Source organism: Catharus ustulatus, chromosome 2 (assembly GCF_009819885.2).
Source record: "Catharus ustulatus isolate bCatUst1 chromosome 2, bCatUst1.pri.v2, whole genome shotgun sequence".
NCBI classification, from domain to species: Eukaryota; Metazoa; Chordata; class Aves; order Passeriformes; family Turdidae; genus Catharus; species Catharus ustulatus.
The window spans coordinates 20,427,632-21,004,347 of NC_046222.1; the positions used below are offsets into that span (position 1 = coordinate 20,427,632).

General features: G+C 40.3%; 11 protein-coding genes across 21 annotated transcripts; 3 read left to right on the forward strand and 8 right to left on the reverse strand.

Annotated features, from left to right (window-relative positions):
• Nucleotides 1–410: 410 nt before the first annotated feature.
• Nucleotides 411–23,571, reverse strand: TFG (trafficking from ER to golgi regulator). 2 transcript variants are annotated; one of them, XM_033051402.1, is made up of 9 exons: nt 23,428–23,571; nt 21,015–21,119; nt 19,197–19,405; nt 12,676–12,759; nt 11,665–11,811; nt 10,046–10,213; nt 7,641–7,781; nt 3,642–3,731; nt 411–1,195 (listed from the first exon to the last, which is right to left on the reverse strand). In XM_033051402.1, exons 3-9 carry the CDS (start codon nt 19,378–19,380, stop codon nt 834–836), a joined length of 1,176 nt encoding a protein of 391 aa, XP_032907293.1. In that variant the 5' UTR covers nt 19,381–19,405; nt 21,015–21,119; nt 23,428–23,571; the 3' UTR covers nt 411–833. The 2 variants fall into 2 exon arrangements, with proteins under 2 accessions (XP_032907293.1, XP_032907294.1); XM_033051403.2 differs by having other exon boundaries at nt 411–1,192; nt 23,428–23,541.
• Nucleotides 23,572–26,020: 2,449 nt separating this feature from the next.
• Nucleotides 26,021–55,276, reverse strand: ADGRG7 (adhesion G protein-coupled receptor G7). Its single transcript, XM_033086841.1, is given in 16 exon segments — nt 26,021–26,149; nt 27,365–27,516; nt 28,476–28,642; nt 30,371–30,452; nt 31,903–32,267; nt 33,522–33,624; nt 36,693–36,773; nt 37,824–37,907; nt 39,926–40,082; nt 40,147–40,249; nt 40,552–40,643; nt 43,234–43,343; nt 44,123–44,206; nt 44,209–44,258; nt 49,735–49,798; nt 55,171–55,276. Coding segments are annotated over 16 exon segments (1,929 nt in total).
• Nucleotides 55,277–59,076: 3,800 nt separating this feature from the next.
• On the reverse strand, nt 59,077–80,555 carry TMEM45A (transmembrane protein 45A). Of its 2 annotated transcripts, XM_033053493.2 has the most exons (7): nt 80,192–80,555; nt 68,374–68,471; nt 68,047–68,256; nt 65,918–66,130; nt 65,267–65,451; nt 62,987–63,132; nt 59,077–62,396 (listed from the first exon to the last, which is right to left on the reverse strand). In XM_033053493.2, exons 3-7 carry the CDS (start codon nt 68,234–68,236, stop codon nt 62,303–62,305), a joined length of 828 nt encoding a protein of 275 aa, XP_032909384.1. In that variant the 5' UTR covers nt 68,237–68,256; nt 68,374–68,471; nt 80,192–80,555; the 3' UTR covers nt 59,077–62,302. The 2 variants fall into 2 exon arrangements, with proteins under 2 accessions (XP_032909384.1, XP_032909382.1); XM_033053491.2 differs by lacking the exon at nt 68,374–68,471.
• A 14,539-nt stretch (nt 80,556–95,094) lies between these two features.
• Nucleotides 95,095–103,968, reverse strand: LNP1 (leukemia NUP98 fusion partner 1). The gene is made up of 3 exons (XM_033086349.1): nt 103,813–103,968; nt 97,323–97,568; nt 95,095–95,295 (listed from the first exon to the last, which is right to left on the reverse strand). The coding sequence occupies exons 1-3, from the start codon at nt 103,957–103,959 to the stop codon at nt 95,095–95,097; spliced, it is 594 nt and encodes a 197-aa protein (XP_032942240.1). The 5' UTR covers nt 103,960–103,968.
• A 3,149-nt stretch (nt 103,969–107,117) lies between these two features.
• Nucleotides 107,118–129,728, forward strand: TOMM70 (translocase of outer mitochondrial membrane 70). Its single transcript, XM_033087060.2, has 12 exons — nt 107,118–107,389; nt 115,354–115,527; nt 116,624–116,750; nt 119,202–119,311; nt 120,479–120,627; nt 121,749–121,956; nt 122,518–122,652; nt 123,774–123,881; nt 124,974–125,090; nt 125,916–126,013; nt 126,557–126,679; nt 127,602–129,728. The coding sequence occupies exons 1-12, from the start codon at nt 107,138–107,140 to the stop codon at nt 127,753–127,755; spliced, it is 1,755 nt and encodes a 584-aa protein (XP_032942951.1). The 5' UTR covers nt 107,118–107,137; the 3' UTR covers nt 127,756–129,728.
• A 1,460-nt stretch (nt 129,729–131,188) lies between these two features.
• On the reverse strand, nt 131,189–144,086 carry NIT2 (nitrilase family member 2). The gene is made up of 10 exons (XM_033087061.1): nt 144,025–144,086; nt 142,084–142,202; nt 138,871–138,991; nt 138,666–138,754; nt 136,579–136,672; nt 135,562–135,636; nt 135,067–135,145; nt 134,329–134,427; nt 133,249–133,304; nt 131,189–132,855 (listed from the first exon to the last, which is right to left on the reverse strand). The coding sequence occupies exons 1-10, from the start codon at nt 144,050–144,052 to the stop codon at nt 132,767–132,769; spliced, it is 849 nt and encodes a 282-aa protein (XP_032942952.1). The 5' UTR covers nt 144,053–144,086; the 3' UTR covers nt 131,189–132,766.
• A 2,882-nt stretch (nt 144,087–146,968) lies between these two features.
• On the reverse strand, nt 146,969–179,686 carry TBC1D23 (TBC1 domain family member 23). Of its 4 annotated transcripts, none has more exons than XM_042779020.1 (19): nt 179,568–179,685; nt 173,246–173,357; nt 172,901–173,006; nt 170,763–170,967; nt 169,348–169,471; nt 167,224–167,348; nt 167,067–167,110; nt 166,084–166,187; nt 165,186–165,308; nt 164,195–164,287; nt 161,528–161,698; nt 161,263–161,305; nt 160,415–160,521; nt 159,600–159,742; nt 158,120–158,164; nt 154,083–154,171; nt 151,315–151,450; nt 149,954–150,148; nt 146,969–148,799 (listed from the first exon to the last, which is right to left on the reverse strand). In XM_042779020.1, the coding sequence occupies exons 1-19, from the start codon at nt 179,606–179,608 to the stop codon at nt 148,718–148,720; spliced, it is 2,088 nt and encodes a 695-aa protein (XP_042634954.1). In that variant the 5' UTR covers nt 179,609–179,685; the 3' UTR covers nt 146,969–148,717. The 4 variants fall into 4 exon arrangements, with proteins under 4 accessions (XP_042634954.1, XP_032908241.1, XP_032908243.1 ...); XM_033052350.2 differs by lacking the exon at nt 179,568–179,685 and adding an exon at nt 174,044–174,136; XM_033052352.2 differs by lacking the exon at nt 158,120–158,164 and having other exon boundaries at nt 179,568–179,686.
• A 1,018-nt stretch (nt 179,687–180,704) lies between these two features.
• CMSS1 (cms1 ribosomal small subunit homolog) lies at nt 180,705–413,217 on the forward strand. Of its 4 annotated transcripts, none has more exons than XM_033051870.1 (10): nt 180,705–180,770; nt 384,779–384,879; nt 389,502–389,573; nt 392,549–392,678; nt 395,289–395,348; nt 396,037–396,139; nt 397,578–397,638; nt 398,478–398,565; nt 406,732–406,820; nt 412,559–413,217. In XM_033051870.1, the coding sequence occupies exons 1-10, from the start codon at nt 180,710–180,712 to the stop codon at nt 412,640–412,642; spliced, it is 849 nt and encodes a 282-aa protein (XP_032907761.1). In that variant the 5' UTR covers nt 180,705–180,709; the 3' UTR covers nt 412,643–413,217. The 4 variants fall into 4 exon arrangements, with proteins under 4 accessions (XP_032907761.1, XP_032907763.1, XP_032907762.1 ...); XM_033051872.1 differs by lacking the exon at nt 180,705–180,770 and adding an exon at nt 269,230–269,287; XM_033051871.1 differs by lacking the exon at nt 180,705–180,770 and adding an exon at nt 340,438–340,490.
• Nucleotides 182,526–372,249, reverse strand: FILIP1L (filamin A interacting protein 1 like). Of its 3 annotated transcripts, XM_033051867.2 has the most exons (10): nt 371,881–372,249; nt 330,225–330,367; nt 285,660–285,749; nt 267,761–267,892; nt 262,358–262,644; nt 260,067–260,240; nt 252,876–253,054; nt 198,843–201,576; nt 186,130–186,314; nt 182,526–184,860 (listed from the first exon to the last, which is right to left on the reverse strand). In XM_033051867.2, exons 5-10 carry the CDS (start codon nt 262,625–262,627, stop codon nt 184,770–184,772), a joined length of 3,633 nt encoding a protein of 1,210 aa, XP_032907758.1. In that variant the 5' UTR covers nt 262,628–262,644; nt 267,761–267,892; nt 285,660–285,749; nt 330,225–330,367; nt 371,881–372,249; the 3' UTR covers nt 182,526–184,769. The 3 variants fall into 3 exon arrangements, with proteins under 3 accessions (XP_032907758.1, XP_032907757.1, XP_032907759.1); XM_033051866.2 differs by lacking the exon at nt 267,761–267,892; XM_033051868.1 differs by lacking the exons at nt 252,876–253,054; nt 260,067–260,240; nt 262,358–262,644; ... (2 more) ...; nt 330,225–330,367; nt 371,881–372,249 and adding an exon at nt 217,657–217,753.
• A 100-nt stretch (nt 413,218–413,317) lies between the features above and the next one.
• On the forward strand, nt 413,318–423,436 carry LOC116992351 (cell cycle control protein 50C-like). The gene is made up of 7 exons (XM_033051869.1): nt 413,318–414,021; nt 414,810–414,920; nt 416,058–416,159; nt 417,535–417,625; nt 420,268–420,405; nt 421,381–421,590; nt 422,384–423,436. Exons 1-7 carry the CDS (start codon nt 413,812–413,814, stop codon nt 422,572–422,574), a joined length of 1,053 nt encoding a protein of 350 aa, XP_032907760.1. The 5' UTR covers nt 413,318–413,811; the 3' UTR covers nt 422,575–423,436.
• Nucleotides 423,437–438,223: 14,787 nt separating this feature from the next.
• DCBLD2 (discoidin, CUB and LCCL domain containing 2) lies at nt 438,224–482,140 on the reverse strand. Its single transcript, XM_033051843.2, has 15 exons — nt 482,026–482,140; nt 464,364–464,591; nt 461,903–462,040; nt 459,777–459,828; nt 458,375–458,447; nt 456,006–456,139; nt 455,313–455,353; nt 452,991–453,206; nt 451,349–451,473; nt 446,113–446,260; nt 445,537–445,707; nt 444,469–444,562; nt 444,053–444,102; nt 443,062–443,199; nt 438,224–442,210 (listed from the first exon to the last, which is right to left on the reverse strand). The coding sequence occupies exons 1-15, from the start codon at nt 482,135–482,137 to the stop codon at nt 441,768–441,770; spliced, it is 2,163 nt and encodes a 720-aa protein (XP_032907734.1). The 5' UTR covers nt 482,138–482,140; the 3' UTR covers nt 438,224–441,767.
• Between the last annotated feature and the right edge of the window lie 94,576 nt (nt 482,141–576,716).

The following is a 576,716-nucleotide window of genomic DNA, read 5'->3' on the forward strand; positions in this document are numbered from 1 at the left end:
TTGAGTCACTAGGATTGCACGCCCAAATTCTTCTGGGTGGTAAAGAACCTGTGGAAAGGAGGGGGTTTTTAACAGTTCTTTTCTAAAGGTACACATTTGGTTTAAATTTTCAAGTAATAAATTAATTCTCTCCCACACCTTGTTAAAGCAAAATTGGTAACAGGCTTTAAGAAGTTAGGGAGTGGTCCTAACTATTCGGTAAAAGGGTCACTTGACAATCAATGACAGAAGACACCACACAACCACCCCCTGCTGTGGAACCTCAGTGAAAGCCATCTGCAGTCCCATTTACACACCCAGAACCAGCATCGCTGCTCTTAACCATGCAGTCTTTGCACCCAACATGCACACTAGTCTTAGTACAGTTGTCTTGCTCAGTATTACCTAACTTCCAAAATCAAGATCAGGCATTTAATAGATTCGGGGTTTTTATTAGTTATTCCATGTGAACATTACAATTTATAATACATCATATCTAGTTTGACTTCCAGAATGAATCTAATTTAGTACATCATCGTATTAGTAAAAACAAGCCTGATAAGTGGGCTAAATTTCCAACTAGTATCTTCATATCCTTCAGACAAGGCAAACTAGAATGTCAATCACTTTACAGACATTTAAGTAGTGTTTTCCAAAAACCACCCAGCCCCAAATTAAACTAGGAAGCGAATACAATTTAAAGCAGGAAAGATTTGGTCATTTCCCTCCCCCCAGCAGAATTTAATTAACAGCTATAGTTTTGCTTCATTACAGTTTTGGAATCTCAATTAAAAATCCTGGAGTCTGTTGGGATGGAATCGCACGTGTCAGTCACCGTCTTCAGGGGCACCTCCCTAGCGGTAGCCGGGCCCAGGCTGGGTGTAGCCCTGTGGCCCGAAGGGGGGACGGCTGCGGGCGTAGGGGTTGGGCCCGCTGGGCGGGGGGGTCATGGTGCTGCCAGGCGGGGGGGTGAAGCCGGGCCGCGGCTGGAAGGTGCCCGGTGCCGCCTGGGTGCCGCTGTAGGCGGCGGGCTGGGAGGCCTGCGTGGTGTAGGGCTGCGGGGGAAAGCTGCCCGCCGGGTACTGCGGCGGCTGCTGCGCCGGCAGCTGCTGCGCCTGCCCCGGGAAGGCAGCGGCTGGGGCCGGGGCAGCCGCCTGGCTGTAGGCCGGGAACTGCTGGGCTTGCTGCGACGGGGGTTGCTGCTGGTTGTAGCCTGCTGGAAAGAGAGAGCAAGGTGGGGTGAGAGACACTAAGGAACCGTGGGTGCCTGCAGAAAGACCTTTTGTTCCTAATGCTCACAGTGACAAACGCAAAATGATGCAGGAAGCACAGAAAAGGCAAACCAAGCGTGAACTGCGAGTTTTCCTGCCTTTCACATAAGCCGGGGTTTTGGTGCACACCGTGGCAGCACAGCACACTGACAACAGTTACTATAAAACAGTTTTCCTGTGACTGACAAGAAATAAAGGAAAAAAAAAGACAAGTAGTCTTTTCCATAATATCACACCAAAAAAAAAAAAAAGTCTTCATTGGCAAATAAGGCAAAATTCAACCCTTTTCCCAAATAAAACCTCTAAATTAAACTGTCTTGATTATACTCTCAGGGTTTAATATAAGTCATACCTTTGGTTAAATGATAGGTGTTCTCAGTATTAGCATTAAATATGAAAAGGTTGTGTAGAACAGAACACTTTAGCACAAAACTTCCATTTACACATGTCCCAGATTTGATTTTTCTGTATAAAACTAGCTTCCAAAGGGAATTTCTCTTCTCAAAAATTTTAAAATGGAACAAAGTCCTTTCATGAAGAAATAGCTACTTTTATCATCCATCATGAAACACACCTGCAGCTACTTGCAATGAAACCTCTCCAGTGACTGGAATCCTGTCAGCATTAAACACCAGACACACAAATTATTAAAAGTGCACAGCCCTAAATGGAAAGAGAAGGGTAAGAAGGCGCTGCAGTTAACTCACCTTGAAACTGGGATCAGAATTTACTCATGAGACAAACCTCTGAAGGGTCCATTTTTACACCCATGTATAAATAGCCACTGTTGCCTAGTAGATCTACAAGAGTGGGAAGGGATCCTGCTCTTGGGGAGACATGGGTTCGAAAGGAGACAATACTCATGAGAACTAAAGCAACACAAACAAAAAGATCCTATGACTCAACATCTCCAAAGGTTGCTGTCAAATAGGTCCTCAAAAAAACCCCTCTGTTTCTGAAGATTAATTGTGAACTAAGTTATGACAAACAGAGGTGCCCCAATAAGTTTCTGGCAGCATTTCATTCATACTTCATGATGTTGATTGGAAAGCAAAACTCACATTGCACTACCGCTTTCACAGGAATATCAGTAAAATAATGAATTAGACAATGGTAGAATATGTCTGGAAAGCAGATTCCTTTGTTTCTCCCCTCAGTTTTTAAGCCTAGAGAGTCAGACAGACCCTTCTACTTCCAACAGGCTTGCTACTTCTGAAATTATACCTCAGTACATCTGTCTCTGTATTCTAATTACAAATGGGGGGGGAAGAAATCTGCAGAGAACACGATACCATGCTGACACTCAAACCAATGAGCTCTCACACCGTGCACAGGAACATGGTCTGAAGCATAGACCTTTAGTCCAAGTATTCTAGGGTCCTTATCCAAGCTAAGCATTGAATTTCTTCATGAGCTCTGCAAATCTTCTCATCTACATAAAAACTGATGCACTCCCACTGTGCACCAAGAAAAGGTCACAGCGGCTCTGAGTCACTTAATTGGAGTCTTTTGCTTAGCTTGAGGATTTTTTAAAACAAGGAATGATAAATGCTTTATATCATTTTCTGAAATTAGTCAGTAAAATACAATTTGTTACAGAATCTACTCTTACAGATTCATCTCTAAACCTCATCTGAATAATCATTCCTAGCATATACTATGCATTCCTAGATGCCAGCTGCTTCTAAAGGAACTGAAAGTTCTGAGGTCGCATTTATTTTGGGTATACACCAAAGCCAGCTTTTCATAATTCACTGCACATACTGCACATAAACCACTAGTGCACTAAAATATTCTTCTGCTAAAAGTCCACTGGCACTTTTACTAAAGGAATCAGCAAAATCAAAAACTAAAAAAGCAAAACTATCACTTGAAAACTTCTCTGGGATTCACAGTATATGTAATAGCCAAGGATTTACTGAATGACAACTACAGTGTTTACACCACTGAATTCTGGACAAGGAGATCATTCTAGATGCAAGAAATAGGGGCCATCTTTAGACACCTTCGATATTTAAGGAAGGTAAATTGGGATGTTTAGTCACTCACTTGCTAGAATCCCATGACTGCAGAATATAATCATGAAGGCTGCTCACCCTTCAGGTGATTCATTTTGCCTGCATTTCTAACAAGGCATTCTGCTGATTAGAAATGATGTCTTCCTTTGATCACAATCAAGTAGGACTGAACTCTGACTACATATTAACAACATAAACAGCTACAGTGCTCTCTTCCTGGCAACTTTTGCATTGTGCCAGTTCCCATAAGGAACACAGGCATCTGGGCAGTTCAGCACCCTGATCTGCCCCACAGGGTTAGGAACTGAAGCTGACAGGGTCAGGCACTGCAGGAGAGGTCCTGCAGCTGAGCTGCTGCTGCAGAGCTGCTTACCTGGGTACTGCACACCGTACTGCTGCTGAGGCTGAGCCTGCGGCTGCTGACCAGGGTAACCAGGCTGCTGGTACTGCTGATACATCTGACCTAGGGATTAGAAACGCATTTCATTGAAGCCCAGTACCCTGGTGCATTACAGAGAATGATACCCTGACGGTTCAACATCACAGAAACAAACCCAATGACATCAAAGTAGAGATTTTAGTTTCTGAAACATGTTGTTCTGACTAAATAAAGTTTATCTAACAAGTTACATGAGGCTTACTATTGCACCTTTTCAGAGGTTGCCAGAAGCTATGCACCTTAGTTAGCACTACTCTTTTGGGTAACAGACCAGGAATCTTTAAACATCTTCATAACTGCTCCAGAACTTACACTGTAAATTAAAGTACTTCAAAAGTTAAACATGTCCTCAGATTGTCTGTTTAGATTAGGTTTTTAAGACCATTTTTGCAACCAAGTACTGTAAGCAGAGTGGTACACTATTTATGCTGACCACATTTTCCAGATAAGTCATCCATCTCTTAGCATTGCCAAGTTTTCTTAAGAGACCCAGCGGTATACACTCAAAGCAAAAATAAAACCATACATTCTTAATCTTAAGCTTGGTAGTCCAAGTCAATGCTTATTTTTCCTACATTCACTGTTTTCAATATCTTGGCCAGAAGAGGCAGAATATTTGTTTAGACAACCTATAGGTCCTGTTGAGGCTTTATGCTTCTGCTGTTTTTCAATCTAGTTAGCCACAGTCAAAGAACAAAATCAATTATCTGCCAAAACTAAAGCTTAGCTGAACTGAAGCAGACATGGAAACTTTACTATTATGAAGTGTTACTGTACTATTATTCATTCTGCAAAGATCAGCAGACTGTATAAAGAGACTGTAAACTCCATCTTCGGAGCTGCACCAAGACAAAAGCAACTTGACTCTGCTCCAAGTCCTCCCAGACAGACCCCTGTCCACACTGATTTAAAGTAACTCCTTATTTCTTCTTTTACCTGCATTATTTGCAACTGAAAGGACAGTATTTTACATTCACACTAAGGTGTTTGGAGTATTTTATATTGCTGCAGTCACTTAAAATATTATTTGGTGTGCAATTATTGTGGGATTATGAGAGTGCAAAACACAAGGCTTGCAAAGAATTTAAGCCTGTTAGTTTGATAATTAAGAAACTCAGAAAGTTCTCTTTCTGAAACTCATTTGACATATTCTGGGAGAATAACCAGCAGGCTGCCTGTCTCAGGATAACTCCCAACCGGCTAACAGAGACCACACTGGCACCTGCTGGAAATCCCAGGAAAAGGGATAGCAAAGAAACAGCATGGAGTTTTACCAAAGGTTTCTAAGCAGGCCTGCTGTCTTCTCCAGGGCTGAGACGTTAGTGAGGAACAGAGAGGTGTTCCAGTGCCATTTAAGAAAACAGTCTTAATATACAGCCATGATCCTATTCTTCTCTTTCCCTGGATTTTTATTCTGAAAACTACATGAGCTACAGCACTGATGTCTGGTTTTGTACTTAGCAGTGCTTATTGCAGTGAAGGGTCTGCCAGCATTTAACATTGTTCCTGTGCACTGAAAAAGACTTCTGGTCTGATTCAGAATATAGATCATTTACATATATTCACACAACATTCTTTTCCCTAGAAGATCATGAAGTGCTTATGGGACTGAAATGTCACATGTATTTCAGCAAAGACTAAAAAAGCCTCCACATCTGCATATAACTGCTTGTTTGTGTGTGTTCAGGACTGAATTTAGCGGTAAAAAAGTGCAGGCCACAAGACACAGCACTGTACTAGAACATCTTTGCTGGATTGATTTAATTCAAATTAGTGAATGCTGAAACTTCTCAAGGGAGGTAGCCCTTCAGTAGTAACAGCACACAGAAGTAAGGAGACTTGATACACGCATGACAACCCTAATCATCATCACAGTATTTACTGTCAGAGAAAGTCATTAATAAATAAACCCTGAGACACCAGAATGACTGACACATAACTGACACCACCAGTTCACTTGTATCTTCAAAATATTGGGAAAGTGTGTGGGAGAAGCAGAGCTTGCAGTGTTTTGGGTTTTTTTATGAAGTGAACTAAACATTTCAAACTAGCTTCAAAACTAGTTTCTAATAGAAGCTGCTATTGACTAGCAGTGCCATTTATGTGAGTCCATCCTGCTGAAAACCTAACAAAACTTATCCAAAGTTCTGGCTAGGTTATGGCTCTGTGGGGACAGCACAAGCCCCCAAATTACCACTGGACTGAAGTACTATCAAACCTCAGTCAAGTACAGAAAACTACTCCACGTTTCAAAGAAAAGTCTTTGAACACTTTGGAATAAAATTGATAATCACACTTACATTACCCAGCTTTGCTAAGAGACTGCTGCTTACCACACATATACAATGCACAGCATAAGCAATGTATTTCTAATTTCTAATGAGCAAATACAAAAGTTCCTTCTGATCTCTTCCCAAAGACTAAACCAGAGTGAGGAAAATATAACCAAAACTTAAAAGATTGCAGTAGCAATAATAAAAGCTACATAAAACTATAGATCAAGCCCTTTATAATTAGTACTGTTGCACTATAGTTTCCTTGACCCAAGATTAGAAAAATCACTACATCTACTCTGATACACGAGCCTAACATCTTCCCCAAGTAAGATGAGTTTTACTAAAACAAATACTTTTCCCCTTCCCTGCTGGTAGCAGCCATACAGGATTCCAAGTTAGTGTTGCTAGCGCTTTTAAGCATTTCACTTCTTTGTTTCAGTTCCAGTTTAACAGCAACAGTTAAAACTTCTTACCTTACTGTATTGAACTAAAGTAAAAAACCTAAACTTATAAAATGCAAGTTCAGTAACTGAGAATATGGTTTCTGAACATTAAATTTTCAGGCTGCCAACAGAAAAACCTGGAGCCCTTTTTTGCAAAAGTAACTTTTATACATAAACACCAAACTGCTCTGTATCTTTAAGCTACAAAGATGTCTCTTGCTGCGTTGTAACACTTGACTAATAAGGAAGAAAAGGCTGAAAGCAGCAAAAGAAGTGTTTCATAAGCTCCACTGCAACCAACAGTATTCATACCTCTTTAAATATTATACATAACTACCAGCTGTTCAAATGCTCTGCTCAATCAAAATAATACTTATTTCCTTCAGGCAAGACAATGCAAGTGACTCTGGATACTGTGACCACCATCTCACACATATCTGAGCATTACATCAGTAAAGCAAGCATCAGGGGGCTCTCACTTGTGCCTACACCAGCACAGAAACAATTTCATATTATTATTCTTCATATAGAGGAAGTAGTAACAAAGCAGGTTATTTCACAGACAGTGTAATCCAGAAGTGTGCAGGTCTTAAGGTTCAGCGCACTTAGAAAATAGCAACAGAACAAATGATGGTTAAATGTAGGAAACCTCAGAATAGGAAAATTGTGAGAAGTTAAATAGCATTTTTAAGGGCATAGTGCAAACAAATCCGAATACCAGAGTTAAGACCTTAAACTTTAAAGGAGAGTCAGCTGAGCTCTCAGGAGTTATAAGGAACTACAACGCATTTAAGATGGTTACAGGGTTTAACTTGACTAGCACAGAGCCATACACAAAAAGGAAGCAATGAAATACTAGCTCCAGTCTGTTAGATAGAAATTATGAGTAAACAACAGTTTTAATACATACTAGAGAAGTCCACAAACTGTTAGTTGAGTGAAAGCTCAGCAAAACACACAGTGTATGACACAACACAGATGCAAGCAGAAAACAGTTCCGTGAAAACTCTCTCGTGTCACAGCACCCGCCCTTTCAAACAGAGCCACTGCTCCACCTGCTGTTTCTGTATCGACCAGCATGGGCAGGGAGGACAAAAGCTGCTCTGCCTAAGGGCATCGATTTGCAGTTTGGTAACCACTTTGTGTCTGCTAATTCAAGCCAGGATCAGACAACGTCCTTCACATCCTGGACTGCAGAAAAGCACACTGCTTACCTTCCACCTGCCCCGTCTGCGGCTGCGTGCTGGGGTAGGGTGGCTGCTGTGCCTGAACCCCAGGGGGATGGGCTGCAGAGGAGGAGGAAGCTATGCTGTCTGGTGTTCCAGATCGCTCCTCTGCAGGGGCACTGGGGGGTCCTAGAGGAGCAAGAACAAAATACAGTATGTGAAATGAACACCGAGTTGAAATTCAAAAATTCTAATACAAGATCCCTCCCTTGCTATGTTTTTAACATTTTTCCCCACTTCAGATTTACATGTGTGTCGTACTCAAGCTAAAACTAAGCGTATATTTGCACATCTAAACTTTCATTTGAAAATACTGGGGGGGCAGGGAGGGGAGGATTTTCCACCTATCTCTAGGTCACTCAGATTTCACTCTTCTGAGGAATCTGACTCATCTGTGAGAAAAAACTCTTCATGACAGCGTATTTTTTCAACAGTGTTAACCTTGCACACAAACACACTGAAGAGTTGCCATGTTTGGACACAACATGCATTTACCTATTTTTTTCTTATCTGGAGGAAAGGTAAAAGGTTGCATGGAATTATCCAAATGGATTAGCATCTCATTGAGAAACACATGGACCAGGCCACAAAGTGTTTTACTGATAGTCAAATAGCATATGTACAGGAAACCTCAAAAGAGGTGTTAAAATCACACTCACAGACAGGATATGCAGGATTCAGTCTAAAAGCAATTGTCTGTTCTGCTAATTCTGAAAATATTCCAGTTGATAGCCAAAGACAGCATGTAAACTGGGAATTCAGACTTTCTCTGCATTAGTAAGAAGTTGTGAAACACACGTGAACAAATATAATATACTGCAATTTAATGCAAAATATTTTGTTAAAAACCAGGGAGCTTAAACCTGGATCTTCCCAACTGTATGAATGCTAAGAGACACTACTTTCAAAAACACACTTTAAGTTAAGTACAAGTACTAAAACTGCTGCCAATTCAGTTGCAATTTTAAGACAGTTATATTTACACAATAGAAATAAGCATCTAACAAGCCCCTAATTGTGTTTTCATGTTAACCTTATTAGGGGAAAGGTAATTAAATCTGTCTACTATTTGATTTGCATTTATATACCTAACTGCAGGATTACATCTTTAGAAATGGGATTTCTTACACCCTGCTTGAATGGTCTTCTATGGAGTTCTTTGTACATTCAAAGAATGGTCAAGTCAGTTCACTCTGTCAGAATTATGGAGGCAGAAATATTGAAGTATCACTGATCAAAACATTAACTGACACTGACAAAACCACTCATTCAAAAATTAGCTCGAATTTTCTGCCAGTTGTGCTTCACTTGCTACTGCTTACTTGTTCAGATAGCCCACTGCAAGTTTTCAAGTACCATCTGTTTTGTGAAAGAACCATGCTGTGACAGTAGTCAAAATGTGCCAGGGAGGAAGAAATCACACAATAGGCTTGGTCCACAGACCAGTACTTCATACTGAAGTCAACCACTGTCTGTGGGTACAACTTTGGTTCCTGCATAGTCACAGTCCCACAGTGCAGATCTATTCCTCTTACTCCACATTTTTGCCACGGCAGCCATACTGGAGGAATGAGCTCCAGTTGCTACTGATTTGCTCATCTGTATCTTCACACATCATATAAAACTCACTTGCTCTGGAGGTGAGAGTACACAGCAAGTCCTGTTAGCTAACAGCAGTTTCATTTTCATGTTTTAATGAACCATTAAACCTTGCCAGGCCCACACAGGTTCTGTGCAAAATCACTTCTCTAAGTTTTGCATCACACTCCCACATTCTACATTGCTTTTCTAGCTTCACTTATCCTGTCTCAAGCTGACAGCATTCAGTTTAGTATAACCAGTTTTCATACGCTTAGCATTCTATTACTACACCAAACAGCCCTCCAGCTCTTGAAAAATAAATGTAATTCAGACAGGTATGTTATTCCTTTCTGCTGAAAAACTTCTGAAAAAGTTGATTCTATTTACTTCTAAAATGAAACAGAGAAAAGGTGGGATCATACAACACATTCTGGATGACCCAAACAGCAGAAGCACAAGCCAAGAATACGAACTGCAAGATCAAACCTTAAAGCAGAGCAGTGAGTTCTTCTATCACTGGCAGATATCAATTAAGTTAGTCCACACAATAGTTTTAAGTAATTCAAATTTTTAAAAATTGAAGCCATTTTCTACTCCAAGCTAAAACACAATGCTAAAATCAACAGCAACATTTCAGTATTTTGTATACAAAAGTTAGCACACAGATACAACACCTTAACACAGCAAGTTTTAGAATTCTGAAAAGACATAGCGAACATACATCCAACATACAAATGCTTTGTTACAAATCAAAACTGGAGTCATTGATTATGAACAGGTTTAGTTTTCCTTTTCACCAGCCACATCCTTACCTGACACCTGATCATCTGTCAAGCCAAAGGCTGACATGACATTCTTGCTGATTTCATCCTGGTTCTTTAGCGGATCGAATGCAGACATGCTCGCTGCTATAACTTGAGTGGATGGTTTAACATTAGCGTCAGCAGCAGCAGGCTTTTCGTCCCTACCATCTACAGCATCTACAAAGCAAAACGCCCAGTTACCAGCTCTCCAGAACTGAAACACCAGCACACACACACATTGCACTGTAGCAACTGCAACATCACACAGCTGGGGGGCTTTATAAATTTAACTGTTGAAATGTGCATGTTAGGATAGCAGTGAAGAATCACTGATGTACCTGAAACTGGGATGGATCACAAAGCTTAGGTTTCTTTCACAGTTACTTAAAGATACACTAACACCATGGACTACCAATGTCATATATCACATGTTCTGAAATTCAAAGGCACAAAGCTCCTGCTTCAAATAAATGAATTGTCCACAAAGAATTCAAAATTAGGAAAACATACAAGATAGTTCCAGCTTATTATAGTGTTTTATCAGCTGCAGTTTCTGTTTTGTACTCTACCTTTCTCCACTAATTTTTCCTAAGCTGACAGCTAAAGTTGAGATCTTTTCAACTACATATATAACTGAATTGCTCAGAAATGCCTTACTTAATAGTGCTACATTTCCTGTTAAAAGCTAACAACTACAGATAGATACAGACTGGCTAGTTTTGTTTAGATCACTCTTAGATCATTACTCTAACCTCTTTCCAAATAGTTTTTTACCAGAATCCATGGTATTCCACTGAAATTGCTAATTGCATCTATTATAGGAACAGGGATGGGATTTTTTTAAGTAACAAAAGCAGTAAAATTTCACAGTGCAAATACAAAAGCAATACTTCCTAAAAGTCAGGCTGATGTTCTTGGTTCACCTCTTCACTCACAGCACTGTATTTCATGACTTTGTATCATTTTTTTGTGTCCAGCTTACCTAAACTCTATAGTTAAGCACACAGAGATACAGTATTTGCAATACAACTGTCCTAAGCTAGGAGATAATACCTCAAAACTGTGAGAATAAGACATTTTTCCCCACTTTGCCCTCCCCCAAAAATCCTTTCCCACCCCTACCTGCACCCTTGTGCTGCTTACCCTGAGACAGCTCTGATGCTGGTCTGAGCGCAAAATGTGTGGATTCAATTTCCTAACCTGGCAAAAAAAGTGGATATATTTTTTGCTGAATTCACTTCTTACTGTTTTAGTGAATCAAATTTGCTTAGCAACACAAGATAAGCACCAGAGCTAGCCCAAAGTAAGCAGAGGAACTACTCAACTGTGAGCAAGAACTCTTCAGCAACAAACTATTAATTTGACTAAAAGCCCTCTCAAGACATTGCTGGGGTTCACAGGCATTAGTTACAGTGTTTTCCTACATTGCAACAAAACCTTGGCTTCTAAAGTTTAATTCCTAAGTTGGTTCAGTGCTTTACTCCAGGTACATCAAACAAAAATTCTGCCTCTGAAATAGCTAAAGTATGGGCCATCAAGCAACAATTAAGAATGATCCATGCTTCACTTTGTTAAACAGCACACCACTCTGCAAATCAAAGCAAACAACTCCTTGCCAGGCTGCCTACCACTCTCAGGCAGATTAGTGGAAAGCCCTGGTTCCGCTGGTGGCTCTAAACAGTCCAGTAAACGATTGACTTTATTGCGAAGTTCTATCAGCTCTCGGCGCAGGTACTTCACCTGGTTAGATTCTAAGGGTCTTGGTTGTCCATTCACTGCAAAACAGCAATTAGATAGAACTGTAGTAATATCCAGTTTTGACATCCAATTTAAGATGACAAAAAAATACAACTTTTACTTGCTTGCAGCATCATCATCCTTCATGGAGTTTAAAGTGACAAAGTTTAGCCCACACAGACTGAACTCATTCTAGAGTTTACTGCTCCTTTAATATAATCTCAGTTCAGCAAAAACTACAGTAGCAAAGCAAAGTCCACAGTAAGTGTCTGTATTGTTTACACATTTCCCTGAATATACCCTGAATGATGCAGTGGTTCTGGAAAGCTGTCCCTTTAGAACTAACACAGCACACACAACACTGCTGCAATTCATGAGTAAGGACAGTGTCCAAGTTAAAAGCTTGGAACTAACTACATGCTAAGTTTCCTACAGTAGCTTGAAAATAAAGAACTTTTACACAAAGGCTAAAGGATAAATATTAGTTCCAAGCAACTAACACTAGTTTGGAGCAGTGCACCACTGCAAAGTGTCAGCTTCAAATTCTAATGCACCAGTGAAGAAAGCCCCACAAATGCTAAGGAATGGAAGAGAACATGGAAAAGAGCACTAATGAAGAATTAATCACTGATCACATGTATATGCATATATGCCAAATACTTTAAGCAATCTTATAAAAAGCAGTAGTATCAGTTTCCATTAAGTTTGGAAGTCTCATGAAAAACATCAAAAGAAAACAGATTATCATGTATTAACTCAGAAGTTCCAACTTACTGACTGCATTTTCTCCACCTTCTGAGGTGACAAATTTAATTTTTTTGTACCTGTCAGTGAAGTCCACTGCCTGAATTTTAATAAATAGTATTTAAAAGAAATAGAAAAATACAGTCTTCTATACTTACCAAACAATGTCAGTTTAAGTATCCTACTGCATTGAATTGCAAAGGAGAGATCTGAACTATCAAAAATTGTTATAAGATCTCCATCTGAAAAGAACAAGAAAAAGTTACATTAAAATCATAGCCTATGACTACCGAGCTTCACATCAGGACAGAAACGCTCCTCCATTACTGAAAAATAATTTTCCCTATTTGATTGAGATCACTAGAAAAAATGTTTTATTATTTTGATGCAAGAATCAGTGTGCAGAGAAATCATGCACAGAAGGTAAGACAGAAGCATGACTGGCTCCAAAACAGAGTCTTCTGACATTAGCCTTTGATGTTCCATAGCTCACCACCTTTTATGTTTACACACATATGAAATATTAGATGAAATATTAGAGCTAGGAGTTTATGAAGTCCAACACCAGGAAGAATGATGCTTCCAGTTAAAAGTGAAATGCCTATGCCAAGTGGCTCCAGAACACACTGTTCACAAAGAGACAGGAGTCAGATAAATGGCACAAGCCAAACCCAACTCAATTTTTAAAAAACAAAATAAAATTTCAAATTACTAGAACACTTCCACAAGTTATATTCAGAATATGAGCTGCAAGAATATTACCATTTCCTTGCTGAAAAACAAAGTTCATGTATAGAAGTGAATAGTAAAGATCTCTCTCAGCTTTGACACACAAGCAAATATGAAGACACAAAGATGTCAAAGTAGTCAGAAGAAAACTTCCCTCAAATAGGAATTTGACATGAAGTCTCAACTCCTAGGCATGGATTTCTTTCATGTCACATATCAGAGGATCCTAAATAATTTGCACATAGCCATTTTTCACAGGAACTATATTAGAACTGGATGGGATCATTTATTCTTAAGATACAAAGAGCGATATACAAAGCACTGATCACCTTTTATTGTACTAATCCACAAAAGAGTACCAAGTTCTCATTAAGTCTGGTCTCTCACAATTTGAGTCAAGGAAAGTTATGTTAACATCTTTGCTTACCCAACAAAATCACAACTAAAACAAGACTACTGTCTTTGGCAGATCAGGACAGATTTTTCTGGTGTTTAACGTATTCAACAGATTATTCGTATCTTAAATGAACCCAAGCTAAACAGTGCAAAGTTAAGAGCGGGAGCACATTATCAGGAAAATGTGTACTGGCACAAGGGATAGCAGGAACACTTCCTTCCTGGGCAGTTACTGGAGTGAAACACCATCCAGTGAAGTTTCACCTTGAAAAGCAACAGTGTTCAGATAAAATGCTGAACAGCTTGGAACAAAGTCAACTCCAGGCTGCCCAGGCTCCTCCACAAAACACTCTAGCAAGGGGGCTCAGTGGACAGACACAAGATTCTGTTCTACAGATTACTGCTTACAAATTCTGAATGTATATAAATTCCTTACACATTAGTGGCAAGGCCAAACTATCTAAGTTACAGTTAAAATTATCAAATAAATTAATGCTTCAGTATGAACAGTCATAAAACACTGACACCAAGTAAAAAACAGCTCAGAATTTGAAGAATGACATATTCTAGTTTTGTAACAAGTAACACCTCTGCAATGGAAGGTTTTCTTAAGTAAGTACTATTAATAACACTTCACAGTGCCTGTCAGTCTTCAAAAAAGGTGCTTTCTAACAAAATTAAGTTAAACACTAATAAAGTGATGACATGTAAAATCATTTTCATGTTTTCTTGAAAGAAATACTGTTGCCTCCCAAGATTTTTTTTATGTCCTGTTTCCACTCTCACAATCTCAAAAGACATCTGTTGATAGCAGTATCAGTCATGGATGTCTGAGTACAGACTGGAAAGTCTCCAGGAACAAGGGTTCCAAACTCCACCAGGCAGCCTGCTCCAGTGACACACTGCCCTCCTGGCCAAAACTCATGCTCAGCCTCTCAAACTGCAATTTCTGGCTGCTGCCATCTGGTGCTACTGCAAATTGTCCACATTCAATGGTCTTTGCAACTCCCTTTCCACTGGCTCTGCCCTCAGCCCCCTCTGCAGCACAGTGAACAAGCCCAGCTCCCTCCAATGCTCCCTGACGGCCACCAGCACAAAGCCCCTCCCTGTCCTCACCACACCCTGCTGGACCCCTCTGCAGCTTTTCCAAGTCTTTTTGTACTGGAGTGCACACATTAAAAGTGAGCACAGACAAGCAGCCTCACTGTTGCCACCTCACCAGTGTCAGGAAGAGGAGGATCACTGTCCCTGTTTGCCATTATGACGCACAGCAGGACTTGGACAATCAGACTTTATCAAAGTTAAACAGATTTTTTTCCTTTGGCAATAAAGGAGGGCTGTGATGACGTGTGTGCTCCTTCCAACTCATCACTTTCTCCAGCTTTTCAGTAACCTTTCCTAAATGCTGATACCAAAATCCATCAGTGTTTTAACAAAAAGCCCTCATATTCCTCAATATCCTCATTAACACAATAAATTATAATTATTTCTCTCAGCAATCCACAACATTGGCAAAATCATCCTTTGATACTCTTCTGTCATACCAGCAAACACTCAGATTCACTGCCTGAACAAAGATGTATGTTTTAAACCATCTATCCTGCACAGTGGAATGAAAATGCACATCAACGCACATGGTTTACATGGATTAATGTCACCCAAAAGAACTGGGATCACTCCATCTTAATTTTCCTTCATCTATTTTAACCTTTAGGTTGAAGGCATTAAGAATAATGAATAAATTTTCTGTTTTAAATTGTTAGCAGAAAAAAAAGGGCTGAAAAGCACCAAGTACAGAACCTTGGTAGATGCATAAAGTCAGTTCTATGATTCCTATTGACAGACATCAAGTATTATCTAAGAGTATATGCTAGGATTCATAAGGTATATGCCACGTCATAGAAATGTCTGACAATTTAAGCATATTAGTTTTAGCAAAAAAACTTTTCATCTTAAGGAATGCCAATGAAGCTTAATTCCTGTTACCATGACACAGATAGTACTATACAATGTTATTTTCTGTTGGAAAAAAAAGCAGTCTTTCCTTTATTTTCCTTGCTAATTTTGTTACTTTAAGATCTTATCTTTCTTATTTTTAAAAGGGACAGAGTTTACCTGCTCTACAATTGCCCATGTATCATGGTCTCTGCTATGTTAATTATAATTTTTTTCTTTCAATAAACTAGTGACTCTTAATGAACCACTGGACTGTAAGGTATTTTGGCATTAATGCTGCATCATCATGATGTATTTCAACTTTCATCACATTAGAAATCTGCCTCATTCCTTCACCATGTCAGTTGTCTCCTCCTCTACTAAGCTTCATTATGTACTAGACTTATTCACTCTGATATTTCTCATTTAGTCCATTTCTGAAAAAACAAAAACTAAACACAAAACCCAACACAATCAAAAAGCCACACTACATCAAAATGCAGTTTTCTTTCACTCTGGTAAATTTATCAAAGTCTGAGAGACTACTGACTAGCACAGCAGCTTGAATACATGCAGTATGAGTAAACAATCATCTGTTACAAGGTAATGAAGAACAAGAGCAAAAAGGCCAATCTCACATTATACCTTCTGTTTTAAATTCAAGCATAACTTTAAAAAAAAGCAAAGTTCCTGTTATTTGCTTTATGGGGCCTTTTAGTTTGTGTAACTGCAACATGGTGTGCTTAGGATGCACTTTTACTCTTTGATTCATACAAATTCACTGCTGACAGTCCTCATTAGTTTGTTCGGGGTTGGGGGTTTTTTAGCTGACATTGGGTTTTGTGTGTTCAAGAACTTTAAATAGGACATGAAAATTCTTTCACATCTAGCAGAGCAATTTCCTTAGCTCAGGAGTTTAAAAGCTTGAATATAAAACTTGACTTCACAGAGCAGCATTCAGCCAGAGGCTTCTTTTCTCTGGTAATTAATAAATGCAACACACAACCTAAATAGAATGAAGAAATATGGAGAGGTAGATGAAGCATTCTTTGAACACTCAAAGACTGTGCATGTGAATTTGGAGAAGACACAGATGGAGGTTCTGGAAGTAGTGGACATTGTTAGACCAGTTTAAGATACCTCCTTGTTACAGACCCAGACAAGCATTCCTGCAGCAGGTCTGGGGGATAAATAACAAAACAAAAATAGCTAAAATGTATATATTCCAATGCATCTAATGACTGAAATAGATTTAAGAAGATTCTCTAAGAGAATCTTGGCCTACTTGAAATGAAGGATATAACAGCTCTCATATGACAAGCAAACTCATATGACAAGCCTTGTTAACCTTTTCCTTGATCACTTCCAACTACCTCTGATATTAAGAACATTTATTAGTTTATAGTAGTGATGATGAGCTAGCATAACATCCACTGAAATCATAGTGAAATAACAGTACATTCTGTGTGGTGGGTTAACCCTGGCTGGATGCCAGGCACCCACCAAAGCCACTCCATCACTCCCCTCCACAAGCAGCCAGCTCAGAGAACACGCAGTGAAAGGACAAGATATAAGAACAGGGAGAGATCACAAATCAATTACCATAAAGGGCAAAACAGACTCAACTTGGGGAAACTAACTGAATTTATTACCTGTCAAAATCAGAGCAAGACCATTCACCTTTCAACCCATCCTTGCTTTCCAGCTCTATCTCTTCCTCCCCCAGTGGTGCAGGGCCACAGGGAATGAAGGTTATGGTTTCTGCCATTGCTCAGGCCAGAAGAGTCCTTCCCCTGCTCCAGCACGGGTCCCCCACAGGGTCACAAGTCCTACCAGGCAACCTGCTTGAGCATGGGCTCCTCTCTCCATGGGTCCTGCCGGGAACCTGTTTCAGCACAGGCCTTGCAGAGGGTCACAGCCTCTTCTCAGGCATCCAGCTGCTCTGGTGTAAGGTTCCTCCACAGGCTGCACTGACATGCAGGTGGATCTCTGCGCTTCATAGACCTCCACGAGCTGCAGGGGCACATTCTGCCGCACCATGGTCAGCAACATAGGCTGCAGGGAAATCTCTGCTCTGCTGCCTGGACCTCCTGCCCCTCCTTCCCCACTGACCTTTAGTGTCTGCAGAGCTGCTCCTCTCGCATATTCTTGCTCCTCTCTTCTCTGGCCAAAACTGCATCTGTGCCGTAACTTTCTACCTTTTTAAATACGTTACCACAGAGTCATTACCACCATTTCTCCCTGATTTAGCCTTGTCTGCCCTGGAGCTGCCTGGCTTTGGCCTCCCCTGTAGCTGCCCCACTAGCAAAAACGTGGCTATGCAAACCAAATACAATTCTGAGACAAAGAAAACTAAAAGTAAAAGCAAGAAGTCTCTAGACTCGGAAAGACAACCAAAGAATGAAACTGTAATTATTGCCTCCATCATACACCATTATCTTACTTTGAATAAAACAGAGAAGTATATACTAAAAACCCCAAAGGACCATACTTAAAGTACAGGTAAGAATGTAATAAAACCAAAGTAACTCAAAGCTTTAAGCTAATGAAAAAGCATACAATCTCCTTTCACCTTTCTCATTTCAGAAAGAAAAAAAAATGTGGTAAGAGGGAAAACAAAACCAACACAAATCCACTGATCTCCCTCTCACTAGTGATCAAGACCCAAGATCTACACTACTTACAATTTTGACAAGCAGCATCTCAAAAGCTTTATGAACATTATTCAAAGTGAAATTTTATTGCTTAGATATATGAATATAAGTTGACGTTTTAGGTAGCACAGGCAACACTAAAGTTTTTTAAGGCTATTAAGAAAAATGAACCTGAATGCTTCAGTAATGTGGGAATTTTTACTGTGCAACAGCATTAGCATCAGTCTTTAAGAGACTTTGGATTTTATCACTTCGTTCCAAGTTTCATTTTATGAACACCATCCCTCTGTTCCAAATTAAGTAACTCTTCCATGCCCCATTGACATTCAAAAAAGGAAAAGCCCTCCAATCACAACTTTCTATCTGTGCATCTCAAACAGGACTCTCCTCGTTCTGTAGAAGTCTTTAAGGTTGTTTTTTTTAACACTAATGGTCAATATTTTCTTTGGAACAACCAACGTGCAACAAATTCAAATGGTCCCAGAGAGGAAAGATACCTTTTAATGCACATTTCAAGTTAAAATTATTTTTCTAATCTTTGCTGATGGAGAAAAACAGAATTACTGAAACATAAATCAAGTTTTCAGTCTTATAAGAACTTGTGTTAGATCATACATGTTTATTCTCTTTTCACCTTCAAACCCACTGAAAACTCAAAAAATGGTTAAATGAGTGAACAGAAGAAAAACCTGCAGTCAACTTCTTGCAACAGCAAAAAGTGCACTTTTAGAGAGGAAAAAAATGAGGAAATATTTCAGAAAAAAATGAAAGAAATGCTGTTAAGAGACTATAACAAGACATATAGCTTCTATTGTCCGATTAAAAAGATTTCACAAGAAACCACTTGCATTTGTCTGTGATATTTGACAATTCTGAAAGGTGGACTTCAAAGTTTGTATCCACAGATAAACCGTATCAGAGCAACAATGGTCAATTAAACCTCAACAGCAGTAATTAAACCTTACCTTCATCTTTATATTTTATTGTGACTTCATCATTGCTCAGAAGTTTTCCTCTAAAAACTCTTTGCATCATTAGCACCAATTCATCATAGGTGATATCTTCATTATGAATAGGGATTCTCCTAATATCTTCCCCAAGCTGAGCTTTGATGATCAGCTTCCCACTTAAATCCAGCTGCCCATTCATGGTGGTTTCCTTATCACCTGCAGACCTGTTAGCAGCAGAACATTAAGAACATTTCAGAAAACTGAACTGTTAGTTATTTTAATCTATCTGATGACAGTTCTGACGCTTTACATTATCACCTTATTCGATTACTTTTACATGCCCCCTACTATGTAAAAGAACAAATGGCTTTTTCATTTAAGAAAAGACTGCCAGAACAAATATCTCAAAGATTTCAGGCTATAAGGTGGCTTTACTAAGGGGATCAAGCTGAATCATGTATTATTTCCTGAACAAATAAGTGCAGAGCTAAACATCAGCTTTATCACATGGATGATCAGAACTCACTGAGGGTTCCTCTCCAGAAAGGAAGATATATAATTTTTTAATTTAAAAAAATTGTGATTTTAACCAAGATTTTAGACCTGTAAAAGCAGCTCAATAGACCACACACTAGCTACTTATTGGGCTCAACACGTGGTCAGAACATTTTGTTACTCTCAGTGTTTTAAGAGGTGAACAACTGCTCCAACTGAATAGGAAGTGCAACAAAGCCATCTTGTGTCCTAGCAGCACACAGCATATACCTGTTATATCCTTAACATTTTATGTAAGAAAATTTTAAAATTACCACTTTGTATTAAGCAACTTTCATTTAAAAACACAAAGGCTTGAATTTAAAAATCTGAAATTACATCAAAGTTACTCAAAAGAGTAACAAGAGGGAAAAAAAAAACCACAAAAAGAGATCCAGACAGACAGTCAAATGTCTCCTCCTACATTCACTGCTCCTATTGCACTGAACAGGGCCAAAACAATAGATCTGGAGTGAGGAGCAACTAAAGAAGCAGTTATCTTAACATTTGAAGTACAATTACTGGAGATCTTAAAAAGTAGGCAGGCAGGCCATAACCAAATCAAGATTTCTGAAATGACGTGCAGACAAGTATATTGTTCATTCTCTTGTGCAAGAAGAACTCTCAGACATGTGCAGCTTTAAGGATCTTATAACACAGTGCCTTATGAGAAAAATGAATTTTGCTATAATCAGTCTATTTTTAAAGTACTGCACTGAAAATTCTCTCCCACCAGAAACAGGACACTCAGCTAAACCCTTTAATACATTCCTTGATGCACCTCTATATATTTAACTCTACTGTTTCAGTGGCAATATTTTACACTAAAAAGATGCAGTATAACGCTATCTTTAGATTGCAATTAAATTGGGGAGGAGTGGTAATGAACTTAATATAAAGCAAAGATTTCAGGCAAAGCCCTTTGTTTAACCCAAAAAGATACAAGCAATTATTGAACCAAACTCACTCTCCTCATCACACATAAGAGAAGGTAGGTGGATACAGGGAAAAGGGACCTGCAATTAACACAGTCACATTGCTGCTGAGGCACTGTGATGAAACTGTGAGGTTTATTGTATTGTTAATGCTCACTAACATATTATTCAGGTTTTGCAACACAGGAGTTTTGACTGCAGGTACATCAACCTAGCCTGATTAACTTTAAATTAGATTTAAAAGCATAGGGTTTAGCACAAGTTGGTTGTTGGGATTTTTTTTAATTTAAGTATTAAAAAGTAAAACAGTATTGACCACAAGTTTCCTTTCATTTCCTTTCCAAAAATATACATTTATTATTACCTCGTCTGTCTTAGTGATGCTGGATTATTGGATGGTTTTCCCACCTCACTTCAGGACAGAGTTAGGATAAGCCGCCATGCACTATCAGTGCCAGAGAACAGTAAGCTGCATCAGAAAATAAACATATTTACAGTCACACTTCCCTAGAATGACACAATTTACATCAATCTTTCACTTTATAACATCTTAGTGAATATACCTAATTAGAAAAGCCTTACTTCATCCATAATGTAACCATCAGATTTACACTTTTGTGTACTGTAGAATTCGCATTCATCTAAAACAGATCTTGAACACAACTTTTAATTTTGTAATAGAAGACTTTTTTATTATTACTATTTTCTAGTGGCATGTAGAAATTCCTAACAGTAATGTATTCCTCTCCAGGACAGTCTCCAAGGATGATTTAGCATACAGAACAGTCCAATAGGGAACACATCTGGCTCCTCCCTCTGACCCCATGGTGTACCCTTCTGGCAACTCCCCTCTCTCACATGCACAGCCAATTTCAAAAATCCATAATCTGATTTTTAGATGATTCACTACTAACCAGAGAAAAAAAGTAGGTTCCCCTTTATCCACATAATGCTGGGCTTCCCAGCTCTCCTCCTTCAACTCAACTGGAAGTAAAGTGGAACATACAGGAAGAAGGCAGAGAACAAGCAAACCCCAGAGAAGACACAAAGCCACTCTCTGGTTCTCCAGGGCTGGCAGCTGCTCCCCTCATCCTGGGTACGAAAGGCTCCTCTTCAAAAAGGGTTGTGCCTGCTCCTGACAGTGACAGACTGTAGTGACACACTAAGCAGGGGAAAAGGAAGAGACTACTTTTCTGATGCCTCACTCACACTTTATGAAATGAGTAAGCGCCCCTTTCACCCCAGACCTGCTACAGCTCCAGGTAAGTTTACTGCACTGGACAAACAGGATACAGATAACACATCTAAGAGTGGTTGGGCCAAAGAATTCATTTAGCTGCCCCCTCATGTTGTTTAAGCATTAGAGCTGGGCACTGGTTTTGCTTCTTCAGCATTACAACATATGCTACTCAGAAACTGTTAACAGTAAGAATTGAACCTCATCTTTAAGTCCTAAACATACACATTTTGGTGGACAGAGGTGAACTCCCGTGGCATTTCAACAGATTGAACGTATCATTCGTATCTTTGTGCAAGGAAAGGAGCTACTGTAATGCCTTATTTACCAGCATCACTCACAGAAACCTGCTGTCCATCAATGACTATGAAAACAGGAGAATATTTAATGCACTTTTTTTTGGTCCAGCTGTTCTCCATTCTGCTTGAAGGTGTTCAGATTTAAAGACACGGATTCTAAACACTGCAGCTGCTTGCAACTGTTACAGAAAAATATTCAAATTACTGATTTACACAGCATTAAAGCTTCTTCCCCTCACTGTGACACAGCTGAATGGATGACTCCATTGAGAGTTTTTCAGAGAACACATCCAGAATGCACACTAATGAGCTTTTTAACAAAATCAGTTTGTGTCTACTTTCCTGGGGTGGGGAGGAATCAACAAACCAAAAAACGTTTATGTTTCAGACTAAAGATTGCTTTCATAAGAATCACACTGACATCTTTCTAACCTTCCTGGTGTACCACTTGCACTTTGCAGGTACAGACTGTCCCTCCCCTCCTGGCTCACTTTCCATTCACATCATGCACTAATCTGGGTGGTGCATGTGGACAGGGATTGCCCAATCTAGGCCAGTCACTTCAGGATCCCCTTTAAAAATCAGCATCTCATCACCACGTTGTATTTCACTACCCTTTCTGCACAGCAACAGAGAAAAACAGCCTTGCCCAGGCAAGGAAAGACAGACACTCCTGCTTCAATTTTTTCCTGTCAAAACAGGGTTAAGGATCAGGGCGAAGCCGACGAAAACACGAGCAAGCAGGACTGCCTTCCAAACGCCACCACCGAGAGCCATGAGTTTTCCCAAGACAGGTGGGGGGGTGACGAGAGGGAGCAGAAAGGAGAAGAGCTCTTTTCGGTTTTCTCCAGTTCCTACTCGGGCAGGCCCGGCCCAAAGGGGAACAGAAGTCTCAGCCAATCCCTGCCGGGCAATGAGGAGCCGGCAGCTCCCGTGGCTCCCCAAGCAAAGCGGCGGGGTGACCCAGGGAGCACCCGGCCGTGCGGAGGGAGGGACCCCGGGATCTGCCGCTCCCCGGGCCCAGGAGGCCGCGGCGCTTTCCGCCTCCCTCAGCCGCGCCCGGGGGACGCGAGGGGTCTCCCGGCACCTCCGCCAGGGGCCGCGTCGCCCCTGGCACCGGGAAACGATGGCGGGGGGGAGGGGGGCGGTCGGCTCACCCCAAACGCAAAGCCCCCCCTCTCTCCCTCCTTCCCGCCGCTTTCACACGCGGCTGTACCCGGGAGCAGTCCCCGCTCTCTTACTCTGGCCTCTCCGCCGTCCCGCCGGTGCAGCCCCCCCGTCCAGCCCCGGCCGCCGCCGCCCGTACGTGGCAGGGCAGAGAGAAGGGGCCGGAGCGAGGCTGGGCCTGCGCGAGCTGCGCGCGTGCGCGCTTCGCCGTGCCGGGCCCGCCCCCTCCCGGCCGATATGGCGGCTCCTCATTGAGCGCCGTGCTGCCTGGGCCCTGCCTCAGCCACGCCGCGCTCTGACAGAGCGTTTCTTTCGAAATACGGGCCTTGGCCTTCGTAGGCTGGCGGTGCTCAGAGAAAAAAGGGGCCGTAAAATTCCCGTGTGCTTGTTAGACACCCACACACGGAGCCATTCATCATTGAATTGTTACATCCAGGTCTTCATTACTATGGTACCCGCACACATCCTCACACACACTCTCCCACTCTCCCGTCTTGCAATCAGAGCTTGTGCCCCTAAGAGAGAAAAAACATGAACCTGCAGCTAATTTCCTGAGTTTTGTCAATGGAAAGTGCGGGAATGGATTCCTGAGGGTGCCTCTCCCAGACTGGAAGTGGGCCTGGTGCTGCTCTGAGATAGTTGGGATTCCTGCGGCCCGTTTTCGTTCAGCTGGGAGGCCGCGCTGGGCCAGAGAGGTGCCTGTGCAAAGCTACCTAAAGCACAACTGTGCTTAGTTATTTCCTGGCACTAAAGATGCCACTGGAAGGACACCTTTTCCTTTGATGTCTTAGAAAGCAAAACGTCCAAATAATGTTTTCTGCCGGGACAAGAAAAATGAAGAGTTGTTTAATTTTTGTAGTATTTGTCCTTGCTGACAGCTCTGTCCCTGCCTAGAGGAGGGTCCAACTAGCAGTGAGCAGATGAAAATGTGAGAATTTGGAATGGAAGTGAGGAAAGATGAGCACGATACAAATTTTAATTCTAAACATTTCAAGGAGGAGGAGAGGCATGGTTCAGGAGGCTTCTTTGCTAAATGTTATGAAGTATTTAGGAAATATTTGGATATTTTCATAGGAAATATCCAGAAAACTGGACATTTGCATCCATTATACTTTCGGCCACTTTTATTGCGTAACTTTGTACTGATGATTCAGTCTTTCTCCAATCCATTTCTTTATGAAAGCAGTGTTTCCAAAGTGTTTACAAGAAACTTTGTGATCCCTAAAGCCCACATATCACAAATAATACCAAAGTTCACCACACTACAAAGATAAATATATTCCACGTGTAGATAAGAGCTGGACTACTGTTCCTCTAACAACTTAGTGTATAACCTGAAAACGATCATTTTAGTTTGTTCCATTTCTGCAATTAGGATTCTCTAGTTGAAATAAAAATAATAAAAATAATATCACATAAAACGTATAATTGGGGAAGGGCTTTATGCTAAAAATGTTTTATATTAAGAAAGACATGTTCAGTGTTGTCAATAACAGCATTTTATTCCCATCTGAAATATTTAGAGACAGGATGCTTAATTAGTAAAAGAAGTCAGCACTTCCAATTCCATACATCAAATTCTTCTTGGGTTTTTTGCTTGGTTTTTTTTGGTAATATGGAAACTATTTATTTATTTATTTGTATTAAAGAGATGTTCAAAATTAAATGGGATGTTCTTTAGGGAATACTTTTGTTTCTGGGAAAAAATACCAATTATTAGAAAATATTAAGACTCATTTAAGGAGTCGTCCTCACAGTGCCTGTGTTTTACAACACAATCAAGTATCACCCTTCCTAAACCACACAAATTTCTAAAGGAACATTTCTGAAGGAAATTGGAGGAATTGACAAAAGCAAACATGCAAATGATTTACAAATAAAAAATGGATGCCCACAGGTACATGAACTTCCTATTTATAAAAAAAAAAAAAGTATGAACTAGCTGTCCTAAATAACTTTTATTGACCTTCTCTGCTTTTTCTGGACCAGTAATGATGAACTTTAGCCTTGCTTCTGATGTGACTGCTCTTTTTAGAGGTTTATCAATGCTACAATACACTTATTTTCTGTCTCACAAGACAGCATGGATTTCTGAGACATGGAGGACTTCTCAGGACTGATGAAACACTTCTGTGAAGACAGTCAGAAAGTCTTATGTGTAATGCACAGTGCATTTCTAACTGCTGCTTGTTGATACACCTTTGGTTTCTAATTAAATTGAATTTTTTTTTTGTGAAAGGGGGAGGAGAGCTGCAGTGCATTGGCCATGTCCAATGGCCTGGAATATACAAAGGGCATAAAGAGAGCAACTTCTCTGTGTCTGTACTGGATTATAGAGCTGTCACTAGCTCAGGTCCTTGCAAAGACCTTGGAATACCAGTAGCACCAAGAGGCCCTGGTACTGCCTGGCTGGTTTGCAGTCACATTGTCCTGCCAGCATGTGGTCCTGCTCCTGGCTCCTCATGGTCTCATTTATTTCCAGCTACCCGCAGCTGAAGAAGTATGTCCATCATTCGAGGTGCCTGTGAGAACTGCATGAGCAAACCATGGAAACACAGGATTGTATTTCACGTGTTTGCAGGTCTCTAGTTCCAGTTAGGGAAAGTAGACGAGGAAATGTTGTCTGAAAAAGTCTGGATTGATCCAAAAGTTTCCTGTGAATGTTTTTCAGGCTTTTAAAACCTTTAGTGTTTTTGAATGCAGATACAGTGGTATCTGAAAAACAGAAAACACATTGGAAACATTTTTCTTGAAGAGCGGTATTCTGAAAGTGAACAGAATACAAATCTGGAGTCCCTGTAGAGGAAATGAAAGTATGGGCTAAATATTTTGCTGTTAAAACCAGAAAATATTTGTCGATGTGACTTGATTTGAAAAACAACCATAACATTATTTTTAGCAACTGCTAACAATTATATGAATAACTTGAAATAAAAGAAGTACTACAATAAGATAACGATTCCATGTAGATTATTCCCAACTATAGGTGCCTCATTTGCACATTGTAACGGATTAGTTAGCATGTGACAGGAACCTGTCTCAGGATCATATTATTATTCTCATCTGGATAGGATGAAGACCTGGCTTAGGATGCCATAAGCATTAAATGTGGTGTGCCATATCAGCACTTCAGTCAGATTCACACAATGGGAATAAAGACTTTAACATTTCTAGACTGGTTTTCTATATTCTCATTTTAAGGATTAAACAGGAGAATCCTGAGTAAAAAAAAAAAAAAAAAAAAAAAATCCTCACGTTTTTAAATGAATGGATCTCTGTTTCGTATTCATGATTTCAGTTTTAAATCCTGGGCATAATCTGTCCAGCAGTGTGGTGTGATCACCTCAGGTTTTTTGCACAGAGTTTGCAGATCTGATTGTCACTGGTGTACAGGCACTCAGTTTTCAGTAGATCAAACTGACAACAAACTTAATGTTTGGGCATGGGTGGATTTGCACATATTTCCAATTAGCTGTTTTATAGAAAATAGCCAGGGGCATAATAATGAAGAATCCATTACTTCAAGTACTTTGTATGCCTTATATGAAGGGATGCATTTATAGGAGTACAAGGCCAAGAATCCAGCAGGGCTTTGGGGGGGAAAGAAGAGGCTGACACTTTCCTGAAGGCTTTTTTTCAGTATCACTGTGAAAGGCCTCAAGCCATGAAGCTCTTGTTACTTCCCTGGGACTCTTTCCAACAACTATTGCAGAGGAGCTTTCTCCTGCTATTCTTTCTGAAAATAGTTTAATATATGATTTGATATAAGAGAAGCCACTCAGACAGAAAAGTCCTTTCAGTGCTGACCTTGAAATAAAATCCCACCTTGATTTGTACAAGGGGAAAGTGTTTTATGTGTGACAGATCAGCATCCATTTCTGAAAAAAAAAATCTGAATCCCTATAACTACTTTCCAACAAGTTCCCACCCTATATCAAGCTATAGAACAAATAAGTCTGATTTTTGTTTTTAAATCTCAGGTTTTAGTCTCAGAATTGATAAATATTATACCTGGGTAGCATTCAAAATGCAAATCAGAAAGCTGAAAGCAAGACTTGTTTTTTCAGTGCTTATTAACATGAGGTAGCCAATCATTCAGGAAATTTTGAGCACTACACTATAGAGATAGTGCCAATATTTTTTTTTGATGAATCCTTTTTCTCCTAGAAGCACACACACAAAAAGTTTTTAAATCTTTCTCTATACCATTTAATATCTAAGTTTTAAACTTTCTATTTATTCTGGGCTATATTGCAAAAAGGTATTTTAAGGTGAATTGAGAAGATACACTTCCCTACATTTGTTTGATGTATCATTTGGAGAAATCCAGAAAAAGAAATTTAATCAAATTTATCAGACTAATCTGTGTTTGGAGTATGTACCTTGGATGCATCTGTTTTTAATTTAAAAAGGAAGGTTTACCAAGGCAATTGAAAATTAGCATGTTAGCTATTATAAGTTTTTTAGAATGCTTATAAATTCATCCAAATGCACTTGATTTTCAATATAAGAATTAGCTACCTGTGAAGTTTGAATATCCAGTTTCTCTCAAGCCTGAACAAACTCAAAGATAAGGTATTTTGTTTTCTCCAACCATGAAAATTGCACTTAAAGAAATAAAGAAATGGTAAAAAGTTTTGTCGAATGGATCAGTCCCATGGAATTAATAAAAATTAAAGCAACCCTTTTTTAACTAATATGGTGTATACAACCTGTGACAATACGTGGAGTGTTGATGTAAAACTGAGCAAGTAAATCTGCTTCAAGCTGCTCGAGGTCTAGCATGGTGTTTGGCTGTGCTGAGAGATCCATAATTCTCGGTTGGCTGGACCTGCTCTTCTCTCACTTTTAGGGATTTAAATTGGGAATAACTGTCATTGAAGACAAGTTGAGTGACACTGCAATCCAAAAAGGGGATGAAAGTCTGAATGTGTTCATTGATATGCACTTGAACAAAGTCTGACCCACTGTAATAAATTGAATACATTTTCTGCCTGCTCAAAGTATACATTTCTTTAAAATAAAACATTTTGCCAAAAATCCAAGCTTATGACAAGAAAATCTGAGCTGGTAACAACAGCCTGAGGAATACATTTGCTGAAAAATATGAGGAGTACTGTGCCATGTGACCTTATCAAATTAATCTTCTTCTGTATTACAGAGATACTGATCCTGATGAAGATCAAGATGTTAAACAGGAATATGAGTGCAACTGGCAAAAGAAATGACCACAATGTGGGCTTTTACACACTGAAATTCTGATTTTGGTCCAGAGCTGCAAGCCAGCAACTTTGGATATAAAGAGAGATCGTTTCAAAAGATAAGTTGCATTATTCAGAAAACCAAAACAAAACAATGTTCCACTTTCCATCCTGAAAGACCTTACAGTGCTTTCTAAATCTTGCCAACTTAGCTCTGAAAGGCAGCCATTCCTTGTGAAATGGGGGCTTTCAGTCATGCTTCTCTTTCTCTGGGGAATGCAAAATGATACATCAAACAAACTACACAGAGAAATAATAAGGTGCAGTATAACTAACCTGGTCACTGCATGCACGTTTATCTTTAGGATATATTTTACAGTAGAGAGTAATGGGGAAGACGTAATGGACAAAGGTTGAAGAAAGACAGGAACAACTTCAGAAGAACAAGGTTATCCTGTAACAACCTTTACTTCTTTTCTTTTGAATTTTCCAATAATCTCAGGTTAGAAGTCCATATGTCCTAAATGAGTATCACAACATAACCGCCATCTGTAAGAGGGCTTGTGTTTACATTTCCTGAGCAAGGCTGCCTTTCTTTTGTATAATCCACTACTGCCAAGGTACGTTGTCAGCCTGATAGCCTGCTTTGGTATGTGGGCTCCAGTGAATACCTATGCCAAAACCACTGGGCAAATAGGAATGTAGTTATTATGGCCGTATTTTAAATACATGTGAGGTATGTATATTTCAGTACATTAATCTAAATAATTTAATACTTTTAATGTAGGTACTGAAATGTAGTTATGCACTTAAGTGAAGGGGTGGAGTATCAGTTAGGCTGAGGGTGTCTGCAGTTTACATTTCAATTCACAGAGGGTTGCACAGTCTTGCAGAAGGATTCAAGGCAGATGTAGATCCAGTACCCTAGATCCTTAGTAAACGTGTTTCCTTCTAGTGAATATCTAGGTTGAGTGAAGAGTTGTCTTGGGTTACAATACAGAGAGTGATAAAAGGTATCTATTCTATCACCATCTGTTGAGAGTGGGGCAGTGATCCTTATCTCCACGGGAGATATTCTGCTAATGGGCCATCCATTGAAACCAGGCGGGGCATTGTTCTTTATCTTTTCACAACCCATCCTTCCTCCAAGGAGTCATTTTTTGCTAATGGCCCATTGAGTCCCACTGTGTGACTGATAAAATTACTGCATCCCATTGGAAGTTGCTCCAGCCAGGAGGAAGAGCCCAACATTTCTTACCAAGATAAAACAGAGCTTTTGGGACACTAAGGTAACCCCTTTCTCCACTGGACTCCCAGAGGGAAACTGGATTTCTCCACATCACCACTGGACCTCCGGAGGGAAACTGCACCTTCTACAGGAGCACTGCTCCAACTGAATCACATCTGTCACTGCAGCAGGATGCAGCCACCATTTAATGGGACTGCTACCAACACCCTGGCTGACTGATGGAGTGTCAGGTTGTACTCTGACTTTGTCAGGGTTTGGAGTTTGTTTCTTTGTAGTACTGTGTTTCTATTTTAATTTCCCTGGTAAAGAGCTGTTATTCCTAATTCTCATATCTTTGCCTGATAGCCCCTTGATTTCAAAATCATAATAATTTGGAGGGAGGGGGTTTACATTCTCCATTTCAAAGAGAAGTTCCTGCCTTTCTTAGCAGACACCTGTCCTCCAAACTAGGACAAGAGATTTATTTCTTTTGAGAATTTAGAAGTACAAAATAGTGTACCAACAATAAGTTTCAAATTGTATTAATAATAAACAATTGCAAAAGGCATGAGATAACAAGTGTTGTAAAGTTCTTCCTATCAGCAGTTTAGAGCTTTTTCTTCTCTGTCAGTAGCTGCAAGTGTTATTGCAACTACTATGGCAGGGATTCCTAATTAATAAAAGAGACTTTAGCGATTTATTGTTTGCACAGTAATAGTTTCTCATCTCCTAAGTTCCATAGATTTTTAAGATGTATGTTCATCTGCCTTGTACTTAGTTAAATGGGTTTTCTGTAGCCTAGACAAAAGGCAGGACTGAGGGTTCTGAGCACTGTTTCTCTGAGGATAACTCATGTTCATGACTTGCTGATTTTTGCCGTCAAAGAGCTTCAGCAGAGCTCCTGAGCAAGCACCAGTAGTGAAAGAGCAAGCTCCCTCCTGGGTGTAGTGGGCTCCCTTACCACAACTGTGCAACCCTACCTTTTGGTCAGCAGTGAAAAACTAATTTAGGAACATTTTGTACCAAACACCACTACATTTCATACCATATTGATGCAGAGTGTAACTTCTGCCCTGCAAGAAGCTTGGCTGTCAGGTTTACCTCCTCAATCCCTTTGCTTCACTTCATGTCTTCTGCATCTTCTGCCTACCAGCTCACACTAGACAGCACGTCTCATGGGGAGGAACCTCATACAAAACTTTTTATCCTGGTAATAAACATGGTCCTTAAAGTCTGTTCCTTCTGCATCCCTAAGAGAGACCTTCAATACTGCCAAGCATATGACTGTGCTCTCAAAAGAGATCCAAAAGCAGTGAGTCAGAATCATGCTGATTTGGACATGTGTAACTGGTCACAGGACACACAGAAGAACATAATGCTGTGCTGTCATTCAAATACATAAGGAGGAAGTACAGTGCCACGTAGCCAGGTTGTGTTTACTGAACTTTTTCTGGCTTGCATGTGCAGTCCAAATTCTAAATGTTTCTGAGGAATTGCCTCTACAAGTGCAAGACATAATAACAGAACAATAAGGATTGAAAACTGCTTGGTGGGTGCCATCAGAAATAATACTACACAAAAACTATTCCACACAACATGGAAAAGGTTGGTTTCCCTGTGCACTGTATTAGAAGAGTTTCTGGAGGCTGAGATTTTCACTTTACCTTGTCAGCATCTGCCTGAATTTTTCCATTTTCTGGGTAGTCTCCTTTCAGTTTGCAGTGTTGCTGCTAACTGCTGTGCTGACTTGAGAATGTGTTCTTTGCTTATTAATAAATAATATATAACGGATAATATCAGGCACTCATTGCTGAAAGATTTTTTACTTAGTTGCCAGAAGCAGATTGTTGGATGCTTGATTACTGTGAAAATTTCTCCTGCACCCAACAAGCCCATGCTGCTGTGCCAGTGACCAGGCTATCAGTGTTTTATCAGGACAATGAAAATAGGCTCAGGTTATACCGGTAATATGAGCAGCAACAGGAGGCTATTAAATCACGTGGCTCTAACCCAGAGACGCTGATTCTAATTGCTCTCTTCTGGTCTCCTATCTTTACAACTTGCCCTGAATATGTACTCTGTACTCTAAAAGTTACCGTGCAGACAACTTTAAGACTTACCCCATCCGATTACTGACATGGATATGGGGAAGTGTTCAGGCAGCAGCTTCATGGCTCTGAGCAGCAGTAAGTACAACAGTGCAGAACTGAGTGCTGACCACAGGAATGTTGCCAACAAGAAATAGTGCAGTAGGACAGGCACAGCTGTGCACCAGGAGTCTGTAGGAGGATCCACCATGCCAGAGGTGAGTAAGGTGGTACTGGGGGCATCATAAGGAAAACATTGCTGGTAGCATCTGGTGGTGTCATTACTGCACTTCATGGAAGTTTGGTTCACAATTCCGGAGATGAAGATGATGTTAAAAATGAGCATAGAAAATCAAAGACCCACTAACATCCACTTTGCAGATAAGTTTTGAGTTTCCAGTATTGGTAGAAATATGTTTAGGAGAAAAAAAGAAGAGAAAAATGAGAAAAATTGTCAAATATTTTCTCAATTTCATTTATACTAAAAGCAATCTAAAGAGGAGAAACTGTAATACAGACAGAAACCAGAACAATCACTTACTTGCAGAATTACACCAATGTTACTCTCAGACAGCTTAACAAATCTATCAGGTTTTTTTCTGACTTTGACTAGAACAGAGATTATCTAGCACCTTTTTATTTTTTCCCTTCAGCTCTTTTTGGAATCCTTTTCTTCAGTGTTAAGAAATGAGGTAGCATAAAACAAGTACTTCTAACCATTCTCCAAAGTGCAAGAGAATAATAAACCTACACTTCCAAACTTTGTCTTATCTCTGAATCACAGAATCACTTAATCCATAAATTTGGAAAAGATCTCCGAGATCACTGAGTCCCACCTATGACCAAACACCACCATGTCAACTAGACCATGGCACTGAGTGCCATGTCCAGTCTTTCCCTAAACACCTCCAGGGACAGTGACTCCACCACCTCTCTTGGCATTATATATAGTATATGTATGCATATGTATAAATGTGTATTTATATATAGAACATTATCATAAATAAATGCATTTAAAAGGAGAAGCTGGAAGCTCCTACAGTCTTTAAAATATGAACCTTTTAATGAATTGCCCCAAATTTGCATTAGTGCAAACAGGATGAGAAACATGCATTAATGTATTATAACTACAGCTCTGCTGGCACGACTTAGCTCGTTGCTCACAGGGTAATCACAGGACACCATTAGTCACAGGCATGTCCATCAAGAAAATTTGCTGCAATTGTGTTTGTATTAAATCATTCACAATGAAACAGCACAAGCAGCTACTGCCTAGAAAAAGATAACTGTTTATACATTGTAATAGCAGGGTGTGGGGAGAGGTCGTGCTGGTGGTGACACATTTTTAAAACCTAGTGACACATTTCTTAAACCTAGTATTGAGATAGTGAACTGAAAAACTCCATATGTAACACAGACCTGTGTAGCAATAATATCTCTCTGGTTCTGTGCTGGCCAGGGTAGTAACAGAGGTGTCACCTAGTCCCAAGCCATGCTGTGTGATTTAGCTATTTTTGAAAATATTATTTGCTAATCGATAATATTGCAATAGGTCCTAAACTGGCTGCTTTTAATTGTTTCCCTCAAATTACATACAGAACAAAATATTGTGACATTATAAAATACTTGCAGTTTAACATGTTCCCTCTTACCTAGTGAGTATTTTGAACAAAATACTAATGACCAGACCAGCCATGGACAATCCAACACCAATATAAGAAGTACAATCCAAGGCTTTGCATATTTCTATTTTATCTGAAATGCCCAGAAAACCAATTGTATCAGTTATATGAGATGAGAAGAGATAAATTTCTTTTTAAAGTATCTGTTTCTGGTTACACATAGAAACAAGAATGTTTTGTACAGTTATAGTTATTGCTAGACACTGCCAGAATTTTCAGATCCCACAGAATTTTTCTGGACCTCAAAATTAGAGAAGCTTGTGAAAAACACCAAAAAGAGATCTAACAATACCAATCAAATACTATTCGTAATAATATGCAAGGTGACATAGACTTAACAAAGCAGCTTTTAACTTTTCATACTGGTAAGAATTCTGAATTTGACTTCTATGTCTAGGATAAGATATTACAAATAATTGTAAATTGAAACCAGTCTATGTTTGTATAGTGACAATAAAGCAGCAAGTACATGTAAATGTATTCAATGGAACAGAAAATGCTGTTGCATTTGCATAAACATATGATAATCTTATTTAGAATACAGTCACTTCGTGCAAAAAAGACAGGCATAACATAAAGGGAAATATGGAAACAATAGTACAAATATGGAAATATTGATCTGTGAAGACAGTAAAGATGAGCTCTGAAGTGCTGGCATGCTGAAGCTAGTGACCACAGATATGTGGTTTTATCCAGGGTGTGTTTTATTTAGAAAAGCTGAAATAAATACTGAAAGAATAACAAACATCAGAAACGGGTAGTCATTCCTAAATAGTCTTGTTAGTAAAAGAGGGCAATGTATAAAGCTTTATGGTTGAAAGCTTAATATTTACAGAGCAAGTGCTTTTATAAACATATAAGTAAAGGGAGTAGTTAATGCTAAATCCTCAGAGTTATTTACCCAGCACAAGGCAGTGCCACAGCTAGCCCAGATTCCAGGCAACTCTTCTGTTCATCTGGGGACATTTCAGCCTATAGACAAACCCTCATTTAACCACCTGCTGCAGCAGTGGAGGTGCAGAACTGGAGGCTCCAGCAGCTGAGCAAGAGGAATGAATTGCTAAGGAGCTGCACAAGCAGATGGGCACAGCCACAAGTCGTGTCAGAGGAAGCCAGAACTTGCCAATTCATTTGGCTATTCAGCAGCTTGGGCAGAACTTGCCCAATCTGCCAGATCTGCCACAGGGCAGAAACAAGTACACAGGGACACTTTAAACTCCTGTGTGTTCCAGCTTGAGTGCACCAATGCCCTTATAGTGCCATGCTGGTCTTAGAGTTAGAACAACCAACCAAAATAAAAATTAACTCCAGACTCTTCCCATTCATGAAAGGACAATGCCCTATGATCGGATCAGCAAAATTAGTGGTGTGATTGCACCTGCATCATTTATAGTGATAGAGTCATGATTACACAGCTGAAGTTCAGATGTGTCCTACTAGGGACTGGGATTGCAAGGAGAGTAAATGGCTACAGAAACTTAGAGATAGGCACCAGTGAACAGTGTGAACTGACAGTGATTTGATTTTGAAAGGGGAGCTGACAGCTACTGAGGGATATATGGATTTCCAGTTTACCTTTATGAATGATGCCAATAACAGCATAATTTGGCATTTCAAACTTACTTTATGTGCCTTTCTTAGTCAAGAATGTCAATGAAATTGCCAATTCCTGTGTATTATTCAGATGATTAGAATTCAGGCTCCCACTGACTAAGCATTAAACAACTCCCAGTTGAGTTACGTGTAAGCCAAACAACAGCTTTCAGTTTTTGGTAGCACTGCCAAAAACAGAGCTGAATCCACACTGGAGCAGGAAGCAAACAATGATAAATGAAGTGACCCCTCCCTCCCTCCTGCAGCACAGTGGTGCTCGTGCATTCACGCATCAATTGACACGTACAGTAATTTCACAATTATAAGCTGCACCATTTTGACTAAAATTTTGGTCCAAACCCAAAGTGCGGCTTATAATCAGGTGCAGCTTATATATGGACAAAGAACGAAAAGTTGCTGTTTTAGTTTGGAGGACAGGTGTCTGCTGAGAAAGGCAGGAGCTTCTCTTTGAAATGGAGAATGCAAACCCCCTCCCTCCAAATTATTATAATTTTGAAATCAAGGGGCTTTCAGGCAAAAATATGGGAATTAGGAATAACAGTTCTTTACTAGGGAAATTAAAATAGAAATACAGTACTACAAAGAAACAAACTCCAAACCCTGACAAAGTCAGAGTACAACCTCACAACCTGTCAGGCAGGGTGTTGGTAGCAGTCCCATTAAATGGTGGCTGCATCCTCCTGCAGTGACAGATGTGATTCAGTTGGAGCAGTGCTCCTGCAGAAGGTGCAGTTTCCCTCCAGAGGTCCAGTGATGATGTGGAGAAATCCAGTTTTCCTCTGGAGTCCAGTGGAGAAAGGGGGTCCCTTAGTGTCCCAAAACCTCTGTTTTGGGCTCTTCCTCCTGGCTGGAGCAACTTCCAGTGGGATGCAGTAATTTTATCAGTCACACAGTGGGACTCAATAGGACATTAGCAAAAAATGACTCGCTGGAGGAGGGAAGGGTTGTGAAAAGATAAAGAACAATGCCTTGCCTGGTTTCAATGGATGGCCCATTAGCAGAATATCTCCCATGGAGATAAGGATCACTGCCCCCACCCTCAACAGATGGTGATAGAATAGATACCTTTTATCACACTCTGTATTGTAACCCAAGACAGTTGCTGACACCCGGACGTGCCGCTTATAATCAGGTGCGGCTTATTATCGTGAAATTACTGTAGTCATTTTCAAACATACTTCTGCAGAGTACAGCAATTAGAACTGCTTTTAATGAGCAACAAGCAGCTTGGAGTGCAAATAAGAAGTGAACACAACCATTCACGGTATTAGGTAGTTCAGTTAATAATTATGAATAAAAATAGGAGTAAAAAAGTTTGTATCAGTAATTTCCTTAGAAATGGCACATTACCTGGATCGCTTAGCTTTATGGTTCCATGATGGTGGTTACTGATCTGTCATATGTGTGTGTTTGAGCTTATAAACTATGTCAAATGTTGTAAGAAGAAGCCAACTACTGTTTTCTGGAGAAACTATGCCAAATACATATTATCTAAAAATTCAGGGAGTTCGGCAAATGGGCACTCACATAAGAGCATTGTGTGCAAGAAAGCAGTAACATCTGGAATCAGTTCCTGGTGAAGGATGTCGAAGCACACAATGGTTTTATCTGGAAATAGGAGTTAAAAGATAGCATGAAAAATGAACATTCCCCACACTAATATGTGTATTGTGCTATACTAGTCATGTTGACTTTTTCTTGTTTTCCAAAATTTTGGTAGTCTTCTGGAGAAAAAGACTGTAAGCTTTATTTTTGTCTCTGGTGGTTGTTTTACCAGGACCTGAGACTTCAGATACCGATCAGCAGACTCTCAGCAGCTTACATTTAGCCAGCAAAGACCGCAGGCCTGTGTTCCACAAGAATGACGTATTCCATAAGAATTTTATTTCATGCGAAGGGTGGTCGAGCAGGATCCCCAGAGACAGAGGGAAGACAGTCATATTTATGGGTTCAAGGGGGATTCAAAATACAACCAATAGAAAGTTACACAAAGGACAGCATCCAATCTAAGTCAAAAGTTCTGAAGGTGAACTGAGCAATTATACAAACTAATTTCTAACCAATTATCTCCCAAGGTGTTAGGAGAGTGACCAAATTCTTAAGCAATTTGGCTCAGCCTTGGTATCTAGGAGACCTTATCTATTAAACTACATGCCAGGGGCCCAAAGCAGACAATATGGGGGGAATTGTATCATCCACAAAAGGCTGTCCTCCATAGGCCTGTTTTACATTCTGGATATAGGACTAATGCACCCTAGGACAAATCCACACTGGTGTTCCTATAACATTTTATGGAATACACTTTTGCTCACAAGTGTCCTAGTTTGGAGGCACAGAGTCAGCAATATCAGCTGTTACATACAGAAGTTGAAGAACATTTTCTGTGCCACTCAATTTAAATACGCTTCACTTACGTCACCGATACATCCCAAAAACTCTGTCAATTGCTTATTGCCAAAAATCAAAGCAAAAAAACCGCAACCCTTCTCTGCTGGAGTCTCTTTCCCTAAGTCCTGGAGAGTGTAGTAGGGCCAGGGCAGCCTCTGGCTCAATACTGGCCATGGTGTTTCTTACGTTGAGACTGAAGGCTATTTCAACACTACTCACTACTCCACCATCAGTGTTGCCAGAAATGATGCATTTTTGTCTCCCTCAAACTGTGGAGACTCCGATAAACCCTGGACTGGAAGAATTTGTCGTTTTGGTACATGACAAATTCATCTCTGCCACTGTCTGTGGAACCCTTGCAAAGCAAAGAGAAAAGTATAGACAGCAGATATCAGAGAAGCTGGTGCTTTTGGAGAAGCCTGTACTATGCTCATGCACACATTTAGCATTTATAGATTTTTGTTTAGATTTTTTTTTTAAATCCTATAAGTAGTTGAGAAAACCTGCTCTTCTCATGAATGTCAAGAGACATCTTCAGTTTTTGCTCAGCTGGAATGTGAAAATAACTATTATACTTCTCTTAATATCATTTCTGCATGAAAATACTGGTAAATGAGGAAAATAATATCCTAAATCTTAGTATATGCACACAGTCCAAATGACCAGACTTTTAACAACACTAAAAAAGAAATAGTCACACCAGGGACATTTACAGTTAGTGCAAAGTCAGAAGATAAGAGACTGCCTGGCTTTTTGCCTCCAGATCCCACTTTTTGAGTGTGGTTTTTGGGTTTTTTTGCACACTTCTACCAAATTAGAGTTAATTTATGTGATTTAAATCACTCATCTTCATTGTAGCTTAAGTGAAGAAGAAAAATCCTGGATTATAAACAGATTTTGTTACTGATGCATAAACTTATGAGATAAGATCAAGAGAGACTGATTTGATCTCTGTTTGATCTGATCATCAGGTGAGACTAATGTTACTGTGTATCTACAAAATATCACACATGTGCACTTAATACTGAAGAAATCTGTTGGGATTTTTTAAAAGAGAAAAAGAGAGATTCGATATCTATCTGTTTTGAGGGGAGTGTTATATTATACTGGCATTATGATAAAGGCTTTAATTACATGATCACACTGTTTTTCCACAGTATTGTTGTCTGAAACAGTGAACAGGAATGGTAGTGACCAGTTAATGAGTTATTCATTGATTTTTATTGTCAGCTCTGAGTTACTTGGTTTATCTCTTCACATCTTCTAGCCCTGGTGAGAGGACTGAATTATTCATTTTCCTATGGGCTTGTATTTGACTGATGTTCACCATCATGATGTCTTCACCTTTGTTATACTGTTGTGGTGTCTCAGTGTTACTGACGCTACATTGAGAGACTGAGGACTGGTGCCTGCTGGTTTCAGGTGCCCAGTGTGAAACTCTTGTGATGTCACAGAAATGCACGTTTGAAGCTCAGCTCTCCCCCACCCACCAGCTTCTGAAGCAATTGAAGCAGAGGAACTATAATATTTTTCTTGGTTTTTTTTTCCTCCTGGTCTATACCAATTTATCCTCCAAGCACTGCAGAATGTAAGTAATGGACATCTGGAAAAATCCCAAGTGAGTAATCCAATTTGCAGGTGTTAGGATGTGGATGTCCTGGCTGACACCTGACAGTAGTAGTAATTTCAGCTGAAATGGTTGATATCTTCAGATTTCAGGCAAAGTAAGTATGTACAGTAATTTCTCGAGTATAAGGCGTACTGGAGTATAACCCGCACTTCCGGGTGTCAGAAATTTTTCATACTTTGTCCATATATAAGGCGCACCGGTGTATAAGCCGCACTTCCATTTGCAGCGAAGATGCTTGCACACAAAGTAACCAATTTGTAACAATCACGCAATCGTGAGAAGCAGGTGCTCAATTCGCGAGCTCGGCTCAGCCCATGACTCGCACTTCCGGGTTGGGAAATTTCAGAACTTTATCCATATATTGGATGCTCTGAAGTATAAGCTGCACTTCTGGGTTGGGATCAAAATTTTAGTCAGAAGGGTGCGGCTTATACGCATGAAATCACTGTACTTGTTCTTGATCTTGATGTTTGTAGAATTATGGTCAAAGATTCAATACACCCTCAATTTTAAAAAACAAAATAATTGAAAAAGTCACAAACACCGAAAGTATTCCAGCCATTACATGTAAGTTTGCATTTTTCTATAAATAAGATTAGCCAGCTCATTTAAGGTTTGCATTTCCTGCACCAGGTATCAGCATGGTAAAAACCAACCAGCTAAGCGTTTTCTTCCCCAAAAGAGATTTTCTGTGAATATTCATTAAAAATTTTCCCACCTGCAATTTTCAAAAGAAGAAAGGTCTTACTTAAAATGTTGAACAGTATCCGAACTTCAGTACTGAGGTCACCAATAAGCCCAGGAATACTTTCCTGTATTTCTAGTTTTGTTGACTGAAACTTTCCCAACACTGTATCTGCAACAATTAGCAGTATATGAGTTAGGATTTATGGTTCATACTGCTGTTCATTCTCTCTAAGTAAATCCAACAACACACTGTACTTACTTCTCTGTGCCAAATACAGAATCATAGGAGGAGCTTAAATTTAGTGGAGCACACTGGATTGCAACATTGGGCTATGAGATGTTACCAATCAAAGAAAATTCCTCCATTGCTTTTGTGAGGCTGCATCAAAATAATGAATGGGATAAAAGTTATCACTATTTGTTATTATACAGCTACAGGTTCCATTTCTGAGCTTCCTCACTGATTTGGTTCTCCAGTGGGAAGTGCTCCTCATTTCCTATCCCCATATTTTCTCTAAAGCAGAAGGATCCAGCAATGTTCATATTGGTGTAAATTGGAAATTACACATTGGAGCTGCATGCCAAAAATATTTTGACTTGTTCATGAACTGCTTTCATCCTGAAACAGAATGGAAAATGCTGTTGACTACATCTAAAGAAAATGGCAAAAGCTAAAGTTACCTGGTTGTTGCATTGACAAGATTATTGTGGATGAATTCTGTTTTGTTGGCATCCAAGAGTTGACTCACTGTAGCCATTACTGCCACAGGTGCCTGAGACAAGCAGGAAAAAAAGGCAATAATCAAATGCAATTGAATAAATCACCCCATGTGCTACACACTGAATAGGCAAAGTAAGAAAACTTAACAAGCATTGCTTGAAAGAATACAACAGGGTAAAAAAGAAAGCCATTCAAGACAGCAAAAACTTTGTGCCAATGGGTTCATAATGTCACACATTTATCAATCTAGTTAGCTCAGGATTTGAGTGCTACTTGCAATAACTGACACCTTCCTGGAGCTCACAGTTTCAACCTGTGAGGAAAATGTCATTCAACAGAAACAAAAAGTCAAAAGGAAAATAGAATCACCACTTCATAACATTCTCACATTTAAAAAAAAAATCAAGTAATAAAATAAAAATAAAAATATACAAGTAATTTTCCATATAAAATTTTTGTGTCAATGTCAAGTATGTGGTGTTTCCAAATTTTCCCCGGAGACTGTTTTCATGAATTCCTGGAGTATCTTGGGTTGGAAGGAAGACTTGGAGATCCCCTAGCCCAACAGGGGCTGAAGACAGGCTACTCAGGGAATCACTTTGAACATCCACAGCCTCTCTTGGAAAACTGCTCATGTTTGAAGAGTTTTAAGGGGAAAAGTAATTACTTGTCTAACTGGAATTACCCAAATTTCCACTTGACTCTGTGGGCACTCATCCTAAAACTGCACACCTTGAAGAACAGCCTCGCTCTATTGCTCTCCACACCTTTCCATGAAGTAGCAGCAGGACCTCTACTTTGTCTTGAGGTCACTGAGTTCTGAGTCTATAAATTTCTGTGCACCTTTCATTGTTCCTTAAATAACCACAACAGAATTTTTTGAAAGGCCATCAGAGGAACTTGAGAAATGTCCTCTGAAACAATCATGCCTCTCAACACAGGGCTTATAACCTGCATTGAGGATATTATCCTCACTTCAGTACATTATACAGAGTGTCAGCTTGGAATAAATATAAAAGTTTAAAAAAAAATTCTACTGCTGGGGCTACTAATAAGAATTGCTGTAAGCACTGGTTGGATCCAGTTTGAGTTAACACTGAATGGAGATTAAATGTCTGTAGCATGTTAAAAATCTAAACACAAAACAAAGTTGAAGCATCTAGCTATACCTTCATATGATATATGACATATATGACTAGATGACAGTAAGAGATGGAAAATCTGCCAGTCATCAGGTCAAGTCATCTCTTTGTTAATCCTGTCAATGAATAACTCTACTGAATTGCTTCAATAACTGAATTGTTCTCAAATTATTTATGTTGGGAGGCTACCAAAATCAAGATTAATTAGGTCATGCAGCTTTGAAGCATAGACAAAGCTCGGAATGATAGGTAAGAAAAGTGAATGTGTTGCATAGGGAGGAAGGAAATTCACATTTATGTTTACTGGGGATTATATTATTGACTTGAAAACATCTGCATATGCGTGATGGACCAACAGTACATCACGAATGCCTGTGTTCACTGTTCTTGCTTCTGACTTCTAGCATGATCTTGGATTCAAAGTAAATATTTCTTTTTAAAAGTAATCAAATCCTTTAAACCTGGACTCTGGATCACTAGCATGAACACCTCCTGCTCCCATTCCCCAGCTCCCCGAGTGCCCCTCAGCTCACTAGATGGCAGCTCGACATCACAGCTCCCAACAAACCCACGCATTACTGACAGTAGCAGAAAAACCATATGTCACACCTTACTGGCACTAGAAATAGCTACTTATAATGTTATACATTACTTTGAACCATTTAGTGCAAGTTATGGACTGGAAAAATCTAATATTGAGCTCAAGGGTTCCTCAGGAAAGGATCGAAGGAGGTGAAGCATTGGATTGAAGGTACAGTAGTCAAGCAAAAATGCGTGAGGAAAGGACTTATTTAATGGGACTGTACCTGGTGTATTTTTTTTTCTTTTTTCTATTTTTCGGTTGGGACTAGTGATAAAGAAATGAAACACAGAAGCAGCAGGAGGGAAGCAGTCACTGTAATGTGCTTAGTCATGTTCAGCTCTCCATTTTGCAAATACAGCAGGGCTAAGCCTTAGAGCTAGACTTAGGGAGCTATGGATTTTATGGATTTTTTTAGTATGGTATTCATACAAGAGAGTTTGAATTTGGATTCTTGATGGACAGAAATGTTGACAGAATGGAAAAGCTTCATTCTTTATCTTTCTGAACATATTGGTGTCATCACACTCATGCCAGTCTTCTCCAGTTCCCTTGCACGTTCTCACTGGTTTAGTACCCCAGGTCAGCATCACCTCTGCTCAGAGGCATTAGCTGTGAACTAGGAACCTGACTGAGGAAATTGCAGGTCAGTTAAGAGATATGAAATGGGATATGCTGTGTTCAGGCAAACCCAAGCAAAATAAAATTATCACCATTGGTAATTCAGGCCATCTGCAAAGCAGACAGGTGTCAAGAATGCCATTGGAAAAGGCTTATGCTCATTTATTTTGCTTTCTGCAAAGTTCTAAGGAACATGAGATATACCTTCTGCCCCAATTTTCTATTCCCACTCCCTGCTTTGTTTTTTCCCAGGACAATGCAGAATCTCAGAAACTGTTTAAATAGTAATTTAAGGTTACCTGTGATGTTAAGGAGTCCAGATTTTCATTACAATTAAGAATTTGGGGAGGCTTTAAAGTAGGAATTTTCCTTTCTCCGGAGCACATCCAGATTCCTATTGAGGCATTACCTTTAATTTTGTAAAAGCAGAAAGATATGCATTTAGTGTAGGAGTTCTCACACATTCATGTGACCTAACTGGGAGTTAAAACTGTTCTGTGGGTGTGATACCCTTTCCAGTGTTATTTTGTGTTTGTTTGTAAAATTTTGTCTTTCAGTGTTACAAATGACCCTCAATTATTTAACTACTTATTGTTCTTTTTAGAACATGTGGCTTACATTCACATGCCCAGTCCTGTCAGAGGGGCTGACATTCTTTATGTCAAAGTCAGACAGGCTTTAGTTATGCTAGAGCTGCAGAAATACATCTTTTAATTGGGAGGTACTGGCATCAGCTCTGAGCTGTCAGAAAGACTTTTTACCCTGTCCTGAAAAGCAGAGTTTTTATGAAAAGAATGCAAAGGACATGTGGAGCAGTCGTGCAGCACGTACTCCTCTACAAGGTCTCTGAAAGCTGAGACTGTTCATGGAACTGCAGTTGATGGAAAGCACCCTGAATCCTAATGCTAAATAGTAGGATCTAAACAGATTGTTTTTCTTTTAAAAGGCTGTTCAGGACCCTTGACTCTCCTCCCAGCCCCAGACAGGCACAGATCCGTCTCAGCATGAGTACCTGAAATTCTCTGCATTTGGGTTAGAAAGCTTTGCAGAAAAGTTGTGCTCCTGCTGCCTGAGCTACAGACTTCTGGCTTCAAACACAGACCTCTCATCTGATCAAATAATCCAACATCTTTCACAAACCTTACATTTACTTTTGGGAAATGGGAGCAAAAGGAAAGAAATACATACCATTTACTGTATCGGGTGCACATTCCTTTTGGGAGTGGTCATATTTACCCACTATAATCTCTTTAAAAGGAAGGTTTTTATATTGCTTTCTGAAATGTTCACTGTTTCTGTACTGTAGTCACAAAAATTAACTGAACTGAAAGAAAAAAATAATATATTTCCAGATGAAATATTTTTGCATAAGGATCAGTTTTCAAAAATGAAATAGTACTGAGACAATAGAAGCTCATTGAATCTTTTGCCTTAAATGAAATAAAAGCAGTTAGGTAAATCTTGTCTAAACCCAAGCTTCTAAGCTGCCACAAGCGATATTTTTTAAGTCAGTGAAGCCTTAAAAGCCTGTAGTTTTTGATCTTTTCTATTTTCACTGTTTCAGACCTAGAAAATTTGTAAAATATTATAAAGCCTCATCAGGCAGAAATCAGACTTGGTAACCTAATGCCACAGAATACAGCAGGGGACAAAAGCACACACTTTTGAACAATTAATGGAGAACAGTCCTTAGGTGACTCTAAACCATGATGTTGTGAGTGAGCTGTTGATGAATTGGTTGTTGTTTGTGTATGTTTACCCAGTTAAATGTAATTGTTGTTAATATCTACCATATGCTGCCAATGTTTTGGTCCCCAATTGTCTCACCTACATGCCCTTTCCCTTCCGTCAGGTAATGCCTCTGCTGCTCCCCTAAAATGGCACTTGTGAGGAGGGTGACGTTATCGAGCCGTACGCCAATGAAAGGAGTGCAAAGAACACTGGGACACTATTTGGTGCTAAAAACCCCTTAAAAGAACAAGCCCAGAATAGCATCTGGAACTGAAAATAGCATTCCCAGGTTGGGAAAACAGCACAGAACATGAATTTATCATCTTGAGCTGCTTTGTTCCATCACTATGACCTGAAGAGCACCCTATCAACGTGACCTCCCCCTTGACTACAAGCCAGAACAGTCTTCCTATGGACCCCGTGAGGACGGAAGGCCCAGCTCTGCCTTAGGACAAAACTGCACTCCTCCTCCTTCATGTCGTCCAAAGGGAACAGCAGAGGTGTGTGCAGCCCTTCGGGTTCCCCACCCAAAGCTGACCTCTAATAAAGGCCTTACAAAGGAGCAGGTCTCCTGGCCCGTTGGTAACAATGATGGGTTGGTTTTGGCTGTCTGCTGGACGGGGACAGGCTGATCACCCCAGACCCTGCAGCTGATACTGGCTACATCTAAAGGCAGCATGGTGAGCCCAGTGAACCCAGGCCTGACCCCAAAGAGCAGCCTATTAGATTCTCATGTATCTTACTGCTGTAATTTAACACAAATTCACCTCACAAAGCTGCAAACACTTGGAAAAAATATTGCAGCACAGAGGCAGAAAAATTTTGCTTCATCTTATGATTTGCAACATCCTGTTTTTGCTAACTTTTGCTAATTCAGATCACATTTCAGCTGACTTTGTCCCATTAACAGGACAGACTCAAAGCATATTTATGGTCAGGGTCCTGAGGGAGCTTAGGAAACCCGGAGTGTTGTCTGTGTTCTGGAACAGGCTTTCATGTGAAGTTACTTAACTTTCTGTAGATCTTGTTTCCTACAGGGTCTCAGTTTCCCATTATCCTTCCACACAAATTATTACCAATAAATAAGGATTCATGATGCTGCGAAGATGAACTCTGCCTTACAGCATCATACCTGAGCCTTGCTTGCCAGGACATGGTCAGCAGGACAAGGTGTCTCAAAAATCTGGTGGAAGGAACCTCTGGAGGGCATCCAGGCCAAACAGAGGCTCCACAATCTCACTGGGAGATGTGCTGCAGTAACGTGATACCTTCCTAAATGCAGCATTTTTCTTCATGCTCAATCTCAGCATCTTAAACTACACTCTATGACTGCTGGGTCTTGCTTTACCCTCTGGTGTTACTGAGAAGGTTTGGGTTTGATGGTCTTTGCATCCCCCTCTCAGCTGGAGAGGAGACTGCTGCTAGCCCTGCCCTCAGTATCCTCTTCAGCACAATGAACAAGTTCAGCTCTTTTCCTGCATGTACAGAGCCCCTCATTGACCTCACTGCATCGTGTTGAACCCTCGCCAGCTTCCCTAAGCCTGGTTTACCTGTCTGGCAGGTGGCAAAACTAAGCTTGTATTTCCCAGTGGTGCATCATCAGGACCAGGAAGGGCAGGGTAAAAGTGTCCATCAATCTGTCTACCTCCACATAACACAGCTGCTCTTCCACCTTGTTTGCAGAGAACCACACACTGTTGGACTTGGCATCTACTGTCATTCCCAGGTAGTTTCCAGCAGGCCTGCTCGTCAGCCAGCAATTTCCTGCTCTGTCCCTGGCACAGAGATCGGCACTTATTCCTCCTGGACACTGTGAGGTTTCTGTTGGAATGATCTTCAGTTTTCTCAAGTTCTTCTGCATCAAAGCTCTGCCATTAACTGTGTCAGCAATGCCTCTGCCCACTCCAGGTTCAGTATTGTGAGCAGCCTTGCTGAGAGGACCTGCAGTGTCATGTCGTGGATGAAGCCACTGAAGGATTCTGCCCTATTATTGACCTGCAAGTGGCTCTACTTTTGCAATGTCCTGATCTAGTCACTGATTGCTACCCCTTGACCTTGGCTGCTGAGGTGATTTTCAGCCCAGCGAGTTGTTCATTCACCCAACCCTTGTGTCTTCACCTACCAAGAATGCTGAGGGACATAGTGTTGAAATCTATAAATTAAAGTGAATTATATCTTGTTACTCTTCTGTTGTCTACATACAGTTATTTCATATGGCAGTCAGATTGGTCCTGCATGTAAATCCACGCTGCTCCTGATGATCTTCTGGTCTCTCATATGCATGGAAACAGACTCCAAGAGGATATGTTCCAAAAAGCTTCCAGCACCTGAGGTAAGCCTGACTGGCTTATGGTTATATCCTCCTTGCCCTTCTTAAAGGTGACCATAATATGAACTATTTTCCAGTTCTTTGTGACCTCTCTTCATCATCACATGTGTCAGGAGTCCCACAGGGGCATCAGCCAGGTCCTTCAGCTGTCTTGAATGAATCCTCTCTAGACCCATGGATTTGAACAACTTTGTGATGATCCTGCCCTCCCTCAGAGGGATGAAGCCAAGAATAAGTTGCTATGAACACATATGCATTCATAGAAGCTTTATTTTTTTTCTTTTTAGTTATTCAGGTCTTAATCTGAAAGTGGTTTGGGCTGGTTTAGATGCTTATATTACTGGGTTTCCGACTTAGAAAAGAGAGTTCATCTGAAATAAAATTTTCCCACTGATGAAAATCTGAAATTATTCCAACTATTTTAATGTCATTAGGATCACTCCAGATTAAAACAAAATAAAACAAAATAAAACAAAATAAAACCAAGCCAAACAAAAAATGACCCAAACAGAACAAACCGCAAGAATACCAGTCCCTTTGTCATGATTTGTGAAAAAAAAATAACCATGACATAATGTAGAAATTGTGTAGAAAAACAATTTGTGTAGAATTGTGTAGAAAAACAATGAATTATGAGCCAAGTGGAATTTTTTTCATCATTGTTGGAACAAAAGTAATTGGGTTACAAAAGTTGTCTACGTAGTATGCCATGCTCTCTTTTCCAGCCAATAAACTGGATCACCTCCTCCATACTCTCAGCACCTGGCTGACCTTTCTTCCTGCCTCCTCAACACCTTTAGCACTCTGATCCCATGCTCTTCATGCTCCATCATGTCTCAGCCCCTCACACCTCTTAGTTCCATCTTTATATTTTCAGTACATAAAATACACATCCCCATTTTGTTAGCTGGTGAAGAGGAGACAAATGTCATATATAGTGTATACATCTTAGTGACTGGACTGGATTGACTGGCCATGTGACCTCAGCCTCCTCACTGATGGCATAAGTCTCCTTTCCTTTTCCTCTCTGAGATATTTATAGGGTTGGTCTTCTGTACCCAACTAGTGATATGTGCAGAACTCATAAGATTTTGAGACCTTTAAGTTGTGTAACCACTCAGTAAATTTAGTTGAAACTGGTCAGCAAGTTAAAGAAGGTGCCAGGAAAGTGGAACAGCAGGCAGATTGACAATATAAACTTCCCTTGGGAAAACAGAGTAAAATTGAGGGTTTGTAGTTTCAGTAATGTTGGTTATGATTTCAAGTTAATTATGTCTGTCCAAGCATTCTTACCTCAAGTATTTTAACAACTATAGCTATTAAAATCTATTCTTTAAGGTAATTCACAGCATGTCAAATGCAGGACACTAGAGCAGTGAACAAAGGAAATTACAGAATCATCATAATGCTTTGTTTCCAGTACTGAAATCCCAGCCATGATTATTTTATTTAAGCCAACTTCTCTGAAACGCTTTGCCCAACAGTTCCAATCAGTCATGAACTCATCCAGTCTATCATTGTCTGTTGGATGTGCTGCCCATCCTGTCATAAGGGAAATAACGTGGAAGACCTGAACTTTCCATCTACCTAGCAGTGCTCACCAAGAATATTTTCCAGGTTACACTGAAGATATTTTGACATCCTTCTGGCCAAACATGTCACATAATTTGACAAAAGCACAGCTGACACATGATGGAGAATCTATGTGTCACGCTTGCCACATTGTGGGTTGTTGTCCTGGGAGAGAAGGAGCTGGGGATTTTACCAGCTCTAGAGGTCCTGCAGCTCCGTGAGCTGGCAGCCTCCCAGCACAGGGAGGGGCCTGAAATGAGAGTCAACCAGGACAGTGCTATTCCAGGTGGAGGAAATTTGACTCATCCAAGACCAGTGCTCGTGGCAGCAGGAGCTGAAGGCAGGCATTGTCCTGCAGGGTGCTGGGGTGGATGGTGTGTCCTCAAACACAGGGCAAATCCAGACACGGCAACACTGGTCACTGAGACCTGAATCAGATTTTCAAGTCACTGTGATCTTCAAACAGGAGAATTCAAACAACAGCCAAATTGGCTAGAAACTGGCCACAGGTTGTCAAAACCTGTAATGCCTTCCCCAGATGTATTATTCCTTTGAGGTGGGTGAAAAATACAGCTTCACAAAGCAAGAAGAGCCATAGCACTGCTTGTGGATCTGACCGTGCTGAGCAGATCTCAGCAGCAGGAAAAGCCAGGCATCTCCCAGAGTAGGGGTGCTCCCAGAAGTGGTGCCAGCTGCCCATGCTTGGCATGTGCTGATCTGTATGACAAAGAGATCCCACCCACTCCTCTGGGCACACTCAGGCTCCATCCCCAGAGCTGCCACTGTGGAGAGAGAAGCACAGAGGTTCCGTGGATTCTGTACTGCCTGTGCAAATAAAGAATCAAGATATGTCTATATATATAGTCTTCATCAATGGCTATGTAAAATAATGTATCTATTTAATTTGACGAAAGAAAAAAAGAAAGAAACATGATATTTTTGAAACCTCAGCTAAAAAAAATGTATGGCCCATAATCTCACCCATATACTCGGTCACTTGCCCTAAAACCGATGGTATGAATGTGGGGTCAAAGCTTCCAAACATGAATTTGCATTACCAAAACCATGTAGGTGGGAACAGTTTTGTGCAGATGCTGGATGAGCAGGAGTGGGGCCCTCCAGTCTTCCAAAAGCTCAAACTGTTAAGTCCATGAAACACCCAAATTACTTCTCCAGGAATTCACAGAACCAAGAAGGTAACACAAAGCCGCAGATTCCCAGAGCTGAAGGGCCTAGAACAATAATAAGGACATGGATAGTCACACATCCAAGAATCAGCTAAAGATGTTATGATTAGGATAGGATAGGATAGGATAGGATGGGATGGGATGGGATGGGATGGGATGGGATATATAATAGAAAAACCCCATGCCCCAAAGTCATCCATAGCCTCTATAGCCACTTCAGGACAGGTGACGATTTTTATTCTGTCTTTTGGCAGAAATAGTGGGTTTTCTTTGAAATAGCCATTGAACTGGCTGCCATAGCTTTGGAAAACAAAAAAGCACAGTCCAAGCAATAACAGAGAAATTGCAGATCTTAGAAATTTCTGAATATATTATGGTATTTCCTGTGCATTATGATATTTCAGAGCAAGTTCTGAAAATCTTAAGGTTTTTTTTGAAAAGAGACTGGCAAATTTTGAATGGCTAAAGGGGTATCCTACTACAGAAATTGCAACAGGGAAGAAGTGGATGCACCTCAGTCTTAGAAAGAAGGATTTAAGAGTTTGGGGATCTCCACAGAGCAAGGTTTCCTCACAATCTCAGCAGATCCCTAAGTGAAGGATGGAGTTGGAACCCTTTCCAGTAAGGTTCACAGTGGAAATTGCACACCTGTGCACTGGGTGTATGGTTTCAAATAATGCAGGAAAGTGGATTTGAGGACTGCCATTTGATCTGATATTTTAATGCCTGTGTTTTGAGACACTGATAAACAGAGTAAAGCCAGACCATTCAAAAGTAAACAGCACTTCCAGGAACACATGTCATTGTATATTTCTAATGTTCTCACTGAACTAAAGAGATTGCTTAACTTATTCTTTAATGGGATTCATATAACTGGAAGATTATTGCAAACTATAAGGGCTGTGCCATGTGGCAGGGGTAATTCTGTTCTTGGCACTCTTTGCTCAGCTTTTGCTCATGTTATTGCTGTTTAGCAATGTTTCAGGCTGTCTCAGCTCCACTGCAGCCAGATGTCTCTGATGATAGTGGAATAACATCTAAATGTAGCTAGGTAATGTCTGTCCTAGCCATCAGCTTTTCAAAACACATCGTCTCTCCATTGGAAATCTTACAGGAAGGAAAGGAAATCTCATCCAGCAACTGAGATTTGTGCAGCCCTAAGCAGCTGTGGAGAACATCTGTGGGAGTTGGGTGTCCAGTCATGCTGTTGTTGCTCCACTGCCCAGCAGTACTGTCTCACCAGCCAGGCAATCAGTGTGGCTCAGGGGCCATGTGGCAGGGGACTGACCCTGGTGCTCTGCCACGTGCTCTGGACTGGAAGCCTGGGAGCCCCCAGGACACTGGGGAACCTGCAGCACAGCTCCAAGCCTCTGCCCTGCTTGGTGAGCGTGAACCCAAAGCAGCCAGGCCAAGCAGGACTGCTTGGGTCATCTGGCACCAAGGATCCCAAAACCAGGGAGGGAGCAGGGATGCCCTGCAAATGCCTGGACCCTGGGCTGCCTGCTGAGGAGCAGTGTCTGGGACAGCCTGAGCAGTGGTGGAGCTGCTCCTGCAGCAAAATGGGGCAATGTTGGTCAGGGTCTGCAAAGGAGTGCAAGGAAAGAGAAAGGTGAAAAGGAAGACTGGGCTGGCACTCCTTTGGAACAAAACAGAAAAGCAGGCAGCCATGGGGTAAAAAGTTCAGCATTTACCCCTAGAGGTGTAGGCAGAGCTTCCATGAAGCCCATGTGGCAAAGGTTAGGTGACAGCAAAGGGCAGGTGACAGTGAAGGGCAAGAACCTTACCTTTGCATTCCCAAAACAGTTCCTCTGTAACAGCATGACACTCACAGGACCTGTTAATGCCAGGTGAAACTGTGTCTCTATTTAGAGCTCCCTGGTAACTTTTCTGATCCTACTGTTCAAGGTCTCATGAAACTTTTTTTGTTTCAGAAGGAAATCTGTCTTCCACAAATGCAAATTCCCGAGCTTACGTAGTCACACCTACTACACATGTGGTAACTCACCAGGCTCCAGTACAGTAATTTCACGATTATAAGCCACACCATTTTGACTAAAATTTTGCTCCCACCCCAGAAATGTGGCTTACACTCAGGAGTGGCCAATATGTGAAAAATTTTCTGACATTTCCAACTCCGTAAGTGCAGCCGAGGTGCCGAGCTGAGCATCTGCCAGTAAAACCCGGGATTGCGCAATTGTTACAAATTGCTTACTCTGTTGCGTGGCGGGTGCAGGCGGGCTCCGTGCCAGCAGCGCGGAGCCGGGGAGGCGGGGGGCTCCCTCCTTCAGGCAGCGCAGCCCAGGGGAGAGGCAGGGGGCTACGTGCTGCCATCTCCACAGCTCCGGGGGGAGGCGGGGACTCCCACCTGCCGGCCCCGCATCCCGGGGCAAAGGCGGGCCTGCTGCCGCAGGAGCAGGCAGGCTCCATCCCCGCCTGCCACCACGGGGCAGCGCCGGGCCAGGGTGAGTGAGCCTGGCGGCAGAGGCAGCCGGCCCCGAGCGGCCCCACCAAGCGGCAGCGCCGGGCTGGGCCACCTGGCCCCGTCGGCAGCCCCGAACAGGCTGAGCCTGCACGGCCCGAGCCGAGCCAGTAAACCCCACCATCCCACAATTCTGTTACTACTTGGCAACTTTGTTGCATGCGGGTCCTCGCTGCGAACAACAGAGAGGCTTATAATCAGGTGCAGCTTATGTACGGACAAAGAACGAAATGTTGCCAACACCCAGAGATGCGGCTTATAGTCAGTGCGGCTTGTAATCATGAAATTACAGTAATTTCACGATTATAAGCTGCACCATTTTGACTAAAATTTTGGTCCAAACCCAAAGTGCGGTTTATAATCAGGTGTCTCTTATATATGGACAAAGAACGAAGAGTTGCTGTTTTAGTTTGGAGGACAGGTGTCTGCTGAGAAAGGCAGGAAATTCTCTTTGAAATGGAGAATGCAAACCCCCTCCCTCCAAATTATTAGAATTTTGAAATCAAGGGGCTTTCAGGCAAAAATATGGGAATTAGGAATAACAGTTCTTTTCTAGGGAAATTAAAATAGAAATACAGTACTACAAAGAAACAATCTCCAAACTCTGTCAGAGTACAACCTGACACCCCGTCAGGCAGGGTGTTGGTAGCAGTCCCATTAAATGGTGGCTGCATCCTCCTGCAGTGACATATGTGATTCAGTTGAAGCAGTGCTCCTGCAAAAAGTGCAGTTTTCCTTCGGAGGTCCAGTGGTGATGTGGAGAAATCCGGTTTTCCTCTGGAGTCCAGTGGAGAAAGGGGCTCCCTTAGTGTCCCAAAACCTCTGTTTTTATCTTGGTAAGAAATGTTGGGCTCTTCCCCCTGGCTGGAGCAACTTCCAATGGGATGAAGTAATTTTATCAGTCACACAGTGGGACTCAATGGGCCATTAGCAGAAAATGACTCGCTGGAGGAAGGATGGGTTGTGAAAAGATAAAGAACAATGCCCCGCCTGGCCCATTAGCAGAATATCTGCCGTTGAGATAAGGATCACTGCCCCCACCCTCAAAAGATGGTGATACAATAGATACCTTTTATCACACTCTGTATTGTAATGTGCGGCTTATAATCAGGTGTGGCTTATAATCGTGACATTACTGTACTGTAATTGTGGCACAGGCTTAAAATCATGGGGTTCTTCTGGTTTAATTTTAAGATTCAGAAAATATCTTCTTTGTCTTTCAAGTTTTGCAGACATTAATCATGTCAAGAATCCCACTGATTTTTGGCTGTATATATTTCTAAACTGCACTATTCAATTCTTACATAATACCAGGTCACCATGAACTGCTGAGGGTGTTTTAATCAAGCATCATGGTAACTGTTGATGCTGATACTGGTGATTGAAGTCTGAATAAAGAAGAAACTCTACCACTATTGCACAGCTAGCAATGCATCAGATGGGCATGGAGGTATTTTCTGTCCCTGAAGTAGCTGCAGTTTAAATGCCTTTTTTAGCAGCTGGTTTGCCTCCAGCTGTGTTAGGCATAAGCAGAGATATCCTTGCACTGCACTGACTAACTCCCATCTCATCTGGGTTTGACTCCATCAAGTCAAACAAAGATCTGAGCATATTAGCAAAGGTAGATTATTACTGATACGTTAAATAATCATGGTTTGCTGTGGATGATACAATTCCTCCAAAGCCATCTTTCCCTGGCCCCTGGAACTTACTATAATAGATTAGGTCTCCTAGATACCAAGGCTGAGCCAAATTCCTTAAGAATTTGGTCACTCTCCTAACACCTCGGAAGATAATTGGTTAGAAATTAGTTTGTATAATTGGTCAGTTCACCTTTAGAACTTTTGACTTAGATTGAATACTGTTCTTTATATAAACTTTTTACTGGCTGTCTTTTCAATCCCCCTTGAAACTATAAATATGACTGTCTCCCCTTTGTCTTGGAGAGAATCCCTGCTCAACCACCCTTTGCATGAAATAAAGATTCTTGTGGAACGCGTCAAGTAAGGCCTCCAGTCTTTCTCTGCTGGCTAATGCAAGCTGCTGAGAGATGACTGACCGATATTAGCACTCTCAGGTCCTGGTAAAACACCTACCAGAGGAAAAAAGAACGCTTACAGTTTGATTTTGTGTCCTTTCTTGGGCTTGGCTATGTTCAATCCCTACAAACATCTGATAAACCTCTTGAAGTAAATGTAACCTAATGAATCCTCATATAAACTTTTCTCCAGGATTTTTGGTCTTAAATCATTTCTGACTCTCTACTGGACAAGCAGCCAGAATTACTTGATTCTTTCAATGAATTTTGAATATAGGTCTGTGTGAATATAATTTTGAATATAGTTTTGTGTCATATCAATATAGTGAGTATTTTGCTGAGAATAAACACTGACCAGCTTCCTGCTCCAAGTTTGTACACAGAAATGTTTTACAAAAGTGTGTTGACCTGATTTTCAGATATAGAAAATGCAAGTCTCTGATATGCTTTCAATAATTATTTCTGCAATGTGAGTTGCAATGAAAATATGAACAGGTGCTATATGCATGCAAACATACAAGCGTCTGCAAAGCAAATATTTTCTTTCAAATTTAGTAGACTAGTTAGAGGTTTATTTTTTCCTTTTAAAAAATAAATCAAATGTCTACCAAAAGGGTGAGAAAATGTCAAGATATTTCTTAAAGTTATATCAAAGGAGTCATGAGCAGTGTACACATGTTCCAATGAAAACACTCCAGAGATTGCTTGTCATCCTATTCTGTTTTACGGCAGCATACAAAGTTTGGGGTATTTATTTAAACATTGTTGTAAGAAGAAAAATAATTCTTCCTGAGAAGTGCACTCCATGGATGTAATAATGTTTGCTAGTAGTCATGCTTAGATATTTTAGGAAAGGAAAAAAATCCAAAAGAGTTCAAACGGGGTAGAATAATTTCTTACCTGCTTTGAATCTGAGGAGCTGCCAAATACAGAGTGCCCAAAGGGTCACAGGCACTACACAACAGGTGACTCCAACCAAAATTCTGTCCCAGTGGAGTGAAGGCATGTTGTAGTGCAGGCTGTCTGCAAGGCTATAAAATGTTTATTATACAATCTTGTCATAAACCATTAACTACTTGTCTATTGATAAAACTTTAACCTTTTCCTTTCTAAAAAAAGAGTTTTGGCACATGTGTTTATTACCCCTTGGGGACTGGCTCTGGTCCTCAAGATAGAGCTGCATGTGTCCTGGGGGGGGTGGTGCTGGCTGGCACAGGGTCGAAGTCAACACAGTCAAAGTGAAGAAGACAGTAGAGTTATTTTAAGAATGAGTTTGAATAAACACAGCATTCAGTGGATTAATTCCAATTGTGTAAGTAGGGACAGCACCTTGTTTTGACATGTTGTTTTTCTCTAGTGAGGGAAGGAGATTAGTTTGGCTTTTTTAATTACCAAAGTAATTCCAACTCAGCTTAAAAAACAGGACTCAACAAGCTGATGTGGTATGCCAAGGATGTACAGAAATGCAGTCCAAAAAAAGGGTTCTGGTCTCTTGGGATGTGGCACAATGGTCTAGCCATTAGATACTACTGCTACTGCTGCTGCTACTACTCCAGACTATGATTCCTTTAATGCCTTATAGATTGTTATGGTTTTTTCTTTCCTCAAGAATAAAGATGAGTAATATGAGATATGTATTTAATATTTTAATTTAATTGGTGGCAATCTGCAAGGTACTCATGATACTCAAAACTCAATGATACTCATACTCAAAATATTCATCCTGAAAATAAAAAATACCTCATGTCAGGTGACCAAGACACTCTGTATTGAAGAAAACTCCTGAGGGCATAGGAAAGACTATGGAAATGCTGAAAAAATTAGGATTACTTTTACAAATGGCAGCACCAAAATTGATAATGTGCTTCTTCAGATAGCCAAATGTCTTAATAGTCTGCTCACAGAGGTTTTATTAAAAGACAGGCTGTGTCACCACAGCAGTGACAGGCTGGTACAAACCTTTAGGAGGGACAGGGCTGCATGCTGTCCCTCTGGGCTCAGCTCTGTCCAGTCTGGATGGGGGGTGTCTGCCTGACTGTTTGTGGTAGCCCTGTTGTTACAAGCATGTTTCTTGCCCTAGATCTTTCCTCTCTCCATGTTATTCTCATTAGCATGGTAAACAGAAAAGGGAAGATCTCCTCAGTGCTGGGATCAGCACAGAGACACGAGGAGGGTGCAGGGCTGTGACACTCAGGTGATGGGTGAGTCCAAGGCTGGGAGGAAACAGCACTCAAGGGCCATAGGAGCCTTTTCACTCCCCAAGGTGCCAAACTGCAGTTTTGGCAAAACCCAAGGGGATTGCCAGGGAATGGGAGGCTTCATCAGAGAGGGGTGGACATGGGGCAGGACAGCCGTGGGAGGCTGGGTGGCACGGCTCCAGGGCTGCCCCAGTGTGCATTCCAATGCCCGGGTATCCCATGGGCTTGGGAGTATTTGCAGGGCTGGCCAGGCAAGCCCTGGGAGCCTGAAGGCTGCATGACCCAGCTCTCCCACTGCTGGGAGAGCACTGCTCAGCTGGACAAAAACATCTCCTCCTCATCCTGTGTACAGAGAATGCTTTGGACCCTTGAAATGTTAATTACTTTACAGCTTCCTGCCATAAGCAGTTAAATGTTAGCTTTTCTGGTGTTTAATGGGATAGGATTGTAAAACTGGATCTAAGAGATACACTGGAAGATACCCATTCCTGAGCTAGACTCTTACAAGACAAAACAGAACCAAGAGTAATTTGGATCTTGAACATGGGGAAACTGAGGAACAGAACAGTTTAGTGGTATTAAGTTAAGCTCCATCCATCTTTGCTAAGCTAAGCCTGAGGTTTGTGGTATATTAAAAGCATACCCAGCTTCTGAATCACAGGTCTGAGTCCTTTGCTAACAGAAACGCTGCTAGATGATTGCAGATATTTTTAAATGACAAGAAGAAAGAAATCGTCATTCATTCTCATGGTTACTTACACTGCCATTCCTACTCAATGGAAAGAGCATCCCTGCTTCTTTCCTTTACACAGCCAACATCATCATGGATATCTTTGACTAGAACATTGAGTTTAGATATATGAAACACTGAGAGTCCAAAACTTTGGGTTGCAAGCCCAGCTTTGCCAATGGAAGACAGTTTGTCACCTGGGAAGTTGCAGTAGGATGGTGAGTAAAACTGATTGTGAATTTCTAACTTCACATGAACTCTTTATATAAAACACAGAGAAAAAAAATTACTTAAGGCACCACATGGCAAAACCAACACAACAAATGAACACCTCTTAAAAGATAGTATACTTTTTAAAATGAAAACATTAAACCATGTTTATATGATAGAATAATCAAACTGAAAGGGAACCTTAACACTTGGAAATTTCTGTCTATGATGCAGCTGGAAGGAGATAAAATTGCTCTTGAGTGACTAAATATGTTTCTTCTGCTTTCCTCCATTTCTTTTAAGCCTTAATTAGAGACAGATGTTTCTTATTTCCTTTCTTTTTGTTTTCAAGTGTGCACAAAATGTGGTGCCAGCAGTAAACACCATCTTTGACTTTTTTTAATGTGTCAACTGCATCTGAGTCAGAGTCACAAACCAGTAAAATTCCAGCAAAGCAGTGCAAGTTTTCACTCCTCCTGTCATTCCCACTGGAAAGGGGAGATTGGCATTGCTGTTTCCAGCAGCACATGAGTCATAAAATTCCCACCATGTGTCTGAGAACCTTGCCCATGGCAAATACCACTGCAGGCAGGAGGCTGGAATGCTGTATACCATGAACACAGCTGCCCCTCCCATGCTCTTCAGAGTGCTGGGAGTGATTTCTTGTTGCTTAATTGCTATTCAGCTATATGGATCTGCAGCCTATTTTCCATTTCTTCCTTCTCCTCCTCAGGGAGACAGTGGCTGGAAACCACAGCACATAGGCAAAACCATTTCTGCTCCAATTTCATGCCTTTATTTTGGTCTTACATTGACATCTCAGGTGCCATCTCTGGCAGAGCGTTTTGTCAGAAATGGCAGAAGTCTATAGGTGACAGCTTCCTTTCTAAACTAAATTGCTAAGTAGTATTGCTGTAGTATTTATGATTTTAATCTACTTTTCTAAACGTATTTTCATTCTAAGAAGTGTATCAAATATAGAAATCCACGAGCTGCAACATTTACCTAGCAAAGAGATAAAAATTAGTGTTCAAAAAAAGTCATCTGAGGACAAGTTATTCATTTTTTGACAAATATTAGGCTTTTTACTCCCACATATTTTGTGCAAGCACATATTGTACCTAGAATAGATTTTAAGGACAAATTTTCCGGCAGTTTTCCAGTTGTCTTTCTCCCTTTTAACAGATGTGCTCTTTGTTGCTTAGTCCTTGGGAGTCAGGCTCCCTTCCACTACTGCACATGCTGAAGGGCTTTTTGGATAAAAAGCTATTCTGTTTTCTTCCACCAGCTTCTGTAACAGCAACTCCTACCCCAACTGCTGTAGCTGGGGGAATTGAAACATTTTGGGGGAGGGTATTAAGGTACACAACCCACTGAAATTTTTTAGTGTCTTAGTTTTGAGGATGAGTGAACCTGGAGGATTCTAATTCCCTGCTGTCATATTCTACATTCATGCTATGTTTAGTCACAAGGGAAAAAAGTATTTGTTTACAGAATATAGAACAAGCACCACAGTTTCTAACGACAAGGTAGTTCTGACCTTTCTTGGATTAAATGCAGCTCGTTCAAATGTCTGGATGTGTTATGAGAGTAACCTGTTTATCCCACCCTATCCTGTCCCATAAATAGTTATATTGTTTCCCCTGAAAACATAACAGACATCTTACATGAATAAATCAATTTTATTTAAATAATACAGGTGTATTTTGTCTAGTAAAAACTACCATATAGTTTCTCAAAGGCACCAGTATTTAAAAATAATTTAAATTTTCTTGAGAGCAGCTTCCTTTTCTGAGTGGTGTTTGTAAACTAGTCAGACCTCTTCCCCTCATTCAACTCAGGCAACACCTGCTGCTTATGAAATGATGAAGGCAGTACCTTTTTCATTGTAATAGGTGCCCTGCTGTTCCTGGGCATCTCTTTTGAACACAGGAGAATGGGCCAGGCGTTCCATGTAGCAAAACCCCACTCTGAAACAGGGTATTTCTTCCCTTTGTGGCACCATAAATTTGTCAAGCACAACCCCCTGCTATGACACTCACTTTGCATGTACTGTAAATATCAAAAATTAAATTCAAAAGACCGTTCTTTCTTTGAGACTTTGGGATCTGTTTTTTCTTGCATTTTTCCAAGCTTGATAATGCAATGCCACCTTTTCTAATGAGAGGAGAGTCTTTTGCACAAAGCCTGCCCTACAGTTCTGTGTCACAGTCTGCATCAACCTCCAGTCAGTGCTTCTTTAGAGGTGTCTTTGCTAGGCATGGTTGCAGCAAAACCAGCAGATGCATGTTGGGCTTATTCATCCAATTCTGTGATCATTTACAGGAGATTCACAGCAGGGACACAGAGGGAGGTGCAGGTGATACCCCTCAGCAGGACAAATCCTGCTCATATTTTCTGCAAAGAAAAGACCCAGCTCTACAGCCACTGCTGGATGTGGGTAAGGACAGAGCCAGAGTCCCCAGGCTCCTCCCCACAGCAGGAAGTGTGTCAGGCAGCCACTCTGGCCAGTGAGTTCAAGCACTGTCCCTTTTTGCTTCTGTAAAAGCAGGGATTTTTTTTTCTAAAAGAGACTTTGCTAATCATCTTCCATGTGCACAGTTAACCCATGAGGTTCACTTCATCAGCTGATTTTGGCTTATTGTGGCAGACTTTTGTAATAATCCCCAAGTTCTCTTTGATGTCCATTGTCTTCTCTGCCCAGCACTACAGAAGCTTTGTACCTCAACCATGCTAACTGGAAAAAGAATCTGCCCTTTTAAAATATCCCCACAATTTAGAGACAACAGTGATGTGGTGCAATGAAGGTAAGATGCTGCAATTAACAGGAAAACTCCTCAGGGAAGCCATAGATCTTCCTTCTACAGAAAATTTGATTTTAATGGAACCACAGTAATCAAACTCAAGTCTTGGATTTGCAGAGTGAAGTAAATACAATTATTTCAGAGTTTGTAATAAGACCACCGTAAAGCTGAAACACAGAGCTACAAATATACCTTACCAATACCTATCTTACAAGAATGTCCCATGGCAGGCTTTACTAAAGTTTGCCAAAATCTCCAAAAGCCTTCAGAGAAAGGCATTGAAAAAGGGCCAACAATTGCTAAGAAAAGCAGTGATCTTTGGCTAGCAATGTGCAATTTTCTCTTTGACATTTGTAAATGTAGAAATCTATGTGAGCCAACTACTCTTGCTTTCCAAAGAAGATTCATCTGGATAATCTGACACCTGGTTACAGGTGTTACTTCACAATACTTGGCAAACATCTAAAATAATTTTTAAAATTAACAACTGAAGTCTTCTAAGAAGACACACAAAAGCTCAGACAGTTTATTGTGCTTTTCATTCTTCTTAGTGTAGAAATCCCTTTAGTTTAGAGATACAGCACCTTAATATTTTCATGGTATTAAATGTATTTATCAAGAAAAGCAGTGAAGAAATTTGCATTGTTCCTGCCTGTGAGAAGCAAAGTAGTTTCTGATTATCTCCTTCAGAATAAACAATACCACTGATTTTGGAAAAGCACTGATAAAACTGGCAGACTAAAATCCAGCACTAACAGCACATGCAGCTAAGAAAGGTGCTTCTTGTAAAAGGGGAGATAAAAGGCAGATCTTAAAAGCAAAGTAAATATTTATGTTGCATTGAAGGTAAAGTAGTTTTAGAAAAACCTGTAAGGATTTTTGAGGTCTTGGGATCCCTTTGAGGTACAAACTATTTTGTTAGCTAGCTTTTTACAATCAGTTTGCTGCCACTGGCCATGAACACTGTGCTTTTCACTAAATCAGTTTGCATTGAGAAAATAAATGCAATCAAAAGTGGTGTTATTTTTTAATTCCTTCACTGGTGTTGGTAGCTGGGTATGGAGCTACTAAGAAGGCAACATCTGCCCTCCCACAGCTCACTGTGCAGCACTGTGCAGGCTGCCTGATGACTGAAGGGGTGATACAGGGAAAGGGATGCAAAACCGTCTCATCCTGCCTACAGAGCAGAATTATCCACTCCTGAGCTCAGGTGGTGAGTGTGTCTGCTCTGAACCCTGCAGAAAACCACCAAATTCCACCAAAGGAAAGGAAATAACTTTGGAAAAGAAACTGGTTTTGCAGTTAGGTGCTCCATGACTGGATACCCCTGAGCCTTTCTGGAAATGAAATTTTCCCAGGCACCAAAGGAAGGCAGAGTCACTTCCACTGCCTTGCAAAGTCAAAGGATAGCAAAGACACAGGACTGTCTAGGCACAAGCATGAACAACTGCACTGACTTTTGATCACCATGCACATCTTTGGTCCTCCTGCCAGACTTCGGGGTGTCTCTGGGGAGGTGAACACACTACACACATTTCAGTGAACCACTCAAGGGGTTCACAGTGAGAAGTTCTTTCTGTTTAACATAAAGCCAGAGACACAAAGTTTTTACACAAGACAGCTGCAAGACTGTGGTTTCTTTATCTTGTTCTACTATTTTCCAGGTCTGCACAGTTATTTATCCACAGTTATTTATCCCTGCACTTGCAGGGCAACCAACACACACATTTAGACATCCCAATTATGGAAACTTTATGTCCAGCAGCAGCTGAAAAACATTTTGCTTAGCTTTTAATAAGGCAAACACACAGACTTCATTGTGCCACCTCATCCATGCCAAGTCTGTCCAACTGGTCTGATTTTCTGTGAAGCATGTGATAAGCAAGGTACCAGTGCAATCACCACTGATCAACATCAAGCTTACCCTTCATGAAAAAAATATAACTGTGTAGATGTAGACATCATAGGGGATTGATATTTGAAAAGCAAGTCATAGTAAAGAATGAATACCATGGCAAAAAAAAAAGTGGAAATGAGGTATCATTCAGCCTGTTGGTTGGAGTGGGTAAATTGGTCCAGCCATACTCATGCTAAATTTCTTCTTCTGACTCGTGATCTCGTTCAGATGTTTTCAGTAAACCCATTTCCATGGGCTGGGACTGCTTAACCTTTGAACGGACTGCCCTGGAAACAACAACAAAAGGGTTCTCAATAGTAACTCAAAGGCTCATCTGATAATTTTTAACATGGTAAAATTGGAATTTTGTCAGAATTAGCGCTGGGCAGTGAGTAAAAGGGTTAACTGTAGACATTAGAGGGTGAAAATGATCAGTGAGAAGGAAATCAGGTTTGATCACAGGAAATTTCTAGCAAGGAATTCTGTGTAATAATCTTCAAAGTGAAGTCATGAAGCCTGCTCAATAAGCCACTCAAAATTAGAAGAGATGAGCAGTGGGAGACAAGATTCTGCAGGTAAAAAGAATCTCCTACTCCTGACTTTATATGGACTTACAAATGTGCAAGACTATTGGAGCTCATTTTATGAGAAGTATTATGCTATCAGAGCTATATTTATGGATGTGTTTTTCCCCTTTCTACTCAAGCAATGTCATGTGCTTTTCATTGATTACTAATAAATATTTTTATTTTATCTTGCAAGACAATTAATTACTTCATAGAATCCTTTTCATTTGTCAGTGAAACTTTTCTAAAATTAAGTCCCTGCTATACTGAATAGACAAATCACCAAAGTTTTAGTGTTTCAAGTAACTTACCAGCTGACAATTGTGTAATTCACTGCAAGTATAAGAAAAGCAAAGGCATAATGCCAGCAATAGCACATGGTCAGGAACATCATGTTAGTGTGATCTGTCTGATTCCACTCTGGGCTCCCATTTGGAGGATAAAGCACAAAGCCAATCTGTAGTAAAATAAAAGAGATTTGGTATATGTCATTTGATGAGCATCCTATGCCATATCATGTTTTATGCTACACATCACAAGGCAGATATTTGATTTTCTTATGGTGTTGCTTATTTCTGTGTTTACTATTAAAAATAATTTTTAGTCAGTCTCAGGTGTGATGGATCACTTTAAACAGCTCTGTGCAGAAATGCCTTTGATGATAAAGTGCCAGTCCCAGAGACCCACTGCTCTTGCCCAGAAAATTAAGGAGCCTGCCCAACAGCCCAGCCCTGCAACAATCACAATTATGCACTGTAAGGAGAGGAGCTGGTGCTCAGCCCTGTGTGCTCTGATCTGAAATCACCTCATGGATCAGAAAACCTGCCTGGCCATTTGCACTGCCCCCCTTCTTCCCAGCAGTGTCTGGGAATGTGTTACATGGCTGGGAAGATGAATAATCAATGAACAAATAAAGGGGAGCCACAAGTCTATTTCTTCTGGGCCATCCAAGGGAAAGGTCAGAAATGGCATAAAAATGGAGCTTCTTTGTGCAAGACTGTGAGTTCATGTGAAATATGTAGCTGATGTGTTTATTCAGAGCTGGCAAGATCAAATTCATATTTGTGCAAAAAAATGGGAAAACAGTTAATTCTGTGGCTATGCAGGGTTTGCATGACAAACACCAACCCTCTGTACTGCTTAATGCACTTCAAAGTCATCACTCAGCAGTTTAGCTGAGAATTTAGAAATTGGGAAGAAGAGAGGAAGAATGAGAGAAGTGCATTTTGCATTTTCATGCAGAGAATTCAATGAATGAGGGTGTTGATGACGCAGAAAAGGAAAGTCCCTTTACCTTTTACAAATTTCCTGTGCTGCAGCCAGTGTGTGGTTTTCAGTCACACAGATGGTTGAAGTATGATGCAGGTGTGAAAAAAGCCACTTAAATTTCTTCTGTTTTTAGTACTTCAATTTTTTGCTTTGAAACAAAAGCCACATTGTCTCTAGAGCTAAAGAAGTTATCTCTTCTAAAATTAGACTAGGCAGAAAACAATGAATAACTGGTTGCATCTATTCCTACTATGTAAAGTTTCTAAAATCACCAGCTGAAAGTTTGCAAACAAGAAAATAAAACAGAAGTGTTGCAGCACCACATTCTTGAGTTCACTTATAGAAAAATACAGCCAGCTCTGAGGTCTGTCTTCATGCCAGAGCAAGCATTTAAATATTTGATTTGGTGCTGAGTGTCCAGTTCTCCTAAGAAACAGCAAACATTTTTATTCATCGCGTCTGGCCAGCACAGAAAAAAGGGAAGCCAGTCTAGACATGCCGGAAAGTAAAATCATTGAAGCAACCTCAATCCTCCACTATAGGATGAAAACACACATCAGCACTAGTGGTCCTATTTCTGTTACAAACTCCCAGTAGCTCTTTAAATCTCTCTTTTATTCTGACAGGAGAGAAGGAGCCACTGTCAAATATCTGTTATTGGATAGACTCACAAGTAAATGAGGGCATGGAGGATACATTTCGAGGAGTCCTTTCAGGAGCCACATCCCTGAAATATCGAAGTTTTGGCTGTTGTTTTTTCTGCTCAGCTCCCAGAGCACTAGAAGAGCAGGAGACTTTACATCACCCAGTCTCCTAATGAGAATCTGTAATTTAAGTACCTTTTGAACTTGGCAATGTCATTGAGGCCTTTGCCTCACCTATCCAGTACCACACTGGGCATCTACTCACTGTTCCAGCAGCTGACAGTGGAGACTCTCTTTGTAAAGAACAGCATATACTTCCATGCCCTAAAATCACTGCCATTTGGCTGGCAAATTTGGAACAGGACGTTCCAAATTTACAGGGATCACAGAGCTCTGTAACATGGAGAGCTCAAGAAAAACACTTCAGCTTCTCTATTGATTCAAATAAAAGCCACTGCATGTAAAATGCCTGCTGCTTCTTCTTCTGTAAAATGGATATGAGGAATACTTTTATCTCTTAAAAGGAATATTTTTCTCTATCTCTTTAAAGGAACTTCTGTAAGTCTTTTGAAGTCTGTGTTTAAAAGGCATATATATAAAACCTGTGAAACATCTGCAAAGGGTTAAAATTACTAATTTTGGTGAAGAAGAACTTACAAAGGCAGAAAAGTTACCTACCTGCCAGAACCAGCTGCCTTGTAATATGCAGAGGCTTGTACGGAGCATCTCTAGCACAATACTGCCACGGAAAAAAACTTCCAAAAATATGCAGGCAGCAGCTCCAAAGATAGCAAATAGCAGTAACTGATGAACATGAACATCCAGCATGGCTCTCCCATGAAGATGGTAGCAGAAGAGAAAACCTGGAATAAATTGTGACCAGTTTACGATCATTTCTTCCCTTGCAATTTCCCTTTATCTGCTTTTAGAAAACAGTGAAACATTTCTGGTATTTCTCCTTATGGCAGAATCACCTTCTCTCACACTGGCTTTAGCTAACTAGTTGTGTACCATGTGTACCTATATCAAACACATGCCTGAGCTACTGAGCACTTACCCAAAACAGGCTTTTGCTGCTGTTTTCTTAACATTTCTGTTGCTGTCTAAGACAGGTAGGAAACTAAGGTACACCACTACAATGTGGGATCATGACTTGGGCAGTGTAACGAGAGCCAAGACTCATCTTTCTGTGACATCTTTGAAGCGTTTCAGGGAGTGAAACACCCAGATCCCAGAGGATTCTGTAAGGCTGATTTGAGATTCCCAGACCAACGACCAATACCCATCCACAGGATTCACGCATATCCCTACAGGGAGAGGTAAACTGACCTTCAATAAAGACTGCTAAGGAAAGCATCATCCTGTCCATGGCCACTGGCAGCGCGTTGGTCCCATGTGCCACAATGTCCACCAGCCCTGAAATGCCATAGAAGAGGTACATGGTGGCATGCTGCCAGTTCATCAGGTGATCCCAGTGCTTCTTCTCATAGTTGTACAGCTTCAGATGAGGTCCATCAGGAACAAACTGCTCAGCCACCATCCCTGTGCGTGAAACAGGAAGAAAAAACATTTATTCTGGTACTCAAGGTATAAACTGATGACAAGTCTTTACACAAACAATAGAGACAGCAATATATCCCCCTGCAGCATAATGCCAGTAAGTTTGAGGTTTTAGCATCAGATAATCTGCAGAGTGGAGAGCCAGAGGAAATCAGGCTTCAGCTGGTGGAACTATTTGCATCTTGCAGTTCCCAGCAGTGAAAATGGAAACAGCTATTCTGTGCTGCTTTTTCTTCTTTTAAACAATTGCTATTGTAGTAATGTTCTGACAAAATTTTTCAGCTGCCTTTTCCAACGGTTCAAACATGAACATAACACACACTAAAGTCTCCAAAAGAAAGATTTACCATTTCAGTGCCCTGCCACGTGCAGGATGACAGAGTTCAGACTCATAATTCAAATGGGATTCTTCCTCTAAAGCCATAAAAGGAAACCCCTCCAAAGTGCAGGGCTATTAAAAGTCCCATAGGAATGTACACGGATTTAGTGTTTGAATCACTGCTCCACTCTCTCCCTTACCTTGGCCCTTCAGTGTCTTGCTAGCTAGCTGAGGTACTCCAGCAAGAGAAAACTGCTTTAAAATGCTTTATATGATCACTGAAATTTGGGGAGAGTTTAAAAGTTGATCTGCTTTTAAAACATCAAAGCTGATTATATTGTTTATAGGGCATAGGCCAGCATCCTGCTGTAGATATGCTGTAGAATATATGCAGTGTTGTTCCACCTTTATTTCCAGTTTTCCTAACATGGAAACAGAAGGTTTTACTCCTGATGCCTTTACTATCTGTCCTAGCCAAGAGTTTTTTCCCATACTTTTGGTTGGAATTGGAATTTCTATATGTTAAAATAATAGCTTGTGATTTCAAAGTGAAAATAAAACCAGTAGATTAATGTTTTAGCTGCCAAACTACCTCTAGGCACAGACTGAGAGATTTGTAGGAAAGGTGTCCACAGTCACACCTCAAAATGAATGCTAGTATTTAGATTTTTATCATTTTTTAATGATAAAACTGTAGACACAACATCCCTTCAGTGCTGATGGATCTTAACAGAGAGGGAGGAAAAGCAAAAACAAGACTTTGTCACAGCCTGCACTTTGAATAGAAATGAGGCAACTCTGGGCATCTAAAGATGAGCAGACAAATAGAATCTAGAAGTGCAAAAATGCTTAAAATTTAGATACTTTTCAACTTGAGCCGCAGGTGTTGATGTGCTCAGACCCCTTGTTGTTTAGTTTACTTATTCTCTAAAGCTAAATCGCTGCCATACAGCCAACCAGGATGTAAACAAGAACTAAACACTTCCAGTCAGCTACACAGCTCTCAAAACCATCCCAGTGGGTTTGTACCCAACCTGCACACAACAGGACAAACAGCTCCCCCACACCCCTTCACAACAGTCCTGCAGCAATAACATCTGGAGTTCAGCCTTGTTGGGTGAATATTTTCACTTTTGACTGAAATGAATAAAAAAATCATCTGCATCATTTGCTTGATTTGTCAATTAATCAGTGGAGGCTTCCAACATCTGAGATTAATTCAAAATAGAAAATGAATTCAAAATAGAAAAGCCACACCTTCACAGTCTGGTGCTCCCAGCGTGCACATGAGAGCCCCTTGCCTAAATATCTCCCTCCCTGAACAGTGAACAGTACATGACCACTGAGATGTGGTCAGGAGTGGTCAAGTGGCCAAGAGACCTCACAGTAGCTGCAGAAGAGCGCTGTGGAAGGAAACCACGTTATGGCCACAGCTATGTAATTAACAGCAGTAGCCCCACCACTTCTCAGTGGTTAAAGGTAAAAGAGCAGAACACATGGAAATCCATTTCATCAGAGAACAAAATTTAAAGCAAAAGGTGTTAGAAGATACAGCCTGTCCTTAGTCCACCTCTCTTACCAATGAGGGCAAAGACCGCTTTGATGATGCCCTCAACAAACTCCAGGCGCTGGAATCCTGCCCTGGAACCAAGGTAGCAAGCATTCTTGTTTTTTCGACAGGCATACTTCAGTGGATACTTCACTGACCACCATAAGCCAAAAAGAAGAAAAAAGCTTCCAGGGAGGGCATGCCCTTTGAAATTGCCCATGGTTTTCTGCTAGGCAATACCTGAAGGAGAAACAAACAGAGAAAAATTATGGGAATAGTGGGAGAATTCTATGAGTTATAATTTTGAAAATGTCTCCTTGCTTAGATCAAATGGGTGTCACTGAATTGAGTACTCACAGTTAATTTAAAAATAAATTTGGGTACTTATCTTCCCAGCCAGTCTCCCCAGATTCATAGTTTTGCAGAAGCAGAGACCCAATTGCGAAGCAGCTGACCTGAAATGCAGAGTTGGCACTCAGAGGGTAGGAGAAGGAAAAGCCATAGCACACTATGCCTTGCTGTAGAAGCTGTGCTAGCAAAAGAGAGAACCTAAATACTCACTATTTGGTGCTTTCTCATTTAGAGAGGGTTTTATATCTTTTTTTCCTTCATGAAAGGAAGCCAGGACAATACCTGACAGAAGGAGAAATGAATTGCGTACCCATCAAATGGGTAAATATTAACTAGTAAATTGTATTTTTTATTTCAATCCAGATGTCTTGCTATGATTTACAAACATCAAATCATTCTCATTATTTGATGGGTGAATTATGCACCCACAACTAGCTATGTATTACCTAATACATCAAGTGCACTGTGTGATAAAGTTATCAGTTGGTTAGGGTTATATAGTCATTTAAAAGCAGTGCCATTAAATAATCCTAGTAATTCTGGTCATCATCCCAACATTTAGGATAGTTGCCTTTGAGCCAGCAGCTTCTTCATTAAAATGACAGTTGCAACATTAAATTGCAATTTTTCTTTAAGATATTATAAATTGAGTTGTTGTGCCTCATCCCCAAAGGCATACTGAGTCTCTGCACAGGCAGCAATCAAGAGTAACCACTTTAGAAGGATTGGCAGTCTGTACTTTCTGTTATTATTGTTGCTGACTTAAAAGTTCAATTGCCACACTGCATTGGAGCCATCTGGCTATGAATGGAGCATGGAAGCTCTAGTATATTTTTCTTTTTCATGAGTATTTCCTATGGTCAGCTCTGCATAAGAAGTTTTAAACTGTGGCTTCTGGGCCATGGAGTACTTGCAGCTGGTTCATGTAAGGCTGTCTCGTCACGTAGCGTGAGCCCTCTCCTATTTCTGGAGGCTAAACTCCACTGAAAGCATTATTTTTTTTTAACTTTTTTTTAAGAAGGGAAACTTTTCCACATGCACAGGTCCTGAAGTTCTCCTAAGACCATCCCAACTGCATGAGGAGAGATGACCTCTATAGCCACAAAGGAGAAGAAAAGAAAATATAACTGTTCATGCATAGCATGAGTCTGGCCTGATTTAAACAGGATGCTGAAAAGGGTCCTGCAGCTCCTGCCTGTCCCCTCCTCTTCCAGAGCTGAGCTCTCCCACTGTAAGGGCTGCTGAGTGGGAGAGGTGAGCTTTAAAAGCTTTCCCTGGAGAATACCCTGCTTACCTATTTCTAGGGAAGCACTGGGGAGCTACAAGAGCAGAGAATTGTGATGCTGGTTGCCCAAGCAAGCCCATTTCTGGATGTGCCCCCTGCAAGGTCTGGTGTCTGCATGTGGAAGCTGGGAAGGAGGGTGTGTGGAGATGGGTGCATCGCGCTCAGGGAAGAGCACCTGCCAGTCATGGGGCAGCCAAAGGGGGCATGAGGGAATGTTTATGAACAAAACATAGAGGACTCCCACCTGGGATTTCTGCTGTGTGGGGAAGGCCTCCTGGACCTGAGGGTCCGAGAGCTGGCAGAGCCTTTCTCTGCCTCCTCTGCCTCCGCCACAACCCTTCAAGCTCTGCTGTGTTGATGCATGTATGTTTTACTTGCAGGTGTTTTATTTGCTGCTATTCACTCTGTAGCAGCCCACAACACAGTGGGGCTCTCACGGGTGAGGTTTGGGGAGCTCAGACCCGTAGGTGGGACCCAGCCCCTCCTATCTCAGCCAAAAGGCTTTTTCTTCATTTTGGGACACCTTTAGTTCAAAGTGACTGACCTGCCTGCACATCCCTGCCAGTACTCACTGCACCACTGTTTGCCTCAATGAAGGGCAGTACTAGCAGCTTTAGAGATTTGTCTAAACTTTGCTTTAGCCTTTAGAATACTTATTTTGCTTTTCAAATCTTAATTTCTGAGATTTTAAAACATGCTGGCCTAGAAGGTATTGCCTTTTTTTCAGGACTTTTCCCTTCTTTTACTGAAAGGAAGAGGGGAGGAGAGGGGAGTGGCTTTTCCTCACCTTGTCTGATCTCGATGAACATTGTCCATTGAAAAGACTTTATTCATTATTCATCATTATTCACCACAGATACAAAGCAGTTCAAAAGGAACAATTTGCCCTGTACTGCACATCAAAGCAAAACAATGGATTAGAAGGGTAAATTAAACCTCTGAATAACCTTCCTTTAGGAGACTAGAGCTGCAATAGGAGTGAAATGAAGAATTGTGTTGATGTCATTTGTAGTGCACAGTATACAAAAGTTCAAAAGTAACTATTGATCTGTAAATTCACACCTGGGTTACCCAGATCTTTACACACTGGAGGATTTTTCTGCACTAAATCTGGGCAAACTCTCAAGAAACTTTGTTTTAAACTATTTTTTGCATTTCAAAACAAGCAAAAAGAAGAAAAATTACTTTTTTCCTAAAAGAAATGCAATCACATATTATTAATCTTAAGAGAGTGCAAACTTCAGATTGAGTTCATCCAAAGGTGTTAGGGATTATCTGTAGGATTTCTCTAGAAAGACACATATCAGTTCTGCTGTCAGCTGTTGTGGCAGGCCTTTGGAATGCTGCATCTCAACACAGTTGGTTTCAGAAAGGAGTTATACAACTTATCCTTTAAAGTTTTAGTGAACTTGAAAACATCATAACAGAGCTTGCCTTAAAATGGTTAAACTTTCTTATTCATGAGTTTTCTCTTTTCAGGCCTGAGAGTTCCTTTGGGTGAGCCTAGAAGTCACCTGCCAACACCCACAGTTTTGATGTGACTGAGAAGCTTTGTCTGCAAATAAACTGGGCGATATTGCAAAATTTAGGGGCTTAGTATGAAACTGAGGATATGGTGAGGCTAAGCAGAGACTCCTCAGTAAAAAGTCACTGTGGGGTCAGGAGATGGATCTGGGAGATGGAAGGCAGGGGTGTAATGGGAGGTGAAAGGAGAGGAGAACAATATGTCAGGCTGCTGCCTGTGGCACTCTGGCATCCCCCTGTGCAGTCTGGGACAAAACATCTCCTGACAGCTCTTCTGCACAGCTTCAGAGCCAGAGAGTTTTGGTACAGCAGGTGCTATTCATTGGATAAAGATGGTATCAGCCTGTTATGACAATACTTGATAAATTTGAGGGCTTATTTTTACAGAGCCTTATCAGTCTATATCTGTAACTTTGGACTGATGTTGCATGATGTGGAAATCCAAGGTCTTTTTTAACCTCAGTGATTTCAGGGCCAAGAGTGTTGGCAGAGCCACAACCATGTTCTCAGCAGCAAACATTCCTTGCTGCCCACAACTCACCCTAGAGTTCATCATCTTAGATTGGATATCAGGAGACATTTCTTCACTGAAAGAATTGTCAAGCCACTGCCCAGGGAAGTGGTGGGATCATCATTCCTGGAGGTATTTAAAAGATATGGAGATGTGACTCCTGGGACATTGTTCAGTGGAGGATTTGGAACTGCTGTGTTCACAGTTGGACTCAATAATCTGAGAGGTCTTTTCCTACCTAAACAATTCTGTGAATCTATGGTCTGCCAGAGTTGTAAGCAGAGTTGCCCCACAGATGGGGGCCATGAAGCCTGGCCCCAAAACCCCCCAAGTCCCACCAGGTGCCACATGCATTCCTTTAGCTGGTGACCTGCTTCACAACTTCAGCTCTGTCCAAATCCTTCTCCTAACACTGCCAGGCAAAGCCAGTGGCTCTGATACCTATAAAAGACACACAGACAGTTGGCATCACAGAATCACAAGGCTGGAAGAGACCTTCAAGATCATCGAGTCCAACCCATGACCTAACCCCTCAACTAGACCATGGCACCAAGTGCCACATCCAGTCTTTTTTTAAACACATCCAGGAATGGTGACTCCACCACCTCCCCAGGCAGACCATTCCAGTACTTTATCACTCTTTCCATAAAAAGCTTTTCCTAATATCCAACCTATATTTCCCCTGGCACAGCTTGAGGCTGTGTCCTCTCGTTCTGTCAATCACTGCCTGGTGAAAGAGCCCAACCCCACCTGAGCACAGCCACCTTTCAGGGAGCTGTAGAGAGTGATAAGGTCACCTCTGAGTCTTCTTTTCTCCAGGCTGAACAACCCCAGCTCCCTTAGCTGTTCCTCACAGGGTTTGTGTTCCCAGCCCCTCACCAGCCTCGTTGCCTCCTCTGGACGTGCTCAAGAGTCTCAACATCTTTCCTAAACTGAGGGGCCAGAACTGGACACAGCACTCGAGGTGTGGCCTCACCAGTGCTGAGTACAGGGGAAGAATGACCTCCCTGCTCCTGCTGGCCACACTATTCCTGGTACAGGCCATGGCCATTGGCCTTCTTGGCCACCAGGGCACACTGCTGGCTCATGTCCATCCTGCTGTTGACCAGCACCCCTGGGTCCCTTTCTGCCTGAGCACTGTCCAGCCACACCATCCCCAGCCTATAACACTGCAGGGGGTTATTGTGGCCAAAATGCGGGACTTGGCACTTGGACGTGTTAAACTTCATCTTCTTGGACTATGCCCATCCAGCCGTCTTTCCAGGTCTCTCTGCAGAGCCCTTCTACCTTCCAACAGGTCAACACATGCTCCCAGCTTAGTGTCATCTGCAAATTTACTAATGAAAGACTCAATACTCTCATCCATGTCATCAATAAAAATATTGAACAGAACAGGCCCCAGCACTGACCCCTGGGAGACACCACCAGTGACTGATCCCCAGCTGGATGCAGCATCATTCACCACCCCTCTCTGGGACCAGCCATCCAGAAGAAATAGACTCAGACAGTTGGTTTAGATATCTTCCAATGTTTTTGGGAGAGATATTTCATAACATTTACCAGTTCAATTTCTGATCTCCACTTTTGTGGGGTCTAAGGCAAGAAATGCAAATGATATGGAGAAACCCTACATACCACCTGGTTACTCAGAAGGCTTCTCAATTGCTTCTGGAAGAGCTAGGTTAGTTTCCCTTTTATCCCCTTTCCCTTTAAAGGACAGACAGAGGTTTAGGCAGCACAACCTACATGGGACAGGGACATGAGCAGTGGCTGAGCCAGAGCCCGCCCTGCAGCAGGCAGCTTCCCTTCCCTGCACATTCTTCTGCCACAGCAGTATGCCCTGCAATTTCCTGTGTTTGTCAAGCCCTAGGGGATGCTACAGAGGACTGCCGACCAGAAATGTGAATTTCTTTTCCAGAAATGACAAAGGTTATAAAGCCACATGCTCACACTGCTGCAATGCCTTCATTTCTGCTACACAACCATATGACAACAAAGGTTAAACCCAAAGGTTAAACATCACCAACTTTTTCTTCCATGTCCTAGATTAGAAAACAGAGATGAGGAGTTTATAATATTTGATGGGAAATGTTTATTTATCCATAACAGCAGCAGGAATGGATTGTGATATCAATGAGAATGATGCATCCAGATAAGAGGAGGAAATAGCAATTGTAGGCATTTTCTAATCAGTACACAAGCTGTGATCACACAGCTTTTACAAAAAATGGAAACCAGCAAAGCTGGAATGCATGTAAGACAAAGAAAATCACAGACAGGTTTAATTCAGTACCAAAGTTTCCTACTTGCAGCTAAAGATTTATTCATGAGGCAAGTGCCTTTTGTCCTGCAGCCATTATGCTGTAAACACAGCAGTCAGCCAGGCTGATCTCAGAAACTGTCTGCTCCAAGTACTTTGTTCACTAAACACAATCCTGATTTCATGTCATGACTGAAAGCATTTCAGAGATTACAGCTCCGTGTTTCCAGATGAGATCACTGCTCTGGTGTTAAGGAAATACTCAACTGCCACCTATAGCTGCTTTAGAATTAGACTGAAACTAAGTACTGTGTGTATGAACGAAAGCAGGACACAAGACTATTTGAAATGCTAAAAGATTACAGGACAGCCTTGGTATATTTGGCTTATATGTGGGAGATAAAGATTTTCAGGTAAAGAAAATATCCCAAAGTCTGTAGGAGAAGAATGCAAGCCTTGATAGGATCTTGCAAGCTTGGAAGATGGGGGATGAAAACCAAAAATCCCAGAGGTAATGACCAGAAATCTATCTGCTGGCCCTAGAAAGGAGGGACTCTGGGACACAGTCTCCCACAGTGATGAGTTTGGGTCCACAACTTGTACCACTCTATTCTTTTTCAGTGCCTTGCATCTGTCAGAGGCTATTCCTTCCCAGATTTTTGTCAGCCCTCCTAGTGCTCTTCACTGTGTTTGTCATCTTTCATGACCCTCAGTTTTCTGGCTCTCTTTCCCTGTTCTCTGTGCATCTGCTGTCTGTCTCTGCTCCCAGATGAGCAGGCTATCTCCAGAGGTTATCCAGGGACAAGTACTACATAATAATCTTACCATTGGCTCTTGATATCTGAGCAGCTGCTCATCTGGGGATATGAAATTTTTGGTCTTCAGAACTGCCAAACTGGGGCCTTTTTCAGAGCACCACAAGTTCAAAAAACTTAAACACACAAAAAGTAAACCTGGTCAGTGCATGGGACACGTGACAGTAATTTTTTCCTATGAAAGATTCATATTTCCTGTATTGGCCATAAACCCTGGTGTTTCCTAGCACTGGCTGAAATAAAGGCTAAAACAGCACGGGTGTGTGAGCAGACTGTTGCAGGTATAGCAGTGGGACCAGGTTTGGCTGCAACCACCACAGCCACTTCCGTGCCCAAAGTGGGGTGGCTCCTGTGGGGTGACTCTCCATCTGTCCCCTTTGCAGGGTTTCCTTCTCCACAGAGGGTCACAGCAGACCCTGAGGTGCTGCAGGGCTCCTCCCAGCTTGGCAGTTCTTGATGGTGTGTGGCAAGTGCTGCTGGAGAGAGGGCAAAAGGAGGGACTTGTGACATCCCACTGCTGTGCTGTGGGAGCTCTTCACTAAAATCTGAGACCATCTCCCCTTTCCAGCCCACCCAGAGCTGGGCTTAGCTGGAGATCTTAGTGCTTCCCTATTTTAACCCTAGTTGTGCTGGCTAGTGAAATTCCTACCTGTGATTGCTCTCCTTTTGAAGTCAATTCCTTTTATATATAGAATCACATCATGAAATCACGGAATGGTTAGCGCTGGAAGGGACTTCTGCAGGCCATCGAGTCCAAGCCCCTGCTAAGGCAGGTTTATCTAGAGCAGGTTGCCCAGGATTGCATCCAGACAGTTCTTGAATACCTCTAGTGAGGGAGACTCCACAACCCCTCTGGACAACCTGTTCCAGTGCTCACCACCTGCACAGGATGGGTTTTTTGTCACATTCAGGTGGAACTTCCTGTGTTTCAGTTTGTGCCCATTGTCCCTTGTCCTGTCACCAGGCACCACTGATAAGATTCTGGCACCATCCTCTTGACACCAGCCCTTAAGGTATCTGCATGCATTGATGAGGTCCCCTCTCAGCTGTCTCTTCTCCAGGCTAAATCAGCCCAGCTCCCTCAGCTGTTCCTTCCTAATCTTACTTGGAGCCCTCTGCTGGACCCTCTTCAGTAATTCCTTGTCTTCCTTGAACTCAGGAGCCCAGAAGTGGACACAGCACCCCAGATGGGGCCTCACCAGGGCAGACTGGTGGGGGAGGATTACCTATGATCTTTAAAATAGTCCAAGCCACTTCAATGAACAACCTCTGCAGGTCTCTAGATATTCCTGGAGTTACATGGTCCAGTAGAGGTTACACTGCTACTAAGAAGATTGCTCCATGGTTTTGCCACATAAACCAGTTCTGTAGGGTGCGATCTCTGGCTCCTCTTTGGCTTTCCAGTTGTGTTCACTTAAATGTTCTCTGCTTCCTAGGAGAAAAAAGGCTTCCTAGGCTAGGAGAATGTCAAGAGAGCAAAGTTTGATGTATCAACTGATTTAGAGATCAGAGCCTGCTCTGGAGAGGAAATTAAATAAAATATGGTTTGGTTTCTGTTGGCATCCTTTTTGTAGACCTTCTCCTTACTCTCCTTCTCTTCTTACTGTCGTCTTGACAGTATGGTTGGGGCTTCAGTGGAATGATCTCATAAAACAGGAAAGCCGACAGGACTATTAGACTATGGAAAATACTTGTAATAAGTACTAATGACCACTTGGGCTGTGAAAGATCCTGCATTTGGCACTTAAAAAGCTCTTTACATACTATTAGAAGTTACTGCAATTGCTATTTATGTCTCCAAACACTTTTTGAAGACAAGAAGACACAACCCAATAAAAAGGGGGGAGTCTACTGAGAAAACTTAATGTTTGAATGGAGATACATATAAATCAAAGGGTTAAAATGGTTGGGTGTTTGATAAGCTGTTAAGAGTACACGGTTGCTTTGGGAAAGCTTTTTAAAATACGTTTTACAATACATTAATTTGTTGTATATTTATAGTTTTTTATGCATAGTTTAATTAGTTTAACTTTTTTTGAGAATTATTTAGTATGGTTATTTTTTGGGGTTTTGTTTTAGAGTATGTATGTTTTTTGGTTTGTGGTTTTAATTTTTTTTTATTATTTTTTAATTTGGGTGGTAGTTTTGGTTTTTTGTAGTTGGTGAGTGTTGATAATTGTTGTGTTAGTTGTAGGGTTTTATTACAGAAAAACTATTTTAACATTATACATACAGCATTTATTTTAATTGTTGTGAAAAGCAAACAATATGTTATGCACCTATAACAGTTGCAATAACCTTACAATAACTACGGATGACTGTGCAGAAAAGGCATTAGAATTTTTCTTCATTATGTACAGTACCAGATATTGAGGTGACTGAAGCTTTTGAATGAGAAACTGGATTAGAAAGAAGACCCTGTTTTAAGGAATCACCAAACACTAACAGAATATGGGAAGCAGAATTGTCATCTGTACTGTGTGCATTAGTAAGTCTTTCATCTTAAGGACAGTCTCAAGTTGACAAAAATGGGAAGGGAGCTTGTATCAACAAATGTGAGGTCATTATTAAGTCCTTGATGGTTGTCATGGGAAGGACTAGTTTTTCTTACTGAAAAACTACAGAGAGACTCAGTTTGCTGTGATGCTCATAACAGCTCATACTTGGGCAACAAGCAGGTGACACTTGTAAGAAGTGAACTACTCCTGTCCCCTGCAAGGGAGAAGGCTGGAAACATGGGGCACGTGTGTCCAGAATATTGGCTTCTGCTGTGACACTGTGCTTCATTTTGTTGTTTTATTCCACAGAGAGCCACACACTTGTTCACGAATCTCTGCTTTCAGAAGTTACTCCATTAAGGGTTCATAACCTCATGACAGAATTATAGAATAGTTCGGGTTGGAAGGAACCTTTCCACCTCTCTGGGCAACCTGTGCCAGTGTCTCATCATCCTCCTCACAAAAAATTTCTCTCATATCTGATCTACATAGACCCTCTTTTAGTTTAAAACCATTACCCCTTGTCCTATCAACAAGCCCTGCTAAAAGGTTTGTCCCCATTTTCAGCCACCCCACCTGTCTGTGCAGAGCAGTTAGGTAGTGTGAGTCCTCATTGCAAACAAAGTGACTAAAAATAGATGTTTACTTCTTATGGATTTGAAGATTGTAACCAATTATATGAGTGTTTGAGGCTTACACATTCTGCTGTGATAAGAAAAAAATAGAAAAATTTTCTTATCAGTAATTTCCACAAAGTTGTGCAGCAGAGCAGGTGGGGTTTGCACCTAGAGCTTTGCCTTGGCTAGCCTGCCTTTGTACCTTGAAGTTTTCTCTGCAGTCTTCTCTGTCAATCTCAGGCTGTCTGATAATACTGCTTCTCCAAGGGGAGCCAAATGCAGAGCCTCTACCAGCTGTAGCTTGGGGGAAACACACTGTCAACAGCAGAATCAAAACAAAAAAACCAAAACATTAATGAATAAATGGGAGTGTTGGCAAGGCAGTCTGTAACATTGATGGTAGCTGGGAGAAATGGCTGGCTGGCTTTGCCCAGCTGGAAAAGACGAAATGCTTGAGAGGTCCAGTTCCATTTTACAGGACCACCACATACTCATTAAATTGGAATCAGCTTGTGCTAACACAACATTAGCAGACACTGAGGAGTCCTCCATGATACAAGGCTACAGCAGCAGCAGCTTCAGTTCTGCAAGCCCTCCAACAACACAATTAACAGAGGGAGCAGACCCAGCAAGATCCTCTTCCAAAACCACTGGCATTACAGATGCTACACAATTTGTCTTGGAAATGTCTCAAGTGCAAGGTGATTTGGAGTTTTAGGAATGTTGCTCAGTATTAAAGTGTTATAGCAGGCCCTGATTTAGGCATAAATTGATGAAAGGGATTTAAGTCTCCTTTTTACCTTCTGGAGCAAAAAGCTGTGCCAGGACCCAAGGTCTGGCTCATGCTGCATGATGGGATAGAACTGTCCCCATAGGGAGTCACTCTACTAAAAATGAAGGTATTTCAAAACCAATGTCAAATTATTTGTGATTCCTGGGTTTAGGAGCCTGTCTTGCTTGTAGCTTGGAAAAGGTGGCCAAAATCACTACTGCTGCCAACTGCAAGTGAGCATGAGTGTGTTTGGTCACATGTTAAAAAAGGAGCCAGTTGACAAGAGTTTTAACACTGAGAAGTCTTGGTTCATGTACCTCTTCAGACTGGAAACAAGGAGCCCATTTTTGCTCTGCTGCACTGGCCATCTGCAGTACTGACTAAAATTATCTTTGCAGGAAGATTTGTGTGCAAGAAGAGAGTAAACAGCAGTTTGCCTAAACACAGGCATAATTATTCCAGCCACTCCTTAAGGTTCATTTGAGTTTTTCTCTCCAGCAGTTACTTCTACCCACAGTCTCCACAACTGAGAGAAGTCTGTTTGGTTTGCTCAGCTTCATTTGTAAAGAGAAAAATACAGAAAAGGCCACACAAGCTACCCTGAAAAGCAGCAAAAGGCATCTGAGCAAACTTCTGAAAGGTAACTCCAGAGTCAATGATAAATTTGCATCTAAAATGGATATTGAAAACATTCCTTTTACAAAATACTTACAGTGACTTGGAGTATAACTTATGGTATAATTTAAAGAACTCCACAGAAACAGCAATATAAGGTGATGCAAACAAAGCATAGTGGAGAAATCACAAGTCCTACATATATAAATGCATGGTAATCATCAAACTCTTGTTTTAAAAAGTAAAAAGCAGAAATATTTTGATCTTAAGTACTTCAGTTCCCAAACTCTTCAGAAAGCCCTTTATCAAAAAGAAACTTTTTTTGATACCATGTCATATATTAAGTGTTATTAGCAGAGTAGAATATGATTTATTGATGGAAAATTGAAACAAAATGGAACATATCCAGGGTTATTCTGTCTTGAAATAAAATAAAGTGGCTAAGATAATTTTAGGGTTTCTCTCATATAATAAGAAGTCATGAAGTACATTTAAATGCTCTTAATTTTGCCTGGAAATTCAAGTTTGGATTACACCTCCATTTGACACATACAGGAGGGACGGAGAGGGGAAAAATCACGTAGTAAACCTAGAACTTAGCCGAACACTTAGTCTCCCCTTTGTCCAACGATCCAGAACCTCGGCTGCAAAGCCTCTCGCGCACGGGGCAGAACGCTCCGGATGCCTGCAGGGGCCACGCTCCCCTTTGAGCACCAGCAACCTTCGCCAAAGCGATTGCTGATTTCCAAGTCCCGTCCGCGCTTTCCACCTCAGAAGTGTCCCCCGTGGACCGGACCGAGACAAACATGGAGTAGCTGTCCTTTCCCCCGGCAATATCCGACATCCCCCGGCCCTGCCCCGCCGCCCGTCCTGCCTTCACCCCGGCCCTTCCCGCACCCGGGATCGGGGGCGCCGCGCAGCCCTTACCTGTGCTGTGCCCTCCCTCGCAGCCCCTTCTCCGCCTTCCTTGCCCTCCTCCGGGGGTCTCGCTGTCGGCCCGGGCAGCGCCGGGGGTGGGGGCCAGGACCCTCCAGCTACGGCCCCCCGGGATGCGCCGCGGCCGCTCCAGATGTTCGCGGCGCGGCCGCCCAGATGTTCCCCTGGCGGCCCCGCGGGGGACGGGCGTTCTCCTCCCCGCCTGGCCTGGAAGGACCCAGAGCAGCGCCAAAAGAGAGGGGCTCGGGGAAAGCGAGGCTTCCGCGGGATCCGACGCTGCCCGCCCCCTCTCCTGCCCCGCTTTCCAGGAAAAGCGGCCGGGCGCGGGCAGGGCTGGCGCGGAGCTGGCGGCCGGGAACGGCGGCTCCCAGCAGCCCGGGCAGCCGAGGAAAAATAGAAAAAGTAGAGAGACTTTCAGACGTACAAACTTTCCTTTGATCGCTGCATATAACAGAGGCCTCTTTTTATTTACACACACACCGACAGCCGTGGTTTTCTCCACGAAAATGATCACCCGTGGCCGTCATTCCTGTAATTTAGCAGGAATTTAGGGTAAAGCCCTGAATCCAAAAGAAGAATGTCTAAAAATAAAATTTCAAGAACAAACCCACGGCTTTATTTGCAGATGCCATCCCGTAGTAAACAGCAGAGGTGACATTACAGAATCATTCACAGTGTAAGGAAGGGCAACTTCCACTGCACCACCTCTGTTACAGCAACCAGCAGAAAACACCAAGGAAAGCCTCAAATCTTTCATAGTGGAAAAATCCTCCTTTGAGGTATTTGCCATGCAGTTGTTATAATTGGGTTTTGAAGCTCGGTTTAAACTATGCCAGAAGACTCCCTTGACCCTTTTCCACCCCTGACAGCACCAAGATCTTGTGTTGCCAGATTCCTCTGTGGCTGTAGGAATAACCAAGCCGAGGTGCAACTCTCCCTCCCAGTAAGTCACCAGTAATTTGAATTGAATTCTGAGACACCCCCCTCAAGTCTCTTAATTTAATATTTCTGCTTTTAATGATCCAGAAGCTTTTTTGTGGAAATTTGTGGAGGAAACCAACTCCATGTAAAGATTAAAACCTTCTCATACTCACCTTCTCAGGCAGCTGCATCCATGCCTGCTCTTTAGCACAAAGTGAAACTTTCACTCTCAGATAAATAGTACTCCAGCAAATACCCCTCAGCATCTGGCAAGCAGATGCCTTTGCAGGTTGGATGAGGTAATGAGTACAGAGAAAAGGGGCAATAATATTTCCCAGAAGGACCACCTCTCTGTAAACAGTGCTTCAGAAATGCAGCCTTTATGAAAGCTGCTTCCTGGTCTGAGTGACTTCTTCTGAATTATTTTTTTTTCAGACAGCAGAATGCATTTCACATCTCAACATTAATCCCCACCTAATGGATATCCTTCTCTTGCAGTACAGTTTTCAGTTAGACTGAGCTAAGTCAGTCAATAATATGATAATTGTAATTACCTCATCTATTTGCCACTAGTTTGATGCTTGTCTTGGCAGTGGAGCAACCATCACTTCCTGGGATTCCTCATTTCCATCCGCATTTAAAATTACTTAAAAATCATTCTAAGTGACAACCAATGTTGCCAATGTAAAAAACTCTAATTAGCATCCCTGGAGCCCTGCAGGGACTCTCCCCCTCTGTGAGTCAGTGTGCCTCAAAGTAACCACAGAGAAGTGCATACATAAAATATTCTACAAAACTGTTAGAGACTATGGAAATAACGAAACATCTTTTGTGATGTTTTTACCTAAGGTCAACAAAAGGCCAACAGTGTTGTCACATTCAGTCAAGTTCAGACCTTCCTTCATTTTGACCTTACTCTTTTTGCCTTATTCCAATGTTAGTTAGGAAATTAATTCTAACTCCTCTCGCAAACTTAGGATACATGCTTGACACACAGGCAGGCAAAAGAGCTCTTCTCTTGCTGGAGGAATAGAGCATCCAAACAGAGCAATTGTTTGGTTGCTCACTGCTGATATTGAGCATTGCACCTGAAGCAAGGAACTAAAATATTATTTAATGGGCAAAGCCTAAATGTTGTGAGATTAATTTGCAAGTATGCTTGAACCACTTTCCACAGGAGTTAGCGTAGTGAAACATCGCATGGTCAAATGTCTGTGGCTCCAAGACCCACAGGTCTATTACATTGCATTTAATGTGGTGTCCAGTGCTTTTACCTAATCAGAGTTATCACAGATACCAGGCACTAACATCAACACTAACATGAAGTCACACATCTATGCCTTGATCCAAGTAATTAATGAGCACATTACAGACAAATTAGAGCTCTAGATGTTTTAGGATTATTGTAACATCTGCATATTGGCCCAGAAGGCAAAATACTACCTGGGGTCAGGTGAGCTGGTTTCAGCCTGGACACTTCAGGGAACACTACTTTACATATCCTTGACTTGTTTCTGGGTTAAAACTGAAGTGAAATGTTGATCTACTCCCCTGAAGACTTGCAGTCCAAGGTTTGCTGCTTGTAGGTATCTTTGTAGCATCACACCTAATTTACAGCTGTGGGAGTGAAGACCCTCCCACCATAAGTGAAGAGCAGGTTCAGGACCATCTGATGAAGGTGAATAGCCACAATATCTGGAACCTGGTGAGATGCATCCCAGGGTCCTGAGGAGACTGGCTGATGTTATTACCAAGCCACTTTCCATCATATTTGAAAAGTCACATTGGTCAGGCAAAGTTCCCAGTGACTGGAAAAAAAGGGAAATATTGCTCCATTTGAAAAAAGGGGAGAAAGGAAGATATGAGCAATTCTTTATTCAGAATTCTTTACCCAGAACTCTTTACTCAGAATTCTTTACTGTGGGGGTGCTATGGCACTGGCCCAGGTTGTCCAGAGAAGCTGTGGATGCCCCATTCCTGGAAGTGTTCAAAGCCAGCATGGATGGGGTTCTGAGCAGCCTGGTCTAGCAGAAGTGTCCCTTCCCATGGCAAGGGGGTTGGAACATAATGGTTTCTAAGGTTCCTTCCAACCTAAACCATTATATGATTTTATGAAATGTACCATAGAAGTGTGGCTGATAAAATAATAGCTCTCTGGATTGAGTGCCCAGAAAGTGAAACAAATAATTCTGGCCTTGCAAAGTTCATGCAACAATTGAATAAAGAGCAGAGACATGCATTGGCTATGACATGAGGGAAAACAAACATTGACATTCTGGTTTTAATACAACTTGTAAAACCAAAATAAATAAAAAGTGAATTTGAATACAAAGACCCATCTTACAAAAGTCCATTCTTTGGAGTGCTAATAGGAATATTTGCTCCTGCATGGATTTTGAAGGTACAAGTTTAAATCTGTAAAGTTTAAAAAATGCTTCCAGACCTAATCCTATCAAGGGGGAGGGGAAGGGAAGGGGGGGGGAAGAAAAGTAGTTACATTATACATTAAATTTTTTAATTTTTTAATGTTATTGCTTAATAGTTATGTTTATGTTATCTGCTTTTTGTTTTTTACAAGTAGTCTGTGAGACCTTTCTAAGAAACTTTCAAAAGGAGTACTTTTTCCGAGTTTATATCCTGTCCATGCAATTTGTCAAGCTGACTTCTAGCATATAAAAATGTATCCCTCCCTTATGAAAGTCTTTCATCTAGAAAAACATGTAAAAACAATCATGGAGATAAAAAAAGTCAGCAGAGCTCAGCTTAACACTGTCTGCATGAACAGAGGAACTGCAGTGACTGCAGGAGCATTTCCTGAAACAATCTTTAGTTCACAGGTAATTGTCAATGTTTCAAGTTGTTGAACTACTCTAGCAATTTGGCACGGAGAATCTAGACTAATAAAGCCAGAAATGCCAGGAGACTCCCCAGATTTTCCTATCCCTTTATTATGAGGATGAAGAACAGAGAAATCTGGGAAAAGCAGAAGCACAAGGAGAAAGCAGTTTGCAGGTTCCAAGTGGTTTTTCTTCTCAGAGTTTCAGTTCTTGAAGTAAATATGTCTCAACACTGAGAGTTGTGCAGGTGAGGTAGTCTGCAGTACTGTGCTACTTCTGTGCACATGTTAAACCATGACAGAACTGCACAAAAGAAGGTTGAGCCAAATCCCCACAGTGCCAAGCAAGAATCTTGGCTTTTCCTTGTCTCATCGGGTATCAGCTGAATGAGAGAAAAGATGGTTTTAAAGCTGCAAATATCAACACAGAGCTCTGAAAATAATCTCTGAGAATGTGGAATGGCATTTCTTTTCACTATGCTCCAGCTCATGATACAAGTTTAGTGTAAGAAAATTAGAGATTACTCTCACTGAGGAAAATGACCTGGCATTTTTTGATTAAGGACAGTCAGCAACAGAATAGTCAAAGTTTACAAGATGCAACTTCTAAATAATATCAGGAAGTGGAGCGCTCATCTGGTGTACTCACTCAGGGTCAATTATCAAGCCAAGTCCTAGCTTATCTGGGACATGGAAACCTAAGGCAGAGGACTGTGGGAAAACAGGGAATAATCCACTAGCAGAGGAAAGAAACAGCAGCTGAAAGAACTAGAAACTCTCCCTGCTTCTATCAAGCTCTTTAGTCACATCTAGGTGAGATATCTGCATGTCTGGCTTATGGTTTCTTGTTTTTAAACACCTGGTAGGAGGCATTTAGGTTATAGATTCATAGAAGCACCCAGCACTCAGAACAGCCAATGAAGTCTGATGCATCAGTTAGTTAAAGTATTCTGAACAAATGCCACAGCAAATGGAATATTCAAAAAAACTTCATCAAACCATAATAAAAAGTTCCCAGTTCCCTGGAAATAGTAGCTTCTCACCTTTAGGCAGACTGTGGTAAAAAATAGTCAGAGGCTGCAAGGAAGCCACACCAGAAAACCTCATGAAGAAGCTGTCAGCCCCAAATTCAGCACAGTTGTCTGGGTTAGGTGCTGATAAACGGGGCTCCCAGTCACACACTTAGTCCAGGAAATGCAGAGACCAGCTTCATTCCCAGACACTGTCCTGCATTTACACTAAATGAGGCACTAGTCCTGTGGGAAAAATAGTATGCAGCCAAACAATTAAATCATGCCACATAATACACATTGTGTGGGGGAAGGGAAAAGGCGGCTGAACTATCCCTCCAAAGGCAGACTTAGGTCTGGATTTGTCCAACATTTGAGAGTTTAACTTTGTAAACCTAATGGTGTTCTTTCCATATTTTTAAAAGGTTGCAGTTTTATCTTCCTCATTGTTTTGTTAATTTTTGTTCTCTCAGTCTCTCTGTCTCACTGCTGTTCTGCACGTACCTCGGGTGAGTCAGGATTGTTAGCTGGGGGAAGACATCAGGGTGAACAACCCTCCGGACAGAGACACGAGGCAGAAAGAACAGGATAGGGAAACTGGCCAGTTAAGCAATGATATGAAAAACATCAGCTGCAGCCCAGCCTAGGGAGAAAGAGGGGAAAATGCTTTTTCAGCAGAAGAGGGAAAGTGAGAGCAGAATCACAGCTGTAGAAGGTGAGTGTGGAGTGATGAGGAGGTTGGAAATCCAGTGTCACTGCATAGGCATTGCCTCCCACCACCCTTCTCCCTTGTCAGCACATGTCTCTGTGTGAGCGCGTGTGTGTGTGTGTGTGTGTGTGCATGTATGTATGTATGTATAGTGCAGATGTTACATAAATACACATAGAATGTTATTTTGTACTTTGGCGAACAGGCGCTTATAAATGAAATTACCAACTACAGTAATTTCACGACTATAAGGCGCACCCTTTTGACTAAAATTTTCCCTGGAACCCGGAAGCGCGCCTTATAGTCCGGTGCGCCTTATATGATGGACAAAGTTCAGAAATTTGCCTACCCGGAAGTGCGAGCTGCGAGCCACGGGGGGAGCCGGCAGGGCCATGGCTGCCAGGTGGAGGTGGGGCGGAGCAGGGGCGGGCACGCCCCGGCCCTGTGGAGGCGGAGCCGCCCCTCCAGAGGCACGCCCGGGCCCCGTGCAGGCGGAGCCGTCCCTCCAGAGGCACGCCCCAGCCCCGTGCAGACGGGACGGCCCCTCTAGAAGCACCCCCCGGCCCCATGGAGGCGGAGCCGCCCCTCCACAGGCACCCCCTGACCCCGTGGAGGCGGCACGGCCCCTACAGAGGCACGCCCGGGCCTTGTGGAGGCGGAGCCGCCCCTCCACAGGCACCCTCCAGCCCCGTGGAGGCGGAGCCGCCCCTCCACAGGCACCCTCCAGCGCCGTGGAGGCGGAGCCGCCCCTCCACAGGCACCCACCAGCCCCGTGGAGGCGGAGCCGTCCCTCCAGAGGCACCCCCCGGCCCCGTGCAAGCGGGACGGCCCCTCTAGAGGCACCCCCCGGCCCCGTGCAAGCGGGACGGCCCCTCTAGAGGCACCCCCCGGCCCCGTGCAAGCGGGACGGCCCGTCCAGAGGCACCCCCCGGCCCCGTGGAGGCGGAGCCGCCCCTCCACAGGCACCCCCTGGCCCCGTGCAGGCAGCACGGAGGGGCGGCGGCCATAGCCCGGAGCCGGAGAGGCAGCACGGAGGGGCGGCGGCCATAGCCCGGCCCCGGAGAGGCAGCACGGAGGGGTGGCGGCCATAGCCCGGCCCCAGAGAGGCAGTACGGAGGGGCGGCGGCCATAGCCCGGCCCCGGAGAGGCAGCACGGAGGGGTGGCGGCCATGCCCCGGCCCCGCCGGATGCAGGCGGGCCTGGGGCCCCGCGGCACCGCCCCTGCCAGGTACAGGCGGGCCCGGGGGCCAATGACTGCCGGGTTGAGGCGGGGCCTCGGCCAGCAACCGCGCGGAGGGAGCTGGGGGCGGAGCCTCGCTGCAAAAAAAAAGTGCGCCCTATAGTCCGGTGCGCCTTATCTGATCTACAAAGTTGCAAATTTTGCCAACTCCCGGCGGGTGCGCCTTATAGTCCGGTGCGCCTTATGGTCGTGAAATTACTGTAATTTAGTAAGCCAGTGATAAGTGTAAAAGTGAAAAAAGGTCAATTCTGATTCCTTGTCTTCTGCTGAAGTTCCAAGCCAAATCATCCTTTTTCAATTACCAGCTTTATTTTGAATTTCCTGTGACTTACTTTGTTTCTTTCATGAAATACAGTTGTTTTACCTGCTTTTTGTTTCTGAGCAAATATACACTTTTACTTGACAGGACATATGAATTAATCCTGCCAATGTGTCCGTTTATGCTTCCCTTCACAAGCATGAATAATCCCCCTGAAATTAGCATATTTGTATGTGCTTGGAGAATTAAGTTCAATATGGCTTTAATGTGTCCAGATTTCCTCTGCAATAACAGTGAGAGGCCAAGGACTATAACTCACATTACCTGTGCAAAAAAGTTGAGTGATTTAAGACTTCTGCTGCTCCCCAGGTGTTTATTTCTGTCCCACTGCCAGGTGTAGCCTCACAGCAAAGCTGCCCAGCAGGGGCGTGTCCCTGCCCTTTGCCATGGGAGTTCTCAGCCCAGCAAAGGAGCGCAGACCTCCCCACATCCCAGACCCTGAACCGGACCGGACAAAATTGGGGTGGACATGCCACTCATCTCACTTCGGGATTGCAAAGGAGAGGTTGTATTTGATTAACAGAGATGTTTTGAAATGTATTTAAAAATACAGCTTATTTTCAGCTGTGTTGCCTGTGAAAAGTACTCGTGCTGCTTATGAGAAAAAAAAATGCTGTTGCTTTTTCTCACTGAGGAACTTGTGTCAGAATAAACTCAGGGCAAGAAATGTATTATCTTTCCTATAGTAAGAACTAAGAGAGAGCTGGATCTGGGTTTTCTGCTGACCATGGGGTAAATATTGCAGTCCCTAATACCAGACTAAGCTCTGCCATGGTTTGCAGTGTATATTGATTTTCTTTACATATATATATATATTTATTAGCATATGAACTGCTGGCACTGTAACTATTTTAGTCTCAAACTTGTGCTTGCACTGGACTATAGTGCATGTGCTCACTTGGTATGGACAGACTCCCTCTGCTGGAAAATGGATATGAAGGTTATTTAGTTGATTAATGATCATAGGTGAAAGAGCTGGCAAGCAATACATTTTGTGGCAAATGTGCAATTTTGATTTACACTATCCAAGGAATTGTAAAAATATTTTGACTTCTTCCCTAATCACTGGGAAAGAGCTAGGAGGTTTTATCTTCAAAGTTCATCTTTGGACTTTGTAAAAAGCCACATCACTTACACTACAATGCATTAATGCACTGAGTAAAGTGTTGATTTCTCTTTTCTTCTGTATCTTGAATAGCTCTCCTCTGTAATCCTAAAGGACCCTCTCCTCTTCACTTCTTTATCACAGAGGACAAGAACCAACCACTGACTTCACAGACACAGCAGGACATGTCATGTAGGACAGGCTGGTTTCTTTAGCAGCAACTTTTGAATGCACTGTTATTGAACACACTGTTAAGTGGAAAAGTGCATTTGCAAAAAGGATTTTAATGCAAGAATTCCTGTTATTTCTCAGGAATTTTAAGAGGTGGAGCTGATATATTCCCTTCAGAGATTAAGATCCCTAGTCCAAATAATTTACTAGATCACTGATCTTAAGGAAAGAAAGTTTACTTTTGTTAGATTAAGTCCTCTTATCATCAGAATAGCTTCAGCAGAATCCAGGTCAGACACAGCTTTATTTTTTTTCTAGAAGAATGTGTTATCCAGTGCTTTCTATTTTTGCTTATTTGATACCAGACCAAAGAGTATTGAGATAAGATTTGTGTTTCAAAGTACCACCATAGCACAGCAGTTATGCCTGCTCTCCCACTCCCCTCCACCCACCAATGTGTGTCAGGTGCCACCTACAGAAAGAACTTCCAAAGAGAGGAGTATTTGGTAATTGGTGCCTTTTCTGAAGTTATCAATATAGGCAACAACTATGACGTATAATTTATCTCTATCATCACAGAATCACAGAATGGTTTGGGTTAAAAGATTGTCTAGTTCCAGGCACTGTGCCATGGGCAGGGAACATTCCAATAGACGTGGTTACTCAGGGCCTCATCCAGCCTGGCCTTGAACACTTCAAGCAATGGAGAGTCACAACTTCCATGCACTTGTGAAAAGCTCCTACCCAGATTTCTTGTAGGTCTCCTGAACAGTATCAAAACTCTCAGCTTGTTGTCACAGGAGAGTCCTCCAGGCCTGTGATCCGTTTAGTGGCTCACCTCTGGACTCATTCCAACAGCTCAATGTCTTTCTCGTGTTAGGGGCCCCAGAGGTGGACATAGTACATCAACTAACTGGGAATTAGAAGAACTAAGTGAGTGATTGCTCCCTCTCTGCAGTACCAGCTCTGAACTGCAGACATTGAAACACCCGGGTGCCTGCAGCTCATTTAGAGCACTGTGTTCCACTTTTCCACTAATACAACTCTTTAAAGAATGACACACTCTGGCTGCAGCAGCTTCAGTGTGGCCCACAGTCTTCACCTTTGATCTTTCCCTCAGTGTAATATGTCAAAAGCTATTAAAGATAATACTGAGGGTTCTCCCACCTTCTACAGGATTACTGCTGCAGTAGCTTCAATACAAGGATGTATCACCTCTCAGTCACCAGCATTCAGGGTTTAGTCAAGATCTGTCCTTTCTCTACTCTCTGTATGGCAAGTAACACAAAATAAGGCCCTGAGAGTTTGCTATAACCCCTTTTATGAAAGCTGTGCATGCAATGAAGTTCTCTGCTCCTGTCAGTCCCCAAGGCACCATGAGAAATTCCACATGGATCTAAATCTTCTTGCTTCAACTGAAAAGAAAATTTTATATGTCTTAACCATTCTAAGCTCAGATCTGCTTTGGATTAGGAAATCACATTACAGTGAGTACCCTGAGTGATGGACATTATGGCTGATGCCCATTGACCAGTTGAGACCTGGATTATGCTAATGTGAGAGTCTTTTTGTACCATGCAAAAGGCATTAAAGGAAGGGAAGATGAAGTAGCCTCATCTGCAGCTGTGGATATGTAGAACTTGGCACAATGGAGAGGGAATTCATGAATATGTATTACACATATCCCAAATCCTGGTCTAATCTGTGGTGGCCACCCCTGCAGAGGTGAGAGCAGCCTAAAGCTTCTTTGTTCTCCCTGAGGATATTTTATTGCTGCTGGGACCACCACAGCAAAGAAACACCCTGATCATTCCTCTCTGCCAGGAATGAATTTGTGCTAATCTAAAATCACTGTAGCTGTTCTCTGACAGAGAAATTTCTCTGTACAGGAGTCCTCAGGGAGTAGACCCACCCACTATATTTACAAAGCTCATGAGAAACATTGAGGATGTATTTTGTGTATACAAGAAGAGCAGTGTATCAAATGGGAGCCATTGCATACTGGCCCCAAGAAGGGCTGCTTTTCAAAGGACCAAACCTTAACATTTGCCTCATATCATTGGATATGGCTGCAGGCAACCACGAATACTTCTGCACAAGTTCAGAGCAGAAAAAAGAGATCTTTTTTGATACTTCATTATCAGGAACAGGACTAATTCTCCAGTCTGAGAACTCTCTGCAGGGGCCTTGATGGCTTTTTGATGAAAATTCATGTACAGCTGTCACAAGTTGGTTGGTCTTCTCAATACATCAAAACTTTTGTCAGTTTAGAAATTGTATGAACTGAAGCATTTTGGCAAACGTATAAGGACAAGAATGCATCCAGTATGACAGAATATTGATGCCCATTGTATCACTTCTTTCTTTTATTTTCTGTCGGACCTCAGGGACCAGACACAGCTTAGAGAAATTATCTTTTTCCAAAGATCTGTAGATTCTGAGCTGGGATTCAGAGGGATCCTCCTAATAGGAGTGAAGCATCTGTCAAGCCAATCTAAAACTACAGTGAAAATTAAAATCAACACACTATGAGCAATGTTTTCTATGATGAGTGGGCTTATTTTCACATTTGTTCTCACACAATTACCTAAAGCTCTGGCACAACAACTGCAGGCAAGGCATTCTTTATGAAGTTTGTTGTATTTTAGTGTCCAATTCTTTCATTGAATAACTAGATTTTGGATTTGATATCTCTCTGGAAATATTTCAAGACCTGTCTCTTTACAACAGTTTTGGCAGAAAGCTGCAATAAGCTCAAAGTCCCATGAATATGATTCATTGTTGTGTGAATAATTTCAGTTATCAAGCTTGATTATATCTCTACCTGGTTTAACACTATTCACATGTACACTGAATGCATTCAGAGCCAGGGCTGTGCTCACTCAAATATCTTTTTTGGGTAAGCACAGTCCATTTTTTGTGCTAAAGAACAAAAACCTAGTGATGAATATTTTAATGGTTTTTGTATTTAATATTTTGTTTCTTATTTTTAATAGTTATTATATTCTTCTTCAGTTATACATCATGGTTGTTTCATTTTTATTTTATTAATGCATTTAAATATTTCCTATTTTTCCCCAGAAAGCATTGTTGTGAGCATGCACATAAATACAGCTCTTACATCATTTTACTTGTGTGGAGTGTGGCATTTCATATACCAATACATGATAAGTTAACCAGTGCTCAGAATTTAATTCATCCTCCAAACTGATGGCTAGAGAGGCTATCTGGAACAGAGGCTGGACGGTGTTAAAGGAATGAAGAAGGTATTTATTAAAAGGCCTTCAAAGGACACCTTGTGCAGCACAAGAGCCCGGCCGTGGCCCTATCCAAGATGCACCCAAGATGGACCCAAGATGGATGACCGGTCACACTTTTGTAAGTTTTGGTCCATTTACATATTGGGGTTAATTGTCCAATTACAGCTTCAGGTTATGAAGTCCCATCCTCCCAGACTGCTCTCCTCAATTTGCTGATGTTTACACTTTTTGGGCCTGAAGCTGCAATGGTGTCCTTGGTTCTCAGGCTGGAAAAGGACTGCTTTGTCTAACTAAACTGTGAGGAGAACTTGCTAACACTTTATAGGAGGTTCAGAGTCATGCATCAATGCAGTACATAACCTGAACAATATAAAAGCTAAAACTTAAGGTATCAAAACCATTAAACAATACAGTGCAATTAAACAATACCTGAGAAGCAAGCATAAATATTTTGCTTTAGGAATGTCCACCCCACAGATGAGGTAACCACAACTGATGTCCTCTTCTTACTCCTCTCAGAAAACACTGAGGAAAAAGTCTTTCTTGCTCTTGAAAGTTTTATATGTACCCACATCTTCCCTTCCCACAGGAGCACTTTCCAGCTAGCTTGAACTGCTGGAAGAATTCATAGGGATGAGCATTTTATCAGACCATGGTCTTCCACTTGAGACACAGCAAGTTTACTATTTCCTTCATGGGTCCCTGAATCACACCAGTTTTCCTGCTCGTTCCCCTTTCTGTTTCATGTTTTCAGTATTTCTTATTAGTGAGCTTATGGACTTTTTCATCCCTTTTTCTTCGCTTCACACTGAAGCCTGACCTCCTTCATGTCCAGGGTTTGGACTCTAATACAACTTGCAGCCATCCCACTCTTGGAAAGGGCAGAAAAAGCAAACAGTGTTTGCCCAGGAATGGGTGTTTGCGCAGAAACTGCCTGCGGCCGGCCCCGTTGCTCTGGGAATTCAGGATGGAATCAAGGCAGTGACTATTTTTTATGTCAGTCACAACAGAACTAGTGACCTAGTGTGAGACTGGAAACCCTCTGGAGTCTTCCTGACTACTTGTATATTCCACTTCCTGTGGAAACACAAACATCAGATGAGCCACTGCAATCAGATTCCTCTTTGTATGGTTACCTGCGTTCCCAAATGCCCCACTTGTTAATTTCTGTGGAGAATGATTTCATTCTATCAAGCAAGCTTCAGTCCATCTAAGTAATACTATTGCCTCAGACTGGAAGGGACTGAGCTGGAAAGGACTGTTGGACTAATCAGCCACGACACAAAGCAAGAGAGAGCACTTCTGAGTAAACAGAGGGCACTATGTGAAAGCTTGTTTCCAGAGTCACACTATGGGGCTGATGGGCTGGTTCAAAAGCACATAAACACTTACAGACTCTCCCATCAGAGAGTGGGATTTGGTGGAACACAGGGGAGGTGTTTGCAGGCAGAGCTGCCCGGCTGCCCTGGTGGCAGTGAGGATTCTCTGTGCTTTCAGGGAGATGCAAGTCAGAGGCAGCCACACAGGGCTCTCCTATTTTAGCTTTGCTTGGTGTTTTCTTTCCATCAGGTGTGGTGTACAACCAGCACGTTGGTCTGATGAACACAACCAAATTCTGCTGGGTGAGGCTTGTTGAGTTAACCTGTCTGTAAAACAGAAGGAGGCAGCTGATGGCCTGAAACCCAGGCAAAACTGATGCAGCCACAGCATTCAGCTCTCCTAAGATGTGAGAGCAGGCTGGTACCTGAAAGGATGTATGTGAGAAGTTTTATATGAGGAGCTCAGACACTCTGGCCATGTTCTTTTCTATCCAGATACTCTGTAATGCAGGCTTCAGATTAAGGTTGCAAAGGAAAAGTCATCTCTATTTAAGTTTTGGCTGACAGAATAACTTTGTAAAAATTCCATCTGGATTGGGAAGGACGGGAACTATGCATAGGAACAACATTTTTCCATTATTAGATTTATTAGTTTATAATATATGTTACCAGGCAAGAAGCAGTTTACAAGCATCTGTAAGGGTCCAATTGCTTTCTTATACAAACCCCAAAGCCCTAAACAAAAATCCAAACAACAGAATCCTTTAATGGATATAAGTGTTACAAAGTTTTAAGGATGCCCTAAGCTTTTAAAGGGCTGAACATTCAAAAGTAAGGCCCTAAGGTAAATTAGTAAGATCTTTGTTAATTACAGAAAAATCACAGGAAGAATATCCATCAGACCTTGACTTTCTCTAATTAGTCTTCACTCTTCTCCAACTGTATTATCTAAATCAGGCTTTCTCCATAGTAGGCCTGAGGGGATTATTTCCAAAGAAAGCAGGGTTGTAGCTGCAAAGAACACTGGCACTTTGAAGAAAGGGGAGTACAGGGGGCTTGTGGGAGTGTGTATGTGGTTGTGCATGTGGAAATGAGATTTATACCTGTGTTCAGGAGATCCTCAGCCAGAGGAACACAGTTTTCCTAGGTCCTGCTTACCAGAGACAGCCAGTTTGGCCCAAATTTTGGAAAAGGAAAAAGAATTGTAATGTCTCAGCAACCCGTTGAAGAGATTATGTGGAAATAGGAGAGACAGAACGTCTCTGATTTTACTGGACAATTTTCAGCAAGGCTCAAATGCTGATGAAGCAAAAGTAGAGATGTAGCAAGAGGCAAGATATCGGTACAAGGCAGTAAAGTAGTAAATGGAGAGAGGAAAGGCCACAAAAGAAGCAAGGTAACAAGGTTAAAGTTGGGAGAAAGAACTAGTTGTGTGACTGGGGAAATGGGACTGAGGACATGGGAGAAAAGTGAGGCACCACGGAGGTGTAGAAGAGAACATGGGCTTTTCTTCTCTACTTACTGAAAGATTGTCAGAGCAAAAAGATACTTGTCTTCTAGACAAATCTAAGAGAATGTCAGGGCCAGGAAGCAGTTGGCTGTTTATGGGTACTGTTTTCTTCCCAAACCCACCAAAAAGCCTGTTTTCAATTAAAAAAGAAACATAAGGCTTTGCATGGCTCTGTAATAGATGGAGGTCTCCTCTTAAAGGAACACATCCACTACTGTCCTGCTGCAATGCTAAATATGCCTGAAATCCTCTTATGGTGGTTAATCTCTAACTTGGATCTTGCTACTGATCCACTCCTATGACAAAGGTCACATTTCTAATGACAAAAGTAAAGAAAGGACGGTAGTAACATGGTGCCAGTGGGGAAGTTGAATTTTACTTTTATTTTACAACTTAGGGGCTATTCTAGCTAATAGGCCTCTTCTAGTCAAAACAGAACAAGAATACTCCCTCTGCTCATCAGGGAGAGTGTTAGGATCCATTATCTCAGCATTCTAGCTGCCTGTGCATACATAACCTTTCTGAATGCTTGCTTGTGATGGAAGCTGTTCGCCATGTTTTGCAGGTACTTCTGAACTTTCAGCTTCTTCTCGGTCTCTCCTTGCCTCTGATTTCTCTCCCATTTTCTTATGAGACTTGCTTTTTCTCAAATGCAATTTTTCTCTTTCTCGTCTCTCTTTTGCACCTTCAGGTTGCTAAAAGGCAGGGAAAAAATAGCAGGGAATTAAAAGAGACTCCTACAAGAACAACAACAACAAAAAAAACCTCATTAATTTATTTCCCTATGTAATAAAATATTCCAGTAACCTGCCTTACCCAGATCAGCTTTACCACAATGAGCTCAAATTCAAGGCCCAAGCCAGTCACCCTAAAGCTCAGCAAGAAGAAAAACACATTCTTTTATTTTACTCAGTATATGATAGGAGGGTCACAGGCTCAGTGGACTTGAAGAGGAGAGCAGACAGGAAGGAGAAAGGGAGGAGCTCTGAGATTTCAGCCCAGACTCCATGTTTCTATCCTTTCATGTGATCCCTCTTTAAGCCACTGAAGGCTGCTCAGTGCTAGCTGCAAAGACTTCAGTGAAAACAAGGTCTGAAAGGTTCTCAAAGACACAGTTATATGAGAAAAGCAATATGCAGGGGAGGAGATGAATTACCTTTCCCACACTGTTCACGTGTCTGATCATGGTGGTTTGAATTGCACCCACAGAGCTCTGAATGCAAAAAACCACTCCATTTGGAGGCACAGGTTTAAGCCCATATTTTCTTTCAGATCTCTGACCTATTGCTCAGTTCTTTGAGATTCACAAGTCCTTCACATCTCCCAAACTGCAATTGCAACTGAGGGAATGGCAACAACTTGGTCTGCTTGAAAAAACAGGTTAAAATACAGCTCAGCACACTTCGCTGCTGATTACAGAGGGGCATTGGAATCCATTATTTTAACTAGAACCAAAGCTATATTTAATACATTATGCTCACTATATACCAAATCATACATCAACTACATGCTCACAGACTTCCTAACCACAGGCATTTTTTTAGAAATTATAAATGATAAACCAGATAACCACTGGTAAATGCTGGCACATGAGGCAATGTAAATTTCCAAATGAAATCAATTGGATAGTTCCTGAAGAAAAAAGATTAGGGAATGCACTTGAAATTTTGACAATGGTGTAACACTGCTGCCATCATCATAATTCCTCATATTCTTAGAGGACTGGTCATGCAAGGACTATAATTATGGGATCAATCATGTAATTATGTTGCTTATTGAAAAGAGATTTTTTTCCCCCTCTTTTACTGTGCAAAGAGAGTTGAAAATTACTTTTCCATACAAATTGTCAGTGTCAAGAAACTGGGAGGAAAAAAGAATACTTCCTTCTGTGGTTATTTGATGCTAATGTTAGGTGTTATTCAAGCAATTTTTTGAATGGAGTGACAATTTGATAGTGTTTTTCTGATACTTAAAAGTGAGTTAGGATTTATCACCCTTTCTTCCATTGCATGGTACAGCAGATACTACATACCATAAAAATATATTAAAGTGTCACACACAAAACATTGTTATTGGCTACTTCATCAACACACACCAGACAAAATGCTCATGGCTCTGGACAGAATGATGGGGAGAAGGATGAAATGGGGGGGAGAATCCCCTGCTGCCCGCATGCCCTTTCAGTGAAAATATGTTCCACTACTTACAGCAATAGCTGCTGCTGCAGCTGTGTGGTGACACTGCAGAAAGCAGATGGACGGAGTCCTGAGGGGTAGATGAGAAGCCTGCAAACACCAGTGTCTGGCAGTATTACAGATAACTCCAAAAAGGTTAAGTCAGGTTAGCAGCAGTGAAAAAGTGAGCTGGGTCTTGCAGCAGAAGTGAAGCAAACCTGGGTTTGTATTGTCATGTTTTGTGGCCACAGCCATAGAAATCTCTGAAAACATTGCCACATGAGCCAGTGCAGTGTCTCATTTTGAGGATAAACATTCCTGAATAAGCCTAGACAGTAACACTACATCAATGATCGTCACACTAATGATACAACTTTAACCTTGTTTGTGCTTGTAGTAATTTGAGACAACATAATATGAGAAATTCCAATTGGAGTTCATTTCTGCACTTCCCCCAGCAAAGTCAGAGCAATTACACAAAGGATGAAGCTGACTTGGTTGGTTGGGCTTTTTTCTTCTGTAGTGTTCTTAAGTTGGTTGTTACCTACCAAAGAAACTGAGCGTTTGCTTTTGAGACGCAATTGCTTTTCAAAGGACTCTGCAAATTCCTGAATGGAGTTTGAGCTTGTCTCTGGACATGAGCTGTCTGCTGAAGGTGTTCTGCTTGCCTTCCTGTGGCAGTGGCATTTGACATCTTGGTCTTCTTGAAATTCCTTGGAGCCCCTGAGGTGGCCTGAAGATGAGCCTTTGGCAGAAGCATGAAGTCGTGTTGTATGGAGGGAGGAAAGCTTGGCCTGAAAAACAAAAGGTCTTTGTCGACTATTGAAGAGTAAAGCAGAATACACGAGGCAAATTTTTTCTGCCACAGACACTCTCCCAAACGGTGCTGCAAAGTGAAGGACCTTTCACAGACTTCTTCATCTTTTCTTTTTATCTGTAGGATAATCACACTGCCAAGATCTTGCTTTCTGGAGGTGCAGCAAGCAGCAGAATTTCCTATTATTCCTGGGTTTGAGGATATAAGTTTTGGCACATAATAAATATTTTAAATGTAAAGTGGTCGAATGTAAACCTCCTAGTGTTCACTGATACTAAAAGGAACTGTGACTCTTCATAACCTCAAAAACTCAGGCCCCACACCAGGTCGCAGTTTTCTAGGCAGAACTTTCAAAAAGCATTACCTAGCCTTTTGTGGCCACATAAGTCAGATAAGAGGTTTTACCCACAGTGCTCCAGGTCTTATCAGCTGTTTGAGTTTAGAGTGTGACAGCAACAATTTCTCACCCAGTTCTGCCAAGTTTTCAGTACCACCTACATGCAGACAAGATGCTTTATTGCCAGCTTTGAATTTTCTGCTGCTTTCTTGGGCATATTTGTCCTGAACAAATGAAGGAGCACTTTCAGGGTACTGAGGGACACACCCCTAGCAAAGAAGTGGTAGGAAACAGACTCCTACAATTATATTTGCTGGACTGAAGTGGGGAGCGAGTAGTTAGTTGTTTCATTTCTGTGTGATTCAATTTTCTGAGGTCTGGCATGCAGATAAAAGCTATTGATCTGCATCAGCTGTGTTTAATTGAATGCCTGCAAAGGCGATTACACTGCTACAGAACTGCTGTCTCCTGTGGAGTCGTGTATTGGTGGTTTTAGAAAGGGACAGACCTGTAGAAGAGAGGCGTGAGAAGGACACCCCACAGAGCCAGGGGTACCCCAAACCTTTCCAGCTGCTGATGATTTTCAGGATTAGTAGCTGAACACTGGTAAAATGCAGATGGCGAAAGCTATGAGAGAGGAGAGGTACTGAAAATTACACCCCTGCAGGTTGGTGCCTCCAGGCACTCAGCTGCTGTATATATTTCTGAATGTATGTATGCTTTGGACATTATGAGGAATTTCTTCACAGAAGGGATGGCTAGACGTTGGAATGAACTGCCCAGAGAGGTGTAGGAATCAATGCCCCTGGAGGTGTTTAAGGAAAGACAGGACATGGCACTCAGTTGACATGGTGGTGGACTGGTGAAAGGTTGGACTTGATGATCTCAGGGGTCTTTTCTAGCCTAATCAATTCTGTGATTCACTGTTTTGTATAAGCCTGGTGCTGAGCCATCAGCTACTAAGTAACCCCAAGAACTTCTGGTAGCTTTAAGGAAGCTCTCATTATAACACAGGAAGGTTTATCCCACTGGTTCTGCAATGCTTCCTAAGAAAATCCAGTAGAAAACCATACACTTGGTACAGGGTTTGTGGTGTGTTTTGGTTGTTTTATTATTTTAACAAACAGGGGAAAACTAAACCAACTTGGGATAGTGTTCACATGAATCTACAAACCTTGGACTGCAAAGGACCTGAAATGTGTCCTGCATACAACTTCATTCACTCTGGCCCAGGTACTACTATAAATGTATTGGCACAACAGGAGCCTATGCAGCCTTTCTCTAAATAGAGAGGCTGTACATTCATATTCCTGTGGCTACATCAGATTAGACAGACAGGAGATGCTAAAAATAATAAATCTCACACCTGACAGAAGTACCTAATATTGAAGAGTGTTTACAAAATACATGGCACTGCTTCCATTTTTATTCCAGGCATGAGCTTACTATGTCCAGTGTTTTGGACTGCCTCTGAGAGTAGCGTTAATGATTTCTGCCATATTATTTTTACTTCAGTTTCAAACTAGTCGATACAGCTGCAAGTTCTGTAAGGTCATATTGTATTGTCACTTTAGAAAGCATCAAAGCAATCCCATTGTGCTCGAGGGACAGAAACACACATTCCATGCCAGGCTCAACAACCTAAATGTCTTCTGTGTCATTTTAATGGCATCAACATATATTTTTTCCTGGAAATAAAAATTGTCTTATGGTAAAAGTCACTGGCATCTGTTCCTAGATGGTTTGGGAAAAAACCCAAACCAAACATAGGAGGACAGCTGAAATGGGGGATTGTATTCTATCACTCTTGTTTTGCAAAGTCTGTAAATGTTTTCTTTTCCTAAGATATTTCTTTTTAATTTCCCTTCATAGATAGAATTACAGTTAAGCCCTAAACAAAAAGACTCCAGTTTACCTACTGATATGGCAGCAATGGTCCAGAAAAGGGACAAGATTCCCTCTGAAATGCCCATCTGCCTCAGTGGGCTAAGGGTAAAGCTACACAGGTCTATGCAGTCATATTGCTGCGACTGTGCTTTCTCTCACAGTGCCCTTGCATGATACATTAAATTTTCCATCATCAAAATGGGGTTTTTTTGCCAGTACTGGGAAAGCCAGAAGCACCAAGGGATTTCAGGGATTGTTTCTCATTCCCATTAGTAGTCCTTTTTTCTGTGTTGGGTAAAGGCCATTCTTCAGTGTATCTATTTACAAAACAGCTAATCTTCTGCTAATTGCCCATCTCAAACATACTAAAGGTACACAAACAAAAATACTTCACACCACAAAAACTCTTGTCAGTAAAATTTGTCTTATCTCTTTCTCAGTTTCTGTTGTAGACAAGTTAATTGTTTATATCTTTGGGGCTTGATTTGAGAGCTTGTGCAGCTGTCAGTAATAACATTAATCTTCAGTGTGTCAGCACAAGTGCTCATTGTTTGCTGGAGTTTAGAGTTTACACAATGACCCGAGTATTTTAGGGATATTTTGGAACATCTGACATTCAGATGCTCTCCCATGGCTTCATTTCCTTTTGAGAATCTTACAGACAAGCATATATTTCTTAAAAATGTTTTGGTCTGGCCTTCAATTGGTCTATAGCAACAATAGTGTTGCAGATGTTCAGTCGAGTTTAGTTTAAATTAAATGCCAGTAACGTCAACACCAGTAATTTGTTTTGCTCTCACTCTCAGTTGTCTTGGCAATTTTCTCCTGGACCAACAATGTATATTTGAAGGTGGATATATGTATAGAGTTATAAACTTCTTATTAGTTTTCCTTTGTCTCCAATCTTTTCCTTACAACAAAATGTCTGGGAGGTAAGATGTGTTCTGAACCAAAATTATGTAACTAGAATGTGTCAAGGAAAGTCATAGCTGGAGGCTTCAAAAAGGGTATCACAGTTAATTTGTCTAAAGTTTGCCAGGGGAACAACTTAAATAGAGGAGATGGAAACAGCTGACTTAATTATCCCCAGGCAGTTTTTACACTCAGTGTTGGCCTACAGCAACATATACAGGTCTGAGCTTTGCAGGAGAGTGGAGTTACGTGTTGCTTTAGCCTGACAGATTGGAGTTACATGTTTTAACCTGACTTGCAAGTGACCCCATGAAGGGTGAATATAATTTTGTGCTCCCCTCTGCAAAGTGTGAATGACTATAGCAAAAGCATTTTGCAAAGCTCATCTCAGTAGTGTTTGTGAGGTATACCAAGATATTGGGGGAAAAAAACCCCAAAACTGTTGTTAGTTTGGGAGTTACTCTTCAAAGCTTTACCCATATTTAGGATGGAGACTGTACCACGATAGGACACCACAGGAGTTTATTTCTGTCTTTGAGGTGGGAGCAGTGGCTTGAATGTCTCACTACACCACTACAAAGACCAACACACCAGTTTGGAGCTGAAAGTGATTTTCCAGCAGAACCACCTTTTGTGCTACCCTGAGAGCACCAAAAGGCTTGTGGTGCAGAAGCAGTTCACATGGGCAGGACTGCTCTGCTGCTGATGCCCTGAATACCAGCCTTGGATATGAGATCAAGTGAGCTGGCAGTGCCCTTTTGGCAGTACCATGGTACCTGAACAAGGAGCTTATCCCAACAGCTGAGTCAGAACTTGCTGACTTGATTTTCATCTAGACAGTGGAGTTATCTCAGTTTTCAGTGTTAAAAGAGAAGATAGGGTACACTGTGACCTGCTGTGGAGGTATGAGTTCTCAGAAGAGATGCATTCTAATCTCAGTTATTATTCCTCCAGATAATTAGCACTGTTCTGATAAAATGAAGACAATATTTAAATAACAGTACCAGTGTTATGAATCTTATAACAGTTATAATTTGCAATAATGAATCTTACCGTAGTTATAATTTGGAATAACTCTGCAAAAAACACACCAGGTGCAATAGCTCTCAAGTTACTGCTCTCAACAAGGAGATGCTCTGTCTGGAGGTATTTCCAAGGCATCAGTAGTGCCCATTTGTTTAACTTCTAGCTTTGGTTAGACAACACATCCCTAGTGCTCTTTACTACCAACTACTTAACTTCCAAATCAAGAGTTCATTTCAAAATGTATTCCCAAATCATAAAATCCCTAGAGAAATCTTCCCATCTCATTCCTCCAGTCAACATCTGGCACTAAGAAATAAAGCAGTTAAAATTTACATCTTCTATATGAAACTAGTGGACCAAGACAAATTTGTGTGAAGCATTAATTTAAATGCCAGATATAATTAGGTGTACATAATATCTTTAGCTTGTTAAACAGCAACATAAAAATATCATAGTCTTTCTGTCAGCTATGGATTAAGGAATGCAAGTATAGCAAAGTATTTGAATAGCTATTAGCTAAATATTTAAATACTTTTGAACAAACTGACTATAAGGACATGTTTCAAATGAAATGTCTGTTCACACTCAAATACAGACACAAATCTATTAGATGTGTTCAGCACCTCGCTGAATGGAAAGAGATTTAAAGTACATCCTTATACTCCAGTTTCTCCTGAGGCCTAAAGAAATCACATATGCATAGATCTCTGAGTGAAAAAAGTAAAATACAATAAAATTAATTAACCTCCTTCCCCTCCCATTAATAAATGCTATGTATTCAGCTTTCTGATGGAATAGAGCAGCAAAGCTCTAGTTCAGAGTCTGTCTTACAATCTGTGGCTGAGGTGAAATATAAAAGCAAATAACAAATGTGGCTGATCAGATCAGAAGTTACAAATGAAGATTACCTTTCCACCCTGTCCATGAATTCAAAGAGGGAGGAAGTGATTTTGGACTCGGTTGTTTTTCTTAGCCAATTTCTTTGGGAAAAGAAAAATCCCACAGCTTAGAACCTGACAGCTACAGAGGAGGAGAACTTGCAAGGTAGAAACACAGAATGGCACAAAAAACAGTTTGGAAAAGATTAGCTGTTCCTCCCCAATATATAAGCATTTGCTTCATAGCAGCCATAATGATTTAAGGATATAAGAAAAAATTGTTTGTAAGGAAACATAGTATCTTTGTTAAGACATCTGATGTGTTGGGAAAAAAAGGAGACAAGTTTGGACCACCTAAATGTTTTTTTAAAAGCTGAAATGAAAGCAGCAATCTTTGAATAAAGAGAAGACTGTGAACAGTTGCTTTCAGTTTAACCTAATTTTGATAATCACTTAGACAGCTGTGAGCAGCCTTCTGCACATGAACCTGCCCCTTTCCCAACTGTTTTGTTTTAAGAATAAATAATGTACTTCTACCTCAAAATCTTATTTCACTTAGTAAGCTTTGTTATGTGTTGTATCATGTTTTCAGAGTCAAATGTTTTAAAACAGGAGGGACTGCATCGTCCAGCTTACAACAGAAGTTACACGTACCTGAAAACAGGTAAGCCCCAAGGGGTAAAGGGTAAAAGTTCCAGGAGGCAATATTGTTGCATAATTTGGTCCAAACCCTTTTAATACATGTGGAGTTGTGCAGTTTTTCACATGAGAATAGACTCATTACAGACTCATACAGTCATTATGCATGCAGGTGCAAAATGTTTTGATCTCTGCCAGTTGTGCTGAGCAGCCAGCACATACAGTAATACTTAAGTGTTATTACAGTAATACTGCAGTAATGCATAGTTAGGCAGCTATTACATGCTTCTCCTTACATTTCTGGTCCTATCATTACTTATCTCGGAGTTTGCCAGTTTTCTGTATTCCAAGACCCCAGAGGCTTTACTCTGTCAGACAGCTAAGTTCAAAAAGTAACTAGCAGCTGCCAGCAGGAACTGAACTTACTTGGCAAGGTACAAGTAGATCCTCATACATTCCTGAGGCCATTACCTCTGGGGTTGGAACTTACATTTATAGGTATACCACGTGCACACACAGAGAAAGCTGCACACAGCTCTTACCGGTAGAGAAGCTCTCCTTTCACTACAGACTCGTGGCTGACGTTTCTTGTGGCCTCTGCCTTCCTTCTCTTCATCGATCAAGTTGTGGCCCCAGAAGCTGCTCATCCATTTTGCAAAGAAAATATCATCATCCTCATCATATTCCATGTACAGATGCTCCAAATTTGGGGGGTGGTCTCCCAACCAGACAAGGCAAAGCAAGGTCAAATTCTACTACCAAGCCAGTAGCTTCACACTGTTCTGCCAACTAGACGAAGCAGAGATGCAGTTTCAACCACTCTTTCTGCACTCCCTCCCCAAAATCTGTCCCACTGCAGCCCCGGGCACTGTCTAAACATAAAGTCAGCCCTTTCTCATCTCTTTTCAACAAGGTTTCCTTTAACCTTTCCATTGCAGCCATGTCCAATATGACACTGCCGCAGGGGGTGGGTGGCAGTGCTGTGGCTGCTCCCTGTGTTGCTGCTGAGTGCCCCAGCTGTCAATACCAATGCAGAATTGCCCACAGTTACATGCCTGTGGGGGGCAGACCCAAAGTAAGCTTATGATTTTTGAGAAGCAGAATTGACATATTGATGTTGGTCAGAAACTGGCACAGCTGCTTGCAGAGACCTAGCTGGCTCTGTGGGAGGGATCACAAATGGCCCACTCTTCTCCTGTTGCTCTCTCCTGACTTCTGTTGCTTCTGCTTCTCCTTCAGTATTTCAGAAACACTGTCTGTCTAGGTATAAACCCTCCCTGAAGCAACTGCTCATTCATTTTTGGGTTATGACAGACAGCACAAGCTTGCAGCTGCTGCTTTTCACCTGATTAATTTCATCTGCCATATCAGGGGTATGGAAAACCCTGCCTCACTTGATGGCACTCAGGGTTAAAATGTGCTGGTTCTTCCTCACCAGCCCTGGGTGTAAGCCATACAGACCCTGCCTATACCACAGAACAGAACAGGGCCAGGGAATGACTTCTGGCCCTCAGACCAAGTGTCTAAACTGACCTCATGTACCTTACGTGGTGTTTGTGCTGAGGGTCTCCTCAGGGCTTTATGCTGTAATTATTGCACTGTGGCTGTAATCCTTTGTTGCCATTTTTATGTCTCCTTTATTAAAAAATCTCTGATATAACACAAAAACTGTTGTGGCCCACAAAATTGTTGTCTGCATGGTATGAAACTGGAAGATGTGCCACATGATTTGGGACCTGGCAGGAGGAAAATGAGGGTTCTAAGGCTGTAGAGCTGTTGGGATGGTGTTGGAAGACTGCATGGTAGGAAGAAACCAAATCTAACTTCTTAATGGAAGCAGTCCTTGGTGTGTGTTGGTGCTCTTCTGCTGCCCAGGCATTGCTGGGGAGATGCTGGTTGGTCTTGGCCAGAAATAGGCCAAAAAGCTTGCTGGTAATTTAGCATTACAGAGAAACAGTGGTCCAGCATTAAACCTTTTCCCCAACCTGTTTAGAACTACAGATATAGCTACAAAACTTGTTTCATTCATGGGGGTGTAGGTATGAGATGTGTGGGACTGTTCATCCTGAACAATACAGGTGAGGGGAATGATTGGTCATGGATGCCTATGTGCTCAATTTTACCCTGTCCAGGGCAGGCAAGAGTGTGATTAGCAGAGGGACCTGAGTACATGGGTGTGCAGATGGCATTCCCTGAGATGTTCTGTATGAGAGCTTGGAGACACAGCCATGCCCGAAGCAGCCTGGACAGGAGTAAGAGGAATGCCTGCAAAACAGTGCAGTAAGAAGACACCTGAAGCAATGAAAAGGATGCGTAGGCTGATTTTCTAGGTGGGGAAGGACACCCCTGGCCATATCCAAACAGCCTGAATTTGACTTACCTCCTGAAAGCCATCTGTACTGGCAAAGTACATCAGAAGATCTACAGGAAGCACGATGTAGGTGGCATTGAGGTTGTCCCAGCAGGAAGCTATTGACCTGTTGGATATGTACTTTCTGTTGTGAGGTGACAGGGAGAATGGGGGGAGGGGTTGTCCCACAGCTTTGTCAAAATATGCTTACATAAATAGTAATAACCCATCAATTAAAGGACATTTCTCAAGTTGTTTACTATCAGGCACACAGATACACTGACTCAGAGCAGAGCAGGGCAAATTTTAGTTGGGATCCTGAGGTGTTTGCTTTGCAATCTTATTGTTGTTTTCATTTGCAGCCCTTTTTTTTTCTGTGCAATATGTGTCCTCGCACATTTGCCTCCCACCTACAATGAAATTTCCAGGCATGAGATGACTGGAGATGATTGTAGAAACATATCAAAAATTATTCCTCTTCATCTTCACCTGAGTGTTCCACGGAAATAAGTGGAGACAGGAACATAAGCTTCCCCTGCCTACAGGTAAGGATTTTAACTAGGCACAGACACACACATGATCAAAATTCCAGTATTAGATATTAAATTATTTTTATGACAGTTTCAATTAATAACTGGAAAGAAACCAGAAAGATTTCATTTATCACAAGGATTGCTCCAAAACTCTTAAATACAAAGTCCTAGAAAGTTTTAATCAGCCACATTAGCTGAAACTTCACAGAAGTAGAGAATCAACCAGGTATGGGTAGAAAGGGCCACAATGGATCATCAGGTCCAACCTTCTTGCTCAAGCAGGGTCGTCCCTGAGCACATGGCACAGGGTGGTGTCCTGACAGGTCTGGAATATCTCCAGTCAGGGAGACTCCACAACCTCTCTGGGTGACCTGCTCAGTGCATGGCCGGCCACCTGCAGAGTGAAGAAATTCTTGCACATATTCTGGTGGAACTTCTGTGCATCAGTTTCTGCTCATTGCCTCTTGTCCCATTGCTTGGTACCACCGAGAAGAGCCTGGATCCCTCTTCTTGGAATCTCCCCTTCAGGTACTTGTAGACATTGATGAAGGCCCCTCTCAGCCACCTCTTCTCGAGGCTGAACAGGCCCAACTCCCTCAGCCTTTCCTCTTAAGATGCCTTAATCACCTTCGCCGCCCTCTCCTGGACCTGCTCCTGGAGCCGCACGTCTCTCTGGTACTGAGGAGCCCAGGACTGGACACAGCACTCCAGATGTGGAGCGCACGTCTCGTGAGAGCGGCTCAGAACTCCTTCCGCACGGATCACTCGGGCCCTGAGGCTGCTCCTTTGCCTGGGAGCTCCTGGGAAGCCCCAGAGCCCCGAGCCCGGCCCGGTCCCGCCCGGGCGCCCTCCCGGGGCGGCAGTGCCCCTCCGCGCCGGCAGGGGGCGCTGCGGGCGGGCGGAAGCGGCGGCGCGCCCGCGCCCTCCCGGCGCTCCCCGCGTGTCCGCTGACCCTCCCCCTTCTTCCTCCTCCTCCCGGGCGTCATGGCCGCCTCGAAGCCCGTGGAGGCACCGGGCGGCGGCGGCGGCACCGCCGGGCTCTCCCGATGGCAGCTGGCGCTGGTGCTGGGTGCGCCCATCCTGCTGGGCGCCGGCGCGATCTACCTGTGGGGGCGGCGGGCGGCGCGGCGCGGGAAGGGCGCGAGCGAGCGGAAGACCCCTGAGGGGCGGGCGAGCCCCGGGCCCGGCGGCGAAGGCGTCTCCGGGCAGCCCGACGGGCCCGGGCACGACGAGATGGTGAGCGGGGAGCGGCGCCGCCTGTAGCGGCGGCCGGGGCCGGGCTCGCCGCGCGGGGAGCCGGGGCCGGGGTTCCGCCTCCGGCCGGGCCACCCGGAGCAGCGTGGGGATGCCCGGGCTGCGATCTGCGGGCAGCAGGGCCCGAGAGCCGCTGGGCCGGTCCGGAAAGCGGCTGTCAGTGCCGCTCCCGACCGAGGAGCAGGCGCGTGGTGCGATGGAGCTCGGGTGGCATCCTGGTCCTGCTCTGCGTGCACGCCCGGCAGGTCACAGAATCACAGACTGGGCAGGTCGGAAGGGCCCACAGTGGGTCATCTGGTCCAACCTCCGGGGTCGGGCAGGGGCATCCCAGGGCACATGGCACAGGATTGTGTCCAGTCGATCTAGAATATCTCCAGTGAGGAAGACTCCACACTCTCTCTGAGCAGCCTGTTCAGTGCATGGCCACCTGCAGAGTTAAGTTCTTCCTCATGTTCAAGTGGAACTTCTGTGCATCAGTTTCTGCCCGTTGCTTCTTGTCCCATTGCTTGGCACCACTGAGCAGAGCCTGGACCCATCCTCCTGACACATTTTCTCCAGATGCTGTAGATATTGATGAGGTCCCCTCTCAGCCATCTCTTCTCAAGGCTGGCCAGGCCATTCTCCTTTAGGTTTTGCTCCTAGGAGAGATGCTCCAGTCCCTTAATCACATTTATCACCCTTGGCTGGACATGCTCCCAGAGCTCCATGTCTCTTTGTGTTCTGCCTGTGTGACCCATAGAGCTCTTAGCCAGGTATTCATGGTTGTGGTTCTGCCCTTTCCGCACAGGGATCAGGAGTAGTTTGTTCCAAGATCAGGCATTGCTAAATGCATCTTGTCATCAGGTGGCTGAGCATGGATCTGTGCTGGTGAGGGGGGAATGTACCTCTGCCTCTGAGGTCTAGAATAGCTATGAGTAAGTTTCCTCCAGGAATAGTGTTTTGAAAAGGAAATCTGTGAGATGTTGGATACAGCAGAGTGGAAAGAAAACACTGCCAAGATCATTTTGAAATTGAAAATGTTCCATGAAAATATAGAAGCCACATAGTTTGTGCAGCAGAAACTTTTAAAGTGTAGAATTTACCTGAGTAGGTGTGCTCTTAAAACATACATTTATCCTGTTGTAAATCACTGTTCTGAGAACTTTCAGATAAAAAGGGCAACATGTAAGGTCAGAGTGCAGATCATATCCATGGTTCTCTTGTATATCTGTATTTGAAAAAATGCCTCTAAGATGCATTTTCTGCACATGTGCAGTCCCAGATGTACCTTACCAATCATGCAGCATTACTGACATGCTGTTGCAGTTGACAAGTATGTTTAAAGTAATGGATTTGACAAACTGATTGGCTTTTATAAGAAAATCTCATACTGCATTTTCTTCTTCCATTCTTCTGTATCACCCAAAATGGATTGAACTGTCAGATAGCTTAAGCTTCCCATCTGAAATGATGAGGAGGGGGAAAAAATCACCTCATGGAGACTGGAAAAAGTCAGTTTTAACCTTGATGGTTTGAGTGATGAAGATGGACGCACTTGGGCGGGCAGGCACATATGGGAGTGGCGAGGAAGGTGGAAACTTCCTCAGCTCGTGAATCATAGCTACCCTCTGGCATTCCTGGAAGCACAGTAAGCTGTAAAACCTCTGCTGGACCTTGAGGCAGTTACTTGAATGTAGTGATTTGTTCCTTCCTGGGCACCAAACAGTACTGAGCAAGTTGTGTACAGAGGGCAAATTCAGACTGTTTACTGTGGTAGCTTTGGCTCATGGCTGCAAGCAGCATCTGGCATATTTATGGGAGTGTGCTTGCTGCGTGTGACCTCTGGCTTGCAGGTTGCTATGACCTTTGTCTTGCTGCAGTAACTTCCCTGTTAGTGCATTCACTCTGAGTTTCTTGATCATGTTTCTGAATTCCAGCAATCCAGGGGTTTGTAGTCATTCTGCAGTGGTAGGAAGGAAGCACTTAAAACATTTAAAGCATGTAGCATTTGATTTAAAATACCGTGTTGCTCCACAAATTGAATTACCAGAAGGCTCTGTGCATTTAAGTGACCTGATGCAAAGTTTCTTGAAGAGTGTCACTGCTTACACTGTAAAGAAATGAGATGTATTGCTTAGGAAAGCTGCATAAGTTTTCACATTTGACTGATTATATGAGATAATTGTCCAGCTGGCAAAATATAGATACATCAGGAAAATTAATTGCTGTAAGTTCCCAGGACTGCTTTATGTGTATGTGGAGGATTGTCTTCCTGTTACTCATATCCAAAGCAATGATGCCTTGTAGATTTCATGTTTCCTCTCATATTTTATTAGTTATGGATATTAGTGATAAGACCCATGGTTGAAAATGCAACCACTGCAGATACTTCACTTGTAAAACTGCTTATATTGTATTAATCTGCCTTTCTAATGTGATGGGGTATTTTTTTAAACTCAATTGGATTTCACATACCAGTGTGCACAGTGAACAAGAGCCAAAAATTCATTTCACAGTTGAAATACAAGAGGAAAATCTTTTGGAAAACACAGGTCAATAATGAATTTGCTACCAACAGCTGTATCAGCTTTTACTCATAAATGTAACTTACGACTCATACTTTTTGTGCTTTTCATTAAATCAATCCCTGTATCCGTTTGATGTTCTGGTCACTGTTTCTGAAGACACAACCTTGAATTTTTTTCTTTGTTCTTTAAAAATGTGTAAGGCCCAATATCTTCCCTGTTCATTATTTAGACTTGTTACTATTTTGCATGCAGTTCAAACTTTTCTTTTAACCTGCTGCACAGGCCTCACATCTTTTTCCCAGGCTGTGTCTGCACCAGAGTATTCTCCTGACATCGATGAACTGACCAAGTGTGTGATCTGTGACTGACATTGTGTTGGCAGAAGCCCTTAGTACAGGTGCTATATTGGGAAAAGCTGAACTACTTTTGAGATTCCCTCTCCTGTAAGCACAGCTCCTCAGCAGTAGTGTAAACTGGTATTATTGAACCAGTTAAGTGATGTCAGTAAAACTGCATCTATGGATGACTTAAAGGTTGTAAAGTCAAATTGCATCTGTTAATGGCAGTTCTCATAGTTTCTTATAATTTAGATGGAATGTGTTTTAGTCACTCAGTTGCAGTTGCTTTTTACGTGCTCTACTAGTTTGTAGGGAGTATTGTGGAACTAAAACACGGATATTTGCATATATTGCTTTAACCCTGTGGTGTGAGAGGAGGTCGGCTGGGTGGCCTTATGTATTGCAGACAAAGCCTTTGGGGCCGCCAGCAGTTCCCTTTGAGGTCACCAGCAGTTCCCTGTCTCCGCACACTTTCCTGTGAACTGGGTACTGTCCTTGAGTGCAGTGGTGGGTGAATGTGACAAACTCCTCGGACTTTGTGGTGCCACATATCAGGATCAGCAGTCAACTAGCATGGCTTCTTTCCAGTATCTGTTTTAGTAGCAATTGCTGAATGCTGCCTCTCTTACTGCCCTGACATTAGATCAGGATATGAACGAATTGAACCCTTTAGTTTACAACCAACACACGTTGGTACTTATTGTAAAACTGATCTAAGCAAAGTAATTAAAAAGTCATTTCTATTGTGCTGTGCACCTGTTGCTTAACAAATCTCGGTATCAACCTGCTCTAAGTCTTCTGTTTCATGCTTGCTGTAGTGGACAGGTGTAGAAAACTCCTAACTGAGTGTACAATGGCAGTAAAACAATTGTTAGACTCTGCTTATTCATGGAAGGCGTGGATGGAAAATTCATTTAACAGGAAGGTGACTGACTGAGAACATTGCAAATTTCTCCTGTAAACTTTTTCATTTTTTTCTGAGTGTAATGCATCCTTCTTTGTGCTTTGAATTTACTTCTAAAGCTCATGTAAGCATACTTTTCCTCATAGTAGTTTTAGTGCTAAAGAGTCTTTTAAAACCATTTATAGTCAGTTAATGCCTTTGTTTGAAAAAAGACTTGAGATGAACCTTAGTAAAAAAAAAAAAAAAGAAGTGGAAAGATAGGTATTCAGAAAAGAACCGGACAAAAAAAGAGGTCTAGACCAAGGCTTTATTTTTTTGCAGGTTGAATTAAGATGGATGAAACAGTAGCCACCCTCCATGTCATCTGTCAGACAAGGGCTCATGCAAATCCTTTTCAACCAAAAGAAAACGCTGAAACTCTCTGCTTGTGCCTCTGTTGTGAATCACTGTCATCACTGACTGGCAGGAAGTTTCTTGTTCTGCTTTGAATAATGGTTTCCCTCAAATATATAAGGTTCTGAACTGCTAGTTTAACAATATTGCCATTACAGGGAGTTATTAAACATTATTATTCTTGCAGCTGGCAGTCTGTTGCTGTTAAGTTGCCGTTTGCATGCAGTTTCTGAACATTTTGTGAGGAAAACACTTTTCCTGAGGCTAAAGTAGAAGTTAAGAAAATTTTCTCACTGTTGTGTATTCTTTGGTCAGTTAGCAATCTGCTTGTTCAGGTACCTGGATAACTGATAACTCAATTTCACAAGTGCCCTTTAGCTTAAGCTCTGTTCTAAGACTTGTTAATGAAGAGTTGCTGAAAGCAGTCCTGAGATGTTATTTTTTGTGCACTGCAAATAACTTCTGAGTTGTTTTGTTGAGCTTTATGAACTTACATTCATTTTATTGAGCTGCTTTGGTTGTTGCACAGATTCTTTGACCAGAAGATGAAAAACTGGAGATTTTTTCTTGCTCTATACGGACCTTCACCTTGGGGATAAAAAGTCTCCAGTGTGCCACATAAGATGGCAGTGGGTCAGGTGAGGAGAAGCAGTGAAATTGGAAAATAATGTCTAGAATAATTACTTTGTCAAGAAAAGAGAAGAATCAGGTTTTTTATTACTTGTGCATGAGGTACATGAAGTTTGTTTGCATTATCAGCTACTTACATACACATCTTGTGTATGTCCAGTGTAGCAGTTGAGAAGGAGTTCTTTAAAATATGCTTAAAATTTTTGTAAGGGTTAAATTTAAGGCTTGACAAACCTTCAAAAACTGCCATTATGTGAAGAATTAATTTTCATATTCTTATTTATGCTATCACAAAAAGGTATTGCAGCATACAATGTTATGTGAGTTCTTTAATATGTTTTTTTTTTAAATAAGCAGCTACTAAAAAACCTCCAAACAAATAACAGCAAAAAATCCACCAAACCAAACAAAAACATCCGTTGGATTTGGTGGTCTTTTGGGTGCATGCTGAGGGCTACAGCAGAGTAGTTTGAGTAGGGGTGCAGAGATAAAACATCTCAGAGCAAGCAGTCTGGTTTAAGGCTGCATAAACAAGTTGATTTCTTCTTTTCCAGCTTCTGCTGACTTTGTTGCATGAGAGCATGTTGTGCTCTAAGTTCTGAGTCCTTACCGCCACATTTCTTGCCTCATGCAATGGGTGCAGCAGGGGGTAATGGGGGAGTCAGCAAATGTTCCATGATTCATTTCTGTAAGATTGGTTGTGTTGTCTGTGATCCTGCAGCTGTTACTAAAAGTTTACTCACATAACAGAGTTACTGATTGTAGTAACTTCGGCATCATGTCTGTAGTCTCTGAAGTTTTTGATCACTGTTGTGTGCACTTCGTAGGCTTGTCTGAAGGTTTGATGCTTCCTAAAAACCAGCAGAGCACCAGTGACAGCCCCAGACCTATACGTGTCTTGTTTCCAGTTACAGTTCCCACACCTGACACCAGAGCAGCCGTTGCACTTGGGTATCGTCCAGCAGTGCTCATCCCTAGCATGTCTTTACTCAGGGTCTGTGGAGCAGGGCTCTCAGAGTGCCTAGGATGGAGCACATGGACTGCTCAGAATGGGGCACATGCTGGGATAGGTGATCCCTGGCATGAAGAAATTGGCAATGATGGTGAAGTAATAACCTAGCTGCAGTTAGGCTTAATCTCTGCAGTTTAAAATAATTTTCACACTGGGTTACAACATGGCCCATATAATGTGTTTTTCTCTTTTGACCCAAGTTGATAGAACAGCACTGACATGTGTAAGATTATTACACAAAGGCATTTTTTGTGTTTTGCTCTAGAGATGCATAAGTTAAAATTCAAGCTGACTTGCATGCATTTAAGTTTGTGGCATATGCATCACCCTTCCCTTTGTTAAAAGAAAAGCATTGTATTTGGAGGTAAATTTAGGACCTACTGGAAACAAATTTAACCTTTTGAGTCTTTGGTTAAGTTTTAAAGAAACCACCTATCAGATACACAGTTACTTGTCTCTCAGTAAAAATAGTTGCACTCTAATTTTGGCTTGGAGTTTCACATAGTGTATGGGGTGAAGTTAATCATCTTCTATCAAATTAAATTTGAAGCTTTACAATAGGAAACTCTGAAAGCCTTCCTTGCAGATTGCCTTGTTCTGTGAACAATAAAGATGGTGCAGATTAATCTCCTGTGACCCCAGTGATTAATGACTTGCAAGAGAAGAGCTTTGCTGGCAATAGGGATATTCAAGAAATTCTCTCCCTTATATGGTTTCACTTGTGAGTCTCCCCTCAGGAAAAGGCCTCTAAGATACTTTAGTTCTATTTGGATGCCTACTTTTATGTAGGAACTGAGGCTAGTACCCATTATCTGATTCTCTCCTGCCAGGATAACGATCCAGGCCTTAAAAGACAGGTTGTAGAGCAAGTCCTGGCTTCCCCTCAGGTTTTCAGTTTTAAAGTAAATCACTTAGGTGCAAAAAATGATCAGGTTGGAATGAAATGAGCAGACATTAAGGGGAATGGGTAAATGAAATGTAAAGCTGCTTTCAAACTTGTGTTACAGCTGTATGGTTGTCTGTATCTGTTCAGTTTGGCCCTGGCAGTGGATAAGTGTGTAGAGGAAGCAGAAGTATGGTCAAAGAGCAGCAGGGACAATTCCCAACAAATCCTCGAGAATCTGAAGTGCAGGTGGTATGTAGTGAATCCTGCAGCTGTTGTTGCCCCCAGTCTCTGGCCTTTCCCTCCTCAGAAAGGTTGGTAGAATGGCATGTGTGCTCATACTTCTGTTCATTTTGTTCTGGCAGAACTGCTGCAAAATTTTGTCCATGAAGCAAGGCTGTTGCAGAGTAGCAGAAATCGAGAAGATCAATGTTAGAATCTTTGCAACTCTTATTTCTTGAATGTGGTCACACCACTTTGAAAGAGCATTTTTATATCTGATCCCTTACAAACCTCAAGATTTGATAACTGATTTGCAAATCCAAGGGTTTCAGGTAGGCAGCAATGTTCATTTCTGCAGAAATACCGACTATCAGTATGTGGTGCAGAACATAAAGATGCATTTAGCAGGTTCTCAGGCTAGTCAGTGAAGTTTCCCGTTCCCTGCTAAGATGGTGATGGTCCAGCACTTGTCATTGCAAGAAGCAGAGTGTGTGAAGCTGTAGAGGAGTCAGCTATAAAGTTAATGTGCCTGGTGCATGAACGGTAAACCAGCTTTATTTTCCTTACAGGTTTTATTTGTCTTGCTCAGTAGGTCTTTCTACAAAATGCTTTCCATATTTAATTCATAGTCTGAGGAGTCTCCTCTGGTCTTACATCCTGTATGTATTTCAAAGGGAAGCTCTTCTATTTGAATTGCTTTGAGGGCTTTGTTTTCTTTATACGTTTAACCTTTGGAGAAAGAACTTACCTCATTGGTTTTTCTCATCACCAGCCATGTGAAAGATTACAATCTGTTTAACCTTCCAAGCAGAAATCACTGCATTGTTTATTACCGTTGTAGTGAATCTTGTGAAAAGGTTGTCTCTTATCTGATACACTTGCAATGGAAAATTCTTGTGTGTTTCCAGGAATTGAAAAGAGTGAGATTGTTTAGAAACTGGGCTACAGTTTACAACTCAGGTCCATTTTTATGTCTTTGAAGATGAGCCCTAAAGTGCATAGCTTGTGTGCTGTGATGCCTTTTTAATTTGAACTGACCTCTCACTTTCTTTTTCAGAGTCCTCTTGGTAGAGCCCAAGCAGCCAAGAACAAAGGAAACAAATATTTTAAAGCAGGAAAATATGAGCTAGCTATTCAGTGTTACACTGAGGCTATCAGCCTGTGTCCTCCTGAAAAAAACCTTGATCTTTCTACCTTCTATCAAAACAGAGCTGCTGCCTATGAACAACTGGTAAGAAATTAAAGGTGATTGTGTTTATTGTAAAAAGTAGCATTATCAATTTTGTATTTTGTCATTTTTATCCACTGAAAGGTCTCAAGTGATAACATCTGCTGCTCTCACAACAAGATGCTGTTGCAGCTTTTTTCAGCTCATCATACTTTTCTACATATAAATAAAATTGTTTTCTGTTAACTACACTTAGTCTATCTATTTTTATGCATCCTGTTCTTCCAAGATAAAGTTTTTAATTTCTTATTTTCTGGAACGGTTTTCTTGTATATAAATTAATTTTACTTCTCTCTACTTGAGTGTTTAACCATGAAAGAAAGGTGGAAGGTCAAATATTTTGTAAGTATGCTACTTCAAAATTTAAAGAAAAAATCATTGAAATCCTAGTAAAGGCCAAGACCTAAATTTTGCACATGGGGAAGTTGCATTTACTCGACAGCTGAGTATACTTGGTGTTATTTTAGAAGTCAGCCAGTGTTGCTTATTATGGTATGATGGATTTGCTTATGAGGTCGAGTTGGTGAGCTGTATAAAGGAGTGGAAAAGCTGACTTTGTATAGTCTGAAGTATCAAGTGAGAGACTGTGCTTACATAAATCTGGTGTTAGATTTAGTTCTTGTCTAACACAAATTCATGTCATAATGAATCCCACATGTGTGTGGGTCCTCTATTAGAAAAGCCTGTTTTGATAAATTGAAATAAATTTTCTTTAAAAAAATGTTTTAGCACTTTGGTAAACTTCTTTGCTTCCATTATGTTTCCGTCTTTTTTATTCTAGTTGTTCTACACCAGTCTTTTAGTCCCAATGATATCCATCTTTGCATCAACTCATTATGTTCTCCCACGGGATTTGTACAGTGTCTGGTGTAATATTTTGTAGGAATTCCGTTTCTGCTGCATAGCTTTTCTGGTGCAGGTGGTTTGCAGTGGTGCCCAGGCAGTTTCTCCCTGTGGAGAAGCAGCAGCAAGCAGGGAGAAGCAGAGCCCCGGGAGCCACAGCCGCTGCTAGGTGCTCGCAGCCCTGGAGCTGGCTGTGGGAAGCCAGCACAGGGAGCTGAGGAGGCCCCCTCTCACTGTGGTCTTTTTCTGCACACAGCAAAAATGGACAGAAGTGGCACAAGATTGTACAAAGGCTGTTGAGCTTAACCCTAAATATGTCAAAGCTCTCTTCAGACGTGCAAAGGCCCATGAGAAGCTAGACAATAAGAAGGAATGTTTAGAAGGTGAGTGGCTCATGCTGGGTATACTTAAAAGTGAAATTAGCTCTGCTGCTTTGGAGAGCTTTGGAGATAGCAACTTCTGGAAATGTTTTGGTTTTACTTCTGTAGCCACAATGACACAAAATTATGTATTTAAAGCCATTCATGGCTTCTGCAAATACATATTCTTGTCAGAAGAAACCTATTCATATTTCTCAGGCTCTCATCTGCTCACATCTGAAACAACTGCTGAGAAATTGATGTTACTGTAGTGACTCAAGGTATTCTTTTTCCAGGAAACTCCTTCACTTTAGAATAGAATTTATCTAACATGATGAGTGGATAACAAGGACAACAGTTGTTCTACTTCCATGCAGTAAAGAGACTTTCTTCTCTATTTGTTTTGGAGAAATCAAGCTATTACATAAATGAGGGTGTTTTTGCAGGTAGAGATACATGGTCAGAAATAAAATATTGCAGGGATTTAAATGCATTGGACAGGTATTAGAGGGAAAACAGCTTCAGTAGCATTTTTTTCTGGCGTGCAGCTTATGAAGACCAGAACAGATTTAATCTTTTAAAAATATTAATATTTTGTATTTGGAAGAAATTACTGTTTCAAATCCTTCCGATGCTATTCCTAAACAGAATACATTTTGACTTGTCAGGAAGATGTCACTGAGAAGCCATGGAAATTAGAACTACAGGTCAGATGTGTTTTGACACAGTGCTTTTGAGCTACAAGCTACCGCTTGAAATTACCCTTATGAATTTCATCAGGTGAAATAATTCCTGCTGATGTTAGGTTAAAAGACTTAAATTTTCAGCTGTGCTTATTATCGAAGGACAGAAAATGAGGCAGTGTTTTGGCTGGCAAATCTAACTTAATTTAGTTTAATTATGTGTAACAGCTGAAAATTAGGTCTGCCAAATTAGAAGGTAAATTAGATGTGAAAATTTTATCCATCTTTTTATCTACTGGCAGGATACCTTTATGCTCTTTAAGACCATAATGACTAGAAAAGGACAACTTTGTTCATTTAGTGCACTCCTTTGCAACCACTGTGTATCAGCTGCACTTCCAGAGTGCTGTAATAAAATCTAAGCCTTATGTAGCTGCCAGGTGATAAAAGCTCCAAGAAAGATCAAGTGTCCCTGTGACAGTAGGACAGTTTTAAATATAACTTCTTTCTAGCATTAATAGCAGTAATGTTAGTGACAATTATTTTCATCCTTGATTTCTATTTGATTTTTTGCTTGCAGTTTTTTCAGATCTGAAGCTTTCTTGCTTTTTTTTTAAAACTCCACTGTTTTTCTATAACCCTGCTTTTACCTGCCAACCACATGTGGCCAGTAAAATCCCAGGAAGTAGGGCATGCCCATGTAGTGGAGGAAAGCAAAACCAAACAAACCTCAAAACCCCAGCCACTACCAGCAGAAAGCTCCTCCAGTGATTCCTGGCAGTATAATTTGAGAAGATGTTCTGTGGCAGCAGTCTTTGGTCAGAGTGTGTCTGCTGGGTTTGTATAATGTGTTCTTTCTGGGGGTAGCATATTTTCCCAGGGACTCTGATGTGCTTCCTGACCATGCCAGAGGTGCAGGGAGTTTCTGTATAAGTGATGGCTTAATAGTCCCTCTAGCAGTGTAGAATTAGAAAAAGACGCTAAAACTCCAGGGCAAGACATTTATTTTTCAAGCATATTCAGACAATACACTGCTTAAATTTCAAGTCCAGGCTCTGTTCATGTTCAGTAATGTTTAAATGAAAGCAAAACAGGAAAAATTCATGGTAACATTGCATTAAGTGGAGGATCCCGAGAAACTGTGTATAGTAAGAGTGCATTTCACACTGGAAAGATTCACTTGAGCAGCTGTGGGTTAACATTTGCAGAGGTTTCTCTCTGTGAATGAAAGCCATGTGATAGGGGCTGGCACTTTAAATAGACCAGCAAGGTATTTCTCCTTGCTCCCTTCCAAAGTCACGGAGGTGAGCAGAAAACTTTGAGATAGAATTTAGGCAGATTTCTTAAACTGAGGAGTAAGTGAGATGTGATGTCACTGAATGTAAATTTTAGAAGTAGAAAATAAAAATCAGTCCCAGAAGAGAAACTGTGTTAGCACTTTCAATATGAACGTCATATGAACATAATTACTCTTCTCAAAATTGCAAAATTATAGAGGTATACATTTTCACTGTTGATTTAAGTGTGCTCGTCTCTAGATAAAACACAAAAAAAAAATAAATGTAATTTTTTTCCATTAACTATCATGAAGTCATTTTATCCCAGGAAGATAATTTTGGATACAAATTTGTGTCTTGAAAAATACAGTAAACACAGCAAACTGGAGACAGAGACTGAGAACAGGATGTATATTAGTTTTTCAGTGCCTCATTGTACTCAGTGGCACATTTTGTAATGTACTTTAGTGACTGTCAGAATTCCTTTAATCTCACTTTTGTATGTTGTTTCCTAGATGTCACTGCAGTCTGCATTTTAGAAGCCTTCCAAAACCAGCAAAGTATGTTATTAGCTGATAAAGTTCTTAAACTCCTTGGAAAAGAAAAGGCCAAAGAGAAGTACAAGGTAGGGCTTGTGACACTGCTGACTAACTGTTATTTCACCTGACCAGTTGTTGAAAAGTCGGTTGTTGGCGTTCTGTCAGTTGTTACAAACAAATCACTGTCTCCATCTGCTCAAATGTAAGAAGCAACACAAACTGGTTTCTACAAAACTGCCATTGTACCAATGTTATTTTCCTTTGGGACGTCTCCAAAGTTTTTGGAACCCCATCAGGGAAGAGAAATCTACTTCTAGGAGATATTTCCCTTTAATAAGGAAATTTGTTATGACACCTAAGTTGGTATGCTGCCCTACATGGGACTTTTCTCAACTTGCAACTGCATGGAAACGGGGTGTTTTGGAACACACATCTATATCTGAATGTTTGGAAATTGTAGAAGAGAGAACTGTGGAAGCATAGGGGTAGCCAGGAATAATCATTTTAAGTGGCTGTAGGTTTACAAAAAGTTTGGGACAGATATTAATACATTCTTGGCTGTTGTTATTAAAGCATTCTTGCTTGTGTTTTGCTGATGGTTGAAGGACTGAAATCCTGTGTTGGTTTTGAGATGCTGGATTTCTTTCCTACAGAAATTCACATAAATGTGTACTGTAGAGGTAACAACAAATAATGTTATGAGTGAGGTGGGTGTAGATAGGCGTGCTTCAGAAGAGCACATTCAGTGTTTTCCTGCAGGAGAGATTGAACTGTAATTCTTGTGTGCAGTTTATTTTAAACCCGAGATATTTTTTGACTGCAGAAGATATTCCTTTCCTGAGAGGTGTTGCTTCTGGGACTTCAAGTAAAATGTGTGGTATCTGAGCCAAGTTCCACACAGAACTAGGGTATTTCCTCATTAGTCTCCATTGTAACAATGACAACAGCTTCTCTTGGACAAGTTGGAGAAAAGAGAAGACTACCATTGAAAATCTGTTCGAATTTAGGCTCATGATTAACTCATCAGCTTGCATTTTTCACTCAGTTTATGTGCACACCCAGTGCTTTAGTACATCTTCCCAAAGAGTCCTTATTTCTAGTGACATGTGTGGAAAGATACAATCTCCCTCCACCCCAAATATCATCACTTTGTTTTCACTGGTGATGGGTATTGTATTGTGATCAGAACCTTAAAGAATCTTACCATCTGATATTACCACCTAATGACTTGGAATTACCTTTCTCTGTTTCAGAATCGGGAACCTCTGATGCCCTCACCACAGTTCATTAAATCCTACTTCAGTTCTTTCACAGATGATATAATTTCCCAACCTTTGCTTAAGGGTGAGAAATCAGATGAAGATAAGGACAAGGAGGGAGAGGCTTCTGAAGTAAAGGAGAAGTGAGTGTACAATACAGTTAGGAATTGTTTGGTATTGGAATTAAGTTTTCTGTGATCTGGACATTCTGCTCAGTGTAACTTGCTGCTGTTTGTGTAGTACTTGGCGTGGAGATGCCTTTGATATAACTTCCATCAGTATTGCAAGTGAAACCGTAGTGAAAGCTGACTGGTTCCAAGCTTGCACTAAGCAGGTGAAGGACAGTGAGACTGGGTAAAAATGCTGAATATTTACTACAGTATTGCAGTAAATCTAAGGAGATGGGAGAACTGGAGAGCACTGAATGATGCTTTGGGAGAAAGGAATATTTTATACTGAAGGAGCATTTCTAAGGAAGAGAGCAAGTTAGCCTTTGGACTGGCAGGGAGAAGATGAGCTAGGAAAAGGGAATTTTAAAATAAAAACATGTATTTACAGCAATGCAGGCTGAAAGGGTGTTTTATCTTTCTGGAATCAAATTGCCCATAAATGAAAAGTTTGTTCTGGCATAGAAAAACTTGGTTTTCTGGTTTTGTTTTGTATTTTTTTAGTGGAGCCTGAGCACCTCATAAATGGTTCTTTAATTTACTATGCTACTTTCCTTAGTATTTTTTGTAAGATAGCAGTGCTGTCAGCTTAGAGACCATTGCAAACAGCATTATAATTTTTTAAAGTAAGAGAGAATGTCCTGATCTACAGGCAGATTCACTTAATCCAGGATACAGCTGAGAACAAGGCAGAGCTGTAATTTTTTTATATTAAATAATTTCTTCCATATACAAGCTGCACATTGCTAGGTTTAATATTTCACTGTCCTGAATTCCACTCTTTTGCTTTAAAACAGAGATAATTGCTGTTCGTCATGTGAAAAAAAACCCTCAAGAGACAAATGAAGCTCACATTCAAAACCTTTAAAACATTTTTCTTCTTTCTTTCCAATGTAATTTGGCCAGTTTTTGTACAAATTGTTTTCCGTCTATGATGGCTCCATCCAGGAATGGATGTTCCAATGGGACTATGCTGGTGTTGTAAAAGTATAGCACAAGTTAGTATTTGTAATAATTTGATGAAACATCTGAATGGAAATCGCAGTGTTCAGTGAATGCATGCATATTATATACAACTGCTTTTACATCATTTACAGCTCTGGCTATTTGAGAGCAAAACAATATATGGAAGAAGAGAACTATGACAAAATTATCAGTGAAAGCACAAAAGAAATTGAAGCAAAGGGAAGATACATGGCAGAAGCTTTGCTTCTGCGAGCTACTTTCTACTTACTTATTGGCAATGCAAGTGCTGCCAAACCAGACCTAGATCAGGTCATCAGCATGGAAGATGCAAATGTGAAGGTAAGAGTCTGTCACAGCTGGACTGTAGTTGGGATTGAGAAGTTAGATGATAAACTTGCAATATACTTCAAGAAGTTGTTTGTCCAAATTTGTAGATGTATTAATAGGAATATTCTGGTTGATTTACTGTTTTGTTATTGATAAATTGGTTTTTTTAAGGGCTTATTGATTTTTGAGACAACTGTACTGAGTAGTGCAAATTAAAGATGATAAGTATTACAAATTAAAGAATGAGGGAAGTTGAATGAATTGGAGGCTTATCCACTCTGGATAAGTGAAAACCCTTAATTGCACTTCCATATTTAGCTGCTTCAAAAAGCACTGATGTATTTGTAAACATAGGAATTGAGAAGGCTTTGGGGAGGCTTGGAAATCCACTGGGATGGAAGCATAGGCTGACATTTTTGAAATTAAGGGAGCTCATTCATTTAGGGTCAATATGAAGTTTATTCCTGTCAGTGGGAGAAACTAGTCGAACTCAACATTTACTGTGATTGTAATGAAGCCTTAAACGTGTAGAAACACTGGGGTGGCTGACATTTCCCTGGCCGTGTTTTGCAGCTGCGAGCCAACGCTCTGATCAAACGGGGCAGTATGTTCATGCAGCAGCAGCAGCCTGCAATGTCCACTCAGGACTTCAACATGGCTGCTGACATTGATCCTCAGAATGCTGATGTTTACCACCATCGAGGACAAGTAAGAAACCTTCGAGATTTGGTCCCAACACTTGGCTATTTCAGTATATACTAAAAGGAAAGACGGTGTCATTTATACTGTTTGTGGCAAAAAACCATGGACTCTTAATTGGGAACTTCTGTGGGATAAACACACAGTGTATTTTGGAGGTTCAAGTCAGGCAGAAGCAGTTTATTTCTATAGCTGTAGGAAAGCCCTCTATCAGTATGAACTGAAACGTGTGAGTACTGGGGCTTGTGTACATTTACAGCAGATGAAAGCTGTGAAGGGGCCTGGATGGCAGAACAGCATCTGCATAGCAGGAAGCTTTGTTACAGCAGAGGAAATGTGTCCCTGATAACACCTGCAGCCCTGTGCCCTGGACTTGGATCATCCCTCTCTGCCTTCTGACACTGCTGTGTCCTAGACTAATTTCTAGCAGGCTTCTGTAAGATTAATGGTGCTGAAAGTAAAAAAGGAGCTTTAGCATATGCAGATTGGCTATTTGTAAGGAAGTCATATTTGTAGGGAAGACTTCCACAGATCAAGGGTTTTTCTCCGTGAATTTGTTAGACCTCTTTAGTGCTCAGAAATGAAAATGGTGCTGTGTGTTGACTGAAGGGAATGAAAGTTTTCTGCAGATTGAAAATCTGTATTTTACAGTAGCTACACAGTAAAGTAAGAGAATAATAGACTGAACTCCGCTCCTGTGGAGGAGTAAGAATGTCAAAACCAAAGAAACGCCAACAAAAGAAGTTGAAATACAAGCTGGAAAAGCTGAAATGTTACAGTGTCCAAATAGTCCACAGATACTGGCTACAGAGAGGCAAAACAACTGAGAAAATATGGCATAATTTTGGAAGCTGGTCATAATGCTGACACAATGATGGCAACAGTCTAAAATGGAAGCATTCTCTCTTCCTACACAGGGTCACTGACTGCTTGTGTAGGTAGCTAAAGTTTCACTGGTGGCTTTGATAATAGATTATGATGGTGATTTTTAGTTATGGGTTTCGTAGGTTTCTAGACAGTCTGTAGCTGAGCTGAAGATGATATGAGTAACTGATGCTAATTGAATTGTCATATAAGTGTCTGAAGCACAGATGAAATAGAAAAATAGGATTTTCTTTCATTCTGGCTAGCTGAAAATCCTGCTTGACCAAATTGAGGAGGCTGTGGAAGACTTTGATGAATGTATTCGATTGCGACCCAATTCTGCCTTGGCGCAAGCACAGAAATGTTTCGCTCTGGTAGGTAACGTTCTGGGGTTTGTCTGGGTGCTTTTGCTTTAAAGAGTTCTGGAAAGCACTGTGTTTCTCTGGTTTATTCCAGTTTAACAGGAAAGTAGGGCAACATACATCTCTGTCTTTTAATAATAAGGTAAAGGAATAATGCAAAAATTTCTTCAGTTGGAGTATGAGTTTGCTGCTTTCCTTCTGATACACTCATTGTTCAAACAGTAGAACATTTTTTCTGTTCTGTGTGAGAGGAACAAAAGTATTGATTCTAATTGGAGCACAAAATTGATTTTAATAAAGCTTTACTATTGTGGAAAATGGTCATTATCAAGAAATTGGAAACAAACTATTTCAAGCTAGTATAATGACTCAGTGTGCAAGAATCTTGTCAGGACAGCTTTGCATGGTGTGAACAAGGAGGAATGCCAAGTTTGGAATTTCTACGCATTGGAAATAGAGAGAGGCTATCGCAATTATCAGGCCTTGTGAGTTCCTTCTTTCACTTGTTTTCCTCTCCAAGTCCAGACACTTGGACATGTGGTAGGTTCCCAAAACCTGATTTGGTAGGATGTACAGGCTTTTCACCTTCGGGAACTTAGCACAAAATCATACAATGGCCTGGGTTGGAAGGGATCTTAAAAAACATCTTGTTCCAACTCCTCTGTCATGAACAGGGACATCTTCCACTAGGCCAGGTTGCTTAGAGTCCCGTGCAACCTGACCTTGAACATTGCCATGGATGACAACTTCCCTGGGTACTGTTCCAGTGTCTCACCACCTTTACAATAAAGAGTTTTTTCCAACCTAGACCTGCTGTCTTTTAATTTTAATCCATTCCCCCTTGTTCTGTTTACATGTTCTTGTAAAAAAAATAATTTTTACATACTCTTGTAAAAAATCCCTCTCCATCTTTATCATGGCTCCCTTCAGGTATGTTAAGGCCTTCTCTTCTCCAGGCTGAACAATCTCCATTCTCTCAGCTTATGTAAAATAACTGAACTATTATGGTGCAGGCAACTCTTGGGGTGGTGGGTAGAGGCCTGATCAGCCTTTTCTCAGTCTGGTGATGGCATTTTTTTTTTTTTTTTTTTTTCATTGGAATAGTATCGCCAGGCTTATACAGGAAGTAATGCTTTGACTGTGCAAGCAGCCATGAAAGGCTTTGAAGATGTCATTAAAAAATTTCCAAGGTGTGCTGAGGGCTATGCGCTCTATGCTCAGGTAGGTTTTTCTCTCTCTTAAAGAAAATGCTGCATTCTCTTGTAGTTTTTATCTTGGATATAACATTTCTTCAAATAACAGATTAAGATTTTGGACACTAAGTTCTGAGATAAGTAATGCTGCCTGGAAACAGCTTCTTATGTTTATGGGTGTTCTGGTGCAGAGGATGTGCAGGGGGAACTGGTGGAGAAGGATATAAATAATGAGTTGAGGGTGGTTGTTAGGAGACAGAGGTTATTCCTGCATGATTCCTTCCTGCATGTGTGTGGCATCTCAGCTAATGAATGTCAGGGATCCTCTGGGTAATTTGAGAGTCAGATGTGTGAAACTAGGGTAACATTTTTGTTCTTGCTGTCAGCGGCATGTAGTGGTTTAGAACAGCTGTTCAGAGTGCACTTGTAACAGAGACTGTAATTTCTAAGAACATACTGCTGGTTTTAGTAGGAAGCATGACATTCTGATTTTAAGTAGGTTGGCAGTATATATTCATTTCCTCTGAAAGAAGTATATGTGAAAAAGGAAGAGTTGAAGCTTGCAGGTACAGACTTTTAGAATGGTTTTTATTTACAGCACACAGCATGTTGCTTGTGAATATCCCATTACAGGTGGCAGTGTGGTCAGTAATTTGTGCATTTAAAGCACAGAAGCTTTCCAAAAAGCCTCAGTTTTGAAACTTAACTCTGGTAACTGATTTGTCTGGCCTGCTCTACCATAAATGAACTACATCCAATCTCACATTGTCAATACAGTTTTAATTAGAATTAGCTGAGTGCAGAGTGCACGCTTTGGTTGCTTATTGACAAACAAGTTTCTCTTTTGATCCAGGCACTAACTGATCAACAGCAGTTTGGCAAGGCTGATGAAATGTATGATAAATGCATTGACCTTGAGCCAGACAATGCCACTACATATGTTCATAAAGGGTATGTATTGCATTTGCAGTCCTTTCAGTTGAGAGCAGTTGGTGTATTTAGATGAATCAACCTGAAGTGAATGTTTATGTTTAGAAGTTTAGCCAGGAAAAATAACTTTGTGAAAACATCTTTGTGCTCTTAAATGTATTTCTATATTTTGTCTTGACAAAGCTGCAAATAAGTTTCAGGAAAGTTTCATCAGTGTTCATTGCTAATTGAGTATCTGCTTGAAGTATATCTGACTTTTCATTTAGTCCTGTTAACTTTCAGCTTTGTGTTGAAGTTTCTTCTTTCATAAAACAACATGTACCAAACAACATGTTTCTCTTGGGAAAAATTTGCCTTGTTTGTAGAGTCATTAAAGCAGTAAAGAGGCTTACTGAAAGTGACTTTCACATAGGTGTTTTTTAAAGTCATGAAGTTACTAAATCACTGTATACCTGCAGTAGAAATTAAATACATTATATGTTTGGGATGGTTTTGCTTACCATGATGGGGGTTTTGGGAGAAATCTGTATGTCAAGTCTGTTTGAAATTTTCTCTTTCTTGTAGTTTACTTCAGCTCCAGTGGAAGCAAGATTTAGACAAAGGATTAGAACTCATAAGCAAGGCCATTGAAATTGATAATAAATGTGATTTTGCATATGAGACCATGGGAACGATTGAAGTGCAAAGGTAATGCTGACTTGCAGTGTTAAAGAGTTCTTAGTTACTTCTGAAGTTACAGTAGTTCTTTAAATTTCCTCATGGATCCTAAGTCTTGAGATCTCCCTGGTGTCCTGTGAGGCCAGCTCTTACCCAAGGTCCTGATTTCTGTTCTGTAACTCTTAGGTAAAGCCCTCCATTCTCTGTGGCATAATTGTGATTTATGATCTGACAACTTCTCACCACCAATTTCATACTTAATGGACAAGATGCAGATGAGTCCATCTATTTTTAAATGCATCACTTCTGCATTTTAAGTGATTTCCTTAATTATTACATGGCTTTGTGTGTTTGTGATGTTGTCCTTGGATATTGGACTGTCTGTACTGAGGATCCTGTGCTGTTTTCTCCTGCAGCCAACAGAACTCCAGTTGGCAGTTCTTGGAGGAAAGAGGAATGCACTGCTCTGTTACATTGTATTGCAACTGTGCAAAGGTTTAGGGTGTAGCTGACAGTACAGTTGAGTCCCTTTTTAATATGTCTAGTCTTCTAAAGGACAGGCAGTTAATGCCATGAGAAATTTTGCAAGCATTTTGTATTTAAATAATGTGCTTTTGTCTGTGCAAGTTTTCTTCTTTTGTATACTGAGTCCTTTCTGGGGAGATGAGACTTCATTCAGTTGCCCAGAGTTATCTTTGTAGTGAACTTGGTGTCCTGTGGAGAACATTTTATCCTGCACCACCACTTGTTGGGGCTCTCAAGAGGAAGGCTGTTTAACAGCTGTCCTAGTTGCTTAGGCTTGGTAACAACTTCTCTGCCTTTACTCAGCATCACCACAAGTTCTTGTGGTGGTTCCTCCTGAAGTCCTTTTAAATTACTAATGGGGGAAGAGTGTAATTTAGAGATGACGAGATTGCTTTGGCAGTCTTAACTAAATTTTTGTTCATTTCAGAGGTAATCTGGATAAAGCCATTGAAATGTTCAACAAAGCTATCAACCTGGCCAAATCAGAAATGGAGATGGCCCACCTCTACTCACTCTGTGATGCTGCCTATGCCCAGACAGAAGTTGCGAAGAAGTATGGATTGAAACCACCAACACTGTAAAGAAACAAGGAGGAAATGACCTTGCAAAGTGAAGTTGCCCACTTCAGCCAGCCCTAAAGACGCTGTTGCAGACCATGCTGAATGGTGGAACTTAGTTTTTTCCCGTTCGTGGTGTTGTCATTTGCTACATCTGTTAAATGTTTAGGTGTTGTGGGAGTGGTTGTTCAAGGAAGTATGCAGTGCTGCATCTTGTTCCTTCTGCAGCAAAAACCTTAGAGTGTGTTAAGGGAAATAAAGTTGCAGGGGAACCAAAGGAACATATTTTGGCCATGCAAATAAAAACTTCACACTGGTTCATTTTGGGTGATTATGTTGTGGGCGATTTTTGCTTTATCAAATAATATTACAGCATGTGGGGTTTTTTTCCTGTTGATTTTAAAGGTAATACTAGTCAGTGCTGTAAAATAGGTTTCTTTTTTTATATCCAATTAATCCTTGAGGGTTGATTTTAATTTTGCAAGAATTAATTTTCAAACTTTAATAATAGAGGTTTTTTTTAAGTCACTAGATGTGGAGAGGATACCTGTAAATACATGCAAGCATGCACAATCTTCCCTTAAATCCCCTTCCACCCTCTGCATAACTTAGAAATAGTCCTGTGGCAGCTATTAGGGAATTAATTTGATAGTCCTTATTCTCACCCCAGAAAGCCCTAGAGTACTGCATAGGAGAGTGAGGAAAAAGGTTGGCTGGGGAAGGAGGTCAGGTAACACTGCTTCAGTGTAGACTTTACTGGAAGAAAGAATGTATTCCTGTACAGCAGTCCTTACTTGAATGTCATGGGAAATTGTTCTGGAGGGTTCAGAGGGACTTTCAAGAACAGAAAGCACTGCTGGGAGTCAAGCTCCAAAAGGTAAGGTCATGCTTGCATATAATCTTTGTCATCTCTGATGCTTTTGCATAAATGTAGCAGCTAATAGACTAAATTCTCTTCGGTCTCTTAGAGACTGCTGGATTATGATCTTCTTTTAAGAGCCCCTTGGTGGGAGGGGTTAAGTGAAATAAGGAACAAAGCATAGGCTTAAATTTCCAATAATGGATTTGCAATCTGCACTCATTTCCTTGTTCTGTAGACCCTGTCTTGTCCAAGGTTACAAATACTGTAGAAAGGAAGTAATTGTGCTGCAAACAGCAGATGGACAAATTATGAAACAGCTTTCCTCTCACTAGGAACTTCACAGAGGGCCCTCTTGGTTTGGTTTGATCTTTCTGGTGTGGAAGTCTCTCAGCCAGTCCATCTTGTCTTTCCCTGGACTGATGTGGCTGGACAAACCTCATGCAAATGATGTAGCTTAATTTATGACACACTAATTTAGGCTTCTTTCCATCCTGAAATCATAGATTTGTTTGTGGTGAATTGTCTAATGTATTTAACCTTTTAAAAAAATGAATGATGCTGTAGTCAAACTGTCTTGGTCTGTAGTTGTGCCACCATACAGCAGCAGCTTGCATTTTCAACTTGACCTTCCTTTCTCCCAGCAACTACAGTTGAGTATTCAAATGGTGGAGAGTAGACATAAAGATTTAATCATTATTTTAGTAGCTCATTAGGTGATCTGAAATCATAGCACTGGTGTAGAATTGAAGATATGGGAAGGTACTGGCAGCTTCTAGGGGCACTGAACATAACAGGTGTCAAACATCTTCTCCAATTTCCAATCTCTGCATTAACTAGCTGAGAACAAAAATATGCCAGACTGAGGAGTCCTGTTCTCCAAGGAGTTTTTATTCGCATGGCCTTATTTACATTGGCATTTTCTCCTCATCACCCCATCTGTACCCTGTCCCTTACCCCACCCAATCAATTAAGGGAAAAAAGCATGTGCTGTCAATTACTAGCATTCCAAATCATCACAGACTTTTGCCTGTTCTTCAACTAGTTTGAAACTGCACTGAAAGGATGCATTGTCTGTAATTTTTTTGTAAATGACATATCACCTGTAAACTGAAAAAATAAATACTACCTTCAAGTATCTCTCTCTGACATGTATTAGAGCAGGTTTTGATGAAGGTGTTCTCTGCAGTAGTGAGCTCTTTGCTTATGTTCTAAGTCTAGGAAGAACTGATAATTGACTGACTCCTTGTCATCTTCTCTCACTTCAACCTTTAAGAAAGAATGAGGAGATGTGGAATCAACAAATCCAGTCTCTGCTTGCTTCCATCACCACAGAGGTACGATCTTGAGAGCTGAAGGTTACAGGGGAAAGGAAGTTGAGCCAGGAAGGCTGGGAATCTGAGTAGCTGAGACTCTATTAATGTGTGCATGCAGGTGCATCCGTGTGATGAAAGGGACTTTCTGTAAATGGCTCATACAGTTGAGGTTTTATTTTAAGCCAGGTGTACATGTGAACTTTGAAGTGGGACAAGTATTACTGCTATTAAAAAAAAAAAAAAGTTGAAATTATGTAGGCAGCTAGTACTGAAGACTTGGATGAAGCCTGTGTGTCCCGTGGGATACTCTGGGACGCTGCTTCTACACACACTTGTCTAGCAATTTGATTCTCATCATGTATGGTCCCTGTTGTTCACAGGGACAACGTGCTCAGGCACACAGTGTGGTTCTTGGGATTCCTGCACAAGGCCAGGAGTTGGACTCTGATCCTGATGGGCCTCTTCCAATTCAGCATATTCCATGATTCTAAGCTGGGATTTGAATTACTAGGATCTAACTGCAAAGGGGAAGAGAAGACGGAACTAACATACACAGAAGAGCTGTACTGCATCTTACTCTGTAAGCTTAGATGCAGTTTTAACCAGCCCAGCAACCCTAACACTGCCTAATCTTCTACCGTTTCTTTAAAAATAATTTAAATTCTTGCAGGCTGAAATTCTGGAACTCTTTCAGGCATGTTAGTGCATATGTGTCATATGGATACTTACAAGTGCCAAGTGCCTGTTTTCTACAACACAAAGGTTGAGTAGTGGCTGCTTGAAGTACTATGGCTAAGGACTGACTCTATTTTTTCAGTGGAAGTCTCACATTTTTATCACCTGAGTGCAGTGCACCGGAGACCCTACTAAATACCCTGCTAAAACAAGGTGCTTAGAAGTTGTCCTGATAGACTGAGAAGAACTGAGCTCATGTCAGCTCTTCAGCTGAGTTCACCAAAGTAGCTTGTAATAGAGTTTCATTCATCCTCTCCATGTGGGATTCCAGGGGAGGAGAGTTCAGACCACAGATTCTGTTACCTGCTGCAAACTGCACTTTGCGTTTCTCAGATTTAAGTGGTCAGCCTGTGAGAGTCCTGCACTATAATCCTCCAAAGGTAGAAATTATTTACTCCTGTGTGTTGAACTAGTAGAGAGAGGGGAGGAAAAGAAATAAAATAGTTATTATAATTTAGAAGTTGGAGCCCAGCAATGGCCATCACAGATAGGGGTTGTTGAGTATGCAGGAAGCACTAATCTAATGCAGGAGACTCAGCTCAAATGGTAAACTGTTAATTTTTTAATATTTATTTTTCAACAAATAAACCTTCATTTCACCTTGTGCTTTGTGGCTTGTTTCTTAAAAGTTCCAGTGTAGTATGTACACAAAAATGCAGTGAAAAGTACAGACCAAAAATACCTGCTGATACAGAATGCCACCAAGTGGAATGATGGGAATGATGAGGGGAAGGATGTGTCAGGGCTTGGCTGAGTATTTGTTTTTGTTTATAAAACACATCAAGCTCATTGCAGAGAAGCAAAAATTTAAAACAAAACAAAACAAAACAAACCCACCAAACAAAAAAAACCCCCCCAAACAAAAAACAGGGAAGAGGAGGATTGCTGAACATGAATAAAAGGTAAGATGGTTTTGGGGAAAATGTGGTTAGCTAGAGCAAGACAAAACCTTCTCTCCCTCCCATTTTATATTTTGAAATCTCTTTTAGCCTTACAGTGTTTCTATGCTGCTGGGAATCTAAAAGCTTATCAGTGAAGGCTAGTAAATTGCTTCTTTTTTTCATCCCAAGGAATAAAAAACATAATTTGTAAATTCTTTTACATTAAAAGATATCTTCCTTTAAAAAAAACCAAAAAACCAAATCCAAGAGTGCAACATGCGTGGCTGGTTTTCAGTATTTTAAAGCCATCTTTCACAATCAGTTTGTCTCCAGCAAAAGCAGCACAGTAAGGAGTGTTTTCTCTGCAGTGGATGGGAGCTGCCCATAGTAGCAATAATGCATTCAGACATTGAGCAGTCTTCTGGGAGACTGGGCAGAGGGACTTAGTGCAACAAGTTTTCCAACCTGACTCCTGTCAGCCTTTTCCAGGCAGCAGAGTGAAAACCCACTCATTCTGTTAAGGAAGCAGTATGGAGAGAAAAGGTGTGGCAACCTGTGAATTATTGTAACAACTCAGTAACACATATCGCTTCAGCAATGAACAGGATTTGCTGTAAGGAGAATTTAATACACAGATCCAGACAAAACACATGAACCAAAAACTACTACAGATTCTTCTACAGGAGCAGCTCTGTCTGGCAGCTTCTTCTGGTGTCCCAAGCAGTGCAGAGCAGAATTTGGCCTGTTTTGCTCAGTGTGTTAAATTTTAAGCTTCTCAAGTTAGAAGTAGGGCATTCAAGGACCTTGGTTAAGACATGCACATCTAGTAAGGACAGAGTAAGAAGAATCATGCTTCTAGATTTTCTGATAATTCACTGAAAAATTCATAATACCAAAGCTGATTTGAGAGGGAGTTTGAGAACAACATTTCCATTTCTATGTTCTACAAAAAAGCCCTCAGAAGGTAACTAAAACACTGTGATGCATAAAAATCAATGTTAATCACTGCTGTATTAAACTGATTTCATCTCCATCTTTATCCTACTTGTAAAATATTACGAAATATTTGAGTTATATTTCAAGTTATATTTCAATCATATTAGAATTACACGAAGTTTTTGTTATGTGGTGGTTTCTTAACTGGCACAGTTGGCAGTAAATTATGGAGCAACTACTAAGGAAATCCTTCCACAGATGAAGGCAACAGCCACTGTGACAGCTGAACCTTCCCTCTTCACCCATCTTCACTTTTTCATCTCTACACCATAGAGATCACAACGCTTCTGGCTTAAAATAGGAATTTGTTGACGTATTTCTGCAAGTTTCTTTAGATCTGCAGGGGAGAAGAAAAGAGTTAGGAGAACAGCAGCTAAAAAAGAAAGCTCCTGACTTGCGCTGAGGCAAGACAGGGAAAACAGCAGCTTTGATGGAGAATGGGTGGTAGGGCAGTGCTAGTGAGCAGCCAGGGCTGAAGGAAGCCTCAGCTTTGCTCTATCCTAAGGTGGCACCTTCTTCCTAAGAAGTGAAGAAGGAGGGTACAGCTATAGAATATTGTATGCAGAACAGTACAGCCGAGTGCTGCTGGTTCTTGCTTGAAAAGCAAAGGTGGACAAGGCAGAGGAATGCATGTGTAAGGCCACAGACTTCAAGAACTGTCTCTCCTTAGCATCATGACCTCTACTCAAGGAAAAAGTGGGGAAAAGAACCAAAACAATTTTCCCCTTACCTATATCTGTGTATACAATTGTTTCCTCAGTCCCAGCTTTGGCTATGACTTCACCCCTGCAAAATTAAGCACATTTGTTCACAGGATTAACACATGGGTCTCAAGGCATCAGTCCAGTTGCTGTTGTTTGTAGAAAAAGGAGGTCCTACCCTTGATGTCTACAGCTGTAACGACAGGGCTGTCCTAAAAATAGCATCATCATCCATAGCTTTGGCATGACAGGCTTTTATATATGGCACTTTTTATATGTGATATATACACATACTCAACATAAGTGTCTTTCAAAGATCAAGAACTGAGGTAAAAGCCACTCTGTGAACCACTGCCCGTGAATACACAACATACCTCAAAGGGAAAGGAACAACAACGCTGGCAAAGATGAACACTTTCTCCTTTGAAGATCCTACTGGCTTTTAGTAGTGTCCTTACACTCTGCACGAACTAATGAACACGATTATGTCTCCCCCAAGTGTTCTGTCACTGCTTTCATCACAAAAAGTTAAAAGTTTAAGATACAAAGTTTTTCCTACTGTGCAAATAACTGGAAGCAAACTACCTCAGTAGATTTATCTGGAAGAAAAACAACTGCCTGAATATTTGGTTACTTTTACCTCCTGTGCACCTGCGTGACTTTGCTCAAGTCAGAATCTCTCTTCTCCAGCTGAAGACATTCCTCTTGTTCTTTCTTATGTCAAAGCAGTGTTGTTCTTTGAGGAAATGAGATAGTTCTGTGTAAGCTGTTTAAGATGGTCTGCTACACAGAGAATTACTATGTGCACAGTATATGATGGACAGACAAGATGACAAAGTCAGCAGTTGCTAAATCCTAGTACTAAGTAGCATCTTTATGACCAAAATGAGTAACGTACTCAAACTAGTTCTAGTGTACTTCTTGGTTTTTTTTTAGTTTGGCTGTTTTAAATGATTATCTTGAGAATGTAGGCTCAAGTCTCATGTGCTTTTTACCAAGAATTTGCACTTTTAACAGTAGATGGAAAAGTACAACTGAAGTGTGACTGCCAACTGAAATATTTTTTTAACCAAAAAAAAAGGTGGTGTTTTTAATTTTATTGAACTCACCATGGATTTACTACAGTGCTGTGCCCCCAGGCAACATAGGATGCTTTTTCATCTCTAGCAGGAGATACAGTAGCTACATAGAGTTGATTATCAACAGCTCTGTATTCACAGAAAAACAATGGAAGGGAAAGAATAAGTGAGAAGAATTGTTTTTTATAATACCATTTAATTAAGCAGAAGAGAAAGAATCCACTCTGAAGGACAAGCTATATATCCTCTAAATGACTAGCCCAAACTGTGAATGATAAAGGTCAGAGAAAGAAGAGCCTGGAAAGAGAAGTCTCTAGCAGCTGGCTCCAGAGTCAGTGCATAGAATATCATCACGGATTCATTCAGTACGTAGCAAAATTGATTGAGGCTGACCAAATAAATAAACACTGCGTTGAGGAATCTCAGAGTCTATTTCTGCCTGTAATTAGCACACTTCCCAAATGATTATGGGCTTTTCTCTCTACAATTTGTGTGTGAAGGGTGCTTATAAAGCCATGGAAAAGAGCTGTTGAAAGGGCCTAACAGGGGCAGGCAGATAGGAATAAAAGCTAAGAACTTCCTGCTTTTCTCCTTACAGTAAAATCGTTTTGGTGTCCTATGCAAGGCTTGAGGGATGGTACAGCTCCAACGGCAGAGTGGCCCTGCAGCACCACTTATGACACACAAGTGTCATTTGGAACACAAGGAAATTCAGTTCCATGCACCAGCTCCTCTAGAACAGGGAATAAGCTGTTACTGTGGTCTTACCGCCCCCTTTGTAAGAGTTCCCAATGAGCTGGTCCTGTTGTCATGTTAAAAGCCCCTGGATATATCAGCAGCTGGCAACCTTTGTTAAGAGACAATTAGAAACCAAGCATCATTAAGGGGAAGATGATTCACCCTAGAGTGGCCCTTCACACTGAAACCCAAGGTGAGGTTTCTTTCCATACTTCCCAGCCTCTGCCCAAAATGGAACCAGAGCCTGTCCATGTGTAACAGGTTACATCAACCAAGAGCTGTTGTGGGAATACTCCCAATTCCATCACTTCACCACCACCTGTGGATCAGGAAGTGTTGGTTACTTTACTCCCTGAGAGAAGTCACTCATTTGAGTAAAAGTCTTGGCCACAGGATGCATTTTGTTACTGGGCAGGGATAAGAATGCCTGATCACAGGGATCACCCAGCACGTATCACCCAGAAAGAGCCCTGTCTAGGTCTGGCCTTAGGGCTGCCCTTGCTCCCTTAGGTGACCCAGCCTCACCTTTCTGGCCGTAGATTTGAGCCATCTCAGCAAATCTCATATCATAGCAGATGCCCAAGCCCACTTTGCAGTATGCTGTTCTCAAAACACAAGAGACAGTCATATCACTAGCACAAGTACACAAAACAATCACAAGACTCCCTGTAGCCATCCTGCCAACTGTTATTTTACACGGCTCATAGCAACAGGAGGAGCTGTATTTATATGTGTGTCCAACAAGCACTGGTTATTGGTGGGGAATATCCACGCTTCATGACCACAGAAAGACTGTGAGAAGCAGTCTTATCTACCCTTTAAGATCAGCCATTACCACAAAATCATGTTGTATTAGGTCTTTGTGTAACATATTCCTCTCTCATTTAGCTGCAATTTTTTCAATTATTTTCTTTTCAATAAAAGAAAATACTCCCTCCTTTTCATGGAGTAAAAATCCAGTTGTGTACTTAGAGCATGCACATTGTAAGGAGGAGAAAGTGACTGTGGCAGACAAGGCTCTTTGGAGAGCTCAGTAAACAGACTGTGTCAGTTTTTTAGCAACATGGGATGGGGAGGAGTAGCTACTTTGCTTTTTTATCTGATGCAGTTGATTCAAGAAGGTTGATTTAGCTAATTGTCTCCATTATTATATCATCCTCACATGAGGCAATGTACCAGTGTAGCTGTTACATACTTTCTTTTCTAGGCCATGTTTTAGAAGAACAATTTTCAAGCTGTAACTGCTATAAAAATACAATCACTTCTCTCTAACAAATCAACAGGACCATTATTTAATTAACGGAAGTGGGGTGACATATGTTTCAACTCTTTCTACTCCTCTGTCCTTTTGTAACCACATTGCCTTTTTAAAAGTTTCAAAGTGACCCAAACACTTGAAGCAAACTTAAATTATATTTGCCATGGTTATTAAATGCCCAGTCTGACAGTCTAAAAATCCACTGTCGGGAAGGAGGAGAGGGAAGAGAACTCCAGAGTGACTGTAGTAGCGCTCCTTAGAGAGACGGCTTCTCTTATACTCACGTGTGTCGAACATGGAGAAACTATTCCCTGGACTCAGTGTTTCAGACTCTTTGAACTGTATCTTCCCAGGAACATTAATGTCAAACAAATGGACCTGCAATTATACTATGATTAATAACAATTACTAACAATTTCTCTGCTTGGTATTTGAGCCTCTTTAGGCATGTGTTTTCTACTGTTATCCAGACTTCTCTTTTGTCAAGATCCAAAGTACACATTACTTTAAGATTGTCAGATTCCCCCAAAGATGATTTAAAGTAATGCTAATGGAAAATCAGCACCACTTTATTTGTTCCAAGCAACCCTGCATTATCTTTTTGGCTTATCCTTGAAAGAAATAAGCTGTTGTTCACTCATGGAGTGATCCCTGTGTGCACAGTCTCATGAACAGAAACTGGGGATGAGAATGAACAGAACAGTCCCATGAAGACAAACTGACTTGAGTTACAAGTGAGGGGCAGTTTTCCAGAAGGCACAACGCAATGTTCAGGTGGAAGATGACAGCAAGCAACCATCTACCACAAACAGCAGTGACAGCTTAACTTGGACTCTGCATATCCGTGCTAATCACATGTATAGCACAAAGTATGTAGTAAAGAACAGTATTTACTGTATTTACAGAAGGACTAAATCCATCAGGAAGCTGAGGGAGAATACTGATTCCACTCAAGTGGCACTGTGTTTTAGACTTAGGCCATGGTACAGATATGTGAGTTGGATCAGGTTTTACTCTTTATCATGGTTTTCCCAGCACAGGGGAAAGCCAATTACACCTTCTAGTATTTTGTCATCCTTACCCAGAACAAGTTTATGACCACCTTTTGAAGTGGTATTTACATGCCCCAAATAAAAGTTACAGTAGTTTCACGAATACAAGCCGCACGGATTATAAGCCGCACCCCCGGTGCCTCGACAATGTTGCTGTCTTTGTCAATAGATAAGCCGCACCCCGAATATTAGCCGCACTTTCGTTCGTCGCGAGAATCCGTGCACAGCTTTCACAAATTGGCCAATTAGTAAGAGGATCGCGGAATAGCGGGCTTTACTGGCTCGGGGCGGGGCCAGGAAGGCTCGGCCCGCTCATGGTTGCCAACGGGGCCGGGTGGCCCAGCTCAGCGCCACGGCTCGGCGGGGCTGGCCGGGTGGTGCTGCCGCCGCCGCCGCCGGGCTCGCTGGCCCCCCTCTCCCGTCAGCACCGCCCTGCTGCCGCGTTCGCTCGCCCGGCTGGCAGGGCTGCCGCCGCCGGGCTCGCCGCCCGCCCCGCTGCCGCTTTCGCTCGCCCCGCTGCCGCTTTCGCGAGCGGCGGCGCTTTCGCGAGCGGCGGCGGCTCGCGGCGGCGGCGAGCGGCGGCGGCTCGCGGCGGCGCTTTCGCGAGCGGCGCTTTCGCTCGCCGAGCGGCGCTTTCGCGAGCGCCGCTTTCGCTCGCCCCGCCGGCAGGGCTGCCGCCGCCGCCACCAGGCTCGCCGGCCGCCCCCTCCCGTCTGCACCGCCGCCGCGTTTCCTCGCCCTGGCCGGCACTGCAGGCCCCCGCACCGCCGGGCTCCCCCACGCTGCTGGCCCCGATTCTGCTGGGCTTCCCCCGCTGCCAGGCAGCCCCACCCGTCGGCCTTCCTGCTTCTGCCATGCTCCCCTGCGCTGCTAGCCCCAGTTCTCCCGGGCTCCCCCGCCATGCTGGCTCAGGCTCTGCCACCCTCCCTGCCCCGCCCTGCTGGCTCAGGCTCTGCCGCCCGCCCCCACACTGCTGGCCCCGCCTCTGCCAGGCTTTCCCACCTCAGCTGGGGCCGGCCGGGCTCCAGCTTGGCTTGGGGCTGCCGCGGGCTCTCACTTCCGTGTTGGCAGCTTTTAAAATTTTGTTAATAGATTAGCCGCCCCGGAATATTAGCCGCACTTCCGGGTTTCCACCAAAATTTTGGTCAAATTGGTGCGGCTTGTATTCGTGAAATTACTGTACATGAAATTTCATGAGTGATGGTACACAACTTTTTATTATTGCAATATATAACAAGTATATCTCTTTTAAGTACAGATGAAATAGCTTGTACAACACTGTTGAGAAAACTTTTCATAACAATATTCTGCTATCTTACCTTCCTATGCTTTGCCAGCAGAGCACCGTCAGGCCCAAAGACAGTACATGTATTATAAAGCTTTCCACCATCCTCTTCTGGAATGGATCCTTTGTAAAGGTGAGAACAGAGATTTCCCCCACTGTATTATTTATGTAATTTTGATCCAATTGCAGTAGACATTGCCCATTTTCCCCCACTGAGATGGTCACTAAGAGTAAACTACCTCCAATAAGATATATACTGCACTCCTTTGCAACTTCTGACAGCTTTTGTGTTGATTCCCCAGGGATCTTCTCTGCATACTCCTTAAAGTATTGGGTTCCATATGGAGAATTAAAGCATTCCTAGAATTAGATGGAAAAAAAAAAAAAAAAAAAAAAGAGAGAGAGAAGCTAAAATCCAGTAACACCACTACAATGAGATGCACCTAACTTTTCAAACTCCTCTTCAAGCACATTCTCAAACAACGTTTAGTTACAGAGTTTAGTTTATAGAAGCTCACTAACAAAACCAGAAAAGCCAGGAAGGCCAGAGAGACTTGACAATTGTTGAAAATACAACAGGTGTGTTTGTGGAGTGCAAGCCAAACAGAACATGAGCTAAGCCTATCATGCAAGCTGTAAGGCTACCACATTCACTGCTCTGGGCTTAGCAAGAACACAAGGGATATTCCCATCAGAATGAGGAGTTAAGTTCCACACAGCTCATTTGACAAGTTACAAGCTCAACAGATCCTCTCAAAACTATGAAATGCTCATACTCATCCTCAGCCCATGAGTTCTTACTTTTTAAAAGGACATTTGCAAAAGCATGCATTTCTCAAAATTACTTACTGTTTTGCTAAAACAATACTTTAAACATTATTTCCTCACAACTGAACAGCAGTCCTCCACCTTAGGCCCTAGTTAAAGATTTGCCATCCCTCGAACCAGGCATGTAATCTTTACACAGTCAGATTAACAGAGTAGTTTAGATGCCTGAGACAGGTGGGCTAGTGGGATTTGAGATGCCCAAGATATGAGGAACTTTCACTCTGCATTATACTTGCCAGCTCCCTGAGGAAGTGAGACACTCCAAACAACATTTATTTTCCCCTGGAGGAGTACAACTGGAGGCCACAGATAGGCTATCAAACTATGGCAGCAATTTCTCTTCTGTGAGAAAGGGACTCCCAGCCCAGACACCTCCATTGCTCCCTTTGCTCATCGGAAGTGACAAACACACCCCCACTCCCACAAAGAAAAAGGGATTTAAAAAAAATCGAGCTGTGTCTGGAACAATAAACATTCCTGCTTTATCTGCTCAAGCAAACTTCTTAACAACTGAGGTAGGTTCTACTGAACTGGAATAAATTAACCCAAGCTGGAAAGGATTTTTTCCCCTATACAAGCACTAGGCCAGCAGGTACCAGCTACTCCACAGCATGGTCTGTAGATGGTAGAAGCAGGAAGAGGAGTCTCTGCAGGATGTCAAAATGAGCTTCCCAGGCTCCTGAAATCTGTGCTGAACTTCAAAGAGGTGAAAGCAAAGCCAGCTGCCTCATACCTACAGTGTGAGTTACTTTTCTTTATATAAAGTTACTAAAACAATGAACCCCCAAAGAAACAAAACAGAGGGATGACAATACTTCATGCCCATGCCCTAATGTCAACACAAAATGTATCTCCCAAAAGTCTGTGAAATGCCTTGCCCATGTTTGACGACTTGTATTCTAAAAGCATAAAGCGTTGTTGGCAAAGTGAGTATCTCAGCTAAATAAGTCTGGAAAATTCAGTGTTGGTACATGTGATGAAACCAGTAAATAATAGGTAATCTCTACACAGGAGGCCCAGGCAGAACACTGAATGGCTCAAGAACCATGCAACACAAGAACCATGTTAGCACAGAGGAGCTGGGAAGGTTGCTCAATGCTTCCCCCATGACAGCAGGAGAGAAAACATTCTGTGTGTAAAACTGAGACCCAAAGTTCACCCAGAGACGAACTTTGCGCTTGTGTGTCAGATGTTGCAGGGTACAGAAGTAACACAAGTACCTCTATGAAGAGGGCAGAAACGCTCAAAGCTGCACTGGGAAGCCTGCCCTGTTGCTAGCACACCCATTGTGTGCAAATTCAGCAAAGTAATTATGGCTGAAGTTCAAAAAATAAGTCAGAAGTGATTGATCATTTTAAGTGGCTATTTATGTTTTCAAACACGGAAGTCACAAGAGGAATGTGCCTTAATCATAACTCAGCCATAAATGACCTACTGGAACTATGTTTTAAGTCTATTTTGTTTCTCATGTATCTGGAACGCTTACAGCCACAGGAGTTACAGTGTACCATCTTTCATTTTCATGTCAACATACTTTAGCTGAAAAGTGTCTTTTTCTACACTTCTTCAGCAAAGATTCAAACTACACTGTCACTTACCTGAATTCAGAATACAGTAACTTCACGACTATAAGGCGCATCCTTTTGACTAAAATTTTGGCCCGAACGCGGAAGTGCGCCTTATAGTCTGGTGCGCCTTATCTGATGTACGAAGTTGCGACATTTGCCACCCTGGAAGTGTGAGCCTGCAACAGTCCCCAGGCGAGCAGAGCCTGCCCGGCAGCGGCATCAGGCCAGTGCCGGGCCGGGATAAGCCGGGCCGGGATAAGCCCGGCGGCATCGGGGCAGTGGCCGCGCGGGGTGAGGAAAACGGCGGCGGCGCAGTCCGGGCAGGGGGGCAAAGCGGTCGGTATCGGGGAGGTGGCCCCATGGGGCGGGCCCACTGGCATCAGGTCACTCGGAGTTCCAAGGGACTCCCAGAGCGCACGGGCAGTGCGGCGTTCCCAGCGCGCCAGGGGAGTGTGTGACACCTGGAGCGCCAGGAAACTCCCAGAGCAGCGGGGCCCCGAGGACGCTGCATGGAGCAGCGGTGGACATAGCCCAGCCCCGGGGACGCTGCACGGAGCAGCGGCAGGCATGCCCCAGCCCCGCCGGGTTGAGGCGGGGCCGCGGCCAACAACCACACAGGGTGAGCTGGGGGCGGATCCTTTCTGCAAAAAAAAAAGTGCGCCTTATAGTCCGGTGCGCCTTATCTGATCTACAAAGTTGCGAAATTTGCCGACTCCTGGGGGGTGCGCCTTATAGTCCGGTGCGCCTTTTGGTCGTGAAATTACTGTATATCAATGATGTCATTGCCTAGGATTTAAATCAACAAAAAACTTTACCAGAATCTTATACTACAAAAAAAGATCAACCTGTTTTTTGTTTCCCTTTACATTCCCCACCTCTAAGTGTGCTGCCAGATAAAACCCCAGGGGTTTTTTAGTTTTTTTGTTTTATTTTGAAGCTTCATACAGCATCTAAGCTATCAGGAAGGAAGAGGAATATATATTACATTAATAAAACTAGAAAGAGGTTTTGAAGGGTAAGGGATTAAGGACTAAGTAGGCCATGATCTTTACTCACAGGTAGAGCCACAACTTTTGCTCCTTTAGCTGATGCTTCTCTCACCAGTCCACAGGCGCGTTGGAGATTATCTGATTTAACAGCAGATACATGAAGCTGGATAAGAGCGAGGCGGAAGGCTGATGGCAGAAAAGAAAAAAAATTATTCATCAGAATTCCCCCAGGAAACTCTTCCAAATTTGAACTCGGTAATGAGCATTGAAGAAAACAAATGAGTTAATATATAAACATATGCACAAACCACTACCAACTCATTCCACAGTCGATCTCTGACTCTGCAAACAGGGAGTCTTAACACGGGGAGAGCACTGAAACCCAGGATTGCCAATGGGAGCCATGCATGGCCACCACCCTGCAAAGGTGACAGAGCTCACGTGCCAGCAACACCCAGTCCATGTTCTAGGGGAAGGATCCATGTTACAGGAGGGGAGAGCACAGCCCTCTTCCCCAGGCTGCTGTGCACTGTGGGAGCCCATCTTGTCACCAGCACACCAAAGGACTGGATAATCCCAAAAGCACCAAACAAAGGAATTGTTCGCTTTTACCCCTCAATTCACACCTAGTCTGGGAAATGGCCAGAAAAAACAAGAAAGGTTAACATCTTTCCTGATAATGTCTTAGCAAACTGGTCAAGTTACAAGTGATATCAACAGCTCCCACTAAGCAGGATACATGTTTGCAGGCTCTCCAAGTAGCCAAGTTTTTTGCACACCCCTTGGACTTCTTTCCCTTAATCTCCAAGTACCCCAGGTTGTCGGGAAACACATCCTGATCAGGTAGAACTGTTTCATTTAAAACAAACACAAACCAACCAACCAACCAACCCTCTCTGGCTTTATTAAATTAAGTATTCCAGTTTCATAGCACCTCTCCTATCTGGAAAACTCCCCCATCATACAGTCAAAGATCACAGTAAAGAAAAAGACAAAGCTGGAAGCAACACAGTCCCAGTAGTCAGGGAAACTGGAAAAGCTGATTCAAGTGAAGATGAGAATGCATCAGGAACAGTTGAGATACATCTTTTTCCCTGCTTAATTATCATTTCAGTAGCTAAGCAGCTAATTTCTAGAGGTTAAGCAAATGATTAACTGCTCCTTTTGTGATTCTTTGTGAGAGACTTTTACTGTTGGCTCTATTGAGCAAACAGAGCTTATCTGGTATTCTGAACAGATGTAACCATAGGTTCCGAACCCACCGAGATAATCGTACTAGGGATCTGCCAAAAACTTCCCAGTATTAGTGGAATGTGTTTTAGTTCAAAGTTGGCCATTTAAAGATTTACATTCCAGCATTAAAAAAAAAGGCACTAGGAAAAAAACCCCTAAACCATAATGTTTAAAACATCAGGAAGTATAATTAAGGTAATTAATATGATTTTCTTATATACAAATATAATATTATATGCTTCAGTTTTGGAGTTTGATAAGGTGTAAAACTGAAGCTCAGCCGCAACAGAACACATGTATTTGTGCCACAGTTTCGTTTACAAACATTCAGACGTGGAAGCAACTGAAATGCAGAGAAATGTACAGAAGTGCTGTAGACAGAGACTTCTGCTCCCTGCCTTGACCAGCTGCCCCAAACACTGATTTAAAAGCAATTCTGAGGATAAGGCAAAGCAATGTAGGCCATAACCAGGTAAAAGCACATCAGAGTAAAATAATGGTTCAAATTTGTATCACCGCATTACAAAACACGCTTGTTTTTTTGTTTTAAAACACCGGAAGCGAAGCGCGCCCGGTTTGCTCCCATTTCTCGAGGAGCTGACCCCTGCAGGGCGAGCGCTGTATCCTGGTCTGTGCCCAGCGGAGCACCAGGGCAGCTCCCTTTTCCCTGCACCACTCCACAGGCTGTGCCAGTGCCCGGGACCGAGGCCTTTCCCGGCCTCGCCAGGCCAGGCGGGACCGCGGGAGGAGAGGGTCGGGAAAAGCTCCCACTCACACGCCATGGCTCCGCCGGCCGCCCGCATTCCCGGCACCGCCCGGGCGGCGCGGCCGCGGGGGCTGCCGGGACTCGCTGTGCCGGCCCCGGGTCGGGGGCTGCTCAGAACCGCCCTCACGCCGCCTCCACCCAGCCCGGCTGGTGCCGGGACCCGCGGGGTTATTCAGAACCGCCCTCACGCCGCCTCCACCCAGCCCGGTTGGTGCCGGGACCCGCGTTCTGAGCGGCGAAGGGCAGGGATGAGGCAGTGCCGCCCCGGGCCCGTTCAACGCTGGCAGCAACAGCGGAGCCCCCACAGCTCCGGCTGTGCCGACCTTTGCCCTGCCCTGCACAACAACCCCTGGCTGCCTCAGGTCTGCCTAGGGCTCATCCCAAGGGTCCTGTACCAGTTTACAGGGAACTCATTCACCTGGGACATCCCTTTCTTTACAAGAACAGCATCTCCCAAGGTACAAACACCTCCACAGTGCTCCAGATGTGGAGCAGTGCCCAGTTCTGGGCTCCTCAGTACTAGAAAGACAAGGAGCTACTGGAGAGGCTGCAGTGGAGGCTACAAAGATGATTTGGGGTCTGGAGCATCTCTCTTATGAGCAGAGACTGTGAGAGCTGGACCTGTTTAGTCTGGAGAAGGGAAGACTGAGAGGGGATCTCGTAAGTGCATAAAAACATCTCAAAGGCATTTGTCAAGAGTGTGGTGCCCAGTGACAGGACAAGGACCAATGGCCATAAACTGAAACACAAAGTCTAACCTCAATATGAGGAGGAACTTCCTTATATTGAGGGTGGCAGAGCACTGAATAGGCTGTCCAGTGAAGCCTCTCTTCCTGGAGATCTTCCAAACCCACTTGGACAAGTTCCTGTGTCACCTGCTCAAGGCTACCCTGCCTTGGCAGGTAACTTTGACTAGATGAGCTCCAGAGGTTTTGTCCAACACTGCCAATTCTGTGAAACCAACACACTAATTAACATGCTGCTCTTCCTTGGCTTTAAACACCAAGTGCTCCCCTTTACTCAGCATAAAACATTGCTGTCTCATGTAGATATTTTCCAGCCTTGGGCTTTTAGAAACATGTTTGTAGAATTGTATTTCTCACACAAGACTATATCTGTAAGCTGAAAGCACATAATGGCAGAATGGGCAAAGATAATATCGGTAATCCAGAGTGATCAATCTCTTACACACCTTCCCTTTCAGGAAACACGCAGAGAGAAAGGATGGGAAGTGCATAACCAGTACAAAATACACAACCACTACTGCGTGCAACAATTACAAAACTTCCTCTAACCAGAGAACTGTTTAACCTGCCACTTGGAGCAGTAAAGGGAGCCCCTCAACCCAGTTTGACCAAGCCAAAGGATAGCAGAACACAGTGCAGCATCCCTTGGCAGACTTCCCTCCTTTTTATACATGTCCATGGTGGTAGAAAGAGCATATCTGATTTTTAATGTTTTTCCCCCACACATCACACTTTGCAGGGCTTCAGGTACAAAGAATAGCTGTCTCCCAACTTCTTCCCAAATAAGAATAAAAAATTAAGTTGTATCATCCCTTCAAGGTGCAAAGCACAAGCCAAAAATCCAGTTTCCCAGGGTCAGAGAGATAAAATGTATTTTTCAAGTTTCCAAAGAAAAGTAGCTGAAAGCACTAAGTATATCCAGCAGAAAAAGTTACATAGTATCACCCACTTCCTTCCCTAAACGGAAACTTTTCACACATTCAGTAGACTACCACTATATTGAAAAAGCTTATTTGACAGTACCTGAAGTTTTGAAACTACAGCTGACATGTAGTTGGAAGGAAAAGACACAATCACAGGTGAGACCCATGTGTTAGGGCTAACAGGAAAAGGTAATTTTAAAATTGCATCTCTGCAATCAACAGTATTTTTGGTGGGTAATATATGTAAAGTTCTTTACAAATTCTCATACAAATCCAGATGTAAATGAATTTATGAGACAAGTGAAGAGCCATCAGTGAGCACAGAAGCACCAACTCTCATTATGACATAAAGAGCTTTCATTTGGCAGGGAAGTTTACTCCAAAACTTTCTTTCCTACTCCAGACCTCATTTCTATCACTCCTTCATCGTAACAACTGTCACCTTATATTCAACAATACAGAGAGTGGTGCATGCAGAATAAAATAGAAGCCAACACATCGCTAGCAAATAATTAAAAAAAAATAAAATTCTTGAAGCTCAAAGGAACAGGAAGTAGCATACCAACTTTTTTTATTTTTCTTTTCAAAAAATGTTACTGCGGTACTATAATTAGAATTTCTGCTTAGTAGTACAAGTTTTGTAACAAAAATAGTAACTACAGGTATGTACACTATAAGGCAAAAGTGGCCCTTAAACTGTGGGTAGAGATACACTAGCACCATTGAAATGATTCATAGTTGGGGCTGAGGTTTTTAAGATAAGAGGTCTGTTGATAACTTGTACATTGCCTTCAAATTTACAAATCATTAGCCTCGAAATGGCTTGGATTACATGTTTCTACAGAGAAGGGATTTAAAAACTGACTTCCTGTTGCATTACTTGCTGTAGATCTCACAGGTCTGCTGTATTTGCTGTCCTCACAGTGAAGCATACACATTAGCCACATTTCACATTTAATACTCAAGTGCACCTGCTTAACAACTGAGTGTCATTTTCACTTTTCTCCCTCCTGACTAGGAGAAATATGTTGTATCATTCTGTCAACATTTCTTAATAAAAATATGATGCTGATAAGTCTGGAATTTATGCAGAAACCTTTTCCATAATTTGATTATTTGCTAATTCACTTCAACCTTTCTGTGAATGCTCACCCAAAGTCCTTAATGAAATTAACCTAAATTCTGATATACTTACATTAAGAAGTCACTGGCAGTAGCTTCCTATGATCCATAATCAGCTTCTTTCACTCTAAAGATCAAATTCACTTCCATTTACAAAACACCTTTAGGAAAAACTTTTAATTGATTCAGAGAATTTACACAGTATGCAACTAAATGCCTTCTGACAGAACAAGTTATGTTCAAATTGTACTGGTTTATTTACAACTGTAGTTTATAAACAGTAGCACAAACATCTTTACATGAAAAAATCTCATTGCTCAAGTAGGCACAGAGTCAGAGACTCCTGAGGATATTTTCAGAAGGGATTAGGAAGAGGAAAATGTAATACAACAGCTGCTGGGTGAAACTATAAATACATGAGCATTGGCCCAGGTGCAATTTCATGCAAATATTTTCAACAGTTCAAGTTCTATTGGTGTTTACTCAGATACTAAGAAGAAAAGAAAGTAGTTAGTTCCAGAATTAAGGTGCCCTAGTTTGATTCCCAGTAAAATAACTTAGAATAAATGTTTTCTATAAAGGTCAGTTTAACTTATTTCACCTTCTGATGAAGTACCAAATCATAAGCTTTGATTCAAGCACTCAGAAGATTTCATGCAGCAAAGCTAATCCCCATTATCTTTATTTCATAGTTTTTGGTGATTTCCCATCAGACTACAAAGATGCTCTGCTTTGTCCATAAGAACATTCCTGTACCGAGTTTTGAACAAGAGAACCATTCTTGAACAAATGGAAAGCTGATGATGAACAATCATATAGTTGCCATCTCCCAAATATGTACTAATTTAGAAGTTGCTACTCAAAATAATATAAACGAATACTTGAATCAATGAAGCCAACCAGTTAAGAATACATTTACCACATACAGCACTGGAATTTCTTCCCTGGTTTTGTGTGCATTCATCTTCTTGCTGAACACACCTTTGGTCAGCACGTACTCACTTTTGTGCTGAACTGAAGGGTTTTAAACATCTAATCTAAATTTCTTAGATATTTTGTTTCTGAGGAGCAAGGCAATTTGTTTTTAATGGTCATATTCTGTCATGAAACATGCATTTCAATGCATACACTTATCTTTACACGGGAAACAGTGTCAACCTACAAAATATAAAATTTTGCATAATCAAAAAAAAACTCAACCCTGTAGTAATAACTACAGTTAATTAAGTATTTAAAAACAATCCTTACCACCAATTCCAGTCACTTAGCCTAGTACCTGGTAAGATTTAAAAAAACCTTTACTTTTATTTATTTAATTTTTAAATTTCTTGCATTCTTCCATTTAACTGAAGTCCAAATTGGACTTAACCATTTTTAATACAAAAACAGTGGTTTTAAGATTTGTATCTGCTCTGCTCAAAACCCTAAATTTTTAATAAGTCTTTGATACTACCTGGTAGGCAAAATCAAATTTCTAGACTGTAGGCAATGGCGACATTTTATTTGGAAGGGATAATAATTTAAAAACCATTGTGTTTTCAATTGCTTCTCTGTATCTCACCGTCCTTCAATCCTTTAACACACTTAATGTGAACCCACCTCCATCTGCTCTTGCAAAGATGCTGATCACTCCCATTAAGGCTGCATTAAAATGAAACAAACTGACCTTTATAATAAACACTTCTCCAAAACCGAAGAAAATGATAATTAATAAAAACAACCAAACAAAAATCCTGTTCAGAAATGGATAATAATTTACTCTATCTTAAGCCTGCTATTCAGGCACTCCCACCAGCAAACAGAAAAATTCTCTTAAGTTAGTATGCAGTTCGGAAACAGTCAGCTTGTGTCCACATACAGTATCTTGGCTGCTTCTTCTTTATAAACTGGTCTCTACAAAGTCTTTAGTTATTAACTCTCCAAGGCATCCAATACTTTCATGATCTGTTGTTTTATGGCTTTGGTAGCATCACCTGCATTTGGAATCAAATACCTTAAAGAAAAATTAGAAAAAGCCATCATTAATCCACTGTAAAGTTTTTGAAATGAAAATTCTTTTCATTCTTCCTCTGTCTAGGAGGAAAGGAAGAGGGGAATATATTAAAATGAAAAAAAATACTAGGAAAATAATGTTTAACTCCTGATTATATTATGAAACTTCATCTTTGTGAACTTAGAACTGTTGAGGAGTACTTCACAGGCCATATTGGAAAGAAGAATTGACAATGGGATAGGTCAGGCCATTCAAGATCTCTACAGACAGCACTGTCTGACCGAAGCATAGCAGTCTTTGCTTGGTTTTTGTGGTTTTAGTTTTCTTAATTCCTTTAGATAGCTCTAGATCAATCTGCTCCAGTCCACAAGGTGGTGATGAAGCAATTCAACAAGTAGTAAAGTTCTCTGCAAAATTTTAATTTATCTTTGCTGTCCTACTACAAGCCTAAGGAACCAGCAGGCACAGAAGGTTTCTAGTTAGGTGGGAAACTCATCTCCCCTCTCTTGTGAAAACAGAGCATCCACTGTACACAGTACTCTCCAAGGAAGAGGATGAGAAAATATCCAGATGTATCAGCAACCTTCTTAAAACAGTGCCAAGAAACAGCAGGCTACACAAGTGGAAAAAAGCCTGATACACCACTCCATCTGACCCCTTCCACCTCTCAAGCATGCAAATAGTGAGCATGGCAACATGTAACTTCCAGGAATCAGGCTTCAGGGAATCAGAGTTTTGTGTTTAGGCTTCTGGACTCTTTGCACAATGCACAGAGAATATGAGTCAGATCTCAAAAAAAAAAAAAAATCCACAGAAGAATGACCATACTCATAAATCCCACTCTTCACAAATCCATATTTTTGCTGAAGAGAACTGTCCACTTCATTTTTATTTAAGACCTATTACAAAAAGAAAACACTTGCATACATCCCATTCCCAACAACTGTAGTTGCAGTTCCTCTCTTCTGGGTCTCATACATACTCATCATTTTGCTGGCAAATCTTTTTTCCTAGATAATATTTGAATTATGTATTTCTAAATAAAAACTATTACTTTTGAACTAAATTCTGGAATTCCAGCATACCCCTGATTTCCAGTGTAGAGCATCCTGGGTATCATTACCACTTACACCTCTGCTACTGAGATGGCTTACCTTTCAACTGCCAGAATTTCTATGCCTGAAGTATTGCTATTTCCATACTTAAAGGTGATCAGTTCTGGGTGTTTCTTCTTGGATGTGATTTTGACTACAGAGTTGAGTGCCTGTCGAGACTGTATGTAAGCCAGTCCCTTTCGTGATGGAATCTCCCTCAAACAGTACATATGAGTTGCTGTTACCAGGAGATGACTTGAAAGAAAAGAAAAAATACAAATTAGTTTTGTTAATGAATTAAATATCAGCTATTTAGAAAGTTAAATTCTATGTCTAAACTACATGGAGAGAGCTAGATAATACTGCTTCCAAATCTAAGAGACAGTTTTAATACTTTCATAATATATAATTAAGAAAGCTCTACAAAACACTTCAGATTCTCCTTGAGTGCTGTAGCACAGCCATTTCTGAAAACAAGCATGGCACCGCCCTCAGCATTACTGGTGCACAGAGCACGGCAAGTACCTCCAGCCCCTCTCTCTCCCGTCAATTTTCCTTACTATCTTGTTCTTCAAAGCAAAACTTCACACGAGGTTTTATACATAATTACCATTCTATAACACTACGAATACAATGAAGGGGGTTGGGTACTCTTGCCTTTTCTTTCCTTGTTACTTGTGGAATTTTTTCCCATTGAGTTGCTAAAAGGCACTGATGGCTTGGTGCTTGAGACATCGGGGAGGGGGAACTCCTCTGGTTTTTGGGAGTTTCTCTCGGAGGGACAGATTAGAAGATTAGAAGCAGGTAAAGGACGGGGGTTGCGTATCTTTTTGCTCTCACTCTTTGGCATAGGAGTAGGACGGCCAGGCTGTTGCTTACTGCAGGGAGAATTCACCGGCACCCGAAGGATCTATCACCATCTGCTCGGGTGCCCGGGAATTCCGAGCCTACCTCTTTTTTCTGAGTCCTGCAGGGGCACCGGGATCAACTGCCCCAGGGTTTTGTGAAGCAAAACCTCTCCTCCATCCTTCCCATCTCCGCCGAGAAGGCTGTCACAGGGTCCTTGGGTCTGTTTATTATTAATTCCATAGTTGTTGTTTCGTTTGCCTTGTTATACATACTAGTAAAGAACTGTTACTCCTGCCCTCGTATCTCGGCCTGAGAGTCCCTTAATTTCAAAATTATAATAATTTGGAGGGAAGGGTTTACATTCTCCATTCCACGGGAGGGTCCTGCCTTGCCTAACAGACACCTGTCTTTCAAAGGAAGACATACAAGAATGCAAATAACACTTTGTTCTAGCTTGCTTCACACTTTCATTTCCCAGTTTAATATAAAGGATAAGTTAAGTGACCAACACTTTTTTTCAGAATGTATATCAAGATGGATGTTTTCATTGAATTTAGGATTAATTTCTGTACCTGGGAAACATATGTCCATTTTCTTTTACTTCATTACATGGAAAGTTATACTTCACATCAGGTTTATTTATCCACGTTTGGATGTTGACAACCTCTTTTCGATCATCATCTGACATTGAGGAGCTATCAATTTCATCTGTTTTGAATGGAGGGGGTAAAAATGTTAAAAAAAGAGGAAATATTTTCACACACATCAGCCAATTTTTGAATTCACTTAAACCCACTGTAGTTACACTGGTTCAAAGCAAGGTCTACCTAACCATACAGAGGGAAGAAAGAAAAAGGCATATCTGATATTCCTCTCTTGACAAACAAGTATTTTTAGGTCAGGGGGTATGTTAGGTTGGTTTTATTTGTCCATTCAGTAAAGTTTCATGGATTTCTTTTACATGGACTTGTCCAGACTTTCCTTGAAGCCGTATAAACCCTTCGCATTTAAACCATCAATATCCTTTGGCAAGGAGTACCAAAACCAAGCCAACTACTTCCAGAAGAGCCTCTTCTTGTGGCTTCTAGTTTCTTTTACAAGAAGAAATGATCCCTTTCAAGGCCAGGCATTACTTTTGTGGATGACTTTTCCTCCCTTAAAATGCCTCTTTCACATAACTGAACTTCTAAATTCAGCTGTGCCTTTTGTGCAAGTAGTATCACATCTTTCCTCACCCTTCGTACTCCTCTCTGAACTTTCTCCTGTTCAAACACTGTTTCTGACATCAAGGGCAGAAGACACACAATATTTAATGTGTGGGTGAACCATGGATTTCTGAGTATTTTGATTGTTTTTTTTGACTGCTGATGATTGCTTACTTATAAACCCACTACTGCTGGATACAGCCAAATCATTCTACCACCACTGGATCTGAAATTAGAAGTGGCAGGGGCTTTTTTAAATGTATTTCTTGCATCAAATTCATACTGAATTTCATGTGCCATTTTATAACCCAGTCATTCAGATTAGCAAAAGATTGAGTCTGTCCTTACTACCTCAAATAACCTTGGATCATTAGCAAAAACTCTTGTCTTTGGCTTCACATCCTTTTTAAGGACATTTAAGAACATATTCTAACCCCAATTTTTCAGCACAGACCTCTGTGAAACACCCAAAACTCCTGCATGTGTTATGACCTAGTTGCAAAATACTGCTTTTATGTCTAAAGATGGTGATTATGTTTACATAGTAATTTTTGAATTAGAAGAATCTAAGCAATCTAGTTATCTGACACCATCAACTATACTAACTCCATACAAATCACTCCCAGAAATAACTCAGGACACCACTTTACAGAGCCTTTTTCAAAGCCAATTTTCTACACTTTGTTAAATTATTTACTTCAATGCAATTCAGAATTTGAAAATTTGGAAAACGTTTTCACTGAAAAATATATTATAGAATTGAAGCAAATGGAACAATAATCCATCCTCATGTCACAGAATCACAGAATGGCTGAGGATAGAAGGGCTCTCTGGAAGTCACCTGGTCCAACCCCCCTGCTCAAGCAGATCCACCTAGAGCAGGCTGCAATAATTACAGATGACTGCAATTATTTACTACAGAAAAACCGCAAACACTAAAACCAAATACACAGAAACAGGTTCACTTTTTGCATTCTTCTGTATCAAGATTATATATATATATATCACTTCATATTTCTTAGTTTTGCTTACCGAAATTGCTCTGATTCTGCTTACTTACCAAGTGTAATAGTCCTTTTAAAAGCAAATATTAAATAGAACTTAGCAAACAACCATTATTGAAAATGTGTTCCAGACAAGCTATCTTGGAGAAGCTGGTTTTCTGAAACTACAGAGACACTGCCAAACACTATTATGGATGTTCAAAGTACTGTGCAAATCTAATTACATGGCATTTGGAGAAAAATCTTGTTAGCATTAAAGCTTCCACCAGATAATTTCACTTTGCTCCTTCAAAATTTCTACTGCAGATGATGATCAACTGATTGTCATCCATGTTATTTAAACCCGTGACTCTCATTAATCTTCCTGAGTTACTCCTTTTGCATGTCAAGGATTCTCAGACTAGTTACTTGTTTCTCCCACAGAAGACAAATATGCCTTTTGGCCACAAAAGAGTTATCTGTGAGATGATGGCTGGGAGTGGGCTAAAACTACTGGAGCAAAACCAGAGCAGCAGTAGATCTGCACCATTTTAATGTTGGAAATGCTCTCAAGAAAAATTCCAAATAAACCTTGATGAAATGTGTGGTGCTCCAGTTTTGCCTGTAGTTTTTTAACTAGATAAAAAATTTAAATAAAAATTGCATGCTTTTTTCCTACAGCAATTTGCATGCATTTTGAGAGATGAATCAATTATCAATAGATTCAAGTCTAGCTACACTAACTGACAATACTAGACATTTAAACTGAGATAGATCAGCCAAACTAGATCTTTTACATTTTGTTTACTGTTAAAGGTACAACTGTCAGGTTACACATACAAGACCAGTGTAGAAAAAGATCTTTACTACAGAAATAACAAGTGAAGTGAACACAAAACATCCACTATATCTGCTGATTTCAATTTCTTCCTGTTGGCTGTTCGGTGCCTACCACAAATTATTTTTTATTTAATCTGCTACTGTGTATTTGAAGAGGGCTGGTCCTGGGCATTAACATAGCACGCATGAATAACAATAATAGACAAGTATCATATTGCAAGATAAAGATGTAAGAGACACTTTGATTTAGTCCAACTTCATAATTTTGTCTAAATAAGCTAATTTAGGTAAGAGGAAAAGCTTCTACTGTACCAGTATCATATTCTTCTTCATCTCCAATGCTGAATACTGGCTTCACACCACGGTAGGGTTTTCCTACTCTGTCACTGCTGCTGACATGTCTGTTGGCAATGAAAAGTGCAGGAGAGGGCATTGAACAGGAGAAGAAAAGTAACTTTGAAACTGATAGTCTGAGTTCCACAGTAACATACTAGCAAAATGTACAGTAATTTCACGAATACAAGCTGCACCAATTTGACCAAAAGTTTGGTGGAAACCCGGAAGTGCGGCTAATATTCGAGGGCGGCTAATACATGAACAATATTCTAAAAGCTGCCAACACGGAAGTGAGAGCCCGCGGCAGCCCCAAGCCAAGCTGGAGCCCGGCCGGCCCCGGCTGAGGTGGGAAAGCCTGGCAGAGGCGGGGCCAGCAGTGTGGGGGCGGGCGGCAGAGCCTGAGCCAGCAGGGCGGGGCAGGGGGGCGGCAGAGCCCGGGCCAGCAGGGCGGGGCAGCCTGGGAGAACTGGGGCTAGCAGTGCAGGGGAGCATGGCAGAAGCAGGAAGCCCGGCGGGTGGGGCTGCCTGGCAGCGGGGGAAGCCCAGCAGAATCGGGGCCAGCAGCGTGGGGGAGCCCGGCGGTGCGGGGGCCTGCAGTGCCGGCCAGGGCGAGGAAACGTGGCGGCGGTGCAGATGGGAGGGGGTGGCCGGCGAGCCTGGCGGCAGCCGCCCCACCGGCAGAGCCTGGCAGCGGCGGCAGCCCTGCTGGCCGGGCGAGCAAACATGGCGCGGGGCGGCCGGCGTGCCTGGCAGCGGCGGCTGGCCCGCCGGCAGGACGAGCAAACGCGGGAGCGGGGCGGTGCTGACGGGAGAGGGGGGGCCAGTGAGCCCGGCGGCGGCTGCAGCACCACCCGGCCGGCCCTGTCGGCAACCATGAGCGGGCCGAGCCTTCCTGGCCCCGCCCCGAGCCAGTAAACCCCGCTAGGCCGCGATCCTGTTACTAATTGGCCAATTTGTGAAAGCTGCGCACGGATTCTCGCTACGAACGAAAGTGCGGCTAATATTCGGGGTGCGGCTTATCTATTGACAAAGACAGCAACATTGTCAAGGCACCGGGGGTGCGGCTTATAATCCGTGCGGCTTGTATTCGTGAAACTACTGTAAACACAGCTGTGCAACAGTGAAGGACAAGAGAATTTCATGAAGCTGCCTGCAAGGAAGACGTGAGAGACCCATCAAGCAACTTGGTTAGTGAAAGCACATAGCTCAGTCTTTGTGAGGCTGACTGTCATAACAAAGATAGTGGAAAGAAACGCTGGTTTGTTTCAAAAAAACCCTAACTTTTGCTCACCTTCTCAAATGGCAACATACATTAGAGACCTGAAAACTGACAACATGCTAAGTTTCTAGCATGAAACTAAAACCTATCTGGAGAATCAGGGCAACTTCACAAGGATGCCAAATTCAGATGAAGCAAAAACCAAAGATTATTAACTAATATGTCTAGCAGTTAATTCTTCTTGTTAATCCCTCAAAAGATAACAAAATGCCTTAAAAACTACACAGCGGGGTTATTACAAACCATGCACTGTAGTCTAAATCCTGACTTGGTGTTCTTTACTTCCAGTTTCAGTCAAATCTTGAAATATTTGCTCAAACAATTCCTACTGCTACAATCCCAGCACCATTGTGATATTGATGTCAAAAATCACATTTAAATTATTTCGACAGATCGCATCAAATGACACAAACACACACAACTGAATCTTAATGCATGACAGTAAGATTGCAAATCCTGGGATATTTTAAAGCTCCAGCTCAGAATGCTGTGATTACATGGTCACAGCTGAATTAAAAGCTCTTGGCCTCTGCTGTTGAGAACGCCTGAAAAATATGACAAAAGCCTAAAAGTTCAGAAAGGAACAATACAGGCAATTTCTTAAAAACCAAACAGTTCTCAATTTCAGCCTTTAGAGCTGGCAATGCTTAGCAGTTTTAAAAACCTCAAAACCAAAAAACTTGCCTGTCCCTTTCCTCCAGTTCAATAACCTCCTTTCCCATACTGTGTGTTTATGTTTCCTACCAACTCTAAGCCTTGGTTCCTGTTTTAAGTACATTCACAAACTCCAGTTTAAATACTACTGTAGAAGCAAGGTGGACAGGGAAAAGGTTTAGTAACAGGTAAATTAATGCTACTACTTAGGGGTACCTGAAAGTAGAATGGAAAATTAGAAAAGAAAACAACATTTTCTCTGGGTAAAATTTACTAACTTTAAAAAAAAAAACAACAAAGAAAAGTTAAAAAAAACAAACAAATGTGGTCTACAATGGCACAAAAATAAACATACAATAACATGCTCACTAGTGTTTAAGACAATAAGCATCAATGACACTGACAATTCAAGAGGGCAGTGCTTCTATACGGAGGCTTTTGTAAATATGCTTTAGTAATACATAACCAATTGAGTAAGAAGCAGCACATTTAAATAATGTCAAATTGAATTATACAGAGAGGATCTAAGAGTAGATCTCACTGGTGTCTATCAACTGAAGTTAGTCATGACAAGAGAGTAAACAAGAGAGTAAAAAGCTATTTTATAAAAGCCTGGTAACATCTTAAACTAGAAATTAATTCCCTTTAACTTGTTTATATGGAAGACCATCATTACATGGTTACAAATTGAATGCAATGTGCTTTGGTGGCAAACCTGCCAAATGAAACATCCTGGTGATAAACACAAAGTAGAACTAACTGAATAGGTACAGAAAAAATGCCATTCTAGGTTTTCAAGAACTGCAGGGATATGCAGTGTGAGCTAATTTACTATTGTATCTACCCAATGAAAGAATATGTGCAATAGGAGTGAAAGGTGTAAGCAAAATAACCAAAGTAAAATCTCAGTATATCAAAACTTCATACAGATTCATGCATCTCTGAGTTATTAAAAAGTCACCATATACTTAATTTGGTATTTTAACACCTTCTTAACATATTCTAGAAACAGATCAACAAAATGTGGGGTATAAGCCCCATGATCTTTAGTATTTCTAAATTAAAAAAACATACTATACGCTATTGGGCCATCCCCATCATTCTTCTTTTACAGAATACTGGTTAACATTGCTATTGATTTTGCTCATACAAACACCTTTCTGTGATGGTTTTGGGTGAATCCCAACTCATATTATGTGCAAACTATTTAAAAGAAAAATTAGTCAAAAATCCTTGAAAATCCACTTTTAAAATTTTCAATAATTCATCCAGCATTAATCTTCATGCACTTCAGTGTAAGAAGGTCAAAAGCCACAGAACTCCTAAAGTATAACCAAAGTTCCAAAGTAATTATGCATGAGTTGCTCTTCAATTATCACAAGTAATTTTATAAAAACTCAATTCAAAATTTTTATTTCTGAAATAATTATAAGACACTGTATGTGAGGCAAATGTAAAGGACCCCCACATTTGCATGAAATGCAGTAGTTATGTGAACAAGATGAAGTAGAACTGCAAAGCATATTTACTTATAATTCTTCTTTTCCCAGTAATGAGCATGTCTGTTTCTTTCAGAATGTTCCATCACCATATGATAAGAAGCATAAAAATTTTAGACTTCCAGACAGAATTTTCACATGGTTTCCCTGTCATATCTAAGTTATGATGATGTTCTATGAAAAGTTTACTTTTCATACTTATAGTCTCTCTTGTTAAAAGGTTAAGCCATAATTTGTTCAGCAATTACTCTTGGTGTCTTCTACTGGTACAGGTTACTAATAAAATGTATATAGGAAATGACAGGCTAAAAAAAAATCCATAAAAAGCAATAGTAAGGAAGAGAACAGAAATAACAAAGAGAAACTAAGAGAAGAGAGCACTGCCAATACATTCTTTTTCTTCCTTTAGTCTCTTGACCACTGCTTGTAAGAAGCAATAGTTTTACTATATTCAAAAAAAAAAATTAATATCAAAATATGCAAGCAATCTTGTCAGTGTAACCAATGCTTACAAACATTGTGATGCCATGCTAAATACAAGAAAGGTGGTTTTAGTCAGACTGCTTAATTATCAAGCTTACCGCTCCAGGCTTGCTCTGTCTGGCCAGGAAATATTGAAAGGTATTCTATAGTACATTGGGGCAGAGGACAGAACAAAAGAATTAAAAAAAATGTAAAGGAAAACCCTAGATAAATAGCTGAAATTCTCTATATTGGCAATGTATCTTCTTCGAGAAGGATGCTTGTAAATAAAACAAGGCTTCATGAAAGCTGGTAAAGAAATACACAAGGTAAATATTTGCAAAAGAATCTACTAAAAGATGCATTTCCTATGCTACCTATGGCTCATGTGTAAGCATTACATGATTTCCCAGAATGGCTTGGGTTGGAAGGGACCCTAAAGACCATTTTGTTCTAGACCCTGCTCTGCACAGGGTCACCTCACACCAGACCACATTGTTTAAAGCTCCATCCAGGCCGGCCTTGAGCATTGCCAGGGATGGAGTTACCACAGCTTCCCTGGGCACCCTGTGCCATCGCCTCCCCACCCTCACTGTAAAGAATTTGTTCCTAATATCTCATCTAAATCTCACCTCTTTCAGTTTAAATCTTCACATTCATTCAATTTAATTCTTCACACAGCAAAAGCTACTACCAAATGTTATTTAAGAATTTTTTGCCTCTAGTTGAGAAAGACGAGTAACAGTAATTTAGAAAAACATATTCCAACACAAAAAGAAGGAATGATCTGATGTACAAGACTATTAAAAGTTACTCTTCATCTGGCATGTATTTTAAATCCTGCTATTGAACAAATGCTAGGTCTCTGAGATTCCTGAATACCAGTGTCTTGGTATTCAACATACACCTTTAAAGGCTGGAATTTAAAGAATTACAACAGGCTTTTCATTTAAAGCTCTGACAGATGAAAGTCATTATTCTTGTATTTAGTTAAGATAAGAATTGGGAATTATGATCGCCGAATTTGAATGTTCTTAAGTCTACTTGCACATTCTCATTCCTTGCTGTACCTGAAGACACAAAAACCAAACAAGGGTGGATTCTGAGTTGGAAAAGCAGCTTTACATGAGGAAAAAGAAAAATCAAGAGCTTCAAATGAGGTAAACTCAATTTGGCAAGATGCAGCAGTGAAAAAACCAAAACAGAACAAAACCAACCAACCCACCAAACCTATCCAGAATCCCACTTGTCATTAATCTTTTTCATTAGTCAGGATGGGGAGGAAGAGAAATACAAGTGAAATCATCGTTCACTTTTAGACTGAACACAAAATTGACACATTATAAGAAGTGAAATTAAATGACATTCTAGACAATCATTCAAGGCAACAGAGACTCACATTGGCTTTGCAATACTAAGGAGCACAATAGGCTCCTTGGGTCATGATGAAATTGTGAGGAGGGCAGGGGTAAAAAATTAAAAAACTGAATATAGAAGACTTTTTCCTAATTAGCCCAGTTTTCACACTTACAAAAACAGCCACATGAAATAGGAAGTCACTTCTCCCAGCTAATGCACAGTGAGATATAAATGACACACCTGTCCACTGGAGTAGATGTATTTTCAATAAAACTGATAACTTTCTCTTTCACATTCACAGATTTAGTCTTCAAAGCAACCGTCATTTTATTCACTAGGGACTTCACTCCTTTTCCATCACCTGAACCGTTAGGAGAATCACCCTGTAAAAGTCATTCCTTTCAGGATTAATCATATAAAAGTATGTTATTTCATCTCAATGAATTTATTAAAAAGGAAACAGACTACAAAACAGCAATTTATATTTACTTTTTGGTACTCAGTAGAGACTTAATTACACAACTGAGTATTTCTTTGGAGTTCTATAAAATAACAGCAATGGTATGTAACTGAGGAAAATATCATCTCATAAAACAAGGTTGATAAACTGTAATACTGAGCACTCTGTCATGGACATCTTGACAAAGGAATCCTATTAGTGATACATTGCATCTAAACTGAAAGCTAAACTCTACACATAATAGGTCAGCAGTAGAAAATATATGATTTTGAGCTTTGCCATGAAATTGTATGCCACTTTATAGCAACTTATTGCCAGAGTGAGTAAGCGCCAGGGAAAGAGCTGTCTATTACATGTATTCTGCTGGAGAATGACTACAGCAAGTTCTTACCTACAAACTCTTCCCCTCAAGAGGATAAAAATGTTTATGTCACCTCTGACTAGACTGTGATCATAGTTTGCAATTAAACACACAAGTGAAAACAGCCATGACTTGCAATAATGTATTTTATGGAATAGAATGAGGAATGTGAAGGAAAAAAATCAGTACACCTATGGCTCCCATCCCACTGTAACACGCTAAAATTTCACTTACATCAACAGAGTTTATGCCATTTCTTGAGCCTGAGGTACTTGCAATCCAGTGGCCATATCCATTTTCTGGTCCTTCCACATTGATATCTGCTAAGTGCTGTTGGAGGGCTGTTAAAAGGCCATTAAAAATATTCAGAATTACACTGGACATTCACTGTTGATGAAAATATTGTATATACTAATCAGTAACACATTTTACCCACAATTCAATAAAATAGATAAGTTCAGTGATCACTGTAATAATCCCCAGCTTTTCTTTCAGTAGTACAAACGCATTAAGATAATCTAATTATCTAACGCCTATTTATCTACCTAATACACAAATGATTTTAGTAAACATTTATAATACAGTAGTAATTAAAAATAAATCACTGCTTTGATTTTGAAGACAGCTCTTACAACACCACACATATTGCTTAATAATCCCTCTATTGTCATATTATAGCACAGACCTCTCCACTGTTGGAGAGCCTGATTATTTCCGGCAACATCAACTGCAGAGTTATGAACTCCTGATTTAAGAAATCATAACAGCAGTTAATAGTAATTATGAAGTTGCATCTTCATATGAATCTGTAATCTACAGTGGCTAAAACATCAAGAATGACAAGTTGAAAGAGGGAATTTCCCCAATTCCTGCACTAATTTTTCATCACTCAGAAATTTGGGTAAGCCCTAAGAGTTAACCACAATGTGTAAGTGCACAGTGTTTACTGAAACAAAAAAAACCCTGACAAATGAGACCTAGTTGCTATTAATTTAGATGGTTTTTAGCAAAAGCCTCAAAAATACCAACAGTGTTAAGACAGCAAGATTTTTCAAGTCAAAGTTCATTATTAATAAGCTTACCCATAAAGCCTCCTTTGGCAATGCTTACGTACTCCTTATTTTTCTGCAACAGAAAAGATAATTCTGATCAGAGCAAAAACCTGTGGAATGCGTTTGGCAAGTACGGTAATTGAACAGGGGTTAATTTGTTTACTAGAAACTATAAACTTGAGTAATGTAAAAACCAGTTCAGATTTTAAGGAGAAAATGTTTTCCCATTTACCATCAATGACACATGCAAACACCCTTTACCCCAGATGTTAAATCAATGGGAATTTAATTGTACCTGTAAGAAATGTGCTAACACCATGTTCATATACATATCTTCTTCTTCCCTGCCACTTCCCATGAAGCAGAGATGTTCCCCACCAGCTATGGAACCAGACTCAATAGATTGTTTTTGTGCTTCTAACAGGGATTTTACAGACTGTGCAAATTCTGATGGGTTTTGAAGCATCTGTGGAATGAACAAACGAAAAATGCTATTTGACACCAAGATATTGTGAAAGGAGACAAGCTTTGAGAATGGTTTCAATTTGGTGAGGACAAGCAAGGCAACATCTGTACTGTGCAAGTCACACACAGACACAGGGAACCTGACCCACACCTCAGTGTTTCATGAAGAACATTGTGAATGGTCCTTTGCTTCCTCACCCCACTTGCTCTCCCCAGGAAAGAAATACAGGGAACATTTGCTAGTTTATTTCTGAAGGCATCAAGTAACAGTGGAACAAGTCTTTGCAACTTTCATGTTGCAGTGGGACTGGTTTCTGTATTTACACATGCTTGGACACAATACATTCAAACTCTAGAGATTTGAAACCCTTTAAATTACCCAGAATTTCTAGATGCCAGTAAAATCTTCCTCTTGTTGCCTCCCTACTAAGTTTTTTCTCATTTACTTATCAACATTTGGGAAAAGAAATTACAAATGAGAGTACAGGGAGGTATCTGTGATTCTTTGTACTCTCAAAATGTTAAGGCTGAGATACATGAAGGGCAACTATGCATGTAAAAACATGAGCTCTATATGAAAGAGATGGAGAAACAAGAACTTTCTCAATACAGCTAATATTTTAACCTGTGTTTGTGGGGCAGGTACTTATTTAAACTTGTAAGGGAATTTTGACCTGTGACTGGATTGAGGGGGCAGGGAGGGGCCAGAAGGGATTCTCATTTTCTTGTCTGTACAGTGGATTAAATGACGAATGACAAAGTCACAAGTACATAACCTAGCCATCAGTAAGGCTGAATTTTAACTGGGCTTTTCCTAGAGATAAAGGCTGCTGCTTTATTACACAAGTCCTAAATCTCACTACTTCCTCTAACTATAAATTAAATGGATTCCCCATTGTCCCTCCTTACAATAATTTCTGTGTACTTTGCACATGTAGAAATATAAAATGCACTGAAATTCCATTAATGACTTTTCATCACTAAGATTTTTCCCTACAATATTTTCCTAGCATTGAACTTTTAAAACCAAGGATGAACCTAGTGACATTCATCCACCATGGTTCATGAAGGACCATTAATTTCAATATACAATTTAAATATCTATGAACTGATCAACTCCAATTTAATAAAAATTAAAATTAATTAATATTTCATGGAGTCCTTTTTCATATACTATCAGCTATTTGTAGTACTTAATAATTTAAAATGCTTATTTCTTCTTCACTGAATAAGTGAGGCCAGCAGAACAGCCACACGGGGCAGGGAAATTTTTTTCCTAAATGATTTTTGATCTAGGTTAAAAACCACACTATATCAAAGAATCATTTGGGTTGGAAAAGACCCTTGTCATCGAGTCCAACCAACCTCACACTGCCAACTCTCCACTGCTAAGCCACGTCCCCAAGTGCCACATCCACAAGTAATAAATACCTCAATGGTGACTCAACCCCTTCCTGGGCAGCGTGTTACAATGCTTGACAACTGTCATGGGGAAGAAATTTTTCCTAATAGCCAATCTAAACTTCTCCTGGTACAACATGAAGCCGCTTCCCCTTGTCGTACTGCTCATTACCTGGGAGAAGAGACTGACACCCTTCTTGCTACAACTTCCTTCAGACAGTTACAAAAAGCACTAAAGTCACCCTTCAGCTTCCTTTTCTCTCCTATGTAATTATATTTAATATTATATTTACATATGTGCATATAATAGTGAATAATGCACCATTTTAATTAGAGAGGTAAAGATATTAGATACAGGATTGAACTTAACTAAGGTATAAAAGTTTTTTATGGTGTATATCTAAATAAATCATACCATACAGCTTCCATATACTGTTTAAAACAAAATAGTTGAGGGCTAATCTAGAAGTGAATACACTGTTGAAATTGAAGTGATTTTGGGGGGGAAAAAAGGACAGAGAAAAATATGGCTGAATGTTCAATTAGGAATTCATAATCAAACAGAAAGTATAAAATCTTTATTTAAGTTACTCATCCATAACACATCTCAGTGCCAAAATTAATGCACTTTGATATTGTACAGTAAAAATTTCAAAGAAGGAACCAAATTCTTTGATATATGCCCTGTAAAAGCAGACTGTAATAAGACTAAGGCAAAAAAAGAGATGAAGAAAAGAAGTATTTTTTAACATTAATTACACCTTTCACTGGAAATCAGGACGCTAAAAAGAGATTTCTCCTCAAAGCACTGTATAGTCTTAAGTCTGTATGGGTTTCCATTTCTAACCAAAGAACAGGAAGTCTGGAATCCCAAATTCTAATAGGATTGAGAACTAAACTTCTCAGTAAAATGATGGTTTTACCATCTCCTTTAGAGAAGCTAATTCTCGAAGCTTTATCATCACATAGCTAGACACTGCAGTCCACAGACTACAGCCTAAATTAAGGATACTTTAATTTGCATGGCAGGCATTTCCCTCCCTTTCTATCTCAGTTAGGAGTCAAATACCAGTAAAGAAACAAAAAGCATACAAACCAAATCTGAGTCTAAATGAAATGCTGTTGATAAATGCCCAGCATTGTATTGCTCTGCAGGACGACAATCCACTACAAAGAATCTCACTCCTTCCTGAAAGAGAAATTTTTAAACTTTAAAATTGCATAATTATTGAAAGAATTCAATTACATTCTAATACTAATTCCAATACCACAGGAACTGCTCAGAGAGGCTAAGAGCTATTAAAAATATCTTACTTCATTTGATTAATCTGAACTTTGTCTACATTTACCAGACCACTAGTAGTATTTTAGTACATCAGCTTTCCATTAGTACATCAGCTTCTGCATGGGAAAGGATTATCCAATTGCAATTATACTGCTAATAAGCACAGCACATAAGGATGTGTTTATATCCCACCAGCTTGGACAGGATATAAACAGATGCCTAACTTTACTTGGACGAGGAAAAATCCCAAACTATGCATGACAAAACTGGGGCCTGGAAACTGCTATAAGAAGTCAGTAGCCAATAAGACACACTGTAATCTAACTACATTATGATTCACATATGGGTCCTAAATGCTGCTAGTGAAGACCTGCATCTATGTCTCCAATTAACTTCTACTGAAACAGGTTTAATCTATTTTCTTTTTTTCATTTAAACCTTTCATTGACAAAAGACATATTCCTTAACAGCATTGCTCTCAAAGGTACTGTGTAGTGAGTTTTAAATTTTCCTCTACAGTAGCTACATTTGGAAAGGAATTCAAATTAATGAGATACTACTTTCAGCTCACACTCCTCAAATTCAAATTAGCTGTCTTAAGCAAGCTCCCCTATGCTCATTGCTAAGCACAAATGCATTGAAGACAGCAGATCACTTACAAGAGAGAAAACTTCAAGATACAATATTTTCCCTGAAATAGCAAATGCTCATTTGTGCTGTTAGCATTTAAAACTAATGGTTAGTGATTAATTATTTTCCTTTTCTATAAAATTGGGGGAGAAAGTTAATTCAGTATACTGACTCCTTGTTGTTGATTTGCTTGCAGAATCTCGGACACAGAAACAGCTAGACAGAGAGCCTGACTCAAGTCTGTGTCATCATCTTTGAGGCCCAGCAAGCTGCTGCCAAAAAGACTGTGGTTGTCCTAATAAGGCAAGAAAAAAAAAGATTAACTGAAGCCATTGTCTTTATGTGTGAAAGTTTAAATAAAACTATATCCACTAAGTTGCAAATATTATGTTCCACACATCCATATCCAGTCTACACAGTAATGAAACTTTTGATCAACTGAAATTCTTTCTGAAAATCATGGCAAGGTCTACACTTCCATTACAAACACACTTGTTCACCACTTTGACCATGCTAACTTGATGCAGTGCCTCTGGTATTTGTTTTTAGTTGTTTGTTTTGGTTTTTTCCCACAAAAAAAACTCCAACACATCAGAGGAAGTACATACAAGCGAAGGGCAATGGTTACCAAATACTTTTATTTCATTCATTCACTAAGTCAGATATCAGGAGTAAGGAAGAGCTGTAAAAACAGTGCAGCAGATAATAGGTTTATCTATAGAACGAGACTTATGCCTCTTTGTTATTGCTAATAATACAGCTAGCACTGTTGTGCAGTCTACTACAAAGCAACTGTGTCAATATGAAGTTGAGCTTCATCAGCTCTTACAAGAACCTCGTTTGGAAAGCGCGGTGAAGAGTCATGAAGTGAGAATATTACAAGGAAGCTTCTCTCTAACATGTTTCACTCAGCCTTATCTTTCAAAGATGCTAACAGTAAATACCACCAGAGTAACAGCAAGAAAAAATTGTTTAAAAAAAGAATATTGCAATGAAATATTCAAAGCTACTGTCAGCAGGAGCTTAAACCCTTGCCAAAGAGAGGAGAATTTCAAAATTACTGCTATTACCTTCCTGAAAGAAGCCGGAGTTTTGCTACAATAATATTGTGCCAAAGAGAAAAGATCTTCTATATCCTCTAAATCGAGATTGGCTGGTGATGTTTCTAAGAATTCTGAGACAGACAAACAACATAAATGCAACACTATTTCAGACACAGAAATCAAGCAACCTAGATCATAAAAGAACTTATTTTTAATACAGTGTAACAATCTAGTATATTAATTAAACATGAATACTGATCCACTCTCCAGATGAAAAGTGAAGATACAGGAAACACTCCTTATCCATAGAAAACATATGCTTTTTGCTAGATATTTGAAAACCTCCTATGCAAATTATTTTTTTACCACATGCTTACTTCTGTATAGTTTTAGCTTTGTTCTCAGTCAGCTGTCTCTAGAGCTCTGACCACAAGAGTCCTTTAAAATGACTACTTAATCAGCACCACTGTTGTCTCCCCAGGATAACCTAAGGGTATATTTGCAGTAAATGGCAAAGCCACAAAATTCCAAGCACCCTCATTTTGAACTACTAGAGATATTAATAACGTTGTATTGTGTATGTAAAAAAACCCAAAAAACCAAAGGCAAGAGTTATTTAAACTTTCAAGAAATTTAATGCATTTTCTATAAAAACAATGAATTAGGCACAAATCAAGTGCACGTGAAGACAATCCAGAAAATGCAACAAGTACAGTAGATTTAAAGAAGGATTTGACAGCTGCTGCTTTGGGCTTAGAAAGACCATTCTGGTGACTGTTTCCAGTACTTCAAACTGAAGTACAAAACTAGGTGTGGGAGTACTAAAAGGAATAAGGAAAGAAAGTGGCAGCAAAAGAATAGTCAGAAAGGAATTGGTGGGTGAAGGGATTCATTAATGAGAAAAATCACATGGAAATAAGCTAGTTCTTTAACAACAAAAAACAGCAATAAATGGGGATTACAGTATATAGTAAATATTTCACTAGCAGCTATGTAAGAAAAGTACTTACTTATCATTTCTTCTTTATCTGATTCTTGTGCTAAGATAACGTCTCTGAAAACAGTAAAGTCACAGGCATAGATTAAGTCAGTAAAACCAAAATGAAACAAACCTGGATTAAAACAGTGTCAGCAAAGAATGTCCCAAAGAATGAACGACACACTTACTTTGCATTGACAAGGATGATCAACATTAAGAAATAAATAAAGAATGGATCTGCTTGTTGTAGATATCCATCCCATATTGCCTGAGTGACTTCAGCTGAACAGTAGTATGAGAAGAGGCTTCCAAGCTAAATATTTGGAAAATAATGTGAGAAAAAGCAATTAGCAGGAGCAATCTTATCAGGAATACATTTTTAACAGAAATACTAGATACCTAAAAGAAAATGAACCCAAGAAAATTATGATAAAATCTACATCTGCACAGTGTATGGTTCTAACCTCTAAACCCTTTTTTATGGAAATAGTGCACAACACTACAGCTTATCTGTGAATAAATATGACAATTGTGAAGGCAAAGTTGACTGTACACTGCCAGCCTTGCAAATTCAATCAACAGATAACACAATCAAGCTGGAGTACTGTTTAGCTTACAGCCACTGCTAAACACCAATTATAAAAACTAAACAAACATAAGAGAATATATTTACTCAAATAGCATAGCAATTAGGGCTTTGAAAGGATCCTGCAAACATAATTATTTTTATTTTCCACAGTAGAATTGAGCTAATTTAACATGGTTGCACATTAGTTTGACATCACTTACTTAGCATTATATTATGATGCATTATGATTGAGTAATTAAACGTTTGCAAGCATTAGAAAATTTTCATTACCATTCAAGAAACTCTTTGCCTGTTCCCATGCTCCCAGTCTGAAAATAAATGCTCTCTGATATACAAAGTTCAAAGCAGATAAAAGGTAGGAACTTCTTACCATATATGCCAGAAAACATTTACAATCACACCTAACTCAAATGCATACCACCTGACTTCACTGGGGTCTTACTGAACTTGCTGATGCACACAAATTCTGTGCCAACACAGCTAGAGCTTTCTAAAGCTTGGTATCTGTTTTAAAACATTATCATGAATATTCCAACACTTCCTAGTATAGTTTTATAGCAAAAGATAAAAAGATCTATTTAACTCTGACTCAAATGCAACTGAAGACAAAAAACATCTATTCAACTCTGACTCAAACAAAATGTCCATGAACAAGATGACAATGGTGGGTCTCTGTATGTTGCTTACATATTTCTAAATATTAGGGATACACCTATATAAACTGAGATTTTTCACAGATGAAGCAGGGAATTTTACTCATTATATAACATGAAATTTTTTCCCAAAATTGTACACCAGGAAGCATGGTGTTGAGGACTGGTAGCTACACCAACTTACTTCACTACCACCTTTCAGAGAGAAGATTCTATTTAGGTTCCAAAATTCTAATAAACAACTTCCAAGAATTTTGTATTTACTACGGAAAATTCTATTTAAAAATGGAAATTTAGTGGCAAAAAAAGACCTGATTTCTCTTTTGAAGGCTCATGAGGCTGGCAAAAGGCAGATTTTGAGAATATAAAAATTTTTCCTAGACATATTTTTATACTAAAATTGGCAGCAGCCTTAACAAAAAAAAAAAAAAAAAACCGTCCAAGTACAAACCTCACCGTTTAGTAATTAATTTAATTCTTCTTTAACTGAAAATACACAATGCTGAAAAAAATTTTACATAGCTAATGAGTATGAAAGAACCTAGAAGAGCTCATGGGTCAAAGCCTTCTCTATTAAATTACAGACTTTGCTTGTGCAAGCACAGTATCATGATTTTGTATTGCATATACTAAGAAGCAATGAAACAAAAATTTTGTTGTAGTCCTTCTATACAAACTTTATAAAAAATGATTGAGGTAAGCATCTCTGTCAGACTGATGTTTACCCATATCTGCAACATACAGCTGCCCACAATCAAAACAAACACCAGGCCTTCTTGCTTTCTGAGTACCTCAGCTGCTTTCATTCTTTATAACTCCTTACACTAATGAAGTTTCTAACATCAGTGGCTCAATACTCACCCAGTACAATAAAAATGTGACATTAACAAGACCTCATACCTCATGCTAAACACAAATGAAAAAAAGCCCATACTATATTAAAACATGCAATTTATTTTAATATACACGGTTCTAATTGCTTGTACTACTCTTCTATAAACTGGTAACATGTACTTAAATTTTAACAGAAATTTATTTTTCATTATGTTTCCCTACTTTCACTTTATTACCCAGTTGAGTGCATATGAATCTGGAGTCATCTTCTTGGTATCAAGAAAGGAGCAGAGTTCAGGCTCATGGTACTGAAGCAACAGTCTAAAGAGATGAAAGGGTCTTCCCTTCATAAAACAATCCCTAAAAAGTAGCAATGAAAATAATAAACTTCCCTGCAATATTGCAGCTTTCAGACTTACAGTAGCAATTCTTTACTATATGTGATTATGTAATTTCCTGTACATAGCTGTTTTAATTCACAGGGACTGATCATGAAGTCAACTAGCCTCAAGAGTCAAAAAACCAACCAACCAATCAAACCAAACCAACAAAAAACCCACAAGCACTAAACCACTAAATTAACAAGGCAGCAGAATGAAATATTGTCAATACTTGACAGATTATATAATACAGAAGTGTTTAAAACAGATTTAAATCTCTAAACAAGGCAAGCATGGTACCACTGGAGCAGAGATTCGCTGATCTACTACAAATTCCCTTTCTATATCTTTATTCTCCCACTCAAGAGAAAAAAAAACAGGAAACAGTCTACATCTCATTGAAATACCACCTAGATTCCTACAGAGAAGCTCAAATACCAGATACTCTGCAAGCCTTCTACAGCTGAGAGCACATGAGTTATGTGATTATCACACCACTATCCCCAAACAGCTCACAGGGTGTTTCAGAGCAGAAAGGGACACGAGCTGAGTCAAGTGACAGAACCGATAAATGCTTCCTGCCACAACACCAAACATGCATTTTTCATATTTTGGGCACATATCCATCAGCCAAGCTGGAATCTCCTCTCCAGGCAATCAGAGTAAGATCTTTAATTACAGACTATCCAGCCTTGCTGGAGTGTCATGGCGCTCCAACACACACAAAAACTTATTTTAGTGAGAGCACCAACATCACAGCACGAAAAGCTCAAATTTACTATTTGTCATTAAAAATATCTAGCAACTTAAAAAAAAAAAATTTCAGTCCCAACTCAATAGAACATACAGAAAATATTAAAATATTAACTACTTCTAGAGATTTTGAGACTTAATTACTGCTTAGGAATTACTGTTTCTGAAGGGACAGAAGTATTTTAGATGCCAAAAATGCTAGCAAAGGGAACAAAAAACCACTTCCACATAACCTATGTGAATTAGTTCATAAACTAATCTTTTTGATATTGAGTGAAAGAATAGTTCTTTAAAAGGCATATTGAGTCTAGATCAGTCACACACTAACTCTTTGCAACCAACCCAATCATCTAAGGATTTCAAACCAACAGGTAATGAAATGTATGCTAATATGAAAGAAAGAATCTGACAACATGACTACAAACAGTGCTACTCTAGCCAAAACCAACATGCACATCTTTCAGAGAATGCTCCTACTGCCAATAAAAATAGTACATATGGAAAAGAAAGAGTTTTACCTTGGAATGAATTTATTCATGATAGCATAGAAGCAGTTGTATAAATCACTGCGAGGCAAATGAAGGTGTACCAGAGGTTTGAGGAGATGTATCCAGCCGAGGCAAGAACTGTATTTAACATTGCGTGATTTACAATAAAAAGTAATAACAGACTCAATATCCAAAATTAATACTGACTTCTCTTCTTCTGGCACCGACAACTGCTCTGAAATAGGCACAGTAATATAAACTGTGTTAAAGGCTTTTCAAAGAAATTGAATGAGATTATTTCATAGCACAATTGCATCAATAGGGAGTGATAATGGAAAAAAAGCCAATAAAACCAGACAAACAAAAAGTTGGCTATTTGGATTAAATTCTTATAGAAAGGGATTTAAAAAAGGTATCAAAGTACAAGTGATTTTATAAAAGCATAAGACACTTAAGTATCTTTTAAATACCACAACAACAGGATGAAAGAAGTTTGAGGTTTCCAGAACCTATGTGAAAGAAGGGGTAGATTTTTTTCATGCACAGAATGCTACTCTTCTACTGCTATTTGATGTGCTTAGCACACAACTTAGGCTCAACTCTAGAACAAAATTCATTTGAATTTCAACACAGATCAACACACAACACATACCTTCATTTCCTCAAAAGCTGACTGACAGGCAAATTTATCCAAATCAGAAGTCTGAGATCAGCCAGGCTTACAGACTTAAATTTTAGCATTAACTTATAAATCACATCTTTTTATATCCAGGATGGGGGAAAGAGATCTGTACACTACATTAATATAGTGGTATTAGATTTCTAGGAAACATCTTTCCCCTCCCAGTTACAAGACCATGAGTCTCATTACTGTTAATTTTTTTTATTACAAAAATCTTTAATACTTTCCCATCAAAGCCAGTCAATATTTGGCATTCCTTTTCTCTACCTCTCAGAAAAATGAAACAGTACATAAAACTCACATGCCAACTGAGGACATACTTTAAATTTGGAGACCACTTGCTTTGCTAAAACACTGAAATAAAGACACTTAATCCAAGAAGAAACTGAAGTCTCCATATAACCTCCTTTCTGAAGTAACTATACATTTGTTTCCTTTATCAGTTTAAATCTTTACATACCACAAAATACTTGCCAATAAACACAAAAAGAGAACTAATAGCCATGGAAGTGCTTAATTTTGTATGTTACGAATATAATCAGGACATTTTGAGTCTTCCTGAAGAGAGATTGTGATTAAATAAAAAAGTGGAAATTCCAATCCCATCTCTTTCCTTTACAGGACAGAGAGAAGGAAAATAAGTCATACTAGATTTTAGGGCTAGAAAGTGTAGAATTGCATTTCAGAAATGGTAGGTATGTATGCATGCACCAACTTCATCCTCTGCCTTAATTTTCAATTGCACAAGAATAAATAAAGTGATGTGTAATAAAATAGAAGATTCTCTTATTGAAATCATGAGATGTATCCTGATTTATGAGTCAGCATTGATTCCATCAAGTCATCACTGATATCAATGATGTTGCATCACATCAGGGCTTTGATCAGTTCTGTGATGACCTGCCAAGCAGATCCTGTGGCAGCTCCTTGAAGACATATCAGAGTATTATTTCCTTTGTACTGGCAGCACCTTGCTTGTACAAACACAGCCTTTCATTTTCAGTAAAAATGCTATTAAAAAGTATCTTTCTTTAAAATGGTTTTTGAAGTCCCAAATGTTTAATGTATTTCTTCTCTCAAATGTTATATGCATTTTCATGCTCCAGCAGGTTTTCAGATTAAAAACCAGGCCTTCCACAATTAATAACTTGAAGGACACTATACAAAGAATGTCTGCTTTAAAAGATGGAGCCTGGAAAACAATTACCACGTATTTATCTCACAAAGCTTTCTGACTATGCAAACTATCACTTAAAAGCTAATACTATAAACTCCCATGATGCCACTCCCCCAGAGTCTGTGTACAGGTAAGATACTATTGTTTTCTTACGGTTTCTTACTGATTTTTATCTGCTCTTTCATCTTCCTCCTCAAATCTTCCTCCAAAATGTAAATATAATTCAGATCATTTAATTGAAATAAAGTCGTAAGAAAACGGAGAATACAGAAGTTTTCAAACCGATGATCTAAATGTAACACAACTTACCAATTAGCTCTTGGCAATCCTTGTGAATTATACTCTGCTCAGGTAGGTCTAAGGAGCCATCCCAGGATGCTAGGCTGTCCCCCTTTCCTACAACATTAAGTGCAATCTGAAAACAAAAATAGAAAGTCCTCTAAACATTTTAGTGTCTTTTTGCAGTTGTTCAATTACTGAAATCAGTAATTAAAAAAAAAAAAAAGAACTATTCTTAAACTGAATCAACATAGATGCCTATTAAAATTCCAGTACTACATCTCTTCTGTAGAGATGCCTGGCAATTAAATCTTCTACCTCAAATGAAACACAACTTCAAGTATTTCCTGTTTCTTGATTTAAGCTCATATTTACCTTCCAGACTTTGGCCCTTAGATCAGCAGGCAATTGCCTTCCTTGAATGATGTTTCTCACAGTTTCAAGATCACAACCTCCTTCTTCTAGAGCGTCTGCAAGATCCTTTATCCTAAAATAATGAAATGCAATTTAAAAAAATCAATTCTAGTATTTTTCAGTGTTTACGTAGACTGAAAGCTACTGTCACGCAAATCCCACACATATGCAAAGGTATAAGACAACTTGGAAATTACTAAAAATAAATACTTGCAATATGTTATTTATTCCTCTACTTTAAAGCTGCTTGTTCAACTTGTAATTCCATTCATCTTTAATACAAGAAAAATGAAGTTTGCTTTTTTGTTTTCATTAAGTGACAAGGTTGCAAAGTGTATAATAAAAATGCAAATTCAGTTGCAGTATACAACTTTCAATTTCAGCAAGTTTTCACACACACACACAAAGCAAACATTACACCTAAATTAGACAGTGGAGTTACTTTAAATAAAATATTAGATGTCCTAGAAAATAGAACACTTATTTCAAAGGTTTAGAACAGTCAGCTTTTAACCTCACCTTTCCCTGAAATGGGAAAAGACCTTTTAGTCAAACTCAAATTTATTTAACTATACAGTTCTAGTATTTTAAGTGTGGACATATGCACAAGTCTGAATTAAAACATTCAAAAATGTTAATAACATAGTAGCAAAATACACAAATTGACAAGAAAAACATTAATGACGATTGCTGTAGTAAGACAACAGAAGTTCACAAGCATTACAGATAAGAAGGAATTCAGCATTCAGGAATGATTACTTTACAATCTCTCTGACAGCTTCTGCAGACTGGTTCAATGTTTCCATGCTGTCAGTAATGGGAGAACCACATCTGATGATTTCAGGATTTCAATATCATGTAGCAGAACAGTGGCAAAACAGGTTCACTGGAAAAACAGCAACGGCAGTGACACATAGGTCCCGTAGGCAAAACTCCCTTGCTATATCCTCTTAACTCTACTTGCTCTGGCACCTGCCTTAAGAAGGGCTTTGCTTCAGATACCTGGTGAGCTAAACACACATCCAGGGGGTTTATAGCCAGCGTGAAACAAAGAACATGATTGTTTCTCCAGGACAGATATTCACATGGGAAGATGGATTCCTGGTGAATAACACACCTATTTATACACATGGAGTAACAGATGTTGAAGTGTTATCAATGGAATCTCAATTACTCTATGACTATCATGCAGTCAACTCAAATAGCCACAGAAAAAGAATGTCAGCTGTTGAACTACTTTAATTTCCATATATCCACAACTAACTCCTTGATATAAAAGTTCACAAGTTTGGTCTCCTGAAAAAAAATCTCAATGTCTGTTTTGTATAGGGCTATAGGTTGTACAGGTTGCCAATCCCTTTCCCGAGACAGAAATGGAGGGAAAGCAGAATATGGAAGTACATTTGCACTTCCATCACCTATCCTGTTGTCCAGTTGTGTACATAATGGCCAATGCCTGAAAAGTTAAATGAGTGGATCAGTTACCCTTGAATAAAAATCAAGTATTTCCAGGACATTAACACAAAGAGATCTCCTGGCTCACAGCAGAATCGCATGAACTCTAGGATGATCTAGCTTCAACAGAAGCCAAAATCCAACATCAGCTGGAGAGAATGAAGACATATTGCACATTTCTGTGAACACTGTGTATGAAACAGACTGGAGAGCAACAGTCAGGCCTTGAATTACAGCACACAAAGTACAACTAGTTGCTACAACTATATCCAAGTATTAAACAGGTGTGCAGAAATGAATGCAACAACTGTGTACATGTTCCATTTCAAGCAGAAATGTCATCCAAAGAAACTCTTTTGAGAATAAAGAAGTAATTTTCACTTGAAACAACACTTAAAACTACATCTACATTAATTACAAAATCACCTGGCAAAGAATGTTTCACAAATCCACAAGTACTAATTCTACCAGTTACCAGTATCCAGCATTCAAGAAGTTGTGCATGGGTTAACACCAACTTAATGTGTTGCAAATGTGTGCTTCTGATGCTTAACAACATATTACCATTGGCAAAATCTTCTTCCAAGTGCAGTCACCCCCACTGATGAGAGGCAAATGCCAGTTTTACTACTTCATCTCACAAAGCAAGACCCTGACATGCCCATCTGCCACATGAAGAGATATGATGTGTTACCAACAAAGAGTTAAATGAAATATGCTTTGTTCTGTTGTGATTCAATTAGGTGCTCATTTCCTCCATCAACTGCAAGATTGCTCACAGGCTGTAGTAAGGACTTTTCAAAGATTAAGTAAATTCTTTTCTAGTAAACTTTATATTTAGGCTTACTTGCAAAGTACAAAACATGAAAGTGATTTCAACACTTCAACACATGTCCACTCACTGTGTTTTACCTTATTTCTGTCAGTTGTTCTATAAATAATCCAGTAAACTGCTAGCAATCTGGATCCTTGTCTTTCATGAGTGAGGAGCAGCTAGGAAGTCTTCAGTTCACATGACAATTATTACACTTACTTTGAATACAAAGCAGCACTTCTCCCTGTGGGCAAACTCCTCCAGACCTGAACAACTGTACTTTCTGCTCTGCCATGGCTTCGCTGCCTCTTTCTAGGTACTACCCAAAATTTTGGTTAGAGGTATAGAATTCCAGCCTACACCCAAACCATGGTCTGAAAGATAAATTCCCACATTATATACTGTTCAAAAGGTCATAATACAAAATGTTTCTATTAGTGCATCAGTAAATTTCCATACTTACAGAAGAATCTCTTACATTCATGCCAGTCTGGTGACATACTATAATCGATAAGTAGCTATCTTCACAAATATTGAACAGGACCTTTTGTAACTTAAGATGTGTAAACTGGTGGCAAGAAAAATTGATCAGCTGTTGGGAATTCAGCTTAAGCCACTTTTTCTAAGTATTATTTATATATGACTGAGATACTTGGTAATAATCACTCATAAACACTAGTAAAGAGATTAAAAGTGTAGGAATGTGAACAGCAGGGAAAAGATAATAGTAAGTGATCAATAAACTACATAAAGTGTTAATAATACTACAATCAATTTCATACATTTATAGAGGCTGTTACTACAGTTCCTACTTTTAATTCAGGATTTTCCTGACTACCAGGAAAAAGCCTCAACAAGAGCTATATTGAATTGAAATTAATGAGTGTTTGTTCTCTATTGAAAACAAACAAAAACAAACCTCTCACATTTGCTTCAAGATATCCATTGTATCCAGCACAGCACTGAACCATCTTTTAATCTCCAATAGAATTTTGGAGAAAAACAATTCCCTGACATTTTTTTCTTCAATTTCATACTTAACTGGAAAGGACTTTTCTATTTATGGGCTTTCAGAAGAAATACTATGCCTCCAAGTACTAATTAGCCAGATTGTGAGAATGGGGAAGATATACGGGAACTAGATTTGTCACCCTGTTGTCTTAGGCAGTTGCAGTGCATTTTGGGACATGAGTTATTCCAATGCAAAGTTAAATGCACAGGAACAATTCCATCTGTAGTTACAGCTATATGTAGTTACTTCAGGTCCTGATTTTCCAAGTACAGATCTTAAAAATTACTCTACTTGATCAAGTTTCCTGAAGCTTGAATATTAAACAATCATCTGCAAAAAGGTTTTAGAAATTAATTCATAACCACTAATCTGTTTGAAAATCTGAACAAGAAAAATAAGGTTTGAATCAGCAGTTTCCTTGTTAAATAAGGCACAAAAAAAGATATAATTTTCAATTACAAACATTTTAACTAATAACAGGCCATCTTATTTGTGTCTATACAGTCTACTGACTAGATGGATTGCACTGACTGAAATAATGATTAAAATAAACAAATGAGCAGGCAGTTTGAAAGCAGCCTTCCTCCTTTGTGTTTCACAGCATTGTTAGCTTTGGAGAGATATGTCTTCCAGAACAGAGTAGTGCTAGCAATTTCTCAAATTAGTTTTTGAGTATATGCCAAATAGCTCAAAAGAAACATTTAGCAAACAAGGTCTGTGATTTAAAAATTATTTTGCTCATTTTTAAACCAAAAGTGATAACTTCCTGTATTTACTGAAGAAAAAAAACACACTCATCTTTCTCTATACATAAGTTTGGGGTGGTGGTGATGTTGGTTTAATTTTATTTTATTGTGCAGTGGTAAAATTCCCTGGATTTTGTTGAGCAAAACACCAAGCAGTCAGTACAGATGTTGAGGGGTTTAATTCATAATTAGTTTGTGATACTTTCCCCCCACCCAAAACATTTATACGGGCACTGCATGACAAGTTAACACAAGGAAAACAAACAGGGAGTTTTATGTTGGTGAGCACATCTGGATCCTACACAATCAAGGTGCTGCAATCGCCTCTGAACACAAAATTCCATCTGCCTTTTAATCCTCCTAAGGAAGTGAAGAGAGGACACGGAATCAGCATTGCCAGTTTTGCTCTCAATAAAGCTCAGGCACACATATGTATCACTATACGCATTATATGTTTGGGTACTTTTTAAAGTTGAAATCCTATGTACTTCAAAATATGATAGTGTAGTAATTTACACCAAAAAGCTCTTTCAATAACAACTGCTTACAGCATTGAAATATGACTACAAGACAATGCTTTAGATCCATAAATGAAAAAGCAAATACTCCACTGAAACTGGTCTTTAAACAAAAAACAAAACAGGAAAACAAGCCCAGAAAGCCACATGAAGTTTCTAAGCAAGCAATAAGGAATGCAAATTTGTCATTCACAGATCTAGTAACAGGATGCACTCTCACACGTTAATGTAGCATTTAAGCATAAAACTCTTTAATTGTTCCCATAAAGACTTAAATCTGTTTTAAAAAATGCCTTCAAGTTTGCATTTTCTAGTACCACCAGCATAGTTTACTATAGTTTTGAAGCTGTCAATCAGAATATCAATAATGCAGGTTGTGCCTCGAAATGTGTCTGGAAACACACATGTCCTCATCCTTAACAGAAATTCTAGAGAAGTTTGTTGTGATCTAGGAGACAGCAACATTATTTCAGTATTAGTAATGGAAGTAATCTGAAGTATTTTTCCAGAGGTATTTGAGGTATGGTTCTTATCCAATGTCCACAGTCATATTTCAAAGTGTCAAGAGTGCACTGCCAATGAGTCCATCCCTCGCTTTGTAATTATATGGTCCAACAGTCAGGTCTTTATTTAGAAATAATGCTTATCCAACACTATGCTTATAGAAAAAACTTCATAAATGTTGAGGCAGAAAAGAAAAAAGAAAAAAAAACAAGAATAAAAAGTAACACCAACTAACTTTAATTTTCTAGTTAATGATACTAAGTTGTTTAAACCAAGAACTGTATTTGTAGAACCAACCTAGACAAAGAGGAGTTTCCACCTACACCTACGTGTGTGTTGTGGCTTCTTTACAGTGAGAGAACTAAGCACAAAGAAGGCTAGGCTCAGTCCAGGAAACTTTGAATCTGCCACATCAAATAGAGCCTAAAAGCAAAAATATCAGATTGGAAGTGATAATAAAGAGCAAGTCTGTAAAGTAATAGCTTAAAAAGCATATACGTGGAAAGGACAAAGAGCAATGGTGTGGCACAGAGCCACAGGAAGAAATCACATGCAATGCAGAAGCGCAGGGACAAAAACAAAGCGAAGATGCAAATGGAGAAGTTGGGTGCAGTAAGAATAGCTTCAGTGTTTAAACAATTTTTATTTAACCCTTGGCAATCTCGAGTGAATACGCATGCAACAAATACTAAAATCACATCACTGTTACCATCAAAATGATCCTATACACGATCCAGAAATAGTTTTTATTCTTGCCCTAAAGGTTCAATGTAAAATCCATTATAAGTAATAGCTGTGCTAAAGAAGGGTGGTGAGCAAAATCATTCAGAAAACGAGACAGGACCCACTGCTGTCACCTGTTCCTGAGAGCAGGCACGCAGCGAAAGGGGAAGCTGAACTGAACAAAGCAACTCCAGGTAGACTCCTGAGCAGCTCCTACCGCACGTTAAAGCTGTCATTTTACACTGGAGCAACCGGCTGGCTCCAGGCTAGGCACGGCCCTTGCTTTGGCTCTCGCCCGTGTTTTGACGGGCCCCTTCCTCTCTGGGGGCCCGGAGCCGCCGAGCGCCGGCGGCGTTTGCGGGGAGCTCCCGGCGGGCTCCCAGCGCGATCCCGCACACAGCCCGAACGCGGCGGGTCCAGGGGGGAGAGTGGGGCGGGCGGGGCGCTCCGGCCTGTCTCGGCTCGTCCCCGCTGCGGAGGGAGGGAGGGCACACACACCCCCACAACTCACCAGCTGCCCAGCGGCGGCGGCGCCTCTTCCCCTTCCGCCATAGCTGTTGACGTGCCCGCTCGCCCGGCCGTAAAGCGCGCTCCGGAGGCGTTTCCTCCGCCAGGCTGCTGCTCCCGAAGCCCGTCCCCTTCCCGGCGCTGTCCCCGCCTCCCCGCGCCGCCGGCTGAGGGCGCGGGCCGCAAAGCGCGGAAGGCTGGCACGGGAGGGGGCGGGACGGCGGCAGGGGTCGCCTCAGCCGCTGAGGGAGGGAGAGGCTGCGCAGCGCCCCGGAGCGGGGCAGGGGAGGTGGTGTGCCGCAGGTTTGAATGTTCTCGGTTTTCATAAAGCTGTACTGCTTTGCCAGATGTAGGTTTGATTATTAAGTGACTTCCCCCACGTTGTTTAATGTGCCACAGGTTGGACGTAACTCAGCGAGTCGGGGAAATTCACGTTTCACGCACTTTCCAAGGGCTAAAAATCACTTGGTGACGTCCATTAGCAACCTAGGGCAGAACAACACTAATGCTCTCTGTCACGCACGTTCCTTACCCACTTGCACCCTCAAAGGGGGAAAAAAATAGTATACTTCAATGGAAGTTGAGAAAAATCAGTGGAGCGGGTTACACACGGAGTAACAGTGCCGCCTTACGAGCAGTTGCAGTCCTTACGCTGGTCTGCTCCACTTGCACGGGCTCGGGACGTGCTCCAGCGGTAACGCCCTGGCGGGGAGCGGGACGGCTCCTGCGGGCAGAGATGCAGGATGGGCACTCCCCAAAGGGCCGGGAACGCGCATTCCAAGGTAACGGGCACCTTCTGCAGGCACCTGTCTGCTCCTCAGAAAAGATTACGTGAATTACATCAACCAAGAAAGTAGGTATTTTACAGGGTGACATCGGGTTGAAGCCATTAAGTGAATGTTGTGAAGCAAGGGGTAATAGTTTTAATTCCTTTCGCCCTTCTCTCACGTCTATATCTTCCACTAAAAATAAAATAAAATGAAATAATAAAATGGATAAATAAACTCCCCAGCATGGATTTAAAGGCGTACTTCTCGTTCAGAAGGCTGTTCTGTGCGATGCAGTCAGCTGTGGCAGCAGCCGTGCCCGAGGCAGCGCCGCCCCCGGCCCGCCCCGCGCGCAGTGCGCAGGCGCAGCGGCGGCGGCATGGGGGACACGCTGGAGGAGCCGTGGTGGGACGCCGAGACCGGGGCGGGCGACACGCCAGGTACTGCTCTCCTGAAGCTCGCTCCTCACGCTGGGATTGAAGCATTTTGTCCGAGAGCCAGTCCCCTCACCCTTCTTTCCTGCCCTCCTTCCTTTTCGTTGGATTTGGGCTTTTTTTCCACTTCCCCCCTCCGCCTATCCCTTCTCTGCTTTTAATTTACTTCTCCAGGTTTTCCACTCTCACTCGCTTTCCCCCTGTGTGTGCTTTTCCGTGCTTGCTTCCGAGGGCGAGTTTGCTTGTGAGCAGAATGTCTGCAGCGAGGTGGTGTCCAGTCTCCATCTGAGTGAACCCTGGGATAGACGATGGAGCGGCAAACGAAAATAGCAGTACCTGGGTAACAACAGGACCCACTTAACCAAAGTACATTTACGCCAAGTTTAAAAAGCGGGGCGAGGGGAATGGGAAAACCTCTTGCTTTGAATTCAGAGCTTAGCTCTCCCTTGCATTCATTTACCTTCCAAACTGTATTTTCTTCCCAAGAGTTTATTTGATGAAAGGCTTTTTGCATAATGTATGATCCTTGTGGGTTCCTTCCACCTCAGAATATTTTGTGATTGTGTTTGCCATTACCGGCATGAGCTTATTTGCAGTTCCGTAAGGCCTAGAAAACAGTAAATCCATAGTAGAGGCTTTGGAGGGAAAAGTTTGGTACTTGAAAATCTTTGGTACTTGAAAAGCTTCACCCATGTGCTCACTGAGGTGCTGGCATCACCCTTGCCATGTGTTAATGTAAAAGGGCAAGAGTTAAAAAGTTCTCTCCAGCCAATTGCTCCTTGGAGTATGGTGCTGTGACTGATTTGTCTTTTTTTTTTTTCCCTGATGGTTGTGATACTTGGTTCATACACTTGTATTTTTTCAATGTGTCTCAAAACCACAAGCTGTAAAGTGTTTTAGCTGTCATGCTTGCATTTTAGTAATGCACTTTTAGTAAATGCACACATTTTAGTGTGAAAATTTAGGTAGAGCTAGGCGACTAAAATGACTTCAGACTTTCTAGTGCCCTATTTTATTGATTGTTTTTTAAATTTCTTTTTTAATATGACATTGGTAAGAGCTGGAATTACTAGGAGTTATCTGCACCTCTGCAAAGACTCCAGTTTTTTGAGTGTCTTGATAATTGGTGCTTATTTCCAAGCACTTTTCAGTGCTTGGAGAATAGTTATAGAGGAAGCAATATAAAAGCTGTAAGTATGTAATAAAGAGGGCTCACAAGACCTAATTAGGCTTCTGAGCATTTAATTTTTATTTTTAGTCTCATGTGGGTTCCTTAAGCAGTCCCAGTTCCCATGGTAAATGTTCCTTGATAGGAATTTTTCTTAAGAGCCTACCTGAACATTCAGCCACCACAGGTTTCATTTGGGGTGGGTGGTTAGCTGACTGTTACCGTGTTGACAGCTTTCCTTTAGAAACTGGATACAGGGCAGGACTTTGATTATAAACTTTCGCTGTGGTGGGTGAACCATCTGACTTTGAGGTCAGAATGCACGACAAGTCAATGACAACTTTTCCAGTTATGAAAAACTCATTGGGATTTTTGCAGTAGTATTTTTGAGCTACTAAAAGAATTAAGGTGGAAAATAACCTCTGGAGGTATCTAACCCAATCCTGTATCGTTTACCCCAAGAACATTCTTTGATTACAGGTGAGTGTTGTGCAAACCAGGTACTCTGCTGTCTGCAGCCACCTTTGTAAACTTGTTGACAGGTTCTTTTTATGGACCCTCTTGTTGGATGAAGTTGACACAAGCTATCAGTGAACATAAAACATCTGTCACTTTTATTTTGAGTAGCTATTTTTCACTTAAGACAAGTAAAATCAAAGGTTAATTTGAACAGCATCTTATTGATACTGTAAAACACTTTAAAATCAGTTGGCATAAAAGAGAAAATCAGTGTTCACAATGTATGATGTAGGCAGCAATACAAGAAAATAATTGCACATTAGTGAGCACCTTTGAAAGACTTGGTCAATTTTATTTCTGTGAATCATCAAGTTTTGTAAAAAAATACTATCCAACCTCATTTGCTGACCTATTTAAAAATAACATCTCTGCCATAACTGCACGTGCAAAGCAGAATTCAAAATGTAATTTTGAAATACTGATCTTTTGCCTTTAAAATTTACCGTAGAATAAGCTCTGACCAACAGAATATTCGTCAGAACTCAGTTCTTAGAAGTATTTTAGATTTTAGCCACATGTAGTTAGAAAAGGCTGCTTTTAAAAGGAGTGTGAACATTGTTCATACACTTCACCTAGAGAGCATAAAAACACAAAATATATGTAACTATATCTTCTAGTGTATGGATTTGTAATTCTAAATTTGCTTCTGGCCATATCATTGTATGTCATTATTTTAGAGTCCATATTCAAGATTAAAGGTAATTACTCTCACCTTAAGACACGAATGTTTACCCTGCAAGTGATTTATAGGTGTAAAAAAAGCCCACAAAACCCAAGGAAAAAATGCTAAAGGGATACCCATCGTTTTACCTTGTCACATGACAAAAACCCAAAGAACCTTGCCTGATAACATCTTCAGCAAGCCTTTGAGATGAGATTTGTGGAGGGAGTGGTTAGGCATTGTTCTCTACTTAGCAGCATAGTTTAGTGCTACTCGTGTCCCGCATCATGCAACTGCAGGACTTCCTTACCTTCCTTTTTTCCAGTTAGTGTCTCAACTTTGTCCAGTCTTTAATGTGATTTTTATATTGCATTCAGAATTACAAGGGAAAGGATAAGGAATTGGGAGGAGTTTATTTTGTACTGGTGTAGGACACAAAGTTTCTCCTCTTCCCTCTGTAAATAGAAAAGAGCAATTCTCACAGTGCTGTAAATGCCTATAGCCAGCGTGCCTCATCTCCCAGTCAGTCTGAGGGAGAGGGATGGACTTCTATTTTTCAGAAATTCTTCCAGCTTCCTCCTTTTTAGCTACCACTCCTTGTCTTTCATTCTCCATGCTTTCTGTATCACCTTTAGTCCCATAGGAGTGTAGTATCCCCGTTTGTCATTTTTAGATCCTTAAGTAGGATCTACCTGTGAGGGGCATGGCCCTCATAGGTAGAAATTAATTGCATCGTTGCAAGACAGGAGTAAAACTCCTGTACATCAGCAACACAAATAGATGAGGAGTATAATATGGAACCACAGAAGATGATTTGGCAGTGCTTGTGAGGTCCTGTGTGGGCTCTAAAGCAAAGGATGCTATTGCAGGAATTGATTTCTCTTGCCAGGGGTTCTCTTTTCGTTCTGTGCACTGAAGGGTGCCAGTTAACATCAATTTGTAATATGTGATTTGCAGCTGTTCAGAGGCAGACTCTTCATTGTAGTGCATTCAGTGGGAGCACTGTTCCTTGATCAGAGCTGAGGTCTGTGGCTGGGCTCTGTATGAGGAGGTTTGTATCTTTTGTTTGGGTCATTGATGGCTTGCTGTTCTTTGTAATAGAACTTGGTCAGTACTTGAAGATCTTTCTGATAAGCATGCCAAGTTGACAGCTGCTTTTTGAAATCTGTGTTTCTTCACATCAATGTACATTCATTCTGCAGGCTGCGATGGTGTGCTTCTGTGAGCTGTGTTGGGATCTGAGCATACATGACACAGACTCTCAGAACTTGATCGCTGCAGATTTAGTGAATAAAACAGGAAACCTTTCCTTTTTGCTGTGGAAGAGTCATTCTGAAATGTCTGCATATTAACACAGGTGTGTCTTGTAGGACACAGCTGATCAGTAGACTGATCTTTTAAAGCTTTTTTTAAAGTACTTCTAGAGAATTTCTTGTGAAGCTGTAGAGGAAGACATAGGTTTCTTGTGGGTTTGCAAAAACAGTCACACAGCAGTGCTGATGTGTTCTACTGTCTCAGTGGTTACGTTAAACTTTTAGTGAATTGAAAGGGAAAAATGGGGTAACTGAATCATCAGAATCTCTCCTTGCTTCAGCAAAAGGATTGCAGTTCTGGCTATGGCACTGTGTTCACCACCAGCTTTTGCTCTATTTAGGAATTAGGATTTGGCAGTTCTTAAAGAAACACCTATGTGTAAGGAGTTTTTCCACGTATTATCAGTTGAGCCATTTAGACTGTTGGAATGCACTCTGTTAAGGGAAGAAGAAGGGAGACGTTAATACCAGAGAAATAAATAAATTTTTATATTTTAAAGCAGTAACTAGTGTTAATTGGTATTAAAGGATTCTTGTGTGGGAGTTCCTTGTTGTAGTAGTAGTAGTAGTATTTTGTTAGTCTTTCTTAACATTCTGTAGAACAGTGAGAAATTTTTTTGCAGAGCAACAATTGCTATTTTTCAGAAAATTGGTAACAACAAACATGGAGTCTCTTCTAATGTTTTTGTTTGAGCTTTTTTTGTGTGTGTGTTGGCTGAAGGCAAACCTTGAATTTTAAGTCTTTTAAAGAAGTTATGCTTTAAGAAAAGCAAAAAGGCAAATTCTCTCATGGATGAACTAGAATTTCTTGTGCAAAGAGTTCAGTTAAAAAGAAAACCCTTTTGCTAGGAGCGATGAATCCAGTTACGTATTTTAAGTGAATGTGAGGAGTTGAAAGGAAGGGCAAAATTGTGGAGGAATGCAAGAATAAAGTTGCACTTCCGTGTAAGCCACAGCTTACTGTTAAGCCTGGTAATAATTTTGATCAGTTCTAAAATACTTTTTAAATGAACTGAAATCTAAATACTGTAGTCCAAATGATGAAAGTTGATATAGCTGATGCAAACAATATCCGTCTTGATTCGCTCATCTCTTTTCCTAACATAACATCTGCGTGAATTGTAGTAGAGGTAATCACGCTAGTTAACTCCTTGAGGAGGAAGTTGCTTATCTTCACAACATACTTTTAAAGTGATGCTTGGCACACCAAGGAGCTCTGAATTTCTCTAAATTCAGTATGTTTTACAAGGGGAGATGTCTCCATGCCTTTCTTCATTCCACCTTAATGTTGAACTTACTGAGGCACTTCTTGGCTAGACCAGCTTTGAAAACATGACACTTTCTGCAGCCCCTCTTCATGTGATTGACCACAATTTTATTAATCTACTGAAACAACTTTACTATTGTTATTTTAAAACATGTCAGAACTGAATTTATAGAAGAAACTTATTGTGTCTTGTGCTCCTGTACTGTGAGTGTCAAAATCCGGAATTGCACCAGAAAAAATGGAGCAGAGCATGGTCCCTGCAGACATGGAAACTTCGGCTCCTAAGAATTTGGCTGTCCTGATGTCCTGTGAGTGGTGACCCTTGATGTGCTGGCCATGTGGATGGTTTCTGATTTTTCTCCCGTGGAAACAATTTCTGCTGAGATTCAGATGGCTTAAATCCATTTTAATGTCACAGATCACAGAAAATTATTTACCTTCTCCCTCCACTTTGAAGGCAGGCTTTAGACACAGTCCTTATAATGCGTATCTTTCCAGAAGGGCTGTCTTGGAGTGGTTTGTTGAGATGTCCAGTAGGAATTTTGACAGGTGCTTTGGTTGTGCTTGCAGGCTTTGGTTTGGGGATCCGAGTCGGAATTGAACGATGGAAAGTATTGGTAATCTGGAAATAAACCAAAAAAATAAATCATGCATTAGGGAGAAGAAACAAGCTGTGTTTTCAGCTTGGTAGTGCTTTTTCCACTTTGTAAACCTGAATGCACTGCTTTTAGGACTGTTTGTTTAAACTTCCTTTATTTTGTTGGTCATGTTGTTAATGAGACAGAAGTTTTGTATTTAACTTACCTACTTGAGTGGGGAATATCAAAAGAATCTCAATGGATTGAAACTCAGAGTATAAATAAGAGGGCTTTCCTTTCTGTCAGCTGACTATCAGCCCTAGGAACTGAGTGAGTGATGCAGTGCAAAGTCTTGAACTGTGTGGGTTCCCTGGGTGAATAATCAGAGAACTTCCACATGTGGAAGCAAATCTTGTTTCAGTCCTGAGTAGAAGGCAATACCCAGGTCATACTTTACTGTGAGAGATTGTTCTTTGACAGTGACCAGTGTACACAAAATTAATATATTTGTGAGACAACTCTCCCTCCAGAATCATAGTCACAATATTTAATTGCAAAAAAAAAAAAGTAAATATATATTAAAAAAAGTTACGTGCATGGAAAGGGGTGAACAACTATAAAGTCAAGAAATTTGTTTGGAATGTACCATTATCTGGAACCAGGATTGAACATATGCTACTCATGAGAAATCCTTTTTGTGTCACAAACGTTTTTATATACCTTTGTCAGTCAAAATAAGGGTAAAAGAACCTCATTCCATGTTTTTTTAAAAAAACCCCAAGAATGGAAATAGTATTCAAATGGAGACAATGGACAGCAGTGTTGGATTTCTGGTGACTTAATTATGAATAAGAATGAGCTAGATTAAAATGCATTTTGAGAAAACTTCCTAGTGGCTATAATGGTCTGTCTGGGCTGATTAAAAAAATAAAAATTATCACAAATCAAAAGGTTGCCATTTACCTGTAGGTAATTATGTATGACAGAGTTTTCAATAGAATAAAGCTGAACCAACATCAGATCATTGCATGTGTTCAGTGTTGGAGGAATTTGGGGAAAGTTTGCTTGTCCCAGATGTGCTTAATAAGGAAATAAGGAAAAAAATAATCCTGGGCTTAATTGAAGTTTGATAACCAAGAGACAAAATAGTAACCATCTCCCAGAACAGTGTGATACGTTTCTAAGAGTCCTGAAGGAGATGATATTTAAAATTGCACAATCCTTGTTCATGATCAGTGTCAATCTGCCACTGAAATTGTTGGTAATGCTAGAGGGGTGCAATGCCACTTTGGAGTAAAGCTTCACAGCAGATTCATAAATATAACTGCTGAACTGATCAAAGTGTAGAAATGTCAGTTAAGTCATATGTTTGCCGACATGGTTACTAATTTTTTGAAAACATCCACTTTTCTTGTCAGGGATAATATTCAGGTCTGTTAGTCAGATATTGTTCTATAGGTACGTGCTATTGGATTATTTAACGATGAGACCCTTGTGGGATGGAAAGACCTAGGTAAGTTTTTTAAAAAACCTCCTTGATAGTGGTCTCTAACAAAAGCATCTTGTGAGAGCAGATTTTGTGCGCAAACTGTGGAAAACCAAGGAAAATTCTCAAGGTTAATAAGTGGCAAGTGGATAGGTAGCAGAGGAGTGAGCTAGTTTTTAGTAGTATAGTGGAGATAGCATCTGAATCCCACAGACACCTCTGATACTCAACATATTCATAAACTGTGCAGGAAGATAGTACTGAAATTATAATATTTACATATGGTATAACAGAATATTAGAAGCAAGAGCTAGCAGTAATTCATGTTAGTGAGTAAAAATGTGTATTGAAAAATAATATATGTAGGGAAAACTAGTTCATGTACAGTAGTGACATTTATTGTCACTCAGAACGCATATCTTGGAATCCCTGTAAATCATCCTCATTGTTCAGCAACTGACAGTTGTCAAAAGTGTAAAAGGTTTTGAATTTCCAGGAAGAGTATAGAAGAAAACAAGCCCCATAATTTTTTAGGGTGTGAATCCAAACCATCCTACATTGTGAATGTCTTGCTGGGTGTTGTCCAAACAGCTCAAGAAAGGGTATGCCAAAATGCAAAAAAGATGGAAAAGACTATCAATTATGAAATGTCTACTGAGTGAACATTAATAACATGCACTACACCTTTTCAAGATTGGAAAATAGAGGGTGGTAAGAAAAATAAACAACAGCAGAAATGTAGCATTATGGTGAATAGGGCAATTCTCTAGCATGCTTGAGAGGGCATTCACTGGGGGTGGATTAAAGTTATGTGAAAAATATTTTTCCTTGTCCATGAGCTATGAAACGCATGGGGACAGACAATTTTTGAGGTGATGATATAATTTGGTTTGCAGAGAATTTGTACTGGTTTGGGGCATCCATCAAGGATGTGTGGATGTGTGGAGATTCCAGCCATAAGTTGCAGGCTGCCAGAGGCTGGGTTTTCCACTCTGTGTACCTGGTACTTAACATTCACAGGCATTTAACACTGGTCACTACCGAAGAGGAGATATGTAGTCTGAGTGTCTAAAACTTCTTTCATGGTTTTGTTTTTAAAATCAGAATTTTTCAATTTGTAGCGCTTTTAATTTTTTTTTAGTGCATTGAGAAAGGAAAGAGTTTGGCTTTGAAAGTGAGTAGGGAGAAAAAGGTGCATTTTTCTTTCCCTGTGTTCCTTCAGGATTTCACCTCTAGGTGGCAGCAAAGATTTCCTTTTATATTTCATTAACTGCTGAATGAACAAAATTAGCATGCATTTTTATGGTAAATTGGAATTTTAGCAGTCATATTATTAGTAGGAAAGGAAGAAAAAAAAAATATTTTCCCCTTTGCCCCCAAACGGAAAAGCATGTTGCTTCAGTTACTAAAAGATGCTGTGTTAAGAAAGGAATTGATGTTGGAGGGGATAATTTTGTTACTACCATGTAGCTTTCCATGAGTTCCGAGTTGGAAGAGTTTGCCTCTGACCATGTGTTATGGCCTGGTAGATGAGGCACAGTATTGAGAATAAAATGTTTGAGTGGGCTATTACTGATAGTGTTCTGCCTGGTGTAATTATAGAGATGATAGAAAACGTGTCTGTTTTCCCAACTGTAAAAAGAATTTGATTAGCCACTATTTACTAACTATAGTGAGGTGAAAGGATAAAAATATTTTTGTAAAGTCTTGCATATTAAAGTGAGATTGTATATCTAGGAGTTGTGTTTGGCTATTTGGTTCGAGGTCTTTTTGAGAAGTGTTCCAGTTCAAAGATTCCTTAGGTACAAAGTGGTTAGAGTATTGTCTGGAGTTGATTGACCAACCGTGTTAGTACTTCAGAAAGGTACTCGTAGGCCCAGATTTTTACAGGTTTTGTGCATCTGACTCTGGTATTCAGGCTCTAAGGTTTTATAGCATCAATGAGAAGTTAGGTGTTGAAATATTCCTGTTCTCTGGCCTAGAGTTTGCACCAGTGTCTAACTCATTAAAACTGAACTTGCACTTCAGTGATTGTGATTCTGCTGAAGGCAAGGATTTAACAGACTGCCCATCTAGTTCTCTTCCTCCTCATACTTCACTTAAAATTGGTTTTTTTTTCATCATTTATGATACATATTCTAGAGAGAAAAGAAGGAGTAATTTAAATTTAAGGAAAACACTTATTGACACTTAGCTTTTTGAATTCAGTTACATGTGTAGCTAGGTCAAGGACTAAATTTTATTTATTTTCTAAAACTTGTACTTCACAAATAATGAATCTCAGATAAGATTTGTAAACAGAACATTTTGGGTCAATTGACTAGATCAGCACTTAAGCTGCTGTAAGATACAGATACAGAGGGAATGGTGCTATGTGGGATTTGTCTGGAAAGCACTTGGAAGTGACCATATATAAAATTCTGCATTGGTTTAGTTGTATGTGTACTGAAAATCTAGTGCCGTATTCCTAGGTCCTTCCCTATGGCTTAGTGTAGAGAGGCATGTAAGCAGATACATTAGCCATAGTAGGCTTGTATCTCAGGATGTTTGGTTTGGTTTTTAGACAGACCTGAATGACTGAAACCCCCTTATATATAGATTTTGGTGGGCCTTTTCAATTTGATTTTTAACTATGTATGGGAAATCTGTGTGCACACCATTAATGACTTCAATTCTCTTCAAATGTATGCATCCTTTCTACCAGTTCATTTTCTCCTTCAACATGAATGGTTTTAGTCTCCTTCATCCTTTTTTGAACTCTCATTTGTATTCTGAATTTGTTGGCTTTGTGTTCATCATTGTTGTTTAGCTATGTCTCTTGAGTTCCCATCTATAGGCCACTTTTTATATCTGTTATCTTTCTAAGTCAGAGAAGAAAAAAAAAAGTTTGTTCTTCAAAGAACAAACTGAGCTGCCTTTCAGGTTCTGGAGATTCCTTGTGAATTCCCATTAATGCTCTTGAAACACTCCCAGAAACAAAATGTTGGCCAGGAGTGACCTGAGTAGTGATACAGTTTTCCTTCACTTCATGTGTCTAAGTAAGCATTGGCAAATAATTACTGCAACAACGACAACACCAAAAACATTAAACTGGCCACTTTTAAATTGGATTATGTGGTATGTGTGTCTCTAACTGTAATAGTACCATACTGGTTCAAAGCATGAGGCTTGGAAAATAGCAGTGCTTGGTTGGAGAAATGAACAGTTAAAGCTGATTTTCAAGGCAAGCAATGATCTAAGAATTGAGAAGGCTGCATTTTAACTTCATTTTTAATTTAACTTCTGAGGCAGACATCAGGAGAACGCGTGTTAAAGTGAGAACTGTACACAAGGGACTATGTTGTCTCTTAGCAAATGACAGTGGGTATTTCAGGGATGGGGACAAACACTGGCACAGGTGACAATTGAGAAATTTCACACATTAATGTGAAAATTGCCCTTCTAATTTCAAGAAGACAATGGAGAAAGCATGCTCTGAAATATCAGGATGTATATTTCATATGCACCTTTTTTTCTCCCCCATGGAGACAGAGGTGGCTAATTTATATGGGCCAGCTTTTAACACAGTGCAGTGCTTGCTTTAGGGAGTGAGCTAAGGCAAGCATGTGTGGGAGTGTCAAGGACAGAAAATATTTCTGTTTCTGTACTGTTGAAGTAGTTCTTCTGCTTTTAGTCCTAATCCTTTCCTTTTCCTTCTGAAAGTATGCGTGCTTTGCTTCCTGTTTGAACTTTATTCATTTAAATGAAGGGAGCATGTAGTATTTATGCTGTAAGTTTTCTTACTTGTTTTTCTACATCATTGTAGCACCTGATCTAGGAGAAATGACTTTAGATAAGGTTCTTTCTCACTGCTTAAATTTTATGTTTAAGAAAATTGAGTAACAGATTATCATTTGCAGCTTTAGCCAAAGTGTCCAGGGGATGGTGCTGAAGATCTTTTACGCAGAAGTCCATGTCTGTATGTGTGCAAGTGTGCCTCTTGCCAGACTTAAATTTGTTCCTGGATGATTGAATACAGTCAGAATGAAAGCCAGGTCTGCAAGTGAGAATGAGTTAAGATTAAGTGATAAACTCGAATATCCCCTTTAGTTTCCAAGCCAAACAGCTTTGGCTGAAATTTCTGGTTAGGCATCCCTCAACTGCACAGAGCATTCAGATACTTGCTTTTCTTTACTTTTCTTTCATTAGATCCTGGCATTTGTTTTCTAGGAATCCAAAGTGAGAAGTCTCAGTTGCTCTGAATTCCCTTTTATGAAGCACACCTGTGTGTATGACTGTACTGAGGTGTGTGAGCAGAAGCAGTGTAATCCTTGCTCTCATTAACTCAGGGTAAAACCTAAGCCAGGCTGGTGTCTGGCTTGCCTCACTGCATTGTCACACCGCTACAAACAGCTCAGCAGAGGGAAAATGACTCTACAATAATCTAGAGCTGTAGTACTTGAGCTATTAAGTGGGAGAGCCTTTGGGTTTATTTAATCTGGAGAAAACAAAACTGAAGAGGGGCATGATAATTGTCTTCTTATATGTGTTGCAGAGAAAATAAATTTCGAAGTCCTTTGGTGGAGGGGCAGGAAGGAGAATACTGGAGTACAATTTCAGCAACATAAATTTAGTTTGGAAGTCAGCAAGATTCTTAATGACAAGGATATTTCAGCCCTGTTCCAGATTCCTGGGTAACAGTGAAGTTGTCATTGCAGAAGTTTTTTAGAACTGTACGAACCATGTTTTTATATGGAAAATTTTAAGTCAAGTTGTAGTGAGAAAATAGGCTCAAAAATGTGTTGAGATCCTTTTTAAACTCTGTATTATGAGTCTTCTACTCTTCTCTTGATATTTGCTTTTTTACAGCCTTCTTGATTTCAATAATATGGCATATTTGACAGAAAAATCTGTATTAATATTAGAATTTATTTCCATATATGTGGCACAATTTGCACTAACGCACTTAAATATGTCACTGCGATTACAACTTCTTATATTCTGTTACGTGCCTTGCTTTTCTTGTAACATGTCCTTGCTGGCAAGTGTGATAATATTATTTTGAACTTTGGATAACTTAAAGACTCATTTCTAGTAGATAATTGACAAGATTCAGGAAGGGTAAGGTTATGTTGTGAGTTAACTCTCAGGGGACAAGGTTACCTGGGGCTGGTTGATCAGCATTGTCATGCAGCTGGAATGAACAACTGTTGGTTGTTAATCTTCTCTTTGCCCCTTGAAAGTCCAAGGGGTCTCAGGCACCTTGACAGGGCACTCGGGGGTCCCTAGGAACAGAAGTGTATGGCCTTTTTAGAATACTACACATGCTGCAATAGCAACTGTGTCCTGCACAGGGGAGTGCTGGCACTTAGGTGTTTCTGCAGGTGTTGGAGGGAATACAGCCTGGATGAGACCTGCAGTCCAATTGGTTTAAAGCTACTCTGCTATTTGTTGAGTAAGATTCTTGGCAGTGGAGGATCATTCTGTACAGATTGGGGGTACGTAGGGATATTTGAGTATTCTTAAGGCGTTTTTTAAAGGTGTTTGAAATTGCACTTATACTTGCACACACCTTTTAATGTGAAAATATCTTCATTCTCTGTATTGTCTGTTCAAAAGCTTTGAGTATGTTTTGCCCATGTTAGCAAATTTTTATGCTGAAAAGGTTTACAGAGGTTCTGCATGGAGAAGGAAAAAGACCCTCTTACCATCATGGCTTTTCCCATCATGGCTTTTTTCTGTCTGTGAGTAGGCCGTTTTTCTCTTGGAAGGCCACATTAAAAGATGTGTTAATCAGAGTCCTATTTTCAATATGTATTTTTTCCCCTAATTTATATAAAATGATAATTAAAATAAAAGACTTTCTACCTTTTATGCAGCTAAGATTGATATTTTTTCAGGACAAAACATGACCTATAGTGGCTTGAGTATAAGACAATGAAGGATAAGAAAATGTAGGTACTGGTCATATTCAAAGCTGCCTTGCTTGGATTTTGCACAAGTCAATTAACTTCTCTCCCTAGAGAGATACAGAATCATTTTAATGGGAGCGATGGATGTTTGTTGTATATTTGAAGTGCTTTGTGATGTATTTGCACACTAGATTGTATCTCTTCAGACAAAGATGATGGGACCAGGGCTTTGGCAGCGATTACACTATAAAATTCTCCTTTTTACTTTTTGCTTGTCCATTCAGTTATGCTGATGTAGCTCCTTTTTAAAGCTGTGCTATGAAATGGATGTTTTGTTGAGGTTGTTTGTTTGTTTTTTTGTTTTTGGGGTTTTTTTTAATGAAGATTTGTGGCATATGGCTTTTGATTGTGGTTTTGGTTTTGTTTTTTTAAATCCAGGTTAATTTCTTGCCTTGGTTTACAGTGCTGTCTTCCAGAAAGTGGTGACAGCACAACTGAAAAGGCAGTATTTTGTAATTGGGGTTGTTGTAGGGACAGAAAAAGGGCAGGGAGCTTCTTTGGGCCATCCCTGTTTGGAGACCCTGTCATGTCAGACCACTGCATGGCAAATGAAGAGACATTGATTAAAAGAGCTCTTTCCCCTTGGACTCAAAAAAGTGTTTCTCAAGAATACTTTGCTTTGTGGTCAGAAGAGAATCATATTCAGTTGCCAATTCTGCTGTTTGAGGCTTTCTGAGTGCCCACAGGTGGGCCATTGGATAATGTGCTAGCTGCAGCACAGAGAGCATTCAGCTTCATCTTGGGGCCACTGGCTGCAGATCTGTAAAAACACTTCATGCTGCTTAAATTTTTATGGTTTGTCTTTTTTTTTTTTTTTTTTTGAGCAATTTCTGACTTAAAGTACTTGGTGTTAATTTTAAAACATTTTTATGGACCCACTTGTGCTGTATTTGAGCCATAAGATCTTTTTCTCTTCTGTTTCTTGGTAACATAATGTTTTGGTAGTCTTTCCTTAAGCCTGGAGATCAGGCAGTTGTCAGTTTTTGTTTTGCCTGTCTCAATATCTGTTTCCTAGGGACAAAGTCATCCTGCAGATGGTTACTCCATTTCCATCATCTAATCCTGCAGCATCCATTGAATCTTATTCAGAAAATAGAGCTGTACGATTCTGTTTCTGATTATTTTTTCCCTAGTATGGGGAGCACGCCTTCCTAATCCCTGCATGAAATGCTTACATACAGATCTTTTTCATATTACAACCTTACATACTGTCCCCAGACACAGTGTTGGCTACAGTGCTTTGGATCAGGAAGATTAGCAGTCTGCTCCTGTAATTTTTGTCAATTCTGTTTCTTAATTAGTGGCTTCCAGGAGGTCTTTAAATAACTTGAAATATTACCTCATAGTTGATGGATGGGCACTTTGGTCTCAAATTACCATTTTCGCTTTGTACTCTCTTCTTTTTGTTTTTCCTCCTTTTCCCTCTCTCCCCTCATCCATCCTCCCTATGTAAGGACAAAAATTGCAAGTATTTCTTCTGAGAAATTTAATCACAAAAAAAATGGCTTAAAAATGCTGAGCAGCAAAGTGTTGGTGCTACCCTCACTTGTGTCCATTTGATCATTCACTGAAATAAACCCAAAAGATGAAGGAAAATGGGCTGGTAACTGCTGTCATTTTAAAATCAGTTAATTCTCATTTCCTTTTGCTGGGAACTAAACATAAAGGGGAAAGGGTAAATTTTTAGACCTTAGAGACGCTTGCCAAGAGTTTTGGAAAAAAGAAGGATTGATATTATGATCTGCTGAAAACTGTTTTTATGCACTTTCACAGTTTATATATCCCTCTGATATATGCTTTTTACTATGTGACCTTATTTCCCCATAACATTTAAATGAACCATTACATACCTGTCAGACTTTAGGCTTTTGAGCAACTGCTGAAAGTAAAAGTGTCAGCCTCCAAATTAACAGCAATACTTACCGCTTACAGAATAGTAGAAATTCCAAGAAAAACTGTCTTACTTGTCAAATTTTAATATGATTGTGCTTGATATTTTTGTTCAGAGTGCTTGAATCAATGTTCAGATAAATTTCTCCTTGCTCTGCTGTTTTCTTATTGTTTACCAAGGAAGCAGGTGGCTATTTCCACTCAGCAAAATGGAAATACTTGGAAATATGGAGTGGTAATCTGAACAACTCAAGGTTAATTTGTAAATCAATAATTTTATTCCTTAAGCTATGCTTTCTGTTTGTTATTTTATGATAAAATTGCAGCTAACTTCTTTCTGTTTAAACAATTACGTTTCAGCTCTCAGCAAATACATCCAGGTGTTACTTTCTCTGCTTTGAAATTGATCTTGGGAATTCAAACAGAACAAACCTGTTTCATTGTGCAAATCTTATTTTCAGGCAAAAATAATTATTTGATTTTTTAAAATCTGTTGGAATGACTGACAAAAATTTTGCTGTAAAGTCAGTTAAATCTGCAAAGAGGTTGTTCCATCAGTGGGGGAATGTAAGCATCCCTTAATCAAGGTGTGTTTTCAGGAAATGTAGCAATTTCATTTCCAGGCAGTGCTGATGCTACTTATTTAGGAGTTAATGGTCATAAGTGGCTGCTTCCTTTGTCTTTTGTTAATTAGACAGTTACTGATAAATCCTTATGAGTTTAAGACAGGGACAGAAATACTGTCCTGTTAAATGATTATACTTATAAATGGTGTGAACTCTCATCTAGGTTTTGTATTCAAATCTTAGCTTTAAAGACTGAACTTCTTTATTCATAATAGCTTGGTAATTGTCCAAAGGACTGTGTGTGCTTATTGCTATGCCCTTATTTGTACTTTTCTTTTATAAGATATTCTAATAGATGGTCAAGTGGTTAATGATCAACACATTTCTGTGTATTTTTGAAGGTAGATCTGATATTTTTTTTTTTCTACAAGTGTTTTAGGTCTAACTGAAGAAAATTTTAGTGCCTCTGGAGGACAACTTAGTCCTTTAATTTTTGGAGAATTGACATTTGTTAGTGTGCTGGCAAGTGGCTACTTCAGACACAGTTGTTCAGTACCATACTTGTAATTTGTTCCTCCAGAGATCTTAGGTATAGATCAGCAGGATATGCATTATCCCAAAAAACAGAAGTGGAGAGAATGTATTTTGAAGGTACTGATTTCTGGGCTCTTAACTGAGCCCTGCAGTTAAGAATGTGCAGCCTGAATGTAATTAGGTAACTTGTTTCTATAATTAACATTCTCTAAAAATTTTATGATTTTGCTTTGCCTGAGTTCTGGCTGCTGTTTTCATCAGTAACTTTTGCAGAAGTTGGTGTGAGTCAAAATTTGCTTTGCAGAAGAAGACATGTACTCCTTCTGACCCAGGTCTTAGTCAGAGCTCACTTGTGCAACCAGGGAGATAGAGTGAGACAAAACTAGGAAGGAGGACCTTTTATGCAGCCTATTAACTTCATATTACATAAGATGGGGTTGTGCAGGTTCACACACAATTTCTCTTTTTGACATGGCCGTTGTTCAACTGTAATACATATTTTATTATCCATTTCTATCACATATCTTATATAATTTAGTATTTTTTCCTTCCAATTGTTTACTGGAAAAAATGTTTATGGGCAGTGGACTTTGCTTTTCAGTAGAAACTGTTCTAAAAGCAATTATCTACAGTTATAAACATTTACTTTCCTGTCAATCAAAAGGACTTTAAGGTGATAGAAGTCCCCTTGTTATGTGAGATCATGGACCAAAGTTCTTTGCCGAATCTGTTGCTAAGTTATACTGCAGAAATATTTTTTTTCCTCTGGGGAATATAGACAGAATAAAGATAAGGGTTTAGTGAATAGGGACTTTCTGCTTACTTGCAAACTTCCTTGTTGATAAGGAGGTTGCAGTTTTTAGTTAAAAAAATACATACCACCACCACCGCCCCCCCCCCCCCCCCCCCCCCAAAAAGCATAAAATTTATGGGCGTTTAACTTTTTACAATAAGAACAATTGTTACAGCTTTTGTGAAAAAGAACTTTGAAAGTGCATTCCAGATTTTCTGGACTGATTTATGTTGTATGTGAAGCTGCTCTACCACTTGGCATGTGTGTAAAGGACAGAATTGATTACATTTCTGTCCTTTTCCTAGGCACAAATACTATAATTGTCACTGAAATACCTTAACCTGCTTTGTCCATTCTGTATGGCACCCATTTATCCCAGACCCAGAGGCCTGCATGTTTGGAGACTTGGTCTAGTATTGCTTCTTAATGCTTATGTCAAGCTCTCTCTGTCTATGGAGTGAAAAACATGAAGTTATGCCATTGTTTGGTAATCTTTTTTCTTCAGTGTACTTGTGTGATGTTATACTGTTTTGTCAAAATGATGGCTAGGAGCTTAGATGAAATGTGAATATTGTATGTAAATCTGTTCTCCTGAATTATTGTTTAGATGTTGCTGTTTATTGTTTTACAGCACATTTAAATGATTGCAGTTTTTTTCATTGTATTGGAAAAAAACCCTTGTTTGGGGAGAATTACTTTGTTATACAAGCTTCTGAACTTGGTTCATTTACAAGCAAAGTTTGCAGGAGGGTTTAAAAAGAGTTTTAACCCAAGATTGTTATACAATACGTAATATTTTGTGTGTGATGTAGTGATAATTACCTGAAACGAGAGGGCTAGAAGGAACTGGGAAATAGTAGGGAAGATAATGAATCAAGTCTTATCTGAAGTTAGCAGGCAGTATTATGGCTTAATTCAAATTCTATAATACATGCAGAAAAAATACAAACCACACATAACAAACAAAAAATATTCAGCAAGCAATGATGAAAATAATCAATTATTTACTGGGGTTTTTTTGTAATGTTAAAATATTTCACCATGGCAAGTTGCAGTCAAAAGTAATGTGAGTTATTTTGAAAATGGTAATACATAAAGATGCATTTATACAAGTGCAAACTAAATATTTTACATAACTGTATTTCAATGAGAAGATATACAGTAAGTGCACACTTGATAACACTAAGCAGGCAAAACTTAACGTTAGTTCCATATGCTGTTGTATAGTTCATGCACAGATCTTTCCCAAAGTAAAGAGGCTGTTCCAAATAATTCTTGCTGGGATGAAAAACAGGATGGGTTGCTGGTAAGGGTGTCAGCATGGATGGGAATCAGTTATAGACATTACTTACTGTAATTTGTGATTGCCGTGGCAGAGGAGTGGCTGATGGTGTGATAGTAATACTGCTGGTGATTTTATTGGTGGGCTTAGTGGGTAGGCCATTAGCTAATGCTGGAGTTCTGTTGTCTTGCACTGCATTGCAAGGGCTGATGGGCTTGGAATTGGTGAGAGCTTGGACATAAGGACTTCCTAAATGAATGTGGATTTTGTTATCCTCAGTAGTTATTACACTTGATCCTGTGCTGTTGGATCTCTGAAACTGCCATGATGACTGCCTGTCTGGGGATACTCTAAAAACAGCATGCTTAGCCCCCATTTCCAAAGGCTCCGAGGAGAGTGTTTGTTCCTGAGAACTTGAGCCAGGTAAAGCCAAAGGGGACATTGTTCTTTCAGGAGTTAAAGAACCACACGATTCAGGAGTTTGGGATCTTGCAAAAGTAGTCATGGTAATAGGAGAAATTACATGCTCTGGAGTCATGTAACCTTCTCCTGGTTTTGATTTTACAGGTGTTAAGGAGGCATTTTGAATTATGGTTATTCTTTGCTTTGGAGTGCCACAGTTGGGTATGACTGCTGTGCTTGTGTAGGAGTGAGGGCTTTCAGTGGTAGGACTGGTTATTTCAAGGGTTGCTGTATTCTGTCCATGGTCTGGAGTTACTTTTATGTGAAGGGGCTGGCCAGGTGTATGGCTTAGTACTAGATCTCCAGTCTGTGCACAGTTTCCATTTTGCTTTGTGTGTATCTTTCCATTTTGAGGATGGCTGTCTTTGGACCTCATCCAAGGGATCCATAATTTTTTGTTTGCGGCATTTGCTGTGGATGAGTTGCTTTTGAAAGATGCTGTTTGTTCCTCCTCATTATCACTGTCTTCATAGAGCTGCCCATTTATGACTGTTCGCTCTAAAGGCATGAGGGTTTTGTAATCAGGTGGTTCATTGTCTGCTGGATCTGTTTGGATTTCTTTAGAAAAAACTTGTACATCTGGAATTTTCTTTCCATTGAGAGCAGGCCTGATGTTCTTGCTGAAGGATCTGTACCTCTCCAGTTCTTTCGTGAGGCTTTCCATTTCTCTTGCTAACTCCCTGTTTTTGTTTTCTTGCTGGAGGAGTTTCCTCTGTAAGACTGTGTGATCACCTCGCAGGTGACAGATTAGGTCTTCTGTTGCCACGTATTCATGAACTTTCTCTTTCAGTGCATCTACTTCTCTGGAAAGGTGACTCGATTTAGCTTCCTCTTCTCTGAGTTTCTTTAAAAGGCGCTCCTGATTGCACTCTGCCTTTTCTGTTAATTTATACCTTGCCAATTCCATTTTCACAGCCTCCAACTCCTCTGAGAGGAGCTTGGCTCTGTCCCGTTCACTGACATATTTTCGTTCTAGAGATTCAAATTCATCTTCAGTTTTCATAAGATCATCTTCTACAGACTTCATTTCATTGAGCTTCTGCTTAAGCCTCTCAACTTCTTGAGAAAGCTCTTTGATTATGTTGTTTTCCTGCTGCAAGGAGGTGCTAGATTTAGTACCCTCCTTACGTTTATTTTTAAGAAACTCTTTTTCAACATCTTCCAGAGACTGAAGTCTTTTACTTAGAATATTCACTTTAGAAACAAGATCACTTCCTTTCTCCTCTTCTGCTTTGAGTTTGTTTTTCAGTTCATCTCTTTCTTTTGTAACACTGGACATTTTTTCTTCTGCATCAGATTTCGATTTCAGTGCCTTTTTATTTTCCTCCATCAGCTTTTCTGTAACTGACATCACTTTATTTTGTTCCACCTGAAGCTGAGAAGTTGCAGCTTGCAGCTTTTCTTCTGTTTGCTTTATTTTTTCACCCATAGCTTTTCTTTCATCTACAAGCATCACTGTTAAACTCTTCAACTTTGTTAAATCTTCTTTAAGTGTACACTCAGTTTTTTCTAATTTGCTTTCAATTGCTTCAAGCTCACCAACTCTAGCTTTTAAACCATCCAACTCATGGGACAACTGCTTTGTTAACATTTTTTCTCTTTCTAGGTTGCATTTCAGGGAGTAACATTCCTGTTTACTCTTGTTGAAAGCATCTTCTAGTTTCTCCAGCTCCATAATTCTTTTGTTCAGTTTATCAACTTCGCCTTTAAGGTTCTTGCTCTGTGATGCTTCTTTTTCTAACTTTCTATTAAGTTCTCTGCACTGATCTTCCATTTTTATGAGCTCTTCATCTTTTCCTTCCATCTCCAGCAGTCGTTTCCGTAGTTCTTCTACTTCAGTCATAAGTGCAGCGTTCCCACACTCTCCTTTATTTATCTTATCCCTTAGGTCTTGCAGTTCTTCTTCTGCTTTTCGTAAAGATTTGTTGGTCTCTTCCAGCTCATCGATTTGCCGGCTGAGAGTTGTTAATTTTAGCCGGAGCTGGCGATTCTGACTGTCTTCATTGGTTAGTTTGGCCATCATTGCTTCTTGGTCTTGGGAGGTCTTACTGCTCTGGGCGTGGATTTCAGCCTCCAGCCTGCTGGATCTCTGTTTCTCTTCTTGAATTTTTGCTTCAGCAAAAGTCAGCTTTTTGTGTGCTTCCTCTGTAGAAGTGGTTAATTCTTGAATTTTTTTACTTTGTTGATTCAACTGCTCAGTGAGTCTTTGCTGTTCATCCACCACCATTAAAGCAAAGGATTTCAGTTTAGTCAATTCTTCTTTCAGTTTAGTTATTTTCTTGTTGTTTTCCTTTTCTTTTTTTGCCTGATATACTGTCTCCTGTTCAAGAAGCTTTTTCAATCTGTGGGAGGAAATAATATTGTATTTTGTAACCATTTTAGTGGGCTTTTAAAAATACACTTGAAATATTACAACTTTTCTGCCAGATCTACTCATAACTACAAGCAGACCTCTTCTTGCAGCATCGTTTGGAAGTGCCCACTGGCCTTACTTCCCATTCAGAAGTTCTTTTGTAATGGACACTTCAGTACAATCATTTAGACTTATCAACTTCAGTTACTGTGCATCTTGAAATATGTTTTCAACTTCTGACAGCATCAGTGCAACAAAACTATCTTGTTATTTTGCACTGGAGTCGCATGCAAGCTTTAATTGTTTTTTGGTGTGTGCTGTGTCTTTTTTTTTAAAGAAACGTGATTATTATAATGCTTGAGAAATTAGGTCAGTGTAGCCCTCAAGGGCAGATATAATTTACAGCATCATAAACATCGTAGCTTTGTTACTTATAAACCATCCTGATATTTTACAATCAAACCTTAAGGACATTTTAGTATGTGAAGGAAATGTAGCCACAATGAGCAGTTAGTCAGGCTGCCTAATGTGAAACCCTAAGCAGCACACCAGAGCAAAATTAGGGAAGTCTGTCCTTAGTGAAGGTGCAGGCTTTGTAACTTCATATGAAATACACACACATACACACATATGCAGTCAACAGATAAACAGGTGCCTTTTGAACTTAACAAAGCCCAAATGTCTTAATGTGTGTTAGGCCTGGATTTGCAGATATGCCTCAGTGCAACCCTGCTTTTATATGATTCTTGAAGGTTTTCATGATGATTTTCCAAAATTAGTTTGACAAGTTTATATTAATACTCAGTCTTTATTTGGGATGCAACATACTTAATTAGCAAGAGACTGGGCATAAGGTTGTGTGTTTATTTATGTAAGATCCTAAGAAACCTCCAAATACCTCAACTTCTTAGGTTCTTTTGTAGACTTTTCTTTGTCAAGGAGATCCTTTTGGAGTTTGTCTGAAGTGTGATTAGGTTTGGCCAGCACTTATGCCTCCTTTCAATTACATTTTTCCTACAGCCAAGATAAATATATTCTGGTATTATACAAAAATCTGAAAAGCCTAGGATGAAGTAATAAAGAATTAGAATTTGTATGTTGTTCATAAGAATGATACAGACTCAGATGTGTAAATTGTGTGAAGGAAATGACTTGGTTATCAAGACTGTACTTGTACAAATCGTTGTACTGTTTAAGCACCCATTAAACCTTATTTTTTCTCCCTCTGACATAATGATGGCAGCTATCTAGAAGTTGCTGCTGAAACACAGGATTCCCGTTCCCCATTTGTCTGTGGTCACTATTGTGATGTCTATGTCCAAGTGATGAGTCTTTACAGCTTTCCACTGACACGTTCCTGTTGCAACCTCCCTTTTAGTTCAGGAAGAGCTTAGATAAGGGCCTCCTTTGCACAGCTTTTAATTAGCTGTTGACTGACTGAAGGCATATATTCCTGGGCAATAGGCTGCCTCAGCAGCATCCCCTTTGGAAGCAATGTAATTTTCCTGCAAAGAGATAGGAAGTCCTTGCCATTGTACAACTGTCCACGAGACTCGTCTGATTTAATGGTGATGTTGTATAGAAATCTATGACAATAAAATTTCTCATAGCATTTTCATAATCCCTACTGTTTATGTTTTAGTGCCTGAGTTGCACTATGCTGAATATTATTAAATGCTTTGTATGAAAAACTAACAGAACATCAAAGACTTGAAGCAGTCACAAATTCTGTGCAACACTCAATTAGCATAATGGGGGAAACAGATATGAAAATGTAGAAATGGAGAGGGAGAGATTTGTGAAATGAGTTTGAAGGAATGCTGCTGGTTGACAGAACAAATAAACGGGGGAGAAGATTGTACCATCTCAAAGGCAACTTTTAACTGTGTTCATGGTATATAAACTTTTGTCCCCTTTTCACCGCTACTTTCAGTTCTAATTCTTTTTAGTGTAAAAATCTTTTTTCCCTCCCCACCCTTGTCTCTGAATGCTTTAGTAGTGAAGTTCAATTGATGATTTACCGTTGCCATAGCTATAAAACCATAACAGAAGCACAACTAACAGTTTCATTTGGAATGAACTCAGGTTTTATGTGTGCATGAATTTAAGACATATTCATATGGTTACTTGGACTTACCAGCATTTGATTCATTTTTAGCTTGCTTCACTGTAATTTATTTTTTTAAGGCACATTTAGCTGCTGTCATTAATACCTTAGGTAATCAGTGTTTTACCCAACACTTCCATATTAACTAGTTGGTATCTCTCTGGCCAAATGAAACTAATGAATCCAGCAAGTCACATCTCTTGAATTGCTTTGGAAAGAAGCTCTTAAGCCAAATAGTAACAAACAGTTGTAATTTTCATAGAGATCCTGTATAAAATTTTTATGATTCAAATAAGATAATTGTCCATAAATAATGAATAAAATAAGTTGAAAATCAAGTCGAGTCTGCTCAGGTCTGTGTTGCGTGGGCTATTTGAATAAAAGTTCCTTTATTACTGGTACTGGTGTTGTGTGATGATTTTCAACAGAGTCTGTTTCTTTGGTCATGCCAAAAGACTTTCTGTACTTAAAAATTATTCCTTCATTCAAAAGATAAAACGCAGTTTTCAGATTCAAACAGACTCACAAGCAAATATTTGTAATGACTGAGGTCTATTCAGTTTTTTAAAAGTGCTACTATAAAATCATTCGATTGGAGTTAAGAGCATAGTGCAGCAACTTGTAGTTAAAGGATATTAATGTGTTTCCAGAAAGAAAAAAGGAATGTATTACATGATATATTTTTTGATACTGTGTCATTAAGTTTTTTCATTTAACTTGCTTTTGATAACTGTATGCTTAGTCATATATTCCTATATAGAAAATACCCTCAACACTTGCTGAGTAGATAGTGATTTCTTGGATAAAGATTGATATTGCAAGAAGTCAGCTGGGAGTCTGTTAATATTTGCAAAGAATTTTCCTTGACTCCTGGGTTCCTGTTTCGTGGTTCAGTAGGTCACAGTGACTGTGTCTGCACACATGCACTTAGAAATGGAAGAGGATCCTAAAATGTTTGGGGGGTTTGGTGTTATTTATTTGCTTGCTTGTGTTCTTAAATTAATTGCTTAATTTTGGTCAGGGTTTTTTTTGGAACCCATGTTCTGTGGGTCAGTGCTTGATTACGTGTATTATCTGAATTAAGAAGTCTCATGCTTGAAGAAGTGCTTTAACTGATAATAGCACTTAGTGACTTTGGTGACAGGGTAAAAGTACTTTGTGTTAACTTCATCCAAAATACTGTCTTCCTGAAGAACAGTATCCAGAGTATCTGAGAGAGCAATTTTACTGAAAATATGCAAAGGTCAGAGAAGTTAGCTTAAATAAATAAGAGTTTTTAAAAAAGAACAGGCACTCCCCTATCCAATAAAATATTTTAATAATTTTCTTTGCCAGCTAAATTCAATGATCATGTAATTTTGTATTAGGCAAAGGTAGGTATGTCATTTAGACAAAAGCTTTTACACAACTCTAAGCAGTTGACTTCACAGGACTACAACAACACTTTCTGAATTGAGGCCAGCAAAAACAGACATTGAAATTTGTTTTTATGAACATGACTGGTAGGTAGTTAAAGAGAGTCAGGGCAGTGTCTTATTACTTCAGAGCTTCTGTTATAAATTATTGCTTTATTGTGGCTTAATAATGTACTTATTTGCAATACCAGTTAATGGCTCCTTTATTTCCTGGAAGAAATTGTATTGCTCTGCTCTCCTCTGTTCTTTTTAGTTGTTTCCCTCAGTATGCAGGCTACAGCTTCTTGGTGTTAATGCCATGCATTCAATTATGTTGTCTTGTTTTTCCTCATTTTTTCTAAGTGAATATAGCTTCAGCTACAGTACATTTTATTTGGCAACATAATGACTGTATTCAGGACAAGATTTGGAGACTCCCATAACAGTTCATTGTCCTGGTGTCATGTCATAACATTTTGCCTTTAAGAGGGACTTTCCATATTCCTGGGGTGACCTGTATTACATGGAGATTGTTTAATTTATGTTTTTGCAGAATTCTAAGGGGGTGACTTTTCCTTTGCGTTTCAGAAAAGCCAAAGAAAGTATGGGAGCTGAGATTGCAACGCTCTTGTTTTTTAATTTTTTTTTAGTTTGTTCTGGAATGAATCATTATTATTTGAATAATGAGAATAAAAATTAGTATTTTTTTGTTTGTTTGTTTGTTTGTTTGTTTAAGGAATGTTTTAGTGGTAACTTCAGAAAAGGCTGTCTTCTAAGGATGCAAGTGAAATAGATGATGGTTTGTAAAGGTCAGCTTTTGTCCTTCCTCTCACTGAAGTGTTGTGGAGTTTTTAATGTACATATTGTAAATATCTGTATCAGACCATTCTGCAGAAATGATAGTGATTTTTAATTTCTGTGTTTCTTTTTTTTTAATAATAAAAATCCATATTTTTAACTAGGTTATGCTCTTCACCCTTCCCCAGATGAAAGATGAGAGATTCTACAGGTTATTACATGATGGAGATTTCTAAAGTTTTTGGACATATGCTTGAATTTCCCCTGGTACAAAGCAAATAAAAGCTTTAAGCTGAAAGCTTTTAAATGTGGATGAAGTAATGCCTCTTCCTTTGAGGCACTCTTCCCAGTTAGCAGTAAGACATGGTCTGGCCTTTAATAAGAGAAGAAACATGCTTCATCATTTCTGGTAAATCTTACAAGTTGTTGTAATTTTTTTACACCAGTGCAGTTACATATTTATTTTTGTAAGAAAGCCAGTCTGTGCCTTCCACAGTTCATTGAAACAAAATTTGTGTTTATTGAAGTATTTCTGGTTTTGGGGTGGCTATGCATTTTTTTAATCTTTTCTTTTCCTTTGCCTACAGTTCTATTTATCGATGTGCAGTTTCTATGAAGACATATGTTACAGCTTTTTTTTGTGGCTCTCTATTATCTTTATTAATGCTTCTTTTTTTTCCCTGTCATAAAGTCAAAAGCCTTTGAAATTACAGCAGCAACAACATACCATAGCTGTTGTGTAATCTGCTGGCTTCATCTGAATCAGTCAGCACTTCCCAACAGAATGTGAATACTTATTTTAAAATTTGTTTTCCATTACATTAATTTACATCTGTAAATTGCAAAGAATTTGTTTATGCTAGGATGCAAACCTCCACAAAGTGTGTCTCAACTCCAAGAGACTGTAAGGCAAATTTCCCAATAAGGAAATTTATTTTATAAAATGAGGACTTTAAATGACAGAGGTGTGAGTACTATCACAAAGTAATTATCGTTTTATCTGATGCTTAAAATGCTGAGTTGCTTTACAAGTCTTAATAAAAGTCATAAAAGATGAATGGTATTGCCAGTTCTAGGTTAACGGGCAAAATTTTGCATGGATAACCAGATGTATTTAGCTGTGGTGCTGAGTAAACATTTGTAGATAATACATGCTTTTAAAAATTAATTATTCTGGAACACTGATGTTGTTTATGACCATGATTTCACAACTACTAAGTTGCTGAATATTTTTACTGGTGATATAGGGATATTTGCACTCATAAATGTTATGAAATCCTGAGTAAATTCGATGACAGAAGATGGTGTGAGAAACTTTTAACAAACTAATATTAGTTAATTTAAGATTTGAGACCAGATTAACTTCCAGTTCAAATAATTTTACTTCAGCACTAAAATTGAGTTTTGTCTTATGATGAAACCTCAGTTTAAGAAAAAAATTTTCTCTTTTGAAAGTCACCTATCAAAACATCAATCTTGTGTAAAAAACATTAATGCTTTCTGTGGCAGTAAGGACTTGAATGTCACTGTGATAATTACTGATTCTGATGTTAATTTCTTCGCTTCTAATGGCATCCATCTACAGTGTTTGAGATTGACAGGGAGATGGGAGTGGGATTTTTAGGTGGGAGTGAAGAAAATGCTGTCCTATTAAATTGTTGGCAGGTTTTTGGTTTGTTTTTTTGACTTGACTGCTTATCCTGAAAACATTTTAAATGAACACTAACCTGAGAAGACCACAATATTAATGAGCTTTACCTTAAGTTAGCCTTAAAAACTCTGGGTCCCAGCATTCAGCTTATTAGAAAACATGGCACAATGGATTGTGAGCTGGACTTTGATGTGTTACTATTTCTGAGATGCACTCTGCTTTCTTCTTTCCTCTTTCTACATTTAACAGGTATTTCAGGTATTCTTTGAAGTCGTTATCTATTACTATTGGCATTTCAATGCCATATGATTGTGCACACAGCATGACTTAACCCTCTTCGGTTCTGAATCTAAATACTTAAGTAAGGTAACCAGCTCACAGGAACAGCAGTTAGGTTTTGTTAGTAATTCGGGTTTTTTTTTAATATTGCCATAGTGTAAATTCACCACCTTCCCCTTCCTACCTCTCAGTGTCTCCCACCATACTGCCTGTAAAGTCAGAAATAGAGCCAATAATTTCAGATACAACACCAGAATTTGAAACTCTTCAAATTTACGTCAGCCAGCAAATTATAGTTTTGCAGATGGAAAGCTTTCTGAAGGAAATGGAAAGATGAACCACAAGAGATGTGGTATAGGGGTCAAAGCAAGAAGAATGAGGCAGAACTTTTCAGTTACTAATCCAGGTCCTGTTTCTGTCTTGTCTTCATCTTTAACAAGTGAAATTTTGTGCCTGATCCTCAGATTTATTAAAATGCAAAACCAGTGTTAACTTACTGTAACAGATTTTAGGTTTTAAGTGCAGTAATTACACAAAATGAACCTAGACAACTACTGTTGTTTATAATTTGTGATTTTTAAACAACAGTGTCATCAAAATGATTGCATTTGATATTTGATGGTACACGCTAGCAAGTTAATTTGATAGGAGAAATTGTGTGTCTTTATGAACCTGACTTTTGTTTTAAGTGTACACTTTAAGGGTTATTCCTGATAGAATGTTACTGCTTGACCACAGTTACTGAGCTGGTTTTAAAATCACCAGTTTGGTAATAGTGCAGAGATAAATAGGTCAGGGCTTAATCCACCCCTTACCTATGGGCAGGTGAATGGGTTTGCATTTTCTATTCAGAGTGTCAGTACTAGGAATCAGTAATGTTGCAGCCTCCTGCTAAGATTTATCAAGTGAAAACTGGTACAGGAGTTAACTCAGCTCCTGAAAACTGTCTTGTGGAGCACTGCTGTCTTCACCCCCACTCTCCATGGAAAGATTAGGCACAAACAAGGAAGTGCAGCTTGCCCAAGCTGTGGATAGTTCTGGTGAGCTGCTAACTAGACTGATGATCCCAGTCATGTGTGTTTGGTTTGTGTAAGGCAAATACTACTTTGCTATCACTGCTCTGCAGTGTTTACTGTTGATGGAAGGGTAAAATTTGGAGGTGTGAGTTTTTGTCTTGTCTATTTACTCTGCATCCTTCAGTTGACTGAGGAGTTTGCAGAAGTTCTGATTTTCTAAATGAGTCAATTGCTTCAGCTCAATGTAAGTGTGTAATCCTTAAGTCATATTTTTACACTTCAATTTAATGATACTGTTTTATATTAAGAGAACAGTATGAGTTTTCTTTAAGCAATTTCTACAGATAAATCCTGTGAATGTTTTTGTTATTCTCTACATAACATCATAATGTGTAGGTTCAAGGTGGACCACTTTATGGAATGTTTTTAGCAGGGGCACAGGTGAGAAAATAGTTGCTGTTCTGGTATGTGATGTAACTGAGGCAGTGCTGGTGCTGCTGTCTTGACCAGAATTGGGCATAATTGTGCAAGAATCTAATTTATACAAACTTTTTTTAACTTCAATTAGTTAATATTTTTGGTATGACAGAAAATGGCTCTCAGCCACATATTACTCAGAGGAGACCAGTTAGTTGTGAATGTCATTTTCCCATAACATTTACAGGAACTGGATGCTCTCTAAAAACATTTTAACTCACATTTTACATAAAAATAAATGTCTAGGGTTGCATTTTCATCCAAGGGCAGAGTAGGCACTGTGCCTTTCTTATATGCTAACCATGGGCTTATATTATCAGTCATCAGCAGTGGTAAAATTTAGAACTTTCCATACTGCCATGCTCACTTATTCTTTTGAACTGAAGGCATCTTACTCATGCTGCCAGCCCTGAATAGGCTGCTCAGTGGCTACTTGCTTCTAGACAGGTGGAACTTGTCTGCAAACTTTATTATGCACTCTTCATGCTCAGTGTACAAGAATTTATGTGCTAAAATTGTGATTTAAATTACATAGATTAAACATGGTAAGTTAAATAAAAATACTTTAGTACTGAATGGCACTGTTAGGGAAGACTGAGAGTTTGCCATTGTTTGTAGGAATGAGGCTGGTTGTAAACAATGAGACAAACATTCCTCAGAAATTATAGAGGTGGTGTCACTGCTTTGTGGGAGGGTTCAAATTCCATTATTTCTTGAGAGTTCTGTTTATACCTATAAATTGTTTTATATACATACATCCTCAGACAAAAGTAAGCCAGCCCTTTTTCTGGTATGCTTATTTCCTGAAGAAGCTCTGTGTGTTTAATAAATTCTGAGTGCTTGAAACTGGGCTTGGGTGGCACCCATTTCTTCTTTTTTGTCAGAAAGCTTAAATCTTGTTACTGCAACTTTAGCTTGCAATATTTAAATTTTCCTTCATGCTAAGTTGCATGAAGCAGTGTAGTTGAGACTTCTATCAGGTTTTGCTAATACAGTTGCAACTTTTTCTGGTAGCCAAGACTGTAAGTAATAATGTTAACAGCAAGTGTAAAAATCAAACAGACGTTTCATTTTGAAGCTAAATATGCATCTTTTCCCATAGACTTGGTAATGTGAGGGTGTCCATTTTCTCTAAGTACTTCATGTTGGAGACACAGGTGAGAGAGATGGTAGCAACGCATTGTGGCAGGGTCAACTAGCTAGTCTTCAAAGCTGCAATGATGAAGGATCCTGCTACTTTCCTGGTTTGCACTCTGTAATCTTCAGAAATTGTATTGAAACTTTTTCTTGTGCATTACAAATTGCTTCTGGGTACAGTTCTAGGTACCAAACCTCTATAGCTCTGGTGACTTAGTGACCTGGCAGATAATTCATTTTCATGCTAAATGTTTGGAATTTGTATTTTCTCCCAGAAGACCTCTGGCAACATAGACCTGGTGATAATTCACCAGGTGAATTATCTAAAGGCGCAATGTCAATGCATGTTTTGTCTAAAACATGTTAATCCTGAGCAAAGGTGCTCTGGTTCAGCATTTAAATTTACATGGCTTCTCAAAACTGATCCTCTTCAAAGAGGACTAATACACTCATTTAGACTACAGGACAGGAAGCTACATTGGAAACCTAAAGGTGATAGTTTGAGAATTTTTAAAATGGTTATAGTTATAACCAAGGTTTACTTCACAGATTTAATTCACAGTTCAATAGCAAATGATAGTTAAAGTAGCTTCTTCACCTGTGATAAACTGTGTAACTGAAGAACATCTTTTCTCTCAGGTCTGTTGATTATGATGTGTTGAAGTAGGATTTTTCCATTTCTGTGCAGCCTTGGTTGTTCACTGTGTTAAAGATCACAGACCCTGCTTTAAAGTAAAAGAAACTGGATCCTTTTACTTGTATGTCTACTCAGAGTGCCAATAGCAGTTGTTTAGGATGACTGTGGTGTTTCGGGTTTTTTAGCTACTTGCATGTGTGTTCAGCAGCTGGAGTAACTTCCTTGCTTTGTAAAAGAAATATTTCTCAATTTCGCAGGAAAAAAAACCCTAAATCGTTGGGATTAAAAAAAAGTGGATTTAACTAGTTCTAGCATTTGTGTGATCAATGATTTCTTAAACTCGTTTAAAACGAGGAGTCTTCCTAAAGCCAAGAGAGAGATTTACTTTTTCCATCTTTAGTTGTTTTCCAGTGTTCTTTGCCTTTCAAAAACTGTCACAGAAAAAGGCTTTTTTAGGAAAGAGCAGGGTCACATGCATGTATGCTTCCCTTATCCCTTCATATGAAGACTTTGTGTTCCTTGTTCTTTAAGGAACTGCGAATTGAGTTGAACATTCTGTGCCTAGTTAGTGTACCCCAAACTGATTTATAACTCAGTATCATTATGTGACATTTGGCTGCATGCCCTACTTGATCTCTTTCCTTGCCTCTTGGCTGGTGATCTGTGCTATTCAGGTTATAGTTTCTTGTTTCAGATGTCACTGAAAATGAAGGAGCTGTAGCATGCTTTCATGTACAGTATATTTCTGATGTAATATATTTTAGCTTTTATCACTAATTTATAATGTGGTTTCAAATGCTAAAAATAAGAGAGTTCTCTCTAGGCAGAACTTGCAAATAGTTTAGTTAATTGCTTTAATCTAGATATATGAGAGGGTCATTTACAAGTTACAAAATGCTACCAATCTCAATTTCTGACTCTTCCCACCCAGTTAATTGTGACTGAAATAGAGAAATTTTGCTCTTTACAGAGATGACAGTAATTCTATAGAGCTCTAGGTGGCAGGTGGGAACAAAGCAGGGGCCAGAAGACCCTTTCCAAAGTGGCTGCTCCTTGGTATAACGGTACATTCTTCTCCTTCCTCCTTTGTATGGGTGAGCAACTGAATAAGCTTGACAGTCAGCTGTTTGCTGCTTTCCCGAAAGGGAGCCAGTGTCAATCTCCCAGCACAATCCTAAGCATTCTCCACCGGTTGGTGTCGTCCCCACACCACCCTCGTAGGCAGCTATTTGTCATCTGGAATTGGCCTCTAGTGAAGCTGTACTTGCTGACTTTGCTGCAGAGGCTTTTATCCTCCTGCTCTGCTTACTCATGTGCATAGAAATGAACATGCTCATTTATAGATTAGATATTTCTTTAGAAACACAGATTTTAGATGTTTTAGGGCTGCCAAGGTTCCTGGTGGCCTTTGCATTGAAGACAACTCGGTATTTAGTTTGGGAATTTAGTTTTTGGCTGCTAATTAAAAAGCTTCTCTCTTTACATTAAAAAGAGTATATAGTAGTATTTTGCAAGTTAAGAAAAATGTTTCAGATTTAAGCATTAACACTTGAGCATTGCATTTTTTTTCCCCCACACCTTTCTACATCCAGATTAGTGTGTTCAGTACTGAATTTCAGATATTTAGATTAGGGATTGGCTGCCCCAAATGTGACATTGTTACACCCTCAGGTTCAAGTGACCAATATAAATCACTTTCCATTTTTTTGGTATAGATATTTTTTTGGTAACAGAATGGCTCTTCTAAGGTGTATAATGTGCTTGACCGGGGGGGGTAGCATTTTGAAGTTGAAAACAAAATAAACTGTGGCATGTATTATTCTTCTGAGCTTCTTTGTGGCTAAGTAGAATAGAATCGTGTTTGGGTATGTGATGGGTGACATTAGTTTCAGGTAGGTCAAACTTACATGTGATAAAATTTCCAAATTTTCTTCATAGTTAGACTTAATAACTGAAAGCTTTATGAATTATACCAAAAAAAGATTAAATCCATTGAAAGCTAACAGAATTCAGTCAGCTTAAACTTAGCTCTTAAATAGTTTTGTCCAATATGTAATTAAAATGGGAATTTTATGAGTGCATTACTTTCTATTTTTAGGCAGCCAGTTTTATGTGGTTTTTTTATGGCAGTAGCATCATGCTTCATTTCAGTTTTAAAAATTTTTCTTCATTCTCTCACTCTGTCATTGCGATAGTTGCTATGCAAACACTAGATAAGCTTTGTGTCTCTAATAACAAAAGACGAAGTTTTAAGTCAGCTGTCTGCAGTGAATTTTAAAGAAAATGCTTTAAATATTAGGTTTAAGGCAGATTTTAAGAACTCTATCCATCATTTAAGTGCAATTGTTGTGTTCCTTCCCAAGCCTTTGGAAATCTATAAAGGATAATGATGTCTGATGTATTGTTTCACATTCCTGATATTGTATGCAAGATGAGTGTTGTTCTTGTCAAGAGTGGATTTTTTTCCCATCCACGTTTTCAGTCATGTTCACGAGAGCTTTGTGTACCCTGCCTGACGTACATCTGTAAAGCTTTGGGAATTTTGGGCGTGAGCAGTTAGGTGGCTGTGGGCTCTGGTTTCTCAGCTTCTTTGAGCATGCAGCATGAAGCAGAGTGGCTCAAGTTCTACTGCTTTGCCTCAGCAGCCACGCTCTGGTGGTCACCTGCTCAGCCTGAGGCTGAAGTCAAGCAGCTGTGTCACATCATTGTCATGAGCTGCAGCAGCAGGCATGACTCCTGCAACAGGCAAAAAGTGCATGCATTTATGAGCTTGAATGACCAAGGTTATGGTTTTGAGTTGTGTGGAGTTGTCTAGCAAGGTTGAGTTGAACTTTCACCCCTGATATTACCATATTGCTTTTAAAGGAGGGTTCTGTGATGATGTGGCTGGATGTTCAGCCAGCATTCATTAAACAGTGAAAGCATGAGCATTCACCTCTTCAAAGTCACATCAGCCCTGGTGAGGAGCAATTGCTTTGGGAGGTGTTTTTCATACTGTTTTTAACTGGTGGCTACAGACTGCCTCAGAAAATCTTCAAATACATTCTGCTAGAAACTGTGAACGCTCTGGAGAAGTGAGCTGAAACTGCCTGAGAGTGCTCCATTGGTGCATCAGTATGAGCTCAGCTACTGAACTTCAGGAACAGCATGGTGCACTGCACATGCAATCAAAGTGATTTTTGTCTTGCTGACAGAAAACACAGCAAACCTCAAAATCAGCATAGTGTACTGAGAGGTGTTAATAGTTGAAGTGTCCATTACTTCACTTAAATCACAAGACTGGGCACTATATTTAGAATTTTTCAGCAGTGATTTTTACCTTCTTGGAGCTGAGTAATACAGTTTTGTGAATGGTTGAACTAACCAAGCTTTCAACTACATCAAGAAGCTCAACCCAAACCCTAAGGATGCCATGGCAGAATCTATTCAGTATGAAAGAAAAACCTAAGCAATTAAAAATTATTGCTAAGACACAGTTTCGAAGTTCAAATCAACTTGGTGACCAGGTAAAGAGTTGAGGGAAACTATTAATGAGTCAGAACTAGAGTTTTATGCAATGGTTTTTAAAGATATGTCCTCCTACATTATGAACTCATGAGGATTCTCTGACTTAGATATTTTAATTGCTTCTTTGATGAACTTTATTCAGATAGTACCACACCCAGGATTTTTGCTCATAGGAAAGGTCCAGAGGAGCTGTAGTTGCTCAGTTGCTAGTGCCAAACTACCTGTGGTAAAGAATTTCTCCTGAAGAAAAGTAGCAGTCTTTTAAGATCTGCCACAGAGGGGAAGCACTGGGAGTAAAACCAAACTTTTTTTTAATCCCATGATAAGTGCAAAATTGGTAATTCATCATAGTATTAGGGAAATAGTATGAAAATTCTGTTGCTCAGCACAAATGAAGAAATAATTTGATTTTACTAATACTGATGGGGAATAGAAACTATCCTTTTTCTTCTGGATCAAATATCTAAAAATTCTGCTGTCAGCAGATGTTTGTCAGTGGAGGAAAGGGAAGTGACGGGAAAGGAACAAAGGGTTGATGCAGTTGATAGGAAGTTGACTTTCATTTCTGGAGGATATATTTGTTCTTAAAATGTTTTCACATTGGATGTTGTGAAAAATTACTATAAAAAGAAATTTAGGTTAAGAAATTACCATTGTTTAAGGCTGAGTTACATGATAATTCTTTTCTTTCACTGTCTTTTAATTTTAATTAATTTTACTTTTAATTGACAGAAGCTAGCCTTTTAATCACTTAAAATTAGGAATACCAATAAATTAATACCCAAAAACATGTTAAGAAATCGGATATAATAAAGGAGTGTAATACGGAGGTGGTGGAGGAGGAAAACAGCAGAGACAGTTTCATTATTACACCTTCATCTAATTATTTTGGAGTTTTACCAGTATAAATGAGAGCAAAATTGGTCCTGTAAGTATTAAGTGAAGAATGTTTTCTTTTTTAATCTGAGGAAGACAGACTATGGGAAGTAGAGTTCTGGCTGTTGATAGATGTTATGATTTGTTTTAGGCTAGCAGTATGCAGAGTACAGATGGTACTTAAGATACTGCTGAAGCAGTAATTAGTGAAAGAAGTCACCCTTCACTGTTGGATTTGGAGCAGCTGAAATTGTCTCTTACCTATGGGCAGACTTTTTAGATTTTCTTCTTAGTACTTTTATCAAATTTATTGCATATATAACATTCCTGTTAATATTTTTTCTTTGCTGTATTGTTATCTTTTGACTTCCTCAGCTCATCCTTTCTACTCAGACACACTTTTTGAAGACTGTCACTTAACTTCTGTTCCTAACACATCTCTCCATAATGTACTTAAGTTTTCTACTTTATAACTTGACACTGGATATTTAGAAAACCAAGTAATCATTTTAAAACTGTGAAGACTCTGCATATATGACAGAATACTGAGCAGAAGACGTTTTAAGGGGCTCAGGATACTGATATGGGGTATTGTTTTTGTACTGTGAAATTACATTTTTTCTGGTTGCAAGGATTCTTTTCATTTTATATATACATTATACATTGCCTTCTTCCCTGATTCTCTCAACAGAGGTATAAACTTTGCTTGTTACAAAAAAGAATATGTTGGAAACATGGATGTGACTTTTATCTAATTTGCCGTGTTAATAATACACAAATGCCTGAATTATCTTCGAAATGGAAAGTCACTTTATATTTACATTTTAGAAGCATATTGGAAATAACTGCTTCATATTTTCTCCATGTTTAAAGCAAAAAAAAGTTATGAAAAAGTCCACGCAAGATGTTTTGGCTCAGCCTCTAAATCTGCATATGCAGGATACTACAACAATGTATATGTTAGTCCCAGCTTTGATTTTTCCTAAATATATAACTGAACAAGGATTTTGCAGGATTTAAAATATTAAATGGAGGGAAAAAGAAGCCTTACTTCTCTCCTAAAATTGGATTTATTTTGGTATTAAGAAAAAGGAGAACATACCACAAAAACATATTTTTACCTGTAAGAGGAGTTCGAATTTAAAGGTCTTAAAGTCTAACTTGCATAACATTTTAAATTACTCATAGGACTCTAAAGAGCAGTGCTCAATAGTTCCAATTTGCAAGTAGGACAGTACAATTGACTTAATTCAGTTGTTCCTATGAAGAAAGATTTGACAGGGCTTGGCCCTTAATTAACGGAGAGCACAGTGTAATTGTGCATACTATGCAGGTGTGAATTATAAACACGCTGAAGTCTAATCTTCCAAGTGCTTTGTGCCTCGTCAGAGCTGTTTTTCATTCCCTGTTTTCTGGAGTTAATAGCTGCAATACTGTTGAGCATCTTGCAGTATAAGCCTAGAAGAGAGCAGTGTGCTTTCTGATTCTCACACTCATCATGTGTTTGAACACGATTAAAAAATTTTTCGTCAAAATCTGACAGTTCTGCCCTCTTGTGATTTGACACTTGCACGCAAGACACAGAAGAGGGAAGCAGTGTGTAGGAGTTGAAAAGTTTGTTAGTAATTAAACTAGTTGCAATTCTTTCTTTTAGACATAGCATAATCTTAATGCAAAGTAATGTTTGTGGCAATTTATACATCGCTCTGAAAACTACAGTAGAAGTTGTTCAAAAGTATAGTAAATGCTTAGAGACGTGTGTGTACATGTCTACTAATACATAGCATATGCATGTAAATGCAGCAGAAAGAGAGGCAGTAGCTCTACCTAATATATTACAATACTGTTGGACTCCTTCCACAGCTTTAAATGCAGTCATGATTTTATCCGACCATTTGGAAAGTGTGTGTAATTCATAACTCTCTCCTTTAATGTTAACGTTAATTCCTCATCTGTTGCCTCTGCAGGAATTGTTTTAAAGACAGTTTTTAACGCTTGAAATAGTTACCCTATATATGATTCACCAGACATCTTCTAGATCTCTTGGTGCTGTTTTGGAGTATTTCATTGTTCCTTAGTTCTTACCCCTCTTTTTTTTGGAAGTGACTTTTTAAAAGGTTATCTCAACAGGAAAAAGCCAGAAGCGCCAGTGCTTGCCAGAAGAAGCTTGCTTCCCACCCTCTGCCTTACCTTGCGCTGGCGGGCTATAGCAATCCCGGGTGAGCCGGTGCTGCGGGGCGCGGGCGCTGCGCGGTGGCATCGGGGCTGCTGCGAGCATTCCAGCGCTCCCGCGGAACAATGAGGGATGGGCGCGCGGGCGGCCCGAGCCTATGCACCATTACGTCAGCGCCTTGCCATATAAGGCGCGGTGCGGCCCCGCCGCGCTGCCCGGTGCGCTCCGGTGCGGCCGCTGCCTGGGCGGCTCGGCTCCCTGCGGGCAGCTCAGCTCTGGGCAGCTCAGCTCTGGGCAGCTCAGCTCTGGGCAGCTCAGCTCTGGGCAGCTCAGCTCTGGGCAGCTCAGCTCTGGGCAGCTCAGCTCTGCTCCCTGCGGGGAGCTCGGCTCGGCTCCCTTTGGGAAACTCGGCTCCCTCCGGGCAGCTCGGCTCGGCTCCCTTTGGAAAACTCGGCTCCCTCTGGGCAGTTCAGCTCGCCTTTGGCAGCTCGGCCCTGGGTACTGGCTCCGGCTGAGCCCGGCACTGTGTGAAACACTGCATTTGTCCACCAGCTCAGGGCCGCGAAGAATGTGCGGAAGGTTGGGTTAGGGCAGTTCCTCTCCAGCCCTGATAAAAAAGTCATTAGAAGTTGTTACTGGTTAGGTACAATGTTTTCCCTTAGTCTCGCAGCCTAGAGTTTAAAAACGGAAAAACTAAATTCGAAGTCATCTTGTTTAATTAGTAATTCTGAGGGAGCTTTTTCTGGTTTTATTTTTTTTTCTTTTAATTTTATTATGACAAAAAATGTGACTTTAGCTGAACTCCTCTGAGGGGGGATATGAACTTTGAGCCTTCCTTTTTTTTCCCTTCTGTAAAGAGTTGGGGTCCTTGGAGGATAGTATTTTATTTCCTGATGATGTAACTACAAAACAATTCTCTTAAGTGATGATGGGAAGGCCAGATGAAATCTGATTTTTTTTTTTCTCTTCAATGTTTTTTCTACAAACCCCTTTCTTTTTTCATATGTTTGTGTTTCAGCTAATACAATTAAGCAGTCTAACCAACTATTTTTAGTAAGAAGATCTTGAAGAAATGAGTTGTTTGTTTTAATATTTAGGAAAGAGGCAGAAAACCAAAAAGTAGGATTTAGATTGAACAATTTAAAATGTATATCTTGTAGTCCCTGTCCTTTAGTGTAACCTTCAAGAAACATTGATGACAGAAGAAATACTGGAAATAGGCACAAATTTTGTTATTGAAAATTCACTAAGGGTTAACAAGATTCAGTGAAATAAAGTTTTATGTTGGTAGGTAAATTAGACCTTTGAAAGGCATTCCACACTACTAAAGTAGTGGGTGCATCCACAATTAATTTATTTGCAGCATTTGAATTTTAGTCTTCATCTCTATAGCTTAAGCTATTCTCTGCCTTCTTTTAATGTGTTTTGCCATATTGAACAGAATGCTAACAATAAGGCAAGTTACCTATTTGGGGGTGTTGTCTGTAGGTATGAAGACAAATGGTGATTAAGATGTTTGCATTTTGTTAACAAGACAGACATCTAGCTATCTTGCATATATTAGTGAGTATAGCCTGAAAAAGGTACTTACTCTGTAGTTGGAAAATTCTAGGCAACCCCTTGCATGGTTACTGAGTAGACTTCTGCCTTGGAACTCTGCTGCTTATTTGTATGAGTGATCCTGCTGTGCCCTCTTTGTATGTTTCTTAAAAAGTTTAGGTTTGGGTGCCTCATCAGAAAATTTTCAAATTATTTAATACTAACCCTTCCCAAATGGTTTTGGAGATAGAAAACATCTTATTTGAATATACCAATGGACAGACCAGGATAATATTTAATTTGCTATTCTAGGGGGAGTTAATAATCAAATCCAAACAAAAACAAAATAACCTGTCCTTTAGCTGATATTGACCTGTTCAATTCCTTGACTAATGTTTTTAGAGGCTAACAGTTTGTCTAGTTTTTCTCAAAAGTATTATGCCAATAGAGATAATTTGAAATAGAAGCTCATCTGGGTGACCTTGCTATGGGAAATATCTTCAGCTACAAACTCAGCCTTTTTGCTGGGACTGTTTAAAATGACAGGACAACTGCAGGTGCAAGGCACTAAGAGCACGCTGTGGAGATACTGCTGTATCCAGTTTTGATTTGCAGGGGGAGTCAGGGAATTTATTCAGTGGAAGGTAGCTAGGAATTAAATGTGAATGCATTCTTTTTTAAACGCATGGAAGCATAAATATAGAAAATCTTAGGGGTGAGAATACTGTTTCTGTCCTGAGTTTGTTTTTTTTCTGCCCTTCCCTTTGCAATTGTTTTGTTTTTCTGCAACTTTCCCTTCACTTGCACGCACCCTGTTTCTGTAGTCTATATGAAAATTGTCTGCATTTTTGTTCTCCCACATGAAACAGTTGTTTTAGGCCATAAGCAGCTTTGAAGAAGAGGACTTCTCAAAAGCTGGTAATCAAAAATTCATTCTCACAATCTAGTTCTGTTCTGGAGTGGCAAGGAACACAGCTTAGATAGTGCTGGTGATAAGTTTATTGGTACTCTGGGAACAAGGAATAGGGAATGCAAGTCTTTCTGTTTATAAGTCTGTGTTTACATCTGGGGATGGCCAAAGTACAAACTCCTCATTTCTTAATTAATTCCTCTCTGCAATACAAAAATGCACATCTGTGACCTGCAAACCATCTTTATCAAAGAGCATCAACTGAGTGTGTAATGACCTGACTTCCTTCTCTTATATTGTTATGACTTAAGGGACATTGTACAGTGCTACCCAAGCCCTGTTAAGGGCCTGGAAATATTATTAAAAATTCCAAGTTCTGGACTACTATAACATGAAAAGCTTATTTTTATCTGAGGCAATGAATTGAGTTGCAAAGAAGCCTTCCTTTACTGTGTTTTTACAGTTTCTTTCAGTATCTGTAGGTGGAATCCTGGCACTGGTGAACTACACCAAAAAGGAAAAAAGAAAAGCTTTTGGGCAGGCAGCTGTGCCTGTCTCATTCTCTCTTGCTCCTTGAAAATGAATTCTGTTTCCTTAGTTACTACACATAGTTTTACACAGAATTGGTGCATTTGCAAGTATTGTGACAGCAAAAGGAGCTGTTGATTTGTAGAAATTGGAGACCAAAAGAATATCTTATTAAATCATTGGTGCATCTCCTTTCAATGCAGGGTTGCTCTCTGCAGCTGCTTGCAGTGACTTTTTTCTAGTCTCTGCTTATCATTTTGTATTGTTATTTGTGCCCACATTCTTTCAGGATTTTACTTCAGAAAAATAGAAGCTGGGAAGATGGAAGATTATATGAGGCAAGGAGAAGATAGGACAAATAAGCTGAAAGACTTCGAGGCAATTGTTTAGACATTATCTTAAACTATCTGAATTCCTCCCATTACTTCCATCGTTAAACTACTTCTCTTTCCTTTTTCTTCCCATGGCATTTCATAGCAGAAGTTGCAGTGTCCTTAAACCCATAACCTATCTTATTGCAGCATTTGACCCCTTCCTTTGGCCATTTTGTATCTAAGATAAATAAAGGAAATTAGAACTTGGGCCTCAGTTCAACAAAGCACTTAAAACAGTCCTGTGTATTTTTGTTGAAAAAGGAAAGGACTTCAGCAGAAGTCTGATTTTAATGATAAATTGAAATGCTTGGCTGAATCAGGCTCTTGGTCATTTACTTCATGTAGATACTGCTGAAGCTTGGGCTTTTGAAATTCTCCCTGGGGTCTAAATCTTTAGGTTGCTTTCATATTCCATTAATAAACTTCTACTGACGTACAAATACTGTCTAAGATTCTATTAGTATTTTTCATTGCTTAAAACTGCTTTTTTGGAGGTGGTCTGCTTAAGCTTTGCATGTGATACCTGGAGAACTGAAACATATACAGAATTGACAAGTTGAATTTTATTGCCTTGCATAAATGGGTTCTGATATTTAATGTTTTAATAACTCACGTTAATTCAAGCATTTTTGTCCACTGTGTACTCAGTCTCTGAAATTTGTGGTAGTTTGGACATTACTCAATGGAAGAAGATTCACTCCAATTATTTCTTAGATTATTAGCATCCTTCTAAATTTTTCTAATTTATCTTTATTATTTGTTCTAGCATTGTGTTTGATGATGTCTTAGATTTAACCCATAAAGTTTTTTAGGGTTTCATATCCTAATGTTTAGATTGATTTCTGAATATTGCAAAGAGAAATATGAAGGTTATTATGGCTTATTTACAGCCTGAAATGTACTGACAACTGATAAATGCATGTGGAAGGCAAGGGGCAGAAGCAGGGGAAAGTTCTAAAGATAACATTCTTCAGATTCATGTGTCTTTTACTATGGACCATGGGCGGAAAGAGATTCATATCTCCATTACTCTGTGTTTTTAATTTTTTTTGGCAGCAGGGAGAAATATTTTTTCAAACTCTCCTATTGTTTACAGATTCCATTATTCTGCCTTTTTTTTTGGCAGATGCAAATAAAATTCCTAGCCAAATGTTAAGGATAATTAGATCCCTTTGTGTTGGGCGCTGTATTGGGAAGTTGATGACTGCACCTCTCAACTACTAATGGCTTCTAAGGAGAACTTGCAAGTGCTTCGTATCTGCTTGTTAGGTGGTTTCATTTTGTATATGGGACCAAGGTAATTTTTAAAGAAAAACATAATTTTTTGCATGGCAGAGTTTACCATGAACAAGGATGGATAGAATTTAATTTGTATGCCTTGCCCTACTCTATATGAACCATATATAGCCAAGTAATCTTTTCTACATGATCAAATGAGATAATGTTCTTTAGTTCATGAAAATTCTGTACAAGAGTGTATTTTAAGAAGTTTGGGATTGGAGGTTTGTTTTGTTTGTGATGGGTGAGATTTTTTTATCAGCCCACCCCCATCCACAAGTGTGCCTGTCCTGTTGGGCTATTTCTGGAGGCACGACAGCCATTTCATTATTAATGCAATAGCAAAAGTGAGTTGCAATCCTGTGAAGACTTAGGACTTTGGAAGGTGCTCAGTTTCATGTCTGTAAACATGCTTGGAAGTAGAATATATTTTAAATGTCTGTTTTTAGTCATTAGACTGCAGAAAAAATGATACTACGTACTACTTTTCTTCATCAATTTCCTTTTGATTCAGTCAAAGCAAGATTGTTTTTGTAAAACTTCAGAGAAGTGGTATGGCTGAAACATTTTGAGCCTCAAGTCTGACTCCACATGTATCCCTGTCTCTTTTTAATGTATTAGTCTAAGCTGTGAGTTCAGTCATTTTATTCAAAATTATCAACTCCTTTTCAGAGCATTCTAATTCTTGTGTGAATAAAAACTGTGCAGGTTTGTTGACTCAATTTTTCATGCTGACATGAATTGAACATGGAGGGCGTTCCTTGCAAAGGTTTGATGATATGAGGTGAAAAAGTAGATGAAGTTATTGCAGGCTCTTTCAGCTGTTCCATATCATGCACCATCTCTTCCCTGATGCTTTTCCCTTCACGTCTGTTGTTCCTGCACTTGCTGGGTAATGCCATTCCACCAGTGGCTTGGAGAGCAAAGCACAGCACAGAAGTAGAAGGGGTTTGGCATTCAGTGCATTTCTTGTGGGTGGCAGGTTTACAGGAGCCTCCTGAGACCATTGGGTGCTGTGGGAGCACAAGCTGTCAGGCGCACACTTGGTGAATGTGGGCTTGAATGCAGCACCAGAGCTGGAAGAAAGCTCAGTGGTGCCATTGATTTTATGCAAAGTGGAGTACAAAACTGTTATGCTTTTTTTTTCTTTTTTAGTGTTTAAGTAGAGAGAATCCAGAATTAAAATGTATCATGAAGTCTACATGTCATTGTTGTAATTTTGTTGAACAGGCTTCTCTTGCTTCCTACTGATTAACCCAGTGAAAACAGTGTTGAAAAGCTTTTTTGAAAGGGACTAAGGCAGTGGAAGAATGAGTATGGATGCTAAGGAAGGCAAAATTTGCAAGGAGAGAATGTTTTTTTTTGTTGGGCTGCCTGCATTAGCAGAGTAAAACACAAACATGCTCATGGGCCCAGAGGCCCTTCTTTGCATCTCTAGATGCTGCATCTATGTTAAAATCTATGTAATAGCAAACATGTTTTCTGTCTTGATAAATCCCCCCCTTAGGATTCCTGGTAAGAAACACATTGAAAAAGGCTTTTCTTATTCTCTGTAATTTCAGTAGCTATATGTTAGTTCCTGTTTAAAGCACAGTGCTTCAAGTTATTGGTGATTTTGGTACCTGTTCAAGGAATATGTGTTGAAATAATGCAGAGGCAAGTGTATCCTACAGAGGCTGTTTTAGATTGCAGATTCCTAGGGATGTAATGTAGCTTGTAAAACTTTGATCCCTTTGGGATTCAGAATTGCTGAGCTATCTGATGGATTCATAGTTTAGAAATGTGACTTAGTTGTGTGGTTCAGTTCTCTGGTCTGGAAAAGTATTTACAGAATTTCTTGACCTCTTAGGGTGTAGTCACATGTAGCTCTTTGTGTTAGTCTTGCCCACAGCAGGTACTGTTCAAGGAGTCTCTTGGGCTTGGGGAAATGTCTTTAGCAGACCCAGACACTCCACAGCTCCAGAGTCTGCAACAAAAATTTTACAGAACCCTGGAGTGAGGAGGGGGAACAAATGCAAAAGGGTATTAATTTGACTTTTTTACAGCAGCTGGCATGAGACGTATCAACCTTAACAACTATTACTTTCAACTCAGCAATATTGAAGTTGTGTCATTATCTGGGAACACTTTTATTGATCTCATGTCTCCGTGTATTATGTCAACAGGATGGACTATTACTAAGAAAGTGTTTTAGGAGATGAACTAAATGCTGGAATAGCCTAGAACTTGCTTCATGCATGAGAACTGAACTAAAGCACACAAAAAAGTGGTTTAAGGAAATTCTCTTCCAGCACCTGATAGGCAAAATTTTCTTTTAGTACCTAAAATCCTATGCTCTTTAAACAAAGTCTTCCCTGCAGCCTTTGCCACTGCTTTATAGTCTGCTTTATTTTGTGGAGTCTTTTAGTTGTTGAGTCCTTTATTTTTAACCTGTTTTGTTCAGTTACCTATTTTTAGTTGAAATGATGAGTCTCCTGTACCTTTTAACATTGTTTCCCTGGGTAACTTGATTGAAAACATTTTGACAGAGCATAATTTCTGGCTTCTATTTGCTCTGACCAGTGAAGTCAGGAGCTTCTAATATGAAGATTAATATTAATTAGATGAAAGATAGTTACAGTCCATAAAAATTGCACTTATAAAGGTGTGTGGTCAGCATGAACTGTGTAGAATTGATTAAAGAGAGCAATGCATTGGGCTCTTTCTTGTAGTGATACAGTTTCACGTAAGTGAAATCTGTAGTGGCATATTCTACTGTGAAATCTCATAGTACATTTTATAATTGCTAATAATTTATCTTATAAGCAGACCACTATTACTCAAGAAAAAAATAAACTAGCTAATTTCTTAAATTGATTCAACGAGAAAACATAGACTTTAGTACTTTTAGGGGACTCTACAGAACAACAATTTAAGCACTGTAAATTTGTAGATCTTCGGGTTATTTACCCTCCTGCCCCCTCTCCAATAAATACAGAACTATATGTGTAGGTAAATATTTGTGCATAACTAGCCAGTAGCAAGGATAGAGGAGAAAAGAGGTTCTAGTTACTCTGATGCTGTATTTATGATAGTACTTGTGCAGTCTTTTTGTGTTTAACTTTTAAAATGATACAGAAATGTCTCGATTCCATTTATAATAAACAGAATCTAGAACTAGAAAGCTGCAAATAAACCAGTATATTTTTGAATTCCTAATGTATGTTGTACTGGTTAAATGGAGATCCTGTTATGCATGAACTCTTACTTTCATTCAAATGTGGGACACATGAAGTTTGTTAGTTCTTTTCTGTTTTTCTGATTTTAATTGTTTTTATGTCAAATTTCTATAGTAGAGGGGCAGAGGCTATTCTCCCATAAAACAAATCAGTCCTTGATATTGCTACTGAGTAACGAGGAGCATACATCAATCCAGCACTACCAAAATAGGAGGAGTTGTTTTGCTAGAAGCCTAAGATGTGCCAGAGTGGCATAAGGTTATACAGAGCTTGACAAGAATAAACACTTTGAGAGCTATAAAATTGCTTTGACCTTGGGGCTTGGGAACCTAAGTGGAGCCTTAACTTTTAGATATCTGTGTGTATGTAAATCAAAGCAAGTCATGCCCAGAAATGTTGCTAAGTATATTTTTCTCAGCAGTCAGTGTGATGGATGGTTGCAGTTCTTGGAGGGGTTGTGGTAGGCATAGGTATCCCTGGAGCAGAAACATGCAGAGCTCAGGGGCTTGTGGAAACCCTTAGTGGTGGCTGCTCGTGGAGAGCAGGGTCTGAGTTGGAGGGAATTCTGGAGTGCCTCCAGATCTGTTGGAAATCACTCTGAAAAGTTTATGCAGCTTTACACAAAGGAGTTCTGGGTGTGTCTGAACCTCAATGAACAATGGTTCCAATGGATTTTAGTTAATATTTAGAATTAATGACTGAGGGCTGTTTGTGATACCTTAGCTTTAAATGATGTCCTGGTCTGTGTTCCACGTGTATTGATGTCGTAGAATTTTGGTCATTTAGTCAAACTTGGACTAATTTCTTTTGCTTTGATACTGGGCTTTCTTGGAAGCATTTTCTCTATTTTAGGTACTTACCAAAAGCAGCAAAGCTGCCCATTTTTGGTAGTGAATTCCTACAGGCTTCAAGGAATAGCATTAACACAAGCAATATGAAAAGAAATGTGAGTGAATCTTATTGCAAGTATAATAATTTCTTTCTTTTCATAATTGCAGTATAGTAGAGAGACGAAATCACCTTGTGAAGTTGTTTGTTTGGGATTTTTTTTCTTTAACTACTACACCAGCTATTAAAGAGTTTTTTCTCTTCTCGTGCTGTTCTGTGCCTCCCTCTGTTTTCTATGTGTATCTAGGAGCCAAAACCAATAAAATAAAATTTAAAAACCAATAAAAGAAGCTAATGTTGTTCAGGTGGGGTTCCAGTTTGTCATGTTTGAAGAAGAAAATCCATTACTGGATTATTGGAAGGTGGAGGGAGGGCCGTGTGAAGATGTCAATGTCCAATGGAGTGACTGGGAAGTAAAAGCTAGAGGTATTTTTAGCATTTGTACTGGAATGCAGGGAGGCTCATTGATTGCACTTTTGTTCCCTGAGGGAGGTCAATGGGAAAGGGAAGAGGTCCAGAACTGGGAAGTAATCCGCACAGAACTGCAAATGTGTGCTTTTCACTTTCACTATAATCTGAGACAAGAAAGGAAAATGCCTGGGTGTTGCATTTCTGCATAGACTTACCATAGAAATCTTGTGTTTCGAATAGGGTCAACATGTTACTGTCAATTGCATGGCATTGAGGACAGAGAAAATGGTCACATCTTTCATAATAAAAATGTTCACTTTATTTTCTAGTAGAGCTTTGGGTTTGATTTTTTTTCAATCTGCCTTCATTCTTCAGACCCTGATATTGTTCTATCTCTCCCTCTCACTATTCATGGTAATTCTCATGGTTATCCTCTTTTAAAAACCGCTTCTTCATTGACCTGAACTATAAAAGCTGCTGCATCTAAAACATCATCAAGTGATAGTCCTTTTAAAATTTGTGTTTGTGTGCATGGTTTTATGGCATTTATAGGCTATTACTGTTTCTACTTTGATGAACAATGAATGTACTGGGAATGTGTTAATGTGCAACATTTGAATGCAAATCCTAAGTTAAACACCTTCATAAGTCTTAAGCTATGGGTGTATTAGTACAACCTGGAATTTCACATATAATTTTTCTCTTAGGAATAGCACAGATCTCTTCGATGTTCTTTTGGCTGCTGCTTTTTGGGCATATGCATTTTTAAAAGTTGCTTAAAGAAAACATTTTTTCTTTCTTGTTCATAGATGCGATTTGGGAGAGAATTTTATTCCATTTTTTGAGAACCTGTAAATTCAAATGAAGTTGGATTGTTTTGTGTGGTTTTTTTGTGAGACTAGTTTGGAAGAAAATTGTGATTCTGTTCTTGGTGTCAAAAAATTTCTGAGTGCTACAGAGCAAGCAAACCATGAAGGGGGACACCACTCTCGAGCAGCTGAGTGGTTCAAACTGAAAAGTGCTTAGGCTTCTGAATTCTGTGTTTCACAGTGAGCATGCTCAGATGTTTTGTTACTTCCAAAGAAATATTACGTCATCTTATTTGCAAAGTCACTAGGCTATAGCTGTCTTTACATCCAACAGAGTTCTCAAGTGGGGTATCAAATACATGCATTACATAATCAGAACAAAGCCTTTATTGGTTGATTGTGCCCTTAGGGCGGGATGCTGAATGGTAGTTGCATATGGAAGACATAATCTTGCAGAATTAACCATTTCCTAACCATCCTGTCAACAGCTACAAAGTGAAATAATAGCCTGAGGATAGCATTCACTTGGGAAGGTGCAGCTAAAGAAAATAAGATTTTAAATTGGTTTAATGAGATCATCATCTTTCTGTAAATGCACTTAAATGTATTAAAATAAACAGAAAGAACCAGAAGACTTTTATGGGTGTATTTACAGACTCATCTGCTGAACTTTCATGTGGTGTTATTCCTGTTGTTAATTAATTCAGAGGAGGTAGACCAATTTCCACCCAGTCTGTGGTTTTAATTTATTGGAAAATGATCCACTTAAAAATACTGGAAATATATTTTTTGGGGGGGTTATGGGATATTAAATTTGTCTTTCTAAGCTAATTTAATCACTTTTTGGAGTTATTCACTTGTTAAGGACCATATGTGCAAAGCATGTGTCTGGTGATTTTAACTGGTCAGAACTGATCTGGTTTTTAATAAGACTTATTTTTTTGTGAAAGGTATAATATAGAGCTTATAATTCTCAAGCTACATGAAAGTGATACCAAAGTTTGGTCTCTTATTGATTGTTGTGGTATTTTTTGTGATCTCAGTCTAGTTTTAATGAATCTGGATTTCATAAACCTCATTAAATAAATTAAATAAACAGGTAAGCCCTTATTCTGTGGGCAATGAGACCACATTAAAAAAACAAAAACAAAATGCAAACAAAACTCCTACATTAAAAAATCTGAGCTTTATGTTATGATGATCTACATATGACTTTCTGTGTTGTCTTAATGTAGTTTTTATTTGTGGCTTTAGGGTTTCATTGCACCGAACTTTCAAATTAAAAATGCTAGTCAGCCTTTGAATATGTGAACTTTTTAGACTGGAAGATGTTTTTCAGGGAGAATGCTGACTGAACCCAAGGCCATGGGTTTTGTTTCTCTCTTCCCTCTTGTGCTGCTCCCAGACTAAATTAGGTTCCAGTATGAGTAATCCATCAATATTGACTTTGCTTTTGAGGTATATTTGTTGAAGAGTGGGAACTTGTTGACAAGTTCTTTTTGTTATTGTGCTTGTCCTAACATACCCTTAGAAATAAAACATTTGATTTGGTCATTTCACAGAATCCCTCCAGTTCTTTACCACATCAGTTTCAGATGGACAGTGCTCCCATAAAAATCTTGAGACAAGATACTGATTTTGGAAGTGTTGGCCTCAAAATATTCTCCTTGATCCTCCAAGGACCACTGGGACAGAAGTGTAGTACTGAAGATCCTCAAGTGAAAAGCAAGGCATGTACAGCAGAATTTAAAACCTCCTTGTTTAAAACTTCCTTTTTGTCCAGTCACAGCAGACAGTGTAATTCTTTGGTTTTTTTGGAAATGTATACTCAGGACAGAGCGTGAATGAGCACTCAGTAGACTTAATAAAACTAATATGCAAATCTGTGATTAATGCAAGTTTCAGCTGTTATCTATTGGAAGGGCGATAGGTGATGTTTAACATCCTACCAACTTTTGCTTTCCTTTTACTTATTAGCAGTTCTCTTTAGAAAAGTGGAGAGTGGAGAGTTGAGTGGGGGGATGAGCCTGTGTGACATTTTCTTGCGATAGTTATTCATGTCGTTTCAGTCTCCCAGTGATATTTTCGCCAGTGAAAGAACAGACAGTACTAGTTAATTTTCAGAGTTAAATATACATATGACTGATGTGTTAAGGAAAACACCGCCACAAACACTCTCCAGGTTTTGGTAGGGACGCATCAGCCCTGTAGGATTTCTTTTTTTGACAGTGGAGCTTGCCATATGACCTTTCTGTTTTTTGGCGTCTCTGACTTAATCCTGAATACTACTCAGGAATGTAAGGAAAAGCATAATTCTACAAGAACAGCAGTCAGTTTCATAGGACACCTTGGAAGTAACAAACGTGTCCAAGAAGAGTCTCACTCAATAACAAAACTGTAAATAAAAGCAAGACGTGCTGGGTAGTTCCCATTCTTAGCATAACCATTGACTTTAAATAATTAACAGTGGCAAAATTAAGAAAATACCAGGTTTCAGACTGTGCATTTCTGTTGGTTTCATTACACTCTTGAGAGTTTAAATGGAGGTAAAAGGTAATTCTTTAGTCTCTGATTATGCAGTTCAGGTAATTTTCTGACACTGAATATATGGTTCCCTTTTTTTCCTTGGGAAACCTCCTCACATGAAAAACAAGCCAACAATCAAAAAACCCGAACTAAACAAGAAAAAAACCAACCTAAAAACCTGAAATCAAGCAACCAAAGAAGTGAAAAACAAAACCAGAAAAAGAAAAGATCAAGTCACGTAGTCATTGTGATGCTGCTAATCAGTGCAAGAGCACCAGACAAGAAAATAATGAAGTTTTATTTTAATTAAAATCATTTTAGTAACACTTTTTATTCTATGAAACTTCTCTTGAAGGTGGCCAACATATCTACCTTCTGTGTTGTTTGTCATTGAGTGACTCCTTTTGGAAGCATCGGATTATTTTAAACCTATTTAAAAATTTTATTTCTCAGTGGACTAATTATTCCTGTTTAATTTTACCAGGGTAACTGCTCACTTCTCTTTTAGTGCATAACATCCATTTTCCCCCCTCCATTCATCTTCTACTGTTTTTTTTCTGCCCACCTTTCTGAAGAATTATCTGCATCATTTTAGCTTTTCATGGTCTTCTCTTGACATAGAAAACAAGAGCATGTGTAGTGTTATAGATGTTCTTTGAGGTGTACTACTCTGGAACTGTGAAGTGTGTGCCCAAGCTGACCCTGGCAAGCAGGAGTTGCAGGGAGAGAGACTGCAAACCACTCGTAAACTGAGCAGTGAGTTTACAAGAAAAGAATGCTGGATCACCAGTGTTGATGCTTGGGTAAGCGATTCACAAAGGAATCTTCCATCTGGAAACTGAAAGGAGAAAAAGTTTATATAAGGTGGCCTTTAAAAAAAAAAAATTGAAAAAAATTACCTCTCCAGTACATGGCTGCAGCTATATATTTTGCAGCATGAGTCATAGATGGCTTTATAGTTCTGCGCCCCCTTGCATAGGAGGAATAAACTTTGGAGAAGAGGAAGTTAAGAGAAAACAGAAGTGTGAACAACTGCTAATGGTGCTCTCTCTGGCTCCATTCAGTCTGCCATTCCATCATACTTGAAGGGGGTAATTCAGAGATTCCTTTCTTGGCATATAAGTGGCAACATATGTTTGAAACAGTGAGTGGAAAATGTAGGAAAAAAATGACAGGCATATGGCAATAGGAAGGCAAGGAAAAATTTGTTGCCCTAACGTTAGCCACATAATTGGTACACTTAACTTCTGAGGGACTGATTTATTTAAAGACAAAAATGTATGCTCCATTTATTCAGATTTTCTATACATGGCCTTCATCTTACAGTGCCGTCATAATTTCTCTGCTCACTGAGGGAGTGGACGGTGATAGGAGAGGTTCAGAGCCTCAGCCAAGGAATAGAGGGGGAAATCTGGATGCAAATAGACAAACCAACCTTCATCCATACTCTCATTTTAAAAGAGGAAGAATTAAAAACCTCTTTTATTTTAATATTCAGGTTTGTGGCTTTTTTTTTTTTTTTTTAATATTGAGTTAGCTAGAATGTTTATGGCTTAATGCAACATAAGATGTACTGCTTAATGAATAGAATAGCTGTCCTGGAAACAGGCACCATCCAAAATAGTGTTTCCAGTGTGCAGTATATGCTGAGGTAACTTGCTGACTTGAGTCAAAGAAGGGTTTCTAGCCACACATACATCTGTGCACAATTGTAAACAAACTGCAGAATCTCAAACTGTATGTGATGTGGAGAGAATATGGGTAGTTCTGTCTGTTTCCTTAGTTAATTTTGTGTCCTGAGTTGAATAATTCATTTCAAGGGAGAGTGTTGGGAAGGTCAAGGTCAAACCTGGTCACATAAAGCTTCTGATGACATGTAAAATGTGTGTTTAGGAATGTTCTTTGGCCTGAAGCTGAAAATTACAATCCAAATAATGTGTTCTCAAAAATGCTTAGGAAGAAATCAGTCTGTTTTCTTTCTACTGAAAAATTATTTCTCAAAACCCTGGGAGAATGTTTCCCACCACATTTGCCTTCAGAAATGTGGCCTCCTTTCTGAAGAGTGGTGAGGCCCTTGCAGAAGTATAACTTGGCAACTGATTGGTCTTGTTATGGCCCTTATTCCAAGGGGATCTTAGTCCTTGCATGGAAAAGGAAAATTGACTAAACGACATTTTAATTTCATTCACTCTCCTTTCTGACCTCTTCTGGCTCTGGGATTTTATGGTCTAGTGATTTAATTTTGAGATGCTAAGTCTTATGTGAGATTTTAAGTACTGGTAAATTGATTGCATTATGCTAGCAATTTTTGCTTTTTCTGGGCAGTGAAGGGCAGATGCCTTACTAGTCTTATTTAAATTCAGAAAGTATACTGTGTTAAACTTCTAAAATTAGATAAAAAACCAACTCTGGCTTTTTAAAACACCAAAACAATGAAAACAGCCTCCATAATTAGTATTGTGTTAACAAGTAACATACTGAAAACTTGGGAAATCTGAGCTAGTATCTCTACCAGAGTAAAAGACATCACAAATATCATCAGCAAAACGAATTGAAACAAATGCTTTGAAAGGAAACCTATTTATGCAGTTCTGGTAGTCACCCATGTTAGCAAAAAAGCCAGGAAAATATATCTGAAATTGATAGAAATCTTTGGAGTTAAAAAGGAAGAGAAGAATTTCTAACTATGTAGTGAGAGAAACTTGTGCAACAAAAATTATTAATGTGCTACTTGTTTGGGAAGAAAGAGGAGACATTTTAAAAGAAACTTTAGGAAAATTGTTAAATATTTTCTATTTGGTAGCTTCTGTATGTTTAATTTTACTTGCAAGCAAATGCATTCAATTGCCCTGTAATTTGTTTGGGTTATTTTGTTTGATAGTTGGCTTTTTAGTTTAGTAAATTGAATTTGGTGGGATCACTTCCATGCAAGAAGAATCCTGCAGATGTGCAGATGAAGGTCGGAAGGGACAGGGACACGTATCCTTTCTGTGAGGCCCTGCCTCCTGATTATGCATCAGTTTGAAGAGTGCATTTAAAGAGGTTTTGTCCTTCTGCTGCCCTGGTCAAGCTTTGGTTTCTGAGCAGCTAATGGTTAAGGAGAGAACTACATTTTGTGTCATGAACACTTCAGCTGTGGTGTTTTTCCTTTGATTGGCCATCACACCAACATAAAATGCTGTGAGGACTTGTCATGCTTGAGGAAGAGCTTTTTGCTTCAGTAATTTACTAAAACATACAAACTGTGACCCACTGTCAGGTGTCAGAAGGAAATCAGTGCATGGTTCTTATGTTGTTGTACTCCACCACAACGTTACTGTAATCTCAAGGTGTGCTATCTTTTATAATATGAGAAACTCTAAATGGTTTATACAGCTTTGTAAAGCAACAAGGTTATTGCCTATCTGTGTGCCATGAGTGACAGCCATCCAGTGGAAGAGCAGATTTCAAACGGAGACAGGTATGGGCTGCTTGCTGGGTACAGAACACACGTGCACACGTAATTATTTCTTGTGAAATGCTAGCAGTCAGTTTATGTTTTTTCCCTTTCCTTTTCTTGAGTTGAACAGAAGTTACACTGTTCCATTTTACTTCAATCACCATATAGGGAATGCTGGAGGAGAGACAACCACTGCTGTCATCCCTCCCTGACTGAAGATTGAAATCCGTGCTTTTGTGCCACCTATCTTTAGATAAGATCCACCAGTATCTTGTCTTTTATAATAAAATTATAAATCCTTCTCTAGATCAGTGGAGCTTTAGGATCCTGTTCTTACCAGGAGTACTGGCAATTAGTTGCCCTGTAAAAAGTCACTCTTGTTTTTACTGAACTATTAACTTCTGGATGTTCGAAAAAAGCTTTGTGCAGATGTGTAGCTCTGACTTGTATGTGTCTGTGCTGGTGCACAGCAGTGGGTATGAACTGTTTTGAGTATAGTTGTAAATTGAGTTGGATTTGGATATCGTGGTGGAGTTCAATCTGCTTTTACTAATGCTGAGAAGATGAGATGTTCTCTCAACTGCAGCTCGTAATAGTAGATTGGAGCTTCATCAAAATTCTTCATATCCTTTTATCCATGTCATTGGAGTCTCAAATATAAGCTGTGTTGGTTTACTGTACTGGGATGATTTTCTTCTATGGGTCTTGGGGATCAGTATTCTTGTTTACTTCCCCATCCTGTCTGGAGTGCTGATGCTGTTGTAGATTGTTTTCCATGTTGAAATTTTGCCTAGAGATGATTAGGAATTGCATACTCTGGAGAGCTCTCAGAGTAAACTAAAGAGACAACACATCTAATGCTTTGGGGGTTTATTGCAAATTGTAATTCAAAGTTTGTAAATATTCTAAGAGGAGGATGCAACATGATTAGAGTAGAGATCCTATGTAAATATTTGGACTTTAAAGTCTAGAATGTCTTCTGATGATGTTTTATACCATTTCCTTTTAAGCAGAATGTTTGTATGTTTTTAAAAGGTGTAAACTCCTAAGATGTTAGCTTATTAATGCGAAGAAATTAAACGGTGCAAAATATCTTACCTGTATACTAATGGAATAAATATTTCCAGAACATAAATCGATGACAATAATTGAAACCTAACTGCAGCTGAGATTATGGTCACCAGGAAAGGAATTTTACATTTCTGATTGATTCCTCCCTGTCTGGGAATAGGTGTTACAAACTCTTTCTCTTTGCTTCCTTTCAGCAGTTCAAAATATCTGAATTTTTTCATATTGATTTGTGTGTATTAAGGGTACCAACAAAAGCCATTGCTATTTCATTGTCACTTGGAAGCAGAGAACAATAAGATTTGTAGAGCATGTTAGGACACTTGTTCTAGCATAATATCAGGACTCTTGGCATATGATGCTTAACAGAAGTGTAGGAAGCAAACTGTAGGGTAAGCATGGACAGAATAATTTTTTCTACAATAATGTCTCATTTTGATTCCTAATCAGAAATACATTTGATTTTAAAACAATATTTTCCCCTTCTTTTTCATGCATGCTGCTGAATCCACAGAAGCAAGCTTCAACCATTTCAGTGCCTTTGTTTTGCATCTAAAGCCTCAGCAGAATTTCCTAAACTTTTGGGCTTAGAAATTTCTGGTTGAAGTGTCATAATCTCTTTATCAATAAAATAAACAAGCTTTTTAATGTACTTTTAGTTTTGGAGTTATCCTGCTTTTATATTAATAGAAGCTTTTTCCATTATGCAAGGTAAAGAACAGTTTGCGAACAGTTCCTTCACTCTCCATTCATAATGCTTTGTGTGTGATGCATTTGATCGTGTTCACTCTTAGTACATGAAACAAGAAATTGTGCAGAGAGAGTAGATGAGCGACTGTGTAACTGGGTAAGGAAATTTCACTGGCTATGGATGCTTCAGTTGAAAGGTGGAAAGCAATAAAGAACATCAGATGTGCAAATCTGTGAAATAAAATGTATCTCAAAATACATGAGCAAGAATATAAGCGTATATACAGTAATTTCACGATTACAAGCTGCACTGACTATAAACCGCATCTCCGGGTGTTGGCAACATTTTGTTCTTTGTCCATACACAAGCCGCACTTGATTATAAGACACTGTTGTTCGCAGTGAGGACCTACGTGCAGCAAAGTTGCCAAATAGTAACAGAATCGCGGGATGGTGGGGTTTACTGGCTCGGTTCGGGCTGTGTGGGCTCAGCCTGCTCCAGGCTGCCGATGGGGCCAGGTGGCCCAGCTCGGCGCTGCCACTTGGTGGGGCCGCTCAGGGCCAGCCGCTGCTGCTCCCAGGCTCACTCGCCCCAGCCTGGCGCTGCCCCACGGTGGCAGGCAGGGACGGAGCCCGCAGGCACCCATGGCGGCAGCAGCAGGAGGGGAAGGAGCCCCCCCACTCCCGCGGCGGCAGGCAGGGACAGAGCCTGCCTGATCCTGCAGCGGCAGGTGGGGGTGGGAGCACCCCACCTCCCCCCCGAGCCGCGGGGATGGCAGCACGGAGCCCTCGCCTACCCCCTGAGCTGCGGGGATGGCAGGAGGGAGCTCCCCACCTCTGCCCTGAGCCGCGGGGATGGCAGCACAGAGCCCCCCGCTTCTCCCCCTGCTGCGCTGCCTGAAGGAGGGAGCCCCTGCCTCCCCCCGCCCCGTGCTGCCAACACAGAGCCCGCCTCCACCCGCTGCGCAAGAGTAACTAATTTGTAACAATCACACAATCCCGGGTTTTACTGGCAGGTGCTCGGCTCAGCACCTTGGCTGCACTTCCATGGCTGGAAATTTCAGAAAATTTTTCACATATTAGCCGCTCCTGAGTGTAAGCCGCATTTCTGGGGTGGGAGCAAAATTTTAGTCAAAATGGTGCAGCTTATAATCGTGAAATTACTGTATGTGTGTATATGTGGACTTAGGTTTGTCTACTGCGTTAATGTCAAATTCCCAGAAATGTGGTGACAAGAGAGGACCGTTTTAGCTCATGTCAGGACAATGTGCTTTAGTAATTTCTCCATCCCTGAAGGGCTTATTAAACACTAAACAAAATGTCTCAGAATATAACTGATGGAGTGTTTTAAATTATGCCCTTTTGTTTGGCTCTTGGCCAGCTGCTCATTGCACCGGGCTGTGGCAAACAAAACCTGTAATTTACACTGACAGTATCATGCAGTGCACTCTGCAAGCCTCTCAACTCAGAACTCTTATAAAGTAAACATTCAAACAAACGTCAGGTTCTTAATGTAAACACATTTTTGTAACTCTAAACTTAGCCAAACAGTTAAGAATCAAATAGAGATTGTATTTTTTCCCCTTCCCATGAAAATGTCATTATATATTTTTCCTCTCCTTTGCTGATAAATGGGGATATCTCTACATGAGTAATGAGAAAAGACAGCAGTAATCAAAGAACTTTTTTTCTTTCTCACATTTCTTTTTTTTTAACCATGTGGTGTTGGCACCAATTTCCTAACTGTTTTATTTTTTACTACCAAGTGTATCCTAGTGAAGACTGACACAAATTCCACCATACATGGCATATCTGCATATCATATTCCACTTGGTCCAAACTCAGAAAGCAAAATACAATTTAGTGGACTTGTATATATATATGTATATATGAAATGTATAATTTTCATCTATTTCTGTGATTTTGCTGTTTGCCTTTTTTTTTTCCCCAATTTAATGAATTAATTTTCTTGCAAGGGGATGTTTTCTTGAAACTGAAATGTGAAGTCTAAATGTGTAGGCAGAAGTAGAATGGTAAGAAATCTGAATGCTTTAGATGTGAAACTGATAAGCTGGGTCAAAGCTATTGGTTAATACCTGCACACAAGGGAGAAGTACAGGAAACTGCTGCAAGTGATTGTGGTGTAAATAAAGAGCCAAGTACAGATTTCTCCTGCACATTGCACAATCAAAGAGAGACTATGGAGAGGAGTAGTGACCTAGCTGCATTATCTACAAGTCATCACTTCTGGAATGGGATTTTAGTGTGTGTAAAGATGCCTTTCTTTAGTCATTTGAGTGCTACTCTATTTCCATGGACAACACTGGGATCTTGGGCACCAGCCCCAAAGTGGAGACATCTGAATGCAGTTCCCCACTTTAGATCTGTAAGCTGAATCTTGCCTTTAATGCCAAACATGGAACAGAGTTCATTTTTAGTTTCTGAACATAATTTACAGCTACGCTCAAAAGCAGAGAGGGGACGTGAGCAGTAGGAGGACAGAACTTGCTCCATGCTAGGCTTACTAGAATGATATAGCAGTCATAAGATCATCTCGTGTAAGAATGGAGAAACAGTAACATAATATGAATAGGAAGAGAAGGTTGGGCTTCTTTTTGAGCTGCAATCAAAACTACATGTTTTACCATAATGTCTATAAAAATATGTACTCTTTATAGAGCTGATGATAAGAACAGAAAAGGAAATAGAATTGAATGATTTTAATATTAAGGACTGAAGTATCTGAGAACAGATGGATCAAATAGAATGAACAAAAAAAATTAAAAGAAACCAATGCGCAAAACTTGCATATGAATGTCTGCTTAGTATATACCTTATGAAGTATTTACAAATTCCTCCAACATGTAATTGTTTCTACTCTCTTGTTTTATATATTTGTTCTGAATTCAATGGCAGTGAGTAAGGCTTGGCACCTGTAATGACTTACAGCATCGTCATTCCATTTTATGCAGGAAAGTGAGGGGTTTGTGTTAAATAAGGAAGGACTTCTTGAGTGTTACACTGCAAATCATCAGCTTTTCTTTCCCACTACAGTTATAACAGCTGAACGAACAAAATAACATAAGAAGTTTCTTAAATAATTAATGTAGATGTCTGGATGCTACAAGGAAGTAGAATGGTGTTCAAATTGTTCAGGATAGATTTTTTCTGCATTCCTGGTCATAGTTGTGTTGGGATCTTGTGTTGGGATCCAAGTATTCCTCTGTCCTAATTCTTGAAGATATTTTAGTATCTTAAATATTCATCATATACCTTTTGTCTACTTGCTCTTTTATTTGTGTGCATTCATTTGAAGAGGATTTGTGATATGCTCTGTCCAGCATTTTTTGAGAGAAATGTAATTGAAGATATTTTTAGTATTTTTCTTTTAAAAACAAACAGCCTCTCCCTTTCTTCTTGGAGGTAGAAGAACTCTGCTTTATTCTGAATAATTTTTAAAAGCCTAACTGTTCCCTTGAGCTCAGCATCTTTATTCCTCTCCCCATTATTTTTATGAACTGCTGCATGCTTTATTTCATTGGGAAGTCTGGCTGCAGCTCCCTAGGAGGATGAAGGCTGCATGCCTGAGCTCTTTTCAAACTATGACGCCACATGCTAGTACTTACTTCTTTAAAATTTGACTAAACGTTTCATTATAGATATTTTCAAGAGACTTATGCATGGGTTCCCATGATCTCATTCTTCGATTTTTAGAAAGAAAAGAAGGAAAAAGTGAAGGTTGTGATATTCTACAGCTATCCAAATATTCAGCTTTTGCAATGGCAAATCAAACCTCTGATATTGCTTCTTCATTTGGGTGCAATAAGGATAGGTAACTATTTGTAAAAACAGCATGATTTGCAGTGGAAAAAAAGCTGGCTATTTGTATAGTGAAACTGAATAAGTAATGGAAGTTTGTTTCATGACTGGGTTTGTTTAATTGTCCAATAATGTGCAGGCTACCAGACTTTCCACACTGTTGGGAGGAACACAAAGGTTTTCTGCAGCATACTCTTATTGAGGTCAAACCTGCAGTAACATTGAGTAATTCAGAAGATTCTTTCTTGCATTTTGGTTGAAGCTAGCTTATGGATGAAAAAAATGGGATGATGATGGATAGGCACACAGGCTAAGAAGCTCAATTAAAATTGGCCTTTGTAAATATCTGTTTCAAACAATTGTATGTAAATAGTCAAACCCTCAAGAACTTTTTTATGTACATTAAAGAGAAACATATCCATACTGGGAGAGGGGTAAATGAACTGCTCTAATCTCAGTCTTGCTTCATTTCAGGTATTAGGATTAACAGGATTGAGCAGCAAAGTATTGCTTGAGGACAGGTGGGGAAGGATAGCAGACTTGGCACATCATTCTGCTTTTTCCCTCAACTGGCTGGAGACTTTTGTGTTCACCAGATACATGCCAGTTCTCTTCATTACTCTAGTTTCTTTTCTTGTTAAAACCTAGTGCTGCTTCCCATTTCCCTGTCGGCTTTAAGGACCCACCAGCTAATAGTTCACCAGTTTTTCATACAAGTTCTTAGAATACTTAAATACTGCTTAGTCCCGGTGAAGTGCAAGTAAACTTGTTGGTTTGTGTTGTACAAATTTGATTTAAAGCTTTTTCTACTGGCAGTTTGGATTCAGATGTCTTCACAGATACTTCCTCCATAGTCTAATGAGGAAACCTCCTGGACTTCCAAAATACTGGAATCCAATGCTGTCAGTCAGGGACAAATATAAATAAAAAAGATGGTAACAAATGAACCAAATTAATTTTATATTTCATTGCTCAGTGGAGAAAGGTCTCCAGATTTCAACCTTTGTCATTATTTTGGATTGATGATCAGTAGTCTAGCATTTATATGATTATCTGTTTATATATGTGCTTTAACTTACAGAAGGTCTGGATATGCTTTTACACAGTTAAATACATTTCTCTTGGTTGGCTCCACTTTTCTGCTTTCCTTTTTTTGTTGCAGCTCTACATGTTCTCTAATTTTGATTTAAGTACTTATCAATATCATAATTTCTCTGGATGTTCTCACATAGTTGTGAAATATAAAATCACATTCTATCCATGGCCACATTTACAACTGGACAGACTAATCTTTGTGTTGGATTCTTGATATTGCAGAGGAGCCCTAGCACCCTTGTTCTTTGATTATTTGATTTTTAGGTTTTTTTTTTTTTAATTCTGCTCTTTGGTTAGACACAGCTTTGCTATTTCCTGTCAAACTTCATTACCTAGTTAAATTCTTTATTTCCAAGAATACAGAGTTTTAATGATTGCAACTCTAATTGGTGCTTCATCCTGAACTGTGCTTGCATCTTCACCTGCTAACTTTCTGTTGAATTTAAATAGTCTTCATCTTATTTTTAAGCTTAAATACCAGTAGCCTGTTTTTGTTTAATTTTAGGTAAAGTTTTGCATCCTGTTCCAAGAGTCTTCCACAGTCTAGTAAAACTGAATTATTTCTTTCTGCATAATTTTCTCAACTACAGTAATTTCACGAATACAAGCCGCACCAATTTGACCAAAATTTTGGTGGAAACCCGGAAGTGCGGCCAATATTTCGGGGCGGCTAATACATTAACAAAATTCTAAAAGCTGCCAACACGGAAGTGAGAGCCCGCGGCAGCCCCAAGCCAAGCTGGAGCCCGGCTGGCCCCGGCAGAGGTGGGAAAACCTGGCAGAGGCGGGGCCAGCAGTGTGGGGGGCGGGCGGCAGAGCCTGAGCCAGCAGGGCGGGGCAGGGGGGCGGCAGAGCCCGGGCCAGCAGGGCGGGGGAGCCCGGGAGAACTGGGGCTAGCAGTGCAGGGGAGCATGGCAGAAGCAGGAAGGCCGGCGGGTGGGGCTGCCTGGCAGCGGGGGAAGCCCAACAGAATCGGGGCCAGCAGCGTGGGGGAGCCCGGCGGTGCGGGGGCCTGCAGTGCCGGCCAGGGCGAGGAAACGCGGCGGCGGTGCAGACGGGAGGGGGCTACCGGCGAGCCCGGCGGCGGTGGCGGCAGCCCGCCGACCGGGCGAGCGAACGCGGCAGCGGGGCGGTGCTGACGGGAGAGGGGGGCCAGCGAGCCCGGCGGTGGTGGCAGCACCACCTGGCCAGCCCCGCCGAGCCGTGGCGCTGAGCTGGGCCACCCGGCCCCGTCGGCAACCATGAGCGGGCCGAGCCTGCCTGGCCCCGCCCCGAGCCAGTAAAGCCCGCTATGCCGCGATCCTGTTACTAATTGGCCAATTTGTGAAAGCTGCGCACGGATTCTCGCGACGAACGAAAGTGCGGCTAATATTCGGGGTGCGGCTTATCTATTGACAAAGACAGCAACATTGTCGAGGCACCGGGGGTGCGGCTTATAATCCGTGTGGCTTGTATTCGTGAAACTACTGTACTTCATGAAATATAATTGTAATGCCAGAACCTGTGCTTTGGTGCTAGAATTATTTCAATGATGTAGCCATGGAGACAGCCTTGTCAGGTGGTTAAAAAGCTATTTTTTTACTCCAAGCACTTTGAAAATTGTTTTATATGCTGTTATTTTTATCATGAACAGCTCCTTGTCAGTTTTCTCCAAGAAATTCTCTGGGTATCTGCTGTGTATCATGAAACCACCTGTCTTTGCATTTAGTAATCAGAATACCCAAGGGCAAGGTTGTGTGTACTGTTTTGAGATCTTTGCATATGTAACCATTAAGTGACAGACTTTAATGAAATGCTGGCAATGAAATCAGATATTATATTGGATTAGCTGAATTTTAAGATTGGTTGCAGACAAGAAATTTAGACCAAACTAATCTTAAAATTTGCTAATCCTTATAAACATATCTGGAAAACAGGCTGATTAATGTAAATTTTTTTTTTATGTTGTGCAACTAGTAAAAGCTAGTTTGGGATGCTTTCTTTTCTTTCTTTGTATTGGAATGCCCGCTTTTCTTACTTTGCATCTGAAGTTAATACAGTGATAAAGAAGAGAGGAATTCACAGGGATCAGGATTTTGAATATAAGATATGTTCCTTTGATAAAACTATTGAGTTGCAAACCATGCTGTTGGATATTTGCAACAAATGATGCATTCCAAAGTGGTATTACAAACCTTCTTACCCTCTGGTAAACGGAGGGCTTAGGAAGAAAAATTAGCTCAGCCTTTGTGCCTTTCTGTAGGTTCAGTTCTGTATATTTCAATCATCCTTTATTTCAAGGCCAAATGCTAGCTACACTGAGGGAGACCTAAAGCACAAACAGATGATCACAGTAGTTTTGTCTTTTCAGGAGAATTAAACTGTGTAAACTTGGAGTTTACTCGCTGCTTCTTCACTCAGAGCTAGTGTTGGCTGCTATGTTGTGTTCAGAGACCAGAGAAAACTGGGTTTTGAAGCAAAGACAATCTATATAGGGTTGATATTTCAATAAGAGTTGTGGATGACTAGCAATTAATAACGTGGATTTATGGATGTGGTGCTGTATTACTGTGGTGAAACTTTGATAAGCTTTGATAAGCATGTTTACAAGGTCCTTGGAGTTTTAATAGAGTCGTTTTCATTAACATTATGTATAACCTATATTTTTTATTGGCTATACTTAAACCTAGCCCATAAGGATTTTGGAGGTTTATAGCAAACTTTGAGATATAAAAAGTTAAGTAACTTTATCCAAGGAGTGTGTTTATCCAAATATGTCATCAAACTTCTCAATTTCCCTTTCAGAAAACCATTTAGGGAGAGACTGACTCATTCCCCTGTCTGACAGAACACAAAGACATCCAGAGTATAACTGGGAAGACTGTTGAAAAAAAGGGAGAATTTTAGGATTTCAGGGAGTGGGTCTTGCTTCTCAGTTCCTCAGTTGAATGCAAGATGAAATTTTGAAATGACAAACATGTGAAATCTTGTCTAAACATTTAATATATGATGATGCAGTTTCCTGATGACTTAAACACAAATTGTAGGATCTGAACATTCCTAGAAGTCATTTTAATTGTAGTAAATTTATACATCAGAGTAAGGTTTACAGTGCTCAAAATTTCCTGATACCCTGACATTTTTAGCAAAAAAGTCATAGTGAAGGGTTAGGATGCTTGGTCTCCATTTCTGCTAGGTTTTATTTCCTTTCTACATGATCCTCTGGTTTTGTTCAGACTATGAGGAGGAAGGAGGCTAGCATCATGTGTAAGGAAGTGGAAGTGAAATGGTAACAATTATGGTGTACTGAAATGGAAGGGTGGTTCGAGAAAAGCAGAGTTTAGTACCTATTAACACCTGATAATGTTTGTGAGGCATGTGTCTTTCCCCAGTGACTTGAAGATGCTGTGAATCAAAGACCTTGACTGCTTTTAAAAGTGAAGAGCCCTATTTTAAGTTGCAGGTTTTTAATCAGCTCATGTAATTTTAAGCAAAATGTGTGACTTGGAAGGTATTGGCAAGGAAGTAAATAAGGCAAAGAGCAGCTTTAGCGATGTGCTTTTGCAGTGCCTTAGGTTGGATGCTCTCTCTGCTGAAGATGCTCAGTGGATCTTGGTCAGAGAATGAGAGCAGTCCTGTGCAAGGTATATCTCATCAAGCTCATGTACATATTTAAAAACAATCATATTTCTGGATTCAGTGAGTTTCCCTTCTCCAATACAAAGGCAAAGTCTGGGAGAAGGTAACTGGTGCTAGGCCAAATCTGGCAGATATAAATCAGCTAACTGAATAAATTCAGTGTTATTGTCCCTTTTGGACTTTTAATCTGTTTTGGGGAGGGGAGAGGAATAAAAGTTTTCTATGGCAGTACACTTCCCCTGACATCTCTCAGTAGTCATCATGACTGTTGGGTTTTTTATCTGCTTGTTGCTGTTGTTGATGATCAGGTTATGGTTCAAGGGTCTTAAGTGCTGGAGCCTTCCCTTGTCAGAATGTCTGTGCAAGCTTCAGCTTTTACTATGTTCCCCATCATAAACTTTTCTGTGGGAGTGTGAAGGGACTGGTTAATTCTCTGCCTGCTTAGTTTTTGGAGTTTCTTCAAGTTGTGCCTCGCCAGGGCCATTGTGTCAGATGTTATCCCAAGGGCTGTGCAGCTGAGAGACACCTATCACAGAAGGGGAGTGGGCAGTTCTCCATTCAGAGTCATCCTGAAGCAGCTGACCTTACTGCACGCCACTCAAACTCTCCTCCTAGGGTTTAATCTGCAATGGATCTCTCTGTTACCAAAATTGGGTCCCTTAGGATTCTTTTTCAGTCTTAGCCAACTATTTAGCATCTTTCAGTAGAGGAAGTGCTGTATTGAGCTGTTAAAGAGAATGAATTATTGAATGAATAGAAAAGTATAATTTTGTTTATGACAATGCAACTTTTACAGAACACTTCTAGGGAGATTAGGACGTTTCTGTATTTTGGACGTTTCTGAAATGAGAAGTAAAATTGTCGACACTGCATTTGGAGAACAGCTCTCTGTTGCAAGGGAGAGACTACGTGGTACAGTAAGTTTTCTTGTATCTGCTCCCGTTTGCTACTCTGAGCCATCACCCTGACCTGTGCCTCGTCAACCTCCTCATTAGATACACTGAAACAGAGACAGGTCTGAATCACAAATTTTAAAAACCCGAGTTTGATATGTCCTTCCCAAACTTTTAGATAATTTCTGTGGCATTTTTCCAACCTTCTTAGAAGAAAGATACAAATGTTGAACATAGGTTTTCAATGTGTTCACATATATTCAGACTCTTAAATGGATTGTGTTGCTTTGTCCCAATCTATGGTGTTTTTCTGAAAGGCTCTAAAATGTGCATTTCAGGCTCAAGGGAAAAAAAAGTATGAACATGAATATCAAAATTGCAATGTGAGAAGATTTTGGTGTTTATTTTTAGAAATTTTTTCAAGTTATCTCTTGTTCTTAAGATTTGAACTAGATCTCAACTAAATTACTTCTGATCTTTTTATTTTTTCTGTGTTTAAAATTACTGTCTCAACAAGAGACTGAAGCTGAGACAGTTTTCTTAAGTTGCTGCAGTCTCTCATGCATGGTTCTCTCATACATGTGTATGTAATACTCAGAGGTTTTCTAGCTGGGCATAAATGCATTGAAGCTCTCAGCATGCCATGGGAAACTTGGTTGAGTTTAGATCACAAGTCTTGGTAACTGATGTGTGACCTGCATTCTGAGTTCTCAGGGCCATTTTCTCCTGCCTGTTTTTAAGATATGAAACTAATTATAGCACATGTAAGTCACTTAAATTTTTCTACCACGAGAAAGATCTTAACTTCATTAAGCTATCTCCTCCTCCACATTCAAACAGGAGTACATCTTTTCCCACAGCAATGACTTTTTTTGGAAAATTATGAGAGTGTCAAGTTTTCTTGGAGAACAATTTAGGGATTTTTCTCTATGTCTGATGTTGTGTGTTTGCTTTTCAAAGTTACAGTAACAAAATCCTGTTCCAATTTCTTCCTCTCACAACCCCACCCTGCAATGAATCAGAAGTGCATGGTGTCTTTTTTGGTCACAGGTCTTGGTAGTCATCTGCTTCTATTGTTGCTTATGATTAGACTTGTTATGCTGTGCCACACATGGAGTGGAGCACTCAGTCTTATTTGACTGGAGCGAGTGCCCCGTTACTGAGGGCAGTGCCTCCCCAGGAGCATATTTGGCCTGTGCTTCATCGCCCATACTGGTCACTGCTTAGGTGTTGATTTACAAGAGCCATAAATATGCTGAGACTTGGCCAGCTAGAAAGGTCATCCTTCCCTTTGAGTTCTGACATGGGGGTTAAAAGTGCTGACCAGGGCTACCACCCTGGTGGTAACGGGTGGCTTTCCACAGTTGCCCCTTTCAGAATTTGTCCTTTTGCAGGGAGGGCAATGAACATCTCTTTCCCCACACATGAGGAGAGAGAGGGTAGCAGTGTAGGAGAATGTCTTTTGGCTAAGGTTACTCCTTGTGCCCTCCCCATCCGCCAAGCATGCAATGATAGTTTTGGTTGTTAATAATGATAGTGTGCCTGGAACAGTGAACACACATGTTACGTGCCCAGAATGAAAAGAAAATCAAAATACGACTGTATTTGTCTGTGTAATTTCCAATGTCAGTGCAGTTACATGAGAAATGTTTGTCATCAAGATGTCGCATCTCCTTGCTAATGACAGTAGGTGGAATAATTTTTAATTGCACCACTGGTCTAGAGAGAATTTCTCAGTTGCATTAATACTAGGCCCTCTTTCTGTTTGTATTCATTCTTGGATTTTTGCATTGAAAAAACATAATGTGCCCTCGTTTAACAGTTTTGGGATCTTAACCCTAAATTCTATTTATTTGCTTTAAGTTAAAGCATTTTTATCTTCCATCATGCACAAAGGCTGTTGTAAGTATCTTCAAATCCTTGAATTGTGACAAAGATTTGATTTCACAACATCTGTTGAAAGTTATGTAGTGCAACAGTACATAGTTTTCCGCATACGAGCATGAGGTAATTAATCTGTGTACATCATTTCCTCGAGTCTCTCTTTGTGCCTCAGTGGTGTTATTAGTGGGACTGTCCCATTGGAGTGTAATGTAGAATAAGAATGCTAATGTGCTTGTGGTGGGTCTTTCTTTTTCACCTACAGAACACAAGATACCCATGAAAAAGGTCAAATGTACACAGATCTGGCATCCATTTCACAACTCGCAAGACATAGTCTCCAGCATATGTAATACATATAACCCATTGCCAGAAAGCTAAAAGGAAATGATTGCATTTGAGTACAATGCAATCTACAACAATAGTTCAGTGTGCACGAAATTAAAAACCTCTGGTAACACGTGTAGAATAAATAAGTTGGCATTGTTTATTTTTACTGCAGCACTCTGCAGAGATAAGGTCCTGCTTCTTATAATATTTAATTGGCTTCATTAAGAAAAATAGCAAATATTAATTATACCCACTCTTCCAGAATATTGAATTTTCCAGAGCTGGACATGGAAAATATCATTATTCCAATGTGTAAATGTGTTTGAATTAAAGTATAGCAGTGTTATGCTGGAAACTAATACACTTCACCTTTTTAGTTAAAATGGTTCCTTCTTTCCTTGATACCCTATCCTGAATTTCAAGCACTGTTTACTTGATCTACTGTGGATAGCAATTACTTTCATCTAATACTTTAAAATAAACCCAAAACACTTTGCCTAGAGCTCTCAGTTTCATGAAATTACCTTTCTTACGAACTCAAACCCTGAGCAGTCTTGCAATATCATTTAAGTAGGGTACAGTTCTAGTGTGATGTTTAGTCCATGTAATAACATTGCATTAGAGCAAAGGTATGCAAGAGAAAGAAATGTAGCCTTAATTCAGTATTGAGTGTGCATCCAAGGAAGATACAGAGAAGGCTGGAAGGCTGAAATAGCTAATGTGGAAATGATCAAAAAGTATTTTTAAAATGAAGGCCTGGAAAATGATTTAATTATTTGGAAGTACAGAAAGACGTGTTTGGCATATTTGTGTGTGTTTGGCTTGTTTGTTTCCTTGTTTTTTAATAGTGGGGATTTTTTTGTGGTTTTTTTTTGTTTGTTTTGTTTTTTTGGGTTTTTTTGGAGGTACTATGAACAAGAATTTGTGAGACTTAAATGTAGGAAGGCTCAGGTAAAAATTTGTCTAGGTACAACAGGCAGAGTAACAAGCAGTTACCCCAGTTTTAAGAATGGACGTATTAGAGAATTTTAAGGATGAAGCCAAAGGCCGAGAGTTAAAAGACTGTTCTCATGGAATTGGGAATGGTGACAGGTTGTTCATATGGTGAAATTTGTTGTTTTGGTTATGGCTGGAGAACACTTGAGTCCTCATCATAGAGATGATGAGTTTCTTTGAGGAGAAGCACAGAGAGTGAATGGATGTAGAAAAGACATAAAGAATAAGACCTATGGAGTGCTATGACCAGAGCAGAGGTGGACAATGGTAAGTTTCCAACTCAAAGTACACTGTGGAGCACTCAGAGAAATGAACCCAAGCTGGAGTCACAGAAACTTGTGGGGTAAGATGGCAAGAAAGTGCTGAAAGTTCATTTGTACCCAAGGCAGCCAAATTATCGGAGAAAGTGAATATGGATTAAGTTCAGAACTTTGCCAAAAGAGATGTTATTATGCTTTTATTGAGACCAGTTTTAGTAGAAAATGGTGGAGAAGCCAGACCAGAATGATGCCTACAATGAAACTGAGGGAATGGGTCTTTTGGTGAAGATGCCTGAGTTTGCACCAGGAGCCCAGGCAGCCAGCACAGTCATTGACTTGGGGGTTCTTTCAGTAGTCAGCTGGACAAGGATCTGAGCAACCTGCTTGGACTGCGAGGTTAGCCCTGCACTCAGCAGGTTGTGCTGCGCACCTCCAGAGACCACTTGCAACCTGTATCACTCAACAGGTTGTTGTATTAACTGACTGACATTGAGGGTGGCAGCAGCTGGAGCAAAAAGCAGTGTTTTGTGATGTTTTGTTAGATGAGAAAGACAGGTGTGAGACTTCTGCAGGTTAGGTTTCGTGAAAAAGACATTCACATTAGTAGATGATCCTTAACCTTATGATCTTATTAATTCCTGTTATACCAAACTGCAGAGTTTTGTGCTAATATTTGAATTCTGTGGGCAAAATTTATGATAACTGCCTTTAAAAATTTATTTACATTGCTTATTAGCAAACTACTTTTTTTTTTCCCTGTTCTGTTGATTAACATTCACCTCTTAATGGGTATATCTTCATAATAAAGCTTTACCCTTTGTATAGTTGAGAGTTTGTATAGAATACACAAAGTTTGAAGGTGGAATACACCTATACATGGGGACATTTCTTCCTTTCATCCAGTTTAACTCTCAGGTACCTGTGATTGATTTATTTTCCTCATACCTTCATTTCCTTTCAGTAAATGGAAAATTGAGGATAGCTGTGCTTAGATAACATTTAAAACTCCTTGAGATATGCAGTGGAAAAGGACTGTGTAAGTGCTAAACATTCTACTATTTTGCTCTTTCTTCTTTTTTTTTTTTTTTTTTTTTTTTGTATGTGGGGTGGAGAGTACTGTGTATATGCATAAATGCTTGTATGCATATGGCATGTGTTTTCAAACTGGGAACATGCATACCTGGAAAACCTTCTAGTTTCATATTCTAACCTTGTAAAATGTTTTCTAAAACAGCAGCTTTTATTATTTAACTGTGCTGCAAAAATATGGAATGTGGATAAGTGATTTTGGACAAATGCAAACATCCTCAGAGAAGATACAGTGGACTCGACGTCAAAGTCTAAAACGAGTATTCTTCATAGTCCTTAATCCTGCTCTCTATCTTCCAACCCCTTGAAATGCTTCTAAACAAGACCAGTAGCTTTCATGTTCTTCAGGTGCACCTAGTCATCTGTGTATACAGCTTCTGGACTTACTATTTTTAACATTCCTCTGAACTTTGGTGCTGCTGTTTCTTTAAGCTCCAACAATACAACAGATTTTTCCCTTCTGGACTCTAGTTGACTTGGTCCACTACACTACCATGCACAGGTTGTTTGTCTTGGTTTTCTTGTCTGGTCTGCGCACACACACACGGAATTATTCATGTTGAAGTGCAGGAGAGACCTATCCAGTTGTCCATTGGCATATTTTTCTCCACAGAAGTTCTCCTTACATGCTAGGAGTTTGTCAGCCTTGTGGCTCATTAAATCTATTTAAAAGTGTGACTGAAGATGAATCACTACAATGACAGTAGCATAGTTTTATTCTTTGCTGGTAAATGTGTGTTGTAAGGAATGAGACTGTTCAGTTTGAAGATCAGTCTCTGAACTACAGCAAGACTGTGGAGGATTAGTTTTTGGCTGGCAGCAACAAAAATTTTTAAAATGCCTGAAGGGTTAACATTGAATGCTAATCTGGTTTTCGTATCTAGAGAGTTTTCACTGTCAGGAGCTTAACCTCCCAAATATGACAATTGCCGAGGACAGTCTTGTTACCTTACTGTAAAATCAAATTCTTGGATGTTAAGATTAAGAGATTTTACTGAGTCATTGAAGACTCTTACATTTTGCACAATCCAAACATTAACTCTTTCAAGGAGAGATGCCATCAATGAAGGGCATGAGGTGATAGAAAGGCCATAGAGATGAAGGTTTGTCTAGCGTATGTAAAATGTGATCATCTGATAAATTAATCACTAAAATTTTCATTTAAAATTTCTTCAGTTCTATTTATCCTGAGCAAACAGGCAAGAGAGAGGAAGTGCTTTCTTTCTGCCTTATTTGAAAATATATCCAGAACAGTTTGTAAGACTTAGATCTAACTAATAATTTCTTTGTTCTTGCCATGAGAAATAGTTTAGAGAATCTCAGCATCGCTGTCTCATAACATCAAAGTTTTTTTCCTTTTGATCACGTAGTCAGGTATTATTCATGTACCTTCTTTGGCTTGTATACATTGTATACCCTCTAAGCATATTTTTAGCATATACTGTAGTCTTGCTCTTTGATAAAAGCAAGGCACGTCTTTGGTTAATTGAAAGTCAGGGATTTTGCTTTGAAACCTGAAATGCTGTTTGGAATGCTGTATATCTATCATATAGAAGAGGATATTGCTTCTGGCTTAAAAAAAAAAAAAGTTCATTGGTGACTATTGCCTGCTGTTTTTTTCACTTGTTCTGGGGATAAGCAAAAATTCGTGTTACTGCTTTCTGTGTGAAACACTTTATAGAGTTCTAGTTGCTCTTAATCCCAATGCAAAGTTTGCATCCTGAGAAAATGTAAATTGGAATAAGAATTTTGAAGTAGAAGAAAAGGTCACTTTACCATGTCAACCAGGCTCATGTGGGAAGAGCTGTGTTTTTTAACTTGATGAGTGTTTCTTAGATTGTGGGGTTTTTGTTGTTTTTTTTTTTTTTTTCTGTTATGGCAGGCAACTGTGTGGAGATCTTGATGGTGACATTACTTGGCAAACAATTTGGAATCAGCTCAACAAGTGACATCATACCCCCTTAAGGTTTTCCACATAAAATATATCCTCCAAAAAAAAAAAAAAGAGACTTAATCTGAAATCTATTATTATATCCTCTAAGGGCTCTTTAAGCACCTCAGTATTCCCCGTCTTCCCACCATTTTCCAGACAACTTGACTAAAAGTAGCAGACAATAGTGGTAAATGCTTTATAGTCTTCTTTGGAGTGGGAACAGAGGTGGGGGGCAGAGGGATAGAGGGATACAGAAGTGGGACAGGGAAGAGAGTTTTAATCCCATGTTTATCCTGTTAAAAAAAAATTATTACTCCAATGCTTAGTCTTTTCCTCTGTGCAGCTTTTCTCAGTGTGAGCACATTGTCTGACGTAACATTTTGCCACCCTTAGCAAGTTGAATAGTCTAGCTCTGCCTCTAAGAGATGAATGTCTCAGATTTTGAGAAGACAGCAGAGATGAAAACTTCCCTTGATCTCAGGGTTTGACTCCTGATTGGTGATGATTCCCAAGAACAGTTCCTAGTATGTCCTTTTCTCTATGTGTCTATCCCTGCCTGCATCTGTACCCATTTTTCTGAGAAGCATTTTCTTCCCCAGCCTCTGTAACTGCGAGCCGTAAATCCGGCTGTGTGCTCGGTGTGTGCTGCCTTTGATAGACGTGCAGGAGAGAGGTGCAGCATACAGGGTAACTGCTGCCAGAATACGTAGGACATGATGTTACACAGGCCAAGCAAAGGAAGAATTATCTATGCATAATGTGAGTGTAGAATAGGCTTGACGTTCTCACACCCAAACATTTCCATCTGTTCCTCAGCGAAAGGAAACTGAGACAATATTCTCCTATCTTCTGGGCTAGCTTTACAGGGAATAGGAAATGTTATTTGATTGGTTTTTTCCCCCGTTTCAATGTGTTCAGTTTTATTGCAGATTCAGAGACGTCACAGTATAAAGTGACTTCTTTTAAAGGCAGTAAATCACATTAAATTCTTCTTAATTCTTTGGATAATTGGTATTAAAACCGTAACACTGTGCTTAAACAAGCTGTGGCACTTTTAAGTTGCTCTTAAAAAATAAAGCTGTTTTTATAGGTTTTATGCCAACCCTGATATGTGACCTTTGTCATTCTTACTTTCAAAGCTTTCTGGAAACTATCCTCTGCCTTTGCTTTCTCTCTATGTATTTCTGTGTTTTGTCCTCGTGTCTTTTTCTTCTGCCATGAAAGGCTACATGCCTGATGACGTGTTCTGTTCCTTACATACTGTAGTGCGTACCAAGCTTCTCAATCACACTGAAAGGTTCACCTGTTTCCTGTTGGTTACAACATCATACATCTACATGTCTCCCTCTATTTTTGCAGTGTAACATCCTTGAAAGTGTAACATCCCAGATCCTGCAGCAGTGCCGAAAAATCTGGCGACTGTTTGACCTGCCTTGCTGGCTGATGGAGATGTAGACATTATTGTTTGTTAGAAGTCGTAATGTTATGTCATAACTAACATAGCATCAGTTGTGTTTTCACAGCCGAACTCTCAAAATAAAATTCCACAACTATGTCTAATTTTTAGTGGATGCAAAATAAGAGAGCAGAGATTCTTAGATTTTAAGTTGTACATACTACTTAGATGGTAAGAGGTAACCTTACCTTTCACATTCTTGTTCCAGCAAGTTTGTAAACTCATCACTTTTTTCCATGTATTTGCTGTGCTTCCTCTTCTCTTCCTCTAGTTCATACAGTGTCTGTCTGTGTGCTTTTTCTACCATTAGAAATTGTTCCAGCATTCTTCTGTGAACTTCTTTCTGTTTCTCTACAACTTTATCAAGCTGCAAAGAAAAAAGGGAAAACTCCTGAAGTATTTTGAAACTTTTGCTTTCTTGGGCTTTCATTACTAAAAGAATTTTAAGAACAGCTTAATAATATAACAATAATAATAAGCCTAGTAGCAACGTCATCTGGTGTCAGTTTAATTCTGTCAGTCTGATCCCAACAAATTAGAAAAGGTTTTTCAGGACCCTTAGTCGCCTCCTTTCCTCCTCCTGCCGTTAGGGATCCTCAACTTTTTTTAGCTAATTAGCAGTTACTGTTCCCAGGGTTGTACTTTTCTTATTGATCACTGTGGTAGAGAAGCAGATGTCTTGGCAGAAGCATCATCGTCCAGTGCTTCTCACAGTGGATGACTGACTTTTGGTTGAATAGAAATAGCTACCTCACTTATAGCTGCCTAGGAAATAAGAGCATTAAATTGTTTTTCTGAGGCAAAAGTAGATCAAAAAGCAGTTTTCTGGTTTCACAGTAAATGCATGGTTGTGCCAAAAGTGCAAAACAAGGCTGTCTCTTGTGCTTACTCTGAGTATGGCTCTGGGATTCTGGAATAAGTAAGTGCTGAATTTTTTAATAGTTAAAAGTATTTCTTTTTAATGATGGCATTTCCTGTTATGTTCCTTGGATTGCATGTGTTGTTGAGGTCTTTGTCTTTTGGATGGCACCTTTATAACATGGTTTGAGCACAAAATTCCCCTCCCTTCCTGAAGGATTTCTGTTTATCAGACCTCTAAGATCATCAAGTCAAATTTTTGACCAAACACGATCATACCAACTAAACGATAGCACTAAGTGCCATACCCGGTCATGTCTTGAACGCGTTCAGGGATGGTGTCTCCATCCCTGGTGGAGGCTCCACCTCCCTGGGTAGCCCATTCCAATGCCTGACCACCCTTTCAGTGAAAAATTTTCAATTTTTCTAAATATTACTATACAGTGGTATTTTAATATAAATAATCTATTTTAGCTTTTGGCAATAGTTTTTAATTTTTCTAAACCACAGAGTTATTGGCATAACGCGCTAGACTTATGCTGTTAAAATAATCCACAAACTTAGAGAAAACTGTGATTCTGAGGATTCTGTTACAATTTTGAGTTCAGTATGTGACCAAGTTGTGCAAGTGTGTGTATGAAACCATGAGTGATTTTCCTCCTTGGGCATTACTGATCTAGCTGAAGTTTCAGGGAGGATCACTGGAGGCCATCAAAAGATCTGGGAAGAGTCTGTATTTGTGAGCAACTTTGTTCCCTGCTTGTTCCCCATCAGAGACTGCCTCCCTCATCAGGTCAACATAGGAATCCTCATGTCCTTTTTGGAAAAGAGAAATTTTGAGCTCACAGCCCAGTGCCTCCTTTTAACACAGTCTATTCTAGTAGGTCAATCTGATTGTAGTGTTTCACTCTATTAATAGGAAAGAATTCACAAATGGGTAGTGTGGGAAGCAAAGCTAGTTCTGGTTCTCTGATGTTTCCCCCACAAGGAATTATATGTGCCACAAGAAACACTAGGGTTTCAGATTCTTAGGGCCACTGCTTGTTTTGGACAATTTAATTCCAGGGAGTACGATTAATTATCTTTTCCTCATGTTTATTCACAGTTTGGCCAGTAGAAATGGTGACAGGGAGAGCCAGATTTCCTAAACATGAGTTTCTTGAATGAGTGAGGATATCATCAGTTTCTGCTTAGGTTTCCAAGTCTCCCTCTGCTTGTCTCAGTGTCTTTTAAAGCTTATGTATATTCTCTTATGTTCCTCCTAAACGATTGTTAACCTTTTGTTGACACTGCTCTGAATGAAGAAAAAGGAGATATTGTCAAGGCTTTGAAGATTGTTTGAGTCCAAAATATTCTGACAAAAATGTGAACCATTTTTTAAAGCTTCCTGCACTTTCTACTTATGGCATTAGAGAGTCTTTTCTGCTGTAACATAGCTGAACTTGTTTCATGCATGATCAAGAAATAAGAAGAAACCTGTGAGTATTTGTTTTGGTGCTATTTTGTGGTGCTCTTAGAGCAGATCATTAAGGGGTTTTTATCTTGTTCACTGATAATTTGTATGCTTTACCCTAACAAGGTGACTGCTTTCTGGAATCACGATCCTGAAACAAGACCTCCCCTGGAAAAACATTTCTTACCTAAACTCTTGCATATGCAATCTCTCTTAGTAAGCAAGAGTCGCCTTATACAGGAATCTTTTGGCTGTGCTTTCTGTATCTTTCAAAGCAGTTGTAAACTGGATTGCCTTAAAAGGTCAGGTTGAGGAAAACTGTCCATTTTAATTTCTTCACATTCTCCATTATTTTACCAGAAGTGGAAATTTTAAAAATCGAAATCTTTTGTTTAGCTTCTAACTTACCAGAAAGATAAGTTTTATCAATCTTCTCCCCACCCCACCACTAAAAATATCAGAGGGGTTTTTGGAACAGGCATTACAGATGTATAAACTGCCATCGCCTAAGTTTCTAATTTTTGTCTTTTTAAAGATTATGCTGTCAGGTGAATATATACTGTTGTCAGAAAGCAGCCAGGCTCCTGATTTTTGACAAAGTTCTGATGCAGTGCTGCTTGTAACTATGGCTCTGTTTTGCTTAAAATGATATGAACTGGGCATCAGCTTTCCACAAGTGCCTGCTGTTCTCAGCCTCAGTGTGAAGTCAGACAGGCTGCATGGGTGTGGTTAAGAAAGTAAAGGCATTTGTGTGGATTGGGCCACCACTTTGAAAGTATATGTAAAAATCTGAGGGGATATGTAAATTGCTGTCATAAGAAAGCACTGACATTTCTGGCTACAAGTTGATCGTAAATGAGATAATCCTGTTTCCAAACATGTAAATACTTGCTTGAGATGAGGGTTAGTCATCAGCCAAGCAACATTAACCAAGTATAAAATAGTCCTGCTTCATGCACTGTTTGGTGTAAAGGATGTGGGCCCTGTCAGGAGGGTTTTATATGTTCTGTATATTTTATTTGCTCTAGAGTACTTGTTGAATGGCTACAAGAGGTTAATTCAAGCAGTAATCTAAGCAGCATATATGCAAAAATAAAAGTTATTAATTCCAGGGTTTTGTTTTGCAGTTCTCCATACTTTACACTTCACAGCAGCGTATTTGTCACTGTTGAGATTACAACAGTTTGGATTACAAGGTGATATTTGGGATGGGTGAAGTATATATTCAAGACAGGGAGTTGGAACAAAGAATTTTAAATGGGAAAAAGAATAGTGTCTTGGGGACCCCTGCTCACATGAAAGAGCAAGAGAAAAGTAAATAAGATGCTGTGTTTAAGTGGTTTGCATGTTGCAGTTTTCTCCTGTTGCTGGGACCAGAAGATGCATTTCTGTTTCTTTTAAGCAGGTCGTCAAATAATTTGTACTGTGAGCATTTGACTGTTGTGGCTGGGAACAAGGTGGAGAGTATGAGCTCAGGAGGGAAGGGAAGTGCTGGTACAGATGAGTTATAAAGGAGAGAATTGGAGAGACAGCAATCCTACATCACAATTAATGCACACACTTGAGCTCTGCATGTGAGATACATAACAGGAATGGGCATTTGGCCTTGTTGACACTTGTGTGTCCCTGTACAGCACACCATTCCCTCACTGCATGACCACACAGAGCTGAGCCTGGGACTGGGTTGCTGCACTTCCGTGTGGTTTGTTGAGAAAATGATGTGTCCCTCTGCAAGATAAGGGCACCTTCCTGGAGAGCAAATTTGACTCCTGCATTTTCCCTGTGAGATCTTGTGGCTGACTCCCACATCCAGCAGAGAAGAGAGAGAAGTCGTGTGAACCCCTGCTGGTGTGAGATCCTCACACAGAAGTGTCTCCAACAGTCCTGGGTTCCTCAGATTGCTCTGGCCAAATGCTAGATTTGCCCATGCAGAAATACCCATTTATACGCATGAGAAGTTTACTCAGCCTACACAGTTCTTAGCTAAAAACCACAGAGTACTAATAAGCAACAGTATAAAATGAGTTTTGTTGAAAATTAAAGTGATAAAATCTTAATTGATTTGTTGTTTTGTTCTTGCTAACCATATGGGCTTTTTGCTAGAATTAATACTTGAACATGTTGTACAATACAATGGAAAATCAGAGGCATAGCCTTACATAACTGTGAATGATTGAGCAAGCTAAAAATTCATACAAATTTAGTAGTTTAATTATGTTTTCCCACTACCTCTTGACTGAAGTCAAACTAGGATGGTGTATCTCATATCCACTATATCAGAACTGAACTCTTCATCTTTCTTTTTTTAGATTGTTTTGTGTTTGGTGATGTGCTAGAAGAAAATCAGAGTAGTTACGTTTTTTATCCTAAATTCTGTGTAGTATTATTTCTGTTAATAATATCCTCTCAGTTATTGTTTATAAATGTACAATCCTGAGTTTAGGATTACCAGAGATTATGAGAGCACTTCTGCCTTTTTCAACCCTAGCTGAGCCAAATTTCCATGCAGATACGTTGGTGGTCTTCTCCTAAATGCCACCTTGTCAGCACTGTTGTTCAGTCGCTTCTATGACTGACTTATTGGTGCCCTACAGCTGTAGTCTCTGGGAAGTTTTGACCAACACTTAGCAGATGCTGTGAGGACACAATCAGATAGACTTTGTTAAAATACTGATGAGGGTGCATCTTTTCCCCAAGGTGATTGGCAATGGGATTTCAAAAATGGATTCAATTTTTAATTATCCTTGATGGATGCAAAATGCAGGCTTTCCTCTCATTTCACGTGGTAGGAGGTTCATCCTATTTTGAACAGTGAGGCATATGATTTTTTTATCTTTGGCTGTATTATTGGGAGAGTTAGAAACCAGAACCTGCTTTCTGATGGGGAGGGGAGGGGAGGAGAGGAGGGGAGAGGGACCACAAATTCTGCAGTGTCTTCATCTTTATCTCCATTTTCCCACGTCATAATCTCTGATTTTTTTGATTCCTTGTTTATTTTTTAATCAGGGTCAATTATCCTTATATTGTTATTCTGCATTTACTAAAGTATTGAATACTCTTCATTGTCTATTCAAGAGAAGTGAGATTGATCTGAAAACTGATTTTTTTCACATAAACTGACTACTTCTCAATTTATAAACCATGAAGAAATGGAAAACCTTTTCAGGCCTTTGAGGCAGAAACAAAACCAAAATAAAAGTCTAATTTATTTTATGGCCCTCAAATGTGAATGCTAACAGTAATCTTATCTGACATTTTTTAGGTTGCAGAAAGAAATAGTTGTAGAGCAAGTTTGATTGAAAAAGCCGGTTTAAAAAAAAAAAAAAAATTAGTATCTACTCATGACCAAAGAAGGAATGGTTTTGCACTTCTCATAGGTTTTGCAGAGGAAGATGTATTAATACTGCTTTCTAATTTGTTACATTTCTTCACCTATGAACCCTGTTCCCAGTGAGTAAAGTTGTCTAGTCACCAAATTTTCCCACTACATTCTTAATCAAATTTTCCAAGAAACTTTATGTTTAGAATAGGTAAGAGAATTGTGTGAGAATGGTAAAGGACTGGAAATCTTACAGTTGCCTTCTGAAATTAATTGTAATTTCACTTGAGTTTTGGGAAGATTCTCTGTGTTCAGAGCTACCAGGCAAAATTCTCGAGGGTGAGATGCACATGCAGATACAAAGGTGCATTGTACTAGTAGTAAAGGGGGGGAATTTAAATGCTGTTCCTGGACTTCGTGGCTGGTTTCACCTCTCCTTTAGTCTTTAGATGTGTTTTAAAAAGAGAAAAAAAAAAAGAGAAAAAAAAACCAACCAAAAAGCAACAAAATGAATCTGTGTGAAATTCAAGGGGATTTTGAAACTGAAATTGTGGAATGCCTATCTATTACAGCATCCTTTGGTTTACAAGACCAAGAAGTGTCAGTGGTCCCTCTACCCTTTCAGTTGCTCTCAGGATGTTTACCTTTTCCCTTTGAAATTGCCAAATCCAGTAGTGCTAGAAATTACTTTTCTTCCATTAAGTGTAGGAAGGAAAGAGTGTGTATAAACTTACATAAAGTAACAGACCGAGCTTATGTTTTCAAACTGTTGTGGACTTCTCCTCAAATAGTTTCTACTTGTGCTCAAAGTTTTTGTGACATAATACCACAATGGTCTAAAATCAATTAAGCTTCACAGATGAACTTTATCTGTTTCGGATTATATCCAGAGATTTTAACCTTTGAGCTTCTGAAATGAGAGTTGACCTTTTGCCCTAACATAACTTTGCCTGGAATGATCTCTTGTGTCCTTAGGTACATTTCTGTTCAAAAAACTTGGAAAACATTTGGTAGGAGAATTTTATTCGTAATTTCTGCTTTTATTTTGTCACATTCATCTATACTGAGTAGTATGTTAAAAAATGTTTATCTGAATTGTAGACAACTACCTGGGATAAAAAAATCACAATCTGATGTGAAGGTGTTTTAATAACCAGTGATTTGCATGGCAGGGCAGAAATTAATCAGATAACATTGTTCAGAAAGTATGGCAGCTGCTGCAGTGTAATTAAACTAGAGGTTACTTAGGTATAATGTGAGAATGGTAGACTTCTGCCTGGATGAGGTTTCTAATGCCAGCTCATTATAGTAACTCTGCAGACCAAGCAGATATCCCCATGACTGCTCCCAAATTAATGGGAGCAGGGGTATGCAGAGGTGCACAGCTGTGTCATTACTGCTGGATGGGCCCCTGCAGCCACTGCTAAGATGGGTTTCCATGAGATAAGTGGGGACTGGTGAGGCTTCTGCTTGTATGGGCCAGGAATGTGGATAGAAGGAGGGAAGAAGAAAAAGAAGATTGCTTGAATGAGACGAAATCATGTCTGTCAATGTGTAAAGCCCCCAGTCTGCCCCCAGTGTAAGTGAGGATCATTAGATTCGGGTCCCAGCTGGACCTGGCTTTGTTCTGCTCCCACTTACACTCATGCTCCATTCCAGATTTAGAGCTCATTTGTGTCCTTCCCCAACAGTGGGTGAGAGATTTTCTGTTGAATTTGGTGGGAACTATGGTTAAACATCAATTCTTACCTCTCCCATAGGCTTTTCATAGATATCTTCTTGCCATTGCTCAGCCTTTGTTTGAATAGCATCTCGCTGGAGTGCCTCTAACACCTTCTTGGGAGTAACAAAGCCATACTGTGCTTCAAGCAAAGCTAAGTCAATTTTTTCAGCCTTAAGTACTCCTATGACTTCATCTTGAGCCTGCAGAAACACAAAGTAAGGCTTTATCTTGTTAAACTGTATATATGCATTTACAGGTTAGCTCTCTGCTTTTGATTTTAAGAAAATTGAAAAGCTTCTAAATTAACGCTGAGTTTGTAAAGTGCTCCAAATCAGTCAGTAATGTGAAGACAGTTGAAAAGCATGAGGGAAGTATTGGTTCTTTGTATTTTATTAGTTCAACATAAACTCCAAGATCTTCAGACCCTTCATCAAACCTTAAGTACTTCTTTAATGATTAGATAGTTTTGCTGTTTCTGGACCAGTGTGTAGCATTCACAAGGCAAGTTTCAGGGCAAAGTTTGGCTTGTGGTATTAGAAATTGACTTGTTAGTGCAGGATGGTGGGATGATTCTTGAAGCCTGAAAGTGTTGTAGATTCTGTATGTTTTGCATGTAGATGGCTTCTGTAGTTTAAACCCACTACAGATGGGTCCCTCTCAGGTTTTTTTCCCCCACTCTGCATCCTCTGCTGGTGAAGGTTGCCCCCTGCCTCCATTGCAGTGATGCAAACTACATGAACTGTCTCAAACAGACATTGTCTGCAATTATTATGTGCTAATCGTAGAAGGATAGAATAGGAAGGAAGGAAATCAGAGAACAAGATACCAGGGGATGGCAACACTTTTAGTCTCTCTCCTTTTGGCTGGAAGACTTCTGTATCCCCATTTATGACTGTTTAAACAAATGTTAAAATATTAAATAATCTATTTCTAATCCTCAGCATTGCAGAAAAAAATAGAAGAATTATCTTTGTACACCTTGAATGTTGTGGAATTTGGGAAGGAATGGCTAAATTAGAAACTTAGTTATGGTTTGATTGACAGCTGATCTTCAGCAATTTGACTTGACATTACAGGAGGTTGAAAATAAGGGATAAAAGATTACTTCTTTTTCATTCATAGTGCTGCTTCCTTTTAAATTTCCGATGTGATTTTAAATGTTCATGTCAGGCTCATTGTTTTCTAGTTTCTCATTTCCCTATTCCAGCTTTAAACCTTATTTGAAGTGCGTGTGCGTGTGTATATATTTATATTTTTATATTCATATGATGCACGTGTAATGAAGAGTGTGTGTATAATATATAAAAAATGTGTAACATCTGAATTTTAACCTAAATTAAGATAGGCCAAATGGGCAGGAGAGAAATGTTTTGCAAACATGGAAATTGTTCTGTTTGCATAATGAAACAATCTGTAGAAGTTTACCTTGGATCTACCCTCAAAGATTGGTGCAGCTATTAAATATTCATATCACATATGTGTTCTTTTAAACATGTCTGTATTATTATATAAACATGCACACATATGTTAAGAATAGAACTACCCAGGTACTGTCTGAGTAATAAGCTCTGACACCATGTGCTACACCCATTTAGGCCACTTTGGCCAGTTTGCATTTTTCTCTGCTTATGGGTGGTTTTAAAGTAACTGCTTCTGTGCAATAAGCCTGCCACAGAAATATTTTCCCTGCTCACTGGAAATCTGGTTCCCGCTTCCTGAAATTACATTTGACCAGGTTAGGCATCATTTACCACTTTCCTTTTCACTTTCTAGTTCCTTTTCTGGGTAGAAAAATGCTCACTCTTAAAATCCAGTAACTTGTAGCATGTAACGCTTTTGCTTTTTATTATGGGAAATAAAATGGCTCTTTTGATTTTTCCAGCAGAAAGTGTTAGAAATACTGTTAAATTAGTTACTTTTTGTGAAGTGGCACATACTGTTTCATAGGGAGTAAAGCTCATGACTTCATAGGAGTGGGAGCATAAGACATAATTAAGTAAAATATCTTAAAGATCTGTAATGTGTTCTCCATATCAGTCACACAATGACAAATACTTTGTATTCGAAATAGAGTGAGGCAACACAACTAGAAAGTTCTATGAGTTGTCTGCTTTGAGAGTTATTTGTGATATAAAGATCATGTTTCCTGTCTGATAGCTACAATAGCTATAATGTTGGGATGTTTTTGTATGCTACAGTTCATATTTGCCCTGTGTCAGACTGTGCAGGGTGTTTCCTTAACATAAAAGCAGTATGTGTTTGTGGTGGAGGGTGGAGTGTCTTTTAATTTGGAATACAAATTACGACAATACATTACCTGTAATTCACCCTCGAGGACACTGAGAAGAAATAGCAAGTCATCACGAGAGAGATCCTCCCTTTTCTTGACAGAACTTTTTTGTTTTTTCTCTGCCTTTGGACTTCTCAGGATGGGACTGGCTTGGGCTACATCATCCTTCTCTTTCTGCTGTGTTTGTGTGTTTCCCTTCCCACTATAACCAGCCGCTTCTTTGTGGTGGTCTTTCGCCCTCGGCTGGCTCAGCTTTGGTCTGGTTGGGCTTTCGGTGCTGTTACTTCTGGAATGCATGGTTTATATCTCTGAAGCTGAAGGAAATTGGGGAGAAAAAGAATTGTTTTAGCTAACAGAGGCTATAAAACTATTACTATAATTGATGGTGGGTGTTATTCCCTCCAGAATGGTAGTTCTCCTGTCCACACAAGGGTGTTTATCATTTGACAAAATCTGACAACCTTGTGCAAACCAACAGTACTGGGCTGTGATCCTTACTGGATGTCTGTAGTGAAGTGAGTCTTCACTGGTCATACGCCATTGTACATAATTCCCTCCTTGATATTTCAGAGGTGTCATCTTTAGCAGCAGCACTGGGTGCATCACGGCAAACCATATTTCCTATTTTGTGACAAGGCATACCTCACCTTTCAGGTAGATGCTTATTATGATGAGGCAGATTTAGGTTCAGAAGCTTTTCACAAGGAAGATCTTTCTGTTCCACTGTAATAGTGGCCCAGCCCACACTGTGTTCTGTTTTCCTTTTTCTTTCCAAGAGAGAGCACTAAAGCAGTCCTCCACTGCTACAAGCTACACAGGCTGCATTTTCCACCTTTGGCAAAAAGCAGGGACTAACAAACACACGCAGACTGTAAGAAGTGAGCAGCACTGTAAATGCTCCCTCCCCAACACCACCACCACCAAAACCAAACTACCTTGCAGATCATGGCTTGTCCACTCTTAAAACCATGCAGTATAAAACCTGCTAACTTCTTTAGTGCTTGAGTCCAGCACTCTAGAGGTGTTAGTACCTGGTGCAAGGGAGACTTATCCTAACTAGGCCCCTTTGAAGTGCCACTGTCCAGGAAATACACTCTAATGCCTTTGCAGATAAATGACTTAACACTGTGTAAATATTGATTAACCTCAGGAACTTGTGTTTTGGTTATCGCCACTCAGATTAAGGAATGAATGGATTATAGTCCACCTCTGCTGGAAAACTGTGGTCACGGATACCATCTAGCAAACAATAACTTGATCATGTGATTCAAAGGTGAAATTCAACATGTTCCAAATACAAATACGGCACAATTTTTTCATTAGACTGCCAAGCTAATTGCTGAAAAGTCCAGAAAATCATTATGATAGGCACTAGATGATTTCTTGACTGCTTTTTGCCTGAATTCTGTGGCTGATAAAATTCTTTGAGAGCCTCCTCCCCTACACCCTTCTCTTCCAGATTCTGACACTAAATCTTAAACTCTGTGACTGCACTCCTTAATTGTGGTAACTTTCCACTGAATGCTAAGAATGCTTCCTTTTATTTTTTTTCTGCAAGAATAGAGGAGGTGAAAGTAGTTTTTGGTTTATAATGGATGATGACTGAGAGTGGGATGAATTGATCAAAAACATTACAAAAAAAAAAGTCACATTTTCTATACTGTTGAAGTCTGATTTGAAGCACTCATTAATAAGAAAAACTTGTTTCTCCAGGTCTCAGAAAACTAAGGTGTGTCAGATTTGCATGACAGTGTGCACTGGAAACTGTTTTGTGAAACATCAACAGTGTCAGGTTAGGATGGGATACACTTATAGCGTATGTTGGAAACCAAGAGTTGTTCATAGCAGGCTGGCAGCAATGTTAGCTGGTGATGATTACTTTTACTTAGTGTTCAACCTGGCCTTTCAGTCAAATGCAGATTGTCTTTATTCACTGTAGTGTGTTTATAAGGATACTCACCTTTTGCCCCTTGCTTACAGATTATTATTACTTGGTAAGAAGGCTCTTGGTTTCCTTTGAGTGTAAGATGCTGGATACTTCCTTGGCTTTTGTGTGCAGTTAAAGGCTCATGCTTTTAAGTTCAAATGTAGGAGTTGTGACTAAATCAGATAACCTGAATGTACTCTGAGGTTGTCTGTAGGCTTTGGCACCACAAGCACAGGACACTATGAAATGCATAAATAGTCCAAGAAATCTTTCCCTTCATGCATGCAAGTTGCAGCAGTGGTATAAACTAGACATCAAGCTACTATTGAACTTGTTGACAACAAATGTCAATATGGCATTTCTTGTGGAAGGAAAGGGAAACCACTGTATGAGGAAGAGCTTCATACCTTTTCAAGCTTTTGGAACTGAGTGCACCTGGAAATCCTGAACTTGGAAAAACAGTTCAAGAAGGACATCCTCCCTTGCATTTGCTCTTGCACTGTATGTATGCTGTTGCCTTCAAGGCCACATGCCACCCAGTTTTCACAGCTGCCCAGAGTTAATTGTGACTCCCTTTTAGATTTGTCATTCAGGTAGATCAGTCTTTATTGCACTGGTCCATGGGAAGGCCAGCTGACTTGCCAGACAGACTATGCTCCTGTGGAGAATGGCATCTTTTCAATCTCCCAGGATGGAGTTTTTCCTTTTCTTGGTGAGAGTTCTTATGTACAGTTTACCTGTATTCTGTTCTGACATTCCTGAATACCAGTGCCTACTATCAAGTCTGCTAATGGAGATATTTTTCCAATTAAGCAGTTAATCTGAATTATTAGAGGTTGAAGTGAAATACTAAAGGTATACTTCAAGCACTTTTTTAATGGTACTTGGATGTAGCTGGCAAGAGGCACAAGCACTCTGGAATTAGTAGCCTGCTTTATTAACATATTCTTTCTCAGTTGATTTATTTAAACTTTCTCACTACCTGTACACTGATAGACATTATTATTTATAGTGTTGTCTATCTACAGAAGGCTGTTCGTGCTAATGAGCTTGTCAGAGGAGGAAGGTATGAGTAACAGAAGGGCAATTTGAAAATTTAAATGCACAGTGTAACTGCTGATGTAGCAAGCAAAGCGTGGGACATCAGAAATGGACAAAACCAAACATCCCATCCACTGATCCTGAAATTCTGCGCCACCTTCAAATTGTCAGAGTCCCTAGATGTGCCACCACCTAAGGGATTTACCTTCAAAACACACCTGACATTTTGGGCTACTCATGCCCTTGCACAAAAGAAAAAGCACCCATTCTGTTCCAGAGGGTGCTGGTTTTCTGCAATGTTGTTAGACCCTTAATGAGGGTTAATGAGACATTTGAGATAGAAGTAGCATAATTCAAAATTTTTCATCAGTGTGTTTTGGTACATTGGGTTATTTTCTGTTTTGAGAAAATAAATGTTGTTCATGACACCCAAAACAGTGAGCCCTGGTTCTCAAGATTAGACTAATGAGCATAAAATTTGCCTTTTAGCATATCTGTCTCAGTCAACACTAACATTGTATAATGATGACATCTGTGTACAAGAAAGCTGTCTTGCAAAAAAGAGGTACGAAAAAAGTGTTTCTTCTTGTAACAGAGTTTGTAATTCACAGAGGCTCTGGGATTTGTCCTGGAGAGCTCACTCTTGTGTCTTGTGGCAAACTTTTATGTAGAAGTTAATTTAAGCCCTTTTTCTCTGTACCATCAGGAAGAATGACAGTATAAGATGCCTTAGAAAACAGTAAACAACAATTGCTAAAAATTAATTGATTGTGTGTCTGTGCCTTACACTTGAGATCTTTTATCTGTTTTGGCTCAATTGCTAAACGGCAGGGATTGCAGCTATGTAAACAGAAGAAGCAAGGATACTTGCCAGCATTCTCATGTACCATTGCTTGTATCGAAATTAAAAGAAGATTGAAAGGGAGCATCCAGATCATGAAGTCACATGTCTTGAAATGACAGACCACTATGCTGTGGGTACTTAACAGAGATTAATTTTCTGTAATTGTGCTAATGGAATAACACAAAAGCTGTCTTCTGCCCTGTTGTGCTTTCCTTCACATTATGAGGTGCCTGTTCTACAGAAGATTTTGCACTGGTATCTTGCTTGAAATGACAATGTAATGGTTTCCAAGCTCATCAGATTTGTGCAGTTTGGTAGGCTGATTCCAGATCCTAAAAGGAGTGAGATTGGGTTACAATGAAACATTCTGGTAAATCACATAATTGCAAGTTAGAGACCCAGCAAAGTTCACATCTATTCTTAGCGTCCATGTTCTTGTTCTTTTTACAGTTACTTTCTGTTCTGTTTTTTAAAGATCTTGCTCATCTCTGAACTGAATGCTGTCCTTCTGCATATAAAGGAGGTGTTTTCTTGATGATGAACAAGCAATCTGAAGTGTCAAAATATACTTTCCTTAAGAGCCAGGTGAATAAAGGACCAAATGTTTTTATGATGTTAACTTGGTCTCCACCCTCTCAATCATATTCTGAAGGAGATTAAACTGCATTTGCCTCTTTGGCAGCAGTGAATGAGCAGGTGGTTCTGAAATCCCTGCACTTCTGTGGGAAAGACTGAAGTATCCTTCAGAGATGGCTTCATCTTAGATTTTTAAGAGATATTTTGGCATTTTTATTCACCTTTAGTGTTTTCCTTTTCAGTCAGTGATTGATTTATGAGCTAACAGAATCCCTCACAGGACTACAAATTCCATTAATCCCAAGGTAAGGACCTTGAATTGTTAAGAACTTGCTGCTTCTTCCAAAAATCCGTGACTAAGCAAGGAATTATGTCGCTCTTGTTTTTAGCATCCCTTAAAGGGCAGTGTGTTTGAAATGCTGAAATGGATAGTACTCCTACCAACAGACTGACTTTTAAAAGGAGATCTGATTGCTTGGCAATGGGAGAGTGCAAAGCATGTGATGTCTTTGGAAAGAGGTCTGCAATCCCCTGGCTATCACTGTAATTGTGAACTGGGGCAAGAAGAAAAGGGGTCCCACAAAGACTTGTCTTGTTCTTCTTTTGCAGTCCTGGTGTGGCCTTTAGACCAGCAAATGCACCCACTAAACTGAGGTGCCTTCTGACAGAATGTGCTTAGGATTTTTAATCTTCCCCTAGGTGGAAATATGTTGCTTTGTGCTAGATTTTCCCCACTTCCAAAGAAAACAACCCTTCCTTTTGGGTAGACGGCATTAGTGTTTTCCTGAAAACCGTTTGAAGTGGCTTCTATCCAGAGGGATGTTCTGTTCAGAGGGATGGCCTGTGCCATGACCAGGTATCATTTGAGCTGTGCTCTCATTCTCAGTAGGCGTGCTGTTTTGGTGCATAGGGTGGTCATTCAGTGTAGAGATTCTTTTAACAGGTTCTTCACTCAGGGAATATGGGATAAGTGTTTCCATCCTGTCAGGGAAATGGCAAGATTAAGCCATTTTTCTGGTAAGACTGATGCAAGAGTGCTTACCTGTGTATCCTGATGCATCTGTTGGCATGCAGAGTTGCAAGAAGTCAATCAGCAGAAAGAAAGTAAATTAGCAGCCCGTGTCCCCACTCACAGGATCTTATCAGATTTTGGTCTTTGAAGCCCTTGGGGATCCTGCAAGAACAGCAGTAACTCGAATGGGAAGTAAGTCTGGATTCAGCCAAGGATGTGAACACTCCCAAACACGAAAAGTGCATGGGTGAGAACTGGACATCATTTTTGTGCTGGTTGTGGTTTATGTTCATCTGACCACAGATTCCTCATCCCTTGGCTACAGGGAGCCTCTTTTGAGACAGCAAGATGCTTTTTGAACCGTGTTAGCGTTGTCATGGTACTCTGCTCGCAGTAAAGGTACTGTGAAATTTCCGCCATCTGCTGCCTCCTCCTCCTCCCCCATCCAGTCCTGTAGTGTTTTGTAGGATATGTTGTGAGTGTGGTAGCTAAGATCTTCCCCAGTCCATTTTGCATATGTGCAGACTTATAGTCATCTTTAGAAGGCTGAGTATGTGTGGGCAGTTTTGGCCAGATTCTTTTGAAGGATATATCTGGATCGCTTGTCTGTCATTTCATTATTGGTGTGTGAATTTGTGATCCTGTCTTCATTCTTGTAATGTCTCAAACTACAGATATATAGATATAAATAAACACACACATCCCCCTATTGGATTTTGTGCCAGGAGAAAAATAAAGTCTTTGCCATGTGACTAGTTCTTGGTTTTGCGGCCTTGAGCTCATTAAGCCCATTTTGTAGATTAACTGGTCTCAGCCCATGTCCTACTAAGTCTTAGGTGGTGTTTGTCCACATATTTGTCAGTTTAAAGCCCACACATTCACAGTGCACAGCATGAAAGCATAATATGCTCACCTTGAACAAATCTGAAATTTTCACATTAGGAATATATGGTTAGGAATCTATACTCCTGTTCAGAGATGTCAGATTCTATTTTAAATAGGATTCTTCAGATGGTTGGGTGATAGACCTCTTTGTGATGCATCACACAACATTTCTTTGGAAAAACTGGGTATCTCTTTTGAAATTTGAAATGAAGGCCTGGGTTCCACAAAGCTTCCAGCTCAGAAATCAGTACTTTAACGCATGGACTGATTTTTTTTTTTCCTTCTCTCTGAGACAACTTCTGCCAAATCCTACTTTTCCCTCCTCCACAGGAATTCAGCTTTCCTAGTTTGTGGTCCAGCATTTTACCAAGTTGATGGTAGTCTTGGAAGATGACAGTGTATTTATCACATTACAAGTGTACAGCTCCTGTAGCAAGTAGGTGAGACACAGTGGACATGCTTGAGGTAATTTGTCTTCTCAGTGAGGCACTACCCCTCCCAAGAGGCCACAATGTGAAGCCAAGGGTTTCATTGCAGTGGGAGAGGGACTCTGCAGGTGCACTGTAGCTTCAATGTGCTGCTGCAAGTGGCAGCTTTGGAGGAATAATCTTTGGAGGAATAATCATGAAAATAATACTTTCATGGGTTCAGAAGGTTCAGGAGGAATCAAAGGTAAAATACCGAGAATGTCTTTATCTTTCTACTGCTGGAAATAGAGGGTTGAGAGGAATTTTATGCAATTAGCTGAATTGCCTCTGAAATTAATAGGGTTTGGGGTTTTTTACTGTATGTTCCCTTGTGTTTAGGTTTGTTTTATCTTTCTTTTTAAAGTAAGAAGTTTCATACTTATTTTGTAATTAGACAGTAATAATGGATTATTTATAAGGATTAGTGCAAGAGAGATTTTTGGTGAAAAAATGTGAAGAAATATCGCTATAACATCAGGTAGATCTAAGTGTTAGGAAAGGTAAACTCTGCAATGCCATTCAATCTGCTTCTCTTGCTAGACAAAAAAAAGTGAATCTTGCATTATCTGTATGACAGATTTTTATTAGTAAACAGTAATAAAACTCAGCTGCTCCAATTTCAATTATATAAATTTACTTTCCACGTACAGAATTTTCTCTTTTTATGAGCATAAGAAATAGTTAACATTATTTAATACAGTGTTTGTAGTTGAATATTTATTAATATTTAATTTACTATTGAATTTAATATTTATTGCTATTATAAACATGGTTTAGTATTTATTATTCAACTGTTGTAATTTTGGCTCCAATGTATAATTAATCTGTAATTACAACATTATCTGAAGCAAAACCATGAAATAGGGCATCATGAAGCAAAAATGTTCCTATCTAAGAAACTGTGTGTCTAAAGTCATCCTTTTCCCTGAATATCTTGAAACTACCTGGACTGTAGGCATTTATGCAGCTGGATAATTCAGTGTTACAGTTGATAATTGCAGTTTTTCCTCACTGTGGTTATCTCTGAACTCTGTAGGCATCAGTTTTCCTGAAATTTGTAGAGATGTCAGTACCTTTTCCCCTCTCTCTGCCCTATTTGAAACTGGCCTTGATTCAGGGTGGCACCCCTGGTTAGATATTGCACAAAATGTGCAGCCTCCTTTCTGCAGAGAAACAAGCTCAGGCTATCCTTAGGAACAACGCACTGGAAACTTTGGTTGGCCCTTCCTAGATTCATCTGTCATGGAGACATTTGTGAAACTGAAGGGTAGGACATTCAGACTTCTGAAACAAACAGGATTTTGCATGTGTGATACGTTACTGTAAATCCCACAGGCAATAGCTCAAGTGAGGTATTTTAGGACATGAGAAGGAGTCTCCATCTGTTTATTTTCAGTCTTTCATATTGTTATTTTACAGAAGGAAAAAACTCAAACCCAAATTTTCTAAGTTTTGAGTTTCAGGAAAGACCAGAATTTTCTGTGTGGAAAGTCACACATCTTCTGTCTACTAAATGGTGAAGGTTTTTTGGGTTTTTTGAGGTGGTTTGTTTGAGGGTGTTTTTTTTGCAGAATTATTGAGGTTTTTTCCTTGCTTTTATGTTTTACAGGTTATCAATCTGATCAGTTCATACGTTCATATCTCATTTCTCACTCTTTCATGAGATCCATGTGCTCCCAAGTCAATACCTGTGCTTCTGGCTTTTGCTTTTCCTCTAGCTACTGAAATTTAGTAAATGAATTTGTAGGCTCACAGTGTGAACCTATTTGAAGGTATTGTCTCAGCAATGGCATTAGTTTTGTGTAAGTACATGTTTTGGCAGAATTTAAAAATCAGGGGAAGTTTCTTACTGCACAAGTCTCTCCTAAATGTTCCATGTGTTTGCTTAGGCACAGATGGGCCCTTTCTTTCCTGGGTTCAAGTGACTTTGGTAAATGGGAACCTACAAAAGCAACTCTTTTTGTCTTCCTGACAATATGCCCATACTTCTTTTGCTGCCCTCAGCAGACTTGATACAGCCAAAAGCATCATTGTGCAGTAATTCTATAAATATTTCAAGGTGAGTTTTGTCATAGCAGTTTAAAAAAACATTAAAATCCAGTTTTTATAGTATTCTCTCTCACTTCCTAAAACATTCTATCACTGCCAAAATGGGAAAATTTAGTGTTCTATTTTAATAATCAAAGCTGGATTGAGCCACTGTAAATTGAGTATTTTTCTTCCCATGTTTTTAGCAGCATGACAGATCTCGTAATTTTAGAAATATTTCTCAAAATAATTAAGATGCAAAACCTGAATATAACTAAGAGAAGCTTGTAAGAATAAAAGGCAAGGAAAATTTAGTCAGCCCAGTGCCATTTTTACACCTCTGGCTTCCGTGGTTAACTTTCCCTACACATACACATTTGCACATGCCAGCGCCATTTCACTAGTATTTACTGTAATAAGGTCCTGCCTCTCTGACAGAAGGTAAATGATCTCTGTCAAAGTGCTTGTGACAGTAATTTTCTGTGCCCTTCAACAAGTTGGTAATGTGGTATAATGTCACTTCCAAAAGCAGCCTGTAATCACAATTCTTCAAAATTAATCTAACTGAAGAAATATAACATTACAATAGCTATACAGCTATAACAGCTGTGGGCAAAAGAAAAGGAAGAAACCAGTGGTAATTCTTGTATTTCACTGTGCATGTGTGTGTCTTCATACACATACATATGACATTTGAAATAATGTATTTGTCTGTCGTGTATCTGTCTAATGCTCTTATGCTTGGTGCTCATGGCAAATACAAAATAAGCAGCCTTTATAAAATACTTTCAGCAAAAGCGCAGTAGAAGCCCACAAAGTTCTGAAGTATTTTTCTTTTGTTTTCAATGAAAATGTATGGTTAGTAAGCAAGGATTATCTAGGATTTGTTTTCCAGTGTAAGTTAACTTGTTGTCTCACACTAAGTGGTCTGGGTATCTGAGACCGAAACTTCTTAACCCTTGCAGCTATCTTCATTTCCAATTTGCTCATGGGATTTTTTGTCTGCTTGGTGTTTGTATGGAGTGCCCTATATCCATGAGTTGTGAAATAAGCAGCAAAGGCTACAGTGAGAACTGCAGAATAAAAATATTTACCTTCAAAGTGCATGTATGTTAATTTTCTTCAAGAGTATTTTTGACAAGCGTAGATTTGTTGAGACATTTGTGTGGGAATGTTCACTTCAGTGTTGCTTTTCTTCACACATGAAAATAAACCACAGACTTTTAAATATCCTGAGAAAAATTTCTTCAAAGACAGATCAAAGGTTTTTACTAATGTCTGAGGAAGCTGCCTCTCTTGTGAACTCATGTCTATGGAGAACTGGTTAAGACAATCAAGATCATTACTCCATTGATTTGATTATTTGCAGCCTGCTCTGAGAGAAGATGCCTTGTTTGGAGATGGAGGAGGTGGGGGAATCCACAGATGCTCCTTATTTTACCAAGAAAGTAATGAATAAAATAACTTTTAAAAATCAACTGTATTGGTTTTCCCCCACTATGCTCTGTCGGTTGCTCTGCTTCAAACAATTGTATTAAATAGTGCATGTACAAGAGTTTAGGGTAAGAGTGAATCAATTGACTCTTTTTTTTTATTTTATCAATTTTATCTGCTTTTGTAGCTGTTGTGTTCATTGAAATGTCCAGGTATGACTTTCACATCACAGAAACTTTACATCTTTGTTTGCTTGTTTCTTTGTTTTTATTTCATTTTTGTTTGTTTTGGGGGTTGGTTTTTTGCTCCTTGGTTTTGGTTTGATTTGTCCAGAAATCTCTTTCTATCACCTTTTACATCAAAACAACACAGAACACATATGAGCTAAGCTTTGAAAGTTTGTGAACTTCTCCCTAAGCTGGAATTCCCCACCTTTAGACAACATTCAGGAAAATAAATTTATTTTTATTCTTTTGGCCTGGGTTTTCTTTCTTACAAATTTCTTATGTCTGTTTGCTTCATGAACTGCATCTTTTATCACTCAGACCAGTTTTTTACAGGCTCTCTTATAGCAGAGAGCTCTTAACTCTTAGAAGTTGAGATGAGAATAGTGTTTCTCTTTTGAAGCATTTTACTGGTTTTGTCATGCTGCCACAAAGCATCTGTGGGTTCCAGGTAGGACTGCAGGCTTGTATCTAGACCTAGGGGTTCCAAGTTGGTGGGTTAGGGGTTTTTTGTTAGTCATTAGTTTAAGCCAAATGTTTTTAATATCATCTCCACCAATGACTGTGTTCTGCTGCTACCTAGAAATTGGACAATAATCTTTTGTTGGTTTACCTGATCATAAATGAAACAATTAAATTTTCTTTTTTGTAGATGTTAGGTTTTTCTTTTAGCTGTGGACTGGATTTTTCTTGTGTATCCTAAAGTTTTGATCTTCATTACATTCTGTGATTTGGTGCTTTGGAGCAATACCAAGGTTTTCTTTGTAGTCTGTAAGACAAAACCAGTGTTATACTGTTTTACTTTCTCCTCGCTTGCTTTTCTCATTCATGGCAATATCTCAGTATGTAACAGCAGGCTAACATCTTTTTGTCTGATAATCCTTAGCTGTGCAAAATAATTGGCTCTGCCATTTTCCTCTTTCAGCTGCAGCTACAAAATAACAACACATGCATGGCTGTGGAAGATTCCTCAACTCGTTCCCCATGCTTACATCCTCCATGTTTAATATTCAAGAGGAAAATTTGGATAAATATCCAAAATACTTTTTTTCCAGGAGTTTAATGAAAGAATATCTCTCTCAGATCTCCAATTCCCTCACTTTTCTATGCAGATTACACCTTACTGTCTGTGGGACATAGACTGTTCAGGTTTGGGGTTTGGTGAGGGGAAGGGATGAATGGCAGGAATTCCCTCCTCACCTCTGAGCCAGGAGTGCTGACTGGCACTGCCCTGTATCCTGCTTATTCAGATCCACATATGCTGCCACAGGACTCCTTGGTGCCTGAGGACAAACTGCAGGATTTTGATTAAGAGTGCCCTGGGGTCACAAGGTGCTCCTAAGAAATTTTAATTCATAGGCTTTAGTGTAAATGGAAATAAGTCTTGTGTTGGTCTTTCAAATCAAAACACCTTTTTGTGTCAGGAATGTGTATTTCTGCTTTTTGTTGTTTTGGAGTAATTTTCTTTTGTTTTCTCTATCTTCTTTTATTCTTTCTTTTTGTTCTTATTAACCTCTAATTCTACTTGTTGATGTTATGGCAGCAGGATATTTGAAATTATCTACTGCATGTTCACCTCCACACAAATGAACACACAGGAAATGTGAGCTTCCTTGTAGATGCTCAAGTCAGCTTTGTAGTTTATTTTTAGTTTTTAAAGTTTTTTTTCATTAAAATTGATTATTGCCTTAAATAAGTGAAAGTAAAATTACAGTGGTGGCTTTTTTTTTTTTATTGTTCATATTAGTGACTGTGCCTATATATGTCTGCCAGGAAAATATGAAAAGCACAGAATTTGAAAAGTAACTGTACACAGTGAAATTAGTTATTGTATGTTTTCACATTGCATGTTTTACTAGCCATGACACTCATTATTATTTATTATAATGCCTTACAGTATTCCTATTGGAATATGTCCTGCTCTCATGACCCAGCTTTGGAAAATGCAATAAAAATGCACTGCAAACCTCAGCTTTCTGATAGGAATTTTCTTGTAAGCAGTGAACTTAAAATGCCTCCTTCCAGTGAAAAGGAAGTAGGACAGAGGTCAGTTTGCTAGGTGAATGTCCCTCCTCTCTGTCACTAGCTGTCCTTTCTTCTTTTTCCCCAGTGTTGGAAGTTTGGTCTTGAGGCCATCACCTGTGTTTTGGCATAGGGCAGGTAGAGAAAACCAATATCTTCCTTTCATTGTTGCATGAGGACCCCACAGTTTTGCCACATGACATTCACACAAAGGCAAAAGTTGTTGGTTTGTGGCTGCAGCTGTGACTTCATCCTGGTTTTGGTGATACTGTAGCTGAGTCCTTGGGGAAGGGCAAGGCATGTGGCATAGAGCAGGTACTGTTGTTTATTCCTCTCTTTGTTTTTCCACTTGCTCATATAAAATATGTCTCTGGCCAGCTCTAGCCCAGTGGCTAGTGAGAGTGGAGGAAACAGTTATTGCAGATCTAAATGAGAGCATCTGTGACTATTTTGCAAGAGTCTGACGTTCAGAGACCTCCAAAGGGGAGCACCAAGGTCTGGATGCCTTCTTCCCCATCCCCACCCCTGTAAAGGCCTCTCTGAAAAGCCTACTTAAAACACCTGTTTATCCTTTTGGAAGAATGATACTTAAAATGAAAGCAGAACCTTTGTATTGCCCAGCTTAGCTGCTTGACACCAGTTGTCCTACATTTGGTGAGTCTTTGGTTACATGTGTCTTGGTGCAGGTGATGTGCAGAAAGCTTGTCCACCTGCCCCTGGTGGCTAGTGACAAACATGTGGAACTAGGCAGAAGCAAGGTGGAACCTGGGGGACACAGTAGGGACCCCCAGTAGGGACCCCCAGGAGAGGCCTGTTGAAATTGCTTTTTCGGTCTTGGTGGCAATTATATTACATTTCTACCGGTTTTTTAGGTTTTCCTGGCAGTTGAGAACAAGTCGACAGTTCTTTAGGTGTGTTGAGGAGGGCATGAACAGGTGACTCCAAATGTTTGCATTTAACATGCAAGCCCTTCCTAACGAAGCAATGAGTCATATCTTGCAGGCACAGATTCTTAGCTTGCTGTTTAGCAAGACTCCACCAAAATTATTTTATCAGAAGCTAATATTTAGCTCCTGAGAGCACCATGCCTCTTCTGCACATAAATAATGCTAATTTGTTATACATTAAACCAGAGGGTTAATGCCACTTCTGACAGTGCCTGTGCACTTCATCATCTGAAGGTACAGACATCTCTCCTATAGATATATCACATATACATCTATGGAATGTATGTTTGCCTGGTCAAACTTCTGACTTGTAAGTTTGTGAACATTTGCTTAGTGTGGGAAAAAAAGAAGATAAATTCTGAAGTGGACATCTCTTCCTCCTTTTGATTACTGGATGCTTGTAAAGCAGCCATTGTAATGCACAGCAGGTGTGTGTGTGTATGTTATGATTATATGTTCCCATGCATTAATAGTATTTATGTTCTTTCTCTAAGAGGATAATTTTTCTTAGTGCTCTGTTCAAATCAGTTCTGTTTGAGTGAATAAGTATTTAAAAAGTGTTAACAGTAGAGTGGATTTACCTTGATTAAGATGATACACAGCCTTGAATAGTATGTTCCTGTATGTGCAAGCAGTTCTATTTGAGGAACAATCACAGGTCCTAATACTTCTCTGACACCAATATTTAAGTATTTAAGTATTTAAGGTAAATTTCCAGAAGTAAAATAAAGGTAAGGCTTTTAAATGAAAGGTCAGAGAATCTGTCCTGTATCATTTAATACCAAATACTCAGTAAACATCAGAATGCACATAGTGGGGCTAGCTTTCTTTGTGCTGATAGACCCAATAAAGTCTGTGAGGCTGCATGTGCAAGATTGGTTTACAGGGTCAGGGACTGTATTTTGTGACTCTTACTGCTTGTATAACTCCGAGTACATGTATTTTCCTTTAAGTATAGTCTGGACAGCCTCAAAATGTAGCATTTTAAAGGTCTCTTGTTAACACAAGCATACTTATTAATTAAAGAAACAAATGTAAAAACGGTAAGATGTTTAAATTAAGGTTTAGTAATTTTCTTGTCATAGAGCCTTAAAAAAAGAAGAAAATTATAAAAAACCCACCCCCAAACCCACACACACTCACACACACCCACCCACACATACCCATGCACCTACTCCACGTGAACAAAAAAAAAAACATCAAAGAATCACCGCTACCACCAAAAAAAACCCCTTAAACACCAAACCATAGAATTTTCTGGGATAAGAATGGGGAAGGTATATTCATAACTGAGAAGTATATGAATATATATATTCATAACTGAGAAGTAAAACTGAATGTCTGGTTTGGTTTTTAGGGCTAGAACTGAAGGAAAAAATAAGGAACAAATGCATGTGTATGATAAATATTGTGTAGATTGTGGCTTTTAACACCAGCCTTAATAGTGTCAGGAATACTGTTCATCATCATCTTCTGTTTTTTCATGAGCTTAAGACAAATTATGTAGCTTTATCCTCAGAGTATTCACATAGTGAGATTGTTTAGGTCATAGTTTCAACTTCATTCAAATTAGAACTGCTGCAAACATACCTATCTATTTGACATTAGTGATTTATTTAAAATTTAAAACAGGCAAAGGCTTCAACAGTAAATACTAGTTCTTCTTGTTTCAGGAAATAGAATTAAATTGGAATAACTTGGTCTCCTATGGGTTAAGTAAAGTCCAGTCTTTTTGGGATAAAATGAAAGTAGCCTTTTGTAAATGTACATTCTAGACTTAGTTTTGCTGTATTTGAACATGATATATACAGCTTCCTAATGTCCTGCTAGGTCCTAGACAGGGCTCCTAAATCCCGCTGAAAAAAAATTGACAAGAGTGATAATTCAGAAGCCTGATCATCTTTACCTTACTGCATCTGCGTTGTGCCTTTCAAAATGAAGTTATTGCTAAGGAGATATTGCAATACTGCTTTTCTTTGGGCTCTGAATAGTGAAGAAGCCTTATAGCAAATTCTTGGTTTTGTGGTGTTCTTCAAATGTCTGTTAAGCCAGTGTCATCCCAGCTGATATCCTTTGTGTTCTGTGATCCACAGGTTGTCAGAGATGTGGAGCTTTAAGAATCTAGACTAGACACAATTCAGTTTAGCAAGCAGAACTTGATCCTAAATGATTACTATTGTTTGGGGCCTGTAAAAATAGTTTGGAGGCTTAGTCACTACCACAGTAATAAATGTAGTGAGCTAGCTTTGAAAAAAATATTCAGACCAGTATCCCATGAAGCTATAGAGGCCACCTGTGCAAGATGTAACCCTGTGGAGATTTAGGGCTGCCTTCCCAAAGGGCCTGTACAATACTTGTAAGGCACAGCTTTGTCGAATTTGCAGCTGCACGGTTAGGCATGGAGCCTGGTGATCTACTGCCTGGCCTGGCAGGTCAGCAAAGGCAGCTTTTGGCCAGTGTCCAGCTGCTGGAGCAGTGGTGTTTGCCAGCACTGCCTCGAGGGGTCCCACATGTCCCTGCTGTGCTCCCTGCCCTGGCTGCCTCCAGGTTTGCTGCTGTGCCCAGAGCTCCTCTGCACCTGCTGACCTTGGCACTGGGGACAGCCAGGGTGGCCTGGGAGGATGAAGGGCAGAAGGGAGGGAGGAAAGGAGCTCTTGACAAAAGACATATGACAGTTTTGGGGAAGTTGCGATGTCACCAATGTTGGAGTGTCATCTTTGTCTTAGGGAAGCTGAGCATGCAGGGTGAACTGGACAGAGCATCTGGAAGGCTGTGAGTAACTCTGTGCCCAGTTGTGGGACACAAATAAGGCTCATATGTATTTACATATATAAAATTAACTGTCTCTAAAACAATATAGACATACATATATGCAAACTCACTCCACTGTGAGGAAGAATTGTAAGGGCTGAGACCATGATATCTTGCAAAAAAAGGATGACTCTGTGTCCAGAATCAGATCTCTTAATATAAATGCTTGTGCAGGAAGGTTTTCACATTAGCTTTGCATATGTACCTAGCCTGCCTGGCTGTAGGCAGTGAAGAGGGATGAAGTTGGTGTTCAGAGGGCACTTCCACAATTCCAAGGATGGACTTCTCCCACTCGGGAGAAGCCCTGATTTCTCCATGAGGCGTAGCAGCAGATTGGTTGGTTAAGTACCTAAACTCTGAAGTATGAAAGCCTCTTTCCTTCCCTGTTGTGCACTCTTCCTTCTCAAAGGAATCGGTGTTGCTCTTCAGAAATCCTGAGCTTCTTGTTCAGTGCAACATACCAGAGTTGGCTTTTCCAGAATTGTCGCAGGAAAGTTGTGAAAATAGATGACTTATCAGCCTATTTAATTAGGCACTTCTACCTCTAAGAAAAAGTCCTGAGGTAGTTATTAGCTACTGATGCTCAGCAAAGAGGGCTTTGTGGGAGATCCCTTGTCATTGTTGTGGGAGTACTTCAACTTAGTCTCCAGCAGTGCTCAGAAACCAGAGAGCTTTAACACAGCAAGGTAAGTTAAACGAGAAGGCATCATTATGTCTTTCTGCAAACATTTTTTGGGTATGGGATGCAGATGATTCCCTATCTTCATAAAATGTAAAGTAGCACCATCCTACCTGTGCTCTTTTCTCCTGGGACAAGCAGACCCTAACTGTTCAAATATGAAAGAAAATGTGTGAAAGACACATTATTTAGGGCTTAGATATCCTGAGTAAAGTGAAGTAACTATTTCCATGAAGTAAGTGGAAATAGTTATTTGCTCAGGATGATGATGGAGGACACTCAGTGGATCAGTTTGCCATAGAATTGAAACAAAGTGAAGTATTTTGATGCATGTAGCTAAACCCCTGAGGTGAGTGCCACAGGATACAGCTGAGGCCAGAGGTGTCAGTGCTTTCACTGAGGAGATTTACAGAGAAACAGTTTCATTGTGGTAGTTCAGAAATATGTTCTGAAAGCAGCTTAAATCCTTAAGTGACAGTGAAGGCATGCTAGGAGAAGGATCACTCCCATTGCTGTCTTTCAGCAAACATCTGCTTTTGGCCACTGTCAGAAACATTTTTGAACTGGATCAGCCTCTGGCTTTCCTGGCATTTTTCCTGTAGCACAGGTGAGACTCAAGACTATTAGTTCTCCAGTATCTTTTAAAGCTAGGTAGTGAAATACATTTTGTAGCAATCCATTAATTATTTGCAATAGGGAGTCAGGCTAACTTTGCCCATGCAATAGTTTATATATTAGAAGTTAACTGCTGTCACGAGTAATTATTTCCATTGAGAAGAGTGATTCATCTTTCCATGAGTAGTCAACAGATCTCTCAGTGGGAATGAAATTCTAGCTCATGTCACCATTCTGTAGGAGAAAATACGTATGGAAACAGGATATTGTGTTTGGATACACGTGTTTTCTGTTGAACAGGATTGTCTAAGAACTTTAGTCTCAAGGGTTTTGAGCAAATTTAGTATTTATTTGTTCATGATTAGCTTCAGAATGGTAGTTGTGGAGCAGGCTTGCTTTTATAGGTAGTATAGCCTCTCAAATGTGCCTCAGTCCTGATCAGGAAAACCAGCTTTTAGCTCCTATAACAGCAACTGGGGATGGTTTTCCAATCAGTGTTTTACCTGATGTACATTTCTGCTGTATTCCTTTCATCTGTCTGGTGGAAATTTGCCTCACTTTTCTTTAATTGCTCATCAGAATGGTCTATTAGAGATGTTTCTTACTTTGGAAAAACCTCTTGGGCAAGAGCTAACCATACCAGATATGTAACTGTGAAAATTTGGAAATAACCATCTGGAGAACACAATTTCAGGATCTATAAATCCAGTATATCACAAGTTACCTTGCACTTCATTTGTGTCTGTGTGTTGAAACTTTTGTTTTTATTATTTGCTTCAGCTTTCTTTTTAATACTCAATATATAAACTTAGTAGGGGAATTGGGTGGAATTTGGAAAAATGTGAAGTTCAAATGTCGCTGTTTCACAAAGACAATAAATATGCTACTGAACAGCACTTGTATTAAGTTGGGGTAACATTGTACATATTTTCAAGTATTGTATTTCTTGTGAAGAAATGTCTATGAAGGTTAAATCAAAGGGCAGCTTTTTGAGAGGGCTTTGAAACTGTGCACCAGGGCAGGATACACTACTTCAATCTATTTAGTTTTGCAAATTAAATTTTGGCACAATATTAGTCTCAAATCCTAGTCTTCAGGAGTCAGGACATTGACGTCCTTAAAATTATTTTCACAGCATAAGCCAAGTGCAGGAGAATCACTCTTCCAAGTGCAGGGTCCTAAGCTTTGTGCAACTGCAGAAGTGATCACAGTCAGAGGCACACTGTGAGAATGTTATCAATCATTGTTTTCTTTTGGTGCTTTCTGCAGCACACTATGGTTCAGGCAACGATTGTGGTAAGAGGCTTTTAAATTGATGTAAAGATCAAGTTGATTTGACAGGTTTTGTAACCAAATGTTTATTAGTTGAAATAATCTTGGGTGTTTTTTGGCATAGTTTATGTTTGAGTGGGAAATTGAATCATTGTCAGAAGTCTGTGTATATTTGAACACGTTAAACTGAAGTTACCAAATGGAACTGTGGGAGGCTTTTGGCTTGTGTTTATGGAGTATAAACCAAAGCTCCTACCTTGCTGCCTCAAGAGCCACAAAAATGTTAATAGAAATCAGAGATGCAAGATAAAAATGTGTTCCATATAGCCTGTCTACTTGCCAGTACTAGCTTTTTCCTTGGGTTACTTTCCACTATTTTGTTCCATCTCGTTTAAGGTATTAAAAGGGATGAGACTTCCTCTGCACTCCTGTGGAAATTATTTTGCAGTCCTCATAAGACTTTGTGAATTTTTTTTTCCTTATTTATATTTCCTGGTTCTTATATTCCAGAGCACCGCACCAAGACTGTCAGGGGTTGCTTTCCTGTTAGCTTTGACAAAATGATTCAGGCTTCTTCTTGCTGCTCTCTGCTTTTGTTCAACTGAATGAACCAATGAACATTCAAACATCCCTCAAACTACAAATCTTTTAGGATAGGTGACACTTTGCTGAAGGCTGATGTGAACATTTTAAATCAACCTGCATGTATTAGGTAAAGCAGCTGGAGCTTATAGAGTTTCTTTGATTGCATTTTCTTTCGTGTCTCTTAGACTGGGTTTTCACACAAAGCCTTCCTAACTGCTTTCCCTTATTCTCTTTTCCACCCCTCTCCCCTTTTACACTAAGGTGCTTGCGTATAAGCCTCTCAATAGGCTTATGGAATGGCCAATTACAGGCACTTAAAGCTAGACTAAGACGAAGTCAATGATTCATCAGTAAGCAAAAGCTAAAATTAATCCTGTAACCTGCCTGTAAGATTGAGCAGTTTTCCCCCCATTTCATCAAAGATAATTTGTCCCTAAAGAACATGTTACTTGTATTTGGGCTGTTAGGTACTCAAGACAAACTAATTTGAATTGTTGTACGAGTCTCCAGGGACATGTGAGCTTTTGCAATTGTTTCAAAACCCAAAATACTTCTGGTCTATTATCATTTAATTGGTTCCCTCTATTTTGTCTTTCAATTATGTATAATAAAATCATATATGTATTTACTCTAATCATTGTAACTAAATTCATCAGGAACTGTCGTGATAGGATGAGGAAGATGCATTTGAAGCATTTGAATGTTATTTCCTTCTTGAGTATTTGTTAATTTAATTCATGACCCAGGAGAAACGATTGGAAATTGCTTACTTTTTCATTCTTTGCATTTTGCTTGGTTTGCTGGGCTAATTTTTTGTGTATTGACTTGCTTCTCAGCTTTTAGCTTGAGCTCCTGTACACAATAAGGTGCACAGTGGCAGCTGCTTCTTGAAGAGTTTCCATTTGGAAGGAAGTACAGACGTTGTCCTGCAGACCTGCACGCACATGTATGACATACATTACGTGTGGGTACGCCCTGCCTCAGGTGGGAACAGAAGCTGCCAAAGGCACACAGGGACTTTCGTAACACAGAATCAGTTTTGTGAAAGATTTGGTTTTAAATCTCCCCTCAAATCAGGTTTGTAAATGCTTTCTTAGATCTGTTGTACATTCTGAAGTGTTTCACAGTCTGATAACAGATGAGCTGAGTCACTTGCTGCCAAAACCCTGCAAAGTGTGAGCAGTATGGAGCCTAGGGAGGAATGCTGGTCTTTTAAAACTATGCCTACCTTAATGTTGTAACTTAATTATGGTTTAAATCACAGTCATCACAGTGTTCTTGGAAGAAGATGCAAACTAGGATCACTGTACATAAAGGAAGAAGATGTGTGTAACACCTGTAACCACAGTGAAAAGGGAAAGTAAGAAGCTGTGGATATTTCTCTTATCAGGATATTTGTGCTGCACCAATCTCATAGCTGAGCATTTTTAACACATACTTTGCACTCCTCAGAGCCTCTTCTGGTTCCTTAATGGGAGATATTGTGGTGTGGTATAGAGCTGTTCTTGTCTCCTCCACAGCCCTTACACAAGGTGTGGAAAACCACAAAGCAAAGAAACTTGGGTTTTGGTGAGTGGTAGGTTTATATCATGTTAAAGCTGCTCAAAGGGAAACCCTGGCCAGTGCAGTTCAAGCAACTGGTAGCAAGTAAATTTACACCAGGAGTGGAACTTTAAAATAATTAAACACATTAACTTACATACAAGTAAAGCTTGCGTGCCAGATACCATTAAGCCTGCATCTTTGTTGCTCTGTCTGCCTTCCCACAGCCAGTATAACACGGGTGCAGATTTTGGCTCGTTTAATGGAAATATGGGCATGATTGATACAGATCAAATCAATTATTGCTAGTGAGAGATTAATTCATGCACTGAGCTCATACTAGTGATTGTGTAAATGCTGCTTCCCATATGAATTTAAAAGATTTCTGACAGTCAGCCTGACCTGAGACAACTAGTTTTAAAACATCAGGAAGTTTTGTAAGGGTATTGGAGATGGAAGTTTGTTGTATAACTCTATAACTAAGTTCTGTGCAAATTCAGAGTACAGTACTTTCACGATTACAAGCCGCACCGTTGTGACTAAAATTTTGCTCCCACACTGGAAATGCGGCTTACACTCAGGGGTGGCTAATATGTGAATTATTTCCAACCCCAGAAATGCAGCCGAGGTGCTGAGCTGAGCATCTGCCATAAAACCCGGGTTTACGCGATTGTTAGAAATTGGTTACTCTGTTGCGCAAGCCGGTGGAGCCAGGCTCCCTGCTGGCAGTGCAGGAGGGGGAGGGAGGCAGGGGAACTCCCTCCTTCAGGCAGCGCAGCTCGGGGGAGGCAGGGGCTCCATGCTGCCATCCCCATGGCTCAGGTGGGAGGCAGGGGGCTCCCTCCTGATGGCCCCGCGGCTCGGGGGGAAGTGGAGGGCTCCTTCCCCTCCTGCCGCCGCCACCATGGGTGCTGGTGGGCTCCGTGTACCCCTGCCACCACAGCGCAGCACCGGGCCAGGGTGAGCAAGCCCAGCGGTGGCGGCTGGCCCCGAGCGGCCCTGCCGAGCCAGTAAACCCCGCCCCCCCCATCCCCCGATTCTGTTACCATTTGGCAACTTTGTTGCACGCGGGTCCTCGCTGCAAACGACAGGATGGCTTATAATTGAGTGCGGCTTGTGTATGGACAAAGAACGAAATGTTTGCCAACACCCGGCGATGCGGCTTATAGTCAGTGCGGCTTGTAATCGTGAAATTACTGTACTCTTTGCTGCTTATACAATTTTAGTGCCGCTTTATTGAGCAAATGGACTGTTTTATTTGCTGAGAGTCAGCCAAGTGGCTCTCTGTGAGAGAATGCTGATAAACCTGACTATTTTAAACCTGAGTGTCTCTCTGCTGTTTTTCAAACACCGTATGTCTCTTTCTTCTGTATATATCATGTTGTCTTACCTCCCCATCCCTGATTTGGGCTGGCTGCCACAAAGGTGGTAATACTTCTCAAGTTCTCATCCCTCTTCTTGATCTTGCTCATTTTTGCTCACCTGAAAAGCTCAGTCCTTTACTTCCCTCTGTTAGACCCTTTGAGACTATTCAGCACCCTGAAAAGTCATTATTCTTCTAGTGTTCCTGCAAGACTTCAATGTCTGTTTTGGTGAGGCAGTTAAGGAGTTAAAGGCTTGTGGAGGTTCAAAGAAATGCCGGGCAGCTGCTGTAAAGTATTGCTACAAATCCTAGCTGACCTCATTCTTGTCAGACAACAGTGATAATATCCAAAACCGGGTGCAAGACAGGAAGTGTTTCAGGAAGGTATGCATTTCATGCAAAGACATCAGAAATGTGCTTTCTCTCGGGGCCACTTACCATAAGATCCATATTAATTTAAATGAAACAGTGAAATTCCGGAATGTGTTTACAGAAACATAATTTCAATTCAGAAAAAACATCGCTTGTTGCACTAATGTACAAATGGCAAAAGCAGTTGTGGTAACCACTGTATGTATTTAATATAATGATATTGCTGGCTGTATGAACCTACTTTTTAAATGTATGGGGGCTTCACATAACTTTTGATAGTTTTGTTTACTATTTTAAGGGGTATCTTTGGCTTGAAGAAGTGGTAAAGGAGGAGTACAAATCTACTTATGTTTTCCCATTTACTTTATGCTCAAAGACTGATTTGATATCTAATGTGCTTTTCACTAATTTAATCAACTGAGTTCCTTAGTACAAAAAGAAGAAGAAAATCTCATTTTTCCCCTAATGCATTCTCTGACTTTGAATTTAAAAGAATTAGCTTTAGAAAGATTTAACATTTTTCACTAGTCAATCTGCCAAGTTATGTGCAAAAAAGTGTACTCTGTGTACAGGTTCTTATTATTTTCATTGTACTGAAAAGTTCAGACATGAGAAAGCTTGTATTTTATTTATATTTTTCAAAAGTACCCATGTAAAAGCATGCAAATAAAAATATTTCCTACCTGATCAGAGTTCTTCCTCTGATAGTTAGGGATACTTTCCCTAAATTTCCTCTTAGTTGTCTCCAGAATTGTGCCTCTTATAGTATGAATCTGCAGTAAAAATCAAGCATAAATGATTATTTTTTTTTAGCAAGCATAAGTGAATATTGGTTGAGAGATTTTTTTCTGTAGATTGAAGAGGTCCTTATCTCAGCATTAGCTTGACACATTTTTATAAAATAATTTATTAAGAGTTAAACTAGATCCAGTAAAGATTCTACCATTTAAAAAGTTGCACATGAATAATACGATTAACTGAAATGAAGTCTAGCAGATGCCTGTATGAATATTAAAATAAAGCACTGCCATTTAGCCTCTGATCTTTGTTTAATTTAAAAACTTGTTTCTTCTGTACTTTTTTGCTCTATTCTTCTGTAGTTTAAAAAATACTCATTTATGTTAGTAGGGAGTGAACAAATTCTAGCTGCTGGAATTCATGTAGTAATTTCCTCTTTGGAAATTCACCGTGAAGCTGGGTCACTGACCTTGCAGGGCCCTTTGAAAAGTGTAGCTCATGGCCAGGGATCTTGGGGATGCTGAATGGTGTAATAGCAGAGGTTGGGCTTTTTTCATAGAGATGTGGCCTAAGACATCAGGTGAGGTGCATGAGGAGATAAAGACAGGCTAGTGGACAAAGGACCTGAGTGCAGCTGAACTCAGCCCTGCTACATGCTGAGGAATGAAACAAGTATGATCTGTGTTTTTAGAAGATGATCCAAGGATGTAACAGAAAAGAAAAGGATGGAAAATGGGATTATTTAGATGCAGGAAGACATATTTTTTGTTATTTGATGGTATCAACTCATTTGATATACACACACAGTTGTTTCAAACTGAATTCTATTTTAGATTTGTCTACTGTTTCTGGAAGTTATTGCCAAGAGTGAAAAACCGCATAATACATTTCTAGTATTAAACCATCTATTACTGATGGGTAATGACAGAGTAGAGGGAGAAGGCACCAGTTAGTCTGGGTTAGCTCATGTGCTCTGGATAACTCTTTCTTGAACCCTTAGATTTCTTAAGTTCTACTAGGCTGTGTTGATTTCCCACTGCTTTTTGGATGCTATGAATTGTCTCAATGTCAGTGTCAGGTAATCTCAAGTATTCCTATGATTGTCTGCCTCAAACTTTTTCAGGTAATGTGCCTTTTGATCACTTTTCTATTGGCTATTTTAATAAGATAACAAGCTGCAGTAGCACCTTTTAACAAAAGAAGAATGTTTGAGTTTTTAAAACTAAGGTGCCCTGTGTTGTCGTTTACATTTTACGTATCTTTGCTTTTAAATGATAGAGGCACAAAATTTTGGATCTGCAGTGGCTTTCTTGTTTAAATTCTGAATTTTTGATAGTGAAGCAGGGAATTCATTCTCAAAGTCAAAAGGGAGAAAGTTTTTGTAATTACCTAACAGTTATTGATTCAGACACATGGGGAAGATAAACCAGAATTATGGTTTACTAATTGTTGGTTAAAACAAAAAAAATTTTTGAGATGCAGTGTAAATAATCACCTTACAAAATTATATGGCAATGCAAGATATGAGAAATTATGTCAATCCATCAGTCTGTCTCCTTGGCTTTTCAGAGATCTACCACAAGGAACTAAATTAACCTAACAAAATATGTTATTTAAGGGGTGTTTTTTTGTTTGTTTTGTATTTTTTGTCAAACTATATTGGGTTGGTTTTGACCAATAAATGTAGATTTTGTTTCTGTTCAATCCATAATTCCAGTCAGTTATGTGGCTGTCCCTTTTTGATCTCAGTGCATTCTGATCTTTCTTCTGCATCTCTAGACATCCAGCATTTACCTTCTCATCAAATGTATAGAAGAATCTGGGACTTGTCTTGGTATTCTGGAAGAAACTAAAACCTCGCTGTTGTGATTGTCCCCATCAAAGGCTCTTCCATGGTAGACACAGAACATCAAGGAATACATTGTCTTACTGCTTGGAAAGCTCTGTTTCAAAATCTGTAGATTTGTTGGTGAAAAGAGTAGGATTTCTGAATTGATTCAGTGTTTTTTTTTTTTTAAGCCAAGCAATTGAGATTTTTTTGTCAAATTAATGTTTTAGCCTTACTGCTACTGAGCTTTTTAAGTTGATTAATTGAGATAAGGCCTGGCATAGATGAGTTAAAGGTGTTAATTTTGTGAGTAGTTACCTGTGAAATGTAGAAATGCTCAAAATCACAACACCTGGCTCTCTCTTGCTTACTTGGAATGAATATGAATTACATATGAATTAACAACCAAAAGGAAATACTGAAGTATTCATAGGGTGCATGAAAATCTTGATTGTGGCAAGGATAGGTAATGTTTCCAAAGAGCAAGGCTGTAGTTTAGGGTGGTTAGAAATGTCTTCCTTGAACTAATGGGATTAAATACCTAAATCACTCCACTGTTGTCACCTCTCTCCACACTTAAAGCCTGTTTATGTGCTTTTTGAATAGTTGTACAAACTCTTGACCATTTTCTGATGGAATTCTTACAGCTCCTCCAAAAAAACCATTTGCATTGCAACTATGGCAGTTTGGTAGTTGTGTGTGCTCTGCTTTGACTCTCTGCCTTTCTTTGAGAGGTAACCATTTGACTCTTCTGAGCCTGTTTCTGCTCTGCTAAAGGGGGTGGTGATGCTGCCCTGTTTTGGTAAGGCATCCTTCTGATCAAGAGGTGAAAGGCCAGATAGAGCCTTCTTTTTACGGATCCCAAGAGAGCTTGGATACAAACTGCATGAAGGCCTGCAGTCACTGAAGAAGATTTAAGGAAATCTTGCTGGGATTTGATTCTGTGTCTGAGTCATTTGAGCTTTTTTTTTGACCCATTAATAAACCCTTGTCGCACTACTGCTGTTGCCTTTCGTTACACTCATTGCATTCCTCTGGAGCCTCTGTAGCCATTGTCTGCTTTGTGTCTTTGGTTTTGTTTTTCTTCACTAGGGATAGATTTTTAAGTTGTCAGAAGATGTGAAATTCACTTTCCACCACCAGAAAACTCTGTGTGTTCGCAAGGGGTATATAATAGCCATGCAAGCTCCACTGCACATTCCCTTGGGGAAAGTGCAGCTTCCGGTCTCACTTCAGTAGGCGTGCAACCTTAGTGGGCTGTGAGTGTTCCTCCTCCTTGCCATTCTGCAGCCTCCTTGCCATTCAGCAAGGTCACACTTCCTGGCAAAGGAAGCAGTGCCACAGAGAAAGGTGCAGGAGAAGCCTCTAAGGACCCAGATATGTGCTGTGGGATATTCAATACTGCAGAAAGCTCTCCTCACCCTTTTGTGTGTGTGTGGGGGCATGCACAGGCTCTCCCCATGGGACAGATACCTAATGTGTTTGAAAGAGTCTGTGTGAGCTTTGGCTTTCTGCTGAGTGTGTGTGGGCCATTTAGAACAGACAACTTTCTCAGAGGGGACAAAGGTCAGTTTAAAATTTTTAGGTGTACTATGTAACGCAAGCTGTTGGCAGATTTGGAAGATACCCGTGAAATCTTTGTCAAGGAAGAGGCCTTTTGTTTCCAAGAGAAAGTTTTGGGTGCGAGTGGGAAGAGGAGTATTTGCTAGGTATGTCTGAAATATGTTTGTTTTGAAAGCCTCTGTTGAATTAGGTGTAAACTATAAGCCTGGTTTATATTCCTTAGGGCAGGGGAAGATGGAATCTGTTGTTTATCTGAGTGCAGGTTTTCTCCAGGGTGCTTATATACACTACAGAATATTCATTAAGCTGTTGGCATTGTATTGCTACATCTTTTCTTTGATTTCAGGTCTTAAATTAAAAAAGACAAGCCAGATATCCCCACTCCTCCCAAAATAAACCTGAGTTGTGAAACTGTCCTTTACACTATTGCTGAATGAAGCACGAACACCTACTGTTTTCTGGCAAACCCTCTTTATCAATGTAGACACTGTTCTGAGAGTTGTTTCACTGTGTCCACATAGTCTTTACCTGAACTTCAGAAACACTGATGACAAAGGGAACAGTTCTAAGGCAGATTACTGCCTGTTTCAGATTTGGGGTTGTCTGTGTTTTCCTGCACATGACATTGAACAACTACCAGGGACAAAAGAATTTTTTGCTTCTCTCAAGTTACTGTTGTCTTTAAAGCCAGAAGCCAGGAAAGGGACATGCCATTTACATAAGTTTAGAAAACCTTCAAAACATCTCTTTTAAAATTTTTATTAAGAGATATAGGGCTAGTGTCATGGCATGATGGAGAAGCTTTCCAAACTGTTTTGAGAAGATTTCTGTTATTTTGCATTCCACTAATATTGTGATTATTTGCTAACATTTTGGCTATACAGTTGGTCGTGTTTTGTACACCACTTTTAATATTGCGAAAAGGATGCCATTAATAATGAGTAGGAACCAAATGGTTAGCTGGTTTTAACTGAGGTGAAACATTTCAGCTATTTCAGCTCTGCTGTTGTAGAGGGTCAAAGAAAAAGGAGGTTTCAATTTCTAGAGCTTTGCTTTAAGATGGAAAGTAGACCTGCAACCCTGTGGTTCAAAGTCATGAAGGTAAGCAATGAATTTGGTAGTTCACAGAATTGTTGCTAAAATAAACTGAGAGGAAGGTGAGGGTAAAGGGAGTGTTCAATCAAGAAAACAGTCTACTTAGGAAGACTTAGATGAAGCCATGAGAAACTGAACAAAATACCATCATAAGAAGTGGGTTTGCCATACACTTAGACTTAAGTATACATTTTCTGTGGTGCTCTTCGGGAAATTGCTGCTATGAAATGGCTTTTGTGGACTTGAGTTTTAACACAGCAGCTACTACTACCTGCACACCTTATTTTGGGTGATAATTTTGTTTGTTTCAAGAAACTAAGGATAATTCCATTTTGCTCTTAAGGTAATCTACAGGGGTTTTTTATTTGCTTCAGAGTGAATGGTAGTGATCTGCCCTTCCTTCAAGTGACCATTATTTTACAGGATATTTAAAGTTGAAATAGCCATATAAAACAATGTAAGTTATAACCACATTTATTGAAGCAACTGCTATAAATTCAGACTGGGTAATAATTTTTAAAAGAAATTCTGAAATTTTCCATTTTTTGCTTGCCCCAGTGATTCCCCTTATCCTTTTCATATCTAGTGGAGTAACCAAGGTACCTGGCTGAAACATGAATCTTTCCTAAGAGTACACTATGTACTCATTGTACAATTGGTTCCCAACTGTATAAAAGATGTTTGAAAACACCTGGACTAACATGGAAATTATGTAACTGTGGTGAAAACTTCAAAAGAAAGCTTGGGGGTTTCCCCCCCGCCCCCTTTGCTTTGTTTAGGTGCATGTTAGGGCTGGATTTTTATCCGTGCGCACTTGCAAATCCTTTGTACTCTTAAGTAACTGGTTCATCAGGAACTTTTAATGAAGTATGTAATCTCATGGTGGGAAGATACCTTTTTTGTTTTTTCTTTTTCCTAGTTTCCATGTTCTTTTAGGGTGTGGTTCATACTAAAATGAAATTTAGGTTGGTCTTTCCTTTTTTGACCTGCCAAAGGGTTTGTTCTGTTAGCATTGCTCTGCTCCCTGTAAATCAGACATTCTTCTTGGGCTGCGTCAGGTTACTAATGACATGATTAATGCAGGAAGGGTAGAGAAGGATGACGTAGTGGCTCATGCAAAGTTTACCTGAGAATTATCTGTAGCTCTCTACTGTTTAGTGTCTGTGTGAGTCATGGCCTGAAGCTCTGCCATTCCCTGTTCTTCAGCTGGGCAAGATCACACTTACCTCATTCTATGTATGCATTTCTCCCTTTCCTGCCAGATCTGATTAGAAGCACTTTTGTTTTAAACTCTGTTTATGAAACATTCAATACACTTTTTGCAGATAGCTGACCATAAGGCTAAATGAAAAGTACCATTGGATATCTGTGATTCAGACAGCTTTAGAAACTTTCTCTGTCCTTACATGAATTCTGATTTTTATCAACGAAGTTTTTTCAGGTTCATGGGTTTAACAGTGGTAGTGTTTTGACATTAGTGAGCTTTGCAATAGAACAGTGAGTCAGTTGCCGTCTGTCAGTAAAGTCTCCTGTTTCTTCTTGTGTATTTGTACAGAGAAAAGCTTACAAAATACAAACAGCAAGTTTGTGCTGCTGTCTCTGGCTTTTGAAACTTCCTTGCAGGTGGAAGAGTTCCCATCAAATTTGGTTCATCTATTGATTCCTTAATGAAGCATTTGGGAAATTTATCTGATATGAAAACATGGGCATGTTCTGTGATACTCTTTGAAGCCTTGGTCACTCACTTATTGAGGGCTGGTTCAGTATACCTGCAGACAATATTTGTTCTGCTATTTGTGCATGTGTGTCCTTGAACTGTTGTGCGTTCTCAAATCTCTTTAAAAAGACCAGAACGAAGTCAGTGTAGAATTTTCAAGTAATGCTGATTATTTTTCCAAGATTCTTTTGTTTTCTCTGTGGAGCTGTCACAAAGTCTTTGGTATCCTTCAGGACTTCAGCTTTCCTCAGCTGAAACTGTCACCTTTTCTCCGTGTGATTTACTGTCTGAATTATCTTGTGCAAAAAGTGCTTAATGTTTAACTGTAAAAGAATATGCTGAAAGCAGACTATCATTTTCCAGCCAGCTCATATCTCACAACCTGCCAAAGCCTATATCAGGAACACAATGTGTGGGAAAAAGTTCTAAAATGATAGACAGAAAAATGTCTTGTGGGAAACCTAAAATGCCTTGAGACTCATTCTGTTACTAAAGAATGTTTTTACAAGTACAGCATCATCCCCTTTACTTTTTGAAATTTTCAAAAATGAAAGCTTGAGAGGATAGCATTTGTGTAGAATGAAAACAACCTTGATAAGTGGAAAAGTGACATTTCTTGGAAATAACATAGCCCTAAGAGAAAAGAATGGTCAAAGTGAAGAATTTAGCCAGAAAAAAAACCAAAACCAACCCAAGTTAGTTCTAAAAGGCTCAACTACTTCTAATAAAGGCTATACTGATGTGTGAGGTAAAATTTATGTGCACTTTGATTAAATTTTGCAAACATACCTTAAAGGAAAACAAACATCCTATGATCTGTTAATCTCAAAATGTGCACCAGACAAATAAATTCTTATTGTAAACATATAACTAAAATATCTTAAAGTTCTCTAATGCAATGTGAACACATTTTACATACATTGCAGCATAAGCTAATGGAGTTAATGATTATAATTACCCAGATGCCTAAATGGGGATGGCAAAAGTTCATGTTCAGCTTAATGTTGTCTGTATTTTATTTTCATGCTTTTAAAGGAACTGTTTACATAAAAGAGTAACATAGATTTTATTCAGTGAGTCAGTGTTTAGGCAAAAAATAAGCATATTGTTTGACACGTGCCTTTATGTAAGCTGTGTTTCTACAATGTGTCTTTCAGTTTGAGGAGTGAAATGGTGTTTCTGGCTTTTGTTTTCTTCTGGCGAAATAGCCAGTGCCTTGGCTGAAGAATTGATTTTTTGCTTTTTGCCCAAACCCCTCTCTTTCATGCTAGCAACTAGAAAGTTAATCAAACAAAGCTTCAAAATGTTTGGTTTTTTGTTGTTGTTGTGGTTTTTTTGTTTCTTTATGGTTTTTTGTTGTTTTTTGGGGTTTTTTTTGGGGGGGGTTGTGTGTTTGTTTTTCGGTTTTTTTTCTTTTTCAAAATTGAAAGGCACTGAATGAAGTCAAAGTGTAAAAAGTAAATGTTCTGTAAAACTTGTACCTTCACTTGTACAGGTTTATGAGGCAGGACATGCAGTTCATCAGGTTGTGGTTGCCTCTTGCTGCACAAAGCAGCAAACAGCTCTGGAGAGAGAAAGAGCAAGCTCTGTCTGGCTCCTTGGCTCAGGCAAGCCCACAAATCCAGAGGAAGCTCTGATTGAGGAAGGACCCAGGAGGCAGGAAACAGATGTTGGCAGCAATGTCCTGGCTCAGGTAGCCAGATAAAAATGTACCAAGCCAAAATAACTAAGTAGGTTAAACGGCTATAACTCTAGCTCAGTCTTATTTATTGGGCTACTTAAATCTAGGTTTACCTAAGGAGTACTGCGCCTTTTGCACATGCTCTGCTTTGTTTGGCACTTGTGGTGTGTTGTCAAGCTTCAGAGACCTTGTCTGAGAAAGCCAAGGTCACCCACCACGTGTTTCTGTGTGCAGTTAGGTGCCTTTCTCAAAGACTTGCTAGGGTCATCATGGTATTTCAGTAGTTATTGTCTTCTGTGTGGCCAAAGATCACCATGCATAGAGGGGTGCAAAAGGACAACATGAGAGTCTTACATACTCAGAAAAAGTATGAGGTCTCCAAAACAACGAAGATTTAGTATTTTATTTTTGCCATGTATGCCACAGCCTGTACTTTAAAACCCTTCTGGGGTTGTTGCTGCCTGACTCCTGGCGTGCTGCGGAGCCCTTGGTCTGAGCTCCTGCAGGTAGACAGCAACAGGGTACTTCAGAGGGTTTCTCAGTGCCCTCTTGCTCTTTGGTTAACAACATGAGAAAAGTGCATAATGCTACCATCAGAGATCTTCCTTCATTCCTGCTCTAAATTTCCTTTTGGGATTTTGTGAGTTCGTCTTGTTTTTAGACAGCCCTGATTTCCCCTCATCTCTCATGATTGCTGTCGCCACCATTTTTCCATTTGAGAAGGTGTTTCCAGAGATAACCTCTTAAGCTTCCTGAGTGCAACCTTGTGACATTCTTAATTTGTGCATGTTATTTTCTACCATTCTCTGGCGTTGGAAATTTCCATTTCCCAAATCTCTTTAGGAGAGGTAAGAAAAAAAACTTGCTTTCTGTGGGTAATAAGGCATGTGGTGTATTTGTATTTTAGATCTCTATAAGAAATATTTTCCATTTCTGAATTTACTAAACCCCCTTGTATGTAAATATTGGAATGTGCTGACTGGGGGTTTGTTTTAATATCATATAAAGTTTTTTTTTCTCTTGTAGTAAGTCTCCTATATGCATGAAAAAGATAACAAGAAGTCACAAAACGTGACACTGCTATAGTATTTTAGAAGCTGGTTCAGATATGAAGAGAGTTTGTTTTCTTAGTTGAATGCCACTTAGTAAAAGTAGAATGAACCTGTGTAAAAGTAGTGGATCTGATACTTCTGTCACTGACCTGTTGTTCTAGGGAAGAAGGACTTTTTTCTGTTTTTCAGACAGCCATTCCCAGTGTTGGGGATGGACCAGCTGAGAAACAGATTTTGATGATAAGTTTTAGCAAATTTCATTCTAGTGGCTTCCCAGGTAGGAGAGAGAGGTCTTGGTGTGAGCTTGTGGACCTACTTACGTTTTTTCAAATCCCCATAAGACACAAATTCATGGGAAGCCAAACTGCATTGGTTCCACTGTTTGTAGAGCTGCTTGCTCTTTTCTGTGGTGGTTTTAAAAAATCCAATTATGTCTGCTTTTGCTAAGCTTCTGTTGTGTTGCTAGCTTTACTGTGTATATTCCAGTTGCTAAAATACAAGAAGCCACAAACGGCACCAGTGTAATAAACAAGAACAAATAAGAACAGTCTGAAATGCTGTTACTTGCAGATACTTGACTTAAAATCTGAAAGAAAAAATGTTTCTGTTTTTGGTATTTATTTTATTTATAACTTTCTTACACCACTATGAACTTCTCTTCTTCCACTGGAATAAATACAAGAGGACTGCTGCTCACTTGCAACTATTTAAGAAATGCAAGCAACGAAAGTAAAACATACTTCAGATTTGAGAATTAGTTTTTATCTAAAAATAACGATTTTACATTCTGAATGTTAGATCTGTTTTCAATTCTGTATGCATGTAACTTAGGCAAATTTTTGAAAACATCATCTTCTGATGAAAGTTCAAGTTTCTGATTTTTTCATGTTTTCTCGTTTCTGATTACCATTTAATATAATTAAATACATGCTTGTGCTTACTTTAGTTGTATTTATTTATAAATAGCAAAGATTTGGCATGGAAAGCTATGATTATAAAAGCAATTTAGCCTGGTAGATATCCTTCCAAATCTTCGTGTTCCTGTGTGATGACAGTATGAGATTACATTCAGTTTAAATTTGAGTCCTGTATTTAAAAGTTTCTCCATTTCTGTGGCCCAACCTCTTTGAACCTTGAAAATTACCTATTTGAAACTTGTATCTGCACAATCCTTACTACAGAATTGCTCCAATTCTCTTTAGTGACCCATCACTTCAGGCAAAGTGTTTTTATATACCCTTGTCACATTGCTTCAAGGCAGGTTTCCCTCTGGTAAAATGGTTTCCTTTTTTACTTATTTGTTTATATTAGTAGTGGTTTCCCTGGTAAGGTTAATTACTGTTTCAAAGAAATTGTAATTTCCTGTTCTCGTGTAACTTGTTTACTTTAGATTTGTTCAGGAATTCTTTCAATATTGAAGGTGTTATGCTCCAAGGGATGATTCTTTATCTTTCTTACCCTTTTCTCTCTTTTTTCTTCTAATTTTAGGTAAGAATGAGTTTTGCAGTGATTTTTTTTGGTTTTGAAGAATTTCTGCTTGGGTAAAGTATTAATCTATCTTCCTTTAAATAATAGCATTCTTTTTCTCTGTATTTAAGGGAGGAGGGGGAATTCTTGGCCAAAGCTAGTGCTGTGCCCTTTTAAATACTCTGATATACTTGCTGGAAGAGAATTTGAAAATGTCTAGTCGGTGTTTGGGTTTTTCTTAATTATTTTCCATATGTAAGATGATTGTAAAAATATACAAGCAAGTTATTAACTGTCACCTGTTGTAATTTGGAGACGTTTGAAACATATTTCCCTTAAGTGAAGCAATGCAGTTGCTTCAGATTTCTTGTGGAATACCTGCATACTCAAAGGCCCTGCCCAAGTATATAATAAGGCTTACATAGTAGAAACTCTTTGTCTGTCTATATCCAAGAAGAATTTATAGCTAGATAGTAGAAAGTAGGTCAGCTAAACACACACTGAAAATTAAATGGTAATTCAACCGGGCAATTAACACATATTGCAATACCAGGACTTCAGAGCTGTTTCTTCTTTTTTGAAATAAAAAAGCCTGCCATATATTTACTGTGTAATAATGATGTGGGGGCTGTACTGAACTGTGTTTTTCCCTCTGCAGCCATTACTAACTGTAGATTTGGAAGTTTCCTGTTAAGAGGCTGCAATCTGAAGGGAAAAAATATTTCATTTAGCAAGCCTAGAGACAACTTCTGATTATAGGAGAATTGGTTTATTGTGGAAAGTAATGCAACTATAAATATGACTTCCTGTGCAGTAGACATGTTTGCCAGTTTCTGGAAGCTTGAAAAAGGAGATTTTGTCTGGTTACAATTCACAATCAACCTATGGAAAGGAGTTGGGAACAGCAGCCCGTTTCTTTTATCAGGGACACTCTTGATTCAAACTACTGCAGTTCTGCTTTTTGATTCTTTTTCCTATACGTATACAGTTTTAATTAATCAGTGAGAGGCCCAGCATGAGGTAATGCTGGACATCAACAATTTGAATCCTGTGATTCTTAATAGAGAATTAATGGAAACAAAGGTATTGCTATCTCCTTGGTCAGAAAGTATGTTATTTGGACAGTATCTAAAGGGCAGGCTCTGGGCTGCTGTGTGCATAATATTCCTTTGGGATTTGTCTGGTTTCAGAAGATCAAAACTAAAACAAGATATAGTGGAATTCATACTGGGAAATAATTCTGACCTTTAAAATTCTCTAGCATATGTATTGTCACAACTTAGCCAGAAGGACCCTCTGTAGTCATCTAGTCTGATCCTTTTTTTAATGTAAGGCAAAAATCTATTGCTTATTATTCAAACAGATTTTACGTGGGCTTCAGCCTCTAATAAAGTCACTGCAAGCTGTGTTAATGTTTTTGGAGTCTTAAATATGCTCTTTCCTTGCCATTCTATCTGAAGTGCCATTAGAGATGCTCTTGAACGAACAGTTTGAGATGCTGTTCTTCTAGAGACAAAGTTTTTAGTTGCCCAAAAGTGTGTGCATGGGCTTGTCCGTATCTTTATGGCTCCCCATGAAACTGGTTCTCAGGTGGCAGTGAGGAAGAGGTGGGAAGCAGTGTGACAAGGACAGTAGGGTAGACAAGTAGTGGCATTTGATGGCATGAGAGTGAGAAAAAGCTGTGAGACAGCTGGCATCGATCACTGCTTCAGAGAAGTAAGAAAACATTGATCTAGGATTTAAAGGTGGGATTCCTATATTTGTTCTCTCTATACTGGCCTTGACTGTGTTCTTACTTTGAGAGTAACCAGACTTAGAAGACATTCAGGCCTATAGGTGATGGTTCTCAGTGGGAGAAACCTGAGGGGAGGAAAGGGAAAAGCACTCATGCTCCATGTCCTACACATGCTCTCGCTTATATATTTTCTCACTCACTGTTGTCCTTTCCTGGCAATCTCTTTGTTGGTAAAAGAATTACCATATTTGATAGTTTGAGGCTGAGCACAGCTTGACTGGAGTATTGCATTAGTTTCACTCTGTCAGCTACCCACCTCCATATGTTCTTTCCACTTGTGTCCAACTGCCATGCAGTGTTGTGTGCTCCACAAAGGACTAGAAACCTGGACATTGTGTCCCTGCTCTGGGCCACATCAGCATGCAGTGCATGTATATATTCTGCACACACAGCACAAGCCTGGGCCATGCAAACAGCCTAGCTACAGTGCAGTTTTCTTTTTTCTCTTCTGAGCCTTGTTTTCTGAATGGACAGTAGCTTGGGGGCAGGGAGGAAAGAACAATGCACTGTGAAAAAAGCCCTAGATTTCACTTCCTTGAGATCAGGTTTTGCACTGGTTTTAGAGAGTCACTTTATGTCATTCAGTTGAGAAAACAGTTAGTACATCTACATTTGAGTCCAGATAGAAACATTACTCTCTTTGATCTGAGTTGTGTCCTGTGACTTAAATGAGTGACATTCCTACAGACAAACTGTCTCCTCTGAAGATCTTCAGTATCTTAAAGTTCTTAATCTGGGAAAGAAATGAACTATGGAGTTTGGACTATTTATTTTGAAATATAAATTTAACTTTAAAAAATTAAGTATAGATGTAGATTACATCACTTGTTCTGCAGTACTTATATTTTCTACAAGGATACCAGTTTACTGCCAAAATATGACTCAAAAGATCAACAGCAAACAATCTGTACAAGTTTACACAAGAGAACTGAAGTAGTTCATTCCATAAGCATTGTGTTTTAAAAGCACACATTTCAAAAATAGATACATCTTTGGGAAGACTGCTTTCTTAATTTTCACTGTTGCTTTCAGAAGTATGTCCAAATAGTTACAGGGTTGGGTTTTTTTTTTTCCTGAGAAATCATTGCTGCACACTGAGGATGTTAAGGGAATTGGAATGGCTATGGCTCTGAATGCTTGCAGTTAACAGAGATCAGTCATAATATTTCTGGCCACAAAGGTAGTCTTAAATTAAAAATAAAAAAATTACAAGTTTGATGCATATCTATTGTAATGAAGAATTGAAATGGAGGTCTGAAAGGTACATTCCTGTTTAAGGATATGGTGGTGGCTGTGGTTGAGGGAAACTCATTTTTCATAACTTTATAAATATTGGTGTGCTGTGCATTTAATGTTTAATGTGTTGTGATTCCTTTAAAACCCCTTGGATTTTTTTATCTAAAAATTGGTGTATTAAGACATGAATGATACTTTCTTGCACAACTCAATATTGCACTAATAGATTTATCTCTTATTTTTGTATAGTTCTTTTCTGAGAGTGTCAAACATTTTGCTTCTCATTGTCATGAGAATTCTTTTAATCATCTGTATGTTGGTCCATTTACCAAACCAAATATCAGAAGGGAAGGAGAGCTGCCAACTCTCCCCTGTTTTTTATTTCTGAGATTAAAAATTTTCACACAAATTTCTCAAACTCTAGGAGGAAAAATGTGCAGTTTAGGAATGAATCCTATCCCTTTTGTTCAGCTCATGCTTTTTGTTAAACTCTTTGGCTCTTGATTTGACATTATCTACCCAGTGACTGATAGTCAAAGTCTCCACAGCATTTCTAACAATTCCAGAGGCGTCCTGACCATCTACAGATAGTAATGTTTGATAGCACTGAGGGCTTTTTTTATGCTACAGATGTTTGAGTATATTATAGCTTTTAGATTTGAGAAAAACACACATTTTAGAAAAAGAACTGAAAAAAGTAGAAATTGGAAAAATTGGAGTAGGTGGAAAAGAAGGGCAACTAAGGTAGTCAAGGCTTTCAGCTCTGGGTGTATTGCTGAATTTTCCTTAATCTTGGCACTTTTCTGTTGAGATTGTGAGAACAACCTTCATTATTCTTAGCAGTTAACCCACCACAAAGTTGTTCTCCTTTTATAGAGGACTTATCAAAATACTATGACAACTAGGCTGATTTTAGACAAACAGATTCTGGCTCTAAAAAGACAGTAAGTCTGCAAGTCAAACATGGAGGGCAGCCATTGGCACTGGGAGAAGTCAGAAACCACAGATTGTTTTCTCATTGGATGAAGAGCTTGAAGCAACACAAAGTTAATTGAAGAATTCCTTGAAAGTGAAGTCAGCCTAAAATAAAAGCTTAGGGGTCTATAATTTACTAAATGTGAAAGCTTTGTGAGCAGTAGTGAACATAAAAGTTTGAAAAAAACATATTTTAGTAAACATATCTGGCTTGTGTTACGGACTGTCCTGTTTTAATTATTTGTCCAAATAATGTAGATTTGCAGTATGATCTCTAATTAGGCACAGTTTGATTTATTGAGCTGGCCCCACATAAACCGTGATGTCATGCTGTACTGCTCAAAATTACAGCTCTGCTCTTGCAGTTTAAAGATGATTATTTTTAACTTTGGAATGCTTCAGTTTTGTGCATCTTGGCTTTTAGCTTTGTGAACTTAAGATGTGCTCTGCTCTTCTCCTCCTTCCTCCCCCCAGATCAAAGCAATCTGTTGTAATGTAACCAGAACAAAACCTATTGAAATGGACTTCTGAACACTCAGCTTCTTGTTGGTAAATAAGAAGAAAGGCAATATTCTTTGTGCTTGCTGTCAGGGGGGTTGAGAAATAGGTAGAATAGGTATTGAACTATGTTTTGCCAGGTGTCCAGATGCTGATGCCATTCCAGAGCAGGAATGCTTCATTTATGTCTCCAAAAGATCTTAGTTTTCTTTTGATGCTAGAATTGAAGAAAATGAAAAAAGTGGGAAGGGAAGGTGGGGAAAAAACTCAACCCCCTCCCCCATACATACACAAAAGGAGAGAGGTAGGATCTGCACTGCCTGTTACTGCAAGTAGTAATTGTTTACTAGGAATGGGAACTCTCAGGCACATGAGTTTTTACTGATATATGTTGCATTTTCTGCTTGTTTCCCATTTGAATAGAAAAATTTCCCTTTCCTTAAACCAAGGTCTATTCCAAATGCAAAAGGAAGCTTTTCGCAGGAGGATTTCTGCATTTTCCTACAGAGGAGGTCTTCTGCAGTGATGAGCAACATCCCTTCCTGCCACCATTCCTGATCTGGACTTGTGGGCAAAGGGCCAACACACACCAGAATGTGGAGGAAGGGAGAACTGGAAGCTGGATCTGAGTATGATCTCTTCTGCCAAGCTCATTGAGCATGTTAAGAAGAGAACATCATTTCAGGGCAGTGGGAGTATTTCTGTGGAGGTGTCAAGACTACTTCAGGCGAGGCCCCCATAGCCTGACAGCAAACTGGGTAGGGAACAAGAATAAAGGCACATTGCAGTTATACTGGAGGCACTTAATTACCTAGTGCTATCAAAAAATGGGAATTGTGTTTGGAAGGCAGTAGCTGTGGTAAAGGAAGGCAGATTCCATTTTCTAACAAAGCAATTTCTGACTAGGAGGGGAAGATGAAAATAACTTCCTGTGGATTTTAGTGGGAAGATTCTGTGAGCTACTCCTGGTAGTGATTGCAGTGCTTCAGGCTCATGCAGGTTGAGAACAATGCCCGTTGAGTCATTGCAAAGCTGTACTTCTCATGAGGAGCCTTGATTATATAGCAGCTGACTCAGTTTCTGTGCTATAAATTGATTACAGCTTAAAAGACTCATAAAAAGTCATGGGATTTCTTAGGGTTTTTAATAAGGATATTCTCAAATGAGTATCACATTTTTGATATAATCAGTTGTTGACTAATACATTGGTTTTAGATGTGTAACTCTGCTCGTAGTTGTCCTGTAACTATATTCAGTTTAGGTAATGAGGCTTGGAGACAGTGTTGCTTCAGGGGAAAAGGAGAAAGGAGTTCATATCCCTTTGATACTTCAGTACCAGTGAATGTAAATGGATGGAAAGTGTGTACGAGTTTGCTAATGAATTATATGTACAGTGGAAAGATTGGATGTCTGAGTTAATCTGCTCTTTTTTTGACCTGGCAAAATTACCAACTGAAACTAAATTTAGCCATCTAGAATATGGTAAAAGCATTAACTCTGAACATTTGGGTCCCTGGTTTACTGCTGGTAATGGGGGCCTGTAATGTCTTGATTGTAACAATATCAATAAAAACAGCCAGCAGGTTGTGGTAGTTTTCAGATAATTCTGTTGTAAGATGCTCATGTTTTGTCTTGTGTTAATATATGTTTGGGGCTTTTTTATTATCAGTTACAAATCTGAATATAATCTCTTTTCCAGGATGGTAGTTAGCATAGTTGAAATCAATCTTGCCCAGAGATCTGAGTGAGGTGGCTGTCATGCACTGTGTGTGTCTGGGCACATGCATGCACGTGCATTGGTTTTGTCTTCACTTTCTTTAATGGATCTGGCAATATATTTGGTACAGAAACAGTCAGACCTTGAGGAACTTACAACTAATGCAGTTTAATCCTTTTCTGTGTATTAAATGGCTGATGCAGGTTTAATTTTTTTTTTTTGGCAGCTCTTCTCCTGACACTTACTTGCAGAAACTGCTCTTGGAACTTAGGGGAACAGCTTGCCTCTGAGAGTAATAACAGCTTCTCCATCATTTCATCTTGTCATTAAAACTGGACATTTATCCACAAGCTGTCTCACAACTCTGTAGTTAAGGACCGAAAATACTCTTTGAGGATCTTTAGCCAACACTGTATGCTGAAGTGATCCTTATGGCCAAAAAGTAAAGGGAGTGATGATGACTGTCATGAGAAATGAACAGGGAAGTGGGACATGGACATATCTGCTGTGATACCTCTGGAATTGCCAGGGGTTGACCAGATGGAAAGTTAATGACACTTTGCAGATACAACACTTCCAGTAGCTTCCCCTTCCTTTTGGTCTATAATGTAAAGCTGTTTAATGTTATAGAAAAAACAGTTTCTTCAAGTACACGTGCCTGAAATTATTTTCTTGATACTGATGCCAAAACCAGCTGGGATCACAGCATACAAAAGTACTTGAACAGAGAGATGGAGGTGATCAAATCAGGTATACAAGGAGTCTCATGATTCTGAGGCCTTGTGAATGACACAGGGAGGAGCGCATCTGGGAGCTGCATAATTTAAACAAGTCCTTGGATGTTGATTAATGGTGTGCTGGTCACTTACAAGAATTTACCATATCTCTTGCAAAATTCTGCCTTCTCATACCCATTTTCTCAGCTGCAATTGTTCCCTGGCTTGTTTTGGTCAGAACAAGCAATCTCAGAACAACTAAAAAAGTTGAGGAAGCTCATCTGTGCTAATCTGTCTTGGGTGGAAATGACTAGAGAATGATCATTCAAGCAGCTAGGTGAGTGTGGAGAGTGTTAACCTGCCCTTTGGCTGTGTGTAGGAAAAGGGAGACATATCCTCCAGGGAGAGGTGACTCCTGCCAAAGGATGTTTGCTCACAACCAGTGATGTCTCTGCTTTGCATCTGGGGGCTGTGAAGGCAGGTGCACACAGACTGCACACCTGACTGCTGTGTCGTGCATTGCTAGCTTGAGCTGGTTAGCAGAGAAGCTGTCATGCTGCAGGTCAGAGTGTGGCTCTAGGAAAGCTAAGCAGCCTTTGTGGCTGAACACTTAAAGGCAGACTGGTGCACCTCTTGGCAGAGATATAGCACACCTCTGCTTTTGGTGTTTTGTAAGACCACTTCTGACAGGCATAATGGAGGGCACACTTTTCCTCAAATGCAGCTTTTGCCCAAGTAAAGCTTTGGCTCATTATTGATTATATCTGGATTTCAGGAGGCAGTGCTAAGATGACTCACATTCATTAAGTAAACTTCCAGCACCATCCTGGGAGGCAGGTTTAGAGAGGAGGAAATGGAGATGAGTAACCTAAAGGTGCAAAGGGAATCTGCTTCAGAGTTGAAATTAAACTGGGCATTGTGCCTCTGGAAATTCCTACACTACTTGAGTTTCATGTCAACACTGTCCCATTACAGCACTGTAAATCAGAGTAATTGATGAGTCTGTATCTGTGGTGGATAAGATTTGCATGAACCACATCCATTAACAATAAAAGGACTGCTATTAAAAAATTAAGTAATAAAAAGATCATACCATCAGTTGAATGGATAGACAGGCTAATAATGGATATCACTTCTTTATATCTGGCTTCTACTGAGTATTGAGAAGCAAATGTATTGTCAGACCATTGGCCGCCTACTCCTGTATGTCGTCTCTAACAGCCAAAGATTACAGGAACAGGACAAGTCCACAGTCATGCCTTTTTTTGTCAAGTCTTGCTGGTTTTGACAAATGTACTCAAATTCTATTCTGAAAACTATTTTCAGCTTTGAATTTTGGAAATTGTGCCTCGTTGTGGTAACATTTCTGTAGTAATCTGTCTTTTCTTGTGAACTGTGTGATTAAGCCTCCCTCAAACACGTTTTGTAATCACCATCTGCTAATAGTGTTGTGATATATACTTGCATTTCTTTTAAAGTTTCTTTTAAAGCAGGATAAATTCATCTGTCCGCCATAGCCTGGAAGACTTGAAAAATGTGGTGATTCTAGTTACAGTGTTCATTCTTTCATTCATTTTATAGAAGAATTAGTGGTTATGGAAATTGACAAAAGACCCTTTCCTGTAGGAATTGGAAAGGAGATAAGGAAGGCCCTTATTATAAAATTTGGAAGAAGCTGCTGTGTTTTGTGTTTTCTTCCCAGAGCCCTGTAGTTGCCTCTTTGCATGAGTAGGCTGATAATTTATATTAGCATCAGGACATGCTTGCACTAAGTGGCTTTTGCTTAGGCCATCCAGTGTACTTAGTAATCTTTGAGAAAAGTATTTTATGGCTTTGTTTTTAGTTCTTGTGTGAGCATTGTTCTTTTAAAAAAACAACATCATGAAATTATTTCATTGAAAGTTACAAAAGGGGGTAAGTAATTAAAATTTTTTCTAAGATTTTAAAAGCAAAGTTGTGACTTTTTTAGTAGTTACACTTCATTCTGTATGGCTGTAAGGAACAAGGGAAATCAGGAAAACAAATTTCTCTTGGTTTTCATTGCAGGCACATGGGTCAAAGACCCAGCATGTTATTCTCGGAAGAAGCCGTTTCATTTTTCCTATTGTGGACATGCAGTATTAAAGCATGCTGGTTTATGACTGAGTAGTGCTAAAATGCTGTTTATTGTCAATCTCTTCACATCTGAATCATGTTATTCAATCCAGATTTTCTTTGAAACCACTGTCAGATGTGCAGTATGGATGAATGTTTGGAGAAACCAATGAGTGTTCGGCACTCTGATGCTTTTAATTATTGAGGTTAATTGTTAATTTCACATGTGGACAGATTATTTAATGTTATCTATTTAGATTTGTATGTTGAATGAAATATATAGCTGATTTTTTAACAAGAAAAAATAATTATGGAGAAAATAGTAGGCTTTTGCTTTGCTTATGCTATGCATTTGGAAACAAGGTAGAGTTGGTTTTATGTATCCCTTTGTAATCATGAATGTATTTCTTTGTTTACTTGAACAGTTATTTCACTAGGAAACAGTGGCATTTGGTTTAGTTGTTCTTTCATCCAAATTTTACCAAGGAGGAGAAGAAAAAGAAACTTTCTGGGTTACTTCCAAATAGTGATACTCTCTCTTCCCGCAAATAAACATATCCTGATTTCTCATGTGCAAATAAACATTGAGTTATCTTCATTTCTCATGTGCAAATAAAAGGCAAGAGCTTCTCATTCCATCTGTGAAATCAATGGTTAATATGTGCTTTTTTGCATTCTGATCTGACACACATTGTTTTTATTTCCCTTTTATCCCTTAATTTATAAAGGTGACTGAAACCTGCAGAAAATACTTTGGTACCTGGAAATTTAGCTATAGGAACGAAATCTGGTACTAGATACTGCCTCTTTCCAAGAACCTGGTCATGCCCACAGTTTGCAAAATATTTCACCAGTTTTTATTTGATCCTGTATGGATGGGCTTCTGATTTATTTTTCTTGTTTATAGACATAGTATTTTTCAAATATAAGTAATGAAAAATCAAAGAGCTATACCAGAGAAGCAGGAGTTTCATTTTTCTTTGGAGCATGTGCCTAGTCATGATTGTGAAGGTTCTTTTTTCTGCTCTTCTGGGTTTTTTTAAACACATGGCTAGAACATCTCATATGCTGTAATACTTTCCATTTGCAGAGCCCTCTGTTTGATGATTGCAAGCTGCTCTGTAAACATTTTTTTGGTCTGACAGTCATTTTTTGGAGTCTGAAGCCCTCTCCATTTTTGGTGGGAATGCAGCTAAGTGATTTGTTCAGGGTCATGCAGGGTATCAGCTAGAGCATAGTGGTAACATGGATTTGTATATTTTTTGCTTTTCTGACGTCTTTATTGTATTTTTCTCTAAATTACATGGTATAGTGCAGCATACCTGGAAAACAACTAGAAAAATGTTTTGAGCTGAAAATACAAAGTTTGGAGCATAACTTGAGAGAGTTTGGAGTAAGTAATCATTACTTCCTTACACATTCTTAAAAATTATGATCATTGAGAATAATAGATAAACTGGACTAATGCACTAACAATCTTAAGAAGATACTTCCTTTTGGATTATTTTAGATCATACACAGATGCTATGTATTACTTATGTGTAAACTTGATTTTTTAAAATTTCAGAATAGAAAATGTTAAGACATTTTTATCTTTGTGGTCTTTGTGTTTGGTGGTTTGGGTTTTTTTTTTTTTTTTGTCCATTGGGTTTTTTGGTGGTTTGGGGGTTTTTTTGTGTTCCTTTCTCTTCTCTACTGGATACAAGTGTAATACTTCCGCTGCTTCTAAGTGCAAGCAAGTCTTTCATACCACAAAGGTGATAGGCAGAGGGGATTTTCAGTAGCTGAACAAAAGAAATAATTTCAGTTCTAGGTATATGAGGAAGGACTTGTGGAAGAATTTTGGTGTCCATAATGAAGAGGAGCATTTAATAATGATGGGGTTTCTTCCCTCACTTTTTCCTTTTTAATTCTGGTAGTTTCTGTGAACCATTATTTCTGTTGCTATTTCAATACTTGTGTTTATGAAAAGACATCATCACTTCCAATAATACTTTAGATGGTGGTATTCCCTATATATTAAATAACTTGAGAATTTCCGGAAGTTCAATCATGTAGTCACAGGGGGTTTTCACATTGCTTTTTGTGGGTAGCGTAACTCCTTAAAAAGGAGTTCCTCAAGGGTGTTGAGAATATTTTACAAAGATGAGTTAAGTGAAACATTAGTTGTGTTACCACTGGTATTCAATAAGGAAGAGAGCAGATGTGATAGTGGTTTGGGAGGCAGCTGAGGTAACATCTAGAAACATCTGGTGGATGTTTCCCTAGCAGCTGAAGGAACTACACAGATGCTAAATATTTTTCCCCATGTTCTGCCCAACTATTCTTACAATGTTTGTGACTAGAAGGACACCCATCTCCCCCAGTATTGACTTATATTTGCATCAGTGAAAGTTTGCCTGTGAAGCTGAAGAGAATGATATGGAAAACTTGAAAATGCTTTACTTAAAATGGCATCGATGTAATAAGAAAGCTTTTGGCCATCTCTCTTCTGCACCCACCAGTCACTGTATGTAAGGGAGTCTGTACTAGCTTGTATTAAAAGTGTATTTCACCCTAGACCACAAGCTTTGTTTTACTAATCTACTGCCCTTTCTCAGCCATTAATGTATGTAGAAACAGTTTCAAATTGGCTGTTACCTGTTCTCAGAAACTTTGAGCTGTTTTTTTATGGATGTTCTCTACATGAAAATCTGAAGTTGGTTTGGTTTTTTGTTGTTGGTTTGTTTTGGTTTCTTTTTTAATTTTTTTTGTTTGTTGGGGTTTGGGGGGGTTTTTGGTTTATTTTGCAAATAACAATGAGTTTTACCACTTGTTGTGTTGATTGCTGAGACTGAAAAGGGAGAAACCAAATAATTTTACTGTCTTCTTTTGAGAACTCAACCTCATTAAAGTTATGATAAGAGCTGGGAATGTTACAAAACATAGATTTATTTTTTTTTTCAGTAGCATCTTATCCTCAATGTTTTCTGAAACCTTATCAGTCAGCCATCACATTTGTACAAGTCACATTAACTCATTCCCTCAAATCAACATACTGAGAACAGATGTTCCTATGTGTTTCAAAGAAGCTGCAAAGCTGTCTGGAATCCCAGCAGCACAGTCACGTGTCCCAGCCTACCTAGGCAGAGCTAATTTACTGTTTGGTGCACAGTTTTCATTCATAGTGCCATGTTGATGGGCAAGAGCACGGACTGTCTTCAAACCTTCAAATCTGCTGTGATATTTCTGGCTTAAACTGGCCATTTAAGTTGTTCAGTGTCTAATGAAAACTGTGAAGAGTCTGTTGTGGGCTGCCCTGTGGTTAGAGAAGCTAGTAGAGCTCGTTCCCAAATATCTGGTCCCTTTTGCTCAGCGTGAGTGAAAACTGGTTGGTGGAGCAAGCTAAACATGGGTGGGATGGAGTGCAATGCCCTCTGGCATGACCATGAAGAATTACCAGAGACTGTAACAGTGTTGTCATCTGAGAAATCTCGTTTAGAGTTTTTCCAAGAATGCATAATTTGAAGCTCATGTTATCATGTCCCACTTGACAACTGATAGGCATGTAAATTTATTTTCAGTAGGGTTGCCCTTCATGAGCCATGAATGTGCCACTTCATACTTAGCTTACCATGATGATTTACAATTGACTGATTGCAAATGTTGGCTCCATGCTCCAGTAGGTGCTTATGGCACTGTCTGTTTCTGAGCCTGTGGAGTTTTCCTGCCAGCTGAATCCAGGTTGAGTGGAAGGAGGAGATTCTCTTCTATCTGTTAAATTATATTTTAGATAAATCAGAGTAGTTCTCAGATGTGTTCATTTTTGTTCTTGCTATGAAGATCCATCTAATTATTCTTGTGGGAGTAAGGCAATTTAAAATGCTGAGTTCTTTGTCATATGTTTTGAACTCAGCATAGCTGAGGACTTTGAGCTACCATGTACTTTCTCCATTGCCCCCAAGAGAAGGGAGAATAGGGAAAAAAAGCCCTTACTCTAGGTGGTTGTGATCTGAGGTGTTATGCTACCCTCTGCAATAATTATGTCCCATTAATGTGTTCTTTGGTGTTTTTGTTTTCTTCTGGCTTACATTTTTCTACTTTGTGTTTTCTGACTACTAATTGCAGTGTGCTTTAGAAACTGTAATATGGGGAGTTGCTAATTAATAGGAAGAAACTAAGCTTTGATATATTTTGGTGAGTTTCACTTGCCAGCAACTTTAACCACATAACTAATTTTGTGAGAGGAAAGAGGGAAGCAACCCTCTCCCTCATGAGTTCTTAATTACTATAAATGAGTTGCTGTATTATTGGGAATGTAACCTAATGGCCACACAGTTAAATATTTACTTGTGAGTTTATTTAGTACAGCTTGCTTTCTTTTCGAGCTACAAATTTCCACATTGCATCCTCTGTTCAACTGTTTGGTCTTCCTAAACTCATAATCTCTCAATCTGTGATGTTAAAGAAACCAGAGTGTGAGGTCAAAATTTCCATTACGTAGCCAGAGAGGAATTTCAAGGAACAATGCCAAAATCACTTAAAAAAATAAATTTACAGGAAAGATGACTCATCAATCAACAATTGCTGTTCTAAAAAATATAACTAGTTATATATGTTTTTGATAGAGAGATGGACAAAATGCACCCTGAGAGGCAGGGTTAGATCAGGGTGATTTGCTTGTTTGTTTCCAGATATTTTTACCTTGACCTATGCTTCTTTTTCACCCCAGAGGACCTTAAGTAGCATGCAGCTTCACGTTGCCAAAATCATTGCTGCTCAGAACTACAACTATCTAGCAAAAATAAAAAGATTTTCTGGTTTCTCATTGCTTGCACTAATTAACTAAGCAGTCGAAGGACAAGAGGAATAAGTCTCCTCCTGTGCTTGACTGCTCTTGAAACTTAACATAAGGGCACCTGATAGATCAAAATACAGACTTTTATACTTAATGGAGGTGACAGACTTCTCCTTCAGTATGCAGTAATATGAGTGTGAAAGAATGTGATAAAAAGCAGTTTCCCCTCTTCTAAAATGCTGCATAAATAGCACACAAGAGTGAAAACCCTTCTGAGAGGAAATGCGTTGAGCTATGGCAGCATCTCTGGAGGAGTGTGGTAGGCCTCCTGCTTGTGGCCTTTTGTGTCATGCCAGCCCTTCAGTGGGAAAGGCTCTGGTGTTCCTTGTCCCTTGAGCCACACGATCTTTTTGCTGGGTTAACTTCACATGTGAAGAGAAGAGTGAGTACTGAGACTTTAAGGAGATGGCACAGGAGATGAATCAACCACATCCTATGGTTCTTTCTGCAACCATGTTGGCTTTCTGGTCTGAGCAGGGAAGAGGGAAGGAAATGGTGTAACCACTCATTGTCCCTCTCTCAGATGGTAGACTGGATAGTTTACATGGCTGGATGTTTCTCCCTGGCAGAAGATGTAATGATTCCATAAAGCTTTCCTGTTCATGAGACGCTTCATCAGAGCAGCATAGCTACTAAAGGTGTGACTTCTGACTTCATTGCTTTTTGGTCTTAGAAAACATTTGGTCAATGCTGTAGCTATGTTTAAGTAGGAAGCAAACTCTTGTACCCTGCATTATACATGTTGTTTTTACAGCTTTTCCTTTGCAGTCACATTCTTTCCTGGATTAATAGTGTGGCAACCTTGACATTACATACTTTTTGAAAAGGAATGTAATCTGCAAGCAAACCCTGTCTGCTATATGTGTTTTACTGCATTGAAGTTTGATGCTCCCCTATATTAATGTTCTGAAGATGTTAGCATATTTAGAGCTGATTTCACTTTTTGAAGCAGATAATGTTTGCAAGAGTGCAGACTGCCTGTTTCTTCTGGAACTTAAACCTGTCAGACCAAGGGGAAATCTCTCTCAATATCAATGGGTAGGGTGTTACAGGTAAGGGATTGCATTTCTCACATTCAGTACGTGTGAAAATACTTGTGAGAAACATCTGAAGCTCTTCTTGATAGAGGATATGTCATTGACCTGTTCTCTGTTTCTCCCCACTAATGTCAGATGTGTTTACAGCACAGCAGTGTAGGGTTCAGTGCATGTTAGCAAACAGCTTAGCGAGGTTAATATAATTGGGGATAACAGTGATGTGGCTGCAGAGTCCTTTTGAGGGTTAAATGGGAGTGCTGCAGAAGTGGATGCATTCCTTTACCCCTATCTCTTTTTCCTTAGGTTTCCTTCACAGTTTGGATTTCTGGATATTTGTTTTTAATGTGTTAGTACAGAGAATTGGATCATGGGTGACATCTTTGAGTGATGGCTGTAATACTTGTAGCTTTCAGAACACAGTATGAGGGCTGTCTCTTGGCCTAGCCTCACCCTCAAGGGTGGTAAATAAATGCACCAAAAGAGTTTCTCCCAGTCTTCCTCAAGAAATATTCCCTTTTATCCCTAGAGGCTGGAGAGCCTAGCAACTATCTCTGTGTTTTATTTTCCTTAAGATGCTGTGATACCATGGTGATGAGTTATTAATAAACCTCCAGGCAATGGAGAGAGCTTTTAACTGTGAATAACCATATATGAACAAATGTCATGGTTTGGTCTGTTGGCCAGAGCAGCTGAGCATTTAGCACAAAAATATGACAATCTGCAAATAAATCAGAGCAGTTTTTTTGCTTAAATGTCAAAATTACACCATGTTTATGGAAGAGCAAAGGATTGTAAAGCACTGCATGCATTATTTTAAGTATATGAACATAATGAATTAGAGCTGAGATTTTTTTTCAGATTTGTTGCATTTCTGACCATATTACGAGCTATTATAACTGCAGTAACAGTTTCCCATACGGCACAGTGCTCTACTTCAATGGCACCGACTCAAAATTCTGTAAGTCTTTATACTAATGTGCAGTAATCTCTATAACAGTGACACTAATCTCCTCTTCTAATATGCAACTTAAGTTAAAAAACCTGTGAAATGAAAGCTTTAAAGCAGCTTTTGGGAATTAGTAATTTATAAACCCTCAATCTGTCATCCATATCAATGGAAATGTCTTTATAATAACAGAGCAAAAGGTACTCACATTAGGAAAAGCAGTGAAGCCTTGAGGATTTTGCTTTCTTTCCTTTGTTAATGTGTGAATGGCATTAATTGCATAACAGGAGCAGCAAGAGATTGGTTACAAGTGGTGTGAAATTGTTATATTGCCCTACCCAAATGATGCATCCTTAATCGCTTGTGCAATTTTACTGTGCTGCAGTCAGCCTACATTGTGCTTCAGCTGTTGCTAAAGGTTTGAGGTAATAGTGTCTTACATTACATTGTTGGCTTCCCAAGTTCTCACGAGCTGCTCAGATACTGATGAGGGAAAAAACAACCATGTCCATGAATGGGGAAAGCTGGACAGGACATTTCTTTTTAATATTTCACTTAACAATTTCAGATGATTGTATTTACTGAGAGAATAAACCCTTAAAATTCTCCAACTGCCTTGACTTGCAAAGTTTTTTTCTTGTTTTGTGACCTTGAGCAGGAGTTGAGCTGTAGCTGTGAAAACCCCCAAGTAAACTGGTAGAGATAAACCATTATGTGCATTTGTGGTCTGTAACTCCCAATGGCTTAGATAATGCTGTGTCCCATTACACTTTACACACATTGTGAGAGGCACTGTCTGTGGCCAATATTCTATTTGTGTGTGGTACAACCCTGGTTGAAAGCCTGTCACTACTGGAGTTGGGTACAGTGGTGTGTGTCCATTGGGTGAACAGCATTTAGGTCATAGTGATTTTACTATCAATCCCATTGCAATTTCATGGAATTAAATTTGTAACTCATGTGAGAAATTAGGAAATGTTATCTATGATAACCATATTTCTCTCCTTTCCTCTAAGGTCATCTATGTTGGCTAAATGGAATTTGTGTCTGAAATTTGCCTTATAAATACTATAGAGAGACCCAAGCACACTGAAGAACTGAGAATAAAATTTACATGACCTTTCAACTGAGGTATTTGTAAAATATAGGTGAAGTGTCCAGAACTGCTGTGACTTTTTATTCCATATGGGGATATAAGGGATTTTGTAAAGCATTCCAGCAGAGTGAGGCAATCAACAGTCTTTCTGCTGTGTGCGTGAGGTTTTTTGTTTCTTTTTTTTTCATGTTAGGAATGCTTCTTCTGAGTAAAAATCTTTCTTTTTTGTTGCTTTGGGGTGGTTTTTGCATTTGTTTTTGGGTTTGGGGGTTTTTTTTAGCAAACAAAGATGCAAAACAAGCTGTTCCATCTGTAAAATGCACTGTTATTCTCCAAAGAAAACCTTTTAGTAGAAAGATGCTGAAAAAGGGACAGTGTCGATGAAGTAATTGTCAGGGAAGCTAGGAGAGGAAGTGTATTGCATGAAGACACATTGATATTCTTTGGAGCAACGATGTTCTTTTGCTTTTGAGGTTTCATGAATTCACAGGATAAAATATGTCTTAATAAGCCCATCCCCCTTTACCTATGGGAAGAGTTTTGCCTAAATTTAACCTCGGCTGTAGCCTTCCTTCTTTTCTCTCTGGCTGCACTGTGGTTAAAAAAAACAGGAACGAGCCATTGTAACATGCAGTTTTCTTGTGACTGTGTCAGGTTGGAGTTTTCAGAGGTGTTGGGCTGGGCAGTGTCCACTGTGCCAGGCATCCTGTGGAGCTCCACTTTGTTGCAACTCCACTGTCCCTGCTTTATTTTGAAGAACCACACTGGCATGTTGTATCATAGAAAAAGGGAACACATTTCTCTCAGCAGCCAACTAAGTGTAAGTTCAGGGGTTTACAGGTGCAGTATTAGGCTGTGCAAATAAGCTCAAAGAGATGACAAGGAATACAGGTCGTGACAGTGAGATAGAGACATGTGCAGTGGAACTTAAAGGAGCAGTAAGAGGTGAAACAAATACAGGTTAGAGTTGGGACAGTGGTGTTTCCTGTGGATTTAGGCATAGTATTTTTCTACTCTTAAGTAAACTACTTAAAGAGAAGCCATAAATGCAACAAACCAAGGAGTGATTTGAGGATGTCAGGTGTCATACATGAGAATCAAAGAACTCAGTAGTAAACAGTGTGTGGCTGAGGAGTTCTTCCCATCATATCTTAATGATGTGAATTTGGTATACAGGTGGAGGCCGATACCCACTGGAAAAACTCTTTGTGATAAATTTGGAATAATTTTTCTTGAAATTCATTATTTCTCCAGTTTACAAATTACTTCACCTTATTTGGGTCCCAGACACTTAGTGCCTGATAAGGAGAAGTTGTTACTATTTATAATTTGGAGTTTTACTCAGGCTGCTGTGATGTCTTAAATGCTTCTGTAAAAGAGAAATGCAATATGGAAAATAATACAAACTGTAAAATTAGTTAATGAGGGAATTGCAATAGAGATGGCAATGTGTGTCTGCTTTGAAAACCATTGACGGTGTGGTAGAATGTGGTTTACTAAAGGTATTCTGTAGAACAAGCAATAATGCTAATGAAGTTTCAGTGCTAGTGCAAATGCACAAATGAATTGTTAAGGTAATCAAGGAAGCAGTGCATTCCTTACTTTGATAGAAACATTAGGCAGTTTTATAAAAGGTGCAATTTGAAGTATACTATTTGCATGTATTATGGGGCAAATATAATTCTGTGTCATAGCCATCTCCTCTATTGTTTGCTGTGAATTTTGTAAAAGCTCCAAGATTGATTTTTTCTAGGGCTGTTGATTTCTTTTACAACGAGCAGAAGCTTTATTACATTGATCTTTTACTTGTACTAGGAGGCAGCAAATTCCAAATTGAAACCTTTCTTTAATTTTCACCAATATGACATAAATGGACATTGCACATAAAATGTTGAGCCATTGCATATGACTCCTGGTATAAAGAGTATTACAGTAACAGAAATACCCTGGTAGAAAATTTATGTGAATGATAACCATGTGTCTCTGAATTCCTCCTGTTTCTCATTCAAGTTAAATGTTACTCTATCAATACTTGCCAGATATCTTGCACTCTCATGTCTCTGCAATATTTTTAAGCTTTTTGATGCCTTTCAGTTTTTGAAGTTATGGTATTATTTTTAAGATCCTTAAATTAGGTCATAACAGAAATATTTCCATTTATCTAATCCATTTCCCTGTCTTCAGACTGCTTGGTGTGCTGAAGCATGTAATAAAAGAGAGAGATTTAAACAGCTTCCTTTAGTATGAGGAGAAAATACTCGGAAAATCACAAGTTTCCTTTAAAAACTAAAGCTTTTTCAACTGACTGCAGTGTGATGGGAGTGGCTGTGAATGATTAAAATTAAACTTCGTTGCAGGGGGTAGGATTTGTAGGATGCAGAGCTAGTGAGTCACTATTTCCAATTCTTGAGGAAAAAAAGAGGGGGGAAGAAAAGGATTTCTATAGCTGTTGACTACTGTGTCAAAAGTGGAGTGAGTGTTCTGTCTCGTGTCAGTTTTCCAGATGCTTTGGTTCGATTCAGGTTGGAATCCAGTAGCCATCCAGTTGTCACTGCCCACAGGAAGAATGGAAGAGTTGTGCAGGCTTTTTTTAATCACACCAGTTATCATCTCTTGTTAATCTCGTGCCCTGTTGGCCCAAACGTGAGCACATTTCCTTTAGTGCTTGTGACTGTTCTCTTATATGTAGTGAGGAGCCTGCTTAGGTGAGTGAGAGCTAACAGTAATTCCCTCATTACTTTTGCTCAAAGCTGCAGTTGCTGAGGGCAGATGATATTTAGAGTTTGAAATCCAGGAACAAGCTTTTCAGGCACTGCTTTTGTCCTGTAATTACTATTCATCCAGTACTGCCCTTGCCCTGACTATTTAGCTGACACCTTTTGCTACCAGTTAGGTTGTTCTGCCTTCAATTTCAAGTTGCATTTATTCAACACAGTGGGTAGAGCTCCTAAGTAAAATCTCGTTAGGAGGCAGTGACCCAATGCAGCATTTTGTCTGGATCCTGCTTATTTTGAGATAAGCAGTGTTTTTCTCAAACAAGACCTGACTTTACTCAACATCTATTAAAAGCACCCTCTAGTTTAAAAACAAAAAAGGTCTTCTGGAATCACGTAGTCTTCTGAAATGTCTCAAAACTATTCAAATGCTGGCAGCCAGCATAAAGCCTTTGCCTGATCCTAATCTCCAGAATGCAACAGGCATCATTGCCTGGCTATTTTCAGCCGATTCTCTGTACTGAACATCTAAAACTAGAACAAAACTGTCACTGCTCTGCTTTGCTTTCCTGCCCCAGCTTCTGCACTGGCCCTGTCCTCCTTGGCTTTTTTTGTTTTCTCCCCCCCTCCTTTTCTGATATTTAGAACTAAATCAGGCACTTCAACCCAATATGGGGTTTTTTTGGGGCTGGGGAAGTGTGACATTTCTGTTGACAGGCATTTGATTCCTATACTTCCTGATCTTTGAAGCAAATAAGCAGCTGCTTCAATAAGATATTTATTGCTATTCATAATTCCCATACATCCATAAGCTTTTCAGAGCAAACCTGAGTGTGTTCTGGAAGCTTTGGTGGGATTTAATCCCAGATACAGTGATCTCCCATGGGCTGTATAGCTTCATATTGTCACTTGTCTTTGTCTCCCTTCAGTTGGGGTCCTCCATCCCACATTTATGTTTCCTGCTTTGCTTTTCTTACTCTTCCAAACTCTAAACTTTGCCAGTTTACTTTTATTTATACTTTCATTGCTTGGTGATGAGTTGTCACTAGCTGTTGCTTGTCCTATGGTTCTTCTCATCCCTAGGAGCAAGCTGACTACCATAACACTGGTGGTGGACTACAGAACTATAGATTTTGCTTTGTCTCACTCTGAAAAAACAACACAAAAAAACAAAAACAAAAAAATAACTAAGGTTTATACACCTTCCTTCTAGAGAAGAGGCAAAAGTCCCAGTAGTTGGGCTGTCATTTATGCCAGAAGCAGAATACCTAGTCCTTTAATTTTGTGTCGTTTGCTCTGGCACATAATAGGTGAAGGAACATCTTCACTATATGTGTAGAAAAAGAGGAGAAAAGTCAATTGCATATCTTTTATCGTTAAGGAAAAAATGGTAAAGGTGAAGGGACACAGGGGAGAAACACAGGAGTCCTTGACCATGAGAGAAGGAAAATTTCTAGCTTTCAATACACAGCTCAGTGGAACTGGGCATGGAAGCACAGAAAGCACAAAGAAATGTACATTGAGAGATGTTGAGACAAGCTGGGAAAATGCATGTGAGGATATAATACTTAATAATAATGCATATTTTATTTATTTATATACGTGTGTATATATATAATAATAGGTAATCTATTAAATATTTTTTTTTAAATTGCAGTCTATTATGCAGTCGTGGAAAACAGAGTGGTGTGGGGTTGGAACCACCCATGTTAAGGATCTTTATCTTGCTTGCCGTGTCCTACTCTCACACATCAATGTTTGGCAAAAATTGGGAGGGACAAAGAGAACAGTGTATTTGTAAAAGCTAAATTTGATGATTTGAGCAATATATTTACACAAAATCAGTAAACCCTGTCCACATGGTCTTCCATTAATTCAGCCCTTGTGTTTCTCTAAAAAAATTATTTTGTTGAATTTAGGTGCGGATTTGGTCTCTTCTTTTTTTTTATATAAACCCACAGAATAAAGACATTCTAGGGTTGATGTTTCATCCACCCAGTTCAGATTAGACTTGTTACATCACTGAAATATGATTTTATGGCTTTCCTACTATAACTGCATTTGAGTGCTTTTAAAAGCTCTTTTTTTTTTATAATTGGACATGATAATATTTGAGACAGTATTTTGGCTAATTGTTTAAATCTGCATTTAGACAATTGTTAAAATGAATGCTATTTTTGTTATGTAATACTATAAACCACACATGCCCTATAGTCTCTTCTCTAATTAGAAAACAATTAAAATTTCAAAAAGTCTACTTCTTGAACACCAAATTTTAATGACTTTATGCTTGACTTGTATTACAGCAGCTCAAGGGAATGCTAATGGGACATTATGATCCCTTTAAAACTTCTATGAATGCCCATGTAGGAGCTGAAAATAAATATTCTTTCAATCTGAATGACTAAGAGTTAAACTACAAGGACTGTGCCTGACCTCAGTTGCCTCATTTCTGACTTTCTACAGTGTGTAGTTGTCACAAGGCAGAACAACACAAAAGTTGACTGACACTTTTTCAGATCCCATAACAGAAAAGAATAGAGTGTCTGACTGACATAAATGAATAGATTTCAAAAATATTCAGGTTTGGAGACTGAATTCCTATCAGCAGATCAAACTTCTACAGTGGGAAATAAGATTCACCAGTATATTTCATATTTGCCTATGCACCACAATATTCACAGCATGCCTTTTAAATTCATTTAGGTTGAACATTTTAATTATATGTTAAAACACAAATACTACAGGTCCAAATAATCCTCGTTGTGGACCGCTAATTTTTTTCTTTTTTAGATGATGGAAACTGCGTGGAGTCCTGAGACAATGGAAAGTTTCAAGACTTCATGTACAAAAGTCATGGAAGAAATACTGGAGTGTCCCCTCAGGCTGATTATTTCATTCCCTCCCTTCCTTCCTCACAGAACAGATGTATCTCAGACGGTGGTCTGAGCATCTCCTGAAGTATTGCTTGCACTTCTAATATAGGATTTTGCCTTTTTGATAAGGTGCATAGGTTGGACAGGAGATAAAGGTTAAATTGAGGTCATGGTTCAGCCTTTTACCAGCTCTGTGACACTGCCCATATAGAGTCATGATTCATCCTTCCATCAGTTTTGTCTTCCAATAGCTCTGAGAATGTCTATGTAATAGCTTAGAGCGTGGGTGAAGTGTTCATTAAAATGTTGCTCATGCCCAAAAGCCTTGGGCAGCCTGGCTGATCAATTCTCTCCCAGCTTCCATGGCACAAATTATATCTCTATTGTGTGAGGATCTTTAGCTCTCCTCTCTACATCTCTTTTCTCTTAAAAATCTTCAACTGATTTGATCTCTTCTTAGTCTTGAAGTAGATAGGATTTACCTAAACTACAAGCAGAGCAAAAACCGATACTGGCTGACCACATTGTTTTAGTTTGTAGGGCAGATGGGATGCAAACTCAATTTTTTATGCAGTCATCATTTACCCAGTTGTGAAGGTCCCTGTACTCAATTCCTGACTTCATTAAAGCACTTGAGCATGGTAAGACATTAATCAGGGCCTTCATATAAATATGGTTGTATCATGGCTTTGCTGTAGTTAATGTCCATCCTGAATTTGTTGATGTAGTTACTGTTATGAAAAGATTTGGTCTTTTACTTGAGCTGAAACTGGGCAAGCTCTAGTGAGTGGCTTTCCATGTGCCCAAACCCACAGTGTTAGGCATCATGTAGTTGCTTGGAGGACTGAGTGAACAGAAAGAAGAGATGACTTCAAGACTCAAATTCTTTGGTCCAGAATTTGTTATGGTACTAATTTGACTTCAAATCATGATCCTATTTTATTGTCTGAGTGGATATAATTTTTACCCTACTAAGTGCAGTGACTGTAACAAGAATTTTAGGTTGGAAGCCTGAGTTCCAGTTTGTTTCTGACTGACAAATGAGAAAATCAGTGAATGATTTTGTAGCTCAGAGTTGCTATATTTCTTGTTTTCAGCAGCTCCAGAATCCTTTGCAGCCAAAACTGCTGTTGTCAAACTGCAAGGACTGAATCCAATAGATGTAGTTTTCAAATTCTTCCCACCTGGAAGCTGTTTTGTTTTTTTCCAAAAAGACTCACATAGGTCTTACTTATGCCACCAGCTTTAAGTTTCCCATGCTCTTACACCATATTTTTGCTACTTTGAGAGAGTCACTCTCACCAGGTCGACTAACAACGTTGGTATATGAGCTAATAAACTGCTCTATGTTCTGTAGTCACAGCTGGGCTGCTGCCATACCTGACCCTTACAGAGCTATTGCAGTGTGTCTAGACATGTCTTTGGATCTGTGTTAATTGCCTACATGCAATGGGAGCTCTGCATTCTCTTCCCTTACGCTTGCAACATCTTCAGCTTATTCCTTCTTTCCAGCTTCTCTGATTGAATTCATACGAGGATGAAATGCTGTAATTTCATCCTGCATGCTTTCTCAGTATTGACTGCCAGATAAATAGCATGTGCTTCCTGTTCATTTGTTGTCTTAGACACTGATTTTGCCTTTTTTATAGGACTTTAAGGTTTGGCAAGGCTAATATTATAGTGGCAGTTGTGTTCTTTCACCAAGTTCTTCCTCTTAGCTTGACTGCTTTTCTGTTCCAGGGGAGAGCAATAACCAATTTTCCTTTTTTGCTTTCACTGCTCAGCTTGATGCTAATCTGCCAGCATTTCTTTCTCTAATCTCTTATTGTCTGCTCAGCCTTAGTCTTGCTTCCTTTATTCTGACAGCTGCTCCAGGCTTGCCTTCTTTTATGTCCTGCACATATTTATTTGTGTGTCATCTTTGTTGGTGCCTTTGATGTTTGGCATGACCTTACTGAGGTCTCTGCTTGAAGGAACTTGCCTTTCTAGTGGCCCAGAAGGCACTGAAGAAGCAAATGAAGGAGAGGAATCATGTGGAACCAATGAGTTCGTGGGCTTGTTATCAGCAAATAGTTCTATGTCTTATCCCTTTTCCACTGTATGGGACAGTGTACAACTTCTTATGTTTTCATCCTACACCTTGCACGGTCTGTCTGCATCTGCACTGTAAAGAGTGACCAGGTGCCAAAATGGACTGGGACTTGTAACTGAATATTTTCTTTGGTTTAAGCAGCTGGTGGGCTTTTTTTCCCCCATTAGGTTACAATATTTTTTTAAGGGTAAACATACTTGAGATGCCTTTCATTCTCCCTCTGCAAGATGCAAATATTTCCCCCCCCCAAATATGAGGTATTAGATTTTGAAATACTGCATTTTTAGATCAATTGTGGTGATTTCATCCTGGAATTATAAGGGGGTTCCAAAATTATATTTTACACAGTGAGGTTAGAATATGCATCCTTTGACAGTGATATTTTAAAGAACTGATAGGCAGACTTCTACATGCAATTCAGTGTTGAATTTAGAGTATTTAGTCAAGAAATGGGATTATGTATAAACTATGGAGTAACTGTATAGACAGCTGCTTTGAAGTAGTGTTCAGTCATTTAATTTCACATGAATTTTTAATACTGATTCCACTCTGCTTATTGTATTAAATTCTACTTGCTGTGGACTCCTAGACCTCTGTGGTCTGTCGGTGACAGAAGGATTTTGAGATATGAAACTGTTTACTTTCTGAATTTTCATTTGCTTTGCACTTTATTCCTTTCGATAATTAAATGGTTGTTTAATATCTCAGGTTGAGACTGGAAGCAGTTCTTTTTCATCTGCTTCTCACGAGCACAGTTGAAGTTTCTCAAAAGAAAGGACATAAGATCTGAATACCCTAAACTATCCAAATTAGTGTACTTTTTTTTTTTTTTGTGATAAATAGCACCCTGGAAAGTATCAGTTAATTCAGTCTTAAATCTTTAAAGAGGTAATTTTGACAGGGTTCTGTAAATGTAGAAAGTTCAACAGAGTAACCAGAGAAAGGTTCCTAATGAAATCCTGGCTTTGGTGGTGAAAACGTCTGTCTAGTTTTAATAAAAGCTCGATTACACTGCGTTCATGAGGATTTCTGCAAGTCTGCCCTGATGACATATTAACTTTAAATTAGGCATAGTCAATAAAAGGCCACCTAATATGGTTTCATATTTTGAGAGGTTTCCCCATAATTGCCCCAGCTAGTTAGTCTGTTTTCTAATCATTTTGGCATCTGCATGTGCTGAAAGAAATCATCCTGGGAAAGATGGAGCTTGTACAGCTTGTAATGATGTGAAGTGACCTGACAGAGACCTCCCCCCTGCTGCCTCCTTATTTAGTGACCTTCCACAAGAGATGAGACAGCAACCTTCTTCCAGCAGCTGTTTTCTAAATTTGGTCTGACAAATGGTATCATAAAGGTGGCAGGTGAGGTTAAGAGATCTGATCATACTGAGCATACTGATTTAACTGCCACCAAAAGGTACAAAAGACTATAAGGAAAAACAATCAAGTGCTGTCTCTTTATCATTGTATCAGTTTTCTCTGCATGGTCCCTTGTGAAAGCTGTTACTGATGGCTTTCAGCTATGTATCGTTATAATACCTCCAATAAGCATTACATAATAGGAAAAATATGCTACATTGAGCAGTGAAACTGGTGTTAGCCAGTCCTGTGGCCCATATCAAAATGCTCTCACTAGTATTCCCTGTAACAACACTTCCTCAGATGTAATGGACTACAGCATATCATCAAGAGTTCATACATTCACTTTTATGTTTTTTGCATATCACTGTTACAAGTAATGGCTGTGACTACTCAAGAGAAAAAGAATCAATTTTTTCTCTCTATTATAGTTCAGACAATTTTCAAGCATATTTTCTGCCATTGCTGTGTTTGCGTGGCTAAATAGGCAAACACTATATGTTGGTTCTCTCAGGCACTGAGGAAGAGGAGAAAACACAGTGATGATAAAACCACAAGAATTAAGTAGAAAAACTGGGTGGACAGTAGCACTTAACTGATTTTTATTGTTGATTCTCTTACTGACAGTTCAGTAGATTACAGGTTGTCTGCTATAAATGATGTGGTTTATAAGAAGAAATTTGCAGAATGAGTGCATCTAAGGTGTTCTGACTACAGTGGCAAATCCTTGTTTCAGAAGCACTTCAGATCTTAGAAACTTTGAAAAGAATCTTCCCTCTTTACTGTAGAGTGATGTATGTACTTGGGCTGGAAATACAAAGATGTTGTTGGAAATCATACCTGCTGACTGGATGTGTCAGACCTTCAGTCTAGGATAAATCAGGAATTCAGGTGCTTACCTGAAATGAAGCTCCTGTACTCAACTTCTGTCATAAAATTATTCTTAACTATTTGAATTCTCTGTATGTTAAAACATTGTACTCTTTATGGTACTAACTGGAAAAAAAAAGTGGCTCAGGTATCTTTATTTGGGTGGTTATTTCCTGTGTTTGCTTACCAGCAATGAAACACAGAAGTTACTTTCTGCGTGGGACTGAAGTGTTGCAAGCTCCCTACGGGTTACAGATTTTCAGTTGTCATCTTGAAGAGTTTTGAAGGCTTATTATTACAGGTACAGGTAGGTAGGATATGTGTAGGTTTAGAGATCTTTTGTCATAAAGCTTCAGTATAAAAAGTACACTGAAAAACTAATATATTCCAAAGATGTTGAGTTATAAAAAGCACATGCCTGTGTGTATGAATAATAGTTTTGGCCAAATGCAACATAATGTAATAAGTATTAATGTAATGGATTATTAAATTTGTCACATTAATAACATGAATTCTAGCACACAGACGTTGTAAAGGGGAAGGTGACTGGTGGCAATGGAATGGACAGATGGACTTTGAAATGCTTCCAGTGAGAGCTGGAGAGAATAATTTTTGGTCATGACTTTTTTCTCATTTAAATTTTAGATAATTATCTGAGAGTAAATTGACTCCACCAAAAAAAAAAAAAAAGGTATGAAGGCTCATAACTTACAGAGGATGAAGAAAGGTATTTTTCTGTAGCTACAGATAGGGTCCATCAGGTACTTAGAACCTGAAGAGAAGCTGACAGTTGTACCTGTGGCCATGCATGGTGTTTGCCCATAGTGTGGGAAAGATTTATTTCAGCTGGATGAGAAGCTCAGCACTTGCAGAATGCTCATGGATCATCACCTTCCAAGCATAAGCAGGCACTCACCCTTGTGTTCAGGCCTTGCTCTGCTCCTGCCAGGCAGGGGTGGGAAGGGCAGCCCATGGGCCATGAGTGCATCACAGCAGTGTCTGCTGTAAACATTTATGTCTGCTTCAGCCTGCTCATGGGGAAGCAGGACATAACAGAAACCCAGCTACAATCTTGTTTACCCAGACAGCATGTTTTAAGATATAAATATTTTTATTCTTTTTTTTTTGGATATTCATCAGGTGTGTTTTGGGTTCAGTGGGAAATTTACAGTGTAATGTTTGGTAGCAACTGTATATTTTGAGGATGGTGCCATGAGAAACAGGATGCCCAGGTCCTACCTTGTTTGAACAGTCTTTCTAGGTTTTACTGCCATGCTCCACACCATGGGATGCAAGTGCTTCCCAAGCCCTCTTACCTGCAGAGGCAAGGGCAGGGTAGGCACTATGCCTTATGTTTTTTAGGGATGTTAGGCAGAGGCCTTTTGCTCTGTAACTTGGAAGAGTTTTCCCTGATACAGCAGGGTTTTTTGTTGCCTGGGTTCTGAGGTAGAGTTCTTCAACCACCTTAAAAGTTGTTGGCAAAATGACCTTGAAGAAAATTGCCTCAGGTGCTGTACCTGGGGGATGACACGGCAATAATGTGTTGACCTAAACTTCAAATCCTAAGGTGGAATAGGGTGGCAGCTGTGTAAGAAGCAAGTTAACCAACCAGGGGCCAGTCATGATCTCTTGGGTGCTGCTTTGCTAAACATAGTTCAGATTTGAACAGGCCTTGTTCCAGAGGGCTTGTGGACAGTATCAATGGAAGGAAATATGTGGGGAATACAAAACTAAAGGCAACTGTGCTACACATGTGAAATCAGATTAATGCTATGATTTTTGTGGGCAAATAGCATGCAAGAAGGAAAGGCTGTTTTAGTGAAGAGGAAGAAAACCAGAGACAATGGAGGCAAAACAAAAAGAGCTGAGTGTGCAGTTAATGGAGCCAAGAATTAAAGAATGAAAGAGAGTGCAGAGATTAGACAAGGCAGAGGAACACCATGTTTAAGTAAGGAATAAGGGTAAACCTAATACTTGTACTACACTGTGGATTTTGTAGAGTGCATCTTGACCGGCACTCCTACAATATTTTCCTCTAAAGTGTTGTATTGGAAAGGATGGATGCTGAACTGTCCAAAGGACAAGTAGAGCCTGCTGAAAGTAGTTGTGCCCATTTGATGAAAGCTTGAGCTTTGGCATGTCTAGTCACTGCATATGTCTAGAAGAAGCTTTTCTTTTTCTTCCCAGACTCAAGTTCTTCACAATCAGAATTCCTATACTGCAATTACACTGTTACAAGAAAGCTGCACACCTCATATATTGTTCCTGTGTTGGCTGTAAGAAGAATTGGACCTTTCCCTAGACACCACTTTAACTGAAACTAGGAACCAACTACTGTCTTACAGTCTGTCCCAGGTGTAGACCACTCACCCCTGGCCTTGGAGTCCAGTCCTTCACAGCTTTCAGTTTCTTCTGGGTTAACTTGATCTTCCCATAGGATGAGTCCCAAACTCTCCAGGTCCCTATGTGTCTCTAAAGAAGCTCCACCCTAGGCCTGCATCCCTTCCCAACTTATCCCACCCTAAAATACATCCCAAGAAGCAGCTTTAGGCTTTATTGTCTCTGCTGAATGAAGGATTCCCTTCAGCAGTCAAAAAAGTAGAAACCTCAGGGACAGAAAAGCAGCACTTGTCGACTTTTGATTTAGCAACAGTTGAGTGTTTTTCTGTGTGTTCCTGGCACTGTTGCTTTCTACATAGGATGCTCAGAGCTCCTCCATTGTACATGGGCAGCTTTGAAGGTGTGCCCGTAAGTATTTGCAAGGAATAGAGAAGGTAACTTGTAAAAATCTGATGGCCAGTGGCATTGATGAGGGTAGGTGAATCTCAGGAAAATTTAAGGCTATTTTTATCTTTTTCATACTGGTCCTGCCTTCCATTTTGGCACCCAGATTTTGTAAAGTGAACCAAATTAGAGGGGGTATTTTTTGTTTGGTTTTTTTGTTGTGTTTTTTGTTGGGTTGTTTTATTTTGTTGGGGTTTTTTGTCTTTTTTTTTAATATGTAAGTTGTGCTTCTTCTGTTAATATACTGGAAAGAGCACCTGCACAGCCTATGTCCCAGTCTCCCACAGCTATATGTCAGTTGGATAATACCACCATAACAGGCAATTTCAGCCTCCCAACAGCTGTCCTTGCCATTCTGTTGCACAAAATGGTGTTTTTCACCTTCATCAGAGATGGAGACGTGCGTGTTGCAGCACTACAGTAAATAGTAAGAGAGTTTGTTTTCTTAACCTTTGTCTATCTGTATTTCAAAACTCACAATTTATCTAGTAACTTCATCAGGAGGCTGGGATGTTTCTAAGGCAGCGTAAGCAGAGATACCACATAGCAGAGTTTGTTGGGAGACCGTGACTAATGGATATAAGAAGATACACAATGACTGTGGTTTTAACTCCCAGATTTCCAGTGGAAACTTTGTGAACACAAGGCTGCCATCACCTTCCAGGCTGTTTCCTTCCCCTTGGTGTGCTGGGACCTCTGACACAGGGCTCAGCACACACACTACTATGTCCTCTTCCAGCCAGCTCCTGATTTTCCTCCCTCAGCCTTGTGCCTGCTTCAGCTCAGGTGCTGTGACAGTACACAGCAGAGAGATGCAGTGCAGGTGTGTGACTGGGGATGTCTGTTAAATCTTTGCAAAGGAACAAACTGCACATTTAAAATATAAAAGTGAACATTAGAATGGGTGCTATGCCAGAATGCAATATTTACTTTTGCTTTTAATAGCCCCAAATGAATTTAGTAATGTTTGCTTTCTGTTTTTTGGTGGTTCTTTTTTTACCTTGTCTATGCTAGATTACTGCATTCTATGAATATATAAATTCAGCCTACAAAACTGAACACATTTATTTTAGCAGTGGAAGAGTTGGGGTTTTTTGTGCTGAATGTATATGTTGGTTTTAAAGTGTCCAGCCTTCTGGTCTTGAAGACATTTGGGATGGGATTCTTTCTTCGTCTGTGCATATTCTGTTCAGTAAGTTGACAGTCTGATATTGATTAGGGGTTTTAGGTGCTACAGGAGTACAGCTAATAAGAAAATAATTAGTTGGTGTATATTTCTGTGCTGTGCTGCTCCCTACTGAATTGTCTGACTACCAAATAGATTAAGGAGTTAACAACTGAGAGGTGTTCTCCTGGAGGAGTGCTGATGGAGCCTGGTGGTTTTACAGCTGAAGAGCAGGGGTTTAGAACAAGCTGTGCCAGCCTAAGAAGCTTCTCTCTCTATTCTTATCATAAATTATGATAAGAATTATCATAAATTAGTTATGCTAAGGTGATACTCAGCAAAAGGCAGCTAGCAATGAGTGCAGTAGGGTCTTTAGATGGTTAATGTCAGGCTAAAGAGGAAGAAAGGTGATTTTCCAGTATGTCCTGCATGTTCCAGGAGTCCTTTCTGTGCAGGAAACAATCCCATGGTCCTAGCTAACTGTCAGTAATTTACCATATTTGGATTTCCCAAACAAACTGCAATGTTTAGTTCAGCTTTGAAGGGCAAACAGTTCCTTATGGAGCTTAATTGCTTTGTTTACATGTAGCTAGTTACTTATCATGTGGCAAGAACAATAGGCTGAGTGCCTCGCTTAACCCAGATCACAATGAGATAAAACACAGAAGACAGTGAGGCTGTATTTCTTAAACAGACCACAGGTCAGATGCAGCCTCCTTGGCTGGCTGTCTCCTAGAAAACCTGGTGCCTGGCATGCCCTTTGTCTCCACAGCAGCTGTGTGACTTTGCCATATGTCCTTGTCTGATCTTCAGCTAAAAGCAAGTGGTGTTTCTTGGCTCTCTCCATTTCAAGTGGAGTGGGCACCTTCCTGAGAGCTTTGTGTGACTCACTGACCATTCGTGGCTCAGTGCATGCAGTGAACATCAGATCATCACACAAGGCTTTGACCTCACATTACCCCACAGCTTAACCTGGACCATGCCCAGTTTGCAGCACAGGCAGCTGGGTTTCCTCCTCCCTGTAAGGAGGCAGGGCAGGGCCTTGGGGAAGCCTGAGCCTTGATTTCCCAACCAGCCACACCTGTCTTGTGGGATGAGGAACAAAATGGAGTTTGCTTAGTTAAGCCAGATCTCTGCCAGTCAGTCATGCCTGGTACTGACAGGAGGCCTTTTAAAGGGTGTTAAAATGCCAGAACACTTTGCTTGTTGTCACAAAGTCCTCCAACCACAGGCAGTACCCCATGATCCAGCATGACATGAGTGCATGACCCAACACGTGCTTTCCCTGCCCAGAAGTTGAGAAGTTCATTGTCAGGTCTGCCAGACTAATAGAGACAAAAGAAATTTTTTGGTTGGGACTGCAGCTCTCACACCCTCAAGGAGTCCCTTGTGTCTTGGAGGAGCGTGGGGCTCATGCCAGGTCTCCCTGCATAACTGAGTTTTCCTGAGCTCTGAGCAGAGAGGACATTCCAGAGATTTTTATCTGTTTGCTTCTCCATTTCACTGGTGACTTTCCCCGTCATAGCATCTGAATTAAAAGTCAAAGTTTGCTGAGAAAGACTCCTAGTTTGTTCCTCAGGTAGTTCCTTTTGGCAGAAGGGAATTCTCCACTACACCTACTTGTACCAAAGGAGTAAGGTAGATGTTCTCCATTAATTTGTCAGAAGTTAAGTAAGCTTCAGCCATCCCTGCAAAATGGAGAACAAGTTGCTAACATCTCTAATTTTGTAAATCTGTATGCAGCTGGGAATAAGAGGCCTTTGAAAATATGCACTGAAAATTTAAGTGCAGGGGAGCACCTGCAAAACAAAAATCTCCTTTATCTTTTTCCATGAGTGAATTATTAACTGGCACAGTTGTGTGCTTAAATCTTAGGTCCAGTTTACAGTTGTCACTTGCACTTGAAGGGGTGTAAATGGAGGCTGATATCCTTTATAATAGTCATCTCCAAGCTGTTCCTTTTCCCTCTGTGGGCAATCTCTCACTGGCAGAGGTGATGCAAGGCAGAAATATTTCCTACTTTTTAATATTTGTGGCACAGAATAAGCAAATTATGCAAATAACTCAACAAGACCACAATGACAGTGGTATTCTAGAGAATACCACGAATTATCATTACCTTCCCAAGCCTTTAGGCTATGAAAATAAACTTTAAAACTCTACTGAAGATTTAAGCACTAAGAGCCCTTCCCTTCCATCACCACCTAAATATATGAGCTGCTTCTAGAGCTGGATGCCTCCTCAGTAAGACTACCACTTGTTTTGAGCTTATACAAGCATTTACAACTACCATATAAATTGAAAGGTTAGCATGTCTCCTCTTGCCTTGTTATACTTCTGTTTGTGTAACACAGAGCCCAGTAGTCATCATCAACAAAGAAAACCTTTGGAAATATGTCTTTGAGGAGGAAAACTCTGCACATGGATCAGTTATATTCGTCACAGAATTCAACATCTGAGTTACGGGTTCCCAGAGACTAACCTGGAAGGCTGCTAAGTGACCCTCAGGAAAAGTTTCAAATTGTGGCTTTTCTGCACTGTCCTGTTGGTATATAATATATGTATATATATATGTATATATATATTTATATATATGGGGGTTTTTTTGTTTGGTTGGTTGGTTTTTTTGGGTCATGCAGCCCCTAGACTGATGTCCTACCCATTAGGTTACCCTCAATGAACAAGACTCAGGGAACTCCTGAGTTCATCATCCAAGAACCTTTATTTGGAATACAGGCTGAAAAAGACAATCTATTTCGTCAAGGGTTTCCACACCTCTGTAAACATGCAGTCTCCTCATCTAGATGATCTCATGCATATATTCATCAAAGTTCTTACTTTGCTTTGAGACCACATTTGCAGCAAAACAGTAATATATGCAGTATAAAAAGGTTTTGGGTGAAATCCAGTACAAGCATCTCATGGTGAAATCATTCTTAATATTATTTAACAGCTACCTGGTGTCTGATCCAGAGAAACTGGCCACAACTACACCTTCCTTTAGAGACTTAAATGAATGGCACATGTGAGCCTTGGATGTTACATGAATGTAGGGCAAGAAGGAAACATCATAACTTGTCCCTCACATTGTCAAGCACATTCCTCCTCCATTTTTTGACAGTGCATTGTTGATAGAGTGATAGCTGCTAAACAGGTACGAGCTCATCAGCACTCCTTACCAAAGAAACCTTGTCTGGAAACTCTTACATCTCTCACTAGAAGTGGAGGGAAGGAAAACTGGAAGTCTCTGGCTTAAGGAAAACCATTTGGTACTACAGAAGTTAAGTGAAGATCAGCTAACCTGCTGGAGCATCACAGGCTGGAAACCTGAATGTTCTGGCAGAATGCGTCATTTTGGCAATGGTGCAGGTGACAGTCCTGCAAAGTCCTCATGGTCTTTATCACGTAGTAGGAAGTGGCATTGCTGCCCTGGATGCAAACATCCTAAAAAAGAAGTGGTTAGTTAGTGACTCCACAGAAATAAATTCTTGAAGACAGCTGACACCACAAGTGTTAAAGTGCAAGGTCACAATACGAATACTGTGGAATGAGTTATCGGGGTTGTCAGTAACAGATATACCTGCCAGTGACCATGTCTTATGAAATAAAAACCACAGCACAGCACCAAACCCAGCAGTCTTACAGAATCCTTACTTTTCAGCTTTCAAAACTCTTCTGGAGAGTTTTTACAAATAGGTGGTTTAAGACCCAGGCTGATTAAATACCTGCTCTGGCTCCTGTCACCTTGGAAACAGGATCTAGGATGGAAATACAAATGTTCATGTACAACAGACTTTTCCCCATTTTTTTTATTGCTCAGAACAATAATATGAGAGTCCACAGCAAGGTCTGCATTTCCGGCTATGTGCACAGTGTAACAAGTCCATTGATGCAGCTTATGGCAGGCAGCACTTCATGGTAAATGCTGCACTGGAACTAGGAGTGCCCATGCCTCTGCTGCTGAAAGTAGGGGAAAAAACTTACTTTCACACTCCCTAATGCAGATCATGCACCCACGCAGCTTTAGCTCCTTATTTACTGTAGCCAGTTTATTGTGGGCCATGGTAACTATCTATGTTATATGTCTGTTCTTGCTTGTGTCCCTGGGAGAGAATGAGATTGTGTAGTGGTTATATTGTCAGCAGGGTTTCTTTTCCAAATTCCTTTGCTTCTGTTCTGTTCTTCATGCAGCCCACTGGAATAATCTCTTTGTATACTGCAGAGTTCTTCCAAGAGATTTTTCTTTTTTGTTGGCAACATCCATGAGAAAACAAGGAATTCTACCTTGCAGTTTTGTTCCCTCAAAACATAAGTTTACGTCCACCCATTTAAGTCCTCTTGCTTTTGTCCCTAATCTGTCTTAATGTCTTCAGGCAACCAAGAAACTGGCCTTTCATCTGCCTTGAACTCTTGAGAATTGCTCAACAGTTGCACAAAATTGTTTTTCCTCCTCCTGCTGTGAAGATAGTACCAAATTAGGAGTGTATTATGGGCCAGGCTTTTTCCAGTTGCCAGGGGCTGTGATCTCATTACCTAAAGATGGAGAGATGTTCCTTGCTGCATTTGACATGGAGGCCTGAAAGTACTGTGCTCCTTTAGGCATTTTGGGATTCTCAGTGTCTTACAGGGACTTTATTTCCCAGCTTTCCTGACACTTAAGTGGGTGTGGCCAGGTAAATATTACAGGGTGTCCACAGCCAAAGAATACAGTACCCCTAAAAGATAGTGGAAACAAAGGGAGCTGAAGTTAGGCCTGATTTTCTTGCTCCTTTGTCAGAGGCCATTATGGATTTAACAGCTTGTGATAACTAAAATGTTGCCCTTCTAATCTAAATTTCAAGAGGGATGCCAGGATTACCACCTTGGGTTTGGTTTGGGGGTTATGGTCTCAGCACTAGTGATTACAATACAATATGATCCTCAACTTCAGATCACTGCTTGATGTCCTCTTATCCTGGAAATTAAATTATGCTGATTTAAATGTCTGCATCCATTGTCTTTCCAAAACACTCAGACAGCTTGGTTTTAAAGATAAATGCTTGTCATTTTTGGGGCAGACTGTGTGCTAGGTTTAAGTTCACTTAGCAAAGCTTTTTTATTGGACTGGCTCATGTAACTTGTTAACATGCAAGAAATTATTAAGCTTTCACTTCCTCCACTCCCATTTCCTGTTTGGATGTTGAAAGGAAGCCCTGATTGCTAATTTGTGATTAGCCAGCAACCCAGAGTGAACTTAATCCTGTGGGTTTGTGTGGTGCTTGCCTATGCAGATACAGCCTCACTCAAGAGTGGGATTGCTGCAGCTCACGTTTAATGGGGAGAGCTGTAAACAATCTGCTCTTCTTTCCCTGAATTCATGGCTTGCATTCTGAGAACAGAGGTAGTGCCTGCCTGCCAGAGCTTGCTTGGGAGGTGACCCTAAAAAGTTGGATGCTGCAGAAGAGAAGGGTCACATGAGGGTGTTTTTCCAGTCTTGCTTGCCCAGGAGGTGGCACTGTGCAATAGTGGGATTTTCACCTGCAGCATGTGTCGACTGACCCAGCTGTGATTGTTTGAGATGTGACAGATGAGTGAAGTTCCTTAGTCAGTGGAAACAGAGTGACTTGTACTTCTTTTAGGATGCCTTAGCTCTCTCCTCTGTGAAACGCATCGTACTATCTGCTTTGCACTTCTGCATTAGGGAACTGACCTTTGTATGTATTCTTGTGCAGTCAGGATTAGAATTGGGTTTGTGGGTGACATTGTTCTGGCCACTAAAGAAGTGCTGATATCTTTGGAGCATCATTATTTCTGAGGCTTTTGTACAAGTCCTTTGTGTCCCCCTTGATATTTCCCAGACCTACTGACAAAGCAGCCAAAACGAAGAGCTATATACAGGTAGCATGTGCTAGAAAACTAGAAAGCTTGGAAGAGTCTCTGTGGGATCTCTCTGTCCTGCATGCATTGTGCTACGCTCCTGTAAGAGTACTGGTTGCTCTGGTTTAGTGCTTGTATATAACACACACAGAGCTTTTTTAAGGGATCTCTGACCCCACCTGCAAATCCCTGACCTGACTTGTGCTCCCAAATGCAGCTGAAATAAATCTAGAAAATCTTCCAGGTCTTTCAGCCTGAGATTAGGAGCACATTCAGATCTGTGGGTAATTCTGATTTTGGAATGGATATACTACTTTACAAAAGTATACTACTTTACAAAATCATAGGCATTTTTATTAACCTTCTTTTAATTCTCAGAAAGGTGAAAAGGGGTAATGCTCTCATAACACAAGAAGTACAAGAACATAACACAATGTAACAAATATGTTCACAATATACCTTGGAGCTAGAAATGTTACGGGAATGTGAAATACTTTTGTTATTATTAACCAAATCTTAAGTGGCCTATACATCTGTAACAAAGGCCTCTTAGCAAACAGATCCTTTGAAATACCCTGACCCTTTCCACTTTTTCAGAGATGTTAATAGTTTCCTGGCTCAGTGTTTTAGGAAATGTCGTCATAGTCTGGAGGAACCAATAAAAACATAAGTCACCTATTTTGTCTGATCGTTTTACACCAGGATATTTGAGGCTGGAAACTGTGGAGGATAGGAGGGGACTGCTTTGTTTGTGTGAGTGGAAGATGTAGAGGATTTAATGCTGCTTTAGTATAACTTTGCCTATTAGGACTCTAGAACTGTGTGGAAAATAATATTTTTTGAGTTCATAGAGGCTTTAGATAGTTTTTGTAACTATTTAATGATTTTTTTTCTCCTTCCTATGCCATTTATTGCTTCAATGTCTGATGAGAGGGGTATTGTATTTGGGGAAGAGTATTCTGTTGGTTTTAGGCTTTCATTGTCCTTTAATAAAGAGGTAAGAGCTCTAAGAAATGGCAGTGCCTTTAAAAAGTGTTGGCTGCTGATTATGACAATATGATTGGTAGGACAATAGCTTCTTTGGTATGGTCAAAGGAGACCATTTCCTACAAGCAGAAAATGTAATTACTTCAGTTAAAGAACTACTACTGTATGAAATCTTAGTACAAAGCATCATTAAATAACATTGTGAAAAGCAAACCATGAGTGTCCGCAACAGGCATCCGGTGACACTTTGTTCTGCATTATAAATGCCAGCATTTACAGTGGGACAAACCCCGCCATAATTCCATGGTTTTGATGCTCTCCCTTCTGAGGCAAAGCTTTCAGCAAGTGTGGTAGTCCTGACTGTGATCTCCTGGCTGTGGAGAGCAGATATACATTGCAGTTTTTTCCCTGCTGTGCTGTTGTCTGCCAGAAGCTTCACACAGCCCCTCAGAGGTAACATCTCTGTTACTGTTGGTTTACGCCTGTTTGCGTGGAGCTGGGAAAGGCTGTTGTGACCCTGTTTATCCTCTGCCTCTTCCCAGAGCATCCTCCAGAGAGGACCAAAGTTTTTGACTGTTTTTGGGAAGTCATGCTCTGTGTTTTCTCCTTTGTATTCCATCTGTGTTGGAGACCAGTGTAATGTTTGTCAGCAGTCTAGAGAAACTGAAGGATAACACTTACTTCATCCTGCATAGCTACTTTACAGAAATGAGCTGTGGCACCCAAAGAGACAGCCACTACCACTGCAAGCTGCACCATAATTCATCATGTGGACTCTTCTCCTCACCTGCCCCCCAAAGTAGAAAAATCAAACATGATTTCTTTTCAGCTTCTGTTGTAACCTCAAATGGAAGTATGTGCAGCTGTCAGTGGTACACTGAGAGTTCAAACCATGTTCAGGCTGCAATTCAGGGTCTGCAAACCGACATTAAAATGTGCTTCGAGATTTCAGAAAGATGCAAAAAGAGGACAAGGGTACCAAGGTACCCTGATTAGAGTTCAGTCCAAAGGGGAAATTGCTGCTGATCTAGTGCATTTGTGTCTTATAAATCCAGCAAGGGGTTAGCTCAAGACTTATACAAGAAACCAACAAATGAACCCCGCAAATGAACCTTTTTGTTAACTCTCACCAGACGTCTGCCCTTTATGTTTTTGGAGGCTTTTCTGTCCACCTTTCAATTTAATGTACTGAATGCTGGTTCTTACTCTTTTTCAAGCTGAGTGTGCATCAGCCCTGTGGCAAAGAGATGGTGTCCTGTTGCCTTCCACTCATGACAACCACTAGGGCATATTGCCACAGCAGAGGTGTCCCCTTGGTACCTGTCAGTATAGCTTATCCTTTTTGTGTATGTTTTAGCAGGTCAGGCTTAGAATTGTTACTGTGAACTATGCCATGAGATACCCCTTTCAAATTCCTTCTTAAGATGGAGCTGGATCTGTATGTGGGGGTTTCTCTGGAGTAGTATCAGTATTGGAGTCAGTATCCCTGAGCACGTAGTGATACCAGGGTCGCTGCTCTGTCCCAAGGCACAACATGCAGGCAACAGCCAAGCTGAGGCAATTTCTTTCCCAAGTAGCACCATTGGAGACCTGAAGAGACGTATGTTGAGCAGGATGTGTAGGTGAAGGGGTGAATACAACATTGTTATTGTTGTTGCTTGTTCCCACAACAAATTCAGAGCTAAGTGCCCATGTCAGATGCTCTTACTAACTACTTAGGGGCTTTGGAGTAGGCAAGTCTCTCTTTCTGACTGCTGTCTTCCATGCTTGGATTTCATCTCACTCATCAAGGGGTATAGGCCCTGATGGGAGAAGTGTAGCTTTTTCTGTCATCTCTGTTTCCTGCATTTTCAGGGTCTAGGGAAGGCAGAGCTATTCTCAGTTAAACCCTTAGTTCAGTAATTTGCAGATGGGAGCTTTTTAATTTTTATTAGTGTGTGGTTAAACCATTATGAACTGTGCATGTATCAATTCTAAAATAAACACCTCTCTAATCCACCAGAGGAACTGTGACCTCAGGAAGAACCAGATTTAAAAATAAGACTATCTTTTTAATCCTTAGCTAGCACCCCACTCCCTCAGGCTTTCGTGATGATGACTGGAATTTCATTGACTGCAGGATTTTTTTTTTCAATAAACAGAAGCTATCCAATCCTACCCAAAGCAATTTAGTGAAAGTGAAACTGTAGAAAAGATGAAGGCAAACCATTTCTTACATTTTTGTCTTTTTTGCTGTGTCCTACCATATGGCTTGGCCATAGCAGTTGTGTGAAAATGCGTGACCTGTTCTGTAAAGCTGAATACGCTGTGGTTTCTGTGTTTACAGCAGATACAAGGAAAAGGTTTTGTCTTCAGGCATGTCTGTGCAGGGCCTAGAACACTTTTGGCTCTACATAAGAAATAATAATAATAAGGCCAAAACCTCTCTGCCAGCTAGTGAAATGAAAATGCTGTACTTCACAGTTATGTCATTGGAGAATTATATTTCATTAGAGCTGATATTAAAAACCCTGATGTCAGTTGTGAAATGTGGCTGACTTCAAATTTGCAAAGCACATAGGAAATTTTTTCGTAATGTGTTGTCACTTTAGAAGTCTGGCAGTCCTTTAGGTTCACTTATAAAACTTTAAGCTCTCAGAAGGGGAAAACCCCAAGGCTATTTCCCCTGAGCTTTAAAAGCTTTCCTTTTACTAGCAAATACCATTTTTACAAAGTATATGCAAGTAATGTTCTGGATGCTTCAAACAGCAGCAGCTGTTAGGACTTTCAGTGTGGAGAACTGGATGAAGTAGCCACAAAAAGTAAGTTATTCTAGGTGTTTAAATGGGAGCTCTTAGAAAGTCAGTGAACAGGGTAGAGAGTAGCAGTCCAACCTGTTTCTGGTTTTTAAATGCAAAAACACGCCTGTTATTTTGCCATTTTCCCTTCCCATTTGGTGGCTCACAGGCCTGTGTAACTGGGAAGGACTGTGTGCACAGCACTTGTGTTGATTCCAATAGGTCACTGAGCTACAGAACAGTTTCCGTGTTAGTTTTCACAAATTTATGAAGTATTTGTAAATTAAACTTTTGTGTTAGTCGCAGAAAAGACATGAGGGGTATATGTGAGTATATATATTAGCTCTTATTTTTGCTTGCTAGATAATATTTCAATGTTCAGTGCAGTATGTAAGATTATTTCAGTTACAGTTATATTTATTGTAGGAGATGGTAAATGGTACTTGATTCTAAGCAGAATTTTCTGCTTTGAGTTTTTCCTCAGATGTGGAGAACTTGTGAACATACATACATAGTCATTTGCTAATAGAAAAATATATTATGGTTAAACAAGCAAATCCAAACTGTTTGTGGCTTGAAAATTGGGTAATGATTAGATGTGTGTCCTCTTCTGCTTGGATACATCCAACTCCACACTGTTCTCCTTATTGAATACTACACTGGGCAATAGCCATCATCTGCTACATCCACTCAGAAGCTGTTTTGGTGCTGTACCCACCAAATAAGACTGGCAGTGTCACAGTTCACATTTGGGAGATTTTCCGCTACACACTCTGATTATAATCTCCTTTCTCCACATTGATTTTTTACCAGATTTTTGGAGTTTGCTATTTTCAGGACTTCTCTCTCTCTTTTGAAATCTGGCAGCAGTGATAATGAACAAAGTCTGATAAAATTGTAAAACATCCTGTGCAAAATTTTCTTTAGGAAGGAGTCTCCAGTCAACCCAGTGCAACCTTTCTTACAGGTCTATCCAATTGTGTATAGTATTTCTTAAAAATTCACTGGAGTTAATGGCATTAAAGTGGTGAATCTTAGTAATGTGAAAGCTGTTTGGTGGACAGACAGGACTGAAATGCCAGTTAATCCCTGGCTGGGCAGATGCAGCTGTTCTTTTTTTACTTTGTCAGCCTACTTGTGTGAGCAGGTTATTGTCTCTTTGGTGAGACAAAGGAGTGGGGTGCTTGTGCATAAGGGTTAGATTAACCTCTGGGATCAGGGTCTGGTTAAGGCAGTTTGTTTTTATCAGCACATTCTGAGGCAAGTGGAAACTGGGTGGTTTGGATTATGAAAAGTCCCTGAAGTGTGCATATGTTCAGCTTGTTAGCTTCGTGTGCTTGGGGACTGTAAAATCAGTGACAAACCCACCTTTTCTTTTTTCTCTTTCTTGATTTTTTTTGGTTGGTTGTTTTGTTTTCTTTTTATTTTGGTAAAAATAGTAAAGGCATTGAAACACTTTCTGGAAACAGAAAACATTCCCAGCTTTTATGGATATGTGGTCAACCGGCTCTTGCTTGTTCCCTTATAAGCAATATTCTTAACGGGAAGAAGTTGCTACTATTTCAGGTCAGTGTGTGTTTTCTTTTACAGTTGCCATGGCACTGTTAAGACAGATATGTTCTGTAGTTGTTTGTCTTGTTATAAGATGTGAATTTTATTTTCAGCACTGCATTTGCAGCATAATAGCGTGTGCAGTAATTTTCCATACTTGACCAAAGTTGTCCCTGTTGGAGTTACTACACTGTTTTTTTCTTGTTTGTCATACAATGTTTTATGTGCCCACCTTAGGTGCACTAGAGTCAATAGCTCCCCCATACAGCCTTTGAATTTTGGATATTCTATAGCCTAGTGGATACTTAAGGTTAGAGACATTATGTCATGGTTGCAATCTTACATAAACACAAACCAGAGAGCCTAATCTAGTAATTTTTTATTCAGCTCAATAAACTTGGCTATGCTACAGCTTATCTTCTGAGGAGGCGCCCAATATTGATTTAAAGGCTTCAGGTGATGGAGAATCTAACCAAGATTAACTGTAAGTTAGAGCTACTAAATTTTACTTAGCTCTGTCAGTGTTTAAAAATGTAGCTTTACTTAAAGTGCAGCAAAACAACAGCAGCAGCAGCCATAGCCAAAATCTACCATCTCTTTTTTGTTTTCCTTATGTTTTCTGGTTTTTTAGTGAAATTTTCATCAGACTGATTGGAATAAAATCTCACGGTACTCCAGCTTTTACTTATTGCTATTACAGAAAAAATTAGAGGGGAGTCCATAGGGTTGTCAAAGTAAATTTGACAATTTGAAGTGTGTTGACATAACTAGAAATGAGTCAAGCCCAAGACACACCGACACTGGCGTTGAGCCGCAGTTTTTCCCTGCTATGGGTTCCTGTTACTTTGATGACACCTGTCGTTGGTTCACTGAGACTCAGCTTTACTGACTGACATGAGTCTGTTTATCACACAGGAAACTGCAGTGAGGTGTCTGCAAATGTCACAAGGCTCTCTTACCCCTACACGTGGCATTCAGGTGGAGTAAAGTATTGAAGAAAGCCAGAATTTTTATGTTGCTGTTATGGTTAGCCATATCAAGTAAAGCAAACCTGTTTTGTCTTTGCATCTCTTTAGCCTTGCCTTTTTGGTTTATTTGTTTGGTTGTGGGGTTTTGGGTTTTGTTGTTGTTGTTGTTGTTTTTATTTTAATAGCTGAAAATACGAATCAGCTTTGGCAGAAATAATGAAAAGGAAGAAGCCCATCGCTACCAGAATAAACTGACTTGATACTAAGTCATGAGAGAGTGGTAGACCTGTTCATCCAGTTTATTAGCAGTCCATGTAAAAAAAATGTAAAAACATTTTCTGCTGTTTGCAAAAAGTTGGGTTTGAGAATAACAAAAATTCAACCCTTTCAGTTACAGCAGAGGCTGGTTTGGGGGTGGCACCGCTTCTATATCCTTTTCACAAGGTATCTAAAATTTAATTGGGGAAGAAGGATACATAAAACACCTACATGTCTGTTTAGTTAAATTTGCTTCTTGTTGGACAGTTTAGGGGCTTCTGAATTAAAAACAGTTAAAAACAGCTTTCAGCTGTTCGCTTAATCTTGCTGAAGGCATCACTTAGTAGATATAAGGGCAAAGAAATGCTTTGCCAACCAAAGGTATTTACAGAAGAGGGAGCTCGTGATTTCTGTCACGCCTGTTTGCATCAGTGTGCCCTCATGGCTTGTTTTCTTTTAAGGTTCCCTGAACATAAGAGACTGTTTTTCCTGTATGCATATACAAGAGTTAAGTTTCTAAACTTGAGACATTGGTTTTCTGAGCAGCAATATGATCAACTGTCATTCAAGCTAGTAGAAACTTGACTGAGAGTAAGAATTGGCCCAAACTCAAGTTACAGGAGTGTCAGGTGGGTTGGCATCCTCTTTTTGGATGAGCCATTTCTCATCACAGATGTAATCTGAAGATTATTGTCATTGTTTTGTTCTTAATTCATATGCAGTTTATAAGCCAGCTTTGGTACCCAATAAGAACATTTAAAGTTTTCCAGGATTTGGGGTTTATTACTACGGTAAAAGACTTCCACAATGGACTTCCTTCAGTTGGTTATCCTATTCTTATTATTTTGAAATTAATACTCATTGCTGCCATTACCTGACAGATTATGAAATGGGTTTTCAATTGATCAGTATGTTGTTTTTGTTGAGAGAGATCTTTGTTAATTGTCTCTGTTTTCTTTTCTTGGCATTTGTATCTTTCCATGATACGTATTTATATTAAGTGGTATAAAAATTAATAACTCAACTTTGTACTTCAAGGTACAGACTGTGATTGTAAATCAATGCAATTATGTGCTGGCAATTAAGAGGTTAAATGAGTTTCCAATTTAAGAAACAAGATGGGAAGGTTGTCTGAAGACGCTTGGGGCTGTGTCTTTCCAGGAGCCACAGGTCAGTAGAGTACCCACTATCACTTGGGCTCACACAGTTCCATGCTGCTGCTGCTGCTTTTGCTATGTACGGCTTGATGGCCCTATATTCCCAAAACTTGCCTGCAAAACTGTACCTCAAACAAAACACCTTGCTTGATCCTAATGCTATAGGTAGCATTTAGGACTCTGATGTAACTTTTTAGCAGAATCTCTAGTCAATGGTGGAAACCAAAAGAGCATCAGAGTGCAAAATGCTTTGGCTCCTTAACTTAAATGCTAACGTCAGCTCAGCTGAGCTCCCAGATTCCCATTTGGCAAAAGACAGATTACATAAGCAGCAGTAATTTTCCCCATGCTTGGAAAGAATTGGTTGAAATGCTTAGCAACTCCCCACAAGTGCAGCAGGCTGCTGCCTGCAGTGCTTGGTCAGAAAGTAAAAATACCTTTTGGCAGGACCGTGGTCAGCCAGTCCAGCTCTGCCTGCTCTGCTGGCCACCACTCATCCTCTCCCAAGGCGATTAGCTGAAAGCATCCTGTGTGGCAAAGCCAGCTTGGGAGCTCTGGGTGGGGCCAGCCTGAAGGTACCCACAGTTAGTGGGAATGTTGAATGAGGTTTATGGAGTTCTTTGCTTGATAATAAACTAAAAGTTTTTTAAAAATCACAGACAAATGCTCGATGCATCTGCTAAAGTGACTGGCACTTGGAAAATTCACCTTTGCATTTGTTTGGAATTTATTTTGATGCTCTCTGTGAGGATTGTTTTGTCTGAAATGAAGTGCCTCTGTTTTGTGCTTCCAATGCAGATGCCTTTCATTCTTCCTTTGAATTATACCAAATGCTCAGTTGGAAGAGCAGATGTTCACCAATTACAGAAAAATAAATTAACTGAAAAGGAAAAGAAATCTAGAGGTAGGGCAGGGCATTTTAGTTGCCTGGTCACTCTAGTATGGGACAATCTGCTACACTTTGTGAGTGCAGACAAAGACAGACAGAGGATCCCAACTGGTACCCTGCCCTGGACTCCTCCCAGGCCATCACTGGGGCCATCAGCCCACCAAAGTCCCACCTCTCCAGGCCCAGAGGAGCACAGGGGCACAATGACAGGCAGAAAACTACAGATGCAAAGGACGGGACAACAAGTCCAGGACTGTCTTAGGAAAACCTCTGTCCCAGAGTCCAGATATGAAACCCATCAAGATGAGTCAATGCCAGAGCTCTTTTTGGAGGTATCTGGATATGTGTGTGATGGTCTGTGCCAGCAGCTGGGAGTGCTGGGATCCAGAAGTGGCTACTGGGCAGATTCTGTGTAAATATACACACATGTGCATGATAAGGACACGTGTATGCATGTAAAACAGACATACTCTGACTGGCAGACCCCTTCCCAGTGATGCAGGGAGGGGCTGTGTGTTCCTTCCTGAGGACACATCTTCAGCCTTGCTGCTGGTTGCACCTGGGAGCATGGGGCTGTGCAGGCTGTTCTTCTGACAGCATTGTCAGATCAGGTCTATTCCACTTATTCTCCTAATGAAGCTACTTAAAATCAGGTAGATGAGGAACATGCAAACTGAATTTTTTTAGAGACTGGTAACCATGTGTGTTTTTAGACTTTGTATGGTACCAGGTGAGTAGCAGGAGCTTGAGTTAGTGGTATGGATAAGCAGTGAAGGAAATTGCATGGCCAAAGTGACTTTTTTTGAGCATTGAAGAGCAGTAAACATCCAGCTGTGCTTCCTTGAAGCCTTTTCATTCCTCTATGAAAGGATGACCTTTAGTAACCTTTTAATGGCCCTATGCCTTAGAGTTCTGAGTATTCCTCATAATGTTGTAATCAGTGTCCAAAATACTTGGATAAGAGGATTAGTAACACTACATCACAACTTTCATCTCTTGATGGATGCCATCGTAAAATTCAGTGTAAAAGATGCAAATAAAATCTGACAATAAATTCCAAACACTGTTTTTAAAACAACTTTTAAAAAGGGGTGCTTATTTGGAGCTGGATACCATCACCTCTTTCCTTTATCATTGGTCAATTTGGCTTGTTAGAATTTGCCTAGTGGCTAGGTTTATTCACTGCTGTTCTTGTAAAATGATCTATTTATCACAGTTACTTTCCTTTGAATTTTAAAATCTTGCTCATTTGGATGAGCCATGCGTTTTTTAAAGTTAAAATTAAAGCAGTTCCCTTGCCCCAAAACAAGTTTCTAGCTTGACTTTTCCTCCATTTGAAAAACTTGTGGCAGTTCAATTAGGAAAAAGGTGGAAAAAACAGGCTTGTGTGGAGAAAATATAACTAATTACTCAGGTATCACCAAAGGGGAAATCTGATGAGGCAGATACAATCTTAAATTGAGGTTTGAACAATCTAGCAGCTGCAGAAAATGGACCAGTTTCTATGTTTTAGTGCAAATAAATGGCCAAAGCTGAAGTTTTATGTCTTTAGCAGAAGACAAAATCCTGAAGGGCTCAATGGGGGAGGTATTAGGGAAGAAGAATGGCTTTCATCATTACTTTATGAGAAGAAAGCAGTACATTTGCAGCATTGATTTTTAGTGCCATATGAGGTGAACTCACTCATGCTTGCTTGCTGAGATCACATGAGATGCCTAAGTATGTTTCATGATAACACACGTTTTTGAGGGCTTTGTGTAAGCTCCTATGTAAGAATCCTTTACTGCCAGTCTGTCTGTTTAATACTATCCTATCACGTGCTGAAGTTAAATTTGGCTCCTGCTTTTGAAAGGTTTTGATGATGGATTGCCTGGAGTCTGTGAGCCATGACCTCTGGAAAAGTGTTATTTTGAAGCCTGTTTTTACATTGATACAAAACGCATTAAATTCAGTGACGGAAGCAGCATTTGTTTTTATTCTAGCAATGGAAGCTGGATTTAGAGCATTGTTTTTATAGCAATTAAGAAATCCCTTGAGGAGGAGCCCTACAACATCTTACTTAAACGGTTAACTCCTTGTTATGTTAGTCAGCTCTCATTTAACTCTGATGATTGTGTGGGGTTTTAGATTAGCAAGACCACAGTGGTTCCCAACACCTTCTGGTACATCAAGTGGTTCTGGAAGGTGTAAGTGCAGAGTAAGGTCTCATCTAATGATAATGCCCGCTGCTCCTTAAAACCTGCACTACTTCTTTCAGAAATCTGGCCACTTGGGTTGTTTCAAAGGATAATGTGGCATGTGTGTGCTTTATCGTAAAATAATACATGGTTAACTTGATTTATGTTTTAGTCTTTTCTGGTCATCTTTTGCCTGTTTAATTAAAAATTTACTTGAAACACTTCTGCACTTCAGTTACCACTGACTAGTACCAAAATTAAACCATGCAGTATATCTGATTGGGCCAAGTTGACTTTGGTTTTTAATATTCTACCTGAAGTGTTTTGCCTTCAGTGTGTTACAATATGAAAAATTATAAACCTAGTAGCAGTCAGTTGATTTCTTTGTAGTGTATAATTGATGTTAGTTGTCTCTCCACAAAACAGACACAGCTTGACTGACTTTGAAATAAATTATCCCAGTTTTCAGGGCAAATAACCAAAATCAAGGAATTCTGTTTTCTTCTGAAAAAGCTGTAGAAAGAAACATCTAAATGAAACAGCTAAATTAAATATTAGCATCTTTTGGAAGCAAATTACTATTCAAAATATGCAAGAAAATCTGCAGCTACGGTTACAGAATTATCTAACTAACTTTCATTTGTATTTTGCAGATGCATGTAAGGCCTGTTGAGGCAATTCCAGCCATGTGCAGAAGTTTAGGAATTTATTTAATTTCCTGATTGAGTTTCTTGGTTTTGGTCATTTTGATTTTGGGGGATTTGGGTCTTTTTTTTAAAAAAAAGCTTGTTAAGTATCAGTATCTTCTCTGAGGAGTTAAGAAATAATGTTCACTTAAGTTATATGTGAAGGTCTAAAATGCTACTTTACATTTACTGGGGGAAAGACTGACTTAGGTATTTAGAGGGAAAATCTACTCAACTGACTGCAGAATTTGTGAATTCATTTTCTTTGAGAGAAGTCTGCTATATCTGATGTGGTGTGTGTTTTTATGTGGTGTGTTGTTTTATGATGCTAAGATATGCTTGTAAAATACCATGAAGGTGAGAAGGTAGAATACTATGTAAGAAATACCAAAGGATGTGAAATTTTAGTTTTGGAAGAAAAGTTTCAACATTAGATGCTTGTGAAAATGTAGCAAAATCTGTGCCTTAACATGTATATTAAGGAAACCAGATTCAGATTCCTTCTGTGTTTTTTAATAGATAAGTTTCTGTGACTAGAAAGTAAGTTCTGAATTCCACAAAATCAGTAGGAAGTTTGCCATCAAATTCCATGTGACTAAGATTTGGCTTATGATGTTTATGGCACTCAGGCTGGATTCCTTTCTTAATCACACTGGTGAAGCTCAAAACCATTTGCTGGTCACTGGTTGTAATCCACAGTGGTGGGTTACTGTACAGAAAATCCCTCCAAATAGATGAAGTATTTAATAAGGAAAGCTTTGGAAAGATTGGCTCTGCTGGGGGCAAGTCTCAGGCCATCTCATCAGACAAAGAAAGGCGAGTCATTCCTTAATGTAACACAAAGAAACAGAGAACTTCATTGATCAAAACCAGCTTTTTAAGCTTCAACCAGGAATTGCTTAAGCATAAGTACAAAATATGCTTCAGATTTGTCTACTTTCCCTTTTCTTGTGGATCAGCAGTGGAGTGTTACTTCAGATGTTTCTAGGAAGACCCAGCTTTATTTCAGATGTTCGTTGTGAGTCTGAGCTGTCCAATCAGACAGGTCTCTGTGGGCAGAAGTAGATGAAGCTTCTGCCATTGTGGAAATGTTCCAAGTGGGTCCAACACAAAGGCCATTTCCAACCTAAATTATTTTATGAGGTTTTGTCAGTGTGATAGCCAAAGCAAGCAAGTGGTTATAATTCATGCCTTACACTTTTGGCATTAACTAGGAGAAAGGAATTGATAGACACATTAATTATTGTTACATTCTTTCTCAAAGAAAAATTCCCAAATTACAGTAATTTCATGGAAGTATTGCAGCAATGGTTTTTAATCAGAAATCTTAATGGCAAGAGGATGAAAATTACTATCCGTATTGGGAATGCATAACAGACCACCAAACATCAAGAAATATCCATAATAGGAGTTTTGGTTTATAGTCATTTTAATTTGAAGCCAAGAGATCTAACAATCCTGTTACACAACATACTTACGCACTTTGCTAAGTTTTGATCATTAGACTCCCCGTGGAGTTTGAAAGAAAGGAAATAAAAAGCCTGTGACACTAGTTTTGTTGACCCTTTTCCAACCTGCTAACAGCTCTTGTTATTTTTATTGTTTAGGGGAAAAAAATATAAAAATTTTCTTGCCAAGAGCATGGGATTCCAGCTATTTTGCAAAAGATAAAAATTCTGAATATTTTATAGGATGTGAATTGTTGGAACTAGGGGCTGTGAAATTTGCACTCTGGCTTTTGAAACACAGCTTCAGGCAGTTGTCATGAAATACTTTCAGAAGTGTGCATTACCTAGAATTGTAAATGAATCTCACAAGGCTTTAAATGACCTGTGTCATGGAGTCCCTGTGGTTACATGTGAGAATACTTCGTAATGCTGTGTTCAATCTACTACATGACTGGCAGAGCTTCAGAAATACAGTGCTTTGGAAAATCACATTAAATATATTCCCATGCTTCAGTTGACTCTTAAAAATCTTCTGAAACACAAAAGAAATTATTAGTCACTGCAAGAACATGTAATGGATCTAACTGCTCTATTGCTTCATTTTTCACATGTATTGTATTTAGCCATAAGCATATGCATTGGCACTCTTTAAAAACTTCAGTCAGGATTTCTTTGCACGAACAGAAAAATTCCTATAGAAGTCAAAGGCACAGTTAAGATACCCAGCAGGCTAGCTGAGCTAATAAGGTTGAGGTGTGAGAGAGTTGTGAATGATCAGGATCATTCACAAAGGATGGGAGAAGTTGCCAGATGCAGGATGAGAGACCAGGAAGAAAACAAGAATCAGTTTTATACTAGCTTACCCAGCAGTGCGGAGCAGTACAATTACATATGGTAGACCTTCCTTTACTGCTTTTGTGGATGTTCCTCCTATGTCTTCATCATCCTTCTTAACAAAATGGATGGCAATTTACTTCCTTCACAATATCACAGTTTCATCCTGGAGCCTTTTAACTGGATGAACCAACTAAGATGTTTCAGTAGAAAAAAGTTTGTGAAAAAAAACATAATTTGAGGTTTTGAAACAGAAATGAGGCATTTGCCTACCTGGCTCTGGATGCTATTGCATGACCTAAAAATCCTGACATGATGATGCAAGATGTTTCCAGCCTGCAAATTTATTTAGGTAAGTGCTACTTCCTTAGGAAGGCAATTTATCTTAGACATAATGAACTGTGTCTCTTTGTCACCTCTGAATGAAAGATAGAAAAAACCCACTACATTAACCTGTAGGCTTTTCCCCCCCACTTCTTGTTTCTTCATGGCTGACAGAGGTGCTGGATCTCTACAGCTGTTGCCAAGGAGTGATCAGAGGGTATTACTGTGAGCCAGCTGTGAAATGCTCCTCTTTACTTGTAACATCAAGTCAGTCTGCAAACTTCGTCATCTTTTTTTACTGCAAAGGGATCTTAAAGAGATGGAGTTTAAAGGCAAGTTAAAAGTAGAGTGAAGCATCCGTGTTACAAGTAAAGGTTTGTTATACACAAGATTGTTATAGATTGTGTGAATATATTTTTCCTCATCTGTAAGTATGAATGAAATAAATATTCAAATAAGTGTTGGCCTCAAAATTAAGCAGTTAAAGAAAACCATTGAACTATACATCCTTATCTCTTTTAAGACAGACATCCATTTTTCTGTGTTTTTATTTAGAATGCATTTTAAACTGCTTGCTACATTTCCCTGAGATTTTAATTTGGTTTGGATTAAAGTTTTCAGATGGAGCAACTATTTTACTCCTCTAAATTAAACATTGCATAACGAAACTGAGTTGCTCAGTGCTTATGCACTTGAATAATAGCTGTACTGTTGTTTTGTTCCTACATAATTGTACTTACTTTCTTTGCCAGTGGCTATAGAAAAGTTTAGTCCCTTTATTTAGATTTTGTCTTTGAGATGTCTGTTATTCCTAATGACGCATGATTTGTAACTCCACATTCCTCACCACCATGCCAATGAAAGAAGTGTCATTTCTGGTTTGGGATGAAACTGTTTCTTCCAAATGGTTTTATATGGACACATCTATCAAAACAGCTGAAATAATTCTTTAGACAATCAAGGATAGGATCTCATGAATTTCCTTATAATTTAAAAATGTGTGCCCACTTTAGAGCAGTTCCTTTTACTGGACTCTACAAACATAGCCAAAAACTGAGGGGAGCTATTGAACCGCTCACTATCTATCCTGAAATTACAGTAATTTCACGAATACAAGCCGCACCAATTTGACCAAAATTTTGGTGGAAACCCGGAAGTGCGGCCAATATTCCGGGGCGGCTAATACATTAACAAAATTCTAAAAGCTGCCAACACGGAAGTGAGAGCCCGCGGCAGCCCCAAGCCAAGCTGGAGCCCGGCCGGCCCCGGCAGAGGTGGGAAAGCCTGGCAGAGGCGGGGCCAGCAGTGTGGGGGGCGGGCGGCAGAGCCTGAGCCAGCAGGGCAGGGCAGGGAGGGCGGCAGAGCCCGGGCCAGCAGGGCGGGGGAGCCCGGGAGCCACATTGCATAGGACAGGATAGTAGAAGCAGGAAGCCTGGCGGCGCGGGGCTGCCCGGCGGCGGGGAAAAGCCCCGTAGAAGCAGGGCTGGCAGTGCACGGGAGCCCAGGGGAACTGGGGCTAGCAGCGTGGGGGAGCCCGGCGGTGCGGCGGCCAGCAGTGCCGGCCAGGGCGAGCCAACATGGCAGCGGCGGTGCAGACGGGAGCGGGGAGCCAGGGAGTCTGGCAGCGGCGGCGGCAGCAGCACCGCCCGCAGGGCAAGCAAACGCAGCAGTGGCAGTGCAGACGGGAGCAGGGAGCCTGGCGGCGGCGGCGGCAGCAACACCGCCTGGCCGGCCCAGCCAAGCCGTAGCGCCGAGCCGGGCCATCCACCCCTATCGGCAACCATGAGCGGGCCGAGCCTGCCTGGCCCCGCCCCGAGCCAGTAAAGCCCGCTATGCCGCAATCCTGTTACTAATTGGCCAATTTGTGAAAGCTGCGCACGGATTCTCGCTACGAACGAAAGTGCGGCTAATATTCGGGGTGCGGCTTATCTATTGACAAAGACAGCAACATTGTCGAGGCACCGGGGGTGCGGCTTATAATCCGTGCTGCTTGTATTCGTGAAACTACTGTATGTAAAAAAAAAAAAAATCCAAACCTGTAAATTATTTGGAGGAAAAACTACAGAACACAGAATAATCTGCCATATTATTATACATGGGTACTTGGGAGTGTTGTAAGCACATTATGATGGATTAATGTTAAGAGTCACCCAAGAAGGAAAGCTGACTGAGTTCTATCCTTTAGTGTCCCTGTGCATGGAGAATCCTGCTGGCACTCTTGATCACTGACACTGTAAAATCAGTGTATCATTGGCCATGTAAAATCAGCTCATCACAGGAATTTGTCCAAATAGACTGGCTAATCTTTTAAATTTGGTAAGTCGAACAACTGCAACTCTAAACTATGTTTGGTAGGGAAAAAGCATATTCTCTGTGAAGTGAATCCTAGAAAACACAGAAGATATTAATTGTTCAATATTCTATCCATACGTGGAGTAACGGTGCTTCCTTAGTCTCAAGCTCTGACTGTGGTCAGTAGCAGTTGGTGATTAACTTCTGTGGGGAATAGACACTAGAGGGGCCCTTGGATCCTTACCTGAAAATGCATAATTTTGAGCTGTTTTGCATCTGGAAGGAAGGAAGTTCCAAATTTTTAGGTCAACCATATTAACAAACCTCTCTAGATATATTTTTAGTTCACTGAATGAAAGTCAGATTTGGCTGGTGAATAATGGGTTTCCTTCTGCTAAGTATGTTAGCTGATACTTTATTACAGAATGAAGTGTTTTCTTTCCCATTTTTCTTGCAACTGGCAAAGTGTAAAACTTCCAGTTTGCACTTGGCCTCAGAGAAGACTTTCCCCTGCTTTCTCCTCAAATTTCTGTATGTAGCTTGTCAGTAGCTTTTATGGTATTGTGGAAAAGTCACTGTTATTATGAAGAAATGGAAAAATTGCTAATTCTTGTATAGATTCAAAGTAGCAGATGTTTGCTATTGTCTTCTCAAGAATGAAATTTAATTGCTACATGCTACTAGACTTGAGGATCATCAAGGGAACATTATCTCACTATAAAAATAATTAAAACCTTCTTTCAGGATAATGCACATGTGGCTTATATAAATGTTGGCCACAGGCATTGCATCTGGGGATTTTATGATTGAAGGTATTTTATTTTTTGAGTGCCATGTTGTGATCTCACGTCTGTGGGTATAATTCCATTGACTTCAGTTGAAATTGTTCTGTTCTCATCTATGAGATCACAGTTCCTCAAACCCAATTCCTGATATTTTTATCATGTTTTATGCCCTTCTCTTAGGACATGAGAGCATGTAAATGGAGCAACTCTTGAGTACACTGAGTTTTCACAATGGTGCTTTGAGCTGGGTTTATTTCAGTTATATGTAGAATTATAAAACCAGGGGCCTGGGAAGTGAGTTGGCCTTGGGATACCTGTGGAGTATGTGTCTATTCTCTTGCAGAACCTACTGTAAATGTTTATGGTTTTTAATGTGTAGACTCAAAACCAAGAAGTTTTCTGTGCTCTGGTGGTGTATCTGTCACTTCAGATTCATGTGTCCTATCAGCATTTTTGAATAGAATTCCAGATTTTTATGAATTAGGTGTTTCCAGCATCAGGATAATACCCAGATATCAGTGTAGTGCAGCTTGGCTACATCAAGAGAATGATTTTTTTTATTAGCTGGGTGTGATACTTTGGCTGCATTAGATGCAATGGACCAAAAGCTGTTTTTCTTCATCTTTCTAAGGTCCTAAAACATATGATTTTTTGGTTGTGGAATTTTTTTTTTTTTGCCAAAAACTGATGCCTATTGTGAAAGGCTGAGTAGAGGCATGTTTTCTAGAATTGTGATTGGTAAGTACATTAAAATGTTCATGCACCTCTTTGAGTTGATGACTTTATATAAGCACTGAGTGTTGTACTTTTAAAATTATTTCTTCCTTAGGTGTTAATTTGCCTCCAAGGGAAGGAAATACAAAAATGTTGATCTCAGGGTACTGAGTATTCAGTAGTCCTCAACTGTTTGGAACAAATTGCAGCATACTGGGATGGGGAGTGTGGGGGTGAGAAATATGATGGGGAGATCACAGTAAATCTGTTTAACTCAAGCAAAAGCCTTTTCCTTGGAATGGTTGCTCTTTAATGTTCTCCTGATATGGTTGTTCTGGTTTAACTTGATCTCAAAGCCAGTTTGGTGGCAGGACACCAATAGACCAATACAGGACTTGTATTGGTTTCAGTGCAGTCCACATGAGCTTGTCTCAGCCTATATGAATAGAGAACACTGCCTTCGTCTATGGGTCCTAATGCTGCAGCTCAGACAGCTGAGGTGCATGTGATTTAAGGCCTAGAGATACTTGAGGTCTTTGAGGTCGTCGCAGTAGAAAGAAAGTGAAAAGATTTGAATAAAAGAATGTGGCTTGCTGCAGTGATAGGTGTGAAATTCTGGGCCCATCTTCTGCTTTTTTTTCTGTATTGTTGATGTTTCTCAAACCTTTTGTTTCCCATTTAATTTCCCCTGAATGTCTGCAGCATGGTAGAAGGATAATCTTCAGTATTAGAGAATCTTTAAATCTACTTTATAGAGTAGATTTCTTTCAAGTATTAAGGGGGAAACTTGGGTTAGACTCACCTGCATGGGACAGACCTCAAAGTGGACAAAAGCTGAAATGTATTGACAGCTCAAGCAGGTTTCTCTCAGCAGAACATGCACGTAGGATGGGGACTTTCAGAAGTGCTCATCAGGAGCTTGATTTTCTGCCTACTGAAATGTGTTAATGTGTTTTGGAGGGGGTTTTTGGTGTTTTTCTTCTGCTGAGTCCTCTGGGTATGGATCTGAACCAAACTAATTCTTACTATTCTAATGTAGTGGCCATGTTTCTTGAAGAACTTTGGATACCTGCCTCTCTAGTTCTCTCTATACCTTCACAGATGTACATGAACCACAAGTGTGGCTTTTCTTGCGAACTGTTCCTCCTGTGCTCCCTCATTGGATCAACATACTGCTTTAACCCCAGCATGATTTATATGTGGGGTTTGTGTTTTAAATTTCTCTGAATAAGTGGTTTTAATTCCTGCTAAATGTTGTTTACTTCCTGCCTATGAATAGTAAAACCTCAATGTCTGTTTTTCATATACTGTTGCAGGAACTTCATGCAATCCTAAATGGACTGCCCAAGGGAACAGCAGATGAGGTCAGCCCTGCTGCTTACTTATCTTGGGATTCAGATCTTCCGCCCTTGTTCTTCAATAGTAACATTCTTGGTTCTAAGCCACTATTGAAAGGTGAAGATCTCATGAAGAACCAATATGGTCCACCTGGAACTGATGGTGTTGCTGTGGGGGGAAGGCCTTATTTCAGAGGGGCAGCCATTGTCCTCAGGGGCATTTGGTAACTTCTTGTGCTCTGAAGTAAGGGTGAAGAATTTTTTCCTTTGATGAGGATCAAATGGAATTTCAAATATATTCACCTCTCTCAGGTTATATATTAACCTGTATCTCCATCCTTGATCTATACCATATTGACAGAGCTGAAGGGTGACATGCTTTGAAGAGCATAATGGCTGTGCAAGCTCTGATGGAAGGCACTCAGCCACTCTTTGAAATGATTGCTCGTGTTTCTGTGCAAGATCTGCCTTGCTTTTTCTGATTGGTAACTTTTGAATTTTTTTCTCATGCAATGACTTCATTGTTCTCTATTTATTGCACATCTTAACTGTATTTTAAAAGAATTTGATCTGATGCCAACATCAACATGTCTGAGCAGTTTTGATGCAACTTAGGTAGCTTTAGGCCTGAAGTCATATGGAAAACGTTGCTTTAGGGACTTAAGTCTTAAATATTATACCAGCAGGAGTTTCCGTAGAGATTTCAAGAGAACTAGGCTAGTAATTCTTTAGAGTTTACTGCAATAGCTTTTGTTATCTGCTTTATAAACTTTGGGATTAAATATAGTGGGTTTTTTTGGAACAAGTATATTGGGGATGGGATACGGGGATGAACTTGGCATGGAAGCTAACTTTTTGCAGAGTATGGATTCAATACAATCCTGAATAACAGACTGCTGAAATTACATTATCACTAGGAGAATATATTCTGATTCCACTTGCAATTAAAAACGCTAATGGTAATAAAAAAGAGATGGTCTGTTTTTCCAGCTAATCCCCATATTTGTGCTACCCTATTTTTTCTCTTGAATTCTTTTCTTATGGCTGTTGGCAGGTTTCAGATACCAGTAGGAAGGAAGGAACTGACTTTGTTTTAGAAGTGATCCTGCACAGTATCTTGTCTGCAGATAACTGAATCCCTCCATAATGGCAGAGCTCTTAGTTTCTTGGCACATTCATTAAGAACAGTCTTGCCTTTATTGAGTACTCTTTATCGAGTACTCAAAAGACCTGCTGCTGTTCTAGGTAAGTGAGAAGCAGCCTTGCTTGGAACAGATTTGTATCACAGTTTCATCTAATCAGGCAGCTGTAAATCCTGTGGGTACCTCTCAAAGTATCTGGCCTTTCTGGATGGGCAAGTCAAAGGAATTGTTACCCTGTGCCCTATTGGCTGCACACATTTCTTTGCCACACTGTCTTGGGGCCTCACCTTGCTCTGGACCTGAATTTCAAAGAAGTATAAAAATTAGGAAGTCTAATATGTAATGGAAAACCACTTCTGGATACAGAAAATATCTAACTTCATGTTCTTGTGCAGTGTTCAGCATATTTCAGTTCCCAGTGGAATGTTTTCATCATCCATATGTAGCTATTGCTTTAGCTGTTTTAAAGTCTTGCGCAGGGGGATCAGGTGGAGGTGGCAATGCTGTGTTTGGATTGACTGTGGTAATGAACACTTCTTTTAAAGTGTCATTGTTTTGTTGTGGTTGGCTGCCAACAAGTTTGCTCGACACAGACAGGTAAAGTGTCAATGACATCAGCTCCTTGGGTGTTTCCCCCTGAAGGGAATGGCTGAGCTGCTCAGGCAGTCTCAGCTGGGACACCCCTAGCTGCACATTAGCTCTGCTAGAGCATCATTTGGAGGATGTTGATGGACTGCAGTCAGGATCATTGTGTAATGTAGGTAGGAGTGATAATCTCTCTCAGTCCAAAAAGTGCAAGTGCAATTGAGTTAAGCCAAAATCCATTGCTGTCTGTGCTGATTCACAGTGGGAGCTGACATGCAGTATCAAGGAGGGATTAGCATGCACAGCATGCTGTGGTTAAGAGCTTGTGCCACTTGGTCAGACCACGACATGAAACTGTGGTGAGTGTTGAGTTGCTAATGTCTCCTCAGGTTACTTGACTTGGGTTTGTGTGCAAACAGAGCAAGGTGGCTGATTGGCAGGCTGGCTTCAGAGCCAGGGCTTTTAGAGCACCACTGAAGAATAGGCCTGAAATATCACCACTTCCATTCCCTCACTAACAGGAGCAACTACACTGAAGCCTTACTGAGGAGGGAGAGCTGGTCTGGATTTAAATTGATGTTTTAAAAGTACTTTGCTGCTTTTTTCTTTCATATAGATTCCCATGTACTGGTGAGCTAACAAGGCTCTGCTATGCTAAGAAAGTTTTGTTTAACTTCCTACTCAGGACATGAGTCCATGCATGGAGGTGTCTTTTAGAAAGAGATGTTTCAGCCTTGCATTACTCTATGTCAAACATCAGCCTTTTTGTATTACTGCATAGAGGTGTTCTCCCATTCCCTTATGAGATGCATGTTTTTCTGGCCCACTTTTTCTCACATCAGGGATCTGACTTGCTTAGGGGTTCCCTGTAGCTCATGTTTGCTGACAGTATGACCCAGCCCTGGCAGAGCAATTTTGCTGAAATTATTTTCCCATTGCATGCTGTGCAAGAGGCACTGTGCCCTTGGTGGTGGCAAACATGCCTGAAGTCCTGCATCACAGAACACCTTGAGTTGGAAGGGACCTACAAGGATCATCAAGTCCAACTTTTATGTGAATGGCCCATGTGGGGATTGAACCCACAGCCTGGGTGTTCTTAGCACCATGGTTCTTAGCACCATGCTCTGACCAAGTGAGCTCATCTGTGAGAACTGGCAAGAAATGCATGTTCATCCAAATTCCTAAAAGGAGAAGTGGCTGTTAACTTGGAGAATGTGAAAGCAACAAAAAGCCAGGGATGAGAGATTAAACTCAGATCCTTGCCTGATTGCCTATTACAAGTTTCACAGATGTAGGACCTGCTGTATTTTGGTCCCCTTTCTAGACCTCTTTGTTGTAGGTCCCAGCCACAGCTGAAGGCAAGCAAATCAAACTGTGCTTAAGGAACCAGATCAAAACAACGTAGGAGATTACAGTGAAGGATCTGTTCCTGAAGCTTTTTCTTATGCTGGAACCTTTGTGGAGGGAAGGATGCAATTGTGCTAGTGCATTATTGTTGAATATCTGAACTCCCCGTCCCTGTTGCTGGCTCTCAAATACTTTGTTATTGCCAATTCACTGACCTCTCCTTTGCTGATTGCGCAAGACCAGGTTGAAGGTCTGTCATGTCATCACCTGGGAAACTAGAAAATAAATTGAATAAATCCTATTAAAGGACTTACTGATAGGGATTGAGCAGAGAGGGCTGGAGTAGATAGGGATATATTTAGTGCAATCATAAAGCCTTTTTAAAAATAGTTTTGAAAACAGAGATGTAAGAGTTCTATCAATGTTGGTGATTTCTACTTATAAAAAATAACATTCAAAGTTTCATGGGAGGAGGAAAGGAAGCTATCTGTGGGATGGAGAGAAAATGGTGGTATTAGGCAGCAAGATTGGATGTAGTTAGGATAGGCAGATAGAGCTGTAGGGAGTCCACAGCTCTCCCTTTACACTGTGTTCAGTTTCTGGGAAGATGGAGGTTCAAGAGAAGACGTGTCAAAGCTCATTTCTCAGTCACTGGTGAGACCCTCTGGGCAGTGCAGTCACATATTTGAGTCTCCTGTCCTCCATTCTGTGCTGCCTGTACTGTTACCACTGCTGCTGTTGTGGGCAATGTGTGATATATGCCTGCCCAGGTCTGAACTCCTTAAGAGTGTGCATGTCTGGTCTGGCACAACTGTTTTAGCCTGGAAGTTCATGTGTCCTTTTGTACTGAGGCTACATCCTCACATAGTAAGCTGTGGTGGGAAATAGTTTCCCCATGCATTATTACACCAGCAGGGAAGTTTTATGTCGCATGATAAGGTTTGTACAAGCACCGTCTTCCTGCTGTGGTTTTTGCTGGCCAAAAAGGTCACAGCCTGCTTCCTCCAATCGCCTGCAAATCTCCAGGTGAATGGCTTGCTTTAGCTCTGTGACTGCCCTGGATCATCAGGGCAGGGTGAGCAGTAAACATCCTGAGTAAAGGGCTACTGCCAGGGTGGTTTGTGTAGCTGAACTGTGCCTGGGCAGCTAAAGGGGCATGACCTGAATACGGGTGATGATGGGCTCAGTCTTCCCCTTTCCCCTCTTATTAAAGCAGTCACAGCCAGTGCTGACTGGGGATGTGTGATCAAAATATTCATGATAGATATCTGTGCTCTGAAATACAGACCTTGAAAAAGTAAACTTAGCTACCCCTGGACAGATGCATTGGCTCTACCCTGGTGCTTATTTGAGAATGGATGTTGTTCTGTATTTGAATGTACATGCATGCAAAGTGTTTGAAAAGAGACTAGAAACAAATGGGATCCCTTACCACACCCTGTCATTGGCTTTTTTTCTGTTTAATTTGGAAAATACAAAATCTGCTTTTATAAAGATCCTTGCTGTGCTAACGAAGTGTGTCGCCCACCAGTTTGCTCCCTCCTGATCCAATGCTGGGAAAGATTTAGAAGAAAGAATGGAATAAATCATTCAAATTACTATATTTTGCAGTGCCCGCTTAGCCAGATGAGTAGTTTTCTGAGCACTGGGGTTGAATATGCCTGCTTGCCTATAAATTTATGTCCAGTGGTTGACTGTGAGTCTCAGTGGATACTTTTCCCATGGTTGAGGAATTTGCTGGGATGCTCCCTCTCTCTGGGGTTGCATATGCCAGCCTCGCCTTTCACAAGGATAATTATAGAATTGCCTTCCTGACTGTTTTCACAAAACTTGTAAGAACTTGCAGGAATTTGCTTTCTCCAGCTTTTTGTCAAACCTTTGCTCAATGGCTGTGGGCCAAGACAAAAACTCTGGGATCAACACACAGACATAGACATACACACAGACATATTTTGGTTGTCATATATAAATCTTGATTCTTTAAGAAGCAAAGAAAATGGGATGTGCAGTGGGAACCACATTGTGGGCTCTGCGTGGGACAAGGAGTCACCAAGAGTGTCCTGAGAAATGGTGTCATTGCACATACAAACCACGGGGTGGGAGGAATACAGCACTTTCTCCTTCCCTGCCTGTTTGAGCTTCCCTGCTTATGTGCCACCAACGCTGTAGGGCATGCTTGGTGGCTTTCTTCTTCTTTTGTGATGTGACTTGTAACCTAAGGTCAGCACAGTGGGCACTTGAAGAAACAACCTTACAAGTAGTAAGAGGCATGGAGGATTTGCCCTATTTAACCCGTAAGAGTTTTCAGAAATAAGAGAAATATGGTAACTGCAAGCATAAAGACACAGGATTTTAGATGAACAAAGGCTATTCAAAGGTATGTTTCCACTCTGATGGTAATTCACTCCATGAAAATAATGAGCAGCTCCATTTAACACTAAGTGTGGGCGAAGCAAAGTTCAGTCTTGTGTATTGAGCATGTGAAAAATAACTAGATGTAGAGACACATAAATAAGCAGAAGAGCCACACAGGGGTTTGCAGCTGCTTAACCGCATCAGTGAGATTTGCATGGCCTTGCCATTTAACTCGGCGCGTGATTTGGGAAAAATCATCTTCACGTTCTGTAGTGAGAGGCTCTGGCTGCCCTCTGAAATCTCACTCTACTCTTCTGTAGAGAAGTTGGTTTTTGTTTCTGATAAGCTTTGTAGTATTTTTTCCAGTATATATATAGAAAGTGCTGGGAAAAGGATTGTATTTTGTAGTTTTAGGACATAGTTTGAGTATCTTGGGTTTTATTAGATTCTCAATCTCAGACTTAAACCCAAAATGAGGAGCTAAGGGTTCAACATTTAGGGTTTTAGCTCATGGTGTAGGATGAGTTGGAGCACCAAACAAGCTTTTCAGATGTGGAGAAAAGTAGAAGAGTCAGGCGTGGAAGTGCAGTGGTGTTTCTCAGAAACAGCCTCGCTGTCAGCACAATGGCTCATGTCATGCTGTTAAGAAACAGGATCTCAGGCTGAAATGGAGTTGGAGTTTCCAGGTGAAGGCCTTAAATGGCTTTCAGCTGGGGTATGGGATCTGCTTTTGTGATGATATTCAGGTGTATGGCAGTTATTGAATCACAGGTTTATGGGAGTGTGATAATTTAGTCTGTTATTTACTGATAGGCTCACCTCCCTTTGTGCAAATGAACCTTAAAGGGAGATGATGTATATGTTAGCAATTGCTTTAGCTGAGAGAAGTAATAGTGTTATTTCCTATATCTTCAGCTGCTCAACAGTTCTTGTGAGAAATTCCACTTCTGAGGCTAAAACCTCCCTGCATACACTAGCATTTATTTATTTTTGGCTTTTCTGAGAATGGGTTTCGGCTGCATTTCAGTAATGAGAGAAGAATGAAATTAGATTTTCTTTGTCCCCAGAAATGTTGGTTTTAAGCATCCTTTCAGCTGAGTGGATGAAATTTTAAAATCAGGATGTGACAGTGATGCTCCAGAATTCTCCAGGGGTGTTTGAGCTTGACTTCATGGTTTCATGCAGTTTTTTTGGCTGATACAGAGCTGATAAAGTAGACTTTTCCAGTTCATTTTTTCTGGAGCACACAGCTAAGGAAAGATTGACTACAGAAGCATCTGCAGCTAATTTAGCAGAGTAATCCAATGAAGGCTATTGCTGCAAATTGCTACCTGGCATGGTTGGTGGCCAGGCCAGAGAAGAATCTTTTGTGTGGCTGTAAAAATCAAGGTACCCCGTTCTCTTGTGCTCGTATTTAAGCTGAAGGAGAGGCAGCACTTTTCTAGAGTTTTCCAGTGGTCTGAAATGGCAGATAATTTATCAACAGTAAGGTGCTGTTTCTCCTTCCCTTTTCCTTGGTCATCCTCAGGAAGCTTTTTGATCAAGGAAAGGTAATTAGTGGAGCAGAGTATTTTGCCAACCACAATTGATGTTGGCATGAAGCTGAGTCCTCAGTGTTTTCCTCAAGCACCTCACAGTCCAAATGGGCAATTGAAAATGGTTTCCTGGTAAAAGTCATGTCCAAACTGGTGAGAAGAAGAGAGTACAGAGAGTAGCTGATGTCTGAAGAGAAATGTGAGTGTTGTTTTTTGTTTTAATTTTGTTCTTAAGCTCTTTCCAAGAAAAGACCTGGCTGCCATTGCTGCTCTGATTTTTCTTCTTATCTCGTTCCTTCCCTTCTGCAGTCCCATGTTTGAGTGATAGGATATGACTCCTCTTCCATTATTCCTGTCTCATTTCACAGTTCTCATATGTCTCTCTGTTTCCTTCCTAATTTTTATCATGATGTTTAAAAAAACCAAAAAAACAAAAAAAAAAAACCAAAATTCTTTGATGGCACCACATGGGCAGAAAAATGTCTGGAGGATCATGTCATTCAGTCTACAATGCTTGGATCTCAGCCATTCTCTGAGTTCATTGCTTACATGACCTCTAAATATTTATTTTTGAAATGGATTTATAAATTGCTATGACTGAATAGAAGACTCCTGGAAAATGTGACTTTTCCTAAACACATGCAGAATGGTGGTTGGTTTTAACAAAACAAGGCAACAAAAAAAGCAAACAACTTGTTTAGTTTTACATGAAGTATCAGATCTGTGCAAACCTACATGTTGTTTTATTCTTTAAATCTGGTGGGTAGAAGCTGAACAACCATTATGTATTCAGAATGACCATAACCTTGGCAGCAACTCTGAACTCATGTATCAACATTTCTAACATGAGACGCAACCACGATTTTCTTTCAACAGCCATGTTTTGGGGGTTTTATTTTCTTTTGTCTTTTAGTGTATTCCCCTAGTGCTTTTGCTTGGACAAATACTGTGTCTTACATGATTAAAATCTAACTCTCTTCCTAGGGTATATTTAAATTGCTTTGTCCTGTATAAACAGGCAGATCTTGGCTCCAAATCTACATTAGTATGTGAGACATCAGATTCTTAAGACCTCTGGTTAACTGGAAATCAGTTAATGGAGACTAATTGTCATTGCCTTGTGATGAAGTCTTAGTGAAGGTATCTTAATAGAAATATATAGGTGACGGTAAGGGTCAAACCCAGATATGATTGTGGGGAAGCCTGTAGGCTGAAGCTAATTTGTTTGGATATAAATACTTGGCCAGCCTTCCTTTGTTGCAATGATAAACAGTCAAAACACCTTCATACATATTTGCCAGGTAAATATATGTGAGTAGGTTTGCCTTGTGGAATTTGAGTATGGATGCATAATATGTTTCAATTTTCTACTGTGAAATCTTTATTTTTTTCGAGTATTTCATACCAGGGTTTATGCTACAAAATTTATCAGCTTGCTCTAAGAGGCTTAAAGACCCCTGTCAAACACAGATTTATGACAGATTTTTTATTTGTTATGGCTGAAGTTATGTGGCAAGTATGGCAATGTAAAAAGTACAATATATGAGGAGGCAAATGGCTCAATCTGCCAATTTTGATTTCTAAACAGTACCTGAGAGTACAGATGACTTGCTTTGCCAAAATTAAGCTTTAGAAAAAGTAAATTTGACATTGTTTTGATGGTGTAAGTGGATGAGGGTAATACTATTCAGCCAGAGTGTTTCATTATAATTGCCAATTTAAAAAATAACACTTGAGAACATGTTATTATGCTAACATGATCCAAATCCAGCTTTCATTGGAGAGCCCAACTGTGTAAAATGAGCACGATTTTCAAGTTAATACTCCTTTACCACACAGTGCCTCCACACACAATGGCAATAATATCCATATAATGGGGCATTTCTATTGCTTTAATCATCACTTACTGCACTCTTACTAGCCATTAGTTCTATAGAATAATGACACAAACATGGATTTATTAGTGCTGTAAACCTGGGGAAAACAGTGGGTCAAGTTAATGTCTTTTTCATAACAGCCGATGTGCTCTTATTAGACCTGAAACTGATGTGTCACTTTCTACAGTAAAAATGACTGCTTGTGAGCTATTTCAGATTGCTTTCATCACTTGATTGTAACCTTTTGAATTGTAGAAAATTCTCCCACTTGCTAGCCAAGTCTCAGTTCCTGATTTAGGGGATCAAAAACTTCTTGAAAATCACTTTTTACCCCAGAGTGAAATGTTTATATTTTAAAATAGTGCTTCTTCACATGTAATGTTGTCACAGTGGAGACCTCTGAGTTCCTTGACAGGATAAGATATGCAAGATATGTGTGTCTTAATGTGACTGTTCATAAACCAACTTAATGCTGGACTGCAGCCTGAAATGCAATACTGGTCAAAGAAACAAGTTTGTGATGCAAAATTAGCTAAGTAGTTAGTGCTCTGTGGATTCTAAGGAGTTAATCTACCTGTCAAACCATGGTTTTGTAATGCACCAGTCTGTGCCATGTCTACACAACCATGATAATATCTCTGAGATGGTTAGAGACTTTAAAAGCTCTGTAAGTCAGTAAAAATCCATTTCTTCCCTCTTTCTGTGTAATTAGCCATCAACTTCATTAAGGTCACTTCTAAGAAGGGCTGATGAATATGCATCTTACCTGCTAGCCCTTATAAACCAGTTCTTAAGTTCAAGGTAAGATGTTTCTCAATGTGGTTGTCTTTCAGTCACAATGAACTATTTTATTTACAACATTAACGACTGTGTGGTCTCTCTTGGCTGTAATGCTCTGCAGCTGATGAAAAGAACGATAGAAATGATTGAACCTTAGAACCAAGAATGTGAAGGACTTCTTAAAGGTACATTTTAAGGAATTGTTGAGTACAGTAGTTTTCTTTAGTGTCCATTCCTGTGCTCTAAGGGTGTGCTCCCCTGTCTTCCACTGGCTGCAAAATCTGGGCATCTCCTTCTGTTGGTCTGATGAAGACAGTCCTTGTGTAACCTATCCAAATAAAACCTCACATGGATGGGCTGTTGGGGCCAGGTCCTGGTGCCCCAGTCATTTTCTAAGCAGAAGATAAGGAAAGGAGTGTGTTGCTCCTGGGCATGCAGAGCCATGGAGTGGCATATGAATCCCAGGCAGTTGCTTTGATAGTGCATAGGAAAAAGGAGAGGGGAAGGATTCTGAACACTTAAGAATTATTTCTTCTTGATACATGCAGAGATTCAGTTGCTTTGTGCTGAGCTGGAGACAGCTGGTATTCCTCCAGACACTGAGGAAGCTGGGCGTCAGCACTGTCTGCTTCTGATAAGATTAATAATGTATAGATTCATGGGGAATGGAGCCTAATCTGTTGGGATGCTCCAGCAAGATTCCTAGTGAGGAGGAGCAGCTGCCTGCTTTGGGCCTCCTGAGAGGAAGGAAGAGGAACCATCTGAGACAGATTGGGATTGACTCCTGTTTGTTCTGCAGGCGAGTTGCTCACACCTTGTAGCAGACTGTGTTGAATGCAGCACAGATCTGTGGATGTGTGATCATGTCCAATTCCTGGCTCAGTACTCTTCAAAACTGTCTTAGAAAAACGACCCCACAACTGAACACAGGAACACAGCAGAAGGAACTTCTTTTCACCCTTGTGTAGCAGACTACAGGTGTGTTTACTTAAATATATGCTAACACAAGTCTTGACCAACAAACCCAAACAGCAGTGTTTTTTTTAAATTCAAATCCTCTGCAGTCACTTCTGCTTCCTATTTTCAATTTGGAAGATGAGAATTTTTGATCTCATGAATGCTTTCTGTGTTGTACACAGGTTGGAGGCTTTTGACCTATCTCTTTTACACCTTTTTTTGTCAGACACTATTTTTCAGAGCCATGGAGTGATAGAGCTTTGTAGGCTCAAGCTCTTTTTGGCTCCCTTCTGAGGTCCTGGCTATGATCTGCCTAAGCTTGCAGTTTTGAAGCAGCTTTTTTGGTCAGCCCAAGGTGAAGTGCATCATGTTATTTACACCTTTCCACATCCTTGGGTGCAATTAAAACATATAGCACAAGTGAAGAATAGAAAATTAGGAGAATTCTAGATCACTTGAGGCTGCAGCAGGTAAGTGTTGGTACTTTCATACATTCCTAGTGCTGGGTACCCAGTTCTGGTTCTTAACCTGAGGCAGGGAGAGCAGTAGCAGCTGTTTCCTGCTGGCTTGAACATGATGTAAGTGGTAGTCTACTCAGTGGGTATTAAATACATCACACAAGCTCTTCTGAAACCTGAACTAAATATTGATTGTCCAGTGTGGGGGGAAAAAAATAAAATTAAAATGACTGAGGCTTGCAAATCTGTGCAGAGACTGCCTCTCCAAATAAAAAAGTCAGGTTTTGTGATTTGTTCTGCAGCAATAATTTGATGCTTCTTCCTTTTTGAGGTTTGCAGTCCAAGCTCATCAAGCATTGGTTTCACAATTACTGCTAAGCATGAATGACTGGTTTCCAGCCTGGAATAACTTCACATGTTCAGAGAATGCCATTGCCTTTACCCAATTCTGTGATTATTTACTGTAACAAATTATTACTGTAACTGTTGGGTTAATGACATCTGTAAAATAGAATATCTGTGGTACTGTTGGGTTAGCAGAAGTAAACAGAAAATAATGAACTAGATGCATTGCTAGAGGTGTGAGTATAGGTCTGTACCTTGCCTGTTGTCAAAGGAAATCCATTATCATTCTCTTAAACCACATTTACTTCATTGCTCCTGCATGCAAGTGAGATGTGCTTTTTTTATCCTTCACAGAACAGTTTCACTCTGGAAAACTAATCTAATTCATACTTTATTTTAATTGGGTTGGGTTTTGTCAACTTTATGGATACACTGGAGTAAGGGATATGTGAATTTACTTCTCTTTCTTTCTCCCAGCCTCTTCAGTGCCGTCTTTTCGAAAAATTAGGTAACAACAATGAACAGCTGGCAGAGTTGGGCTGCATTTGGCCTGATGGTGTAGCAGGGAGGAGCTTGGTATCCCTTCACAGGGTAGGAACTGCCAGGAGCAAGTGTGTTTCCACCCCTGTGTGACAGTGCCTCTAGCATGGACCAAGGAACCATGGAACCATGACTGTCCAGACCCTGAGAGGGGGTGCAGCAGCTCACCCTGTTGAGAAGGGGAGGGGGTTGGATTTTGCAGAAAACAAAGCTACATTACAACAAGGAGAAGTGGCTCAGAATCAGAGCTCCACATCTCTTGCTGTCATTCTCTTTCCTGCCCCACTGCCACTGGCTTCAGTGGTATGTGCTGGCTGCCCTTCTCTAGGGTTTAGCCCTTTCTGCTTGAATACTCTCTTCAGGAGTTTTCCTGGTCCTTTCACATTGTCTAGATCTTTTTCTGGTTTTTACATCCCTCTTGGAGGAAGATTTGGTATCTACTACTGCTGCTGGATGGGGACAATGTGCAGCCACCTCTGCAGGTCACATTTAACTGAACTGGCGACTGACTGCAGTGCTTCAGTAGAAGCAGGGAGAGTATTGGGCAGTTTAACATTTTTGATTCGATACAGTAGCAAAACACGGGTGAATTCATGATGCAGAGGAGAATGCACAATTTAAAGATTTAAGTGACATCAATCTTATGGGTCTTATGATGTATTAGCTCAAAACTTGCTTATTTTGGGATCTGGTTCTTTGTTTGCCATGCATTTCTATGCATATTTTGTCAGACTTTAGGCCTGACTTCCTTAAGCCTGCATTATACAGAAAACATATATAAGTGCACTATGTGTTAAACCCTGAATATCCTGCTTTTATCTTGTCACTTTATCTCATATTATTATGCTAGTTCACTGCTGAGCTTTTTAACCAAATGCTACTGTGGCTCATTTTTATTATAATAGTGACCTATTTTAAATTAAAATGCTTTATCAATACAAAAAAACCCCTTATTTTGTAAGTAGGAATGTCTTTGTGCTTTTAATTAATACAAGTATTGAAGAGGTATTTGGTTTTTGATGCTATATTTGGCATTCCACAGCAACATGATTTTAGTGATATATAGTTGAAATGTCTTTTGAAAGCCTCTATAATAAAAATAGAAGAGAAATTAGATTACCTCTGAGACTTAAAAGAACGGCTGAAGAATTTATTAGAGCAATGTTAAAGTATGCTGTAAACCAAGTCATGTTAATGACTCATTTTGCAGCATACTTTAGCATTGCTCTGATTGATCGGGGATATCTGGGGATTCAGAATGCTGTACTACTCGGATTAATTAAAATGTAGTCAGCTGAAACCTTCACTATAATCAAAATTGTTCCCCAGAGTTATACCTTCATGCAGTCCTGGTGTAGCTTGTCTGCCTGGTCCTGACCATTGCTGAGCTAAGTAATTAGTTCTGTTTAAAACAAAAACAAAAGGATAAAATGACCACGACAGTACTTAATATATTGTGTGGGGTTTTTTATTGCTATGCTGGGCTCTGTTTGATATCATTAATTGTATGTAGCCATTCTTTCTGCTCCCAAAGGCAAACAGTGAGAGACAAAGTATCTCTGATGTGAGGGTTATGTTTTTTCCCATATTGTAAGACGTGAGATATTTTACAATTGCTGTTTTCTGTAACTTTGGCTAAGGCACTGATCTCCCTCTGCAGATATGCTGCCTAACTTGTCCCTGTTGTGCTGTGGGTAGTGTTCTGCTATACAGGTTTCCTTATCAGCAGTCCTGCAGTAAATCAGCGAGGTGGAGACTGCGTTTCCCAACAGGGTCTCGAAGGAAGAATTCACATTATGTGAATTTCTACAGGATACCTGAGGACATCTGCCTTACAAGGCTGTCTCCAGAGTTCAGACTTCAGGACCTAGATAAAGCACTGCTTCTGTCTCTCCCACCCTGTGTATATTCTGGCCCCAGCTTTGCAGAGTCTGTCAGCAGTATGTCCTTGAGCTGGATGTGGTAGTGAAACCCTGTGGATAAGGCTAACCCTTATCATTCTCTTGTGTCCTGTCAGGGGCACTCTCCCAGAAGCTGCTGAATAGCAAAGACATGACAAAGAATTCTTTGATTGTGGCTGTCAGTACTGAAACCTGGAGAGTGTTACTCAGAATCAAAATGCATCCTACTGAGTTGTGGCTCTGATAGAGTGAGGCCCAAGTTTGTTCTTCATATTAATGATCTATGCAACCGGTTTGGATTCTCAAAAATACTTTTAAAAACACTTATGCTCTTTCAAGGATTAAAGAAAGGGATTTCATGTCCTTTCTCTCAGAATATAACAAACAATTATTATATTCTCCTATAGCACTTTCAGAATCCCAAAGAACTCTAGATATGTTCTTTAGACTCCAACAAAACCCATTAAGGGATATTTCTACATTTCTTTCTTTTTTCTTTTTATTCCTGCAGTTAGACAAACTGAGGTGGAAGTGCTAGTGGTTTGCTGAAGGCTAAGCAGTCTGTCTCAATGCATCAATGAATACTCCCAATCTCTTTAGTATAAGAAAGCATATACATGCACCTGACTTCCATCCAAATAAATCTTCTAGAAGTCCTTCCTCTGACCACATGCACTGGGCATTTACACAAAGGAAATGCAACTCATCTATGTAGTACCTCATCAACAATTGTAAAATAGAATATTGACTGCTTAGTACATACTACAGCTTTGGAGTTTTTTAATAATAGAAATGTCTTCAGTGTTGACAGCTCTATTTAAGTCACATGTCACAGGAAAGGACCGTGGGGAAGAGTCTAGCTGTGCCTTCTGCAGTGGTCTCTCCATACCCTGTACCGTTTGATGAAACCTGGCATTTCTTCCTTTTGTTTCAGTGTCAAGGAGCAAACTTGATGGAAAACCTACCTTGTACATTTATGACAGGGAAGTCTAAAATAGAGGAATATCCAGGCTTCCAAAGAGATTTGTGAAATTCTTTGCCCACGTTAGGAGCCAACCACTGGGAAGACTCAATAAACCTATAAATAGACTGCATGCTGTCCACCTCAGACAACTGAAGTTGTGTGAGTTAGTGTGAAAACTCACAGGTAAAAGTTAGTGTGAGGGGGAACAAGGACTCTGTTTTTCCCCCCTTCAAGAGCCTCAAGTTGCAAAAAAGGTCAAATAGTTTCAACCTCTTGGTGTCTACTTGTCTGTGTTGAGAAACTCTGTCACAGTCTGGTTGTCTCCTTCTAAGTGGGTTGGTGCTGGTGAGTGGGTGAATGTATAGCAGGGAATGTGCAGCCCCTTGGCTTGGCTGAGTGAGAGGAACTGCACAGCAACAGCAGGTGCTTGAGCACACAGGCCCTGACACATCATCTCAACCCTTCATTTTTCACATATACTGACAAGCTCATCCTGTACAGTCTCACTTTCTCCCCAGGTGGGACTTCCTTGCCATTCCCCTCTTTTAGGCAGATGTTGTGAGAGGGGACATACATCAAGTTGTACTGGATGACATCTCTATGCATTGTGTTAGCAAAAGAAAGTGCAGTGACAGGAAGAGTGGCTGCTGCTCATTTGCTATTTAAATTGAGTGTTCTTAAAGACAGACAAGATGGTTAAAATGCCTATTTTTACTGTACTTTGTACATGATTTTAAAATTGTTTCTTTAGGGATAGTGTTTAAATTATTTGACATCCATTTAGAGATTTTGTTTTTCATCCTTCATTCTTATATTCACACAAAGTATTATTAGTGGTTAAGAAAAGTGCATGAATACTGTGCTAAAATACAACCATGTTGTAAATGCTGATTTTTAATTTTTTGCAATGTTATTTGTGCTAGGGATTGGACTTGGTTCTCCTGTTGAAGTGAATGCCTGCTGATCAGATTGGTATACCAAAAAGCTCGTTATGAGTGAAAAGTGAGAAAATTCACCTCAAAGGATTGCTTCTAGCAGGACTATGTTTCATTTTGTGAAAAATTGTAATTTACTATTTTGCAGCTGTCTGTATGCACTTTCACTCTCTGGTATTTGAGACAGAAGAACTCAAGTGTTGTTGGATTACTTTCTGTGGCATTTTAGTGTCAGTTTTATTAGTATCAGTTTTTATTTGTATCAGTTTTATATAATCCCAGTTTTAACTCTTTCTTCCTACATACCTTAATGCCACACTGTATAGGCGGGATTGTCATTGGAAGTTGTTTTAAAATTGACAACCTTCATCTTCTCACGTGAATGGGTTGTATACCCATCCTGAATAATCACCAAAGTAAGGACTGAGAGCCAGAAAATGGTACTGAGTGGGACCACAAAGTTGTCTGGGTGAGAAGTAAGGCCCTGGGTGCAGCAGAGTGTGGTCTGCCTGCAGTTTTCCCAAGTTTAGAGCTGGCCTGAAGAGTTACCTCTCTGTTCTGGTGTGTTTCTTGTCCTGTGCCTTACTGTGAGCATGAAGATTTATTGTGCTTTGAGTAGACAACAGTCAATTTGCCACACTTAAAATTCTGTAATGCAAAATGTGAAAACCAGTGTTGGAGATCTTTCTGTCAGTCCCAACACTTTTATCAGGCTGAAAGAAAATTCAGGTGATGGGTCTGTTCCTCTCCTCAGGGCAGACTGTTTTCTGCAATGAGATATCACTCTACTAGCATGGCACCCTATGCAAAAGTTGTATTGGGTTTTTTTCCTTGCTGTGTTTGAGAGATGGATTTATGAAAGCAGGTCAGACAAAGGTTGGTATTATGTTCCTGGTTGTGAGTATGAATTTTGATTTCTTTCCCTGTCTTTATTACAAGTAAGTCTCAGGGGAATGTACTGTTTAGCAGAATGACTATAATTAACTATTTGCTTAATTATTGCTTTGGGATTTTTTTTTGTCTATAAGTATCTCTCTTTCCTATACAACATAATATTGGCATATTTCCCTTCCTGGAAAGTATATTCAGAAATTGTAGCAATAGTCACTAAAGGTTTTGAAAGAAAATTTCAGTGCAGGCTTTAAGGCAGAGATCCTTCAGCAGTTGTAGCCACCTGTTTTCATACCAAATTCTGTGTTCCTCCCTTATGCAGGTATACACACTTCTGTACCCAGGTACTCACTGACTGACTCCCAAGTGCCACCTTTACCCTTCTCAGACTCTTCCAAGCCCCTTTTGGGTGTCCCTGCCTCAATGCCAGCTGCAGCACCAGCTAGGCATTGATGGTGGTGGATGGAAATGAGTCTTGTATTCTGCAGGGTGACTGCAGGGCTGTGTAGCATTGGAACTGTGGCACCTGGCAGGACCTCCTGTTAAAGGTCCTTGTTTCAGTATGAGTTGAGGTGTGCTTTGATTCTCCCCAAAATCCCAGCTTGTTTCTGTCTGTTCAGCTTGGCAGGGAGGGAGAAAAATCCTAAGTTTGGTTGTTGTTTGGTTGCACCAGAAGAAAGCCTCCATGGCAGAATGTAAATACAGGGAGTAGGACAGGGGATCTGGCTGCTGGTGGGACTGATCCCCCTGCACTGTTTGGATTTACCCATCTGGCTCAGGCCCTGCTTACACCTGTCAGCTAAGGGGGACAGTGCCAAAGCAAGGAGTGAATGTCCTCTTGGAGTTTTGCCTGGCCAGCTGGCAGCATACATCAGCAGCCAAGCTTTCCCTTCCTCCTCCACGGCCTTGGACATGTCATTCAATATGTATGACCATGCCCTCCCACCACAGGGAAAGAAGGTGGGTATCAGCCAGCCCCTATAGAAATGAAAAGTTTCAGTCTTTCTTTCTTACATGAGAGGAGAAAAAAAATAATTTCCTCCTTTTAATTTATTTTTAAAATTTTTTTCACTTCCATGGTGATCTCCACTAAAATGGATATATCATGCCCATTGGAGACCACACCCTAGCAAGACAAAGCTATCTCATGGTGCTGGAATTTTTTAATGGAATTTTATGATGAGGAATAGGAAGAAGAAGAACCTAGTAGGACTGGCTCCAGAAAGAGGTTAGAAGCAGATTGAGTTTGTCTACCTGTTCACTCAGATGTGCCTCTTTCTAGCTTCTTCTGGTAATGCCATGCTCATATGCATCATCATACTACCATTTTCCAAAGCTCTCATCCCTATGTCAGCAAACCTCCCACTAGTCTGAGTGACAGACACATTTTAGGTTCAGCTCCTGTGGGGAGGGTGTGATGACCCTTCCTTCAAAACAAACCAGTCTGTCTGCCAGTGTGATGCAGCAGGAAGGTGTTTAGGAACACTGCATTAGTAACCTCAGTCACATCACTACTGCCTTTTTTTTCTTTTTTTTAAGCCATCCCTACATCCCTGATGTCTTTAATTTTGATGGAGAAGTAAGTAATATTTTCCCACATGCAAATGGAGAATAGTACCACAAAGTGTCACAAAAACTAAGTTGAGTCATTAAGCAATAACTTTAGGCAAAACCTGAACATTTAAAATTTATAAAGACATATTTTCCCCCTTTTCTTACCAGTGTATAGCTACTGTTTATAAAAGATTGTTCGGATCTTAGACTGCACTAGATGCTTTTGTATTGTGACGCCTTTTACTTGCTGATAGATTTGATAAATGCCTTTGACATACTTCAGTAACCTTCAGCCTCTTCAAGTTCTTGCAATATAAACCTTCTGGATGAATCTGAGTTATCACATGCAACACAGCCCAAGTTGGTTCCATGGCATTCTACCATAATTTTCATTTTTTAAACAATCTTAGGACTGCTAGGAAGATATTTAGTGTGAAATTGATAGTGTTTATTACATCTGTTAAATAAACTTAACACTCCAGACTCCAAGCATAAATTACTAAAATCAGAAAGCAAAGAATGAGAAGATCCTATACATACTTGAGAGTAAGAAAAATGAGAAGTTTTTTCAGCAGATAAGACTTTTGCCAACTTAGAATGTTCTACAACCTGATGCATGGCATAATTTAAACAGCAGCTGTATTAAGAAAAGACAACCTGAAATAAGTACAGGAATTCATCCAGTCACCTTAGCTGAACTAACAGTGATTTGGTGACCTCTCTTGCTCTTTGCTTACTTTTAATCCAGAATCTACCTGTCTTTCTTCAGTTGCTTCTGCTAAGGCTTTTACACAGAGATTTTGTTGTGAAGAATGTTTTGGTGCTGTCCCATCAATGTTTGGACCAAGTAGACCTTTCCACCCAATTTTTTCATGTTAACATTCCTGTGGTCTTGCTGTGGTCATGTTGCATTAGAAAGCATGTGTGTGCCAATGCTAAATCCATGGCTCCAGAGTGTCTTTGCATGACAACATTCTCCTCATGTTGGATGCATACTACAGTATCATGATGCCCATGTGACCTGAAGTGTGTTAGAATCTCCTTACAGACAGGTATGCAATGATGTATTCTGTGCAGAGTATTTTTTCCTTAAGGATAACAACAGTTTGAAATGGTGCTGAGGAAAATTGTTGAGCTATATGTGTTTTTAAAAAGAGAAGCAATGCTGAACCAGTGTATAGCATCCAGTGGAAAGGCAACCAAATATAATATGATCTGTAATACTGCCTGTACTCTGGAGCTGAGGAACTTCTTTGGAACTATAAAGGGATTTGAGCACATGTTCATTTATTAATGATTATTTTTTTACTTAGATGTGTACCATTTGCAGCAAGCCCTGTATTGCGAACTTGCTACCATGCTAGCTCATATTGTGCAAAATAATGTGGCTGAAACATCACTCAGCGCATTTAAACCCATGCCTGTATATGTAATCAATGTGCATATAGCCACACATTTGAGGTTCTCATTTTCAGAATAATACAGTCTATCAGCATGGCTGTGTGCTTTTTACAGTAATTTAATTTAAAAAACGGATAGTATATTCTATTGCATATGCTGAAACCCTTTTATTTTCCTATTTCTTATAGACAGCAATAATGAGAATTGATATTTTTACATGAAGAATTTCATTATCCAAAAATACCCTTAATGCTGATATGCAGAACTGGTGTAGGAGAAGAAGCATCTCTGATCCAAATCATCAATTGCTCTGTAATTACAATGGCAATACAAAAATGAAGCAACCTTACCTTATCTCAGGAGAGTCTTTTTGCTCTATCCCAGGCAGTTTCTTCTCCTTATTCAACTGAAAAGGGAGAATCCACTTAGATAAAGATAAGGACTAGAAGAATGAGGGATTTAAGGAGTTCTCATCTGAACTGCTGTTCCACTTGTTTTTAGCAAATTGCAGAAAACCTCGATCCAACAGTAGCTCAGAGCGATTTTCCTATCCTCGTGTGTTCTGTGGGCTGAGAATCTGCAAGAATAAACCTGAGACGGTGCTGCAAGAGAGAGACAGCGGGGGGGACCTTGGCACAGAGTTGGACCAAACTCTAAATATAGCCCAACCCACTTTCTGTGCAATTCTCTTCATGCTCTGAAGGCAGATGACCTTGTCAGAAAACTGACCTCTCGGTATGTCCCCCTCTTAGTAGAGAGGATCTAAGGGAACAGGACTGCAGCAGAAAGGGACGGAAAAGCAATCCACCATCTGCTTGCAGCAAATGAATTTAGGTATGAGCTCTTATTTTTCTGGTAGTTAGAACTGATTGATTCATAATGTGCTTTATTTGATCATTTAAACAAATGAGCTGCATGTCAGTTCACAAAGAGCCTGTGCAGATGAGAGATTGCATTGTAATCGTTAGTCTTAAACAGAGAGCACTGACACAGATGACAAGCCCGGTGCCTTTTCTCCTCTCAAAAACCTTAATGCATCAGAGTGTGCAGTACTGCCCTAAATGCTTCTCACTATAAAAAATTATCCCTCCTTTCATTTGCTCTTATAATAAGTGAGACCTTTTGGAAAAGTGAGTTAAATCCACAAATGTATATTCTAGTACCATATAAATTTGAGATGCTAGGATAGCTTAAAAGGGAATAAGAACCTGCAATATCAGAGATCAAACTGCAGAGAAATGTGAAGTATATGAAAAGGAGGAGGAAGCAAAGAATAAGAGGCATAGAAACATAACCCTTGTGCCTTATATAGGGAACTGTTTTTCAACAGATGTTTTATGATCTGGGGAATTTGCCACTCTAACTCTGTGTGGCAACATGTCAGAGTATTTTGTTCTTAGCCTGAAGGAGAGTTTAACTTGATATGAGTCAACCTGATACTCTGTCAAATGGAGACCTGATACTTCTATGTCATATGAAGGCTTCTAAATAAAAAAAGCTGCAGAAATCAGAGCAGCTCAAAATGCCAGCTCTCATTTGTGTGTAAAGATGGGTAGGAGAGTTGGGATAAGGGACTGTTTGCAGTGTTGTTCAGTGGGATGTATTATTTGGTGGTGACATCTGTCCGAGTGTATGTTACATTATATGCATGTGTACAATTTTCCATGTTCAGAGAAAACCTGAGAAAAATCAGGGCCGTGATAACTGCCTACTATAGATACGTGCAGCTGCAAAATACCCATAAGCCAAAAAGGTGGGAATGGTATCAGTAGTCAGGAAAGTAGCAATGTGTCTCTGTGAAAAATGATTTGTGCTGTTAAGTTTTTGTGACGTGTGCTATATATCCTTTTTAATTGCAGTCTACTATTTTTGGCAAGTTCCACTGTGTAATTTTATCATGATCTATAGACTTGAAGTGCACAGGATCAGCCAGACTCTCTGTTTTACTCTCCCAGCTGTGAGCCACAGCTGCTTCCCAATACAGAGAACAGTAAAAAAACACGAATCACTGTCAGTATTAAGGGAGATACCGCATCTGGGACCATGCTACATTCCTGGCTAAAACTCGCTCACAGTCAGACCTACGCTAGACCTCAGCCATTAAGTAGTTTTATGGATTTATCCAAGTTCATCTTTCCTCCCAGATAACCTATTTCTTTCCCATTAACACAAATAAATGTTTGTCAAAAGTTAATATTACAACAAATGAAGAATGCTAGTGTTTGATTTTGAAGAGAAGACCTGAAAAAGGAACAAGTCCACCTCCAGATAGGTGTATATTGAATAGCACTATGTAAGTAGTGAAATTCTAAGTGTACAGGTCACCAGCATCACTAAACATAGATAGCACTGTGTTGTCTGTGCTCCAGGGTTGTATCCTCATGAGAGCCACACCAACCCTACCAGTGTCAGCTTCACAGTGGCAGTGCTACTGCCAATTCTGCCCCTCTCTCTAGTGCCAGGATATTGAATTCACCAGAGACCAGGAAGGTTATGAGGATAAAGGAGGGATATACTCCCCCAGCATGAGGAGTATACTTTTCACCCTCTTTTTCACCAGGTTTTCATTCTCTGCAGCTAACAACAGCTTCCATATATGATAGACGGATAGTTCTTAAAAAAAGAAGGAATCGCAGTGCTTAGTGGATCTCAAAGCACAGGCAGAGTCATACTTTGTCAGGAACTGGGCCATGCACTTCTCCCATACAAATATTGTGGAGAAGGAGTGATTTCTTGCTCATACAAATAATACATTGGTTGGCTTTGGGCAGGGAGTTTAATCTCTAGGGAGGCATTTATGGAGTGGTGCTGTTCATATGTACAGGGCTCTAAATGTTGTGTGACCAACCCCAGTGATGCAAACTTCCTGGAAGAAGTGGTTTGTGCCTAGCTTTTCCTGAGCTCTTAACTTGTGTTTTCCTTATGATTCTGCATGGGTTTTTTGCTTATTTGTTGACAGTTTTTAACTGCCCAGCTTTTTTTGGTAGCATTTCCTCTGGAATGAGTTGTGTCTGACTTTTCCAGAGCCCAGGCAGTTTCCCCTCCCAGATGCCTGTGTTGGGGTTGAGATGAATTTCAAGCCAGACTCATGGGATTCTCCCTGAACACAGTTAAACATTCTGTAACTAGTATGTGTGAGCTGATTTTTCTTTTGATTGACCCCAAATTCCTAGACATTTGTGGTTGTTTAAATATCCCATGGAGCATTTACAAGGTGAGATTGTGAACCATAATGGTTCAGACAGTTTCAAGTGTGGTGAGCTGTAGGCTAGCTTGTCCTGTTCCTGTGCTATTCAGAGTTGGATAGCATTGTATTTTTGGCATAAACTGTTGCAGAGGTTTACTGGCACCCATCTGTGTGGTTTCTAAACTGAATGTATGGTGTGCAGTGCGTGGTATCTGTCGAGAAGAGAAGCTCTTTTTAAAAGGCTAGCATTTATAATGCTCATCCAGTAGATTTAAAAATAGCCAAAACCCTTTTAATGCTACTTAAAAAAATCAGTCTCCCATTTCCCCATCTCTCTGGAAGTATGCTTTTGAATTGAACTTGGAATTATAAGATTATTAGAAGTTTCAGCATGAAGGATCATTTTTGAGAGAACAAAAGAAAAAGAGTAGACAGAAGTGATTTGTGGATGTTATCTCAGCCTTCACTCATGATACCACTGCTGAAGCATACAAAGAACGAAACTGATTTGTACCCTGTGCTGAAGTCTCTGGTTGCTCTTTTTTGGCAAGCTCATAATGAAGAAATTAAATTGGATGGCAAACAGTAAAAGGACCTGTCATGTTCTTGTCATGTCAAATCTTCATGTTCGTCCTTTGCTTTCCATGGGTTTTAAAACTCCAGGGACCAAATGAATACTGAGTTCTCTCTGCTTACCTTGGTGATGCTATTTTCCATTGTCCAAGGCAGAAGTAGGATGTCAAATTCTACCTTCACCTAGCAGGTGAAAAAGTTATTCTTATTAGAAGGAAGGTGACCTAGTACTTTTTACAGTGGCTTTTCTACCACCTTTCTGTCTTACGGGCAAAATATAACAATGAAAAAGTCAAATTATCAGTTGGGCAAGCTTGTAGCTATGCTACAAGCTGGGCCTCACCTTGATCATCTAAAATTTATTCTCCTGTGGCTTACATGTATACAACTGAGGATTTCCTGGTCTTATTCCCTGATATGCACTTTATTTTATGTCTCAATTCACTCCTAGTTAGAAAGTCATGTCAAAAATTTGTTTGGAAGTGCCTGTTTTGAATATTAAAAGAAAAGTATTTAAAAAGGGGGAGATACAGTTGTTAGAAATGTATTGTGGGAAATCCTTTGCATTGCAGATAGTTATGTTGGTGATTAAAAAAACTTTTTTTATCATATCAGAGTATAGTGAAAATTAACTTGATACTATTGCATTAAAACCTATTCTTTTTGCTTGAATGGACAGTGATTTTAATTTAAATTATCCATCAGGGTAAAGAAAAGAAACCTAAACTGAATATCCTGTCACAGGATTTATCAGGCAAAATCATTTGTTTGTGCTAGATAAGCCTTTTGAACTACCCCAGGAAAGGTTTGCATTTTTAGAACAATGTTGTCTTTGACTTTGTAGTACAAGTTTTTGCCAGTCCTTAGGAATTATTACAGGGAATTCCTACAGAGTGGCTTGGCACAGGCTTAGCCTGACTGACTTGTGAAGTTTATGCTATCTTAATGTTACCTATGGGGACAAAGTTGAAGCTCGTTTGATTCTTTGACAGGATTGTCTGAGTCCTACATTGTCTACCCCTCAGGCGTGCCTCACAAGCACACTTGGAAATACCTTTTTAAAATACTTTGAGAGGTAAAGTCTGCAGTTTGAGGCATCCTCAAAAATATAAAAATTTACTGTTGCACTGGAATGCACCAGCCTTGGGAAATGACTCCTTAGTTCATAGAGATTGGAAGGCAAAACTGCCCAGACCGTGGGGACTATGGATGTTTGTGGATGATGGAGCACTGGCACCATGTGTAATTCCCATGGAGGTTGTCTGAGCCTGAGCAGAGGGACAGCTCTGTCTTCTGTTGCAGTAGGCTGATAAAGTCAAAGCAGTGGTTACTAACTGGAAATAACCTGCAACAGAGCTTTCTGTGTAGCTTTGTGCTTCCTGGTGACAATAGCAGGTACCAGTGCATCCAGTGTTCCCTCTTTAGTTCTTTTGCATAGTCAAAATATGCAAATATTTTTAAAGCCTTTTGAATGAAGGCACTTTATTTGATACATGTGCCCATTTTGCAAAAGCTAAACTGCAAAAATTGCCTACATTTTCCATCAAGCTATAATTTTATGTCTTTTGATACAATTAAATACTATTTTTCATTTCTTGTGAGTTTATATTCTTGTATTAATTTCTAAGACTAGAACTCGTCTTACTCTACTGTTTTAAATGATGTAGCTAATCCTTATTCAAGGAGGTAAGGAGATGTTTTGTTGTTTGGGGATTTTTTTTCTGTAATGTGTCATGTAGATTTCTCAGTTATGCTACTCACTGTGCTTGATGCATGCCTGTGATGGCGAGAATTACTTGCTTTTCTTGAGTTGCCAGAGGACTCTTTCTAGTATAGCCAGAGCAATCTGAGAAAAGAAAAGGGTGCTGACACTGTCATAGCTATTTTTAATGCTGTGGTTATATGGTGATTTTTCCAAGGACAGACTGCTTTTGTGTCTAATATTTTTATCTCATTTACTAGAAATTTCTAAAGTATCTAAAGTATTGCCATGATAAATAGCCAGCAACTGATCTGAAGAACCATATTAATAATATAGTTTGCATTCTTAGCCATTCCATGGTCTGGAAGTCTCCAAAAGAGCTTCACAGCTATTGCTTGGCCAGTTGACTTTACACCACGGGCTCCAGGGTATCTGTGCTATTATTAGGCTTCTCAACAGGAAAAATCAAAGCGTCCACTGCCTACAGAGAGGGAATTTAGGGAGGATTGACCTGGTAGACATGAGAGAGATCCTCCTTTTGGGGTTAGCTCTGCTGGTGACACATAGCTGAGTAATTTGGGATTTGTCCAGGAGTTGGTTTGGACTGCTAAGAAATGCTGAATTCTATACCTTCTTCTCCCTCTGCAGAACCTTTCCCTTTTGTCAGGGAGGCATGTTATTCCTTTTTTGCTAGTTAGGCAGCCCACCAGCCAAGTCTGTTGCATTTTAAAGAGCTCATCTGTTCTTTGGGTACTGGTGGGCAGCATGGCAGGACCCGCCTGAGCCCCATTCTCTGCTGCCTTGAGGAGTGGTAATGTAGGGGTGTGGTGTAAAATACTGTGTCATTTCCACTTTTAGCCCAGCTACTGTGGTCAGCACAACTCTGCTGGCAACAGGAGCCCTCTCAGCTGAGTAAGGATGGACAGGGACTTGGGAGCCAGTTTTGCTGACAGCTGTTACATTTTACAGAAATTTAATTGACCTTGTGCTGTATTTACCTGATGGGACATGCAGAGATTCAGTGAGAAAAGTTCCAAGTAGTGCATTGACCTTGAGATTACTTAATCTGATTCACTGAAGATAAAGGTCAGTTTTTAATAGCAAAACAGAATAATAAGGAAGTCTCGGAATTATTTTTTTTCTCTGACCTCTTCTATCTATGCCCCTCTTCTCCCTTCCTCCCAAAGAAAAGTGACAATTAAGAGAAGTCTCGAGATGTGCCCAACACATTTGGCATTTTAATTGGCATCAAATATGTTTCAATCTACTGAATTTAGAGAAATATTTTGCCCCAGATTAATGAACACAGATCAGTGAAATTTAATCAACCAGTCAATAAAAACACCACTTGGAAAGCAACCTGAAATTAATCCATCATTGCACACCCAAACTGAGCTATGCCCACCTACAGAATAATGACAAGCACATCATTTCCTGTAACATCTGAAACTAGAAAGAGAGCATAGCAAATACAAAACCTGTTTCCACAGTGTACAGAACTTTTTGTTAAAAATTAGGAAACAGAGGCTTTGTTTAAAATCTGGTTTTGGTTATGAGACAATTTTAGAACAGGCAGAGAGGATGAAATTGGAAAAGAGTAAAGGGGAGGCATAATAAATTTTGTACAAACTTTGTTCTCATGTAATTCTAATTTAGTACTGATACATAGACCTGATGAAAGCATAAGAACAAAACGGGGATTTCTGACCAAGAGTGTGTCTGATCGCAGGCAGATACATCAAATAAAATTTGAGGGATTCTCCCTTGTGGGCATGTAAAACAGGTTCCCTCCAAATTTTGTCACAGAGATTAATTAATTGTAAGAATTGAGCTTGTCCTGTACTGGCCCCTGTCACTGGGAGCCTTTTGTACATCAAATAGATGTTTGATCTCACTTAGCTCCAGAACAACAACAACAACAACAACAACAACAACAAAAAACCAAAACCACCAACCAAAAAAAAAAAACCAACGAAAAAACAAACAAACTAAAAACCAAAACCACCTAGTAGAAATTATTCTCTCACTTATATTTGGGTATGTATGCAAAGCAACGTACAGTAATTTCATGATTATAAGCCGCACCATTTTGACTAAAATTTTGATCCGAACCCAAAGTGCGGCTTATAATCAGGTGTGGCTTATATATGGACAAAGAACAAAAAGTTGCTGTTTTAGTTTGGAGGACAGGTGTCTGTTGAGAAAGACAGGAGTTTCTCTTTGAAATGGAGAATGTAAACCCCCTCTCTCCAAATTATTATAATTTGGAAATCAAGGGGCTTTCAGGCAAAAATATGGAAATTAGGAATAACAGTTCTTTTCTAGGGAAATTAAAATAGAAATACAGTACTACAAAGAAACAAACTCCAAACCCTGACAAAGTCAGAGTACAACCTGACACCCCATCAGGCAGGGTGTTGGTAGCAGTCCCATTAAATGGTGGCTGCATCCTCCTGCAGTGACAGATGTGGCTCAGTTGGAGCAGTGCTCCTGTACAAGGTGCAGTTTCCCTCCAGAGGTCCAGTGGTGATGTGGAGAAATCCGGTTTTCCACTGGAGTCCAGTGGAAAAAGGGGCTCCCTTAGTGTCCCAAACCCTCTGTTTTTATCTTGGTAAGAAATGTTGGGCTCTTCCCCCTGCCTGGAGCAACTTTCAATGGGATGCAGTAATTTTATCAGTCCCACAGTGGGACTCAATGGGCCATTAGCAGAAAATGACTGGCTGGAGGAAGGATGGGTTGTGAAAAGATAAAGAACAATGCCCTGCCTGGTTTCAATGGATGGCCCATTAGCAGATTATCTGCCATTGAGATAAGGATCACTGTCCCCACCCTCAACAGATGGTGATAGAATAGATACCTTTTATCACACTCTGTATTGTAACATGCGGCTTATAATCAGGTGCGGCTTATATATGGACAAAAAAACAAAAAGTTGCTGAAACCCAGAAGTGCGGCTTATACTCAGTGCGGCTTATAATCGTGAAATTACTGTATTTCTATTCCAGGTTTTCTTTCTAATTAGCAGGTTTTCTTTCTAATTAGTTGGTTGTTCCTACATTATGAAGAGTTCCAAGAACTTTACCTTCTTCGTCTCTCGAAAAGCTCCTTTTGTTTTCTTCATATTCCTGTCAAGCCTCTCATGGCTGGCATAATTTCTGTGATCTGCCTTTATTTTTATTTCAGCTGTAGGCTGGCTTGAAACACAAGCTGCATTTCCCAAAGAGTTTTATGATTATTTTCAGTTGTAACGTTTTATTTATTTTGGGGCATTTGGAAGTGTCCTCCTAGAAGAGTTTCACTTTTTCAGTCAGCCTTGGTTCTTACAGGAATTAATTATTTATGTCATTGTCACTATAACTCCTATGTTAATAATTTCAGAGTAGGAAAGTGGCATGTGAAGGTCAAAAGTCTCAGTAATGGTGAATCAGCCCAGAAAATGCAAATTTGTGTGAACAAAATTGCATTCACATTAAAGCAGATGTCATTGCATCCTTTATCATTAAGGTCTTGTTTGCCTTTAAAAATGCCATAATAAATAATGAAAAAATACAAATTCATTGTGAATATATTAGTTAATAAAGGTGATTATTAAAGGGAATGTGTTAATTTATCTAAATATCTCCGTATTTTTTTGTGAATATGTATAAACATGAAGATGTGTATGTATTAATAAATGTGTTTACATGTATATAATTAGTATACAGACTGCTGTACTTAGACTACGTGGATATGTTAATGTTAAATTTGAAAGAAGTTAGAAATCAGTGCACTGGATGATTTTAAACAGTGGTTGATATCAATGAAAAAGTCTTTGTGTGTGTGTGTGCATGTGTGAAGCAGAAATGGCTATTTCCATTTTTGCATGGTTCAAAATAAGATAAAATATAAATACTTCATGACTGGGAAGCCTGTTAGTATGTGCCATGCTGCTGATGTAATACCAAAGCATGTGGAGAGTTGTGGAATTCCCATTTATTTTTCTGTATTGAGAGCATTTAGTGACTGTTCTGATGCCTTGGACAACCTTGTGCTTGCATAAATGCCGTAAGTCTCAGGGAAGCAGAGGCAGAGAATTGCTGTGCTGAGCAGCATCACTGTACAGGCAGTGTGTCCTGTCAGCGCCTGCCTGCCCACTCCTTTGCACCTCAAGCCAGATGAAAGTCAACTTTGTGTTAATCAATTAGGTTCTGCATTTTCACCAGCTTATTATTAAGGAAAGATTTGTGAATTCTCCTGTTCTGGCAAAGAGAGATCTCCTGGAAAGCTCAACACCTCAAAGCAGAGCAAACAGTGCTGGTCTGGTACAGTCATATTTGTGATCTCTGAGCTTCTGCACTTATTTGCATCAAGTTATGATTTATTTTGTGAATAACCCCACTGACATCAAGGTAACTATTTGCAGAGAAAGGTACACAGTTTAATGTGAGCATGGTTGGCAGAGTCTGGCCCGTGGTACTTTGATGCTTGCAACAAAATTCTCCTGTCATCACAGGAGCTGACATGGTGTCACAAATAATTACAGCTTGAGACGAGCTGCTGGGATGTGGGTGATTGTTTCTGGAATAAATAGAAAGTTCTCCAGTTGTATGAAATAAAGATATTCAGGTACTGCAGAAAGATGCTCAAATTTGAATTGATGTTTGTTACTCTGAGTCTGTGCTCTCTTCTCTCACTTCTTGCTGAGAGCAGAGGACATTGCACCATGAAGTGCTGTCCAAACTCAAATGAGCAGTGAACAGGTGGTACATTGTCAGGCTATTTCAGATCATGGAAACCATTTGTCCAGTTTTAGATTGCTATTGCTAGCAGCATGTCTTTCAGTTGTGAGAAAGAGAAGGGGTTATTTAAGACTTACACGACTCCTGTTTGCCTTTCAGAGCATGCCAAGTGGGATTTCAGAAGGAATGCTTGCAGATCACAGGCAGCTTCCCCTGAATCTCTTTGATGCAATTCTCATTTATTTTCAATGTGAAATGTTGGAAAGAACTCACACAGCAGTTCAGTTCAGTGAAACATGTACAAATTCATTTTGGAGTGGGTGTTTGGGGCTCAAGCACAGTGAGCAAGAGGGATGAAGAGGCAATTTTGATTTCTTTGATGTACCTCATTTATATCATCTCTTCAGCCTGCTTCAATGCAGTGTGTCCAAAACCCCAAGGGTGTGGAACTGGTGTGTATTAAAGCTGGTTGCTCTCTCAGTATCTCTGGAGCCAGGGCAAATGAGACAGAAGTCAGATGGGTCCTTAAATACAGAAGTTGTCCTACCAAAATACATAAATTTGTATTTTGTACAACAAAGCACAATAAATTTGCCAGAACAAGGGTGATCCACAGGAAAATAAGCCCATGGTAATGGCCAGTGGTAACACTGAATTACCAAGACACCTTTTAAACTTCCTGGAGTAGGCCGAATGATGTGATTTTTCAGCTTCTTCTTACAACGTGTTGCGTCTGAGATTCCATAGTGGCTGGAGGACATAAGTGCTCAGTGACTTTGGAGAGGAATAGGCAGGAAAGATCTGTTGCTGTGCAGGGACAGCCATATGGTACAGGAGCACTTGAACATGCTCAAGAGGAAGATATTTGCTCTGTAATGTAAGGAAAAGTTTTGTCCCACAAACTTTGAGCTTGCTTTGTTGCCCTGTTCCCCTGCTGCCAGGTGTTGGGCTGTACAAGACTAGGCACATCATTTCTACATGGGCTCTGGCACTCGTGTGGCCAGAGTCCATTCAGCTCTGATTTGAGGCTGGGCCTGCAAGGAGAATGAAACAGCTAGTTCAGCTGAGCTGTAATGTTCACTTGCAGCACGCATTCCTGCATGTGCTCTAGAGCTGGAAAGTGAGGGCTTTGCTTGCTCAATTCCTATTTTAAGATTTCAGAATGTCTTCATCCTATATTGAGCTACAAACAAGTAATTTCTTCCATGGCATTTATTTTGGTCTTAATTACAGTAATTTCATGAGTATAAGGCACACCAGAGTATAAACCGCGCTTCTGGGTGTCAGCAACTTTTCATTCTTTGTCCATACATAAGGCACACCGGTGTATAAGCTGCACTTCCGTTCGCAGCGAGGATGCTCGTGCAACAAAGTAACCAATTTGTAACAATCACACAAGCACAGGTTTTACTGGCAGGTGCTCAATTCGCGAGCTCAGCTCAACCCGCGGCTCGCACTTCTGGGTTGGGAAACTTCAGAACTTTGTTCATGTATTGACCACTCCTGAATGTAAGCTGCACTTCCGGGTTGGGACCAAAATTTTAGTCGAAAGGGTGTGGCTTATACACGTGAAATTACTGTAAATTCATTAACATATTTATCTACTCTCTTCACTTGGGAGTCTCTTAGTTGTACTGAAAAGAAAACAAATTCTCTTTTCAGTTGCTGCTCTCTTTCTAAAGCTCTTGTGGTTTGCCAAGAATCTAGTTTATATCAAGTAGATTTCCTGACAAATGGCATCCAACCTGCTAAAATATTTGCTGATTTTCTTTACTATCTTTCAAATTCCTAAACCTTTCTTGAACTTCTATCATCTGTCAGAACCCAACTTTAGGGTGCTGACTGGTTACACAGGCTTTTCAAGGTGGGGAAAAAGGAGTGAAGATTATGAGATGGTATCTTTCCACGAATAAATATGTACCCATTTTGTTACCCATTCTGTCACATAAGGATTTTTAAAGCCACTACCTTATTGCTACATAATATGTAATGCTGTGTTTGTGGATTAGTAGAGATTCTTCTCTCCCTTCTTTCATCCCTTTACTTACCTTTCACTTAAATTATTTTGCATATTTTTCACTTATCTTTCACTTACCTTTTTTCAGTAGGTAGCTATTTCAACATGGAATTTGTAAATAACAACTATAACTGATTTTCTCTATCTCATGTTCTCAGTTTACTCTGCTCACAACTAGGGATTGCATGTAGTTATATCATCTATACTTGGGGAGATGCTTAAGAAATACTTCTGTTCCTCTCTTTTCAAAAGAAATAATCTTGAAGCTGTGAATTTACAGGAAATTTGGAATACAGGAGATTGCAATAATGACTGAATACCTGTTGTACAGAAATATTCCAATTGCAGAGGTTGAAGTAATTCAGTTTGATGGATAATAACACTTCTGGCAATAGTCAGAGAAGTAACTTAGTCCCCAGTAGAAATATCTGTGTTTGAATACATTTAAAGCACTATTATAACACTGTTGGAGGGAGCTGTTGCTGTGCATTTATTTTTTTCACCAAAGTCTCTCTGTAGATAAAAGAGATGGAGAATGGGTAGTGACACCTGAATTTAAATAGCTGTCTTTTAAAACATAGTCTTGTGTATTAGTCTTGTGGACATTCTGCTTGAATTTTGGGGATGGTGCCTTTGTCTAATTATTGCTGAAGTAAGAGGCACAATTAAAATGTACTTGCAGGAAAAGTGTGCTTTTTTTTTACAATAGGGCATTTTACCTTTCTTGTAATTTTTCCTCTTTATTGTGTCAGTAAGGCATTTGGGAGCTTGGAATGGGGATCTTGTGCGTTTTTGTATGTGTTTGCTTGCACTTTTTTTCTTCATCTGCAAGACTTGTTTTAGTAGGAGGAAATAACTTTATTTTGAAAGAAGTATCAGCAAACTTAGCAAGAAGGATGTATTTGTTACAACTGTATTTATTGCCAATCATGCTGTGACAGCTTTTCAGCTAAAGATTTTTGTATCCCTGTTTTTGAATGCAAAGATGGATAGATGGATTTTAAAAGACAAGTAAGACGGTAAACAAGAACTCTTCTTTTTTTCTGATTAGAGCCTTCAGATGATGATGCTATTGAAAAAGCAAGTGAAAACAAGACAGCAACATGTCAAGATCCAGATTCCAAACCCACTGTGAAAAAGAAAAGAAAGCAGGTTTGTAAATTAAGCAATTGTTTAGCACAATGGATAACACATAGGGAAACATAATGTCCTTTTTTCAGTAAGGGGACCGTTTTCTTCACTCTCTCTGATCTATTCGTGTATCTTTTTTTTTTTTTTTAATTATGTTGCCTTATTTGAAAATGTTCACATTTGTGTAGATTTCAGCAATAACTTCACACTTGTTTTGTGTGAGCTGAGATTGCTGTCCTACAAAGTGACTGTCCAATGAATGATGCTACTGAGTGTCTTCCCCTGCAATTTTTTTGCCTTTCCCTGCACACACAAAGTCTATAAAGCTATATTTACTTGTTGTACAGATTCTCTACCCAAGCATGTCCCCAGTTCCAGGTCTGAGTGAAAAAGAATGTAGGTCTTCACGGATTGATGTTTTCTTACCCTTGCACTGCTAAAACCTTCTTTTAATCCAAGGAACTGTGTTACTCAGCATTACGTGGAGTATGCCAAGGAACAACCAGCATCACCCCAGTTTGAGGGAAAAAGTCACCTAGAGGTTGGTTGATTTTAAGAAGTTTCTTGTTTGAAGGTAAATTTGTTTTGCCTTCCTCATACCACCCAGGAGAATCGACTGAGTGGCTGTCGGAGAGCTAAAATTACATTGGAAGCTGTCTCTCCTTGAGGTTATGGATATTAATTTTGACCCCTAGGTCAACAGTAAATTCACTCTGTAATGCCTAGGCAATTGCTCAAGTGAAAACCATTTGCAGGGATGTTCTTTTTTTATAGCAGAGAAGTGTAAACAACATGGTAGCAATTACTATGCTTTTGGATGTCTTTCCAAAGAGACCAAAGGTGAAGTGATCCAAATATCTGAATGAGATCAATGTTTTGATTAGGAAAGAGGACCAAGCAATACAGGAGAAAGCTGTATTGCCTTTGTACATGCTCTATCAGAGAGTCAGATGCTGAGGAGTGAGAATTCTTATGGAGCCACTTTTTATCACCATTTTCACATAGGCATTTAGAAGTAGGTTAAGACACTTTGTTTGGAAGAGTTGCTTGACCCTTTTTATGAGAACATTAGAAAGGATTGCCAACACAAGTTACTTGCCAAGGTAGCCTGGGACTGCTCAGCTGTAGCAGAACACCTGCCACTGGTCTTTCTGTCACATAAAGACTATCCTGCATGTTGGAGTCAGGTAATTTGATGTTTGGACATGAAACTGCAAGAAGGAAATACTTTATGGGAACTGAAAGTCATGGATGGGTTATTGCCTGTCTTTTAGACATACAAAATCAGAGTTATTTATGGAAAGCTGGTGGTTTTGTAGTTCTGGTGCAAATAAGAAAACCCATTTCAGTCATGCCTGCCTTATTCAGAGGCTGGAAGCTGTTCTGCAATGGGCTTGGCACCTTAAAGCCTGTGACGAGACCACCAACCAGAGTTATGAGCGTCCATGTTCCTAGTCTGCAGGCTGTCCTCGCGCTTACAGTGAAATGAATGATCTGTCTCCAATCCAAGTGACGCAGTGATGTGTTTACTTTGTCGCAAACTCCAAAAGTCAGAGTATGTGGCTGACCTGGAATGTAAACTTTCACACACATGCAAGACAGTTTTCACTCTACATTTGAATTTCCCATAACTTTGGCAACGTGTAAAGAAATAAAACATGTTAGAAATATAATACAGGAAATATTTTATGTTCTGTGTATGATTAACAAACAAGGAATTTATGACATTTTAGCTCATAAATCACTGGTCTCGGCACAAATTTCCTGTTTTCTGCATTTTAAGAATTTCCATGTAAAAATAGCATAAAAACACAGAGCACAAGGGAGCTGTGTCAAAAAAAAGTAGTTGTCTGCTTTGTGTCTTGCATAAGAAAAGCATGCAAATGACCTTTTCTTAAGGGTGGCATGCAAAGAGCTATTTCATGAGTAGGTCGGCAACTAATGCTTCAATAAGGGTCAGAAGTTCAAAACAGATCAGATGCTGAAATATTTTAGACTGCAAATCATCAAAGATGTGTAAGTTTACAACCATTCACCACCCTGAAATTTCTTTTTTTATGTCTTTATTTTTAATGTCTGAATAAGATGGATTCACTGTTGCTGGACTAATCATATACTGTGTCTAAAAATATATACATATATATGTGCAATGTAAAGGAGGCAATTTTGAGTCTTAACATGTTTCTCTAAAGAAGCAAGGCTTTGCCTACAAGCCTGCTGTGTGCTTGGGTTGCCTGCTGTGTGTTTCTGTGGCTGTTGAAAGAAAGGGTTACATACTGCCTTCAAAAAGGAAGCCATGGCATTTGGTGGTACTTTCAAACATTTGAATGAAGGCTTAGCAGTGAGAAGTTTTTTCTTCCAGAGAAATCTTTTCAGCTTTGTGGCACATTTCATTCTTTTCTCATACAGATACCAGTTGGGAGTGTTTGCAGAGTTATGTAAAGCCACTCACAATGTATAAGAGGGGAGAAATGGGCCCAAAGTGAATGAGTGACATTTTTCAGTATCTTGGAAGAGTGGTAGCACCACTGGGATGGGCAACCATCATACTCTACTGCAGGACAGAGAGTCAGGTTGGCCCTTTTCTGACTTTTTGATTGCTTGTAGGTAGCCCTTGACTGAAGCAATCCAAAGGCTTGTTCTCTGCATAAAATATGATGTTGAACATAGAATTTATGATTAAAACACCTGGCAAATGGCCTTTAAGTATCTATGGACAGCTGGGATGTGTAAGAGTAGAGCAGAGGGTAGCTCTGTTTCAGTCTCAATGTCTGGGAATGCTAATGGTGGGGATAGGAATGAAGAAATGTATGGTGATGTTTTAAAAACACTTGAATCAGCGTTAGGACAGATTTTTAAAATAGCAACAAACCAAAAATAAAGCCAAAAAACTTACATTAACTCTGAAACAATTTTGTTAATTTAAGTGAGTTTCCATTTGCAGTCATTCCCTTCATTTCCAGTGAAGATAATCTCTGTTTATGCATGAGAAAATCACAGGGACTGATCTCTGTTGTTGAGGCAAGATATAATCCCTGTCACAACTTCTCATGGGTTTTGGTGCAGGCTGCATTACATTCCAGCCATAGCTGTAGAGTGCTTTGCTGATTGTAGTCAGTCTTCAGCCACATCTTCTCTGCCAATTCCTAAGTTTCATTTCAGTCCTCAACCAGTTTCAGAGCCACTTCTACTCAATATTACTGCCTTTACAAGGGCAATGACTGTGGTTGCATCACAGCACAGAAAGCAAGAAGTCTTTAATTTGTGTTGAGCATGGTGGTTACTGGTTTTAATAGCTAATGTGGCAAGGGGAGTGGGGAGGAAAAGAGAAATGTAAGCATAATATAATATGAAAAATTAAACCTCAAAAAATGCTTCTGATAAGGCTGTGAGAGTGGGCTTGGAAAGGCAGGAGTATGCTGGGTTGGGTCATTTAGCACCAGTTTCTGTGAAGTGTCCTCCTGTTAAGGTGGGGCTGTGCAAGGAGGGCTCAGAAAGACCCAGATACTCTGAACTTCTGTGGCTTTCCTTTGGCCCTCTAGGCCTGACTGAAGCTGCCTTCCCAAGGGAACAAAGGAACAGCTTCTCTGGTTTTCAGCTAAGCTCTCTTTCCTGCTGATACTTTTCTTTCAGGCTTTCCCCAGGGAGAAGTGCTGGATTTGCTGTTCCTGAACTTTTTAATGCTCCATGTGATGAGTCTTCTCCACATTTTCTCACAAGAGTAGAGTTTTCCAGCCAGATGCATCATAGTAGCATGGAGCTTTTTCCTGCAGCTCAGCCTGTTTTCCCATTACTCTTCATCAAGTCACTTATTAAGTTCCAAAACCTGTCTATGTAGATAAATGTGCATTTCCATTAGGTAGAAGGCCCTGAGAAGGCAAAAGAAAAGAGAATTGCTACACTCAAAACAACAGAAGTCCATACCTCACTTCCTGTGCTTTGGACAATTTCAGGTGGCTAAGGACAAATCCTAGCCCTGGATTATGTGAACAGGGACTCTTGTACAAATGGGCCAATTCAACCTGTTCACTCAGGCACAAAAGAGGGTTAATGATAGCAGCACATATTGAATTGTTCTGAAATGCACCATGTATTTTTTCTTGTGTGTATTTGACCCTGCCTGCTATGAGGAGACAAAGCAAGAATGGGGTAGGACAAATTTGAAACATGTTTTCCTAAATTTTGCATGACAAGTGTAGAAGAAACTCCAGAGCATGATTGTTTCCAATTAATCTTACCCAGTTCCATGTTATTTTTTACTATCTGGATGCTCACCTTAGACCCAGTTATTATAGAACACTACTGGCAAAGTTTAGAAAAATTATCTTTTGCAATAGTAGAGATAAAAAATATAAGTCTAGTGGAACCTGCTTTTCACCATTTTATGGAATTATGACTACATCCTGAATATTTCAATTTTCTCTTCTTTTATTCCCTCTCTTGGTTGCAATAACAATCTCAATTCCAAAATTACTTTATATACATGTAACTGTAAGCATTTGATTCCTTCTACAGGTGAGGAAGTTCACTTTTAATTGCTTTTTCCTAGCCCAGCATTATAGTTTCTGTATTTCCTCTTACCTCCTTTGCCGTATTTTGGTAACTCTTTTTTTCTTACTTCTTTTTTTTAATGTGTTTTGCAGCCTACAGAGTGTTTTTTAAATCAGCCTGAAGAAAAGCAAGAGAGCACTGTGAAGGCAAAGAAGAGAAAGAAGGTACGAGTGTGTTTGGGGTTTTGGCAATGGGTTTTTATGCTACTACAAGATGCAGAATGGGGACAGCCCTTGATGATGAGAAGTAATATGGTCATAATATTGCAGCCTTCTTTAGAGAAGAAGAGAAATTCCTCATTTTTAAACCTTACTCAAGACATCTATCCCCAACCTGACCTGTGGCATAAAGTCTCTTTTGCAAGGGTTGTATATGTCTACACCCCACTTGAAAGTGTTGTTCACCAGGAAAGGGTGATTGTATGGAAGAAAGGTGGAATTTCAGTTGCTGCAGAATGTGACCCATTCCCACACTGTGGTCAGGCTCCAGCTGCTGTCTTTTGAGCCAAGGACTGTCCTTGCTCACTCTTTTCCTCATAGCATAAGTATATAAATAAATACTCTGTGTTGTTGCTCTGGCCAAGCTCCATCCTCACCCACAACAACAAACACACTCTGAAGTCTAAATGGAGATTATATGGCACCAGGCAAGTTAATTGTCTTTGTGTAGGGGGACAGACTGTAAATAGTTGGCTCTCTCACAAGGCTGAGGGGTGGCCTTTTTATGTTATGTTAGGCCTCTTAATCATTCAGGGAATGGGAAGCTGGAAGAGTGGGATTTTGCTTTCAATGTGGCTCTGGCAAAGTAAGTACAGTAGTTACTCCGCTGGAGCCAGAGTGAAGGCATGCCATGGCAGAGGCTGGCAAACCCACATAGCAAGGAACCCAATTCTCAGGCAAACAGCAGCTGCTTACTTACACCTTTGCTTTCAGCAGGCCACTAAGCTGACATGCACAGCCTGTCAAAAATCCCATTAGGAAACATTTGTTAGGTTGGTCTGTGGCTTCCAAACAAAGTGATGTCTCCAAAAGTAAGGAAAAGGGGGGAAAGCCCTGTTGTTTTTAAGCATCTGGAATGAATTGGAAGAAAAACAATAAAACTTCCTGCATGAGGAACATTTCCCCACAGCTCTCCTTGAAGGAAGAGAGTTTGCTCAGGTGTTTTTGTTCTTGCTCTTAGTGAATTTCTCGTTGTATCAGGCTCCCCTCCAGAGGGCAATAATTTTTCTGAGTGGCACAATGAATGACGTAATGGTCCTGTGGAACAGCATCTTATGCTGAATTACCAAGTAAAATGAGTTGATAGTTGTGTCTTGCTGTCTGCTAAATCAGAGGTTCCTAAGTGTGGGTCATGTAGAGCCAGCTTGTGAGGCAGGGAAAAGCATTTGGGAAGAACAATGGAGTGGTTTGGTTGTGGGCCTCACACAGAGGCTGGCTGTGCAGCTCACAGCCTCTGGTCATGCTTTGGGAATACACTTGTTCCATGGCAGAAAAATACAACAGTGGTAAGTGAAGGGGAATCTTGGGAAGGAATGCTACAGATTCAAGCACTGCAGAAGCCTGTGGAACAGCCAGACATCCTCTGCAAAGTCTTACTGGAACTGTAGAGGGCTTTGCACCAGGACAAAGCTAGACTACGAGGAAGGCATTCATCTCCATGTCTCCCACTGTCAAAGGTTCAGCTGGGGTCTTGCAAACCCACAGGTGGCTTTAGCAGGGGTGAAACAGGCAGTGCCAAAGTGGCAATGGCTGGGAGAGGCAGCACCTGCCTTACCTTTCCTGTTTTGGCATCCCCCAGATGGCTCTTCCCTGTTCAGTGTTCTGCCCCTCATGGTGCTGTGATTGGAGTATTTGAGCTGTATTGGGCAAGAGGGAGAGACAGAGTGGTGAGGAATGGAAGAGAGGAGGGAGCGGGTGCTGAGATGCAGCGAGGGAAAGAATGGATGGAAGAAAGTGACATTGAAACTCCTGCCATACCTCTCTTCAAAATTTCCATTGATCTTTGCTGTCCTGAACCTTAGCCTACTAAATTGAAGGTACTCACCCTCCATTTAAAACTGCCAAAAGTTCTTCCAGACCCACCTTATCTCTGTGAAATTCCCACTTTGCCTCAAAATCCTTTTGCTCCATCCTAACCACATGCTTCCACTCCTTTTCGCTTCTAGACTTATGCTACCTTGTGTCCCCTTGATGATGAGTTCAGTTTAGCTTAGACAGCTGAGAAACCTTAACCTGTACTTTCAAAAACTAAACATTTTCAGCGAGAACTAGAGAGGCATCACATTCTTGTCATTCTCTCCAGACTACCTCTATCCTTGCAAATTTGCTGTTTTCTTAAATACTTAAAATTTGCTTTTCTTAAATGCTGGCAGATCAGTCAATGTGTACCTTGGGCTATTCTACCCACATGTTCTATTTAATTATGGCAAAAAATGAAGCAATCCTTTCACTTCAGTGAGAATTCAGACCTCTTACTTGGTAACCTTTCTAAGGTGTAAAACACAATCATTATGAACTCATGTTCAATGTCTAAAAATTAGTAATTTTTTTTAAAAAATTCACAGTGTGGGAGAGCAAAGCAGCTGTGAATTCTTGCTTGACCTGTGGTTTTGTTGCTTTAGCTTATTTTCCTCACCCTGGCATGGTATTCTGTGAATATAGGTAACTATCTTCGCTTCCAAATATAGATAGATAATTACCCTGTTTAAATCAAAGTATAACCACATCATATATTATCACTTGTTTCCTGCTGTTATTCCTGAAGAATAATAAACTCAAACAATTCTGAAAAAAAACCTGAATTTTCAAACTGATACAAAAATGTAGCAATATCAAAACTCAAAAAACAGATTTTATGTTTTTAGGTTTTTGTTACAGTAGCATTTCAGGTGAATGCACAAGATTTTTCATGTTCAGGCTCACAGACCATCTTGTCCAAATATCTCAGCTTGCATCTGAAATCAGTATTCCCTCTAAAGATACAGGGAATCTTGTCCCATTGTAAGGTGTTTTTCCAGTTAAGCCATAATTAAGCTGATATAACTGTACAAAGATATGGAGGAACATTATTTACAGTGTTGTTAGCTAGCCAAAGAACTATATAGAAATATCATATTGACCCGTTTTACTTGGGTTTTTAGAAGAAGATTTCTGATGTTCTGCAAAAATCTGCTCCAAAACCTGGTGTCCCTGCAGATCTACAAAATCTGCTTGCTCAACATTTTGGTGAAAGCCGTTCTGTGATTGAAAGAGAGGAATTACAGCTGTCAGGTAACTTACCCTTTATTTATTGTATAAATAATGTTTTTTTCATGATACTATTTGCTTCTTTTTCTGCAGAAGAAAAAAGATTTTGGGGACAGAAATTGAGTTGTACTTTTTAATGAAAATATTTTCTTATATTTCTTTTTTACTGTATATTAATTTACTATTTAAGTTGAAATGTTAGTTTCTTTGGAATAAATGTGGAGTTTCTTGGAGTAGTGGAAATGAAACATTGTTTAAATGTCTCTTTTTATTATAAAGTATTAATTTCTGGAGCTCACTTTACTGATAGAAATTTTATGATTCCTAATAGTAGCTCCCAAGTGCTATGAGAGATGTATTTTGTCCCTGGAGTTGAGTCAGTCCAGATGCATAATAAGGCACTGACAGAAACAGACAAAAAATAATTAGGCATCATTCTCACATGGGTATGAGATGTTGCATGCAATGGTTTTTCAGGGAGTGGCCTGATTGAGGTAGTAATTTTGGTCCATGTGTGAAATCACCAAGTTTTAGCCATGAGGACTCTTTTGCTCCCTGTTAAAAGCCAGATAGGAAATGCAAAAAACAGGACAGAGCAGGCTGAGCTTCTGTCAATTGGAGGTTGCACTGGAGATGATGGCAATGTTGAACTCTGCCTCCTATGCCTCAGTGCAGACAGAGACACTGTCCATTATTTGTTGGTAGGGCTCATGAAGAGCAGTAGCCTGCTAACCAGCCTGCACTCACCTTTGGGACTTCTTGAACTGTCAGTGACCTATGCCCAGTGCAGAGACCTTCTAGCCCAGCAGCGCTTTTTCTTTTTTTAATGAATAAGCCTGTCTCTCTAGGTAAATGTGCTCTTCCTTAGTGGACCCTTCTTTATTTCAATGGGGCAGTCTCAGCTTTGTTACTGGATCAAGAAAACCTGGAGAGATCCCATATAGATTTCTTTGAAAAACTTGTGCTAAGTATTTTTTGGCATATAAGGTTTTTAGGAAATAATAAATTGCTTTGGTTTCTTTCTTATTAAAAGAGCCCTTTGGGCTACTGAAGTGACCCATTTCCATATGTGTTGGATGGAGATATTTTTTCCTTAATTTTTTTGCTGGGATTTGAAGGCTTAGAGTGCCAAGGAGTTTACGAACTTGTACAGCTGTCAAGTCATTCACGTCAAAGCACTGAGTAAATAACAAGCAGCTACTTCGGAGTTGTGTGTTCCTGTTCACTGGCAAAGTGCAGAAGGTCAGGGTTGGTCAGAAAGTCAGCTTGGTCTCTTGCTGCAGTCTGGAGCTTTGTGTTTCTTCCCCCCTCTCTGAAACTTCTATTTAAAACTGTTGTAAATACTGCAGTGTTGCTGGACTGTTGGTGAGGAGTCAGTGAAGCTGTGTCCTTCAGAAAGGACCTCTTGAACTGTCAGTCATTAATTGAGACCATGTCTTCAGATCAGCCCCTGCCTGTCCCCACCAGCATCAGGTGCATCTTCTAAACATGATTTTTAACATAAATCAGCTGCTGATCCTCCAGTTGCACATATTCATTTCCTTTGAAGCTCAAGTTCCAGTAAATGTCAGTCTCAGGTTTTAATAGGAATCAGTGCAAAATAAAAGTTTTTAGCAAGGACTTCAACCAGGCATTGGCTACTAACCAAGTTTGTCACACTATCTGTTCTGATGAAGATCTTGGATTGATGCTTTCAACATTAGCACAGTGCACCATCCATGTGAACATGAATAACATCTTTGAAGAAAACTCCTTAGTTTAGAAAATGTATCAGCAAACATCCATGGACACCTTGAGGGGCTGTGCAAGATGATGACAAATATGTATTTTTTTAAAGACAGGAGAATTGTTAATGCTCTGTTCTATCAGGCAAAGAGCTCTTAAGAACAGTGGCAAGTTTTCAGAATGGAATTTTAATAACCTTTTTAAGAACTTTGATTTTCCGTATAGGTGTGAGAAAGGACCTTCCAAAGAGCCTGTTAGGATTTTCATTGCCATTATATGAAGTTAAATGGCATGTCTGTCACAGAGTGCTGTTAAAATATTTCCTAGTTAACATAGTGACCCGGGAAAAGGAAGTCAGCAGGAAATGGAGGAAGAGAAAGGCACTGAGATGCAGTGGAGGTGTTGCTATTAGAGTCAATATAGTTAGGTGGATTATCACAATATGAAAGGCCAGAAGGGGAACAGATTTATTGCCTAGTAGATTATGGGTAGGTTCTTGCATTTACACAGTATGAATTATTTGGGGGGTATACAAACATATTTCATCCTAGGTACATTGGAGGATCAGTCTAGGAGTGTAAGGCTTTTGGCTGAGGCTTTGATTCATTGTGGCAAAGACATATGAAAACTTTCTTTCAAGCATGTGATCACACCTGTGCAGCAGCCCTATATGCAAGGTTTCAGGCTGAGAGAATAAAAAGAAATTGCAACTCAGATTTTACCTTCACTGTCTTAATCCATATAAAGCTTTTTCTGCATTAATTTTTGTTCCAGAACTGGTAATTTATTGATGATGGATTTATCAAGTTGGGATTTCATTGATAGTACATGTATTTATGTTGCAAACATATATTCTCCCTTCGCTGTTGAAGCACATCAACAAAAGTATTTTTTTCTTTATGTTTTCAGATTCCTGTTTTTTGCCAACCAATGATCTTACCCACAGTTTTTCTTCATACTTGAAGGAAAGTGAGTTTAAATGTTTGTCTGGGTGAGATGAAAGATGTATGAAAAATGTTGCTAAGACAATATTATTACATTTTTATATGTAGGTCCAAATATTGCTTATTATGAAATATCACTTTAAAACTTTTAAATTATTTTTTTAATGACAGGTATTGTTTTTCTGGCTTTTTTTTGCTCTATCACTTTTTTTGGTATCAGAAAGGTTCTGGGCTTTCTTTTAATTGCTAGGGATTATTTATCAGTAATTTATTGTGGCTGCATGAGTAGGTGTATATATTATCTTACAATAAAAGTCCAGTAGCTGTCTGCTGACATGAACCAAGAGAATTTTTATTCACATATATTTATATAGAACTTCTGGTCTGGTAAATGTTTCTTTGCAGTTGATTTTCTCTGATACAAATTGCCATATGTTGCAAATGAAGACCATGGGCTCATGACCTTAAAAACTGTTGATTATTAATGCTTATCTAGTTTGTTCAGTTATGTGATATTTTTGTATTTTATTTTTTGGGGCTTTTCATTTTCCAGTTTCTCAGTCATGACTAAATGCAAAAGTGTTGCCAAAGTTCCAGACCTCAAAGGAGTCAGCATGTGTGTTCTTGCTGCTGGCTACCATTCATCATGTACTCTAGTAATTTAAAATTGTGGCGTGTAGTACTCTGTGGGTACAAGGGCTTTTCCATTGCAGTCTGTCCTAAGTGGGCGAAGCTCCGGAGAAACCACAAGGAGAAGAAGTCGGTGGTGATGCTGGTCCTCTGCAGTTCTGCCCTTCGCTCCTTGGAACTCATCAAGTATGTCAATAGCAAATGCTGTGTTGAGGTTGGCAGTCGGTCAGGAGTTTTGTCTTGGAACCACAGGCAAAAAGGCAAAACTGGGACACTGTCCTCTGCTAGCCAGCAAATTCACTGACTCAAACTGATGAAATATCCCTTTCCTTCTTTAAACTCTGGGAGTGTGGTGTTCGGTTTTGGACTGAAGTAATGCTCAGTGCTTCAGTTGCCTGGGAAGTGTTACTTTTGTTAAAAACCAAAAGTAAAGTGTAACCAATTTAGGAGAAACATGGAACGTGTTATACTTGGGAGCCTAGTAAACTCATAAAGCATCATGATCCGCCACTAGAGGTCATGGCTTTGCACCAAAGGCAGTGAGGACATGGCATTTCAGGGCCTCAGATGCCAAGGTGTGTCTGGCCTGTGTGCCTCCAGGTCTGTGTCAGTGTTCTCAGGCTGGCAACACTGCAGGGCAGAGATGACAATTTTCAGTGTGCCCTGTCCCTGTTTTTTCCCCTTCTCTGTCCTCCCCCTTCTCATGCCAGAAGTTTTGATGACTGTGAATTGATGGATACCTCAAAAATTTCATGGTTGTCTTCTATGTCTTGACCCTACTTCCTGTAATTATCTGTCAGTATAAAATGAGATGAAGATTTAGGAAGTTTGATTCCATGACACAGCTATAAGCATAAATAAGGCACGAGTGCCTGTTGTGCATGCAGAGACTAGCATCTGAGACTTAAGTGGTTTAGATGTAGATAAATCTTTAGCTTTGCAAATTGAAAATTTGTTGTGCAGCATGCAGAACGAGCTGCCTTAAATGACATTCAGCAAATACTGATTGTGTTGTCTCCTGTTTGATGAATACAGAACATAGAGTTGCTACTGTGTGCCAAAATGGAGTGTCAGAAGAAGAAGTCAAGGTTTCTAACAATTTAGTTTAGTTAACTGGAATTTCAACAATCTCTGCAGTAAAGACAGAGGCAGCCTAGGTTTTCCCAGCAGCCATGCTGCAGGAAGACTGTAAAATGTAGATCAGTTCATACACAGATCCTTCCTTTTGTGCACATGCACTCATATTCATGAATGCTTGTATCTCAGTAAGTGAACTTTTTTTTTAATTAGGATTTGGTGATTAACCAGTTTTGAACTAAACTATCTGTGAAAACGCAGGCCACAATATTAAATATTATCTGAAAAGCTATCTAAACAATATTGCCCCCTACTGATATCTTCCACTGTGTCTGTCCAGTTGTTGATCTCTGTTGATGAGTAGCAAACAAAAATGTACACAGTGTTCAGAGTACAACCAGGGTTTGCTGGGGGACTTTGTGTGTCTCAAACATATTGAGAAATGCTTGAGAAAGTTATTTTTTCTTTCCTCATGTGTGGTCTTAAGCCCTTAAGCCCAGCCCTGCTTCTTGTATTTCATTGTTCTTTTTTTTTTATTTATTGCTAGGTCAATGACATCTTTTAAAGGAGATTGCAGAGTTCTCAAGTTGTTTGCAAAGCACATAAAGGTAAGGAATTTTAGTAGAGCAAGTAAACAGCTGAATAGTGTGATACAATTTTCTTTTTGAATCCTGTGGCAGTAGTGCCTTTCATACAGTGTTCATATGAAGTTCCTTCCTTTAGGTAGTGCTTCCTTTGGTAACCCATTGCTGCAGTATGAGGAATTTCACTAAGCACCCTCTCCAGTAGCTCTGGTGCAGCCTTGTGCAGAACATAGATGCTTATACATGTGCTGAGTTTCACTGTTCCACACTCCCATCGAGTGCTCGTTCAAATGCCAGAAGGCTCACACACACAGGTCTGTGGAATCAAACTGTACCAGCACCCACATCTGGATTCTGAAAATTGAATGCCTGGATCTCCAATATCCATACCTGTGGAAAAGCACAAATTATAGGAGTGTTGGGAATAATGAGTGGACTCTGGCCTTTGATATAAATACTGTCAAACATGCAAATGTCATTTGCTTTATTTCACCTTTTTCCAGTATCTTCATCTTGAAGGACTTCAGAGTTAATTCAAGTTTATCAGCATTCCAGAGAATTTGTTTAAATGCTGAAGGAAGCTTACTGTTCTCACCTCCAAAAATAATTGGTGCAATAGCAGATTTTTAAAGTTAAAAAAGATTGAACTTCTAGATAAGTGTGATGCCCAGCTGGCTTGTTCTATTTCTTAAACTTTATTGCAGATATAATCGTCTGACAGTTTGAAAGACAGATATTATTTTTACTTGATGGTGTTCTAGTAAGAAATACAATGAGATCTTGAATTTATTTCTAACTCCTTGAGAAGAAATTTTAAAATAATTATGGATTTACTGTGATTTTTCTTTCCCTCTTCAAATTAGATAAAGGAACAAATGAATATGTTGGAGAAGGGCGTGTTCCACATTGGGGTTGGAACTCCTGGGAGAGTAAAGGCACTAGTGGAGCAAGGTAGGAGAACAAGGAGGGTTTCCTCCCTAGGTATTTTATATTTGGTCTAATGAGAAGTGAAACTTTGACTGGTTTTTTTAGGTTGACATGAACATGTAGATTTGGGTAGCAAACTATAGGGTTTTATTTCTTCACTTGTGCTATGTCAGTCAAAACAAGGTAAAGGTTCTAGTACTTTGTTTTATGATCACTTTAAGCTGGCTGTCCCGGTTTAAAGGGACAGTATTACCAGGAAAAGGAAATTCAGGAACTCGCAGGCACAAAATGGTATAGGTTGGGAATAACAGTTCTTTACTGATATATTTATAAGACAAATGAAAACAGCATCAGCTATATGAAAGAAAAAAAAACCAGTGACAGAACAGAATGGAATTCAGTCCCAGTCCCTTTTTTTCAGTCACCGATGGCTCTCCGATGGAGCAGGGCAGGCGGTCTCCCAGTCGCGGCTGCTGCAGGGGCAGGGGAGGGGGCCAGGTGGCCTCACCGCCCCAGGTGGAAGAAAGGGTGAGGAAGGAATTCTGCTCACCATGGGCGTCCCAGTTCCCAGTTGTTCAGAGGAAGCAGGAAGTTTTAGCAGTCCAAATCCAAGAAGCCTGATCCCAACAGGAGAAAAGGAACCTCTCTCCTCGAGTTCGGCCGGCGAGCTGTACCAGTTCTCCTATCCCCAGTGTCCTCTTACTTGCCGAAAACAAAAGCAGGACTCCACCTTTCCCTAATGGGGCCATCAGGTTGCTTCAGCTAGTCCTTTGTCTCCAGCTCTTAACGGCTAATAGGAGAGCCATCCCAGCTAGTTCAACATAATAATGGGAAAAATTTCTAAACCTCGCCAACCCACAACATTATCCACCCCAAATTTTTTCCATGCTAACATACTACATTAAATTAGAACCTTTAAATTACATACATACATGCAGTTACAGACACAGTATCATAGGTAGTTCACCCTAGAACAAGGTCTCCTTGGGGTATGCATCGGGTTTCTCCATCCTTTTGCATCACCCACCAGGTACAACCTGGTCCTTGAGCAAAAACCACCCCACGGACAGGATTGTCTTTGCTGGAGGCAGAGTTCACCCAAACAGTTTTCCCTAGCATACCTCTCATGTGTACCACTGGAACCTTATCCCCATCTGGTGTTCCCAAGAGCTCAGATTGGGCAGGGCCTGCTCGGTTAGTGGAACCTCGGGTATTCACTAACCATGTGGCCTTTGGTAGATTACTTTCCCAGTTCTTGAAAGTCCCCCCACCAAGTGCCTTCAAGGTGGTTTTAAGCAGGCCATTGCACCGTTCGACCTTCCCAGCTGCAGGTGCATGGTAGGGGATATGGTACACCCACTCAATGCCGTGTTCCCTAGCCCAGCTGTTTATGAAATGAGTCCCGTTGTCTGACTCAATTCTCTCAGGGGTGCCATGCCTCCAAAGGACCTGTTTCTCAAGGCCCAGGATGGTGTTCCAAGCAGTGGCATGAAGCACAGGGTAGGTCTCCAACCATCCGGTGGTGGCTTCCACCATGGTCAGCACGTAGCGCTTGCCTTGGCGGGTCTGAGGCAGTGTGATGTAGTCAATCTGCCAGGCCTCCCCGTATTTATATTTGGACCAACGCCCACCATACCAGAGGGGCTTCACTCGCTTGGCCTGTTTGATGGCAGCGCACGTATCACAGTCATGGATGACTTGAGAGATACTGTCCATAGTTAGATCCACCTCTCGGTCTCGTGCCCACTTATACGTGGCATCTCTGCCCTGATGACCTGAGGTGTCATGGGCCCATCGAGCCAGGAACAATTCTCTCTTGTGTTGCCAATCCAGGTCTATTTGTGACACCTCTGTCTTTGAGGCCTGATCAACCTGCTCATTGTGTTGGTGTTCCTCATTAGCCCGACTCTTTGGGACATGGGCATCCACATGACGAACTTTCACAGGTAGCTTCTCTACCCGGGTGGCAATGTCTTTCCACTCGTTGGCAGCCCAGATTGGTTTTCCCTTATGTTGCCAGTTTGCCCTTTTCCACCTTTCCAGCCAACCCCACAGAGCATTGGCTACCATCCACAAGTCAGTATAAAGGTAGAGCTTTGGCCACTTCTCTCTTTCAGCAATGTCCAGGGCCAGCTGAACAGCTTTGAGTTCAGCAAATTGACTTGATCCACCTTCTCCTTCAGTAGCTTGTGCAACCTGTCGAGTGGGGCTCCATACGGCTGCTTTCCACTTCTGGTTCATCCCCACGACGCAGCAGGAGCCGTCGGTGAAAAGAGCGTAGCGTGTTTCATCTGCTGGCAGTTGGTTATACGGTGGGGCTTCCTCAGCGCGGCTCACTTGTTCTTGCTCCTCATCATCGGCGAGACCAAAATTTTCACCTTCTGGCCAGTTCGTAATTATCTCCAAAATCCCAGGGCGATTTGGGTTTCCGATGCGGGTGCGTTGTGTGATGAGGGCAATCCACTTGCTCCATGTGGCGTCGGTGGCGTGGTGGGTAGAGGGAACCTTTCCTTTGAACATCCACCCCATCACTGGTAGTCAGGGTGCCAGGAGGAGTTGTGCTTCCATCCCAATCACCTCTGAGGCAGCTTGGACTCCTTCATAGGCAGCCAAAATCTCCTTCTCTGTGGGAGTGTAGTTGGCTTCAGACCTTCTGTAGCTCCGGCTCCAGAATCCCAGAGGTCGGCCTCGAGTCTCCCCAGGCACCTTCTGCCAAAGGCTCCAGGACAAGCCATGGTTCCCGGCTGCAGAATAAAGCACATTCTTTACCTCTGGTCCCGTCCTGACTGGGCCAAGGGCCACTGCATGAGCGATCTCCTGCTTGATCTGGGCAAAGGCTTGCTGTTGCTCAGCACCCCAGTGGAAATCGTTCTTCTTACGGGTGACCAGGTAGAGAGGGCTCACAATCTGGCTGTACTCAGGAATGTGCATTCTCCAAAAGCTTATGGCACCTAGGAAAGCTTGTGTTTCCTTCTTGCTGGTTGGTGGAGACATTGCAGTGATCTTATTGATGACCTCAGTGGGGATCTGGCGCCGTCCATCTTGCCACTTTACTCCCAGGAACTGGATCTCTCGGGCAGGTCCTTTGACTTTGCTCTTTTTAATGGCAAAGCCGGCTCTCAGCAGAATCTGTATGATCTTTTCTCCTTTCTCAAATACCTCCACTGCCGTGTTCCCCCACACAATGATGTCATCAATGTATTGCAGGTGTTCTGGAGCCTCACCTTTTTCCAGTGCAGCCTGGATCAGTTCATGACAGATGGTGGGGCTGTGTTTCCACCCCTGGGGCAGACGATTCCACGTGTACTGCACGCCCCTCCATGTAAAGGCAAACTGAGGCCTGCACTTTGCTGCCAGAGGAATGGAGAAAAATGCGTTGGCAGTGTCGATGGTGGCATACCACCTTGCTGCCTTGGACTCCAGCTCGTACTGGAGTTCCAACATGTCTGGCACAGCAGCGCTCAGCGGTGGAGTCACTTCGTTCAACGCACGATAGTCCACAGTCAATCTCCATTCTCCATCAGACTTGCACACGGGCCAGATGGGGGCTGTTGAAGGGTGAGTGGGTTTTGCTGACTACCCCTTGGCTCTCCAGCTCACGGATCATCTTGTGGATGGGGATCACAGCATCTCGATTCGTCCGGTACTGCCGGCGGTGCACTGTTGAGGTGGCAATTGGCACTTGTTGCTCTTGCACCTTCAGGAGTCCCACTGCAGATGGGTTTTCTGACAGTCCAGGCAAGGTGTTCAACTGCTTAATGCCCTCTGCCACTACAGCAGCTATTCCAAAAGCCCATCTGTATCCCTTTGGGTCTTTGTAGTAGCCACTCCTGAGAAAATCTATGCCTAGAATGGGCGGTGCCTCTGGGCCAGTCACAATCGGATGTTTCTGCCACCCCTCTCCTGTCAGGCTCACCTCAGCTTCCAGCAAAGACAATTCCTGTGATCCCCCCGTCACCCCAACAATGGAAACACGCTCTTCCCCTACATGTTCTGATGGTATTAGAGTGCATTGTGAACCAGTATCAACTAATACCCTGTATTCTTGTGGTTCTGATGTGCCAGGCCATCAGACCCACACCATCCAATAGACTCTGTTATCCCGTGCCTCTCCCTGGCTAGAGGCAGGGCCCCTCTAGCCCTGGCTATTATTCCTTTCCTGAACATACATAGTGGAGGTTCCTTCAAGTGGGTCTGACAGATCATCCTCCCTTCTGTAATGCCCAGCACCTTGGTCATGGGAGGTTGAGGCTGCCTTCACTTTAGTGTAGCTCCCTCGGTTAGCATTTCCCTCCCTGAGTTGACGCACCCGTGCTGCCAAGACAGAAGTGGGTTTCCCATCCCATTTTCCCATGTCTTCCCCATGGTCACGCAGGAAAAACCATAGGTCAGCTCGTGGGGTGTACCCTCTTCCACTAGCTGAGGGGCGTGGGGCTGTAACCTTGGGGTATGAGGCTCGCACTGGTGCTGCCTTGATCTTCCTGATCTCCTCCCTCATCTCACTTATGTCACCTCTCATCCCCCTCACCTCCCTGATCTCCTCCCTCATCCCCCTCACCTCCTGGACCACGGAAGAAACCTGGGCCTGCACTACGCCATTCATCATACTGTGACAATCCCTAAGCTTGTTAGCAACAGAGCTCACTGTTTCTCGGTGTTCATCAGCATTAATCATTGCAATGAAGGTGGTGTATTGAGATGGCCCTCGGTTTGCCAGATTCCACAGCATGTGACCTGTGCACCTGACCTTGTCAGGGTCATTGTCATGCTGTCCATCCCTCCCAAAGAGTACCTCCAGTACCGCCACTTCTCTCAGCTGTTGAATCCCTTCCCCAACGGTTTTCCAATGCGTTCTATTATGGTACTCCTGCATTCTTTCTCTGTTGACAAACCTCTCTCTTACACTCATTAAAAGCCGCTCCCAGAGGGGAAGTGGGCCTGGCTCCCTTACGAATATTTGGTCCACACCTGAGTCCTGGGACAAGGATCCCAAATTCCTTGCCTCTGTACCATCCAAGTGCACACCTGTACCCATAAGGTCCCAGACCCGAAGTAACCAAGTTGTCAAAGCCTCCCGGCCCCGTCGTGCAATATCTTTCCGCAGATTGCGGAGATTTTCATAAGACAGGGACTCAGTGATGATTTCAACCTCTGGCTCCCCTGCTGGTTGTGAGGGCCCTCCTCTCTGGTCCTCTTTGTCTAGGTGCCTTGTTTTCATTTTAGACTTCCTAGTTTCTACAGGGGCGACTTCTGCTGGCTGTGAGTGCCCTTGCAATTCAGCTGGACCCTGGGCAGATGTAACACCTATGGGTTCCACTACAGCATCACTGGATTCTCCCCCTTTATGGCAGGGCTTCTCACCAGCTGGGGAGAGGTACTCCTTCATCATCTGGCCCATCTCACTCATCTGCTTCACTAGAAGCCCCACCCACTCCGGCTGGTTTCTTTCTGAGATGGGCTGTGGGGCAGGGTCAGGCTTTGTGGCAGCATCCCTAGTCTCTGGGGCAGGGTCAGGCTCTGTGGCAGCATCCCTAGTCTCTGGGGCAGGGTCAGGCTCTGTGGCAGCACCCCTATTTCCTGGAGTAGGTATCAGAGTTGTTATCCAGCTCAATCCCCCGTTATCTCTTAATGTTAAATAGGACAAGCCTATCAGTAACACCAGCCACTGTACGATATCTTTAGCATTCAGAGGAAATCTGAACCCTTCAAAAACTGGTGGGGTAGACCCAAAAATTTGGGTGAGGGGTTGGGAGAAAATTTCCCCTGGTGTTATTTCCTCACAGTAGGTGCCATTATTAAAGTAATCCCAAAAACATGCATTTAGTGTGTGGTATCCCTGAATCCATGTACCCGCCGTCCAAAGGAAGTTAAAAATCCATGAATTCCTCACCTTATCAACCCATAAAGCAAGTTCGATAACAGTCACAGTAGCATTAGTTACAGGGCCCATGCTTATTGTAAGGGTTTGCAAATGGGAGATATACATGTATGAACACGTGCAGCCCAAACCAGATTAAACTGGACCACATGTTGCTAACACACAAACAAAAAAAAAAAAAACAATCTCAGGCAACTGAAGAACTGTTATTCCTTAACCTCGTGCCCCACGTTGGGCGCCAAGATCTGTCCCGGTTTAAAGGGACAGTATTACCAGGAAAAGGAAATTCAGGAACTCGCAGGCACAAAAAAGGTATAGGTTGGGAATAACAGTTCTTTACTGATATATTTATAAGACAAACGAAAACAGCATCAGCTATATGAAAGAAAAAAAAAAACCAGTGACAGAACAGAACGGAATTCAGTCCCAGTCCCTTTTTTTCAGTCACCGATGGCTCTCCGATGGAGCAGGGCAGGCGGTCTCCCAGTCGCGGCTGCTGCAGGGGCAGGGGAGGGGGCCAGGTGGCCTCACCGCCCCAGGTGGAAGAAAGGGTGAGGAAGGAATTCTGCTCACCATGGGCGTCCCAGTTCCCAGTTGTTCAGAGGAAGCAGGAAGTTTTAGCAGTCCAAATCCAAGAAGCCTGATCCCAACAGGAGAAAAGGAACCTCTCTCCTCGAGTTCGACCAGCGAGCTGTACCAGTTCTCCTACCCCCAGTGTCCTCTTACTTGCCAAAAACAAAAGCAGGACTCCACCTTTCCCTAATGGGGCCATCAGGTTGCTTCAGCTAGTCCTTTGTCTCCAGCTCTTAACGGCTAATAGGAGAGCCATCCCGGCTAGCTTAACATAATAATGGGAAAAATTTCTAAACCTCGACAACCCACAACACTGGCATAAGCCAGTATTAGCAGAGAAAGGCAGACTAATGCTTCCTCTCACCCACCAGTCAGTGCTTATTCCCCCTTCCTGCTCCCTGTGCAAGCCCCAGAGTCTATTTGGCAGCTCAGTGAAATGACCCCAATTAAACCAAAACCAGTGTGCACACAAAATCAGGTAATGAGCAGGCAGAGGTGGGAGACTTCCTCTTTTGGCAGGAATACTGATTTATGTTGACTTGAAAGTGATTGCAAAACCACAGTGTGAGAATTAAAGCTTCAGGAAACCAAACACTGCAAGTGGATCAAAAGGAAATAGTAGCAGAAGTCACTGTATCATATGTCACTCTGAGCTCAGTGTAAACTTTTGTGAGGGGTGCATTGAAGATCTGCTTGTTGATTTGATCTTATTCCTCATTTGCCTGTAATAAAATTAATTATTCTCTATAAATCTTTTCTCTTTCCAAATTTTCAGTATTTTTACTTACTCAGTAGACAGTATGTACACAAAGAAAAAGAAACAATAAAATGACAAGATGATAAGGCAATTCTTTCCATTCCTCTTATGCAAGACACTGTCTTGCTCTGACTGTGGTCTCTTTGTCAGGGACTGGCAGTGGTTTGGGACTCTACTGCTCCTTCCAAAAGAGTGCAGGAGTAACATAATTTTGTTGTTTCCACCAGCATTAAATTCTAGTGCTCAGCACATCACCACATTGCCTTGAGAGCAGTGAGGCACTGTAACAGATTTCCCAGAGAAACTGTGAATGTCCCATCCCTGGAAGTATTAAATTTTATCCCAAGCTCTAATTCTCTTTTTTATGGTTTAGTATTGCAGATCCAGGTCACTTAGAGAAGGGAGAGGAATCAAAACTGATGGGAAAAAATGTTGGGCATCATGTAGAAGACCAGGGAAAAAATAGGAGGATGGCTGAAAAGCAAGTTCAGAAAGGATCTTTTTTTTTCACCACCATTTATTTGAAGGATAAAGGAATTCTTCAGCAGCACCACTGACCTAACTCATATTCACATAGCACCCTGTCCTGTAAATTGTTGAACACTGTCTGTTCCTGTTAATACCAATTTTCAGGTTAGAATCCTTGTAACTTACCAGTGACATCAGCTGTGGAAATTCAGCTCCTGTAGTTTCATCAAGAGGAAGCTTGAGGAATTACTTTCTGGCAGGATGTTAAGCTCTTGACAAGTCTGGCAACAGTAGTTATTCTGCTTTTGTGTTTATCTTCCAAGAAGGCATGGGATTATGTGGCTAAGGGAGGTTGCAGTGTCAGTGCATTAGTTTCCAACTAGCAAATGTAGTACTTAAGTGTTCAAAGATTAGTTTCCTTGGAAACAGAGAGCAAAAGATGTAAAAGCCAAAAATCATTTTGATAAGTACATGTCATGTTATCCTGGTAATCAAATTTATGTTGTCTTTTTAGATGCCCTGTGCTTGAACTCCATGAAATATATGATTCTGGATTGGAACTGGAGAGATCAGAAACTAAGGAGAATGGTGGACATCCCTGAGGTATTTTATAAGCACCTGTATATATTATATTCTGTGTATTCATTACTTTTGTTGGTAGTTCTCAAGTCTTGGTCAGTAAGGTTTTCTTTCTGTAAAGCTGTCTTCAGTGGTAGAGGAGCACAAAGATGTTCACATTGACTGAGAAGTCTGTACTCTGAAGTCTCAAAATTACAGTAAATTCACGAATACAAGCCGCACTGAATATAAGCCGCATCACTGGGTGTTGGCAAACATTTTGGTTTTTGTCCATAGATAAGCCGCACCCGAATATAAGCCGCTTTGTCGTTCGCAGCGAGGACCAGCGTGCAATTAGTAACAGAACCGCGGGAGGGCGGGGTTTACTGGCTGAGCTAAGGCTGTGCAGGCTCGGCCCGCTAGGGGCCGCTGACGGGGCCAGGTGGCCCAGCCCGGTGCTGCAGCTCGGGGCCGGCCGCCGCTGCCACTGGGCTCGGTCACCCCGGGTCGGCGCTGCCCCGCGGTGGCAGGCAGGGACGGAGCTTCCCCCGCTCCTACGGCAGCGGCGGCGGGCGGGGACGGAGCTTTCCCGCGCCCGTGGCGCCGGCGGCGGGCAGGGACGGAGTTTCCCCGCTCCTGCCGCGGCGGCGGCGGGCGGGGACAAAGCACCCCGTCGGCTCCCCGAGCCGCGGCAATGGCTGCGCGGGGCTCCCGTCAGCTCCCCGGGCCACAGCAATGGCTTGCGCGGGGCTCCCGTCGGCTCCCCGAGCCGCAGCAATGGCAGCGCGGGGCTCCCGTCGGCTCCCCGAGCCGCAGCAATGGCAGCGCGCGCTTCCCCCCCCTCCCCGGGCCACAGCAATGGCGGCGCGCGCTTCCCCCCCCTCCCCGGGCCGCAGCAATGGCGGCGCGCGCTTCCCCCCCCCTCCCCGGGCCGCAGCAATGGCGGCGCGGGCTTCCCCCCACCTCCCCGGGCCGCAGCAATGGCGGCGCGGGCTTTCCCCCCCCTCCCCGGGCTGCGGTAGGGGCGGCCCGGGTCCCCCCTCTCCTCCCCGGGCCGCAGCAGTGGCGGCGCCGGGCCCCCCCCGTCTCTCCCCTGGGCTGTGGCAGAGGAGGAAAGAGAGCTCTCCCGCCTCTCTCCCCGCCCCCCGTGCTGCCTACAGGGAGCCAGGCTCCACCCGCGGTGCAACAGAGTAGCGATTTGTAACAATCGCAAAATGCCGACTTTGCAGCTGCTCGGCTCAGCACTCTGGCAGGCACTTCTGAGGTTGTATTAGCCGCTCCTGATTATTAGCCGCATTTCCGGTTTAGGAGCAAAATCTTAGTCAAATTGGTGCGGCTTGTATTCGTGAAATTACTGTACCTCCAGAAAGAGAATTTTTGCTTTGTTGTTGCAAGTCACAACTGTGACTTTTATGGTTGTGCTGTGAGTTTCCCCTGTTTATGCTCAACGAATGTTCTACCTGTCCCCAGGAAGTTCCCTCAGTGGGAGGACTTTGTACAGAGTCCTAGACCTCAGCAAATGAGAGCTGGGCATCACCAACTGTGAGAAATTTAACAAAGGGAAAGTGCTGGATTCTGCACCTGGGATGGGGCAACCTTGGCTGTAGAGACAGACTGGGGAAGGAGATGTTGGAAAGCAGTGCCATGGAAAGGGACCTGGGGTCCTGGTCGTTGGAAAGTTAAACCTGAGTCAGCAGTGCCCTGGAGCCAGGAGGGGCAACCCTGTCCTGGGGGCATCAGGCACAGCATCACAGCCAGGCAAGGGAGGGATTGTCCTGCTCTACTCTGAGCTGGGTGGCCTCACCTCGAGTGCTGGGGGCAGTTCTGGGTGCCACAACACAAGATGGAGAAGGGCCTTGAGGGGGAGCCGTGTGAGGAGGGGCTGAGAGGGCACTTGGTCTGTTCAGCCTGGAGGAGACTGAGGGGAGACCTCAGTGCAGGTACAGCTTCTTGTGAGGGTGAGAGCAGGGGCAGGCACTGATCTCTTCTCTGCAGTGGTCAGGGACAGGAGTTGAGGGAGTGCCCTGAAGTTGTGTCAGGGGAGGTTTAGGTTGGATATCAGGGAAAGGTTCTTCATCCAGGGGGTCGTTGGACACTGGAACAGGCACCCAAGGGAAGTGGTCACAGCACCAAGCCTGGCAGAGTTCACAAGAAGTGTTTGACCGATGCTCTCAGGCACAGGGTGTGATTCTTGGGGTGTCCTGTGCAAGGCAGGAGTTGGACTTCATTCCTGTGGGTCCCTTCCAACTCAGCATATTCTCTGTGATTCAGTGGAAAGTTTCCTCAAAACTAAACAAAAGTATGGCTAAACATCTATGTTTCTCCACCTGAGAGTAAGATAACATCATAAGAGTAAGTCTACAGACAGTTCTCTTGATTTTTTCTTTCCTTTCTTGTTTTTTTTCTTTTCTTTCTTGTTTTATTTTGACAAGAGGTAGGGTACAAACAACTTAGAGCCATCCATAATCTGTACATTCCTTCTAAGATAACTCCCAATTCTTTTTAGTTCTATAATCCAGCTTTTATATTTCCTGCTGTAACAAGCTATGTTTATAGTATGTTGTGGGGCATCACCTATTTCGAGTCGGAGGAAGAGACAGTTTCCTCTATTAGTGCTTGTTAGAAAGCTCTCAATTTCCTGCACAGTGTCTTCAGGTTTTGTACATTTAGAGCAGGCCCATACTTAGAAGGAATCTCCAGGGAAAAGAACCTCTTTTGCATATAGACATTAGGCTGTTTCACAAGTGAAACAAATTATCAGTCATTAATCCATATCTGTATTTGTCGAAGTATTTGAATGTGCTGCATTTTACAGCCCCACATACACAAAACAAACAAAAAAATTACATTGAAGAAATGAAGTAGCGAAAAAAACCTACCTTTGATTTTTTGGAGGCAAGGAGGCTCCCTCTTGTGGTTAATACATAAGGCTTTTTTTGTATGGTGCTTGCACTTACCTGTAAGTTTTTTAAAGAACAGAAGATGTGAAATCACAGGCAGTACAGTACAAACTCACAGGCAGTACAAATGGTGTTGATGGCAGTGAGATAGATTTTTTAAGTCAAAGTCAGACGTCAATATCCATAAAGTAGACCATACGTGATCCACCTGCAAGAAATGAAGAGTATGTTGCCAGTATTTCATTTTGGGCTATTGCAAACCTCAACTATATCTTTCAGCTCACTGTAGGCAGCATCATAGCAGTTCTGTGCGTCTGTCTAGAAACACAGGCCAAAAGTTATGACTCCAAGTCTGTTTTATTAAGGCAAAATCATAAGGCTAGCATGAAAAATTAAAGTTTAGTTCAAGTTAAATCCAGGTAAGTAAACACATTACACCATCATATGTTGTGTTAGGATAAGCAATAGATATGTATATGTGATTAAAGAATAGTGAATTGCGTGATTAAAGAATAGTGAATATGTAATTACAGAAGAGTCGTCAAACTGCTCTTGACTCAGGTAACACATCATAAAGGAAGGTTTTTTGACACTGGAGCTTTATAAGTGGATACCTTGCAGGTATTTATCTCACTGCAGACATCAGGCAGATTCCTTAAAGTTACATATAAGGAATGCCAACAGCAAAAGACACCCAAATAAAGTTTTGGTCATAAGGCATCTTAACGTCACATATAAACCAATGGAATGTTCTAGCAACATTTGGGCTTCAAATATGGAACGCAGTCTTAGCCAGCTTTTCTGATTTTGTACAAAAATGTCAAATACATGCTATGAATAGTCGTAAGTTTTCCCAAGGAGAGGAAATACTGTACCAAAGGCAATTCAGAGATTTGACTGTTTGATGTACTAATTTATTTCACCTGTGTTACTTATGGAGGCAAACTTGTACACTTAAGATTAGAAACTCAGCATACTGGCCTATTTTCAGTGCAAACCTCAATGATCAGTACAGTAATTTCACAATTATAAGCCGCACCATTTTGACTAAAGTTTTGGTCCAAATCCGAAGTGCGGCTTGTATTCCGGACCGGCCAATATATGAAAAAAAGTTCAGAAATTTGCCAACCGGAAATGCGAGCACGCAGCAGCCCTGAGCTGAACCGAGCCCGCCCTGCCCCGAGGAGTGCCAGGGCCACCCCTGGCGGCCGCGGGGGAGCGGGGCCGGGGCCAGCAGGGGAGGGGAGAGCCGGGCCAGGCCGGGGCAGCTCCCTGGCGAGGGAGGGGGAAACTGGGCCAAGCCTGCACGGCCCAAGCCAGTAAACCCCGCATTCCCGTGATTCTGTTACTAGTTGGCAACTTTGTGGAAGTTGCGCGGGGATCCTCACTGCGAACAAAAGTGCGGCTTACAGTCCAGTGCAGCTTATATATGGAGGAAAAACGAAACATTGCCAACACCCTGGAAGTGCGGCTTATAATCAGGTGCGGCTTGGAATCGTGAAATTACTGTAATTTCTTTTCATACTTAAGGTGCAACATTGCTAGACTTCATTGTATTTACAACAAAATAAAGAACAGCTGGAAGCACGTGTCCATTTTACTTGCTGTTTTTGTAGTCACCTGATGTTCAGTGAAGAATTCTGTACACAGTGGTATATTCTAATAAATACATTAATTTAAAAACTTGTGGATCTTCCCATGTGGCAGTTCTATATCCCATCATATCCACGCAGGGGACGGTGCCCTGATCCACTGCTCTGTCAGCTGCCTCAGCATCTCATTAATTAATGCTGCTGGATTTTTTCATTCTCTGTTTCTGTCTCCCACTTCCTTCATCGCAAACAGTGGAGAGAGAAGGAGATGAAATCTTCCAAAGAAACCACAGGAGGAGTGAATGAGTTTATCAGACTTTGTCTTGGCACACTGGAATTGAAGTAAGCCATAAAGGTGTAGCTAAAAATGGACTGTACTTTTTGATCTGACCAAAGGACAAGCTTCCTGCTTTAGAGGCTTTTTGTACAGAGAGTGATGGCAATAAAGAGCTGTTCCAAAGATTTAAGTGAAGTTTTTTCCAACAAAACCCAATATTGTATTGTTTGCAAACAATGCACACACCAAGCCTTCAGTATATTTGAAAATATGCTAAGTTTCAGACTTCATGAAAACAAAAGGTTTGTGAGAAATGGACTTGTGATAGAAAGTCACAAGTGAACCTTCGTGTAGCACATCCAGTCTGAAATTGAGACTGGCTGGGATTTCTTACCTCATTTTTTCCTCTGCAAAGTGGAAACACAAAAGAGAAAACCTGCATATAAGTTATTTAAAAGTGGTAAGAGGGAGCTATAAGGAAACTGTGGACTAACCATGGTGATAAAGAATCTTGTGTTCCCTCTGAAATATGTAGTCAATATTTGCTCTGTAATACATTTGTTTTATCTTTAGATAAGCCATAAGCTACAGCCATATCAGTGTCATAAACCAAAGTACTTTGTATGCAGCAGAGGCAGACCTGACCTTCATGCTTACTTTGATTCAGGTGTCTCAGACACAGACAGGGCTGTGCCTGTTGCACTGCTGTTGATCTGCTTTATGCTACTTGTTACTCTGGAAAGTCCTGTAGGGATTCTGCAGCCCAGGATGGGCCTTTTGCTGTGGTGTGCTTTATCAACTCTGCCAATGACAACCTTTCTGCAGCCATGTGAAATGGAACTTCAGGGCTGCAGAGTAAATGGTGGGTGTTTTAAAAAACAGAAATGTCCCACAGGACCTTGTGCAGGAATCACTTCTTTAATTTCTAGTCCTGTAGTAAGGTGCCTGAGTAAATAAAGAATGGTATCATTATCAGTAACTTCTTATGCTTTCTTTGATTTTTGTTTTCTTCAGATAAAGAAAGAAACAATTGACCTGCTGGAGAAGAGTATTATAAAGCTGTGCAGAGATGGATCTGTGAAGCTGGGACTCTTTTAATGAGTTTACCAACAAGGAAGTAATTTGCAGCTGTGTTTTACTATTATCCTGCCTGCAACTGAATTTTGACTTTTCAGAGGTCTCAATACAGAAGGCACATTGCAACTTTTTCTAAGTTTTCTTTTAATAAAAACCCAGAAGTTTTGTTTGTAGTTCTAGTATTATTTTTATTGCAGGAACAATGTCAGAGTTACACTACTTTCACCTGCTAGATTTACTACTATATGTCACTAGTAAGACTTTGAAGATGAGCAAACATGGGTGTGAATGTCTTTGCACAGCTCAGTTTTATGTTCCCTCCCTGTGCTGTCCCAAACGAGACACGTATTTCTCTCATGGGAGTGGTAATGCAGTTCTTGCCCTTGGGCATCTTTGAAAAAGTTGTATGAATTTCAATAACATGTTAAAAAGGTGTTTTTCACCTATCTGTTCTAGAGCTGGCCAAATGCTGCTTTTTGCTTTTACATGAGAAATTATCTGTGTATTATACTGAGATTTTATTTTGGTTAAACTGTTCAAGTGTGCAAGAAGTATTCTTATGTCTGTCCATTTAAATTAAAATGAGGTGATCTCTGGGTGATTCTTTTGTCATTGCGGATAGTAGGGAATGGATGGATTCTTTTTCAGAGAATGAGATTAACAGAGATGAGAAAATCATCAGTATCTTGGAAAGCCATTGATCCAAATTGGATATTTTAGAAATGAATTGTCCTTCTGTGATAAAAACACACGACCTTTTTACAACCTTGAATTGCATCTCAGTCAATAGCAATGAGTATAATAGGTTAAGAAAATTGGTTTGGTCTTCCAAAGCAATGTTCTCTGTTCAGTGTTGTCTCAGCACCTGCAGTCCTCCCTGTGAGCTCCAGTGCAGCTGGAGCAGAACTCCTTTCATTGTATGTAGTGCCTGTTAGCTGGGCAGCTATGGAAGGAGGAATGAACTGGACACCCTGATCAAAGTACACTATCACTTGATTGGTACAAGCTGATCATGGTGATCCAGGCACAAATACAGAAAACAAGGAAGAGAGAGGTGTAGTTAATAAGTAATTCCTCACCATGATGCAAGTTTGAACAAAGAGTACAGTCTCCCAACAATAGACAGTATCTCAGCTGAAGCACTCTCCAGCACAAAGATATTATTCCTTTCTCTCACCAAGAAGAAGAAAATGGAAGACACGACAAGTTTTCTTCCCAGAGAAGAAGCCAAACCTTCCAGGTGTCCAGATAACAGTGCATTCAAACAGCAGAGGCTACCAGCTTGGAAACCCCAGCTCACCATTGCATCTGTGCTCTCCACCTTCTTTCTGACAGGGGCATTCTGCCTCACTGTGGGAGTCTGCCTTGTCCTGGCTGCAAACAGCGTCAGAGAAATACAGGTTGGTTTGGGAGTGGTAAAAGAAGAAACCAGGCCAGGTTTGGAGAATAAAAGCTTTGAGTTTTTGCTTCCAGATAAAGATGGCTTCATGCCTTGGACATGTGTCCAGCAACTGGTATTCCTACGAAAATCTTCAGGGACAGTTGTCATCAATAAAGTCAGAGTACTGGGTGATTAACTGGGTGGTAATATCTGAAATATGCATGATAATTACTGCCCCTGGCTGCTAAAACCAAAATGTCATCATTTTCTGGGGTTTTGAAGGGAAATAAGCAAATCCCTCAGAAAGTGTTTGACACTATAAGAACATACATGTTTGCTGGGGCAAAATCTTGAAATACAGAGAGCCTTAATGTTTAAATCCCTCCTGGAGAACAACCTGTGGTGTTGTGAATAGACTCCTGTTTGGAGCCAACTTTCAGCACTACAGCCAGGCTGTTCAGAGTGGGTGGGCCATGATGCATGTGGGGATTTGTCAAGCACTACTTGGTCAGCCAGCCCAAGGTGCAGGAGCGTTCTTCACTCAGCACTCCTTTGCCAAGGGGCAGATGTGAAAGTACTGCAACAGTCATCAAAGGGCTCTAAACCAGCTTTAAACTAGGGATAAGTTTAGTGGTTGTTCATTGAGGCCAAGTCATCACTTTGCCTCTTCATTTTCAACAATGTTTTTGGCAGTCCAGAGTCACTTAGAAGAGAACGGCTCTGAGAAGCCTCAGACCTAAAACACTAACCTTTTCCTATGAGCATGTCCTTTATGACAATATCTTTGCTTGTTCACTTCTCTGACAGATAGATTATTCAGATAAGTGCTCAGACTGTTCAAAACTCCGTGAAAATTCCTCTAACTGGAATAAGGAATGCCACTGTTCTGTTAATTTCACACTAAAGGAAGATATATTGGTAAGTGGGTGCAAAAAACCAACTCAAGTTGCTGCATACCACCTGTTACTTATATCCCTAAATGATTAAAGAGTAATTCTGTTCTGTAGAGCTCCTGACTAAATTTGCTTTGTACTTTTTCAGAGCATGTAATGCTTTTACACTTTTGCCTTTGTTGTTCATTTTGGTATTTAAAACCAGGACCAGGCTCCTTGGTTGGGAGATGTCCAAGGAGAAGAAGCGGGTGGAGGAAATTGTGTTTGACTGTGGAGGTGACCTCTCTCTGTGTCTCTCTCTGAGTCAGAGGCAAAGACTTGCCCTTGGCCTGGGGTTGGCTGTTGCTGCTCTGCTAAGCTCTCCAGTGGGAAGGGAATCTGAAGCTCTGACCACTTTACATAAGTAGACCCCTGCAGTCATTTTTACAAGGGTTGTGCTGCTAATCCCCAAGGTCCTTGAAATAGTTCAAGTCTAGCAATGTGATTCTGAAGTTTCTTCCAGAAAATGTATCCTTCGTTTCCTGCCTTAAACTACCAGGTTGTGTTGTTGAGACTATTAAAATGCTTCGTGTTCTGCCAAAGAGATCTTATGCTTAGTACTGAATAAATGATTCCTTAAAATTACGGTGCAATTTAAATTCACTTTAGGATTCTTCAGTATTGATGAGGCTGTTAAAATACTTTGTAATTCTTCAGATTACAGTGATGTTTGAGATGAGAAATTAATTTAACCGAGTAACAGGTTTTTTTATAGTTGCATAATTACCTTTCATGTGTGATTTACCTGCCTAGCATTCTCCTTTTAATGTGAAGGTTTTTGCACCTTCTTTTGTGGAAAATTAATATCTGTCTCTACAATATGATTCATAATCATTACAAGTTCATGGCCAGCCATGCCGTCTTGAGTAAAATAATTATCAGGCATTTTTATTTTAGGTTTTGTTCAGTGATTTAAATTATGCTAATTTTGTGCCAAAACATAAACACTTATCATTAGGGTGAAGATTATATTCTAGCCCATGACACTGTATTGCTTAGGGTATAGTTAAAGACATTTTTATATAAGTTGAGTATTCTCTTCTCCTCTTTTTTAGCAAGTAATAGGATTTCTCATTGGTTTTGTGAACTCTCCTTATTGAAGGGATTTATTCCTTGATTCTAGGGTGATGTTTTTATGTACTATGGTCTGCAAAACTTCTATCAAAACCACCGTCGATACGTGATGTCAAGAAGTGACGCCCAACTGTTGGGCCGAAATGTAAATGTAAGTTTTCTTTTTATGTTGTGAGATCAGCAGCACTTCCAGCAGGTGTGCCTTTGACCATATGGAGAGCTAACTAGGCAGAACTGTAAGTGTGTTTAGTTGGCTCTAGGGAATAATAAAGTACAGATTTTCAGTGTTTGGTCCTGGCTTTTATGCTTGTTAGGGCCATTATGTCTAATAAGTTAATAAGAGAGGAAGGTTGGGGGGGTAAATAAAAGATGTCAGTCCTGTGTTGCAGCTCTCAAACCTGCACCTTGTGATGCTGATTTAGAATACATTGTCTTTTTCAAATAAATATACAGAAAGCTTTTCCTTCTTGTGTTGTCCGTCTTCTTGGCTGGAAGTGTTTTAAACTGTGCTTTTATTATAGGGTTAGAGAATTAAGTTATTCTAAGTCTTTAGTTTTGCCATCCAGCTTTGGAAGTGCGCAAGGAGTAGGAAAAGGTTTGTTCTGAAATAAGTGATATGTAGCATTGTAAGTATGCAATTTAGAGGTTTAAGGAGGGAGTAGACAGCATCACCTGCAGCAGACTGCACAAAGAAACTGGAGAATGCAATCATGGCATTCAGGTTCTTTTACTTATAAATCTAAAGCATATTTTCTTTGGCTTAAAAGTAGCATTTTTTAATATACGCGTAGTTCACATGTCCTTTCAGTATATATGATGGTTGTGCCATGATAATCTGTTGTTTCTGTAAAATGTTTCTTACAACTCTCCAGACATGTTCCTCATTTCTGTAAAATGCTTCCTACAACTCTCCAGGTGTCCTGTCAGCTTGTTTGTTTGCATCCAGATGCAACTGCCTTTGGCTTTTGTGCCAATCAGATACTTAGGTCATTGGAGTTACTTGAAAGTGTTCCTGTGTTGAAACCTGAAGATTTATAGTTTCTTATAAAATGGGATAGGAAAGATGTGATAAAACTGAGGTGGACTTCTGTTTTTCATTCTGTATCTTCATACATCAAGATTTACCCTTGTTGAACTGCAGTAATGTGGCTGACTACATCTGCTGTTCTCCAGCACTAATGCAGCCCAGGTCAGAATTAAAAAGAAGGACATTCTAGGGTAAGCCAAGGCTTCACTGGTACATTTTCAGTTGTAGTCATTTTACAATAGCAGATCCCCAAACCTATTTTTGTATTCTGGAGCTTGCAAGTCAGCAGCAAAATTTGGGGAAGACCTTAAGTTTCTGTGCCTAGATGTGGAAGTTGTTCCTGAACTACAGACCCCTTCATTTGGATGTCTGTGTAGTGTGACCAAAAGGTACTGGAGACTTAATCGTTCAGTGGCTTTTCAGAAGGCGTGGGAGGACACCAGCAAATTGAAACCAAACCCTGGGTGTGTGCTTGATTATTGTGTGACCTTGAACACAGATCCAGAGGAGCTACTGTGCGCCCTTCAGCACCTACAGGAACGGGACCCCGATGGCGCCGTGCGGGGCCATTGCCAACAGCATGTTCAATGGTAGGTGGGCACCTCCCTCTGCCCCTTGCTCAGGTTCCCTCTTGACACTATTCCCTTACCCCAGGCCAGGAGAGACCTGGTGTGTTGCAAGGTCTCTTCTTCCTCCCACCAAAAGGGTTTGTTTGGTGGTGCTGCTCTGGTGAATATGGGGCTCGTACTCTTTAGTAACTTGGCCCTTGTTTGGAAACAGGGAGATTTCTCATTTTCTAAGGCCCTCTTCTGTGTGAGTGTACAGCAGGAGTGATGAATTTAGACCCTCTTGAAATAAGGAGCCAGGATACAACAGATTTTATGTACTTCCTTGCTAAAAGCACATTCTTATACAGTGATGGGAGAGCCCAGATTCTGCCTTCCCACAATTATATGCTGTTCTTAAAGTGCTGGAAGCATACATAGTCTTAATTTGATCCTGGATTTGATCTTTGTTGTAACCTAGTGGGCATAATCTACTTATGAATACACTTGGGAGATTTCAGAATGTATCTTTGGAAGGAAAAGCAACAAAAAAACTGTAGAGACTCTTCTCTGCTACCCCATCTTTTTTTGTCTTCCAATTTCTACTACTCCCTGCACCCTTTTTTTAACCTGTTCCATGCAGCAGGTTTTGGCAAGGCAGCAGCTCTTTCCAAGCAGCTGAGCCACCCACACCAGGGGACTTGTGAAAGCCAGTTGCATTCAGTAATTTCTAGATACATTTGATTTTTGTTTGCCTGTCCACCCACCTGCTGCCCTGGAAGTGTTATTTACTGGGCTGGGCTCAGACCTAGGGCAGCAGAGCCCAGCTGTGTGCAGCCCATGCTGTTCTGGAGCATGTGAGGGAGACAACTGAGCAGGAAAAGCTCAGAGCATTGCAACTCCTGTTAATGAAGTGGTGACAAATAGCTGGGGATGTAGTGGGCCACAGAAGAGTCACTTCCCCAGAAGAGTGTGTCTGAGCTTTAAGGAGCTGTGTGAACACAGGTTTTGTAGGAAGAAATTAAAATATTATGTTTTCATTGATGCTTATGCAGCTGAGTTGTGCTTCTCATGTCTCCTAAAAGGCAACCCCTCCCCATCTGTATCGTCTGATTATCCCTGCCCATCATGCCATTGGCTGCCTAGGGGTTTACAGAGCTGTTAATGAGTCCTATGTTTTTGCCTTATGTTAAACTAATCTATGTAGGAAAATTGTTATGGATAAAAACAGGCACTCTTCACCCACTGAAACTGGATGGCGTGGCTAAGCACAATTTTAACTAAATGGTTTTTGATTTAAGAAAGTGCTTGTGTCCAAGTTGGTAAGCAAGCTCTAACTGGCATAAAACTAAAGCAAATTTTTTTCTAAAGGAGTGGATTCCCTTGATTGTGCTTTTACCTCTACCCTAGATGCTGAAAACACATCATGTATAGCAAAGTTTTGGGGCAATTGTCAAAGAAATTCTAGGGGAAAATAACTAGGACAGTCACTTCTGTAACTAGCTAGAGAGCTCAAAAAGAGATTTGCAAATAAATGACTCCCACAGGAGTTGATGGACATGAGGAATGTGCACAACACACACAGGGATTAGTAGGAAATGTTCAGGCTTTAAAACTTCAGAAGTTCTAAGACTCTGGTACAGTAATTTCACGATTACAAGCCGCACCTGATTATAAGCCAAGGTTACAATACAGTGTGTGATAAAAGGTATCTACTCTATCACCATCTTTTGAGGGTGGGGGCAGTGATCCTTATCTCCACGGCAGATATTCTGCTAATGGGCCATCCATTGAAACCAGGCAGGCCATTGTTCTTTATCTTTTCACAATCCATCCTTCCTCCAGCGAGTCATTTTCTGCTAATGGCCATTGAGTCCCACTGTGGGACTGATAAAATGACTTCATCCCATTGGAAGTTGCTCCAGCCAGGAGGAAGAGCCCAACATTTCTTACCAAGATAAAAAAAGAGGTTTTGGGACACTAAGGGAGCCCCTTTCTCCACTGGACTCCAGAGGAAAACCAGATTTCTCCACATCACCACTGGATCTCCAGAGGGAAACTGCACCTTCTGCAGGACCACTGCTCCAACTGAACCACATCTGTCACTGCAAGAGAACTGCCACCACCATTTAATCAAACTGCTACCAACACCCAGCCTGATGGGGTGTCAGGTTGTACTCTGACTTTGTCAGGGTTTGGAGTTTGTTTCTTTGTAGTACTGTATTTCTGTTTTAATTTCCCTAGTAAAGAACTGTTATTCCTAATTCCCATATCTTTGCCTGAAAGCCCCTTGATTTCAAAATTATAATAATTTGGAGGGAGGGGGTTTACATTCTCCATTTCAAAGAGAAGCTCCTGCCTTTCTCAGCAGACACCTGTCCTCCAAACTAAAAGAGCAGCTTTTCGTTCTTTGTCCGTATATAAGCCACACCTGATTATAAACCGCACTTTGGGTTCGGACCAAAATTTTAGTCAAAATGGTGCGGCTTATAATTGTGAAATTACTGTACTTTAATTCTTCTTGTGAAATATGCAGTGTCCCATACACATGATGAAACCTTTCCCAGGACATTCAGGTTTTCTATCCACTTGAAAGATGCTTCAGTGTGACATTTTTTTGTTAGTCATGCTGGCAATTAGAATTACTGTCTTTGACTCACAGATGTTGCTTACTGAATTCCCTGCAGATACTATTGATCTTTTTTACAATCGTAACTCATCTGTGATTCAAGTGCCACTGCTGAAGACTGGAAACAGTTGGTGGACAGATAAAAATGTGAAATTTCGCAATCCTGAGTTATACAATCTCTCTTCTGCATTTGCAGGTAAGAATGGTGGTTCTTATTTTTAAATGGCTTCCCTATCTCCCCCTTAATGTGTCTCCCATTCTGAGAAAAATCACCTTTGGGAGAAACATCTCCCAAAGCAAGTTAAAGAAGCAGCTTTAGAGTGTGATTGAGAGCAGAAGGCACATTTAGCCAAAATAGCAACTTTTAACCTTTTAATCAGTGACCATAGAAATTGAGAGAAAATGGTTTTGGAAGACTGAAGTTAGCCCACATCAGCACCCTTCTTAATAGTGTTTGTAATGCTTAATCTGTCCAGCTAAAGTCAAGGATGCAGTTGCTTTTTTTTCCTGTTGAAAACATTTGTGAAGGAGAATTGCATGTCCCATCTTTCCTCCTTGCCTTTGTAGGTTCTTGGGCAGTTGTGAGACATGAGAGGCTGCCCTTGTCACTAGTTCTTTCAGACCTGCTTCCTAGGGCTGTTTCCTTGTTATGGTTGATCTCTATTGAAGTGGAGCTAAAAGCCAGCTGTTGTGGATCAAGGCAGTCCTGTACAGGGCACAATATGCAAGAGTTAATTATATATGTATTTTCATGGGACAGATTCTAAATGTCATAGGCTGTGCAATTAGACTGCAAAAAGGTGCCTTTCTTGTTGTACAGGAATATATTAATATGTAAAAATGAAGGCAAACTCCTCAATGTAGAGAGCATGTTGCTTGCCGAAGAGACAAGAATCCAGAATAAACAGACTTGCTCATGCAAGTCACTTTGTTTTCCTGTGCTTGAAGGTTCTAATGTGTGGCAGCCCCTAGGTACTGTTAAAGTATTCATCCACGTTTGAGGTAAGTGGACATGCTCAGAGATGCTGTTATCTGGCATATATATAATTTTGGACAATATCTTATATCTCTTCCACAGCTCATATTCTATGTTGGTTGTGTGAGGCCCAGAATCTCAGTAACCACTCTTTTTACTGGAAGTGTCTTTCCTGCTTTGTCTCCTCGTGCCCAGGGACAGCCAGACCCCCTTACTGGCAGAAACCAGTGTATCTGTTAGACGAGGAAGATGAGAGGAACAATGGTTATGTGAATGATGACTTCATTGTCTGGATGCGAGTGTCGGCCTTTGCCACTTTCAGGAATCTCTACCGGCGCGTCAGACGGGTCCGGCACTTTGCGCAGGGCCTGCCAGCTGGGAACTACACCTTCCAGATCTCCTACAGTATCCTTTCAGATTCCCTGAGGCTGCTGGAGAGTTACAGGGAGATGGAAGTGAATAGGAATTGTGTGGTCAACTGGCAGAGAAGCCGTGCAGAACACCCCTGTGTCAGCAGAGCCCTCCAAGAGATTTGGGCACGTCCTGACTGACAGGAGCTTTTGTACTGGTGCAGCTGCCCCCTCGCACTCCACAGTGGGAACTCTGCTGACTAAAGTACTGCTTTTGTCAGCAGGAGTTATGTCAACATGACCATAAATTTCTCTTCTTTCTCAGCTGATAGAGATGGGGTTTTAAATGTTCTGTCATGGTTTCATTCTGAAAGCTTCCTTGGAAGATATGAAAGGTAAACTCATATAGCATTCTGATTACAACATATTAGATAGAGGTGAGAATCTGCTGTGACAGAGACTTTGTGGAGTATCATGATAAGCTTCCCAAAAGGCTCATTTTCAACTGAGCTTTCACAGCAAATTTATGCAGTAGCAGTCCTATAAATTTATTAATCTGGAATTTACAAAGTGTTAAAAAAGGAAGTATTTCCACATGCACATAAAGACTGTATCTAAAATAACTGGGTTTCTTACCACCAGCTGCCTACCACCTCCCAAAAACCAGCTGGGTTTTTGTATCCAGAATAGTAGAAACATCACCAATCAGTTAAAGGAGTTTTGGCAGCAAATGCAGACCTCAAAACTCTTAATGCCTTGGAAAGTTTTTTGAGCATTTAACCACTACTTTCGCTTCTCCTGGAAATAATGTACACTTTTTTAGTGAAATCTTAACATCCTTCTGTCAGATTTCCCTGTTACCAGATTCAAGGGGAGGAAGCATGTGATTCTTTCAACCGTGGTGTGGAGTGGCGGAAGTAACCCATTCCTGGGAATTGCCTACCTAGTTTCTGGCACAGCAGCAATCCTGACAGGTTTTGTCATAACTGGCATCCACTTAAAGCTCAGGAAAAAGAAGACATACTTTCAGAAGCATTAAGGTTCACCTGACTTTCTGAACAAAGAACAGACATGTGCAGTGAACAAAGAAGGTGCAGTACAGACCTTTCACTCCCCTGAGCTCCGGACCATTTGCAGTGTCAGGTTTGGTGAATGTAAGCAAACTGAGGGGCAGGGCTATTCCATCAGCTGAAACCAAACTTACCTGAGGTGCCATTCTCATTGATGTATTTGTGAGCCTAATTTTGTTTCCTAGGAAACTTTTACTGAGATGAGCTTCAAACAGCAGATAGCACAGCAGATTAGAACTGGCAAAGAAATTATGTGGTACCAATGTCTGGCCAGAAGTCAGGGTGCATATTAATTTCTTACTCAGCCCACAATTCTGACAACATTTCTCTTAACTGAAATGGAGATTTGGATGGGTGAAAAGCAAGGTCTTGATAAAAGAAAAATAACCTTGAGCAGGTAGAACCTACTGCTAAAATCTGCTTGTGGGTAACGTACATGTACTGAATGGCTTGGCTTGGGTTTTGTATATATTTTTCAGCTATGCTGAGAAAAGCAACCAGTTTACATCAGTGTACTCACTCCAGTTTGACACCTAGTTTGTGGTTGAATACAGGACATTTATTAGGAGTTTGGAGTTTGTTTAGACCAAATTTATTTGTCTAGCTACTGAGAACTGGAGGCATCAATCACTGATTTGCATTTTTTTATGGTTTAATAGAAATTCTAAATAAAAAGCTCCTTTAATGCAAAATATTTTAGTAAAACCATCTACCTAATTTAACTATTAGGCCAAAATTGCACTCCTACCTACCACGCCCTTCCATGTGAAAGTTCATAAATTCTTACATGACCCAGAATGGTAATTTATTGTCAATAAAAACAAAGCACCAGAAAATCCATCAGTTTAAAGTGTGAACACTACAGCTCATGAATAGGTTCATCAATTTTCATGTTTCATGTTCAAAATTTTACACATTTAGGACTTACTTCTAGTCTCACAAAATGAAGGAACAGCATTGAAGAATTTAGGTCAGGCATATCATGGTAAATGCGAATTTTTTAAAAGAGTTTTTCTGTTGTAAAAATGCAAGTGGAATAAAACACTTTAATTCCTTTTGTAAGTATTTTGTATGCCTTTCCTCTCTCCTAAAAAACCTTCTCACTGGAACAAGAAAGAAATCACAGACTGGAGCAGGAGAAGAGGTTGTGGCACAGGGAGGTTGCATGCCACTGTCAAGGCACCTGTGCTTGCTTTTGGGAGTCTGGGGCTGGGCATCTGATGATGGCCCCTGCTGGAGGGGGTTGCAGCACAGAAGGTGCAGGTTCCTTGAAGTTCTGCTTTGTAGCTGAGCCGTGAGCAGCAGAAGGGGAGCTGCTCCAGTTCCCAGCCCAGCCTGAGAGGACAGTCCTGCTGCACTGATGCTTTGTGCTGACCTGGGAAAGGCACCTGTCCCCTCTGCTCTTCCTGCTTGGGGCCAGTCACCTCCATCCTGAAGCTGTAGAAACAGGATTCCTGGATTTCAGCCCTTGCACCTGGATCTGTCAGGAGCTGTGGAAGAATCCCACCCCTCACTGGGCTGGACAAACAGTGTGAAGCAGTGCATTCAACAATGCTTGGGGTTGTTAGTCTAAATCACTTTTAACAGTGGGATATGCTCCCAAAACTTTAAAGTCCTTTTGAAAATGTAATCCAGTGCAGCTCTCTGAAAAGCCCTGATGGGTTTTCCTGACAAAGCTGAACTTACTCTTTCTGGCTCCTACAGACCATAGGTACTTCTTTAATTTTCTCTTTCCCTGTTTTTTTTTTATGGGTTTTTTTTTTCATTGTCTGAGAAACTGACCTTCAAGAAATAATAGGGGTGGTTCAGTCATGATGCAATTGTTACTGATTTAATTTTTTCATTAAGTATCTGGTAAAAAAATTACTAAAAGGAGACTGAATAATGATGTATGTATTTCAGTGAGTCAGTGTCTACCAGGGAAAAAAGTTACCTAGAAAACAGCCCAGCACATAGTGTTTGCCCATTATCTCCCAGAAGTCTTTGCAGGAGCCTCTTGTCTTGAAATGTAGAATGTCTTCAAATCCCTCCACAGAGAAGACTGTCTTCGAAGAAGTCTTTCCATTTTTCCAGAAGTTGTCTTTGTTTATAAACCCAAAATCTCATTTTTCATCTTACCAAAGCTTTAAACAAGTCTTACATCTTTCTGTTACCCTCTGAACAGTGTTCTTGGAAGCTGCTGCTTCAGCCCCAACTGTTTCTGTTGTTGGCTCTGCAGTGTCTGTCTGGTTTGAGATGGTGCTGCCCAGACCAGACCAATGGGAATGGCAGGTCTGATTACAGTAATTTCACGATTATAAGCTGCACCTGATCATAAGCCGCAGGTCTGGGTGTCGGCAACTGTCTTGGGTTACAATACAGAGTGTGATAAAAGGTATCTACTCTATCACCATCTTTTGAGGGTGGGGGCAGTGATCCTTATCTCAGCGGCAGATATTCTGCTAATGGGCTATCCATTGAAACCAGGTGGGGCATTGTTCTTTATCTTTTCACAACCCACCCTTCCTCCAGGGAGTCATTTTCTGCTAATGGCCCATTGAGTCCCACTGTGTGACTGATAAAATTACTGCATCCCATTGGAAGTTGCTCCAGCCAGGAGGAAGAGCCCAACATTTCTTACCAAGATAAAAAAAGAGGTTTTGGGACACTAAGGGAGCCCCTTTCTCCACTGGACTCCAGAGGAAAGCCGGATTTCTCCACATCACCACTGGACCTCTGGAGGGAGACTGCACCTTCTACAGGACCACTGCTCCAACTGAACCACATCTGTCACTGCAGGAGGATGCAGCCACCATTTAATGGGACTGCTACCAACACCCTGCCTGACAGGGTGTCAGGTTGTACTCTGACTTTGTCAGGGTTTGGAGGTTGTTTCTTTGCAGTACTGTATTTCTATTTTAATTTCCCTAGTAAAGAACTGTTATTCCTAATTCCCATATCTTTGCCTGAAAGCCCCTTGATTTCAAAATTATAATAATTTGGAGGGAGGGGGTTTACATTCTCCATTTCAAAGAGAAGCTCCTGCCTTTCTCAGCAGACACCTGTCCTCCAAACTGAAACAGCAGCTTTTCGTTCTTTGTCCATATATAAGCTGCACCTGATTATAAGACGCCCTTCCAGGTTCGGACCAAAATTTTAGTCAAAATGGTGTGGCTTATAATTGTGAAATTACTGTAATTACTTGCCTTGCTCAAAATGGTGGAAAATAGGTATTAGCAACCTCCTTATGCTGCCTTTTGTGCCAGCACTACAGCCACGTTGTGGGTCGCCCCCTGTGAGAGAGCTGACACAATTTGCCTTCTCAAGAAATCTTTGCAGGTGTGCTCCTCAGTGCCCATACTGGGAATGTTTCTCTATCACATGAAATGTTTGTTGAATTTGTTTGTGCTGCTGCTGCTTTATTCCCCTTCATGCGGGGACTGGAACAGAAGTGAGAGGCTGGGCTGAAGGACTGGCCTGACCTGACAGAAGGATGGTAAAAGCCATCATTAACAGCTCCTCATTGTGCAGGTCCCAGGGATTGTCCCCTTATGTCTGCTGCTGATAGCAGCAGAGAGGCACGAGTTCAGACAAATATCCGGTGGGATTTGTAATTAATTTTTCCTGGCTATTAGGAGATCATTAGGTCAGTTGGATCAGGGAAACCAACTGAGATTTGGAGGGCAGAGTTTTGAAAGAACCTGAGATGTTGCACTTTTCCTGAGATACAAATTGCTTTCAGAACACCTGGAGTGTTTTGACCACTACTGTGTCTTTGGCACAGTGCTGCCTTGGCTTTGGACATTTGATTTTATGAATTAAGATTGTGTCTTGAGTACAGAGGAAAATTTTTAAAAGTGCCTTGGTAAAAATTTCAAAAATAGAATTTTAATTAGCTGATCTATCAAACATACTTTCACCAATAGTAAGGGGGTTCTTTTCTCAGAGAAACTGACTTATGTAGGCTTGACAACTCAGTGCAAAGATGTCTGGGTTTATGATTGCTGAAGGACATTGAGCTGTACCTGAAAAGTCATAACTCAACAGCACCACCATGAGGGCTACAACACTAGGCCATGAAAGAGCAACTGCCATTATATGAAATATCTTGACATATCAAAATTACTAAATGGTTGGTTCCTTTGTTATAGCTATTGCATTATTGCTGCATTTTCAGTCCCTTTGAGCTAAATGAAATTTTGCAATTTCCTTCACTCTCAACAAAAGGAAGATGCATGTCAGAAATGAGGTTTAGGTTTGGTGAACTGAAATTATTGATGTCATAGATTCTGACAGTACTAGAAAGTGCATTTTTTGTTTGTTTGTTTTCCACATCCTTTTACCTAGAACAGATAAATAAAGGAGGACATTATTTTTTTTTTTTTTTCTGGCGAGGTTAGTGGATATTAATGGAAAACTGGATAAAGGATTCCTGTTAACAGATGTAATCTAAATTTATATGATAAAAATGGTCTAAAATAGATAAGTCAAATGGGATATGTGTTTCTGGGGTTTGTTTATGATTTTGAAAATGGTAACTCCATGTGGGAGCATCTTCTGGGGTTCTTTCATTTGGTTTTTAACAATGACAAAACTACCCGGAGGGGACAAAATCCCATCATTATGAAAAACTTACCTGCAATTTAAATCTCATTTCTAAATTACAAAGAGATGTAGGGGACATTTATATTTTAATGTCTAAACTGTTTTAGTGGTTTTGGTTGCCAGCTCCTCTTAGGATTAATTTCCATTAACAGATATAACTCTATATCTACAAAGAGAGACATAAAAATTAATCAGGTATTACAGAGTATTTCACTAGCACTTCAGTTAGAGAATTTTTCCAAGCCTTTTCCAGGCTTTACAGTCTCATGAATATATGTCCAGTATTTGTCTGCCTCGGTTTTTCTTTTTCTAATCACAGACATTTGCTTTCATCTAAAAGTAAATGGATAAGTCCTTCATATGAAACAGATTAGTATGATCACAGACCTATAGAATCTGGAAAAATTAGTTACATGCTGCATCTATTTTATATTAACACCTGTGTTACATGCAGAATATTAATTATTAGTGTTTGGATGGCGTTATTGTAGTGATGCACTGCAGTGTAAAATCTTCCTCTCCTTCCTCTGAGAAATGAAACTCAAACAAGAGTAAAGGCCAAAGATGGCAGTTCAGGAAGGGAGGGCATTGAAAGCTTTGACAATATAAAGAGAAGTTGCAGAGCAATATGGATTTGAGTTAGATCTAAAAGAGAAGAGAGCATTTGCTTTTGTCACATAAGAAGCTGCTGTCAATCCTTACTGGGAGCTGTAGGTTTGAAACAGCTGATTTGAGAAAAATCTGTAACCACAAAATGAGGGGAACAGCAGAAGGGGAAGAAGAACTGCTGCTGCTCTTGGGTGTGGACGCAAAGAAATTTGGCTGAGCTGCTTAAGATGATGGTATATCCTGACACGTGATTTGGAAAGCCCATATGATTTTGAGCAGCAGCCAAGTTAAGCAAAAGTTTCTTGGTTTTCAGTGCAATCTGAACTACAGTGCATAGTTTTTGAGCTAAGGTGTTTTGACTGGGTTCTCTGTAATTGCATTATTCCCTACAATTCCAAGAATAATTTTGTTATGAGCTGGGAGTGCCTTGGGCAGCTGCCTTCAATTTGGTTGTCTCTTCTATCCAAAAGAGAGATCGTGGAGCATTTTTTTTTCTCTTTGGGTCCTGCTTTTTCTTTGGGTTATGGAAGACAGGATGGGGAAGAGTGGGGCTTGTTTTGCTTTTGCTCACATTCATGAATGAATGAAGAAGTTTAAGGAGGAAGTAGAAAGAGTAAGGAGTATTAGGGAAAGTGAAAGGGACTGGTGGAGTTTCACCCTTCCATCCCTGAGAGAACCCCACCAGGAGTCAGAGGACTCCCATGCCTCCTACCATCGGGCAGAAGGAGGAATAGATCTACCTAGTAGATCTACTAGGTAGTAGATGAAGGGGAGTGGAAATGGGTTCCTATTTGGGGACATAATGAAAATTCCTCCCAACCCCCATCACCCAGCCAAGTGCCACTCAGTAAAGATATGAGACCCTGGATCTAGAGGGTGAGCCAGATGGCAGGGAAGGAAATCCATCAGGGACATGTGCTGCATCCCTGGGCCCTGGGTATGGGATATCACAGAGAGACTCCCTGGGCTGATTCAGCCCTCTGATTATTACTCACTGCTGATACTCAAGGCTGGCAGTGATAAGGTTGAAAAGAAGATCACCAGGGCAATTAAAAGGGACTTCAGGACTGTGGGTCGATTGGTTGATGGGGCAGGAGCACAGGCAGTGTTCTGCTCAGTCCCTTCAGTGATGGGGAAAAATGATGAAAGGAACAGGAGAATGCACATTATCAACAAATGGCTTAAGGGCTGATGCCATTGGCAGAATTTTAGGTTCTTTGATCATGAGGCAACTTTCACAGCACCTGACCTGCTACAGACAGATTGGATCCATCTGTCTATCAAGGGCAAAAGTATTCTAGCCCATGAGTTGGTGGGGTTGATTGAGAAGGCTTTCAGCTAAGCTTGAAGGGGGAAGGGGGTGCAGCTGGGCTGCCTGGAAGCAGGCCCAAGGGTGGTAAGCATGAGCTAGGGTGAAATCAGTAGCCCAGCTGAGGTGCATATACACCAATGCAGGCAGCAGGAGTAATAAACAAGAGGAGCTGGAGGCCATGGTGCAACAGCAGAGCTATGATGCAGTCACCATCACAGGAATGTGGTGAGATGACTCACATAGCTGGGATGTTGCACTGCACTGGATGGCTACAGGCTCTTCAGGAGAGGGAGAAGAGGTGGAGGGGTGGCTCTTTGTGTTAGGGAGGCTCTCAATACCATGGAAATCAAGATTAATGTTGATGAAATTGGTGCCTATGGATAAGAATCAGGGGGAAGGCCAACAAGGCTGACATCCTGGTTGGGAGTCTGTTACAGACAATCTAACCTGGAAGAAGAGGTGGATGATTTATTCTGTAAGAGCTGGAGAATGTTTCAATATCACCAGCCTTTGTTCTTGACTTTAACCTGCCAGACATTGGCTGGGAACTCAACACAGCAGAGAAGAGGCAGTCCAGGAAGTCCTTAGAGGGTGTGGAGGATAACTCCTTGTGACAGCTGGTGAGCGAGCCTGCCAGGGGACAGACTGTGCTAGACCTGCTGTTTGCAAACAGAGATGGACTGGTGGGAAATGTGGTGGTTGGAGGCCATCTGGGGCACAGTGACCATGAAATCATAGAGTTTTCAGTATTTGGTGAAACAAGGAGAGACATCAACTAAACTTCCACACTGGACTTCCGGAGGGTAGATTTTGTCTTATTCAGGAGAGTTACTTGGAGAGCTGCTTGGGAAGCAGCCCTTAAAAACAAAGGGGTCTAAGAACAATGGACATGCTTCAAAACAGAAATCTTGCAGGCACAGGAACAGACTGTCCCTGTGTGCTGAAAGATGAGCCAATGAGGAAAATTACCAGCCTGGATGGGCAAGGTGCTTTTGAAAGAACTAAGGGAACAAAAAGAAAGAGGGTGTACCACTTTTAGAATGAGGGTCAGGTATCTCAGGAAACACTTAAGCAAGTTGCTAGGTCATGCAGGAAAAAAATTAGAGAGGCAAAATCCCAATTAGAACTCAATCTAGCCACTTCTGTGAAGGACAATAAAAAAATATTTTTATAAATACATCAATGGCAAAAGGAAGGGCAAGGACAACCTCCATTCTCTATTAGATACAGAAGGGAATTTAGTACCTAAAGATGAGGAAAAGGCAGAGGTACTTAATACCTTCTTTCCCTCAGTTTTCAACATTAAGATAGGTTATCCTCAGGAAAACTGCCCTCCTGGGCTGGTAGATGGTGTCAGGGAGCAGAGTGGTCCCCCTGTTATCCAAGAGGAAGCAGAGTGCTGCTGAGCCACTTAGATGCTCACAAGTCTATGGATGGGACCAGGTGGGATCCATTTCCAGGGTGATGAGGGAGCTGGCAGATGAGTTTGTGAAGCCACTCCATAATTGACCATCAGTCCTGGCTCACTGGTGCAGTCCCAGGTGACTGGAAACTGGACAGTGTGACACCCATCCACAAGAAGTGCTGGAAGAAGGATCTGGGAAACTCCAGGCCTGTCAGTGTGACCTCAGTGCCCAGAAAGATTATGGAACAGATCATCTTGAGGGCCATCCCACAGCACCTGCAGGATGACTGGGGGATCAGACCCAGCCAGTATGGGTTTAGGAAGAGTAGGTCATGTTTGACCAACCTGATCTCCTTTTATGACCAAGTGACCCACCTGGTGGATGCAGGAAAGGCTGTGGATGTTGTGTACCTGGATTTCAGCAAGCCTCCCTACAGTAAACTCCTGGAAAAGCTGGCAACCCACAGCTAGGACAGGAGAACTCTATGCTGGGTTAAGAATTGGCTGGATGGCTGGTCCCAGAGAGGGGTGGTGAATGGTACTGCATCCAGCTGGGGATCAGTCACCAGTGGTATCCCTCAGGGGTCTGTGCTGGGGCCAGTCTTGTTCAATATTTTAACTGATGACATGAATGAGGGTATTGAGTCTTTCATTAGTAAATTTGCAGATGACACAAAGCTGGGAGCGTGTGTTGACCTGTTGGAAGGTAGAAGGGCTCTGCAGAGAGAGCTGGAAAGACGGCTGGATGGGCATAGTCCAAGAAGATAAAGTTTAACACGTCCAAGTGCTAGGTCCCACATTTTGGCCACAATAACCCCCTGCAGTGTTATAGGCTGGGGATGGTGTGGCTGGACAGTGCCCAGGCAGAAAGGGACCTGGGGGTGCTGGTCAACAGCAGGATGGACATGAGCCAGCAGTGTGCCCTGGTGGCCAAGAAGGCCAATGGCCATGGCCTGTACCAGGAATAGTGTGGCCAGCAGGAGCAGGGAGGTCATTCTTCCCCTGTACTCAGCACTGGTGAGGCCACACCTCGAATGCTGTGTCCAGTTCTGGGCCCCTCAATTTAGGAAAGATGTTGAGACTCTTGAGCACGTCCAGAGGAGGCAACGAGGCTGGGGAGGGGCTGGGAACACAAACCCTGTGAGGAATGGCTGAGGGAGCTGGGCTTGTTCAGCCTGGAGAAAAGGAGACTCAGGGGTGATCTTATCACTCTCTACAGCTCCCTGAAAGGTGGCTGTGCTCAGGTGGGGTTGGGCTCTTTCACCAGGCAGCACTGACAGAACGAGGACACATTCTTGAGTTGTACCAGGGGAAGTTTAGGTGGAATAGTAGGAAAAAAATTCTTCACTGGAATCATCTGCCCAGAGAAGTGGTGGAGTCACTGTCCCTGAGGTGTTTTTAAAAAGACTGGATGAGGCATTCTGTGCCATGGTTTAGTTGATGAGGAGGTGTTAGGTCATGAGTTGGACTTGATGATCTCAAAGGTCTTTTCCAACCTAGATCATCATGTGATTCTGTGTCAGAAATCACACAGAAGCTCATATCCTGGAAAGCTTATATTTCAAAAAGCTCTAATCAAAATATCTAGTATTTACTGAGTACACACTATGTATTCTGTGAACAAAAACACACAGTATGAAACAAGATGAAAAGAGGCCCTTTGGTTATACTCCTATGCAATTGCAGCTATTGTCACTTGGCAGTATAAGTGCCTAAAATGATCTCTCTCAAACCGAAGCAATTGAAAAAGCCTGTGAAGAAAATGAGGTTTTCTACTGTGTCAAACCCAGCTAATCAAGTTATTTGTTTTTTTCCCTGTGGCAGTTCCTGTCTGTATTGAAGACTGTTGCATTACCAGTTATAATACGGGAGGATTCAGGGTTTAAGATTATGTTAAAAGGTCTCGAGATTTCTCAGATAACTTATATGAATCCCTGGGCTATCTCTGGGCTGTATAGTGACATTAGACAATGAACCTGAAAACACTTGATGTGTCCAAGAAACTGGAATGGTTAAGAGAAAAAAAGTAAGGAAATAGTACCTGCCCATAGCTCTGGTTGTCATAACCAGTTGATTAGAGGGGAGAGTCTGGAGCCACTGTGCTGCTCCTGAGGTGAAATATGGGACTTATTTGGCAGTGCAGAGAGAGGCTTCACACCAGCTCAGGACAACTGTAACATCTGCAGCTAATAACCCTCCTCCCCACAGAGGCTGTCCTGGGAAATCTGTCACAGCAGTAGGGGACAGTGGGGCCATGTCCCCAGCACTGGGTGGAAGGAGAGTTTCAATGCTGGGCGCCAAGGATACGCTCCAAGGAAAGGCACTGCCACCCACTTCATCCTGGTGGGTGGCAGGGTGTGCTTCCAAGTTGTGTAATTTGATGACAGTCCCTGCATGGGCTGGCTTTTGCTGGCCTGTGTGGTGCCATCCCAGTGTGGGACATCCAGAAACTGAAATTAGAAACACTAAAACCAATAAAAGGATGATCAGTGAGTCGTCATCTACACCTTACACCACTGCTTATAGTCAGATTTCTGTCTTTTAAGCTTGTTGACATGATGCCCAGCAATGATCATGGAAAAGCCTTTGAGCAGGCTTTTCTCATGCACTGTGATTTCTGGCTTTGCAGTTAATAACAATTGATCCTGAATGAAGTTGATGAACTAAGAAGAAAAGCTATAGATAAGATTTTATATCTGCATGTTCTTGTTACTGATAAAATGAATTAAGTACAAGAACTGCTTAACATATGTATAAACTGTAATTGTGCCAATGGGATTTAGGCTGTAGCTTGAGGAATTTATCATTCAGATTTCTAAGTTTGTAACTTCACCTCAGGCAACCACTGGAAAGCCAAGTCTTAACTACCAAGGTCAAGAATTGCTTTTCAAAAGAGGTAAGAAAATGAGAAGGCAGAGCACAAGCCTGTTGGGCATTTTCATATTTCTTCTGCTTTAGGGGAGTTTTTATTAGAATGGAATGTCTCCCACAGTGTGAGTAAATAGGCTAGGTTTTGTAATTTGGGATTTGCCTCGAAATTTACTTTTTTTTGTCCCACACCAACCTATCAGGTGACAGTGATCATGTCATAGAAGTAAATAAGGTAGGAATGTGTCAGGTGTAATTTTAAGTGTTCTCAGCTGTTGAAAGATTATTTTCCATAATTACTTCAATTTGATAATGCTGAGCTCTGGGGCAAGAGATCTTCTCTTCCTGTAGGGGAGTGGTATAATTTTAAAGTTTCAGGCTCATACCAGAGTTGACTTGTCCCTACATAACGTGTGAACCTCAATGATGAGTTAAGAACCCGTGAGGAAAACAGTGGATTGATCCTGACATTTCCCAGGTATTAGCACTTTCTTTCTCTAGTAGGAAGGCTACAAAGTCTGTGATGTGCTTATTTTGAGGCCTTTTGAAGACAGTTTTTTATCTGAAAATAGTTATGTAACTGAAACAAATGTACAATAATTTCTCATCATAATACATAATAGAAAATACAGTAATTTCACGACCATAAGGCGCACCGGACTATAAGGCGCATCCCCCGGGAGTCGGCAAAATTCGCAACTTTGTAGATCAGATAAGGCGCACCGGACTATAAAGCGCACCTTTTTTTTGCAGCGAGGCTCCGCCCCCAGCTCCCCTCGTGCAGTTGCAGGACGAGGCCCCACCTCAACCCGGCAGCCACTGGCCCCTGGACCCGCCTCCACCCGGCAGGGGCGGTGCCGCGAGCCCCCAGGCCTGCCTGTATCCGGCGGGGCCGGGGCATGGCCGCCACCCCTCCGTGCCGCCTCACCGGGGCCGGAGGGTGCCTGTGTAGGGGTCATGCCGCCTCCACGGGGCCAGGGTGTGCCCGCCACTGCTCCGCCCCGCCTCCACCTGGCAGCCATGGCCCTGCCGACTCCCCCCGTGGCTCGCAGCTCTCACTTCCGAGTAGGCAAATTTTTTGAACTTTGTCCATCAGATAAGGTGCACCGGACTATAAGGCGCACTTCTGGGTTTCGGGGAAAATTTTAGTCAAAAGGGTGCATCGTATAGTCGTGAATTTACTGTACTTTTTTGTATAAATAACAATGTTCTGAGCTGCACCTATTTCATGTGGAAGCAAAAATATTATTTTTTAAAGTGGCAATAACCCACATTCAAAATTCAGGATTTTTTTGGTAAGTATTTGCCATTGAATATTTAGTTTATACAGTCACAGTTTTACTTTACTATTAACCTCCAAGTAGCTGGTAACAAAATCCACTTGTTTCCATGGGATTGAAAATGCTGTGAGGAAACAAACTTCAGTGCAGGTGTACTAGAGAAAAGCTGACTAAAACAGTGGTATTTTTATATAATTTTGTAACTCTGTGCTTGTACCAACAAAGCAATTAGTTACTGGAGAGAGTTTTTAAACTGTCCCATTTATGAAGGCAGATTCAGCTGGGATGCAGTGGATCATCTTGGGACTCATTTTTGCAGGGAGCTTTATTAGTACTGGGTATCATGTCTTATTATCATGTGAATTTAAAATCTGATACAGAAGCAAAGAAATTAAAACTTTTGAAATAAGTCTTTCGATGCTGACAAATTTAGCATCTGCCACTGTTTGGAGTGAGAATGCTGCCAGTGGAGGTCTGGTTTCATGAGAGACATTTGGTTGAACAATCAGCGTTCATTTTTGCTTGTTTGCTTTATACAGAGACCAGTACTTCGTGATTATAGTTCCATCTTCCCCTATTGTGTTGGGAAAAATGCTATAAAATATGCACAAAAGCATAAATTATTTGTATTTTGCCGAGAAAACATAATTGACATACCATTGGTTATAATCTGCTCTTAGGAACTGGAATTTTCTTAGGATGTTGGGTCGTCTTCCTTCACATCAAAGTAGTGAATTTTGATCCCATTTAATTTTGAGAAACAAAGGTAATTGTTGAAGTAACATTGGACAAAGTTACCTATAATACAGATGGCTTATGAACTTTGGGATTTTATTTTTTTCTCTTTTTTGGTATTTTGTCATTGTAAAACCTGAAGAAAAAAAAGGAGGCTTGCTCGAAGTATTTTATCTCAGTATCTGGAGAATACTCTAATCTTTGTTCTGCAAATGCAATCCTGAATGAACTCCAAATATTGTCCATCATAGGTGTTTTACATACACAAGTGAGTTTACAACTTTTGTCTGTATTTTACAAAGCCATTACTTCTGATATCGTATATTGTTTTGTGTTCACAATTGGAGCCAAAAACCAAATTCTAGATCTCAGCAAGATTCCTGTGCATCAGGAGTTTTCACTGCTCTGTCAGGAGACTGAACATCACAAACCACTTCAGGATAGGTGCTGTTCCCATGTTTGATTGAAATCCTGTTCAAGTTACTGCCACCTACTAGACTGCAGTGAATGTAAATTACACATTCCCAATTCAGTTCCCATGCAATCTCTGTGGATTTATGAGGGATCTTTTGTGAGGAGCTTTGAGATGGATTTCCCTGGACCTCTACTTATAGTGAGCCCCTAAAGAGAAAGATTTCTCAATTTTCAAAAGAAAATGGAACAACATAAAGAGGAGAGAATCGCAGTTAAGGCAATTCAAAGAAAGACATCATAAACCCCACATGTTCCTGTGGTGTTGGTGTCAGCTCTGTCCTAGTCTGAATGGTAGAATTTGATCTGTAGGTAATTTGAAAAGACCTTTGTTCCTGGTTTTTTGGTTTTTTTTTTGGTCAGTTTCCTTTTAGTGTATTTTGTATGACACTCCACACTGGTTTAAAACTCTTTTACTTGTACCAAGTTTTCCAGTGATGTTTGTCCATTTTTCATCTTTCCCTTAAACTGAGTTTACTGTATAAAGCAGAAGTGACTTTTAAAGTAAGGTTGAAATATGAAGGAGTAGAAAATATCACTGGCATTTTTTATTTCCATCAGACTCTTAATTACTTTCTTTATCGCCTCTTAGAGGCAGAATTTGTCTGCCTCTTGATCCTAAATTACAAAATACACTTTTAACATCCCCTCTGCTCTGTCTTCTTTGTAGCGATTTCTCACTTGCTCCTAATAATTGCTATGGAAATTTATTTTTTGTCTCTTATGTTCATGCAATGCAAAGCAGATAGCTTTTCATTATCTTGGCAGCTAAGGAATGTTACTTAACTGTTGACACAAGGTTATCCTTTTAAACTGTTCCCTCCAAGTCCATACTACAAACCTCCACTGACAACAGGACTGCAAAATTTTGCAGTCACTGGCAGGTCAGGGAGAGCAACCAGCTCTTCCAAAACCATTAATATGGACATTTTTGTTGGGACAGTTGTTCCACTGTACTTCTCTCCTGCCTGCCTCCACCTGCCTTCCTTCCCTGAGCAGATTAATGAGAAGCTTTGGCAGTACTTCTGTACTTCATGGCATTGATTGCAATTAAGTTTTGACAAATCCTTTTTATTATACTATCATGAAGGAATTTGTTTTCTGGATTGTTTATGAGCCAAACTTGAAAAAGCACAGCCTTCAGCCTGTTTTTTTAATAAAAAAACCCCAAAAGCAGATAGCCAGGTAAAGGAAACCCAGCTGAATTCTTCCAACTGCAGGAGTAGCGGAGAGAATTCCTCTATGAATCTTCCATTCTGCTCTGGCTGGTTGGGTATTTTGGAGAACATGCACAAGACAAAAGACAGAAGCTTGTATTTCTATTCCCGTAGATTAATTGGCTGCAATGCAGCCAGCTCTTATCAGAGAGGGATGTGTTTCAGTAAATTATTTTGCCTCCCCTCTGCAAGCACTAGGTGTTTTGGTCATCAGAAAGCTGAGAAAACTCCTCACTTTAGGAAACAAAAAAGCATGTATTTCTTTGTGAGCAGGCTTCAGTGAAGCAAGTATAGGAAGAGTACAAAGAGGTTGTACATGCACAAGAGAGGATTTAGAATTTCTCCAACAAATGAAAAATTGCTCCCAGCCTCAGTCTTTTAGCTAACCGTATTAGGATGAGGAACACCACAAATCCTTGCCCCACCCAGAAGATGAGCAAGACATGAGGAAATTTTTTATACTTGTAAGTGCCTCCTTATCAGAAACAAGATTCTAATCTTGGTCATTCTTTCAGCAGAGATGCTATGCAGAAAACTGACACCAGTTTCAAGTTTTATATCCCTTTTTAGATCAGAATTTGGTTATTGATCTTGTGGTTTCATAAAAGTGACAGCTGTGTGTCGCAGCACAAGCTGGCTTGTAGCTAGGCAGTTAGTTCAGCCATAAAAAAGAAATTCAGTTTGATTAGCCTGGTTTGATGAACAGGCCCTAAGTGAACAATGATGGGATATAGTCAAACCCAAACAGGAATTTCACCCAGTGGCATTCCATGTCTGGTACAGCAACAGGAGTTTCTTCCAGCTTGCAACAAGCTACTGTGAACTCACACTACATTTACTCATAAAAGAATAATTTTGACTGAGTTCTCGTATGAGGCATTGCAGTGCTGGAATTCACATCAAGAAGAAGAAAAAGCACAAGCAGTATCAGCTTTACTCAGTAACTGGCACCAGCCATGGTCTAGTAGAAGACTGAACCAGCAGCCTCTCCAGCAGTGCAGAGGGGTTTTTCTGACTGGGGACAGGGACCAGCTCACCTGATGCCATGAAACACCTTAGAGACTGGGCATGACCCCATATAACTCACAAATAATCCTGCAGATGAATTAGATACAAGGTAGGTGTTAAGTGTAAACATACTGAGTAACACGTATGTACAATTTATTTAAAATACTTTTTAACATATAAAACCCCCTCACTATTTATACAGTCTAAGTCTAGCAACATATACAAATACTGAGGAACTACAATACATGCTGAGGTAAGAACATACATTCTGGGAGAATACTCACGCCAAACAAGATTGAAATACATTTTATATACATGTCTTCACATATAAGAGAGACCCATGAAATGTACCTTTGCTTTATTGTACACAGGCAAATTCTAGTCTTAGTGTGTCATGCAATTAAACCCAACTGCTACACATTCAAATGTATCTTAGCCCTAGCAGGTAACATGTCCAAAGTCTGAAGCAGGAGCAAAGCCTGGGACCAAATTCCTTCTTGAAAAGGGGCTTGTATTTTAAAAACACACATTTCTTTAACAGCTCATGCTCCTCAGGTAATGAAGTTGCATTATGATTGTTTAAAAAATAACCCACTGTAAAGAAACTGCTTAATTCTTACACCACCTTAGCCTTCAGCTATCCACAGTTCTACCATTCCTGGTCTGCAGTAAAAATTAAATCCAGGCGTGTTATTTATACTGACTTGGACACATCCACTGATTTTTATTGTAGATTAATTTTTCTAAGCCTAAACTGGTACTGGTTGAGAATGGAGAGGATTCTCAACTTGGCTGTAGCTGTATTGTGGAAACGATCAACTTCCTACCTCTTGAAATAAAATCAGCTCAGGTAATTTCAGTCAGCTGCTGCTGATAGCTAAGAACTTATTTGTTTAAGCAAGACTACAAAGATTGCAGACTATTTTTATAAGGCAGAAAAAGCTGCATCAAAATAACATCAAAAGTACAATTATAGGCAGGAATTTGCTGTTCACAAATGGGTCTTATTTACCATCCTTACATTCACATTTAGGCTTAAGACAGCTCTAAAACAAATAATTAAAAATGTCATTCTCGGTGAATGAGAATGAATGATCAGAAATTGTAGAACTGGGCTTTAAGGTAGCACAGAGACTGTTCAGCATCTTTGTTGGTGACAGGGGGAGTGGGACTGAGCACACCCTTAGCGAGTCTGCCCACAGCACCAAACTGTGAGATGCAGTCAGCATGCTGGAGGGAAGGGATGCCATGGACATGGACAGCCCTGAGAGCTGGTACCTCGTGGAGTTGAACCAGGTATTGTCCTACACCTGGGTCAGGGCTATCCCAGGCTCACAGACAGGTTAGGCAGAGCAGTGACTGAGAGCAGCCCTGCAGAAAAGGATTGGGGGGGTGATGGTCAATGAAAAACTCAGTATGAGCCAGCAGTGTGCTCTCACAGCCCAGAAAGCCAATGGGACCCTGGGCTGCATCAAAAGGAATGTGGCCAGAAGGGTGAGGGATTGTCCTCTGCTCAGATGAGACCCTACCTGGACTGCTGCATTCAGCAGTGCCCCCAGTATAAGAAGGACATGGAACTGTTGGAGCAAGGACAGGAACACCTCCCCTATGGAGACAGGCTGAGAAGGTTGGGGCTGTTCAGCCTGGAGAAGAGAAGGTTGTGTGGAAACCTCATTCCAACCTTCCAGTGTCTGAAGGGGCCCAGAGGGAAGCCAGAGAGGGACAGCAGTGACAGGATGGAGAAAGAAGGGAGGTTTAGGTTATAGCTATAGCTATATTCTTTACTGTGAGGGTGGTGAGCCACTGGAACAGGATGCTCAAAGAAATTATGGATACCCCATCCCTGGAAGTGTTCAAGGCCATGTTCAATGGAGCTCTGAGCAACCTGATCTAGTGGAAGGTGTCCCTGCCCATGGCAAGGGATTGGAAGTAGATGATCTATAAGGTCCCTTCCAAACCCAGCCATTCTATGATTCTACATAATATCATACTTTAGATGCTGAAGGCCACAAGTGATTTTTCACTCCAGAGTTTATAAACTGCAAACAGATTTTCAAGTGGTAAGTGAGGATACTGTACTGGTATTAAGGCACAGTGGCAGCCTCTTGAACAGCACTGCAGTTTTCATTCAGACATTGTCCACAGCATTTAAGGACCTGGGCAGGAAACAAGGCTTTGAATTGCACAACAAACAAACAGTAACCTCTGAAGTCCATAAAACTGGGTTACTGTGTAGGGAGGGGGTCCCACATGTACTGATTCAGCATCCTTCCAATAGTGCTGTTAGAATAAAAATACTGCATTTTTATAGTGGAGTTCTCCCCTACTTAGGTGAGAAAGCTGTGCTTTTTTTTCCCCAGTAAGATTAAAAATGGCAAATATGCCATTCAGACTGTTTTCATTTTGTGATTATCTAGCTAAAACGAGTTTACATTATCCCAGTAAATTACCAACTGCAATGTTTTCAAAGTACAGAACACTGGAACATTCAAAGAATACAAATTCCAATAAATACATCTGAAATGGACTCTCTTTGGAATAGTACTGGCTCTTTTTGGAAGAAACGTTTTGGAATCTTTCATGCTTCTAATAAGAACAATTATAAAAAAAGCCCTAAGGCTAAATTTGGTAGTTGTGCTAAAACGTACCATATGTGCTAAATGCATATCTAACACAAACTGTGCACCATTAGAATGTTTGTGTGCTTCCTTCAGCACTCACAAATGTATGTACATATCTTTTTTTGTATAAGCTCACACCTGAACACAGAATAATGGACACTTGGGAGGAGGGCAGGGCAGGGCCTTTCTCAATTCAAGTCACCTCCAAGACCTGGATACTTCTTGCACTGAGCATCAGGCAAGTCTGATTTCAAGGCAGATACTATTCAAGTGGCCCTCACAGCATAGGGAAAAAGCAGCTGCCAGGTAGTTTGCTTGTGTCAATCTGTGCCTCCTGGATCCCTAGGAAGGAGTAAGACTGAGTGGCTTAAGGAGAAGAGGCAGAAGAGAGACTGGACAGACAGCAGCTTCTCTTTTTGGAAGGCTAACCTAACCAAAAGGCAGGAACCTTCTGAGGAACACACAGCTGAAAATTCCCAATTCTGTTAATTAAAGCCGAAATAATGTAATTCAGAATCAAAACTACTTTACGCCATGAAGCTAAAGGGATTTTTTCCATCAGTCCTGACAGTAGCTTGTTAAGTCCAATATTGTGCAGACATTTTACAAATTAAAGAGGAATTTTAGCAGCTGTAGTGCTTGCACAGAAATTAAGAACTTTGGGTATCAAGGTGGGGGTTTTTTCCCCAAGAAATAGTACCATCAGGAAGAAATAACTGGCTTTTGTACTTAAACTATTTCTCCCAATTTATCACTCACATCTATGAATCATTGGAGCTAATCATAAGAGTTCTTCTCTCATGTCTGGCAGACAATTGTACAGCAGCAATAAAAAAGTCCATGGTTTTGCAGAAGAGAAGCTGTCAATTGTACATACAGCTTAAGGAAAAGCAGAGTTACTGTTTTCCCGGACCTCCTATACCACATCTTTTGGTTCAACGTTGTATTATTTAAGACTAACAATACCAAAACAATGGAATTTAAAAAGTGAAACTGTGAGCTTTATGGAATTGGCTTTTAGAAACAAGCCACCATTCTACCTTACTCAGGAGCTAACTTTGTTCATCCTTACTCACAGTGGGATGGGCCACGCTCTGTGGCACCTGGTACATGAGTTGGTCAGCACTGCCTGGCCCCGGCTGCCCCTTTGGTATATCGTACAGTGCCTGTGCTGAGGATGCACTGTCTGTCCTGGATAACAGTTTATTGCACGTTCCAACCAGTGGAGGAGCTTGATTCCCTGCAGCTTTGAAGGTGGAAATGGAAGGAGCACCAAGAGGTGTGCTGGGATGGCTGGACATGTCCATGATGATTGGAGTTGCGTACTCGGGTCCAGTCACAGGCAGTGGCTCGGCATAGGCGTGGTAAACTTCTTGGATGGGGGAACTGTAAGGGTCCAAGTCAGCGTAGCTGGCTTCTTTTCCTTCCTCTGGTTTGAAGGTTGATCTCTGGTGAAGCGTGCCCACAATTCCCCCTACCAGGGGCTGAGCATATTCTGTGTGGCAAGCCCCAACAAAAGAAAACACAAACGTACTTAATGGATTCTTTTACAGCGGCATCACATTAAATACAACCTGTCAGCAGTCTCCCAGAGATCACTATCCTACATCAAACCAGTGGCCCATCTCTGTCCAGCAGTGCCAATCACTTTGAAAAAGGATTCCTTTCCACCCAAAAGGTAAAGCCATTGGGATAGCCAAAACATCCTCACTTCTCAAGTTTATACTTCTCAGGTGAGCTGCAACTTCCCATGCTGCAAATCTGCCTGCAAATAAAGCTTATTGAAATGTTCTTCTCTTTAAATTAAGACTTAAATAAAATTATTGTGCCCAGGTCTGGAGAGAAAATGGTCCTTGGGGTGGCAGGCTTGTCCTTTGAGGGGGGAAGCCTGCATGTAGTCTGAGATGTTTCAGCTCAACAGACGATCTGAGTTACAAAAGCTAGAGGTGAAAAGCCTGACTAGCTGGGTGAAAACAGACAAGCAGCCAAAAGGAGAAAAGTAATTCTGCCTGCAGTGAAGCTGTAATTCCTGCACATCTGCCCAATTCTGCCATCAGCAGGTAAGTGCAGAACCAAAGGCAAAGTCAGACATCCTCCTCCCATGCCTGGGTCACCAGGGAAAGGGCATGTGCCACCATCCATAAACCCTCCTTTTCCAGATCATAAGTATGATTTAACCATATAGTGAGGGCAGAGAATCAAGTGCCACATTTCAGATTAGTGCATAAAAATATTCTGACGACATTATTTCCAGTGCATGAATATATAATCAAAAGAATTTTTTTGGCATGTCATACACACACACACACACACATATATATATGTAAAACATGGCCCACAAAGTACCTGCAGACTGTGTTTGCAACATTGTTGGGACTTCTCTTGGTCTTAGGTGACTGATTTCACTGCTGCTGTAGCGTACAGGAGTTTCTTCGTGTTCTGCTGATTTGGTTGGGAAAAACTGCTTCATCCCTTTCCACCATCCTTCACATGGATTACAAAAACAAAGAAAAACAAACACAAAAAACCACCCAAGATCGTGTGTTTTAAGCTACTAAAATATTTTTCAGCACAGATTATATTTTGTTGAAGCAGGTAAATAAGTCAATTATTACTACTTTGGGTAATAGACACATCAGAGCTGTGATCTATCAGAAACAGACAAGTAGCAAATAAGAGGTGATTAGAAGCTTCCTTGTCTAAATGGTAAGACATACTTAAGATTGTCAGTGAGCAGACACACAGGTGTGCAAGTTTTCAACTGGAGGCAGAGAAGGGAAGCACAGCCACACAGCAGTACTAACTGCTGCAGCTGCCCTTTGCTCCTGAGGCACAGGTGGTTTCAGGACAATTGCAAAGAACTGCTTGGTGCAATTGTCTGATCCTACGTTTATGAGGCACAAGACAGTAGGATGGAAGTTATACCTAAATCTCACATGCTTATTAGGACAATAAAGACAAAATTTTTGTCAGAACTTATACACTAAGATGGAAGATTTTTTTCCAGACAAAGAAAAAGCTTATCAAATGTATAAAGGCATTCCTTATATTTTTTCCCCCTCATGTTGTATAATTAAGAGGTTTTCTACTTTTTTCACAAAAAAAAAAGTGAAGCTGTCAGCTCTAACAGGAGACACAACGTTTACTAATTCTGAAAAAAAGAAATCAGAGAAAGAAGCGGTGCAGTTAAGTTTGTCCAGAAAAGTAACTCAGTCTTTGCTATGCCTTCCTTAGTTAGCATTAAAGAAGCTTCTGCTAGTGGACACTGTAACTGCATCTGAAATACACATTGAAAAAAAAACACTGAGTAAATGGTTTCATAAAACTATTCTGTTACCTGCACGATCCCAGTAAGGTAGATCATATGTACCCTCAGTTTTTTTCTTGCTGAGAAAAAAAAAAAGGTTATTTTAGCTAGTCTGCTTATCAAAAGATACATTAATTAATGCTCAGCAATTATCACCTTGCTTGTAACTGGTCCTCAAATTTAATGTATAACCACCAGTAACCTGGGTTGTCATTACCAGTCTGCTGCTACCAGAGAAATCAGTTTTTAGTCAAAGCACTTCCAATGAAAACAGTTACAAAAAGCTGTTTTGTCCTTGCTAGTCAAGTGAATTTTTTTCTCAAAAAGAATGCAATTCTTTCCAGAAGCGCAGACCACAGAGTTCCCACAGCAAAACATGCAGCATTTCATTCCCACACACCAGGCTAACATTCATTTAAAGCATTTTCAACCATCTATGCATTTACCGGTTTCTCCAATGCCACGCACAAACTAAGATAAGAATCAGAGTAGTGAAGACCATCACCAGCACTGGAACCAGAACTGCTGCCAATGCCACATCTGAAAGCCATTAAATTAAGTGGTGTCAGACAGAAAGAGTTTCTCATAAATCAGTTTTTGATTTGATAATCACTTGGGTAAAGCACACAGTTTACACGTTTAGTGTCTATCACACCAGATCCCCCACCAGCTAAGCTACTCTGCTGGATGCCCCCACAGTGCAAACTTCAATTAATATCTGGCTCTTCTACATGCATGCACAGCTGGTGGTTTTGCAGTTTTTCATCAAAACCAACCAGTTTGTTTTAATACATGTTTTTTTCCATTACAACAATGTATGCTATTATTTATGCAGAAAATCCCTTAGTCCCATGTAAGTTTGAACCTCCTTTAAGAAGTAAATTCCACAGTACCTTAACAGTTAATCCCAATCAGTCTATGCTGGGTCTGTGTGTGATCCTGTCCCCTGCCATCCAAAGGACACTTCAGCAGTGCCCATATCTGCAGTGACTTTGCTCCCTTTCCTGACCATTTTCTTTGATAAACAAAATGATTATACCAGGTGAAGTTTTTCAAATTTCATGTCAAAAAGACTTCTCCAGAAAAGATTTGCTATATCAAAGGTGTTTTGTTCTAAGAAATTATTAAATAAAGAAGTTATACCTGATTAATTCAGAAGGGAAGTCCAAGTTACAACTTCTCCTTCTGACAAAATTTGCTCAGTGATTAAAAGCCGAACTCAGTTTGAACAAATTATGTAAGATGGAACTGTTATATATCTATAAAATATAAATTGTGTATACACTTATATTACACACGTTACTTGGCAGATGGTTTTGTTTCTGCATACAGTATGCAACTGCACATCTGTTAGAATATGTGTATTTAATAACTGGCAAATATTAGAAATAAAATATTGATCATCTGCTGTAATTTGTTAAGTTTTGAGAAAATTTCAATGCAGAAAGCACACTTAATATATGCCAAAGCACTATAAGGAGTTCTAAACATTTCTACTTTTTGACAGTGGATACCTTTGGTTACACTTGGTGTCACTGTAGTGTTTTTTATTTCAGGTGTGAAAGTTGTTTTATCTGTCTGCAGTGAAGTCTTCATTGAATGAATGAAGTCATCCATGAAGTCAGCATTCTTCTTGTCATTCTTGTTCTGAGGTGGTGGTGGCAAGGTGATTTTAGGAGCACGACCTTCAGAAGAAAAGAGTAAGATAAGTTCTACAAACTGCTAGTTTTTCATATCTCCTTTCTAGAAGGCAGCTGGAACAGTTTGCTATAAAGCTTTTGTTCATGTAATATAATGAGGGCCCTCCCACCATGAATCAATGACATGGGAAGCAAGTGATTGGCATCTTTTGACACACTTATTTTGTAAATTACCTAGTGTACACCTAAATTCAGTATTTTCCTGGTTAAATGCTATAATTTTTGGATAAATTCTGAAGTACCAGTTAAAGAAGGACTATGCAGCCAAGAAGTACTTCAGACTCATTGAAAATATACCCATGATATAACTTTTAACCACAGTAATTTCACTTACAACCTTAATAGTTTCACTTCTTGTCTTGCACAGTTAACAATTTTCAGTTGTCTTACCTATACTAAACTGACATCCTAGCAACTCTACTTTCATTGCAATTTTCTGGTGCCATTTTAAGGGGTTAATCCTAAAAAAACGTGCAATAATAGGTGGAATGAAATTATTGCGAACTTCCTGGTACAATTCAGTATTCCCTTGAAATATCTAGAAAAGAAGGGAAAAAAGAGAGAAACATTATGTTCTACAAATACAATAGCAATTACTTAAGTACTACCAATTTTTATGTTTTATTTAGGAAGAATAAACAGTGAAGGATCGAATTCACCCCAGAACGGCGCCGCTGCCTGCACTTGTCCACTCCCTTCGCCCCATTACATTTACAACTAAAAGAAACAAAGAAAGATGTGTGTACATGTACACACAGTTACACAGCTCAGAGTAAAGGTAGCATGGAGTATCTTAGTGATGCTCCCCAGCAGTGCCTGCTGTCACACATATCTCATATGTTTATGGCACTGAGTCATTCTAACTTGGTCCTTCTTGGTATTGTGCGTGTACTCTTCAAATATCTGTGGACAGCAAGGAGTTGTGATACTGCACAAGCAGGAATTAAGCGGTGCCTTCATACAGCCCAGCAGTTCAGCACAGCCTGTCTGAGGATGGTATTCATTAGGAAGAAAGCATTGGGAGGTACCCCCAAGTGTGTAATCACACTGTCCCCTTGTGGCTGCTGCTTACAAGTGCTGAGCCACAAGAAAATAGAAGAGTTCGGGTTCAGAACGTGAAAGCTCTCCTCAGTCTCACACTGAGCCATGAGGTTCTGCAGGAGAAGGACTCAGACTTTGCATGAAGGATGAGCTCAAGCTGGTCCTTCACTGCCATCCTTGCAAAGAACTCATCAAAATGTGACAATACAAAACGAGTCTGGTTGAAGTTCAAAAGCAGTGAGCAGAATTCCTGTGAGATGCAATGTAAGCCCGCTGACAGATTTACAGCAAACCATGGGTTTTTCACGCCCGAGCTGCTTAAAAACAATACAGCAGCTTGGCCCAGTACGCCAACCCTCCCTTTCCTTCATAAGGACTGGTTTGGCACCATGTCTTTGGGTAGGAAGTGAGCTGTCTCTCCATGTTAGTGCACAGCAGTGGGGCTTTAGCCCTGCACATGCAACTCTGTGGTGCGCTGGGATGACAGTACAGTAATTTAATGACTATAAGGCGCACCGGATTATAAGGCGCACTTCTGGGTGGTGGCAAATTTCTGAACTTTTGCTGATATATAAGGTGCACCGGACTATAAGGCACACTTTTTTTTGCAGCGAGGATCCGTTCCCAGCTTCCCCCGTGCAGTTGCTGGCCGCGGTCCCGCCTCCACCCGGCAGCCCCGGCCCCACCTCCACTCGGTAGTCGCGGCCCTGCAGGCACCCAGCAGCCCCGGCCCCACGGGCAGCCAGCAGCCCTGGCCCCATGGGCACCCAGCAGCCCTGGCCCCATGGGCACCCAGCAGCCCTGGCCCCGTGGGCACCTGGCAGCCACAGTAGCCCCTGCTGCACCTCCACCTGGCAGCCTCAGCCCCACAGGCACCCGGCAGCCCTGGCCCCGCCTCCACCCGGCAGCCGCGGCCCTGCCAGCTCCCCCTGCAGCTCGCACTTCCAGGTTGGCAAATTTCCGAACTTTTTCCATATATAAGGCGCACCGGACTATAAGGCACACTTCTGGGTTCAGGTCAAAATTTAGTCAAAAGGGTGTGCCTTATAGTAGTGAAATTACTGTAATTGAGTTCTTTCTCTTGAAAGCACTGATACAGACACTGCAAATCATGGTGGACACAATGCCGAACAGAATTATGGCACTTGCCTGAAAAAAAGTCAATATTACAATGAGTTTCTTCTCACTCACACCACTTGGTAACCAATAAGGTACCCTGCCATTCCTAAAGACAAGCACTGCATTGTGTAACAGCTGATGTGTCTGCACAACATGGAGCAGTTAAGAGCTTTTAGCACATCTCTGATCAATACAAATCACTGCTGTTTCAATCTTGATACACAAGAGAAGAGATTTCTGTATTGCACTGCTGAGGTTTTGAATAAAGTGTCAGGAATATCCCTAGAGGTCTGAAATAATTATTCTAAGAAACTATCCATTCAAAACAAGTCCCTGCTCTGAATTTAATTGTTCTTAAATATATTGAGTAGTAACAAATGAAGACAGAGTAAACACAGGGGCAACCTAAGATGTTATTTTGGAAATGGATGAATGAGTAACACCACGCAGTTGAAGTTCATGTGCCCAGAGGAGACTAGTTTCCAGACTGTAGCCACAGACCTCACAAAAGAATTTTTGTTTTGGTAAGGATTCAAGTGAGAAGCAAAATAGAGAGGTGACTTCCCGATGGGATGCACCCAGCCCTAACTGCTGTACTGTAGCCCTGCTCATGCTGTGCTTACCAGAGCCCAGCATCAAAAGAAGGCACATCTGGTTGGCTAAGAAACACATGTGGAGGTTGCAGATTAGGGACACAGATGCCCAACTCTGGAAGTTGAATCTCATGTCAGGTTTCTGAGGTTGAGGTTTCTGAGCATGGAACAGCAAGGGCAAAAAGAATCAATGCCAATTCTTACCTTCAAGAAAGATTAACAGTAAAGACCATTACAGTAATTTCACGAATACAAGCCGCACCAATTTGACTAAGATTTTGCTCCTAAACCGGAAATGCGGCCGATATTCAGGAGCGGCTAATATGTGAATAATTTTGACATTTACAACCTCAGAAGTGCCTGCCAGAGTGCCGAGCTGAGCTGCTGCAAAGTCGGCATTTTGCGATTGTTACAAATTGCTACTCTGTTGCACCGCGGGTGGAGCCTGGCTGCCTGCAGGCAGCACGGGGGGCGGGGAGAGAGGCGGGAGAGCTCCCTACCACAGCCCGGGGGAGAGACGGGGGGCCCCGCGCCGCCATTGCCACGGCTCTGGGAGTAGGGGTGTGACCCGGGCCGCCATTGCCACGGCTCGGGGAGGCGGCGGGGGACCCGGGCCGCCCCTGCTGCAGCTCGGGGAGGCGGCGGGGGGCTCCGTCCCTGCCTGCCACCACAGGGCAGCGCCGGGCCGTGGTGACTGAGCCCAGTGGCAGCGGTGGCTGGCCCCCAGTGGCCCCGCCGGGCTGGGCTACCTGGTCCCGTCAGCAGCCCCTAGCGGGCCGAGCCTGCACAGCCTTAGCTGAGCCAGTAAACCCCGCCCTGCCGCCGTTCTGTTACTATTTGGCAACTTTGTTGCACGCGGTTCCTCGCTGCGAACAACAGAGCGGCTTATATTCAGGTGCGGCTTATTTATGGACAAAAAACGAAATATTTGCCAACACCCAGAGGTGCGGCTTATACTCAGCGCGGCTTGTATTCGTGAATTTACTGTACTTCAGGTTTTTATCAGTCAAGTTTTTGTTGTCCAGTCTTACAGAAGTAACTTAACTTTACCTGCAGCTCTGTATTTTTTGTTACCCTAATTTTTGCATTAAAAAATAATTTGCTTCTGAGCTCAATAAAGTTAAAACTTTTTAATGAGAAATCACTTTCATGTTCTTTTTATTATCAAACTCTTTCCAATTCCCTCTGTGCTGTTAAACAAAATTTTTCCAAGACTGCAACTCTGATTTGTCCTTTTTCCCCAATTCAAGCATTTACTCTTTTTTTCATTCGAGAAAAGTTAAGAAAAGTGTTTCTTGAGTACTGCCAAATCTCTAAATGGTATTTGCAAAAAGGACCAGAGGAAAATCTTGGAAAAGCTTCTAGTGTCCTGAAAAACGTTAGGAATCCCAAACATGTTTCAAAAAAACAGACTAGCACCCCTTGGCTGGTCTGGCATGCTAAAAGGGAGAAGCCTGCAAGCAGATGCATCCAAAAGCAAATTGGTATCAAGTGAGGTGATGGCAGATAGAGAGAAAATCTGCTATTTTGAACCAAACGGAACCATTTTTTCTGTCATTTACCTACAGCTGCCAGTTCCTGGGTACATATGATTCTTCATGCCCTGTCCCTTAACGACACACAGAGTGCAAAGAAAGATCTGTTGCCTGTAATTTCAGGCTCCACAATTTGTTTCATTTCATGAGCATGCAAGAGGAACAATGTGCTCAAATTTAAGGCAATAGCTGCAAAGGTTTTTAAAGAAAATTATCAAACTAACACTGAAGCCTAAATCTAGGCAGCTTGCTAACTGAGATTTTATTTTATGGCCAGAAGAGGGCACTCAAAACTAGCAAAATATGCTGGTTTTTAACTTTTTCTTGAATACTTCACACCAACAGTTACCTTAATTCACATGTTGGCTCAGACCTGACAGCAAATGATCCTCCTCACTTTCAAGACCTTCTAACTGCAATTATGTCCAGTGTTCAAAAATCTCTTAATTTAACAAACTTCAGCCTTTTACTTCATCAACAGAATGCTACATCCTACCTGAAAACACTCCTAACCCACAGTAAAGAAAAGACCAAGGACAGCCAAAGTAACCATCCTTAACGCCAGTTTCTGAAAATCTACCAGACTAGCAGTTACAGTTACATGTACATAATACCACAGGCCTATAGAACTAAGGTAAATTACATCCAAGGATTTTAAGAAAAAGAGGGAAAATCTAGTTCCAGTCACATTACTAAGAATCCTGCCATTTCTTTAAGAAAATCTGATGTGAACCACTGGGAAGACATGATTTTTTTCATTTTACTGTCTATTAAATACTGCAGAGCCGTAAACATGGGGGAAATAAGATTGCCTTGCTGCTAACATTAGGGACTTTTTCTGTGTGGCAAAACATTTGCAATCTGAACATAGCCCCTCTGCAAGGCTGTTCTCTTATATAAGAAACTTAAGAGTATTTGGTTAAAAATTGACAGAAACATTAGAAAACATGAAAAATTATACAACCTGCAACATTTATTCTGTAACCACAAGAAGGTAAGAAAGTAAAGCTTAATTTTAAAACATATAACCTATTTTAAAAGAAACAATTATTTTTCAAAAGATGCACTACTAGACAGCCTACCACTGGCAACAGAAGTTTCTTGTATTGAATATTCCCACTCAAATAGTAATAAAAACAACATCTGAATTTTAGAACTGTTCAAATCCTTATGTATTCGCATATTGTCATATTTTCTTCTGTTTACCTGCTGTTTACAATTCAAAATAACACTGAAAATTAAAGTTATTTAATGATTGCTCACCATACCAAAATGACTTGTAATTACAATTGTGAAATCTCCATAGAACATACCTAGAAAGTATATGGGTTTTTTTACCTTATCTTTACCCATGCCAGGTTCTCTGTACACTGTCCATTTCTGTGCATCATCACTGTATAAAATTCTGTAGGCTGAGACATAATAGTAGTGCTCTGCTAAAGTTGATCCAGTAGTTATAATACCTGTGAAAATTCAGGTGCTCGGTTAGAACAAAAAACTGGTGCCGCTTGATAAAATTAACAGATCAGTTTTTGTACCCAGAGCTGCATAGTGGAGAGTCTTCACTGGTCCAGTCAACTTAATGAAATTTATTCAAAGTGCCTGAACAGTGACTGAACTTAGTAAACTCATTTTACTTACTCTGTATTTTAATTTTCACGATATAACCTTGCTAAGGCCTTACCCCCTGTTTCCTGATGGAAGCAGCCCCTTCATTTGACCACAGCCCACTCCTGTTTCCAGCTGCTGACACAGCTCTTCCCTGCTCTTGTACTGCCAACCTAAAGGAGCCACTGAAAGAACTGCAGCTTCCTACAGCTGACCCTGCAGCAAAACTCACACAGGAAAGCTGTTTTGGAAAAGCTTATTAGCACAGGAATTAGAGGAGTAATGCAAAATCCAAACGCTCCCCAGGGAGGTAATAACAAGGGTCACTGGTAAATCCAAGTTGCTTAATGACTGCAAGCCATGCTGCTGATAACAGGGTGTGCAGCTGAGGTTACAGAGACCGACTCAGGCAATTTGGAAAGAAACAAAGGCAAACTGATCACCGGAACATGTTTCACAATAAACTTACAGCCCCAGACTCTATGAAGCACTCCACCTAAATCCAATTTAGTTTTGATTTACATCAGATGACAAACATGCCCATTAACAACAGTAAATCTCCTCTGAATGATTAAATCAGAAAACACTAACATTGTGTACACCAGCTGCCCAGCTACCCTGGAGATTAAATCCAAAACACCAACGCCTCAGTGCCTCACGACTTGGAATGGGCAATGCTGTGGTCAATGGGAATTCATAACCATGAGCTGGATGCTCAACTCAGAACAGAAAACAAACCATCCAGAGCAGCCTGGGAAACAGCACCTCCAGCTGTGTCTCCAAATCAACACAGCTGCTAAAATCACCCCTGTGAAGGAACAGGGCCAAATCCAGAGCCTGACTGGTTAAGCTCACACTTGGCCTGTTTGCTGAAGTAAGGCCCAGCAGAGACTGTGGGCCCAAGCCCCACTTGAGGCAAGGTGAAGGGGAGGCTGCCAGCTGTTGTCCTGTATTTGCTGATTCCTCACAGTACACTGGAAATGCTCCTTTCCCTGCTGTAGGATTCACTGTGGCCATAACAGGCACTAGGGAAAATCTAGGAACACAAGTCAGTACATCCGTGTCAGAGGTACAGTGAGCTGAGCTGACTGGATTTTGATCTGCACCTCCAAGGAGACAATGAGAAAGAAATAGGAAGCATCAAGGATCCAATGAAAACACAGGAAACTCTTCAAAAAATTCTGATGGAAGAGATGTCTTCCACTACAAAACTACACTTCTTCAGCTCCAGGCTCCTCAGTGTATTAGCTAGGATATGGAAATAAATAATTGAGTGCCACCTGAGCTTTATCTAAGGCCCAGCACTGGAAAAAACGATGTGAGTAACCAAAAATTTTGAATGCTGCTGAGAAGCCACATCAGATTCACTTACCGGTTACTTTCTTTTCTTTATTCAAGTCAATCTGCAACCACTGATTTTCATCACTGATAAAAGCAGCCCAAGGAGGTCCAATCCTTTTTAGTCTGGCGTTCTCAGGTTTCCAAATGTTTACTTGTCCTGACTGGTTAGGCCACTCAAGAATAGATGATGATGTGATGTGGGAATCAGGAATCACCCCAGATTCCATCCCCAGTGTCCCATAACAACCTGAAAAACAGAAAAGGTGAGGATTGAAAATGAGAACTGAAGTTACGCTGCTTGGATTTTAAGATTTAACATGCAAATATTAAACTGCCATCGAAAATTTATTCCATAACAATACCAACAAAACACACTGTCTTCTGCCTAGATTCTAACAGGGATGCTAGAACCAAACAGGTCACGAGAATGCCATGATTTGTGCCTGTTCCAAGAGCAGTGTGGATATTTTCCCAGTCACCACTCACACAGAGCACTCAATGAGAAACATTGGGGAACCTTCATGGTCTAAGAGTATCTATGATTGATGCTGGAATGGGAAAAAATTACTGGTTTATTTGTTCCTTTTTTTCTGTTTGTTTCCTTTTTTTGAACCAACCCTAGCATCACACTGTTAATTTGAACAAAACCAAAGCATGTAGGAACTCATGTCATAACCCTGGCCTTCAGCTCAAACACATCCCTGAAATTAGTTAAATTTTTCTGGTCACCATTCTTGCCAGATATTTCTTCCCATGTAGCCTTCTGCTGGTGGCTGAAAAACATCTCCCAAACTCAGGGCTAAATTTCTTGTTCTGTAATACCAACAGTTTTCTCCTCTCACATGCATAGTTCTCAGAAGTATCAGCAGAGAGCAATCTTCACCTTTAGTAAGGCAGGCTGAACCCAACCTAGCTTCCCTTCTCCTGTGACTCCCCCTCTCCCTGCAGCCTCCCTCTCCATCCAGGTGGGCATTCATCCCTCAAGAGAGGCACAGGTGGCAGAGCCCATATGTGACTGGATCCCAGAGAAACTCTTGCCCATATCTTGTGAGATGGTTGTCTCTGCTGGATGTACGTCACCTGCCACAGCACAGGATCACTTCACTAAGGGAATCCTTTCTCTCATCTGTCATTTTCCATCTAATATGCTGCCACACTGAAACAGAAATGCCTCAGTCTCTAAATACCTGCTACTTTCCACTCTTTGCTCTGTGATGTTTCAGGTATTTTCTATCGAGTCTCAAAGTCAGGTAGTTCTTCCTGTACAAGTAGTCTCATCTTCCTCTGCACTGACCACACCTCTAGCATTAATAACACACTCCTCTATTTCAAACCAAGTCAAGAAACCAACTACAACAGCAGGAACATAGTAGGATTTTCACCACAGTCTCATAAACCTCATTTGAGCATACTAGTTTTTTTTCCTCACTTAACTCCTAGGCAACCCAACTACAGACATTTTAATCTACACCTGCATCTTGTCTCTAGCTTATTTAATGATTTCTCACATGTCACTGAAATCCACAAGGTCTAGATCAGCATTTTGTCCTATCTCTTCCAATTTCCAGGCCATTTAATTACTTTCATACACACTATCAGATCACATTCTGAAAGACAAAAAAAAAAACTTATCAAACCCTGCCTGGATCACTGTGCTTAATATTCTTTATGCATAAGGACACTAGACATGCAATTCCTTCTCTCAGTTCTTGCAGATGTCTGAGAGAGAAATAATTTTAATATTATGTGCACTGTATTTTCTAATTTTTGCTTATTTATATATTTCCATCACCAAACACTCCTGCCCATCAGATTCCTGTCTTTATATCTCCATTCACTCTGCCTTTTATTTATGTATTAGGAGAAGTATTTGTTTACTTTTGAGAAGTATGTGCATGATTCCCTCCCCTTTCTTAATTTTATCTTTATGACAAACAGACGTGATGGCTTTATGGTTTTTACTTTGTTATTAAAACAGTTAAAGAGACTAAGGAAAGGCCACTGTCTTCACAGTATTTCCAACATCCACTCAAAGATGGCATTTAAAGTGACTTACAAAAAAAATAGTTTCCACTTAGAAAACGACAGCTGATTTATTTAATTAGCTGGAAAAAAATCTTTCTGCAGATAAGCAAGGCTTACTTGAAACATCAACTGTACCTATAAATGAAGTGATGATTATTTATCAAATTGAGATAGTAAAACAGTTAAAAAATATACATTATTGAGGAATGCACTAAAAAAGGTCTCATAGATGAGGACAAAAATTAAGAAATCTGGTACCTGCATGCTTATTTCTAGTCACAAAGTTTGTATGAAAGTAGTAACAGGTAATACATGTGATGACGCTTACCACTTGTCTTAAAGGTGAAGAGACTTGTAGATAAGGGTCCCCTGCAGAGAACAAAAGATGATGTTTCGCAGTATTCAGTGAGAAAAATTGAAACAAACTGTCTTCAATTTATTTTTCTTGTCTCACTGCTTGCCACTGACTGCTTGCCATTCTTTACATATGCCTGAACAAGCACTTAACAATTAACACATCCTGCCAGCAAGTTGCAGCACTTTCAGTACAAACATGTTCTCAAATCCAGAGATACTGTGTTAAAGACTTTCAAACAAGCATCAACCTAGCAAAATACAAGACTTCATTAAGAAGCTTTCTTTTCAAATTAAGCTAATCTTAGTAACGCAAGTCAGTCCCCTGTGATTGCTTTCATTTGTAGGACTTGAGATACAATGACAAGCTACACTCTTTCCCTGAAACTGAAAAGCTGCCATTAAATTACTGTTTTTCTACTGACCAGTAGGAATTTATGGCCAAGAAGGCAAAAACTGCTTGCAGAATTTGGAAAATAAAAAATTTTTGGTCTAGAGATTAAAGATATTTGGTAAAACAATTGCACTACAGCAAAAGCGTGAGAAACTTAGAGAAGAGAACCTGTCTGGGGAACACATAGCTCCATGAGCTGAAATTAATCCTGCAATAGGACACTACCAAGACCTAAGGTGCTAAAGATAAGGAAATCACAGGAAATACACTTACACTTTTGAGGTGACATTGTTAGCCAAGGAGCCTTCATAGTATGGAATGCCCTTGCTGATTACAACATCAATTTGACCACCCAGCGTATTTGACACGACGCCTGCATGAACACCAGCCATACAAAGTGATGATGACTTGAAGAAGGGAGTGAAAGAAAAATTTCATACTACTAAGTGAAGACGTTAAACACCACACCATATATTGTAAATGGTACACTGTCCTGTTAGTCGTTGTTATTATGGCATTAAAATACCATCCTTAGTTAACTATTACCTTGGTTGTTTAGAAACCATTCATCTTAAATTATTATAGAATTTATAAAAAAAAAATAAGAAGGCCCTACATTTCATTGTGTCCTCACCCAGATGTATTTAGAATGTAACTGTTGTAATTAAATAACATCATACCAACACCAAGGTGAATCAGTCTGAAAAAGCCAGACAGCCAGACTCAGCCTATAATAAATTATATTAGGCAACAGAAGATGTAAATACATAGAAAACTTATTAATAGAAAGTACATTTATAATATGTTTGTCTATTTTCTCAATTAAGGGGTGATGCACTGCAGATTTTGTAGCTTTTAGCTAAGAGGTTGTATTTTTTTATCATAACTTGTGGTTAAATATGGTTTAACCATCCACCACTCTGATCCACATAATGCCACAGTGATACATGCATACAACCCATCCTAAACAAGTCAATTACCTTTTTGTAAAAGTCAGTGGAGATCAGTAAAAAAAAATGCTTTTGCAGGGTATCATGTTCTTCCCTTCTCTCCTTGGACGCCAGTATCTACTAACAAATGTCAGAGTGACACTTTCCTGGCTTGCAGACTAGAGGTGCCACAGTGAGCAGCACTCATCACACCAAGTCTGTCAGGCTTGCAGAGAGTAAACTCACATCCAACAGGTCTGGGACTAACACAGCTCCCCTTTCCATTAAATTAAGAGCATGGGATTCTGTAGCAGTTGCAGCTCTCTCCTCCCTCTCACCAGATGTCAGCAGTGAGAGCTCTGAGCCCTCATGGACTCTGAACATTACGGTCATACAGAACAGAATCAAGATTTTGCGTATTTTTTTAAAGCAGCAAACAGTTCCTGTACATTTGAAAGAGATGCATGAGAACTTCAATCTGAAACTTGGTTTAAAGTGCTGGACAATTTCATTTCTTTCCACACAGCCTGACTTCTGGGAAATTCTCTGCCTTTTTTGAGCGATGAAGCATACAAAAAGAAAGTCACTGGGCATTTATTTCCTTAAGTTTCCTTAGGAAAAGGCTTCCATTTCCTCCATAGAAAACAATTATTCCAGATTTTGGCAAAAAACTCCCAACAAGCAGAACTCCTACAGATGCTGTAAACTTGTGAGGCAGAGAATCAACTTCATCTTGTTACTACCTTTAAAGATTACTTTGGAGACATTTAGTGAGGACTCACTGTGGACCAGAACACCTAACATAGTTACACATTGTGGTAACACTTTTACCTTGGGGTGATTGTTTACGAAAGTAGCCTGGGATTTACAAATATTTGGGGAAAAAAACCCAGACAGGCACATTTTAAGTTTGTATTTAATACTAAAATCTTTGGTTACTAACATTTTTACATTGTCTTACCTCTGTGATAGAGGTAAAGGCTTATTAAAAGAGCATTTTAAGATAAGAACCAGAGATTTAATATAATTTTTAGCGGACTACTAGCAAAATTATAATCACTTAAAAATAAAGCAAACATCCTCCCAGCCTATGGCAAGTTCATTAATTGACCTGCAAAGGTTTACATTAGAAAAATACTGTAGAGGGTTTTGCAGTGTTTTAAGTAAACAGTACATTATTAAAGAGGTTCATTACCAATTTATAGAACAACTGTTACAGTATCTACTTCGTTTTGCAAACTATTTTATAACTTCTGAGCATAACCTGTATTTCATCTCTCAAGTGTAACAAAAATTAGGATAACCATTAAGACAGCTGAAAAAGGCATTACAGCGTCAAAAACAAGAGGACATCATTAAAATAGCTGGCTCTTTCTTTATAAATCTCAATTTCCCAGCCTGAGAAAACCAACCAAAAGAAAACAGGAAGTAGAAAAAAACCCATCTCTTCTGATTGCTCCACCCTTCTCTGCAGACCCAGAAAAGTATTGGAGACTCCACTGCACTACTCCATTTCTTGGAGATGGCAACATCTGAAGCACCCGCCCTTTAGCACCAGGGCTAAAAAATGAGTACCATGTTATTCATTTTTGGGAGGCACAAATCCCAGCATCCAGGAAGTACAACTAATGTCAACAACTACATACAACTGACTTGTATCATCCATCATGTGTTTTACCAAAATTCACTTGAGTCTGTAGTATTTTTACTTACATCTCTGTATCCATGAGGGATAGTGCCTGAAATATCAGCAAAAGGAATCACACATCCAGCTGGACAATACTTACTGAAAGAGAACAAAATATCAAGTCAGGATATGCATGCACCTACAACTCTCTTACTGTTATAAAAAAAGTTATGTTTTTGATTTACAATACTGCTATTCATGTATCACTGTGTAAGGATACCTCCTAACTGAAGACCTATAAAATCAGATCAAAAATACTCACAAGTACAGAACAGGAGAACAGACATTAAAAAAGGTTTTAAAACAAGTCTCAGCTGAAATTACAGTTACAGTCTCAATATGATGAACAAATAAAGCCAGCATATTATAATACAAATACCACATGGCTACTGTAAATTCAAGGTCATATAAGTAATTATATTAATGAATTTTATGAACTAGAGACCTGCATACCTATTGTTTTCCACCCTTAAATAAAACATCTGAAAATAACGCTAGTTTGTAACAGCTTTTGGCAATGTTTTGATCATAAAAAACTGGCCAAATTACCACTAGTTCATAAAAAGCAAGAGGTAAGACACCAGCATCTCTGGAGCAAGCCTGTGCTCATGTTCCAGGGCCATTTCATACTGCACACATGAAAATTATTACATCTTCAAGATCTAAAAGCAAAGTAGAGTAAACTCATCAACATTTTCACCACAGTTCAACAACAGCTGAAGCAACTCTGTAGGTTCTATGAAACCAGGGGGATTCAGGGACTTTGTCACGTGTTGACTAGGGACAGAAACTACAACTAGAGCCCTATTTTGGAACCTGGGAAAATGCAGGAAAAACACAAAGATAGCACTTTCAAATGTTTCGTGTTGCCATGGCTTAAGTTCTCAGACACTTCACAACAGTTTGCAGTTTTAAACATTGTCCTTGCTTTAGATGGAAACGGGGAAGGAGACAACAGGGAAATGATACATTTTCCCCTTCAGAATGTACAGAGTTCTATGTCTCCACAGAACCTCATTAATGAGCACCAAACTGTGAAATGGGTTTGTAATTTCTAATACATTTCATCATTTAGCGCTCCTCAGGTAACTTTAATACTAATTTCAATAATTAAGTTGTGTACCTGCTATAATTTATTTATAAAAGCAATATTCTTTCTATGGAGATATTAGCTCCTATGTGTTAGTGCAAATTAACGAGGTTCTACTGTATACTGCATGTAAATAACACAAATGGGTAAAACAGGAGGAGGAAGCAGGAGTGCCAATGTCAAAATTCTTCAGCTCTAAGCCTAATTAGTTCATGTCTCAAGTTCTCTGCATGGCCAGTTTTCAAGCTGCATCAGATTCATGTAACAAATCAAAGTAGAAATATTAAAATCACTTCATTGAAGAGACTGGGAGGGAAACAGGTAAAAATCAGTCTTACTTGAATTCTGGTTCGGAAAAGTGACTTGCATTGTCTAAACAGGTAATTAAGTCTGGAAAAAAAAAATGTTAGGTCAAGAAGATGGTAAAGACAACAAGCTTGAACATGCTTTTTAAAGTGCATGAATACATACATTTGAGCCTCTGAGGTTTAATCAAAAGTCTCAGAACAAAACAAATCGCATTCTACTAAATTTTCTTGCAACAGATTTTGTATTACAGTAGAACCTTGCTAATTTGTCTGAGTAATTAGGAAATTCTACTGAGACTATGGCACAAGATAATACTCTAAAATTCATTTTCTGTGCAACCTAATTTTAATTTATAGCTATATTTCAGAGATAAATCAGATACAGAAACATATGCTCTTTTCATAAAATTAAATTAGTAAGCTAAAGAGGTCTGTGTTTTCATCATTTAATGGTTCTGCAGTGCTGAATGCAAGCACCCAGAGAGAACAAATGTTAGAATGCTGTGTTGTTGGCATTCATAACTGATGCCACAAATTTTCACGTTTTTGTCTGCTGTGTATCAACATATACAGTCCAAAACAGAGAGGAAAGCATCAAAAGCCTTACAAAATTAAAACTTGAAACTCTTTATTTGCTCTTTTTAGAAGAACTTCCAAATAGGGTTTTTGCCTACTGAGGCAGTTGCTGCCGGCTCCTTCATTTCTTTGAGGACCACATGTACCACTCACCTTTACAATGAGTGGATAGAGATGTAAAATACAGCAACCTCTTTAGAAGCTTAAAAGAATCAAACCCAGGGGGAAAAAAAAACAAGACAGACAAAAAAATAATCAGTAGATTATGTCATTAAATAGCTAAGGGAGTACAAGGTGCTGCTACTGAAATAAAAATTTCCATAAGCTTAGTCTGCATAAAATACATACAATTTGATAAGAAAACTTGTTAGCTATCTGCCACCTTGAGTACTGCTTGAAAAAATACATTTTGTCCTGAATCTGAAGCAGTTTTTTTTCATTTACTGACAGTTTTACTCTGCTACTAAAGCAGAGCTTTTATACTCTTTCTTTAAAATTACAGCAACTTTTATGTAGGCAGTCGAATTTCCTACAGAGAAGTATCAAAAAAAGTATACAGTAATTTAAAGACTATAAACCGCACCATTTTGACTAAAATTTTGGTCTGAACCCAAAAGGGCGGCTTATAATCAGGTGCGGCTTATATACGGACAAAGAACGAAAAGTTGCTGTTTTAGTCTGGAGGACAGGTGTCTGCTGAGAAAGGCAGGAGCTTCTCTTTGAAATGGAGAATGTAAACCCCCTCCCTCCAAATTATTATGATTTTGAAATCAAGGGGCTTTCAGGCAAAGATATGGGAATTAGGAATAACAGTTCTTTACTAGGGAAATTAAAATAGAAATACAGTACTGCAAAGAAACAAACTCCAAACCCTGACAAAGTCAGAGTACAACCTGACACCCCGTCAGGCAGGGTGTTGGCAGCAGTCCCATTAAACGGTGTCTGTAGGCCTTTTGAAGTGACAGATGTGATTCAGTTGAAGCAGCGCTTCTATAGAAGGTGCAGTTTCCATCTGGAGGTCCAGTGGTGATGTGGAGAAATCCAGTTTTCCTCTGGAGTCCAGTGGAGAAAGGGGCTACCTTAGTCTCCCAAAACCTCTGTTTTTATTTTGGGAAGTAATGTTGGGCTCTTCCCCCTGGCTGGAGCAACTTCCAATGGGATGCAGTAATTTTATCAGTCACACAGTGGAACTCAATGGGACATTAGCAGAAAATGACTCTCTGGAGGAAGGGTGGGTTGTGAAAAGATAAAGAACAATGCTCTGCCTGTTTTCAATGGATGGCCCATCAGTGGAATATCTCGCACAGAGACAAGGATCACTGCCCCCACCCTCAACAGATGGTGATAGAATAGATACCTTTTATCACACTCTGTATTGTAACGTGCAGCTTATAATCAGGTGCAGCTTATATATGGACAAAGAACGAAAAGCTGCCGACACCCGGAAGTGCGGCTTATAATCGTGAAATTACTGTACTAAATTTTTAGGAATGTCAGAACAAATGAATTGCTTCTGTGTTTTTAGTGGATAGCTCTAAATCTGCCAGCAGAGAAAAATTACCAAATAATTAAAAATATACCTGATTTGTCAGTGGTTGAATAAGCTGCAAGAAATCCACGTCCAGAAGTGTGAATTCCACTCATGAACTGTACTGTGACTTCATTACTTTTTGAAGTAATTAAACCATCCATTTGAAAGCCAAATCCACAGTATTTTCCTGTGTTGAGAAGGAGAACAAATATTGACCCAAAACAACAATATAATAAGCACCTTATTCAATTCCCAGCCTATTATTTCATCTGCAGTGCAGGCCCACATTACTTCTGGTGTATATTCAGAAGTAAATATGTGAACGTGACACTAAATAATGTGCTTAGTGACCATTTAAAGCACACGGTCCTGCAGGAATAGTTCTTAAAAAATATAATACAAAATAGATATTATGTCAATTTGCTTTTAAAAGTGAACTGCACTCCCAAACACTAATAAAAATTTTAAAATTTTTAAAAGTTAAAATACAAATTCCTATCATTATTCAGAGCTTTCTAGATGTTCCTTACTCAGTTTTTTTTCTAACAAAGCAAGGGTTATCCTCTAATAACAGCCAGAGAAGTTTTTTTTAAAGTTTTGTTTTCTGCCACTGGATCTTTTTACATGAGTGACCATCATGAGACTCCTCTCAAAACACCATTTATCCCCTTCTCCAGGCAAATACACAGTGCAAGCCATTTAAATCCAGCTTGGATAAACTCTTCAGTGTTGCTTGCCCTATGGACATTCAGCCTTTGACAAATCATAGAGTGAAGGCAACGCATACTTTCAAGACTATACATAATTTTTCTAATTCTCCCCTGGCCTCTTCCCTGATTTCTGTCACTCTTTTAGGAAGCAAGCACTAGGAATGGACAAAGCATGACTGCAGTAATACCTCTGTCAGCTGTATGTGCAGAAGATGTAATATTGGTATTTTGTCCATACTTACGCATCAAAGGATTCCAGGTGCTTTTGTACAGCAACAGTACAGAAGGAGAGGGAATTCCCATCTCTTAAATAAGTACATCTCTGCAGATGCACGGTGATTTAACTATATTGAAATTTTACAAACTCCTCTAGATCTTACTTACACTAGAAACAAACCTAACACTGACCATTTGAATCTTCTTTTGATTTTGTGATACTCAACTTGGAATAAACACTAGCCCTTAAAAGCTCCATTAGAAACCCTCTCCCTTTATCAATGAACCCACTAACAATTTAGTTTTTAATCTAACCAGCCAACTTTTAAATAATTTTGGGTTAAAAAGGTATGACTGAATTTCAGATTTTATGTAAAACAAGCATTTTAATGTTAGACTATGTCAGTAGTCTTGAATGGAAAAACTTAAGATCTAAGTCCAGATTTCTCCCAAGAAAATTTCAAGTCAGTCTGTAATGTCTCCAGTGTCTGATGCTTCAAATGTGAAAAAAAATCCAAACCCTGCCTCATCTGTATTTGCTACTGGTAACATCACTGTTTGTCTATGACTTGTCTGTGATTCAATTGATTTAAGAGCAGAACACACACATTTCCTCAACATACTGTGCTGCTACACCAGCAGGCCACAGCTGAAAAGCAAGGGAAACGAAGCAGGAATTTACTCAAACCCATTAAGTCCCTTGTAAAAGTGAGTAATAGACTTATCAGAACTTGACGTTCCTTGCCATTTAAGGTATTCAGTGTTTCCTATTTTAGACCAAGTCTGGCTCAACAGCTCCAAGCACATACTTATTTTCACACACACTTACCTAGGTAACAGTTGGAAAAGAGAGTTAATAAACCTAATACTCCACTAGCCTCTTTAGGAAAAGACTCAATTTATCAGGATCAGCACTTGAATTGCACAAAAACAAGTTTCAGTGAAGTAAATATTTTTCTCTCTCCAAATTAAAGCTATAGGAAAGAAAATAAAGTTCACCTGCATAATAACAGCTAGTTTTAGAAAAGGAAGAATGACAATTCATTTTGAGTTTTATGCAAAGTAACCATAAGAGTCTGAACACTCTACATGTACCTTCATGTAGATGATAACATCACACTACTATTTGAAAAAAGCACTGACTTCCAATCATGAAATTCTCCTGAAGAGAACAAAAACTAACATTATTAGAGGATGGAGGATATTTGGATTATACACCTTTTGAAGCCTGCCATCCTTTAACACCACCAAGATGAACAGCTCAAATAAGAGTGAATCTATATGAAAAGAAAGGTATTTCAGGTAAGATATATATATAGATATATATTTACTCCTTTTTTATTTTTTAAATGAACATGCTTCTAGTCTTACAGTTCCCTCTTCACTGCTTACAAGAACTCTGCAAGCTACTAGGAAATGTCAGAGTAAAAAACCCCACATTGTATTGAGAATCTCAAAGATTATTACAGGATCTGTGATGCATTTAGCATACGACTGTTGTTAAAAAGTAGCAAAAATACCACCAGTACATTCCAGTTCTACACAAGACAACAGTTCTCAAATAGTAATAATTAAAGCTCCTACCTATCTCCGTCCTGTTGGGGCCAATGCCATTATGAACTCTCAGGTAACTGGAATGACAGGAATCTGAGTCATCAATATCAAAATCACCGAACTTGAGCTGCACGCGCTGGCCAGGCTTCACCCGGATTTCCCACTCGCACACGGTGCTATTGGGAGAGGTCCGGGGGTAGTTGATGGAGGCCAGGGTGCCACTCTCAGGGCCCAGCACAGTGTGTCCACACCCGTCACCTAGGAAAGAACAGAAAGAAATCAGCTCCCACGTTTCTCTTCCAAGCCTCACATCACACCATACCAACCACACTCCATTTGCACTCACATGCAAATAACACAGCAACGGTGACAAAATACCATTCAACCACCATTGCCTTTTGCTTTGCTTATCATCACAGTTGACCAGAGAGCTGTTACAACTTCCTCAATGAGATGGAAACTGATCCATAATGACTTAAAAACAGCATGGACAGTACAGGAAGCATCCCTGCTAATTCATATTTCCTCAACACCTCAGTACAGAAGGAAACAGGTGCTGAAAAGGACAGAGAAACCTGATGATAAAACAAGAGCACATAGGCTTTACTGAGCTACCATACTCACAACATAATGAAAAAGAAGTAGAAAGCAAATGGACGGCAAATAAAATACAGTGTATTAAATGACCATCATCAAACTGCTAATATGTTGTTTTCTACTGTACCACTATTTTAATGCTGCCATTCACTCTTATTTGGAGAATAGACTCAATTTTTTGGAATTTGCTGTGAGTCCAATCTGGAGCCTTCTACCTAACATTTGAGTATTAAACAGCAATAACAGTACTTTGTTTAACAAATGGAAAACAATAGCACAAATTATGTATTGTCAATATTAAATTATAAAAACCAAACTGATAAATTCAATTACTCAACAGTTAGACATGCATTTCCCCCAGAATGTAGCACAAAAGGTGTATTTCTGTGCTGGTTTAGGAATGTGAATGTTCTTAGAGCAACATTCACAATGATCACCATGAGTCCTATTGACAGAAATTTGTTTTGACAGCTAAAAGAACTTCATATTACACAATAATATGTGTAGCTTCTCTACTAAATATGAAACAGTAAGCTGAGCTTTAGGTACAAAAACTGTATACATACTTAAGAATTTTAACTAAATTTCAAAATTCTTAAATGTATTACATACAAGACTTAGTGGAAAAGTAAGTCCAATGCACTGAAGTGATGTAGAAAAAACAAACCCCTGTGATCAAATTAACTAGGTCTGATTAATCTGTTTGCAAACACATCTAATTTCTGCTAAGAAAAATTATTCTCCTTATAATCTGAGCCCATTAAAGATAGCTGAATGTTATAAAAGCTAAAGTAGTGCTAGTATACACAGAAATATAAACAGATGCAGATGCAAACTGCAGCTGTTTATCTTGCTAGCAGTCTGGAATGAAAATGATACATCCTTGGAAAAGTTAACTGGAATATCTGCTTAGTAAAATAAAAACTCATATTTGTGAAGCTGTTCTTCAGTCATGTTTTCATTAATGCATTAAAACACTTTGTTCTATCCCATGGCAAGTATTATTTCCATTTGGATGACATCTGATAAATTACTTGAGTTTTTCTAACACAAGACACCATTGTTCAACATTACAAAGAGGTAAGTAACTTAAACTGCACATTTTATGTATCATTATAATCCTGGTTTCTTTCAGAAGGCATGTTATAAACCTAAGAAAAGTGAAAGCTTTATTATGCAGAACCTGTATGGCCTTGGTTTAGTAGCTACTAAGCATTCAAATGTCAGATTTCTGATTAGCCTTAATATGTTAACAGTTAACAATAAAGGATTCCTGTTCTAGTCAAATGGCTTCTCACAACCAAATACTCACACACATTACAAAATGCATGGAATTTATTGTATTAACAAGAACAACAAATATATTCACGGTGATACATGGAGTTAGCATTTCAAAACTCTTTATATTGCAGATATAAAAATAAGCAGCAGTCAGTTTTAGGTTATGTCCTAAACAAAATCAATCGGCCACTAACCAGTGCTTTTCCTGCCCTGTGATGGGGTAAGCAACTGCTTATTCACTCACACATTGAAAATACTCTGCACATACACTGACACCGTGGTCTTTTGAATGTGAAATCATACAGCATTCACCTGTATGGGAAGATGCACTGTTCTGTGTGCATTTTAAGGAAAATAAAGATCCCTGCATGAACTATAATGCTCAGAAGTCAATTATTTCTCATTTCAACAGGCATGTTACTGCAACGCAGTCACTACACAAAGACTATTTTTTTAAAACCAGGAATACCAACAATGCACATGATCCTGTATCTTTGATTCTTCCCCATCTTCTTGCATCTGAAGCCTGTGCTGCTGGAAATCAGAAACAAAGGAAAGCCTGGGTCTCCTCTTTGATCCAGAAGTATTTAAACTGTAAATCTCTCCAGTTAAAAGTAGAAAAGATCATGCCTAGCATTCATTTAAACACTTCTCTTCACTAGTTTGCTGTTCAGCTATCCCAAGCCTGAAACAGTATCTGCACTGTGCATGATTAACAGCGGCACAGTTTTCTGATGAGAAAAGAAAACAACACATCTAGGAGAGAAAATGTAAATACAATATTTTAAGTTTTACAAAGACATTGGGACTTGTCTTTTAAAGACACATCACTTAAAAAATGTCAACATTACCCCTTGTAGTTTGGAACAATGTCTTGAGAGAAAAACTTTCTAATTTGCTTTACACAATTTAATGGAAACATTAATCTCAAACCTCCCTTTTGTTGTAGGTTTTCTTAAAAACATGAGAGGAAAAATACTCCTCTACCCATATTAAAGAACCTGCTGTCAAATCATACTAGGAAGGTAGGGAAAGGAAAAAAGTTGTGCTGAACTGCAGCATCTTACTATGAAGTCAATTTTTAAAAGTAGTTTGCTCTGAATGGACATTTTAGATCTTTTTACTGTATTTCACTTATGTTAGTGGTAACAGAAATGCCAGACACTTCATGCCTGAAGAATTTGAAGATTACCATGGCATATACAGTCTGCCAAGGGCAGCAGCATCACTCAAGAGCTATTTGGAAAATTTTAAAAATCACAATTCCAGTGAAACTTGCAGAACAATGAAATGAACCCACATCTTGTTGCACTGGCACTATAAAAGGGCAGTTCTTGAGCCTCTCCATGCAACGTGGTGCTTCATCTTTTCTGGCCCACTTCTTTAAACACCACTGATGAACTCCAGAGACACATACACACATCCAGCATCAGGGGAGCAATCTGAAGTACTCAGCACTTTCTCCAAGAAAAAGTACAATTCTTTTCACTGTGGCAACATATATAGGACAGTATTCACTTTGTTCACCTGCCAGTCATGAAGTGACACAGAATCTTTTGCTTCTGTTAATCTGTGGGAGTGGAGTTTCTGAGAAGTGGCAGAGAGACATCAATTCCCTAGTCAATTATTCCTGGATGGGCTGACAACCTCTGTTGTCAGTACACAGCTGAACGAGTCTCCTGTTTTCTTTCAGATTTCTCTGTCACATCACAAGCTTCCTACACTTGCAGGATAGATAAAGCCCTTTGTAAAAGCACCTAATCACTCGTGTGCACACATCACACCTGACACGTGGAGACAGAGATGGGCATCCAATTTCACATGTCCTGGAGACCAAGTTCACAGTAGAGGAAAAGCGCAGTTCTTCACCAAAACCTGCGTTAGAAACAAGATCATCTCTAAGGCAGCTGGCAGAGAAAGGTAGACTACTGCCATCAGGAGAACGATCCATCTCTTCTCCAGGCACCTCTGAATGCAGCCTGGTTGAACCCTCCTGACAGAGCACAGATGAATGTGGCACATTGACGCCTGATGCAATCATGCACATGATTGAAAACAATTTCTCAAAGCCAAGTTCTTGACATCAACAAAACACAGGACTTAGACCAACACAAGCATACCAAATCCACAGGATTTTGATACTTGAAGAAAATGTGGAATTTAATAGAATGAAGGAATATTGGACATACAGGAGTGGGTGTTAAGTTATAATTACCCACAAACAAAAGAATAACTATACTTTGTAGTTTTGGAATTCAATTAATCAGAACTTCTCCCCCCGCCCCCGAGAACAGCTGCTATTAGTGACTGCTAAACCCATTCTCACTATCAAAACATGTTTAAAATAATTTTTTAGACCAGTGAATACTTTCCCATTCCTTACTTGGAGAAGAGTGAATGATAAAAACATTAGACAGCTCAATATTACAATCTATAAAGCATAACTGATGCATATCCATACATCAATCTCAATTTTAACATGTGGAAGTGCCTTTTGAACAGTCTCAATTCAAACAGTGGGTTTCCTGAGAAGATTTTGCATATATAAGCTATTATTTTCTGTACATTTGTGACTAAATATTGGATGCAATTAAAACTTTTTTAACTAAGCAAAGGTAGAATCAAATCTACAAGTGTCAAATCAGCAAAAAAGAGTGTTTAAAAACATTCATTTTAACTTCAAATACACAACTCTTTCTGATTCAATGCATTACTATAATTTCTCCTCATCTGTTCAACTCCTGTGCTCTGCATTTCCCTACTTTTTATCAGTATACCACTAAAAGACACTGCATCTGCTTTTTGCTTTTCTCAGTGTGGGCAACTAAGTTTACACAAAGAACAAAAGAATTCCATGAATAAGAAACAAAAGAATTCCATGAATAAGAAACACTGAGGAATTAAGAGACATCTAAATAGCTTTTTCAAGTATTTTCAAATGGCCTTATTTGTGTCCTCCAAATTTACTGCTGTTTCCACCAAATTCCATAGAGTGATGCTCTTCAGAAAGGAATCTGTTCCTCTGTCAGAATTAATTTTCTTAACAAGCCAACAAGCACACAGTCCACTTTCATCTTAATGCCATTTATTTGCCTCTGTAACATGCTGGTTTGGGCATTTCATCCCACTACAGATGTTTCACAACATAAAATACCCCACACTGCCACAAGCAAGGCCACAGCTCAATAAACACTTGAAGGCACTTTAAATTAGCACAGCCACAGACAAAAGCAAGCCTTGTCTGCCTCTCACTTTTGGCCACATGTTCTCACACCCTTCCTGGTACTGGAGGCAAACATTTATGCAGCCACATGGCCAACCAGAGCAGGGACTTGGCATAAAAATAGCTGTTAGTTTTAACCTCGAGCAACCCCCTAATTTATTTGAGTATGCATATGCAGCAGTGCCTTCCTTGACACAGGGATAAGACTGTGTGTGAGTAGGGGAACAGCAGGAATTGCTTCTTTCACCAGCACTGCCAACCCATGTTTGCACTTTAAACAACCTGGAATGCCAACCAAAGAAGCAGAAACCATCCCAATCCTGGGAACAGCAGTCACACAAGAGTGGTGCACTGGCTTGAGGAACCAAGCTGGTTGCAGAGCCCCAACCCACTGCCACCACACGGTGCTGGGTTTCACCAACCCAACCCTGAAGCAGCCCTTGGTGCCACTGCCAGTGGCAGGGCAAGGAATGGAACAGAAGTGGGATTATGGCTGCCTCAGTTTGGATTGATTTACCTGTTGTGGGACACCCTTAGACAGTTAATGAAATTATGGTATGAGGTTTAACAAAGACAGGAACAGGACAAAAGCACAATGAACATTTTGCTTTTCAAAATGTTGGCAGCACAGTGGGGTGACAGGAGAGAGTGAGAGGAGACAGAGGCTTATTCTTGTTCTTACAGCCAAAGTACAAAATTTAATATGCCATTACAACAAAATTTTACTGTTTTCATTTACAACACGGGCCACGTGCTGGGTTAGTGACAATTAGCACTTTATTATTTTAATCTGTACATGCAGCTTTACAATCATCCTCTCTGGAACTCCAGTCTTAGCCTTCAGCCACTGAATTTTACATAAAACAGTAACACTTAGGAATCCTAAATTTAGCATCCAAAATATGATAACGTTTTAAAATAAATTACCTAAAACTACTAAGCCATCAGAGCAGGGAAGACATGTGCTTTCTCTGCTGTCATGTACTAACTGAACTGACTACTTCAAAAGAACAAAAGAGACATCAGCCGTGTAAGACTGCTGCAAAATTTTTACTTACTGATGCCAGAGGAACAATATAAGTCCCCAGGGACAGCTGTGACTTGCTTACATAGTATTCTGGCAAAAGAAGGTTACAAAAACAGGCTAGGCATGGTGAAAAGTGATATATATGAGCGTGAGTGGACTGTGTGCTCAATGGTACATAATCCAGAAGCCCTTCTGATCTGCTGCCCAGGCTGACTCACAGTGACAGCTCATGCTCTGTGCCTTTGGCTGGCACATGCAGCTGGCCAACTTCCCAAGACACAGCATTTACTTTGCAATCTGCACCAACACTTTCTTAAAAATAAACACTGCTCTGCTTCAGTACTTTAAGAGCTACACAGATGATGAGTAAATGAAAAATAACACACAGATGGTCATGCAAAACACCATGAGAATAAGCAATGGTCATGATCAGAATGGGCTTCAAACCTCCTAGAAGTTTTTCAAACTTCTTACCACACCAGGACCACATGAAATTTTACAAGCTTCACACATGTCAACTAAGAGGCAAAAAGTTCTCTAATCATACCAATAATTCACATGCTAAGTTAAAACTACACTCAACATTTTCCCCCCTTCCTTTTCCAGTTCATAAATGAGACTACACAGCCTAAGCTGCAGATCCGTGGTGGCAGCACTATTTTGCCTCTCATGAGCAGCTGCATCTTCCCTGCTCCATCCACTGCCAGTGCTCACTGTACTCCTGTTGGGCTGCTTCCCAGTTCTGAGTCCAGGTTCCCACCCCAGCTGCCCTCTGCTGCATGAGGGATGGGCACAGCCCACCAGCCACTGGAGCCTGAACAAGGCAGGGATAGTGAGAAGCCAGCAGCAGCCACAGGAAAGAACAGTTTTTGGCACCATGGAATCAAGAGAAGTTGGCAGGGAGGAAGCTCCTGGTTTGGGTATCTGAACAGAAAGAAGGAAGTGTGGATGCTTTCAAAAAAAAAACCTTAAAGCACAGTTGTCACTGAAAACCTCAGAACACAGTTGTCATTATTTGGACCCCACAGCTGCACCAAGAACAGAGAATTTAAATCTGTTGTCATTAGTTAATGACAACAGTCCCACTCCATATCTGTGCACCAGCAGTTCCTTCTCCTGGTGTAGGTGGCATACAGCATCATCTTGATTTCTAACATTAATTTTCTAATCTAAATTCAAAATTTCAACAGGGACTGTCTGGAGTTTCCCCATTTTGAATGACTTGGCTTCATTGCAGTATCATAAAATTTAATATAAAATTTAATATACAATCTGTTCTAAAAGGCACTTCATTCCTAATTTTGCTCTGCAGATATTCCCTTAAAACAAAGATGTTGTCACACTTTTGACCCTCTATGGATACAACCAGTAAAATAATTATGTACTACATTATGTACTACTGAATTACAATATGATGAACTAGGAATATGACAGCAAATTTAAATGTTTGAGTCACCATTTTTTAAGTGCCAAATTTATCATAAAAAGTACAGTGAGAGCATGTAGGAAGTCAGTGTGTGAAGCTTCAGTAAAAACTATCTGTAACTTTAAGCTTGCCCATCAGCTTTGCTGTACCTTCTTCATAGCAAGAAGAAAATGATGCCTTGTGTAGGGTTGGAGAGCTTGAAAGCATCTGTTTAAAAAATGAAGATGTAAAGTAATGCTTTATTTGAAATTTTCAACTACACTTAGGAAAAAGACAAAAAGTGATCATCACTAGATTTAGTACACAAGCATTCAAAATCATTCAACTGAATGCATTCCTCTTCCCTCCCTTATGATAATGAGATGTACTTTGACACCTGTGCACAATTGCATAAAAAAAGAATTGAACAGATAGTGGTTTAGGGCTTCTTGGTTTATCACAAAACTCACAGATTTGCAAAAGAAGAATTAAGCACCAGTCTACCACACTGAACAAGGCAAGATTTTTTTTCCATATCTTAACCATTCTGGAGCAAAGTTAAAATATGGGCTTTAACTGGCTACAGTCCTGTTGAAGATGCAGCAGCTGCCAGCTGTGTGGTCTTCCAGGTAAGCATACATGCACAACATACTCAGAATATGTGTTATATCTCTGTGATACACTATCCCTTCATAGGCAAAACTTCTGCACTCTGAGGAGTAACAATGCAAAATTGCACCACTGTAATTCATCTTGCCACTCAAGATATTGAGGATCTTTCATCTGCCTCATTCCTGTGAGGCTTCTCTCTAGAAAAAAAACCCTGTTTACATGCAAGTGGTTTGTCTTGCCAAGTCTAATTAAAACACTTCACACATCCTACTTCTAGTTTTATACTGGGGTGAAACTGAAGAGAGTTGTGGCACAACTACTAAAACATTTCAGTGTTATCCTTCAACATTGAAAGCTGCAACTGGGCACTGAAATACTTCTACTCCAAGAATTTGCAAGTAAGAGAACTGAAAGATTCCTCTTCAAAGCTAAGGAACATTTGAGGTCTTATGATGAACCAATCTAAGTTTAGAAAAAACCCAAAGGGATCACTGAATAGAAGGAGAAAATGGTACTCAGGGATGAAAAATAATTATCCTTTTGCAAATCTGAAATAATTTTACAGAACACTTACAGTAATTTCACTAATACAAGCTGCACCATTTTGACTAAGATTTTGCTCCCAAACCGGAAATGCGGCTAATACTCAGGAGCAGCTAATATGTGAATAATTTTCTGACATTTACAACCTCAGAAGTGCCAGCCAGAGTGCCGAGCCGAGCAGCTGCAAAGCCGGCATGTCGCAATTGTTACAAATTGTTACTCTGTTGCACTGCGGCTGGAGCCTGGTTCCCTGCAGGCAGCACGGGGGGCGGGGAGAGAGGCAGGAGAGCTCTCTCCTTTCCTCCTCTGCCGCAGCCCGGGGGAGAGACGGGGGGGCCCCGCGCCGCCATTGCTGCGGCTCGGGGAGGCGGCGGGGTGCTCCATCCCCGCTGGACGCTGCGGGAGCAGGGGAGGCTCCGTCCCTGCCTGCCACCACAGGGCAGCGCTGGGCCGTGGTGACCGAGCCCAGTGGCAGCGGCGGTTGGCCCCCAGTGGCCCCACTGAGCGGCAGCGCCGGGCTGGGCTACCTGGCCCCGTCGGTAGCCCCGAGCAGGCCGAGCCTGCACAGCCCGAGCCGAGCCAGTAAACCCTGCCCTGCCGCGGTTCTTTTACTATTTGGCAACTTTGTTGCACGTGGGTCCTTGCTGCGAACGACAGAGCGGCTTATACTCAGGTGTGGCTTATTTATGGACAAAGAACGAAATATTTGCCAACACCCAGAGATGTGGCTTATACTCAGTGCGGCTTGTATTCCTGAAATTACTGTATATGCAAATTTTGACTAAATGCCAGGTCACAATAAACAGTATTAGTGTGATAACTGACAGCATCACTCTGAAAAGCATTTACACCATCCTCCTGTTTAGAAAACATGACAGAAGAATTGTCTGCTCACAACCATTTTCAGAAGCATGTCAAGCTTTTTAAGTTCCCTTTTCCACCATTAATCGTATTCACAAGGATGTGTCAAATTATTACCTCTGACAGCACTTAAACAAGCAAGAAAATCTGAGAATCATTCTATCAGAAAAACCATTTTGGGGGAAAAAAATTTAAAAGAGAATCCATGTGACCTCACACACAATCCATCAAATTAAAGCAAGATTGACAATCCAAAGATGAGTAGCTGGCAAGGATGGTCATTCTGATGGATAATATTCCAACCCCAGATAACAAAACCTCTTCCCTGATCTAAAAGTGTATCTGGAAAACTTGAAAATCTGGGAGGAAGATTTAGAGGGGGGATTAACTAGCAAAGATGTAAAGTAGGAAGGGGAGTGTTTAATAAAGCCTATGGATGATCTGACCATAGATTTTATTTTAACTTTTCAGTTAATAAATGATGCATGATCAATGGAACATGGTTAAAAAGCCAGTCTCCTGTGATTAGTTGAATTGAGTTGTCACATCATGAAGAATGTTAAAATGTTATACACTAATATAAAATTTTACTGAACAATGAAAAACATTAACAAAATCAAAGATGCCCACACAGAACAATAACAAAAAAAAATCTTAAAATAGCTGTTTGTTTTTAATACTACAATTAAAAAAACCGCTGTGATACAGTTTGACCAATGAAACCCAAACTGTTCTGGCTTAAAGAAAATGCCAGAGAAATATTTCTTAAAAAACCACCACCAACAACAAAAAAAAAACCACCAAGAAGAAGCAATATTGAAAAACTACACAACACCCACAGACTCACTCTTTAAAAAAACAAAAGCAGCAAGTTTGAACCTGTCTGATCCTAATTTATAAGTAATTTTACACAATGATGGCTTCATAATGTACTGAATAGCAGAAAGGCCTTTAAAGTATGATTTCTTTTACACCCTGACTACTTACGAGTTGGTTAGTCACTATTCTAACTAAGGGGAATTCAGGAAGTTGTGTTAAATTTCTTCCCAGAAAGTCTTCAGACTTGAGCAAAGGCACCTTGAGAAAAAGACTTTTTACTTATTTTTAAAGCTAGCATGCTTTAAACACCTGGAGAAGAAAACAAACAAAATGCAAAAACAACTCCTCATCTGTTTCTAACACATTCTTAAAAACACACCTATTGGTATTGCCAAGAATGACACAACTGAGTTCACAAAACTGGTTCAGCTTCCACAACAACATTTACTAATGCAATAGCAATGTACGCAACTATGGCACCCGTGGTGGATCTGGACCTCCTAACTGTGACACCAGTCAAAAACAAGGGGCGTGGAATTTCTGCCAACAGGATAGGAATCAGCATTTTCAGTAAGATACTGAGAACAGAGGTTCCTAAGTTCAGCAGTCAAATTCCTACAGGAAAATAATGATTACCTGAGTCACAATGCACACCACCCTTGTACAGAGACCATTGACCAGGCCCACACATCCTCCTCACATCAGCAAACATTAAAAACAAGCACGTACATAATCCCCATTTACACACATTCTGCTTCCAGGAAACCTTATTCTTCAAAAGAATGCTTTTTCAGAAGCAACTGCCAATAGCTGCTAAGAATCCTTGCACTTCTAATGGTTTGTGGACTTGCATTTCACATTGCTATTGCAAATATATTCCAGCTTATTTACAGCTAGAGAGGTCAACTCAAATCACAGTCTTACTGCAAACTTGGAACAAAATATTTTGAGGTGTATACTGCAAACATGCTTGATTTTCAGGATGCAACTAAACTCACCAAAATCAAAGAGACAACTAATCACTGAGCTTCAGTATCCAGCAGCTGTGCTGGTCCAAACCTTGCAGACTGCTAACTTACTGAAAATTATTTTTATTTTGGTGTTTGCAGAGAAAAAAGAATATAACCCAAACAGAAGTGGCAACTCCAAACACAGAGATTTTGAAGAAAAGTCAAGAGGAAGCATGCAAATGCCATAAGCAGTACCAAGTGACTGTGTTACAATTCCATGATCCAATTGATTGAAATACTGAGATAGTTCATACTCGTTTAGCTATCTGCTCTAATTTCACTTTTGAAGAGTTTAGCAACCATAGGGAAATGTTATCCTCTTAGAACTCTTCACCAAGGTAAAACTAAGTGGTCATGCAGGGAAACACCAGAAATTGCATGCTTGAAAAGAAAGCACAGGTTAAATGGTTCTTACACATTCAAGGGTTGGTGTTAGGGGTTTTGGGGGCTTTTTTTCCAGGCGCTAGGCAAAAAAATGCATCAACCAGAAGCCATTTTCAAAATGAGTGTTATTCTATGGTCCAAAGGTCAAGTCTCTATCAGATTTTCAAGTACAATTTTTGTTTCAAATAATACAAAGTGTTTGGTTATAAAGCAACAAGCTCAAACAGACTATGAATAGCACAGCTCAAGCATTTGCCTCCAGTAATGGATGGCAAAGGATGGAGTTCAGCAAAATTTGGTATATCATACTGCATTAATGAACAAGCTTCACAGATAACAACCCACCATTCTGTATAAAAACCCCTCAGGGCTGAAAATTCTATCTTAATGCATGTTACCATGTGGCCTTCTATGTCAATATTACTCCTGCTTCTCCCTCTCCACCTCCCTTCAGTTTAGTAACCAATCCACACTCTATGCTTGGATAATGGTTTCAACTATACAATTTTAAATAAAAGGACCCTGAATGTTCCATAATACTAGATTTAGAGAAATCAATCCAAAAGCAACTCAATCAGAAAATGGAGGAGGAAAAGGAAATACTTTGACTTCAAAACAAATTCCAGGTTTCCCCAAAGCACAGGGTGCAGTTATAAAAGTGGGGATGACAAGCAACGGTTTTTTTAAAAGCCTTTCAAAATATGGATGTAATAACCAATATAGAAACATTTCACAATATGCTAAGCAGCAATTCCAACAAGGGTTAAACTTAAACTGATGATTATCTGAGCTACGAAAGCTGATGCATTCAAGGCAGCCTTTAACCAGCTGATGATTGAAACTACACAGAGCAGCAGCGATCTCATTAAAAACCTAATGCATCATTTCCCACACCATAAAGCAGGTCGGCAGAATTGCAGAGAAAGGAGACATTTATTTTCCTCTTACATGAATAACATAAGAAAACACTCTTGAAAATTTTGAAAGCCAAACATCTCCATTCAGTAGCAGGAAAATAATTTTCCTAAAGACTGCACTAACATGCTAGAAGGTTGGTTTGAGATGCACGCAGTAACAGCACACAAGCTTCTGAAAGAACATTTACATTCCTTTTCTAACACCAGCTCAGATGCTTGATTTTTATAGCCACACACATACAGTTATATATATAAAACCAACATGCACCGTACTGCTTAAATCCAAAATGCAGTACATTCTTATGAGTATGAGAGTTCCAAAGGTTATTTACACAAAAGGGTGATTCCTCCGTTCTTTACAGGAAAGGATGAGGCTAGCACAACCTCAACAGGTTCCCAGATGAGCTGAGCTGAACCAAGGCAGAACTGGGAAGAACCCTCCCAGAAAGGATGCTCTGCAGAATGCGTGGATGTACCTTTTGCCTACCAGATCCACATACCCGCTTCAAGTAAGGCTCATTAACTAGAGGAGGAAAAATAACATTGCTGAGGTTCTTGTTTTCCAAAGCAAAGGATATTCACTCTTTTAAAGTCTATACTTTCAGTACCGGCTCACTTCCCTTCAGGAACAGCATTCCTCCACAAAATTCTTTACGGCACTGTTCCTCCTCTCTAAATCTATCTTCAAGGTGCAATGCTGGGAAGTTAAAAAGAGAATCAGAAAACCTGAAAAAGCCTATCCTAACTTTAAGCCTTGGTCTTGAAAAACTCTTCCATATTTCTCAACACAGGGATGAAAGGGATTTGCCTCGGCAGTCCTGCCTAAATGGCACCAATCCTTGAATCCTCAAGCTGCACAATTGCATCCTCAAAACACTGCACTCTTAAGTACAACTGTCCCATTAAAAAAGCAAAACAGTTCATTAGAGCACTGCCCTCCTCCTCATAAAACACTTAATCTGATGTTAATTTGAGGGACAATAAATCTCTCATGCAAAGATCTGAGGTTCTTTTTAACCAAAATAATTCCTTTTGGGTTTGGCTGTGACTCCCTTCCTTCCAGATGAGCCCAGCCAAGGATGGATACAACGGACACAAAGGGCAGTGAGACACCACCCAATCGAATTTAGCAAGAATAGAAAGTGGCACTTGTGTGCAAGGCAAGACATGGCCATAGCTCATGTGACAGAGGCTTTGTGGCAGTGCTTTGTATTTGCATGCCCAGAGCTCTCTGCAGCAGGAAAAGACACACCTGCAATGGGCTACTCTGCCAGCTGGAACCCTCGGCAGCCCTTTATAGAAGGAAATCATCTCTTCCAGGACCCTGAGGGAGAAACTGCAGTCTCCTCCATCTTGCCCAGTTGCTGGATATGTAGCTAGAGATATCTTCTCTTTGCCCGATTCCTTCTCCCCAGACTACAGTTGATGGATCAGCACCTGCCCAATTCCGGACTAGCCACAGTCAGAGCCACCACTGCCTACTGCCCTGCAGGAGGGACAAGCTGAGGTGAGACCAGGAGTGCTGCGGAGAGCACACCGAGGAACTGAGGAGAAATGAGGAACACACAAATGATCCAAAATACCGCGCTGAGTCCCTGAACACAAGGCCATGGAAAACCATTTCATGAAGCCCAGTGTGCACAGAGCCATTGAGTTCTTTCACTTCACTTTTCAGATGATGATAACTCAGTACCAGACATTCAAAAATTATTTTTCCCTGCTACACCAAAACAAACATTTTTAAGCTACAGTGATGAATCACTTTTTTGCACTTTCTTCAATTAGGTTTAAGCATACAACATCCTGATGGGCTGCTATTTGTTTAGAACAAAATGTGGCAATCACATTTAAAAACAATCATCCAGCACCACTTTTTTTTAAAAGACCGCAAATAAATCTACTCCAAGTCACTGGGGAATCAGTTTCACAACAAAAGGTTCCTTTCAACTTTAGGCATTTGTTCCCAGTTTTACAGGTACATTGGTATCGACTAGAAATCCCAACAAATGGCTACCAAACTAGTTAGTGACATAACAAAGTTCTTGCTCCACAGACCCTACAAGCTTCACACCTTCAGAATTACTGATACATTATTAAACTTCTACTTTGATGAAAGCTAAGCAGCCATTCCTCCTGTAGCTGTGTTTTTTTGAATTAAAAAAAAAGTTAAATTTAGCTAATGAACAGACCGTACTAAATTTATGCCAATACCTAAACATCTGCTAAGAGCAATGTTTCTCAAAATGCAATCCACAAAGAGCAAGAAGTTTAGCTGTTGGCTTGTTTTTATTCACACCTGCCTAATTACATGAAAAACAACAAAAAAAAATACTCGAAGTATTTTTCAAATATCAATTTCTTTGCAACCAGGAGCTAGATTCACTAAACAACTGTTTCAAAAAATCACAAGAGCTGACTTGCACAGGCATTAGCTGGACAGTCCACAAGGCACGAGATTATGAAATGCACCACAGGGCACTTCTGAAGGTGTTAGAGCTAATAAAAATGCTCATCGTTTTCAAACACAGCTGTACACTGAAGTTTAAGTCCTTGAAGAAGGAATTCTGAATTTATACACTGAATTATTTTATATATGATAGACTGAAAAAAATTCCACTTGAATCCTACAAGATAATAGAGTAGGCTACTGTGAAAAACATGTTCACCACAGCAATACCTGCACTTTTTCATTTCTCAGTTTGCTGTTGTCCGAAAGGAGAGGAGCACCATTTGACCCAACACTAAAAACAAGCTTCATGTTGACCAAAATAATATTATTTTTTAAATCAGTTAATACCAGGAAGGTGCTCTACAGAAAAGCATGTGAGAAATGAAAACACTATCTTCAGAAAAAAATTTAAATATCATGTTGTATGTGAGGCTTAGAGCCACTGAATGGTAGAAAACGAACAATTGCTTATTAACAGAGGATCAGCCTCTCCAACATAATGAATGAGGTTAGGTTCCTACACAGTATCACTTACTGTACTTTTATAAAAGAGCTTAAAAGCAACTTTAATTGTGGAATTTCCCAGAACTTGGTTACTTTCATTGTCAGTCAAGATACTTTCAGAAGTCTGTTCATATGTTTAAAGCCCTAATTGAGCAATAATTTTGTGCAGACCTTCAAGAGCTAGACCGCACCCTCATTTATATATGAGACTCCTTACCCAAATTAGAATTATGTCAGCATTTAGAGAGATAGGATATGGGCCCCCCAACCTTCTCTGGAATACGATAAATGAAAATATTTTGGCAAGGAAACAGTCCCTCACTAGCAGAACTCTTCTTAGAAGCTCTAGTAGTTTCTCATATTAAAGCATTGTATTTGATAACACCAGAGTCCCTCACCTCAAAACAAGCTCTGCTTTTTGTTAGCAAATAAAATGAAGTTTGTCAACAAAGAGGTTTCTCTCCTGCTTAGGAGTGAGACTTCCGAGTAAACTTTAAGCATTAACTAGAGAAACAATGCAAATTGAAATTCTGGGTAGAAGCTCTTCAGCAGCAGTTTCCCAAAGAACAGAAAGATAAAGTTTCACACATACCTATAAAAGCCTGTTGTCCTGGGAAGCACCACTTCTTGCTGCATGGTCCCACCCCCTCTAACACATCCCTGACTATTCAGTGAGCCAGTGTGACTCGAGCATCTGCAGGTAAATTATGACTCTTCCCTGCCCCCACAGTTATTTCAGTTTTCTCCTAGAATAACAAACTCAGTCTGCTCACCAAAAGGTCAGACAAGTGTCAGGTCAGCACAAGCATGATGCTCCTACAACATGAACTAACACCTTGCTGCTGCCTGTCTCATCCAGCAGCAACCTTCAAAAGACAATGTTAAAACAGCCCAATTTCCTCTCAAAAGCAAATGGGTCTTCTCCAAATCCATTATAAATTGCAAGAAAAAAACCCAGCTGTGTCAAATGCTTATTAACATTAGTTTTTTACGTGTATCAGAACATATTTAAATGCAATTAGCTGGAAATAAGAGGAAAATGTAAGTCCACACAAAAACGATGCTCTATGAATACACCACTGAACTTCTCCCATTCAATTAATTAATCAGTTAAATGTTTAATTTAGATGTAAAAGCAGTAGAGTGCATTTAATTCCTATTCCTTTGTGCATTTAAATGCAGCATTTCTGAAATTCAACCACATTTCCATCTCTGACAAGGAAGGAAAGTTATGTGACAATTTAAAACACTTTCTGAGGACATCAGCTTCTGAAACGACTTAAGACCAGTGCAAGTGGTATTGAAAAACCACAAAATTAATCTTCCCAAAAGCAGAAGTGAGCTTCAAGATGCTGTCAAAACACTCACTCCCACCACTTTGTCCCAAGCACATGATCAAAGTGACAGTCACAGTGGCATCCTCTGATCTCCTGCCATGATTTGACCAAACTGTGCCTCGTAATTTTCACAGTGCTAAAGCCTGCTCATTAATTCCACCCGAGGAGGAGAAATCTCATCGAATTCTCTAAACAAAAAAAAAACCCCAAAAAACAACAACGCCTTCCACCCTGTCACACGTTCCGGACACGCACCGTAATATACACTTCTGCATACTCTTAGGCGAGTGAAAGTTTATTTTCACAGCAAGCAGAATCTCCGCTAGCTCACACCGAACACTTCACAGCGGGCAGGCGGGAGTCACCTCACACCCCACACCCCCCTGCCCTGCCCCTGTGCCCCGAGCTGCCTCTACAGCCCCGGCTCCCAGCCGAGCTCCGGCCGCGCCCTCCGGGTGAAGCCCTCCCGCCGCCAGCTCCCCCGGGAGTACCGAGTGGCGACGAAAAAACGATTCTTGTTTAAGTTTTGGGTTGCCTTTTTTTTTTTTTCCTCCAAAACGGGGCTCTTCTCTCGCCCTTTGTTGGCCAGGGAGGGGACAGGTTCGGCACGCAGAGCCACATGCCCAGGGCCGCCCCCTCCCAGCAGTAAAGCTCCGTAGGGTTGATTTCCCTCCCCCGGCCGCCGGGGCTGCGGGGCTCGCCCGCCGCCGCTCTCGCACCCACCTTTCTGCGCCTCGGTGCCCCGCAGCAGCAGCAAGAGGAGGAGAAGGGTGGGGCAGAGCAGCGAGGCCGCCCGCCGGGTCCCCGGGGGGAGCGGCCGCCCCGGGCTCACCATACCCCGCCGCGTGGCCGGCGCGCCCGGCGGTCCCAGGGCATCGCGGGCTGCGGGGCGGCCGCGCCGAGCCGCGTCTGAGCCCTGCGCGCCCGCCAGCCCGCCCGTCCCCCGCGGCCGCCCAACCGCTTCCGGGGGCGCGGCGGGGCCGCCCCGCTTCCTGCCGGCCCCTCCGCCGCGCACGGCCAGCCCCAGGCGCTGCCGAGCCCCGGGCGGTGGCGGCTGCGGTGCGGCCCCGCCGGGCCGAGCGTTGGGACCCCTCCGCTCCTGCCCCGAGACGCGCCCTCCCGGGCGGCCTGCGCGGGGCTCACGGCCCAGGGACCGAGTCCCCGGGAGCCAGCCCCTGAGTTCCCGCTCTGTTCCACCGCCGCCCTGCGAGCTAGCTACGAGTATTTCACTTTTTTTTTGAGCTTCCCCCCTCCCCGAGTAGAGATTACGGCAAAATTTCTGGGAAGAACCCAAACAAAAGTCCTTGAAAACATGTCTATTGCTATTGTTAATAGAAAGGATAATCTGGTGTCATAGCAGTCCACACGCAAATGTGAATTCAGCTCTAGATGTGGAAGGGCTTGGCTATGAGGTCCCAAGCCATTGCAGCTTTATCCCTTATCCCCCAGCTTTTGAATATGCACCGTGTGTGATTGGAGAGCTGAAGTCAACCGCAGGAAAAAAATACTTAAAAAAAACCAAAACGGAACTCTCAAGTCTCAAAACCCACGAGATTCTAATCACTGTTAGGATCAAAGAATCACCTTTCTAATACCATCATTTTGGAAAGGAGCACTTTCTACGTGTTTTCCAGTGGTGGATGAAAAGATTGTAATTTTCAGGTGCTGACAAAATGTCAAGTCCGTGCTTCCACAGCTGCAGTCACAGCCCAGATTCCTCCCAGCAAGGTTTAAGGGTCAAAAGGAAGGGTGGGAGCCACACTTACACAGACATCATTTCACATTTCTCTCAGCTTCATGATTGAAGCACTCAGCACTCCACTGACCACTCTGTCTCTCACCAGAAAGCAGAAGGGACGTGGGACTCCCCAGCTTCCAAAGATCAGCCTCTCAGCCAGCATAGGCCTCGAGGTTCATCCATTCTGCTGTAGGGGCTATTGCACGTAATCCCCAGTGGCATCCAGATCCAGCAGTTGCACTGTAAAACGTGTCTTTTGGAACAAGTTGTTCTCTCCTTCTCCCAAACAGCTCTATGAAACAGATACTGCTTCCTGGCCAGGAGAATCCAGTGCTGGCCCCACCAAAATGGCCCCGCCAAAAACCATCTCTGGAGTCCATATTACCCAATTCACAGAGTTGCTTGAGGAAGTATTTAGATTATGTTTAGTAATTGTTTTAACATTACTATTTCCTATTAGGATGCTGAAAACTGAACTATGTCCAAGTCTAGTCTTACACCTTATTAAGGGCTTTGTATAAGGGCTATTATAGCCTGTTGACAAAGAAATATGTAGGGCATTACGTCTTTTCCGTGAGCATATCACCCATACCACTTGTGCCAAATCACAGAAGATTCCAGAATAGATTCAACTGCTCAGACTAAAGATAGCAAAATTTTGTTGCACATTTTTTATTTGTTTGGCCCATACTTGTGCCATAGCTCCTAGGAGATGGCTTCTCACATACTTAGGGAATGATAAACATGAGGATTTTAGAACATTTCTTATTTTTCCCAGTTTTAAACGTTTTAATGACATGGGAAGAGACCCCAATGAAAGCAAAGTCAATGGAAGTGTATCACAGATGAGTCTTTTTAAAGTAATCTTGTAAGATGTAATAGCCTCCAAGACATCTCTCAACACATAATGGAAGGTGAATCAAAAATAACTTGCATACATTGCTTTGTCTTCCATTCACCAGACACAGAAGTTCATGCCATAGGTCACGTGAAGCGATTATATCACTAAAATAACATCCTTTCTGTACTACAGAGACCACATTCCTAAGATCACCAATCATTGATAGGATTTGTTGTATACTGGAAAAATCACTCCTTGAATAATTTGCAGTTTAGGGGTGCTATGTATTAATTGGAGCATCTGAACTTCCTAAATGTAATTCAGTAACAGTCTCTGGTGGACCTGACAGAGGTTTCCTCCTGTATTATGTTCTGTTGTCAAGGTGTTTTGTGAACTTGATTTGACTATTCTAAACGGTTTATTTGTGCATATAAAAGAGGAGTATCTGAATTTGTGAAAGGATTGATTTCTAAATGAGGTGTGAAAATTTGCAGAATTCCTAAGAGCAGACAGAGGCCAAATTTGCTTAATCTATCTTGGAAGTGTATCCCAAAGCTACGTTTCCTGACCACAAATGGTTTTTGTGGACCTTAGCTTACATATTTTGCAAAGGGAACACCACCATCCTGACAGAAACAATTAAAGTTTCCTGACAGAAACTATTAAAGGTTACACACCTTAAAAGACTCAAAGATTTATAGAATCTACAGAGCCAAAGGATTACCAATGCAACTGTTTGAAAGGCTTAATACATGGTTTTCATGAAACAGAACAATCTGAAGAATTAGATAAATCCAGGTGGTCACTATGGCTTTCAGAATCTTCCTTCTGAGAAGATTCCAGCACAAAATGAGTTTAGGTACACCAACTGCAGAGTATTGCATATTTTGGTCTGTGAGAGTTCCCAGGCAGCTCCTCTGGGGCAAAAAATTGTGTAAGAAAGACTCAATTTTAGTTTGTGACTTAGAAACTGTCATGAAATCAAAACAAGTACAAAACTAAAATGTTGTGGGAAGCAAACACAAATATAATAACATATGATACCAAGCTCATAAGGCAAGTTGCCAATACCTCTTATGAAATCAGCTCAAATACTGTTTTTTCAGTATGGTGAGACAGAAGACCAAACCAACTCCTCAGTGCTAATAGAAGAATGTTTAGCAAACTAAGCATTTCTGTAATGTTTCCTTCCCATTGTGAGTACCTTCTAGAGGTAACTGAAACTATCATCTCCATCTGGTTCTTTCATTTCCCTCGAGAAGTTTCTGAGTGCTGGGCTTCTTTCCCACCATAGCTCTCTAGATTTTACATGCTTTTGTTGCATTTCGAAAGCTGAATTCAGCTGGAGGGCAGGACTGCTATTCAGAGAGAGCACCACAAGAGCAATTCCAAGTTCTTGAATCTGGAAAGGAATAGCCCCATGCAACAGTACAAACTGGGATGAGTTTGGAAGCAGAAAGTGACCTTGATGTCCTAGAGGACAGTTTGAATGTGTGTCAGCATTGTGCCCTTGCAGCCAAGGTGGCCAGCAGCATCTTGAGGGCCAAGGGAATGGTCTTTTATAACACCTTATCTCAGTGCTGTCACTGGTTTGGGGCTCCCTCTAGTACAAGAATAATATTGATACAATATGGAACAGAGTCAATCAAAAGGCCTCCAAAACTGGAGAGCATGATGCACATGAAGAGGCTGATATAGCTGGGTGTTTTCAGCTCAGAGAAAAGGAGATCTTGTTGCTGCAGGACAGGACTGTAAAATGGAACAGCCTCTTCTCGTAAGTGCACTATGATGGCACAAGAGCCAACAGACGCAAACTGCAACTCAGTAAATTCCATATTTTACATAAAGAGGAAAAAATATACCATGAGGATGGTCAAACACTGGACTGGGTTACTCAAAGATGTTGTAGGACCTCCATATTTAGAGATGTTCAGGACTCCCTTAGCCCTGATCAACTTAATCTGATGAGACCTCTTTGGGCAAGGAGTTGAGCTAGATAACCCGTGAAGGTCCCTCTGACCTGTTATGGCTGTATGATTCTAAGCCACCAAGTGATGTGCTATGGGTGATGTTCATCCAGGTGATGTTCTAGAACCTAGCTTTTGTTGCTTTTGGCTATTTTTTTTCATCTCATTTGGGATTTCTAGATTTTGTCATAGCTTTCAGTAAAAATCGTTCTACTCCTCTCTTTGCTCTCATTTTTTCTTTGGTCCAGTTTTTATTGCCTATTATGCTGATTCTTTTTTAAGAATAACAACGAAGTCTCAGTTGCTGAATAGGTTTTAATTAATCCTTTTAGAAAGGAAAATGGGTATTAATTATATATTACTCACATCAAGGTACGTAATTAGTCTCATCCTCAGCAATACATTTATAAAGCCATGATATATTTACCTGAGGTGAAATTATTAATTCACTTCAGATAGGAGCCTCAGGACTGTACATAAAGCACATTTATTTGACACTCTAGAGTTGTTTGCTGAGAGGTTTGTGTTTTTAACATTTAGTTCTGGATTATTTTAGTAAGTATTTAGTATTATTTTAGTAAGAAACATCTGTTAATTTTACTGTGCTGAAAGTCATTATCTGGGGGAAAGAGTAGCATAAATTCCAACAATTTTTTTTTTTTTTTTTTTACATTTTTACTGCACTGTATATATGAAACAATTCAGGGATGCTGATGATAAAAATAAGATTTTTTTTTCCTTTTTAAACACTCTAAATTGAGAAGGAAAATATTAGGGAGGATCTCTTACAGTCTTCTACTCTCAAACAAGTTCATGTTTATTGTATCAATGCCCAGTACTACTAAGATCCTTCAATCAAAACCAGAAAAACATTAAAGATTAATTCTGTTTTAGAACTGTGGGTTTTATACATTTAAATAAAAGCAGTATTTCAAAGTATTGAGCAATTTAAATTCCCAGGATACAGTGAATCCTATGGCTCAATGAAAGCTGAAAGAGGAATCTATGATTACTATAGGATTAATTAAGCACTTAAACACAGGTAAAATTTTAATCATGCATTAGCTTCTGGGAATTAAGAGCTTACATAAGTCTGTATTTATTTTTCTTAATTAGGAACTATGAATCTCCTACTTCAATTATTTAATTTGTTTTGTTTTGTTTTGTTTTTTAATTTGTGATTGGCAATACTCAGTTCCCCAGTCCCTTTGCGTTTTCAGACATAAGGGGCAAATGAGACCCACTCCTCTTGAGGTACAGTACAACTTCTGTGCCAACACACACCCTGAAGTGTCCTTTGGGCAAGACTTCATGAGATTGCAACCTCGTAGTGTCAATCTCTCCTGTGAACGAGATAGGAGTAATACAAACGTTAGTGAAAATGGATTTGGAGAGACTCATGAAGAACTTGGACAGCCAGTTGCAGCAGATGGGAAGGAAAAGGTTCACTAAATCTTACCTTACAGACAAATATAAAGGGAAGGAATTACCATATTGAATATCAGAAGGTTGGAGCAGTAACTCACGGGCTTCCTGAGATACAGATGTACAGTGTTTTCCTGGGAAGTCCTGGCCCAAGTGTGTATGTGCAATAATTCTGTTAATGCACAGATAGAGGAAGCATGGCAACCTAGCATGCTCTAGCAAAAAATTAAAGTTAGGGAATCCTTGCCAAAAAGGTTGGATAAGTATAGAACCTATACTTTTCAGTATATTTCTGAATGTTAGGAATTAAAGCCCACAGCTGCTTCTATGTTGAGAAGGAAAAGAGTGTCTTCCAGATGTAAATATAAATAAATATATAAAATATATATATGATACATATAATATATATTTTATACATAATACGTTTAATATATATTTTATATTATACAACATTATATGAAATATTATATGCATCTATTATAGACATATATAATAAATACATAAATATAATATATAAATATATTTTAAACAGAATTGTTCAGTAAAATGTTGCAGAAAAGGAGGGTCTTTTCATTAGGTTTGTGACCACTAAGCACGTGATTATATCTCAGTGTAAGATGGAATCTCCCTGTTTAGAGCCTGGTTCAGTCCAAGAGGCTATCAAAAATGGGGATGGCTTTGGTGGTAAGTTGTATACTGAGACATGAGGTCTAGTCTCTTAAACAGCTTTAAAGCAATGGGAGAAAGGGGGTGAACTGAAAGAAGCACTTCTTTCAGCCTGACCATGAAAACCTCCTGCAGCCTCTCATGCAAGTGGTAGCAGTGAGAATCAATCAGCAACATTGATGTGCTTCTTTTATCCCCTCTGGTATCCTTAGGCAGCAACAGCACTTTCATTTTTATGTCAGTGAGCAGAGTGCTCTCTAGGATGTATTTTAAGTTTCAGTAATGATTCACATTCACTCCACCATAATAAAGGCCAGGTGATCAACGCTGTTATGCAAATGGAAGCATGGAGAGAACAAGGAAATCAGCAACTCGAAGTGGCAGAAGGAACAAATGCTGTTCTGTTCATGGGGCTGCTTTTCTTAATCCTTTGACCTTTCAGTAGGTTTCTTGCTGCAAATTCTTATTCAAGGGGGAGGGTGCCGTCAGCTGGAAGGTGATGAATTCTGTTCAAAAGCACTTCTTGTCACAACTGAGACTGACATTAAAGGTGTCCAGTAACTAAAAGCCTTGTTACCTTTAGGCTTTTAGTGCATATAAACTCAATAGTTTAAGCAAACAGGTTGCAATGCATTGATTGTTAAGACAGAGACTTATTTTATTGACGTGCAAGTAAATCAGGTACCTTAGGGAAAGAAATACAAACCATCTACATGTAATTAACAGGAAATACACTTAATACAGCCTAGTTATATATTGTTGTTTTAAATTTGTCTTTCTAGAGTTTTGAATGAAATATTGAACTAAATATTAGTCATACCCTTCAAAAGCGGACAGTGACTGTGGACCTCCAGGGCTGAATCCATTTTCTTCAGCATAAGGTAAATAACCAAGCTCACAGGAACTTGTAAGACAAGAACAGTTGTAAAGTAAGAGGCTTTCCTGACCAGCAGACTCCTGTCAATATAATTGTATCATTCTAGCTGATGTAGCTAAAATTCAAACATTGTATGCCATAAAAATTGCAATACTTCTGATATTTAAATATTACAAATACTAAAAATTATTTTATAAAATTTGTTTTGAAAATTTAATACTGGGTGTTAGAGATTCACTTGGGAGGCAAGCCCTGAGCCTTAGAAAGGGCTGTAAGATCTGAGAGCTTTGTGAATATTCATACCTTGCATCCGCCGATATATATTAAGTTTACCTGTATGGGATTAATGCATACATTTTTTATTTTCTTCATTCTTTTTGGCTAGGATGGAGAAAGAAATCTGGGAAAAAACAAGCAAAAACAAGCACCCCATGTCTGAATTAACAAATTGATATATTGATAATTGTATGTAAATTAAATAAAATTAATAACTCCATTGTATTTTCAGAAGGTAGGGAGATCATAATTTTATTTCTGTGTGAATAATATATTCAAAATATTTTTTACAGGAGAAAAAATAAGGTAGGCTTACAGCCTCCATTTGGTAATGTAAAAGCTGTGGTTCTGAATGCATTTGAGCTTTGGGAAGCTTCATACCTGACTTAAAATTCACGACAAAATGTTTCTGACACTTGTATCAATGCTCTTGATTCTTTTCTGCCAGCTGAAGTCCTACTTCAGTGGATTAATTTCTGCTGTTTAGACCATGTTGAAGGAAAATGCTTATTTATTACTATTCCTTCTCTTGCTAACACTTCGTATTTTTCCTAGGGCTACTTACCTAGATTTTTTTGAAGAACATTTTCCTTCTCACTTTGTATGGAGCTTGAAGTTTGTGGTTTCCATTTCACATCTGAAGAGGAATTTGCATACCTAAAATATTCTTTATTTACATCTGATTGCCTCCATGAAAAGACATTACCTTTCCCTACAGCCCTCGCCTGCATGCCTCCTGAGAGAAAAAATGCAAACTATAAAGGCAGCGCCCCGCAACTGGCTCGACCTGGAAACTCTCACAGAAAAGACCATCCTTGTGGTGAGCCAATGTTTTGCCTGGTCTGACATGTCAGGTTTTGGCCCTGTAGTTCTAATATAAAGTCCCTCCCAGAAGAACTGAATCAAAATATCTCAGATTAATCAATATCATGTTTATGTATAAAACAGACTTACTGACCTTTTGGTAAGTGATCTACTAACAAAAGCAAAGTCTCAAAGGATTTACCCCTTCATGCTCAGTGTGGGGCAACAAGCCAGTATAACATCTGCTCAAGTTTGCATAGCAAAGCAAATGAACAATGCTGACACCATTAATCAGCTTGTCCAAGTGAATAAAATTTCAAAAGCTGATGTAAGAATGCTTGGCTTTAAAAGCAAATATTTCATGCAGACCTGCATGGGTTCATCTAATGATGGATTAGTTAACCCTGAGAGATGAAGAATGACTCGAGTGCCATGTTTTAGGGGGGATTGCATGTGAATCTGACAATGTACAAAGAAAGATTGTCAAGAAATTGTGATATGGGAAGTAGTTTTACAAAAATTGATCACCTGCCATTGGTGCCTCGAACTTCAGTGTGTGATACTAAACACAATGAATAAAACCCACCTTGTTTTGAGTCTTATCCACAGGCTGCAAGCTGTGATTAAATGTATTTTTTTAATTCATAGAACTGTTAAAATGCAGGTGGCGTTTTTTTCTTCCTTTCCCTCCTTAGCTAGGTCACAGAGAGGAACTGTACCTCAAAGAGAAAAACTATTTGGAATTAATTTCAGTGGAATAGATCAAAGCAGTGCAGCAACAATTTAAATCTGGGGTTAAATTATGAGTGAAAATTGAGGGAAAGTCAGTAAAGGGAGCTGATACTTCCTTATTTAATGAGGAGTAGAACATCTGTCAGGAAAAGAGAAGGTAGGGAACACAGACACATGGAAGCTACACAGAGAAGCTACAGATGGAAAAAAATCTCTGCTAGCCAGCTTAAAAATGCCGGCCCTACTCTATTGATTTTGATTTTAAAAGCCCAAGACTTTTCTGCTTCCAAGATTCCCTTTGGAAGATGTCTCCAGACATCTCATCCAATACTGTATTTTGGTCTCAGTATATTTTTTCTTGTTATCCTTTTCTTTTTAACCTGGATTTCTTCCCATAATTACTAGCACACTCCTTTGGAATCCAGTAAAAATTCACCTCCCTCAGTAACCTTCACTGCCTTTTTTTTAGGACCTGATTCTCTTATGTCTTCTCAGAATAGCATGCCTAAAACTTAGTCCATTGGGAATTATTCAAGGGTTAGGGCTCTAGCCTTAAAGAATAAAGTGGGCATTACTGGAATAAGTAAAATGTGTCTTTAAAAAAACTGAGACAAATATTTTTTCATTGTGGAGAAAATACTATATATTGAATGCATCAGTCTCTTAATCACTGTAAATCAGAGACTGGGTAAAGAAAGAGCCATCACATGAACTGAAAGATGTGCTCTTCTAATAGAAGAAATACATTACAGTAATTTCATGATTATAAGCCGCACCAATTTGACTAAAATTTTGGTCTGAACTCGAAGTGCAGCTTATAATCAGGTGGGGCTTATAATCGTGAAATTACTGTGTACTTTTCTGTTTCCATTTAACTCAGGAAGGAAAGAGCTCGAGAATTTACTGAAAAAGGGCTACTGATTAAGGACTGTGTTTTTGCTCCAACTGGCTAAAGAACAACAGTAGCATAAAATAATTTTGGGCCTAATGTTTATGAGTTACATCAGATCAGTATATATTAAATTATTGTAAGTAACTAAAAATAAGTGTTAGAAAAAATAAGAAATTTTATAAAAGAAAATAAAGTTTGGAAAAGTAGTGTGATCAGAATAGTTCAGAGTCCTGAATGTTGAGAAAATTTGGGAGGATTGGTTAACAGGAGATGGAAAAATCCTCTGTAACTCTTACAGGAGGGATCTTATGTAACTGGATGAGCAGCTACCTGAACAAATATGTTAGAAATAAACAAAAACTTAGGAAAAAATCTGTCTTGGAGATGAGAAAAAATAGCAACAAAGTACGGATTATCAAAAGACAAAAAAAAAAAGGGTGTGGAAGGGAAACTTTAATTGTTTAAAAAATTGATCAATATGTGTAATATTAGCAAATCAGAAATGAATGATTACCTGTAAAAGACCTCACAAGAAAATGAGGGCTATTTTTTCCATCTTGTGTAGGAAATAAACGTCTGTATTTAAGAATACAGAAATAACATGATGATGCAATTGTACACGTAGTATAGTATACAAGGCTTTAGAACATGTTGCAAAGGAAAATACAAGGCATAAAGGTAGTAAAAAATAGGATAGGACAAAATTGAGTTTGGGTTTATGAAAGAGAACAGATTCTGCTGTCATTGTTTTTGAGAGCAATCGCCTTTTTTAGGGCAAGAAAATATAGTGAATTTATCATGATTTCTGTAAAGCAATCTCAAACAGTTCATAAATTAAAGTTGAAAATATATGAAACAGCACAGGAATCACCTGACTATATGAATACAAATGAGTATGATAATGGCAAGAGGATTTGGCAAAGAGGGTAAGGGAAAGAGAGAATGAGGAATATTACAGAGAGATATACTCCAGGACTGTTAATGGAACTCAGTATTATAAAATACTTTCATGGATGGCCTTGGCACAAAGAATAGAAGCAAGTTAATGGAATCTGCTGATGACATAGTGAGAGGCATTTTCAGTATAGTGTTAAAATATTGTATAAGGAGGGGGAAAAGATTATCATACCAGAAAGATTGATTTATAAGTTAGGAGTAATAGAAATGTGATGAACTACAATAAAAAAGACTAATAAGATATTCTCATTTAAGTTGACAATTTATTCTTTGGAGGCAGGGTCAATGACCTGCATGTTAGGTTGATGGCCTAAATATGAGATATGACTGACATGAAGATTTGAAAAAGACAAATGTATTGCTCAGCTGAGAGACAAGATATTTTAATGGAGATACAGAAATATTAAATTAGTTTTACATAAAATAATAAATGTCTCCTGGAAAGGGTAACCATTATTAAAAAAATGTAACTTGATCTGACTGGGTACACAGAACATCTTCAGAGATGGGATGGTAGGCTGCTCAGGAGACTGGATTCTACATTCAAGAGGAACCTGTCTGGATAAGGTGCCTAAAGGTCATAGATAAGAGGAATTTGTTCTTCACTGCACAAAATGATAGCGGCAAAAGGAGAGGTAAAGCAAGATTTCTAAAGAGCAGAACCTCATGACCTTTTTTCCCCTCCACTTTCTTCCAATGGAAAGCAAAAAAAAAAAAAAAAAAAAAAAAAAGCAAAGAGGAAAAAAGACTTTTAAAATTGCCACTGCTATTTAGGACTGAGGAATCTACTTAAATATAGACAGTTTGAAACATTCTCCCTATGGCCTCAAGAAGCTGTAAGTACTGTTAACTTCCCCGTGGGTTCTAGTGAATTCACTACTTGTTCTTCGGCTCCTCAATATCTCTCTGCATTGTTCTGTACGACTCCTAGTCCTTTTTATAGTGGTCATCTAAGTTCAGCTTTTTCTGGTGAGGCTCAAATAGTTCTTGTCTAGGTTGTGTTTAGGCACAATTTTGAATTCGTTTGGAAATTCTGCAACATCCTCTGCCTATGCCTGATCATGGTCTGCTGATGACATCAGATGCACCCTTGGCTTTTACCTTCCCAAGATAACATGCCCCCATTTTAACTTTCTTGCCTTGATTCTATTCACTTTGACAGCTGCCAAGTGAGCCCCAAACACACACTGACCAATCATGACCAGACAATGATGGCTTCTCCAGTGGAGCTGTGCTAGTCTGGAACACCATCAGTCATATCTGGAATTCCTAAAATCATGGTTAGAAGAATAATGCAGAGACATATCCACAGATTCGCTTTCCACACATCACAGACTGACTCTTAGAAAAGTTCTGAACAGAGATAGAGAAAGTAATTCTAAGACATGCCCTTGTAAACTAGCAGCGCCTAGCTCACTGAACTGGAGTTCTGGTAATTAACACAGTGATTACAGTAATTTCACGAATACAAGCCGCACCAATTTGACCAAAATTTTGGTGGAAACCCGGAAGTGCGGCCAATATTCCGGGGCGGCTAATACATTAACAAAATTCTAAAAGCTGCCAACACGGAAGTGAGAGCCCGCGGCAGCCCCAAGCCAAGCTGGAGCCCGGCCGGCCCCGGCTGAGGTGGGAAAGCCTGGCAGAGGCGGGGCCAGCAGTGTGGGGGGCGGGCGGCAGAGCCTGAGCCAGCAGGGCGGGGCAGGGGGGCGGCAGAGCCCGGGCCAGCAGGGCGCGGGAGCCGGGGAGAACTGGGGCTAGCAGTGCAGGGGAGCATGGCAGAAGCAGGAAGGCCGGCGGGTGGGGCTGCCTGGCAGCGGGGGAAGCCCAGCAGAATCGGGGCCAGCAGCGTGGGGGAGCCCGGCGGTGCGTGGGCCTGCAGTGCCGGCCAGGGCGAGGAAACGCGGCGGCGGTGCAGATGGGAGGGGGCGGCCGGCGAGCCTGGCAGCGGCGGCAGTGCCTGGCCCGCCGGCAGGGCGACTACGTAAACAACGCAGCGGCGAGGCGGCCGGCATGCCTGCCAGCGGCGGCAGTGCCTGGCCCGCCGGCAGGGCGACTACGTAAACAACGCAGCGGCGAGGCGGCCGGCATGCCTGCCAGCGGCGGCAGTGCCTGGCCCGCCGGCAGGGCGACTACGTAAACAACGCAGCGGCGAGGCGGCCGGCATGCCTGCCAGCGGCGGCAGTGCCTGGCCCGCCGGCAGGGCAAGTACGTGAACGCAGCGGCGACGCGGCCGGCATGCCTGCCAGCGGCGGCAGTGGCTGGCCCACCGGCAGGGCGAGTACGTAAACGCAGCGGCGGGGCGGTGCTGATGGGAGAGGGGGGCCAGTGAGCCCGGCGGCGGCTGCAGCACCACCCAGCCGGCCCCGTCGGCAACCATGAGCGGGCCGAGCCTGCCTGGCCCCGCCCCGAGCCAGTAAAGCCCGCTATGCCGCGATCCTGTTACTAATTGGCCAATTTGTGAAAGCTGCGCACGGATTCTCGCGACGAACGAAAGTGCGGCTAATATTCGGGGTGCGGCTTATCTATTGACAAAGACAGCAACATTGTCGAGGCACCGGGGGTGCGGCTTATAATCCGTGCGGCTTGTATTCGTGAAACTACTGTACTTCCACTCTGTTGGCTTCATCTTCCCCTCCTTGGGCTGCACAGGCTCTGCACAGGTGTCCTGGATTGATGCTGTGGCTGCTGTTTCTATATTCTGTTCCCAAGCTGAGGCAGCACAATGTAAAAGTAACCAACAAACGAATGTCAAAATGAAAATAAAGTGAGAAAAAGAACAGTCTGGGCCTCTGATACCACCACAAAATATTATCAGAAGGGAGTGTGAGTGAAGTATTTTGAGCATTAACTCAAACAATCCAAAGAAGCTCTTCAGTTTCATACTAATTTTTTTTTTTCATATTCAGCTATTGGCAGTTACATTTGCATGGCAAATTTCTGTAATGATCAGAGGGACAGCCTGGGCTTATGGGATGAGTGAGACTAGAAATCAGAGTTGGAGAATTACTCTTCAGTGAGATGGTTAATTGATCCATTTCTAAAGAGAATTTTTCCTTTCCAAATTTTGTCTCCTATCCCTTCCAGATGATCACAGCTAACATTAAAGCATAGTTCAGTACACTGATGATGTTTGGCTGGCGCTGTTAAAGGTATTTTAATAGCCAAACAGACTGGAATATTACCCACTTTATAAGCTACCACTTCCCAATTTCTAGGTTTTTTTTTTCTTTTCAGGTGGGTTTGTTGGTTTGTTTGTTTTTTCTTTTAATCACAGCTGTTGCAACTAGTGCTGTGATTTACACCTTCTAGTGCAGTTTCCTGTTCTATAGTCTGTGTTCATTTACCAGATGTCTGCAAAATGCCCACCACAGAGACTTCCCTGACAACTTCCAAATTCCTTCACATTCCCTTTTGTATAGAACTAATAATAAGTAAGAGTCAAGACCACAATTCTTCAGCAAATTCCATTGCTATGGAATCATGATATGCACAAGGCTCTGATAATATCTGAGTATTTTGTACATAATTTTGTTCCTAGACAGCTGCACACAGGGTCAGATGCCTTGGGAGTTTAAATCATCTTATTTCCTATGCATTATCTAAGTGAGGAATTGCATGCAGGCACAGAATGCCTCCCATGTTATCGGAAGCATCTTGAAATTTGACCTATGTTTGAGAATTAACTTCTCTGCACTGAATTTCTGATGCAAAAGTCTTGCCTGCTCACAATATTTGTCACCACACTTTATTATTTGATCTACTTTTTATCAGCTTTCTAGATACTGTGTTAGTTTTTGATTATACTTTCACAGGACTGTAATCTGCACTCTTGCACATTCAAATCTATTTAACCATCTGGATTGCTGTTCTGAAACAAATTCCTGAAACTCTCCTTAACAGTGGTCTCAAAGAAGTACCAAGGCCTGAATTACTTCATGTAAATAAAAAGAAACTCCACCAAAGTTGCTGGAGATCCATAGATTTCCCAAGTTTTATACTCTTTCTGTCCCTCAGGAGTACCCAGCAGCATTAAAATGTAACAGCCTTATTGTAGCTACAATAGGCTACAAAGGAAGTGACCTTTTTCTACACCAGCTGGTAGAACTAGCAAAACCCAAACTGGTTTACATATTGCAAACCTTTTCTCTGGATACTTTGATGGAAGGTGTGACTTTCTAAAAACTCTGTTTGTTACTTAAGAGCAGCTCCTAAGCGATGTTTTTTCCTAGACCCAGCCCACACTGCTCATTTGATTGTTAACTAAACATTTCTAGGCTGGTGAGAAGGGAGTTTTGTATCCCATTGAATATGCGCTGCACTTATTCACACATTTCCAATCCCTGGTGCACCCTGTTATCTTTTCTTTATATTCTGCTTTACATAAGCAGTTGTTGTGTTGTATTATCTGATCATCCTCTTTCAATGAATAAAATATTAGCTATTATTCCCCCAGGCCTAAGGGGAAACCTGAAAAAATCCCTCAGCATTTCTTGTCTCAGAAGGAACTTTGGGGTACCCATGGTTGGGATCCTGAGAAATGCCACAAAGTGTGGTGTGATTTTAGAGAAAGTATGACCAGATTTGCATACAATTTCTTGATATTCCAGGCATTTTTCAAAATACCTAGTTTACAATTTCAGTCAACCCAAATAGACGCGTATATATTACTAGAAAATGTTTGTTCCTGAGAAAGCAGAATGTGCTCTGTTTATCAGGAACAGGCTGGAATTGTGGAATGTGTATTGCTCTGAGTAAGAATCCTGGAATGAAAAGCTGAATCCTTCCTCAAAAGCCTGCTTGCTTGCTTTCCTTTTGTTTTGTTGGCTCACGAAGGATATTGACACGATTTGCTGAGTGTTCCTGCATTACTGTGAAAAAAATTCCCTCATTACAGAAAAATACATTCCTTCAGTTAGGAGGCAGTAAAAGGACCAGCACACAGTTTACAGAAATACTGCATTATAAACAGGTTGTAAAACATTTGAATCTGTAATTTTGAGAATAGAATTCTGTGAGTTTTGGTGAATGATTAAAAGGAAAAATTCTTAGGATATGAGAACAGGACCAGATAATTGGCATATTTACATTTGGGAAAGTTGTTGTCCTGTGTAGCGATTTAGTAGGTTTTCCTGAGCTAACTCACAACAGAAACAATCTGCCCAAAGGAGATGTCTGCAGCATTTGTTCCAAACAGTCAGCTTCCTTACAGAAGAGTCCTCAGAAATTTGTCTGTTTACCACAGATCATTTTCAACTAGAATCAATCTTCCGGTTCTTTGTAGGCTGAGATTGCAATCTTTCTGGAAAACTATCAGGAAGCCACAGAAACAATAAAATCTTGGGAATGAAAGATATATCCCAGAGTAGTAGATGGTAAAAAGACTGCATTGCCTGTGACCACTCCACCTATTTCAGAAGCTGACTCAAAGATTTCTCCTGTTTCACAACTTGACTTTCTGCTGGGTTGTTGGCTGGGAGCCAGCATTCCAATTAGGCACGAGCTGGAAGATGGCCCACAGGTCAGTGCCTTTCCCTGAACGCCAAAGGAAACGTAAAGATAAAAATCTTAACTGAATTCTGGCCAAGATCAGACTTCAACCATCAATTATTTATTTCTCATCTTTCAGGATGTTGCAGCTGGATTTGTACATCTGAAAACTGGGAGATAGTAATGTCTGAAGCCTGAACGGACTTTTTCATGTATAGGAAAAAACAGGGAAGAAGCTCTATGAGCAAGAGCAGCAAAATTCAATGGAAGGATTCTTTGCACAAGATAGCTTAGTGGACGGAGTTCACATGACTGAAAGAATTTCGATCTTTACAGCACATTTTTGTATTCACACAACTGCCATTGGAAGTAAGAAAGCAGCATTTTTCTCATATTATGAATGGTCATATTGGAAAAAATAATTTGAAGCCACAGAAAACAGTGATAGAGCTGGAACTGGATAATCAAAACACTAGCTAATCAACCATTGCACACAGCTTAAAGTCACATTTTCATTGAACCGGGCTATGCAGGCACTCCATGAACTGACCACCTCTGTAAAATAATAAAACAACATGATCCCCGCCTTGTAGATGGGGAATTGAAATGCAAATGTATTTTGTCACACAGGAAAATGCAAGATCTGAACCAGATGTTTGAAGATCTGGCCCAGTGCCTTAAGCACAAAATAATGCTTTTAACTCATAAAAGTGCTCAGACAAAACTGTTCTTTCTCACCTTCTATGATCTGGTTTAGTAAAGAAAACAGAGAAAGATCAATAAGTATGCTGTTAACTCAAAGGCAGCTTGGTGATAAGAGAATATGCTTTTGTAACTGTGGAATGTTATTTGACTTTTTCTTAAATTAGGGGGAAGCGGCAGGAAAGAAAGGCTGTTTTGCATAGAGACAATTTCCAGACTTGAATCCTTTCCCTCTGTAAATTCCTTTTTTCCTTTGATACATCTTTCCCAAAATTACCCAGGGTCAGCCCATATGGAGGGCACTGTTTAAATTGCCTAAGCTGCTTTCCAAACTGCAAATTGTTGTGAAAACTTGTTAGGACAACTACATGGATCCATTATCTATACTTTCCCATCTGCCCTGGGAAAATGTGTTTCAAAAGCATTGTTTCTCCAGAATGTGTAAATAAATTTGACTAGGACAGTTGTGCAGAGAAATGCTGTTGTGCTGTCATCTCCTCACCCCTCTGGATGCTGGATGCCTTGGCCCTGATAATTAGCCTCAGCTCCTGTGGGAGCAGAAATGTGCTGACAAAACGATTGTTCCTGTTATCTGGGTTTCCTACTGTGCTGGGAGTTCTTTGCTTTAATTTCATTAACTGCCTTAAAGCCCAGCCATGTGCAAAATGTCATATTTTTTTCAGCAAAATCTGTATTAAGGCAAAAGACACTGTTTAATAGCCTAGTTAGTGGGGTGAACAAAGAGCTGCATGACAGTTTCTTCGTGCGAGTGCCAGTTCAAATCTATTTAACCACTGTAAGTTGATTTGAAGGCAGCCCCCGATTGTGCCACTAGATTTCCATTTATTCCTCAACGAAAGTCAATTAAATGCATATTATCTGGAAACTGTCCCAGGGAAGCAGATGTGATATGTTTCTTGAGGTTTTGACAAAAGACACTTTTTTGAAGCTTCAGACAGGAGTTAAGGGTGTGTAGCATCTCCCAGGAGACTCACAGCATAATGGCTGGTCACAGTGTAAGTGGAATCTGCTTTGAGTAATGTGACTTAGATTCAAGAAGTCTTTTGAGTAATTCTGTGAATGGAAGACTAAAATCAAATCAGATATTTAAACCATAATAATCCTTTCCTACAGAACCCAGATGAAACTACTTTGCTTCAATAATCAACATCATAACTCTTCAGTTCTGTTTCATTTTGCAATGTTCATTTCCTGTAGCTGTTTTCTAAGATCTCAGCATTTACAGGAAACCTAACTCCCTAACACATCCCACTTGGAGAGAATTTTCACTGCTCGCAGAAAGGTACTGAAAGGTGCAAAAGTTCAAACATACTCAGCTGCAGATGAGCTCACCCTCACCCGTTCTCTGCAGCTGATTATAATAAAAACATCACCTCCCATGTGACCAGCTCTTGCCATTGAAAAGTAATAATGTCAGCTCCGGTGGGATCCTGTATGACATACAGCTAGTATTAAAACACAGATATTTCTCCAGATTTCTCTGCGGTCTGTAATTTCCTTTAGGGGAACAACTATGTGATCGGGCAGAGTTTAAAGAGGGTAAAGAAATAAACAGTCTGTTAATATTAAAGAGAAACAAAAAAGATGACCACGTTAGTAAAACAGATTGTAGCTTGGCAGTTGGGGTAAACATGTGGGGCAGCACTGACAATAAGGGTTGATATTTATTTATTATAGAGAAAGTTATATGGCATTGAGTTTAAAAAGTTGCTATTAGCATTCTTCCTTCAGGCTAAAGATGTTATTGTCAAGTCTGATCACATAGCCCACGGAAATATTTGCTTTATGGAGCATTTGAGCAAGTCATCAAAACATTTAGATTAGTGTCTGTTGTACAAGAAATTTGCCTTTCTGTACAAGAATGCTATCTCCAAGAAATATCAAAGACTTCTCCTAAATTCTGCTGTGCCTGGTGGCCTCAAGCAAGAGCAGAGGCATTCCTGTGAAAAAAATAAAGCCCAAAGTATGTGTATGTATGCTAAATATGTGTCCTTGCTCATTATAGATGCATGGTTACTTGCCTGGCATTTAATTTGTGACAGTCTTCCTTTCCAGGAAAAAAAAAGCCCCACAAAAAACCAAAACCGTTATATTATGCATATCTGTCATGAAAGAGAAGATTAAATATTGTTACTTGCAGACAATGGAATTCAGAAACCTTAAGAAACATTAGATAAGAATTCAATATACTCCTGAGTTTGCTTGAGACAACCAAAGCTGGGGAGTCTATGCACTTTCCAGACACTCCTCTCAGCTTGATTACATCACCAGGCAGAGAGATGTATTGTAATAAAAATGTACAGTAATTTCACGAATACAAGCCACACTGAGTATAAGCCACATCTCTGGGTGTTGGCAAATATTTTGTTCTTTGTCCATAAATAAGCCGCACCTGAGTATAAGCTGCTCTGTCGTTCGCAGCAAGGACCCACGTGCAACAAAGTTGCCAAATAGTAACAGAACCACGGCAGGGCGGGGTTTACTGGCTCAGCTCGGGCTGTGCAGGCTCGGCCTGCTCGGGGCTGCCGACGGGGCCAGGTGGCCCAGCCCGGCGCTGCTGCTTGGCGGGGCCACTCGGGGCCAGCCGCTGCTGCCACTGGGCTCGGTCACCACGGCCCAGCGCTACCCCGCAGTGGCAGGCAGGGACGGAGCCCCCCCTGCTCCCGCGGCGGGCGGGGACAGAGCACCCCACCTCCTCCCCGAGCCGCGGCAATGGGGGCGCAGGGCCCCGCCGTCTCTCCCCCGGGCTGCGGCAGAGAAGGGAACGAGATAGCTCTCCCTCCTCTCTCCCCGCCCCCCGTGCTGCCTGCAGGCAGCCAGGCTCCACCCACAGCACAACAGAGTAACAGTGTGTAACAATCGCGAAATACCGGCTTTGCAGCTGCTCGGCTCGGCACTCTGGCTGTCACTTCTGAGGTTGTAAATGTCAGAAAATTATTCACACATTAGCTGCTCCTGAGTATTAGCCGCATTTCCAGTTTAGGAGCAAAATCTTAGTCAAAATGGTGTGGCTTGTATTCGTGAAATTACTGTAATATCATCCCTCATGGTTTTAAGGATCTATCTCCCATCTTTTGGGAAGGCAGTAACATAAAACTAAGAAAGAAATCTCCTCAGAAACATTCCACCCAAACTAGAGAGTCTGAATGCAAGAAACATGGTCACTAAATATTCATATTCAGTCAGACTCTTTTTGTACACAGACAACATATTTTCAAAATAAAGTGTTATTTTAACAGAGCAGAAGGAATTGCTAGCATTGCAGACCAATCAGGGCATTGGAAATTGCTGAGTAGGTACTGCTTTATCTTCACAAAACCCAAACAGACCTTAGAATATGTATTGGCTAACTTTAAAGTCATCTATAGCTCTTCCTGGCTCTTTATTATTTCTCCAGGAAGAGCTCACAGGACTAAGTGGGGCTGAGATGATTATTACCTTGCAGTGTATTATCTATCAATTGTCTTAGGATTACTTTTAGGAGGTAAGAGGATACAGAAAGTGTAAAGTAGGCCTATACCTGACACAGCTCAAAATGTGAGAAGATATGGGGCATTTGAAAAGAAGTCTTCAGGGTTATTGCTGCCCATATTTATGCCTGCAAAAGCTGACCTGGAACACAGACTAGACTGAGCAAAATGAATAAAACAGGTATTTATTGAAAGGATACACCTTGGGCATTGCTAGAGCTTGGCTGGGCTACACCCAAGTCAAATCCAAGATGGATTACACTTTTAAAAGTTTTGGTTCATCTGCATATTGGAGTTAATTGTCCAACCACAGCTTCAGGTTATGAAGTCTCTACCCCTTGGCTTGCCTCTTTCCCTTCGCTGTTGTTTATGCTTTCTGGGTAAGGGGTGTTCTCGATTCTTTAGCTGGGAAGTGATTGTCTAATCTAACCACCCTGTGAAGAGAACTAACATCTAACATGAAGTTTCAGAGCTACATGCCAAGAAGCAGAGAGTCTGAAAAGTATAAAACTTAAAACCCAAGGCATCAATATCATCAGTACTGAGGCAACACTTGTACAACTGAAAGACAGAAATGCAAGTACAGGCAGACAGAGCTAGAGGCTCTTGGATCTGCTTATTGAATGAACACAGCAATCCAATGTCCCGTCAGAAGGGCTTCCCCTAAATGTCCTATTACCAACTCAATTTTTTCAAAAAACAACTGAAATTCTCTTATGAACCAAAGGAGATTTAGGGTTTGATAATTTCTTGACAAGTTGGCAATGTTGTGCTTCATACTCTTGTGTAGAAGCTCACAACAGAAACCCAAACTACAGAAGGTAAAGATGAAGCAAATGTGTAATAAAACTTGCAGTTTTCTGTGTCCTATTCTAACCTGGCTTTCACTTTTCTTGTGTAGAGTTAGGTGCCCTAAATGATACTAAAACTTCAAAGCTTTGCCAAAGTCTAATTTGTCACCAGCAGCTTGCCAACTACAGCTAACAGGAGAGCATTTGACACACTTAAAGCTTGGGAGGTTAGAAATCATCTTGCAATTTCGTCTTAAATATTCATGGTTAAGCTGCTTTAGTAAAATAACTGAATAGTTCCGTAACAATATCTACACCATTATCTATACCCAGCCGTAGTACACGTGTGCAACTTGAAACCTGAATTTCCTAGAAGGTATTGACTTCAGTTTTGAATTTCTGGGTATAAAGAGTGGGAGTAGGCTTTTTCAAGTCACAAAAGAGTCTATTTGAGAGAAAGAATTATTTTTAAAATAATCTTTTCATTAAAGTAGCCAGACTTGGAAGAATTCTTGTCACTCACTTTGAAAAAAGAAAACCATAAACTTAGGCAAGTAGGACTCACATAAGCAGGGATACAGAAGTACTGCCCAGGCAATATTCAAAAAGAAACTTAAATTTTTTGTGTGTGTCATTTTTCTGCAGATTTTGAGCTACTGTGTGGTGCATGAATGTGAGGAACAGCAAAGTCCAGCTGTTCTCCAACACTAGGGAGCAGCTGGAAGCCAAACATAACAAGGACAATAGGGCAGAAGCTGTCAGCCCCATGCTAGCAGAGTAAACCAAGCAGGGCCAGCCAGGCGTGGCAGCCAGAGATAGCCCAGAGCCCAAATCATGGGGATGAGGTAGGCCTAAGGAACACAAACAAGAACTAAAGCAAAAGGTGGAATAATGAGAGATTTAGAGCAATTCATTGTATCATATGAATTAGGCAGTAAGTGTAAGCTCTTCTAATCAATTCCTAGGTAGAAAGGAAGAACCAGCTGCCTCCTGTTTATTCACTGTGAACTTCAGTGCGGAATCTGCAGCTTATCCCCTTACCGGGATTCTTTCTACCTGCCTGAATGGGTCAGATTTGTTTAAAGTAAGATAAAATATGTTTTAGGACAAAGACCCTGTTTTCCTTTGTGATTTTCAAGGCTGATGCAGTTCTGTGCTTCCCATCTTGGAAAGCAACATTAAGAGCAAGCTGCAGGCAGCTTGTTTGTTTGTTTGTTTGTCAGCCTGTCAGACTCACTTATGATTTAATTTCTGTATGTTCTGTGTCTGAGAAATGGTAGAGTATTTCCAGGTCAGAGGTATCTTGGAAGGAAGAAAATATCACGATAGCTTTGTGAGTATGTTGATCATTACAGATTTCTGCCAGTGATAAAACATGCTTAAATTTTATTTCACTGAAAAACACTCTGTAAGCAGATCAGGTATTCCCCTTGAGAAAAAGGTAGCGAGGAAACTTCCATTAACTTTAGCTGTTGGGTGAAGAAAGGAGGAAAAAAGGTGGAGCAACTTTTGGGACAATAGCTGGGTTTGTGCTGTCCTCTACTGGTGAAGAACACAAGTTACGGTACTTGTGTAAGCAGTGCTCAAACAGTATGCGATATTTTAGTAAACCTTTAAAGAACCGAAAGGTGTAATAACTGTACAAACTAATATATTGTCATTATTAAAATTAAATACTTAACTTTCAGGTGTGTGTCTAAAAGCATAGTCTCTAACTGCAGTTGCTTCAAGTAAATCCATCAGTTTAATGTAAACTTTCTGCCATTACGGTGTATGCAGGAAAATGTTTCCTATTGCTTTCCCATTCTCCTTCTTATTTTTTCTTTTTTATTTTTTTTTAATTTTTTTTTAATCTTTATTTTTAAAAGTCCAGCTACAAACCACAAGTAAAAAGGAAAAATGCAGTATATGCTTATACAAGCAAACATCCCTTTCTCTTTCAGCTTCTGTCTGAACAGGCAACCTGATGGACAGCATTTATTCAGGCAGAGGTTCTTGCAAAGATATTCTGGAAATGTTGACAGTGACATTTCATAGGCATAGGTGTTTGTGTGGCTCTGTTCCTCATTCTGCTCACAGTGAGCAATGGTACTCCAGTTCCAATGGTGTTTGCTGCGCCCAGCACAGCCACCCAGCTTAGTGCCATTGGAGCAAGGTAACAGCAGTACCACATATTCATGCAGAACGACAAGCAAGTCTCCAAAAGACATTGAAATGTCCTACAGAGCCTTGTTCAACTGCAAGAGTACACAGCAGATGAGGAGAAGGACATGGCACACAGGCAGCATTCATCACAACAGATTGCTCATTGTTTTGCCTAAAGTGAGATCCTGAAAGTTTAAACATCCACCTTCTCCTGGAAAGCTTGGGTCACAAAGTTTCTTGTGTATCTCTGCGCAGACCTGAAGAATTCATAGCTAAAGAGGCTCAAGCACAGTCTTATTCCTGAATCTGTATAATGATTTTAATTCTTTCTTGACTTACCCACTTAATATGTGGCTGGGAGACAAGTTTACAGTAATTTCACGACTATAAGGCGCACTCTTTTGACTAAAATTTTCCCCGGAACCCGGAAGTGCGCCTTATAGTCCGGTGCGCCTTATCTGATGGACAAAGTTCAAAAAATTTGCCTACCCGGAAGTGAGAGCTGCGAGCCACGGGGAAAGTCGGCAGGGCCATGGCTGCCAGGTGGAGGCGGGGCAGAGCAGCAGCGGGCACGCCCCGGCCCTGTGGAGGCGGAGCTGCCCCTCCAGAGGCACGCCCTGGCCCCGTGCAGGGGGGACGGCCCCTCTAGAGGCACCCCCCAGCCCCGTGCAGGCGGGACGGCCCCTACACAGGCACCCTCTGGCCCCGTGGAGGCGGAGCCGCCCCTACACAGGCACACCCTGGCCCCGTGCAGGTGGTATGGCCCCTACACAGGCACCCCCCGGCCCCATGCAGGCGGGACGGCCCCTCTAGAGGCACCCCCCGGCCCCGTGCAGGCAGCACAGCCCCTACAGAGGCACACCCGGTCCCCGTGCAGGCGGCACGGCCCCTTCACAGGCACCCCCCGGCCCCGTGGAGGCAGCACGGAGGGGCGGTGGCCACAGCCTCGCCCCAGAGAGGCAGCACGGAGGGGTGGTGGCCATGCCCCGGTCCTGCTGGATACAGGCGGGCCTGGGTGCCGCGGCACCGCCCCTGCCGGGTACAGGCGGGCCCGGGAGCCAATGGCTGCCGGCTTGAGGCGGAGCCTCGGCCAGCAACCGCACGGAGGGAGCTGGGGGCGGAGCCTCGCTGCAAAAAGAAAATGCGCCCTATAGTCCGGTGCACCTTATCTGATCTACAAAGTTGCGAATTTTACCGACTACCGGGGGGTGTGCCTTATAGTCCGGTGCGCCTTATGGTCGTGAAATTACTGTAATTATTTGTTCTATCTTTCTGTGTGGCAGCCCCATTGCTCCCCATCCTCAGTAAGGATTTACAGTGATTAAGAACAGACTTACAGCCTCTTTCATGGTAATCACAGCAGTATACCAGGCCTGATGAGAAATTCCAAAAGCTGAAAATAGAGTTTCCCCTGTTGTGAAGCAGTATAAGACTAATCAACCTTTTTCCCTATTTATGTGGAAACTCCTGTGCTATACCAGTGCCCAGAAACAGCTCAGAAACAGCTGTAAACCACCACTAGAAAGGAACTATTTTGCCTCAGGGCAATCCAGAGGGAGCATGAGATGACATAACCTGCCTTCACAGATCCTTGAGCTGTTTTTGCACTAAACAGAGTTACACCCTGAGGACAGAAATGGAACTGATAAAAGGTCATCTTTGTTGTGTTTGCTTTCTGAGAAAAAAAATCATCCATTAGAGGTTATCAGAGAAGGAATTTTATTTTTTGAATGCTCTTGTTTCCATGAAACTCAAAAGAATTTTTATCTTTGACTTGAAGAGGAACAAAATATTGCCCTTCGGGAATGATTTCTTACATTAACAAAAAAAGAAATATGATTAGGAAAACCTGTGGAAAACTCCAGGCAATTGCTTTCAAATAAATTTATATATAGAGAGAAGTGTTCATGTTAATTCTGGAACATTATTTTGTCATGCTGTTACTTTTATAAGGTACTGCTTTACATTATCTTCCAGAACTTATTAAAATTAATGGGGATCACAACTTTTTAATTAGCACTGGATTAGAAGAGTAAGAATTTTACAGAGGAAAAGAGACAATATGATTTCTTAAATTTATGTTCTTTTTTGCAGTAAGTGAAAATACCTTCCAACACATACAAATGTAATCAAAGATAAAAAATGCCATCCAACAAAGCTCTATACAGCTTAGATCTGGTAAAGCATTTGCACATTTACTAGAGACAATGTATTTGTCCTTGCACAACATTTCTGATATTGAAGAAGCCTTCATGTATTTTTCCTTTTGCTATTAAGCTGCAAATAAAGATTTTCTGTTAGCCCTGGTTTGTAAAAGCATTGACAAACTGCACTCAAACTAAAACTCATTTCTTCAAACAAAAACACAGTTAAAACTGACAGTAGTACCTTTAAAAATGGTTTTCAAGCAACAGTTGAGAAAAAGGAACATATCACTGGAAGGTCATTTTCCCGTATTGGCATTTTTTCTCCCCTGTAAGCCTAATTTCACAGGTTTTCCATCTAGCAGTGGAGAGATGATTAGTCTGCAGGTGATTAATTTTGTGATGGAAAGACTGGTTACAGTTAAGGTTACAATTATGGCTGATGATCTGGACTGGCAGGGATGAGCTGTATGGCTACAGTGGGAGATAGAACTCAAGAAAGGAAGAGCTGAACAAATACATTTACTGCAGATCTTACCAGTGTGGTGTGTTTAGGATGAGGGCTGGTGGTGGCAAGGATTTATAGCTTGTGGCTAGTTGCAGCAAGAACAGCAGACATTTTCAGGACTAGTTATTTTGGCAATGAATAATGTGTAATTCATCCTCTGTGACATCCAATGTGACTGGGCTAAGAATGCAAGAGCATTTACTGTCAGGAATGCTCTTAGGTGGTTTAGGATCACAGGTTCAGTAAAAAATGGCTAAGATCTTGGTTTTACGTTAGTTCCTTCAAAAGCTAAGGAAAAAGAGCAAACTTTGATATCAGAGAAGCCACTCATTGTGGTATGAACTCAGTAGAACATATTGGTATTGTATTTAAAAAAAGTCCTGATCTTGAATGGTATGGTGCAGGAAACGGGAGGCTACAAAAGCAAGTTAATAGGTGGACCTACAAAGTTATGCAGGAATCATGTATAAGCTACTATTTGTAGTGAGCTGTGTAGTTCTCTCCAAACTTAATTGTTAGTCTGTCTGGGTTGGTGGGGTTTTATTTTGTTTATTGGCTAATACTGTGTTTAAGGTAAAGAAAGATAAATATAGAAGATTTCCTTAAAAGATCCTGATAGGTTGTGGCTGATCCTTCTTGTGAGTCGTGAATGGCAAGAAACACTGACAAGGTTTTTGATACAATAACCGATAGGAATGGATTTGAAACTAGGGATCTGTGAAGCAAAATTCAAACACTAGTGTGGTTTCAGATATTAGTGTGGTTTCTCGCAGGGCATTGAGACCTAGAACAAGGAGATTATCTTTCTGGACTTGAAATTTAAACTGTTAAAGCTGCAGTTCAGGAAAGCAGGGGCTATAGAGGTCAGCTTAATATTGGAGTCCTTCAGTTCTCCAGGGCATGATGAAAGCTGTGGTTAGGAAAGGTGTGTGCTTTCTGCATGGGTGAGTAAGGCTTCTGCTGAGGGGAGCAATGGTTGGTGTTGTTTCACATAAACAAAACCCAAGAAGCGTGTTCTGTGCTTGGGTTCTGTTGAGACTAATAATTCCCATTTCACTGTTGATCTAAGTGAAGAGCAGGAATGTAAACTGATTTTTGCCTTCTGGTCATTTTTGGAGAGGGGAGATGTTAACAGGGGTCTGATGAAGGCTAAGATGATTCCTTTATGGATTATTTTGAGACTGGATATAATTATTTGCTGTAAAGAAAAGCAAGCAAGCAAGAAATCGCAGTTCTGAGCTGTTTGTGAGGCTAGTAAATAGCATTGCAATTGTTTCATCCCATTCATGCATGTTTCATGTGAATATTTAAAGATAGTATGTTTTTCCCTTTTTATTTTATTTGAAATTTATATATGTGTTAAAATGTCAAAAAAGTTTTTAAAATAAACACTATATTAAATATTGATGGCTGGAACAAAATAAGTGCTTTAATTAATGCTCATTTTTTAATTAGCATCTCAGGTTTTCCAAAACAGATTTTTCTCCCCAACTTTTCCATTTGGCTAAATATCCTAAAATCCTCTTTCATAGTGCTAAATTCCTTTGACATATCAGATTTAACGTTGTGCATGAAGACTGATACAGATACAAAATTTAAGGAGAAAAATATAAACATTGATAGTATTAGAGAAAAAGTAAACACTTCAGGTGTTTACTGGCACCTGGCACTGGCACAGCACAGGGGAGCACAAGAATTGTGGTAATGGGATTTTCTGCCTAAGCTTCCACTGTTCACCTCTGTTGCTTTCCTTGCTTTGCAGATGAATGCAAAGTTTCAACATTCAGAATAGTTCTCCTGGCAAGCATTATGAATATTAAATATTCATGTATGAAATCTGTTCAGATCCAACCTTGGAATAATTTTGAGTTTGTTTATGGCCAATTAAAATGCCATATAAATTTCAGATTCTGCCATCTGAGTAGGCTGAATGCAGAGAATGAAGGACAATATCCTGTACTTCTAATTTAATTTTCCCATCAGTGTTTGTTTGAACTCTGTCTGTGGGTCAGGACAGTGGATGTCTGTGCAAATATTTTCTGCTTATGCCAGCCAGGACTGTGTGCACAGTTCCAGTTAAAATTTCAACAATAGTTTATAGTCAATTAAGATGACTTTTTCCACATAGAAAATAACAGTTTCAGATTGAGAGCTTTATTAATGAGATATAAGTGTCACTTGCCTGTGGCAGAACTTTGTATTTATGCAGTCTGGACCTCCCTCTGGCTCCAGATCTTGACTGGAGTTTGAAGAATCTTATAATCTTCAGAAAATGAAATTTTATTGAAGTTGGAACAGTCCCACAAGCATCAGAGATCTGCTGTGCACACAGAGAAAACAGAAGATAAATAATTGGCAGAAGAATGTAGTGAGTCAACCTGCAGAAAAAAGGTAAAACGTGGAAGAAGACAGCAGCAGGTGGAGGACGCAGTTCCCCTTTGGGTCAGCTGGATGTGTTTTTCCATCCACTTTTAAATTTTGTCTCTCATTCCAAGTTTGATCAGCCTTACTTATGAGTGACAGGGAGGCAAAAAGAGATTGAAAAGGCCCTTCCATGATTCTTAGCTTGCAAAAACAAAGTGGGAATGTCTGCCAGAGAAATCTGGACAGTTTGGATTTTCTTGAAAGAGCCAAACATTGTTATTTCCTCTGATTTTGTATGCAGTATCTGAAAGAGAGTGACTTGTAAGTGTTCCCATGGTCTTTGCATACACAAAGAGGAATGAGACATTTTCAATGGCATTTATTTTAAATTGATGGAAGGAACAAAGAACCACGCAGCTTCCAGGAGAGTGCTTCCATAGTGTGACCCTGAACATAGTTTGAGAACAGTCTGGCTGCTCCCTCTGAGCACAGACACAGCTCCTGGAAAATGAAAAGGAGCCTGCTATCAGCAGTAGACAGACATGGCAAGCTCATGCAGCAAAATTCAGATATTAATGGGGAAATGTCCTCAAAACAGGGAAAGCTGAAGTCAGGATTTTGGGTTGGATCACTGAAAGGCCCATTGGATAGACAGGCCTGTTTGCAAAAGCTGGATGTGTAGTCAGATTGCTACAGCTTGAACACTAAAAAGATACTCAGAAATGGACATTGGGTTTGGATCTTGTTACAGCATCAAGAAGGTTTATATTTTTACTACCCGTATTGTGTACAGAATAAATGTGAAATAAACTCACATAACCCCCCTTACAAAAGAGAAAATAAATTCATTTCCCCCAATGTATGTTTCATGTCAAGACCACTTTGAGGCCTGAGTTGTGGCTGCTTGTAAACAATTTCAGTTTGTTCAGTCACCTTGGTTCTTTGCATAACAGTCTATACTGATTTAGGTCAATACTAATAATGTAATGTAATAAATCTGTTGTAAGGCTCCACCTATTGAAACACTAACATCCAGAGCAGCCAGAAGACTTACACAATCCTCCAGATGTAAGCTTGGTATGAAGATCATGGTAGTTTTACTTTTATCCATGACAGAGCAGAGCACAAAGAAAATTTATCACGAATAAGAGAAATTCAAAAACATTTAAACTGGTCATTGCCCAGCTTACTTCTTCTTCCGTAATAGAGAGGTTTTTCCATGGCTAAAATCCTATTTCCAAATAATCCAGATTCTTTCAGACCATTTCTACAGCATCAGTTTACTGGGCCTCTTGTGATGATTCCACTCTTCCAATGTTTGGGTCTGGGACTGGATGATCTTTAAGGTCCCTTCCAACACTTGACATTCTATGATTCTGTGATTCCATGTTGTTGAACTGTGGAGCTTTTCACAGTCATAATTTTCTTTAAGATGGAAACTGAAGGGTGATTGAGTGAACAGGAAAAAGGAAACAATACCACCTCAGAAGGCAAGACAGGAAATCTGAAGTTGGTTTTGGAAGACAAAATATAAAAAATCCCAGAATCTAAACATTACATTTTGGCAGTATCAAAAGAAAATTATCTTGACTACAGACTCCGAGATCTTTGGCTCTGTTTACATTCTTAAACTTCTACATATATTTGAAGTCTAGAAATAATGAATCCTGGAAGACTGAGTTTTCAAATTGTTAGAGGGAGCCTTGAAGCTGTCCAGATTCTGAAAAATAATTGCTCGAGACCTTACTTGCTGCACCTCTAACATTGTTGTCCCCAAAGCTATTCAGATAGTACTCCAAAGCTGTGACTCAGGAAATGGGGGCTCCCAGGGACTTTTTCTCCCTGAATAAATGCAGCCAAAATCCAGGTTTAGCACCAGACCAAACTTCTATTAGAAGTGTGTTAATGTAATGATGGATCTCTCTGAGATATGCTAGGATGAGATCCATGATGATAAAAGCTCTCCCCAGTCAGTTTTCCTCTGCCTCTGTTCAGTGACCCTCAGAAAAACAACATGAAAGCTGACAACCACATTCCATGAACATTATGGAACATTTTAGTGACTTCAGCTACAAATATTTCCTCCTATTTTAATCATTGTTATAATCATTGCATGACTAAATAATTGTAAGTATTCACTATCTCAACTGGTTTGACCTATCTGTTTTATATGAGCCAGCCTATCAGCTTCTAATTTCATTTTACTTTCAAAACAAGTTTATATAACAGGCTAAGATGGATTTTTGTAATTTTAAACAACTCCAATCAACCAATCTAGACTTCTATGGATCTCAATCACTTCTGGATATAATGGGGTAATATCTCTGAAGGAACCTTTCTCATTTCAGCATTTCAGCAGGCCAAACTGCATAGATGGAGGGACTCCAGAACAATACTTGTCAGGAAAAAATCAGGAGGCTTAAAACTGTTCAGTACAGTATACTAGGATTGAAGTCCAAATGAAAAAGGGGTGGCATTAATAATTTTGCAATTGAAAGGGGAGGTCTGACTTCAGCTCATTTAATTTGTCAGGATTTCTGATTCTTTAGTGGTAAGTTCTGCAGAATGGCAGGTACAGCTTTTAAATGCATTTAAAAGCATTAAAATGCAGCGGAATGGCAGCACATATTCTGAGGAGTACAATTTCTGCCAAAAGCAGAGAGAAGGAGCCATGTCATTTATACCAGCTCTCATCTTTCTAAAGCTACCAAATTCTCTTTGCAGCTACAAAAGTAACTGCATTTTCTTCTATTCCCTTCAGGGATTTGAAATATTAAGAGTCAGTGTAGCTGTCTTTTATTTCCCTTACTCTGTCTTTTCTAGCTTTTGTACTTTCCCTATTGCTTGCATGTCTCTTTTCTGTACCATTTTCCCAGCTACTGAATGCAGAACTTTGTAAGAAATCCTTAAACAATCATCCTAGGTAAGCTGAGTTACAGATTTAAGGGCAAAACAAAACCATATCTCAAGAGTACTTTATGATCTTCGGAAGCGTTTCAGGATAGTGTCCAAAATATGTAATGCAATTAAGATACTGTGTTCTGGCATTGGAGCAGCTGAGACTAATTCTCTTCAATGCTTTGACTCAATGATAAATGTTTCTAATAACTGTGTTTATTGCAAATTTGGGGGTCTTTCCATCTGGACATGAATTCCTATCAGACAGTTTAAAGCTTTGGATTAACCTTCAAATTAACTCTTTTTGATTGTAAAGAGCTAACTTCCCCAGACATGAGTAAGTATATGGCTCTTGTCTGGTTCTTAGATATATTTTACATTTTACAAATGCAGAAAGGAAGACAGAAAAGTTTGGGCAAGGTTCACAGTCAGTAAGAAGCTGCAGTCATCTCAACTCCAGGAGAGCCTTGCTCCCCATTCACACACTGCCTTTGGAGTGGCTGAATTGAAGCTCTTTGCATGTTCTTGTTTTGGTCTGAAGCAAAAAGACATGAAGAGACCAATTATGGGGAGCAAGAGCTTGTAGGAAATTGCATGTTTTAATTTACTGCACCAATATCCTGCAATTAAAAATTTTGAGAGTTTATGTGCCTACATTTTCAAATGTAAATGAAATACATCGGTTGTGCCCGGAACTAGCTGACACAACTGAGATGTACCATTTATTTCCCTTAAATAAATAAGCTTATTTTTCTAATCTTTTCTTTAATTTTTTTGTATGGTCCTATACCTGTAAGAAACTTGATGAATGGAGGCATCTCCAGGGTGTTCCACTGCAAAGAATGCATCTGCCATTTAGTAAAGAAAGAAGAAACAGCTTTTTGTTTCTTCACAAACTAGATGTAAAAGCATTGGATATTGAAACTGCAAATAGAATAGGGACAAATAGTAGATTTTTAGAGGTTGTGCTTTTCTCTTCTGATGCAAGATTTTTTTATTAAATTTTGAAAGTTAAACTGAACATAAAAGTCTTTGAAGTGCAGACACTGATACTGAGGCTGTCGTTAAGTGAAGATCATTAGAGTTAAGGAGAGAGTCCCTGCAATGCAAGCCCTTGGAATAACATTTTACCACTTCAGTCTGAAGCATAGGTCTGTTTACATAAGTGAGTTGATCAGACAGTTTATGGTCAGACAAATGTTCAAGAAGATTAATGGCAAACACATGTTGTATTTTGTTATCTAAAACAACACCCAAATTCTCGGCTGAAATCTAGGTTATGTGATGACATAGAGTGTTGGTTAGGGATATTTCCTGTTTTTGGAGTGTTAACACAGTGTTCATTTTTGTTGCCATTTGGAGAATGCAGTTGGGCTTTTTGTAGAAGAATTTCACTCAATTACTAGGGAAAAGGGTGAATTTTCCTTCCTGCTGTAGGGCAAAGAATTTTAAGCCTGAGAGGTGTTCCAAAGATGTATGTAGAGATCACAGAATTGTTTTATCAACAAGGACGACAATGAGATTACTAGCAAAAGCAGCTCCTGCCTCAATTCAAGCTATTCTGCAGTATTAGGATGCCAGTAAAGCTTATGGCATAGCAAGAGGTTTGGTATTACCCTGCTTGACCAGAAATCACAGTAATGTGCTGCTGATTCTGTCAGCTTTAGGCACTTGACTCCATTCTGCAGAATTGGTCAACAGCCTGGAGGTCTCTTCAGAGCTCCCAGTGCTTCTGAATAATTAAATAACACTGATGCAGAAACTGTCCATGATGCACAACAGACTGGGCATGTTCAACTTTGTGTTAAAGAGAAACTCAAGCCATTAAATCAAGGAAGCTAAAGAAAGCAGTAGGAACAGCTATTTTCTACTTTACAGTTCTTGTGTCCCACCTGTCAGTAGAAGAATCATGAAAATGAAAGAGCAAGAGATAGAAGAGGGTCTGGTGTATGTACCCATGTAACACAGACTGCAGCAGACTGTCCTGTTTGGCATGAGAATGATCAAACGCATCATTGTTGCTGGATCAAAGTCATGTTTTCATTTTGGCACTTCAAATACTCTGCCTGCACTGGTACTGTCCATGACTGCATTATTTCAGGTTACCGATCTGCCAGCATTGGTGTTATCTTTCTAGTATGTGTTTCTCCTCAGTGAAGACTGAAGAAATATTAGCCCTTGGCCCACACCAGGAACTTCAGACCACCTTTTTATGCGCCAGTTGGTGGCCATCTCCCTTTTATATGGGGAAAACCAAAGTTAAAATATAATCTATGGCCTCCAACTTAGGGCTACAAGTGTTTCCAGGAGGGACAGCTGAATATCACCCCCACAGGTTACAGCTCTGTGCAAAAGAAGCCAGCGGTGGGACTTGGGATGACAAAGGCCTGCTTTTGTCAGAGCAGGATAGGAAATGTATGGTACAGTGGAAAAAGAACCCAGGGGTTCCAGCTGCTGTAACTGATCTCCATTTTATATTTTGTCCAACATTATGTCCATTCCTTGCCAAGTAAGTTCTAAATGATTCATTCTGTTACCGGATAGTCATATTTTGCGGGTAGCCACTAGTCAGTTTGAGTTATTCACTTCTACAAAATACTTCCTCTAGAAGGCACTGTAAACAGAATTAATTTTTAAATAGTTTGAGTTGTTTGAAAGCCATGAGCAATGGTTATTAATATTGGCACAGAGCAGGTCACATGCTGATGATTCAAGGGATAAAAAATGGAACATTTTGGACAGAACTGATGTTTTTATATTCACTTGCCTTATATCCAGACACTCTGGTGGTATAAGTGTTAATTATACCCAAGACAGCAAGCTGGGGAAGTTACAGGTACTAATACATGTGGTAAAATAAATCTTTAGATGAAGCAAACCTTGTACATTGAAGCAATTTAGTTTCCATTTCTGGGTTACAGCATGCAATTTTGTCATGCATCTCTTCTGCAAGACAAAAGAGAAGGAAAGAATTTGTCTCATTGAAGGCAATGGGAAGTATGCTTGATATAGCATGCACAAATATGGACACGAAGCTGTGAGGCTGCACTGCTAAACAACCCTTACAGATGCAAAGAAGCATGCACCCAGATTCCTGAACAACCTACAGTGATGTTTTCACTTGAAATTTTTTACACTGAAGCTCATTCTTGTGATAAAAAACGGGCACTCCCCAACCAGTTGGCTCAACGAGCCAAGAAATCTCGCCACTTGGTGATTGCAGCTTAGTTACCGCGAGCACAACTGTACATTGTTCTGCTTCCCTAAAAAAATAAATAAAAAAAAATTTCCAAGGCTTGCCACTGTTTGGAAGGAACCTATAATTTTTTTGCACATGTCTAGACTGGTTTACTGCTTTTCAGTGTGACTTCTTGTCATGGTATCACAGCCAGTATGTACTTTTTGACTGCTGCTGACCAACGCAGACTCTGAGTAGTCTTCAAAAGCAAAAGAATTTGCCAGTAACTGAGTCAGTTTATGCAGTCTGCCAGGAATTTGCAGCATGCCATACAATACATTTTTGAGTCACCATATGAAAACAGCCTTGATGAATAAGTACTTGACAAGAAAATGAATCTGAAATTCCCGGCTGGTCTTATGCCAGGATTCTGCCATGCTCCCTTTCTCTCCAAAGTCAAGGCACTTGAAGTGAGTATAAATGGCTCTTCAAAATATCCTGTTCAATAAGGAGCATGACCTGGGGCTGCACAGGGGCTTTGACAGTGACACCTTCTGTGGAGAAATGCAGATGTCTGATGCAACAAGACACACACACACACACATACACATTGCCGGGGACTGTAACAGAAATGAGGAGGTGCTTGGATATCCAGAGCCGTGAGGGTAATGCCCACCTCTCTTGCATTGCAGTCTGACCAAGAAGAACTTGCCTGTGGAAAATATGCGCAAATCCTGAGGGAAACAGGTTATTGGCTTTTAATTCACCACTAGGTGTCACAACGTCTTCATTTTTAAGCAGACTGCTGAGTTTTTCTGTGCCTAGAGGAAAGAAAAAAGCTCAAGGTGAGGGCACGAAGCCAGTGTATTAGCCAAATACCTAGGCCAGCTCCAATCTAAATTTTTTTACTAAAATCAGGTTGGTAGATAGAACATTCAAAAGAAATTAAAACTGAGAAATCACCTCCATCCCTTTTGCAGATTACTTCCATCCCAGCCATAGTGAAACACTAAGAATGTCATGAGTGTATGTGGTGTAAAGTTCAGCATGATTAATAAATCACAGGATTCTTCTTTATATTCTTTTGCATTACCCTGCCAGAAATGAGCCCCAGATGCAGTAGAACTACAGGAATATGAAAATGAAAAAGGTTTTCCCCACACTAAGGACATGATTCTTCTTTCCAGTGTGTCTCAGAGCAGATGATTTCGTTGAAAGGCCATCCCTGCTGTTACTGACAAATGTTGTAATTTGTTGTGGCTTTGTAGACCAACAAATACACAGACACAAATCTATGTACATATGATAATATTCATTCACAGGAAAAACATTGGTCAGGAAGAGTTAATGCAACTACCTCTCCCATTGCCACATACTTTTCCTATGCTGCCATGCTCTCCAGAGAGGTTTCACCACCTCCTGCTTTGCCGGCTTTTCTACTGAAAAAGCTGGTTTTATGTTCTCCATTGAGTTGAGAATTTTATCTCCTTTGTTTCAAGTAGACGAATTGTCTTCAGTGTAAGGCTGGAACATATTTGATTTTTAATTGTGTGGATTCAAGGCAAATCAGCAAAGGAGTGAGGAGCTCTCTCTCCCTCTTCACATTTTCCACAATCCCTTTCAAATTGGGATAAAAAACTTAGGAGTTGTCAGGAGAAGGACCAACAAAAGGTTAATGAGTGCTTTCCCCCCTCTCTCTGCATATTGTATGTCACATTTAATGCACAGGGGTCTGGGGTGGACATGAATCCACTAGCCCAGGAAATGGCAGGAGACCTGATGATGCTTCTGGGCACTTTTAGGAACTTGGCAATAAGAGGGGACTGAAGCAGCTGCCCAGTATGGGCAGATGTTTTTTCCTCTGACCCCTTGTAGAGTACACATTTACTGGATGATGTACAGCTTGTTCTCCGAGCCAAAGGAAAAATCCAAACATTGCTGGCTGCAGTCAGGTTTTATTTGACCTCTTAAGTAGTTTAACATGGTACTGGCCTTCTTTCCCATTTTAGGTCTTTGCCTTCCTCAACAGCAGAAGGGATTTAATGATACAGCTTCTCAGGCATCTACCTAATGCCCTGAGCTGGATTTGTCACAATTGTCTTTAAGATAAAAGGTCTTTTTGTTCGCTTTGTGGGACATCCTAGAGAAACACAGGGAAATACAGAAAGGAACCTCACAAGTGACTTTTTCTCTTCTAAGTGCAAAAGTGTTGTTATTGTAATGTGCTATGAGTTTCCATCTTCTTATTCTTTAAGTTAGGAATTTGAGAATCAGCATTTGCATGAGAATTTAAGACTCTACAGTTTCCTGCATCCTTCAAAGTAAAGTCACTGGGTGGTCTTGGCACTGAGCTCTTATATGAGGCCAGTAAAGGTGACTTTCATAAGTACAGAAACCAAGAGATCTGATTCACATTAAAAATATGTAATTAATCTACTGCATGAATTAAGATTGATTCATATTCCATATTCTGTGTTGAAGCAACGCAGAGAGGTTTATCACCCCTTAGGATTCAGTGGGCATTTTGAATATTTGAAAGGGACACAGATCTACTTTTAACTTTTTTGTCTCTTAATTTAATATTATTCACTTAATATTCCCTTTGCTATATACAATTTTCTTAATATTTTTCCAGTTTATTTGCCTTGGGCATTTGACAATATCTTCTGTCTAGTCTGCTTCACTTTTTTAAAATTGGAAAGTGTTACAGCAAAACCACAGAAAAGCAGGGCAATTCAACAGCAGGTGCTGAGACTAAGAATATTTTCCACTCATTCTCTAAATTAATGGAGTGTATTTCAAACTACCAGAGTCTTTAATCTATAGGTTTAGTTTATTAATCACCATTCTTAACAGGGTAAACTGAATGTCATATATTATTTATTTCCTTATTGCATCTGATAGGAAATGGGAATATAAAATACCCATTTATTTTCTGACCCCTCATTTTCAGGTCCTGAAACAAAGCCCCATGCCTCCTAGATTGAAGAACTTGCCATCTCTATAGCTGTATGCTCCTTTTCTTCCAAATCTGTTCTACCTATGTCTTCTCTTGTGCAGATGAGTGGTTTCTGGTTCAGTAAATACTTGTTGACTTGCATAAGGACAAATTATTCTGCAGCGTTTTTGTTGTGCCAGAAGTAATGCCTGTCTAGTGAGAATATAATAGAAACACCCTCAGGATATCCAGATGTTTGCTTTAGCCAAAATTATATCTGAACATCAAGCATGAGTAGAAGAAATACATATTTTTTCAAGAATTTCACATAAACTAGATTAAGTGTTGAGGAGGAAACACTAGAGATCTCCTAATGTTCCCACAGAAACATTATTAACAAAAATTGATTTGATGTCCAGTACATAAATCCTACCAATGCCAGTTTGAAAATTCTACTCACACTGTAGTAGAAGGAATAGGAATTACCAGAGACATCAGACTAAACTCTTGAACAGCAGATCTAGAAGTGGATGAGGCATGCCAAATCAGAAGCTGTTCAGAGCATATGCAGAAACATGAGTTTAGTGCTTGGGAGATCCTTTCTTGGCAAATCTAGAGGATGTGAATGTTTAACAGAGTCAGATTCCACACCTGGACTTGGCATCTGAACTATTTAAATGTCACTTCAGAGCTAAAAAAGGACATTATGCACTTGGTTTGCACTCTTCTTTTTTTAAAAAGATGTTTTTGGAAAACAGGGAAACTGTTTCATAGTGCTCCTCTAGATCTACTGCCAGAAACCACCTTAGGAAAGGTAGGGATTGTTACCTGGGAGCAGAGAGCTCGCACATCAGTGAAGAAAGGAGAGCTATCCTAAGGACTGTGAAGTTCTTGTACTCTGTGACAAAGGGGACAATGACAAGGACCTCAGACTTAACAGAGATTTACTCTTATCTTATTCTCACACAACACAACCTGGATTTGAAGAGTTGAACTTGAAGGGGAGTAGACAAACACCTAGAGGGCAAATAGTAAGGTTTCCCTGTAGCCTTAAAAGAGACAAATGTTGATTCTGAAGGAGAATTTTGACTGCTTAGGAGCAAATTTGCTTAAAAGTAGGAGATAGAAACAAACATAGAAAGATCATTTTATAGACAGAAGTCCTTGAAAAGTTATACCTTAAAACAACTGACTGCAGGATATGAGAGGCTGTAGTATTCTCATTAGACACAGAGGGATCTGAAACACAGATCAAATGGCAAAGAGAGAAACATAAGAATATGGCACGGATAAACCAGTCCCTGGAGGCTTTGAGCCGGCAGCTGGACTGCCCTTCTCTTGCAAACTTTTTCAAGTGCTGAATGGAGATGAGTGCATCTCCTCATGAGATGGTTGCAAACTAGGAGATCACTCTGGCTTGTAGAAATTTAATTAACAATATTCACTTGCTGCTTTGTATTAGTTTTTGACAGGTGAACCAACATGTAACCCATGGATATGGTTAATTACAATGCCTATGAAAAAATGAAAACTAGTCAGGATTTAATTGCTAGAACACTGTAATCTGTGACATGGTGAAGTCAGAAAATGTCTTTAGGAAGCAAAAGAATGTTGCTAAGCGCTAAAGCCATCAGAAGGGGTGTCTTTCAGGGAGCTAAAATAAACCCACTGAAGTAGTTCAGTGACCTAAGCAGCAGGTAGTCAGAGCTATGTCTTGGAGAACCCACTTAACCCTGGAACATGTCACTCCATCAGCACAAGCATCTGTTTCAAAAATATATGTCATCAAAGAGGCCAACGAGATGAAATTGCAACTATTAGCCAAACACATGCTTCAAAAAATATGCACACAAAACACAGAAGTCAAATTGAAAAAAACCCAAGTTCTCACTTTTGCTCTATAATATTCCTTAAATAGCAGTTGGGAAAATTAGTTGATGCAAATCTTAATGAATGAAATCCAAACTGCTATCTCCAAGCTTTTCAGTGAATGCCACTGCTGGGTCATTCACCAATGATACTGTTGAGTTTACTGTCCTTTTTATTCCAGATTCATGTGCCTAAAGCAGTCATTTATGACAATTTTGATTTTCACAGCAAGTATTCCCATATGCTCCTGGTGGAATTGTAGTTTGCAGAGTCTCTAAAACAAGTCTGCTTTTTTGAGTGGTTAAAGATGGCTTTAAGTTGTGTAACTTTCAGGCATCCCATATCAGAGAGTTTAGGCCAAGTGGAGAAAGTTACAGCAATTCTCAGGCAGTTGCTAAGTCACGCCAAACCCCAGGGGACATCTTATTCATCAGATTTTATATACTGAAAACTGTCTTTGCTATCTGGGAGTTGCACAGTCAGTCAGAAATCTTGTCAGTAATTAACACTGCAAGCAGCACTAAAACCAATGTGGGTTTTGTTTGTCTGTTTGTTTGTTTGTTTGTTTGTTTGTTTGTTTTAAATGGCATGTCTCCAATCAGCTGGACCAAACATCCTGGGCCACCCTAATTGGGACTGGTCTCCCTGATGACCACAGAAACTGCTGATACCCAAGCAGTGTACATTTTGACATCACAGAGAAATAATCTGCTCAATGGTAAACTTCTGACCAATGCAAACACTGTGCAATTTATTCTAGATTAACATTTTGCCATCAGTGTTGGTTGGACAAGCTTTACCTTTACCTACTTAATTTTGGGCAATCTTTTCTTGCTTTGATTTTATATTTTGGCTTTGTAGTGCTGTCTTGTCGTGTTAATGAAATGCTATTCAGGAAATTCAGGTTGTATTCACATAATTAGAAATTACTATGGTAAGTGGTATAAATTTTATCCTGCTTGTTTTGTACTTGACCAGGAATTTTTCTTTGCACTCTATCTTCCTTCTTTTGTCAAAGAGGACAAGACAGGTGTGTTGGTACCTGATTTTTAATTTCATGACTATAAACCACACCTGATTATAAGCCGCATGTCCAGGTGTTGGCAATGTTTAGGTCTTTGTCCATGTATAAGCCGCATTTTCATTCACAGGGAGGACCCACGTGCAACAAAGTAACAAATTAGTAACAATCACGGGATCGCTCACCCTGGCCTGGCACTGCCCTGCGGTGCCAGCGGGAGGGAGGCACGGAGCCTTCCTTCACCCACGGCGGGAGGGGGAGGGAGGCACAGAGCCCACTTGCACTCGTGAGCCCCCCGCCTCCCCCACCACGCTGCTGGCATGGAGCCCGCCTCCACCCGCTTCACAACAGAGTAACCAATTTGTAACAATCGCGCAATCCCGGGTTTTACTGGCAGGTGCTTGGCTCGGCACCTCGGCTGCACTTCCAGGTTTGGAAATTTCAGAACTTTTTTCATATATTAGCCGCTCCTGAGTGTAAGCCACATTTCCGGGTTGGGAGCAAAATTTTAGTGAAAATGGTGTGGCTTATAATCGTGAAATTACTGTAGTGATTTAATTGACCTCATTAGGATCAACCTCTCAAGGTAGTGGATTGCCTGATGGACATCCATTCAGGAGTAGGTAGCAAAGATGTGACTTTGTTTGTTTTAGACTTTTTTGGGGAGCATACATTTGCCAGGTTGTTAAAGTTCGTGCATGCTGAGTTTACTGCAGAGGGAGTAACTTCTACATAGCCTGAGAGAAATCACGTTTTTACAACAATATCTCTAATTTATTGGGCCATCTAAGGCACACATGCCAAAATGTCACTTTGGAGCTGGTGTCACTGTTCTGGGATATGAGCTCCTATTACTGCCAATTTGCCACTAATTGGATAAACACCTTAGCTATTTTTCCTCTCGTGCCGTTCTGCCACAGTTAGTACAGGTGAGTACCTATCCACAGATGCTGCTGGGCTAAGCAACAACAACTCCAATAGGCCACCAAAATCCTGCACACTATAGCCCAACTTTGTGGAACAAGAGCTGGAACCTGAATAGCTCTGCTTCGTGTATTTGACAGATATGTGTTCTGTGCCTTGAAATGCCATTGTACAATTCAATATAGGGCTTTGATGCCACTGGGGGAAGCCAAAGGGAAAGGAAGCTTACTCTTCCACAGAAACACAAGGACTTTGTGATTTCCCTTGTGAAAATGAGGTCAAAAAGCTAGAGTGTCAGTGAAGAAGTGCAGAAGCTCTCTTGTATCCACTGGGAGAGCACCCACTGCCAGCAATGATTCAAATCCCAAATATTTCACTATTTTCAGCAGACTGAGGTTCCTATAAGCCCCTGACAATACTGTTGTGGATGAATGCCCAGTTTTAAAATCCAGAGAACAACAGTATGTAAGAAATGGGATGTATGGGACGTACTACATGCCTTCCCTACAAATTACCTGCACTGTCTTTATGATGATGAGGCAACATTTCCCTGAGGGCCAACTAGGTCGTATGAGGTAAATCATGTATTGAGCAGGTTTTTTTTTTTCGCCAGACATTGGCAGTAAGAATTGAATCTGACATCTTTTACTAGACTTTAGTCTCTGGTTCTCTGGCTCTGGCTCACAAATGCATCGCCAAGAAGCTTTGCCATTCCTTTATAACTAGTATTATTCAGAGTTATAATTTATTGGAGCTTCTGTGCTCTTCATGTCTTGACTGGAATAAAATGAAGTCCAGAAATGTCCATTTCTCTTTATGACCAAGAAAAATATTGTCAATGTAGAAAGGTAGAGAGGACAAAATACTTAGAAATAACAGGAGGAAGTTTTAGGAAATTAAATTTATGTGAATAGCTTGCACAGGAGTCTTTTTGAAAAGGTTGTTTTAAAATAAGGGGTCTCATATGCTTGAAAGGGCAGGACAAAGTGATGTTAATATGAAAAATCCACTTAATAATAATAAAGCAGATTTTTTAAAAAATCTGTGCTTGTGTTCTGTATGTATTCTGTGAGCAGTTAATTCCACTGATGGATTGTGTCCACAGATTGAAAGGTGAGGGTTTACTGGAAACATGTGTTTCTGCAAAAATTAGTTCAACACTGATTTTAAAAAGTATCTCTGTACCCTGTCCTTTACTTCCTCAGTAGAAATAGATTTAAAATCTAAAAAACTTGTCTTTTATCTAGTTTGCTATTAGTGCATTACTTTCATTTTTCTTTTGGTGGTATCATTAAAAAAAAAAATGACATACCTTTTTAATAAATATTCCTAGTTGCAGGACTGCTTCTGAGCTGACTCTCTAAAATTATTCTAAAGCAGTTTATAGTACAAGTTTTGTACATTGCTCTTCATGTGATTCTGTCTATCCTTAACAAAACTTCCTTATAGTCAATCCGGAATTGGTAACTTTTACACACTGTGCAGAGGGCTGACTAAAAGCATGGCACAGACAAATGCTTTACTTATACTTGTTACAGGTCTTTTTAAGTATCATCAGAGACAATCACTAAATGGCAGTTCTTTGAATCCAGATTTGTCTACATTTCAGTCAAAATGCCTTGATTATTACAAACTCTTTGTCTGTCTCTCCAAAAATGTTTTGAAGGCACAGTCTCCAAAAATCAAGAACTTGTTGCAATAAGAAGTTGTGTATGTTTTTATCCACATTTCTCCAGCTGGAAAAAATGTGGAGTTCAGAAAAAAAACCAGAAAGTATTTTAAAGCATCAAGTCATTTCAGCCGTGGGGTACATGTCATGGGAAAGAAGCAGAGTTTCTGTGGCACACTTTTAGTGTCAAGCTGGATTTTTTTATCCATCAGCCATAACTAGAAGAAGTACAGTACAATGTAGTTCATGCTGCACATGGTAAAGGGTAGACTAAGCAACCTTCTACAGTCCTTTTTTATTTCTGTAAGTGTGCAATCGCAAAGACCAAAAATGTCTACACATTGCAACTCAATCCTTTGATTTCAGTACCAGGTTTGAAAATAATGCCATGTAACTCTAGGAAGCAGGGATCACTCCGTTTCATAGACATTTATGTGTGTATTCAATGATTTCTCAACATGTTCCATCAACATGTTGAAAATAATTCTGTTGGCTCAGAGAAATAAGCTAGGCATTGGTCAGTCATTGTTATTATTCCAAGGATTTTGGATTAGACTACTGATGGATACTCAAACCAAACACTATCTCTGTAACTTTTAAATTACAGAATAATTTCCCACACAAACAACATGCTCAGCATGCTATGAGAACCAGTTTTTGATAGGCCTAATCATGGAAAATTAGCAGAACATCTGTGAAGTCATATATCAGGACAAGAATTATGCTCAATAAAAGATTGCAGAGTAAGGTCTATAAATCTTTAACATGTTTTATGCGTGCAAATATAAGGGAGAAAAACAGGAACATACAGCTCTTCACCAGTGTTGCTGATACTTTTAGTGGGTACCATGGTTAATACATGCTCTACCTGTTCTACATCTTCAGAGGAAGAGATTAGCAACAAATTTGTGTCATCCTCAATACAAATCTAGAGAAAACTTGCTGATGTTAATTGTGTGTGATGGATTAAATTTGGTGCAAATCAAACATTGGCTTTGTATCTGCACTAAAAATACAGCTGTAGAGGGGAAAATAGGGCGTTTTTAACAACTTAGCATTTATTGGACAAGGAGAGGTCTGAAGAGTGCAGAATGGAAAATGGCAAACATCTTCCACAAAAATAAGAATTGCCCCTCCTCCATAGGCCTGGATAACTTGCATGTGTGGTACAAAAATGTGTAATGGAAACCTGGGAAACAAAGAAGTCTTTTCAGGCAGAAGATTCCAGCTGTTTGCAGACTGTGGAAGTGAAAACAGACTTTATTCAATGTCTGCAGATGTTTCCAAACTTTCATAGTTTTAAAATTTAAATTCAGTTACCTAATCAATATCAAAGATCTGAGGGAAAATTTTGCCCATTGGATACAGTTTAGGTGGTGAGGAATACAAAGGATTCAAACATTCTCAGGCAGAAATATCTGGTGGCTCAGAGGCAGCAGCAGATGAAAACAATGACTGGAGACAGCCCATGCTGGAATGATAAATGAACATTCTTTTTTCAGCTGCCCTGATGCAACCTCACCAGCTTTACTGGAGTGTGGTATAACTCAAGTGTAGTTTACCCCACTAGGCCTGATCATCTGTAAATGAGGACAAATTCCAACTTCAGTGGTGCTAAGATGTAATTCTGTACCTACAGGATTCACAGCTGACAAAATACCATCAGCAGTGTGTTTTGCAAATTTGGCAACAAATTCATGTGCAGCCTGAGATAAAAACGTGGATTTTCTGGTGTCCACTCAAACAGGCATTAAGTTTGACATTTTACAGGCAGTAACTTAAAGCTTTCATATAGCATCAGCAATACAAACTTGTTTTACTGAAAAAGCACACATGGAAGAAGTGAGGCCTCTTTTCATCTGACAAGTAAAGGTATTTTTGGCTGGTGTACACAACATCCCATTGCCACATACCTGACTTATGCGTGCAGTCTTCTGCCATATCTGTGCTGAAAATTGTTTTCCCTTTTCACCCCTCAAAAGTTTGGCTCCTGAAGCACTCCATTTTATAGAAACAATTCAAGCAAATCCCTTTACTAAATTATTCTCAAGTGCAGATGATGGTCCATTAATGAAAGAGGCCTAAATACATCTCATATCAACCCCAACAGACTAGGTTGAGTTATGAGATAGAAAAAATTCTTTACTTTCTACCATCTCACATGATGACATCAGAACAGAGATAAAAAGATGGGAACTGGTGCCCTTAGCAGCTTCTGAGATTTTTGGTTGCTAGTATTACGGAAACTAAGGAACTGGAAAAGGACTGAACACTGCACAAGTTAAAGCCTCTGGATAAGAGCAGTCCAGGCAAGTAGATGTTCTTTGAAAAGCCAAATTCATATGAGAATGAATCCAGAAGTTTTAGTATTATCTACATGATGTGGTTCAGTAAAACAATACAGGCTCACTTGGTCTATTGTTGTATCAGTTTAATTTAAAGGTGTTTAATTTTCTTCATGTGTAAGAAAAAATAAGTTTGAATCACCCATATCTGCATTCAGGATTCAAATCAATTCTATGCTGCTGAAGATCAGAATTTTTAAAATATTTGTTAGAAAATAACAGAGAATAAAATGACAATGCAGAAGTGTGCTGCTGGAGATTCAGGGGAGATTAGATGAGGAAAGAAATCAGAGCATGCTGTTCTGTGTACATGATAGGCAGATAGTTTTATATGCCTGGCTTTTAATGATGGTGTGAAGCATCTTTCTGCCACATCATTGTATGAGAATGCTCTGTCCAGGATTCATTTAGAAAACCCCAGCTGCTAAGCCTGTAAGAAACTGGCTTCAGCTTGTCTAACTTCAAATGTGTTAAAACAACTTCTGCATTATAACTAGACAAACCCCAAAGTTTTAGCACTTTTTGGAGAAGGAACTTTTTATTCTCTGTACGAAACCTCTGTGCTCAGAAGTCACACTTCCTTCTAACAATGAACATGGAAACATGCAGCCAGTCTTAACCCAAATTGTGAATTACACAACTTCAGTCCAAGTCCTCTTCCCACAGTCCTGCCTGTGTGCATGTATACATTACTCTCTATAAGTACACTCAAATTTGTAATTTTTTAGAGCAATCAATAAGAAAATCACCACAACAAAATCCTTGTCCTGCAGATATCATAAATGGCTTTGTATGGCATGTGATCTTTTGACTGAATAACCTCTGTCCTGCTGCCAAAAATATCTGATGAGTAACTTTTCCTTTGTTTTTAGTGGGCTCCTTATTGATGAAGGTAGCTGGGAACTGAAAATCCTGCTGTGGGTCAGACAGCAACATACTTTATTTGTTATATCTTCCCAGATCTTAGAAACATGTTGATTTGCTTCTCACCTCAGATGGCCTATCTTACATCTCATCCTCTGACAAATTCTCCAATTCTTATGCATTTTTGGGCCATTGTTTAATATCTTTTTATAGTGTGACTAGCTCAAGACCTTCCCTTCCTCACAAATCTAAATTTTCTTACTCCTTCACAGTCCAGGGTTGGCACAATTATTTCAAATGATCTGCTTTACAGATGATTCCCACATCATTCCCAGACTGTGAGACAACCTGTTTATGTGATGGAAAGTACCAGAGGGAACCTCATACTGATAGACTAATTGTTTACATGAGTAATTTTACTTTCATACTCTGCATGTTCCCATGCTTCTGTCTGATTGTATCATCCTTGGTTTCCTGTGCTGAGCTTCTCTCTGTCATGTTCACTTCTTTTCCCTCACCTCTTCACTGTGGTTTATGGTACTGTACAGGACCACATTAGTTTCTGGAAGATCTCTTGCTTTCTAAGCAAGGACCTAAGCAGATGGCATACTTGCTATCTCAGTATTCTTGTGGGCAAGACAGGACAAGTGTAAGAAGTAGCAGAGTGATTACACTGAATGGAGAGTGAACTGATGCAGACAAAAAAAAAGGAACTGAACCATGTTAGGAAGCTAAAGGATAGTGCATTTATGCAGCTAGAAACAAGAAGTTATGCAGCCAGCCAAAAATCATGTACCTGTTTGTGCCCCAGTTCCTTTATTGGATATCACAGATTTCTCTGCCTCATCCTTTGTTTTCCAGACTACTAAGATCCATGAGAGAGGGATAACTCCTCTGTTTGTGAAAAACACCTTTTTACAATGCTGGGATATTCTGCCCAGGACATTGGGCTCTGACACTGTTACTATTTAAGTGAACTGGGAATCTCCCACTGGTGCTGATTGAAGTTTCTGTTCCTGAGTGTCTGAAGGAAAACAATTCCCACTTTTCTTTTGTAGTCCAGCATGTACATTTCACTCTTCACTTGGAATTGTTCCTTTCTTATTTACCTACTTCCTTCATTCTCAGAGCTAAATTCAGTTTCTCTTGATGGTTCTTTTATGAGACTACTGATCTATCTCCGCTTAATCTGTTACTCATTGTTACTGGAGCTGGCAAGAAACATCTAAAAGTGAAGTACTGCTGAAGAGGATGAGAAAGATAAGGCCAGACAATAAAAATAGCAAGGAAACCTATCCTGAAGTGGAACAAAATGAGTATCAGTGGAAGTTCTATATTAAATATATGTTTCTGGAAATGTTGAAAACAAAAATGGAATTTTATAAAGAATTTTAGGACATTTTGAGAAATGTGCCCACTGTTGCCACTCACCTTATATGTTTTTCTATGTGGACTCAGCCATTGGAAATCTTTCTTTGATTTGCATGTTAGCTCTTATTGTTCCAACACTTATGTAATTTTTGAACATGCTTTATAAATTACATGAGTGTTGAAAAGGTAGAGGAAACAAATTTGTCTTGGGACAGAGGGGAAGAACCATTTCAAAAGTTCTAGCCCAGTTGGCTTCAGCCTGCAGTGCCTTCTGCATTATTCAGCTTCTCTGTGGTAAGGGGAGAGAGAAAAGCAAAGGAGAGAACAGATTTCAGCTGAATTAGATGAAACAAATTACAGCTGAATATGCACCTGGTTCAGTGAAACTTACAGTGCATGATTCCATGTACAACTGGAATAATCAAAAATGCTCAACTTCCCAAGGCTTGCACAAACTTATACTGCTCAGGTGCTAATAAACAGAATTGCAACTTGTTCACATCCACTTTCACAGGAAAATTTTAATCAAATGGGTTTCATTGGTCAGTTTTAATGGCCCTTGTTGAGGTTGGATTTTTGTCCCAAGCAAAATTATTAAAATAATAACAATAATAACAACAATAATATTAACTACAAAAAAGGTTCTTTTAATTCATCTTAATTGAAGGAAGTGTGACTCTGGAATGGGATCAACAGTCTGAAGTGTGTAGGACACACAGTGCTGGGCAATAGAGTGGTGTACAGCTACAATTATACCTGAATGTGTCGTTATGCTCATAAACCCATATTTAAACAATTAAATAAGTGGTCTGATTTTCAAAAATGCTTCTGACTCAGCTTTTTCAGCTGACTTAAATAAAATGCCTGCATGTTCACTTCAAGAATGAAGCCACATATTTAGATGCTTAAATCTAAGCATCTAAGACTTGAAAGTGCTGCCAGTAATTCTTCTGGCTTCTCCATGAGGATAACACACCAAGTGGATTTTAAATACAGGTGTTTCTACAGGAGGATAAGCAACGTGATCCAAAGGACCTGATGCAACTCCTGGTTTTTTCATCCTTCTGATCAAACCAATCTTAATACTATGCATTGCAATAATAACATGTAACAACAGAAAATATTTCCTCAAACTATTTTCTGATCATCATATTTGAAGGAAACTCCTTAAAAAACCCCTCACCTATAGATATTCATACCTAGTCTTCAGCTTCAAGTAAAAATAGCAGGTTTATAATCTTTAAACTCTCATTTTATTAAAACTTCATGGACTTAAATATACACTTCTGGAGAATGGCTGAATGGTTCTTTTAGAAATAATTCAGCTGTAAACCTAATCTTGGAGCCACCCTCATGCAGAGAAACTTAAATTTTCTTTGTGACTTCTGGTGGCAGCTATATAGATCTGATTGCTGTGGAACAATTTACAACAAAAAGGAAGAATGCAGTTTTTTAATTGAAGATAAAATAGGAGTGTCTTTATAATATTTGAATACTAGTTCTCTATATGTAAAATAATCTGCTAATTTCTGGGAGTCAAGTGATCTTTGAAATGGAAAACATTGTGCTTCAGCTTAAAATCTTGCAGAAGGCACTTGGCAGAATTTGCCAAACACTGACCAACTTCCCACCACACTCTTCATGTTTGAAGCCAACCTCAGTGAAAAAAAATCAGCAAGACTCTATAGACCAATCCGACTTCTGGTTTTATTGGAATTAGAAAACTTTTTAGTTTTATTATGAAAACGAAAAAACCTCTTCCAAGAAAAATAACAAACATTTCTAATTTTATACTGAGAGAATTATTGCACTGGAAAAAATTATGTGAAGCCTAAGCACAGGTATCAAACAACAGCTGTAACCAAGCTTACCACAGAAGGCATTTAAACTAAGAGGCTAGTGTCTGCAAAACTCGTGTTTCTTTGATTTCCTCTTGGGAGAATGATGCTGATGAGAAGCAGGCCAGCATTCTCCTTACTCCCTACTTACTATGCTTTCTTTTTATGTTCTCTTTTCTGTGCTCTATTTTCAGATCAAATCCCCAGACAACACAGAGATGGATGGGTCTGCTGGGGTGTGCAAACACAACTACACTGGTAAGGCAATGATCAAAGTCAGAATACCACCATAGGGTAGATCTACTCCTTTTACAAATGTGCAGGACACCTGATAGGCAATGCTGCCAGTCAATTTGCGCAAGGCAATATGTAATATCAGTGCAAACTGGATGCTGGGTGTGAGAACTCCTGCCACTTGACCTTATCTCAAATCACTGGCTGCACACCTTCTCCCAGTGTAAGCAATATATCTGAAATGAAAAGGAAAACAATATGCGAAGCAGCCATGAAGGTAATGAGTTATATTAAAAAGGCAGCTATGAAAATAATATTTTTGAAATCAAAGCACCCAAATGAGAACTGAAAGAATAATCACATTTGTGTTTTTAGCATTTTCAGTTGCCAGGAGGGCATTAGTCTTCCTGAGCTGTAGCAGCAGGAAGTCTCTAAGTTCTCCATATGGTGGCAAGGAAAGTAACATCTTCTATAATAGACAAATGAATCTTAGAGAAGACCCTTTCGCTAGGATCCATTCCTAGCAATGATTGCTTTCTGAGTCTCTGAATAATACACAAGACTTACATGACTTTGGAAAATATTCTTCGAAGTTATTTTTTCTTCCTGACTCCTGATGCCAAGTCTTTGGTCCAATGACTTGTCACATGTTTGTCTGCTTTAGACTTTCATCATTCAAGACTGACAGTTTTGTTCATTTTAGCATTGGTGTAATTCTAATGTGTAAGCAGTGATGCACACTGACAAATCAACCCAATGGAGCATGTAAGAGAAACTTAACCATGATGGAGTATGAACACAATTTAATACCCAAAATCAGAATAAATTAACATGCTGATAGTCAGAGTTGTAACTTCTATATTTTAACTACAATTCCACTAGCCTCCCAGAATTAAGCGTATAATACATACCACTCCTATGTATGTAAGCTGAATGGAGATTTTCCTCCAAGGAATGCTACTTGTCTAAAGAGATTTTTTTGGATATGAGACACACTACCATTAGACTTTTATGTAGTACATCATTAACTTTAACGTGCTGTCTCAATTTTAGTGGATAAGCTGTTCAGCAACTCAGAGAAGCAGTTGCTTTTCATGAAGAAAAAGAATGAGAAGTGCTATAGTATTATAGATTATAGGACATAATTGGCAAAACATTCAAGTGTCCTCCTGGACAAAACCTGAATGTCCAGCTAAGTATTTGCAATAAAAGAAAATGTTTGTTTCTCATTTGGGTTTGTTTCTTGTTAGGATTTGTCCTTTTCAAGAATTTTTTGATAATGACTTAGACATTAAACATACAGCATGTGATTCTGGTATCTTTTGGAAACAGGACTAATAGGTCATGTGGCAAAAGGGAAAATACTTTGAGTTAGGTGACACCAGAGCAGACATGCTATACTAAAAATTCCCTACTCTGGCTAATTAGCAAGACTAGGCATTTGCAAAGAAATTCATAAAATTATGTGAACTGCAGAAAGAAATGTGTGAATTAAACAGAAAGCAATATGGCATCCAAAAAAATGAATGTACCTGTAATGTAATTGTACCAGATACAGACACAATGTCTCTGGATGTTCTCTTTTTCCTGACAGAACTTAAACACAATATCATCTCTGCTTTAGATAGTCTCTGAATTGCAGATAGTTGGAAAACATGACTACGCTGTCATGTATTAATCTGAAATTGCCCTCTTCTGATGCTCTTATCCCAGCATCTGTTTCTAGTCACTTTTTGGTTGCAGGATTCTGGATCAGCTAGAGTTCAACTCAATTTGATCTGATATAGCTATTCACTTTTAGCCACAAAATACAGAACATCAAGATAGAAGTACAGTAATTTCATGAGTATAAGGTGCACCGGAGTATAAGGCGCACTTCTGGGTGTCAGCAAATTTCCAAACTTTGTCCATATGTAAGGCGCACTGGAGTATAAGGCGCACGTATTTTTTTTGCAGTGAGGATCCGCGCACAACAAAGTAACGAACTAGTAACAGAATTGCGCGATCACGGGGTTTATTGGGTCGGCTTGGGGCCGGGTGGACTCGGCTCAGTTCGGCTCGGCTCGGGGCTGCTGTGGGCTCCCACTTCCAGGTTGGTAAATTTCCGAGCTTTGTACATATATAAGGCGCTCCAGTGTGTAAGGAGCACTCCAAGGTTCGGACCAAAATTTTAGTCAAAAGGGTGCACCTTATAGTAGTGAAATTACTGTAATTTAAAAATTTCCTTCTTCAAGATAGAAAAGAAGGCTGAAGATTCAAATCCAAATTACAGTGAATAAAAATGACACAGTTTGCTATAGTAACAACTATTTTGCATTGAATGCCTTAATTATCCCTATTTTTAAAGGATGCATTGGGCACAACTTCTTAGCAGTGAAGAAAGGATGTTTTGGAAATTATCAGTAAGAGTTGTTCAAGGCCTTTGCAAGTCTTCCTGTTTTAAGCATTTTGAAACCTTCTGTTGGTACTCCAGGCTTCCCATATTAGTGAAGATTCTGTCTACTTTGCAGCCAGGAGAAAAACCCAAGGCACTCTGAAGTTAACCATCTATCCTCCTGGAAGCAGGATAAAAACCGAAGATACTAAATCTTGACTGATTATTTACACAAGATTATGGCTCTGTAAGTAAGCCATACTTGCTGGTATAACAGATTTGGTGTATTATCTCTAAATGTGGAGAGCCTAACAGCCTGCAGAACAGCTACTTCATCTCAAATTGGAGTTTACAAGAGGTTTTCAGCTATAGAAATGTAACCGTGTGGGTCTTGCTCACGGTAACACAAACAGGTTCCCTAATAATGGATGCTGCTACAAGTACAGTGGACTAAGGTCAGTGTTTCTTTAAAAATTCATCATCTAGAACTCTGCTCCCTCTGACTACAGCAGCAAAACTGTGGCTGACTGGAGGGAGAGCAGAGTGCTTCCCCAAAATACACCTCAAAGAAATTGCCCAGTTTTTTTTACACTCTCAGACAACGGCCCTTGCAGGGCCAGCCTGACTTTCTGCTCTGCGCAAAGGCTTGAGCCCACAAGTCTCAAATCCTGTTACTGGCTCTGCTGATAGCATTTGGGGCAATTCTTTACAGGTAGTTTACAGTCAGTATCTCAATTATTCCATCTGAAAAATGGAGATGAAGACTCCATCTGTGGAACACTCAGAGACCAACTAAGAAAAAATGCCAAAAATAGCTTGATTTTATTACTATAAATAATAGTATCTCCAAGTCTATAGGGATACTATATTACAGAGCCTCTTTCTTTCCACAGATGATACAACTTTATTAATTCTATCACTGTTTTCTTTAGGGATACTTTTGGCAAACCTCTCAGGAATTAAAACTTTCCAGGTCCTGTGCTATATTGATAACACAATGGAAAAGCCTGAATAAATAGTTTTCTTTCTATCACCCCCCCTGCCCCATTGTTAAAAATGTATAGGATTGGGTGATAAAAAAGATCATATTTGTTGTTCCAGAAATAGAGAGTTTTGTCCCTGTGCTACAGCAAGACTGCCCATAACAGGTCACTGCTAGGCAAAAGACACAGTTTTCAAACTAATTGTCTGAGTTCACAATGGAAAAGTCTTCAACAGGGAGAAGTGAGATAATGTAATTTGAGAAAGACCAATTTCATTTCTAAGGACAGAAGAAAACTGACTGAGACAGCACAGTTGGGTTGCTGTTTTATTTTAGGATCTGACCTCTGTTTAAGTATTTGAGGCAACTGTAACGCTACATGCTCAACACAGCAAAGAGCCAGGTGCTGCAACAAGCACTAAATTGTTAATGTCATGAATGAGCACTATCTTTTTAAGTTCAGTATCTGTCTGTGAAATTCCCATTCCATTGTTAAATGCATTGATGGGCACACTTAGGAATTATGAGGAACAAGGCAGGACTTGTCAGCTTCAAAATGTCCAGCTGAATGTCATTTTAACATTCTTACATTGCTTACATTTATGTCCCTTACATTACTTACAAATGACCTTATGTCAATAATAGGAAATTGAATCTCTTATATTTATCCTACTGGTTTTATCCAGGAAAAGCTCTAGCTGGGATTTCAGTACAGAGACAGAGGAGAAAAGGGGCTATTATATTAAGGAATTATGCTGAGATTGTTAAACTTCAGTGAACTAACATCATAGTATCTTTTGTATGGTCAATTTTGAACAATTTCTATGCTTTAAGCCTGACCACATCCCTCAGCCTTTTTACTCCTCTCCCTCTGAACCCTCAGATACCTTTTCTTTAAAGGAGATATGGAATATACAGCATTGGCTATTCTCAGGAGAGCAGCACAGTCCCTGCATATTATATCTCTTGGTACTGCATGGAGAAGCACTGTAGGCAACTGGAAGTCTTTTGCTTGAATTTTGTCATCTCTTGGAAAAAACATGAAGGTGGCTACCAAGCCTTAGATAATATTAAACATTATCACTAGAAACTGACATTGTTGTGGTTACTGAAAACACTATTTTTAAATATTTATTTTTTTAAAAAACAAACCATGTAAATACAAAGGACAAAATGAGTTAAAAATAAAAAAGAGCATACATCCTATGGGAAAATCCTGCTGTAATATTTTTTACTCTAAACAACTTGAATTTTGCAAAAAAAAATTGCAGAAGGAAACAAAAATAGCTCCTCAATAAGAATTCAATGAGTATTTTCGTATTACAGTTTCACAAATAAAATAGACATCAATTACAAGGATGTCTACGCCTGTCTCGCAGAGATATTAGATGGAAAGGAGGAAAGCATCTTTTTAGGATCCTTTTGAAACAGTAGCAACCCTTCACTGGATGTTTAGCTATTAGGTTTGGAAATTACACAGCTGAAGAAAAGGGTTGTTAGAACAAGGTGGTAAAATTGAACAGGTACAGACGAAAGAAAGAAAAAAAATGGCTGCCCAAAAAAATGTTTTAATTGAATTGCCTACTTTGAAGTACTTTTAAAGGGAACCTTTTTCAGAATCTATATTTCCTGAAAATCAGGTTACTTTAGGGTATCTAAGGATATTATTCCTCCTCCCAAACTGAGAGATGCAGCATCAGCAGAGGTTCAGAGATCTGATATATCTCTATGACATCATGCCTTCAATTTTGTGGGTTTTTATTTTGTAAACAGATGCTGAACAGAACAAAAAACTGCATAACCCTTTTGCCCACTGCGAGGAAACCATTTTGCTTTCACTCAGCACAAGGATAAGCAGAGAGGCCAGTGCAAACAGTCAGGACAGAGCCTACAGGCAGGCTAAACTGAAAATCTGTGTTGTTCCTAAGATGTGCCCAAATAAAAAAAAATCAAATCATTATTGCTTCAACTTTGGAGATCAAGTTGTAATATATTGGAAACACTGACCAATTCATGAACATTGCTTTTCTAATAACTGCAAGATGAAAAATCCAACCAACTCTCTATAAAATTATTAAGATCATTCCTTGCTGGAATAGCAGATGCCAAAGAAAAACAGTCAGAAAGGTTGACTTCCAGAAAGACTAGCAAAAATATATCATATTTATAAGCTGGTCTCTGTTAAAAAGTTGGAAATAAGAGTACTGTTTTGAACTGAGTACAATTTTTCCCAAACTTTTGACACACATGACTGGCTTGTTACTGCAGCACAGCTATTATTTAGAGGCTTATAAAAGACTGTTTTATCTAATAGGTTCTACAGACAAGTTCTGTGATAAACAGGAGCAGGTATTGAAGGGACTGTAACTGATGGACACTGAGTTCAGTGTCTCACAGGTCTGACTGTGGTTACATCCCCCAGGGTGGTGGGCTGTATGCTCATCTGTTTGCAAGACTGCCTGCATGCCTGTCTGCCTGCAGACAATCGAGATGTGGATGGAGATTACTGCCAGAGACTGATGAATTCCCATTTAACATAGACCCTTGATTTTTCCTGACACAGTGAAGGAGGAGCTCTGCTGGCATGCTGAGCTCTCTCCCTGGTGATTCAGACTCACATATTCATACCGGTGGGCAAACCTCCCATGCTTCTGTTTTGAGTTTAGAGATCCATCAGACTGCTTTGAATTGGTGAACTTTTTATTCCTGCAATTTAAACACATTTGTTTGCTTTCCCCTGAAGGGAGGTTCAATGTGAAATAGAACATGTTCTTTTTCTAGCTAATCAGAAACATATTCCTGGTGGTGTTAAATGAAGAACATACCCAAAAGGTAAGCAGGTATAAGTGATCCTTTTGTGCACAGACACAGAGACACACTCTCAGCAGGCCTGCTTGGGCTGGAGTCAGATAGAGTGGAGATTAGTAGGAGGAAAGAGAATGAGACTTTGGATAGCGCTCAGTTTATCATGTGGACTCTGAATAGGAGAACAATATAGAGTATTTACATTGGGGAATTACCATTTCCTTGTCATCTCCCTCCTCCTCCTTCTCCACCCCACACTGAATTTGATTCTCTTCTCCCTTTCTCTACTTGTTTTCTTCATTCACATGCTTGAAGTATTTCTCATTTGGTCCCATCCATCAGATGACCTTTACAACACACAGTGCGAGTTAAGAGCTGCATGAAAATCTCTGCATAATCTGTGCTTTCATACAGTTGCATGGCACGTAGGTAGGTAGCATCTATTAATATTTTAAACATACTGAAAGGATTATGTTAGCTTGATTGCATACAGAGCATTTTACTACTTTTATCTTCTGTTTTTCTAATGAGAGATATGAATCCAGTGATTTTAAAAACTTGTGTTAAAGGATCATTTCTTAGGCACCAGAGTTCACTTACTCAGTGGGGCTATTCCCCCAAGAGGCAGTAATCCTGAAAGAACCCTGATGGGGACAGTGGATGATAAATTTCTACAGCTGTACTGTAATATAAATTTGGGAAAGGAAAGTTAAATACACTTCTGTCCTGTTTTTCCAGAGGTACCTCATCACAGAGCAAAGGGAAAATAACCTAAATTCTTCTTGGCTCCCATACATGTGGACTTTGAAGGCAATGCTTAGTTCCACATGCCCAGTGATCAAAAAAATGGCAAGACTTCAGAGAAGCAAAAAAGCTGGGAAGAGCAATACCCAGAAGAAAATGAAGGTGATAACATATAAAATGCTAAAAGAATGAGAAATATTTAAACATAGAGTGAAACGGGTATATTAATATAATATGTGAGATAGAATCAACAGGAAAAGAAAAGACAAGAGAACAGGTTGGTGTTAGGGAAAAATTCATTAGACTGAGTTCTGCCTGTTGTTTAATAAATATTATGGGCAAATGCAGGAGTGGAAACCCTGGGAGATTTAATATGAGACAAGGAAAAGCACTATCAGCATGCAGAAGGGAGGTGGAATGAACCATTGATTAGAATGCGCGTCTGTGATATCTTAATTGGCAAAGGGACAGAGAAAAAAAAAAAAAAAGCAGTGAAAGGTGGAGGCTGATGTTTTATTTTAATCAAAAAGTAAACGGAGTTAGACCAATGAGCTAGGAAAAGACAGTGGGGACCTCCCTAATACAAATGCTAATTAATTCAGTCTATGACAGCTCAATGAAATATCTTCTGTCACTATGTTATTCAGAGGGAAATATTTACTATTAGAATTTTATTGCTATCCTTTAAAATTTTAGATTTTATACGCCTTAGTATGGTAGAACTTTCTTCACAAACTATTGACAAAAGAGCAGAATTTTCTGAGAAACTGAGAATTATTTAGGTCGGAAAGAACCACTGGAGTCATCTAACACAAGTCCCTGCTAAAAGCAGATCCTTCTTTGAGGATAGAGCAGATTGCTCAGGAAAATATACAGCCAAATCGAGAATATTTCCATGGATGAAGATTTTAATATTTCTTTGAGCCTTTTGTTCCAGTGTTTGATCTCCTTTGCTGCGAATTTCTTTTTCTGGAATAAAATCAGATTTTCCCTTGCTATGTCCATTGTCTTGTGCCGGTAAATAGTCCCTTAAAAGGACATCATAACTATAAGATACATAAAACGAAAGTTACAACATAATAAGGACAGATTAAGGCACATTTTAAGATTAGCAAGTCTTTGCAAGCATTTAAATTCTTCAGAAATCTCTCAGCCATTCTAGAAACATTTTTCTAGAATGAATTTTTTTTCTGCCTGCCTGTAGATCTGTAATCATCTGTGACAAGTTTCTTTTAATGGCTTTTCTGACACCAAGCTCATAGTAGTAAATTAAAAACCTAGGTAATAGACCAGATTATCTGGTCTTTGAACAACACTGATCTAGTAATGCATGTCTAAACATTAATAGAAAATGAATGTAGAAAATTATTGAACATTACTGTGAGGGCAGAACAGTGTGGCATGGTGACATATAGGTAGCAAACTTCATCAATTTGTAAATTAAATTGAGTTATTTAAAAATATGAGACTGAAAACAGGCACTAAACAGTGGTAATGATTTTGACATTTCCTATTGAGACAAGCTCTATTTCTTGGCAGGTTGGTCTTGGTTAAATTGGTCTGTGGACAACCTAAACAACAAGAAGCACCCAGACAAATGTCAATATTTGAAGTGAGGGAACAACAGGCATTTTGGATAGCAAGCACATTTTCTTTGGATCACCTACCTTTTCAGTTTCATATTGTTGAAATTTAAACAATGTATATTTTAAGAGAATATGTATGTGTCAGACTAGGAGCACAAGTCTGTCAGCAGTTTAGAATAAATTGCAAGTATTTTCTACAGCCTAAAAACAGAGGCATCCAAAACCAGACTCTTCCTTTTTTCATTTATTTTTTTTCTTTTCCTTTTTTTTTTTTTTGGTTAGCACCTCTTTTGTGATTGTTCTGCCAAGTTTGTATTGAAATATTGTGTTTGTGCTTTCTAAACTATCTCATGACATTTCTGTGTGACCTATAATACAAAAGGTTTTGAACACACTGATGAAACCTTACTCTGGTTAAGAATACATCAAATTCTACATTTGCCTCTAGTACCCATGCCTGTGCTTCAGAATTTTTCAGGGGCATCAGTCATATGTTGTTGATCATTTTCTCCACTTTATTTTTCAGGGAGATAGCCCAAGGAGCATGGGCAGGTAAGTGTCTCAGGGATGTTTACAGGGGTGCTCACAGGGAAGAGACGTGGGATGAATGTATCTAGATGGTACTAAAAAAGTCTTTGTCATTTTAATAAGGAATAAAGGAGCATTCATGCTCATTGCTCACTCACTTTCCCCATGTTCAGTGACTGAATTTGGATTCTGTTCATATCAGTCTGGGCACTTAATAAATCTGCCACTGCCAAATGACTCTGCATGTAGTCAAACACAGATACTGTGCTATATAGAATTCATCATAAAATTTTATGCTGGTTATTATTACCATCGTGTCTGTCAGCTTGAACACCTGCTGTTTGGGGAAGCAACTGCCAGTTCTGACATCTGAATGCAATCCGGAAAATTATAACCACACATCACTCAAAACATCCTTTTCAAAGACACAGTCCAAGCATCATAATTTCCTTGGTTGGTTGCCTGTTAGTATTATTTGTACTAAGACCTTAGAGATAAGTAGAAAAAGTTTCCAGATATATAGCCATATACCCTAACTCTCAAATCACAAGAAAAACCATTACAAGGGGATGAGGGGGGAAATTTAATTTTTTAAGCTTCAAAATTATTATAAAGGTAGGAAAAACAAAGTCTTACTTTATAGGTAGTTTGTCCATATGTTGGGTAGAGCAAAGCAGAGAACTATCTTGATTGTCTTTGCATTAAGCATTCAATTAAAATTTTTAATGAAAATTAATAAAACCAATTTTGCAATATTTTCTCGGGATGGTATGGGGGGAAAAAAAGAAAATTGTCATTTTAAAAATCAATAAATACTAGATTTTCAAAAAGTGTTCTTTCTCTTTAAGGACACATGAACAACACACTGCTTTTAATAGACCTTCGGATCGATAGCTAAATAAGCACAATCAGGTTATCTAATCCATCTTGAGAGTAAAATTGAGCCCCATGGATTTACCTGGGGAGGGTAACAAGAAAGGATTTAGCACCCATTTTAAATGTGGGTGCTCCTCCATCATGTGACATGGCAACAGAGGAAAATAACTTCCTCTTTCTACCCAACAGAGCAATTTGGCCTGTGAATTTTCCTACTCTGTGTTCCTACACAGCCCTGTGTCCTAAAGCCACCTCTGTGCTTCTGCTAACATAAATAATGGAGACAGCTTTGTACAGACAAGAGGTTTAGAAGGTTAAAGCTTTTGAGAAACAAGGAAAAACCTACTAATTTGCAATCATGAAAGTAAAAAGCTCATGTTCTTAATCCTGCTTTGGTTGAAGATTTAAAATACTTTCATCCTGGTTTTAAGACTTCATTGCTACAAGTTGTTGCAGTTCTGCCTAACTTGTTAAATACAAGCTTAACTCTGGCTGCTAAAATATTTGTAAAACCTTACCTCACAGCAAAATGAACTTGCATGGATGAAGAGCAGAAGGGAGGCTATGAGTGATTCAAATAACAGGTCTCCAGTCACAAAGTCACTGTACAAACAACTTGATGAACATCACAACTATATAGGCTGTTGAAAATCCTCTCTTTTCACTAGCACCTAGAGCACAGCAATCTACTAAGTGAGGACTTTATTTCCTTCCCTTAATCTCTTGATTATATATACATTCCAATAAGTCTGAAGCTCATAAACTTTGGTGCTATTGGTCACCGCAACCATAAAAGATGAGGATCAACTGAAGAAAAATATGGACAAATGAAGGTTTGTTTACTGTACCCCTGGTATGGATCTGGGTACTCCAATTACACTAGCATTAAATTAAATTACCTGAAGTGACTTGAATCAGCTAAGTAGAAACTCAACATCCTAACTTGGGTGACTAATCTAGAGTTTTCGGCTTCCTGAACATTGATGTCATTCGTCTGAAATTAATGGCCTCAATTATTTGGGGTGGCTGCTGGCCCAGTGATTCAGCTGGATTTCATCTGAAGTGTTTGTGAAAATTAAGTTTTCAAAAACCATTTATTTAAAGATAGACATTATTATGTCACCTAGTAAAACTAAAAAATAGCACCCATACATCTCTGCAAGAAATAACAATGAGATCTTCCTCTCAAGCCATCTCATTGTAAGAAAAACTTCCAGCCATGAAAGGCAGGAAATATTCGACCAGAAAGACATATCTTATGCTGAAGTCTGGGAGCTTCTTTCCAAGTGGAATTAATTCGCTACTCAAACCTTTCAGCTACTCAAGAGTGAATATGTAAGCTAAATCATCAGGAGTGAGCAAAGGCAATTTAACATGTACTGAAATAAGTAATAATCACCAACCACCATGAAAAATTAAATTCAGAAGGTTTTCATTTGATCTATAATGTTTCCCAGCTGCCCAATACATTGAAATCTCTCCAGCATTTAATGGAAGAATGTTTTCTCTTGTCCATATTGAATAAAGCTCTCAACAGTTAAAAAAAAATCTCTTTCTGAAAATATTCTGCCTGAAGGATTTTCAAAGGTTTTTTTTTTACACAAGTCATGGATTTCGCTAGAGAGCCCACAGCAATAATTTTTCACTCCCTCAGCCTAGAGAATTTCAAATATTTTATTCTTTCACTGAGACTAGGAGGATACAGGTTCAGCAAATTGATTTCATTATATTTTTCAACCATTGCAGAAAAAAATAATAACATCTAGGACAGGTTAAATGTTCATTCTCAAATAGATGAGAAACAAGATAATAAAATAACTCAGACTAAACATTTACACATTGTCTGCTTGGGCTGGAGTGTATGGACATTTGAGTTCTTTGGATTTCTGGTGGAGTCTTAAGCTACAGCAAAGCATTTGGCTGAACCGCCAATGGCATCAGCTTACCCAGGAGGCTGCCGGCATCCTTCCATCATTTCAAGATTCAGGTTGTCTGAACAAACATAAAAAATATGGAAAAGAAGCTGAAGAATGTCAATGCAGCTGGTCTTTGTGCTAGCTGGATGCCAACGCAGCATATTTCTCATCACACCTACTATTTCTCATCAGACTGTGCAACATGCATTTTCTGTGAAATGCGTATTCATCTGCTGAATGTTTGGCCTGAAATATGTGGATTAGGAGGTTATAATGGTTATCAGAAAGGTTGAACTGCTTCCTCACATTTTAACTGGGCTAACAGCAAAATAATTGAAACAGCAAGGACCTATTCATCTGAATTTCAGGCTACAAACTAAGTCAGCTTTTTTCATGAGAGTTGAGGACTCTCATCATCGAGGACTTAAAAAAACATAAAGCTCATTGCTACTGAAAGTTAGTTTCAGAGTTCCTAGAAACATTTGCAAAAATCCATTTATATTTCTAATGATGGAGGAGGCAAACGAAGCTAAAAATCCCTTTTCTGTCTGCAACCAGGATGTCGCAAAATTCAATTCTGCATTAGCAGTAGAGCTGTTCCCTTCTTCACCCTCCTTCCCCTGACCAGGTCTTGAGCTCCTCTTCCAGCTTTCAGAGACCATGCCAGCCCAGGAGACTAGAGAAGGACAGAAATTTACTGTAAGAATTGGTGATATTCCTCCTATAATAGGATGTCTACCAGGATTCCCCTGAAAAAAGAGGCATGTGGGAACAGGATGTTGCTGGGAAGCAGATCTCCCTGGGGCTGTGCCTTCGTTTGGGCTTGGTGCTCTGAGCAGTACAGGGAAAAATGCTTGGGATATTGGTCTTCAAATGCTGAACCAGGCCTAGGTTGAGATGGGTGTGCAGCCCTGGGTTGTCTTATCTCAATATGAAGTCAACACTTTACTGTTCATGTCATCATTACCAGCTTCCTTCACCAGTGTGGGACATTTATGATGTCCATTGGAGCCGAGCAACTGGCCAACAGGGCCCGTGAACTCGATGTTTGTACAGGGGCTGGCTCCATGGGCCACTGCACCAGGGGCTACTGTGCATTAAATCAAAAATGCAAGAAGTGAGTAAACAAAAATTGCCAAGAAAAGGCTGGTAACACAACTAGCCTTTGGGTCTACATAGCCAAAGCCCAATATTACCTTGCTTAAAGAAATTGAAACCAATTCACTTCCGTGAGGCAGTTGAGCAAATGGGAGTTTTCATAGGCTGAATAGAAAGCTCTTGATGTTGCTCAAGAGGAACTGCAGGGAAAATCCCAAGTGGATATAAGAGAGTATAGACAAGGCAGAATTTACTGAGAGACACCTTAGCTCCAGGGCCTCTTTCAATAATACCTGCAAATGAAACTCTGGGTGGTTGGATACCTCATTTTTCTTTTAGGATTCTGAGGAATGCCATCAAAATACTGTGTGCCCTGGTGTCAATAAGTGTCACATCCCTCTGTGGACAAGGTGTAATGGAGTAAAAGTGCCAGTGGACACAGAGTGCTCCTTGGCTTAAACTCAGTGTATCCTCCCCACATCTGTTTTTCCTCCTAGGTAGCTACTTATTTTGATTAGAATACCTCTCACTAGTAAAAATAGTTATAATTTCCTACTAATAGATGCAATGTGAAACAAAATCCCAATGTTTCACATTTTGTTCAAACATTTCAATTGCTTTTATCACACAATCAATGTGCTTGGCAACAAACTCAGTGTAGACTCAAAAGAACATTCAGCTACTAACCCTCCCCTGAAACTCTTATTTTTAGTGTGAGTTTTAAATACGGTATGTACTGACCAAATTCTTGTTTTTTATTCTTACATTCCCTCTGAATTTCCTCTCACATATATATTACTCCTTTTGTCCTCTCCTAACCTATTTTGAAATGTTATTGTTTGCCATTTTATAGCTGATGTGTTTCACCTCAAAATTGGCTGTATTTCAGTTGTGGTCACTCATTACATTTAGTTTATCCATTTCTGAAGAACTATGGGGAAAAAACTGTTAAAAGGAATAAAAATCCCTATTATTATTTTGGGTGAATAAAACTTTTACCACAAAGACAGGCCATAAAGAAGATTGGGAGAATTAAGTTTAATGAAGACTGTTCATTTCTACCTACACTGAGAAGAGTAGAAACATTCACTTTCTGAAAATGTGAGAATATTTGCTGTATCTGTACATCAGGCCCAGGAGATGCATGGTTGCAGCTAAGAAAAGTGCTGGTTACTAAGAAATAACTTGAGTCTTGAAAACCTGACATGCCTGATGAATAAGCCATTAGATTTTTGCTAATACTGTTTGAGTCTTCAGCAACCCAAACATATGCTACACACAGCCCCTAAAGAACAGTATCAGAGGTTAAAATATAGGAAAAATCAGTCAAATTTAGTGCAGAAAAGCCAAGAAGACTTGGCAAAAAATCTCACACTTCTCACATCCCTCTGCTGCTAAAGCATTCAGCCTGTGTTCTGCTTCCTGCAGCTTCCTTCAGACTGCAGCAAAGACCATTTTTAAAGGGCTGACAATGTAGGCCTGAAAGGAGGTACCTGAAGAAAATTTAGATGCCATCAAGTTAGCAAACTGGTTGATAAATCCCAAACTGGCATTGGACAGCTGATCACCAATAGTAGGCACAGTGATGCCATGTGCATCACCAACTAATTTAAATTCCTGTCTGCTTTGGATCATATTTTCTGTTCAAAATCAACCCATGGTCTATGCGTCTATCCTTTTCCATCCTATTCTGCCCATGATTTGTTGACTGTCCCTCCTGGGGGCAGGGGACAACTGCATCCCACCTTCCTGGCCAGGGAATTTCCTCTTTTCCAGCAGTGCATCTGCCAGCACTTGTGAATCTGGCAGCCATCACATGAGTATTCTAGTAGTCTGAAAGCTTGAACTTCATTATCTAAACCTAGGCAAGGCCCATGAGTTAGTTGGCCTGGATTTATTATCCATCAAACTGCTTATTAATTATTAGGTAAACCTGAACTAGCATGAGTCCTGCCCTCCATTATGCATTATATATGGATACAACCCATTAGAAACAATCCTAACTGTTTTCGGGTAATCAAATTATAAGGATCATCTCAATACAAACATACAGACTGTTTCAGCACATACCAGTGATTTTGTTGCCAATAGCATCTTCTTTGCCAACATCTTTCAACCCAAAACTTCAGAAAAAGCTGATGAACTTTAATTCCTAGACTAAATTTTCCTTATAGGTTCCTGGTGTCTTTTGGAAAATAGGGACTAGTAGCTTAGTAAACAGCGCTCTTGTGGATTTGGGAGAGATGATCAAGTTTTATTAGCCAATAAAAAAGTAACAACAGTCCTAGTATGTTTTACAGGATGTAGGAGTAGGGTTTAAAACAAGCCACATGTAAATGTACAACTTAAAGATCTTTACTTTTGGAGAACTGATGCCTTTCTGGATCTGTCTAAACTTTTTGGCCTGGAGAAAACGTAAAGGATCATGAGGCATCCAACACACTCCAAGATTTTCAGTTCTGGATGTAGGGCACCAAAACTCAGGGATTGTGACAACACTGATTTTTCTAGTGTGGATTTTTCTAGAGTCTGGCAACATTATAGTAATGAAAAAGCCTCAATGTTTTTCCTGTTAAAACTCTATTTCCTCACACTAATTGTTTCCTGAACTGGAAGGGTAATCTTTTGTTTAAGAATTAATTTGCCCATTCATGCCCCACCACTTCAGTACGAAGGTCCATAAGCTGTTGACTGTCATAATCTTGAGCTGCTCTTCCTCTATTTGCTCTAATTTCATGGGTAGGGAAATTTAATATTAAAGGAGAAGAGTCATGACAGTGTGAAAAGACATTTTTTGGGTCAGCATTATAACTTTTGAGACCACTGTAAATAAGAGCACCTTTTATATACACACTGATGCCAAGTCATGATGCCTTCAACTGGACATATCTAGAACTTAATTCAGCCTTCTTTCAAGCCAAGAAACTGACAAAATGTGGGAATTTTGCAAAGAAATGGGACTTAGATAGAAGTTGTCTATGAGTCTTGTCTTCCCATCTCAATCACTTGAGTTTTGTGAATTGATTTTAACAGCGTTTCAAAGAGAGATAGGTAGTGAAGTTACTTCAATTGGTGTCAAACACCGCTGGGTAAAAGACAGAGTCTGAGAGAATGTGGGCAGAACTCTGACCTTATAAATACAATTTAACTGCAGTAACCTTGCTAAAGATTACACACATGTTCCCTGTTAATATATGCAGTCCCAGACTGGTCACACCAATCCTGTCACTTTCCAAGGGAAATATCAAAGATAAAATGGGTAGAGCTGAGGTTATTATGGGGAATTTTACAGTACAAAGAATGAAAATTCATAGAAATGCCATTAATTAAATATTAATGCTTATATTTATTATGACGACCTTACTAAGAGAGTAGTTCACAGATTTAAGGTCAGCATGTAAATGTGGTCCAGGTTACTTTTCTCCTGCTGGTCTCCCTCTTTGCCCATCACTCTGCTTCTGTTTTTGTATTATTAGGGATGACTTTTTAGTTTCGGATCAGGGGAACAAAGATGCAGTAGAGGGACACCTCTGGTAAAACACGTCTGGAATTTTATCTGATTTTTACTGTTCCTCTTGTACCTTTTAATACAGGCGAGGTTTTGGTATTATTTAAATATCACTATTTAAAAAAAAAATATGCATCTTTAGGGAAAAGACATAAAGCCCCAAACTCTCCCATACTTGTCTTCACAAGAAAGAAACATACTTGTTCAAACAGAAGAGATATCCTAGATATCTAAAAAGTTAAAAACCCCAATATTTTCTGCCCATTTACAGGACTGTTTGATGCAGTTGGTGACATCCTCTACATTAGGAGAGGTCATAGGAATGAGTAAGGCTGGAAAAGGCCCCTAAAACCATCGAGTTCAATCAAGGTGCTTCCTTTCTTCCTTAAATGGTACCATATTTTAGAGAAGCAAAGCATTTCAAATGGGATGGGAAACAAATATCAATTACACTTTCCTCCTGTTTCTCAGACAGCCATAAACTGCTTTCATGTTCCCAAGGCATCTGGCTTTATGGGTAGACATATATTTTAAAAGAATTGACCTTATTAATTTTACATGCTGCCAAACATTTCCAAGAAAGTGAACAACAGTGGTTGGGTACAGCAGAGCAGCCTGCATTTGAGATTGGTCATCGGGTAAAATTCATTTATTTTCTTGACACTGTTAGAGGAACTGCCTCTATTTGGGACAAGATCCTCATCATATATTGTGTATATAGAAGAAATTTTCCTAAGGATTTTTGTTAGGAGTGGTGCAAATGATGAAGGCTAAGAAACCCTGAGAAACCAGATTATCCTTTTATCCAGCAGCCAATCTGGTTTTATAAATTTCTAAAATAACGTTTTGCAGACTGCATCAACGTAAGAGTTGTATGAAAAACTGCAACAAGAGTTGAACCTGGCACATATCACAGCTTTTTCTGCTTGAAAGGTATCTGCAGGAAGGATGCCATCTTCCTGAATTCACCCATTACTTTCTCAGCCTCAGCTTGTCATTTGTTTGCTCTGCTGTCTGCTGCAAAGCATACAGCATTTTATTTCTTTGGACGGAGTTTTATGGTCATGGGACAAACCTGAAACTCAGGTTCTGGTTTCTGGATAAAACTTCTGAATTAATTTCCTGCTAATAATTTTCTTTTCTTTACAAAATGAGTTCATTTACTAAAATATTCCTGGCAAGTGTGTCCCATTTTTTATTTTATTTTTGGGTTAAAATCAAATTAAAATTTCCTTTAAAAATTCCAGAGGCTTTTGGAAAAGCATTTTCTACTCTGACCAGCAGAACTTAAGCTTACAGGTTTTGTCTGTTGCCTTCCTATCTTACTGCTATGTTTAATAAACACTGGTAAGCCTGACATGTGTCCTTCCTGTAAAGTCTTCTGAACAAGGAAAATCTAATTCATGCAAGGAACTGAATTGTGTTTTTCTAATAATGGATATGAAAGCTTAAATTCACTTGGAAATAATAAGGTGGCCATGGAGATTCCTATTTAAAAATAGAAGCACTTAAAGAAATTATATTTCATGCCCAAAGAGGTTATGGATTCTCTTCTTTGGAGGCATTTAGAACTAGACCAGACGAGGTCACAAGCAACCTGAAATAGCTTTAAAGTGGTCCTGCTCCACAGGTCCCTTCTAACCCCAAATTAGATTTTTTGTCTTATTTTTTACACATGTACATAAATCTGTTGCCTTAAAAAGGAAGCAAGGGACACTTGTATCAAACTAACACTTCAGGTTACTGAATTATTGAGATATTTTACTTTTTGAGAGGGAATAACATTTATTTTTCTTATTATGTTCGGGATAATTTATGTGGGAAAAAAATAGTGTAGATGCATATATATTCCTGTGCATGCTCAAAGGAAGTGTGCATCCCATCACCCTTCTGTCCACAACCCACAGAGCAGTTGTGCTCCATTGAGACAAGATGCTAAAAAAAAAGACATGTTTTGACTTTGTCTTAGTGTTTGGGGAGATTGTTTCGGGGATTAGAATTACTGGCTATGGAATTCTTTATGGGAGACCAAACCAAGTTTTAGGATCATGTAGGTCAAAGGAATAAAAAGGACACTTCTTCAGCAGAGTTTTCTTCAAAACCAAACCAAAAGAAAGCAAAACAAAACTGTCCTTCTGCCTCCCATATATCAATGATGACCATATCATCTTGTTTTCCCCTCATTACAGGGGAAAACAAATACTGCTTACTAGTACTTCACATACTTCATAACACCTGCTGAAAGCACTGGCATACATTCATAGTGAATCATAAGCACTTTCCTAATATTTTTTTGTAAAACAGATTATTTTCTTTGATGTTATTAGTGTCTTTGTCATAATATACTTAAAATACTTCTCTATTCTTATTTCTCAACACATTAAAAATAAACATACAAGCCAGAACTAATGCAAAATCCAAGAGAAGTATAAATAGGAATATATTTTTCAGAACCTTCTGCCATTATTTATAGAAAATAATTCTGTATGCATCTGGTCAGACAAAGAGAGTGTTGGTGGTCTTGGACTCCCCCATCGCCTACCTCAAAGTACAAATAACAAGAAAAACTGATAAGCACCTATTCACAAAGAAATGGCTCAAACCCAGAGCTGTGGCAGATGGCTTGCACATTTCAGGGGAAGCACAATGTGTGATTTCAGTTTGGGAAGTTCTGCATGGGACTGGATGTGTGCTGATGTGTACAAAGCAGCAGGGGGAAGAGATTCAGACAAAACGAAAAAATGTCAGTATCTCTGACTTCTCTGGTGGTTGGTAACATGTGTGGCATTCAGTAGAACATCAGCAATCTTTCCACGCTAGAAAACTTCCTGGTGCCCCCAAGCAGTGCTTTGTAAGCCCTGGGAAGGTTTCCTCATACATCTGTTCATGGTTGACACAGGACTCAGCTATTTTTGTCATACCTATGGACAGTAGTTATTTTTATCCTGTGGAAAGGGGAATCTTTCATTAGTCACTAGTCAGAACAACATCTTAAATTTTTTCCAGACAAGCCCTCTGCCTATCTTGGTATCTGGACATTTTAGTTGTCTTTTAGGTTAAAAACATTTACATTGCTCATAACTGCAGCACCACTAACATACAGGTAGTTCTTCATAAGGAGAAAAAAATACAGTAATTTCACGAATACAAGTCGCACCAATTTGACCAAAATTTTGGTGGAAACCCGGACGTGCGGCCAATATTCCGGGGCGGCTAATACATTAACAAAATTCTAAAAGCTGCCAACACGGAAGTGAGAGCCCGCGGCAGCCCCAAGCCAAGCTGGAGCCCGGCCGGCCCCGGCTGAGGTGGGAAAGCCTGGCAGAGGCGGGGCCAGCAGTGTTGGGGGCGGGCGGCAGAGCCTGAGCCAGCAGGGCGGGGAAGCCCGGGAGAACTGGGGCTAGCAGTGCAGGGGAGCCCGACTGCATAGGGGAAGATAGCAGAAGCAGGAAGCCCGGCGGCGGGGAAAAGCCCCCTAGAAGCAGGGCTGGCAGTGCACGGGAGCCACATTGCATAGGATAGGATAGTAGAAGCAGGAAGCCCGGCGGCGCGGGGCTGCCCGGCGGCAGGGAAAAGCCCCCTAGAAGCAGGGCTGGCAGTGCACGGGAGCCACATTGCATAGGAGAGGACAGTTGAAGCAGGAAGCCCGGTGAGCAGGGCTGCCCGGCAGCGGGGAAAAGCCCCCTAGAAGCAGGGCTGGCAGTGCACGGGAGCCCAGGGGAACCAGGGCTAGCAGCGTGGGGGAGCCCGGCGGTGCGGCGGCCAGCAGTGCCGGCCAGGGCGAGCCAACATGGCAGCGGCGGTGCAGACGGGAGCGGGGAGCCAGGGAGTCTGGCAGCGGCGGCGGCAGCAGCACCGCCCGCAGGGCAAGCAAACACAGCAGTGGCAGTGCAGACGGGAGCAGGGAGCCTGGCGGCGGCGGCGGCAGCAACACCGCCCGGCCGGCCCAGCCAAGCCGTAGCGCCGAGCCGGGCCATCCACCCCTATCGGCAACCATGAGCAGGCCGAGCCTGCCTGGCCCCGCCCCGAGCCAGTAAAGCCCGCTATGCCGCGATCCTGTTGCTAATTGGCCAATTTGTGAAAGCTGCGCACGGATTCTCGCTACGAACGAAAGTGCGGCTAATATTCAGGGTGCGGCTTATCTATTGACAAAGACAGCAACATTGTCGAGGCACCGGGGGTGTGGCTTATAATCCGTGCGGCTTGTATTCGTGAAACTACTGTAATTTCTTTTCTAAGGTGAAGAACTAAAATGCAGACCCCACAACACACACGTGCATGCACGCACATGCACACATGAACTTGCCTTTAAATAGAAGGCTTAAAATATCTTTCATTAAGCATTATTGAGATTTGGAACTTCAAGCAAACATTTCTGAAGACAGACTACCTTTTAGAATTCTCATTAGACATTCCTCATCAAAAGCTAGGAAATCTGCTTCTATTGTCTTTGCTGCTTTTTCTTCCTCAACTTTAATCTATTCTCTGCTACCATTGCTTCTTGCCAACTGTGAAACAGACCTGCCTAGGTCATGGGATTCATGACACAGGAGAGCCAATATAACTGAAACATGCTGGGATTTCTCCTGTTTTGCAGGCTTTGTAACAGTCTGAAAATGTTCAGCTATAGTTTCAAGCTGACTTTATTTCCTTATTCCTTCTGCCAAGTGTCTCCCGTGAGACAGCACACTATCTTTCATAATAATGGTATGTTTTCCCCTAGGAGCATCTTATAGTATGCTGGAAGCTGGAGATCACGCTCAGAAGTGCTGACAATTTGTATGAAGGACAACATAATGCAGAGAAAATCAGGAGGCAGTAGTCCTGTGAACAACCACTCCTTCACCAGGGATTTTCTTTTTGTTTTTGGAAGGAAACAAGATCTGAAGCAGAATTCATTGGCTCCTATCACAGATTGGATTCAGAATTCCAGGGTGACTTGAGGTGAATTATATAGGTTTTGCCATTTTTAGAATATGGGAAGCATTTACACATCAGAATTAGTCAACTAGTATACACATGTAAGCAGAAGCAGACCTTACATGCTCTCTTCCAGATTATTTAAACCTGTCACCATGCAGAAAAGTTTCTTCACCACATTAGAGTTTTACAGTGTCTGTGGTCAGAAGATAAATGGTCAGAAGACCCTGTCCTTAGTTTGATTTACAGGGACATTCTACATTCCCTTACCAAAGCAGGGTTTAAAAAGGATGTATATCTGTTTTAAGACCAGACGAATATTCTGCCAAGTTTAAATGGTAAAGAAAATCAAGGCATTCATATTTGTGTGTCCCACTTCCCTAGCAGATATAAAATATTGTTTCCTTTATTTCCTTTATCTGTTATCTTTGTATAAGCAAAACTATGCTTCATTATATGTTTTGCACTGCTGAATGCAAGAAAATCATTATCTTCACTTCATGTGTGAGATGATGCGATAACAAGAATACAAAACTACAAAAAAAGACCTTTTTAGAGACCCTATTTGGATTCTTTTGCCCTTCCAGTCTGACTTAACAATGTATAAGAATGGTTTAAGATCATAAGCAGCTCCTGAGAATATTTTCGTAACTTGTGTTCTGAATCATGCCTGGATACCAGCCAGCAATGCCGACTCTGCTGCTGCAAGTTGCTTCCCTTTCCCTGCATCTCCTCAGGACTGACAGAGCATGGGAGGACAATTTGAGGCCAGAAGCTCTCTGACCATCCCTTTAAGGTATGGAAGTGGAGAAAGCCCTTCTCTGGCTTCACTGGAGGAGGATGGGGAAAATTTGCCTTGAATCTACACCTGTGTATCTCCTGTAAGCTGTCTGATGTAGGAAGCAGAGCTTCTCATCTCAAAGGAGGCTGTTAAATGGAAGGCACAGCAGATACTAACAAGCATTTAAGCAAAGTTCAGGGAAAAGGAGGGAGCAGTTAAGAGAAAAGCAAAGGGACAGGTGGATATTAAGCTGCACAATGGTAGTCTCAATCACCTTGTGAATAATTATCAGAATCAGAAATCAGTGAGTATCATATGTCACATGCTATTAAAGAAAGGGCAAACTTCATTTTTCATTATGGCCCTGTGTTGAACCAGCAATGTTTCCATACATAGTTCTCAAGTATATCTGCAAAATATATTGCACATTTCTTAGTTAAAAAAAAGGAAAGAAAAAAAGAAAAAAAAGAAGGAAATGGATACAATAAATTACCCACCAAACTGTGTGCGCAAAGAAAATAAAAAGACTGTTTGAACAGCTGGAATTTAAAACTTGTTATATTTCTGAGTTATTTATTTTAATAAATGAACAGTTACAATTAAGGTTAAAATGATTATACACACAGGAAGAGAAACAATCCTGTTATTACTTCTTCCAAGAACTTGTACCCTGTGACAGTGCTGGTAGAAGGCCCTGTGTTATTGGTGGTAACTTTAGATAGACATAAAAGCATTTTTAACCACAACCACTTGAAGCACATGAACCGCTGTCCCAGCTAGTGGGGATCAAGTGAGTGCAGGGCTGAGACTGACACATTTCTGCTTTCATATTCAGTACCTTAATACTTTTCTGAAGCTTCAATATTGAAACCAGACAAATTACAGTCTCTGTAGTAGCCGCAAAACTGGTTGGAATCAACCTAACCAAAGCGTACATGGAGGCTTTTTTTATGTTTGTCTCTGCAGTTGTTTCTGGACAGTACTTTATATAAACGCAAGTGAAAAAATGTAGCCTTAAGTCCCTTGGGTTTTTTACATGATAATTGGCTATTATGAAAAGTATCCAGGTTTTCACTCCCACTCCTAAAGGAGAAAAAGCAGGTCACAACGTAGCTTAATCCTTTTAAAATGTCATTGTGCAATTCTTTCCAATCTGCAGCTGGAAGACCTGACTGTGAGGAGCAGAGGTTGTAGATGTGGATAGTTGTACCTGCACAGAGCCCCTGGATGAGGATGGTAGAAATCCCTTAGGGAGAATCAAGCACAGAGAAAAAACTCCTCAGTATCTGCAAGGTTTTGATAGGAGGGATGCAGGCGTTCAGTAGGACTACTAAAAGTACAGTAATTTCACGAATACAAGCCGCACCAATTTGACTAAGATTTTGCTCCTAAACCGGAAATGCGGCTAATAATCAGGAGCGGCTAATACAACCTCAGAAGTGCCTGCCAGAGTGCTGAGCCGAGCAGCTGCAAAGTCGGCATTTTGCGATTGTTACAAATCGCCACTTTGTTGCACTGCGGGTGGAGCCTGGCTCCCTGTAGGCAGCACGGGGGGCGGGGAGAGAGGCGGGAGAGCTCTCTTTCCTCCTCTGCCACAGCCCGGGGGAGAGACGGGGGGGGGGCCCGGCGCCGCCATTGCTGCGGCCCGGGGAGGAGAGGGGGGACCCGGGCCGCCCCTACCGCGGCCCGGGGAGGAGAGGGGGGACCCGGGCCGCCCCTACCGCGGCCCGGGGAGGAGAGGGGGGACCCGGGCCGCCCCTACCGCGGCCCGGGGAGTGGGGGGGAAGCCGGCGCCGCCATTGCTGCGGCTCGGGGAGCCGACGGGAGCCCCGCGCAGCCATTGCTGCGGCTCGGGGAGCCGACGGGGTGCTTTGTCCCCGCCCGCCGCCGCCGCGGCAGGAGCGGGGAAACTCCGTCCCTGCCCGCCGCCGGCGCCACGGGCGCGGGAAAGCTCCGTCCCCGCCCGCCGCCGCTGCCGTAGGAGCAGGGGAAGCTCCGTCCCTGCCTGCCACCGCGGGGCAGCGCCGACCCGGGGTGACCGAGCCCAGTGGCAGCGGCGGCGGGCCCCGAGCGGCAGCACCGGGCTGGGCCATCTGGCCCTGTCAGCGGCCCCTAGCGGGCCGAGCCTGCACAGCCCTAGCTCAGCCAGTAAACCCCGCCCTCCCGCGGTTCTGTTCCTAATTGCACGCAGGTCCTCGCTGCGAACGACAAAGCGGCTTATATTCGGGTGCGGCTTATCTATGGACAAAAACCGAAATGTTTGCCAAGACCCAGAGATGCGGCTTATAATCAGTGCGGCTTGTATTCGTGAATTTACTGTACTTTCATCAATAAATACATTTAATCTAATGTTAAATTGTCTGAATTCTTATTTCACTTTGCCAATGGAGTTGGTATATAGTAAGCACAGGGTAGCTCCCCACTTTTTGAAGAAAAACTCCAGAGGTAGTAAACACTTTCATGTGGACCTCATCCAAGAACCACTGAAGTTAGTGAGGGCAGGATTTCAACCTCAAAGTAATTTTTAAAGGTCAGCGAAGTAAAAAGAAAGACTACTATTGATATTTATGGCCTTTCAATCCATTTGTTTTTCACCCTTGGGAATTTGAGTCAGATCAGAACTTTGTAAGTCTGATCTGAGCAACATGAAGCTGTCTTTTTGTTAGGTATCTTCCCACACTCAAAACCACTAAAAACTCTCCCACATTTCAGTACGATTAGCTGTTGCTGTTCATGTCTGTGGAGAAGATCCAAAGAGAAAAAAATAAAACCAGGAGAGAAAGCTATACAGTTTGCAATCATATTTCATCATTTATGCCACAATATGCATTTTAAAATAAATTATATTTAATTGCTTTCTTCTGAGGAACTCCCTTTAAAGCAATGTTTTCTTAAATAAATCCAGAAGTTTCTACATCTCAGACAAATGACACATCCTGCATCTAGGCTGATTCCAAATAATTCTGCTCGAAAAAGTATTCTCAGTTTGTTAGGTGATTAAAAGGAAGATAATCAGACTTGAGAAAAAGTATCGTTTCCCAGTTCTTTTAGTCAAACTGCACATCTGCAGTTTTTGATTCTCTGTGGGGTCTTTTTTAATGCTCTATAAATGAGGCATAAAACCCATATATTAGAGCAAGAAATGAAGGAGATACATCTCGTGCATATGCCTAATAAGGGCTCAGGAAAGTAGTAGGTATTCTGGAAAACCCTGTCCTTCATATACCCTTCCTCCTTTTCACATACATGGAACAAACTCTTCAAATGAGAGAGAATGAATATGGCAAATCTAGGAGACACCTCCTGCCTCCCACAAAAAGTAGCTGATTATGCATTTTATGCATTAAACAATTTTAGGTACAGCACCTGAAAGTTCAGAACTGGACAAACATTCATGGTACAGCATTTAGTGACAACAGCAGATTCATTTGTTTCAGCTGTAGTAGCCAGTTGTATGGGCTGTGCTCTGTCCTCCTTCAGACAGGCAGTGGTCCCAGAGAACTGGGCCAGTCACCCTATAATTTTCCTGTGGAACAGATCTTCCCATAAATGCAACTCCATTTCTCATGCAAAACATTTACTATTACTCTAAGTCCAAGGCTTCTTCTGGAGCCCATTCTTGTCCTACTGTGCTTCCGTTCACTGCATTTAATTAAAAGCCATTGACTTCAGTGGATGGGCAGTTGTTGGACCAGAGTAGCTGATGCTCTCAGCCGTGATGCAGAGCTCTGCTTCAGCTCTTCTGTGGAGCCTGTATGGAAGGCAGGAGCTGCCTGCCCCTGCACTAACACTTGAGTAGTTTCAGCTAAGCTGCTTGGACCCTTTGGGTCATGCCATGGAGCAGGAGTGCTGCAGGTCTGCTCAAAGGTAGCCAGGGCTTGAGGCCAAGAGGAAGTAATTAACAACTGCTGCAGGGAATCTGCATCACTAGAGCACACAGTACCTGTACGAGCAGGTTTTCAGAACAAATTGCTAAAGCAAAAAGGGTTTCCTGACATCAGTTTGGATGGGTTTATTTTGAATAGAGTTTTTTTTTTCCTTTTTTTTTTTCTAGTGAGCAGTAGATGTGGTAGAAGAAATGGAGCTCTAGAGGCAATGAAACAGACCAAAATTTCTTCCAAGATCAACTGAAAGAATTTTGAAGACTAAAAGGCAATTTCCCTTATATGAAATATTTGTCTACGGAGAGCCAGAGTGGTCTGCTTTGGCATTTTTACTTCTGGTTTAAAATGTCCTTTTGCCATTAGCAAGACTTACCTTATAAATAAAGGAGCACAAAAAACTTATTAAAAAAGCAGTGATGATGACAAAAGAATGGATTAAAATGTTTTATTTTAGAGTAAATTAAATATTTGGAGTTGTCCAAAAACACCTGTTGGTTGTTTTTATTTTCCTGAGCCCTCCAAATGGAATTTAAATAATATTTCTCCAACTTTTCCCACTCAGACACAGAGAAAAAAGCCCTTTATTCTGCCAGCTGTATTTAGAAGTTGTCAACCTTACATGAGTTACGTGAGTTATCTTGAAGTATAGTTATGTGAGCTAAAATCTATAACTTACCAGGCCAAGTACCAAGCATTCTGTATGCTTGAATAGATATTGTTTTGCATTTTAAAGAAAAATATACTGAAAGTAAACTGAAGATTTAGAATTATCTTGTTCTCCTATCTAGAGATACTGTGGATCTCAAACACAAATAGAATCCACAGTTAATACAGTTTAGAAACTTCTAAAAAATGTTTTTAAAAAAAAGAAATTAATTTTTTTTAAAAAAATAATTTGCATTCTTTTAATTCTTAGAGATTTCTGAGTCTATTAAACATCTCACAGGGCACTGAGAAACTTCCAGTGTCTAGCTCTGGTGAGACACTGGATCTGAAATCTGCCATCAGTTCAGACCAGTTTATTGCCTGTCTTAAACCTTGGGTCAATGCAATGTAAAGCAAAAGAACTCAAGGTAAGTACAATAGTTTGGTACAACTGATAGAGAAGGTCTGTGATTAAGAGATAATTTGGAAAGTTTTTCAAGTTTTAGAAGTTAGATGTGGTCCTTGAAGGAGACTGAGAGGACTGAGGACAGTCAAAATATGAAATTACATTTACCTTCAGTACATCAATATTATTTTGCATGATGCAAAGTGTTTGTTACTTTAGTGCCCTTTCAAGAGCACTGCTCTTCAGGGTCCACAATCTGCATGAATCAGGCCCCAGAAGTCCGAGAACTTCTGCTTTGTGACCTCTACCAAAAGGACAGCTGTTTTCTTTGGCACAGGGGACACTGGCATTTTGTGAGCACAGCCCAGCAGGCAAAGGGCTGCTCACAGCAGCCGTGCCATAGCCATACACCATTCATGTCTGCAAGGTTTAAGATGCATTCAGACACTCGAATCCTAAAGATAGCACGTCAGATATTTCCCAGACACATTCTCTGTGCCACAAGTATACTTCAACAGAAACAAAGTGCCACTGTAGCTGTCAGTGAAAAAGGCAACTATAACTGCAACCTTCTTCTCATCTCTTAATAAAGGCAGTGGGGAAAATGCAGGTATTTTGAACTCTGGACCCAACTACTGAGAAAAACATGGTGTTAATATGTGTATACGCTCAATATGTGTATCTGTGTATGTGTGTGTGTGCAGCTGGCATGCATGCTCAGAGTAGACAATTACCTGTATCAGGTGTGTTCCATGGGACTCTTCACAGTCCTGGCACCTTGACTGCTCAGCCTGGTGACCTGGCCCTGATCCCCCTGCACCCACAGTTCCCTGCATTTTAAACAAGGAATTATGACAGCATCTATCCCTGAGAGTCGGGATGCAGCCAGAGTAGGTATACAGAGCATAAAGTTGAGAAGTTATCCTAGATCTGATTGATGAGAGAGCACCTAGAGAGTTGGCAACCTTGCAGTAAAATTTATCTCAATTTTCCATTAATACATTTCACTGAGGGTCATGGTTGCACTCATTATCCTAATTCCAAAGACCAGAAAGCCAACTGAGCAGTGAGAGGAGAGCAGTACGCTGCTATACTCCAGCAACAGAGATGGAAAGGGATCTCATATCTTTTTAGTTCTATTCCAGTGCCCTAGCCCACTGGCAGCCTTATCATTGCACAGGTTGAGATCTCTACTCTAGGTGCTGAGGTGTCATGAGTTGTGTTGTATGTTAATTACAGTAATTTCATGATTATAAGCCGCACCATTTTGACTAAAATTTTGGTCCGAACCCGGAGTGCGGCTTATAATCAGGTGCAGCTTATATATGGACAAAGAACGAAAAGTTGCTGTTTTCGTTTGGAGGACAGGTGTCTGCTGAGAAAGGCAGGAGCTTCTCTTTGAAATGGAGAATGTAAACCCCCTCCCTCCAAATTATTATAATTTTGAAATCAAGGGGCTTTCAGGCAAAGATATAGGAATTAGGAATAACAATTCTTTACTAGGGAAATTAAAATAGAAATACAGTACTACAAAGAAACAAACTCCAAACCCTGACAAAGTCAGAGTACAGCCTGACAGCCCGTCAGGCAGGGCATTGGTAGCAGTGCCATTAAATGGTGGCTGCAGTCCTCTTGCAGTGACAGATGTGATTCAGTTGGAGCAGTGCTCCTGCAGAAGATGCAGTTTCCCTCCGGAGGTCCAGTGGTGATGTGGAGAAATCCGTTTTTCCTCTGGAGTCCAGTGGAGAAAGGGGCTACCTTAGTCTCCCAAAACCTCTGTTTTTATCTTGGTGAGAAATGTTGGGCTCTTCCCCCTGGCTGGAGCAACTTCCAATGGGATGCAGTAATTTTATCAGTCAGACAGTGGGACTCAATGGGCCATTAGCAGAAAATTACTTGCTGCAGGAAGGATGGGTTGTGAAAAGATAAAGAACAATGCCCTGCCTGGTTTCAATGGATGGCCCATTAGCAGAATATCTCCCATGGAGATAAGGATAACTGTCCCCACCCTCAACAGATGGTGATAGAATAGATACCTTTTATCACATCCTGTATTGTAACCCAAGACAGTTGCTGACACCCGGACATGCGGCTTATAATCAGGTGTGGCTTATAATTGTGAAATTACTGTACACAAAGAGACAGGAGAGCCGTTAGCATACAGAAGGATGTAACACAAATTGAATTCAAATATATCTTATTGGAAACACACATACAATTGAAAATGGGTAACTCAATATGGAGACTAAATCTTTATATTAAGTGATTTTCAGTCACTTAGATCCCCCTGAAAAAGGGGGAATAAAACCACCCAGTTCCACGCACCTAAAATAGCAGGCCACAGGCCTTCCTAGGTCCTCCCTCCGATGAGAACAGACTCTTCTGAGAGCAATTCAGTGTGGGTGCTCTGGGTCAATTCCTCTGGGAGCCCTTCTCTGGATACTGACAGGATGTATTGGCAAAACTAAAGAAGCAGTGAGTTAACCTGGATGATAAAAGATAACTGGTAAAAATAACATCTTAATGCATCCATGGCTTTTACTTAACACTTACTACTGAATTTTTTGCTTTATTTTCTCTGTCACTTTAATGTTTAGGATATACTGACCTCCCAGTCAATTTTAGAACTGCTAAGTGAGGGTATGCAAATCAATCTATTCCCATCACAGTATATGGAGAATATGAGACTTTGGATTGGTTTTGAGAAGGATAGAGTTAATCTTGTTCATAGCAGCTCCTATGGTGTTATGCTTCGGATTTGTGATCAAAACAGTGCTGAGCACGGAGGGATGTTTTAGCCACTCTGATCAGTGATTGCACAGCACTGTTTCTCCTGACAAGGCTAAAGGGTGCACAAGAGGTTGGGAGGAGACACAGTGGGGACAGATGACCCCAAGTGACCATGGGAATATTCACATCATAAGCTGTTGTGCTTAGCAATAAAATCTGGGAGAAGAAGGAGGAAGGGGAGACATTTGTAGGGATGATATTTGCCTTCCCAAGTCATTAACATGTGTGATAGAGCCCAGCCTTCCTGAGATGGCTGAACACCTGCTTGTCCATGGGAAGTAGCAAATTAATTCACTGTTTTACTTTGTGCACACAACTGCCTTCATTATCAAACTGCCTTTATCTCAAAACACAAATTTTCTCACTATAATCCTCTCAACTCTCTCCCTCATTCAACTGGGAGAGAGTGAGTGAGCAGTCTGGATGGGAATGAGTTGCCTGCCAGGGCTAACCCACAGCATCTTCTGTATGCATGTTACTGTACATTTTTCCTTGGCACTTATCATACATGTACATCTATCATGTCACAGCACAGGTGTGCTTAGAAGTCATTGACTTGATATTTTTGAGATTTCCCAGCTTCTGTCCCCAAAGGTGAGATGTAGATTAATACTGTTTTTCATAATCTTAGATACACAATCTAAGAGAAAACAAATGAGTCTCTGAAGGGCACATTTTTGCTACAGTGAGCTAGGAATTGAGGATGTGATGTGAATTTACAAAAAAAAAAGCTAGTATCCATTCTGTTTGAGAGGTACCTTTTCTAACCTTAATAATTCTATGATTCTACCTCAACTAATATCTGATAAAGCAAATGAACAACCTACAGAAACTGGAAGCCAAATGAGTCAGGTTTTATGCTTGCACTGTATACCTACCCAGTTGATGGTCATTGTTGGAGACAAGTGCATCATCAGGGAGAATTTGTACAGCTTGTTTGCAATAAGCAGTCAGCACAAAAGCTTAATGGATCCTTGGTAGAAATTAACCTGGCAGAGCTTTGATCCAATGAGCACAAATCAAATACTGAATTTTTTATATTGAAATATTTGATCAATCACCAGAGTCCTCAGCCACTCTTTAGATAACAAATGACTCATCATACACCAATCCAAGCAATTTATTTTCTGATTTTGTGATGGTTGTGCAGGGAGCATTGCTTTCAATTCCCTCCCCAGAACACTCCCAGCACCAAAAGCAGATGTTAAAGCCAGTTGATGTCCACATACAAAGATAAGCTCAACTGCCATTTGCTGCTGTTGAAGTCTGTAAAGATAAACTTGTGCTTACCATCTAAAGAATAGGTCTCTTCAGTTCTCAAAGAGATTACTCAATGCACACAGTGACCAAATTACCTCTTTATAACAAAAAGAATTTTCCTTAACCTTTGAAGCTGTGGCAATTCCATTCACTCTTTTTGGCTCATCTGTCTTGGTATGATTCCAAGTGTGAGCTGCAGCTCATTTTCTCCAAGGCAGAGAAGAAAGGACTTGCTGAAATTACTACATCAAGGCATAAACTGTCTTTGGACATTGCAAATGCTAAAAATTTACATGGGTTCAAGGAGAAATAGAAATTCATAGAAGACAGGTCCACTGAGGACTGCTAAATTCAACCATATGTAGCTCAGAAGCCCCTGAGCTGCAAGTGGCTGGCAGCAAGGAGGGTATTTGGAGAGAAGTACTGAGTATGCCTGTTTTCTTTGTATACTTATTGGCTCATGTTGGAGGCAGGATACAGTGCTAATAAGAACATTGGTCTGATCCAGAATGGCTGCTCATATATGTTATATTAGTTAAATAATCACATCTTCCATGCAGACAAACTGTCTGCAATTAAAGTAAATTTGTAGTTTCCTGGCTAGTTTCAAAACTGTAGCAAGTATTTACAGTCTCCACTTTCCCCGACCCTGAATGACCTGACACTACAAGCTCCCAGCCTGTGGCTCTGCTGCTTAACCTGGTGCTCACAACTAGTTCTTACCCTGTGCCACAGCCGGCATGAAGCCAGCAACACTCGTGTGTGCATGAAGAACTGGGCCTGGAAGCACACCTGGCTGTGCCAGGGCGTGTGTTTGTGTGGCAGAGCACTTCACCAGGCAGGCCGACCCTGCTGGGCTGGTGCTGTGACTCCCCAGCCCGCCCGGGAGCTCCCGGGGCTGGTGTGCGGGACAGGAGCTGGCAGCGGGCAGGAAGGGCAGGAGGACTCCTCGCACCAGCGCTGCAACCAAAGCAAGCCCGGCGGAACAGCAGCCTGGGCTGCTTGCGATTACCACTGCTTCTCCTGCAGCTTCCAGCCCACCCTCTGATCCTTCCCACAGCTCTCAAGGAGAACATGACCATTTTGAGATAAACTGCTGCAACACAACCAAGCTGGGAGGGGGAGGCCGCTGACAAATGTGTGGCTGTAAATTGGCGTCAAATAACAAGTTGTCCCAGATTCATGGCTGCTTGCTGTTTCCGGCCTACGGCAGCAAATGTGACCCATTTGCAGCAGATGTATATTTGTTTAAATTAGCCTGCTAAAGTAAAACTCAAACGTAAGTGAAACCAAAAGCAAGGCCTTGGGCTTTAAAAGAACATGAAAGAGAAGGAGGGTATGCACATTAACGTTCTGGTGAGAAGATATTTTTTGCTTAAGCAGAAACAAGCATGGAGATGGTTTCTGACCAACCAATGCTAGAAATCACTATTAAAATTTTTGCTTTTTCTAGACTTACTGCTTTGTGCATTTTTTTCCAAACTAATGACCACTGTCCTTCTCCCTGACTTATTTTCTCCTGGGTAAAATATAGCATAGTCCTTAGGGATGTCAGCTCCTGAAATGGTAGTCATCACTAATAATGACCATGTGTAACCATTACTGTGTAGGCCATCTGATTCCTCCTGTAACTTTTTTTATTATACAATACAAAACACAATAAAAAGGATACCATTCCTCTGCCATGAAAATTAAAAATGGAAATTTAAAATGACACAAAAATATTTCACAATATTTCACAAAAAATGAAGGTGGAAAATAACAACACTGAGTGATAATTACAGTGTAAATAAATAATCAGATAATTAATGACTTGGCTGGGACATGAGTTGAAATGTATTCTGTCGTGTCTGGCAAGGTCAGGAGAATATCAACCTACTGAAAACTAACCCATTTTTTGAAAGTTCTCTCCATTGAAAAATTTTCCTTCGAGTCTCAGTGTATTTCCCTGCAACATCGTGGGTGCTACACCATGTAGGATTCACTAAGTCCTAGCCATCTACCAGGAAATTTCTAAAAACTTCTGTCACATCTGCTGCCCAAGCAGAATGCAATCTGGTTTGACCTCATTCAATAAATGCAAATATTTGGAAAAGCAAATCTTGGCAAGTGAGAAAATATTATGATGCATTCCACTGTTCCATGTTAAAGAGACAGTATGAAATCAAATTAAACCTTTTTTGGGAAGAGTGTACTGGAAGAGAAATTAAGACCAAAGCTAAAGAAATATTCTCAGGGAATTAAATATAAAAGCATTCCTTTCTTTGGAATATGTTTTTCTACTCTTTTGTCAGAATGTTCTCTATTTGGCATACCATAAAGCTCCAGCTTTCATAAAGACTTTCAGACAGGCAATGTTGCTGAAAGATCTGTGTGGAACCCTGGAAAGAACCCTGTGTGGATTGGGACTTACTCCTTTCTATTTCAACAAAAGAAAATATAATATTTTTTCTATTGTTGTGTGATCTAACTCATTACTGTTGAAAATGCTGAAAGTTTCACCAGTGTCTATTCTGAGGTCCAGCTGGATTTATAGTTGATTGCACAGAGTCTTGGGAAGCTGCTATTTTTTGTCTTGTAAAATAAATTCCCAGAATGTGTCGGTAACCTCTTAGTACAGGATAAGGGAGCAAAGCTGGCTGGCAGAATGGAATGGTTGGAAGAGACCAACCTAGGCTGATGGTCCCCAAAAGACACAAACAGTTTTTCCTATAATAGGTGGGAAAGGAGGTGTACGACTGTCCCAAATTATTTTTTTGCTACCCAAGAACTTACTAATGAGAAGGCCAAGGTGTCTCATTCATGTGGATGCATATCCATAGGAATTATCTGTAATGCAGATAGACAACAAAATGGACCAAAAAACGTGTAGAGTTAGTCCTGAGTCCTAGACAAGAGCAGTTTCCAAGAAATAGGGAAATTCAGTAGTTTTGGTAGGTTCTGTACTGACACCCTTGGGGACTGATTACCTCTCATAAGCCACTGTGTGGGTATAACAATAGAATATGACAGTAAATTGTTACTTCATCTTTGTTGCCAACACTCTTTGCTCCTCAGAAGGAAAGAATACCTCTAAGACACTAGGCAAAGAACTTCAGGTAGAGCCAGTTCATCTCAGTGAATATCAGCTATTTTTTGCTCTGATACCAAACTCCTCTTGGAGAGCAAAGAAAGAGAATTTATTCTTTAATTTTCAGCAATAGAAATGAGGATGCATTGACTGTGGAGGAAATAGGTGGAAAAATCAAGTGCAAGAGAGGGAGGGTTTCAGAAAGTTTCATCTATACCATGATCTAGATGTCTACTAGTAGTGTAACTGATATCTAACAACCATACATTACAATGCATAAGGAAGGTTGATTTCCACATAATTTTTTTTCCTACAAAGTGTTTTTTGTCATGGATGGGAGAAATGGGGCCTAATATCACTGCAACTGGAGTGGCTGCCATAGAGTTGACTGCCATGCATTACCCTAGTTTACAAAAATATCAGACTGGGATGACAAATTTAAAAGTTGACCCAAGATATTATTCCTTAGCCATGAAAATAGTTAGATGTTTGAAAGCATCCATCATTTTATCACCACTTTGCAACATTCCAATGTTTTACATTTTTTCATACTGTTATTAAATATGCCACTAACACTTCTTATGATTAGGAAAGAATATATTAAGAAAAACGCAATTCTGAAATACTTTCTAAACTTTTCTACAACTTCTATAGTTTGTGTGTGCTACCTATTACTACCCACCATTCATTTATTTCCATTTTTTCTTCCTGTGATGCTATTTGTTACCTAATCAACCCTCCAAAACTGAATGCTGGATGTGCTTCACCATTATTCTATAGCTACTGAGAGACTTTTTGACATTTCATATTATAAGATCCTGTTATAACTTAGTTAAACTTTTAGAAGTTCAATTGAATTTTCCATGTCTGGTGTTTTTTCCAGGCTGTTGTTACTCGTGTGTTTTTAAATTTCTAGAGTCATGGTTCAATTGCTTCTATAAAGAAAGTTAGGGGAAAATAAGTTTTACCCACATATGAAAAAATTTGACCATTTCTTGTACACAATTTTTTTAATACTTTCAAGAATGTATATAAAATTTGACAGGGGAAGGGGCGTTCCTGCCAGAGCCCTTTTTGCTGTCTTTGTGAAAACTTTTTTAAAAAATGCGTTTCACATATCCTTAGTAAAGGATTTTCTAGTATCTGTGATCTCTGGAGGCTCTTGCTCCACAAAGCATGGTCAGTGCTCCCTAGGTGGGCCCTGCTGCCAAGCCCGTCTAGGACTACTGGGGATCAGGACAGCAATGGTGGTCCAAAATTCCTCTAGGCTATGCACAGGAACCCAAAGCAAGGAGCCTCTTTCTCTGTGAATAACGTGACTACCACTAACCAACAGCATGGAAAAGGAAATCCACTGAAGCAAATTCAGTAGTGGTATATGCTGGACAGTATAAATAAAAAGGAGTAGTTGAAAGTAATGAATCTAGAGACAGACTGAAACCAGTGCTGTGAGCCTATGAGAGACTGGATGAATGGAGAGACAAGTGGCTGAAGGAAGTGTCAGCAGGATCAGACAATAAACAAAAGGGTTGTCAAATTCAAGGGTTTTTTTCTTGGTTTTATTATTAAAACTGAAAAATGGTATGTCTAGAAACTGATTTCTGACTTTTATATTACTCCAGTGCAAGCATGTTGCTGACTTCAAGTGGAGTTACTCTCATTTTTTGGCGGCAGTATGAGAAGCAGAATTGGATTCTCCAATTCTGCTTTTCAAATGCACCAGTCAGAGTTAGGGCTTTCCATGTGACTGTTACAAATGTGCTCAGTCCTGGAACACATCAAGTTGTTCTGCAAACCTACAACAGGTCTCAAATGTCACCTGCAGCAAACTAGGATTCTTCGAGCAAGAACAGCCAAGCAGAGCAGAAATGTGTGAGCCTTCCAAAGCTTTAAATCTTCCAAGTGAATAATGATATATTTGGTTTGCTGCATTTTTCCTTATATTGAAGATGCCTTCATAGCAGGTGAAGAAAAGAAGCAAACCAGTTACTCATCAGACAGGTTAAGCTATACAAAAATGTTTGTATTTAGAAATGTAATGAAAGCAGCCTCTTAGAAACTTTGCTTCCATATGAATATTAGTCCATTTCATCTACTTGATGAGTGTTTGCATTTGGAGCAACATGAATAGAGTATGTGTACCTAAGTAAAACAAAAACCCCCACCACACCTGGCCGTATTCTCAAGAGTGGATGTAAAGCACTTGATGTGGTACAAAGCTCACTCTGGGATGGAGCACTAGAGCAGGAGGTGAGAGGCCTCCAAGTCCTGCCTCACAAACACCCCACATTCTGCTCCCTAAATGTGGCTGGCTGTCAAGTAAGTCTTCCCCAAAACTGGAAACTGAGCACATTATTCAGCTCAGAAAGACTCCATCAGTCAGGTTTCTGTTAACGCTACCTTTTTCATGTGACCACTCATAGGGGAAAACCTTATGACTTCCCACAAAAGGGAAAACAATGGCCTGGATATTGCATCCATTGCCATAGAAAGAGAATTTAAAAAGAAAAAAAACCCAAACCTCTGAACAAAATCTTATTAAGACACATAAAATAAAATTTGCAAACACATACTGGGCCAATTTCTGATCTCAGATGAACAGAAAAACTCCATTAAAGCAGAGTGAACTGGAAAAGAGACAGGAAGAGAGCAGATGGGACAAGCAGAAGAAATAAGGAACAAATGTAGACAGAATTATTAATTTTATTTTAGAATGGACAGAACCATTTATCCATAACTGCCTGCAATTAAACACACATATTTTTCTATGTATACATTATTTTGAGTTGGTACAGAGGCATTATGTAATTGTGAATGGAAGGGCAAGAGGGAATGAGACTGTTTTTCTGGCCCTTGCTCAGAAAAGCGTGTGCTTTGTCTTCTGTTGGAGTTAAGAACACATTGTACCATTTTTCTGAACTGGAGTTATTATGAAGAGATTCTTCATGCTATGAAAATGTTATGTCTCTAGCTATCAGAAGTCTCCAGATCTCAGTGGTTCTTTGCATTTACAAACCAATGATACTTTGAAACTTACTCTGGGTTTAAACTGATGATTTATTACTCACTCATATCAAAACAAAGATTTGTTTATTTTTCCAGTTTTATGCTGTGATAATTCACTTTAGTGCATTTAAACTAGGAAAACATGCAACAGAATGTACGTAGAACTTTTGATTAAAGAAAATATGCAGAAACATATCAAATATCAGTATCTCATAATACCAACATCAATTGCTGCTTGATCAGTATGAATGTGGCCCTCCTGCATGCAGACATTCTACTGCAACCTTTAATCATATATCATCTTTTACATTTTCCACACCGAAACTCTATCTGCTTCCAATGGACAATTAAACAAAATACTGAATTTCTGTCTTCGTCATGTGGTGTGCAGCTGCCTCAGTTCCAGAACCTCTCAATTTCTCAGAAAAAATTACATTGGTCTCTCAGTCAAGGACCACAAAGGCCTGTTCATTAAAGCCTTATACACCAACTAGGTATTGCTAATACCTTAATATAAAGCTAGATGACAAATAGAAAATCATCAGAAAGATTTTGCAGAAAACCCATTAATGACTGATACAAGCAGCTAAGGTTAGTGTAGGAAAATACAGAATTTTAGCATATTCCAGAATTTGTGTGGAACAGCGCCAAACCATGTTATGCCCACAACCCCCTTGCTTACATGATATAAATCTATTAAGATGTCACCACCATGAGGTCTGACAGCTGACACACGAAAAATGCTGGATCTATTAAAACAACTCTGGGAAAAAGAGGACCTATGTAGGTGACAGAAACTGGCTGAAATCCCCGTCAGCAAAGCTAAATTTCAAGGGCAGTGATTCCATGATAGCTGACCTTTATAGTATCAGCTATGGGCAGAAGTGGTTTTTTCCATCAATGGATTTTAACACACTTTTTTCAAGGAACAAATAGAAACATTGGTTCTGGTAGTGTTAGCTATAATTTTAACATCTTATAACTACATATCCTCATATGAGAAGTCACTCATTCTTGAGCTCTGGAAGAAGTGACTATTGAAGTGACAATTAAACTGGAAATAAAAACCCTTTTGTGAAGGGTTTTCAGGAACCAGTTGAGAACTACTGTGCTTGAAAGTAATAAGAAGAAAATAACTTCCAAGGGAGGCTTCTTTCTTTGAGAATTATTTCAAGACATCAACTTCATATCACTTTCAGGTCTTTTACCAAGCTCTTTTACTACAGATACTTTCTTAATATGTTTAGAGCAGTGATTGCCTGACTACCTTCTCTCTACTGAGTTTTCACAGTTACCAGCAAGGTAACCAGAATCCACACACTCTAAATCCACAAGAGAATATAAAATATAGGAGGGTCATTGTTGGCATGGGAACTCATGAGATCATGCTTTTACCATGAGTTTTGGCATGCCCTTTCAGGATGACTTTGTCAAGATCTTCTCCAGATGAAAATTTTTGATGGTCTAAGATTTACATCTCTCTGTAGAATAACCTTTCTCTTTTCCTTTTTTGACTTACATATTTTTATTGTGGCCAGGCAGATTTCATGTGTTGTTTTGGAGAACCAAACAAACAGGGTTCCTAAATAGGGCTCATTCTGCAGCACAAGTAATTAACAAAAGTGATTTAATTATCCTCTTCATGAATATTCTTCTGAAGTCCTCTTATCAGTTACAATGTAAAAATTATAGTGATGTCTTACATAATTATTATTATCCAGATTTGTCTTTGAGGGTGTGTATGTTGGGGTACAGCCTCTCAGAGTGGTCATCCTTTCTCTTTCAAGGCTGAAATTAAATACATGGCAAAAAACTGTGGGTTGTGGTGCAGCATCTTATGGAGAATAGAATTCTCAATAATTCATATTATCAATTTGAACATTAAGGCAATGAACATTAGGGAGCCTATACCAGAGAGAATGGTGCAAAGTCATTAACCTGAAATATTTATGGAGAACTTTCAGTTCAACATTATGTCTGCACACTGATCTATCACTTGAGTTGAAGGAATGAGTAGAATTATTTGCTTTGTCTGCCTCTCAAGCCTTTTTTGGCCCATTAGAAGAGAGTGCTTTTTTAAAAAAAAAAAAATTTTAATCAATAAATGCATTAATTCCACATTTCTTTAGGTGTCTATTAATGAACCTGCTTCACTGAAGCAAAGGTTGTATTTAGGCACCTAGAAATTACTTGCACTGATGGGAAAATACATTTACTTCTTTTTTTATGAAAAGCTTTTTTAAAAAGCAAACATTTTTAGTCAATTAAATATTGCTTTTTGTGAGGAAAACTGTTGGGAAAACCTCCAGTGCTTGTAAGAGCCATGTTTTCATGGATTTAGTAAGAAAAAGACATCAAAGTATTGGCTGGATTGTTTCATTTTTATTGCAGTTTTGGGGAATAGTTAAAACCATGGTGCTAGACTTAGTGCAACGCCCAATATCCCTGGAAACGGATGATGCAGGAATGGGAGCAGTGAATGGAAGCACATCAAGCTAATTGTTACAGTGTCCAGAAACTAGAGCCACTTCAGTGCTAAGCCCAGCAAGGATTAGTGAGCTCTTTCCTGACTGAGACAGCATCCAGGAGGCCAGGATAAATGGCAGGGGCCATGAGGATGCGGTATCTTTATATCCATGCTCACTGTAACAGCAATTTCCCTGAGAGAGCTCTAAAGTTTATGGGGTGGCACCCTGTAAGAGCTGGAAGACCACCTGTGGGAAGTTCAAATACTGGGGTCCCATTGGGCCCTTTTCTCAATAGGAATTTAAAGGAAAATTATTTGCTGAGACCATTCAGTGGTATTATCAGGGCTCCAAGCCATACCAGGCACAGAGACCCAAAGAAACCTGGAATTGCAATAGTTTTAACTTGCTGACCAATAAGAGAAAAAAAAATTATACCAGGGGGCTGGAGAGATCTAGAAAGGTTTCAGTCAGAGAGACCAAAAAAAGAAAGGTGATCAGAAGAGAATTCCAGGGCCTTACTGATGGTAAATTTCTTCAGGACACCTAGGAAAATGAGGTAGAAATAATACGAAAGGGGAACTTTAGGAAGTTCAACACCAAAATGCTCTGGTAAGAACATGAAGTGGACACTTTTTATAGCTGGCATATTATGGTATATGGGGTATTGTGTTAATTATATAGTGTATCCAGGATACAATATTATGGTAGGGTACTATGCAAGTATAACCTATATATAAGACTTTCTCACATCCACTCTATACTGCATTTTTACAAGAAGATTATTAAATTGCAACTGGTATTTTTTAAGAGACAGGAGGATCCTATATTAATGTATTTTCATTTCTACCTTATTAGTCAAAGTAATGAGTTTTTCAAAATATTTTCATGGCTGATATATTTTTATTATTGCAGATAATTTGTCTTTACACAATCATGCAAGGTGAAGTAAAGGTCCAACTCATTGATGCTCTCCAAAAGGCAAGTTGTAGTCAATACATTTGGAGAAGGTTTTTCACAGACTTCTCACATTATATAACTTTTAAAATTATTTTCATGTTGAGGAGAGGTGAAAGGATGGAGAGGAGCTCAGACAGGTGATGCATACCCTGTAAGGAACCTCAGTTGCTGCAGCATAAATACCATGAAGAGACAAAGGGAAGAAGCAAATTTTAGATATACTTTGCATTTATTTCTGCATGTGTGATATCTTCCTATCAGTCTGTGCTTTTACCAATGTTCTAATTTCACTTAAGCAACTCCTCCCCTTCCATAATATTCTGTATGTGAAAATAATCATATTCTGCTCTCAAATTTAATCTCACGAGGCCAAACTAACAGAGCTCTTATAAACTTCCTTCCTAAAACACGTTCCTCACTTCCCATTTTATTTACTGACTCTCCCCTACATGTCTTCCAGTGTGAATTCATCTTTCTGGCGCACAGATGACTTGAATTTTTTACTAATGCCTTGTACAACACTATACAGGAAGAGATACTGTGTTGATTGGAAATGTTTGTCCTAGCTCCACCCACACATCACTTACTGAGTGTGATAGTGACAATTGACAGTCATGCTCAGGCTGTTGTTAGATACCTAGTTCAGCTTGTTCCTCTAGGCTTCTTCTACTGTCAGTGATGGGAGAGATCAATTTATCCTTTCCTCAGAAAGATATCTGAGATAACTGGTCAAGACTGCCCTTAGTAAATGTCTTGACCTCTCTCAAATGACCTCAGAGGGGATGCTAGGAGGCATTTCAGATTATGCCTCTGCCTTTCAGATGGTGACAACAACTGTTAGGATTCTTGGTCACAGAATCTGCTCTCCCAGGGGAATGAAGTCACTGCCATGAGTTTTCAGGAAAGGAATTCACAGGCAGCCCCAAGTGAATTCTTTATTCAGGGAATGGGGAAAAGTTAAGGACATAGGAAAACAAGCAAGGAAAAAAGGTGTACTGAGCAAGAGCTATCTAAAACAGATGAACAGAAATGATCAAATGAGCAGAGCAGCTACAGTCTTGCCACTTACATAGTTATGTGAGAACAGCAGAAATCTCATGGTTTTCACAACATTTGGTCCCTTTTTGCAACTGGCATTACTGTTATTGCTTTCTTTAGAGAAACAAAAAGATGGACAAGGATGGTGGACAAGTACAAAACAGTGCTTTGTTTCCTATCACAGTGCAAGGAGTGAAACACAGGCTCTGAAAAGAGAAACCTCACAAGTCCAGGAGGTTTGAGCTGACTTCTGTCCTTTCCTAAGGTAATAATCTCAGCTCCAAGGATCTAGCTGTGACATGGAGTCTGTAGCACAGTAATTTCCCGACCATAAGGCGCACCGGACTATAAGGCGCACTTTTTTTTTGCAGCGAGGCTCCGCCCTCAGCTCCCCCCACGCGCTTGCTGACCGAGGTCCCGCCTCAACCCAGCAGCCATTGGCTCCCGGGCCTGCCTGTACCCGGCAGGGCCGGGCTACGCCCACTGCCGCTCCATGCAGCATCCCCAGGGCCCCGCTGTTCCGGGAGTTCCCTGGCGCTCCGGGTGGCCCAATGCCGGCAGGCTTGCCCCGTGCTGCCGCTGCCCCGATTCCGGCGGCTTTCCCCCTTCCCGCGTGGCAGCCGATCCGATTCCGGCGGCTTTCCCCCTCTCCGCGCAGCAGCCGCTTCGATTCCAGCAGCTTTCGCCCCCTCCCGCGCGGCAGCCGATCCGATTCCAGCGGCTTTCCCCATCCCCGTGCGGGGAGACGTCCTGATGCCGGCGGGGCCGCCTCGCGCAGGGGCCGTCCCGATGCCGGCAGGGCCACCCTGATGCCAGCAGGCCTGCCCCGCGCGGGGGATGCCCTGATGCCAACGGGGCCACCCCGCGGGGGGGACGCCCCGATGCTGGCAGGCCTGCCCCGCACGGGTACGCCCTGATGTTGGTGGGACCGCCCCGATGCTGGCAGGCCCGCCCCGTGCGGGGGCCGTCCTGATGCCGGTGGGCTCGCACTTCCGTGGTGGCAAATGTCGCAATTTTGTACATCAGATAAGGCGCACCGGACTATAAGGCGCACTTCCGGGTTCGAGGGAAAATTTTAGTCAAAAGGGTGCGCCTTATAGTTGTGAAATTACTGTACTTAGGAAAGCCATACAAGACTGGTACAGCCTGGAACTTAACAAATAGAGAGGACCTACTTTTAATTTTAATTCTTTTGCTTACTTGTTTTTGTCTTGCTCCTGAGTATAGACACCCAGATTCCTGCTGTTTTAGACTAGAGGCCTTAGTTTGATTTTTTTCCTGGATTTCAGTTCTCAGTTCCTTACTCAACAAAGATTTGAGGGATGGTCTCAAGTCTTCCCCAGATTTCTGGGACTGCAGCTGCATTCTTAAAGATCTAAAGAGGCTGCTAGAAACAAATAGCAGGCTCTGGGGAATAGTGTGGAAAACCCAAATTGTTCCACAGTTCTTTAAAACCAGGTCTCTGTTTATTTTGATGCCTAAACACAGACTTAAATATTTAACTTCAGGCTGTGCACTTGAAAGCTCTGGCTTTAAAAACCTTTTAAAATCCTCTCTGTGGTGGTTTAGAGTCACCAAATATCATCTGACCTTCCCATAATGTTCGATTTTCCCTTTGACAGCACACAAACAGCACAGCACTAGTATAGCTGTGATGTATGTTGTAAAGTACAGTAATTTCACGACCATAAGGCGCACCGGACTATAAGGCGCACCCCCAGGAGTCGGCAAAATTCGCAACTTTGTAGATCAGATAAGGCGCACCGGACTATAGGGTGCACTTTTTTTTTTTGCAGCGAGGCTCCGCCCCCAGCTCCCCCCGCGTGTTTGCTGGACGAGGCCCCGCCTCCATCCGGCTGCCGCGGCACCGTGGCCCTGCCTCCACCCGGCAGCCCCGACCCCGCCTCCAGCCAGGAGCCCCGGCCTCGCAGCCCCGCAGGCACCCAGCGGCCGCAGCCCCACAGGCACCCAGCAGCCCCAGTCCCGCGGGCACCCGGAAGCCCCGGCCTTGCCTCCACCCAGCAGCCCCTGTCCCGTGGCCCCGCGGGCACCTGGAAGCCCTGGTGCTGCCGGCACCCAGCAGCCACGGTCCCGTGGCCCTGCAGGCACCCAGCAGCCTCGGCCCCGTGGCCCTGCAGGCATCTGGAAGCCCCGGTTCTGCAGGCACCCAGCAGCCCCTGTCCCGCGGCCGCGCAGGCATCCAGCAGCCCCGATCCCGTGGCCCTGCAGGCGCCTGGAAGCCCCTGTCCCGCAGCCCCGCAGGCACCCAGCAGCCCCGGTCCCACAGGCACCTGGAAGCCCCTGTTCCGCAGCCCCACGGGCACCCAGCAGCCCCCGTCCCGCGGGCACCCAGCAGCCCCGGTGCTGCCGGAACCTGGAAGCCCCAGTCCCACGGCCCCGCGGGCACCCAGCAGCCCCAGTCAGGCAGGCACCCAGTAGCCCCAGTCCTGCAGGCACCCAGCAGCCCCGGTCCCGCGGCCCCGCAGGCACCTGGAAGCCCCGCTCCCACGGGCACCCAGCAGCCCCGGTCCCATGGCCCCGCGGGCACCCAGCAGCCGCGACCCCGCCTCCAGCCAGGAGCCCCGGCCTCGCAGCCCCGAGGGCACCCAGCAGCCCCGGTCCTCCAGGCACCTGGAAGCCGCGGCCCCGTGGGCACCCAGTAGCCCCGGTCCCGCAGGCGCCCAGCAATCCCAGTCCTGCAGGCACCCAGCAGCCCCGGTCCCATGGTCCCGTGGGCACCCAGCAGCCCCGGCCCCACGGCCCCGCGGGCACCCAGCAGCCCCGGTCGGGCAGGCACCCAGTAGCCTCAGTCCTGCAGGCACCCAGCAGCCCCGGTCCCATGGCCCCGCAGGCACCCGGAAGCCCCAGTCCCGAAGGCACCCAGCAGCCCCAGCCTCGCCTCCACCCAGCGGCCCCGGTCCCGCGGCCCCGCCTCCAGCCAACAGCCCCGGCCCTGTGGGCACCCGGTAGTCCCGGCCCTTCGGCCCCGCCTCCACCCGGCAGCTGCAGCCCCGTGTCCCTGCCTCCACCCAGCAGCCGCGGCCCTGCCGGCTCGCCCCATGGCTCGCAGCTCTCACTTCTGGGTTTGCAAATTTCCAAACTTTGCACATCAGATAAGGCGCACCGGACTATAAGGAGCACTTCCGGGTTCAGGGGAAAATTTTAGTCAAAAGGGTGCACCTTATAGTCATGAAATTACTGTAATTCGTGTTAATTTGTGATTTATGAAAGATAAATAATGTTCTTATAAATAAAGAGATTAATAAAGAAACTTTAAGAATGCCAACTGCAGTGAGAAGGTAGGATTGCCTCACAGAATTCCAATGCTGCAAAAGCCGTGATTGGTAAGTTAATAGAAACAGCCCCAATGGAGGTGACTCCTTAGGGGTCAGTCCAGGAAACACCCAATGATGAGCTCTCAATAAGTATCGCCAATCAAGATAGCCAGAATCCTCAGGAAAAGCTACATCTCAATACTCAGTTCCCATAAACCAAAATCAGCACTCATCAAAATTCATCGCTGCCCAGAAATGGCTTTGTTCAGTCCAATGCAGAGAAAGAAGGCTTCATGAATATGTGAAACCACGACAGGACTTTTGCTCCAGGCCAGAAAAACTGTATAAAAACGGGACTGACCCCAGGATGGCATTTGTGAACACAGGGGGATCCCATGCGATAGAGGTCAGATCAGTGTGTGTTTACCCAGCACTGATCCTGGGCTCGGTGCTGTTCTTTTTGATTGTGGCTCTCGAGGACCGTATTTCGGTCATGAAATAAATATTGTCTCTTTGATCATTTTAATTCGGTTTGATT

What these genes read in the sequence shown, in the direction of transcription:
- LNP1 (XM_033086349.1), bottom strand. Translation starts at nt 103,959, where the DNA reads ATGGAATATGATGAGGATGATGATATTTTCTTTGCAAAATGGATGAGC. An exon ending in AAAGGAGAGCTTCTCTACCG is followed by an intron (nt 97,569 to 103,812) that starts GTAAGAGCTGTG and finishes TTTGTTTTTCAG; the next exon opens with GCCAAGCTTTCCTCCCTCCA. An exon ending in GCAAACGCTCAGTTTCTTTG is followed by an intron (nt 95,296 to 97,322) that starts GTAGGTAACAAC and finishes CCTGCCTTTTAG; the next exon opens with CAACCTGAAGGTGCAAAAGA.
- DCBLD2 (XM_033051843.2), bottom strand. Translation starts at nt 482,137, where the DNA reads ATGGTGAGCCCGGGGCGGCCGCTCCCCCCGGGGACCCGGCGGGCGGCC. An exon ending in CTGGCATGGGTAAAGATAAG is followed by an intron (nt 446,261 to 451,348) that starts GTAAAAAAACCC and finishes CTTCTTTTCTAG; the next exon opens with ATATTTCAAGGGAATACTGA. An exon ending in GTTGCAAACACAGTCTGCAG is followed by an intron (nt 442,211 to 443,061) that starts GTACTTTGTGGG and finishes CTTGCCACACAG; the next exon opens with AATATGCTCAGCCCCTGGTA.
- CMSS1 (XM_033051870.1), top strand. Translation starts at nt 180,710, where the DNA reads ATGGGGGACACGCTGGAGGAGCCGTGGTGGGACGCCGAGACCGGGGCG. An exon ending in TGAAAAAGAAAAGAAAGCAG is followed by an intron (nt 384,880 to 389,501) that starts GTTTGTAAATTA and finishes TGTGTTTTGCAG; the next exon opens with CCTACAGAGTGTTTTTTAAA. An exon ending in AGGCAAAGAAGAGAAAGAAG is followed by an intron (nt 389,574 to 392,548) that starts GTACGAGTGTGT and finishes TTGGGTTTTTAG; the next exon opens with AAGAAGATTTCTGATGTTCT.
- NIT2 (XM_033087061.1), bottom strand. Translation starts at nt 144,052, where the DNA reads ATGCGGGCGGCCGGCGGAGCCATGGCGT. An exon ending in CAAAAGTTGTGGCTCTACCT is followed by an intron (nt 138,992 to 142,083) that starts GTGAGTAAAGAT and finishes ATCTAATTCTAG; the next exon opens with GAATGCTTTAATTCTCCATA. An exon ending in CAGTATATATCTTATTGGAG is followed by an intron (nt 138,755 to 138,870) that starts GTAGTTTACTCT and finishes ACCTTTACAAAG; the next exon opens with GATCCATTCCAGAAGAGGAT.
- TMEM45A (XM_033053491.2), bottom strand. Translation starts at nt 68,236, where the DNA reads ATGGGCAATTTCAAAGGGCATGCCCTCCCTGGAAGCTTTTTTCTTCTT. An exon ending in CTTAGCAGTCTTTATTGAAG is followed by an intron (nt 65,452 to 65,917) that starts GTCAGTTTACCT and finishes AATTTATTCCAG; the next exon opens with GTTTTCTCTTCTGCTACCAT. An exon ending in AAGGCAGCTGGTTCTGGCAG is followed by an intron (nt 63,133 to 65,266) that starts GTAGGTAACTTT and finishes ATTTTACTACAG; the next exon opens with ATTGGCTTTGTGCTTTATCC.
- FILIP1L (XM_033051866.2), bottom strand. Translation starts at nt 262,627, where the DNA reads ATGCATTCCAGAAGTAACAGCACCGAAAGCCCAACCAGACCAAAGCTG. An exon ending in ATGAAAAGCCTATGGGAGAG is followed by an intron (nt 253,055 to 260,066) that starts GTAAGAATTGAT and finishes TTTTCTTTGCAG; the next exon opens with CTTGATAAAGTTGTAGAGAA. An exon ending in CTGGAACAAGAATGTGAAAG is followed by an intron (nt 201,577 to 252,875) that starts GTAAGGTTACCT and finishes TTCCTCCCACAG; the next exon opens with ATTGAAAAAGCTTCTTGAAC.
- TBC1D23 (XM_033052350.2), bottom strand. Translation starts at nt 174,090, where the DNA reads ATGGAAACATTGAACCAGTCTGCAGAAGCTGTCAGAGAGATTGTAAA. An exon ending in TGCCAAAGGAGGCTTTATGG is followed by an intron (nt 160,522 to 161,262) that starts GTAAGCTTATTA and finishes GCCTTTTAACAG; the next exon opens with CCCTCCAACAGCACTTAGCA. An exon ending in TGAAGAAGAATATGATACTG is followed by an intron (nt 151,451 to 154,082) that starts GTACAGTAGAAG and finishes CATTCAAAACAG; the next exon opens with ATGAAATTGATAGCTCCTCA.
- TFG (XM_033051402.1), bottom strand. Translation starts at nt 19,380, where the DNA reads ATGAATGGGCAGCTGGATTTAAGTGGGAAGCTGATCATCAAAGCTCAG. An exon ending in AATAAAATATAAAGATGAAG is followed by an intron (nt 12,760 to 19,196) that starts GTAAGGTTTAAT and finishes TGTTCTTTTCAG; the next exon opens with ATGGAGATCTTATAACAATT. An exon ending in GCAGACGGGGCAGGTGGAAG is followed by an intron (nt 3,732 to 7,640) that starts GTAAGCAGTGTG and finishes TCTAATCCCTAG; the next exon opens with GTCAGATGTATCAGCAGTAC.
- TOMM70 (XM_033087060.2), top strand. Translation starts at nt 107,138, where the DNA reads ATGGCCGCCTCGAAGCCCGTGGAGGCACCGGGCGGCGGCGGCGGCACC. An exon ending in CTGCTGCCTATGAACAACTG is followed by an intron (nt 115,528 to 116,623) that starts GTAAGAAATTAA and finishes TTCTGCACACAG; the next exon opens with CAAAAATGGACAGAAGTGGC. An exon ending in TTTACCACCATCGAGGACAA is followed by an intron (nt 122,653 to 123,773) that starts GTAAGAAACCTT and finishes CATTCTGGCTAG; the next exon opens with CTGAAAATCCTGCTTGACCA.
- LOC116992351 (XM_033051869.1), top strand. Translation starts at nt 413,812, where the DNA reads ATGGAAGACACGACAAGTTTTCTTCCCAGAGAAGAAGCCAAACCTTCC. An exon ending in CACTAAAGGAAGATATATTG is followed by an intron (nt 414,921 to 416,057) that starts GTAAGTGGGTGC and finishes CCTTGATTCTAG; the next exon opens with GGTGATGTTTTTATGTACTA. An exon ending in TGCCAACAGCATGTTCAATG is followed by an intron (nt 417,626 to 420,267) that starts GTAGGTGGGCAC and finishes AATTCCCTGCAG; the next exon opens with ATACTATTGATCTTTTTTAC.